The sequence below is a fragment of the Rana temporaria genome, chromosome 1 (genome assembly GCF_905171775.1).
Source record: "Rana temporaria chromosome 1, aRanTem1.1, whole genome shotgun sequence".
Lineage (NCBI taxonomy): Eukaryota > Metazoa > Chordata > Amphibia > Anura > Ranidae > Rana > Rana temporaria.
Genome location: NC_053489.1, coordinates 231223756 through 231711342, shown reverse-complemented (window position 1 = coordinate 231711342; position 487587 = coordinate 231223756). Strand labels below are relative to the sequence as shown.

The window sequence follows — 487587 nt, the reverse complement described above, 5'->3', positions numbered from 1 at the left end:
TGTAGGGGCCCCAGAGCATTACTTTGCCCAGAGGCCCATAATGCTATTAAGACGGCCCTGGCCAGAATAGGTGCGGTATGGAAGTGGTTAATAGACGGGCGCCCATGCCATGTCTGTATCCTTCTTGCACTTTTTTGTGAGCTGTGATTTCATGCTTTTGGGGTTCAGGGGGAGTCATACTTTGTGAAGCCCCCACTGGAAGTAGTTTACACTTCAGGTGGGTAGTAAAACCTGTAAAAGAAGCCTTAGCCATGCATGTATCCAGAAATGCTGGTGCATAGCACAGATACAGCCAGCATTTCCCACACAGCCAGTATTCCCAACTTGTATTCACTTGTTTCAAGCTTCGCTGACTACACAGGAATCCCTTCCCTCACACCTCTGAAGGGGGAGTGTAATACTGCGAGCGGCCAGCCGGTGGCGACAGACACTCGTACCACCTTTAAGTCTTCTCTGCAGCCACAGGTTGCCATGCTAACAAAGCCGCTTCCAAGCCTTAGCCCCGCCCAGACGCCTGACAAACAAGCTAGGTTGCGCGGCCTTTGTCCCAGCAGCCGGGGGTTCCCTGTGGAAGGCACGGCACGGCAGGGCAGGAGGCGTGGCCTGGCTTGCAGCAGGTTGGGTTGGTCGGGTGGGGGCAGCAGGTGGAATATGGAGAAAGAGGAAGGAAGACGTTGAGCTCAGGCACCGGGGACAACGGGGGGAACGGGGCAGCCGGCCAGGTAAGACTGCTTTCTAAACTAGGTCAATGGAAACTTTGTGTACCGGAGAGAGAGAGAGCGGAGTGCCGTGTACAAGTGTCATGGCTGGGGAAAGTTGTGTACCTGGAAGTGGGGCGCCCCCTTCCTCCTCACCTGATATGAGGAGTCACCCCAGGGACAGGACACACACAGTACAGGAGGACTAGGGGCAGTGGGCTGCAGTGCTGTGTCCAGGATCCTGATTTCTTATTGTTATTGGCTGCTAGTAAAGGCTTCACCCAGCTTTATGGATCGCTTCCCTGGGAATGCTGCCTCTTCTTCTCAGGAACAGCCTTCTGATTGGAAGAAGGGGCTCTCTATACAGTCCACACGTCTAATAATCCAGCAGTCTCATCTGCACTTTAATAACTAAATGTGTCCGATACAGTAGAGGAAAACAATCTGCAATACAAGAGGGTCTGTTTGGGGTATTGCAAGTCACTCTCCTGCAGAGCTAGCAATTGATTGCGTTAATTAACCCCCCCCCCCCCCCCCCCCTTACATCCCAGCCCACTCATCTGCCTGCTTGTGTTTATATAGGCTGATGACTTTTGTTCCAGTTGTTGGAGATTTACGACAGCATTGGGTTGTGCTCTGCTAGAAGTCGCTCTCCTTCACTGATTTGGAGCTAAGCTTAGCAACATTGCATAGAAAAGCGCGTTTGCGGTTAGCGATTGTACCGCCGAGCGAAGATGCTGACGAGTCTCAGCCACAAATCGCTTTAAAAATTGCATTGCTAGCGATCCTGTGGAAAATCATTAGGCTTTCCTGACTAATCACTGCAATAAAAAGGGGGAGGGCAAGGTTATCGCTGCAAGAATATAATCGCTGCAAGTGATCCGGTAGGAAAAATCAGTATGATTTTCTTAGTAACTAATCACTGCAACGGGGGGGGGGGGGGAGGGGGTTGGGTAATTACTGCAAGAATATAACCCATGTGTCATCAGATTTACATTGGCTGTACATTATACAATTTTCCTTTAAAGGGGTTGTAAAGGTTTATTTTTATTTAAAAATAAATAAAAAATAAACATGTTATACCTGCCTCCTCTGTGCGAGGGTTTTGCACAAGACCGGCCCGGTCCTCCTCTTTTAAGGTCCCTCAGTAGCGCTCTTGGCTCCTCCTCTGCTCAATTACCCTCACAGAGAGCTGCATTCCAAGGGGGTACTCGTGCGGGCACACTCCCGAGTCCTCCTGCTACGTCCATTGACACAGACATGAGGGCTCAGCCCCGCCGTCACTGTATTTGATTGACTGCAGCGGGAGCCATTGGCTCCCGCTGCTATCAATCTATCCAATGAGTTACCAAGACAGACGCTGGAGCTGCTGTGCTTGTCCCTGTCGCTGGAACTATTGGGTTTAGGTAAGTGAAAAGGGGGGGGGCTCTGGGGGGCTGCTGCACTACATAAGGTTTCTCATCTTAATGCGCTAAAGTGACAAACCTCAAAGGTTTACAACCCCTTTAAGATTTAACAAAACCATCTTATTAAGGTCAGACCTAAACATTTTCAATTTGTATGCCATCAGGCAGGCTCTTGCACTACATATAGCTGAAGGTAAATCTAAGGCTGCTTTCACACCCAACCGTTTTTCTTCCACGTTTGCATTAAAAAACACGAGACTATGTAATCCTGTGGAACTCTTCACACTGATCCTATGCAGATCTGCTCTGTTTAGTAAAACCTTGCTTGCTGCATTTTTGGTGCGACAAAAAAAAAAAAACGCAACCAAAAACGCACCTCCCTCTTGAAATACATAGAAAATACGGCAAAAACACATTAAAAAGCATCAAAAATGCCCTGGTTGCATTTTTCATACAGTTTTTCAGTCAAATGTCTCGTGAAAAGAGCACCACAAACGTGGTAAAACCACAGAAAAAAAACGCATACCATTTTGCTTTTTTTTTCTGCGTTTTTCCTATGGATCAGTGTGATCCTAAAGAAAACTGAATAAGAAAATTGTATAATGTAGGGCCAGCTTAAAACAAAAACCTTTTTTAGAGTCGCTGCAAATTGAGTCGGACCAGTTAGACCAGGGACCATTGAAATACATGGATTTTGACTTGTCATGCGACTTCACACGTGTCAAGTCGCACAACAACTCACAGTAGTGGAAACTGAGCCTTTACAGATTTAAAAGCAGCTCATGTTTACTCACCTGTGTGAATGGCTCTATTGAAAACAATGCAGCTGTGTTCAGATCCATAATAAACATTTTGTATTTGTGTAATTTTACGTCTGTGCGAATGAAGCCTTAACCACTCCTGCCCACGCTATAGCCGAAAGATGGCTACAGCATGGGCTTATTTTGCCAGGAGGGCATACGTAGACGGCCTCCTGTGGCCAGTGCGCTCTGTGATCACTTGGACTCAGCTGATCAGGCTGAAGGGCCAATCACAGTGGCCCTTGACCATGTGATCCTCTATCAGCTGATCACGATGTAAACACAAGCCGGTTGTCAGTTTTCCATTCGTTATGCTGACAGTGTGAAGAGAAGAGAGATGATTACTGGCTAGTGTTAAAGGGACATCTACACTGATAATCGGTGCCCATCAGTCCCTCTCCACCAGTGCAGCTTATAAGTGCTGCCAATCGGTGCCCATCAGTGCCTCTCCACCAGTGCAGCTTATAAGTGCCCACCAGTGCTGCCAATCGCTGCCCAAATTTTCAGTCTTTTCATTTGTTTAGCAAAAAAATAAACCCAGTGGTGATTAAATACCACCAAAAGAAAGCTTTATTTGTGTGAAAAAAAAAAATGATAACTTAATTTGGGTACAGCGTTGCATGACTGCGCAATTGTCATTCAAAATGTGACAGCGCTGAAAATTGGCCTTGGCAGGAAGAGGGTAAAAATGCCCAGTAGGCAAGTGGTTAAACTTCAAACACTGGTAGATTTTAGAAAGAACATTCGTATGAAAAATCCCGTTCCGTCCAATAATGCCATCAGAGACCTGACGGATGTCATTTGAAAGTAGTTGAAAATTTGGTTTACTTTTAGCATTTTGATTTTGTTATGGATAGAATCTCCTGGAAGAAAAGGCACACACACGGGTTAGGAATGAGTTTTCTACGGGGAAAATCTTCCACCCTGCACAGTGAATTTTCCCGTCGCTAGGATAGGAAATGATCGTTGATTTGACCCTCGAAGTTTGAGCAAAAATATTCTGCTATGATTAAGCACTAAAGTTTATCAGCTTGTACCCTGTTTGCTGTGGCATGTATCCTGTCTTTTATTTTACAATAAGGCAACAAATCCAGAAATTATTTTTCTGTTGGATTGTAAGCTCTTGGGAGCAGGGCCCTGTTGTATTGTCAATGTGCTGTCTCCCTGTATTTAGTAAAGAGCTGCACAAACTGTTGTGACTATAGATATTCAGTATAATAATATTATCATTAATAATAATAATGTTTTTCCAAGCAGATGATTCTGCTATCTAATTGAACCCGTTCCTTGCCGGAGCGCAGGGCTGGCTTGGTAGAAGCTTTGAAAATGACATGAAATGAGGGTGGAGGGTGGAGAGCCTTTCCTTATTAGGATATCCCAGGCACCATTTTCCCATGTACAGTAATGTCGGTGGCATCCAAAGGTCAGCGCACTCCTACTGTGCATTTTCTGCACGCAGCAAATCATAGAGGAAAAATAAAAACAAAGGCCGCTCCATCCCACCCTTTAAAACATTTGGGAGAAATTAGCAGAGAAAAGAAACAGATTCCTATCCGCCCCCCTTTCCCTCCTCGCTCTGCGCTCTGGAGCATGGACGACATTGTTTATATGGGACTTGTTTGTTGTTGGAAGTACAGTGATAAGTGGTGAGTGATCAGAATAACAATACATTCTTTAATGAAATTCAGCGGCAGGTTTCCCGGCTGTAGATCAAACCCGACACTTGCAGCGCTGGCGATGTATGTACAGTGCACCCAATAGGACCCCTGACCAGTGCCAGTGTTTGCCAAGGAGGTTTCTATCACAAGTTGATCAGAAAACCTGGCTGATCTCTCCTGGACTGGATTCTGGAAGCAGTTATTCCTAGAAGTTAAAAGCTGCTCGGCCTCATTCAGCATTTGTATTTATCTTCGCTGTTTGCTTTAGAATGTCCTTCCCTTCCACAGCGCCATGTGCTTTGGTTTTTAAAGTGTCGCTGTTGGTTTTGAAGGAGCGTGACTTTGCTAAAATCCACACAACAGACAATTCTGCAATGACTTTGTTTTGATCATAATAGGACAGATTGTCTCTGGCATTACCTTTTATAGAATTCATACAAGAGTTCTATGCACCGTTGTATTTATTGAGCATGGCTTTTGTTCTGCAGGGAAGAATGGGACGTTTCCTCTAATATGTACACATAACGCCTGCTGGGTATGTGGCTAAAAATAAGTTGTCTAAATATTGTCTATCCATTTTTCCATTTTTAGGGGTGTTTGGTATTTGATTGACAATGTATACATTATGTTGGCTGTCTGTGATGGTGACTGAACGGTTTGGATGTGGATACTAATGTTCGTGACTACTGCTGTGTTTGACTGAAGCTAAAACGGAGTCTTGAGAGATAAAGCATATGTGCTTAATGGTTTGTTGTGATCCAACCCGAGGGCAATTATTTCCAAGAGCTGACATTTTCGAAATCGATTTGCAACAGAATAGGGCTCCTTTCTCAGGGGCTGTCCGGTTTTAGGTCTGCCTGTCAGTTTTTCAGGCGGACCTGATCGGACGTTCCATTAACCCCTATGAAGCGGCGGATGTCAGCGGTGACATATCCGTCCGCCATCTGATTTGATCCTGTCCGCAAGATCCAGACAGATGGTGGACCTATTTTCTATCCGTCTGGAGAATCGGATATGATCGGATGAAAACAAACAGGAGGTCCGATCATAAAGGAGAGCGGGACTATGTGTGTCTCCACTCTGCTCAGTAAGCGGAGACATACCTGTGATCTGCCTGCTCAGCGGAGTGATCCCCCATTGAGCAAGCGGAGTCCAGCAAATGGAGTCGCCCGTATTAAAAGGTGCCTAAATGATCGGGTGACCCTCTGCCTCACCCACAAATGCACGCAAGGAAACGCGCCGCAATACTTATGTGAGAAAATAAAACACTACACCTCAATTCGGGCCCTACGATCATCTAATCAGAACCTACTCCACATCCAAAAGTCCCGCTACAAATCTAAAGGAGAATGAAGATTCGCTGTCCAAGGACCACGATTATGGAACGCACTACCTACAGACTTTCGGATGGGAGAAAACCATCGGGCCTTCAGAAAAAAACTTAAAGCTGTCGTAAAGGTTTGTTTTTTATTTTCTAAATAGGTTCCTTTAAGCTAGTGCATTGTTGGTTCACTTACCTTTTCCTTCCATTTCTCTTCTAAATGTTTTTTTTTTCTGTTTTTTTTCTGTCTGAATTTGTCACTTCCTGTTCCTCCTCAGTAAGCTGTTCAGTAAGCCGTTCTAAATGACTTTCCACCGCTCGGATGATGGTGGAAAGCTTACTGAGGAGAAACGGGAAGTGAGAAATTCAGACAAAGAATTTTTTTTTTAGAAGGGAAATGGAAGGAAAAGGTAAGTGAACCAACAATGCACTAGCTTAAAGGAACCTATTTAGAAAATAAAAGACAAACCTTTACGACCCCTTTAAGACCCATCTATTCTGAAAGCGTGGCTGGATGACGACATTGTATACAGCGCCCTGAGGCGATTTTAGTTCGCATTTGTAGCGCTATACAAGTTAAATAGTTTAAAGTGATTGTAAAGCTCTGTTTTTTATGTTCAAATAACAAATATGTTATAGCCCTGGTTCACACGGGTAAGATTTGGCATGCAATTTGACATGTCAAATCGGCGGCATTCACCGGCAATGGCACCATCCTAATCGGTGCGACGCCGCATCTGCACCCCCCCCCCCCATACAAGCCTCTTGCTATGGAGGCACTCGTGTCTGTGTGCTCAATCCTGGGCTTGGCCCCACTCCATTGTCACTGGCTCTGACAGCAGCAGGAGCCAATGGATCCTGCTGCTGTATCTGAGCCATTGAGGAGGGAGAGAGCCTCGGCCCTCTTGCACATCGCTGGATCAATATTGGGCTCAGTGTGTATTTTGGGGGGACTGCAAGGGGAGCTGCACACAGGTGTTTTTATTTTACTGCATAGAAAGCAGTAAGGTAAAAAACCTTCAGCCTTTAAAACCACTTTAACTCCATATGAATTTATTCCTGATAAGCAGTGAGGAAAAAATAAAAACTGTGCTTATAAATAAAAGAAGCCCTTGTGCTTCAAGCAAGTGACTGTACCTAGCCCGGCAGGTGCAGCCTGGGAGGATGATGGGATCAGTCTGTTGCCAATCGGATAAAGCATATATTTATTCCTTTCCCCGGTTATCATATAGACCAGGGGAAGGCAGCCTGGGGCCCTCCAACTGTTGTGGAACTACATTTCCCATGAGGCATTGCAAGGCTGGCAGTTACAATTACTCCCAGAGGCATGATGGGACTTGTAGTTCTGCAGCAGCTGGAGGGCCCCCGGTTGCCTATGCCTGATATAGACAGACCAGGACATGAGGATAATCTCCATAAGATAATGTATACACTGGGGATCAGCAACCACAAGATCTCAATTAATCACACCTATGTGATCAGTTGCTTGCAACCCCACATTGCTGCCAGCTCCTGCCACCTGTCGGGGGTTGGCAATGTGCATGTGGAGCCAAGTGATGCCCTAGGATCCTCCTTGGCGCAGACATGTCAAGTGACACAGGAGGGAGACCTGGGAGGACATCTTCACTCTGCCGGGTGCTGCTGCTTCTGAGGTCTGTTGAGTGAATTTTTACAGAGAGGATACATGTATGTTGTGGTACTGACCCCTGCACTCTTTAACCACTTACCCCCCGGACCATATTGCTGCCCAAAGACCAGAGTACTTTTTGCGATTCGGGACTGCGTCGCTTTAACAGACAATTGCGCGGTCGTGCGACGTGGCTCCCAAACAAAATTGGCGTCCTTTTTTTCCCACAAATAGAGCTTTCTTTTGGTGGTATTTGATCACCTCTGCGTTTTTTATTTTTTGCGCTATAAACAAAAATAGAACGACAATTTTGAAAAAAATGAATATTTTTTACTTTTTGCTGTAATAAATATCCCCCAAAAATATATAAAAAAAACATTTTTTTCCTCCGTTTAGGCCGATACGTATTCTTCTACATATTTTTCGTAAAAAAAAATCGCAATAAGCGTTTATTGATTGGTTTGCGCAAAAGTTATAGCGTTTACAAAATAGGGGGTATTTTTATGGCATTTTTATTAATATTTTTTTTTACTAGTAATGGCGGCGATCAGCGATTTTTTTTTTCCGGTATTGCGACATTATGGCGGACACTTCGGACATTTTTGACACATTTTTGGGACCATTGGCATTTTTATAGCGATCAGTGCTATAAAAATGCATTAGATTACTATAAAAATGCCACTGGCAGTGAAGGGGTTAACACTAGGGGGCGGGGAAGGGGTTAAGTATGCCTGGGTGTGTTCTTACTGTGGGGGGGGGGGGGTGGCCTCACTAGGGGAAACACTGATCTTCTGTTCATACATTGTATGAACAGAAAATCAGCATTTCCCCTGCTGACAGGAACGAGAGCTGTGTGTTTACACACACAGCTCCCGTTCCCCGCTCTGTACCGAGCGATCGCGTGTGCCCGGCGGCGATCGCGCCCGCCGGGCACACGCACGGGAGTCGGGGGCGAGCGGGCGGCGCGTGTGCGCCCCTAGTGGCGGCTTTTAGGCAGGACGTCATATTACGTGCTCTCGCCTAGGAGAGCCACCTTGTGGACGTATTTTGACGGTGCGGCGACGGCAAGTGGTTAAAGGGGTTGTAAAGGTAAAAAAAAAAAATCTCTAAATAGCTTCCTTTACCTTAGTGCAGTCCTCCTTCACTTACCTCATCCTCCCATTTTGCTTTTAAATGTCCTTATTTCTTCTGAGAAATCCTCACTTCCTGTTCTTCTGTCTGTAACTACACACAGTAATGCAAGGCTTTCTCCCTGGTGTGGAAAAGCCTCTTGAGGGGGCGAGCAGGAGTGTCAGTACGCCCACTAACACACAGCTCAATTTTCTATCTGCAAAGTAGAGAGTGTCCTGACACTCCTGCTCGCCCCCTCAAGAGGCTTTCTCCACACCAGGGAGAAAGCCTTGCATTACTGTGTGTAGTTACAGACAGAAGAACAGGAAGTGAGGAGTGAGTGAGGATTTCTCAGAAGAAATAAGGATGTTTAAAAGCAAAATGGAAGGATGAGGTAAGTGAAGGAGAACTGCACTAAGGTAAAGGAAGCTATTTAGGGATTTTTTTTTTTTTTTTTTTTTACCTTTACAACCCCTTTAATTATAACTAACTTCTGAACTCTACATTGCTTATTCCTGACCGCTAAACTCTGACTCTGTAATCTGCATTATTTACTCCTGACCCCCTGCTTTTACATACTACTGACACCTGGACTTTGCAATATTACAACTGACCCCAGTGCTCCTAACACCGCCTTCCAAGGCTATCTAAAAAATAATAAAAGCATGCTGCACCTTGGTGATCTTTGATCTCTTCCATGTTGTTGAGTTTGATTTCCACCTCTCCAGGGTTGCCTACCTCTGGTGCGCACACAGCTCAGAACAGGTAATGGCACAGACACTAAAACACTAAAACCAGTAAATTAATGCTGATTTTTGATGATACCTGAGCAGAGATGGCACTGACCTGGGCAGAAAGAAATATAAGTAAATTGAGAGATCATGAAAACTTGGAAGTGTTATACTTTTGTCATTACTTAGAATGCATTCCCTGAGCAAATATATGTGGCACTAAGTTCCCTTTTAAAGTGAGGTTGTTGGGTTTACATTACAGTTACCTGGACAACAGATAGATTAACCCATTGGTTTGCCAGTGTTGGGTGGTCATTACTCTTGGGGAGCGGAGAAAGCTGTGTGTGTTTTTTGAGGAGGGTTGAAGAGGTAAAGAGTTCACAAGTCTTGAGGCCCGTACACACGATCGGATTATCTGACAGGAATTGTGTGATGACAGGCTGTTGTCGGAAAATCCGACCATTTGTATGCTCAATCGGACAATTGTCTGATTTTTCTCCTGACAAATGTGGGATAGCATGCTTTCAAATTGTCCGCCAACAAATGTGTGGTGTCGGATTATCCGATCGTGTGTACACAAGTCCTTCAAACAAAACTCCAAAGTACAAACACGCATGCTCAGAAGCAATGCTCACCAAACACAACATTAGCAGTTGCCCAAGGGGTGGTGCTAAAGAGCTGAAAAACTGAATAGTTTCATGTTTGTTGGCTGACAATCTTTTGCCGTTTGTATGCAAGACAAGTTCACGGCCAACGCCCTTTGGAGAAAAGTCCTACGCTTTGTCTGATATAAATCCAATCATGTGTAGGAGGCTTTAGGGCATGGGTGCTCAACCTTTGGCCCTCCAGTTGTTGTGAACTACAAGTCCCATCATGCCTCTGCCTTTGGATGTCATGCTTGTAACTGTCAGCCTTGCAATGCCTCATGGGATTTGTAGTTCTGCAATATCTGGAGGGCCACAAGTTGAGCACCCATGCTTTAGGGGGTGGAAAGTAGAGCAGGAGATCTTCAGCTCAGTAGGTGGTTTACGGGTACTCATCAATGGGAATGGTGTCAATAACCTATGTGCCAGTGTTCAAAGGATAGAAAGATTGTTTTGAAGCTTTCTTGCCACATTGAACTTCTGATTTAATGTCAAGAATATGTTGTATTTATAGGATGAATGCAAAATGTATTTAAAAAAAAAAAAGCTACTGCTTTTTTTGTGGGAAACTTTCCTTATAAAGCCCTTTTCATTGTAGCTTGACTTCTGATTAAAGTCTACCCTGGTGACTCTGCTGCCATACCTTCAGGCTTGCCCAGGGAAGCGCTTCTTCTCTATGCTCAGCGATCCCACACATTCTCTGGCTTTGCTTATAAGTCACATGACGGGCAGAGAGAGCCTGACACCAGCAAGAGATGAGAGCAGTTTAAGGATCTCTCAATATAAAGCTGTTTATTAGTTTGCAATAGGGGGCATCAGTCTGGGGACATGGGTTTTTGGCATACAACAGTAAAGGGGAGGGTAAGGCATCAGAGGGCAGTGGAGTTGGTGGCATACTGATGGGCAGCCTTTTTTAGGACCGTCCCTTCTCTCTCCAATCTGTAGGATGTGATGAGCTCATAGAAGCTGATATTTCTTGGTAGAGAAGACTGAATACATTTAGTACTGATTGGATAACCTTCAGTAGGAGGCACTTTGCTAGGGATGGCTTTTCCATTTCGCTGTGACTGAAAAGCTTTTCTGGGATAATGAAATCTTATATCCATCTGCCTGTTTTTTTACTCCTGGACCAAACCTTTCAGATGGGTGGGTCACTCCCATGACTGAGCTTTGACCATCTGCTTCTCATTGACCATTTCATTTCTACAGGGGGCGTTTAATGTTATCTTGGTATTTTGTTTAGCAATGTTCTATTATTTATAATAGAAATATAAGCCTGTTTTGTATCACACTAGGGCTTGCTTCTCACCAGATGCTTTGTCATATACAGTACTTGCATGCATTTTCCAATGCACGTAAAATGCATGAACTTGAAAAAATACATTATCCCATACTGGGCAAATACATTGACAGGTTGCAAAGGTAGAACAGCTGGCATGCTGTTTGTATCATTGATCTGTGATTTTGCATTGATTGAGGTTAATGGGACACCAAATTGACAATGCATATGAAGGTTTTACAGGGGCAGGCCAAATGCATATCTGGTTGAGTAGACTAAATTTTGAAGCGCCCTGTAGTCTTATTGGACCCCTTTGAGGCAGTTTTCAGGCATTTTAGCGCTAGAAATAGCCACCCATTCATTACAATGGGTGTTTTCACACCTGGGTGGTGTGCTTGCAGGGCGTTGTATGCATTAAGATAAAAAGCCTTCTGTGTGCAGCAGCCCTCCTCTGCCCCCTAATACTTACCTGAGCCATCTCTTTCCAGCGATGTCCACGGGTCCCTCGGCCATCCAGGACTCTTCCTCCTGAATGACTTGAGACACAGCAGCGCTGCATTTGGCTCCCGCTACTGTCAATTAAACTCAGCCAATCAGAGAGAGGGGGAGGGGCCAGGCCGCAGCTCCATGTCTGAATGCATACGCAGAGCTGCATCTCGTCTCGGGTGCCCCCATAGCAAGCTGATTTAAACAGGAGGGAGGGGCCAGGAGCTCCAGCCAGGGACCCGAGAAGAGGAGGATCTGGGCTGCTCTATGCACAACCAACCGTACAGAGCAGGTAACTATAAAGCCTCATACACACGGTCGGACTTCAAACAAACTTTTCTGTGGATTTTTGTTTGAAGGGCGTTGGCTGTTAACTTGGTACGCATACACACGGCAGGACTTTTTCAGCAAACTTTCCCGAAATCACGTGTTTTTTCAGCTCTTTTCTGTTCTTTACCGCCACCCTTTGGTCAACTTCTGCTATTGTTGGTTGATTTTAACATTGGTTCTGAGCATACGTGTTTTTACTTTGGACAAAAATCAGATGGACTTCTGTACACACGATAGAACTTTGCACCGCAGGACTTTTGTTGCCGAAAGGTTTGTCTGTTTGTTTGTAGAGCAAACTTTTGTCCGATGAAAACCGAAAAAGTTTGTCCGATTTGAAAATCGAAAGTTTGTCCGATGGAGCGTACACACGGTCAGATTTTTTTTTGAAAACCTGGGAATTTTGAAGTTTGTTGTCAAAAAGTCCGCCCGTGTGTATGGGGCTTTACATGTTTGTTATTTTAATAGAATAAAAAAACTAGACCTTACAATTTAACCTTTACTATCTTTTATAAGGAACATTTTTAGATGTTAATTGTGCCCAAGAGTACCCTGAGTGCCCATAATTCTTCCTGAAAATAGCAGTGAACTTCCTTGTCTGTGACAGTGCCTAGGCACTCCTCTGCATACAGCCTGCAGTGTGATATTGGGTCACTGCTGCCTCTACCTGCTAATCTTATGAGGCAATGTCACATGCATTGCTTTAATTTGCATAGTGCTCGTCTTGGGGCTAAGAAAGCTGTAATTAAAGGGTGTTGTGTATTGGGTGAAACTACCAGAGTGCCTTCATGCTGGGCCCTTTGTATGCATCCCCTGGGAGGTAGATGAAATAAAAGGGACAGTTTCCGTAGTTTACCTTTTAGAAATACTAAGGGATCGTTCTATGTAAATGGGGAATTAAAAAAAAAAACGCAATTTTAGTGGCCAAATACTGTATTTGGCCACTGGATTGAGCTAGGAGTTGTAGAAAATTTCTATAATATTTAACCCAATTTAGCGGCCAAATGCATTCATTTCCATTTTAAATCAGCGCTTTACATTCATTTTTGCCCCATTCATACATAACAAAGATGCATGCATTTTCATCTTGGCTATGCAAATTCTTTAAAAATCCACCCGTATGTCTACATTTCTTGTTAATTTACCGTATATAATGGGTACCTGGATAAAAGTATTCTCCAAAGTTTGGGTTATAGCTTTGCTCCTGTTGGCTGCAATTTGCATCTAAATCTGTTGGCAACTTTCAGCGACCCCCCCCATGCAATCCATGGTGTCGCTCAACTCCTCTTGCAAACAATATCCTTTTACTGGCAGCTTGCCTTTTAATGTAAAAAAATTAAATCCTCCTTTTTTTTTTTTTTTTTTTGTTTTTTTTTTTACTCACTCCTATCTGGCTGTTACTAGGCAGTATTTGTAATCTGCCTAGTTCCTGATCCTAGGTGGTTCAACTTCCTGTCCTAAGACCCATTGCCTCCTGGGAAATGATGACACTCATTTCCCAGGAGCCTCTGGGCATTACTGTGCCTAAAAATCGCCCATTATGCACCTCTCCCTGAAAACCAGGAACTGGGCTTCACATTGCAAGTGTTTTCAATGATTTCTGGAACGATTGGGGAGCTATTAATATGTTTTAGGGACTTTTTAATGTGATTAAATTTAGCTTGCAAAAAAAATCAAAATTATGCCCGGAACCGCGCTTTAAGGGTAGGCAATTAAGTTTTTTTTTTTTTTTTTTTTTTAACATTGCCAGGGCAGACAGAGGCATCTGTAGATAAATCCACAAAATAATATATTGTGTATACTACTGTAATATAATATACACTGTAGTGTGTGTGTGTGTGTATATATGTGTGTGTGTGTGTGTGTGTGTGTGTATGTATGTATGTGTGTATGTATGTGTATATATATATATATGTATGTGTATGTGTATGTGTATATATATATATATATATATATATATATATATATATATATATATTATTTTGTGTGTGTGTGTGTGTGTGTGTGTATATATGTGTGTGTGTGTGTGTGTGTGTGTATATATATATATATATATATATATATATATAATGTGTATATGTACATCCCGTGTTGCCAAGGAGAGCCTGTTTCCCTATGATTTATACTATAATTTCTGTAGTTCCCCTTTCATTATAAATAGGATATTATATTGACCTACTCCGTATAGCACATAAAAAAAACAGCTGCCGTGTCAGCTATAAATCGCCCACTGACACACTCCATATTATTGCCAGCACATTTATATGAAGCAAAGGTCTTCAAGGCCACTGACATTTGTGTAAGAAGCAAGCTTTAGCCTCCATGGTCCATAGACGTTCTTTTCATGGTCGGCATGTATCTGCGCTCCTGCCACAATGGACCCTGCAAGCAGGATGAGACACCCTATTGACAACACAGGAGGGTGTCAAGTGGGTGTTCCAAGTGGTGCATTGGATAAGGATTTGTATATCTGTTCTGCTTTTTGATGCCATACGCCTCATTTTCTAACAAAGTACCTCAGAAGCTGGTGGCTACACAAGGTGCTGGATCCTGGGATGGAGTAGCGGCATCCGGCGTGTGGAGTCCCTCATGAAAAGATCCTAGTGAGAAAGCTGTGGTGATGTTGAATAATGCTAACCATTTACACACAGTGAATCTAGCTTGGCTCGACTATTGATTTAAATGGCTGTGTGCAGTTCTCTCACAGTTGTATGTTACTTTAATTTTTATGGTTTAGTTTAACAGCCTACACAGGGGATAGACTTGACCTCTCTCTGCTCTACTGAAGAAACAGAGCTCGTTATTGTGAAGGGACACACCCAAAAGAATTGTGTTTAAAGCATGCAATATTCTGTTTTATATGTAATTGCTCTGCATTGCTTCATCTTGTGATGCCATTGATGACACTGGTGGTAGTTAAGGACGCAGGAAAACATGTTGTTGCTGTGATTTCTCACTAATCTTGCTATCTGTTACTTTTAAAGAATAGCTCAGGTTGGTCCTTTTGATGGCTTCTTTAACAGCTGGGTGTGCACCATACTTTCTGGTATGTCCTTAGGGCACCTATGTAAAAACGATAGCGCTATAGATTTTATTTAACAATATAGTTTAAAGAACAGCAGTGTACAGTTACCTGTACTAGATTTCAGTGTAGTCGGGTCATGTCATCCAGATTGCTTTGAATTTGTGCATTATTGACGTTGCTATTAACCTTCTTTATTATGAAGGTCATTGAGGGATATTGTGTAAGGTGCTACACAGAAACACAATGGGCCTTATATACTACTGTTTTCTGGTGCATTTACCATGTGTCAAAGAAAAAACAGTGTGCCGGTAATTGAGGCAAAGCCGCGGCCTCAATTACCGGCGGGCGCCAGGTCACAATTTCTTGTCGCAATTGCGCCCGGATATTGTCGACCCCTACTTTAGTAAATAACCCCCATGGTGTTCATCTGTACTGTGCCAGTTGTACATTTTGCTAATGATCTGGTCAGGTGTTCCTTGACAAAAGTGCAAAATTACTTTTTAGTATCTCTGCCTTTCTGTCAATTATTTTGGTAAGATATAGTCACCTTTTTAAAAAAAGTTTATTTTTCGAAAGGATATTTCAACTCCCCATTTAGCCCCCTTTCACACTTGTACGACTTCAAAGTCGCACGATTTTACCGCGATTTTAATGAATGCCTGTGTAAGTGGCATCAAAATCGGACCAAAGTAGTGCAAGGACTACTTTGAAGTAGGCACAACTTAAAGTCATGGGCCCAGATTCAAGAAGCACTTGCGCCCGCGCAACCATAGGTTGCGCGGCGCAAGTGCTTGCTTGCTCCGGTGTAACGAGTGCTCCTGATTCAGGAACCTCGCTACACCGACTGCAGCCTAAGATATGACGGGCATAAGCCTCCTTATGCCTTCATATCTTTGGCTGCATTTTTGCGTTGGCCGCTAGGGGCGCTGCCATTGTGATCTGTGTATAGTATGCAAATTGCATACTAACACCGATTCACAAAAGTTGCGCGGGCCCTGCGCACGCAAGGTACGGAGTTTCCGTACGGCGACTTTAGCATAAGGCTGCTCCTACTCATAGTAGGCGCAGCCAATGCTAAAGTATAGCCACCCTTCCCGCTCGTGAAATTTGAATTTCACGTCGTTTACGTAAGTGATTCGTGAATGGCGCTGGACGCCATTCACGTTCACTTAGAAGCAAATGACGTCCTTGCGACGTCATTTGCCGCAATGCACTTCGGGAAAGTTTCCCGACGGAGCATGCGCTGTTCGCTCGGCGCGGGAGCGCGCCTAATTTAAATGATTCCCGCCCCCGGCGGGATCATTTACATTAGGCGCCCTTACGCAGGGCAAATTAGCATAGCGCCCGCGCAATTTACGGAGCTACTGCTCCGTAAATCGCGGGCAAATCTAAATATTTGCGTGGGCGCAGAGCAAAAATCGTTGCCCTTTGCCCACGCAAATATTGCGCGGCTCTACCTGAATCTGGGCCATTGAAAATAATGGAGAATGACTTGTCATACGATTTTGCAGTCCAAAATCGTGAGACAAGTCGTATAAGTGTGAAAGGGGACTTAAAGGGATTGTAAAGGTTAATTTTTTATTTTCTAAATAGGTTCCTTTTAAAGTACAAGTTAGCCTAGATTACCTGTAGGTGCAAGAAATATCTCCTTAACCTACACGGTTAAGGAGAGATTTTCACAAAAACGGGCACCGATGTGTACGGCGCATGTGCACTGAGCGTGCCGTTTTTGTGAATGGAAAATTCGAGGTTAATGCCGCATTTTCGCGCATGCGTGGGAGTGACGTCATCGCCGCTCCGGCCAATCACAGCGCCGGAGCGGCGATAACAGGAAGAAGATTGTCTGAGACATGGCAGAGGAGGGCAGGGAGGAGAACTTTGGGGGCTTCGATCTCAGGTAAGTCGATCATAATGTGCAAGTATGCTATGCATACTAGCTGATTATGACTTTCTCTTGCAGGGTTTAAAAAAAAACAAAAAACAAAAATAACACTTCCTCTTTAAGCTAGTGCATTTTTCACTTACCTTTTCCTTCGATTTACCTTCTCAATGTTTTCTCTCTTTGTCTGAATTTCTCACTTCCTGTTCCTCCTCAGTAAGCTTGCCCCCATCATCTGAGCCGTTTTGGCTGGGGGTTAGTCAGTGTGCTCGCCCCCTCCCTTGGGACTACAACCACAGCGTCTCCCTGCAGGGATGTAGTCCCATAGGAGGGGGCGAGCACGCTGACTAACCCCCAGCCAAAACGGCTCAGATGATAGGGGCAAGCTTACTGAGGAGGAACAAGAAGTGAGAAATTCGGACAAAGAAAAAAAACATATAGGGCCGGTTTACACCACTGCGACTTTAAAATCGTGCAATTTTACTGTGATTTTGCAGCCGCAATTTCAGGGAATGCCAGTCTATATAGTTGAATTTGCATCGCACACGGATCAAACTCGCACAGGACCCTTTTTTAACGCAGTTTAGATTCGCAACGCATTGATGTGAACGGCACTCATGGGAAAACTATGTTGCGAATTTGAGCAATCGCAACGGATCAATTTTGCAATAGAATTCGCAGTAGTGTGAACCGGCCCTTAGAATGGAAATGGAAGGAAAAGGTAAGGGAACCAACAATGCACTAGCTTAAAGGAACCTATTTAGAAAATTAAAAACAAACCTTTACAACCCCTTTAATTCTACCAACTGTAAATTGCTCCATTGCATGTCTTGTCTAAGGGGCCAGCATGTGAAAAGGATCACCCAACCCCAGACATAGTTTACACTTCATGCTTCCACAGAGTGCCTCTTTAGTATGCAAAGTATCAACGCTCTCCCGAGAGCTGCTCTTGTTATACTAAGTTTATACAGCTTGGAGAATTCACTTCAAGTCTTTCATGCTCTACTGATTCACATGCACAAACCACTGAAGTCATCCTTTCATCTTGGAAGTAGTGTCCAGTCTGTGTCCTAGTTGGTGAAAAGTGTTTTTTTGGGGGCGAAAAAAAAAAACTGCATATCAACAATAAATGACCTCTTTTTAGGAATGTATGATTGTTCAATGTTGCTGGAAGATCAAGTTTATTTCAAGCCAAAATGTATTTACCTGGGACAATGGCAGCAAGAGGTTCAAGAGCATCCTCCAGAAAAGTGAAAGAACAACTTCCCTATGTGCACAGTCGTCTTCTGTCAGTCACGTTGCTAAGTATGCAATTGCATCAGGTTCTGGAGCTTTGGATAATGGTCAGATGTTTGTGTCCAGCCTGAGGGGGACTAGTTCAGTGGCAGTGCCCCTTTAAATCACATTGCTTGGGAAGTCAATGGGAGCCAAATCTGTCAAATCAAAAATGACCCTTGTCAAATAATTCTCAAAAATTGCTGGGGGGGGGGGGATTATATATATATATATATATATATATATATATATATATATATATATATATATATATATATATAATATGCATAAAATGAAACATTAAAAATGGCCAAATACTTTCAATAACATTTCTAGGGGACAGGGGAATGGGTACCCTAACCCTGCTTGTGAGAGGGGCATATCTTTGCAATGTATAGAAAGTGCTGCAGCAAACTGTTTTAAATTACTGGCAAATCACATTAACTTGCTGGCATCTTAAAAAAAGGCACACACTCTCCTCCAGAGACCCCCCCCCCCCCAAATACAGCAACCCCTTAGGCTGCATTCACACCTTGCTGAGCAATGTTCAGATGTTTTTATTTGAACGTTTTTGAGCATTTTAGAAGTGTATAAGAGCCGGTTCACACACAGGCGGCACGACTTTGGGGACGACTCGGCAAGGCAACTTGAGAGGCAACTTTCAAAATTACTTCTGTATTGAAGTCAATGCAAGTCGCCCCGAGTTGCCCCCAAAGTAGTACAAGAACCTTTTTCTAAGTCGGAGCGACTTGCGTCGCTTCTATTAGAACGGCTCCATTGACGACTGCGACTTGTCAGGCGGCTGAGTCGCCTGACAGGTCGCCCCTGTGTGAACCCGGCTTTACAAGTGTTGTTACAGCTACTGGACATCGAAGTGAATGAATGCTCAAGCGCTAAAAGCGCCTAGCGTTGCCACATGTTTTAGACGCGGCTCCAGGATGGCTGTGGGTTCTTTATTTTTTTCTGCTTTAACACTGAAGTGGCGCTAAAACAGCACTAAAGCGCCAACCGTTTTTGCTATGGTTTAGCTGCGCTTTTCGGGCGCAGACGGGGTGGGTTTTTATGGTGACGTGACATGACCTTAAAAATAAAGGAAAAAAGACTCGCTTTGTGGCGCTTTCAAAGCGTTGCCCATTCAGTTTAATGGCCCGGGCATTTTGGCCCAACCCACCCCAAAGATGTTGCTTGCAGGACTTTTTCTAACGTCCCGCAAGCGCAATGCCCCAGTGAGAAACCACCCACTGCCTCAGTGTGAAAGGGGGTCTTAAACTCCTCCAAAAGCCTATGTGTGAATGGACACATAGGCTAACATGCAGGGAGGATTCGAAGAGAACGCCAAATGCCCCTAGGAGCAGCTGAAAAAACATTCAGTGTGCATGAGACCTAAAACAGGAAGTATTGGGCCTCGTACACATGATAGGATAGCCAGAGGACAACGGTCTGAAGGACCGTTTTCATCGGTCAAAACCGATCGTGTGTGGGCCCCATAGGTTATTTAACCTTCGGTTAAAAAAATAGGAACTTGCTTTAAAATTTAACCGATGGATGCCTAACCGATAGGTCAAAACCGATCGTTAGTATGCAAAAGCATCGGTTAAAAACCCGCGCATGCTCAGAATCAAGTCCACGCATGCTTGGAAGCATTGAACTTTGTTTTTTTTCAGCACGTCGCTGTGTTTTACATCGCCGCATTCTGACACCATCGGTTTTTAACCTATGGTGTGTAGGCGTGACGGACCATCAGTCAGCTTCATCGGTTAACCTAAGACAACATTTCTTCAGACCGTTGTCCTCTGGCTATCCTATTGTGTGTACGAGACCTTACTGACCAGCCCACCCAGTACATAAAAAAAGACAAAAAAAAGGAGGTCCGTTGCTACATTTAGGGATTGGTAAAGTTAAAATATATTTAAACCGGTTTAATACCACTTTAACAATGGAGCACTAACCTATGTGACGTTGCGTCAACTTTATTACTATGTTGGTTGGGCTCATGGAAACAAACACTCAGTGCTGCCAGTCGTTCAAAACAGTAAAGATGAAGAATTTGCATTTCTCATGCACAAATAGTTTTGCCATTTGCATGTTGCGGTGTGCTAATTCTTAACTCTATCCTTTGTTTAGGAATGTAACTATGCAGGAGTTTCTTATATTCTTGTCATATGCAGTAAAACCTTGGTTTGAGAGTGTTTTGCAAGACAAGCAAAATGTTTTACAAAAGTTTGCCTTGATATACAAGCGATGTCTTGATATAAGAGTAGTGTCATGTCACAACTGAGTATAAAAGAAGAGAGGAGCCTCCAAGTGTAGCAATGTGGTTCCATTTAATGAAGGTACAACATTTAGCAACTTAATGCTACACTTAGAGGCGCCTCTCTTCTCTTTTATACTCTGTAGCTCCTGCTGGATTTTGCTTCTAATCCCCTTGTGGAGGCTTCCATTTGTGGATGGACATTTTATGGTCACGTTGCTATAATCCTTTTTATATGCGCTATAAACTAAAGGACCTTTGAATAAATGGTTGTGGAACAAATCATTTGAGTTTCCATTATTTCTTATGGGGAAACTCGCTTTGATATACAAGTGCTTTGGATTACAAGCATGTTTCTGAAACAAATTATGCTCGCAATCCAAGGCTTTACTGTACTGTACTATGGGGCGTTTCTAAAAGCTTGAATTTTGCTTCTGACTTGTGTTTGTGAATCAGTTTGTAAGGATCTGGAATGCAGTATTTCAACTTTGATGCAGATTTTCTGGAACATTGTTTTCTTAGGGTTATTGCTGGCTTTGGGTAAAACTGCATATTAAGAGCTTTGCTTCCCTATGCCCACCCCTAGTTGGTAACAAGGCATTTGGAAAGAGAACAGAAGTATCCCAAAAGCAAGCTTATTTTCTTGCTACTTAGCTGGCCAAAGACCTCTTAAATGTGCCTGGTTCCTGAGGAATCGGCCCAATTCCACTGGTCAGTGGCCCTGCAAGCACAACCTGAATTGACAAAAGTACATTTAAAAGTCAGTCAATCAGATGCAGTCACTGTTTGGGTATTCAAGCAGCCCTGGCTGCCTGAATACAATAACCTGCAATGGAAATGTCTCCATCTACATTGCTAGCATAGCTAAATGAGAGTAACTGAGCCAATCCTACTGCTTGTGCACACAAATCCTAAGGGCTCTTTCACACGGAGCGGACCGTTTCTGGGTCCGCTCCGTGTGTCTCCGTCGGCTCAGCGGACGGAAGAAAAATAGGGTTTTCTTCCGTCCGAAAACCGGATCCCGACGGACGCGGACGTTAGCAGATGCTCCATCCGCTAACGGACGTGATCCCATAGGGATGTATTACAAGTCCGTTAACGGACTTGTAATAACGGACAGGTGGAGCGGACGTCTGAAAGGGGCCTAAGGCCCCTTTCACACAGGTCCGCCCATCAGTTTTTCAGGTGGTTTTGATCGGACCCGCCAGTCTCTTCTATGGAGCTGCACATGTCATCAGACACATGTCCGCTGACACCCACCGCCACCAATGAAAGTACATGGGGGGGGGGGGGGGGACACAATCACAAAATGCTAGCTGTTAACCTAGCCTCAGTGTGTCTGCATTCTGGACAGCAGCTTTGTCAGTCTGGGGGGGGGGGGGGGTGTTAGACTAGCAGATTTAGATAAATTTGACTTACAAATTGAAGCTAAACTCCAGCTAATACTTTATAAGTGCTACTCTTTTGGTTTAAGGCCATTTCACACTTGTACGACTTGTCCTACTACTTGGGACTGCAAAGTCGTATAACAAGTCGTTCCCCATGGTTTCCAATGACTGTCGTTCATATTGTTAGGACTTCAAGTCATGCCGACTTCAGAGTAGTCCCTACAGTACTTTGGTGCGACTTTGATCCTACTTCATGCCATTGAATATCGCTGAAGTCGAATCGCTGTCTTAACTGATCCGACTTTGGCATGCGACTTGTGCTCTGATGATCTTGAAGGGGAACTCCATGCAAAATGTAAAAAAAACAAAAAAAAATGGCATGGGTCCCCCCTCAAAGAGAATACCAGGCCCTTTGGTCTGGTGTGGAACCCCACACCGAAAAAAAACTGTGTGGGGGTCCCTCCCAAAATTCATTTCAGACCCTTATCCGAGCACACAGCCCAGCAGGTCAGGAAAGGGGGTGGGGACGAGCGAGCGCATACCAGGCCGCATGCCCTCAACATGGGGGGGTGGGTGCTTTTGCGGCATGGGGGGCCCTTTCTTTTGCTCGAATGCTGGGTGCGCGGTGTGACACTGCTTATATTGGCATGAGGTGGGGTCACCAGGGGCCTGCCCCATATGATGTCACCTCCCATCATGCCCCAGGCAGTGACGTCACAAGGGACGGGCCTCCGGATGATGTCACCCGGCGACCCCACCCAATGCCAATGTAAGTAGTATCACACTGTGCACCCAGCATTAGAATAGGAGAGGGCGTCGTGTCAACATCAGAATAAATACAGATGGAGAAGGCATTAAGAAACTAACTAGTAAGGAAAATTTGGGGTTGGGAAGTCGCTGAATCGCATGGTTTACTACCTTCCATCCGCTATGTCTTTTAGCTGCAGGGGGGGCAACTGGGGGTGTACACATGCTGCCCGCTGTGATGCTTTGCTTGGCATCTGCAAAATATTGATCCGAATGTGGACTGCTCTTCAAAGACCAAAGCTAGTGTGAATGAGCCCTAAAAGTTTCAGCAAACAACACTTTATACAAAACTAACAGAAGGTGTCATTTTGGTATAATAATTGATTTTTCTTACATTGATGGCATAGCAATGAATGTATACAGTGTATTGGATATAGACTTTTACTAGTCCACAATTCTTTTATGAGGTAAAGCCTGAAAACATGACCCGTTTGACATCTGTATAGAAACAGAGTACATTCTCCTAGTGTGAAAGAGTCTAATTATAGATTTGTAGGTATAAGCAAATCACGCCTGCATGAAAGGCTTGCCTCATTTCACTAACGTGTCTTCTTTGCATTGAGTGCATATAATATAACATCCTGTTCTTGTGAAGTACCTACCTGAAATACCATGAATGGGTGCACCTCTGAGCACTACAGGAACATGTTTGTAGACCCACGCCCTGGAACTGACTTTTGCTCCATGAACAACTAACTCACTGCCCATATCAAAAACTAATTAGGAGTAGAATCATTTTTGCTTATGGATTCCTGTCTTTTGAGTCACCTTGGGTTTGTACTGAGAACATACCTAGGTAGACATCGTAGAGCACTGAAAATCCTGGTTACCTGGCTGTTGGGCAATAATGAAGCGCAATAATACTTATTCTGCTCTGCTAACTTCAGGTTTACATAAGTAGTAACATTGTTTTTGAGCTTTTCACACTTTTGCTGCTTAGGTGGCCAGATTAGTTTGGCAATGCTTTTTTTTTTTTTCCCCTCCCTCACAGCTTTAAGAGTTTGTAAAAGATCCACCAAACCATTTTCTGAAAGAACACAAATGATAGGAAATAATGGACACCGCGCCGGTCACAGGGAGCTGCGGGCAGGAGTTTTTAGGCAGCGACAGCCGGCCTTGCGGCCCTTTCCCGGGATCGCGGCTGACTGATTCTCCCCTTCACACCCCTGACAGGCTATCAAGACAGGAGGGACACAGGAAAATATAAGTCGATTTGACTTACCAACTCGATTTTTAAATTGAATCGATTTTTTTTTTCCAGCCCTACATGGCTTACAAAATTCATACTAAATCTAAGGATTCATGCACACTGGACATTTTTAACACTGCTCTTAGGAGTGTCTGGTGTGTTGTGTGTGTGTGTGTGTGTGTGTTTTTTTTTTTTTTTTTTTTTTTTTGGAGTTTAGAGACAGGGGCGTTTTGGAGGCAGGAAACAAACAAACAAACAAAAAAAAAGACTACCAGCGCGTCCAGGAGCAGCAACTTTTTGGCAAAAATGTACGCGTGTAAACTCATCTGAAAGAGTGCGTTTACAAGTGTTCTGCCAAACTGCGGTTGCCAGGAGGAAAGGCATCTAGGAGAGATGGCCAATGTATATAGGGTCTAAAAGATAAAACTGTGAGTTAGTAAATGGCAAATAATTGTAAATATTAGCCACTTCAATACTGGGCACTCTTACCCCCTTCCTTCCCAGGCCAATTTTCAGCTTTTAGCTGCTGCCACAACCGAGATATCCATCTTTTCTTTTAAACGGCCCTGTAAACGATAACGGTGGTCTCCGCGGCGTTATCGGCGGCGGGAGAGGGGCATACTAGGTCATTATGGCTTTTGCTTTACAGGTGTGAAAAAAAAAAAACAGCAGCGGCTTTACTACCGCTTTAAATTCAAATAGTGTGCTGCCTTGCTTTCTACTTGAAGTAAAGTGCCATTCTCTTACTGTTGCATAGATCAACTTTTGCATAAATACATAACCATGTAAAAAAAACAACAACTCCTCAATGTCCACAAAATCAATTAGAATAATTAATTGATGTGAAATCCAAAAAGAAAGATTAACCAATGTAAAATTAGAAAATAAAAAAATATATATGTGCAACTCCTGGTTTAAAAATTAAGCATGTTGCCAGTGAAAAAGGTGCATGAAAGTTCATCAACATAGAGTGCATGTGAAGTTCCTCCTATATTTATACTGTAAAGTGCCTGTGCAAATCACTGCAACACCCAACGTGCAGGCTTCCGCCACCCTTGGGCTTATGCCGAGGTGGGTCAGCAAGGCTTACAAATGGATGTATGTCTACCCGATGGCATTGGGGAGTCCTCTCATACGTTCCAGATCATGGAAAACAATCACAAAGCGGACCTAATATAATTTCATTTATTAAGACCACATAAGAATGTCACTCACTCACTCACATATTGTTGTGCCGTGTCCCTGCACTAGGAATAATCTGCCAGCTGCGTATGTGCAAGCGCCACTGTTCCATAGGTCTTAGAGCCAGCGTGCATTTCAGTCAGCAGAAGTGATGACAAAGACGTGACCAGTGTACCCCATCTATGCGTTTCGTCATCTAGACGTCATTAGGAGCCGTGGTCACATCAGTCATAACTGCCTATATGTACTCCATCCTATTACCATTGGTCCTAATTCTCATGCTAATAGGTCTGAACTGCTGTACTAACTATGCAAAGTTAGTATAGCGATCTCCCCTGCTGAGCTGGTGTGTTCTGACAGGGGGTCAGCCCCCGCCAGAACACTCCAATCGGTGCTCTCCGCTATTGGCTGAGAGCACTGATCGGGAGTCTGTTGGCTGCTGGGTTTCCAGCATGCTTGTTTGACAGAAGCCGGCCCAATGGCCAGGTTCTGTCGGACAGGGTGGCATACACACGGGCCAAACAGCCAGCTTCTGTCGAACAGGGTGGTATACACACGGGCCGAATGTCGGGCAGTGTTTTTTTTATTTTTTCTATTTTTTTAACTGGCCAATGTTTCCAGACAAGGATTGTGTGGATTGTATATAGATAATTCCTCTGCAACTGTTTTTTATTCTTCTGTAGCAGGCACCGCCTACACGAGGGTGGCAACTCTGCTCTGAGTTCAGAAGCAGTGCACCGTTGTTGCCACACCATCACAGAAAAGCTGTATTAGGTGGACTTCACTGGCAGGCATAACATATTTTAGAGACTATGCAGAAGGAATAAGAGAATCTGTAAATGCGAAGCTGCAGCACATATTTATCTTTCTTTTGAGGTTATAGGGTTTTCTTTAAAACGTCTTCCCTTTGGACTGTCTGGTTCTTGAATTCCTCATTGATTTGCCTGCCTCCACCATAAACTATCTTTGTGAGTGTCAGAGCTTGCCTTATGAACCTTCCTGCATCTTCTTTTCTGGCTAAACCTGTTTTCCATGCCCATAGTAACTATCGCCTTTCTGTCTCAGTACTCAGACAGTCTAAACTGCAGTCCTTGTCTCTTTGCAGGTACATTTTACTTCCTAGTGTGGCTGTACATTGTTTTGTAGTGATTATTGAGGAATGGGCGGTGTAAGGTGTCCAGGTAATAAAGGCTTCCAGCTGCGGAAAACCTTTTGTGCACAAAGATTTTGAAAGTTTCTAAAGTATTTTTGCCTCAAGCCTGGGCTGCATTCTGTTCTTTCACAGAGATTACCTACGTCACAATTGACCATACATTGTTCCATTGTCAATAAGATATCTGACTGTAAAGCTAGGTACACACGGGCTAAAAACCAGCAGACTGACGGCCCGTGTGCACAGCTCCGGATCCCGCGGAAGCATCATCCGATCAGCGCTCGCAGCCAATGGCTGATCATTGTGGTCTGGCGTGGGGGCAGTCGGAACACAATAGCTCAGTGTGGAGATTGCTGCACTAATATCACTATAATTTTTTTTTTTTTTTTTTTTTTTTTATATATACTTTTTTTTTTTTTTGTCCTCCCTTCTCCTATGGATCACAGGAGTGCAGTTAGTACTGTACTAGTTTTTTTAGTGCTAAAGCCGACTGTCAGCCGACTTTTTACTCAGCTGGTCCAGACTCTGGAAAGATCCTGACTTTACTTTCATGATCAACCCAGATGCCTGGACTGGTGTTATGTCAGAATCGGTGACCCGTCAGATTAGGTTTCGGGAGTGACGTCCTGTCACAACACAGCGGCGGCCATCTTGGTACACCCAGCACTCGGCCGCAGAAAGCGGACATCTTTCTACACCCACCCAAGTTTTACCAGTAAACTGAGCTTATATAGTGAAATACAGTATTTTGAAATCCATCAAGGATGGTCAGGATGGCTTCAATTCATGACCTAGGTATCATGTAAACTAATAGGTACTATGGGCCAGATTCACAAAAGAGATACGATGGCGTATCTCCTGATACGCCGTCGTATCTCTGAGTTAGGGCTGTCCTAACTATGCGACTGATTCATAGAATCAGTTACGCATAGCTAGCCCTAAGATCCGACAGGTGTAATTGAATTACACTGTCGGATCTTAAAGCGGAGGTTCACCGGTACAATATACCTTTTCCCCTTAGCTTCATGCTCGTTTTGTCTAGGGGAATCGGCTAGTTGTTTTAAAATATGAGCTGTACTTACGGTTTACGAGATGCATCCTCTCCGTCGCTTCCGGGTATGGGCTGCGGGACTGGGCGCTCCTATTTTGATTGACAGTCTTCCGAGAGGCTTCCGACGGTCGCATCCATCACGTCACGATTTTCCGAAAGAAGCCGAACGTCGGTGCGCAGGCGCAGTATAGAGCCGCACCGACGTTCGGCTTCTTTCGGCTACTAGTGACGCGATGGATGCGACCGTCGGAAGCCTCTCGGAAGACTGTCAATCAAGAAGGAACGTCCATTCCCGAAGACCATACCCGGAAGCGGCGGAGAAGATGCATCTCGAAAACGGTAAGTACTGCTCATATTTTAAAACAAATAGCCGATTCCCCTAGACAAAACGAGCATGAAGCTAAGGGGATTGTTTAAAAAAATAGATTAATGGGTGAACTCCCGCTTTAAAAAAAAAAAAAAAAAAAAAAGAAATCCGTCAGACTGTTGTGATGTTGAATTTTAAAAGCAGTGGAGTTCTGTTAGATTAGCAAACCTGTGAGATCAGCAGGCTTGCCGCTGCTTTTAAAATTCAACATCAAAACACTATCACGGATTTCAAAATACTGTATTTCACTATATAAGCTCAGTTTACTGGTAAAAATAAGTGCCGCCTTCTGACTGCGGGCTTACTGCGGACAAGTCGCCACAGTGTTGTGACGGAGTGTCACTTCTGTTACCTATTGTGATGGGTTTCTGATTTTGACAGAACACCGGCAGCTGGCGTAGCCTCTCAGCGAGCCACTCAGAGACTGAGCCAGCCACTTCCACACCCTCCACAACCCGGCTCTTCAGTGAGCACTGGAGGGGCAGAGCAGAGAGCCAGTGACTGACACAACAGCTCTCTGCTCACTAAAGACTAGGAGACTGTGTGTGTGTGTGTGTGTGTGTGTGTGTGTGTATATGTATGTATGTATGTATGTATGTATGTGTAGTGTGTTTGTCAAAAGTATTGTGACCCCTGCATTTACACCCACATGAACATTAATGGCACCCCAGCCTTAGTCCGTAGGGTTTAATATCGAGTTGGCCCACCCTTTGCAGCTATAACCGCTTCAACTCTTCTGGGAAGGCTGTCCACAAGGTTTAGGAGTGTGTCTATGGGAATGTTTAACCATTCTTCCAGAAGCGCATTTGTGAGGTCAGGCACGGATGTTGACCGAGAAGGCGCAATGCTTGTCGCCCAAAAGAAGCTCCTGTTTTGTTGTGCGATTTGTCATTTTAGCATGGCGTTTGTTTCCAAATGTTCAGGTGTGACAGAGCCCGAGGGAGCTTTACAAAGCTTATTAAATGTTTACAGAACTCTTTAGATCAAGCTGAATGAGTCCTAGGGATGTATCGTGCCTTATCAGGCAGCAGAGTCTTGAGGTTTCCTAGCATCTACAGTCACCGGCCACTTTATTAGGTACATCTGTTCAATTACTTGGTAACACAAATTGCTAATCTGCAAATTTACATGGCAGAATCTCAGTGCTTTTAGGCATCTAGATGTGATGAAGACAACTTGCTGAGGTTTAAACTGAGCATTTCAAATGGGGGAATTAAGTGACTTAGAACATGGCATGGTTGTTGGTGCCAGACGGCTGTCTGGGTATTTCAAAAACTGCTGATCTTCTTGGATTTTCACGTACAACCCTCTCTAGGGTTTACAGAGAACGGGCCAAAAAAGAGAAAATAGCCAGTGTGATGTCCTGATGTTGGAGGTCAGAGGAGAATGGGCAGACTGGTTCTAGATGATAGGCAATGGTACCTCCAAATAACCATTACAACCAAGGTATTTAGAATACCATCTCTGAACGCACAACGCATCGAACCTTGAAGCAGATGGGCTACAGTAGCAGAAGACCACATCGGGTGCCAATCCTGTCGGCTAAGAACGGGAAACTGAGGTTGCAATTCGCACAGGCTTTTGTACCAAGTGAGCATTGTTTAAACACCACAGACTACCTATAGTATTATATTATATATATTATAGTATTATTTCTGACCATGTCCATCCCTTTATGACTACAGTGTACCCATCTTCTGATGCTCTTCCAGCAGGATAATGCACCATGTCACAAAGATCTAATCTTCTCACCACTGGTTTCTTCTACATAACAATGAGGTCACTGTACTCCAATGGCCTTCACAGTCACCAGATCTGAATCCAATAGCACCTATGGGATGTGGTGGAACAGGAGATTCACATCATGGATGTGCAGCCGACAAATCGGCAGCCACTGTGTGATGCTATCATGTCAATATGGACCAAAATCTGAGGAATGTTCCCAACACCTTGTTGAATCTATGCCATGAAGAATTAAGGCAGGTCTGAAGGCAAAAGGGGGTCCAACCCGGTACTAGCAAGGTGTACCAAAAAATAAATATATAAAAATGTGCTCTGTGAGTGTATATGCTGATGCCTGTATGAAATTTGACATAATGCAATTGTTTAAATCACTGGTTGAACGGAAAAAATTGAGTCATCTTTGGCCCGCTTAAAGTGTTGCTAAACTGAGGAGCCTGCAGTCACTAGATCTCTCCCACAGAACATGGAAATGCAATTATTTTAGTAAATGAAAACAGCTACCTTTTTCTCATCAGCAGTATATAGCAGTCTTATGTCTTGTATCAGTGTCTGGTTAAAGCTTGTAGGATGAGTTTTCATTCTACTCTACTGACTATGTTGGGAGGCTGCAGGACCCCTGACCCTCTGTCTGGACAGTGCTGATTGGCCCTGTGCTGATCACATGCACCCTCCCAAGATTGGAAAAAAATCTCCCTAGCAATACACACCAAACTCAACATGAGCTGAGTGCCCCCAAGGCTCTGTTATATCAGTAAATGGATTGAGGACGGTAAAAGAAGGGGAGGATCAGAGAAGACGGGATGAAACGGCCTTTTTTACATAATGCAGAGGATTACCCCTTAGGTTCAACAGTGAGTATAACAAGCATGCTTTACAGACTGATTTGATGGTTGGGGGTTTAGTAACACTTTAAGGCCCCCTTCACACTGATTTGGTGCAGTTTTCCCATACTGCATATTCAGCGCAGTGTACCCGCGGGTTACCTGCAGTTTACCAAATGCTTCTATTGCATCAGGTGACTTTAGTGCGTTTTCTGAAAGCCCTGCATGCAGGAAAAATCGCACCACATCAGTGTGAAAGTGCCCTAAGTAGTGCAATGGTCTGTCTGATTTTATGCTAAGTGAAAGGATTGCTTAGGCTTTTTAGATTATATAATCAGATTGAAGAGTGTTCAGTTTAAGAAGGGATTTCCCCTGTCTTTGGGGAGACTTCCTCTCACTTCCTGTGACCTCTTTGATACAGGAGGGTCAATTAAAGTGGATGTAAACCAGATTGATGAAATTTGAGCTGGGCACATAGATCTGCAGTATTTTTTGTTATCTCTCATCAAAGAGCGAAGTCCTGTAGCTCACTCCTGACCCGTTCCTCTGTTATCAGCCTGATAACTTCTGACAAATTCTCAGACACATCAGATAAAAGCAGCCTGACATTTCTGTCTGGGGGGTTTGCTCTAAATAGATTAGCAGGGAGCTGGCCCTGTTACAAAACACCTCTGAGAGTCTCTGCCTGTGATGAGAGGGGGTGTGTGCCTTTCCTCCAATCAGCAATGTTGGCTATCTTGTCTGTATGCTCAAACATCACACTATGCAGGAAGAGAAAATCTCCTAACACGATCTGAACTTTCTAAACAGTATATAAATGTGAAGACAGCAGATATACATGTAAAACTTATGTAGGGAGATTTGGTTCATCTCTGTGTATCATCTGAGGCTGTTCACTTCACTGCGTATATGTGAGGGTTTACAGCCAATTTAAAAATGACCTTTTGGTTTTGACCCTTCCCTACTCTATGTAAAGTTTTAGTTATACATACATATGTGGTTTTCTCGCATGGCACAGATATTTGGGCATCCTTTTGCTCATGATCAGGTTGTACACAATTTAACAACTTTATTTGGCTAGAGTTGGCTACACAAACCTTCTAAAATGAAGGACTTCTAGTAGAAGAATTAACCTCTATGGGTATTATATCATAGGATCAGGACACTACCCTCTCATGTCTAAGGACTTCTTTACAAATGGTACCCATAAGGATTAAAAAGCATCACATACTTGCTCAGCAACAAAGCAAGAACATAGAGGGCTATTTACTAAAACTAAAGAGTTCACAATCTGGTGCAGCTCTGCATAGAAACCAATCAGCTTCCAGGTTTTATTGAACAAGCTGGATTTAGAGACTTATTGGCTACCATGCACAGTAGGGTGACCACAGTCCCGTATTCTGCAGGTCTGTCCCGGGCACCTTCACTCTGGGACAATACAGTGTCCTGGAATGAAACTGACACAGGTCCCAGCATGAACCCCTCAGAGCTGAAGATGTGACCCGTCCCCCAAATGGTAAAGAACTACAGGTCCCAGCATAGATCTGTGAAATCTATGGGATCACACTCTAGATCTCACAGGTTCATGCTGGGAGCTTCAAATTTGGGGGGGGGGGGGGGTTCACACCCTTGGATATCAGGGGTTCATGCTGGGACAGGTAGTCCTTTACTTGTTTACTTTGGGGTGGGGGGGTTTGACCTTACCAAAGTTAAGGACTACAGGTCCCAGCATGACCCTCCCCCAGAGCTGAAGATGTGAGACGCCTCCCCCCCCCCCCAAATGGTGAAGAACTACAGGTCTTGGCATAAACCTGTGAAATCTATGCGATCACACCCTTAGATCTCAGGGGTTCATGCTGGGTATAGTAGTCCTTCAAATTTGTGAAGGACTACAGGTGTGATCCCCCCCGCCCCACAAAAAGTGAAGAACTACAGGTCCCAGCATAGATCTGTGATCTCAAAGCTAAACATGTGTTCCCCCCCCCCCCCCAAACAGTGAAGAACTACAGGTCCCAGGATGAACCGGTGAAATCTATGGAGTCACAAAAAAAGGTATAAAAAATTATCTTTTTATGGGAAGGGGGGGGTGTCCCTGGATGGCAGTTTGGAAATGTGGTCACCCTAATGCACAGATTCTGAGTGCTCCAGGTTTAGTAAATCTCCCCTATAGTGTCTGTTTTTTATTCTTGTGGTAAACCAAGGCTTGGCTTCGCTGACTTATATCGGCATATGACTGGAGACCGAGGCTCATACCATACTCCTTCTGTCCTGGCCCCCTCCCTGGAATGCTGCACCTAGCTTTTGTATTTACATATTCAGGTCTCTGGCCTGTACAAATGTCTGAAACTTGACTCCTCTGCCTCTAAAGTGAATAATGATTTGATGGTCTCTTCACTGCCACAGTTTGCCTTTTTACTTTCACTGTCCACTGTGATCGTCTTTTCAGTTTGTGCCTCACCCCCCCCCCCCCCTTATTTCCTGTGTGATTGTTTTCCAACATTGATCTTCTTTTTGCTAGCTTCCTTGTTGCGGAGGACTTCTGTACTGTAAATGTACAAATTATATACTCAGCTTGTTTACACTTTCCCTTATTATCCTGAGTCTGGGAAAATTTGTCTGTCACCCCAAAAATTCCTCAGTGTACAGCTGACCAAATAGTTTAAATGACATATATGGACACGGCTAGATCCTATCCACATTTTTAAAATAAATTCCCAAGTGGCTCATTCGTGTTTTTTTTTAACGTGTATGTCCCACCAGAGAGATTTCCCTTTTTTAAATTGGATGTAAACCCTCCATACACCCAGTGAAGTGACCAGCCTCAGATGATACACAGGGACGACCCAAATCTCCCTACATATGTTTTACATGTATATCTGCTGTCTTCACATTTTTATATACTGTTTAGAAAGTTCAGATGGTGCTAGGAGATTTTCTCTTCCTGTTTAACACAGAGTGTGATGTCTGGGTATACAGCCAAGATAGCTAAAATTCCTGATTGGAGGAAAGGCACACACCCCTTCTCCTCATAGGCAGAGACTCTCAGAGGTGTTTTGTAACCACACCAGCTCCCTGCTAATCTTATTATAGCAACCTCCCCTGACAGAAATGTCAGGCTGCTTTTATCTGATGTGTCTGAGAATTTGTCAGGAGTTATCTGGCTGATAACAGATGAATGGTTCAGGAGAGAGCTACAGGACATAGCTCTTTGAAAAGAGAGAACAAAATACTGCAGATATGTGCCCAGCTCATATGCCCAGCATTCAGAATGAATTTTTCTTGCAGTGTATCATTTTCACTGCGGGTGTGGGAATGACGGCACACATGCAGCCACCCGCATATATTTGAAACAAGCATTATGCTACCAAGCTTGCCGGCACAGGGCTGGTCCATATATCACCAGGTATTGGCAGTGTTGTGTTGCCTGATAATGATGTAGAAGCTTCATGTTGTAAGGCAGGGGTGCCCAACCTTTTGAAGAGCGAGGGCCACTTAAGCAACTTGGTAACCAGTCGCGGGCCACAATGAGCAGAGCGGATGGATGACAGGTCACGACAACTCTATAGGCCCTCCGATCTGCTCAGATGGAAGGGGATGAATTCCCTTTATGTTTTTTTGATTAGAGGTAGGCGGGCGTAAACGGACACCTGTCGCTCTATAGAAGTGAATTGAGGGTCCCATTTGGTTGGGCTGATCGTGTGAAAAGGGCCTAAGACTGCTTTCACACTGATGTGCTGCGGTTTACCCATACAATGGGTGCAGCGTAGTGCACCTGTGTCTATCCTGCGGGTTAGCTGAACTTTGCCATAGACTCCACCTGTGGCAAAAGCCGGCGCTGTAGAGGAAACATTGGCTTATGGGGCTCTGCTTCGCAGCCACTTTCTTCCTCTACCACCAGCTTCATTCACAACACTGATGCTGTGGTATGGCGGGTTGGGCAACCTGCGATCTGGGCTTGCCAACCCGCCATTCCAGAGCAGGAGGTCGCGGGCCACATCAGAGGGCTCCACGGGCCACAAGTAGGCCCCGGGCCACTGGTTGGCCACCCCTGTTGTAAGGTATCACATACACAGTATTGCAGTGTGGTTCATGGGTTTGTTTGTTTTTTGCCTCTAATACTGCTTGAAATACTCCTTTTATGATTCGATGTAGAAGTAGGAGAATAATGAATCTGCAGGTGTAAAATGTTGTCAACCAGGCTTGTCACTGTCCAAACAGATCTGGTAGCATAGTTGTTTCAGCTGAACTCATGACCTAAGCAGGATAAGCTTCAAAGACCAGAAGGCAGGGTGCACTTTGTGAACACTGGAAGTATTATTTTGCAAATCTCATACTTCATGCAAAGACAGCAAAAATGTGTTTATGTGAAATATTTTAGGTGTTTTATTAAAGTGACACTAAACTCTGGTTTAAAAGAAAAAAAGAAAATCCTATTCAAGTATGTATGTCAAACTCATAGGAGTTCCTTCTGTTGCTTTTAGCCTCCCCCATATCTCTCTAGGTGTGGCTACATTTGTCCGCCATGGTCCCATAATATGTATAGGAATGAATAATAATAAAAAAAAAAAAAAAAAAATATATATATATATATATATATATATATATATATATATATATATATATATATATATATATATATATATATATATATATATATATATATAATTTTTTTTCCACGATGAACTTGTAATGTGCATAGAGCAGTGCACGTGACTGCAACTGACATGCACTGCTCTCTAAGAAAACAATGGACGTATGAGGGGGGGGGGGGGGGATAGAGGTTCAGGGGCACAAGGAAGACTCTACATGAAGGCAGAAAAATACAGTAAGAAACAAATTCATGAAAAATAGGTTACAGGGCCGTTAAGTAGTGCATGTGTATGGTTTATTAGGATATCTCTATAGTCATTTTAACCACTTGCCTACCGCGTATTTACTGTGGCAGGTTGGCTCTATTGCGCAAAATTACATACCTGTACATTTCGTGCAATAGCCACTGAGGCGCGATTGCATGCAGATTGGACACAGGGAATGCCAATCGGTGGGTCCGGCAGACCTGATGTCCGCTGAAAGCCAGGAAGTAACTGAAATACAGAGAAAGTTTAAAACAAGTAAAAAAGAATCAATGTTTGAGAGCGTGAAGTTCCACTTTGATAAGGAAAACATTTCCTCATTAAAGTAGCCATTGGCATTAAAGGCCTCTCATTCAGTAAATGTTCTTTGCCTGTAATCACTAACTCTGTACATTCCGAACAGTAAGGAGCTGGATTTACTGGCTCCTATCTCTGCTCTCCATCCTGACAGATTGAGGGGGTGGAGGAGGAGCACGGAGGGGGACAGCAGCATGGAGGGGAGCCCTGAGGGAGATGGCAGCAGATCGGAGGATACAGGGACAGTCAGCGGTTATTGTGTGTGGGAGAGTTACACGCACCAATCGCTGCTGATTTCACTAAAGCAGATGAAAGCCGCGCGTGGGGAGGAGGGTGGGGAAACGGCTGTCAGACTTTTAACTCTATACAGCGGTGATCGGTGCTTGTAACTCCCCCCACCACACTGATCATTGCTGACTGTACAAGTATCAGGCGAAGCATCGGGAGCATTTGCCCGAGTACAAGTACTCGGGCAAATGCTCGGTATCTGTTCCGATACTAGTATCGGTATCGGGACAACCCTACTGTTTATAGAACAACAATTATTTTTAGAAATGGCTTTAAATAGAAAAAATATTAAAACTTCCTTCCCCCAATGTGAAATTTGGGCTTGCTTTTTTTTTTCTGCACAGTCAATGCTCAGTTATGAGTCAAACTTGAGATAAGCACACATTGATTTCATCTTCAACTGAATAAGACAGGGCTGTCACTGGGGTACCCCCCAAGGGGGTACACCAGGGCATAACACAGGAAATCTGTAGTAGTGTTTTAGTTTCCTCCACATGCAGAGCGGTGCAGGGAAGCTGCTGTCTGTTCTAGCGCTGATCCCTGCCAGCCCGCCTCTTGTCCATCGCAGCTGAAGTCACATACAAGCGCCTGGGATGGACAGAAGAGGAGGGCCTGAGGGGATCAGCACAGTACAATTAAGTATTGTTCCCTGTGCTGCTCTACAGATACATCTCAGTACAGGTTCACCTAAAAAAAATGTGCTCACCTGGCTACAGCATATTCCCCACGTGGCATCACATCAACAGCAATAAATGAGGGGAACAGGATTCTCCCATGCTGCATGCACTCTAATCCTGTGCTGCCCTCTGCAGTGACATCTCAGGAGCCAGGACTATAGGGGGGGGGGGGGGGGGGGTCAGGTTTCAATGTGTCCTGGCAGTACTCGCTGTCGGTGTGTGTTGAAACCACCATTGGGTGGATCTACATCCGCCACTATGGTGAATTGTTGCCTAACCCTTGGTTTAGAAATGGACAGGCTCTCTTTAATCAATTGCATCTATCTGTTGCTGTATTTGAATTTCCTTTAGGACTATATATATATATATAATATACTTCTGGATATTGCTTCTCTGTATTACCCTTATTTGTATAATTTTGTAGAACAGCATAGGAGATGAGGGGTTGCATAATTCAGTGATAATATTAAAAATAGCCATGGTTATGGATGGAGTATGTTTAATTTTAATTATTTTCAGTGTGTGTGTTCTAATATATCTTGCTTTACTCATTTGAAGGTAAACAGTTAGTGAACACATTGAGTGCAACTGACTTCCATTATCATCTAGACTCAAATTTTTATCTTGTTTCCTGGATTTTACTGCATATTGAAGCCCGACAGGCAAAGAATGATCTGACTGAGGTCAGAGTGGTTACTACATTTTTTCCCGGTTCTTGAGAAATTGGGGTATGGATTATTTGAATGAGTTGAAAAATAGTTCTAGATCTAGCCACTTAAGGACCGCTCGCTGTATATATACATCCTGTTTTTAAAGATGGGTATCTCGGTAACGGCGGCAGCAGCTGCTGCCACAACCGAGATATCCATCTTTTCCTTGAGCGGTCCTGTAAACGATAACGGTGGTCTCCGGCTGATTCGCCGCAAGATCACTGTTATCGGTGAAGGGAGAGGGGCCCCCCCTCCCGTCGCTCTCCCGCGCCCTCTGCCGCTTACCGGAGCCGTCGGTAGCGGCGAAGGCGATCGGGTCCTGTCCCCTCCCTGCTCGGCTGGGATACGAGTGAGGGCAAGATGGCCCCCACCCGTCCCCATAGCAGGGCGGAAGTGATGTAAAAACTTCACTTTCGCCCATGCTTCTTAAAGCAATATTCTTGTTGTCATTTTTTCAAATGACAAAATTGTTCTTTATTTTTTTTTTATTTTTTTTTTGCATTTAAATCTAAATATGAGATCTGAGGTCTTTTTGACCCCAGGTCTCATATTTAAGAGGACCTGTCATGCTTTTTTCTATTACAAGGGGTTTACATTCCTTGTAATAGGAATAACAGTGATCCATTTTTTTTTTTCAGTGTAAAAAATAATAAAATTAACTAAAAATAAAAAAGAAAACACTTTTTTTTTTTTTTTTTTAAACGCCCCGTCCCGACGAGCTTGCGCGCAGAAGCGAACGCATACGTGAGTAGCGCCCGTATATGAAAACGGTGTTCAAACCACACAAGTGAGGTATCACTGCGATCGTGAGAGCGAGAGCAATAATTCTAGCCTTAGACCTCCTCTGTAGATCAAAAGATGCAACCTATAGAATTTTTTAAACGTCGCCTATGGAGATTTTTAAGGGTAAAAGTTTGACGCCATTCCACGAGGGGGCACAATTTTGAAACTTGACATGTTGGGTATCCTTTTACTCGGCATACCATTATCTTTCACAATATATGAAAAAATTGGGTTAACTTTACTGTTGTCTTATTTTTTAATTTAAAAAAGTGAATTTTTTCCAAAAAAAGTGTGTTTATAAGACCGCTGCGCAAATACGGTGTGACAAAAAGTATTGCAATGACCGCCATTTTATTCTCTAGGGTGTAGAAAAAAAAAATATAATGTTTGGGGGTTTTAAGTAATTTTCTAGCACAAAAAACTGTTTTAGTCTTGTAAACGCCAAATCTGAAAAACAGCCAAGGTCCTTAAGTGGCTAGACCAGGGTTTGACAAATTTGCTTGGAATCTAGGAGCCAGCTAAAAAAGTTAGGAGCCAGAAAACGTACCCCGTCCCGATAAGCTTGCACGCAGAAGCGAACACATACGTGAGTAGCGCCCGCATATGTAAACGGTATTCAAACCACACATGTGAGGTATCTGCGCGATCGTTGGAGCGAGAGCAATAATTCTAGCTCTAGACCTCCTCTGTAACTCAAAACATGCAACGTGTATAATTTTTTAAACGTCGCCTATGGAGATTTTTAAGGGTGAAACTTTGTCGGCATTCCACGAGCAGACGCAATTTTGAAGCGTGACATGTTGGGTATGAATTTACTCGGCGTAACATTATCTTTCACAATATAAAAAAAAATTGGGATAACTTTACTGTTGTCCTGTTTTTTTATTTAAAAAAGTGTATTTTTTTCCCCAAAAAAGTGCGCTTGTAAGACCGCTGCGCAAATACGGCGTGACAGAAAGTATTGCAACGATCGCCATTTTATTATCTAGGGTGTTAGAATATAAAATATATATAATGTTTGGGAGTTCTAATTAGAGGGAAGGAGATGGGAGTGAAACTAGTGAAAAATTACACATTAGAACTGGTTTTACTTGTAATGCCAACGGTCACCAACCAGATGGCGCCAGGTCACAGAAGGAAGCTTGGGACTTCACAAAGCCGCGGCCTCAATTACTGGCCGTTGCAGGCCCGCCGTTATCGCGCGGCGGGGGAGGTAGGGGCGCACGAAGACACAGGATCCTGTGCCTCCGCGCGCCCCCACCTCCCCCGCAGCGATATCGCGGCGGGCCCGCAACGGCCGGTAATTGAGGCCGCGGCTTTGCGGCCTTATAGATCTGATAAAGACTTTTGCGTCAATCCATAAGTGTTTTTTAGTCTAAAGCTAGTAAGTAAGTAATGGTTTGAAGGACCTATCTGAGGTGCTTGAGTGGAAGAGTGGATGACTTGTGTGACGAGAGTCTTTTTCAGAGAGGCCTACTGTGCTGGAGGTCATCTCTTTGCTTTGTGCCAGTGGTCATAGAGTGCTTCTGATGGAGATCTAGTGCTCCCTGTTCTAATTGGATCCAGCACTTTTCTTATTTAAGACCGCACGATTCTAAGGCCTTATGTACACTGCTGCTAGTAAACGGATGTTTAGGAGCAGTTGGGCATTTTTTTCAACTGCTCCTGAACTCTCTTCTGTTATCTTATCAGTACATTTACACAGGGTCGTTTTTAGGGCCAGTTCACACCAAACGCTGTTCCATACAGTTTTGTGTGCATTTTTTCTGCACTAAAAATGCATGCACAGTGTTTTCCATCTATTCCAATGGCTCTAGTTCACACCATGCAGTCAGTTTCTTGTGCAGAAACTGCCCGGAAACTAAGTGCATGGTATGAACTAGAGCCATTGGAATACATGGAAAACACTGCACTCAGTAGTGCTCTAGGTAGTCGATTTTAGAGGCTTTTTCTGGAACCCAAAAAAATGCGTTCAGAAGCTGAGGCATGTCAAGCACCAAACGCGGCTAAACGCAGTAACTTGCTATTAGCAGCGTTTTGTTTACAGACATTTTTTATTTTAACCCCAAAAAACATATATATTTTTTTCAAACGTGGCTAAACTGAAGTTTTTAGATGACGTTTTTTAGCTGTCAAGTTAAATTGTTCAGGAGAGGTTGAACAACATCCCGTGTACATGAAGCCTTATATTGACACCATGTGAGTCGTTTTATGGTACTGGATAGGGTCTTGAAAACCTATGATCTTCCCTTTTTTGTTTGGGCAGGGGAAGCAAAACCTTGTTTATCCAGTAGGATATATGGGACCAAAAAATACGAGACACTTTACCCATTTCTCTTAGGAAAAGTGTTGAGGATTTTTATTGGGAGAGCCTGGAATAGATCTGCTGGACCTTTTTATAAACTCATGGTAAAGCCTAGTACACATGGGCCGCATGTTGGACAGCCCGTGTGTATGGCAGCTGGTCTGACATTCGGCCGGCTTCTGTTGAAGGGTCATACCTGAAAAAGGTCTGCCGACAGACTCCCGATCAGTGCTCTCCGCTAATGGCTGAAATCGCTGGCCGAAGTGTTCTGGGGGGGGGGGGCATGGGTCAGATCACAATAGCACAGCAGGGGAGATCGCTGTACTAACATTGATATGCTAGTACAGTGGCTCTGATTTGGGCCCTTTTTTTTTTTTTTTTTTTTTTTTCAACCCCGCTAATAGTGTTTACGAGGCTTAAGTTTGTCAGATTCTAAGCTGTTGTGCCTTCACTATGTAAAGTAGCATATGGTATAATTGCTCCCTTTCTTAATTACAATTGTGTTGCAATGGATTGGGCTATAACTTTATTATGCTGGGTTTCGAGGATATGTATTTTCATAAGATTTGCTAGTTTATCCTTTCTAGTTAATTTAATTATTTTTTCTTTTATAGGAAATGATTGTGGCATGTTTTATATTTTTCTTCTTGTTCTTTTGAACCCTCAATCAGATTCACTTGTTTTCTCTAAAAATAAGTAGAAGAGCGCTATGAATGGGAATGTTTGTTTCTTGTTTACTCTACCTGACAGCATGTGCAAGGTGTCTTTGTTGTCAGTCGGTGAGTCACATAGGAGCACTGCATTCTTCACCACACCTTTTGTGTTTCACATCAAACATAGATATGATTTCTGTATTGGCAGTGCTATTGAATTTGTCTATTAGGAAATCCTAAATGTTGAACTGTGATCAAACCGCAGAATGTACAGTTGAAGTACGTCTAGTATTCCAAAACTGTTAAACCTAACAAAGCTTAATAATTGTTTATTCTAAACTATCCAGCTGGAGAACATAGCGTGGTGGTCAGTGACCTCTCTTTTTTTTTTTTTTTTTTTTTTTTTTTTTTTCTTTTTTTCTTTTTTTCTTCTTCTTCTTATGTTGTAGTTAAGAAAACAGCTTGGTCTTCAGCTTACCCTAAAGCTTGCATTTTCAGAGAGGAGAGCTCAGAAATGATGGTCGTTTTTTTTTTTTTTTTCTGACAGATGTGCTTTCAAGAAATTCTGTTTTTTTTTTTTTTTCTGATTTGACCTTGGTAAAACATTGTACACATGGGACAAAGAAATGTCTATCATGAATAAGTAAAAATCATTGCAACTAGATCAATCGCAACCATAAACTGTGAACTCTGACTGCTGTAAGATACTTCACCATGCGTATTCGCATTGACCTTTTTTACACTTTATTGGGGAACCTCTCTATTCCACTGTCAGCAATGCAGGTTCTAATCCTAACCCTCTTCCAGAAGATATTAAACTTTATTAACCATTTGACCTCCAGAAGATTTACCCCCCCCCCCTTTCATGACCAGGATATTTTTTTTGCAATAAGGCACTGCTTTACTTTGACAATTGCGTGGTCGTGTGATGTTGGCTGTACCAAAATAAAATTGATGTCCTTTTCATTCGGGCCAGTTCACTCCAGACACAGTTCAGTGTACATTTTTTTCTGCACTACAAAATGCATGAACAGTGTTTTCCATGTATTCCAATGGCTCTAGTTCACACCATGCAGTCATTTTGCGGTGCAGAAACTGACCGGAACTGACTGTATTGGTGCAGAAAAAACGTAACTGCATGGAACTGCATCTGGTGTGAACTGGCCCTTAATGGTTTTTGATTTATGGCTCTTTCACACGGAGCGGACCGTTTCCGGGTCCGCTCCGTGTGTCTCCATCGGCTCAGCGGGGATCCCCGCTCAGCTGTCGGCGGATAGGGCGGTCCCCGCACACAGTGCAGGGACCGCCCTGTCTCTGCTCCGCTGTCCCCTATGGGGAACCTGATGCAGACGGACCGTCTGTCCGTCTGCATCAGTTCCGCTCCGCCGAACGGAAGAAAAATAGGGTTTCTTCCGTTCGGAAAAGCGGATCCCGACGGACGCGGACGCTAGCGGATGCTCCATCCGCTAACGGACGCGATCCCATAGGGATGTATTACAAGTCCATTAACGGACTTGTAATAACGGATGAGCGGAACGGACATGTGAAAGGGGCCTTATTCTGCTCTATAAGCAAAAAAAAAAACCGACTATTATGGGAAATTTTTTATTATTTATGCCAATATGTTTTCTGATATATATATATTAAAAATAATTCTAGTAATGGCAGCGATCAGCAACTTATAGCGGGACTGCGATATTACGGCTGGCATTCTGCCACTGACACTTTCTGGGAACCAGTGACACTCATCAGTGATCAGTGCTAAAAATTATGCATGGCCACTGTACTAATGACAATGGCTGGGAAGAGGTTAATATCAGAAGCGATCAAATGGTTAACTGTGTGCCTAGCCAGTGTTTTACTAAACTGTGGGAGGTGCTTTTACTAGGGGAAGACATGTATCCTCTATTCCCTGCTTTGCAGAGACACAGAATCCAAGCCTTTCCTCCTCTCAGAACAGCAATCTGCCGTGTTTACATAGGCAGATTGCAGTTCTGCCTCTCTGATGATGATCGTCGGGTGCCGGCAGATATCAGGTCCACGGTACCCGTCGATCGGCTCCAGCTTTTGTGTAATCACAGCTTGAGCGAGCCGCCGGCGGCACACGTTCGCGCCCCCTACCTGGAAGTGCAAGATCATGTATGTGTATATATACGTGATCCTCCGCACAGCTGCCGCCCTGTAGCAGTGAAATTGCTATAGTGCGGTTGCTAAGTGGTTAACCCAAGTACAGAACACCAGAGTAAGGCTCGGTTCACACTGCTGCGCTGTGAATTTGTTCAGTTTTTTTTTTTTTTTCTGTGTGAGATGCGAATTTACGATTGTTATTGTGAATTTCAAGAATTAGACATAGCTGCCATTGATGTTCTAGCCAATGAAATCATAATGTAAAAAAAAAAGGGTGTTGACTTCCTGTGTACTTCCTGTTTTTTGTGGGGAATAGTGTGGTGGAATTTGCACATATGTGAACCGCCAATGCGATTCTTAGAACGATTTACATTGATGTCTGTGGAGACTAAATTGGCAACGCTGTAAACTCGCACAATACCCTTTTTTTTATCGCATTCGTAGAGGAATCACAACGCATGTATGTGAACGACCGTCATTGAAAACAATGACTTTATGGATGGCATGCGAATTTACAATGTTTTTGACGCATCACATTCGTTAAGTGTGAACCGGGCCTAAGGCTGGTTACAAACTATGAGAAAATGGGAAGAAAAAGTCAGTACGAGGCATGAACATTTGATTTTTGTATCGTGTGTACCCAACTTTCGAACTTTCCAAACAAAAATTTCCAAAGGGACAGCCTCCCAAACTTTTTTTTCTCGAACCAAACTAACGATTTTCGTTTCAACGTGTACAGTTTTCAAATCTGATGAGAAAAACTGCGCATGATCAAAAACAATAAACCTTTGTCCGAGTATTTTCATACAATTAGTACCATCCTCAGTTTCTACCTATTGAGAAACTTCAAGGAAAACGGGATGGTCATTCGCCTGATTTTCTTATAGCGTGTACTGGGCCTTAGGTTTAAGCAATCGGAAAATCCACGTGACATTGCGTGCTTGTAATCCTGTGTGTGCATTACATCAGAAAATTAAAAAGCTTTTTTAGCTGGTCATAAATGTTAATTAGGCTAAAACTATCTCAACACCTAATACCTGTATAAGAGATATCAGTTAATCCAAATTATTATACCCTGACATCACTTCCTCTGATCTGTATGGCATGTTTGATCATTCCGTGTTTCCCCGAAAATAAGCCTGGGTCTTATATTAATTTTGGCAACCAAAATCACGGTAGGGCTTATTTTCGGGGTAGGGCTTACTATTGTGCGGTCTTCTCTACCCCTCTCCCTCTCTGCCTGACAGGAATCCCCTGTGTGAAGTAAAGAAAAATGTATTGTGTCAGGTACCTTATTATAGCGCTGCTCCTGGCTTCCATAGCCTTCCTGAGCTCTCTTCCACGAGCCAAGCTTTGCAGAGGGAGGGGGACCGACATCCCCCACTGACAGGAGAAGGAGATCTGAGTGCCACTCCGGGCTTCCATAGCCAGTTTGAGCTCTCTTCGCCGAGCATTGCAGAGGGAGGAGGGCAGACATCCCCCACTGACAGGCAGGAGAAGGAGATCTGAGTGCCGTTCTGGGAGGGGGGTCGAGAACCCCCTCTGGCAAGCAGGAGAAGAGGAGAAGACAACCACTTCAAACTAGGTCTTATTTTCGGGGTAGGGCTTATATTGCAGCCCTCCTGGGAAAACCAAGGTAGGTCTTATTTTCAGGGTAGGTCTTACTTTCGGGGAAACACGGTAGTCAACACTGTTATGTACCACTGCATGGTAGGCAATCCAACAACCATTCATCAGCATAGTGACACTGGAGACCTTGGGTGATCCTAAACCAAGTGATCTGATTATATATGCATTTACTGGAGTGCAGCCTAGTTTATATATACCAGCGATTTATCCATCAAGCATCCTGAACCCTAAACTGCTTGTAGAATAACTGTAGAGGTTGGCTGGAATTGCAGGCATAATCCAACTATCATTTACCAGTACTTCTATGATTTTTCTTCTACATATTGATCACCTGGAATGCTGAATGTCTCTTCTAATAGGCAGGAGGCGATTGTCACACCCCAGTTCCATACGTGTGTATATTGTGCGTTTCAAAAAAAGTAATTCATTGACACGAATGTTCTTTGGGTGTGTATGGTGCACTCTATGCCTCATGAAGAAGAAACATCTTATCTAACCAGTTGAGGCTCATAGCTTGCTTTATATGTAAACTATTCAGCAGGATTGTGCTTCCAGTGAGTAATTAAGCCTCAGCCCCACACACCCACACCTAGTGTTAGAATCTAAAGTTCACCTGCTGTGATCACTTCCACAAATCTTTATAGACACTTAGGTTGATGTTCTCACAGCATACCTTGCTTAAAAAGTTGTAAAGATAGGGCAATGCAGAATGCTAATGTATGATTGACATGAAGTTTTATCTTTTACAGATCTCGCATGTTCTCTTTGTGTTCTTGTTTTAGATCCTTGTATATGTTGTGTTTTTTTTTTTTTTGCAGCACAAAAGCTTTTAGGCAAGTTAAATTGACAACCAAATTGTTTCCAAAAATGTGCTGTGTATTTGTATGACTGAGACCAGCCATACACACTTCGAATCTCGGCTGGTACAGCAGGAACCAGCTGAGATTTGAACCATTAACGGGCCGGCTCGCCAGGCTGAATGTACCAAGTTGGCCGATCGATCAACTTGGGTACAACCAGCCTGCCAAATTCTCTTGCAATTATTGCTAGCGGCTGCTATAGTCACTAGAGATAATCACTGTCCCCCCCCCCCCCCCCCCCCGGCGGAAATGGATTCCCCCGTTTTGCCCCAGCTCCCCAACCGGGAGAAGACAATAACTGATTCCCCTGTCAACACTGCTTGATGGGGGAATTGTGTGAACTCTTTTCCTGCATGTTGTTGCAGGAAAGAAATTTGCACGGGCCCAGATTCAAGAAGCAATTGCGCCCGTGTAACCATAAGTTACACGGCGCAATTGCTTACTTGCTCCGGTCTAACGAGTGCTCCTGATTCAGGAACCTCGTTACACCGACTGCAGCCTAAAATCTGTGCGGCATAAGGCTCTTATGCCTCGCAGATTTTAGGCTGCATTCTTGCGTGTGCCGCTAGGGGGCGCTCCCATTGTGATCAGCGTGTAGTATGCAAATTGCATACTACCACTGGTTCACAAACTTGCGCGGGCCCTACGCAAGCCAGGTATGGAGTTTCCGTACGGCAACTTTAGCGCAAGGCTGCCCCTTCTAATAGTAGGGGCAGCCAATGCTAAAGTATAGCCGCCGCTCCCGCGACGTGAAATTTGAATTTCACGTCGTTTGCGTAAGTGATTCGTGAATGGCGCTGGACGCCATTCACGTTCACTTTGAAGCAAATGACGTCCTTGCGACGTCATTTGCCGCAATGCACGTCGGGAAAGTTTCCAGACGGAGCATGCGCTGTACGCTCGGCGTGGGAGCGCGCCTAATTTACATTGCGCGCGCTTACGCCGGGCAATTTTGCCGGCGCGCCCTCACAATTTACGGAGCTACTGCTCCGTGAATCGAGGGCAGCGCAAAATATTTGCGGGGGCGCAGGGCAAAATCGTTGCCCTGCTCCCCCGCAAATATCGCGCAACTGTACCTGAATCTGGGCCACTGTGTATGGCCTTCCCGAAGGCATTGCTAGTATTGCTTTGTCAGTTCCTTGAGGCAATATCTAAAAGAATTGCTGTATAATACCCTTTTTATTCATTTGTAATGCTGGCCATACACTATACAAAAAATCTGCGAGATTGGCTTATGCGCTTTGAGAAATTTTCATATCCTTCTTGATGAATCCTTTTTTACCATAGGCTTTTAAGAGAATATCCACTTTAATTGATTTTTGACATTGGGGCTATATTACGTATGATTGATTTTCTTCCTTGTTTCAGAGAAAATCAATCACCCTTATGATGGTGTGCATGTGAAATATTCTAGCTTCCTTTTCCTTGTTTGGTCCATGAGATCATGGTTACTAAATGTTGTGTATTGATTGGAGGAAAGCTGGACCTTGGTGACTGGCAATGCGTTATCTTGTAGCAAACACATCTTTTGGTATGTAACAAATAAAATTCTTTCAGGTAGACGAATTGGTGCCCAAAGTGAAAAGCAAAATAAAACCGATTTGCCATGTACAATTTTTCAATATACCACTGTCTTGGGCAGTATATGCTGGTAGTACCTTTTTGCTGATTGTGGAGCTTCTGTCCACATTAATCTTCTACTCGCCATATCTAGTGACCTATTAATGTTAAATGCATTGGTTATGATGTTTTTTTCACCTCAATTTTAACAGATTTTTTTTTATCAAAACATGAAAACGCAATTGAAATCACAGCCTGTTCAGCAGTAACCGCTAGAATTTTGGTGCTCAACCGCACATGCAGTTATGTGCAGTACGATTTCAGCCCATTCATTTTGACTACTTTTGGAAACTGCAACCGGATCACATGATACTTTTGTTCCTTCTGATTCGGTGCAGGCAAACGTGACCTGCATTTGGGATGTTGTCCCGCTGCAGTTTGCAAGACCAGTGTGAGTTGAATGCGGTGCAGGATACTGGCACGAAATGTTGGTTTCCTGTACGGCATTCTAATGTGCATGGGCCTTTAACCACTTGACCAGGCCATTTTTTTCCTTTTTGGCACTGCGTTACTTTGGTTTATTTTGTGTGTGTGTGTGTATATAATATTTTTTTTATCAAATTTCTTTATAAATTTAAGTCAATATGTATTCTGCTACATATTTTTGGTAAAAACAAATCCCAATCTGTGTTTGTTTTTTTTTTTTTTTCTTTTTTTTTTTCATACTACTAATGGCAGCAAATTATTATAGCGGGACTGCGATAGTATGATGGACAATCTGACACTTTTGACACTTTGTGGGAATCGGTGACAATAATACAGTGGTCAGTGCTAAAAATATACACTGTCACTGTACTAATGACAGTGGTTAGGAAAAGGTTAAAGTGGAGGTTCACCCGGAAATGTAAATTTTTAAGATTAGATTGAGGCTCATTTTGTCAAGGGGAATCGGGTAGTTTTTTTAAAAACGAAGCAGTACTTACCGTTTTAGAGAGCGATCTTCTCCGCCGCTTCCGGGTATGGGCTGCGGGACTGGGCGTTCCTATTTGATTGACAGGCTTCCGATGGTCGCATACATCGCGTCACGATTTTCCGAAAGGAGCCGAACGTCGGTGCGCAGGCGCCGTATAGAGCCGCACCGACGTTCGGCTTCTTTAGGCTACTCGTGACGCGATGTATGCGACCGTCGGAAGCCTGTCAATCAAATAGGAACGCCCAGTCCCGAAGACCATACCCAGAAGCGGCGGAGAAGATCGCTCTAAAACGGTAAGTACTGCTTCGTTTTTAAAAAAACTACCCGATTCCCCTAGACAAAATGAGCCTCAATCTAATGTTAAAAATTTTTTTTTCGGGTGAACTCCCTCTTTAACATCTAGTTAACGTCTAAATATGTGCCTAACAGTGCTGGGTACATTCACTGTGTGCTGCTTTTTACTAAGTGTGGGTTTTTATTGCCTGCTTTGCAGGGAAACAAAAACTGACACATTCCCACTGACAGGACAGAACTCTGTATTGATTACATTCACAGATGTCCTGTCATCCTCCTCGCTGATCAACAGGTGTAATCGGTCAATTATTGGCCAGTACCTGCTGATCAGTTTGTGCTGTGACTTATCGCAGCACAGCCGGCGTGCGCTCCCCCCTACCCTGAAGTGCTGGATCATGTACTCCTAAATGAGGCGAGTGGTTAAAGTAGAACTCGTGAATCGGTCCAGTTTAAGTTGTTTAACGGTCATATACAAGCACACGTTTTTCAGAAAAGTGTAATGGCTGAATGCGTTTTTACCCTTTTACTTTAATACTCTTCACAAACCCTTTTGTTAAAATAGGTTTCCTTTTTTATAATAATGGAGGCACCTATTTTCTGCATTTGGGAGCAGACGCCTCAGACGCATCTTATGTGTTGGATGACAGGTTACCTCACCACCTCTCTGTTGTTCTGTCGGGGCAGTGGTGACGTCATCATGACATCAACTGGACCTAGGCTGCGATACCAGTGATTCTATCTGCACCTCCCAACCTAGATTTCACCTTTCCATCTCTGGCCCCTGCTCCACTGTTTGGCATCCTGCTGCGTAACAGGATGCTGACAAGTGTGAGCAAGGCACCAGTGTCAAAGAGACCAGACAGTGCCGACCGCAAACCACTCCCCATCACAGAGGCCACACCTTGATTTTAGTAGCTACCCAGGTTTATTTATTATACTAATAAATTGATGTTATTTCTCGTTGGCCAAGTTATTCCTGCACAAATTGCATGGTATTTATCTTCTATTAAATGGCTTTATAGTTTGGTGTAACATTTACATGGATAACTTGTTAAAATGGCTGCCAAGAAAATATAACCCTTAATAAAAGTAGATATTAAATGCCTGGGGTATTAAAATATTATAAAGTAACTGTGTGTGGTAATCCCAGTTCTCCTTGTTTTTGTGCAGTTGCTCCTATGATGTAAAGCCAAATACAAAGGTTTAAATCTCTCGAATTACATATATTTCTATGAATCTTTAAGGCCTAACTCCGACCACTTTTTGGTATAGAATGCAAAATCATTAACATTTCTGTCAGGTAACCCAATTAGGGAAATGTTGCCTTCAGTTCTTGTCCCTGTGATGCCTGAATAAGAAATGGTGAATATGGTTGTCACCAGGACAAAATGGCATAGACATCAAATGAAACAATTTTCAGACATACTGACCCTTCCTCACTGTACTAAAAATGTGTGTCCTTCCTGTCCTGATGTGAGGGGAGTTCTCTACAACAGGACACAGAAAGTAATGAAAATCGAATAAAGGCTCCAAGCCTTTCCCGCACTTTACAAAATGGAGATTGTGTAAAAATGTGGTTTTACCAGCCGGGAAAATGCAAACTTGCTTTTTAGTATGATGTTTTCCTATACATACAGTACATATATGCAAGGACTTGTCTCAAATCCGTTCTGTTTCTGGATACGAATAACTGTTGCTTGTTATGGACAGGAAGCAAACTACCTATTACCATGTACCTACCTATTTCCAGTTTGGCAATGTGGGGAATTATGTAAAGGCTGGTAAAAATAAGTACTGCCCCTTAAAATAAATTGTGTGCGCATGCGTGCGTGTATACAGTGGAGAAAATAATTAAATTACCTGCAGATTTTGTAAGTTTGCCCACTTACAAAAAAATGAATGGTCTATAATTTTTATCATGGGTATATTTTAAATTATGGAGACAAAATATCAACCAAAAATCTCCAATAAAAACACATGGTACAAATGTTATAAATCAAGTTACAGTTCAGTGAGTAAAATAAGTATTTGATCCCCAAGCAAAACATAGCTTAGTACTTGGTGGATAAACCCTTGCTGCACCTATAACATGGTGCCAATCTCTGACTGAGCAATCACTGGTACTTAACATGCTTAACAAACAGTAATATTCATGGTAATTAAAGAAGGGGAGTCCACCATTGTTAAAATAGTAACATCTGCACGTTCAACAGTCTTGGCATCCCTGTGGGGTAAAGGTGGTATGGACACATATCTGGGTAGGTGTGTATCTCATACACAATGTCATGGTAGCTCGACGCATTTCGCGGCTTTAAACCGCTCATCAGGAGCGTGTATGTGGACTGTCTGCAATAGGAGGATACATGAATAAGATCAATGAACTATATGGGGGGGGGGAAGTAATGCCCCCCCAGAACCAATAAGATAGGCTGACTTACAGCTGTGCAGGTACCAGAGGGCATGGTGTCCAAGACCGTAGGCCACCCAAAGACATAGTGTCGGGAGCTGGCTTCTCTGCTCTTCATTGGATAGATTGATAGCAGCGCAGCCATTGGGTTGCACTGCTGTCAATCCACTACAATGACAAGGGGTACGGGGCTGAGTCCTGTAGTTGGCGGCTATGGACGCCGAATACAGAACTCGGGAGCACGCTCGCAAGGTACCCCCTTGGGAAAGTGCTTCCCAGGGGGGTTAGCTGATGTGGGGAGGAGCCGAGACACCCGCCGTGGGGACCCCAGAAGACAAGTATCGGGGCCACTCTGTGCAAACTGAACTGCACAGTGGAGGTAAGTATGCTATGTATGTTATTTAAAAAATATATATATAAATCTTTACAACCCCTTTAAAGCAGTATTTAAAGTGGTTGTAAACCCTTACAGACCACTTGGACCTACAGGCAAAACCAAACATGTAATATATTACAAATTACCATTCCCCCCCCCCCCCCTCAGTTATAACCTGTGATGTGACCAGTAACTTACCTACTGTATTAGAGTGCCCCCACTCTGCACGAAGGAGCACAGAGGCATTTTCTGAGAGCAGCATTGTCAGTCTGGGGGAGGGGAGTGTTAGTTGTACTCGCAGATTTAGATACACTAACAAATTGAAGCCAAACAGTCCTGTCAGTGGTACATTGTTTGTCTCAACTCACACATTTGCAAGAGAGGATGTTCTTTTGAAAAACAACAGACTTTAATGGCTAGATCACCAGGTGAAAATAAAGGCAAAAAAGAAAACCAATGCTTCCACAACATTTAAGAATTGGTAAGCTGCAATATAATCATTGCATTTGGGTTTAATACTGCTTTAACAGCAGTGGTTGGACAAAATTACAAATCATTTGGCAGGTAAAATGACTGGTTTATGTATTTAATGGTGTATCTAGGTATCTCTCTTTTTAATGTAAATAATCCTATCCATGAGTATAAAAACGATATATACTGTATAAACTATATGGAGTTGCGGCAACAATAAGAAGTGTGCAGCCGGTTAATTTATTTCTGTTTTTTGTTTTTCTTTAGAGCTACGAACTGGGTCACTCCATTGCTTAGAAAACTACAAATGGCATCATAACTAAGGACTAAGGAATGTCATGGTTAGAACTAACAACGAGGAACGCAAGGAGTGATATTGTAAATGAGGGGAAATCTACCAGGTCTTATGTTAGTCCTCTATCCGACGCAAGCAATAAGTCCAGTGAGTCCATTTCTAGTTCTCTTATTTTTGAAGAGACTACAAGAGTTCCCTCCAAATCAGTGAACATGTTCAACGTAGGAATGAAGCCAAGACTTTCACCAAAGCCATTTACAAGGGAAAAACCTCCTGAAACCCGAAGGACCGTGGGACTGTCTGCTCTGTCTGCCGTAATGAATTCAGAAAGTGATGTGCCATTTCCAACTTCTACCAGCATTTCTTTGTCTGATACGAAAACTGAAGACCATGAAAGAGTAGGTCGTAGAATTTTTACCTCCAAATATCAGACAGATACTGAAGAGGACCAATTAAATAAGTCGGATGTTTTTTCTTCTACCGTTTTTAGTAGAAAACAGACAAGCTCTAGCTGGACATCTACAGACATCGGAGAATCTAAATTAACGTCACAGGCTAATGAACCGAAAGTGACATCAAAACCTCCACTGATGTCCAAAAAAACAGATGTTTTACAACAGCAGGAAAAAGTCCATGCTAGCTCCTTCAGAAGACCCTCAGCAGATGCTACAGATGAACAAATGGAGGCTGTGGAAAAAGCAAAAGATAACACATTCCTGTCTGATTCAATGGACAGCTTAACTGTTCGAGCTCAGTTAAGGCCAAAGCGTCGTCCAATATCTATGTTTCTAGACCCTGTAAGTGACCAAACACCTGACAGTAAAATAACAACAGACAACAAGAGACCTTGGAATAGAAGGCCACTATCAGAGGACCTTACCTCATTATTTGAAAGTGGAGTTCTTGGGAACCAAAAAGAGAGTCCCTCTGAAGAAACTAAGGAAAATAGACCTTTAAACAAAAGTTCCTTAAACAGTAGCATCACAGAAGCCCAGCCTGATTTGGCATCCAAAGGGGGAGATTTTAGTAGTGCTAAAAATGGCAGCAATGAAACAAGAACAGGTAGAAATAGGATTTCTTCAAGAAATTTGTTTTCTGAAAGGTGGACAAAAGACGCTATTACAGAAACAAGATCCAGTACGGAGCAGGAAAAAAACACTGCTACTGAGGTTGACTCTATAATGAAGAGGTCGGTAAATAATAATAAGGACCAAGATTCTAAAGCTCTTCCTGATTCCAATAATGACTCAAGCAGTGAGGTAAAGAATGCAGATGGCAGTGGCATTGGCATTGCTGCTGGGATCACAAAAAGACGAATCAGTCTCTATCTTGCCAATACCAGCTCTTCGCTGGATTTACCTGATTCGCCTACAAGTAAAGACAAACTTGCTTTTACAGCTGAGAGAATGACTAGAGCAATCGGTTCTGATAAACGTATTGAATTGGGAAGACCACAGACGGCATCACAATATCAACCTGCAGACGTGACTAAGAAGTATGTATGAGTTAATACACATTTCTAAACATATAGTTGTTAGGTGGGGAGTAAAGTAATGACCTTCATTCAAAAGACAAGGTGTGCCTTACTATTTCTAAAGCTGAAAGACAACTAGATATGCAAGAAAGTGTATTGATGCATGGTGACAGTACTAAGATTTAAATTCTGTTTTTCCTACTCTGCCCACATGCCAATTTTTGTTATGGTTTTTTGAAAGGGAGGTGAGTAAAAGATTGTGTGCTGTTGGATTCTAAAGTGCATTTGTTCATGGCGGCAGCAGGTTGATTAAAAGCAAAACTGTAGGCAGAACTTTTTTGTTTATTTTTTGTCATTTTGCATAGAGTAAGGTTGCGGGTTATAACTCCTGTCAGGTTTTGTTTTGTTGTGTGCCACATTGAGGAGATTTCCCCTAACTTCCCTGTCCCATAGTCGCAATAGGAAGCAGTAAGAAATCCGTCCAAAGTAAGGGAAATCCCAGGTAGTCACCAGGGCCACTACAATTGGATTTAACCTCCCTGCTTTGGCAAGCACTCATAATTTGTGATTTTCTTTAACTTTTGGTGATAACGGTTAATAAGACAAGTGGGTGAATCTCGCTAGCTGGGACTTAGACCACAATAGAAAACTGACAACTGTTTTAATCTCTCCATTCTATCTAAAACAAAATAAATGACTAATTTATACCTTTAAATTCACCTAAACCGCAAAAAAAAAGATATTGCATTTAGCTATTCTGGAGTGTAGGCGTTGCATTTATTTTCTTCTGTCAGAGTAACTGCATTTCTGCATGTACAGAAAAAAACATTTTTAATCCCACCAGAAAGCCATTGCCCTGTGCATTGAATGACAATCTTAAAGTGGTTGTAAACCGTTTTTCTCTTATCGTCCATGGACAGACACAGCTCCTTAAATCTTGACAATTGGGTTATGTTCCCTGTTTACAAGAGAGGACTAGGCAAAAACACGTTCGATAATTAAATTCATATTACGTTAACAGAGTTGAACAGCCCCGCCCAGGGGGCGGTCCCTCCAGACATAACCCTCCTCACTGCAGTATGCAGCCTCAGTTTCGTTCTGCCAATCAAGGAGAAGGACGTATGGCTCCCTTTGGGCCCAGCGCCCTGAGGAGAAATTTTATTTCATTTTACTTTTTCTTGAAGAATCTTCTTTCAAATGTCGGCTGAGAGTTGGACTCAGCTGCCACCCCTCCTTTTTAGGTTTGTACTGCTTGTTACGAACTGAGGCTGCATACTGCAGTGAGGAGGGTTATGTCTGGAGGGACCGCCCCCTGAGCGGGGCTGTTCAACTCAGATAATTAAATACATGTTACATTAACAAACATGTTTCTGCATAGTCCTCTCCTGTAAACAGGGAACATAACACACTTGTCAAGATTTAAGGAGCTGTGTCCGTCCATGGACTCAGAGAAAATGATTTTACGGTGAGTTAAAAAAATCCCGTGCTGAGATGTCAATTCTGGAGGTCACTTCCATCTTCACCCGTCTTCTCTTCGTGCATGCGTGCCGGAGCATGGCAAACAAGGCAAATGATCCAACAACATGTTCTGCACTAATTTTCCCTTTTAACAAGCAGTTTACCATTCATGTTTCAGTGAAGTTGGGTTAATAGATGATAAAGTGGTATTAAAGACTAAGTTCAGTTTTTAAAAATAAATAAATAATGCACATCATTTTGCAAATAAAAAGGTGCTTTCTTTTGTACAGAATAAATGACATGGTTGTTTGGGTCAAACCTAAAATGAGATAACACAATAATGGTCTGAAGCACCTTAAAATCCACAAAGGAGTAGCTCCTAAAGAATAAATATACCGGTAGGGTTATGGACTGCCATAGTCAAAGCTCAACAGGTACCCACTCCCGACTCAGATTGCCGCGGCGTTCGGAAACAGACGTTCAGCTCCCCCTCCTTTCCCTGCAGCCTTCTGGGACACATCACAGATCCCAGAAGATTACGGGATCATTCACATGGCGCTGCGTGGCTTGCGTATGCACAGGTTAGGAAACTGGCTGTGAAGCCATAGAATTGGTTAGGGTGAGGACATCGCTGGATCCCTGGACAGGTAAGTGTCCTTATATTAAGTCAGCAGATAAAGTATTTGACAAGTTTAACAAGTTGAGCACAATAAAACATTTCCCTGTAAACTATTTAAGATTCTTACCCCAGCACTTGCAGTTTGTAACTTTTCAATGCTGCTGCCTGTCATAACGGGAAAGAGTTAATAGTGGACAGTGGTGTCTCCAGCCAGTCTCTTGGCTTTGTGAAGGAAGGGGAAATGAGAAGGAAGGAGCAGGAGTGTGCCTTGCCATCCTAGGCTACTGGGTTGTGTTTCTATTGATACGCTCAGTGTAGGAAGATACAACTCTAGTCACTACATGCAAGGGTGGCTCCATGGGATGCTGCAAGAGAAAGGAGCCAACCTAAAACAGGAAACCTGGACTTGTGGTCACGGCACCAGCTTAACTTGGAACATAGGCAAGGGCTAAAAGATAAAAAAAACTGCACACCCTTTGAGGCCTTGTTTACACTTATGGTTGTGGGGAAGGCAGTAAAAATGCGCATTCGAGTCACATTTTTACTGCACTTCATATGCTGCAAAGCCATAGGAGGGGGCGTACAATTGCCACAATGCTTTGGATCTCGGTGCTGCAAAAATTATTCCTGTTGTCTAGTTCAGCGTACTGCCCACCTTATGTGACATATTCAATGTGCTGGTGCAGAGTTTAGGGGGTTAAAAAAGACAGTGAGGAGGCAATGCAACGCCACCTCCTCACCACCTTTTTAAATGCGCCCTGAAATGCCCCCAAATGCCCTCTTTAAAGTGTGTAAATGAGCCCTAAGTGATTATATCAGCTACTGAAAATGCTGAGGATTTAATATCACTTGAATAAGTTTTGCATGGAGAAGTGTTCAAAGAGTCAGAGATTGGTGGGCAATTTATACAAAATGCCTAAAAATGTATTTCTACCACAGGGGGATATACCAGCTTTTAATGCCATGGGTGTACCTATATATTCCGCAGTACACCATTGTGTGTATTAATATTTTTGTTGAATAAATAATGAAAAGGCATTATTTTCTTGTTCTATTCCGGTATTATCATTAAACGCGGTCTTTATTATGATCTAATGTTTGCATAAAAATACAAACATTTCCTCGATGTAATTACATTTTTCTCATGACTGTACAAAAAGCAACAATGGGTCAGTTTTTGTACTCTTCCTTGTTGGTGTACAGAATATAGTACTGATGATTTGCAGTTCGTAATCCTGGGTTGAGTTCACGGGCCGCCGCCTTATCTACAGTAAATCTAAAAAGTCTACACACCCCTGTTAAAATGTCAGGTTTCTGTGAAGTAAAAAAACGAGACCGATAAATCATTTCAGAACTTTTTCCACCTTTTAATGTGACCTATAAACTGTACAATTCGGTTAAACAACAAACTGAAATCTTTTAGGTGGAGGGGAGTAAAAATAAAATAATATGGTTTCATAAGTGTGCACACCCTTACACTTTGTTGAAGCAACTTTTGGTTTTATTACAGCACTCAGTCTTTTTGGCTATGAGTCTATTAGCATGGCACATCTTGACTTGCCAATATTTGCCCACTTTCTCCTTTACAAAAACACTCCAAATCTGTCAGATTGTGAGCCCATCTCCTGTGCACAGCCCTCTTCAGATCACCCCACAGATTTTTAATCGGATTCAGGTCTGAGCTCTGGCTTTGCCAATCCAAAACTTTAATCTTCTTCTGTTGAAGCCATTCCTTTGTTGATTTGGATGTATGCTTTGGGTCGTTGCCATGCTGACAGATGAATTTCATGTTCAGCTTTCTAGCAGAAGCTTGAAGGTTTTGTGCCAATATTGACTGGTATTTGGAACTGGTCATAATTCCCTCTACCTTGACTAAGGCCCCTGTTCCAGCTGAAGAAAAACAGCCGCAAATCATGATGCTGCCAACACCATGCTTCACAGTGGGTATGGTGTTCTTTTGGTGATGTGCAGTGTTGTTTTTGCGACAAACGTATCTTTTGGAATTATGGCCAAAAAAGTTCAACCTTGGTTTCATCAGACTAGAACACATTTTTCCAAATGCTTTTTGGAGACTTCAGGTGTGTTTTTGCAAAATTTAGCTGGGCTTGGATGTTTTTCTTTATAAGAAAAGGCTTCCGTCTTGCCACTCTACCCCCATAGCCCAGACATATGAAGAATATGGGAGATTGTTGTCACATGTACCACACAGCCAGTACTTGCCAGATATTCCTGCAGCTCCTTTAATGTTGCTGTATGCCTCTTGGCAGCCTCCCTGACCAGTTTTCTTCTCGTCTTTTCATCAATTTTGGAGGGACATCCAGTTCTTGGTAATGTCACTGTTGTGCCAAATTTTCTACACTTGATGAGGGATTGTCTTCACTGTGTTCCATTGTATATTTAATGGCTTGGAAATTCTTTTGTACTCTTCTCCTGACTGATATCATTTGATGCTTTGTAAGCGCTCTACGGACCATGACTTTTGCTGTAGGATGCGACTAAGAAAATGTAAGGAAAGACCTACTAGAACAACTCTGATGGAGAATTGGATGACGGAGAGTTACCTTAAACTCAATGGATCAAAAACAGAACTTCTCCTGTTTCACGCCAACCGAAAAAGACTACGCCACGACAACATGGACACCCCCCTGCCCATTTTGGGACAAACCATCACCCCTAGCACCAAAGCCAAAAGTCTTGGAGTCACTTTTGACTCCGACATGACTATGGATGCACAAATAAGTTCAGTAGTCAGCGGATCCCACCATCTGCTGCGTCTACTACATAGACTCATTCCCTTTATCCCAAAAGAATACATAGCAGTTGTGGTGGGAACCATAATTAACTCCAGACTCGACTATGCAAACGCCCTTTACCTCGGACTCCCAAAATACCAAATCGCTCATCTACAAGTTGTCCAGAACACGGCGGCACGACTTGTAACGGGAAAAAACCATGGGAATCACTCTCTCCATCCCTTAGGTCCCTTCACTGGCTGCCCGTAAAAGATCGAATCATGTTCAAGGCACTCTGCCTGATGTACAAAACAGTGCACCCCAATATCTATGCGAAAAATTTTAATTTCACAACCCCAATCGCGTCCTCCGATCTACCAACCAAAATCTACTCCAAATACCCAATGCCCGATACAAGTCCAAAGGAGAACGAAGATTCGCAGTTCAAGGACCACGACTATGGAACGCTTTACCAACCAGCATCCGATCGGAAGGGAATCATCTGGCCTTCAGAAAAAAACTCAAAACCCATCTATTCTGAAGGCAAAAAATAGTAGGAAATGCATACCAAGCACCTTGAGGCGATTTAGTTCGCATATGTATCGCTTTACAAGTTTCTCACGCAATCACTCACAACAACTGAACTTTATTTGGGGTTAATCAGAGGCACTTTAAATGATGGTAGGGGTTTACTGACTCCTATTTAACATAAGTTTGAATGTGATTGCTTAATTCTGAACACAGCTGCATCCCCAGTTATGAAAGGGTGTGCATACTTGAGCAACCGCATTTTTACTCCCCAGTTTATAGGTCACATTAAAGGTGGAAAAAGTTCTGAAATTATTCTTTCTTCCTTCCTTCCTTTTTTCTTTTTTTCTTCCTTTTTTTTTTTCTTCCTTTTTTTTCTTTCTTTCTTTCTTTTTATATCCATTGTACCTTGTGGCTCTTCATATTTGTGTGTTTTTTTTTATTTTTTTTATTCCCCCCCCCCCCCCCCCCCCTCCCACAACCAAAAAAGAAAAAAAATGATGTCAAGTTAAATGTTTGCACCTAGATTGACCCATAATGGAGGGAGTTGCTCAAAAGTGTCTGAGACAAACTTTGTCCCAACTGGATCACTTTCATTTTCGAAGCTATGTGAAAAAAGAGGTTGAAGCAAATGGGTTTCTGTGAGCAAGAGCACCAGTTGAGGTACAACTTGTCTCAGGCACTTTTATTTATCCTCCCTAGTGACTTCATATACGTATGCTGACAGTGGGGGAAGTTCGTTTAATGCAGAATACTCAGTACTATATAAATAAGTGAAAGAAATAGGGATGGACATTATAACCAATTGTATCTAGTTTGGCATCATACATATGTTTTATTATGCCTTTTTTTTTTTTTTTTTTTTCCTACAGGTTTTCAACACCATCTTCAAATGTGGAGCCAAGATCAGAGAAAACAGATGAAGAGAGGAATGCCCTGACCTCACAAGATGTTGGAGTTCAAAAGGTTAGGTTTCCTTCTGTGACTATGTGTGTTCTGTGTTGGATAACCTCTCAAGCAACTGAAAGAGTGTACATGGTCAAACTAGCGGCCAATGGACAGTTTTGAAAAGAACTTTGTTGAAGGTCAACCGAAGCCTTGACAGTTGCGTGTCAACTGCCTAACTTTATTTACAAAGTAAGCCCTCGTTCACATGTGCAGAGGCCAGCGTTTTTCTATATGCGTTCTGCAAGGGTACAAAGAAAACATTTGTTCTCTGTGTCCTATTCACACCACAGCACTGATATCACATGCAGATTTTTTTTCTGTTCTGGAATCTGCAACCTGTATAAAATTCACTGAAATGTGCATAAAAACTAATGTAAATGGCCTCTAAAGTGGAGCTAAACCCTACTATTCTTTTCAGCCAATCATAGCCTCTTTTTGTTCTGCAACTGCCATGATGCTGCACATGTGATCGGTTATGACACCAGCACTAACACAGCCCCACCACCTCCCACTGTCCTTACCCTAGATGCGGGGCGGTGAGAGCGTGGCGGGATTGGGGAAAGCTGCTCCGGTGTCCTCTCCTGGAGCAAAGCTTCCATGGTGTCTCTTCCACCCGGCCCTAGGCATCCAATAGGATCGCCTGACGTTTTGGCCAATCGGGGAAACAGGTTTCATACCTGCTTCCCGATTGGCCGGAAGGAGGATGAGTGTTGCAACAGCGAATATTCATTCGCTGTTGCAACACACCTGGGTGGGCTCCGGTCGCAATGCGCTGCATCCCGAGTCCACCCTATTTTGAAGCCTATGGCTCTAATCGGGTTCTAAAAAAAAACAAAAAAAAACCTGGCTGCTCTAATTTATATGCCCGGTGACCCGAAAGGGGCCAGACACATGAATAGGGTGTGGCCGTGGATAGATTCGTGCTATGCATGAATCTATCCACTGCATATAGGGGGAGGTGAGGATAGGGGGGCGGCGCCCCTAATGGACGTGCCTCCCCTGGTCTGCAGGCAGATGGCTGGAACATGTCCGCTCCACTTATACAGAGCAGACACAGGCGCAGCCTCCTTTCCTGTTTGGGCAGTTGGATGTAAACCGACCTCCTGTGTGTTTTACACTCGACTGCCATCTAATGTGATCTGCTAGACTGAGGAATGGATCCCCATCTGCCTGTTTTTAGCGGAGCGGATCGGATCAGATTGGGTGACAGTGGGTGTACATTCATTTCATTTACACTCGCTGCTCCATAGAAGACAATGTAGGGTCCAATCGGGTCTGCCTGAAAAACTGACAGGTGGACACAATCGGCCCACTTATGTGAAAGGGGTCTCAAAGGGCCTTTCTTTTCTTCACTTCACTTCAGAATTGCTTCTTGTCCCATACAAGTCTAGGGATTTAAAAGCAGCTGAAGCAGGCCAAATGCAAGTCAACTGCACCTGCAATGAATTCTAAATGATCTCCGAAACATCTGACTGATGGCAAAGGGAAGCAGCATTTGCTCATGGAAGCCCATTGACACAGCCCTTACTTTTTTCAGCCTGACACTTTAACTGTATTAATGGGAAATCTAAGTCACCTGTAAGTCTGCAAGGGTATAATAAAAATAGACCTACTAGCCAGATTCCTGCACAAGCTCAGTAGTGAATTTAAAGTTATTGTAAACCCTTATTTTTTGGGGGGAAATAACAAACTTTTACTTTTCTTCTCTGTGCAATGGGTTTGTACAGAGCAACCCTGATCCCCCCCCCCCCCTTTTCTGATCCCCTGCTGGCACTCCATAGACACACAGAATGTGGCTCGGCCCTGGCTTCTGCTCCCTTCTCACTGGCTGTGATTGACAGCAGCAGGAGCCAATCAGGAGGGAGAGAGCAAAGAGAGCTGCTGCTCTCATGCACAGTGCCTGATCGAAATCGTGCTTGGGTAAATATAATGGTGGGCTGGGTGGGCATTGTGCAGAGAATGCATTACAGTAAAAAGCCTTTAGAACCTCTTTAAGGAGACCGAGAATATGATCAATCTAGAAAGGGCTTTAAAAGTTATACATCAGCTATGGTTTCCTAAATGTATTGCCCGCCTGGCTCCAAGTATGTGTCCAGTCACGTCCTTGGTGATGGAACCATAATTTGCCTATTATGGATTTTATTAAATGGCAACATCAGAATTTCTTGTTCCATATTGTAAGTTGTGCTACATCACTTGAGGTGGTACTAAAGTCTTGTTTTCTTTCATTTAAAAATAAAAAACATGTTATACTTACCTGGTCTGTGCAGTGGTTTTGCACAGAGCAGCCCAAGATCCTCCTCCTCTTCTTGGGTCTGTCGCAGGCACTCCTGGCCCCTCTTTCCTGCCAAGTGCCCCACAGCAAGCATCTTGCTATAGGCGCGCCTGATCTGAGCCGCTGCATTTGTGTGTCCATTCAGACATGGACCTGGGGCCCCTCTCTCTCCTCATTGGTTCTCGCTGCTGTCAAAGTCAGTGAGCCAATGTGCCTTGCTGCTGTCTCGGCCAATGAGGAGGGAGAGTCCCGGACAGCTGAGACTCTCGTGCAACATCGCTGGATCAAGATGGGGCTCAGGAAAGTATGAGGGGGGCTGCTGCACACAGAAGTGTTTTTTTTTTTTTTTTATCTTGCTGCATAAAAGGATAAAAAAAAACTTCTTTGGACCCTCTTTAAGCTGCATCTGTGGTAGAACAGCACCCTCTGAGATGGTATAGTACAGCTCCCAAATTTTCCACTCGCCTATTCGCATTTGGAAAAAATTATTACTGGAGAGCGCAGGATAGTGTGGGCTAGTAGCTCAGGACTTGAAATTTTGAGCCCTGGCTATAGTAGATACCCCCAGGTTGTCTTTCAGAATTCTCTGGGAGCACCGTACCTTTGGGGTGCTCTAATATGAAAATACCAAATTCAGCTGTGTTATTTTGTGGGTGGGGTGGGAGACAAAGTAATGGGTTACGTGCAGCTTTAATACTAAGAGTTCATTTAGTTTAAATGTTTTGCTACACAAATAATGTGTTTTGGTTTGATTACTGCTGCTTGCAGTTACATTTTCATACATAGCACACACCATGGAGGTCACGGGAATGAGAGACTTGTTTGCTGCAGGGCCTGTGGGGTATTTTTGGCTGTAGTTAATAAAATGCTGTCTGAAAAGCTTGGTTTGTTATTTCACGTGGACTAGAGAAAGCATTTCCTGCCTTCTTTCCCAAGATTGTTTTAGGGTTCAGAGTTAGAATGCTGAGGAATGTACACTCTAAGTTAAAGGTTTACTTACAAAAAACAAATTCTTCCCATTTTTCTTTTTTTCATTTGCACACACACTAGCTCTACGCTTGCTTTTGCACTTCTGTGCATTTAATTTTGAAGATGAACTCGGAATAGTTTCTTAATCTTCCCATTACAACTTCTCCTTGCACATTTATTTAAATTTCGTTTTTTTTTTTAAATAAGTACATTTTTTTTTTTGTGCACAAGGTCATCCCTTTACAAGGGAGAAAGCAGTTATGTCCAGGCACCATGAGGGGGGATCGGTTAAGCACTGATGGCCATTCCCATTTTCTGTTTTGCTGCAGATGTATCAAAATATAATTCATGCAGTGGAAATTGGTGCATTTAAAGGGTGTGAGATCAGAGACCATCTCCTGGTCTGCCAGTCAAGGTACAACGTTATGGAGGATGGGGCAGCCCTGGAGTCTAAGATGCCAGGGTCCTCCCAATGCAGCAAGCGGCAATGTAATGACACAGTAACTGTTAGAAATAAACTAGAATGTGGAAGTCACACTGCTGGTGGCTCAGGGAAGAGCGGGTACAGTGGCTACTGGGCTTACTTACATAATATTGGCTACACTGAGCCCCGAAAATGCTGCATTTAATAAAAGATTGGCTAGCTGCTGCTGCTATGATTATCATTATACAGGATTTATATAGCGCCAACAGTTTACGCATCACTTTACAACATGAGGGCAGACAGTACAATTACAATACAATTCAATACAAGAGGAATGAGAGAGCCCTGCTCATTGGAGCTTACAATTTAGGATGATTACAAACCCATCTTTGTTAAAGGTAGGCATGGACTTTAAAAAATGCTGATTCAAAATTTCTACCCGGAGCTTTAATATCTTATGTTTTTACTTTTCAGCACGTAAATGCAGATCATTATTGCTACATAGGGTTTTCCCTACTACAACCCCCCTCCCTTTATTACTGGTCTGGTATAATTGTGTAGTGGGAGTGCATTTCTCAGAATATCATTGCAGAGGGCGAAAATCAGTTCAGGTAAATTTACGGAGCAAAAGGAAAAGAATTTGCAGCAGGCTCAGTGGTTTGATGCAGAGGTAGATAAAGTTGCTCAACAAGCCACTCCAAGCTGTACTAATACAATGGCAAGTCATTGGATGCTTACCAAGTGGGTTCATTTACACTGCTGCATTGACTAGCTAGAAAAGATGAAACAGGGCCAAACATCGCCCAGATTCCTCCCCACAGTAAAATGTATTGCAGTTTACAAAATAAGCTAGGGTTTCTTTAATCTTTTCTTTTCACAGGTTTTATGGTTGATCTTTCATATTCTTGTGGCGGTGTTTTCACCACAATTTTGCTGTATATTTTACCAGTCCCAAAACTGTACTCTTCCTCTCTACAATCGTATCAAAGTTTCTTTTGTTCTCTTGCTTTTACATACTGCAGCTGTATGTTACCACTGCGTTCAGTAGCCTTGGCTTTTACCTTGGAATATAGGCCTGAAATATTACCCCCCCCCTGTACTTTGACTCTGTCACGTGCGTAGAAATGTTTTTTTCTACAGTCATGCTCTTCAAGAAGCAGGTTACTGTCCCTTGGCACCCTGATAAGCTTTTATGGTCTGCACTTTGTGTTGGTCTTGCAGCCATCATTTGAATTATTTACTCAGGTATTTTCTATGTACAGATAGAGATTACCATTACTGCTTCTTTTAGTGGGTAAGTAGTTAAAATTTATAGCTCTTACAAATGGTTTAGTATTGTGCAGTGACCTCCTCTGGTGTCTTATTTTCTGGCTGCAGATATTGGAGGAGATTTACTAAAACTGGGGCACACAGAATCTGGCGCTGCTGTGCATAGTAATCAGCTTCTAGGTTTTATTGGCTAAGCTTAATTGAACAAGCTGAAGTTGGCAGTTGATTTGTTACTATGCACAGCTGCACCAGTTTTAGTAAATCTATGTATTGGTTTGAGGGCCAGTTCACACCAGATGCAGTTCCGTGCGATATTTTTCTGCATTAAAAATGCATGCAGAGTGTTTTCCAAAAGCGCTCGGAACTGCATCCGTTGTGAACAAGCACTTGGTGCAGAAAAAAGCGCACAGGACTGGTTGTGTCTGATGTGAACAAAAGTGACATTCTACGCACATCTCATACACAAACTTGACCATGTTCAGTTATAATTTTATCCCTGCACACATATTGACCTTTTAATGATTGCATACAATTCAAATACTAGAGTGTGTAAGGAGAAACTTCACTCGCTTACTTTTTTTGTCAGGTTAGCCACAAAAACCTACTTGCACGTCCAGCGAATCCAGCAGTGCTCTGTAAGGTCCCATGCCACCATACTTCCCCCTAACTTCATCAGGAGATGCCTGTCACTTCCAGGTCCTTGCAGCCAACCCCCTCATGATGCGCAGCAGCATATGCTCTGTAAAGTACCGGTGGCCCCTTGGGACGCCAGATTTGAGTATCCCTTAGGATCTGCAGGTAGCTGAACATGTAATTCTCACCTTGGAGTGAAGTGATGGAAAGTGGGTGGGGAAGAATGGCGGCCTGTTTTAAAGTGTATATATAAACCATATTGCACCTTACAAGTTTGAAGATGTGGAGACTTCATTATTATTTTTCTTTTTTAAGGTTTAGGTATGACCTGGATAAAGACCAAATTTTCATGCGTGGCCAAAGCTGAGCCTTTCTTCAGGTCGTTACAAAAGGAGCATCAGTGGGGGGTACCAACAACTCCAAATACTTCTTGTAATAGTGGCCCAAAAATCCATCAGGGCCAGGTGCCTTTGAGAGTTGAAGACTCTTGATAGCCGCTTTGATTTCGCCCTCTGTAAAATCTCCCTCCATCAGTTCAATATGATCGTTTGCCACCTTAGGTAAAGGCATGTCCCTAAAATACTTATCAGCTAGAGCTGCGGGGAAAGAGTTTGGTAAAGCGTATAATTTAGAGTAAAAGGTTCAGAATTCCTGTACCACCAGTTGTGGTTTCTTGGTCAATTTGCCATCACGCAAGCGTAGCTTTGGTAAGGCAGGATTGTAAGGGCGAAGTGTGAGTTTCCTAGCTAAGAAGGTGTTCGGCTTGTCTCCTAAGGTGTAGAATCGGTGTCTGGACCAGCGAAGATGCTTCTGCGCTTTGGTAGTGAAAAAAAGTTTTAGTGTCGTACGCGCTGCAGCGATTGTGTCTCAAATCTAGCTGGAGGTTTTTCTTCTTGCATAAGGGCCTGTAGATCAGTCTCTTGTTGTTGTATTGTTTTTGTGTGTATGCGTTTGATCCTAGAGGCTAGAATCAACTGGCCACAAATCAGTCGTTGGTTTTCGGTTTTGTCCCCGGTATGATAAGCAGATTTGCACCGGGGACTGATCAGACCACGACGTGGTCAGTATTTTGGCTGATTTGATTGAAGGGAGCAGGTGTGATAAGTTGAAAACATGATAGATTCGGGAGTAGGTTTTATGTACTGTATGTACTTTAATGTGTGTAATCCCTAGTGGTTCGATGGAGATCTCTTCAGATATCTATTGGATTGTAAGAGTGTAACAGCCTAGCCAGTTTACAGCCCTGTTCCGGAGTATGTTAAAAACTGGTTTATATGGATTAGACCTATCCAGGGCTTGTCCAGGGGTACATTACTGTCCTATTATGATCTGACCCATTGCATGTGGGATTAGTGTTGCTAGCATGGTTTCAAAAAACTTTACCTGTCCCCCGTTGGGGGGCATAATAGGAGACTAATGTAATGACCTGTTCGTTGATTCTCCCAACCACCATGATATACCTCCCCTCTTTTATCTTTTATGACCATGTCAGGGGTAAAGGGAATGAGTTTAGCAATGCATATCGTGACTCCTCCTTTTTTCTCTGGGCCATTGGAAAAGTAACTTTTTACCCTGCGCATTATGGGAAAAAACTGAATTTGGTTGATCGTGTGCTCAACATTATGGCTCGCTAGACTGCACTTGCCCGTTATAGATTTCCATCGGCTCGTCCGAAATCCTGGTGCTCTGAGGGGGGACCTCTGGGTATGGAGCATGGAGTGCACTTAGGTAAAAAGACAGAAAGAAGAAAAGAAAAAGTAGTGAGTTAGAATAATGTACCGACAAACTGATTTTCCGTGTGTAAATTTAAAAAAAAAAACATATAAGTAACGTCACGTAATGTGACGTAGGTCAGTGACCTCTGGGAATTCAATGTTCCCATGAAGTGTTGCGAGGTTGTCACCCTCTGACAAGGTGGGACAAACTCACTAAGAAGTAGCATGCGTTTGCGCCCCGATGTCTTTCCACTCCTATTACTTTGAAGCAAAGAAGTATCCGGGATACAAAACTTCAACATGTGTATAACCAGGCTAGTTTAGTGAATACAGTAGACGGCTGCTATCTGGCCAAAGTGATTGTCTTTTTCAGCTTTTGACCAAGATGGGGGGGAAAAAAATAAACCTATACCGCCCTGTCCAAAAACTGGATTAAGGTGGCCACATCTTAATTTAACAGTGCCAACCATGAACATGTATGTGGGAGAAAAAAAGAAAGAGAGAATCAAAAGGGGGCGGGGGAATGAAATATTTCAGTCAAGGAGGCACGATGTCCCCGTCAACAGGAAGGATTTTCACTAGACTTCCATCAGAACTGAGTTTTGTCATGCAAGACTTCAACTCTGGGTCAGAAGATCGGAATTCAGTTTAGATTCATCCCTATGCTACCATGGCTGGGTTGGACCAATTGGATGAGGAGCGGCCTTGTTGGGACCATATAGGCGAAATCGGTTGATCCCTTGCTTGTCGAGGACAGGGCGAATAATTGGGTGCGTCAATAGTGGCTTCAGTGCACATCTCTTCTGGATGGTTTGTTGAGAGATGTTCGCAAACATGTCCGCAAATATTTGGTCTGAGTGGCCTAATAAAGTTAAATAAATGTCTCCCTTACTCCTGGATTCCGACATCATTTTTTCCTTGATCCTGTAAAAATGTGGCTTTACTAACGCATGTCTGGGAAGGCCATACGTTCTCGGGGCAGTCAAGGCGCATTGCACCCTGTCGAGCTCCAGATGGTGAGGAGAAATTCCTGGAATCAGGTCCTGCATCAGGGTGTGTACTGCATCTTCCAGATCGGTGATCGATTCTGGCAATCTGCGCAGCCTAAAATTGTATCATCTAGATTTATTTTTCAGATCTTCAATTTTTGTATTAGCTTGGTCAAGTTAGTCTTGCAGAGAAGAGATCATCTTAGTATTCTGGTTAACCGTGCCATACACCTTGGTTTTAATCGTGTCTAGCCTCTCCCCAATGCAGTGGAAATCTCCCCTTATGTCAGCTGTTATTGCAGTACAGGCTTTAGATAATTCTTGTTGGAGCAGTGCAGAGAAGCAAGCTAGCAAAGCTACATCACCAGAATAGGGAGTAGGTGGTGGTTGGGACTGATCCTGTATGGAACTGGACTGGCTCAAAGCTGTTTCAGCAAGGTCCGCCATGTGTCTGTCCATAGAGGAGGCTGGGGACCCTGCATATTTCGGGCCCTCTCCCTGAGACCCTGCGGTAGGAGAGAACCATGGAAGTTGCATCGCTGTCAGCTCATCCTATGACTGGGATGAGAATGGATCCTGCATCTGGGTGTCCTGCGGGCTGGCAGATGCATTTGGTGAAGTTGCTGCAGAGTGGGGAGAGGCCGGACTGTGAGATGACTGAGCCGCCTGTCCAGTCTTCTTGTGATCCGGCACCATCTTGGAAGAGGGGGCCTGGTGTGCTGCTGGTGAATGGCGCTCTGAGCAGGTCATGTTATGGTAGCGCTGTGGGTTCTTTTTAGCTGTCCCTGCTGTCCTCCGCTGCATGGTATGGTCCGGTGCCTGGGAAAGTGCTTACTGCACCCGTATCGCTGACTTTTGCTAGGAAAGCCGGCGGCGAGCGGAGCTCAGTCAGAACATGTCCGCACTCTGCGCCGTGCGCATGCGCACTTCCGTTCAATTTTTTTTAAAACAAACAAATTTATATCTGGCTTGCTACACTGGTTGTAGGAATCAGACAGATTGCTACCAATACCTGTTCTGTGTGATTATTACTAGTAACAAGGCTCTTACAAAAATGCATGACTAGGATAAAGATACCAGGGGTGATTTTTATTTTTTGCACATGGACCTTGGGCTGCACGTATCTAGCCAATTTACAGTAAATATGTTGCCATTTCCTGCGTTGCTAGTGAAAGACCAGCTGTGTACAGATGCATCTGCAAGAAGCGCTTATGATGAGGTCAGTTGAAAAGATTTTTACGATATGCAGCACTGAAACCTCAGGAAAAATTATTAGAAAAATGGTCATTAGCAGTTGAACTGTATTGTCATTAGTTAATATTGTAGCATGGCCAATTCTCAGTCATGTAGTAGCTTTATCATTTACTTTTGTTTCCATCATACTGAAATAAACTGCAGCTTAACGTGAACCTATACTTGACTTCCCTTCACTTCCTTGCCCCTCTGTTTGAGCAACGGAAGTAACAAAAGTTGAATACTCCCCTGTATGGCAGTGCCAATATTTGAGAAAGGCAAGAAAAGACTGCCGGTGGAACAACCATTAAAGTGAATCTGTTGCTTTACCATACTGTGGCAAAGCATAGGTTCACTTTGAAGTTGCTGTATAATTTAGTATGATGTAAATACTAGTAACAGCTACTACATGATTAAAGCCTTGTACACACTATACGTTTTTTTTTCTCCATTCAACCCAGCAGGTTAATTGAAAAATAAACTGTCAGCTCCGGTCAGAGCCGCTGTACTAGCGTTTCAATGTTGGTACAGCAATCTCCCCCGCTGAGCTGTTGTGTTCTGACGGGGATGCCCATCCTGCCAGAGCACTCCGATCAGCTGCTGGTTTTCCAGCATGCTCATCTGACAGAAGTCGGCTTCTGTCGAACCAGCTGCCATATACATGGTGGCTTGTCGGACGGGTTGGGCGTTTTTTTATTGAGCCGGCCGATGTCGCCTGGCATTGGGCCGTGTGTACGGGGCTTAAGAATTGGACATGTTTTTCTTGTGAAAAAAATAATTGGCCATGTTACAATAGCAACTAAAGACAATCCAATTCTGTAACCGCTTTTGACCACAACTTTTTTTTTTCTTTTAAAAAGTATAGCTTGCTGTTACTGGGGACCCGGGCGCCTTTATACACATCTTCTGGTCCTGCCCAGTAATTAAACACTACTGGTCACAAGTACTATCTGTGATACAAGAGGTGGTAGGAATAGATGTAGCCCCAACCCTGCAGATATGCCTTTTGGGCTTGGTAGAAGAATTAGCCCCCAGGGTGGCAGAGAGAACTCTGATTGGACTCCTGTTATTCTATGCCAGGAAAATGATCACTCTCTGCTGGAAAAAACGTGCCCCACCGTCCATATTGTTATGGAAATCACATGTCAATAAAGTACTGCCACTCTATAAAGGAACCTCCCAAAATAGAGGATGCCCCAAAAAGTATGATAGAGTGTGGGCCAAATGGCTAGCAGAGGCCTCCACGGCGACCGGAGACTGACTGAGCTTGTGTGTTTTTTTTTTTTTTTGTTCTTCCTCTCTGTATTCGAATCTCTGCTATGGGTTTGCTGGATATAATTTGCTGTCCCTTGGGCCTCGACTGAAGAATTTGATACTTGGACATTTTAATTGAACGGGAGCCACTACTGCACTAGATTGTTTGTTTGTTTGTTTGTTTGTTTGTTTGTCCCTTCTTCTAAACGTGCTGCAGCTGTATGTTACTAATGATGGAAGCAGCCTATGGCCAGCTGGTACTGGCTCCTGCGTGGGTATAGTCCCAATGCTGTGGCAGGTTTACTGATGTGGTTTGTTTGTATGTTTTATACTCAATAAAAAGATTAAAAAAAAAATAGTATAGCTTGCTGTAAAATATAAGATAATATAAGTGATAGTCTAAGACTGTAGACATCCTGCAGAAGTCAGAGACTACAGGCATGACACAAGAGATGTTTAGAGTGCACAGACATGCTACAGAAGATGGTGAGGCACTGCAGACCTACCATAGGGGGTTTTTGGAGACTGGTACATGGTTAAGGAGACATATTACATGAGGCTGCTGGAGATCACTGCTTTAAAAGTACAATGGGTAAACCTAGAATATTGTTTGCAGGGGCTACAGAGGGCTGCATGTGGCCTCTGGGCCCCATGTGGGGTAACAAGGGATGTAGAGTATCACACTTGGCACATAGCGATTACATTATGTACTTTGTTGTTAGTAGGGTTGTCCCGATACTTTTTTAGGACTGAGTACAAGTACCGATACTTTTTTTCATGTACTCGCCGATACCGAATACCGATACTTTTTTTTAAATGTGTCCCCAAATGCAGCCATGTCCCCCCACGTATGCCGCCATGTCCCCCCACAGATGCTGCCATGTCCCCCCATATGCAGCCATGTCCCCCCCATATGCAGCCATGTCCCCCCCATATGCAGCCATGTCCCCCCCATATGCAGCCATGTCCCCCCCATATGCAGCCATGTCCCCCCCCCATATCCAGCCATGTCTCCCCCATATCCAGCCATGTCTCCCCCCATGCAGACAGGTCTCCCCCCATGCAGACAGGTCTCCCCCCATGTAGCCATGTATCCCCCCATGTAGCCATGTCTCCCCCCCATATCCCGCTTACCTGCATCCCCGCTACCGCCTACTGTGTAATACGCGCCGGGAACATTACAGCTTAGAATAGCTGTAATGATTGGCGCCGCGCTGCGTATAGACACTCCCCCTCGCTCGGGATTGGACAGTTCACCCGAGCAAGGGGGAGTGTCTATGCGCAGCGCGAATCATTACAGCTATTCAAAGCTGTAATGTTCCCGGCGTGTATTACACAGTCGGCGGTAGCGGGGATGCGGCGACGACGGCGGGGGCGGGGGGAGGGATGAAGTATTCTATTTGGGTATCAGGGGTATTTGCGGGAGTACGAGTACTCCCGCAAATACTCGGAATCGGTCCCGATACCGATACTAGTATCGGTATCGGGACAACCCTAGTTGTTGGGTTTATTTTCAGTCTAACTTTATTTAAAGATTATTTGTTCGCAATTTACTTTTCATGAAAACAAAACAAACTCAAGCTAAAATTTGTATAGTAGGTTACAAAGTCAATTTTGTGGTGGCAAGAAAGTTCATTGTAACTACATTCTGGATATTGTTTTCATGTGCTTTTTAGCCTTCTATGGCTTAAAGCGGAACTAAACCCTTGTATCATTTTCAGCCAAGGAAGCTGCCTTCTTGGCTTCTGTTTGATCTTCAAATGATTGCTGTACATGGGATTGGTTATGAAGCCAGCTGTTTGATGGCTTGACAGTTTGGTTGAGAGCACAGCCAATGTAACAGTTATATTACCATCACCGGACTGTAATGTAAGTTTTTTTTTTTTTTTTTTTTTTTTTAAACTGTTAAATTTATGCGTTCCGCTTTAAATCTGAAATTTATACATTTTTTTTTTTTTGCACACCTTATTTTAACAGATGTCTGGATTTAGATACAAATATGTTGATGAAATATATATCTGTATAACCTTATCAGATTTACATATTTATGTTTTATCTTTTTTTTCTTTTTTTCCAGGAAAAAAAAGATTGGAGAACCAGTGAATTTTCAGAAGACAAACTACAGAAACCAAGGAGGTCATTTAGAAAAAAAGAAACTTTACCACCACAGCAAAATGAAGATGTTTTTTTTGAGAGAAAAAGCAATCTTTATAAAGATAAGCAGTTTAACAATACAACTGAGGAAGCTGAAGACAAGTACAAACAACCTGTCAGATCAGATGACACATTTAGGACTGTGAAAGCAACAATGTTTGAACATAATGTAGAATGGCATAGCCCCCCTGAACTGCTGAGTGGCAGAAATCCTACATCCAGCCAGATTGCTAAAAGTGATCTTTTGTCTGAAAATACAGAAGGTAAAAAAGATTCAGGAAGCTGGTCAAAGTGGCTGAGTGACGATAGTGTGCATTCAGTCACACAGCTCCACAAAGGAAATGATATCTCGGGCATAAGGTTCAGCAATAGCAGAGCTGGAAAGGCTGAATCACCTGCAGCCCACGACATACTTCAAAACCTCAAAGTTGATGAAAAAACGCGTATAGAGCCAAGGTTCGAAGTCATCCAGGCAGTTGGAGAAAGGGTTTTAAGTGAATCCATTCAAATGGTCCCTGAAGACAAAGCTGTGACTCTTCGATCTCAAAGATCTTTCCACAGGAAAGAAAGGGAATTGACGAATTTGGAACTGGATGAAAGTATCTCACGTCGTCCAGTAAGCAGCCTCCAGAGAAGTAAGAGTGAATACAGGAGGAGAGATACAAGCTCACAAGAAAGCTCAACTAATAAGTATGCGTCTAGAGACCTTGATTTTTCATTTGTTAGAAATAGTTTAAGGGCAGCAAAAATTGACACAGTGAAAGCACCAGAAGATAGGAACTATGAAACTAGTGGGAACAAAAGCACTGTAGACGCAACAGTCTCTGATTTTCAACCAAAGTCCTATAAACTGGACTACAAACCGAAAAAAGAAAATGCTTCTGAACAATGTTCCACTGAACAGTCTCTATTTGGAATTAGTGCAACAGATGGCAAAGACATGAAAAAATCTTTGAATGATTTTAATCGGCCTGCCCATAGACCATCCAGTGACTTGGTAGAGAAAGAGTTTGAAACAGGAATAAGACCCGTTAAAGTAGAGCCAGCGGGATTTAACTTAAATATTAGAGAGGATACGAAAAAATCATCACTCATCGAAGAGGATAAAAAGGAATCCTACCAACGAACTAGGTTTCTTTCTGACAAAGAGTCACCTGTAACCAAAAAAGATAATAAAGACGAATCAAATTATTTGATTAGTGAAATGTTAAGCAATGAGGTTGAACAATTCAAAAATGACTTGACTACGCATATCGCAAAAGATACTAACAGTTTCTTAAGAGGGCAGCAGTTCAAGGAAGAATATGTCGAACAATCTAAATTGGAGAGAAAGCAAGCACCATTTCAAGACAAGACCCCAAGCAGCAGTGGCAAAGGAAACCTGTTGGATCTATACAGTTTTGAGTATGAGGAAACAAAGAGAAAACAGAGTATGTCTACACTATCTCCAACGGAATCAAAAGCAACATATTTTGCAATAACTGCAATAGACAACAAAAAAGAAAAGAATGATAGTAATTTTGAAAGCCAGAACATTACTCCCAGCAGCTGGACAACAGATGAATTTTTTAAGCAAGATTTGAAAATGAGTACCACTATTTCAGGGTCTGTCGCTGACAGCATTTCTTACAGGTCAGAAGCAATAAATACACAAGGAGACTTTGAAACCTCAAGTGCCTTTAAAGAATTAAAAACACACAGAAACCAGAGAGTTCTTGAGGATGATTCTGTTGCTAAGCCAGCGAAAATTTTGGAAAAAAAGAGTGTTATTGATATTGATGCTTTAATCAGGAAGCAAAAGCAAAAAACAAGCCTAGCTGAGAAAGTTTCTTCATCAAGAGATCCTAAACCTGAGCAAAAAAAATCTACACCAGACTTGGACACTACAGAAAGTTCCCCTCTGAATCTTGACAGATCTTATAAATCTAAAGTTGTTGATATTGATTCCCTAATGGCAGAATATAATGCAAATCCTTCAAAAGAAAGCATATCCAGAGATGAAGATCATAACCTACCCAAGTGGGAAAGCTCTAAATCTATCATGGAGAGCACTTCAAAAAGTTCTGGCAGCAAATGGAGGGATCCCTCTGTAAAGCTTGTTAACAACGTTGAAAACTCCCCGTTTGAAACGGTTGCTTCATGGTATTCTTCTCAAACCACTACCTCAACAACAGAAAGCACTAAAGATGCACACACAATTTCCAATACTGCAGATCATGTGAAGTCTCCAAAAGATGCAAAATATGAGCAATATCAAGCAAAAGAGAGAGATCAAGGATTCCAAGCCCGTTCAGAAGGAAGTCAGAATATAGCAAGTTTTGATTTCCCACAAGAGTCATTAACAAGAAATTTAGAGAACTATAAAGCTCAGTCAATACGGGTCTCAGAATCGCCTACTGTAATTGCGGACTGGTCATCTTCACGTACCTTGGCCAAAACAACAGTTCTGGAAATTAGTGTTGATAAAGAAGACTCTGCTGCTGCAAAGCTTCACCATAGGGTTTCTGTGAAAACTGATAGGAAATCCATCTTAACTGAAGAAAGGCAACCACCTTCTGAAGGAAGACGGCCAGCAAAGGCTAGTGATTTAATTTCCCTAATGCTAGAAAATAAAGAAAAACGAAGGGAACAGCATCGCGTGCGGCAGAGCATTCCAGTGGAGCACCAATTTGAGTCAACACACAGATTAAAAAGCCAACACGAATGGCAATATAGTGAGAGCAAGGTATGAATTATTGGTTGGTATTTGTGTGCAATTGCCACAATACTATTAGGGTGAACATGCAGCCAAATGGCTAACAATGCATATACCTACTGTTCACGCTTTTACCTGCCAGATTTTCTTGCCTTTGGTAGCTCCCCTTGTACAGTCTGCTAACAAATGTGCATCAGTGTGCTGTTGAAGCCCTCCATGTACTCAGCCACTGCTGTTTTGATGCTATACACACTGTCCAGTCCCCTGAAATATATTAAGATAGCTGGCAAGACAGTAGATTAATGCTACTTACAGTGAAGGGACTACCACTCTCTGTGATTTATGGTATGCCAAATAGTATAGCAAGTTTATATATGGTAAAGACTTAGGATTTACTGCACCAGACACGTTAAAAATACATGCAAGTATGCTTGTAATTACAAACATTTTAAATAAACCAAAATGGCATAATTGAGTCACTTCTCAAGCACGGTCTTTGAGTTCCTATTTTATCTGTGTTTTAGGACTATTCTGAAAAAGAGAGCTCCAGACAAAATGCAAAACTACACCGGGTACCAGAAAGTGTCATGGACCTGCCACGAAGAAAAAGCTTAAATAGACCTCGAGAGCGGGACTTAAAATCAGATGAGGTAGGTTGTTGATTTCATTATTGCTACAGAAAATATTATTTTAGATTTGTGACTCTAAACCAGTAGTTGTCAACTTATGAGCTAAAGGGGGCCTCAAGTGCAGCAAATGACATCACCAAAGGGCCGCACATAATGTGCAACATATGTAATACTGAGAATTGTCAAACTGCAGACCTAATGGAGGAAATGAGGGTGAGAGATTGTGGACATGCTACATTTTTGGCTGGGAATATGCTGCAGAAGACAATATGAAACGGGAAACAAGTTCCATGAGGCTAGTAGATATGAATTCTATTACCTTTTTTTTACTTCTCAATACATGCAAGTAAACTAGCTCTATGGGAAATCTTGGTCAGCTTGACATGGCACTGCTCCCAACCATAAGTGACAGGGACACCAAACTTGGGGAGCACGTCAAGGGGACCAACGACTACGACATGGTAGATTACCTAGGCAAGCTGGTCGACCCCAAACTCAGATATGTTGTAGTCATTGGTCCCCTCTCGGTGCTCCCCAAGTTTGGTGTCCCTGTCGCTTATGGTTCGGGAGCAGTGCCATATCAAGATGACCAAAATTTAACATGGATGCTAATGGTAAAAACCATTAACAGCGCCATACTAAGCTGACCAAGATTTAACATAGAGGCCAATATGTCCGTACTTGCAAGGGCTTTACGTACACCTGTGGGTATGTCCGTACTCGTGAATGTACGTAAAGCGGGGTATGCCCGTTTAATGACATTTCCTATACAACAAAAGTGTTTTAAACCTACTTTGGGTTTATGTGGTAACGTTTTGACGCATTTTATTTCAGTATGTTGAGTGTCCAAATTTACTGACTCTGTCTTGAGAAAATTATAGAGGCTGCCTCTGAGCTGGGGGCTGTCACTGCCTGCCACCTTTTGAAAATGGTGGCTGCCTGGCTGTGTCAACAAGTATGCTGTAAATAAGCGTCAGAAAACTGCCAGACTGTCCATGCTTTATTAATGTTAGTGACTTGGAAAACACCGACTCCAAAGCAAAAACATGGCAGCCAGGATATTAACATACTCAAAGAAAATTCATCAGTTCATGTGTTTTTCTTTTCAGATTAATACCAGTCTGTCCTGACTAATTTATGAACTGGTACTCGTATCCAAAAATTAACCCCCAGGCATGCTGGTTTGTGCTATACTGATGCAAATTGGGAAACGGAGGCCAAGGAGCACTCATATAGACGCTTACATATCGCTATATACATAATTGAGCTTTGGGGACGTTAAACAGTTTTTTTTTCCATACAATTGGTTCTTTTTGAAGAGTGCATTTTTACTTTCCCGAAGGTCTTAGCCATATGTTGCAATTCTTCCAAAACGGGCAAATCTTCGTAAAAGATTACTGTTGGGCTCATCAAGCTGAGTGGAGCTCTCAGACACATTCCATGGACAAATGGATAAGTGGCCACAGGCCCTAACCCTTTGTTGTGGAGCTGTTCTGCTTGAACGTTTATGTTCTAGTTCCATACTTGCTGCAAGGCACTAGAGCCTGTTCACGTTCGGAGATCATCATTTGAATTACAGTTATAAAACCAGGTCATAAATCAGCAGTCATTAAGTCTCAGGCAGAGTGAACTGCTGATCACATGCATTTTGCCTTCAGGCATTATCTAGCTAAAGATTTTAAAGTCCATGACCAAGCCCATTCGTAGATACTGGAGTTGTGTTTAACTCATTTGCTGCTAGTGAAGATGTATCCTGAAAACATTATTTTGGACACATTGCATTCTGAATGAAGCATATGTATTGGGACAGTGTTGCACTGTTTTATAATTGGGTCTCTTTAAATCGTGGCTGACCTGCAGACCAAATGCAGAGTTATATAACCACTTGGATAACCACGTAGCAGTACATCACTGGACTTTAAGTGGTTATACCAGTGCCTTTTTTAGAGCCAATAGTTGGCTGTCTTCTAAAAGCAATCTTGGCAGCTAACTAGCCCCTGGATTGCTTTAACAAGCAGTGGCATGAGATGTCCCCTGTCTCACTGGGAAACTTGATTGACTAGCCAGTGCTTCTGCCGGCTGATCATAGAGGCGAACAAAGACTGGAACTGATGAGCTTACATCACTTTCGGTTTATCCCGGATGTAAACTGCACAGTGTGATCAAATGAAAAGCATTTGATCACACTGATCTTGGTTTTAAGGGCAAATATGGGATCTGGGGTCTTTTAGACCTCCAGATCTCTCCATAAAGAGTACCTGTCACATGTCTATTGATGTCACAAACCAGACAAACACATTGGGGGTTATTTACTAAAGGCAAATCCACTTTGCATCTCAAGTGCACTTGAAAGTGCACTTGGAAGTGCAGTCGCTGTAGATCCGAGGGGGACATGCAAGGACAATAAAAAACAGCATTTTAGCTTGCACATGATTGGATGATAAAATCAGCATAGCTTCCCCTCATTTCAGATCTACCCCTCAGATTTACAGTGACTGCACTTCCAAGTGCACTTGTAGTGCAAAGTGCATTTGCCTTTCGTAAATAACCCCCATTGTTGGAATGCTTTGCTTCTCCTAGCTCTTCTAATCCGGTGACAGCCAACCCCCCCCCCCCCCCCCCCATATATTGTTCAGGCTTAGTGGTGACAGGAAATTAGAAAATAATGACCCAATAAGGTCAGACAGATATTCTCAGAAATTAGAATTCTTATGCCTCGTACACACAACTGGTTTTCCTGGCAGGAAAACTACCATGAGAGCTTTTTGCCAGGAATCCCGGCAGTGTGTATGCTCTATCGCAGTTTTCCCGACAGGAAAACCGCTGGCAAAATGGAACATGTTCTCTTTTTTTTCCCGCCGGGATTTCCGGCAGTTTTTAAGCCGGCAGTTTCACTATGGGGAAAACCTGCAGTGGAGCATACACGCGGCCGGGTTTTCCGGCGAAAGCTCTCATGGCAGTTTTCCCAGCCTGGTGTAGTGGGGGAAAAAGCTACCGAGCAGGTTCTTGGTTTTCCCGGTGGACTTTTTACCACCGGGAAAACCGATCGTGTATAAAAGGCATAACACATTATGTTAAAAACTAAAGTGAAAGATTATTTTTTGCTTCCATTCTAAAGTATGCAAAACACAAATTTAAACTCTATTACAGTGTGTAAGTGTGTACTTTGTTTATCAAAGTGTGTGAGGGTAGAAAATATTTAGAAACCCTGCTTTGTTGGTCATAGAAACCCATCGAAGCCTTTTTCTGGGGAACTGAACTTGGAACCTTTCTCGCACCAAGGCAGGTTCAGCGCACCATTACATTAGCGCACACAGGCCTAAGCCTACACGTGTATGCATAAAGTGGCCTAAAATCTTTTTTTTTATACCGATTTTTTTTTTTTCCAAAGCAAAGGTGCTTGTTGCTTTGTATCATATTAATACCTACCAGAGGAGGCTCCGTGAGAAATGTCATCATGCAAATATATGGGAGAGCAGAAAAACAATTTAACACACAGTGTGGGAATTTACAAAAATTGCAAAAGAACATGGAGCTGCTGTGCAAAGCAGCCAATCGGCTTCTACCTTTTTGTCTTGTTCACTTAAAGAGTATGTAAACCCAACGTTTCATATTCCTGATATGTGCCCGCAGTCATGTACTTATATGAAATGAGTCCTGTTCTCTTTGTATTGCTTCCTTTGTGTGAAATCCCTGGTGTTCCTGTCAGTCCCTCTGTTTTTCTATTAAAAACTGACGCACTAGGCATGAGAGCACAGCATGGTCAGTTCTTTAGCTCTGCTGGAAACTTGGTGTGCTCTCCTGCAGTGTTTAGACTTGTCCTAATACCCTACCCCTCCTGCGGGACTGGGACAATCTGTGCTGGGAAAATACATGTGCTGCCTTTTCTCCTCCCCTAGCTCCTGCTACAGCTAAGAACAAAGGGTAAGTAATTACTTATAAAAAATAAAAAAAAGGAGGAAACGGGTATTTTATAATTTTTTTTTTTTTTTTTAGATCTATACACAAATGTTTTTCCCTTCATTTCTATTTGTGGGCCGGTTCACATTACTAGGATGCGGGAACCCTGCGAATCCACTGCGGGTTCGTGCATTGCATCTCTCCCTGCGGCAGTTCACACTGCCCTATGCGAACTGCTGGGAGTGTCAAACGGTAATGACACGCCCAAATCAGTTTGCTGCATACTCAGACAGATCCGATTCTGCTGCGGACCAAAAAAAAAAGGGTCCTGTGCGAGTTTGGTCCGAATGTGTTGTGAATTCAGCCATACTATCTGCATGGCTGAATTTGCATTGCACGGACATTGCATGTGATTTGTACTGCAGTGGGGTGCGAATCACATGCAACCTCACACCCTGAATGGGTTGTTTTACAAGGTAATTGTTTACATATACTTTACATTTTGAAACTGTTTGGTTGTCATGTACATCTGCTCCAGATTTTGGCTGCTGCGGTCTTCGTAAATTACCCTCCATGTATGTGGTTTTGTTTGAAAGTCATCACCCACCTGTCTATAGAAATAGAAAGTATAATACAAAGACTGGATGATATTAAAATGAACACTGCTGCATAAAAATATGAATGAATAGGTTAAATGCACAGGCTAAAAAGTGCAACATGAATTCTAGGTCTGTTATGAAATGCGCAGGAACTATGTTGTGCTATCAATCGCTTTTGTAATTGATTCTAATTACAGCGTATAAAATACAGTATATTATCATAAAGATCTAATTATGTTTTCTGATTCGCTAAAGATGGTTTGCAGGTCTTCCTTATGTGATTCAGACTTGTAATAGTCACCAGTGTACCAGACTTCCTCCTTTTCACAGATTTTATTAACCACGTTTAAAAAGCACACTGAGCACACATGCTTTTGTTGCGACTAGGGTTTGGACATCAGCAGGTAGCATCTAACTAAAGAAAAGGTGTAAATGGGAGTCGGTATGCCTGGCACGCATCCCAAGCTGTAACTTGGAGCTACCTTTTACAGTGTACAGTCGCTATATTGTTTAATGTTTTCACAATTCCAAGCTAGGTTTACACATCCTTCCCTTTGGCTTGCTAGATACTCACAATACGATTCTTATATTGTATTCTTCTGATTTAAGGTTTTTAGCGTATCCTTTTTTTTTTTTTTTTTTTTTTTTTAAACACCTTGGGTAGAACTCCATTTTAATAAGAACTTTTTTTTTTACGATAGTTAAATCCAAATTTGATTTAATCAAGTTATCATGGTCATTGGGACTGTAAATGCGGTTAAATCGATTGTCTTATTGCGGTGTAAAAGTAGCAATAACATCATCACTAAGCTGCACTTAGCCTGCTCACAACGTAGAGCTGTGGCTGGGTCCATTCCGTGGCTTTGGTCCTTTCCTAGTGACTTGTGCTTCAGGGAAAGTACCATTTCAAAGATTTCCACCACTGCCTTGATTAGTGTTGTTGGGCAGAGTTTGGGTGGGGTGTGGGTGCATGAGTGCCAGGATCATTTTGACTGATTTGCCAATGCTGCCTATGAGTTTATAGGTCAGGACAGACTAGGGGATCAACATAGAGGGCCGATATGCATCAGACTGCATGCAAAAACTACAAGGGGCAGCTATTGCACCAGAGCATCATTGACCTGTCTTTATTACAGAAGCTCATGTTCTTTCAGGCTGCTTTACTGCAACCATCTACAAGCAATGCCAAAAGGACACCAAGATTTAAAGTAGAACTATAGGCAGAACTTTTTTTTTCATTTTGGATAAGGCAATGGAGGTTTATAACCCTTGCCAATTTTTTTTTTCCAACATCTATGTCCTGTTGCAGAGATTTCCTTTCACTTGCTGTCCCATAGCCAAATAGAAAGTGAGATGAAATCCCTACAAATTGGTGTTCCTAAACGCAGGACCCTGCATTCAATATATCTGGTCTCCCACAGTGCACAGAACATGGAAATACAATTATTTTAGTAAATATAAACTGCTAAATGCTTTTTCGCATCAGCAGTATATAGCAGTCTTGTGACTTCTATCAGTGTCTAGATAAAGCTTGTGTGAGGAGATTCATTCTCCTCTGACTGTCCTTTGAGGCTGCAGGATCCCTGGCCCTCTGCTGATTGGCCCTGTGCTGATCACATGCACCCTCCCAAGAAAAAAAAAAAAAAAAAAAACTCTAGCAATACACACCAAACTGAGCATGCACAGAGTTCCCCCAAGGCTCTGTTCTATCAGGAGGTGGTTTGGGGACAGTAAAAGAAGGGGAGCATCAGAGAAGACCGAATCAAACCACATTTTTACACAATGCAGAGACATTTACTGCTCTATTCAATGATTTGCTTCTTCTTTGGAGTGTACTTTATGAATTCTTGTGCAGTATGAATATAGCAAGAATATACAGATCGTAAGTGGAACCAAGATCTTCAACTCAGAGTAGAACACAAGTTATTAATGAAGAACAGGAGGTAAAGCTTTCTCGGGGTCATATACAGCTTTTATATGAACAGGCTCAGTAACACACTTTTAGCTTGACAGCTCAACCCGCCTTTCCTGAACTTTAAATACACAGACTGACGATGGGTCATTCAGTTAACAAAATAGTACATAGTGGTAGGCAGAGGAGAGGGTGGGGGCGGGGGTATATCAAGCTCTAGTGGGGGATCAGGAATGGGGGAGACACTGTCGGGGGTGAAACCAGGCACAACATTGCCTCTGGTTTACAGAATTTTCAGTGCATGTGATCAGTTTGCACTGGGCACAGATTTAATTTTAATCACACCCACAGCTATGTGAAAAAAAATTGAATTCTGGTTCAGATTCAATATCGGAAGGATGTTTGGTGTTGATCGTTTGTGTACTTTTTTTTTTTTCCCAAAAGAAAAATGTATTGGTGCCCTCTGCTGGTCAATAATGGGAACTACAGTTGACGTTCTCTTTCCAATAAGTAACAAATTAGTTGTTCCTACTACGAGTTTGAGAATATATGTTAAGGTGTCTAATGGAGTAGCTGGTAGTGAGAAATACCTTCAATGACCTTACAAGTACAAGTTTCTATATTAACAATAATAGTACCTGATCTGTAAATGAAGTTCAGTCTTATTTATTTATTTCCTTAGCTCGTTTGTTGTTTTGCCCCTGAAGACGATTTTAATTCTAAGTTTGGCTGCCATAAAACATGTATTTTGTGTACTTTCATAAGTCACTCCTAGTGACTTGGATCAGGTCTATCCACATTCTTGCGTAAATGTTAGAATTTTGTTACGCTTTGTTTCCCTTTTTAAATACAGCCATATAAAAGTTTTTCACAAAGGTAAATCAAGAGTGCAAAAAGTTTTTTCCTTTTTGTCATTTATATTTTGATTGCCACTGTTTTAGAAGGACTTTCAGGTAATGTATATGGGTAGAAAAAGTAGTAATTAGTAATGCTGTTTTAATTCTGTTTAAACTACTTCTGCAAACTATCAGGTGTTAACACATGACTTCTAGTCTGTTTCTTCAGATCATTTCTCCTGTTTATAAACTAGAGCATAGGAAATAAATTAAAACAATGGGACTTGGCCTAATAAATTCTTCCTAGCTGATCACTTTGTCACAAAAAATATATAATATCGTTGTCTAGCTTTACGGTTTAGGAGATATTCCCCTTGCAATGAGCTGCTAACTGCAGCAGCGCATGCGCACAGGGGATTATCGGCTAAAGGCCTGACAGACGCCGGACCTTGCCGAAAAGAAGTCTCCAGCGAGCATGCGCGGGAGTGACGACATTGTGGCTCCAGCCACTCACATCGCTGGAGCCGCGATACCAGGAAGAAACGCCGAGGCAACATGTCATCTCCCTCGGCGTGGACCAGGTAAGTTACCGACGCCTCGTTCTTGGGTAAGTATTTAAAAAATATATATCTATATTTTAACTATACAACCGCTTTAAGAGAATGCCTTCTGACCCTTCCTATCGAGGTTCTTGTTCAAGCACATCTTATTTGGGGTTACATGTTTCTCCCAATTGTGTTCCTGCATTGTCAGGCTACAGGAGGTGTTGATTTACACACATTGAGCAGCCATTGTTCTGTGTTGTGACTTTCAGGAACCTGGCCCTAAACAGTGATGTGCAATTTAGACTGGAGTGATTGCATGTGTACAGGAAGTGGCTCAAAGAGACTGGATGTCCTTCGATAGAAAAAAGGATGAAAAAAAGGAAATGACAGTATTAACTAAAGGCAAAAAAAAAATGTTTTATTTTTTCAGCTTTAGAGTGCACAGGGATTAGAACGCTTGTCTGTTTTTATAGCTGTTCAAACCTCCCATTTAGGAGATTTAATGTCTCTATTTGTAATGTCTACCATTGTCATTGAAAGTAAAAGAAAATCTAAAATTTGAGGTTTTCCCCAGAAATCTAATAAAGGGGAAATCTTCCAATGTGGGCACTAGTTCTGGTGAGCTGGGGGTCTCCAGGGAATTTCCTTTTCAGGGATTTCCTCTCACTTCCTGTTTGGATATGGGACAGGAAGTGAAAGGGAATCTCTGAAATGGGACACAAAACAAATCTGACAGGAGCTATAACCCTTTCCTTACTCTATCTATCCAAAATGAAAAAATAAAAATGTGCCTATAGTTCTATGTTAATTCAAATCATGGCATTGTTTGATACTTTGTGCTTTAGCAAGCTAAAGGGTTTAGATTAACTTTAAAGAGACTCAATCACCTTGCTCATTCAAGGGAAAAGTTAGTCTGCATAAAGCCTACTTACTCTGTTATGCTCAAATTCACAGCATTTTCAGATGCTCCAACCTCTAACACAGACACTGCAAAGTATTGTTAGTGGTGCCTGAGCTTACAGGGAACATTGACATTAAAGCGGAGGTTCACCCTCAAAATGAACTTTCCAGCATCCTTAACCTCCATCCCATTTAAGCATCATAGCGTTGACATTTTTTTTTTCAATGGTCCCTTACCTGTAATCTGCTGTGCTTCCGGGTTTCCATCCCAGCGGGGAGTGGGCGTGTCGCTATTTTCCCTGACGACGCTGTGCATTGTGGGCGCTGTTTGTTTGGTGTTCTTGCAGTGACGTGTGGGCCAATCATAGCACATCAACAGAACTAGCTGCGCGTGTAGTCTCGCGCTAGCTGTGCTGTCACGTGACGCGGGAAGCGGGTCACATGACCCGCAAAGCGCGTTGCGATGAGGGCGGATACATATTCACCATAGTAAACAAACAATCGCCATTACACACCTAGTGTAACATCACAGCGGGGCGTGTCCTTTTCAGGACGCCGCCAGCCGTTGTGATGGCAACTGTGCAGTGTTGACGGCGCGGCTCGCCGCCAACACTGCGCATGCGCGGGATTACGCGGTGAATGCTGGGACATCAGCCGCATCCTGGAAGACATACAGGAGGGCTTCAAGGTGCCCACAATGAAGATGGCAATGTCCATCACAAAGTTTTATAAAATATTCTTTCCTGGCAAAGCACGATTGTGGCGGCTGCAAGATCGGCACTAGTAAGTAAAGCAATGTGTATTTGAACAGCAGCAGAGTAGTCTGAAAAAAAAAAAAACTTTTTCCAGCAGAACCTCCGCTTTAACCTCCTCCATTATGTGATGGTGTACAACTCCTAGCTGTAATGGCGCATACACACGATCATTTTTCCGCATTAAAAAAACTTTGTTTTTAAAAAATCTCATTTAAAATGATCGCGTGTGGGCTTCACATCATTTTTCAGGTTCTGAAAAACGACAACATTTTTTTTTCGAACATGCTGCATTTTTAAACGACGTTTTAAACAATGTCGTTTTTCGGGTTGTAAAAAATGATCGTGTGTGGGCTAAAACGACATTAAAAACCTGCGCATGCTCAGAAGCAAGTTATGAGACGGGAGCGCTCGTTCTGGTAAAACTACCGTTCATAATGGAGTAAGCACATTCATCACGCTGTAACAGACAGAAAAGCGTGAATCGTCTTTTACTAACGCGGAATCAGCTAAAGCAGCCCCAAGGGTGGCGTCATCCGCATGGAACTTCCCCTTTAGAGTGCCGTTGTACGTGTTGTATGTCACCGCGCTTTGCTGGAGCATTTTTTTTAAATGATGGTGTGTGGGCAACGTCGTTTTAATGATGAAGTTGAAAAAAAAAAAAATTCTACATGCCGAAAAACGTCGTTTTTTTCATGCCGAAAAATGATCGTGTGTACGCGACATGAGGCTCAAGCGCTTTATCATAGGAGGATGTTGCATGTTCTCCATTGCCAGGAAGCACCAGGTATTTTGCAACAGCTGAGAAAGGAGCTGACGGGGAGCATAGTGAAGGTGAATATAGCTGGGATGAGGGGTTGGGCTTTGGACCCCTATGGAAGTGCATGTGTTGTACGCCCTATTTTTCTGCTGCTCTATAAGGCCAAACCTACCCCCCCCCCCCCTTTTGCTGTGCGATTACCCATTCATCTGCAGATCAAAGGGATGAGCTTCCATTTGCGTATGCTGTTCGTTGGAGCAACCTGCCAAGTAAAACATAAGTGCCTGAATAATATGCCTATTGCATAATTCTATTTTTAGTGTCATGTTAAATGGTAAAAATTATAAAATGTATACTTATTTATGGAAACACTTGTGTTTTTAACAGTGATAAAACATTATTTATTTTTTGCATCGGCTTTTGTTTTTATGACTTGCACAAAAAGAAACATTTTTTTTTCTTCAAGAACATATCGCCTAAATTAAGTCTTGTTTGTCCTACAAAAAACATACAGTAATATATATATATATATATATATATATATATATATATATATATATATATATATATATATATATATATATATATATATATAATCATTTTACATGGTAGTCTTTCCTCCTCAAAAAGGTTCTTTGCATCCACAGCTAAAAATACTATTCCAGCGCATTAGCCTTTTAAAAAGATCATTTATCTTGTGTTCATTCAATATGGCAGTGCATAGCCTAAAAGCACAGGGGGAGAAAATAAGATTGTTCGAAAATTCAAGATAACTGATCAGGGGAAGCTTTTTTAGGAAGGACAGCTATAACTTTTGTTTCTGCTGATTTGTTACTTTTGGAATGAAAAAGAAGTGTCCACATGGTGGCACTGTCTACAACACAGTGTTGTAACACAAACTGTACTACTTTAGAATAGACGCTCTTTTAGGAACTTAGAATTTGCCAGTCATTCCACAAGCCCATAATAAGCAATGTGCACAACTGCAGAGAAACCTAACACTTGTATTCTGTCCTTCAGCAGCTACACAGAAAAAATAACTAAAATAATTCCCTCTTACTCTGTTTTGGAATATTCTACCAAAACTTGACATTTCAGTTTTAACCCATAAAGATTTAATTTTTTTTTTTAATTTCATCACTCTATTTTAAAGAATTTTTTTATTTTATTCTCTAGGGCAAGGGTTTCAAACTGGCGGCCCTCCAGCTGTTGAACTACAAGTCCCATGAGGCATTGCAAGGTTGGCAGTTACAAACATGACTCCGAAAGGCATGATAGGACTTGTAGTTCCATAACAGCTGGAGGGCCACCAGTTTGACATCCCTGCTCTAGGGTGTCTGCTATAAGAAAATATATAACGTTTGCGGGTTTTAGGTCATCTTCAGGCCTAAAATTATTATGTTTTAAATGTTTAACATGGCTCTGGCTGTGAAAGGGTTAAAGGATAAGTTTACCTTCAGGAACATATTAAATCCATAAGATTTGTTGGTTACAAAAATACTGGCTCCTAACTTTCTTAGCTGGCTCCTAGAGTCAAAGCACATTTGTCAAGCCCTGGAATATACGATTTGAGGGATTTGCAGAGTTCAGTGTGAGATAATATTAAATAGATTTTTGTTTAAAGACGTTGTAAACCTCCGATAAAACTAAAACCTGCAAGACAAAGGCATAATGAGCTAGTAAATGCATTGCATACTCATTATGAAATACTTACCTTTAGAACGATGCCTGGTGTTAGTTCTGGGTTCTTGGGCTCCGCAATGACGTCACTCTCACTCAGTCACGGCACGGGTACTAAAGAAATGGCACAAGTGGGTCGTTTCTTCAGTGCGCATGCGCCAATGACATCGGCAGCAGCGCATGAAGTAAATATCTTCTAAACTGTGCAAGTTTAGGAGATATTTACAGTACCTACAGGTAAGCCTTTTTATAGGCTGGTGTAACAGAGTTTACAACCACTTTAAGGAATAAATATATTCTGTACATATAGGAATTATGAATTATTAATAACAGCAAAGTTGCTACTCCAAACAGTGTCTTGAAATTTTTTCAAACGTCATTGACCTTGAAAAGCAAAGTCAATGAATTCTGAATATTCCCAGAAGCGTCACAAACTGATGTCATTAACACGCTCAATACCTTTCGACACAGGCCCTAAAGAATATTAAAAATCTGTAAAGATTTTTTTTACCACTTGCTTACTGGGCACTTAAACCCCCTCCTGCCCAGACCAATTTTCAGCTTTCAGCACTGATGCACTTTGAATGACAATTGCGCGGTTATGCAACACTGTACACAAATACAATTTTTATCATTTACATTGCATCTACTTAACCACTTCAGCCCCGGACCATTTGGCTGGCCAAAGACCAGAGCACTTTTTGCGATTCGGCACTGCATCACTTTAACTGACAGATGCGTGGTCGTGCGACGTGGCTCCCAAACAAAATCGACGTTCTTTTTTTTTTTTCCCAACAAATAGAGCTTTCTTTTGGTGGTATGTGATCAATTCTGCAGTTTTTATTTGTTGTTAAATTTTTTTTTAAACAACCGAATAATAAAAAAATTATATTATATTTATATATATATTTATATTTATTTATATATATATATATATATATATATATATATATATATATATATATATATATATATATATATATATATATATATATATATATATATATATATAATTTTGTTATAAAAAAATTCAAACAGGTAATTTTTTTCTCCTTCATTGATGTGCACTGGTGGGCACTGATAGGCGACACTGAGAAGTGGCATTGGTGGGCACTGATGGGTGGCAATAATGGGCACTGATCAGCACTGGTAGGTTACACTGATGAGGGATTGATTGGTACCACTGGTGGGCACTGGCAGGGGGTATGGTTTGCACAGATGAGGCAGAATTGCCTCTTCCTCTTCAGGACCGATGTCCTTTTGCACATAAGCCGGTGATTGGTAAAACCGCTTACCGAGCTTTTGTTTACATCATGTGATTAGCTGCCATTGGCTGACAGCTGATCACGTGGTAAGGGGCCGGGATCGTCTATTGATGGCCTCTCTGCAATTGGTGGCCGTTATTCACCTATAGCGCGGACACCTAGTGGTTAAAGGACCTGTTAAGAATTCCTTTCTCCCATTTTAGAAGAAAGAGAATATGGCATATGTTGAAGAGCTGAGCATCAGGTCAGATTTTCTGCTTGCTATGACAGCCTGGCATGAAAGCTTGCCAAACATTTATAGTGATAAGGATTTATGTTTGTGGTGCACAATTGGCATCATCCAGTACTGCAGCTTCAGAGAGCAAAACTGGGAAGTTGTAGTGTTTTCATTGTGGAATACTCATATCAAACTGCTGCCAGTTTGAAAAAAAGAAGCTACAGTGAGGGGAAAAAGTATTTGATCCCCTGCTGATTTTCTATGTTTGCCCACTGACAAAAAAATGATCAGTCTATAGTCTTAATGGTAGGTTTATTTTAACAGTGAGAGACAGAATAACAAAAAAATCCAGAAAAATCCAATTAAAAAAAAAGTTATAAATTGATTTGCGTTTTAATAAGTGAAATAAGTATTTGACCCCTTTGCAAAACATGACTTGGTAGTTGGCGGTGGTAAAACCCTTGTTGGCAATCACAGAGGTCAGACGTTTCTTGTACTTGGCCACCAGGTTTGCACACATCTCAGTAGGGATTTTGTCCCACTCCTCTTTGCAGATCCTCTCCAAGTCATTCGGTTTTAAGGCTGACGTTTGGTAACTCGAACCTTCAGCTCTCTCCACATATTTTCTAGGATTAAGGTCTGGAGACTGGCTAGGCCACTCCAGGACCCTTAATGTGCTTCTTCTTGAGCCACTCCTTTGTTGCCTTGGCTGTGTGTTTTGGGTCTCTGTCATGCTGGAATACCCATTCACGACCCATTTTCAATGCCCTTGCTGATGGAAGGAGGTTCTCGCACAAGATTTGACAGTACATGGACCCCTCCATTGTCACTTTGATGCTGTGAAGTTGTCCTGTCCCCTTGGCAGAAAAACACCCCCAAAGCATTATGTTACCACCTCTGTTTGACAGTGGGGATGGTGTTCTTGGGGTGATGGGCATCAATCTTCCTCCTCCAAACACGGCGAGTTACTGCCAAAGAGCTCGATTTTGTAATCCTCTGCCCACAACACTTTCACCCAGTTCTCCTCTGAATCATTCAGATAATCATTAGCAAACCTCAGATGGGCCTGTACATGTGCTCTCTTGAGCAGGGGGACCTTGCGTGTGCTGCAGAATATCAGTCCTTTATGGCGTAGTGTGTTACCAATTGTTTTCTTTGTGACTATGGTGCCAGCTGCCTTGAGATCATTGACAAGATTCTCCTGTGTAGTTCTGGGCCGATTCCTCACCGTTCTCATGATCATTGAAACTCCACAAGCTGAGATCTTGCATGGAGCCCCAGACCAAGGGAGATTGACAGTTATTTTGTGTTTCTTCCATTTGTGAATAATCGCACCAGCGGTTGTCACCCTCCCACCAAGCTGTTTGGCGATGGTCTTGTAGCCCATTCCAGCCTTGTGTAGGTCTACAATCTTGTCCCTGACATCCTTGGACAGCTCTTTGGTTTTGGCCATGGTGGAGAGATTGGAATGTGATTGCTTCTGTTTACAGGTTTCTTTTATACAGGTAACAAGCTGATATTAGGAGCACTCCCTTTTAAGAGAGTGCTCCTAATCTCAGCTCATTACCTGTATAGAAGACACCTGGGAGCCAGAAATATTGCTGATTGATAGGGGATCCAATACTTATTTCACTTATTAAAAGCAAATCAATTTATAACTTTTTTTTTTTTGCACCATGTCATTTCCAGATGGTTACCACACCTGAAAACGTGCTGCGTTTTTAGATGTGTGGGGGTGCCATTAAGAATACATGGCAGCCCTGCATGGTTTTAAAGAGCAGTGCATTTTGGCAGCCATTGGTTGTAGGAACAGGTGCGATACCCACAACCACCCTCAGTAATGTGTACCCAGTGTTGGAGGTGAATTCATATTATTTTCTAAAGATTTTACCTCACTTTCTGTTGCATTTCAAGGAAAGGAAATAAAAGGAATTCTCCCTAACGGGACATAAACCTCAAAAATAAACTGACAGAAGCACAATGATATGGTTATCACAGCAAATGATGATAAAGTCATACAGTTCACTGTAAGTATACAATAAATATACTGCTACCTTTCAGTGGCAAAACTATGACTTGGCTGCAGGAGAAACTATAGCTCTATGTTACAGTGGTATTACTATGACTTGGATGTGGGACAAAAGAAGAAGTTGAAGGGGGAAGAAATGATTTAATTTACTTGAATATGACTAGTTGCATGTGAATAGGATCCTGACATGATGCATAGGGCAAACGTTATAAAGTATTGGTGCAAGCTCAATGTTGAAATGAGAGAGATTGCAGTCTGCATCCCTTCAGATGAGAATGAGCCTTGGAGAGCACCTCGCCAAAAATGAATGATGGGCTCTTTCATAAGAAAGCCCAACCTAGTTCTGCACTTGATAACGGCTCCTGGATACAGGAAATGTCACCCTCCTGTTAAATTAACCACTTGCTTACTGGGCACATATACACCCCTCCTGCCCAGGTGAAATTTCAGCTTCCGGCACTGTCGCTTTAACTAACAATTGCGCGGTCGTGCGACGTGGCTCCCAAACAAAATTGACGTCCTTTTTCCCCACAAATAGCTTTCTTTTGGTGGTATTTGATCGCCTGTGCGGTTTTTATTTTTTGCGCTATAAACAAAAAAGAGCGACAATTTTGAAAAAAATACAATATTTTTTACTTGTTGCTATAATAAATATCCCAATTTAAAAAAAAAAAAAAAAAAAAACACATTTTTTTTCCTCAGTTTAGGCCGATACGTATTCTTCTACATATTTTTGGTAAAAAAAAAAAAATCGCAGTAAGCGACTGGTTTGCGCAAAAGTTATAGCGCCTACAAAATAGGGGACATTATTATTTTTTATTATTTTTTTTTTACTAGAAATGGCGGCGATCTGCGATTTTTATTGGGACTGCGACGTTATGGCGGACACTTTTGACACATTTTTGGCGCCATTCACATTTATACTGCGATCAGTTCTATATATATGCACTAATTACTGTATAAATGTGACTGGCATTGAAGGGGTTAACACTAGGGGGTGAGGAAGGGGTTAAATGTATTCCCTGCATTGTGTTCTAACTGTAGGTGGAGGGGGGGTGACCGATCTATGTCCCTATGTACAAGAGACACAGATCGGTCTCCTCTCCAGAGACAGCACCGCTGTCTCTGTGTAAAACGGCAATGAGAGATGATCTCATATGTTTACATATGAGATCATCTCTCATTGGCCGCACAGATCGCATCGCAAACGGCCACTCTGATTGGCCGTTCGCGGCGATCTGTAATTGGCTGTGTCCAAGGGACACGGCCAACACAGAGTTTCCCCGCTGCGCGCTCCGGAACGCGCAAAGGGGCGGACGTCAATTGACGTCCACTTGGATTTTGGGATCCGCGCTGTAGCCGTCATTTGACTATAGCGCGGATCCCAAGCGGTTAAAGTGAAACTTTACTCTGTCAGTCAACATTGAATATTTTTACTCCTTTTGCTGCTAGCATTAGAACTGTATATACTCGAGTATAAGTTGACCCGAATATAAGTCGAGGCACCTAATTTTACCACAAAAAACTGGGAAAACTTATTGACTCGAGTATAAGCCTAGGGTGTCCATCTGCATGCCTTACTTTGCCTCACTGTATCCATGCCCATGCCTCACTGTGCCCATGCCTCACTGTGCCCATGCCTCACTGTGCTCATGACTAGATTTACGTTTAACATGGGAGTATATAGAAGGGGTGCCCAGTTTTGCAAAATCAGTGCTCCCCTGCCATAGGTCCCCCAGACAGCAAACTTTGCACACTTGTAGAAGAGAACATGTGTCAAGTTTAGGGTCCAAGGGACTTCTGGCCGGCCAGTACTTGGTCCCCAAAGTTACTGGAGAAATTACTGTTTATGGAAGGGGTGCCCGACTTTGAAAAATCGGTGCTCCCCAGCCGTAGGTTCCCTTGGACAACAAACTTTGCACACTTGTAGAGGAAGAGTGGAGCTATATTTGGGATTCAGGGCAACTACGGCCGGTACCGGGTTCCCAATATCCGGGAGATTAGGCGCAAAAAGGTGACTCGAGTATAAGCCGAGGGGGGCAAAAAAATGTGCTGAAAAACTCGGCTTATACTTCAGTATATACAGTAAATAGAGAGGAAAGTACTGTATATCATGTTTTACTTGATTTTTTTTTTTTTTTTTTTTTTATGTTTCTTTTGTTTTCTGAACTCCACACTCCTCGTTCTGGTTGCAGTTAGTAAATATAATATATATGCATTTACTGGATTAATATTATTAAAATGTTATCATTCCTGAACATATAAAAAAAAATACATGTATGTACAATACACAGTAGAACTGACTGACTTGTTTGCTTTAGCGCCCTTTCACACTGGGGTGCCCTTTTCACAGTGGGATGCTTTTTAAAGGGTGTTAAAAGCGCCCCGTGTATCACCGCTACAAGCGCATCCCATGCATTCCAGTGGGCAGGGGCGGTAGAGGAGCCACTCACAAATCACCCCAAAGATGCTGCTTGCAGGACCCTTTCTAACGTCCTGCAAGCGTACTGTCCCAGTGTGGACTCTCACACTGGGACTGCAGATGAGGCATTTTTCAGGCGCTTTACATGCCCTATTTTTAGCGCTAAAGCTCCTGAAAAACGCCCCTCTGTGAAAGGGATCTTAAACCTGCTACACAACAACTTGGTTCGCACCTTTTGATTTGCAAATGACATGAATAACCCAGTATGATTTCAGCCACTTCCCATTATTTACCTAGTGTATGGAAATCCCTTTACCATAGAATTAGGTCATTTCCTGCATCCTGTGTATGTTTCTTAGCTTTACAGAGCTATGATGTATTGCTGGAAACCTTCATATCAATTTACAGTGATTTAGGATGTGTTGTAAGCCAACACCACACTGTGGAAAAATTGTAGAGCAGAGCGGTAACAATACGTTAGGCTATAACAATGGTGAAAGACGTGCAGAACATATGAAAAATATGTTGATTGGCTAAGGCAATTGAGTTTTATAGGTAGTAACCTAGCAGCAAAAAATATGTTGAGGTCAGGATTGTTGCAGAAAACTTTTAGGAAGCCATTTGGAAAAGTGACAGTTGGTATTGCAATGCCTGCATATATAGAATTATTATTTCTCAGTGCCGGTTCACACTAGCACGATGTGGGAACCAGCGCGATTCCAGTGCGATCCCGCATCACATAGAACTCACAGGCAGTTCACACTGCCCTATGTGAACCGCTGCGGGTGTCAATACAAAGTTAATGACACCCCCAGATCAGTTAGCATATCGCAGTGCAAACTGTTAAATGGTGCAGGAATCGGATCGCATTGGGTGTGAACACCCATGCGATCCAATTCCAGTGCAGACCAAAAAAAAGGGTCCTGCGCCATTTTGGTGCGAATGTGTGGCTGAATTTGCATCGCAAAGAAATTGCATGTGATCTGTACAGCAGTGTGTTGCGAATCACATGCAGTGTCTAACATTGCACCAGTGTGAACCCAGCCTCAGCTTTACCAGTGAAGGGAAATATGCCTGTGTATGGCCATCTTTAGGCTGATAATACATAGCTAGATCCCTCACTCAGAATAACCTTATCCCAACTTTGTGATAAAGTTGTAGTTGTTTATGGCCTAAAAGGAATCGCTTGGCAGCAATTACAATTATTTTCTAGAATTCTGTAAGATCTTCATGGCCATGACAACAACCTTTGATTATATTTAAAGTAAAGGCAAAACCTAACTAAGCCCAACCTATCTAGCCTTGGAAAGAAAAGATCGCTATACTTGCCCATTTTGAAGCCTCTCTGGTCCAGTCTCCAGCGGCGCCCTCTGTGTACAGGAGAAAGCTGAAATCAGCTGGGAAGGTACATCACCTATAGACTTACTATGGGGCTTCCATTGTTGGCTTCCTCTCCTATGAGGTGGTATCAAAAAGTTTTGAGACTAGCTTTATAACACGCCAGCAGATGGCAGCACAAGGCTGGATGCAAAGTAACAAGGAAGATCGACCTTCATAAGTCAGTGTGCCAAAAGACATTGTCCTGTGTACATCGGGAGCTGTGAAACTGGTGCTATTCTGACCATGTCTGCTATTTCATCATGGACAGCAAGTTAGAACAAAGAGAAAACGGGAGTTAAGTTTGAGGTATCCACAGAGGATCATCATACACAAGGTGCCAAATAGTTTCGCTGTTTTCTGGGGTTGAGCTCGTTGACGGTCTTCCTGATCTCTTGTTGTCTTCCAGTGTTCTGCTCTTGAAGCATGCGTGCCATTCAAAACCCCCCCGTAAATTTGCTGAATCGTGTCAAACATGTCTGTGGCTGGTTTGTCCAGTTTCACACAGAATTTTCATGTTTTGCTCCTTTGTTCTACTGTAACTTGCTATCCATGAAATGGCAGACATGGTAATGCACATGGTCAGAATAGCACCAGTTGTACAGCTCCCGATGTATAGATGACTATGTCTTTTGGCACACTGACGTGCGTGCAGCCCTGTACTGCCATCTGTTGGCGTGTTACAAAACTAGTCTCCAAAACTTTTTGATACCACCTCATACACACTGAAGCCACCACTGACCGCTCAGCCTGGAACCAGAGTGGCTGGAATATAGGCAAGTATAGTGATCTTTTCTTTACAGGGCTATTAGATAGGTTAGGCTTAGAATGTGGGTGGGAGTAGGTTTAGAGTTGGTTAGGTTTTTCTTTTGCTTTCACTTTAACCACTTAAGGACCGCCTCATGTACATATACGTCAGCAGAATGGCACAGGCAGGCACATCCACGTATATATACGTCCTCTGCTTGACGTGGGTCGGGGGTCCGATCGGGACCCCCCCCCGGTACATGCGGCGGTCCCCGTGGCTTCAGGAGCGATCCGGGATGACGGCGCGGCTATTCGTTTATAGCCGCTCCGTCACGATCGCTCCCCGGAGCTGAAGAACAGGGAGAGCCGTGTGTAAACACGGCTTCCCCGTGCTTCACTGTGTCGGCGCATCGATCGCGTCATTCCCTTTATAGGGAAGACACGATCGATGACGTCATTCCTACAGCCACACCCCCCTACACTAGTAAACACATACACAGTGATCCCTAAATGTTACAGCGCCCCCTGTGTTTAACTCCCAAACTGCAACTGTCATTTTCACAATAAAGAATGCAATTTAAATGCATTTTTTGCTGTGAAAATGACAATTGTCCCAAAAATGTGTCAAAATTGTCCGAAGTGTCCGCCATAATGTCGCAGTCACGAAAAAAATCGCTGATCGCCGCCATTAGTAGTAAAAAATAAATAAATAAATAAAAATGCAAAAAAACTATCCCCTATTTTGTAAACACTATAAATTTTGCGCAAACCAACCGATAAACGATTATTGCGATTTTTTTTTTACCAAAAATAGGTAGAAGAATACGTATCGGCCTAAACTGAGGAAAAAAAAATGTTATATGTTTTTGGGGGATATTTATTATAGCAAAAAGTAAAAAATATTGCATTTTTTTCAAAATTGTCGCTCTATTTTTGTTTATAGCGCAAAAAATAAAAACCGCAGAGGTGATCAAATACCACCAAAAGAAAGCTCTATTTGTGGGGAAAAAAAGATGCCAACTTTGTTTGGGAGCCACGTCGCACGACCGCGCAATTGTCTGTTAAAGCGACGCAGTCCCGAACTGTAAAAACCCCTTGGGTCTTCAGGCAGCATTTTGGTCCGGGGCTTAAGTGGTTAAGTATAGCTAAAGGCAAATCTATTTGTTTTAGTCTTGGAGAGGGATTAGAACTCCTGTCAGGTTTTTATTGCAGACTGTGCCCTTGTTGGGGAGTTTCACTCCGTCTGTCTGTCCTGTTTACCATTATCACAGAGAGTGAAACAAATGGAGGGGAAATCTTCCAATGGGGACACTAGCTCTGGTGACAACTAGGGATTCTCTCACTTTGGAAGGATTTCCTTGGAATTCCTGTTTTGTCTATGGGGCAGAAAGTGAAGGGCAATTTTCCTAATTGGACACACATGTCAAAAAAAAAAAAAAAAAGCCTGAAATGGGTTGTAAAATGGGGGGAAAAAAATCTTTTGTTTTTCTAGTTCTACTTTAATATAGAACTATAGGAAAAACTTTTTTTTGTCCATTTTTTGGATTGAGCGAGGGAGGGTTATACAACCCCTGTGTTTTATTTTTCCCTTCTTTGTCCCATTGAGGAGATTTTCCTTCACTTCCTGTCCCATAGCCAAACAGGAAGTGAGAGGAAATCCCTGCAAATTAACACTAGTGTCCCCATTGGAAGATTTCCCCTCTGTTACTTCTCAGGCGACGACACAAAATTTGGGATTTTCTTTTACTTTCAGTGATCGTGGTAAACGGGAGAAATAGAGGGTGAAACTTTAGCAGGGGCACAGACTGCAATGAAAACTGACAGTTGTTCTAATCCCTTTCCACTCTATGTTGCACAAACAAAAAAAAGTTGTACCTTTTTAGTTGTACTTTAACTGCTTGCCAACCAGCGCATGACTATATACGTCAACAGCATGGCACGGACAGGCAGAAGGACGTATATATACATCCCCCTTTAACCTGCCTGGCGGTGTTCTCGCTCGATTCACACAGTGCCTCTGTGTGACGCCGATCTCCGTTCCCTGCGACGTTACGACGCACGGGGACGGAAAACGGCGCCAAATTCAAAAAAGTAAACAAACACATTACATACAGTATACTGTAATCTTATAGATTACAGTACTGTATGTAAAAAAAACACACCCCCCCTGTCCCTAGTGGTCTGTCCTGTGTCATGCATGTCATTTTAAATAATAAAAACCTTTTTTTCTCCCTGCAAACTGTAGATTGTCCATAGCAACCAAAAGTGTCCCTTTATGTCAAAAATAGTTTTTAGATCAGCTAAAAAACAGCGATAATAAATTATAATCACTTGCAGAATTGTGCGATGGCAATTTGTGGGGAAATTCGTCATAAAAAAAAAAAATAATGACAGCAACAATTCTGCAACTGAGCAAATTTCAGTGATTTTAATTTGATTACATTATTGAATAATTTTTATTATAATTATATTATTATTTGTTATAATTATTTATAATTATTTATTTATATTATAATTTTGTTTTTAAAAAAATGTCATACCCGGGATGCCTATTAGAATCTTGTTTGGTCAGATTTAAGTGAGTTATTCCTAAGAATTACAGGCCTACAGTATAAAACGCCAAATTTCCTTGCAAATAATGGTACCGCTTTCAGCATGTTTTTTCTGAAAGAATCATACCGCCAGGGAGGTTAAGAAACCGGCATTGTGGGCGTGCGCATGCCCACCGGGAGCTCCGTGACTCCGACCGCGGGTCTCACGGACTCAATGTCCACGGATATACCCGATATCGTGTCACGGTGAGAAAAAAGGGGGAAATGCTTATGTAAACAAGCATTGCCCCAGTCTTCCTAGTGACAGGACAGTGTACACAGCTTCCTATAATCGGAGGCTGTCATCACTGTCATGTCACAGTAAGCACACCCCCCCCCCCTACAGTTAGAACACGCCCCTAGGCACACTTAACCCCTTCAGCGCCACCTAGTGGTTAACCCCTTCACTGCCAGTGTCATTTTCACACTAATCGGTGCATTTTTATAGCACTGATCACTGTAAAAATGACAATGGTCCCAAAAATGTGTCAAAAGTGTCCGATGTGTCCGCCATAATGTTGCAATCACGATAAAAATTGCTGATCGCCGCCATTACTAGTAAAAAATAAATAAAATATTAATAAAAATGCCATAAAACTATCCCCTATTTTGTAGACGCTATAACTTTTGCACAAACCGATCAATAAACGCTTATTGCGTTTTTTTACCAATGTAGAAGAATACATATTGGCCTAAACTGAGGAAAAAAAATGTATTTTATATATTTTTTGGGGATAGATGATATAGCTAAAAATATGAGAAAAAGGATTGAATTTTTTTTTTCAAAATTGTCGCTCTATTTTTGTTTATAGCGCAAAAAATAAAACCGCAGAGGTGATCAAATACCACTAAAAGAAAGCTCTATTTGTGGGGAAAAAAACTTCAATTTTGTTTGGGAGCCACGTCGCATGACCGCGCAATTGTCAGTTAAAGCGACGCAGTGCCGAATCGCAAAAAGTGGCCAGCAAAATGGTCCGGGTCTGAAGTGGTTAAAGGATGCTATTACTACTTCAGTAACCCATACAGTTCAGTTGCAGAATGTGGGTGAGAATCTGGTAGTATATGTCCTTCCTCGTCTAGAGAAAAGTGAGATGGCATCTTGAGCATCATGCAAGAGAATTGGCAACATCCCTTTTACAGGTGGTCCCCTACTTACAAACGACTCCCACTTACAAACAGAGGGAGACCACAGGAAGTGAGAGTAAATCTACCCCGGGGAAGAGAAAGTTTTATGGGAAAAGGTGTCTCCGCTGATGCTTTATCACCAGTCCATGTTTCCCTAGCGACCCAAAATTTTAATTGTCATTGTCAAAGTGAGGTGAAATCTTCTGAACAGGGGCACAGACAGCAAAACAAATGTTACCCTTCTCTAGGATATCCACAAAGCTTAAAGATTTTTTTTTTTTTTTTGGGGCTTGAGCTACACTTAAAAAAATGTACCTGTTCCAACTTCCAAACAGATTCAACCTACAGTCCCTATCTTGTTTGTAACCCGGGAACCGCCTGTATACAAACATTCATAAACATATATTGTAATATTTCCTTTTAGCTCCTAAGATCTTTATACCTTTGGGACTAGAAGAAATATAGCTGATAGAAAAATGTTTTCTTCCTGGAATTAAAATGGTCTAAGACTTGGATGAAAGCCATTATTAAAGCAGGATAGCTTCTTTATTCTGTCTCTGGGGTATCTACTGATCAATCACCGACTAGTGTGGCTAAATACTTTGCTCTTCTCCTCTGCACTTCCTTCCTGGTTCAATAATGTGAAGCTGTAGAAGCTGTGTGTGTTTTCTCACTGTGCCTGCGTTCTACTAAAACGATTAGACAATCGGGGGGGGGGGGGGGGGTGTTTAAAGGGGCTCATGACTTCTCCACAAACAGCCAGCCCCTGTAGTGAATGGCATGTTCTTCTGTAAGTGATACATTGTGTTTGTGTGTACTGTATAATAGAAGCTGCCAGGTCTGTCTGCTTAACTTTAACTGGGCTTTGATTTCTTTCTGTACAGCAAATGATATATTAAATTATTTTATTTTTTTACACTGTCATGCTTTTCCAGTAATTGTAAGAGTTAGGCATGCCAGACATTTGGCAATTTCTGTGAAGGCAGCAGGCTGACTATGCTTTACTCATCCCACATAATGATTTTGCTTCATTTGTAATACATAAAGTGAGCAGCTTCTTATGCACATTACAGATACAATTTCTTAGGTCAGTGGTCTGATAGATAGCGAGGTGTGTGTCACATGACCGGCTTGTCTCCAACACGATGCTGTGCTGCTGAAAGAGGAAGTGTCTGTGCTGTGCTGGAGAATCTCTAAATTATAGATGTTACATCGAGAACTTCTGAAGCTTGTACAACAATGACCTGTCCTGTCTAATGCGTTAAGATCATGGACTATTACTACCTTCCGCAAGTTTTCAAGTGTCTCCAGGCCTCCTGGGTAAGATGGCGTGCAAAGTACTTTGTTTTTTTTATACTTTTGCTACACTAATTGCTCTCATTGGATTATGAATTCATTTGTAATCGACATTAATGTAATTTAATATATGTGACTTTTTCTAGGAACTGCATTGTTAATGTATTGTAGGTTATTGTTATGGCGCTTCTAAATAATTATGATGGTTCTTGTTGAAACAAACTATTTTTCAATGAAGACCTTTTTGCCTAAAGTGAACGTGTTCAATAATAAAAAAATGTTATATATGTATTATAATTTTTTTTTATATGAGAGAGAGAAGGATCCAAAACTATACTTATACTTTTTCTAACTATTCTAATTTTATAATTATACTATTCTAACATTTTCATATTTTTTTTTTTTTTTTTAGCTTTTAATAGATTTAAAGTGGTTCTAAAGGCTCAAGGTTTTTTTTTTTGTTTACCTTCATGGATTCTATCCATGAAGGTAAAAAAACACCTCTTTGCTGCAGCCCCCCTTGAATACTTACCTGTGCCCCACCTCGATCCAACGATGTGCACAAGAGCAAAAAACAGAAGGTGCAATCAGCGCGAAAAAATTCAAATAAACCCTTCATTAATATTCAAGCTGTACACTACAGAATAACACAAAATGTGCACACGAGCCCCAGCTCTCCAGGGGAGTCTCCCGCAACAGGATCACGCTGCTGCCAATAACAGCCAATCAGGAGAGAGAGAAGGCGGGGCAAAGCCATGGTTCGGGAATGAGCCTGCTTGGGTGCTCCCTCCTTGCAAGCTGCTCACTCTGGGGGCACTCGGCAGGGGCAGTGAGGGTCCCGAGAAGAGGAGGGTCGTGGCTGCTCTGTGCAAAACCACTAAATGGCGCTGGAGAGTGACTTGTTTTGTTATTTTAAAAAAATATTTTATTATCACTTGAGGGAAGAATTGGAACCCGCGTCAGGTTTTTAATGCTTTTTGTGTTCCTTTTTTTTTTTAAATATAACAAAACAGGACAATGGAAACATGATGTTAACAAAAGCCAGCCAATGCAAGATACTATAGGTGTCAACCCACTAATACCCCCAGCAAGATCATTTCCCCCAACATATTTTGTTTTCCTTCTGAGAAATTCACCCCCCCTTGATTGTCCTGGTGGCCAATGTCACTGGGACGAAAGATGATGGGAAATTCTAAAATTTGGCAGTTGTCACCATAACAATAGGTGAAGGGGAATCTTTTAATGAGGACACCTGTTCGGGTGAAGGCTGTCTAAGAGGGGAATTCCTCTTGCTATATAGAGATTTGTTCTCATTTTCTATTGTCAGAAAGTTAGGGACTTCACCCTTGTGTGACACGACGAAAAAAAAAATTGTTGTGCATTTTAAAGAATAGGGTTTTTTAATTAAAATAAAAAAGAGGTTATGCTTACCTGAAAGCTGTGTGCTAAGGGTGCACCCGTGCAGGTACACTCCCAAGTCCATAGATACACACAGTGTGATTCGTCCATGCCCCCCTGCTCCCTCCTCCCTAGGATATGACTGACGGGGGCAGCAGCCTATGCCTCCCACTGCTCTCAGTGTCTCCTTTGAGACCAGAAAGAGAGAGCAGTGATACTGCAGCCAGGACATCACTGGAGTGGAGGGGAAGTCAGATAAGTGTTTAGATGGAAAAATCTGTTGCACTTTCCCTTTTACGTTTCCAACCTGTGCTGTCAAAAAAACATCACCGTGAATAATGCAAAGACAATAAAAGAAACATACAATCATGTGAGAAAAGAAGTCCAATAAGCATATGTCAAGTGTTTAAAGATTTTTTTGGGGGGGACACAGCAATTAGTGGGGTGTTTTTTTTACCTTTAAAGCGGTGTTGAACCCAAAGCATAAATATTGCAGCTTGCCAGTCATTAGATGTGGTGGCTACATTTTTTTTATTTTTTAGGCTTTTTTTTTTTTCTCCTATTTTTATCTGGGGATCTGGCCAGTAACGCACCACCTGTATTGCAGTGCCCCCACTCAGTATAGAGGAGCACAGGGGGCACCCTGGACGGCGGCATTATCGATTTGGGGGGTGGGGGAGTGTAAGGCCCCATACACACGATAGAATCCATCCGCTGAAAAATCCCAGCAAATGGGTTTCAGCGGATAGATCCTATGGTGTGTACACGCCAGCGGATCTGTTTACGCGGATATTTCTCCCCTGGGATGGATTCCAGCAGATCGAATATTTGCTGACATGCTAAATCTATCTGCTGGAATCCATCCCAACGGATGGATCCGCTGGTCTGTATAGACTCACCGGATCCATCCGTCCGAAGGGATCCCCCGCATGCGTCGTAATGATTCGACGCATGCGTGGAATTCCTTATATGACAGCGTCGCGCACGACGCTGCGTCATAATCGCGGCGACGGCGCGACACGTCATCGCCAGAGGATTTCGGCGCGGATTTCAATGTGATGGTGAGTACACTCCATCGCATTAAAATCTGCTGAAGTCCTCGAGAGGATTTATCCGCGGAAACGGTCCGCTGGACCGTATTCGCGGATAAATCCACTCGTGTGTATGGGGCCTTAGATATACTAGAAAATGTAGATACGCTAACAAATTAGCCAATTTCTGGCTAATACTTTAAGCAGTTGCAGCAAGCCCCTTTTTCCTTTTAGGATACAGGTTTTACATAAATAAATAAAATCTGATCGTTATAAGCACGCCTGCTGGTGTTAAATGGTTTGTCTCATCTGTGTAACTGATACATTCTGCTAGAGAGCTTGTTCTTTTGAAAAACAGGCTTACTGGCTGGATCACCAGATGAACATAAAATAAAGTAAATGAATGCAGCCATCACATCTAAGAATTGGTAAGCTGCAATACACTAAATGGTTGCTTTTGAGTGCATAACCACTTTAATGCAGGGAATGCATTGGGTAAAAAACAAACAAAAAAAAAAGACTTAGAAGCACTTTAACCCTTTCTTATTCTACCAAAAAAAAGTTGGCTATACATACTTAAACTTTATATTCTAACCTGCAATAGCTTAGTAACACCTCCTATTTGAATGGTGTTCATTGTCTGACGTAGGTGGATACTACCACTCCTGTGCGTTGTGTTTGTACTGGATCAGTTGAAGCTACAATGCTGACAGCTGTCATCTCTGGCATTTCTTACTGTTAACGTAAATTCAGTTTGTCTTCACTAGCTATAATCCTTCAAAATAGGTCTTGCAGTTAAAATGTACTATATCTCCTAAATATCTCCAACTCAAGTAAAGTAAAAGAAATGCGTACGAAGTGACCGGGCTCGTATGCCTCGAAAACAAGAGTGGGCTGAGCGATTAACAGGGTGGTGTTCCCTCTGCTGCTTCTGATAAGGGCCCTCTCACTAGGTCATGTTTGAGCCATCACATTCCTTAGGACATTGAAAAGTGCAAGCATCCTGTTCCCTTCCTACATCTTGATTTGAGTCTAAATATTACGGAACTTGGACTGTCTCCACCCCCTGAAACTATTCTGGAAGTATAATACCATTTGTTTTACATATCCTTTGCTAAGAAACATTCACAAAATACTTCCCAAGAGGTCAGTCTAAAGAGGTCATTTTAAATAAGCACTTGTGTAGTTGCACGGTTTTTCTTCTCCCCATCCTGCAGTTCATTTGGGCAAAAATGTAAACAGAATCATGGATACATTAACTAGGTATTGTTACCTATTCAGAACTTGAACAGCTTGATGACAATGGCAGATTTATATTGAATAAACATTTAGAGCGATTTATAATTTCATTTAAAAAAATTGAATAATACGTATTTGACTGCATTTAAAATGCAGGTCAGGTGATGGTAACCATTGTGGTGATTGGGGGTATTTTAGCTCATTAGTAGCGCCAAACAGTGAGTTTACTCCATGCAAAAGCCTGTTTTTAGGGCTTTTTCTGCCCACTTTAATTGAAAACAAAGTAAAAGTTCACCAATGTGATAACCAAACAGTACTCAGTCTCGTGGCTCTTCTTTGCAGTTTCACTACGTAGGCCTCTTGCCTTGGTGCTCCAGACCGTCAAACACACAGTCCTAGTGCTTGCACACAAAACGCAGAACCTTTCTCAGCTCTGACTGATTATCCTGCAGCTCCTTGCTGCTTACATCCTCACAGGTTCAGCCTTTCACTGCCCCAACGTGGACCGTATGGAGCAATGTGCTCCTCGCATCTCCTTTTCACAGACTAACCCCCTCGGGAGGATGGGGCCACTCACCTCTTATTCTGGCTATAACATATGCCCAGCACACACCTAATTTCTGCAAAACCTGGCCCAAACTGCCAAAATAAAGAGTGGCATGGGCTCCCTTCTCTACACCATATATATCTTGTAAGGTAGGGTGACCAGACATCCCCGGTTTCTGGGGACAGTCCCCAGATTGAGGAGAATGTCCCTGGACCAAGTCTGTCCCCGGTTTTGTCCCCGGATTGGATTTGAACAGGGGCTGGGGCAATTTCAAAGACAGTCAGTGCAGCATTAAAAACACAATTCTGAATTGCACACCCCCGCTCTGCCGCTCCTACTAGCTTAGAGGGGTGTATTTTTTTCCATTATCTGTGCCCCTTTCTGATGATCATGTGCTGGTCAGAGCGGAGGAAATATTTCTTCAGTTTCGGGTGCATGCCCATTCAGCTCCGCTTGCACGTTCTTCTGCCTTGGCTTAAGTCCCGGCCAGCCACCTGCCTGCTTATCTCCTTGCCTTCCCTGGTGGAGGGATCTTCCTCCACTCCCCACCCAGTAGTAGCCGGGGCCCAGAGAGTAATGCCGCGTACACACAACCGTTTTTCATGACGTAAAAAATTAAATTTTTCTCGACGTGAAAAATGGCCATTAAAAATTTAGAACATGATCTATTTTTTCTCGTCCTTTTTCACGTCGTGAAAAACGTTTGTGTGTAGGCTTTGAAGATGGGGGGAAAAAACGCGCATTCTCAGAAGCAAGTTATTGGAAGGGAGATTTGCATAATCAGCCCAAAGGGTGGCGCCAATCGAATGGAACTTCCCTTTTATTGTGCCGTTGTACGTGTTGTACGTCACCGCGCTGTGCTCAAACATTTTTTTTTCACGATTGTGTGTATGCAAGGCAGGCTTGACAAGAATCACGTCGAGAAAAACGTTTTTTTTTTTTTTCATGACATGAAAAATAGTCGTGTGTACGTGGCTTAAGACTTGACAGGCTGTGAGGAGGGCGACAGCGGGCAGAGAGTCGCTGATTGCCATCATTACTAGTAAAAAAAAATATGTCCCTGGATTTCATTTTAAAAATCTCGTCACCTTATTGTAAGGATGAGCTCAGGCATGTTTGCTAACTGCACACGCAGAGCCCTCCAGGAAGTTGGCACTGCAGAGCGCTTATTACAGGCAGTGAGACATTTTCCCGATCCGCTGCTGCAGAGATCGGGAAATGTCTCATTGCCTGTGATTGGCAATGTGCAGTGCCGACTTCCTGGCGGGCTCTGTACGTGTGGTTGCGAACACACCTAAGCTCATCCTTAATAACTTATTTTAACATAATGATGCATGTACACGCGGGCAGGAGATGTTGTAGCCATGCCTCAATAATAATAATAGATCTGCAATGCAAGCAGCCGCCATTTTCCATGTGTTGTTTTTTTTTTAAACACACTTTATTTTCTTCATTATAGATTTTTAGACCGATATGAATAAAAGTGAAGATTTAGATCATACTGGGTTTGGTGCATGGGTATAGCGCACCCCTGCTGCTGATTCTCGCGTAAAGACCAATCTTACAGTATAAGGCTCCATGCACACTGGAAGCTTAAAAAAACTATAAAAAAACGCCAGTAGCTTTGCAGGGAGCCTTTCAACGTTTTTTAGTGTTTTTGCAATATCATTTTTTAGCGTTTTTCAGTGTAGCTAATGTTAATGGGTAAAAAAACGTTTTTCAGTGTTTATTAGCGTTTATCTGCGTTTTTTGTGTTTTTTAGCGTTTTTTCCCGCCGAAAAAACTGCACTTTTAACGCAAATTTCTGGCGTTCAGAAAAAAGCCCATAAACTCCACTGCTCATTAACACTAAAAAACTTCCAGGTGTGCATGGACACATAGGCTAACATAGAGTGCAGTTTATAGGCTTTAAAAAAAAGAAAGCCAAAGCGCCAATAAACTACACTTAATCAGCTTCAGTGTGCATGGAGCCTAAGTATACATAAGGTTGTTTTTTGTTTTTGATTTGAATGGTAACCATATGAAAGACCACTAGGTGGCACAACATTGTTAGGAAACGGTGCTTTATTGAACAGCTTGCAGGACCAATGCTCGACACTTCTGTTTTAAAGCGCTGCAAACATTCATATCTATTTCTACAAAGAGTCTTTTATTACGTTCATGTAACAATTCTACAAAACAAATATTATTAAATATTCATGCTGCAATACATTGAATCAATGAAATAAGATACAAGACGTGCACAATAATAATGGTAGGCAGAAGTTTACACTGAATATGCAAGACAACCACTGGCACTTGGGTTTATGCAGCTGAAGCAAAAGGCAATATGGAGATTCTATGAATTATATATAAGATATCTGCTTGTAGTGCATCCTGGTCTGCTTTCAGTTTTTGGCTTATTGCAGCGCTTACATGAAATGAACATTTAATGAGACTTTTACAGGTCTGCTGTATTTTTTTGTTATTTTAGTACGACAAAGGGGGGGGGGGGGGCTCGGTATGCTACTTTTTGCTGTCTTATTCCTAAATGTTAAGGTTAGTTCTCCATATAGGGATTGCATTGTTTATATAGGGCAGTGGTCATCAACCCTGTCCTCCCAGGTCCCACTAACAGGCCAGGTTTTCAAGATAACTGAAATACATCACAGGTGATATCATTTGCTCCTCAGTGATTGCAGTATTCTAGTCTGCATCTCCCCAAGGTAATACATAAAACCTGGCCTGTTTGTGGGCCCCAAGGACAGGGTTGATGACCACTGATATAGGGTTAGCAGACTGAGAGATGTACATTGTGAGAAGGAGCAGTAGAGTGCAATCATGTATGGTACAGAAAAGCAATGTAGAGCTTTCTCGTGTAATTTTACATGTATTGCTGCCTTTCTGTGCTGTATAATTGGAAAATACATAGAGAAACACACATGTTACTAAAATTATTTACATCAATTGGTTTATTTTGTATGTGTAGTGCCTGGTTACTTTAGGTACTGGTGCTATTTAAATTTAGAGGGAGATCAGAGTGTAGTTAAACTCTGATCCAAATTGTTATGTGCAAAACAGGGTCTCTGTCTCAGCTTGGCTGTGCTGTGGGCTTATTCTATTGTGCTGGGGTGTCTTTCCTACCCCTGTGCAGTAGGTGGCAGCAGTGGAGTCAAGGTTTGGGTGCTCTTCCCCAGCAGCCAATCAGGAGGGTTTAGCCTCGCTGTGCATGCTGGGGGAGGATATTTATGGGGCAGACGCCATTGGTTCTGGGTTCTCCTTCGTCCACTGTGGCACCCACCTTTAGGTTGGCCACATCACTGCACCCTGGCGTTATGGCCTACCGGGGCGTGCGTGCATGCCACGTGGTGTTCCTGGTTCTGGGGCCACATTGGCCTGGAACATTTAAGCAGCGACGGGGACCCAGAGAGCGACTGGGTTCCCACTTTTGAGGATCCGAAGCGGTAGTGCTGTTCGGTGCGGAGTCCGTCTGAGGAGTGCCATTGAGAGGCTGGTGGTCAAAAAGGGCCTCGACAAACCACTGGGGGGAATAAGGTAGCTGGACACTGAAGGATTGATCACCTGTCAGTCGGTACCTGGGCGACAAATTGAAGGAGATCCAGGTGTAATTCACCTAAGGAGGATCTCCTCCGTAACTACAACCAGAGAGGGCCTCCGGCAGAAGTGTCTCCCTGACGTTCACCAAGGAGGGTCTGTGGCAGAGACTTATCCTACAATTGTCCAAATGATACTCCGGCTTCCAGGTCAGTGAGAGAGGCCTGTCCGGGTACACTAAACCCACTCAGGCAGGAATGGCGCAGAGAAGTGTTATGCTTGGGAGCAGGACTGTTTCCTATCATTACGCCTGAATTTGCTATTCTCCTTTCTTTCTTCAACTTTACTTTCCTCACCACAAGTTTTATTGTTTTTACCCAGCTGGGTAATAAAGAGCACCTGTTTTTGGACATTCCTTTACTTCTACTAAATGCATCATGCACCCCTAGAAATTCGGAAGAGCTACGAGGTAAATGTGCCACCCAAAACAAACAGCAGCTACTCCAGGGGGTAGTGCTACATATGTATAGCTAAAAAGAATCCCAAAACATGAAAATTGCTATATAAAACCTTTAGGGCTCATTCACACAAGCCGCTATTACTGGCGCCTCTTTGAAAAGTGATGGGTTTGTGGTTCATCGCCAAGTGATGGGTTTTGTCGCCTTCCTACTGTCTGTTCAAAACCTCAATATTTCAACCCCCCGCCACACACACACACACACACACACACACACACACAAACGCACCCTGCGCTACATCTACTTGCGTTGCATGCAGCTGAATTGGGGTTACGGTTCAGCCACATTCTGTTGAATGGGTTGTGTTCGGCAGTGATATTGCCCACCGAATGTGACACGCGGTTAAATTTTTGCTGCACCCACAGCATGTGTACAGCCCAGAGCAGTTGCATTTGTCTTTAGATGGTTGGTCAGGGTAGCAGTAACTAGGGCTGGGGAAAAAATCGATTTGAATCGAGTTGCGAGGGCAAATCGATTCAGATTTTGACCAAATAGTTTTTTTGTTTTTTTTCCATAGGACCGGCGCTCCTCGGACTAGGCCGAAGCCGCGGCCTTGCCTAAAAATCTTGCTCGCAGCGATCCTGGAAAAAGGCCGCTTTTCCCAGGATCGCGGCGAGCTGCGGGCAGGATTCTTTAGGCGAGTCCGTGGCTTCGGACTAGTCCGCGGCCTATTCCCAGGATTGCGGCGGACTAGGCCGAAGCTGTTTCCTCGCCTAAAAACTTAGGACCGGGACGGTGTCCATCAGTAAAAAAAAAAAAACTATTCGAATCAAATTTTTTTGGGGCCAAATTGACCAGATCTAGCAGTAACAAAGTGGCTCAACCGTCTTCTTTTACAGTCCCTTGTCTGTCCTTGTGAGCGAACCCTTTGAGACTTTGTAATATTGCCTATTTGTGGCAGAGTTCCAACCCTTCGTAAGCCCCATGTCTTATTGTGTTAGACTTTATAAAGGTTCCATGATGTCACCCTCCCTCTCATGTTGCATAATTAGTCTGATTGAAAAAAGGCACAGGTCTATCCAGTTCAACCAATAGAAGGCAATAGAATGTGATGTTGTAATTGGCGGCTTAGGTCCAAGCCGTGCATCATGAGATTGGGTCTTGTGCTGCCTCATGCCTGAAAGCACCAGGGATTTTATGATGACTCTGATGGAGCAACAGACTTATGGAGGAGCCTGGTGAAGGTCAGCATAAGGTTGTCCATGGGTACGGTTTAAAAGCTACCTAAACCACAATAAATCAGTCATACTGTACATTGTTTCCATGAATGTAGTACAATCGGTATTTCAGAACAAGCATACATACATAAAAAATGTGTTAAGCAGAGCATAAATAAAACAGAGCACGCTGCTGACTCATGAGTAAAAAAAATCAAAAATGACCCTCGGAGCTTCAGCCTGGAATCCCTTTCCCAAGGTAGGAACCAGAACAACGGCATACTCTGGTTGTTTAGCAAGATTTACTCTGCTGCTCGCTCTGCAGCTGGAAAGGTATCAAATTTTGCAGCGATTAACTTACAGGAACATGTTGTCTTCTTTCTGTCTCACTTAGTTATATCTCTGCCATCAAGCCAAATTACATTTAACAGTTTGTTGCAGCTTCTGGAGATAGCTGAAGGTCATAAGTGGCTTAAAAGTTTGTAATTGGCTTTCTTGTCTCCGCTTTAGTTGTCACAGCCGTGGATATATGTCATTTCTTTCCCCTTTTGTAGGTAGTTAGGTGACTAGACCTGAAATAATAGACAGTGCACTATTATTATAATAGACGGGTAATTTGGAATATATTGCGCAAGAAACTACATGTGGGTTTGTTTCTAAAGCTTTCAAAGACAGGAGCAGCCATGTTTGTTTTGCAGCACCAATCAGTACAGAAATGTGACCCAAAAGGGATAATATGGGCTTTGGTGAATGTGTGTCTTGGAAGAAACACTAGTTTTAATGGAGTGAGCAAAACTGTTCTTTGGTGAAAATGACTGACTGATTTCATATTTACCAAAATGTTATGAAGATCAGCCCATAGCTTCCCTGAACAGCACTGCAAGGCAAATTTTAATTGACTTTCAAGGCCCAACGTGTTGTGCATTCCTGTGCAATTTATATGCAGTGCTGTTCATTTTGAATGGGCTGATGTTGCACCGCACTAAAAGTACTGCATACACTGCTTCTGGAAACCCACTGCAACCACATCGCATGGTACTTCTGTAATCTGGTGTCGCAAACTCGCTGCGCTTGCAATCTGCGTCTGAGGTGTTATTACCCACTTGACCACTGGGCACTTAAACCCCCTTCCTAACCAGATAAATTTTCAGCTTTCGGTGCTCTCACAATTTGAATAACAATTACTTGGTTATACAACATTGTACCCATATGAAATTATTGTCCTTTTTTTTCACACCAATAGAGCTTTCTTTTGGTGGTATTTGATCACTTCTGGGTTTTTTATTTTTTGCGCTATAAAAGAAAAAAGACTGAAAATTCTGTAAAAATAAATACATTTTTTTTGTTTCTGTCATATTAGCAGGTTATTTCTCACACACAGCATATGCATACCACAAATTACACCCCAAAACACATTCTGCTATTCTTCCGGAGTATGGCGATGCCACATGTGTGAGACTTTTAAGTGGTCACATACAGAGGCCCAACATGCAGGGAGTACCTTCAGGCGGTCTGGAGCACCAGGCCAATTCTGACATTTCTCTCCTACATGTAAAAATCATAATTTATTTGCTAGAAAATTACATAGAACCCCAAAACATTTTATATGCTTTTTTAGAAAAGACCCTAAAGAATACAATGGCGGCCATTATGACTTTTTATCTCGCACGGGATTTTCGCAGAAATTTTTTGAACGTGCGTTTTAAAAAAAAAAAATGTTTTGTGCTTAAAAAAAACAAAATAGTAAAGTTAGCCCAATGTTTTTGCATAATATGAAAGATGAAGTTGCGCAGAGTAAATGGATACCTAACATGTCATTCTTCAAGATTGCACATGCTCGTGGATTTTCGCCAAACTTCGCTACTTTAAAAATCCCCATAGGCGACGCTTTAATTATTTTTATTGGTTACATGTTTTTAGTTATGGAGGAGGTCTAGGGCCAAAATGATTGATCTTGCTCTAACAGTCGCAGCGATACCTCACATGTGTAGCTTGAACACCGTTTTCATATGTCGGGAATTACGTATGCATTTGCTTCTGCATGCGAGCACATGGGGACAGGGGCACTTTAAAAAAAATATATAATAATTTATTGTTCATTTTACTTTATGTTAGTTTGACACTTTTTTCCCCAAAAATACATTTTTTGATCACTTTTATTACTATTATAAGTAATGTAAACATCCCTTGTAATAGGAATATAGCATGACAGGTCCTCTTTACAGTGAGGTGTGGGGTCAATAAGACCCCACATCTCGCCTCTATGCTGGGAAGACTGGAATTTTTTTTTATACTGGCTTCGATCGTAGCAGTGAGTCTGTAAAAGCACCGGAGGGTGGCAGGAGGGGGTGGGGATCAACGTTTTGCAGGGTATTGGAGTATTGCTGCAGGGTATTGCACAAGGATGGGTGGCTAGATCTGTGACTGCTATTGTCACAGATCCAGCCCACAGCACTGCTGCTGCCTCCGCTCTCCCCCCTCTCCTCTCACACTGTACTGATCGGTACAGAGAGGGGAGGGAGGAACCGGCGTCATCACACGACGGCAGTTTGTTTACAAGTGATCGCTCCGTCATTTGACAGAGCAATCACGTGGTAAACGGCCGCTTTCAGCGATCCGTGATGCGCCGGGTCTTCTAGACCCCCCCAGGGAGCGCGCGGGAGCAGGATTCTGGGAGGACGTCCTCCCAGAGTAACTCGAACCGCGCTATAGACGTCTTTTGTCTATAGCGCGGTCGGCAAGAGGTTAATTCATGCTCGGGTCACACTCTAAACCGCCTGTGAATAGCACCGGACCGCACCGCACCACATTCCTGTTAAATTTATACGTGATTCAGTGCTGTGCAATTTGAGCTCATTCATTGTGAATGAGCTCAATTCGCACCACAGCGGGGGATCGCCAGAATGATGTTTACCTGGTACTTCAGCCTCCTGGGATACTTATGCCACGTACACACGGTCGTCTTTTGTGATGGAAAAAAAAAAACGTATTTTTTTAGCATGGGGAAAAAAAACGTTTTTCAAACTTCATTTTAAAAAACGACGTTGCCTACACACCATTGTTTTTTCAAAATGCTCTAGCAAAGAGCGGTTACGTTCAGCACGTACGGCGGCACTCTGTTCCATTCAAGCTCGCATCATAACTTGCTTCTGATCATGCACAGGTTTAAAAACGTTTGTTTGTTTTAGCCCACACACGGTCATTTTTTATGACACAAAAAAACGACGTTTTGAAAAACGACATAAAAAATTGAAGCATGTTCGAAAAAAAAAATGTTGCCGTTTTTCAGAAGACCTAAAACGATGTTTTCCCCACACACGGTCATTTTAAATGATGTTTTTAAAAATGACGTTTTTTTTCATCCCAAAAAACGACCGTGTGTACGCGGCATCAGATCACATCTAAGTGGGGGGGGGGGCATAGGTTGGGGGTAGTTGAGTACCACCTTAAAATGTAAGTTCACCTTTTCAGAAAAATGCATTTTTATATATAAAATACAAACTTTATTAATGCACAATAAAATCTTAAAACAATTTAAAATGAAAGCAAAGTAGCATCCTGCACCCTGTGTCGATTAGGGTGGTAGCCTAGATCTTATATCACAATATGGTTACTAAAGACTGACAATCAAACGCATAAATAATATAAATTATAAAGGGCTCCACCACCCATTCCCATAAAGCGAAGGAGCAGAAGGTTTAAACATAAAAATGCTCACTATAAAAAGAAGGAAAAAACAAGAACAAATAGTGCAAATACAGTATAGGGATAATGTATAAATGATGTACTCCATCAACATTGATGATTACATTCCAGATGAGCCACAGTTAGTGTATTTATGAAAACCATTGAACTAGCCTCCTTTAGAAAGATGTGCCCTTTTATAATTGTTTTCAAATTGAAATGTTTTTGTCAGTTGGTACGTTCTTAGTTCTTAGTCCTAGGTCAGGATATAGTCAACTTATTTTTGTGCAAACGCACATTCTTTATTTAGAGTAAGTAAGATGAAGCCTGTACAGGGCAGTCTCATATAAAATAATGAATGTGAAATATTTGCAGCAAACATGTTTTTTCTTTTAAAAAAAAATCATTCTTATGGATTAATGACGTAGTTTTATTCAGGGACACAGTAGTAAATGGGACTTGAAGCCATGTGGCAATGCAGGGGTTACGTGCGGTTAATACCCTCACGTAAGTGTACCTCTGAGAGATGTAGCTCAGAGGAGAGGAATTTGTCTGTGCTGAGGGAACGCCTTGCCTGTGTGCATGCTTGAATGGAATTTGTAATGTATCAAGTAAAGGACATGTCAAGGCAGGTTCCAATGAAGTAGAGATAGGACCGCTTCATACCAGGGACTCCAATCTTATAAGGATTCATATCAGGGTCACTATATACTGCTGTGTGTGTGTAACAAAAATAAAGCAGCCACAATCCTGTAGATGAGCACCTTTGTGTGCAAGGTCTCCCCATTCAGAACTGTACAGTAACAGAAAATAAATACAGTACTAGACCCCAGTTATATTGTAATAAATACAGGCATCGTCATTATCAAAACAAGGTTTACTGCATCATTAAAGCCAAGCTCCAGGCTCCATTTAAAAAAAAAAAAATACAAATGGGTAGATTCAGTAAGAGTTAGGCCGGCTTATCAGTAGATAAGCCGACCTAACTCGGAATCTACGCCAACTTATTTTTAAGCGTATGCTCAAACAGAGATATGCTTAAACATCCTATTTTGGATGGCCGCTAGGTGGCGCTTCCATTGCGGTCGGCGTAGAATATGTAAATGAGTAGATACGCCGATTCACGAATGTACGCCCGGCCGACACAGTACTTTTACGCCCTTTACGTAAGAGATAGGCCGCGTAAAGTTAGAGCTAGGCCCTATTGGAATAGTAATGTCAAGTATGGCCGCCGTTCCCGCGTCGAAATTCGAATTTTTTACGTCGTTTGCGTAAGTCGTCCGTGAATCTGGATTTACGTCCACGTCAAAATCAATAGGCCCGTGCGGCGTTCTTAGCCGCAATGCACACTGGGAAATGTGGGCGCCCCGCGAATGCGCAGTTCGCAGAAAACGTAAGGTCAAGCTCCATTAGCATACAACACGCCCCCCTCAAACACATTTGAATTAGGCGCCCTTACGCCCGCCGATTTAGGCTACGCCGCCGTAACTTAGCAGGTAAGCACATTGTGAATCATGTACTTGCCTAGCTAACTTACAGTGGCGTAGCTTAATTGCCTTAAGCTACGCCGCCACAAAGTTAGGCATAGGTACCTGAATCTACCGAAAAAACTTTTAATATTGGGACACATTTACCTGTCCACAAATGCAGCGGGGGGTCTTCACCTCCGCCCATTTGTCAATCTGCTCTCGGGTGCTGCCACCTCCACTAAGGGAAACCGGCAGTGAAGCCTTGCTGTTTCACAGATGGTTTCCTGTGAATGCGCCCAGCGGTTGGGGAAGGAGGAGGGAGGCCGAATTTCCTGACTTTACCGTGCTGAGATCAGTACCGCCTCCCCTTGAAAGGTGCCAAATGGGGCACCGAAGCGGAGGGGGAGGCAAATAAGCAGAGTTTCCCTTTTAACGAATTGGGTAAAAATTCGAAGAATATTCGGATTCACATCAGGGTTATATAAGCAAGGCCACTGGCAGAGTGTAGTTATGAACATCACCCAAGGTGAATCCAAATTTCCTTGATTATCACTGGGGGCTATGTTATTCCTTATAAAACAATGACTTTGATGTAAAATATACTTAGGTAATGTTAGTCAATTGGCAGTACCAAGGGCCACACTTATCTTTTTTTAATGCTCTAGTTTTTACCAGGCAGTAAATCTCACACGTGAGTAGTTTTTAATCAAAGCAAGTAATAGTAGGCAAAATAAAATCTGTTTGAACAACTGTAGGTGATGACGGTAGGCAGAGTAGAACTTCGGAAACATCGTTACCTGCTATTTATTTCTATCTTTCTATTATTGTGCTAACTGATGTCAACAGCGCTGATGCCTTGCTGGAATGCATTGATTCATTTAGACATAAATACAACACACTTGAGCTGACAGTACGGAATGATGTCTCCTCAAGCCTGACACAAATGTCACTGGGTTGGTGATGGTGAAAAGTCCCCTATACACAACAGTTCTGTCTGCAAACCTACCAACAAACATTTGTAATATATTTGCACCATTCATTAAATATGTATATCATAGGCTTGCCATACACATATAGATTTCTTTTGTTTAGTCTCATAAATCTGTATTTTATTTACAATAGAAACTAGAAAGCATATTAAATGTTTAAACGAAAAGAAAAAAAATAAGATCATTTTGAAATTGATGAAAGTAACACATTTAAAAAAAAATTGGGACCGGGCCATGTTTACCACGATGTAGCGTCCTCTCTTTTACCAACACTTTGTAGACATCCGGGAACTGAAGAGACCAGTTGCTGGAGTTTTGGGGAGAGGAATATTGTCCCATTCTTGCCTGATCTAGGATTCTAACTGCTCAACAGTCCTGGGTCGTCTTTGTTGTCCTTTTCATTTCAAAATGCGCCAAATATTTTCAATTGATGGAAGGTCTGGACTGTAGTCAGGCCAGTTAAACACCCGGACTCTTCTACTACAAAGCCATGCTGTTGTCATAGGCCTCGTACACACGACCGAACATGTCTGCTGAAACTGGTCCGTCGGACCAGTTTCCGCGGACATGTTCGGTCGTGTGTACGGCCGACCGGACAATTTTCCGGCGGATCGGACAGGTTTCCAGCCGACAAATGTTTCTTAGCATGCTAAGAAACATGTCCGCTGGAAGCCTGTCCGTCGGACATGTTCGGTCGTCTGTACGACTCACCGGACATGTCCGCTCGGCCCGAAAGCCCTCGCATGCGTCGAAGTGATTCGACGCATGCGTGGAAGCATTGACCTTCCAGGGTCACGCATGTCGCCGCGTCATCGTCGCGGCCACGTCACCGTGTTCGCTGTCCGCGGGACATTTGGTCTGATGGTGTGTACAGCCATCAGACCAAAATCCGCCAGCGGACATGTCCGATGAAAACGTTCTGCGGACCGTTTTCATCGGACATGTCCCGTCGTGTGTACGAGGCCATAGATGCAGTTTAGCATTGTCCTGCTGGCCTTCCCTGAAATAGACACCACCGGAATGGGAGCATATGCTTTTAGCATTGATGGTGCCTTCCCAGATGGTGCAAGCTGCTCATTCCATATTCACCAATGCACCCCCATACCATCAGAGATGTAGGATTATGAACTGAGCGCTGATAAGCTGGAAAGTCCCTCTTTTTAGTTACGAGGATGCGGCACCCATGGTTGACAAAAATGTCAAATTTCAATTTGTCTGACCACAGAACAACTTTCCAATTTGTAACATACCATTTTAAATGAGCTTTGGCCCAGAGAAGACAGTGGCATTGGTGCATCATGTCCACATATGGCTTCTATTTACCTTGCATTTTTGGATGGCACAGCGAACTTTGTTCACAGTGATCTTTGGAAGTATTCCTGAGTCCATGCAGTGATGTCCATCACAGAACCATGCCTATTTTTAATACAGTGCCGTCTGTGGTCCTGAAGATCATGGGCATCCAGTATTGCTTTTTGGCCTTGTCCTTTGCGCAAAGACTTTTCTCCAGATTCTCTAAATCTTTTGATCATTTTATGTACTGTAGACATTTATACATTTTATGGTCTTTGCAATTTTATGTTGAGAAACCTTATTCTGAAATTGTTGGACAATTTTTTAGATGCAGCTATTCACAGATTTTTGAACCTCTGTCCGTCTTTGCTTCTGAGAGAGGCTGACTCTCTAAGATGCTCTTTTTATACCCAGTCATGTTGCTAAACTGTGGCCAATCAACCTTTTTATTAGTTGCAGAATGTTCTTGCAGCTCTTCCTTGTTAGGCCCCTTTCACACTTGCGGGCCGTATGTCTGCTTTTTCATCCATCCGTGTGCGGGTGAAAAAGGGACATACATTGGTCCCTATGAGATTGCTGGTGTCAGCGGATGAACATCTCGCTGACACCCGATCTCGCCCGCCTCCGCATTCCTCCGATTCTGCAGACGGAGAAAAATCCTATTTTTCCTTCCGTCATCGGATCGGATGAACACGGACAGAAGGTCCGTGTTCATCCAATCCCCCCCCCCCTATAGGGGAGAGCGGAGAAAAGACAGGGTGGTCCCTGCACAGTGTGCGGGGACTGCCCTGTCATCCGCCGGCTCAGTGGGGATCAACGGAGCAATCCCCGCTGAGCAAGCGGAGGTTCACAGGGCGGATCATTACTGATCCGCCCCGTGTGAAAGGGCCGTTGGTACCGCTTATTTTGCCTGCTTTTTGTTGCCCTGTCGACTTTTTTGACACGTTGCTGCTATCAATTTCAAAATTCAAAATGTATTTTTTCTCTTGTGAATAAAATATGGGTTAATGAGATTTTAAAATCATTACATTCTGTTTTTTTATGTAGACCTTTCAGACGTCCCAACATTTTTTCGAATTGGGATTGTAGAATTTTTTACGAAAAATCTTGATAAAAGTCTTCTAAAAACGTTTCTATGAATTTTCCTAACATTTGAATGTCGTTTGCTTTAAGCTTTCGATTTTGGAATGAATGGATTTGACTGAATGAAAACCACATAGAAATTAATTTGTTAAGGAAAATTTTCCATCCTGCTCCTAAATATTTTCAATCACTGCAGTCAAAAATAAATGTCGATTTGACCCCACTTTATATGAACATTCTTAGAACATTTTTTTTCCAAGAATTTTCATTCGCAATTCTACCCATCTATCTTGAGCTTAACGGATTTCTTTATTCACATTAAGCAGCATGAATGGAGGAATCTCCTGCTGCGGGCTGTTGTATTCTAACAGCTGGTGATGTTAGATGCAGATGATGTTTGGATGAGACTTCCACCTAGCCTATTTTACAGACGCTGATTGAAAAAATCACCGGGGTGTTGCCGAAAGGGACTGCTAATGGACAAATTTAGTTGAAGGAATCAGGAATCGGTCCAAATTCAAAGTGTGTATGGCCAGTCATAGGCTCTGCACTTTGACCCTAATGCAAATATGCCAGTAAAGCCTGTGTGTAACAGTGGATACGGCTAGAATTGGTCACTGTGGAATGTTCAATATTTTTAGCTTCTCAAGTTATTCTCTTTCTCTTTCTCTTTTTCTCTCTCTTTTTCTCTTTCTCTTTCTCTCTCTTTTTCTCTTTCTCTTTCTTTTTCTCTTTCTCTTTCTCTTTTTCTCTTTCTCTTTTTCTCTCTCTTTTTCTCTCTCTTTTTCTTTTTCTCTTTCTCTTTCTCTTTTTCTCTTTCTCTTTTTCTCTTTCTCTTTCTCTCTTTCTCTCTTTCTCTTTCTCTTTTTCTCTTTCTCTTTCTCTCTTTCTCTCTTTCTCTCTTTTTCTCTTTCTCTTTCTCTTTCTCTTTCTCTCTCTCTCTCTCTCTGCCTTATCTAAATATTCCAGCAATGCATGCAAGTGTTCTCTTTTATGCATGATACAGCCAAGCATCGTGTGGGGTATTGACAGCCAGATGCAAATTGCAGCTGGTGACAGTGTTGGCCAGTGGAAGGACTTAAGAGATCAATAGGCACTGGGCAGTTGCACCAGGAGAAGTCATTCACTGTCTTCACTTATGGTGGGTAGGGTGAGATAATGTATTGTAGTATAGGGAGGCTTTGAACAGTGTCTCCTTATGACATGCTGCATTTAGACATACTGTAAAGGATGAACCATAAGTATTTCACACATTTTGTAAATATATTGTTTTCAATTTAAATGACCAGTCTTTAAAGGGGTTGTAAAGGTAAACATTTTTTTCCTAAATAGCTTCCTTTACCTTAGTGCAGTCCTCCTTCACTTACCTCATCCTTCCATTTTGCTTTTAAATGTCCTTATTTCTTCTGAGAAATCCTCACCTCCTGTTTTTCTGTCTGTAACTCCACACAGTAATGCAAGGCTTTCTCCCTGGTGTGGAGAAAACCTCTTGAGGGGGGAGGGGGCGAGCAGGCAAGTCAGGACACTCTCTACTTTGCAGATAGAGCAAGGAGCTGTGTGTTAGTGGGCGTCCTGACCCTCCTGCTCGCCCCCTCAAGAGGCTTTCTCCACACCAGGGAGAAAGCCTTGCATTACTGTGTGGAGTTACAGACAGAAAAACAGGAGGTGAGGATTTCTCAGAAGAAATAAGGACATTTAAAAGCAAAATCGAAGGATGAGGTAAGTGAAGGAGGACTGCACTAAGGTGAAGCGTTTTTACAGCGTTTTAGCGTTAAAAATAGCGCTATTAAAACGCTCTCCATGCATCTCAATTGGCCCTTTCACACCGAGTCCTGCAAGCAGCATCTTTGGGGCAGCTTTTGGGCGCTGAAAAAAAAACGCTCCAAAAACGCCCCTCTCTAGTGAAATGAATTGAAAGCGTTGTAAAAACTCCTTGCCCTTTCACACTGAGGCACTGCAAAAAACGCCCTAAAACGTTAGGGTCTTAGCAGTGCTTTGCCAGCATTTTTCGGGCACTGGCAGTGTGAAAGGGCTCTGAAAGCACTCGGGCTTTCACATTGGGATTGCAGATGAGGCTTCTTTTAGGCGCTTTAGATGCTTTTTTTTAACGCCAAAATGCTTGAATAACGCCCGAAAAATGCCCCAGTGTGAAGGGGGCCTTAGTGACTTCATGCATGTGTTAGATCAAAGAGCGAGGACGCGCTCCATGAAGGTCCCACTGGCAAGTTTATAGGTCACCTCCATGATTAAGCCCTAGAAGGGGGCGAAGCATGTTAGAGGGGCATGGCCTGTGTCAATAGCCAGCTATACACTTACAAGCGAGATACTCTTGGAGTGTAGCCTCATTTTTCAATATGCATTGAGCTAGATGAGTTCTTGTGGCCTCCACCTGGAACAGTAGATTTCCCAAGAGACTGTTTTAAAAGCTTGGAGCGGTGCAGTTTTTTTTTTTTTTTGGGGGGGGGGGGGGGGGGGGCGGTTTCTTGCATGTTGTGTTCTAATATTTTATATAGTTTAATTTGGGCAAATATTTTGTGACAGTGTTTTGAATAACAAAAATAGGAACTAGTATTGGAAATCTAATACGTCTGCTTTCAATCTCTTGTTGATTCTGTTAGTACACGCAGTGCAGTCAGATAATTGATACAGCAGCTGTATACTGACATGTTACCATGAGAAATTGTTGACTACTCAAATTACCGATTTTTAAAGCTAGATTAAAATAAAAATAAAAAAACAACAAGAAAATGTAATGAAATATTGTAAAGGGAAGCACTCACATTGCCACATACTTGTGTTTGTGTGTGTGTGTGTATTTAGGAAAGTCCGACCTTTTTTGGTGTCTCTTGTAGTACCAATTTTTTTTGTTCCCAACAAGAAAATGTAGTTTTGCTTTAAAGTGGACCTTCGATTGTGTTCTCACTAAAAAAGTAATTCTGTAAATAATATTTTGTTCATCTTTATAATGAGATTTACAATAATAAGTGTAGCAGCCGCAGCTGAGTAACCCGTGATGCATAGAAAGTGATGCCTTCGTGATCCCTAATTCACTCGCAGCCTTTGTGTTTTTTGTGTGGCTGATGGGCGCAACTTATTTTTTGCCTAAGAAGTGACAGATTCGAGTATCACTTGTAACTAGGTAGTGAATAGGTTACCAAACAAATAGAAAATACAAAAAAAATGATTGCCTCCTCATTTTGCAGAATGTTCTGTAGTCTGGCTATTTTCAGTTTGGATATTGGGGAACTTTGTATATCTGTAGGCTTCCGCCTAACTCTTGAGTTTAATAGCGGGAAGAATCTGCCGTCTTGGATAGATTTTCTCTGCCCTTTTGCATTGTTTTCCAATATGACAGTCCAGCACCTGCAGGACTGAGTCTTTCCATAGGCACCAGCATGCATGGTCACCTCAATTCAGACACGCATGTTTATACAACAGTCATTTGTAGGAATGATTGTTTGACAGCTCTATCCTACGTGACCAGACAAGTCACGGCCTTTCCTCTGTAGATACCTTTTACATAGAATGGGTAGTTTTTTTTCTTGCAATCTAAATAATGCCTGTTAAATCGGTGGTTTTATTGGTCCAAACTCAATATATTGCAAAAGTGGTTTATCCCTGAAAAATACATGTGTGTAATTTTCAGACGTGTACTCTATGCTCATAAGAAATTATTTTATTGAAGGAAAGAATATCATGTGCAGATATGTTTTTTCCATTATCTGGTAGCTGTACATGTACTGTATACCTGTACTCAAGATTGTGTTTCTTTCAGGATCCTCTGTATGGTCACCACCTGATCAGTACAACAGGTTAATGCTTTGGCTGCATTCCATGTTACCTTGTTGGCAGTAACTAGGTGTGTAACCTCGTAAGTTTTGTTAAACATTAGGAGCTTTGTAGACACTGAAAGCTGTAAATCAAGATGCAATGTCTTTTAGGTCAGCCCTTCTAAGCCATGATTTTCTGATGACATTTTAATAAATGAAACCTTTTTGTAGCAGCCCTGAGTATCTTTTCATCTGGTGAACTGTGGACATATTTCTATTCCAGATATACTAGATAACATGACCTGGGAGGAAGTTTCAACTGCTATTTTTTTTCTTATTACCTGTATTTATCAGCGTATAACACGCACCCTAACTTTAAGAGGGAAGTTTCAGGAAAAAAACTTTCCACAGCCCCCTGCGTATAACACGCAGGCACAGTTTACCCTCTATTTTCAGGGTAAAAAAGTAAGTGTTATACACTAATAAATACAGTATTTAGGTGTTCACACAATCTCTGTTCTGAGCTGCATAAGGATCTTAGAAAGGTGGAGGTAAAGAAACCACAATACACTGATCTTTCTAGCAATTTGCTTTCTAGGGTGGCATGTCGGCACAAGAATGCAGGGGGGCTGGCAGGAACACCAGGTATTTCACACAAAGGAACAAATACAAAGAGAACAAGATACTTTTTAACACAAGTACATGGTACAACAGGCATAAATTAGAAATATGAAATGGGGTGACATCGGAGGTGTAGCTATAGGGGGTGCAAGAGTCGCAATTGCTACCCGGCACCAGGCTGCAGGGGGCCCATGCCGCACCCTGGTCCGGTATGTCTACACTTGTGTGAGCCAGAGGTCAGAGCTGGCGGTCCTAGGTACGAAAGACTGCCTCAGGTGGTACAAAACCCCAGTTGCACTAAAGCAGATATTCCCACGAAATATCAGACAGATGCTGGAGGTGTGGGGAAGAGAGGGGCACAATGTTACATGCTTTCTGGACATGTCCAAAGTTAAAAGATTTTTGGAAAATGGTCATGGATACAATAAAAGAAATATTGGATGTAGAGTTAGGAGAAAACCCGGCCACCTATTTACTACTCGATATACCAATTTCCATGACTAGGTTCAAAAAATCTTTGATAAGACATTTCTTGACAGCTGCAAGGGCATGTATACCAATTTTATGGAAAAGTACAAGTAGCCCTACTAGACAACAATGGCTAGGCAGAATATCAGAAATCCAACAGATGGAAAAGCTAACTGCGGGAATAAGAGAACAAGAGGATAATTATAGATCGACGTGGACCCCCTATATAAGATATAGAGAGGGAGCTCTGTGAGGGGGAGGTAAGAGGGAGACGGAGGCGGAGAGGGGAAGGGGAAGCTTTTTCTGTTGGGGTTTTTTGTTTTTTTTTGGGGGGGGGGAAGGTAGAGGGGGGGGGGTAGGTATGGTATGGGGAAAGGGAAGAAGAGGGACATTTTAGGTCTTGCTCTTGTTTTATTTTTATTTTTTTTTATTTTTTTTTCTCTTTTTCTTAAATAGTTATACAGAGAAGTCATAAGATAGATAGGAGCAATCTGTCAACCTGTGTATGAGCATATCTAAGCCATATGTAATTGTAAAAATGGAAAATAAGTTTGTTTAAAACTGAAAAATGTATAAAATAAAGAACTAAAAAAAAAAGAAAGGTGGAGGTGAAGAAACCACAATACACTGATCTTTCTAGCGATTTGCTTTCTAGGGTGGCGTGTCGGCACAAGAATGCAGGGGGGCTGGCAGGAACACCAGGTATTTCACACAAAGGAACAAATACAAAGAGGACAAGATACTTTTTAACACAAGTACATGGTACAACAGGCATAAATTAGAAATATGAAATGGGGTGACATCAGAGGTGTAGCTATAGGGGGTGCAAGAGTCGCAATTGCTACCCGGCACCAGGCTGCAGGGGGCCCATGCCGCACCCCGGGCCGGTATGTCTACACTTGTGTGAGCCGGAGGTCAGAGCTGGCGGTCCTAGGTACGGAAGACTGCCTCTTGTCGCTACACTTTGGATGCAGCTAATACCAGGCTGGATAGGAGGGCCGGCAGTGCAGCATATAGGAGAACCGATCTCCTCTATTCTACTCTACACAGGTCTTTCAGCGGCTGCAGGAGCAGGATCTGTTCTCCTATATGCCGCCCTTCCATTTCTCTTATCCAGACAAGAGGCAAGCAGTCATCCATACCTAAGACCGCCAGCTCCGCCTCCCCCGACTCTGGCTCCCATTTCCTGCCTCAAGGCTGTTCCTGCCCCCAGAATGGTAGGGAAAATGCTCCCTGCCCCGAGGCTGCTCCTGGTAAGAGAACTCTGTCACAGCAGAGTGTAAAAGCATACACTGTCCAGCAAATATAGCATTCCAGGTGTTCTACTGACTCTGTGCTCCTTCCCATACTGCCCCCCTCTGGTCATGCTGTCCCCCCATACTACCCTCCACTACCCCCCTCCCATCCTGCTGTCCCCCCATACTGCCCTCCACTACCCTCCTCTCATCACACTGTTCCCCCATATTGCCCTCCACTACCCCCTCCCATCATACTGCCCTCCCATCATGCTGTCCCCCCATACTGCCTTCCACTACCCTCCTCCCATCATGCTGTCCCCCCATACTGCCCTCCACTACCCCCCATTTCCCATCATGCTGTCCCCCCATATGCACTCCACTGTCTTCCTCCCTCCCATCAAAAATCCACTGACCACGTCCACTACTCTGACCATGTCCACTGCCCTACTGACTGACACCATTCACAGTCCACGCTGACACCACTGACGGAACTACCAGGGTTGCAAATGTCACACCTGCGACTGGGCCCTGGCCTTCCATTACCATGACGGGGTCCAAGACTGAAGCACTGCAAACATGTAAAAGGGATCCACTGCAGGACCGAAAAGGGTTGTGGGATCAGTGAGAAGGGCTTTGGGCTTGGAGGGAATGGCTCAGGTTGAAAGTCGGTAGGCCCTTCATGGTTTCTTGCACCAGGGCCCCAAAGATGTTCTGGAGGTTATATTGTTGCTGCCTACCGGGGGATTGAAACAAAAAAAATAATTAAAAAATAGGGAGAGAAGGAAGAGAAGCGGGAAATAGGATGAAAAGGATGAGGAGGGGTTGGGGACACTTCCAACTGCCCTCTCCATCCATCATAGCCAAGTGTATGGATATAACATCATAAATGGTGTGCAAGGATGCCTGTCATGAATTAGTCATGTTGGTGTGATCAGATATTAATTGGCAGATTGGTGTTAATGAGGTCTTCTGTTGCTGCGGGGGATCTTTTGTTGAGGGAGGGGTCTATTGATGCAAGCTGCTGGGAGATCTATTGTTGATGGGGAATCTATTGTTGCTGGCTTCAGGGGATCGGGGAGGATGCTCGGAGTTGGGTAGTGGTTGGAGACAAGGGGTGACTTTAATGGGGGGAAAACCCTGCACCTATTCTCTGAGAAAAAAGCCCTGGGGATATGTGATGGAATGAAACATTCTGTTTTAGGAAGGCTTTACGCTGCTACACTGATTGCTTTAGCCCCTTCTCACCATAACCTTGGTTATAATGTCTCATTGACTAAACAGTATATTTGTTTTAACCTATGCTGGAAAGTTATTTTTTTTTTTTTTTTAAACATGAACCAAACCTAACAGATCAGTGGAGTATATGGGTATGTTTTTGTGGCAGTTCATTGGCATGTTTGCTGTGGATACACGGCTGAACAGAGTACTTTAGTTTCTGGGACAAGTGTTATTTTCTGTCCAAATTATACTGCATTGTAATGGATTTAATTTTCACCAGTATTGCCCTGTTGCACAGAAGTGTAAGGACAGTCAGGAGTAGAACGGAGAGAAGTTCTGAAAAAGTTTGGCATTAATTCACTGTCACATTTAAATGCCAGGCCAGCTGTAGCACACTTAGCATCTGTTCAACATGCTCACTGTCACGTCACTTATCAGTAATACCACTCTGACCCCATCCCTGCTGTCTGTGGATTATGACTTCATTGGCAATATATAGCAGGATCTATTCCTGGCCTGCAAACAGGGTGATATGCTCAGGATCACTGTATGTTATCTACCCAGACTTCATTAAAGCTGATCTCTGGAAATGAGCAAAAATGTACCCCCCTTTGCCCCCGCACTGCAAAGTTTAAATGCTCATTTAAAGAGAAGTATAGAAATTGTTTTATTTTTTTGTTTTAATCATACTTGCCTAGGTGGATGCATCGTTCCGTCGCTGCGTCTGTCCCCCCCGCCGACTTTAAGAATGAGAACTGCGCAATCGAACATCGCCGATCGCTCGGTTCTCACAGCTCCCTGAGCAGAGAGCTGGTGACTGAGAGGGCTCTTTCACACGGAGTGGATCCGTATTGATCTGCTCCGTTAGCCCGTTTGGCTCAGCTGGGATTCCTCTGTTAATCCCCGCTGAGCTGTTGGCGGACAGGGCGGTCCCCGCACACAGTGCAGAGACCGCCCTGTCTCTCCTCCGCTCTCCCCTATGGGGAATCGGATGAATACGGACCGTGTGTCCGTATTCATCCGATCCGTTCCGCCGGACGGAAGAAAAATAGGGTTTTCTTCCGTCCGCAAAAGCGGATCTTTGCGGACGCGGATGGTTGCGGACGTTAGCGGATGCATCATCCGCTAGCGTCTGCAATCCCATAGGGATACATTACAAGTCCGTAAACGGACTTGTAATAAACGGACCATTTGTCCGTGTGTGTGAAAGGGCCCTCAGTCATTGGGTCTCTGCTCAGCCCTCCTGCACTCACTGGAGCACTGGACTGTGGAGGGGGCGAAAGGGCCAGCTCAGCCTTTCAGCAAACTCGCCGAGAGGCTGGGCGGGGTGCCGGTCCAGGCATGTGGACGGATCCCGACCGTATGGTCGCAATCTTTCCCGAGCCTGGACCGGCTCTGTGATGTCAGCCAACAAGGGCTATAGCCCACTGTCTGCTTAAAACGCACTTATGTGATCCGCAGGATAAGTACAGCCAAGCAAGCTTTGGCTGTACTTCTCCTTTAAATTTACAGGGATATGCAATTAGCGGACCTCCAGCTGTTGCAAAACTGCAAGTCCCATTATGCCACTGTCATGCTTGTGGCTGTCAGAGTCTTGCTATGCTTCATGGGACTTGTAGTTCTGCAACAGCTGGAAGTCCGCTAATTGCATATCCCTGATATATTACTTACCTTACTTCCGCTTTGGCCAGCTCAGTTCTCCCACAGCTTAGACCTTTTCTTGCATTGTACGTGAAGAAGGCTGGAATGTGAGAGAGGAGGCAGCTAAACTGGTCGCTTGGATCGAGAGAGTAGGTGAAAAGGTAAGTATTATACCTTAATCATGCACCCCTAGACCTAATATGCAGTTAACTTTTGCAGGGGGGGTGGGTTAAGAATCTATTCCTACATGTAAAAGCCCTGTTCAGTTAGGCATATACCTTATTCTGTTGAATCTTTCATAATGTTACAAAAGATGGTGTAGTAAAGGGAATGGATAACAACCCATAGCAAGCATTTAGAAAGTGACATTTACGGACTTGTTAATTTTAAATATCATTCTAGACACAGGAGTAGTGTTTTCACAGTGCATATGTTAAAAAGATGTCGCCTCAGTTAAGAGGAAGAGTTTTTTTTTTTAATTGATTTGAGGCCCTCGGTGAACTGAGGACAGGCAGATGTCATTACAACCTTGATATGTCAGGCTGTGGCCACCATTTTATGGTTTAATACTACTGTAGTACAGTACACTCTGTTGGCATAGTCCATACTGCAATGCCGCATGGGGAATTCATTTTAGAGCATCTGACATGTTTTAGAATTCTGACGTGCTTCCAGACAATTGTAAGTGCGAGCAATAGACAGGTAGATAGGTACATAAATTTGGGGCACACACCGCATGTGGAGGGGGTTCTGAAACGGGAGTGTCCATACAAACACTTTGCCTTCGGTGCATTTCTGCTTCCTCTTGCCGGGGCAGCTATCACACTGGCAGGACAGCAGAGGGGGGAAGCTTTGTATCTGGGATGGGGATTTAGCAGACACTAGTTTCCCATCAGGTCTGCTCCTTTTGTGATCGGCAGGAGTCAGTGGGTGCATTCTTAACCAATAGGCCAGTGGTTCTCAACTCCTGTCCTCAGGACCCACTAACAGACCAAGTTTGCAAGATAACTGAAATAATCACATGTGATATCATTTGCTGCTCAATGATTGCAGTATTCTAGTCTGCATCTCCTCAAGGTAATACTTAAAATCTGGCCTGTTAGAAGGTCCTGAGGACAGGAGTTGAGAACCATTGCAATAGACACACTGCTATTGGTTATAGAATAAGCCCACTGCTTGCTGTTAATTGCAAAGGGGAGCGGGCCTAATGGGGAAATGGTGTCTTAGCTTTTACATCAGACTCCACCCACTTCAACATCAGTGGTTGCTTGGAAGCTGTCGGCCATGAAGCCAACAGAATCCTTAACAGCCAGTGACGTGGAGGGGGACACAGGCAGCAAACACAGCATATATGGCACTCTGCCTGTCTCTTTATGCCAACTGGTCTCAAAGAAGAATTCGATACTTGGAATTCTTCTTTAACTACTTTAATACTGGCCACTTTCACCTGAGAATTGCGTGGTCATGCAACACTGTACCCAAATGACATTTGTACCATTTTGTTCACACAATTAGAGCTTTCTTTTGGTTGTATTTATTCACAAATCGGTTTTGATTTTCTTTTGTGAGTCTAAGCGGAAAAAAAGAGCGGACATTTTGAAGAAAAAATATATTTTCTACTTTCCGTTTTAAAAGAAATCAATAAAATCCAATTTAGTCATGAATTTAAGCCAAAATTTATTCTGCTTATACATGCCTTTTTAGTAAAAAAAATTCAGTTGAGTGTATAATAATTGGTTTGTGTGATCACGGACAGATGTGCGTGGATGATCGCAGACATATGTGCTGATAATCATTGGGACATATGATTTTACGGTTACATATGTGTGGGACAGGTGTTTTTACTGTGTGGGGGATGTGTGTGATGACCGTGTTTTGTGGGGACACTTTTGTGGGGACACTGGGCTGGTGATCAGGCTGCAGCGATCCGCTCTCCTCACTGACAACTTCCGCGTGAGGACATGAGAGCCGATCGCCTAGCAACCAGCGCTCTATTTATGTCACATGATGGCTGTGATTGGACACAGCCATCATGTGGTCAGGATGGCCAATTACAGAGCCCTCCTGCCAATCGGAGCTTTGTCGTGTCCGGGTGACATGTGCGCAATGGGATCGGGCCACTGCGCGGGCGCGTGTGCGATCCCCTTCCTTTTGAAGGACGTTCCTTAACGTCCACTCAGGAGGAAGCACCCACCAGGCCGTATATGTGCAGTGGCCGGGTGGGAGGTGGTTAATTACTTCCAATTTAGGTATATGTGAGCTGGAGGTAGTTTTTTTTTTTTAATTTGATTGATTAGTAGCTAAACTTTGTAAAATAGGTGCTATCAAGAACTACCTAAATCTACACATGTCGGGAAAGTTACCAAAAAGGGCGGCAGGGATTTTTGAATCTGTGCAGGCCATTTTAAAGGACCACACCACCAGAAAAGTGACCGTAGGGATTTGTGGAATGCCCCTGTGTGTTTTCTGTGCCCAGCAGGTGTTGGAAGTTGTATACCGTCCTAGAGGTCTTGCATTACAAAATTTGTACTAAAACAATTACCAGTTTTATGAGATATAATGAACGTCTGTGGATTTAAGGAAGTAAAATTGAGTTGCAATTCCGTGTTTTTAGAAAATGGCTTCCCACTAATAAAAATAGGATGTGATCATACTGGCAGTCACATGGGACATGGTCAATCCAAGTTCTAGTTATTATGTCTTTAATATTGTATAGCTACTTTTATCATTTCTGTTAATTGCTAAGACGAGTTACATTACATACTACTACACTAGGAAATGTGGTTTGTAAAACAATATCTGCCAAAATGCCGATTAGGTACAGTGGAAGTTGCACCTCTGTGGTGCGGTAATATGTGGCGGCCCTAAACCCAATCTTTTTCTGTGTGATGTTAAGGATATTTTGTTTCTGTCATGCCCATACAGATGCAAAATATATGATTATCCAGAAAATGACCCTGACATTCAAATGGTCCAGTGCTTTGAGAGCAATTCCCAGTTGTTTTTTGTAGTTCACACAACTGTACACTCAAAAGTTGAAAATTCTAAAGCCTCGTACACGCAGTATGATTGTTGGCCAACCGAGCGTCTAATTTTTGTCAAAAGGGCATGTGCCAGGATCTTGTCTTGCATACTAACGTTACACAATTGTCGTGCCACAAACACGAACGTAGTGACGTACTACGAGCAATTTCAGCTCTTAAAGCGCCATCCTTCGGGCCCCTTCTGCTAATTGCGTGTTTGAGCATTGATTCCGAGCATGCGTGTTTGTACTTTCGACCTTTGTGTGATGGATTTGTGTACTGACCATACAAAAATCTGACAACAAACCGTTGTTCGCCAAAAATTTACTAGCCTGTCATCCAACATGAAAGTTGGACAACAATTGTCAAAAGGAGCATTCTAACGGTAATGCCCGGTACTCATGATCGGAAATTCCGACAGCAAAAGTCCAATGTGAGCTTTTGAACGGAAATTCCGACCGTGTGTATGCTCCATCTGACTTTTTTTGTCGGAATTTCCACTAACAAAAGATTGAGAGCTGGTACTCAAATTTTTCTATCGGAAAATCCGATCGTCTGTAGCAATTCCAATGCGTAAAATTCTGACGCATGCTCGGAAGCATTGAAATTCATTTTCATTGCTCATCAGAGTGTTGTACGTCACCGTGTTCTTGACGGACTAAAGTTCAGAGAACTTTTGTGTGACTGTGTGTATGCAAGCCGAGCTTGAGCGGAATTCCGTCGGAAAAACCATTCAAGGTTTTTCCAACGGAAAATCTGATCGTGTGTACAGGGGATAAGATTTTAGGACAACAGTCTGTCAAAAGACAATCTCCTGCCAACAATCGTAATGTGTGTACGAGGCTTTAGGCCAGTGATGGCGAACCTTGGCACCCCAGATGTTTTGGAACTACATTTCCCATGCCGCTCCAGTACACTGCAAATTGCATGAGCATCATGGGAAATATAGTTCCAAAACATCTGGGGTGCCAAGGTTCACCATCACTGCTTTAGGCTAATGCTTTACTTTGGTGTTCAGTTACTGTTGTGGTCAACTATGGCTGTGAGATTTTGTCCCTCCTTTTTTTTTCATCTTCTTTAAATTCTATGTAGCTGGAGCAATTGGGTCCCCAGGGAATTTAAACTAACTTGTATAGATGTTTATAGAGAATTTTATGGAATTCCAGTGTTATTCATATGACATTCACAATACTTTAGGATAGCAATATATTCTGTAATTTTCTTGTACAAATTCTTTCGTTTTATTTTTATATACCATATAATATGAGGTCAAAACCTAAACACTTTAAATATGTATGCAATCGGGCAGATCCTTGCACTGCATCTGATGTGGCCCGCGACCTCCTGCTCTGGGATGGAATACAATAGAATACTGTTATTAAAGGTACGTTTATTTCTAAAATCATAGTGTATAAATGGTCATATCTGTTCTGCAGTGGTTACTGGGCTTCTTTTAAACTGATTACCTTCACTGAGCCATAGACTTCTATTACATGTGAGTTTGGTGTGCTCTCTGAAAGTGCACCACACCTACAGGATATAATAGAAGTCTTTGGCAAAGTGCAGCTAACCTGTAGGAATGACGCAGGTGAACTGTGCTGCACTCGTGGTGCGGGTAAACAACCATGCCTCAGTGTGAAAGCAGCCTTAGGCCCCTTTCACACGGTCAGTCTGACCCAATCGGACCCAGCATTCACCTCTAAGGATTGGCAGATGTAAATGGACTTTACAAACACCTACCTCCAATCTGATCCGCTAAAAAAAAAAATAGAGTGGGCTCTATAGAGTCTATAGAGGGCTGCCATCCACCTGCTCTGCGACCTGTTACCAAGTCGCCTAAGTGGCCCTTGCTCTTCAAAAGTTTGGGCACCCCTGCACTACATGGTTGAAGGTAATCTGAAGGAAATTGAAAAAAGGAAATTGTATAATGTATGGCTAGCTAAGTCCAAATTACAGATACAATTGATATGCCCAGACTCTAAGCAGCCTGAATAATAGCTCCCCTCGCCAAATACATTTATAAAAGCTTTACCTAATGTTAATGCAATACTTAAGGGCCGTACGCGTGGGTTGAATATCTGGCGGCAACAGCCAGCTCAATAGAAACCGACTGATATTTGGCCCATGTGTACAGCAGCCAGTCCAACGGTAGAGGGGGTATGACCGAAAAAGGTCTGCCAATGGCGTCCCCTTGTTGGAACACAAAAGCACAGCAAGGGAGATGGCTGTACTAACATTGGATAGTTCCTGCAGCGGCAGCTCCTCCCAAGTTCTTCAGTTATTTTGTTGAATGAGAAAAAAAAAACCTTCTAGTGTGTACCAGGCTTAAGAGATCTGTTTAGCCATCTCTTGCCAAAGCAATCAAATTATTCTGAGAATCCTTATACGGTATGTCCAAGAAATTACCCTACAAAACTAGGCTACTTTGTTTTATTTTTATTAATACGATAAAGGGCCAGATATAGAGATTGGAATCTAAGCGATGAAGTGTGTGGGAGCCTTTTGTGAACATAGCTCGGCTTCCAGGAGCTGAATATAATTGAACAAACACCTTTCCCAGTGAGGAGGCGGATAGGTACAGTACATACTGGTGCGTTGGAAATAGATTTCTGTTGGGGAGCAGTGCATTCTGTAACTCATTCTTTTCCATGCTTTAGATACAAGTACTGATTTATTCTGATACAGATACATATGGAAACAGAACCTGCAGTTCTTATGAATATCTGGCCAAAGATGCTGTTGCATGACTATGTTGTATGTTTTCCCATACATCAATTTGCTGTATTGTTGCAATAGTATGCTTAGAAAAGTGTCCAGTCCTGGATGTCGAGTGTCTTTACAAATTCGACATTGCTGGGCAATCTATTCTAAACCAAGTGAGATTTTTTTTTAAAAACTGTGTTGTCCAGAGCTAGGCATGCCCCCCCCCCCCCCCCGACAATTGCGCGGTCATGCGACGTGGCTCCCAAACAAAATTGGCGTCCTTTTTTCCCACAAATAGAGCTTTCTTTTGGTGGTATTTGATCGCCTCTGCGATTTTTACTTTTTGCTATAATAAATATCCCCAAAGAATACCATTTGTCATTTTCACAGAGAAAAGTGCTATAAAAAATCACTGATTACTGTGAAAATGACAATGGCATTGAGAGGGTTAACCACTAGGGGGTGCTAAGGGGTTAAGTGTGCCCTAAGGGAGTGATTCTTACTGTAGGGGGGGCATGGCTGTAGGCGTGACATTACTGATCGTCGTTCCCTATATCAGGAAACAGACGATCAGTGTCACTGCCACACAGAAGAACGAGGAAGGTGTGTTTACACTCCTCTCCCCGTTCTTCAGCTCCTGTGACTGATCGCGGGACACCGGCGGCGATCGGGTCCCGTGGGCACTGTCACGGAGCTTCAGACCGTTTCGCGCTGGTGGTGCGCGACAACGCGGCTGGGCTCTTAAAGGCAACGTACAGGTACGTGCCTGTGCCCTGCCATGCCCTTCTGCCAACGTATATCGGCGTGAAGGGGTCCTTAAGTGGTTAAAGAAAACCTGTATTGAAAGACATTTTGCTTACTGTCATTGCTATAGCCTCCGTCTAAAGATACTAATTGTGTGGCAGTCTCGGGCTTTGTTTCAAATCTGTGTGTGTGTGTGTGTGTGTATACATACATACATACATACATACATACAGTTGTGCTCATAAGTTTACATACCCTGGCAGAATGATTTCTTGGCCATTTTTCAGAGAATATGAATGATAACCCAAAAACTTTTATTTCACTCATGGTTAGTGTTTGGCTGAAGCCATTTATTATCAATCAACTGTGTTTACTCTGTTTAAATCATAATGACGACAAACTACCCAAATCACTCTGATCAAAAGTTTACATACCCTGGTGATTTTGGCCTGACAACATGCACACAAGTTGACACAAAGGGGTTTGAATGGCTGTTAAAGGTAACCATCCTCACCTGTGATCTCTTTGCTTGTAATGTGTGTGTGTGTGTGTGTGTGTGTATGTGTGTATGTATGTATGTATGTGTGTGTGTATATAAAAGGTCAATGAGTTTCTTGACTCCTAACAGATCCTTACATCTTTCATCCAGTACTGCACTGGCGTTTTTGGATTCTGAGTCATGGGGAAAGCAAAAAAATTGTAAAAGGATCTGTGGGAAAAGGTAGTTGAACTGTAAAAAACAAGAAAGGGATTTAAAAAGATATCCATGGAATTGAGCATGTTAATCAGCAGTGTTCAAACGCTAATCAAGAAGTGGAAAATGAGGGGTTCTGTTGAAACCAAACCACGGTCAGGTAAACCAACTAAAATTTTAGCCACAACTGCCAGGAAAATGGTTCGGAATGCAAGGAAAAACACACAAATAACTTCAGATGAAATACAGGACTCTCTGAAAATATGTGGTGTGGCTGTTTCAAGATGCACAATGCTTTTTCCCTTTTCTGTTATAGCTGACATAAGTAGACGATATGAAATGCGAATTTATAAAAAAAAAGATGCACAATAAGGAGGCACTTGAAGAAACATGGGCTGCGTGGTAAAATCGCCAGAAGAAAGACAATACTACGCAAATGCTACAAAGTATCCCGCTTACAATATGACAAATGGCAAAGAGACAAGCCTCAAACCTTCTGGCACAAAGTCATTTGACCAATATTTAGCTTTTTGGCCACAACAATAAATGCTATGTTTGGAGAGGAGTCAACAAGGCCCATGATGAAATGTACGGAGGTGGATCACTGATGTTTTGGGGATGTGTGAGTTACAAAGGCACAGGACATTTGGTCAAAATTGTTGGCAAGATGAATGTAGTATGTTATCAAAAAATATCAGAGGAACATTTGCATTCATTAACCAGTTAGCTGTGTATGGGATGTACTTGGACATTCCATCATGACAATGATGCAAAACACAAGGCCAAGTCGACGCAGCAGAATAAAGTGAAGGTTCTGGAGTGGCCATCTCGGTCTCCTGACCTTGATATCATTATGCCACTCTGGGGAGATCTCAAACGTGCAATTCATGAAAGACAACCCAAGAATTTACAGGAACTTAAGGCTTTTTGCCAGGACGAATGGGCAGCTTCTGAGAAGATAAAGAGCCTTATCCATAAATACCACAAAAGATTTCAAGTTGTCATTGATATTAAAGGGGGCAATACACGATATTAAGAACTGGGGTATGTAAACTTTTGGTCAGGGTCATTTGGGTAGTTTCTGTTGTGATTTATGATTTAAAAAAAGCAAACACAGTGGATTGATAATAAATGGCACTTGGAGGCAGGAAAGAAAAACCCTTCTCTCTCTGATTGGAGCTCACTGGCAGAAAAAAAAACCCGTAAAACTCTCCTAAACTCGTCTAAACTTTGTACAATAAATGCTCTATATTAGTGTTTTTTACGCCAAAGAGAACAGACTTTTTTTAAGCTCAGTGTGCATGGAGCCCTACAATGATTTTTGTGTTATCATTCATATTCTCTGAAAAATGGCCAAGAAATAATACATTTTGCCAGCGTATGTAAACATATAGGCTCAGATTGACAAAGCACTTATGCCGAGGTATCTCGAGATACGCAGCGTAAGTGTAGCTATGCGCCATCGTATCTATGCGCCGTGCCCACAATCTGAGATACGCCTTAAAATAGGCTTCCTACGACCAACGTAACTTGCCTACGCCGTCGTATCGTAGGCGCATATTTACGCTGGGCGCATTTGCCGCTCCTATTGATTTTTTATGCAAATGAGGGAGATACGCCGATTCACGAACGTACTTGCGCCCGGCGCATAATATACGCGGTTTGCGTAAGTCGTACGTCCGGCGTAAAGTTATTCCCCATATATGAGGCGCAACCCATGCAAAGGTATGGACAAGGGAAATCAAGCCGTCGTATTTTACGTCGTTTACGTTGTACGTGAATATGGCTGGGCGTAGGTTACGTTCACGCCGTAGGCAGTGATCCGTCGTATCTTAGGCATTCGTTCCGATGTGATTCTGAGCATGCGCACTGGGATGCGTCCGCAGGACGGCGCATGTGCCGTTCATTATTCGTATTTGTCTGACGCTCGGTCCATCATTTGCATGGGGTCACGCCTCATTAGCATGGCTCACGCCCACTTCCACCTACGCTGGATTAGGCAGAGGAAACCCAGCGCAGTTTGGGAGGCAAGTGCTTTGTGAATTCTGTGCTTGCCTCTCTGCGCTGCGTCGGCGTAGCGTATATTGGATGCGCTGCGTCGGCGTAGCGTATATTGGATACGCTGCGTCGGCGTAGCGTATATTGGATACGCTACGGCGGCATACATATGCGCCGTTGTATGTGAAACCGGGCCTTACTGTCTATGTAACGTATGTATGTATGTATATAATATACACACACACACTATATGTGTGGAATACTAAGTGTGTGTATATGTATATGTGTGTGTGTGTGTGTGTGTGTGTGTGTGTGTGTGTATGTGTGTATATATATATATATATATATATATATATATATATATATATATATACACACACACATCTTGTTTAGGGAAGCCCATTTATTTCAGTGGGCTGCCCTATGCACAAAAATTGCACAAAAGTGCAAGCTCCTCCTTTTTTTTTTTTTTTTTTTTAACCATGCCACACCAAAATGAAGGGTACTTTTTATTGCCATGTTTTAGCATGATTTTGTTTGCACATTAGCAGGGTGTAAAAATTATACCCATAATTGTTTTAATATATTTTTTAATGGCGTGTTGCTGGTTCTGTGACTATTTTTTCCTTTAAAGCTCTAGCTATGTAGTGGGGGAGTCAAGTATGATGCATATGTTTAAACTGATATTGTGTGTATAAACACACATTGTTTATCATCTACAATTCTCCATCTTACGAAAAGGGTTAAAGTGTCACTGTGTCATGTGACCATAAGCTATGCACAAATCATTCCCATAGATCTCACAACCCCAGCCTTCCTAAGCAGATGATGTCCCCTGGTTGCTATGACAATGGTTGCCTGTAGCGTAAAGAAAAAAAAAAAAAAAAGCCCAGCCCAAATCGTTTTCCTTTGGCAGACCTCTGCGGCTGCCTCACCTAGCCCATTGTTTGATTGCCATGGATTAAAGAGAAAAGGCAATAGCAAAATAAGGCATATGGAAGGCAGCAGTGACACCCTTCCTTCCTGCCTCCTCCAGCATTTGCAAGGAGGCACAGAAAATCCTTCCATACATATAACACAGCAGCTGCAAGGCAACATCTAGGCATTCTTGGAAATGACTGCAGCGAAAAGGAGATCTGGGGGACTTTGAAATAGGCGTGGATGGAGGAAGTGTGTAAGTGGTAGAGGATTTTCTTCTTTTTTTTTTTTTTTTTTCGTTTGGCTCTCAGCCTTTGGGTTTATCTGTCCCAGCTGCATTCCTCAGTTATGCAGCTCCTTTGCAAAGGCTTGATGTCATTCAGAAAAATCTCCTGCCAAATGGAAAGAGTGTGCTTGCAAGCACGGTCTTGAAGAGAGCAGAACCGTTCCTTTCAGGCTGTGTACTGGCTAACCCATCCGTGGATTTACACAGGCACGTCTGTTCCTCAGTTTGCTGAAGAGCCATGGTTTGTGCAAGGAAATCGCAGCTTATTCTTTTTTTTTAAGCCTCCATATAACCACAGTTTACAAAGCTATCTCACTTTATCAACCTAGAGGATTCAGCATAAGAGCTGTATGAATAGATGTTTCCAGCACAATTTGGGGCGAAGGAGCATCATACATAACCAGGAAAATGAACAGCTGCAGCTCTCCGTGTCTGTGTAGGCTGAATGTATGGAAGATGGCAACTTACTCAGGTTAGAAGGAAGTATGTGTGTACCAACAATTGCCAGCAACAATGAGGACACAGGCTTCAATCTGATTCACACCAAAGCATTTAAGGAGAGTGTCTTTCTTTTTTTAAAGCTGTTTAATGATTTTGTACCTCTTTTCACCTGGATGACAAAACGGACACTCCGCATATTTTTCCGCGTCAGTACTTCATTTGCTTTATAGTAGTTTTTACTTTTGCAATACTGGAGAATGGAGTACCTTGGAGATAAGTTGACAGTGGCACATACGCATATGAACCAGTGGATGGGGACGATGAGGAGGTCCTTGCAGGACGCTTTCAGTTTAGTTTCGACTGCTGTGACACACGAGAGAACTAGCATAGAAGCCGGCAGCAGAAACCCCTTTAAACGCACATCATCCTTCCGACACTTTGCTTCCCGGAGCCGAGAGTCCTTCCGCAGGTTTTCAGTCCGAAGCCAGCAGAGGTTTTCTTCATTGAGGAAAAGACACCCCGTTCCAGAACAAACCGACCCTGTAAGCAGATTACTGTTGGTTTTTGTATGTTGAATAATGTTACTTTTTCACAAACACAATTTTTGTTGCATAAATATGATTTTACACAATCCTATCTTATATCGATTTTTTTTTTTCCCTTTTAAGTTCGTGCATCTGGGAGTGGGTTGTAGAGTATTTTCAAAAATATGTTTGTGGCAATTTTGTATTTAAGAAAATTTAGGTTTTATTTTGTTAAGTCTTCATGATAAATTTATGGTGACTTCAAATCGGCTTTGGTTTTATGTTCTGTACACCATAATGCCATGGTGCATTTTGAATTGCTGGCATTGAATAGCAGCATCTGCAGCCAGTTGAGTGACTATAGGGTTTGGAGATCTTAATGAAGAATCAAACTGCCCAGCTATGGAATTTTACTTGCATAATGCCTATACCGGACATATAGGGGTTGATTTACTAAAACGAGCGTGCAAAGGTTCAGCTGTGCATGGAAGCCAATCGGCTTCTAACTTTAGCTTGTTCAATTTGACCAAAAAAATCTGGAAGCTGATTGGTTTCTATGTAGAACTGCACCAGATTTTGCACTTTCCGGGTTTAGTAACTAAACCCCATAGAGCCCATTCATACTTGGTATGCACTTGATGTAAAAAATATTTTTTAATTTTATATGGCTTGTGTACTTTTATGCATTACAGCACAGTATGTCTTTGAAAAACAGAACAGGTAACAATTTTTGTAGATTAGCATACATTGAGTAGGCCTATTGAAATGTATTGTGTTTCTATTCATTTTTATTGCATCTACACCATGGCAAATCTATATTCATATATAGTATTTTATAGCACACCTTCAAGAATTTGAATAAACATGTTAAAAGTGCACATGAACACATAAGCGCACGTGAATATGCCACTACCTGTAAGCGACATATTGCATGGTGACTGTAGCAACCTGCATGCAAGCGAAAGTGCTTTGGTAATACTTTGATCTCTGTTCTGTTTCCAGTTGTAAATGCCTGATTTAAAATCCATGGTAATATATAATGAAGAATATTAGTCATTTTATTGAGGTTATGTGAACTATTGGTTTTATTGAGGTAGTGAAGTTGGGGATCATGTAGTTTGTTACCCATGTAAATAGTCAGTGATACAACAATCACTAGTATGTAGGCTGGGTGGTATACCATGTTTGGCCATCTTTGGAAGTTAGCGCCTACTTCTACAATAGGCCTTGCTTCATGAACATTTCTTGTTCTATCTCTTCTGTTATCTGCTGTGGCTTGTTTTTGTGGGCGATTTCAAACTAGTCAAGGAATTTACTTGTAGATAAACACTTATAAAAAAAACAGACCCCATAATAGCTTCTGCATGCCAACTTGCAAGTAACAAACTGAAGATTCCTGCACAGTGTTTCAAATTTGAAAACAAATTGGTTCTGCAGGGACACATAGAGTTTAATGAACTATTGGGCATCATCTATGTCCATAGGATACATTCTAAGGCTCCATGCACACTGGGATTAAAAAAACGCCTGTCCTCTTGGGTGTAAAAAAATGCTCATATAGAGCATTTTTTGTACAAAGTTTAGGAGAGTTTTACATTTTTTTTTCTGCCTCCAAGCCCCAATCAAAAACGCGAACCAGAATTTTTTTTTTCTGCCTCTAAACATTAAACTTTGAAATAGGCCTCTTAACGTCCTAATGTGTATGGACACATAGGATAACATTGAGCTGCTTCTACAGGCAGAACACAACTCCTGTAGAAGCAACGTTTTTTAAGCCAGTGTGCATGGGGCCTAAAAGCCACTCTTGTGCCACCATAGGAACTACTCAACGGTGCATTCACAACATGATTCCAGGCTTTGTACTCTCCTGGTTATCTTCATTTCAGCCAGCACATCCAGTAATTTTGTCACAAAAGGCACATAGATTGAGGAGTTAGATTGTTTCTTGATTCTGCCCATAGGGAGTTCTAACCAGGCTTCATGCTATGATGGTTCTTAGGAATAAGAGATGGCTCAAAGGAAAGCTTTTATCTGTGTTTGCTAATTGATTGGCTTCTGCATAAAATATGCTGTCGCTTGTTCCCTGGGGGAAGAAATCCTAAATTACTGGCAAGTGTGACCACATTTAATCAATACCCTATATCCATGTAGATTGTATTGTGCACACACACTTGCTTGTGAAATGAGTTTTTTATGTGGACTGCATATCTCTAATAAATGCAATCGAATTGCAAGCCTCCTGTTTATAGCCAATTAAAAAAAAAAAAAAAAAAATATTTCAGGTACACATAAATCAAATTAATTTCATTAGGTAAAACTGCCTATTCACCATAAAATATTGCTTGAAAGATTTGGCCAAGCGTGGACAAATCTAAAAGGTATAGCTGCTTGTAGTCTGCACTAAAATTCTGTATTGTGTAAAGCACAGTAATTGCAGTCACATGATGTCCACATTAATGAAATTAGTAAACGGCATTGTCAATTTGTATACTCATGTCTACTGGGATAGACATTCCGGAAGCTGCTCTCCCCCCAAATATAGTGTGGGATGTTAATGGATTAGGTTTGCTCCACCTATCATGCCTATTCAGAAAATGCATGGACATATTCATAAAACGCATAACATGTTTGTAAAGGATGTTGACTACAAAACTCTTCAAATGCAAACCTGAGATTAGGCCAAAAAAGCTATTCATACAGTTGATAAACTCACATTTGAACTGTACACCTATCAGACCCACTCCAAATTGAGTAGGTCGCCTTTTTGCTGCTAAAACAGCCCTGACACATGAAGGCATTATGTCAATACTAGGCCTCTGAAGGTATGCTGTCAATAACAGATCCTTTAAGTCTTGTAAGTTACAAGATGGAGCCTTCATGGATAGGACTTATCCTATCAGCATATCCTACAGATGCCTAATTGGATTAAGGTCTGGATAATTTGGAGGTCTTGAACTCATTGTTTTATTCCTCAAATATTCTTGAATCATTTTTGCAGTGTTGCAGGGTGCACATTCCTGCTGCAAATGGCTACAGCGATCTGGGGATACTGTTTCCATGTACTTCGTCAGCAGCAATGTTTAAGTAGGTTAGGGTGACCAGACATCCCCAGTTTCAGGGGACAGTCCCCGGATTGAGGATACTGTCCCCGAACCAAGTCTGTCCCTTGTTTTTGTCCCCGGATTGGATTTGAACAGGGACTGGGGCAATTTCAAAGACAGTCAGTGTAGAATTAAAAAAAAAAATAATCTTAATTGCACCCCGCTGCTCTGCCGCTATTTCTAGCTAAGGGGGTGTATTTTTTCCATTATCTGTGCCCCTTTCTGATGATCATGTGCTGATCGGAGCGGAGGGAATATTTCTTCAGTTTCGGGTGCATGTCTATTCAGCTCCACTCGCATATTCTTTTGCCTTGGCTCAAGTCCCGGCCAGCCGCCTGCCTGCTTATTTCCTTGCCTTCCCTGGTGGAGTGATTTTCCTCCACACCCCACCCAGTAGTAGCCGTGGCCCGGAGCATAAGACTTGACAGGCTGTGAGGCGGGATGTAAAAAAAAATATGTCCCCGGATTTAATTAAAAAAATCTGGCCACCTTTTAAAGTAGGTGGTACGTGTCGGTGTAACATCCGCATGAATGGCAAGACCAAGGTTTCCCCGGAGCCCATTGCCCAAAGCATCACACCGCCTTTGCCAGCTTGCCTTTTTTCTATACTTCAGGCACATGCACCCTGCCATTCACATGAAGTAAAAGAAAACATTATTCATTGGAGCCGGCCACCTTCTATTGCTTCGTGGTTCAGTTCTGATGCTCATCCGCCTAATGTAGGCACTTTTGACTGTGAACACGGGTCACCTTGGGCAACCTGACTGGTCTGCAGCCCCATTCATAACAAGCTGTGATGCCCATTTTTTTCTGCTTTCAACACATTAGCTTCATGGATAACCTGTTTGCTTGCTGCCTAATATATCCCACCGACTTTCAGATGCCATGAGATAATCAATTTTATTCACTTAACCTGTCAGTGGTCATAAAGTTATGGTTTGATTGGTGTATATCTGTCTGTTTTTTTGTCTTTCTGTTTATTAACCTTTTGGGATTCATGCAGCTCTGCCATACTGCATAGTCAGGAAGATGACATTCTGTTACTACTATAGTTAAGAAGTGCGGCATTGTTGCCCTTCTTCCTCGGTTTAATGGCTGGGCAGTATTTTCCTTGTTTTAAGACTGGCAGCTCTGTGCAAAAACAAACAAATGCACTTTATTATTCATTTTTTTTTTTAAATGGAATTGGTGCTTTTTTTTAAGTATTTAATTGTGTATTGCATCTTCCTGGAGGTTCCCTTGAAACTGCCAGTCTTTAAATCTTTAAAGGGGTTGTAAAGGTAGGAGTTTTTTTTTTTATCTTAATGCATTCTCTGCATTAAGATAAAAAACCTGTGTGTAGCAGCCCCCCCAGCACCCTTGAATACCTGAGCCCCATCTCTATCCAGCGATGTCCACGAGTCCCTCAGCTGTCTAAATTGGCACAGCAGCGGTGCCATTGGCTCCCACTACTGTCAATGAAAGTCAGTTAGCCAATCAGGAGCGCAGGGATTGGGCCCGAACTGCAGCAGAGTTTGGGCTTGGGTGTCCCCTTGGCAAACTGCTTGCTGTGGGGGCATTTGACAGGCGGGAAGGGCCCGGAGCGTGAAAAGGGACCCAAAAAGAGGAGGATCCAGGCTGCCCTTTGCAAAACCACTGCACAGTGCAGGTAAGTATAAGACCCCTTTTACACGGGGCGGATCCGCTCAGCGGAGTACACCAGCCCAGCGGGAGATCACTCAGTTGATCTCTGCTGAGCCGACAGCCAGGTCCATCTCTGCTCACTGAGCAGGGAAGGACTTGTCGGAGCCCCGCTGATTTCTATGGTGAGAGCAGATAAAAACGCACAGCGTGTCTGTTTTTATCAGATCTAATCTGATCTGCCAGATTGATGGCTGAACGTATCGCCATGGCAGGTGTCGGCAGACACATCTCCGCTGACACCCTCCTTCCGATAGGAGTCAATGAGTGGACCACATGGATCCACCTGAAAAACACACAGGCGGATCCTTGTGGGCTTATCGCCAGGTTTTAGTACAAGTTTAGTACACAATAATAACCTCCACTTTCTTATTCATTGACGCTATATATTTATAAGCCTCAGGCTCTGTAGGCATGTGGTGTGATCTTCTGTAGATTTACTAGTCTGAGGGCAGTGCTTCAGAGTACCCTAGATGAGAATCATGTGCATTTTCAGTAATTGATTCCACTTGACATATACAATTTTTGAAAGCATAACAAACTATTGACATCAGAATTCCCAGCTAATATCTAGATTATTATGAATGGCAGATTAAACCGTTTTCTCATCTTCTTTAGCTGCAAGACCACGTTTTTGTATGACAACTTTACTTTTAAGAAAAATGCTTTATGCTAGTTGGTAAAGCTCTTTGTCAGCTGACATCACAGAGCTGCTCCAGGAGTATATTGTCGGGATCCACTCAGCTGCCTGATTTTACAGCTGGCTCCTGTACCTAGCGCGATGCTCCAGTGAGCAGTGGAGGGGCAGAGCAGATAGCTGGCCGAGAACAGAGTGATAATGTGATCGCTTGGAGCTTGTGGGTGGGGGGGGGGGGGGCAGCTGCAGATTGAGGTGAGTGAGGTGAGTATGTGTGCTTTCTTATTCCCATACTTCTCCATTCTTTTTTTTTCTTCTTATTTTTATTTTTTTAGATATACTTAGAAATTGTGTTGATGTATATAACCTTAGTACTTGAGTTATTTTCTCTCTATACTTTTTTCATTCTATAGGTATTGGGAGCAGCGATATTTATTATGTGCAATGGCTCTGCTTTTTTTTCTTGCAGTGCAATTTTTATGCTATTTGCTCCTTTCTTTACAGTGGAAGTCTATGAGTTGATTGACTTTTGAAATGCATGTTTTCAATATGTGGCTTATATCTCAGCGATTGTTAAAGATGAGCTCCAGGCACTCCTGAATCCGCGGTCACGTGACACACCTGGCCCAAAGTCTTTTATCTTCCTTCCTGCAGAGGAGCAAGGTTCCTTTTCCTGTTCTATTGAATATACATATCAATGTACATGGCCACTTAAAACCTTTTATTGAACCCTGAAAGTTCAGTTTTAAATAGAAGCCTGTATTTTCCAAGCTTATTGTTGAAAGTCTAACGACAACCCCTTTACATCCCAACGACTATATTTAGTTATTTGAGGCAGCTTAGCTAGCTTCAAATAACTATCGACTAACAAGATTTTATCAGTTTTTGATATTGCCAACCTCAGTATGACTTGGAGGAGTCTGCCCTTGTGCCCACAGACATGAGAATCATGGCTAGATCAGATAAAGATTATCTCATGTCCATGACCACCTCTATGGTTCACCCATGGACTAATGGAGGAAATTTAGGTAACCATAAGGGAATTTAACAGCCGCTTTTGTCTTGTACCCCCTTGGACTGTGCAAACCCATTGTGTGGCATGTGCTAGAAAAATTATGATCTGACATGAGCTTTAAAAATAATGAAACGGTTACCTTTCTTTCATGACCCTTACTATTTCACTATAGATATTGCTTCACTATTACCACCATATTTCTCTATCTATCTGTCTATAGATAGCGTGATTGGCTCCCGCTGCTGCCAATCAGTCATATAGCTAATGAGGAGAGAATGGGGGTGGGGCCGGGCCACGGCTCCGTGTCTGAATAGATACAGGGAGCTATGGCCCATCTCAGGTGCCCCTGATGCAAGCTGCTTGCTGTGGGGGCACTCAACAGAAGGGAGGGACCCGAGAAAAGGAGGATCCGCAATGTTCTGTGCAAATCCACTGCACAGAGCAGGTAAGTATAAAATGTTTATCATTTTTAACTGAAAAAAAAAAAAAACGAGACTTTAGTATCACTTTAAGTATTACATTAAACTGAATTGAGAAATTAGGTTAGTATTTAATGGTCACAGAACTACATGTTTTAAATATCCCCCAATACCTCTTATTTGTAATATACCACTGCTGCTTAGAGTTAATTTTTTACAGTTATTTCACCTCTTCTAAGGTCTAACCTTGACCCATGAGATCACATTTCTTTTTAATGTGTCCTGCTTTGATCTCATACGCTGACCTCCCATGGATCAATATTTCAGTTGGCTTTATAAATCGCATTTGTGGCCTGTGTGAAGTTTTGGAATACCATTTTCTAAAAACAATAATGTGAATCTCCTACTCATAACGGTTTCATCAAAGAGTCTCGTTTAAATCTTCTTTTTTTTTTCTGGCACCCCTATAATAATCTGAATGTCATGTTGTTAATATTTCCTCTAGACAAATTATTATATGTTCATTATTTTCTTAGTCTTACAAATTTGTCAGAATTGCACCATCAGCTACTGTATTTTGGCATGTTGCGGTTTCTGTACTTTTTTCCCTCCTTTGGAAGACCTTTGTGACGGTTAATTTTTAGAAATGGCATTAACAATATTATATTACCCTCATCCTTTTCTGTATTGAGTCATTAGTTATATCTACTATCCAGGTAGCTTTGTTTTCTCTTACTTTAGGATTTCAGGTGTTCTTCATAATCTGTTCTCATATAATAAGGTATGGTGGGACTACTGCTAATGATTGTAGCAAGTGTTTTGGCCCAGCGGGGAGACATCAGTCCGTTTTTGTCTATTGTAGAATGTGTCAGGATATGTTGCTAAATATCACCGTCCATCTTATGATTGAAAATTATTAGCCAGGTCACTGTGATCAAGTTGGCAAACAATTTAGAATGTTTTAAGATCCTGAAGATATCTGGGTCAGCATTAAGCATTTGTGGGTCATATATCATATGATTACACTTTCAAGAGTCCACCAAAAACCTGAAGTATTGTCAGTATTGGTGGATGCCAGTCACAACCTACAGTTGTGTCAGTGGAAATATGTTTGGCAAGGTTTAATTGATATGACTACATGTTCAAAACACAGCATGATCAGGAAATGTATGTGTTCTAAAGATCTACATACTTCTACTCTTTCATCACTAACCTGGTGGTATTGATTGTTAAACTAATGCAACTGTTAAAGCCACTTTGAAGGTCATCCATATTGTTTCCAGCATATGGGGAAGTTATTCAGTGATTTACCAGTTAAACACAGATATATATATATATATATATATATATATATATATATATATATATATAATCTCAATTTCTATTTATATGTATGATTCTGCTGTACTAAAAAAAAAGTGTGATTTTGCATAATAGTTTTTTACTATTTACAATTAATATATATTGGTGAAAATAGTGAAAAATATATATACAAACTTAAGATATGATAATGTATTGAATAAGATGAGAAAAGTAATTGCAGCTGCTATACACAAAAGTGATACAATTAGATATACAGCGCTAGCAATTAAATACAAATCGTGTGCATAGAAATATATATTGTTATTAATGTCCCATTAAAAGTGCTGATTAAACTCCAAACTTCAAAATAAGTGGAGGTCCTTTGATGACACCCTGTGGCAGGGCGAAACACATTGACGTAATTTCCGGTCTTGTGTTCCAACGTCGTCACTTCCTGTTGCGGTGGAACACACACTGGTTTAGGCATTCCAGGAAGAGTTTTACATGCTTGACTGGTGGCCCGTTTTTCCTGCTGTCCTGTGTGTACCTGTTTTTTACATGCGCAATAAATCACCAGCGTTGTAGTACTTCATTATCGGCTCCCTTTTCTCGTTCCTGATTTTGGTTTACATCTGTAATCTACTGAGAACCTCGTTGGGGGGGAATCCCCACTGGACCTGTATGATCTACAACTCTCCTCCAGATGCAAAGCTTGATTTACCCCCAGACTGAAGCTGGGAGTCCATTATCTCTAGTAAGAAGAGACGCGGGAGGGGTGTGTGTCGCATCACTGAGGGAAGTTTGAGCACTTTCATGAAGATTGAAGCACTATTGCACTTTCATGAAGATTTGAGCACTATAGCACTTTCATGAAGATTTGAGCATGTAGCACCTTTATGAAGTTTGGAATTGAATCAGCATTTTATTTGGGACATTAATGGCAATATATGTTTCTATGCATGCTGTTTGTACTGTACGTATTTAATTGCTAGCGCTGTATATGTCATTTTTTCATATTGGTGAAAATGTTTATCTTCTAGACACAATTGTGGGTTCCATAACTTTGTTTTGGGTCACTGGATCCTGATAGCTGTGAAATAAATGAGTCTCTATTTGTGAGCATAGCTGTTCAGTTCAGTGGCTCTGTTACGCAGGACCAGGTCAATGCTGGATGAGAATGATTATATTTGTCAGCAATTCTCTAGCCCGTGAAATTTGACATTGGGAACTCAAGTGATACTTCAGAACACCATCGTTTTGCCGCAGAGTAGGGGGGGGGGGGGGGAATATAACTTGTGCTGCAAAGGGCATTTTAAATGTAAAAACTGTGCATTTTTTGGGGGGTATCCAACCATGTCAAGCCATCTGAGTAGAGCTGTTCTTCCTATCAGTTTTACAAAGGAGTTACTTTTGAAAGTACAAATGTACATAACAGTTTCTTGTGTCTAAATAGAATAATATAAAAAATAACTTATGAAGCGCATTGACATGACTGTCTGTCTTTGGATGGATTATGTACCAATCTCATGCTTAGGATAGCAGCAAGACAGCCAATTGGCATCAAAGGGACAGTTTAGTAAACCTAAACTGGGTATGGGGGGCTTTTTAGAGTTTTAGTGCTTTGAGGTATTCATTCAGGGATGGGTCTTTGTACATGAAACAGCCCATTCATTTCTTTCTGTTATTGTTTTTTGCTTGCTCCGAGTAGTTATGTCACATACAAGTTGCCGTGGCCAAACTATCTCTATGGCCCCTGTTGTCCTCTGTTGGTGGACAAAATGTTGCTCTCATTTCTTTTGACAGGTAAAGTGTACAGTACATTGTGCTGGTGACACCTTTTTTATTTTCTTTTATCATTTCACAATGGCATTGGCAATCTTTTGCATCTTACGGTTACACGCTGTGCTTGAATCGATGCCAAACTCTCTGCTTACTCTTTTCTTACCTTAGGAATTAATAATGTTTTGTGCAGCACTGGGAAATACAAGCATAATCCAGCCACACTCAAAAGTCTGTGTCCAGCCTTGGACCATATGTGTTGTGTGAGCTTGCCCAATCTAAGGGAAATTCACACCAACGCTGTGTTACTGTGCAGCGGCTGGTGTGCAGTGCAATTTAGCGGGAGCATTGCTGTGCTAATGTGTCAGTCTTGGTGCATCTCAATGTTTGCTTTTTTTTTTTTTTTAAACAAACTTTGACTGAAATGTCACACATTAATATTTTAATAAAGTTCAATTGGCTGCCGCGAAGTGGGGGATTGCCTCGCACTGCGCTGCACTGAAAAAAAGCAAAGCCTATATTACCTTTTTCCCCCCCACACACCGACCGTACACCATCGCAATGCAGTTGTGTGAACCAGGCACACAGGAGACAAGGCATTTTGCGTTGTCTTGCAGTGGGACTGCGCTGGATGCCACCCAATGCTATCTGGTTTGAATGGACCCTAAGTCATTTATGCTCATTTAGGGTAAAATGATTGTCCTCAAATGCTTAAATTAGAACACCAGTATTTACTGCATTAGCTCCCCTTAGCCCCTTCCCATATAAATAATATGTGGCCAAGCTCTACTTACAATCTCCATGCTCCAGCACTGTTATCAGCTTATTTCTCTATTCAGAATTGCCTATCCTGTTCGGGTTGAATGCCAGTGAGCACCATTTACCCACTTCCTGGTTGCCCTGGCGGTTAATGACACACACCCTGGGGGCCAGGTGGTACTTAGAGCAGTACTCACACCTCTTTACTTGAGCTCAGTTTAGAAGGAAGGGCCTGCAACATTGCTGAACTGGCTAGTAAACTGCAAGGGGAAAAGATTCCCTTTGGAAATCAAACTGCAGTGATGCAGTGACCCTAAAATGGAACTCACGCTGATCGGAACCCGCCCCCCCTCCGGTGTCACATTTGACACCTTTCAGGGGGGAGGGGGGTGCAGATACCTGTCTAAAGACAGGTATTTGCGCCACACGCTCAGGCAAAAGACGGGTTTTTCCTTACTTCCCGTCTGTCCCCCGTTGTGTGCTGGGAACACTCGGCTCCCAGCACACAGCGTGTGAGCCAATCGGCGGGCGCAGCGCGACTCGCGCATGCGCCGTAGGGAACCGGGTAGTGAAGCCGGAGCGCTTCACTTCCTGGTTCCCTCACTGAGGATGGCGGGGGGAGCAGCAGAGAGGCGAGCGATCGCTCATCCTCTGCTGCGGAAGGCGCTGGACTCCAGGACAGGTAAGTGTCCTAATATTAAAAGTCAGCAGCTGCAGTATTTGTAGCTGCTGGCTTTTAATATTTTTTTTTACTGGCACATCCGCTTTAAGCCATGGCAACCAGTGAGGAATGTCAGATATAAATTAAACCTAATATTTTAGGTTGGAATTATTGGAAAGCTTACACCCAAGGTAAACTATGCAATATGCAGATTACATACATATATGCAAGTTGTTTTGCCTGCCAGAAATATTTGTCTGAGATTTGCCCTGAGATTTACTCAGCTCTACCCAACAGCACAGCCTGGTCTAGAAGGGGAGGGGACTTTTAGCTTTCTCTCCTGCAGTTTAACTTTTATTTAGTCCCCTTCCCACCCCTCCCTGTAACTGGACAGTAAAAGGAGAAGCAGCAGACTGAAAAGCTCATGTCTGTCACTCAATTCTCTCCTCCATTCAGTATGCTCTTGCCCATTTAAAGGGTTCTGAAAATGTCATACTTGGGTTGTACGTCTCTTTTGGAGACTTTGTACAGTGCTGCAGGTGAAATCTTAGCAAATAACAAATTGAAATACTTATACCCTAGAATGAGTTCCTCCCGTGCTACTTCACTTGTATTGTTGGTTTACTTGCATTTTCCTGTTACTGGAGTAATATGGAGATTATGTGACTTTACCAACCTTCAAGTGTCACTGAAATTACACACATATTCACACAAGAGACGCGGCAGAAATGGAGTACTAACATAAGTATGCTTTAGTAGATTGGCCAGAAAAAAAAAAGCTCAGAGCTACATAATAGGATAAATAAAATACATGTTTAGATATTAATAAAAAATCAAAGAGAGTAAAATGTCTTCAATGCGCTTTCCAAATAAGCCAGAATACGTAACGGTATTAAAAATCTAATCTCCCTACAACCCGCAGTAAACTTGCGCTATGTAAGAAAGAAGGCATCTCCAGGTGCCTACATACAAACAAAAGAGAATAAAAAGAGCGCAAATCGCTCTTGTGTGAAGGCCTAATATGTTCAGATAACATAAAATAAGTCCAAATTCCATAAGCCCATAGTCCATGGACATCATTAGTACACATCACCCAAAGGACTGACATGCTTTTGCTTTTTTTTTTTTTTTGTTCTGTAATGTGACCCTCCCAAGGACTCTTGTGTCTTACTATTGATCCATCATTTAAATGGACCGTCTCGCCAGCCAACATGAAAAGCAGTTGGCAGGAGGAGGCAGGCCAGAGTAATCACCATGGAAGCTGTTTGTATTACTGAGTGCCCAGGGTACTTTTTCAGTGTTCATGAGTGTCTGATCTTTTTGTTCCTTGGAAGATTTACATTTTTCTGGGACCACAGGCCTAACAGCTATGCTGAAATATACCTGTTCAAGAATAGCCAAAGCTTAAAGTGGTTGTAAAGGCCAGCTTTTTTTTACCTTGATGCATTCTCTACATTAAAGGGGTTGTAAAGGTACAATTTTTTTTTCCTAAATAGCTTCCTTTACCTTAGTGCAGTCCTTCTTCACTTACCTCATCCTTCAATTTAGCTTTGTATTACATTACAAAGGAAGTCGTTACTGCTGGGTTGTCTCTTTACAAAACACAATATGCACTGCAAAACCAGTGCCATAAGTGTTGAACTATTTCTTAAAACAAAATGATACTTCTCCCATACTATGCAAAGTACTACATACACTGCAAAGCAGCGCCATATGGTGGCTGTACCTACGTTGCATATACTACCTGCAAAATGCGCAGTGTTTCTGGGAGTGCTGCAAAGGTTAGTAAAGTCAGGTTATTTTGCCTGTGATCCTGTTTTCTCTAGTATGCAAGAATTGAATGTTTGCTGTTAAAGATTATTTTAAAAAAAAAATGAAGATTTTTATAAATAATAAAAAGTATATAGAATATAAGTTTGAGTTCCGGCTTCCACTTCTGCACTCGGCAAGATCGCATGTGATTTGCACTGCAGTGAAAATCACGTGCGATGTCTGTGCAATGTGAACTCGTACAGGACCCTTTTTTTGGTCCGCACCAGAATCGGCTCACATAGATGTGATCCGATTCCTGTTTGAACTGACAGTTAACACTGCAATACACAAGCTGAAATGGGGGTATCATTAACAACGTATTGACTCCCCCGGCAGTTCGCATAGGGCAGTGTAAACAGCCGTGCGAGTCGGGTGCGATGCGGGAACCCGCAGTGGATTCGTATTGTTCCCGCATCGCACAAGTGTGAACTGAACCTTTAAACCCCAGAGGTTATGGATACCAAACATAAACTAGCGTGTTAGACATTAGTGAGCTATGGCTAGACATTGGGTTGATTTACTAATACTGGATGGTGCAAAATCTGGTGCAGTTCTGCATAGAAACCAATCGGCTTCCAGTTTTTTTTTTCTTTTTGTTAAAGCGTAATTGAACAAGCTGAAGTTAGAAGCTGATTGGCTACCATGCACAGCTGCACCAGATTTTGTACGCTATAGTTTTAGTAAATAAACTCCTTTTTGACTTCACTTTATGTACTAGAACATGTCACCGTTTTTTGTCTATACCCTACAGTACAGTATTACTAAAGCTTTTGATCCTTGAAATCACTGCTAAGAAGTGGATATTGTGATAGCTGTCAGTTAAATATAAAGGCAATCAAAGACAACCCTTTGTTATTGCTCTACATACACATATCAGAAAAAAAACTGGCTTGTGTTGGGTTTATATAGAAATATCTGATCCATTGTTGGAAATAGCATGGTCACTACTGTGCCTGAGTGTTTGGAGATGATTAGATTAGAAAGCTTATTCAATAAGCTGTCCATTGATCTCATGTCTATGGGGGCTGGGAGTTGCCTGGTAGCCAAGTACTTTCAGCAGGAACCCTGAGCAAATAGGTTGGAAAAACTAATGACTATTGTACTCCCTCCCCCTCAAGGTGGGAACTTGTACCTAAACGTCTGTTCAGTACTCCTGCTTCCAAAAACGTATTAACGTATAGCTGAGCTGAGGACGTAAAGCGGCGGCGCCGTGCACTCTTAGGGCCTTAGGGCCTGCACTGATAATGAGCAAAATTCAGTAACCCACAGCAATTACCATATTTATCGGCATATACCGCGCGCCGGCGTATAGCGTGCACCCCAAGCTGAGGTGGGAAGTTTAGGGAAAAACTTACATTTTGGATGTCTTGCCCAGCGTCCATCGGCCGCCTTGTCCGGCGTCCGTCTGCGGCCTTGCGCAGGGTCCAACTGCTGTCTTGTCCGGCGTCCATCAAGCGGCCTTGCGTGGGGTCCATCGAGCCTTGTGGATGTCTGTCTGAGGTGGGGTCCGTCGAGCCTTGTGGGTGTCCGTCTGCGGCGGGGTCCGTGGAGGGGTTGCAGCGTCGTGTGTTCGAATTTGGCGTACTGTGCAGAGCCGGATTTCCTGCGCACTCGGCTTCACTCGGCTTCTCTCGGCTCCTCTCGCGTGGCTGCGGGCGGAGCCAAGCGCGGCCGAGCCTAGCCGAGTGCGCAGTACACTCGGCTCGGACAATGTCGGAGACAGCGGGGATCGGCGGGGTATCGGCGTATATCGTACACCAATGATTTCCCCCTGATTTTAAGGGGAAAAAAAGTGCGCGGTATACGCCGATAAATACGGTCCTTGACGGAGAGATTAACCCTGATAGGATTGTTGTGGGATACTTCTCTTTGTATTACTTACCTGTTTACCTGGCCAGTGAGTTTACAGGAGACATTCTTTCTGTAAAATATCCCTGGTTACAGTATATCATTTTCTTAGCAGCCACTTACTTTATAGCTCTATTATTGTAGTCTGCTGTGTGTTAATAGAATGCAGGCACACACATCTCCGTGACTACAAGATGTTAGAGAATGTGACAACACAACTGTGAAAGAAGTTGTGTTCTTGTCTGTTAGATTTGGTTGCTATTTATAAAGCCTTGAAAAAAAAAAGCAACTTATCTTCTGCTTTTGATTCTACACATTGTTAATGCGTAACAGTAATGAGTGATACCGCATGGCATGAATTTCTACTGTCCTTTAAATTTCATCTTTCTCAAGACCTCTGATGCGCAAATAGTTTTATAGCAGCCACAGGTAGAGTTTTTCAGTATATGTGTATGCTATATGGGCTGTCCTTATTACTATCTGTCCTTTCATTTTTTTTCCTGTTTTCTCTTCGGTGTTTGCTTACAAGGCAGGTCCACATTAGAACTGGCAAATATTTGATATTAGCAGCCTGATAATAGAAGGCAGTACATTTTTAATGTGTCCTGAAATCGTATGTCAGGTAATAATGAGTGTTGAACGTGCAGTATATGTTCATAACACATTATTATTAAGGCTGCCTGTAATCAAGATGGTTTTATGTAGGATTTGATGAAGACTTTATACCTTCCCAGGTTATCAGAATGATCGCAAGTGGACAAACGGTATTAACTTTGCAGATCCTTTTATTTTTTTGTTGTTTGTACACTTCTTGGTCCCGGTTTCTGTTTCTACATTGTTTCTATATCTGTGAAGCAGTAGACAAAATTGTAATTGATCCTTTTCTACAAATATATTTTTTATTATATTATGTGGGTGTATATATGATATTATTTTTTAAAACCTTGTATGGAGAGTTGGAAAATCACTTCAACAAAGCCTTTCTGTTAGCCCTGGTTCACACTGGGCTGCGGGAGTGAAGCTGAACTCGCACGATTTCACTACCGCTGGCAGTCCCGATTTCGGCCGCAATTTCAGAGACATCTGTGCAGGTGTCAATGTAAATCGCGGCCCGAAATCGCAACAAGTAGTACAAGTAGGGTTAAAACCACCCGCAATGCGCCTCCAGCGGTATTACCGCGGTGTCCCATTGCTTTCAATGGGAAGGAGCGGTGAAGGAACGGTAAACACACCGCTCCTCTTACCGCTCCAAAGATGCTGCTTGCAGGAGATTTTTTTTCTCTCCCACCACCGCATCGCCTCAGTGTGAAAGCCCTCGGGCTTTCACATTGAGAATGCAGTGCAGGAGTTTTTTAGGCGATATTTAGGCACTTTTTTTAGCGCTAAACCGCCTGAAAGACTCCTCAGTGTGAAAGGGGCCTAAAACCAATTTCGTTGTGTGTTTTTTTTTTTTTTTTTTTTTTTACCTCTTGTGATGTGTGATGATAATATCAGGAAGAGACTTAGAAAAGAGAAAGGGGAACTTTTATGCTCATAGTTCTAAAACAGTGCAGAGCATTTGCTAAATGCTAAAAGCAATACACAATTCTTCTTTAAGACGTTCATTCACAAGGCTGAGAATGGAGGGCAAATGTAAGCGCAAGAAAAATGATGGGAGTTAAATTTCAGCTTGACATTTTAATAAGGTTGGCTGTACAAACTCAGTTTTATAGAAAGGTGTTTTTTGATATGGTTTATGTTTTATGGTTTTTATTGCATTTTAAAAAGTGATTTACCAGAATATAAGCAGACAATTGGCACAAAAGTATTATGGACATGGGTTAAGAAAAAAAAAAAGATGATCGAAACCTGCTTACAGATTACTTAAGGTGTGTGAACCCTTAAGGGAGTTGTAAAGGCAGAGGTGGCCTGTCCACGGCCACTGCGACCACCCCCTATTCATGCGTCTGGCCCCTTTCAGGCATGTCTCCAGACCTAAACCCTATTGAGCATCTGTGGGGCATCCTTAACCCCCTTAGCGGTATTCCCGAGCGTGACTCGGGGTGGATTTTCTATGCAATTATCGGTAACCCTGAGTCACGCTCGGGGTAGCTGTGCAGAGCCTGCAGCGCGCGCTGGCTTACCTTTTCCAGGCAGATTACTGTACTTACCTTGTCCCTGGATCCAGCGATGCATCCTCGCTGTGTGAGCGAGCGGCGTCCTCCATTCGATTCACACAGTGCAATTTCAAGTGGTTGTTTACATGAAGTAGAACATAATGAAGAAATAAAATCATACTTCCATAAATCCGATTTCCCTAATGGAGGATTTCAGCTGTCTCTTTGCATGAGTTATAGTTACACTTCCCCCTTATCAGCAGTCATGTGATAGCCAGCACCCAAATGCCATTCTGATAAAGTGGATACCGGCATATCGGCTTTTCAGAATGCAATATCAATATTCTTCCGGCATGAACGGCTCCCCACACATCCTCCCCCCGGGAGAACTCAGCAGCTCCACGGGAGGGATTCTCCCATCAACACTAAGGCTGGGTTCACACTACGATTTTCCCGTCCGTCAGCCGCATACGATTTCAGTATTGAAAACGTACGGGCCCGGACGGGAAAACGTATAGATAGACAATGCATTGCAAATCGTATGCACTCAGATGCATCCGGGTGCGTACGATTTGCTGGCAAAACGTTTTTTAAACGTACGCAAAACCATGTTCAACCACGGTTTTGCGGTCGTTTTTAAAACAGTATGGCAAACGCATACGTTTTCCTTTAACATTAATGTCAATGGAAAACGCACATATGTGCGGTTCCATACGTTCCCGTCCGTTTCAGCCGCATACGGTTTTTCATATAAATCGTATGCGGCTGACGGATGGGAAAACCGTAGTGTGAACCCAGCCTGACTTTGGTTGCAGGTCTAAAGTTGTAACCATCAGGAGAAGCTACCCTATGCAATGATCTGTAGCTTCTGCCTAAGCACATAAATAGTACAATGCAAAAGCTTTAGGCCAGGGGTGCCCAACCCTTTTGAAGTGCGAGGGCCACTTAAGCGACTTGGTAACTGGTCGTGGGCCACAATCGACAGAGTGGGCGGACGGTAGGTCCATGTCCGCTCTGCATATGCAAGTCAGTTTACATCTACCACTCCTTAGAGGTGAATGGAGGGTCCAATTGGGTCGGACTGAGCGTGTGAAAGGGGCCCATGGCTGCTTTTACACTGACGCACCTTTTGGCCTTTCTGCAATTTGCAATAGACTTCTATTATATTCTGCAGGTTTGATGCACTTTTAGAAAGCTCCCCAAACCTGCAGGTAATAACAGAAGTCTATAGCTCAGTGCAGGTGCACTGCTCTGCATCTGCGGATTAGTTTAAAAGTAACCACTGCAGAACAGATATGTCCATATATACACTGTGATTTTAGTAATAAACTGACCTTTAATAACTGTATTCTATTCCATCCCAGAGCAGGCGGTCGCGGGCCACATCAGAGCGCTCCGCCGCCAACATGTGGCCCCTGGGCCACTGGTTGGGGAACCCTGCTTTAGGCACTTGTAACAAAAAATGCGTTAAAGTAGGAATGACTTCAAAAACAATAAATCGTTTTTTGTTTATCAGCAACCTGCAAAATGCCCAAACAGAAAACAAATATTAATATTCGTAATATCCCTTTTGCCTTTACAATGGTAAAGGTTTGTTGGGAACTTTGCAGGTAGGCTTTGCCAAACATCTAGGAAAACTGACAGTTCATCTATGGCTTTTAGGTAGTCTCAGTTTGCTTGTGACTCTTCTTTTAATCCCAAACAGACTAAAAATTGTTGGAACCAGGGTTCTGTGTGGGCCATACTATCTCTTCCAAGACTGTTGAATTTTTATATATTTTCAATTTATATATCACCAACAGTTTACACAGAACTTTACAATATAATGTTACAGTACAGTAACCCTACAATTCACTACAAGAGGTTTAGTATAGTATAGAATGATCATCGGCCTGTAATTTTCAGCATTGAGAAGACATCAATTTTGATTAAATCCCCAACTCCAAGTGCAGAATTGCACCATGCTTCACTTTTGCCTGCAGATACTCATCCTTGTGTTACTGTCCAGGTCTTCTGCAAACAAACTGAATTCTATTTCAGCCAGATATTAAAATATTGGACATACCAGTCCAGAGCATCTGCTGTAATTTTTCTGCACACCAGTTCTTGTGTTGTGCATAGATTAGTCACTTGGTCCAATTTCCATGTACAAGCTATTATTTTATTTTTAGTGACAAGCCTTTCATAAAGTCCACTTCTAACCAGACTTCTTTTTTACACAAATGGAGCTTTCCTTTGGTGGTATTTAATCACCACTGAGTTTTTTTTGGGGGGGGGAAACAAAACCTTTTCATAGTTTGTTATAACATTTTGCAAACCAGTATTTTTTCTCCATCACTGATGGGGTGGCACTGATGGGCACAGATTGGTAGCACTGGTGGGCACTGTTGGGACTGCACTGATAATCGGGAAACACTGAAGATGAGTGCCCTGATTATCAGTGTACATGTCCCTTTTAGAGAAGCTGGTTATCGGCTCTCTTCTCTTCCCCTCATGCTCAGGCCCTGATTTACTCCCTTTGCCGCCCCAAAGCCGGGTCCTTCAATGCCGCCCCCGCCTGCGCAGTACAGGGGGGACATTATTCGCCGGGGGACTTTTTCTGAAGGACACTGGGAAGCAGGTGGGGTGCTGCTGCCGAATATGACATTGAGAACCGGGGGGGATGTTGCTGCCAAAAATGACATTGATCATTGTGGGGTGCTGCTGCCGAAAATTACATTGAGATGGCCTGCTCTTCCCTCTGTTTTCTCTCCTCTCACCATCCGTGACATGACGGGGGGGACTCTGGAAATTAAAGTGTCCTCTCCTCTCAGCTGCAGTGCCGCCACTGCCGCCCAGAGGCCTGGCCATGTTGGCCTTGTCTGGAATCCGGCCCTGCTCATGCTGTCAGCATGAGTGCCGATAACCATCTTCTATTTACATCCATGATCAGCTGTGATCGGACACCGCTCATCGCATGGTGAAGAGCTGCTGATTTGGCTCTTTACCTCCAATCTGTGATCAGCAGTGTCGTCATATGATTGCCAAAGCGCTGTCGGCAGGTGGTTTAAAGTGGTATTAAACCCAAAACCAAAAATGTTATATATTGCAGCTAACCAATCTTTAGACGTGGTAGTTGCATTTTAGTTTTTTCTTTTAGGCTTTTTTTCCCTCTGTTTTTACCTGGTGATCTAACCAGTAAAGCACCTACGGTATTTAGGCCCGTACACACGATTGGATTTTCAAATGGTAATTGTGTGATGGCAGGCTTTTGTCAGAAAATTTGGTTGTTTGTACGCTCCATCGGACAATTGTTGTCGGATTTTCTGAAAACAAATGTTGGATAGCATGCTTTAAAATTTTCCGACAACAAATGTGTGCTGTCGGATTACCTGATCGTATGTACAGAAGTCCTTCGGAAAAAAATCCAAAGTACAAACACGCATGCTCAGAAGCAATGCTAACCATAACACTACATTAGCAGAAGTTGCCCAAAGGGGGTGGCGCTAAAGAGCTGGAAAACCACATACTTTTGTGTTTATTGGGCGACAATCCTTTGCCGTTTTGTATGCAACACAAGTTCACGGCCAACGCCCTTCGGACAAAAGTCCTATGCTTTGTCCGTGGAAAATCCGATCGTGTGTACCAGGCTTTAGACTGCCCCACTCTGGATAAAGGAGCACAAGAAAGCCTTTGGACAGCAGCATTACTTATCTGAGAGAATGAGAGTGTTAGATGGACTTGTGCTTTAGCAGAGGAGCAGTGTCTAAAAATGCATGACTTTCTTGAAGTTTCTGCCTATGGGAGATCTTTCATGAAACAAGAAAAGCTGCTCCAGGTGAGTGAGTTTCTGGTTAATCCCCACACACACTAGTCAGGTGCTAGCCCAGCTCGCATGCCGTGTAACTTGAAGAAATAATTCCGGACGGCTGCACTTCCAAAAATCCTTTTATTGAAGCTTCATATGACAAGTGGTTGACAGATGGAGCAGGGCACAAAGAGGTAGGCGCGTTTTGCGCAAATATCAGCACTTAGTTATTACGAAACGCGTCTACCTCTTTGTCCCCTACTCCCATCTGTCAACCACTAGTCATGTGAAGCTTCAATAAAATAATTTTTGGAAGTGCAGCCGTCCAGAATTATTTCTTCACTATAGGAGATCTTGTTACTGCAGTAAGACCACCCTGTGTCTTGTTGCTGTGCCTTTTTGCAGGATTTCAGTGTTCAGTGACCTTAACTTGTTAAGAGCATGGCTTTTTCCTCACCCAGTTTTATTCCCCCTGCACCGTTGATTCTGTTAGATTTTATTATTGTATTTTAACATGCATGTTATTTACCTGGGGAAAAATAATAAAGGCAGGGGGTGAGAACAGCAAATATTGATTTGACTTGTATATTTTTTTTCTGTTTATGCGCTTTGAAAGTTGGTATTGATAAATACAAATGATACATTTTAATTATTACAGCATTGTTTCACAAGTGGCTAAAACTTTTGAAAAATATTGTATATAGACCGGGCGTAGCACCAAAGAGGTTGGGGGAGATGGACCTTAATAGAGCACAATTTCCTTTAAAACTTGAGCTTCCAACAGACATACACTACTGCTGCACATGGAGCTGGAAAAACACAGGTTTAGTTTTCAATAAAGCTTCAGTAAAAGGTCAACGATTATTCTTGATTAATCATAGTAAGTGAACAACCCATAGCAGCTTATAATCTGTAGTTGTCTTATGCAACACATAGGATTTTAGGGCGATTGGTCATTGTTTACAATCTTTGCAGTAGTGTGTGTTTGTATGTGTGTGTGGGGATATATATATATATATATATATATATATATATATATATATATATATATATATATATATGTATGTATATGTATATGTGTGTGTGTGTATGTATGTATTTTTTTTAGCTTGCAATCACCCTATATTATATAAGAATGTTTTATAATGACACAGTATGGCCAAATCTTTTTTTTTGGACATACTTCTACGGATCACTGGAGTGCACTTCGTTCTGCACCCCTGTGACTCGTTTTCAGCCGACAGTCACTCAGGCTGTCCAGGCTGGGGAAGGATCCTGACTGCCTGAACTGGCTACTGGTTCAGCCTCTATACTGATAACCCGAGCCAACCACTTCTGGCCTGTCCACAGCCAATTGCTCCAGTGAGCACTGGAGGGGAGAACAGAGAGCTGTTGACTGACAGTTCTGGCTTTCTGCTAAGAGCGTGGGAGAGAACTGAGCAATCGGAGGTGTTCACTGCAGAGGAGGTGGTGGGGGACAGATGCAGCATTGGATCGACGCTGCATCCAACCAGGCGAGTAGAAGGTTTTAAAAACCCTGTACTTCTCATTTAAACAGTCCTCAACATAACACATTTCAGACACAATCATTTCTATTCATTTCTGTCCACCATCTCTCCTCTACCTACCCTTGATGAAAGACCTTATTGTGTCTGAAACGGGGATGAAGACGACACACAATTGCACCAAATCGGGGTTCATCCACTAAATATTCAGTCGTTGATATCAATTATTTGATGTCATTTTGTTCCTCATTCTAATAAAACGTTGTGATTTTATGAAATCTATTACTAATTAAGTATTAATACTATTAAGTATTTTTGCATTCCTTAAATGTCCCACCATAAGGGGGTAGTCTTTATATTTTGGGGGACTTTTGTACATGGGCGCACAACCCTTTAGCAAAGCAGGAAATAGACTTGCAGGCGGAACATAAGCAGTAGTCGGCTCAGTAACATATATCAGGAGAAAGAACTGAGATTCATCTGACCTTTTATATGGTGCCAGTAAGTGAAGTGGATACTGAGTGATCTGTCAGAAAGATACCAGTCTGGTTTAAGAACAAGGAGTGGTCATACAAAATAAATTCTATAGAGCTTTGTGGTGTAAATTTTCCATTGAACCAGAATTCATTTGTACACGATTAATTTTTGCTTATTTCTTTCTTTTAGTAAAAAAACATTTTACATCCTCCAGGCTTCCATCACAGCATTCACCTTAATAGGCATATTTCTCACTAAACACAGCACAGATAGCGTGCGCTAAAATTAGAGCTGTTATTATGCACGGGAAGAAGAACCGTGGTAATCATTTAAACATTTAGACATCAGGCATTTTCTGCCCCAGAATAAATGACTCCGAGTTTTAATGTGCAATGGGTATGCTGAAGTGCTAGTCAAGTGGCTGTCAATCAGCTGTTCAATTATGTTGTTTGCCCAGAATTGCACCATTCTGTCACTGATAAACCTGTCAATTTGCCAAGTCCTGTGCACACTTAAAGTGCACCTGTGCCCAACTATTGAACAACAAAGTAAGAGTAGCCCTGTAAAGGGAATTAAAGCCCCGTTTTTAGTGTTCCTTAAAAACACAAAAGTGGCTCAGCATTTGTAAAGCATAAGTAAGGTTTTGCTGTAATGCTGATCTTCTCCCGATCAGTGTCCTCCAAGACTCACCACTCTGTGGTCCAGTGCTGGTCCTCTTCAGGTTTGAATGACACCCTAAATGATTTAAGCCACTTCTGTGAGCCTAGAGCAGTAGTGGTGAACCTCGACACCCCAGAGGTTTTGGAACTTAATTTCCCATGATGCTCATGCACTCTGCAGTGTAGATGAGCATCATGGGAAATGTAGTTCCAAAACATCTGGGGTGCCAAGGTTCGCCATTAATGGCCGAGAGTCTTAGACCCACCTTCTTGGGATCTCTTCGTCAAGAGGCCCTGCATTCACAGTACAATGGTTCAGGAAGAAGCACTGATGTCAGCACCACTCTCTGCATCATTAACCACCTCCCTACTGGCCTCTGTATATATACTTCCTGGTAGGGAGGTGGTTATACTGGGATCATGGTTGAGACTACAACCATGATCCTAGTGTAATTTTTTATTTTTAGCCGGCTATTCTGCTTCATGTAAAATTATTGCCGAGTGGCTGGGTAGCCACTGGAATACTTTTACAAGTGGTGAAATGGGGTCCCACCCCCCTCCCGCTGCCATTACCGGGCTCTCCTGAGCGACCGGGATGTCATCTATTTCCGGCCTCACAGTAAGAGGAACTGAAGCTGTTCCTCCCACTGTGTGACGTCAGAACCGGCGAGCGCCGACTATGTCGTCCCTTCCGGTGCCAGCTCTTTGTTTACTGGCCACTTGGGGCCACTGGCCAGTGAAGCAGCCAATCTGTGTCTGATCGCTTCATTGAAGCCCAAGGGAGAGATGAAAAGTCTAATAGACCCCCCGATACTCCATAAAGAGTAATTGCTATTGCCCTCCAAAAGGGGTGTTTACATGGGAATGTAGGCTATACCAACACTTAATCTAAATAAATACTAATAATAATAAATTACTCCAAACCAAGACCATCAAGGATGGTGATAAAATTGGCCGCGGCACCTTTATTGGTGTAAATATTCTACAAACATCAAATATATAAAATTAAAACTTATCTTTATTAACTTCCATCAATAAATAAATAAATAATTAAAACTTAAATTATTTTCAAATATTTCAAATCTCACTCAGTCTTAGGACTCGAGCGAGTACCATAAATAAAGATATTAAACAAAAAGTCCCCACCTAGCCTGTTTTGTTTAACGAACAAAACAAGGCTACCCCAAAACCGCGGCCTTCTCAATCATGGTTTGGATATTTAAATTAAAAATATCCAGGCCTACATCCGACAAGTGGATACCGTCTTGTCTATAAGCCTGGAAAACCGCCTTCCAATTCCGTATGCCTAAAAGAAAAACCTCCCAGCTTCGGCATAAATTTTTCCATGGCGTGATTAATCCTTCTCCTTATTTTCTCCAAATTTCTTTGTTTCCCGGCAGACAACCAAATCAACCTAGGGACTATCTCTGAAAAGATCAATTTCGCCTTGGGAAAATGTTTTTGCAATAAATGGAAATCATTTTTAAACAACAGTAGCAACTCTAACGTGGACTGTTTCCCCACATCATTGCCACCCCCATGTATAATTATTACATCTGGGGAGGGCCAACTTTCCACCAACTTGAAAATTTGTACCAACAAATTTTTCCACTGTAATCCCCGAATACCTTTCCACCAAATCTGACAAACTTCAGGAGGAAAAGATAAATTGGCAGAATAACATCTCAAACATGCCCTTCTATGTGCCCAGTGCACAAACGAATGTCCAAATATCCAGACAATTCTATTGAGACCTAAAAATTAAACAGATAGGTTAGGGCGAACATACAAATTAAACCTATCGGATTCCCACCTTCCCAGACTCTTTATAACACCATTGTCAAGGCCCATTCTGGCTGCCTCAGTAGCGGCGCCAATTCTGAAAGAGTGCGAGGAAAATTTCAAGTGAGAGAGACCGAGGTATGCCAAGCATTTATTAAAAATTGCTGAAAACTGAAATTTTGTTAGCGGTAAGTGATTCTGATGAACCAAGAAACTACCCGCACACTGAGGCCTTGAACTCAAGTATTTTTCAACTATTAATAACGGGCAAATATTAGCATCACCACAGGCATTCAGCGAGAGCCAATGACCTCTTCCCAGCACGTCAGTCTTAGATTTGCAGATAAAGATACGCACTTTATCTCCGTCTATGAAAACCTCCCCTTGCTTAAGGCCTGTTACGCCCTGCTTATTTGCAGGGACTAACTCGGACATTCGCAACGCCGCAAAGAAAATTAAAATAAAAGCTGTCCGGAATAATAACGCCTCATATTCCGAAGAACATATAAAAACCGAGGCAGCGCAAATCTTTTTCAAAATCTCGACGGAGATTGGTCTGCGTGAATCCGGCTTAAAATTCAACCTTCTGTAACCCTTCAAAGCTTGACGTACTGAGAAAAAGCTGTTACACACTGGTAAACCATTCATTTTGAAAAAGAAAGAAATACCCACCATCGTTTTATTGATATGGTTAAAGGAAAAACCTCCCTTCATCAGAGAGCTCAAGAAAGCTAACACTGTGTTCTCCGAGGGCAACAAACCTGAACAGCCCAAACTATCATTAAACAATAGCCATTTCTTCCATGCCATAGAGTACTCCGTCCATGTCCTAGGAAGCACCGACTGTTTAATTGATTCTAAGACTGGCGTTAAATCAATTCCCACAAGTGGCTTGGACAAACGAAACCTACCGCATCCGCTTCTGGAAAAAGCAGTCTGAACCTGGAGATCTGGGAACGAGATAACGCATCGGCCACTAAATTCTCTTTACCCGGCACATGTTTTACCTTCACCCAAATATTATATCTTAAACACAACAGGACAAAATACCGTAAAAGTTTTATTACTTGCTCAGATTTTGATGATAAACAATTTATGGCAAATAGAACTCCTTTATTATCAGAGTGTATTAAAATTCTTTTGTTGGCGAAACTACTTCCCCACAGTTCAAATGCCACAACTATAGGGAAGAGCTCCAACAAAACAATGTTCCTTGTCGCTCTACACTGCACCCAAAAGGGGGGCCAAGACCCATAGCACCAATGCGTTTTCCAGATTGCCGCGAAACCAATTGATCCAGCGGCATCTGTGAACAAATGCATGTCCGCTGCAAAAATGAATTCCTCTTGAAACATTGTACGGCCATTATAATCCTCCACAAATTGGGACCACACTAGTAGGTCATCTTTCAATTCAGTGGTAAGGCGTATGTGGGAGAAAGGTGATTTTAAACCTGCCGACGCCAACGCCAATCTCCTCGAAAAAATTCTGCCCACAGGCATGACCCTAGATGCGAAGGCTAAATGACCGAGAAAAGACTGTAGCTCCTTTAAAATCACCTTTCTCTTACGCAACAGACAACAGATCGTCTGCTGCAAGTGCACTATTTTTTCCAAAGGAAGTTGAAATTGAAATAACTCAGTGTCGATGCTTATACCCAGAAAAACTAACCTTGTTACTGGCAAAACGGTTTTTTCCTTTGCGATCGGAATACCGAAGTATTCCGCAATCACTAAGAAAAGATTTAGTACTAAACCACAGATAGGGGAGTCCGGAGGTCCTATGAACAGGAAATCATCCAGGTAGTGGGTGATTCCTTCACTACCTGATTCACGAATAATTACCCATTGTAAAAAAGATGCAAATAACTCAAAATAATGGCAAGACAGTGAGCAACCCATTGGAAGGCACATATCATAAAAATATTTTCCCTCAAAACAAAAACCAAGGGAGCAAAAAGCTTCAGGCGCGATAGGCAGCAACCTAAATGCTGATTGAATATCGGTTTTTGCTAATAAAGCGCCCAACCCAAATCTCTTTATAATCCTTACCGCGTCGTCAAAGGTTGCGTAAGACACTGAAGCCGAAGACGGGTCGATTTCGTCGTTTAACGACTTTCCTTTAGGGTAGGATAGGTGGTGGATTAATCGAAAGGAGTTAGGTTCCTTCTTAGGAATGAGGCCTAAAGGAGATACCCGAAAATCCTTAAACGGAGGGGAATTAAACGGGCCAGCGATACGCCCGGCCGAAATTTCCTTCCACAATTTTTCCCTCACAACTTGCTCATTTTGCCATACCGATTTTAGATTGCTCACTGCCTTGCAACCTGATCCCCCAAATTTTGGTAAAGTGAAACCCGAGGAGAAGCCTTTAATTAAAACTTCCGCTCTCTCCTTGTCGGGGTAGAGCCGAAGCCATGGAAACATTTTTTCCAGCTTCACTGGGGTTCGCACCTTTGGGACCATCTTTTTGTTGAAAATTTCTTTTAAAACACTTCACGACCGGATGTGGGCCGAAACAAAAAGAACATTCGTGCCTATACCTGCACGATGCCGCCCAGCGGCATTGCGACTCGTTAAAGGCATAGCATATTCCTTTCTTGTACATAGCGGACGAATTCGTCTGGGTAACGTTCGGTTGATTTTTTGTAAAGACTGGTTTTTGTGGCAGTATGAGATTTAGCCACAACCCCACGTCTTTCATACCCCATCGTAGATTCTTATAGACCGCCAGCTTCTGGCGAAACGACTCATCGTAATTATACCAGCCAAATCCGCCGAAATTCCTATACGCTTCTAATATGTGCTCTAAATGCTGGAAGAGACCGCTACATTTTTCGGGAAATTTTTCTCCCAACACCGCCGAAAAAATACAAAAGGCTTGTAACCAGTTGTAAAAAGATCTAGGTGCGACACGCCGTCTCTCATCCTCCTCAAGTTTTTTATCACTTCTTGAAGAAAAATCTTTATTATTAGGGAGCAATGACATCAAATCAATGAAGTCATTGTTCCAAATTTTCTCTTTCACATTTAAGGACAGATGAAATCCTAACGGCGAGATCTCACATGGTAAGACTTCTTTAAAACAGTTATCAGGAATATTACTTTTCAAATTTTCTCTAACTTCGCAAGTGTTTGTGTTCAAATCACTCCAAACACTTGCAGCTGAATTAGCATTCATTGCCCCTGGCTTCAAGGAGTCAGTTAACTTGTCAATCTTTTGCAATAGTTTAGAAATTAAACTGCATTCTGATGACTCACCAGCAGGGGGCGCAGGAGTACTTGCAGTAGCTGCCGTCTGACTAGACCTCCCGTCCTGTCTTTCGTCTGCTCTCGCCGCACCCAGCTGATCCAGCCTGGAGACATGCGAAGCTGCTGGTCCCGCTGTGCTCCTTCCAACCTGTGAAGATAAGGACACATTCTTTCCCCTAGGTGGGGATGTTTGTGGTTTGTTCCTTCCTCCTCTCCCCCGCCCTGGGGACGGAGAAACATTCTTGCGATTCCTCGTTGCTTTCCGTGCAGTTTCGCCGGCTCTGACGTCACTCCCGACCTCCTCCTCCAAGCGGAATCCCGGCGTCACGCTAGCTGCTGCTGAAGTTACCGGACGCTCCGGCGGACGGTTCCGTTGAGACCTGCGGGAAGGAAGAGAGAGCACATCGAGGGGGGGCGGCCCGCGCGGTGATGATACTTCACCTTCTTCCAGGCCGTCAGCATACACCTCCCGGACGTCTTCGCTCTGCTCCACCGCTGCTGGTTCACCTATGCCCGACAGGCATTTTTCCAGCCACTCTTCTCCGCCTTCATTCTCCGCTCTCTCCAGCATCCTCCGCACCAACGACCGCATCGCTTCAGACTCCAACAGGCTCATCTTGGACCGGAGCTCTTCAGTTCTCAGGTAAAGTGCCTGACTGCCTCTGAGGGAGGGGGTTTTTATACCCTCTGGTAAGCTAGGATGAGTCATGCATCCCTCTGATGTTCCCGCCCAAAGACACCTGTGCCCCCAGCTCCAGGAGCATGAACTTCCCGCCCAAATACCTCACATACCACAAATTCCTATTAACCCTATTGTCCTTAACTGTAAACCTGGGATAGCCACAATCCCATGCTGTGGGCACTAAACATGCCCCCTTGCTCATTCCTTTTGACAGCAATAAAAGTGATCAAAAAATATATATATATTTTTTTTAAAAACACTGTAAAAAATAAATTAAAAGCACCACCGTCACCCCATGCTCACATGCAGTGACGAACACACACGTCGGTCCCGCGCGCATATGTAAGCAGTGATCGCACTACACATCTATCACAATGTTCGTCAAAGCGAGGGCAATAATTCTAGCACCCGACCGCCTCTTTAACTCTAAACTGGTAACCTGCAAAGGCTTTTAAAGCATCACTAATTGGTCATTTAATGTACCGTAGTTTGTCGCCATTCCATGAGCACCCGTGCAATTTCAAAAGGTGACATGTTGGGTATCTATTTACTCAACATAACATCATCTTTCACATACAATAATATTGGGCTAACTTTTTTTTATTTTTTATTATTTCATTAAAGTGTATTTTTTTCAAAAATGTGTTTATAAAACAGCTGCGCAAATACCGTGTGACATAAAATATTGCAACAGCCGCCATTTTAATTTCTAGGGTCTTTTCTTAAAAAAGATATAATGTTTGGGGGGTTCAAGTAATTTTCTAGTAAAAACAAAGTAGGTTTTTACATGTATATGAGAAGTGTCATCATTGGCCCGGTATTGTGGTACAAAGACAACCCCACAACAAATTATGTATGCAGAAGTTGTTACATTGGGACCCAATAATGTAAGCACCTTTTGGGTTTTAAGGTTCTGTAAGAGCTGCCTAATAAGTTGGTGTCCTCAATTAGTTACTAAATAACTAGTTCTGGGTCATTTTGCATGTTTTCCCAAAGCCAGGTCATACATGCTTCTTTGGTTGGTGGTGTTTATATGGATAAATGGAGCAGGATATATCTTTACTATGGTGGTGATGAATCTTCTCTTAAAAATCTGTAAAACAGTATGCCCACAAACATGATGGCAATAGAGAAAACGGATACTGAAATACCAGGGTTTTATTAGAAATGCTAACCACTTATAGTTTTCTGCACAGCAGATTTTTCATGGTAGTGGTCCTTTACCTAGCTAAAAGATCTTAATGGATTTAAACATTTTAAGATACTTTTAAATGAGTGAGTACTCATAGATGATTACGCTTCTGGATGGCTACATCGTTTGTTATTTATTTTTTTACAAATAAGTGCATGATTAATAAGTGCACAAAGAAGTGCATGATTTTAAGCAGCTACTCGTAAACACTTTTAACTCGCAAAAAGCGCATCTGGTGATTGAGTTTTTTTAGCACTTTTCCAGTGGTGTGCTAGTAATAAGACTTCTCTGTGTACTGGCTTGAGGAAATCCAAAACCCAGACCACGGCTAAAACACGGGTACACTGAGTATCGTTAGAATATGCATTGTGGGACTTAAGACACTTTCTTATGGGCCGTACACACGACCGAACATGTCTGCTAAAACTGGTCCGCGGACCAGTTTCAGCAGACATGTTCGGTCGTGTGTAGACCCGAGCGGACAGGATTCCAGCATACATTTGCCCGCCGGGCCTTTTTCCATCGGGCAAATATTTCTGGACGTGTTTTAAAACAGCCCGCTGAAATCCTGCCCGCTCGGACATGTTCGGTCGTCTGTACAGACCTACCGTACATGTTCGAGCGCCCGCCATCCCTCGCATGCGTCGAATGACTTCGACACATGCGTGGAAGCATTGAACTGGCAGGGCCGCCCACGTCGCCGCATCATCGTCGCGGCGACGGCGCGGACACGCCCTGCGTATTGTTTACGCGCGGATTTCTGTATGATGGTGAGTACAGCCACCATACAGAAATCCCCGGGCAGACATGTACGGTGAAAACGGTCCGGCGGACCGGTTTTATCGTACATGTATGCTCGTCTGTACGCGGCCTTACAGTGCCTTGAAAAAGTATTCATTCCCCTTGAAATGTTCCACATTTTGTCATGTTAAAACCAAAAACATAAATGTATTTTATTGGGATTTTTTGTGATGGATCAACACAAAGTGGCACATAATTGTGAAGTGAAAGGAAAATTATAAATAGTTTTTTTTTTTTTTTTTTTTACAAATAAATATGTGAAAAGTGTGGCGTGCATTTTGTATTCAGCCCCCTTTTACTCTGATACCCCGAACTAAAATCTAGTGAAACCAATTCCCTTTAGAAGTCACCTATTTAGTAAATAGAGTCCACATGTGTGTAATTTGATCTCAATATAAATACAACTGTTCTGTGAAGCCCTCAGAGGTTTGTTGGAGAACCTTAGTGCACAAATGGCATTATGAAGGCCAAGGATGTGAAAATGTTTGTATTAAGGCATTAACCTTTTGTTATTAATATTTTATACACGTGTTGCATATTTACATTTTCTAATACTATTTAATTGTTTATACAATTTTATTGTGTAAATGAATAAACTTAAATGTTTTATATATCTATACCTGGTCCGCCTTCTAAAATCCTGAGGGGTTACACCGTGCCCTGAGCCCTAGGTTTTCTGTTGCATTGAATTTGACGGATCAGGTTTCAACACGCATACTGCCAACCATTTATTTTATCTATGAAGGCCAAGGAACACACCAGACAGGTCAGGGATAAGGTTGTGGAGAAGTTTAAAGCAGGGTTATAAAAAACATTATATCCAAAGCTTTGAACATCTCACGGAGCACTGTTCAATCCATCATCCGAATATGGAAAGGGTATAGCACAATTGCAAACCTACCAAGATATGGCCATCCACCTAAACTGACAGGCCAGGCAAGGAGAGCATTAATCAGAGAAGCAGCAAAAAGGCCCATGGGGAGGAGCTGCAGAGATCTACAGCTCAGGTGGGAGATTCTCTGTCCACAGGACAACAATTAGTCGTGCACTCCACAAATCTGGCCTTTATGGAAGAGTGGCAAGAAGAAAGCCATAAGAAGTTCCATTGTTGTGAGAAGCCATGTGGGGGACACAGGGAAATGTGGAAGAAGGTGCTCTGGTCAGATGAGACCAAAATGTAACTTTTTGGCCTAAAACCAAAATGCTATGTGTGGCGGAAAACTAACACTGCACATCAAACGAAACACACCACCACCACTTTGAAACATGGTGGTGGCAGCATCATGTTGTGGGGATGCTTTTCTTCAGAAAGGACAGGGAAGCTCATCAGAGTTGATGGGAAGAGGGATGAAGCCAAATACAGGGAAATCCTAGAAAAAAACCTGTTAGTCTGCAAAAGACCTGAGACTAGGGTGGGGGTTCACTTTTCAGCAGGACATCGACCCTAAACATACAGCAAGAGCTACAATGGAATGGTTTAGATCAAAGCATATTCATTTGTTAGAATGGCCCAGTCAAAGTGCAGGCCTAAACCAAATTTAGAATCTGTGGCAAGACTTGAAAATTGCTGTTCACAAACGCTCTCCATCCAATCTGACAGAACTTGAGCTATTTTGCGAAGAAGAATGGGCAAAAAATTCTCTCTAGATGTGCAAAGCTGGTAGAGACATCCCCTAAAATACTTGCAGCTGTAATTGCAGCGAAAGGTGGTTCTACAAAGCATTGACTCAGGGGGGAGAAAAGCACCGCCACACTTTTCACATATTTATTTGTAAAAAAAAAAGAGAGCCATTTATCATTTTCCTTCCACTTCACAATTCTGTGCCACTTTGTGTTGGTCTTTGTGTTGGTCCCAATAAAATACATTTAAGTTTTTGGTTGTAACATGACAAAATGTGGAAAATATTAAGGGGTATAAATACTTTTTCAATTTACTGTAACTCTGTCTCCCTCTGTCCAGCAACACTTCCAGTATGTTCAACGACTGTACAATAGCAAAATAGTCATACTACACACAACCTTAATCTAAAACCCGCAATCCTCTAAAGTCTTGATTTCAAACCTGTGGTCTGATGGCTGCAAGTGGCTTCTTGTCTGATTCACATGGCAAATACGGGCCAAACACCTCCCAGATTAACAGATCTTTGTGGCAGGTATGTCTAGGTGTTTGCAATCATCCATAGCTGTTCAGCTTGTACAAATCAATAACAAGCTGACACTCTCCATGGCTGTTCATGTGTGATAGCACAAGTAAAAATGATATGTGGTTAGAGACTGATAGTTGGCCATGGATGCAAATTGTCTGTGTACAGGGCTGCTCATGCGTCCCTAACCACATGTAATTACTCCGATTACATGTGAAGAGTCGCAGACAGTATGCATCCAGACGGGCTTCCTGTTCTCAGTTGATTGCAAACACCTGACTGTCCCCACTGCTGAAATATGCTGAACTACCATATGAATGAGCTTGTGTGACCTCATTGACCAGTAGGGGGGGTGTTTTTTTAACTGCCTTAGGTAATTGCTTTGAATGGATTGGCCTATGACCTTCAATGATCATCTTATTTTTATGATGGATCTTGCTGTGGGAAATCTGAAAGGTGACAAAAGTAATTTTTAGGGGCATGTAGGTAATGGGGCAAAAATGTGGCACATTCATTTGTTAGAGAGTTGCAATGACAGTGTTCTTTAGCAGTCTCACGTAAGATTTGTCTGGTCTTTAACCATCTCTTTGTACAGTACTTAATACACGTGTCCCTTTGGTGATGTCAGTTTGTTGCTTGTTGTTTTCATACATCCTGGATGACACTCTGAACACTTATTAGCTGTTCACCAAACGCCTAAAAGCTGCAATGGGCCTTCGATAGTTGGTTGGATTCACCATCTGGGCAGATGTTATACATTCAATGAGATTTTTGGTTATGTGTAAGCTTTAACAATCCTTCACAATCTATGCATGCTGCTCTAATCATTCTGTTTATGTTAGATAACAGCAGTTTGTTTTTATGTTTTTTTTTTTGTAAAATCCAAGTTTCTTTGGACACATTACTGATTTGATAATCTTCCATTAAGCTTTTCTGAGCTTGGCAAAATGTCAGGCTTATCAGCAATGGAATAGGGCAGAAATGATGCTTCCTCTGCCTCTTTGTCTAGCATTGATTAGGGAATACATGGATTTTAATGTCCCCTCATCTAATGGCATTTCTGTGAAATCAATAATTAATTTTCCTCTTTTGACATTTTGTGTCATGTAATGTATGTTTATATACAGTGAACTTGTGATTTAGTCATGAAGGGCAAGCCATATGTTCACTTGAATCCCCACCTCTCAGCAGCACACACTCAGCTTACTTTAGCTTCCATACTGCTCCATTCAGCTGCTGGAAACATGGCAATCTGCCCTGTGTGCGCTGAGTTGCTCAGGTTGCAATTTACACAAGGCTATGTAAAATGTCAGAATGTTAGTGACTTGCCCAACTCGGAATGAGTCACAAGCTCCACCGTACCCAAAAGTACAGGGATTTTCAACGCTATTGACCTTTGAACGGGGAGTTTGGGGGTTTAAAGGAAAGGTGGGTATTTGCTGCTGGGAGGAGAGGAATAAAGCAAACCTGACCTGCATAAGTAAAGAACAGGTTTGCATTAAAGAGGAACTTTAGGCAAAAACAGATTGCAATCAGGAAGGTTTTTAACTGCAGAAGAGACCTACAGTACCATGTCTCTTTGCAAAAAATGATTTCCTAACTTCCTTCTCCCAAACTCATTGTTGTGTACACTTGCAGACCCCTATTTGTGGATTCACAACAGTCATTTTTTTAAAAAAAAATTAAAAATTTTTAAAGCGGAGTTCCACCCAAAAATGGAACTTCCGCTTTTCGGAACCCCCCCCCCCCCCCCTCCGGTGTCACATTTAGCACCCTTTAGGGGGAGGGAGGTGCAGAGAGGACCAGTGAGGATAGGCCGCGCCACTCATGCGTGCGTGGTAGGGAATCGGGCAGTGAAGCTACAATGCTTCACTTCCTGATTCCCTCACGAGGATGGCGGCGGGGGCAGCCGAGAGACGAGCGATTGCTCGGCCTCGGCTGCCGACATCGCGGGAGCTCTGGACATGCAAGTGTCCATGTTTTAAAAGTCAGCAGCTGTAGTATTTTTATTTTTTATTTGGGTGGACCTCCACTTTAATGTCTCAAAAATGTCTCATCAGTTTTGGATTATATTTCATTCAAAAGTGAGATTTGATGTGACATACTTTTTATTTATTTATAAACCACATCATATACATTTATTTTATATTTCATGCAAAATGCTGCTCCAAGCAACATCTGTATATTAGGAATTACTTGCTTTACAAGTGTTTGGATAAACTTACTTAGTAATTATATAGAAAGGCTGTTTTCAGTCAGAACACATCTAACCCATAGACTTGCATTGATAGAGAAGAGCATTAGAGTCTACATTTGTATTAAAACGTATGACTGCCCCATGTACATTTCATAAAGTATACTGTATTATAAAGGAACTTGTTTTTCAAAGCTTAACACATATAGTTACATCTAAATACCCAGTTAGTTAAAATGCATGTATGTGTATAAATTATTTTCTCATCCCAGGCCAGAAAGCTAGGCAGATCCCGGTCCTTCCTGATGAGTAAGCTACAGTTAAACTTTCTCTAACCCCAAGAAACAAATACGTAACTCATTACTGTTTACCAGTTCTTAGATGTGGCTCCTGCACATTTTTAGCAAATACAGAAAAAACCCGCTGGTTTTGTCAGAAATGCAGTGTTCTAGACACTTCCTGTGTGCTGAATAAACAGCAGAAACAGTCCCATCAATCCACCATGTAATAGAGATGAACAAAGACAGACATGTTTGAAGTCAAGCATGAGTGACCACCATTTATAGATATGTTTGAGAAGTAATCGTGGACACAAAAGCACAATGAGTGTGTTTTTTTATATGCTGCATTATCAGGTGAAAATAGGAAAAACACCTGAAAAACAAAAACAAACATAGCTAACACATCTAAAGCTGTCCATAGACCGTTCGAATTGTGTCCAGTTCAGCGGGAACTGGCCAAGATCCGAACAATGTATGGGCATGGATTTTATTTTTTCACATGGTGTTTGGAGCAGAATCCTCCAAAAAGATTTCTGGAGCTGTTTTGAACTTTTTATGACATTTTTGTTTTGAGCAATTCTAAAATCTATATACACTGCTCAAAAAATTAAAGGAACACTTTGAAAACATATCAGATCTCAACGGGCAAAAATCTCATGCTGGATATCTATACTGATATGGACTGGGCAATGTGTTAGGAATGAAAGGATTGTACATCATCTGATGGAAATTATCCACCTACAGAGGGCTGAATTCCAAGACACCCTGAAAATCAAAGTGAAAAAAATATGCAGCAAGCTAGTCCATTTTGCTAAACTTTTATTGCAACAACTCAAAATGGTCCTCAGTAGTATGTATGCCCCCCCCCCCCCCCAGTGCTTGTATTCATACCTGACAACATCAGGGCATGTTCCTAATGAGACCTCGGATGGCGTCCTGGGGTATTTCCTCCCAGATCTGGACCAGAGCATCACTGAGCTCCTGAACAGACTGAGGTGCAACCTGGCAGCATCGGATGGACCGAAACATAATGTCCCAGAGGTGTTCTTTTGGATTTCGGTCAGGTTAAGCGTGGGGGCCATTCAATGGTATCAATTTCTTCATCCTCCCGGAACTGGCTGCATGCTCTCGCCACATGAGGCCGGGCATTGTCGTGCACCAAGAGGAACCCGGGACCCTCTGCACCAGCGTAGGGTCCGACAATGGGATCAAGGATTTCATCTCGCTACTTAATGGCAGTCAGGGTGCCATTGTGTAGCCTGTAGAGGTTCTTTGCGTCCCTCCATTGATATGCCTCCCCAGACCATCAATGACCCACCACCAAACCGGTCATGCTGAACGATGTTACAGGCAGCATAAAGTTCTCTGCAGCTTCTCCAGACCCTTTCACGTCTGTCACATATGCTCAGGGTAAACCTGCTCTCATCTGTGAAAAGCATGGGGCACCAGTGGCGGACCTGCCAATTCTGGGGTTCAATGGAAAATGCCAATCGAGTGCCACAGTGTCCGGAAGTGAGCACAGAGCACACTAGAGGACAGCGGGCCCTCAGGCCACCCCCATGAAGTCTGTTTCTGATTGTTTGGTCAGAGACATTCACACCAGTGGCCTGCTTATTTGCATAGATCACTCTCTGCACAGTGATTGTAACATCATCATTCTTCATTCGTTTTTCACAAGTTTCAGGTGCAGTAACCCTTCTCTTTTTAGTTTCACTATTAGCGCCAGTATCCATTTATATATTATTCAATGTATGGGCAGGCTAAATGTACCCTAGTTGATCGATCAACTTGGGTACAATCAGCCTGCCTGATTTTTCATGTGATTATTGCTAGCAGCTGTTTTCAATACCTTGAAAATTGATTGGCGCTCTATTCTTCCAGCATGCTTCCATCCCCAGAATTACAGGAGACTGACAGATTTCAGTTCTGTCTGCTAGTTGTATGTAAAAATCTGTTTTTGTGAAGACTTAAACGGATTACAATTTTCTTTCTCTAGCTGCCTGCAGTTTTAGCTTCAATTGCCCTTTTAACAAATTGGATTATTAGCACCAACAATACAACTTGGAAGCTCAACTGTTTGAAATACGTTGACCAAAAATCCTCTTTAAATCTTTTCCGCCTCTAAATCAGTCCTCCCAAATCCTCCACCCACAAATGAAAGTATTTAAGCATATAAAGTGGTAGAGAGAACACAGTATAAATAGCTCTCCCATGTTTTCTACCATGTAATTTTCCTTACTGTACTCCCACCTTATAGACAAGTCTTCACTTTCATGTCAGTTCACCTTCCTGGCTGTGAGACTGCAGGAGCTCTTATATTGTCCAACCCACGTTTGTCCCCATGAACCATACAAAACCTTTTATTGTCAGCTGTGACTCATGCTTCATAATCTTTTTAATTTTTGTATCCAGGCAGCAAAAAAGTGTCATAATTACTCTCATTAACATTTCTTCTCAAGCTCATTGTGTATATACCTGAGAATGTTGACTAAAAGAGCAACACTGACATAAAAACACAGATAAATGTGAAAATCGTTTTCTGGGAAATGTTTTAATAAACTGTGAATTAAAGGTGCAGTGAGAGCACAGTGAACATCTACCGCTGTGATATGTATATGAAACATACATCTGGCTTCCATTCTATGGCTTTTTTTTTTTCCTGGTCAGGTGTCGGATTGTGACTAAATCTTTATAAAACTGATACTTGGGGCTGTGTGTAGATAAAAAAAAATTGCAGAGCTGCTCGTCTTATAAAACTGCATCCGTTTTTACCAGTGGGGGCAAAATCAAGTGTTATTAGGCTATTCTTATTTACTTTGACCATCAGCTCCATCTAGTTACTATAATGCAGCATTTTCCTAATTCATTCTATTTTGTGTGAAAGAATAACATTCTACCTAGAAGGAAAATGCGTAACAACATTCAATGTTGTCCTCGTTTCCACAGAACGAATGCACATGCAGTGTCACAAGAGCTCTGCATTTTTTTTTTTTTTTTTTCAATATTCTTAAATAAACCAATTCCAGTATGAACAAACACATTAATGGATCAAAGTCAATTTTCAAATTGTCAACATAGCAATACAGAGACACAAAAAGTATGGCCATAATACATATCTGCCATCTATCATCGCATCAGAAAGCAAAATGTATGACTTTTCCAAATACTAATGGGACTGAACAATAATTTCCCATCTATGATCAGCAATACCATCATGTATGGTGAATGATAGAGATTCGGAGTCACAGGGAATCCTGGTAGTGATCCCCGAGATTATTTCAGGGCTCACTACTGTGTGATCATCTGTATTGTACATATAAGTACCAGAAAATGAAGGAAGTACCATATATACTTGAGTATAAGCTGACCCAAATATAAGCCGAGGCACCTAATTTTACCCCAAAAAAAACTGGGAAAACTTATTGACTCAAGTATAATCCTAGGGTGTCCATCTGCATGCCTCACTGTGTCCATGCCTCACTGTGTCCATGCCTCACTGTGTCCATGACTAGACTGACGTTTAACATGGGAGTCTATGGAAGGGGTGCCTGGCTTTGAAAAATTGGTGGTCCCCGGCCGTAGGTCCCCTGGACAACAAACTTTGCACACTTATAATAGAGGAAGAGTGGGGCTACATGTGTGCCACGTTTGGGGTCCAGGGGACGCCCGGCCGGTAACGGGTCCCCAAAGTTTGTGAGATCAGGTGCAAAAAGGTGACTCGAGTATAAGCCGAGGGGGGCATTATCAGCACAAAAAAATGTGCTGAAAAACACAGCTTATACTCGAGTATATACGGTAATAAGGAAAGGGGAAGTGGGGAAAAGAAGGGAAGAAGAAAAAAAAGAGAGAGAAAAGGGAGATGAGGAAGGAGAGGGTCATCCTGGAGTTCCCTATGGAGTTGAGATATAATCGATCCACGGGTCCCACACCTTGTTAAATTTTTTGGTGTTATTATAAAGTATATGGGTGAGTTTGTCGTTAATCATGATCCAATTGAATTTTTTTTAATTAATGCAGTGTATAGCATATTTGTAAAATTAGGTCACAGGGATTGGCGGTCTTCACATACTGCGCTATTTTCCCCTTTAGCCTGCCAGTACTTTTACATTGTTACTCAATGACCAATATGTGCAGTTTATGTTATAGATTCAGGTTTTACCTACTATAATCAGGTAGTTTCCAAATGACAACTTGGCAATATTTGCCTTTTCTCCACTAGGAATGGAATGATCCTTTTATAACTCAAGAGCTATAGTTACAATTTGACTGAGCGAGTATTCCAAGTCTCATTGGGTTCCGTGCTGCTGCCCTTTGTAGACTACTGGCAGCTCTGTGGACTGGAACCGGATAGCTATGTAAACTCTGTAATAGGTCATCATACAGCCACCTTTTATATTTTCTGCAAAAGCCAGACATTTAGCTTGGGTGAGGAGTATCTGGATGTTAAAAATCACTTGTTCAAAATGTGATAGTTCATGTATAACTCTGGCAAAATAAATAGGCACAGCATGTTGAATGGCCAGGTTACGAATGTTCACATGGTTTCATAGGGGAAGTATCACATGACTATATACAATGACTACAAGTCTCTGTGTACTGTATGTTACAAAGGGTCTTTCATTTTTAAGATGGTTTCATAATGGACCACAAAACTATCCAGATACAGCCAGAAAAAAAAACATCATGAGTTTAGCAGGTCAAATCAAGCATGTGATGGGGAAAAAAAGTGAAAATTGCATGAAAAAAAAAAAAAACAATTGCCAGAGCAAGCTAAATCTTATTTTGTCTTTAAAAAGGAAAGTTTTTTTTCCTGCTCATATCTGCATTCCCTGCCTCCCGTCGGTCCACCCAAGCTATGTGCAATCTTACTGACCGTTTAAAGTGGAACTGCACTGCATCTGAGTACCACAAACCAAAAAAGCTATTTAATTTTTATTATCAAAACCAACTCCCCATCCATCCATGTCTCCATGCTTTATTATGCTGAGAAATCACATTGAAAAACACGCCACTAGCATTTCTGGCTGTGATCATCTTGAGTAAGGGCAGATGATTCAGGTAGAATTTTTACTTCCTGGGATCAATCTGCCCTTGGCTCAGGCATTCAGGAGGGTGTGCTTAGCTGAGAATATCCCTCCTCCCCTCCCGAAGACTCCTGGGATGTATGACATCATTTGCCTAGGCATGGAAACCAGGAAGTAAATGAAGAAATGTAAAATGGAGTTTAAAACAAGTAAATATTGATATACTTGGACTATTTTTAATCCTTGTGCTACTAGCATTAGTAAATAGATATGTTGATTGAGAGAGTGGCGTTCCACTTTAGGGCTCTTTCACACGGGCGGACTGTGTGTCCGCTTTTTCATCCATCCGTGTACGGATGAAAAAGGGACATACATTGGTACCTATGAGATTGCGGGTGTCAGCGGATGAAGATCCGCTGACACCCGATCTCACCCGGTTCCGCAATCCTCCGATTCTGAAGACTGAGGAAAACCCTATTTTTCCATTAGTCTGCGGATCGGATGAACACGGACAGACGGTCCGTGTTCATCTGATCCCCCCCATAGGGGAGAGCAGAGATCTGACAGGGCGGTCCCTGCACAGTGTGTGGGGAGCAACGGAGCGATCCCCACTGAGCAAGCGGAGGTTCATGGGGCGGATCATCACGGATTCGTCCTGTGTGAAAGAGGCCTTAAGCTGACCTACACTGGTAAATTTTCTTACAAACATTCTCAGTACATACATACATGCAGACGTAGGTGTGAGCAGCCTATTGCATTAGGGTGTGCACCCCAAAGCTCAAACACATGTATATGTATGTGTGTGCGTGTGTGTATATATGTGTGTGTAATATATATATATTATATAATATTCACACACTCTTATCAATAAATGTAAAAAAGCATTTTAAAATGTGATAAAACATGGATGGTGTCAGTAGCAGGGGGAAGCTATGCCGTATGGGGTGATTAGGGTGTGCCCTGGCACACCAGCACACCCTGTGCGCACACCTATGCATACAGACTTGACAAATGTTCAAAAGTACTTCAAATTTTTTTTCGCTTTTATTGCTTGAATTTGGAACAAATAGACTTTCCTTATAAAAACCACATACACTGTCAGAAAGATGTTTGATCAAAAAAAATCGAATGATTGGCTTCTGTTAAATGGTCCCTGTTGAACTGGTCGAATTTCAATCTTATCTATGACCACCTTTAAAAAAAATGCTTTAAAAATCGTTCTGCTAACAAGAATTCTAAAGGCTGACTGTTTGAAGTCAATGCAGGCAGGCATAGCTGAGATACCTGGGGACAGAACAATGTAGCCTGGGGCTGTTTGTGAAGTATGTTTGTTGCTCAGTAACAGAATGATGTGGAACAAGGGTGTGACTGTCCGTTTTAAAGGTGTACTTCTGCTTTAGTAGAGATATCAGGTTGACACATATATACATTAGTAGCATTTACTGAAATTTTGCATTTGCTTTGTAATTTTGCTATCCTGAATAGACAGGTTTGTGATTCTGAAAGAAAAAAAAAACATAAAGACAACCTGAATCTGGACAGTTGAAATTCATGGCACCTAGCATATGATAAAAAAAAAAAGTGGATTTATTTTGTTATTTTTTTAAGAGGTCTGCTAATAGGTACCGATTACTGAAACTATTGAGTCTAATTTCTTAATCGTAGGAGATGTACATAACAGTACACCTATAGTGGGTCATGTTTACCTGCACGGGGATGCACAGATGTTTCATGCATCCCCATGCAGGCAGTCCCAATGCTGTCAATTGGGATGCAGCAGCTGCATGGACACGGTCACTGCTCCCAATGTGACATCTGTGCGAGGGCACGGCCCAGAACACATGCAGGATTACAGCAATGAGACTGCCCGTTCGGTTAGGTACACCCTGTGTGAATGGGACATTACTCTGAAGAATTTTAGTCTGGCATCATATTTAGATACTGCTGTCATATGAAACTGAACTGAAGAAAATCATAAAGTACTATGGTTTGTAAAATTATAAAAAAAATCCTCTCTAGATGGAAAAAGGATTGCTTAACAAGGTGTCACAGTCCTCTTTGGGGATAGGTCAGAAAGCAAACTACACGTCTTCAATGCCTCTGGTGCAATTAGCTGTTCTATGACCCCAGGGCTACATACTAGTTATGTGGGTGTGGGTTTACTTTCTTTTTTTCACAAAAACTAGAATAGATCTTGAATGGCTCGTTTTTTTTTTTTTAGAAGGCTTTTGAGAAAGGTATTTTATTTTCAATGTGAACACTGCTTTCGTGTGTTTGTGTTAGGACTCTAGCTAAATATAATACTTCCCCCTTTATTCCAGTTATGTATTACCTAAAAATACTTAAACATGTATAAAGATGTGGTTTAGGATACAATTTTAAAACCTTAACTATTATTCTTTTGTAATCACTTTGCATGGCAGAAATAGTGTTGGGGCCTATTCCCAAGCCAGGCATTGTACAGTGCTCTTAGTGTTTGGAACTGGTGGAGAATGAGAGCCTCACCAATGATGTAAAATTAATAGACCTGTGTGTTGTGATTTGAGGTAGACAATAACGGAAAATGCATTAAGAGCTGTATAGAGGAACCATAATAAAACTAGAAGATTACACTAATAAAATGGTAAAACAGAATCACTTAACACATTTTATATATCTTTCAATGAAAAATAATAAAAAAATATATATAATATACATATTCGAAGAATAATATAAATATAGATATATAGATATATAGATATTTTAGAGATTTATCTATCGAGAGAGAGAGAGATCTTTTTATTGAAAGATAATAAATTGATATGTTTAGTAAATAAAATAAACAATATATGTTTTCTAGCTTTGGTATACAAATGAGATTCTGCATAATTCCTGGATGTTGGCAGAGTTCAGGAAATGCTTTGCAGGGGATTTTGCGCAAATAATAGCCTTGGAGAAAATAAAGACTTTGGGATTCTTTAGTGTTTGTTTCTACACCTAACCTTCCCTTCAGTGTTCCATTGATTTCTAAAAATTATAATACTTTACCATATGTCAGTAATTTCCTCTTGGGCCATTACATTTTACCTTTAAATATTTGACAGGATGCAGTAGAGAAAAATGAAACGGTCTTCCCCTTCCTCCAACAATTCCTGCTCAGGCAAAAATAGTACCAGTAATTTAAATGTCATTGGTTCATCCACTAAAACTGTAACGCAAAATAAAAACCACTGTAATTTGTACCTCCAGGCTATTGAAGAACTCCTAATAAAAAGGGTTCTTTATGTGAGAGGGGGTCACCTCTACATCTCCTCTGCACCTGCCGTGATGGGAAGGTGACACTTGAAAACTCATTAGTGAAGTCTGTTGTAACCGCTCAAATATTCATTCTTCTATGTCTGAATGCCGTTCGAGAAAGTTTTTCATGCATGTCCGATAAAATAATATCGGATGAACTGTCGTGAAAGCTCTGTACTAACAATCCGATTATCGTACGATTCTTCCTCGGATGACATTTTTCGTACGATTCTTCCTCGGACGACATTTTTCGTACGATATTCGGATCGTGTGTACGGGGCATTAGAGTATTTAATATGGCTTTCAAAATAAAATACTTGGACATGCTCATAGCCCAGCCTCCAACAACCTTCTTTTTTCCTGTACCAAGCCAGATGATCTCGACCTCTCAAGAGCAAACTGTCAGTGGGTGTTTTGAGTTGTAATTATTGATTTATAGGGTTCCCACTGATCGTTTAATCTCTGCAGGTAGCCATTTAGAATCAAAAGAAGTTGCACTTAACCATAACTTCAGTAGCCTGAATTTTTTTTAGCAAAATAGTTTGCATGCAGGTGGACCCAATCAGGTCATGGTATCCCCACCATGCTTGGCTGCTTTTAGGTCTAGTTCAGAGTGGGAATCAATAATACTGATTTCGTGTCTAGTTTGTATCTCAATTACATGAATGAGCAACAAAGCTAAGACCAATAATCCAGTGTATGCAAGCCTATTTCCAAATGGAATATATTAACATACACTGCTAGAAGTGCTTACTTTAGAATTATATGCCTGAAAACAGAAATCATCGCTTTCTTTTGGATCGCAGCATGTGGGACTGTTAAGATAAGATGAGATTTTTTTTTTTCTTAAATATATGTAATCTGAAAAAAACTGAAGTGTTCTTTTGTTAAAAGTCTGGTGGCATTGCAACACCTACAACATGCAAACCGTTATTTGAAATGTATCATTTTTTTTAGAGGTTTAAATTGCCTTATGACAACTAAGACTGCCGCTAGTGTTTTTTTGTGAATCGGTTAATTTCATAACTTGTATTTAGGAATGGGCCGATCACCCCCATGTTTGGTTCGCAGCAGAACTTCTGAACAGGGGGGATGGTCTAACCCAAACTGCGAAACCCATTGAAGTCTATGGGAGCCGAAAAGGAAAAATCAAAACAGCCCATTTTGAAGGCTTCTATACAAGTAATTGACCATAAAAAGGGTTATCGGGGTCTGGGTACTTCCCTGAGAGACATGAATCAATAAAAATATATATATTTTTTAAAACTATCATTTTTTTCAGAAGCAGCAATTTTAATTATGCTTAAAGTACAAAAATAAATAAATTAAATATAGTAACTGGGGCGGTTCCTTTAATGTGCCTGTAAAGTGGCGCATATGTAGCATGCATAAAACATTCTACAGCAAAAATGGCATTTGTAAAGAAAAACAAAAGAGTAAAATCCCACTTAAAATGACTAGCGGTTACAATTGCCGGCACCCGGCTACTTAAAAAAATAAAGGAAAAACATTGTGCCCCAGACCATACCAGGCCCTTTGGGTCTAGTATGAATTATAAGGAGAACCCCACGCCAAAAAAAACTGTGTGGGGTCACCCCCCCCCCCTCCTAAACCATATAAGGGTGAGTGCTTTGGGGTAGGGGGGAGGACCCCACTCTGGTAAGTGAGCAAATTTACAAAATCTGCAGGGGATCAAATAATTTTCCCCACTATACACCCTAAACCGATATTTCACTTCCTGGCTGATGGACTATATTGTTTAAGTACTTCAGCTATGAGCTGATGAATTTCCATGCCGCTGCAGTTTCTGGTCTTGTGAATAACATCTGACATTAGATTGTATCCTGCAGATATTTTCCCCTGTGGCTGTGATGTCAGGTTTAATTGACCTTTAGAGAAAATTCAACTTAAAGAATAGCTAAGCTCAAGAGCACAACTGTAATGTAATGAAGCTTACGAGTTCTTAGATGTGGTGGCTGCATTAGCTTTCTTTTCCGGGTAAGATCATTTTAAGCAAGTACAGAAAATACCTGTTACTCTTGCAAGTAGTGCATTGTACTTGTCACTTCCTGTGAGCTGAACTAGAAATATTTTCTTAAAACTAATGATCACTCTATCCCCCATGTAATGGAAATAAAGACTGACATGTCCAAAACGAAAGTTAGAAGACCGTTCCCAATCGCTATTATAATCCTACTCTTATAAGTGGTTCTGGCATTGACAGTATATATATATGAGACATTCCTCTTCTCTCACTTTAACAACTTATTTTTATGAAATAATTCTATTGTGGTGGAGTGCTAATAATTTTCCTACTTTCTTTGTGCTTTGCTCTTTCAATGTAAAATATTTTGGATAAAGGATATTTGATGTTTCTTGATCACTTTGTAAGGTGTATATTGTCAAATGTTAGACACTGACACTTTTACAATATAAATACATTTTTGACGAACCTAAAGCATATATACAAGTTGTTCAAGCTGGACCAATGTAACTGTAAAAACATACTATACCTGGAATTGTGTAAATGTATATATTTTTAAGTTATCTTTATTCAATGTATGAGAACAAAACATAAGGCATATCGATCGGAAACCATAAAAAGGCAAGAGATGTATAAATTTGTCAACAGGCCCACCAGGAGCCCAACTTGATACATGTAAAGGGGTCCAATTTGACCATCATAGGGTCAAATAGGGGCATCTGCATGCATAGTATTAATACAGATAAATCCACACACTTTGAATTTCCATATTCCTATCGACTATTCCTGGTATCGATTAACACCCATCCATATATATTCGTAATATCAGGGACAACCAATCCAACAGAGAAGGTCATAAAAGCATGACAAGAGAATGAAGAAAGAATAAAAAAAAAGGGGGGGGGGCAAAGTTAGAAGGTAACAGAGAACAGCACTCTAGTATTAATACTTTTATACAATAGAATACTCCTTGGATCTGTTCTATTGAATCTTAAACTGTCAATCATCAACAAAGTCCATCGTTTAAGAAGTTGGTTGAGAATTTTGTGGGAACGTACTAGTATAGTGGATCCACATAGTCCAAATACTGTAGAACTTGTCATGTCTACCTTTTGCATGTCACCATCCATTCCTCCACGGCCATAATATTGTTTACTAAGCGTATCCAATCCTCCCTACTAGGTTTCTAAGCCGATTTCCAGTGAACTAGCGTCATTCAGAAGATGGGGTAGTACTGATTTACGGTAATGGCTAGGAGGAATGGTGGTATGGGGGGGACATGCAAGAAAAGCTCCAACGGGGAGTGGGGTAGTTCACGATCTAAGATCACTTTGACCTGGGTTCTGATATCTTGCCAATAGGCTATAAGCTTGGGGCATTCCCACCAAACATGCAGGAATGTGCCCTGCTGACCGCAACCCCTTCTGCAAGCATCATTTAGTGTTGGATAAATTCTAGGGGGCACCCTATACCAGCGAGTCAGTAATTTGAATCCACTCTCTTGCATTTTCGTATCTACAGAGCTGGAATGTGTAGGTCAAGTTGTAGCTTGATGAATTTGTGTTGCAGGTCTCTCTCCTACTCTCTTATCTATAAGGGTTTCCCCCTTGGCTCAAGTTACTGCAGCATCCCATATAACAAGTAAATAGAGTGCGGTATCACAGAGGTGGACATACAGAGCTTCTCAAAGGGGGTAGCTGTCTATATCCCCACTCATCCATAGGAAAACAGCCATATTGGTCCCTGAGAGCATCTAGAGTTTAACAACTTCTGGTGTGTAAATGTAATAAGCTTTATATCTGAAATAGAAGTTTGAAGTGTTAGAATTTGCTGACTTTTTTTTTTTTATCTTCAGGACCATGTAAAACAGTGTTTCTCAAGATCCTCTACAAGTAACAAGGACACAGACTCGCTAGTGCAAGATCCTGACCGACAGTATGGAACCTGGAGCCAGGATAAACCGCAGACTGAGGACAGGTGAGTCATTTATTCTATCCATTTGTACTACTCATCCTATTTTTAAAATTAAGCATTGCCTCGTCTGCCACCCATGTCCTTGGGAGTCTAATAGCTTTGATTTTAAAGGAACTTGTTGGTAAAAGAATAGAAATACTGCTGCTGTCTTGTTTTTGACATTGCACGCTCCAGGACTTTGATTATTACCCTTGCTTTACAGTTTAGTACGTCACTGGCTTAGAAAAAGCTTAGATCCAGAAGTGTGGAGGCACCGAATATGGCCAATTTCACAATATGCTGTGAATACAGGATCTGGATGTAAGGCCTAAACATGCACCTTCAAAATAGGTCCGCAGTGACAGCTATGATTAGACTCTTAGCATTTGTTTATATTGTGGAAGTATATTACAGCTCCCAAATGAAGCCCCCAATATTTGATAGTGGACTTATTAAAGCGGAGTTCCACCGAAATAATTCATTTATTTATATTTTTTTCAAAAACCATCTCTTATGATGATCTTCTTCTAATACTGCAATTGTTAGTAATTAATGTTAGTAATAGTAATACCGCCGATATATTTCTTATTTTTTTTCTAAAAGTAACCTTAGTTTTCTTTGTGTTGTGCGGTTCCGTCGTGCTTGTGGGCATGTGACGCCCACTAGGGCTAGCCATACACAGCTAGATTTCTCTTTAGGCTAAATAAGAGAAAATCAATAAAATTCTCTGTCCACACTAAGTAGCATAGATGTAAGATGCTGCACTGATGACTGCATCTGATAGAATAAAGTTACTGTTTGTGTGGTTTTCCACCTGGCTTCTTTGATTTTCTCTCGGGATTGGTCAAGCCAGGTGGTGCTGACAGGGCCACCAGTAAGTCAAATTTCAACTGATTCCTCTGGAATCAGCCAAAATTCTCTCAGGGACAGCCTTTTCTCAGACAGGAAGTAAGGGAATCAAACAGACTCACTGAAAGCCTCAAAACTTGACAGGATCCTGTTCTAATCATTTTATAATCTATGCAAAACGAAAAAGGTTTTGGCTATAGTCAGCTGTAATAAGCTAAAAAAAAAAACAATTCCTATAATAGCTTTTTCAGCCCAAGATAGGAAATGTAATAATTGGCAGGATCACCAGGTAAAAAGCAGACCAATGTAGTCACCACTCTTACCACTAGTGACTGGTAAGCTGCAATATACATTACATTTTTGTTTTTGGGTTTGGATTTGCTTAAAACTAATCTCCAGGGAAAATGCAAAGTTACCCTGGCAGTGGGGTTACCAGTGCAGTCACAGGCATCACATGCACTGTAGGACCAGCAGTCCTGCATTGTTAGTAAGGACACCAAGGGCCTGTCCACAAGTCAGAGAGAAGAGGAGAGCACCGGCTGCCAGGAGAAAGGAATAATAAGGTAAGTAAAACAGTTCTTTTTATTGCTTCCCTATACAAAAACTGGCATTCAGTACATGGGAGCCCCACTGCAAGTTCAGCTCTCTTGAGAGTTTGAGATTGGTAGTGTAACACACAAGTTGCTGTGTGTGTATTGAGAATACCCACCTGGATTGTGAGACACATCGACAAACTATTTAGCACCGTCCAAGCTGGCTACAGAGGCCATTCATTGCATTTGGCTTTCTTTGTGGCTGTGAAATTGGGACTGCAGTAGAGAGTGTTTTAATAAGTTAAAGTGATTATCTTAAACTAGGATCAGTGGTTGCCTCTTTCTGTGGGAAACTACCTTTTCGTTGTTATTTGCACAATTTATTATGTTTTAAAATGGATTAATGCATTTTATATATACAATATGAATACTAGGTACAGTATACAATTAGTAGATGACAAAAATGACTTGGAGCCATGAGTAACATTTTGGATTTGATCTTCAAACATCCACAAATAAATAGGACATTAGTCTGGCACAGCTAAACCCTGAATTCCCCAGGAGGCAGTTTTGTCACTAGATTTTCCAGTGATCTGTAATTAGGAACGCAAGGGCTTTGGTACATGTGCAGTGTTTGATCTAGCCTCCTCATCAATAAAAACCTGCGGGAGATGGGCTAACATTCAACAGTGTCACTCAATGCCTGGCTGTGCAAAAACATCAGTTTATACAAAATGCTTTGCTTTCTCATTCATTGAAGGGCACAGGAAATCTTTAACCTTTTGGGTTATACTGCCACATACAGAAGGATTGGACACTGATGAACAATAAAACCATAGACCAGCCCAGGACACCCCCCCCCCCCCCAACTACCAGCATGCCTCCAATGTTGTCAGTGTCCTAAGAGGATGGATATCTTTTCTCCAGTTCTGCCGTTTTAAAGACTTAACCTTTTTTTTTTCTAGCTTTTTTGCTTTGTACATTTTTGAATAATTTTTTCCTTTTAAGCAGGAGCTGCCTCATTTACATTTAATACCGGGTGCCATTGTTCCTTTGTTCTGCCAATTCTGCGGCAAATCAGGTTAATGATGTGGAACTGAGCGCTGACTTCATCTGTTGGTAAGAGTGTTGTGAGCGTTCTCTCTGTGCTATTTCCTGCCATACAGCGACAAGGAACTAGTTTCCCCCACTGAGGCTCCTAGCTTGAGTCATATGGAACTTTGATCCATTCCTGCTGCCCAGAAGGTGACTTTGGTCACCTATAACTATCTGAACCTCACTTACTTTCTGTTCTCGTAAGTATTGCCTTGAACCTATGTTGCTGTACCTCCATGTTGTTGCAAGACGTCCGATTCTACACACTGGGGGTGGGGGTTTGCAGCCTGGAGTCATGTTGTCCTCTGCTCTTTGCGTCTATCTCATCCTTGCAGTCCTCTTTAGCTCTGTCAGGAGTGGCTGCCACCCCTTACCTTTTTGGCTGAGGTTTTTACTACGTTCATGCAAGACTGATCAGTATCACCCAGTTATTTGCTGTTTTTGATTGCAGCTTCTGAGACATTGACCACCAGGTACTCCAATTATGTGTCCATTCCTTGACTTATAAGCATACCCATGATGAGAAGCAGCCTACAGCTGTTACTCCCAAATTAATGTAGACTGTTTTGGGGCTTATTGAGCAAGTACTTACCACTCTGAAAGTAAATCATTGTGTTGCTTCCACTAATGCTGTTTTCATCATTGGGTCATAAAACTTAAAAAAATCACAAAGACTTTCCCTGTACACTCATATTTCTAGTAATTTTTCTATGGAGATCCAAGGCTTTCCCTAAGGGCTTAGCCTTTTGTTGGTTTGGTGAGAAATTTGTACAGAAGTAGTCTATTGCGACTGTCGGTCTGGCAGTGTTTCTCCTTTACATGGTGCTTTACACAATAAATGTTTGGAAGCACTTTTTAGAGCTCTGTTTTTACTGGTGGCTTTTACTTCTGGCTGTTACTGTACTTTGTCAAACCACAAGGTTCCTGGTGCAGTTGATCAACCATTAAGAGAAGGCATAGAGCAGATGACTAAAATACATTTTAGCTTTGATGCTTTGCTGGAAACCTTCCATCTCATCTCTCGCATTTTTCATGTCGGTACATTTGTGTAAGCCACTTTGGTTAAAGTGCTGGACAGCAGAACCCTTGTGTAAAAAGCATTTTAAACGCATGACCTTTGAGGGACAAGGTTTCATCAGACTAGCTCCTGACAACATCAGGGATGGTACTGGTGGAAAGAGCATCCATATTGCTTATTAGAGGTTGCCTAAGACTGTGGAGTTATGTTCATCTATGAATGTTAAGAAACACTCCCTTGACCTACTCGTCTGAACTTTCCAAGCTTTGCTCCACATCCATCCATAAGGTTCGGCACTCATTGTCTGCCATATCCTCTTTTCAGATGTTTGCTAACCCCTGTGGAAGCTTGGACAGCTTGTGTGCCCAATACTTGGGTGCAGGAGGTGGAATCCCCAGGCTCCTGCACTCAATTTTTCCTGCCCCCTCCTCGAGTTCTCCAACCTTCCTGTGTCACTGCACAAACTAGCAGATTGCAATTGGGTCCTCTCGGGTCTTCCTGATCAATATGTTTTTGCCCCAGTTCCTATGACAAAACATTTCCAGGGGTTTAGTCCAATCTGTTCATTATTCCCAAGCCTAAAAGGGGAATTCTAGCTATTCTGGATCTCAAAGCATTGAATGTCTTCATTGGGTTCTGGAAGTTTCACATGGAAATTACCAAATCTTCCCTCTCCTTCCTTTAGTAAGGAGATCTTCTGGCTTCTGCAGTTCTAGGTTGTGACCCTGCTGTTCAGTCTTTCGTCTGTACCTCTGGTATTCACCAAGCTGCTGGCCCCAATTTTAGCCCTGTGTGCTCTAATGACATCCCCATTATGGGATACTTAGAGACCAACAACATGGCTTTGACTGTCAAGATTATTACAGCAGTTCAGATGGATCCTGAACCTTCAGAAATTGTCACTGGAACTGACTCATGGTTTGGAGTATCTAGGTCTAGTTCTGGACACAGCGGAGATCATAATGTTTCTTCTACAGGAGAAAATGTAGACACTCCAGTCTTGGATTTGAACTATCCAGTCCAGGAGACTAATGACTGCATTTGCATGAGAGTTTTGATGGTCACCTCCTTCTTCAGAGCAATTCAATTTTCCCAGTTTCACGTTAAACCACTACAAAGCAACATTCTGTTATCATGGGGCAAGTCAATCTGGTCTCTGGACAGACTAGTTCATTTGTCATGAGGACTAGATTGTCCCTTGCTTGGTGCCTTAGCAATCCAGTTCTTGAGTCTGGCAAGTCCTTCCTTTCTGTCTTTTGAGGATCCTCACAAAACATGCCAGCCCATCAAACTGAAAAGGCACCCTGTTGGAACAGGGGTGTTAATCAAGCTAGACAAATTAGCTTGGAGTCTTGCCGCAGAAAGAGAGGTAGAGTGCACCCTGCCCTGGGCAGAACTAAAACTCCCAGCCTTTTCAGCTGTGTACATTCCAGATGTAGACAGCAGACAGGCAAATGTCTTCAACTGGCAGCACCTGGACCCAGAGGACTAGTCCCTTTACCTAGAGGTGTTACAGAACCCAGGTGGTTCCTTCATTATAACGCCCCTTTCACACTGAGGCGCTTTTAAACTTCCAGTAAAACACTGAGCGCTTTTGATGAGCTTTCCATCAATTTCAATGGAGAGGGGCGTTATTTCACCACCCTGCCAGCGCATTGCCCCAGTGTGAAAGCATTCATTGATTTGAATCGAAATAGGTTTTTGTGAGCATTTTCAGGCACTTTTTTGGTGGCTCCATGAGATCAGTGTACCCTGATCTATGCATTTCCTTCCTCAAAACTCCTTGCTTTTCTGCTTTGCAGGATGTGGTAAATTGAGGTGCTAAGACTTCTGGCAGGCCATCATCCATGCCTATGCTCCCAAGGATCGGGTTGCACCCTTTCCTGCCGCAGCACACTACTAGATTTGTGATTGCTTTTTGGGCAATGTTCACTTGTTCTCCAAATTCTAACAGTGGATGTTTGGTCTTCCATCTGATGCCATCTTCGGGTGTAAGGTACTTTTCGTGCAGCTCATTGATCAGCACACAGTCCCCAGTTTTCTTTTGCTTTTCTTGGGCCTGTTTTTGTGTGTTTGTTGTTTGACCCTTTCCTCAGTTGGACTGCTTTTGTATGTCTCGAAGTTTGAAACCTTCCTGTGTCTTTTAATGGATGAGAAAGAATATAAGACTTTTGTACTCGCCATAAATTGCTTTCTTGGAGTCTATTAGGGGACACTGGTCCCACTGTGTTTATGATCACGTTTGCGATGATGCTTTGCTACTAAAATGAGACATGCTGGTAGTAGGAAAGTTTATCTTCGGCTGGCCTATAGTGTTTTTGTTTGTCGGTGTCCACTTCTCCTATAGGCAGCAGTGTAACCCGAAGGTATGGAAGACTCCCTGTGTTCTTCAATGGGCTCAATGGTGAGTTATATAAAAAATGTTAACACATCCAATGCATGTTTATTTTGCTCTTCAGCATGCTTTTATGCATTTTTATGCGTATACAGATCTTTTAAAGCTAAACTCTTGGGATGAAAAACATTTTCCCTTAAGTCCCTCTCCCCACTGCAAGGGTTAACTGCTTCTAGTTCCTAGGGGTTGATTAAAAAGGCGATATACTTTAGGATTTGCTTGCGTCTGCAGGCTGTCTCCTCTTCCTGTGACTGGTCCCTTGGAGCTGCCGACCAATGACAGCTCCCTGACATCAATTCCTTACAATACAGGAACAGCTGTCCTGCATTCAGTAGGATGCGGAGGTCCTGCCCACATTCCGGAACAGCGAAGGAGAGCGCCTACTGCTGGGGAGAGAGGAATAAGGTAAGTATATCACCTTTTTCTTATCCCCTACGTAAAACAAGCCGTTAATATTGAAATCCAGGTATGTCTTTTTATTGCATAGTTACATTGGTCCAGCTTGAATTAATGCCATCCCTGTGGGGTCCCCTTGGAAATGGATAGTCACCGGTAGTAGTCACTGCGACTCCAGTGATCGCGGCTCTAATTCAGGTCCCATGCAAAGCAGCTGCCCTTCTGGATAGAGAACTCAAGGGGTCGTTTGCTCAGGATGGGTGTCATTGCTGGGCATGTTGAATTTTTCTTAACAAATGCAAAACATTTATATAGCAGCAAAAATGTACCCAGTGCTTTACATACTGTACATTCATATCAGTCCCAAAGAACTAACATGGCCCTATCGCAAATGCCGACATGCATGCGCTCACATACTAGGGCCAATTTTAAAAGTAACCACCTAACCTACCTGCAAGTTTTTTGGAGTGTGGAAGGAAGCTGGAGTCCTGGAGCACAGGGAGAACATGCAAACTACATACAGATAGCAAACTGGATAAGATCGGAACTAAGGACTTCGGTGCTGCAAAGAAAAAGTGTTAACCGCCAAGCTATTCGTCTCCTTTATTTTAGTCCTTTATATTTCATCCAATAGATTGCTTTTCAAAAATGTCCTTAAATAGACCTTGGTTGGAACAAAATGACATTCCAACAGTATAATATGCATTGCTTCCTTTTCCAAAGTAAAGAAGCTAAAATATAAAAACATTAATTCCGTTAAGCGATGGGACCCTGGCCCCTTCCACTACATACTGCTATTTACAGTTCAGCAAATCTGTATGGCAATGTATTAAGACAGTAAAGACTTCATTGTCTGGTCATATAATACAAGAATATTTGTAATATCCTTCCTAGTTGTTTACTCAAAGGTATTGCCAATCATCTATATCTTTACAGACGTTCAGTTAAAAAAGAAAAAACTCACTCCCGTTTCAAGGCTTCTGATTTGGAAAGTTTTGGAATCCTTTATGCTATTGGTGATGAGTGTATTGTGTACTGAGCAACATTAGGGGGGAAATAATATACCAGCTTTAAAGATTGTGAATAATAAACACAGATTTTCTGCTCTGTTAGCGATGACCAATTTCCAATACCTGCCAATGTATTGATAATAGGAATAGTAATAGTATTTTTAAATTATATTTACAATGTGAGCGTTTTGTGAAAAAATGCCATCCGCTACTGTGACAGATATTATAATGTTAGGGAATTCACACCCACATTTGTAAATGCCTATAATTTTCTGTAGCACACTCTTTTCCTTCCCTACTGTTAAGATGCCCTATATAATTCTGGAGAATGTTTCCAACTGTGTGCTATGCTGCAGATTTCAGGGGTATGCTGCTGATCAACATGTGGAGACCGAAAATACTTAGTGAATATTTTTTGTGCAAAAAGTAAGATGCATTCTGGTAGGTGTCAAAATGTTGCACCTACCTTGTTAGTGCATCCCTGCCCCCCACAATGCACTGCTGCAAACACCCCACGTAAGCAAATACCGACTTTCTGAAACCAAATTTATAACTAGGATATGCATGCCTCCCGCTTCTCACCTGATCTTGTGTGGTCTTGGTGAATCATAATGCATTGATCAAAGTAAGGTAAAGTGTAGACTTTTGCCCTATATTGCAAATGCTGGGTTTTGTTGGGACTGTTTGTCATCCCTTTTATACAGGTAGTTTTTTTTGTTTTGTTTTTTGTTTTTAATTGATTTTTAATGAACGTCTTATGTGAATTTAAAGACTTTCAGGAAAATGGGAGTCTAAAAGTAATCTTAATCTATTTAATCTATGCAGTCTCAAACTTTTTAGAGATAATAGATCCAGAAGACACTCCTACACAGAAAAAGCAAATTGTGTGGAATAGACAGTGGCAGTTAGCCACTTTGATAATCAGGTTATTTACCTTGAATAATGGTCATTCAAACACCAAAGTCATGTGGTGAATCCCATAAGATATCTCTAACAATATTTGATTTTCACGTGTAAAGCTAGTAGAATCAGGGTACTTTTATATGTCTTATACATTCTTAAGCTACATATAGACTTTTAGCCTGGGTTCACACTAATGTGATTTTACAGCGGGTTTCATGCGTTTAGGAATGCACAGATTCGCAGTTTATGTAAAAAGCATAGTATTCCATGGCCTTGGTTCACATGTATGCATTATGAATTTGGTGCGAAGGGGAACAACAGGGTCCTGTGCGTGTTGACTGAAAGTGCAATGCAAATTCCTATGGTGCAGTGCAAATTTTATCTTCATAGGCTTCAGTAAACTCGCCGCACACAGTTCACATCTCTGCAAATTGTTTACTGTCTGTCTGCTGATGTTCATTGTAAAATCGCGATAAATTTGCAGTAAATTTGCACCCGTCTACCTCAAAACGCAAGGCGAATTTGCACCTCACACAGGACAAAAAATGGATCAGATTCACAGTACATCGCAGTAGTGTGAACCTAGGCTTAGTGTATTATATAAGCAGGAATACAACATGAGTGACACATTAACAGCTGGAAACCCATTATAAAAAAAGATTGTGCACCACTGATTTTTAATTGATGATGAATAAAGGAGACATGGTAAATGGAATGGTGTCAGAGCTGATCTTAAAGTCCCATAACCTTACCCAGAAGTATGGATTTAAAGACTTTGTCTCGCTTTAAATATTAATTTAATCTGTACTATTCTGCCACAAAGCAGCCCACCACCTTCTTTATAGCACTCTGTCATCTTCATTACTTATTTCTTACTGCATGATGTTTCCCACCACCCCAGGATGCAGTCACCATAAATAAAGCTAAGCTTCCCAAGACTAATGGCTAAATCATCTCTTCTTCAGTGAAGTGCATTTCACTATTTAGATACATGTTGTAAGACAAAAACCAGCAGAGCCATATCGTGATGTGAGATTTCTCTGTGTACAGATGGCCCTTTTCCTATGAAAGCTTAGTTAACGGGAATTGTTCCTCTTATCACCTCGTCTTGCTTTACAAATTTGCACACACTTTACCCTTTGTTGTTAAAAGCATTAATTTTCGAAACAAGGCACTGATATCATAACCAAGACTTTAAACTAGGGGTGCTCAACCCATGACCTGCGGGCCCTCTGATGTGACTCGAACCAGGAAAGTGCATGCTCATGCTCTGGGACAGCAGGTTGGATTGTGAAGAACAGGTTGTCGACCCACCATCCCACAGCATCAGAGTTCATGGTGCTGGTAAACCCCAGCACAGCAGTGTGAAAGTAGCTCTCTAGGGAGGTCAGGACAGTAAGGCCTCGTACACACGATATGTTAACCAGAGGACAACGGTCTGATGGACCGTTTTCATCGGTCAAAACCGATCGTGTGTGGGCCCCATAGGTTATTTAACCATCGGTTTAAAAAAAGCCAACTTTCTTTAAATTTAACCGATGGATTCCTAACCGATAGGTCAAAACTGACCATCAGTTAAAAATCCAGGCATGCTCAGAATCAAGTCGACGTATGCTTGGAAGCATTGAACTTCATTTTTTTCAGCACGACGTTGTGTTTTACGTCACAGCGTTCTGACACGATCGGTTATTTAACCGATGGTGTGTGGGCACGACGGACCATCAGTCAGGTTCATCGGTTAACCGATGACAACGGACCTTCAGACCGCTCTCATCGGATGGACTGATCGATTGTACGAGGCTTAAGGGTTCATTTAGATTTGTGGTGTGGGGGGCAGTAAAACCCCCATCATTGTGGCCCGCCACAGGTTACCAAATCACTTTGTGGCCCTTGCGCTTCAAAAGGTTACCTTTGCTTTGAACAGTCTCTTATAATTATTATAAGATGAATTATTTTTAGATGAAGGTTTGGTTTCTTCTCTGTTCCTAAGAGGTTATACGTTCTTCTGAACTAGGCCTTATTCAATCTATATTGTGTTGTAGATCCATTGTTATGGTTGCAGTGAATTGTACATATTACATTGTCTGGTATGTGCTGATTTTTTTTGTACAGTACTGTTCAAAATTTACGGCAACTAACTATGGTAACACTGTGCTCATTGTGCAAACTGGTTTAACTAGTTAGGCAAGCGTATTATAAGATTGAAACTTGTTGTATTTTTAGTATATATGGTCTAAAACATTTTAAATTGTGTATAAACCCGAACAATTAACCCTTTGGCCCCTTTTGGTTGGTTAAATTACTGATTAAAATTGCTTTTTTAGTAAGTGCAAAAAAAACTTGTTCATCCTGCAAAAAAAAGGCAGTGAGCTTCTATCTTTTGCTGGTTTCACATGGGGGTTCTCCGTAGTCCGCAGGGGACCTCCCCACTGAGAAGGCAGATGACAGGTCTGTGTCCGCTCCACTATGCAGAGCGGACACGGACACAGCTCCACTGATCTCTATGGGGCTGTCAGATGGAAACGGACCACCTGTCCATGTCCATCCATATGTCATCAGATCTGATCTACTGTTTTTGCCAGATAGGATTGAATTAGATGCCAGCCACTGACATCCGCCACTGCATAAAGAGCTATGGATAGTCCGATCCGGTCCACCTGAAGAACTGAGGGGTGGACCTGATCAGACAGCCTGTGTGAAAGCAGCCTTCCTGGGCAAATCTTGAACTTTCTTATCAGCCTTTCCTCCATAATCTACAGAGCCCTTCTGCCCTGTGTAATGGAGAGTAGAAAATATAATCAGCGCAATAAAAACACATAAAACAACAAGCAGCTGAACACTGGGATTCAATTAATAAAATTCCTGAGCATAAATATAAAGTAGGTAGTGCAGCGCTTAAAGTCCAATAATAGAAAGTCCAGAATAGAATCTTTTCTAAAGTGACTGGTGATGAGTAAAAATCATGCAGGTGCTGTAGCGTGGTAATAAGTAGAAACACCTCCACCAATGGTAGTAATGGCCGCTCACCTCACCAATATGACCCTCTGTTAGATAAGGTCATAAACAGCATTCCCATAAGGGTATCTCCAAAGGGGGTTAATCCAGCAATGATATGAATGGTCTCCAAAGGAAGGTCAGCAATCAAGCATCAGATCCAAATGTAAAAGAAAAGCAGCACATAGTGTTTCTCCGTGGAGGCAATATAATAAATTTTAATGAATTAAAAAACGCACTTACAGAGCAAAGGCACTCAATCCAGTGCCAGGGATAACAGGCATGTGTGTAGCTATGATCGCGGGTGACGTCACGCTCTCCCTACCGAACGTTGCGTCCCTGGGGCGGGACTTCTTCAGCGGATGTAAGAAGTCCCGCCCCAGGGACGCAACGTTCGGTAGGGAAAGCGTGACGTCACCCGCGATCATAGCTACACACATGCCTGTTATCCCTGGCACTGGATTGAGTGCCTTTGCCTTTGCTTTTAAATTCATTAAAATTTTATTATATTGCCTCCACGGAGAAACACTATGTGCTGCTTTTCTTTTACATTTGGATCTGATGCTTGATTGCTGACCTTCCTTTGGAGACCATTCATATCATTGCTGGATTAACCCCCTTTGGAGATACCCTTATGGGAATGCTGTTTATGACCTTATCTAACAGAGGGTCATATTGGTGAGGTGAGCGGCCATTACTACCATTGGTGGAGGTGTTTCTACTTATTACCACGCTACAGCACCTGCATGATTTTTACTCATCACCAGTCACTTTAGAAAAGATTCTATTCTGGACTTTAAGCGCTGCACTACCTACTGTGTAATGGAGAAGATGAAAGACCTGTTTTACTCCAGATCAGGAATGCAACGTGGGGTGACAATAATATAGAGCAGTGGTCATCAACCCTGTCCTGCAGGGCCCACTAACAGGCCAGGTTTGCAAGATAACTGAAATACATCACAGCTGATATCATTTGCTCCTCAGTGATTGCAGTATTCTAGACTGCATCTCCCCAAGGTAATACATAAAACCTGGCCTGTTAGTGGACCCTGCAGGACAGGGTTGATGACCACTGATATAGAGGACTTCTATAGATACAGTACAGTTAGTGAGCTTTGTCACTCTAGGACAGAAGGTGTGGTAATCGCAGTATCGCAAAGGGGGAAAAAACCCTGAAGAAAGGAAACTAATGCAGCCTCCAGTCCTGTGGACTGGTAAGCTGCAATATATACAATTTCTGTTTTTAGGTTTAGATATGCTTTTAGAAATGTTCAGCAGTTTCAGGCACATCCTTTTGAATGTATTGCAACAAGAAAAATGGTAAAAAAAATATAATAATTCTACCACATTTGCATTGAAATAGAAGCAAGAAGCACGTAAGCTAATGAGATGGAAAACTGAACTGCAGCTTAATGTAAAGGTGTTTTTGTAAAATTGTTTCGTTGGAATGACTCTATTTCTGGCTAATTCACCTTAACACAATTGTATCTGCTTGCCAAAGCAATGCAAGGCCTCATTTTAGTTGCTGCCTCAGGCACGTCTCTGCTCATGCACTACCAAAGAGCATTTTGCTTTAGATTCTGGCAGTCCAGTGTCTATCATACATTAGTCTGCATTAATTCAGTAATAAAGTAACATGCAGCTTAGTCAGTAGGTGGAAGTGGTTTGTGTTTCACTTGCTGCACAGCATTGAGGCCTGCTCTCCCTGTCTGCATTGGTTAATGGCACACTGGTATTGTGATGTGACTGCATGCCTATAAATAGACGCATGACACTCGTACAGCAGGGAATCGGCAGTGGCTGACGTGAGCCTCCGTACACGGCTAAATCCAAATATTTACAGATATGGGAGGACAGCCTCTGCTATCTACTTCCCTAGTAGGGCAGTGATAAAGGGGAAGAGCCATTCCTAAAAGAATCCCAGCTTATCTCATTATCCTTGTTTATAGGATAAGTCATGGCAGAATCACAGACACCTTTGCTGGAAAGAACATTTGTGCTTGGAGTCTGCAAATCATGTATTGTGTGGGGAAGCCAGTGACAGGAATAGGAGGCTGGGGTTCATGCCAACAGGGTTTGCATTCTTAGTCATTGCTATAAAGTTTACCTTATTTACATTTTTGGCTTGGCTATTACATTTCTACTCGTTGCATATTTTCATGATTGTACTTCATTGGTTTAGTGGTAATCGGTCTGAAAACCTATTAAATACCTTCTGAGATAAGCGGATATTGACGACCTATGTTGCTTTTAGTCCTTTCTGCACACGCATTAACAAGAAAAGCAATACAGTTACTGTGCTGCACCTAAAAATAGAAAGCACACGCTGCATATGCGTGAAGAAATATGTCCGCCGTCATACATATACAGTATATTTACACAGAATCAAGCTTATTAAGTCAGGTATACACAATGATAAGAGTGTATACTGTGTATTTAACAGATTAGGAATATAGATTTACTTTAAAGCGGAGCTGCACTGCATCTGAGCACCAGAAACCATAAATGCTATTTAATTCATTTTTAATATTCAAAGCCAACATCTCCATCCATCCACGTCCCCATGCTTTAGTTTGCTGAGAAAAACAACCTCTGGCATTTCTGGCCATGGCCATCTTGAGTAAAGTCAAAAGAAGAGGAATCTGCTGCTCCGGGTGTGTGCAATACCTGCAATACCCACCTCCGTAAAAACTTGAGAAAAATGAGAAATGGCTGCACATTCAAAGTTTGCAGAAGTGCCTTTTATTGCAGACAGTCAAAATACACCAAAGACATCAGGTTTTAGTCACATAGACGAGTTTCACACATCTGATCTGTGCTTAATCATACATTGATTAAGCACAGATCAGATGTGTGAAACAAACACCTGGTGTTCCTGGTGTAGTTTGACCGTCTGCAATGAAAGGCACTTTTGGAAACTTTGGATGTGCAGCCATTTCTTCTTTTTCTCATCTTGAGTAATTGAGTATGGCCCCAGCGAACTCAGCTGGAAGTGGGAGTGAGTACCAGGTACCCGCTCCCCCCCCCTCAAAAGGTGTCAAGTGTGGCAGCAGAGGGGGTAGGAGGCAGACAAGTGGAGCTTCCCCTTTTGGGTGGAGCTCCAATTTAACGGCGATGACAAGTATGACATAATTTGCCTAAGCCAGAAAGCAGGAAATAACTGAAGAAATGTAAAAAAAAAGTTGAAAACAAGTAAATATGATATACTTTCCTATCTGTTTACTAATGCTAGCAGCGTAAGGATTAAAATGGTCAATGTTGATTGGAAGGGTTAAGTTCCAGTTTAAATCTTCAGAAAACACCAAATATGTGTGTGCTGTAATGTTTGAAGCATTTTATCGAACACAAAGAACCTGTAAAAGCTGAACTCCAAGCAGATATAAAAGACCCAAAGGAATGCAGCCCTGTAATCATTCATACATAAATGCATGTATTATTAATGCAAGCAGTGCAAGTACCTGAATTTGACTTGGTATCCACCTCCTGCAGTCTACTGTACAGTCTCTACAGCAGGGGTAAGCAACCTGGGGCCCGCCAGCTGTTGCAGAACTACAAGTCCCATCATGTTTCTGGGTGTAAATGTAACTGCCAGCCTTGCAATGCCTCATGGGAAACATAGCTCCACAACAGCCAGAGGCAGCCCAGAGAGCCAGTCAGATGTGCTGCAATACAAGGAGCATTGTGATAGGACAGAACAAAGGGATGAGCTCATCAGTCTGCTGCTTCTCCTTTCACTATCCAGTCACAGGGTTGCGGTATGGTGAGGAGGAGATGATAGATGTATGTGATAGCAGAGAAAAAAACGGGTCCTCTAGCTTGCTATACAGGTCTGTGCTGTTGGGAAAAGCTGTGTAATGAGGACTGATAGGATAATTACAAATCCCTTGGTAAGCAGAACATTTTTGTACCCTGAACAGATTGCAATAAATTCTTCCAATGTGAGCAAAGTCATGTAAATGTTTTTGCTGCTCTTGTAGTTATTGTTTTGGGCAGAGAAGCATGCAGTGAATGTGAAAAAAAATTGCAGGTCTTGTTTTGTCTATACTAGAATCCATGCGATACAGAAACAAATGCAAAAATTCACGTATTCCTGCAACACACACAAAAGTGCATGTCTTCTGCAGATGCGTGGAAGTGTCATTATCTCTTAATGGTACCCCAAAGCACCTTGCTAACGCACGTGCAAAATTGTGAGCCAAAACGCAACGTGCCATGCGTCCTCTCCAAATGGTATTTGGTCCCTGCATGAATTATCCTTCTATATTGTTCACAGGGCTGAGAGTCCATTTGCATGTATTGTGGACATACTCAATAGTAAGTGGATTCTGGTTGGAGATGTTTATCCTTTCCAAGGTGCTAAACGGGACCATCACCCTGGACCCAACAATCGCTCTCCTCTCCCTAAGACCACACTAACACACATTTTAAACTTTTCCTGCAACTCACAACTTCAGCAAAACAAACAGTGGCTAATGCCTGAAGAACATCGATCTTGCCCTCGTTGAAGCCAAGAATCAGATCACCCATGCCTGATTGATGGCAAAATTGAAGCTACTCTACAAGACGGCGTCCTTCAATATACTAAAATATGACAGCCTTGAACGGACGACTTTCTCCCGTTTTATGATTTGCTCTTGCGCTTCTTGAACTCCAAAGTACCATCCATTGTTACTCAGGTCCTGAGACCTATCATCTCATACCCAGAACCCTCGGGAACCCCTTTATCCCCTCCCTAACCTATTTTATCCCATATTTTACCTCCCCCTCCAATGCCTGCAAAATCTGTTGAACTGAATGCAAAGGCATGAAAAAAGTGTCATGTTGATTGTTACTGGTCTAATGTGCGTATACAGTATGTAAAGCATCTTGCTATATGCATCCAACTTGTTCTTGCTAAAGGAATATGCATTATTCTGCCCATTATTGTGCAACCTATGCTGCATTGTGTTCGTATTTATCATGTTTAAATAAAAATCTTGCATATAAAAAAAGGGGGGTGTAGAAGTAGGTTTCCAGTTGCTGACTGCATTGTATGTGTTCTGGAAACATGATCCTCTTAATGATTTTGATATGCAATGCGCTTTAGTACATTAGAACTTACATTAGAGTAATTGCTGGAGTTAAATCATGTTTTTAGGAAGACCTCAATATCCTCTAAAAACCCTACATATAGTACTTAATAGAATGAAGACCACTCATCCACATATAACAGTGCATATGGTCAGTACCTGAATATTTCAGAATTGTCTATGGACTTTTCAACCTTACGTGAAGACGTTTTTAACCTCCCCCGATAACCCCTTTTAGGATTTCAGCAACATTTGCAGTGTATTGGCCAGGTTTCTTCCCAACATTACTTGCAGTAATTGTTATGCTTTTGCCGAGCACTGTTATTGAGCAATGCTGTTAGGCTTGGCTACCTCTTCTTGCCCTGGAGAACTAACAGTGAACAGTTATGGCCCCTCCTTGGTTTCTGTGCTAAACTAATGATCGTACTTTCGCTTAATCCCAAAACAAAGCCCGAGAGCGATGGAGTATATGTGTTCTGTTTGTTTTGTGGGTTTGCTTCCATTCTTGGCGTCCGTCATGTGTTTATTGCGGTGTTCTAAGGCTTTAACCCTATACAAATGCCTGTTCCACATTGTGCAATCGTTTAGTTCTGAGCAAAGCACCAGTTGTTGTAATACAGCAATTGAAATACAAAATGCTGCACAGAATATTAGTAATCGAAAAAGATAATTAAATACATTTATTTTTTAGCGATCATTACCCGGGTAGTATTGCCCTGTCACATGGTAGCATAGTGGTTACACAGTTCTACATCGAAGATGATAGGCTCTTTTTACTGCACAATCACCCTCATCAGCTATATTCACCTTATAAGCCACAAACTCGCCATCATTCAGATCATGAATGGCAGAGCTGTTCCTAGACGCCAGAGCTTTGTCATGTGATCTATTGTCACGTATCCAAATACAGAGTGCACAAGGTTAAGGGTCCTTGCACCCCCAGCTTGTATCATTACTGTGCAACCATTCAGCACATCCATTCACAAAGCTCTGTATTGGGGTAACAATGACAAGGCATTTAGAGTCTTTTTAGAAACTAGCCTAGCTTTACCTGGAACAAACCTGGTACCTACACTTCATTTATTGTGGCTCTATACATGGAATCACATTTCCTAAAATATAATTTTAGCCTGGATTTTATTTAACATTTCACAAAACACAAGGACAGCTAAATAAGAATAACTGTAAGAAATAAATATATTCACGTATAACACTATATTGCATGATTAATAGTAATCTCCAGATAGTTATGGTCAGTCTTTAAAGCCTCATACACACGATCGGACTTCCAACTGACTTTTCCATGGATTTTGCTCCAAAGGGCGTTGTCCGTGAACCTGGTATGCATACACACGGCAGCCAACAAACACGAACGTAATAGACGTACTGCGTGGTTTTTCTGCTCTTTACCGCCACCCTTTGGGCAAAGTTTGGCTATTGTCTGATCTTTAGCCTTGGTTCTGAGCATGCGTGTTTGTACTTTGGATTTTAGTCTGATGGACTTGTGTACACACGATCATATTAGCCGACACAGGACATTTGTTGCAGGAAAGTTTGTCTGTTCTCACCGCGAACATTTGTCCGATGGAAAAGCGAAAGAGTTTGTCCGATGGAGCGCACACACGGTGGGATTGTCCGCTAAAACAGGTCCGTCTGACAATTGTAGAAAAGTCAGATCGTGTGTACAGGCCTTTAGTGTCAAATACCAGAAATGTTCTGGGGAGATGACAATAGACAAACACAAATAAAAAAAGCATTTTATTCTCAATAATCTGTTTTACATATAGTGCTGGTTATAGACATGCTATATGTTGATAACATATGACAGCTATGCATAGGCTGACTGCCAAAAGATCTTGGTGACTTTATAGGTACACCTGAATGCGCTGTCTGTGTCATCTTGGCATACCTATTTCGGGTGACACGTCTGAATTGATTCATCTTTCGTGGCAGCATTACCGGTTGCAAAAATCCAACCTGGCCAATCAGTATAGTAATATTTCATGTCAACATTGTGGAACATGTTACCCATTAGGCTGTAAACCATTGTGTACTCACAATATAATGCATGCGTCATACTGATGTCTGTTAGATGGTGGAAATGATTGCACCCAGTAAATTGTCTCACAGGGTATTTGTATTCATTATAAAACACGCCTTCCTATATTGGGAGAAATATTGAGGCTGCCATGGGTGAACTGAAAATGCTAGTCGCCTGGCTGTCTGATTTTTATTAGATCGAGTCACTAAGCCAAAACACGCATGGGGGAAAAAAAAAGGATAAGCAGAACTCTTGTTGTGCATGTGTATTCCCGTTCAGTGCAACAGTATTGAGGACATTGGATCATCATGACAGCCAGGAACTAGAATTTTCAGAAGAGAAAGGGATATCGCCCTACGTAATTTCTAAGTATGGGTTGAGTCATAAAAAAGACAAGTTGCAAGTCTGATTTGTTTTGCTTATTGGCTGGGTCTGTGCTATTTAACTAGCGCCTTACAAATATAGCTGTGTCCGAAGGACTTGGATGCCCTCTACTGTTCAACTTGTGGTAATTTTTTTTCATACAAATAAATGGTTATTGACAGAACCTCCTTTCTGAGTTGCAAGATGTGACATAACGATGACAAAATGACCTAGACACACATATACTCCTTTTGCCAGCATTTTTTTTATATTGAAGTCTATGCATCTGTATGTAGCAGGTACCATCTATAAAAAGTGGGTACAGCAATCTTTGGAAGTTAGACATTTTCAATGACAGATCATAGACCAGTTATGTATGCCAAACATACCATTGCACTTTAGACTCTGTTAATAGATTTTTTGTATAAAGTATGTTTTTATTGAATTATATTTTCTTTCTTCCAGCTGTGTTACTGACTCGCCATCGTATGATAACAGCAGCCGTAAGCAGCATTCACATAGTCGCCTGTCCTCACTGTCCCATACTGAAACAGACCAGCATGACTCTATCACTGAAGCCCGGGACGGCAGTCTGGACCGTTGTAGCATGGATTTGGATTCCATTGAAGGCACTGAAAGCACACCTTCTGAAGTCAGATCAGCTGACTTCTCATTCATTGATGTAAGCTTTAAACCCCAATCATCTTCAGTATTGTTAACATATAAATAGTAATATCTACATCTAACATTTATATAATGCAAATATAACATCTAAGAGCCCATTCACACAGGGGCAACACGACTTCTAGCACTAATTTGGGAGGCAACTTAACTTCAAGTCGCCTCCAGGACAGGAGGCTTTCCAGTGGCCAATCAAACAACAATCAGCTCTGTGGGAGGGAGGGGTTTGTCTGAGAAATTTATGTTCTCTTCCTGTATTGTTGCTTCAGTTAAGACGGGGGATCCGACTTTGAGGCGACTTCCATTTAAATCAATGGGTACAAGTTGCCTAGAAGTCAGATTGAAGTAGTACAGGAACCTTTTCTGAAGTTGGAGCGACTTCATTAGTGTACATTAAGACCGCTCTCATTCACTTCCATTCATTTTCTCGACCGTGCGACTTGGGGCGACTTGAAGTCGGATCCCAGGTCGCCCCAGTGTGAACCGGCTCTAAAACATTCCATGCTATCTTTAAAAAAAATAATGATAATAAAAAAGGCTTTACATTTCTCCTTAGGTTTTGTGAACACCGGTTCATAATGTGCCTAAGCACAACATTTAGAGTGGGCATGGAATGGAATAAGAAAAGTCATGTTTTATTTCTGGTTTATTTGCTCTTGGGAGAAAGTTCTGTGCAAAATACGTTGAAGAGGTGCACGTCAGAACATTTTATATCTGCAGTGCCAAAGCCATTCCCTAATGGCTATGGCATGTCTTTTAGGATATCTCTTTAGGATTTTAGGATGTCTTTTCATACATAGATGTTCTTCAGTATTTTAAACTTGGGGCTTATGGGCCCTGTGGCCATACTGCGTGAAAGAGCACCTTGTATATGTGGCTGAAACTGCATGCAGGCAGCTCATGTTTCTCTGGGGATGCAGTGGCAGTACGGACACAACCACTCACCCTAATGTGACATGCATGCAGGGGCAGGTGAGTGGCCCCAAACACAGTGTGCGTTTCAGGCCACTCACTCGCCCCTGTGAGCGAGTGACTTTGTCTGTATAGCGGCTGTGTCCATGGAAAAAAATATGGGCTACCTGTAGGCAGCTCCGGCTGCATAAGCTCCTTCATGCTGTATGGACCAAAGCTCCGGTGGTAATAAGACCTTACTCCAGTCAAAAACATTTCTTTTACTTCTGGATAGAGTAGGGAGAAAAGTTAAAATGTCAGGTCTTTATGCCTATTTGTCCATTGACGAGATTTTGTGTCACTTCCTGTCCATATGATTGTCATACAGAAAAGGAGGGGGTGGTTGTCATCAGGGCAGGAAGGCACAGGCTCTTTATCCAACATAGGTCTTCCCTGTGCTACTAAACTGTGTTTTTGTCTGTGTCAGTGTTGGACAGCGTTCTCATCACTGCAGTCTTAACAGAGGGAGTAAGGGGTAATCTTATGTTTAATTCAGTGCAGCTAAACTGAAAAATATTCTCTGTTTTTCCACAGCAAACATCAGTGTTGGACTCAACAGCCCTGAAGAACAGAGTCCAGTTAAGTCGGAAGAGCCAGCGCCGTGCACCGAGCCAATTACAGCGCAGAAGTCGGTTGTTGCAATCAAGTAGCCAGCTAGCTGTGATTGAGGACACAGACAACCTTTGGATGTACAGTGATACTACAGGTATTGAATTTTTTATAAAGTATTATTTAAAAATACGGCTTAGTGCTCTGTAAGCTACCGTAAGTTAAAGGGCAATTGAGAAAATGTATAAACACACACACTCTACTTTCCCACAAAAAAGGTTTCCCCATATAAAGTACAACCTTTTTAACCTTTTTAACATGGAGGAACACTTGCCCCGGAAATGGCTTTCGGGTCTCTAGGAGCCCCTTCCAAGAATTATTATAACTACAGCTCAGACACTGGCAAGCATCAAAAAAAGGAATTTGGCATATTGGACACCCTGGTCTGTTCTTTACAGCTATATTATTTTTAGTAATAATAATAGTAATGACATGAAGCAAAACATAAATAATAAAGCAGTAAATATTGTAGAGCAGTGGTCTCAAAGTACCGGCCCGCGGGCCATTTGCGGCCCGCGGACCAGTTATAAATGGCCCGCAGGCAGGGTGGAAGTGGGGGGAGCAATCTGGCGCCATCTGGTGGTGAGCCGTTGGTATTACAAGTTATTACCACCAGATGTGAGCTGGCGCCATCTGGTGGTGGCCGTTGGTATTACAAGTTAAACAGCAATTCTAATGTCATTTTACACTATTTTCACTGCCATCTTCTTACCTCTAATTAGAACCCCCAAACATTATATATATTTTTTATCCTAACACCCTAGAGAATAAAATGGCGATCGTTGCAATACTTTTTGTTACGCCGTATTTGCGCAGCGGTCTTACAAGCGCACTTTTTTGGGAAAAAATTACACTTTTTTTAATTAAAAAATAAGACAACAGTAAAGTTATCCCCATTTTTTTTAATATTATGAAAGATAATGTTACGCCGAGTAAATTCATACCCAACATGTCACGCTTCAAAATTGCGTCCGCTTGTGGAATGCCGACAAACTTTTTTACCCTTTAAAATCTTCATAGGCGACGATTAAAAAAATCTACAGGTTGCATGTTTTAAGTTACAGAGGAGGTCTAGTGCTAGAATTATTGCTCTCGCTCTACCAATCGCGACGATACCTCACATGTGTGGTTTGAACACCGTTTACATATGCGGGCGCTGCTCGCGTATGTGTTCGCTTCTGCGCGCAAGCTCATCGGGACGGGGTGCGTTTTCTGGCTCCTAACTTTTTTAGCTGGCTCCTAGATTCCAAGCAAATTTGTCAAACCCTGACTTACACCAGTGCTGGTGGTAATAATGCGCTCGCTGACACCAGTGCTGGTGGTAATAATGCGCTCGCTGACACCAGTGCTGGGGGTTAATAATGTGTTCACTGACACCAGTACTGTTGTTTTTGAAGTTTGAAAGTTTGCATGCGGCCCCCCATGGCATATGAAAACTTGTCTTGTGGCCCTCAGGTAATTTGAGTTTGAGACCCCTGTTGTAGAGCTTCCTTACAGTGGTCATCAGTTGGAAGAATACTCTCCTTCGTTGGTGCTCAGTAGAAAGAATGCTTCTTTATACTAGTGGTTAGTGGGAATACTGTCCCCTTACATTGGTGGTCCGTGGAAAGTATGCCCTCTTAAGGCTGGTACGCACTGATCGAATATCAGCCGGGTCAAGAGAAACCGTCCAACATTCGGCCAGTGTGTACAGCAGCCTATCCAACAGAAGCCAGCCTAACACCCGGCTTCTGACAAACGGACATGCTGGAAAACCAGCAGCCAATCGGCATCCAATCAGCGATGGCAGCAAGCGAAGACCGGTCTGGTCTGGGGGGGGCAGTCCCCCTGTCAGAACACAATAGCTGAGAAGGGAGATGCAATGCTAATACAGTGAGCCCCTTAGTTTCTTTTCGTTCAACCTGCTGCGTTGATTGAAAAAAAAAATGCTTGTGTATACCAGGCATTACACTGCTGGTCAGAGGGAAGAATCGCACCCACACAGTTACCTGAAAAGATCATTGGTAGCTTATCCATGAGCAGAAATTTCTCACTGCTCAGTGAACTGCTAGCAGCTTCTGGAGAAACACTGGTTGAGAAAAGCTGCCCTAAAGTGTACTTGTACAAAAGGGTTTCTCAATAACGGTACAACCTTTTCATTACAATTTAGAGTTTGTCACTGAAGAATAGTTCAGAGATTTTGTTGGTAAAAAATATACTTTTGTGGCACTTTAAATTGGTACCAATGCAACATAATGGTGGCTCTACCCTGGTGCACTTTGGCCACAGCGTGTGTGCAGCGAAGTGTACCCACGGTTTTGATGCAGATTAGCTGTACTTTTCCATAGACTTTTATTATGTCCCACGGTTTTGGTTTTCTGAAAGTGCATGAAAAGTCTTGCATGCAGGACTTTTGGTGCAAAAACGCATCAAAACTGGGGGACATAATAAGTCTATAGCAAAGAGCAAATAATCTGCACCAAAACTGTGGCTACACTGCCCTGCAGCTTAGGTACTTAAAGGGGTTGTAAAGGATTTATTTTTTTTCCTAAATGGCTTCCTTTACCTTAGTGCAGCCCTCCTTCACTTACCTCATCCTTCCATTTTGCTTTTAAATGTCCTTTATTTCTTCTGAGAAATCCTCACTTCCTGTTCTTCTGTCTGTAACACCATACAGTAAAGGAAGGCTTTCTCCCTGGTGTGGAGAAAGCCTCTTGAGGGGGGAGGGGGCAAGCAGGCAAGCACTCTCTACTTTGCAGTTGGAGAAAGGAGCTGTGTGTTAGTGGGAGTCCTGACACTCTTGCTCGCCCCCTCCCCCCTCAAGAGGCTTTCTCCACACCATGAAGAAAGCCTCACTATATGGTGTGTAGTTACAGACCGAAGAACAGGAAGTGAGGATTTCTCAGAAGAAATAAGGACATTTAAAAGCAAAATGGAAGGATGAGGTAAGTGGAGGACTGCACTAAGGTAAAGGAAGCTATTTAGGAAAAACATTTTTCTTTATCGTACATCACGGGACACAGAGCAGCATAGCCATTACATATGGGTTATATAGTGTACCTTCAGGTGATGGACACTGGCACTCTCCGACAGGAAGTTCCCTCCCTATATAACCCCCACCCATAGTGGGAGTACCTCAGTTTTTTCGCCAGTGTCTTAGGTGTTGGTGCACATTGAGGCTGTGCCTGGAGTAGTCCTTGGGACCAGGGCCAGCTGACCGGATCCGTCCAAGGTGCTTCATAGCCAAAGTGGACGGTACCCGGGCCCCAATTCGTGGATGGGGTTTTGCCTATAATGCCTCTCCTTGGAGGGCTGGACCCTGGGTTCCAGGTCTGGTTTCTATACCTAGAGAATACCTGTTGCCAGTGGTGCAGTATAGGTCCAGGTGTGTGGTGTTCTTTTAAGACCCCGGTCCCTGAAGGTCTATGACCATACCCACGGTGAAGGGGGAAGATTGGGCCTCTTGCAGAGCAATACCCTGCGGCGTGGAAAGGTAAGCAGGGGGCCTATGGAACTTGGTTTGTCAGTAGGCTTCCTACAGGGGATTCTTGGGCAGCCTATTTATGCCTCTGTGCATGGGCAAAGGAGAACCACAAAGTTTTTAAACGGGATGGCTCAAAGCACCCAGGTATAGTTTCCCCTGGCTGGGCTAGTAGGCTGCTGCGGCTTCTGTCACAAGGAGGGCCTTTTTTTGGGCAGGGTGTTCCACAGAGAGGGAACCATACCATAGGGAGACAGTTGAAAGCTTCCTTTTACCTGTGTCTGCTGCTCCAGCGTTTCAGGAGTCATGGGATTCCATTCCTGGTACTCCTCTCCACATGGCTTCCTGCTTCCCCTGGTGGCGTTTCGCGCGCGCTTTACTTATCTGTGCGCGCGGCGACGCCGCGGGGAGGGGGCGGTTGACGCCGGACGGCTCCTCCTCCCTGCAACAGGGAGGATAAATCCTGGAGGGCTGTTCAGTCTGTGAAGGCTGTGGAGGGACACGGATGCTGGCTACAGCATAGGAAGGTTTGACAGAGCTTTCTGGCACAGTGACACCCGGTGGCAGTTGTTGGAAGTACACCCTACTAAAAGAGCCTCTGGCTTAAAAGTTTGCATTCAAAGCCTGTGTACTAAGCAGCGCCTTTGAACACTTAGGGGTGCTCACCTAGCCCAGCATTAGGGGGTCAATACCAGACTGGTAGTTGAAGCCCTTGGGGCTCAGTATTGATTTTCCTTTTTTATAGGTTATGGGAGGTTTGGAGTCCCTCTAACATTACCCTATCCTATTTTTTCACATTTATTTGATTATATGTGTATTTCCTCCAGCTATTACAGTCAGTTGTATACTAGCGGAGTGCCTCAGAATTTGTATATTATGGCTCCTAAGGTTGCAGGTAGCGCTAAAAACGCTAAGACCGTTAAAAAACCAAAGGGTTCTCCATCAGGCTCTGAGGATATCCAAAATCCAGCGGCCCCTACTGCTCCGGAATGCCTGGAGGTTGTTGTCCTAGGTGAGCCATCAGGGTTGCTAGGTGCTACGGCTGGCCCTACTCAACCAGCTCCTTCCTATGTGACGGAAGAGATGTTAGCCTCCACCTTGGGTGGATTGGAAAGGAGGATGGCCGCTCTAATTACGGCATCCTTGTCAGGGAAGAAGCGGGTTAGATCACCGTCTCCCAGGTCTGAGTCTCTGGAGGAGGATATCCTCTCCGCTGACGAATTGGAAGATCCAGGAGACCAGACTCAGGATCACCTTGTCCATTTAGGTTCTGAGGATTCTACAATAGAGGAACCTTTTTCAGCTTCTCACGCAGAAAGACTGTGGGTTCAGTCCCTAACGGATATGGTGCGGTTGGCTTTTAAGATACCTGTGCCTCAGCCTCTGGCCTCCGCGGTATCCTCATTGGGCTCCCTGAAAGCGCCCCAAGCCAATTTGGTATTCCCGGTACATCCTTTGTTAAAGGACCTGATTTTTCAGGACTGGGCTAAGCCGGACAGGATTTTTCTGCCTCCCAAAAGGTTCGCAGTCATGTACCCCTTAGAGGAAGAGTTTTCGAAGAAATGGGCTGTCCCTACTGTGGACGCAGCCATCTCATCTGTCAATAAGTCTTTAACGTGTCCAGTAGACAATATCCACATGTTTAAAGACCCTGTGGATAAAAGGCTTGAGACCTTATTGAAGGCATCCTTTGCCACAGCGGGGGCAGTGGTCCAGCCGGCTGTAGCCGCCATTGGCGTCTGCCAGGCTTTAAAGGACCAAGCAAAGCAGGCCCTAAAGGACCTCCCAGCCCAACAAGCTCAGGAGCTGGCTGACCTACCTAGGGCCTTATGTTTCGCGGTAGATGCAATCAAGGATTCGATCCAACAAGCTTCTCGCTTATCCCTATTTTTGGTTCATATGAGGAGATTGCTTTGGTTGAAAAACTGGTCTGCAGAAACCCCCTGCAAGAAACTCCTTACTGGATTCTCCTTTCAGGGAGAAAGATTGTTTGGAGAAGATCTTGACAAATATATACAAAAGATCTCTAGTGGTAAGAGCACCCTCTTGCCGGTTAAGAAAAGGATCCGGGGTCCCTCTTTTAAGCGTCCAACCTCGCCAGTCCCAGGGCCCTCTTTCTCTAGGCAGTATCGACGGCCTCCTGGACGCGCAGCTGCAAACAGGCCACAGGGGCAAGCTGCAGGGAACAAGAGACCATGGAACCGTAAGCCGGTTAAGGCTGCCCCTAAGGCAGCCTTGTGAAGGGGCGCCCCCACTCTCTCGGGTGGGGGGAAGACTCCGGTTCTTCTCGGAGTTGTGGGGGGCCAAAGTTACCGACCAATGGGTTCTGTCCTCAGTGACTCAGGGGTACAAGCTGGAGTTTCGGGAGTTCCCCCCCTCCTCACTTTCAAGCGTCAAGACTTCCAGGCGACCCTCAAAAGCTGGCATCACTTCTGTCTGCCCTAGAGCGACTCCTATCTCAAGGAGTGATTATGGAAGTACCAGCGGGGGAGCAAGGACAAGGGTTTTACTCAAACCTCTTCATTGTCCCAAAGCCAAACGGCGACGTCAGGCCTATACTGGACCTAAAGTCATTAAACCGCTTTTTAAAAGTCCGGTCCTTTCGAATGGAGTCCATTCGCTCGGTGGTGGCCGCCCTTCAAGGAAGGGAGTTCTTGGTCTCCATCGATATAAAGGACGCGTACCTGCACGTTCCGATTTTCCCAGGCCATTACAGGTTTCTGCGTTTTGCCCTAAACTATCGGCATTATCAGTTCGTGGCCCTTCCGTTCGGACTAGCCACGGCCCCTCTGGTTTTTACGAAAATCCTGGCCCCTGTGTTAGCCATCCTAAGGGAACAGGGCATTCTGGTCATGGCCTACTTAGACGATCTTCTGGTAGTCGACCACTCAGCGGCCGGCTTAAATCAGGCAGTGTTGCTAGTAGTAAACTGCCTAGAGTCCCTGGGTTGGGTTCTAAACCGGGACAAATCGGCCTTACAGCCCACAAGAAGGTTGGAGTATCTAGGTCTAATTTTAGATACAAGACGACAACGGATCTTCCTGCCCCAGTCCAGAGTAGACTCGATAAGGGAATTAATCCAGATAGTCCTAAGCAGCACAAGGCCATCTATACGCCTCTGCATGCGCCTGTTGGGAAAGCTAGTGGCCACCTTCGAGGCAGTGCCCTATGCCCAGATCCATTCTCGAAGGCTACAGAGGGCAATTCTCACGGCCTGGGACAAAAGACTCCAGGCCTTGGATCTTCCCATTTCTCTTCCCTATGCGGTAAGGCAGAGTCTGTGTTGGTGGCTAGTCACAAAAAATCTTCTGAAAGGAAGATCGTTCAGTCCCCCCTCATGGAGGATAGTAACCACGGATGCCAGCCTATCGGGCTGGGGTGCAGTCCTAGACGATTTAACCCTACAGGGGAAATGGTCAAGGGCAGAATCAGCCCTACCCATAAATGTCTTAGAGATCCGAGCAGCTCGGTTGGCTCTTTTGGGCTGGACGGAGATTCTGCAGGGCTCCCCAGTAAGGGTACAATCCGACAATGCCACTGCCGTGGCTTATATAAACCACCAGGGCGGCACCAGGAGTCAGGCAGCCCAGAGGGAGGTAGATCGGATCTTTGCATGGGCAGAAGCCCATGTCCCCTGCATCTCAGCTATCTTTATCCCCGGGGTGGACAATTGGCAAGCGGACTTCCTCAGCCGCCAACAGATGTCCCCAGGGGAGTGGTCCCTCCACCCCGAAGTGTTCCAGGACATCTGCCGGAAGTGGGGTACTCCGGAGGTGGACGTTATGGCGTCCAGATTCAATGCCAAAGTAGCAAAGTTTGTCTCTCGAACGAGGGATCCATTGGCCTGCGGGACGGATGCCTTGGTGTGCCCTTGGTATCAGTTTGCGCTAATCTATGCCTTCCCTCCAATACGGATGCTACCCCGTCTTCTTCACAGAATTCAAAGGGAACGCAAGCCAGCGATTCTAGTGGCCCCAGCGTGGCCCCGAAGACCTTGGTACTCCTTGATAAAAAGGATGACGGTAGAGGAGCCTTGGGTCCTCCCTCTACGTCCGGACCTCCTCTCACAAGGGCCTTTCTACCATCCTGCCTTACAGGCCCTAAATTTAACGGCCTGGCGGCTGATTCTCAGAAACAGAGGCCTTTCAGGGCAGGTCATTTCCACCCTTATAAGCGCAAGGAAACCAGTTTCCAGGATAATATACTATAGGGTGTGGAAGGCCTATATTACCTGGTGTGAGACCAGGAAATGGGATCCCCGCAAATATACCATTGGGAGAATCCTGGAGTTTTTACAATTGGGAGTGGAAAAAGGTTTGGCGGTCAGCACAATCAAGGGGCAGGTGTCTGCCTTGTCGGTCTTCTTCCAGAGACCTTTGGCTGCCCATTCTTTAATGAAATCCTTTTTACAAGGTGTCATTCGGGTGAATCCCCCGATTAAAGCTCCCTTGTATCCTTGGGATCTAAATTTGGTTCTATCGGCCTTGCAAAGGCAGCCCTTTGAGCCCTTGTCCGCGATCCCTTTGGTCCTTTTGACTAGGAAACTAGTGTTTCTGGTGGCCATGGCATCCGCCAGAAGAGTGTCGGAGTTGGCAGCCTTGTCATGTAAGGCACCTTATTTATTACTGCCTAAGGACAGGGTCGTTTTGCGACCGCTTCCGTCCTTCCTGCCTAAGGTGGTGTCTAATTTTCACCTTAATCAAGATGTGATTCTTCCATCATTTTTTCCAAAGCCTTCTTCTAAGGAAGAGAGATTACTACATTCCTTGGATGTAGTTAGAGCTGTAAAGATTTACTTGGAAGCTACAGCCCAGATTCGTAAGACTGACGTCTTATTCATTCTGCCAGAAGGGCCCAAGAAGGGCCAGGCAGCGTCTAAAGCCACTATTTCTAAGTGGATTAGGCAGACAATTATACAGGCCTATGGCCTGAAGGGGAAGAGTCCACCCTTATCGGTTAAGGCTCATTCCACTAGAGCTGTGAGTGCCTCTTGGGCAGCGTATCACCAGGTGCCTATGGCTCAGGTCTGCAGGGCAGCGACCTGGTCGTCTGTCCACACATTTGCAAAGTTTTATCAAATGGACGTTAGGAGGAACGCTGATTCAGCTTTTGGGCAGGCGGTCCTCCAGGCCGCAATTTAACCTCCTCCTGTCCGGTGGCACCTCCTGTTTGGTTTTTTCTGGTTGTCTCCCTCCCCTCATGGAGCATTGCTTGGGGACATCCCATATGTAATGGCTATGCTGCTCTGTGTCCCGTGATGTACGATAAAGAAAAAGGGATTTTTAATAACAGCTTACCTGAAAAATCCTTTTCTTGTAGTACATCACGGGACACAGAGCTTCCACCCCTCTTATGGGGAATTTTGGGATGCATATTGCTTGCTACAAAACTGAGGTACTCCCACTATGGGTGGGGGTTATATAGGGAGGGAACTTCCTGTCGGAGAGTGCCAGTGTCCATCACCTGAAGGTACACTATATAACCCATATGTAATGGCTATGCTGCTCTGTGTCCCGTGATGTACTACAAGAAAAGGATTTTTCAGGTAAGCTGTTATTAAAAATCACTTTTTTTCCTTTAAAACCCCTTTAAGCGTAAAGCCCTCCTAAACCAATTGAAATTATATAAAAAAAACAGAGTGATACTGTATGTATTTTTCTCTTGTATTTTAGAAGAGAAGCCAGAAAAAAAGGAAGAGGTTGTAGAAGAAGAGGAGGAAAAACCCAAGAGGTCCTCTGTTCATTCACCACGAATGCCAATGTTCCCAGGAATGGACCATTCAACTTTGATGGTAAGCAATGAATTCCTTTGATTTTTGTGCACAGGGTTAAAAATTTAAAGTCCTGAGCCACTAGCCAGACCTTAAGAGTTACTCGCCACCAGTTGCCCCACCCAACCTCTCCCTTGTCCCACCCCATCTCTCCCCTGCCCTGCACCTAAGTAAAACCTTGTAAATTATCGCATGAAATTACACTGTTAAATGTTTTCAGCAGAATTAAGTTCCAAAAATAAATAACAACAACTTTAACAATATTAACATAAAGCATATCAGTACCTATCAAATGCAGCCCCCCTGTGCCCATTAAATGCAGCCGCACTGTGCCCATCAAATGCAGCTTCACGGTGCCCATGAATGCACACTCACTGCACCCATCAATGTAGCCTCACTGTGCCCATCAAATGCAGCTTTATGGTGCCAATGATTGCAGCCTCACTGTGTCCATCAATGCAGCCTCACTGTGTCCATCAATGCAGCCTCACTGTGTCCATCAATGCAGCCTCACTGTGTCCATCAATGCAGCCTCACTGTGTCCATCAATGCAGCCTCACGGTGTCCATCAATGCAGCCTCACGGTGTCCATCAATGCAGCCTCACGGTGTCCATCAATGCAGCCTCACGGTGTCCATCAATGCAGCCTCACGGTGTCCATCAATGCAGCCTCACGGTGTCCATCAATGCAGCCTCACGGTGTCCATCAATGCAGCCTCACGGTGTCCATCAATGCAGCCTCACGGTGTCCATCAATGCAGCCTCACGGTGTCCATCAATGCAGCCTCACGGTGTCCATCAATGCAGCCTCACGGTGTCCATCAATGCAGCCTCACGGTGTCCATCAATGCAGCCTCACGGTGTCCATCAATGCAGCCTCACGGTGTCCATCAATGCAGCCTCACGGTGTCCATCAATGCAGCCTCACGGTGTCCATCAATGCAGCCTCACGGTGTCCATCAATGCAGCCTCATGGTGTCCCCTGAAGCATGGGGCTGGGATGAGTGACAGTGATGGGGGAATGGGATGGAGTAAGCGGTGATGGGTTGAATGGGGAGGGTGGGAGCAGTGGTGGGGGAGATGGGATCAGTGGTGGCTGTGAGGGGGGTTAGATCACTGGCAGTGGTGACAGTGAGGGGTGATTGGATCAGTGGTGGGGGTGGTGGGATCAGTGGTGGTGGTGGGGGGATGGGATCAGTGGTGGCTGTGAAGGAGGAAAGATCACTGGCAGCATGGGGCTGGGATGAGTGACAGTGAGCGGTGGTAGCAGTGATGGGGGAATGGGATCAGTGGTGGTGGGTTGAATGGGGTGAGTGGTGGGGAGGATAGGATCAGTGGTGGCTGTGAGGGGGGTTAGATCTCTGGCAGTGGTGACAGTGATGGGTGATGGGATCAGTGGTGGAATCGGTGGCAGGGGTGGTGGGATCGTGGTGATGGTGGGATCAGTGGCGGGGGTGGTGGGGGGGGGGGATGGGATTAGTGTTGGCTGTGAAGGAGGTAAGATCACTGGCAGTGGTGACGGTGGGGGGTGATGGAATCAGGGGCGGGGGTGGTGAGATCGTGGTGGTGGTGGGATCGGTGGTGGTGGTGGGATCAGTGGCAGGGATGGTGACATCGGTGGTGGGATCGGTGGCAGGGGTGGTGACATTGGTGGTGGGTGGGATCGGTGGTGACATTGGGGGTGGTGGGTGGGATCAGTGGCAGGGGTGGTGACATCGGTGGTGGTGGGTGGGATCGGTGGTGGTGGTATCGGTGACGGGATCGGTGGTGCTGGGGTTGGCACTAAGAGGCAGAGGTGGTGGTGGTGGTCGGGGAGGATGGCACCGGGGATAGGGATAAGATCTGTGGTGGTGAGGGGGGGTCAGTAAAAGGCAGAGGTTGGGATCAGCTGAACTGACTTTTATGTCACTTACTTTGTCAGTAGATTCCTTCCTCTTCATCGTTACTACCATGCCTCCAGGGATGCTCCTGTGTCATGGGATCTCCTGCAGTGGGAAGAGCTCCTCCCCCTTCACTGCATTGGTGTCAGCTGGTCAGCTGACTTTCCCTTCCAGCGTCTTACATTGCTTTCCTTTCCTGAGCAGCCTTTCCTCAGCGAGCAGCGGGGAAACAGCCTCCCCGGCGCACAGTGTAACAAGGTCCCACACCCCTAGATGGCTAGTGTCATAGGCGGAACACTGATACTATCACACACGCCGGTCTAGGGGGGGCGGGACCTTGTTACACAGCGCGCTGAACACGGACACAGCCAGTTCCATGACACACAGCGGGACATCCCCGCTGTGTGTGCGATAAAACAAGACAAGGAAGAGAGAGAGGGAGGGGAGCGCTGCAGCCTCCTCACCTCAGCTCAAAGCCGTGCCAGGGCAGTCCGGTCCTGCCGCTGTGTGTCCTCTGGCTGACAGTTTTCTGGCTGATCGCTTTAGCCAGGAAACGATCAGCCTGGTCCACCCCCCGCTCCTCACTCGCCCTGCATTAAATTCCACTCGCAATTTGCGAGCAGTCGAGTGGAATTTTTGAGGGCTGATTGTGCAGAACCTTGGACATCTCTATTATAAATTAAATAACTAAACAAGTCCTATATAAGAAGTGAGCAAAAGCATATGGCTTGGAACAGGCTTGTAAACAATATATTTTTTTGTAATAATTTTTTATACTTCCCTGCTCTGTGCAAAGATATTGCACAGAGTGACCCCGATCCTCCTCTTTTAGTGTCCCCCTGCCATTACTCTCAGCTCCTCCTCTTTTCTGTGCGTTTCCATAGTAAGTCGCTTCATATGGTGGTGTCCTTGCAGGCTCATTCCCCATCCGGGCTGTGTGCGTCAATAGACACGGCGACGCTCTGCCCCAGTCTCCACTGCCTCCTCACAGGATTTGATTTGACAGCAGCAGGAGCCAATGACTCTAATAGTCATTGGCTCCTGCTCACAATAGTGATGGTGATCTAGCAAGGGACGTGGTGGTGTTTAAATTCTGGAAAAAGTTATTGCTTACATTCTATTTCTATTTATTTCTGGTGTAGTAAATCTGGAATACTAAATGGAGCAATGAGCACACTATGAACTTAAATCTGTTTTCCTTAATGCAAGCATTTTGCCTTTTATAATAATTGCTTTTTTTATCGATAGGCACAACTTCGGAAAAGGCAAGATGCGGAAAGCAGTAGTGAATCTTCACCCCAAGTTACTAAGTCGCCAAAATCACCTCTACCACATGGAACACTGGGCGTCAAACTTCTGCCAACCTCTGCAGACAAGCTAGACAAGTTAGTTTATTGAGAATATTATGCTTTAGTGCAGTCATAGCCTGATTGTTACATTGATTACCTCTAATTGTGCAGTACTGACATTGTTGTATACACATCATATACCATTTACACCTAAAGCACACATTCACTTTTCAAACCTTACCACCCCAGCATTGCTGCTTCTTTAATTAATGAATTATTAATTATACAGTTTCGAAGCATTTTGTAATATTTCTTTGATAAGTGCAAAAAATACCTGCCCCAAATCCAGTGAGCACATATGTTCCCGTGGTCTCTGTCTCTGCTGCACAGAAATCTAAATTGTTACCAACCCTGTGCAGGTCACCTTTGTGAACCACAGTAGCCTGTAATAAATGAAAGTCGACAAAAGGGACCATTGAGAGCCGCAGGTGTCGCAGGAGATACACTTGTGGACGTCACAGATTTTTCAGGGTCAGATTGGTGTTCAGAGGCATGGGCAGCAGGAAAGATGGGAATTTATACTCCCCTTAAACAAGTAACATTTCATTATTGAAATTTAGTATATTGTATTAACAGTGATCCTTATGTAGGCAAATGGCTTTCTGAGTAAGGGCCCTTTCACACGGGGCGGATCAGTAATGATCTGCCTCCGTGTGTCCATCAGCTCAGCGGGGATCCTCCGTAAAATCCCAGCCGAGCCGTCGGCTGACAGGGCGGTCCCCGCACACTGTGCAGGGACCGCCCTGTCTTTTCTCCACTCTCCCCTATGGGAGGATCGGATGAACACGGACCGTGTGTCCGTGTTCATCCGATCCGCAGACGGAAGAAAAAATAGGATTTTCTTCCATCCGCAAAATCGGAGCTTTGCGGAGGCGGGTGATTACGGGTGTCAGCGGATGTTTATCCGCTGACACCCGCAATCACATAGGGACCAATGTATGTCCCGTTTTCATCCGCAAACGGATGGATGAAAAAGCGGACATACGGTCCGCACATGTGAAAGGGGCCCAAGTCTTTCCTTACATGGAGGTCCTGCCAACAAAGAGATGTGAATACTATGTAGCAGAACATTTTATTTCTGTGCACAGCTCCTTAAATGCAGTTCTAGAATACAGTTACACTTGTCTGCACATCTGAAATGGCAAGACCACATTTGATGAATGTGGCTAAGCAAGAACTGTAGGGAAATGAACTGGCCATTTATGTACAGTGGCTGGTTCACAAGAGGTAAATGAAGACTGTTTACTCCCTAGGTTTATCTTTTTCTTTTAACAGTTTTTCTAGAGAGATCTTTAATTTGTTTGTTCTCTGTTTCAGAGCTACAGGAGAATCTCCGCAGTGGTTGAAAGAGTTGAAGTCAAAGAAGAGACAGAGCCAATATGAGAATCACAGTTAACAGGTATATTTCTAATTACTGCAGCTTTTTTTTCTGCACTGAGTGTATATGATAGCTGAGTATCTGTTTTTGCTGCTGCCCTGTTTAAAAGTTGGGTATGGCCAAAGCTTTTTTTTGGCCATGCTTCTTTTGTGGGTCACAGCAAAGCACTTACTTGTGCACTGCTGTGACCCAGAACCGGCTAAAGCTGCTGACAACATTAAGCCGCTGCAGGCTCTGGTGAGATAATGTTGGGATCCACCCAGATGCTTTACAGGCAGCTGGCTCAGCCTCTCAGCACACTGCTGAAAGACTGAGCCAGCTGCTCCTGCCTGGTACTTCAATGAGCGCTGGAAGGGCAGATCACAGATTGGTGACTGACAGAGCAGACCAGACAACTGAGTGATCATGTCATGACTGATCGTAGTGATGCTGCTTCCCTCACTTCTCCTTTAAAGCAATAAATAGTAAACTCCAACTTCTCATTGGCAATAAGTGGATAAGGACTGCATTTAGTTGACTGGCTCCATTAAGACTTGGTGAAGCCATTACTTAGCTTTGTGTCGCCCCCTTAATAAAAATTAATTGAATCCGCAAAATTGAATCGGCAAAAAAAAAAAATGTTAACATGTGATCAGCAGCAAAGGACTAGAAGTTCCTCCCGCTTATGTTTCCCTGCAGACCGACTGGGAGAGAGTTGGGTCATGTGACAGCATTATATTGATTAGAAAAAGGGTACTTAGATTTTATTTTATTTTTTTATTAAAATCATTATAGTGCCATCATCTACATACTGAAATAGAAGGGACAATGAAAAATAAACAGTGTGTGTTTGGTGTCATTTTACCTTAAATAGATTTGTAGAAGTACACTATGAACTGTATTTTCCTCATTTTCTTTTTCTTTACCCTAGATCAACACTCAACAAGAGTGAACACAGCAGTTTAACATAAGCCTTAATCCAGCCAGCCGTACAGATGCACACCCTTCTACTGTCTTGCTTCATCTCAGCTGCGACGTGTTCTGTGCCTTCCCATTTTTGCAGAGGAAAAAAAAAAAGCTGCTTAGTACTTACACAGATACAAAAAAAAAAAATGTATTTTATTGTGGAGGAGAGAAAAGTCACTTTAAAAAAAGAATATCTACTTGAAACAGAGCTGTACAAAAGCCAAAGGTCATGCCTCCTGATGACCTTTTGACACAAAGTGATTCAGGACAGTGGCCACTAATGTCTGTCAGTGGAGCGAATGTGAAGAACCTGATGTTGTGCATGGATAGCCCAGTACAGAACGAGTGTGGGAAATAAAGACTGACTTTTATATTTGTTTATGGAAAAAAAAAAATCAATTTCACGAGAGTTTATCTTTTGTTGCTTAGAATATTGTAATTCACTATCCAGATGATTTATTTGTTCCAGAGTTTAAATATATATATATATATATATAGAGAGAGAGAGAGAGAGAGAGAAAGAGAACAAAATGTTTACTGCCAATAATAACAAAAGCTTGACCACTTTTTGTAAAAATACTTTTTAAAATTCTTGATTAGAGAGAGAATGTCAGAATGAACACATTATATTTTATGTTTCTGCGCTTTTTATTTTGGGTTCTGCACATGACTGTTTTTATTAAGTGAATATTTTTTTTAGTCCTTTTGCTGTTGATCTATGTACACACACACACACTCATTTTTAATTTTATCATTATTCATTGTATGACAATTACTCTCTGACAGTTATCATTGTTCTGGCTAACCTGTTGTAACACACTAAAGTTTCCTAATCCAGTATCGTTTTGTTCCCTGTGTAAAACTCTTGTCTGTCTGTCCCCACATAGCATTATTTTTTTCCATGATATATGTGCATGTTAGAAACGCAGCCTACTTCTCATGGTCTTAGCTTTCCCTCTGTTATGTATATGTCTATGTTTACTGTGCAGCATGAATCAGTACATTGTGGGCAACACAGAAAAGATGCTCCTGAAAATGTGCAACTTAAAGGTCTGAAAAATGTAATCACAAGTTGGCTTAAGGTTCTCCTAGTTAATTGTCTAATTTTTGGTGAAAACCGTCAGATTAGGGAGTGATAGAATGTCAGCAGGCCATCCCCAACCTTTGTATACATAGTGACCTCAGGGGAAGGATTTATTATCCCTGGATGATTTCCAAGGTAACCCAGAGATAAGGCCAGTATCAGAGACGTATGCACCAAGCATAATGTGCACACTCTGCTGTTCTATTTTAAAGTCCCCATGTTTATATGGTAATAGAGCAGGGGTCTCCAAACTTTTTAAACAAAGGGCCAGTTTACTGACTTTCAGGCTTCAGGGAGGCCGTACTGTAGCCAGTGTGAATAGAAAATGACCCAGCATTAGTGGGAGTAAATATTGTCCCGTTATTGGTTTCAACAGGAAGAATAGTTCTCCATCAATGTTGTCAGTGGGAGGAATGATGCCTTATCATTGGTCATAGTAGGAGGAACCGGGCCTCATAGATGGTGCCCCATAGATGGTGATAAATAGTGCTCCATCATTGGTCTTAGCAGGAGGAACAGTGCCCCATAGATGGTGATAAATAGTGCTCCATCATTGGTCTTAGCAGGAGGAACAGTGCCCCATTGATGGTGTCAGTGGGAGGAATAGTGCAACATTGATGGGTATTAGTGGGAGGAATGGTGCCTCATCATTGATGTCAGTTGGAGGAATAGTGTCCCAAGTGTCCCAAGGGCCAGACAGAAGCAAGCAAAGAGCCGCGTCTGGCCCCTGGGCCGCAGTTTGGAGACCACTGGTATAGAGGAATTGTTTTAATAACTAAATAAGGGTAAAATGAGATCTTTAATACATTTGGTATTGCAACACAATTGAATCGGACATTTAGGGAAAGCTGTATGAGGTTTGGTTCTGATCATTTAAAGTGGTTGTAAACCCTTTACAACCACTTTATGCTACAGGTAATGCTATGCTATGGATACTAGCTCATTATGCCTTTGTCTTGCAGGGTTTTTTTTTTATTTGGTTTAAAGGCCATTTTGACAGGGACCTGTTGCTAGAAAGATCCTAACCTATAGATCAGGAATGAGCAATTGGCGGACCTCCAGCTGTTGCAAAACTACAAGTCCCATCATGCCTCTGCCTCTGGGTGTTATGCTTGTGGCTATCAGAGTCTTGCTTTGCCACATGGGACTTGTAGTTCTGCAACAGCTGGAGGTCCGCTAATTTAATATACCTGCTTAATTGGTTTCATAGGTATGTGATCGGGACTTTTCTTAATAGAATTAATTACCAAATAAATAAACACACATTTTTTTGTAGATAAAAGAATATGCATTTTTTTGTTGTTGGGGATCAGCAGATGGTGGGTGTAATAGCAGAGTCCTTCAGACTGTGTATCTGTCTGCCTGTACCTCCTGTATGAACAGGCAGTTACACTGTGAAAGGAAGCTCAATGAAGTACCACAACGCTCAACAGCGCCGTGGTAGTTCAATGAGAACTACAAGCTGACAGCTGCAAAGGCTATCGGACCTTGTTGTTTTCCCTAGAGAAAGTATAGAGCAATTGCTAAGATATTATTGTTTGTTCAATACCACCTACACCCCCTATGTAAGAGAAATACACGTGCGAGACACCCAAACCGGGGGAAGGGCTTGGGGTTTTAAGGGTGGTTATTGAAAAATTGATATTTGACAAAAAACAAATTTTTACGTAAAAAAGTTTATTTTGATACATAAATAACATAATATAATATGATTATTAAAAAAACGGAAGAAAATTTTACAACACATTCAATTCCCGTTGTAGTCCCAAGCTTACAGTCCTATGCAGTTCAATGAGAACTACAAGCTGACAGCTGCAAAGGCCATCGGGCCTTGTTGTTTTCCCATTCACAGACCTCTGTTAAGGGATGACACGGGTGGGCAGAGCCCCGCATGGACAGGTCTTTTTTAGATTGTGACAGCTAGTGAGTGGGGAGAAAATCCCCCCACTAGCTGTCAAAACAGGGGATAGGGGAAGTAGGAACCGGTGCATATGTAACATGTTACGCCCTAAAACTTGTTACACAAGGTGAATTTTATCCTTTAAACCTCATACAGTCTTCACCTGTCCCCTGAGTTATTAAAGGTGAAGATGCTGTGTGCTTAGGATAAGTGAAGTCATTTTACCCATTTTGAAGGGAACCACTTTAAATTTCATGTCAAAAGTGATCTTGGCCTATGCCTACACTGTCCTTGACATTGGTTCACTCCTTGATTAGTGGTAGTCGCACAACTGCTGTGTGAAAAATGGTGATCAAGACTTTGCTTATGACATTTCTATAAAGTAGCAATAAATTGCGTTCTTTCATCTTTGTTTCTTTTGAACCTTTGTCAATAGAGTGTTCACTGATCAGCTAGGTGTGTAGTGTTCTAGGTTCAGCCAGGTCAGGTTTGGGAAAAGCTAATTACAGTGCACTTTGGTGGATCTGTGAACATTTTCTTCTCATCGCTATGATTAGATAATCAATGATATTATATTCTGTTCTTTTTAAAGTTTTTACATTTATTTTCAGAAATGTTTTTTAATTAAGCCAACCTGTGCTTTAGGTTTATTGGCCCTTTAATACTAGTTGGTTCCGGCAAATAAAATGTTATACTATATTAAATATTCTGGCAAATCACATTAGAAGGAAAAATACTGGCAACTACTGGGTCATTTTCTGTGCCATATAGTGAGATGGGGAAACAGCAATAATTGTACATTCTATTTTACATGTATTTAAAATGGAACACCTGCAGTAAACTATAGGATGTTGACATGGTTACAGTTGTGTTGCAGGACATTAATATTTTATAAATGTATTTTTTTTTCTTTTCTTTTTTTTGTTACTCACAAGATAAACTATCTATTTTAGTGATGCCTTGATTTATTGACCAGTTGATCAGACCATTTGTTGCAGAGTTACATTATTCATCACAAAAATGCCTTTGCAAGCCAGTCTTTCTAACTCATAATGGGGTTCCTACATTTAAATATGTTGTACAGAGAGTCTATTTCTTGTGTGGGGATGTGGAAAACATTATGAATTGTATACATCTACAGTGTGTTACAATTTCTGGTAGAGAAATGGTTAATACGCATTACGTTTTAAATGCGTTCCAGCTAAAGTTTGCAGTAAGGATAAATAATTTTTCATTTTCAAATGAGTGTATCAATAATGGCTTTACAGAGAGGAGTTTTCTATTGATTGCATGCAAATCCTGTCTTGCAGTCTGTCTAGATTTGCCGACCCATTCCCCCATGTCCCACAATGCAATATGTAAACCTTTCAGCTTCTTTAAGGGGTGTCATGGGTTTTGCCATGAGTTTCAGATTTACATGCAGCTTGCCTGGGTTCCCAAATGTCCAGGAGCTTCTCATAAGGAAATAAAACTAAGATGTGTAAACACCTCAAGGCCAAACGTTGTAGACACTGCTGTCTAACAATTATATAATTTGCCTAAACCCACTCCTTGGTTCTGCAGTCCTGTGACCCAGATTCAGCTGACAGCAGGCTAAAGTCCGCTGTCAGCTGATGTCGCAGAGCCACCACAGGGATCTTGACAATAATGTTGGGATCCATCAAGGTGCCTGACCAGCAGCTGGCTCGGCGTCCTGCTATGAGCCTGAGCCAGCCGCACCTACCACCTCCACAACCCGGCACTCCAATGAGCGCTGGGGGGGATGCAGTGACTGACAGTCACTGCTGTGTGCTCTGACTGGACCCAAGAACTGAGCGATCAGCGGTCTTTAATCTTGGTGTACAGTCGAAGGGGGACAGCTGTATCGCATTGATGCTGCATCCACCTAAGCGAGTATGTATGTTTTTTTTGTTAAATCCCGCACTTCTCTTTCAAGTAAAGCTGCCTTGACTGCAGTGCATAAGCTGCCATTGCCTAAAGGATAAGTTCACCTTTACAAAAAAATATAAATCCATATTTTTTTACAGGAAGCTCAGTGAACAACCTAGAGCGTTCAACTGCGCCATGATAGTTTATTGAGAACTACAAGCCGCCAGCCGCAAAGGCTGCTGGTACTTTTAGTTCCCCTATTCACAGAACTGGTGCATTTGTAACATGTTACATCCTGAATATGGATACATTTATCCTTTAACTTCTTTGAAGATAATGGTTCCCAAACTCTCATACTGACCCCCTGGTGGTGAATTTTTGTGTCACTGACCCCTAGCAAGTTATACCCCATACAGTTAAAAAAACAGACAAAGGACCTAAAATATAAAAGTTAGAAAGTTTGCATGAGAGCCAGGCAACTAGCTTTTCAGAAGGACAGTTCAAGCAATGGTAGGCTCAATTGTTCCCCAGTGGGTTTCCTGTAAAGCAGTATGAGTCTATTTGCTTGGACTTGCCATCCTGAAGACTTTAAAATGTTGAGCTTTTTTCCCCTCGCAGCATATACTGCCTTGGGTGTCTAAGGCAAGGCCATACATGGTCGAATTGTCGAATTTCGAAATAATTTTCTTTTGAAAATCAGAATATTTGTGCGTTTTGTGATCTGATGATGCCACCATTGATTTTGAAAATTCGACCAACCAAACCTTCAATTTCTCCTCATGTTCCTACAGAAGATAATTTTTGTGTCTGGGAATCTTCTTTTCTTGCACATGTACATTTCTTTTTTGATTTTTGCACGATTCTCCCATCATTGATTAGAAAATTGTTAGTTTTTTCAACATGTCTGATTATTAAAATTCAATGGCTGCACAAAAATCGGCTTTTGCTGCAGCCCACTAATGGTGCGAAATATGAACGAAAATTCTTAGATAAGATTTTCAAAAGAAAATTATTTTGAAATTCTACCCATGTTTCCTAATAAATGTGAAGAGTGAAGCCATAATTCCTCAGAATCTTTAAGGTGGATATTTTCATCTGATTTCCCGCCAACAGCTATAAGTCAATTTGCATTGGAGGACTTCAATCCAATCAGGTTGGTAGCAACAGGTAACATTACTGTGGCATAAAGCCCACTGATGTCCAGGTCTCTTTAAAAGAGGTGCTTCCTTATGTTCTCATTAACATGTACACTTTAAAAAAAAAAAAATCAATAGACTGGACATCGCTTATAGTTCCTTTAATCCTATCTCTGACAGAAAGAAAAAAAACACTGTAGAAAACAAATTCATGGGATAAACATTTATTTTTGACTACAGGATGTCAACCTGAAATAGATTGTATATTAGTGTAAATTTTAGTGTCTTTAAACATTTAATAAACACATTGCTGTAATTACCTTTTATAAAAATTATGAGAAAAGTGTTTGTGAGCCAAAACCAAATTATTGTCGGCCCAGGTGATCACAACCTGGGAGAAGAGAAGATGTATTTCTTCATTACCTACCGAGGGAGCATGCAAAACAATGTGGAGACACGACAGGTAATGAGAAGGGGGCGAAATGCGTTGTGTATATCTGAAATGTCAGTAGCACTCCCACTGTAAACTCTCTTGCACAAAGTGAAACTTGTATATACTTTCAGAATACTTTGCACTTACTGTCGTACTACTGTACCAGCAGGAGATGCTTGCGAAGAGGCCTTTCAATGTTCTTTGCATCTCAATGAACTGCTGCAGATTGTATTGTTGTCGCTCCAATCAGTCACAGAATAAAGTTTTATTCCACTATGTACAAATTATCTGTATACAGTGTGTAATATATGCACATATATGTATACACACAAGCACACATTATACAAATATGGTTGCAATAAAACTGGTTTTGAATACACAGAATATATATTTAAAATATGCCTCTGCTTTGTTGTTTGTTTTTATTAATGTCTTCCAATGAGAGTTTCGGAAACAAAATGCTAAATAATCGAAGTAATTAATGAATGTCTGTCCTGAGAGATGGCCACCTGTACTGGCCTTCTGAAAATGCTTGCTTTTTGGCTGCCTCCAGCCTACACCCTATAAATCATAGTGCTGGAGCCAAACATGGAGCAAGAAAAATATGAACTTTTGATCATCATACTTGCTTGGGGTCACCATGTGACTATGGCTGTATTGTTTGTATCACATGATGAAAAAATTCAGCGGCTTCCATTAATCACTTAATCACCGCTTCATAGCCGAATTACGGCTACAAGGCGGTTCCTTAACTCTGGGAGGACGTCCATGGGACGGGCACACAGGAGTGTCCGTGACCGCCAGGTCCAGAGGACCCGGTGCATCACGGATCGCGGTAAATTGCCGCTGAAAGCGGCTGTTTACCATGTGATCGCTCCGTCTAATGACGGAGCGATCACATGTAAACAAACCGGTGTCATTTGATGACGCCGGTTCCTCCCTCCTCTCTCTGTACTGATCGGTACAGTGTGAGAGGAGAGAGCGGGTGTCAGCAGCGCTGTGGGCTGGATTTGTGACTATTGCAGTCACAGATCCAGCCATCTCTGCAATACCCCCTGCGCAGTACTCTTTTTTTTTTTTTTTTTTTATCTTAATTTCGCTTTATTGTTTTCCACTTTTTTTTTCTTTTAAAAAAAAAAATTGTATATTTACATACAAATAGTATAAATTGTCTTAGTACAGTTATATTAATATATGTAATTAAACATACATTATGTACATACAATAAATTAACATATTCCATCACTGGGGCATTCGTCGCTTTGGTTCCAACCCAATGCAAACATTTTTTTAGGGGTATAATAAACCCGGTGCAGTAGAAATAAGTGGGACAATCTCTGTGCTGGAGCGATTTACACCAATGCCCCTCTGTGTAGAATCTCGTTCCACTGCTCCGAGGTTATCAACCCAATATCTCTTTCCCATCTTTCTCGACACTTAAATACACCAGTTTGACTTATGGCTCTAGCCCCCAATTTATCGTATAGTGAAGAGATTTGATCTTTCGTAATATTAGTTTGAATCATTTTAAGAAGAGCAGGAGTATGAGTCCTAATCTGAAGATACTTAAAAAAAAATGTATTTGGTATGTTAAATTCATCTCTCAATTCCGAAAACGTTTTAATGAGGTTACCCTCGTACATATGTAATAGCCGTGTTGTTCCCTGATTCTCCCAAATTTTAGGTAGTTCTATATCTTTAAGTTCTGTTAAATTCTTATTGTTCCACAGGGGAACAAACTCAATCACCTCAGTATATCCCAACAAAGCTTTTGTGGTCTGCCACACTTTGTTAATTAGCTTTGTAGTCGGGCATTGATGGAAAAATGAGTTTGCCTCCAAGGCTTCTATTAGAATTTTATGTGGGGCCCCTGTTAACATTAATCTAAAGCAATTATTACCCAGGTTTTGAGTACCACAGCCCACTATGTGTTGTAACTGAGACTGCGCAGTACTCTGCAATACCCCCTGCACAGTACTCTGCCATACTCTGAAATACCCCTGCACAATACTCTGCAATACTCCCGCACAATACTCTGCAATACCCCCGCACAATACTCTGCAATACCCCCTGCGCAATACTCTGCAATATTGGCACCATAGCTTGTGGACGCTATAACTTTCACAAAGACCAAATAATATTCACCAATTTGTACTTATTTTTACCAAAGATATGTAGCAGTATAAATTTTGGCCAAAATTTATGAAGAAGAATTACAAATTTGCTACATTTTATAACAGAAACAAAGAAAAATTAATTTGTTTACAGAATTTTCAGGCTTTTTCTTTTATAGCGCAAAAAAACAAAAACCCAACGGTGATTAAATACCACCAAAAGAAAGCTCCATTTGTGGGGAAAAAAAGGACAAACATTTCATTTGGGTACAGTGTTGTATGACTGAGTAATTGTCATTCAAAATGTGAGAGCACCGAAAGCTGAAAATTGGTCTGGTTATTAAGGGGGTTTAAGTGCCCAATGGTCAAGTGGTTAAAGTGTTGCAAAACCTAGGACCCTGCATTCACTATATCTGGTCTCCCACAGAACAAATATATTATAAATGGCTAAATACACTTTCTCATCAGTATATAGCAGTCTTGTGACTTCTATCAGTGTCTCGTTAAAGCATGTAGGACGAGTTTTCGTTCTGCTTTGACTTTCCTATGAGGCTGAAGGACCTTTTCCCAAGAAAAAAAAAACCTCTTGCAATACACACCAAACTGAGCATGTGCAGAGAGCCTTCTTGGGCTCTGTACTATCATCGGCTGGATTGGGGGCAGTGGAAGAAGGGGGGGCGGGGGGAATCAGAAGACCGGATCAAATGGTCTAACGAGCATGTTTTTCCTCATACACTGACTGTTGGGGGTTTAGTAACACTTTAAGAGTTAAATAAGGTAGAGGTTAGACTTTTAAATATATCCATAAATACACATTTTATTTATGCAAGTGTCAATTTCTATAAGAGCACGGTAAATAATTTGAGTTAAACCATTCTCTAGCAGTACAGTTGCTAACTATTAAAACCACTGCATTGGCATGACATCCGGACAACTAGCAATTTCACAAAGACAGAACAATTATGGCAGTCTGCATATTCTCCAAAGTAAAGTTTTCTTTAAATGAAATCTGTGGTCACAGTATACTTTCATTGTGTAACATCAGCATTGCAATACAAATAATAGTTTTTTGACCCAATATAAACTTACTTGAAAAATCTCCTTTCATGTTGTGAGTTTCGCTGTCTACTGGCCATCTTTTCACAACCCCCAGGATTCCCTGAATGCTTTGCAGCTTCTCCTCTGCTGTTTTCTTTCAATTTCTAAGGACTACATGTTCAATGGTACCTTGCTTGCAAGCTGTGATTCCTGTACTGACTCCACCTCCTAAATCTCCTCCTCTCAGCACCTCTTTAGTTCAGAATGCAGGCTCTGTGAAATGTGTGACAGCAATGTTTACTCTCAAGACATTGTCAATGTGTTACATAATTCGAAAAAGTGAATTTGTGGGATTCCCACCAAGTAAATTTACAAACTTAAATATCATTCAGATTAATAGTAGGATAGAAATAATTAAAATACAACGTGGTAATGAATATATGATAACATGCATATGTAACAAGTAAATGTGTCTTTGCGAATGCATTTATACAGTTGCAATAAGGTCTGGGAACCCATTTAATTAAATGTATGACTTAAATTAGGAGCTTTTTATTCAGAAATAAAAATGACATTTTAAGAGTTCATAAACTTTTTCTTGCAACTACAGGCAAATTATTTTTAAAACTTTCATGCTGACTTTATAAACATAAATTCTGGTGTCAATATCGTGAGTATTTATTTCGACCCGAGGATAAACTCCAACAAAAGATACCTTGAGCATGTAAAAACAAAGGACGTATAGGTCGTACGGTAGATTAGAATCATATAGACCTGGAAGGAGAGCAAACTATCTTGCTGAATATTTTGGTTACTAATCTAAAAACCTGTAAAACCTCATACTTGCTTCTCTGGCCTGGGGGGGGGGGGGGGGGGGGGGGGGGGGGTCTGTAGAAAAAGCTATACTCTGCCAGATGTAGTGAGTGATAGAGCAGGTTGTTAGTGAGAGAAGATGTATTATATGTTTTTTTTTTAAATTAGAATGGTGTCTTATGACCATGTATGATGAAGTAAAGGTTAGCAGGTCATCTATCATATTGTCTTTGCCTAAGGGGTATTGGCAGAAGGAAGAGAAAAATGCACAATAGACATACAGTACAGTGACGAGTAATGGAGAGAACATTGAGTTTGTTATATCAGTTAGTCATGCTTGTTATCAATGCAATACAAACAAATGGCGCCTCTTAGGCCTCGTACAGACGAGGGGATCTCCGCTGGAAACGGTCCGCCGGACCGTTTCCAGCGGAGATTCCTCCTCCGGATTTTGATCCGATGGCTTGTACACACCATCGGATCAAAATCCGCGCGGAATACATCCGCGGTGACGTGTTGCGGCCGTCGCCGCAACGATGACGTGCGCGACGCTGGAAGGTAAGTACTTCCATGCATGCGTCGAATCATTACGACGCATGCGAGGGAGGGGAGCGGACGGATTGATCCGGTGAGTCTGTACAGACGACCGGATCTATGCGCTGGACACGATTCAAGCGGATAGATTTCTTAGCATGCTAAGAAATTTCTATCCGCTTGAAATCGATCGGCCGGACGAATCTCCGCGGATAAATATCCGCTAGGCCGTACAGACGACCGGATTTGTCCGCTGGAACTGATCCGCGGATCAATCCCAGCGGATAGATCCGGTCGTGTGTACGAGGCCTTAAAAGTTAGAGTCGAAGACTACAGAAAATTAGGTGCTTTGACGGGGCCTGTAGCTTACGAATGTATTTGCAAATGTGTGCAGACTAAACTCCTGTTTTTAACGCATACTGTTAGACAGGTCAATTCGGTTGGTCGCAGGCTGGTCTGTAAGTTAAGCTTGGAAATGTCTCTGGTTTTGTTTATCAGTGCAGACCCGTGCCTCTGTCACATAGGCGAGGGTCGAAGCTGCCAAATGACTGCAGGTTGTGCAGGGCCTAATTGAAGTTCTGCATGATGTATTTAACACTTAAAGCAACCCTGTCGCAATCTTTGAAACCTGAAACAGCAAGGTTTATATATACCTGTCCTTTTCTCTTCTGAAAGATCTTTAGCATCCAGCTCACTTCGGGATGTCTATCCCCCACTGTGTATCCTGTAATGACATAGGGGTCAGCAGATAAAATCGCAGAATGCAGAGGATGATGCCAGTATCTGACACTCAGAAGTATCAAATGTAGATCTTAAAGAGGAGTTCCTCGCCGCCCCCCAGGGGATAAATTTAGAAGTCACTAGCTAAAAATACTGTAGCTGCTGACATTTAGGGGTGCACCGAATTGAAATTTTGGTGCCGAAACTAAACATGCACTTAGCCGAAAATGACAGTTTTTAAAAAATATTTATATTTTTTATATAAAATTGTATTATACTTCACTTTTTTATTAATATTATCAATTTCAATTAAATTATTTTTTTGTGGCCATTATTTGCACCTTTAGTGCAAGAAAAGCTCATGAAAAATGCAGTCTGCAGTCTCTGACCATCTCTTGTATCATGTCCTCAGTCTCTGACCATCTCCTGTATCATATCTGCAGTCTCTAACCACCTCATGTATCATGTCATTTTTCTCTGACCATCTTTTGTATCATGTCCTCCGTCTCTAACCATCTCTTGTATCATGTCCTTAGTCTCTAACCATCTCTTGTATCATGTCTACAGTCTGTTAATTAAACTTAAACACACTGGTAATAGTATTGGCACAATTTCCAATCAGTGCACCTCTAGCAGACATGATACAAGAGATCAATGTAGCCTCTCCAGTTCCTATCATATGCAGCCTACCTGTGCCCAGCAGCCTCACCAGTGCCCGTCATATGCAGCCTGCATGTGCCCAGCAGCCTCACCAGTGCCCATCATGCAGCCTAACTGTGCCCAGCAGCCTTACCAGTGCCCATCATATGCAGCCTGCCTGTGCTCAGCAGTGCCTGTCATATGTAGCCTACCTGTGCCCAGCAGCCTCACCAGTGCCCATCATATGCAGCTTACCTGTGCCCAGCAGCACCACCAGTCTCCATCATATGCAGCCTGCCTGTGCCCAGCAGCATCAACAATGCCCGTCATATGCAGCCTACCTGTGCTCGGCAGCCTCACCAGTGTCTGTGGATACAGCCTGCCTGTGCCCGGATCAGAGTGGCAATCTCTGTGTGTCACGGAGCGGATTTGAATTGCCCGGGCTGCAGTAACAATGTCCCGCCTCCTGTGATCACGTCACACTGATTCAATGTCCCGCCATTGGATCAGTGTGCCATCTATCACAGGAGGTGGGAAATTATTATTGCAGCCCCTGCAATTCAGCTATGTGACACAGGGATCATGGCGAGGAGTGGAGGACTGGGCGTCAGGGTGACCTTCCCACAATGGGCGGCACCCTGCCCCCTTTCGGTATCTACTTTTTTTTCTTTCTGCCGATACCGAAAACAGTTTTCAGCGGCCAAAATTTCGGTGCACCTCTACTTTTAATATTGGGACACTTACCTGTCCAGGGTTCCCCCGATGTCGGCACCCCAGCTGATTTTTGGATCTGCTCTTGGGTGCTGCCATTGACATTCATGTTAAGGGAAACCAGCAGTGAAGCCTTTCGGCTTCACAGCCCATTCCCTACTGAGCGTGGGCAAAGATCGCTGTGTTTTCTTACTGGCCCGGCGGTGGAGGAAGGAGGAGGGGGCTGAACTTCCGAGGGACAGCGCTGCGGCGCTGTCTCCCGGAAGTGGGGAAGGGTACCCGTCAAAAATAGGTGCCCATTCCCCCCTCCCCCCAAAAGGTCCCAAATGTGGAGGGGGGAGCATATAAACGGAGGTTCTACTTTTGGGTGGAACTCTGTTTTAAGGCAAGCTTATATGCAGCAGAGTTTAGTAATGGAGCTTTATATTTCAGATTCCTTATTTTAAAAGTCGAATTTTGGTGCAATTTTTTCCTGTTGTTGCAAATTTTAAGTCTAAAGCTGAAATTCAGACAAACTGCTAAATACACAGCTGGAATATATATAAGGGAGCAGTTGTGCCCATCCAGTTATGGGATTTACACCATGCAAGAAAGCCAGGCTGATGAACTGACTATTGCTGCTGTTAAACATTATGGTTAGGTCACCTCCCTGCCTCCTGCATTTGATTGGACAGTAAAGAGACAGAAACAGAATGATTAGGTAATCTTTCCTCCTGTCAAAATGTTCTTTGTAAGCACATGCTTATGCAGAACACCAGGCTGGCACAGAGAACTCCAGCTCACTGTCAGGTTTGAGTGTTGCTGTACAGGGATTTCAATGAGGCAGAGGTGGCTATATGCTTTGTAAGGCCTTAGGCAAAACTTAGACATGAGGCACCAATCACACCCGCAATGGGAAAAAATTATTCAAGTGGTAAAAGTTAACTGTATAAATTGCATATATTAAATATATAACTTCAAACAATCTTCTGTGGATTTTTGTTCGAAGGGCGTTGGCCTTCAACTTGGTATGTATACACACGGCAGGACTTTTTCAGCCAACAAACATGAACGTAGTGACGTAATTGATGTACTACGTGTTTTTTCTGCTCCTTAGTGCCACCCTTTGGGTACATTCTGCTATTCCTGGTTGATCTTTTGCATTGGTTCTGAGCATGCATGTTTGTACTTTGGACTTAAGTCCAATGTACACACGATCAGACTTTGCTCCATTGGACTTGTGTTGCCGGAAAGTTTGTCTGTTTGCAGAGTGAACACTTGTCCGATGAAAAGCGGAAAAGTTTGTCCGATGGATCGTACACGGTCGGATTTTCAGAAAAACCTGGTCACTTTGAAGTTTGTTGTCAAAAAGTCCAATCGTGTGTATGGGCCTTAAGTTGCGGAAACCTAAACAGATATGAGTTAGGTAAATCATATTTTTGTTTCAACCCATCAAAAGTCTGGAGCCAACCCTCCCGTGCATATTTGATCTACATATTTAATACCTTTGAGTGCCCAGACATTAGGATCGGGTATTGACATAAACTCTGGCAGTGTCAGGTTAAACCAGAGGGGGTTGTGTGGGGAGATATGCCCAGAGGGAATGAGCGCATGGAAAGAGCCACGGTCCATGCTCTCAGGACAACCTTCATAACCATCTTTAGAGGAAAAGGCAAGCAAAATCCACGGTAAAGTAAGTTCCAACGCGCTTCAAAGGAACCCAGACAAGCTGCTTCCAGAAGCACTGCTACGTTGGACTCGTCCAAAACTTGCCAATTGTGTGTGTGTGTGGGATAACTGGGCAGCCAAGTAATATTTATGCAGGTCAGGGCAGGCTAATCCTCCATCCCCCCAGGGTCTCTGTAACACTGTCAGCTTGAATCTCATGCCCCAGAGAAAGGAAATCAGATTGTATTTATTTGGCGGAACACTTTTTTAGGGTATCCACACAGGGGAATATCTAAGAACATAAAGAAAAGCAGGCAAAAGCTTAATCTTAAATAAATTGGTTTGCCCAATCAGGGAGAGGGAGAGATGAACCCAGGCCCTTAACCACTAATCATAATTTGCACCAACAGAGCTAAATTTAGCATATAATAATCAGAAGGAGATTGTAAAATGTGGATACCCAAATATTTAGGTTTGCTAGTCCATACCAAAGGAATAGTGGGGTCTTGCTGCATTGTCAATTGTCAACATTTGGGACTTGTTCCAATTAACTTTGAGCCCTGAGCAGGCAGTGAAACCGGAGAGAATATCTAGACCAGGGGTAGGCAACCTGGGGCCCTCCGGCTGTTGTGGGACTACAATTCCCATGAGACATTGCAAGGCTGGCAGTTACAATTACTCCCAGAGACATGATGGGACTTGTAGTTCTGCAACAGCTGGAGGGCCTCAGGTTGCCTACCACTGGTCTAGAGTCTCCCGAAGAGAAGGGCCAGCGTCATTTAAGAAAAGAATAAGGTAAACTTTTACAGGTATACCTGTAAAAGTTTAGGTGCGATTAGAGCCGCATACATTTTGTACCATTTTCCAGGGAGGCCTCTATTTCTTCACCAGTAAAGTCCCTCTCTAAAAGCTCCAAATCTGACTGAGAAAGGGTGGGCAAGTTAAGGGATTGCAGATATTCCCCAAGCCGCTCATCCAGCCAACCAGGGACTGCTGTGTAGAGATTCTCATAAAAGGCCCTAAATTCGTTCAAAATTTGCTCAGCGTCAGAGACCACCCGACCATCAGAACAACACATTTCAGATACCACTGTTTGCATCTTGGAATCTGAAACCAGATTTTCCAAGAGTTTGCTATTTGTGTCCCCAGACTCGAAAATCCTTCCAGCCAATGTATTGAGATCTAGGTGCGCTGGCACCGCGAAATGTAGAGACAAGGCTCTTCTCGCATCCGCCAATTGACTGAAATGATCAGGAGTTGGGGAATCAGAAAAAAACATCTGCAGCATTGGATTCATTGCATTCAAGCTGTTGCACATAAGTGGACAGCTCAGAGAAGACCGCTTTCATGGCTCCCCTGGTATTGGCCTTAAAGGCCTCCCAGATCACCTGGTTTGAGGCAGAACCTTTATTTAACTCCGAGTACTGTTTTAATTTGGGGAAAACCTTCTTCTCAACCTTAGGGTCCTGCAGCCACTTAGTTGCCAAACGCCAGCAGTTTCTATTGTTCTCCGACAACACCAGGGTAACCTCCAGAGTGGCATGATCGGAGAGGCCCACAGGTAAGTACTTGACCTCTCGCACAGCCATTGGGGTACAGGTGTTACCAAAGACCAGGTTGATCCTTGAGCATGATCTATGGGTGGCAGAATGAAAGGAGTAGGCCCTTGGCACTTGGGTGTTTCCATCGCCATATTCCAGTGTACTTAAAAGTTTGTAACCAGTGAAGTAAATCAGGCATGTAAACTCTATTAGGATTAGACGAATCTAGACACAGGTCTAGAGTAGAATTAAAATTTGAGATTTTCCTAGCTTGTGACGGAAAATATTGATTATATGAAGACAGGAGGCGAGTATCTTATGCATTAATCTTCCTTTATTAATGCTCACAGCAGAATGAATTTCTAATAACTTCAATGTAAAAAACTTTAAAACAAACTACCACACCCAGCAGTCCATATAGTCTCTAGCCACGCCCCTAACGGAGACCTCTATAAAAGGGGACTGCTTGTGGTGGTTCCTCCTCTTTCTTGATGCGATGACTTCTTGAGGTAGAAACCGTACCAAACGGAGGATTGAAGTGTAACCTCGGAGTCCAGACCGGGCGGGCGAAGTCCGACAGCTTCCTGATGGGAAGCCAACCACTAACCGTGACCCAACAGGGGTTCCAGGAACAACTGATCCCAACAGGGGATCTCAAGATAGCTGCGTTTCGGCATTAAGACAGGATTCAATCATCCTCCAAACTGGAGAATCCGTCTGTAAGATCCAGGTCGGCCTTCAGTAACCTGCGAAGATGAAAAAACAATCGTAATAGGGAGGGTAGGGAGGGAAGATACTCGCCTCCAGTCTTCATATAATCAATATTTTCCATCACAAGCTAGGAAAATCTCAAATTATATATCAGACAGGAGGCTCATATCTTATGCAAGTTCAAAGCTAGTGTAACAAGCATGTAGATATGATTAAACACAGTATACAATAATCCTAAGAGAGGACCGACATGGAGATGTGGTCCTGGGGTCTGAAGTAGAATTGGCGGAATGTGGTCTCCGAAGACCCGGCCGAGGTCAACTGGCTGCCCAGAAGCCGCAGCCTGCTCGGACAGGTTGAGGATTTTAGTCAGTGGGCCCATGAGGTCCAGAACGCGGTCTTGTATTGACCGGAAGGATCGTTCAATGCCTTTCTTTTGAAATTTTCCCGTCTTCAGGAGATATTTCGTTAAGACCGGGTCTACCTCCGGGGTGGCTACCACCTTTTTAGGTATGGAAGGTCTGGGACATTCAGCCCTCAATTTGTTACGGCCAGTTCTATCCAAGGACTTCCTAGCCCACAGTTCTACGTACTGTGAAACGTGTGGCAGGGGTGTCCATTCCCCAGAACGCGGGTGGGTAATTGCGTCCGGGTGGAAAAAGGGTTCTCCAAAGGCGTCCAGGAGGACCTCGTCCTGCGTGGCAGGATTGGCGGCTGTGTCAGGCGCCGTAGCCCCAGCATCTTCAACATATGATCCGGAGTCTGAGACGTCCGACCCCTCAGAGGGGTCGGCCGAATCTTCCTCAGAGGAATCAACGTATGAATCCGGCTTAGCCCTTCTAGTGGCTCTATACCCCTTTTGTTGAGTCTCCCTGGGGTCCAGGGGTCGAGAAGTATCAGATTGATGCTGGGGTTGGTAGACCGTGGTGGGGGCTACCTGTTGCAAATTATTTACTTCCCCTGCCGGGGAGTCATGCACCACCAGGGTGTGCTTCCTCTTGTGCGAGGATTTTCCCTTTTTTGTAGGTGGTTCACCGCTCTGGGGCGGTAGTGGTGGGTTATTTGCGGGCTGTAGAGCCCAGGCGAATGGGGCAGCGGAGGCCAGGGCAGCCTGAATAGACATGTGAATTATGTCCTGCAATTGTGAGGCACTTAGAGTATGGGAGTTGCCTGTGGAAGACATATCCCCATTGGGGGGTTAATAGATTGTTCTCAGACATGTTAGCCCTTTTAAAAGTAAAGGTGGCACAGTATTGAAAGGGCTGCAATTACTGATAAGTAAAAGCTTATTTAATGCAGTGCCGTATGGAACCAATGGTCCGTTTGTGTAGGGATCTTTTACCTCTTGTAAAGAGTTTTTAGCTGTGACTAACAGTGTCTGTCAGCAGGCTCCGTCCTATCCTCCCTTCCGTAGGTGCCGGAATGGTGACGGAGGGGAGGGGAGCCTGAGACCTCCAGCGGCCCGGGAACGAAGTCTCGCGAGACTACGGCCGCTGGGCGCTGATTGGACGAACGGGCGAGCAGCGGAAGCTCCGCCCCCCGTACGCGCGCGTAGCCTGTAAATGAGAGGAGGAAGAAGGGACCTCCCTCAGAATGGCGGCGATCGGGTACAGCGTTAAGCTAGCTATGGGCGAAGCAAAACGGTGGCAAGTAGGGAGGAGGGGGCGGACCCCCGATCAACACGAGTAAGTAGTGTAAAGAATGAGAACGGTATAGAATACTGTCAGTAGGCAGTAGAGAAAGAATTAAGAAAATATATATATAGAATATAAGCAGTGTATATAAATAAATATATACAGAGAAAATAATCAGAAGCAATAGGAAGTAACAGGGACAGAAGAAAATTCCTGTACTCCCTAGCTGTGGGAAAAATGCTTATTAGAGAATCAAAATACTTATCTATCTGGTGCTGCGAGCAGAAAGAAAGAGGAGGAACATCCACAAGCAGTCCCCTTTTATGGAGGTCTCCGTTAGGGGCGTGGCTAGAGACTATATGGACTGCTGGGTGTGGTAGTTTGTTTTAAAGCGGTGGTTCCCCCTTAAAAACAACTTTTTTTTATTCCACTGGCCCCCCACATTACAATCGAATTAAGGCTATTATTTTTTTTTTGCTGCTGTACATACCTTGATACAGCATCTTCACCCGTGCATCCGGGTTGCGAGTCCCGCGGGAGTGGGCGTTCCTCACATGTGTTTGATTGACGTTTTTCCCAAAAACGAGCTCTCCCCCCGTCGCGTAAGCCGCGTCACGATTGGCGAAAGGAGCCGAACGGCGATGCGCATGCGCAGTATAGCGCCGACTCGCCGTTCGGCTCCTTTCGCCAACTGTGACGCGGCTTACGCGACAGGGGGGAGCTCGTTTTTCCGAAAAACGTCAATCAAACACATGTGAGGAACGCCCACTCCCGCGGGACTCGCAACCCGGATGCACGGGTGAAGATGCTGTATCAAGGTATGTACAGCAGCAAAAAAAAAATAATAGCCTTAATTCGATTGTAATGTGGGGGGCCAGTGGAATAAAAAAAAGTTGTTTTTAAGGGGGAACCACCGCTTTAAAGTTTTTTTACATTGAAGTTATTAGAAATTCATTCTGCTGTGAGCATTAATAAAGGAAGATTAATGCATAAGATATGAGCCTCCTGTCTGATATATAATCACCAGCTATATAAAGTCTCGAAAGTGTTCAAGACCTGCTGGTTAATGCTGAAGACCGCTGCCCTCCAGTGGAGGATTGAGGAACCATTCAGAGAGTAGATTTATATGTGCCATGCTGCTTATAACTTGGCAGCTTGAATTGTGGTGAGTGTGCATTCACAATATTCAAGGAAGGCTTTCAGCACTATTTTGGGTGATTTTAATTTGGTCTGTTTGCTGCCTATAATTTGGCAGCTTTAATTTTGGTAATTTATGCAATTTGGCTGATCTGAGAAGAGCACGGCTTATGTTTAACACAAAGTGAGAATACACAAGGTGGAAGTTTGTAGCTGTGCTGTTTTCCTATATTGGTTACTGTTTATGGTTTTGTACTTATACCATTATTGCAAGTGGCTTGGTAGGATTAATGTTGCCACATTATTTTTCATTTTATTTTTACACATTATTATTTTTTTCTGTGCAGGTGTAGACCCACAAACAGCTGCCTTTCCATCTTGGGGGTAGAGGGCTGGAACAGTAAAAACACAACTCAACTGCCTGTTTTTACCACCCCCCAAGCTAAGTCTAAGGGAAAAGAGGACAATGGGACAACATGATTTTTTTTTTAACTGCTTTTGCTAATAAAAAGGGACAGTTCTGAATTTTGCTGAAAGGCATAAATGGGTCATTAAGACCCCTTTCACACTGGGGTATTTTTCAGTTGCTTTTGGGATAAAAATAGCTCCTGTAAAGCGCCTGAAAAAGGCCTCCCCTGCAGCCCCAGTGTGAGAGCCCAAGTGCTTTCACACTGGGGTGGTGCGCTTGCAAGATGTTAGAAAAAGTCTGGCAAGCAGCATTTTTTCGGGAGATGGGGGAGGGGCACCGCTGCTGAAGCGCCTGCAAAGCGTTTCTGCAGCGGTACTTTGTGGCCGCTTTTAACCCTCTATTCAGCTGCTAGCGGGGGTAAAAAGCTCCCCACTAGCGCACAAAAAGCGCCGCTATAACAGCGGTAAAGCGCCGCTGAAATTAGTGCCGCTTTACCGCTAACGCCCCAGTGTGAAAGTAGCCTAAGAGATAAATAACACATGCATTTTAAAGTTAAAAATAACTCATGCAGTATTTATCTCAAAAGCAGTCAATTCACAAAAAAACGTGTTATTTACAAATGTGTTAGGCCCCTTTCACACCTGCGGAACCGTATGTCAGCTTTTTCATCGATCCGTTTGCGGATGAAAAAGGGACATACATTGGTCCCTATGAGATTGCGGGTGTCAGCGGACGAACATCCGCTGACGCCCGATCTCGTCCGCCTCCGCAATGATCCGATTCTGCAGACGGAAGAAAAACCTATTTTTCCTTCCGTCATCAGATCGGATGAACACAGACATGCGGTCCTTGTTCATCCGATCCCCCCATAGGGGAGAGCGGAGAAAATACAGGGCGGTGACCTGCACGGTTAAAAAAACGATCATGTCAGAAGGCGGTGACGTAAAACACAATGACGTGCTGAAAAAAACGAAGTTCAAGGCTTCCAAGCATGCGCCGACTTGATTCTGAGCATGCCTGGATTTTTAAACGATGGTTGTGCCTACTAACGATCGGTTTTGACCTATCGGTTAGGAATCCATCGGTTAAATTTAAAGCAAGTTGTCTTTTTTTTAACCGATGGTTAAATAACCTATGGGGTTTTGACCGATGAAAGCGGTCCATTAGCCCGTTGTCCTCTGTTTAACCTATCGTGTGTACGAGGCCTTAGAGCTGCATTAGATCTCATTTTTATGAGTGAGTGTTCTGATTTAGAGTAAAGCCAATTTCCTGTCTGAGGTTTTGTGATAATATGTCATCTGTTGACTGCAACAACTACAGACACTACAAGAGGTTCAGTGTCTCTTGGCAGCTGCCAGCAACCGACTGATATCAAGATCCACCCATGGTACAGTGACCGAGAACAATACATAAGATTATGGTGCTCATCCTTGTGCATAAACAGATCTTTCCATTGTAGCGCTCCACAGTGTTTTTAAAGGCTGAACATAGAAGATACTGTATATTTGAAAATGATAGAGCTGTGCTGTAATGCTAAATAATATAGTTCTGAATATGGTAGCTGAAATACTTCTAGTGTCAGCCCTGTTTATTCATCACAATACCTGCCATTTGTGTTATATTCTTTGCTTTTTCAATCAAACTAGTTTGTGATGTCCTTGTAGAAGAAAATCATAATTTCATGTCACATGATGGGACCACTCATTGAGCAATGTTGTGTGGTACTAGAAGGAGATTCCCATGAGTTTGTCTTTGACACACACCATGTGCTGTTCTTGTCCAATCTTCCAGGTAGACCAGCCTTTCTCAACCTGTCAACACAGAGGAACCCTTGAAGAAACTTTGCGGTCTCAGGAAACCCCTGTTAAAAATGACTATATCTACAACTCATGAAACAGTAGTACAATGGTCAGTGGGAAGAATGTTTCTTTCACTTGTGGTCATTGGGAAGACTCAGGGGAAGATGTTCCAGAGGAAGACGTTCCAGAAGAGAAAGCTGTTCCAGAGGAAGCTGTTCCAGAGGAAGACGTTCCAGAAGAGGAAGCTGTTCCAGAGGAAGATGCTCCAGAAGAAGAAGAAGTTCCAGAAGAAGAAGCTGAACTCTATGTGCCTGAGCAAGAAGAGAAGGGAAATAGAACCATTCACCCCCCAAAGAAGCTAACATACAGTCAGTTGGGTGAATGCTCTGAAGAGGTAGTTTTCACTTCAAAATGGACAATTGACATGCCTGGTCCCTCTGTTGTACATTTGCAAGATGGCAACCCTAGCTCACTCCCTGGCACATCTGGTAAGGCCATACCAGTTCAGGTGGCCTGTGGACAGAACAACCCCCTATCCTATGACAATTGGTGGGAGGTTCCTCTGTCAGCTTTGTGTTATGATATGAGTTGCTTAAATTTAGGCTCCTCATATAGGAATGTGGATTGCTTATTGTCATGTATGCATTAACCACGTTTCTCCACATGTAATTGAAAAGCATGTACCAGGTTGTAAACTGTTACTATCTTTGGAGGACCAAAGATTCTTTGAGCGGGGGGAGTGTGTAGCAGGGTATCACCCTTTTTGATGTGATATAAAAGACTACCATTGCTGATCGTGAAGGATCTCAGCTCCCTCCTGTGGCCGAGTTGGGTTAGAGCCACCTGTTGTTTACATTTTGTTCTGGTACCGCAGAGAATGTTGGGGGATTGAGTTCAGGAGGAGAAGAGAATCCATTTGCCCTGGCCTGTAATAAACTACATTACCCAGAGAGCAGCTGTACAACCCCAAGATGCTTTGCCTTCTGCGCCGCCTGCTAGGGGAGGTAATTTAAGGGAGAGGACGTGTTTGGCGTGCTCTCTCGGGACCGCCTCTTCAACCCAGGAGGGCACTGACAGGAGTGTCTCCACGGGGAGTAGGCCGCAGCTGATCGGCGAGTTCCCAGTATCCCTGCGACCTGTCTGAGAACCAGAGACTGCTGGCTGACAGGACTGTGACTGTCGATCAGGGACGGAGTGCCATAGAAGGACAAGGCCTGAACCCGTTGGGTGAGACGGGCACTTGCCCAAGAGTACTGATTGTCTTGCGGGAGGGCAGATCGTTGATATCCATCTTTGCGGTTTGACTATTCAGGAAACTTTCAACAGTTTACTATTACCCTTTTGGATTATAAATTGCTCTTTGCGCGCCAACACATGCCAACGCACAAGTGCACGAACTATTAGCATAAAACTGTATTGAAGTTTACCTTTTTGAAGGTAAAAAAACGTCTCTGTGCAGCAGCCCCCCCCCCCCCCCCAACACTTACCTGAGCCCTATTGTGATTTAGCGATGTACACGAGAGCCTCGGCTCTCTGGGAACTCTCCCTCCTCATTGACTGAGACAGCAGTGGGAGCAATTGGTTCTCACTGCTGTCAATCACAGCCAGTGGGCCAATGAGGAGAGATGGAGGGGGCGGAGCAATGGCTTTGTGTGTAAGCAGACACATAGAGCAATGGCTCAAGTGTCAGCCTGCTTGAGTGTCCTCAGAGCTAGATGCTTGACAGGAGGGAGGGGCCAGGAGTACTAGTGGGTGACTCGAGAAGATGATCTGGGCTGCTCTGTGCAAAACCGCTGCACAGAGCAGGTAAGTATACCACGTTTGTTATTTTAAAATAAAGAAAAATCGCCTTTAATATCATTTTAAATAATATGTAAACCCACTTTTTATCTTCTTGATATGTGCCTGCTGTACCATGTACTTTTACCATGTACTTTTATGAGAAAGTATCCTGTTCTCTTTGTATTGTTTCCTTTGTGTGAAATTTGTGGTGATCCTGCCATTTCCTCTGCTTTCCTATCAAAAACTGACCACACTAATCATGAGAGAACAACATGGTCAGTACTTTAGCTTTGCTGGGAATTCAGCCTGCTCTTCAATGATCAGGTTTGTGCTGACATGACCCCCCCCCCCCCCGCATAGCATTTTACTGGGAAAACCAATGTGCTGCTGTCTCTCCTCCCCCAGCTATCTGAGTTCTTTATGCAGCTGAGAACAGAGGGAATGTGATCACTTCTAAAAAAAGGGAGGAAAAAAGGTATTTATAATGTATTTCTATCTATACACCAATGCTTTGCCTTTTATTACTATTTATTTAAATCTGAATGGGTTGTTTTACAGGGTGAGGGTTTACATATAAACCCTATGTAATATAGGCAGGTAAAAATATTTATAATTGTAGTTAGATTCCTTTCATGTTCTGAAAACAGATTTTTTTTTTTTTTGAACATGCTGCATTTTTTAAACGTCGTTTTAAACGATGTCGTTTTTCGGGTTGTAAAAAATCGTGTGTGGGCTAAAACGACGTTAAAAACCAGCGCATGCTCAGAAGCAAGTTATGAGACGGGAGCGCTCGTTCTGGTAAAACTACCGTTCTGAATGGAGTAAGCACATTCATCACGCTGTAACAGACAGAAAAGCGCGAATCGTCTTTTACTAACACAGAATCAGCTAAAGCAGCCCAAAGGCAAATGGAACTTCCCCTTTATAGTGCCGTCGTACGTGTTGTACGTCACCGCGCTTTGCTAGATCATTTTTTTAAAACGATGGTGTGTGGGCAACATCGTTTTTAATGATGAAGTTGGGAAAACGTTGTTTTTTTAGACATGCTGAAAAACAACGTTTTCTTTCATGCTGAATAATGATCGTGTGTACGCGGCATTAGAAATATTGAGACCACCAGATACAAGATCCAGATTTAAGTCAGTGATGAGCTTTTATTGAATCAATCACAAACCGTGCTGCGCTACTAAATAATACTTAATGCATATGTAAATCATGTGCTCTTCAATAAATCAATAATAATATTTATAATATAGCTGAACAAATAAAGTCCATAAATTGGTGATATGTGAAAAATAGGTAAAATGCTCTACCACTCTGTGCAGACAAATCCAAAAGTGCTTGTGCTCTCCTTCACCTGTATCTTAGGCTGCTCACCTCACAATTTGACCCCTGTTTCACCAGCAGGTCAAAGACAGCAATTCCCCTATGGGATATCAAATGAGACTGGTGTGGTGCTGGCACTTGTAGTTCTCTGTCTCTTACACTTCCTCTATCTGGCTCAATGAACCTGATGTCTTTCACAGGTCAACAGATATATGGAAAGAATGGCAGAATCTAGTGCTCTTTGTATAATAAATATTTATTCCCATAAAAAACGAGTAAAATACTCACAAGTGTAGCACTAAAAGCCGTGCTAGCTGTTGGTCACAACGCGGCCATCTGGTTCTTTATGATTATATGCTTGTACAGCTAACATGACATTTAGTGCTACACTTGTGAGTATTTTACTAGTTTTTACATTGTATTCTTAATTTTCCCAAAAATTTGGACAAGAATATTACTACTTGAAAAAACTCGCCATGCCTCTTACTAAGTACCTTGACTGTCTACTTTCCAAAAATGGGTCATCTAGGGAATATTTGTACTGTTCTGGCATTTTCGGGTCTCAAGAAATTAAATAGGCCATCAGTATTGATTAAATACAGTACATGAAAAAATGGAGAATCCCCCAAGGTGGGGCTTTTAAGGCAACAGTAGTTCAAATAGTCACGGTAGATACAAAAATATATAGTAGTTTAATAATGACAAAAAATATGATAAACATATATAACACAGTAGTTTAAAAACAACACATATTGGGGTGTAACTTGAAAAGAATAGAGAGTCCACAGTATAAATACAGGGCCCAACGCGTTTCGGGTTTCCTTCTTCAGGGGCCGAAGTATGTGTGGAGTCAAAAAGTCTAATAAACAACTTTTCTAGAAAAAAACAAACAAATAACAATATGTTGAAAATAATAACATACAATGGAGAAATTAGCAAAATACATATCAAAATAGCACAGATTAGAAAGCATCATACCACCCAAGACGTTTCAACGGCTCAGCACACCCCTAGATGGAACATCGCGATCAGGACGCAAAAAAACTTCAGATGGTGAAGAGAGGAATAAGGACTGGCATCCTATATCGATCACAATGTAGCAAGACCTTTGGCCCGAAGTGTCACAGCGTAAAAGGTTTAGGTTATTTTATTTTTACCTGTCCCAAAAAATAAAAGGACGAGATAATATCAAAGATGCCAAGCAGAAAAGACCGCTAGACAAAGCTGAACCAAAGAACTGTATATAAAAGTAAAAAACATACCTGTAATATCGAGTAGTGGCCAGAGAGGTCAGTAGAGAGCTCAGAAGCTGGAAGTATGAGAATGATAGAAATGGGAATTAGAGATATAAGAAGTATAGGGAATAAACATGTAGAAAGGAATGAAGGGGACTGGGAGTCTAGCTGGGAGACATCCAAGGGAGGGAGTACTCATGGGAAAATTCCCAGTCAATGTGAAGTAGGATGCTGACACTACGGCCGTCCCGCAATGTCTGACATTGTGGGGCGGCTGAGGCTTTAAATAGGAGAAAAGAAGGAAGGGCGAGTGAGGTGGGAGGCGTCAGTCATTGACAAGTGAGGTGGGAGGCGTCAGTCATTGACAGCATGGTTAGCTATGGGTCAGTAAGGGAGAGGGGCGGGGCTGAGACGTGGTGACGTATTGCGCCCTAAGTGAGGAGAGGGAAGAACGGATGTGCCTCGCTGTCCTCACAGAGAAGCCCGCACTGGTGACGCCTCCCACCTCACTCGCCCTTCCTTCTTTTCTCCTATTTAAAGCCTCAGCCGCCCCACAATGTCAGACATTGCGGGACGGCTGTAGTGTCAGCATCCTACTTCACATTGACTGGGAATTTTCCCATGTGAGTACTCCCTCCCTTGGATGTCTCCCAGCTAGACTCCCAGTCCCCTTCATTCCTTTCTACATGTTTATTCCCTATACTTCTTATATCTCTAATTCCCATTTCTATCATTCTCATACTTCCAGCTTCTGAGCTCTCTACTGACCTCTCTGGCCACTACTCGATATTACAGGTATGTTTTTTACTTTTATATACAGTTCTTTGGTTCAGCTTTGTCTAGCGGTCTTTTCTGCTTGGCATCTTTGATATTATCTCGTCCTTTTATTTTTTGGGACAGGTAAAAATAAAATAACCTAAACCTTTTACGCTGTGACACTTCGGGCCAAAGGTCTTGCTACATTGTGATCGATATAGGATGCCAGTCCTTATTCCTCTCTTCACCATCTGAAGTTTTTTTGCGTCCTGATCGCGATGTTCCATCTAGGGGTGTGCTGAGCCGTTGAAACGTCTTGGGTGGTATGATGCTTTCTAATCTGTGCTATTTTGATATGTATTTTGCTAATTTCTCCATTGTATGTTATTATTTTTAACATATTGTTATTTGTTTGTTTTTTTCTAGAAAAGTTGTTTATTAGACTTTTTGACTCCACACATACTTCGGCCCCTGAAGAAGGAAACCCGAAACGCGTTGGGCCCTGTATTTATACTGTGGACTCTCTACTCTTTTCAAGTTACACCCCAATATGTGTTGTTTTTAAACTACTGTGTTATATATGTTTATCATATTTTTTGTCATTATTAAACTACTATATATTTTTGTATCTACCGTGACTATTTGAACTACTGTTGCCTTAAAAGCCCCACCTTGGGGGATTCTCCATTTTTTCCTGTTTACCAGGGGTGTTGGCAACCACTAGAGACCATATTATCAAAGATGTTCCATTTCATACCTAAATACAGTACATATACCATAGTTTGTTGACTCTATAACTTTCCTACAGACAAAATAATGCACACTGATTTAGGTTATTTTTACAATAGATATGTAGCAGTATATATTTTGTCCTAAATTTATGAAGGAAGATCATATATTTGCTAAATATTATAACAGGAACAAAGAAAAAAAATGTTTTCAAATGTTTTGGCCTTTTTTTTTTTCAATATTTTATTGAATTTTCAAAAATTATAACAAGCCATGGTTTGCCCACGCAGGGGCGACATAGAACAAAAAAAAATAAGAACTAGCGCATGAACACATAATAAACACCAAGACAAATTATAACCCAGGCCATGGAGGACCAGGTTGAAAATTAGGCCTGTGTCATAGACACAAATGTCCTTCTGTACCCAGGAGTACAGCAGCTTACATTGTTGGCCTTTATATCGAAAAGCAATGACAGGAAAAGCAAACAGGGAAAAAAGAGAAAGAGTAAGAAAAAGAGTAGAGAAAAAGAGGAGCCCCAGAAGAGGGCAAGTATCACGGACACGGGACCCGCCGAAGCAAGATTTCTTAAAGCTGACCATAACTGGTCGGGGGCAGGGATGGAAAGGAATAACTTATCCATGGTTTCCATACTTTCCAAAATGTTGCATGCGAATCCTTCAATATACTGGACATCTGCTCAGTTTTGGCCTTTTTCAATTTATTCATCCTAGTATAAACCTAGTGGTGATTAAATACCACCAAAAGAAAGCTCTATTTGTGTGAGAAAAAATCATAAAAATTGAATTTGAGTACAGTGTTGAATGGCTGCGCAATTGCCATTCAAAGTGTGACAACACTGAAAGCTGAAATTGGCCTGGGCAGTGGGCAGGAATGAGGTATTGAAGTAGTACACCGGCATGTGCCTTATCCTTCTGCCCTGTAGTCACAACACAACACAATACTTGCCAACAATTTCCAGCTGTAAAATTACTTGCAGAAGCTGTGTAAATACAAGGCCTCTTTCACACAGGCAGAAAGAAATAGAGCTTTTAGCTGCTGATAGATTAAGTTATCTACTGCAGCTCTACTCAGACAATGGCCCTATTCACAAACTGCGTTTAGCAACGGTTTTGTTACATATGATTTTGTGCGGTTAGAGAAAAACGATTTAGTGCAGTCCCAGTTTTTACTTTTGCATCCTAGCGTGCGGACGTGTGCAACTGCAGCTCCTGTCAGCCTGACTCAGGGCTGTATCTCTCTCCCGTTCACCGAGTCGGCTCTCCTTGACCCCCCCGAGACCCTTCCCCCAGTGGCATCCATCCATCCAGAGTCCCTTCTTCGGAGCTACGTGGGATCCAGGACCGGCGGCTCCCCTCCTCAGCACCCGCGTCCCCCTCCAGCGGCACATCCGAGCCCCCCACCCGGATCCGAGGCCGTCACCTGCCGCTGAGCACCCCCCTCCGTGGGACCAGGATCCGCGGCCCCCTTGTTAGCGCCAGGGCCAGCTCACACAGCTCCGCTCTCCGCTCGCCCCCCACGCAGCCGCCGCCTTCCCCTGTGGTCATCCAGGCGTCCACGGGCGCACCCCCCCCCCTAGCGGGGAGAGCCACAGGAAAGACCACGGCTGCGGCCTAGCCCTCGCCAGCCGCATCGTCTCTCTCCTTCTACAGGTTCCCAAGACAGACAGGTGCTCTCCCAGTTCCAGAAACACCCGGAGGCGGGTAATCCACGCCCACAAGCCGCATCTCGGCTACCGGAGCTTAGGAAAGGCCGCGGCTCGGGCCTAGCTCCGGTCCCGCCGGCCATCTTGGTACACCCAGCCTAAGCCAGCCAGCCTAGTAAGGCTCAGCACATACAGGCACTGAAGCAACCTTCACGGGGACCAACTGACAACCCTCTACTGGATGAGTACCCCAGGGACACAGCCCGGTAAGTAAGGGACTATTTGGCACCCCTTTCTTGACCATCCTTCTTTCTCCCCCACCCCCTTTTTCACCTTTCTTCCCTAGCTCACCCATCACATCACAGCCAACACCTGCCAGGTAAGTCTATCTGGGGTACCATTTAGCAGTTGATTCAGGGTTCTCCGATCGCCTCTGGGGTCAGGAAGGAATTTTTTTCCCTTGCTACAGCAATTGGCCAGATTGGCTAGGGTTTTTTGCCTTCTTCTGAATCAACTGAGGGGGGCGGTTTAGGCCGGGCCATCATCCTTGCAGCAACATCACAGATCAACATCATCGTCACTGAGCGAATACCAACAGAACCTCCGGGAACATCTGCTCCCCTGATCACCATCTTCATCATCGCTGGATCTACAGGATCACTGCACCATTACATTACCATCAAACCATCTCCCACCATGCTCATCATCAAGTACGCAGCAGATACCCTCTGCAGCCTAAGGAATTTGGCCTCAACGCTACCAACCTCCACGCAAAGAACACTACGGAAAGAGCAACTACTAAGAATCTACCGTCAACCAAGCCTAAAAAACGAGAAGACACCGCCTCAATTACAACACTTAAACTGCGCCCTGATCAACACAAGATCGGCAGTCAAGCACAGACAGGAAATCCATGACTTTATCGTCCAACACAACACAGATTGCCTCTTCATCACAGAAAGTTGGCTAACACCCGACTGTAATCCCATCTTAGCGGATTTAGTGCCCGAGAACTATCACATCCTAACCGAGCACAGAACAGGACAAAGAGGAGGAAGCAGTGATATACAAATCCCACCTCGCTCTCACCAAACCAACGCTACAGAACTCACTGCCCTTTATGGAAACACTCACCCTGCAACTTCAAACAACACCCGAGGAAACCGTCCACATACTACTATGCTACAGACCACCCGGACCAAAGACACATCTCCTCACACCCTTCACCGAATTCTTCTCGGCGTACACCCTGAAAACCAAAAACCTGCTGTTACTTGGGGATTTCAACCTCTGGGCTAACTCAACCCAGGATCCCATCGCCACCACCTGCATCGACCAACTCGAAGAACTTGGTCTGCAGCAACTGATAAAGACGTCAACACATGCATCAGGTCACATTTTAGACCTCATCTTCAAACAAAACATGAATATTAACACTCTGGACAACAGACCTTTACCTTGGACGGACCACCACGCCATCAAATTTATATTAACCATCGACACCATCCTTCAAAAACCCAGGCGCCCAACAACAATACACTGAACAAGATCGCAGAAGAAACTACACTCTGAGCTCTTCAAAACCACACTAGCGACCAAAATAGAAGTACCAAATCTGAACCACTCAACGGATCAAACACTCAACGCCTTAAACAAAGCATTACTGCAAACAGCCGACACAGTCGCTCCAAAACGCAGAGCTCTCAGCCGGAAAAACAACTCGGGCTGGTTTAACGACACTCTCACTCTACTGAAACAGGATCGCAGAAGAGCTGAAGGAGCCTGGAGGAGGAACCCATCAATAGAAACCCACACAAGGTACAAAACCCTCACCAAGATTTACCACAAAGCGATCTTTAAAGCCAAAAAAGAACACTTCGCAAACACCATCTCAAAAGCCCTAAACCGTCCACGGGAACTTTTTAAACTAGTCGCTAAAACTATGAACCCCTCCTGCTTGGAGCCCCCTGCAAGTGAGACACAAGAATTCTGTAATGAATTATCTGACTTTTTTATCGACAAAATCGAAAAGATTCGGACAACAGTACAACAGAAAAAAAACATCAACCCCACTCAGATACAGCAAGAAGAAGCAATCAACATAAATAGTCCACGATCAACGAATTTCGAGCTGGTCCCAATTACCATCGATACCACAAAAAACATCACCGGAAGCCTTCGAGACAACACATCACCAAACGACATCATCCCTACAAAACTCTTGAAAGAATGCATGGACATCCTGGCACCCATCATAATGCACATCATAAACCAATCGTTCAGGGAAGGGAGTGTTCCGAGCACCCTCAAGCAAGGCATAATAAAACCCCTCCTAAAGAAGCCCAACCTCGATCCCAAAGACCCAAACCATCGCAGACCGGTAACAAGCCTGAACACCATCTCCAAGATCATGGAGAAAGCAGTAGTCAGCGGTTCTCATCATCTGCTCCGCATGCTACGTAGACTCATCCCTTTCATCCCGGAAGAGGACACAGCAGTAGTGGTTGGAACAATCATCAACTCACGACTCGACTACGCAAATTCCCTCTACTTAGGACTACCGAAATACCAGATTACACGTCTACAAGTCGTCCAGAACACAGCAGCCAGACTGGTAACGGGTAAAAAGCCATGGGAACCAATCTCCCCGGCCTTGAGGTCCCTCCACTGGCTGCCTGTACAGGACCGGGTGACATTCAAGACTCTCTGCCTCATCCACAAATGTACACAGGGTAAAGCTCCTCAATATTTAAGTGAGAAAATAAAACCCTACATCACCCAGCGCATGCTCCGATCAACCAACCAAAACCTTCTCCAAATCCCCAAATCTCGATACAAATCTAAGGGAGAACGTAGATTTTCGGTCCAAGGACCACGGCTCTGGAATGCTCTACCCACGACCATCCGCTTGGAAGAAAACCATCGGGTTTTTAGGAAAAAACTGAAGACCCACCTCTTCTGAAAGACCTGTACAACTCTGGAAGCCAGCGCCTTGAGGCGATTAAGTTCGCATTTGTTTGCGCTATATAAGTTTCTCACTCACTCACTCACTCATCTGTACATAATCGCAGGTAATCGCAGTGCACCATTTTACCTGCGGATAGCAGCAGGAAAAAAATAATAAAAACAACAGGAAGTACATCAGCATCACAAGGGATACTTCGGAATGACACATGAAGTTGAAGGGAGGGTATATATAGAGAGAGGAGTTATGGTGGCCCATGACATCTCTCATGAGGCCATACTAGCTTTGGTGCATGACCGACCAGAGATATGGGACCCTGAATGCCCAGGATACTCAGGTAAGAGTCATGAAAAGGTTGAAATGGAAGGAAGTATACCGATTTCTGACTCCAAACTGGGAAAATATGTCTGCAAGTGAACAGGAGAACCGAGGTGAGTGCATCGATTGATATGTGGAGAGCAGGGGTACACATACAAGGGATACGTTTCCCATAGCAACCATACCTGAAAAATAGCAAATGCAGTTTCCTAGAGTACTTGTTTGCTATGGTCAATTAGTGCTCTTTCCATTACATTCGTCATATGTTTAATTTTTCCAATGGAATATATTGCAGGACAGGAGATTTCTACAAAATGGAGGTCCCTACGTGACCACTACAAGAAAGAACTCCATGAAGAGAGGACTGCAGAGAGAAGCGGAGGACCATTAACACATCTTAGGCCTAACCCCCATGCAGAAGCTTTGTCGTTTTTGAGGCGCACCACTGAGATGCGACTGTAAGTTTATTTAGTGTTTTATTGCATCCAAGAAGCTGCAGATATTGTCTAATTTTACCTTATTATTTGCTTTGTCTCTGGATAATATTACTCACTGCTATCATCTGCAACAATCATTACTTTAGCATAGTATTCCTACAATCACTTCTTATCCAGAAGGGAATCTGTCCGCTTCTTTGAACGTTCCCTCAATAGGGCAATCCTATATTGTACACTTGACCGGATTCTAATAACGTAAACACTGAAACAACTATATTTTTGAGACATTATAAATTAATCTTTATCCTCAAAGTTTAATGCTTTTATTTTTACCTACAACTGTTTCAAGTGTTCCTGCAAGAGCAAGGCGTGCAAATATGTCATCAGACAATGGAATCGAAACTGAAGAAAACCAAGAAAGAAATGCAGAGCAAGTTTCTCCTGATGAAAATCAACCACCCACTCAGGCACCTGTGGTATGTGTCTTTGAAAATGTCACAATTGTCATGTCACAGCCTCCATCTACAAACCGCTTATTGCTGACTCCTTCAAATATGGCAGCTGGTGTTGGTGCAGTGACATATTTGTAGAAAAGCATAATCTGTATTTTCATTCCATTTACAGGCAAATTTTGATAGGAGAGTCCAGTCTAGTTCCACCACCCGTCGAACACACCGTACTCAGCAAGAGCCCCCTTTTGAAGAATATTTTGATTGCTTACTTGCCAAAATGAAAAACTATTTTGAAACCTCTGCCTCAAAAGATGATGATGAATTCCTCAATATCTCGGACCCTGTTGTGATGTTTTGCAGAGTGTTATGCCGCATACACACGATCATTTTTCGGGTTGTAAAAAACAATGTTTTCAGGCTCTAGAAAAAACGATGTTTTTTTCAACTTCATCATTAAAACGGCCTTGCCTACACAAGATCGTTAAAAAAAAATGCTCTAGCAATGCACGGTGACATACAACACGTACTACGGCACTATAAAGGGGAAGTTCTATTCGGATGATGCCACCCTTTGGGCTGCTTTAACTGATTTTGTGTTAGTAAAAGACGATTTGCGCTTTTCTGTCTGTTACAGCGTGATGAATGTGCTTACTCCATTACGAACGGTAGTTTTACCAGAACGAGCGCTCCCGTCTCATAACTTGCTTCTGAGCATGCGCAGGTTTTTCACGTCATTAAAGCCCACACACGATCATTTTTTACAACCTGAAAAACGACATAGTTTAAAACATCGTGAAAAAATAGAGAATGTTCGAATTTTTTTTTTACTTTTTTCAGAACCCGAAAAATGCTCTGAAGCCCACACACAATCATTTTGAATGAAATTTTTTAAAAACTTCATTTTTTACAACCCGAAAAATGATCGTGTGTACGCGTCATTACTGTCTGTAATCAGGGAGGTCCCTCTTGTTAAATGTACTTAAGTCAAGGGTTATATATATTTATATACAGTACCTTGAAAAAGAATTCATACCCATTGAAATTATCCACATTTTGTCATGTTACAACCAAAAATGTAAATGTATTTTATTGGGATTTTATGTAATAAACCAACACAAAGTGGCACATAATTGTGAAGTGGAAGGAAAATAATGAACAGTTTTAAGAATTTTTTTATAAATAAATTTGTAAAAGGTGTGGCGTGCATTTGTATTCAGCCCCCTGAGTCAATACTTTGCCCATTCTAGCTCAAGCTCTGTCAGATTGGATAGAGAGTGCCTGTGAACAGCAATTTTCAAGTCTTGGCACAGATTATCAATTGGATTTAGGTCTGGACTTTGACTGGGCCATTCTAACATCTTAATATGCTTTGGTGTAAACCATTCCATTGTAGCTCTGGCTGTATGTTTACGGTTGTTGTCCTGCTGGAAGGTGAACCTCCACTCCAGTCTCAAGTCTTTTGCAGACTCTAAGGCCCCAGACACACGACAGAGGAACTCGACATGCCAAACACATCGAGTTCCTCGTCGAGTTCAGTGTGGAAGCCGCCGAGGAACTCGGCGGGCCGACTTTTGCCATTGAACAACGAGGAAATAGAGAACATGTTCTCTATTTCCTCGCCGAGGTCCTCGTCGGCTTCCTCTGCCGAAAGTGTACACACGGCCGGGTTTCTCGGCAGAATTCAGCTCTGAACCGAGTTTCTGGCTGAATTCTGCCGAGAAACTCGGTCGTGTGTACGGGGCCTTACTCTAATTTGGCTTCATCAATCTTCCTATCAACTCTGACCAGCTTCCATGTCCCTGCTGAAGAAAAACATCCCCCCAACATGATACTGCCACCATTGTGTTTCATGGTGGGGACGGTGTATTCAGGGTGATGAGTAGTATTATTTTTCCGCCACACACAGTGTTTTGCTTTTAAGCCAAAAAGTTAAATTTTGGTCTCATCTGACCAGAGCACCTTCTTCCACATGTTTGTTGTGTCCCCACATGACTTCTTGTAAACTGCAAATGGGACTTATTATGGCTTTCTTTCAACAATGGCTTTCTTCTTGCCACTCTTCCCTAAAGTCCAGATTTGTGGAGTGAACAACTAATATTTGTTCTGTGGACAGATTCTCCCACCTGAGCTGTGGATCTCTTTAGCTCCTCCAGAGTTACCATGGACCTCTTGGCTGCTTCTCTGAATAATGCTCTCCTTGCTCGGCCTGTCAGTTTAGATGGATGGTCATGTCTTGGTAGCTTTGCAATTTTGCCATACTCTTTCCATTTTCGGATGATGGATTGAACAGTGCTCCGTGAGATGTTCAAATCTTGGGATATTTTTTTTATAACCTAATCCTGCTTTAAACTTCTCCACAACTTTATCCCTGACCTGTCTTGTGTGTTCCTTTGCATTGCTGTTTGTTCACTAAGTTCTCTAACAAACCTCTGAGGGCTTCACAGAGATATACTGAGATTAAATTACACACAGGTGGACTCTATTGACTTTTGAAGGCAATTGGTTCCACTAGATTTTAGTAAGGGGTATAAGAGTAAAAGGGGCTGAATACAAATGCACACTTTTCAGATATTTATAAAAAAAAAAAAAAATGAAAGCCATTTATCATTTATCTCCCACTTCACAATTATGTTTTGTGAAGTGGGAGATAGGTGGGAAATAAGACAAGAACATTCTTGCTATAGAAATGGCAAGAATGTTCAACCTCAGCTAAACGCAGCCGCATGTAATCGCTGTTATTCGAAATGTACAACCTCAAGTGTTCACTGTGCTTGGAGTATTGGGGTTTCAAAATACCAAAACATGCTTTTACCAGTAGCAGGACAGCCGCCCTTGTGAAAGAGGACTTATAGCCTATAATTATAGGCCATCTGACGATGTTGTTAGACAGTCCAGGTGCTAAATAGAGAGATACAGAGTAACATTGTCACTTTTGTCTCTACTTTGTTTTAATGATCTGTGGATCAAATGGATGAGTTTTGATCTGCTTATGATGTCAGTTAAAACAACCTGACAAGTAAAAAAATAAAATAAACGTTTTTTAAACCACTTCCTGTTATAGAAATATTTGCATGATTTAATATTTTTTATTCTCATTATAGAGATGTGAGAAAGCAACCTAAAAATATGTATTTTTGAAAATAGCACTACACCATTTAGTTTTACATAAATATTAGAGACACTACCTTAAGAAAAAAAAGTGAGCAGATATACATCAAAGTTGAATCTGTTTGTCTTGTTTATTTGGATGTACGGATTCAAATTGTTACTTTAGAAAATGCTGAGAGCTGCAGTAGGTCTGACATATTTGGCATGAGGTGGCGGAGTGAGGCAATCTGAACATGCTGACCCAAAGTTAATTACTAATCTTCTGAAAATGAGCTGTCGAGCTGTACGGCAGACCAGTGTCTGATGGGCTCAGTGGATGCCCAGCTCACCCTATTCATGTGAACTCTGATGGAGACAATGCGATAGACACACTTGCTGCCTCAGCACCTGTGTACTCTAAAGCTCTATTCATTGCTATCACATATATATAAGGTACACTACTAGAGCAGGACATGGACATTTGGGAAAACAGTCAGCAGAAGAGGTACAGTGTTTTCCCTCCATCTGACGGTGGGGTTGACAAATCTCTGGATTTCTACTTATTTTTGACCCTGGGATGATGATTTTAATCTGTGCTCTCAGTTTTCTCTATGCTTTGGCTGAAGCCTGTTTTATTACCTTCTGCTGTGGCTGTCCTCCATGGTGGATGGAGCTGACGAAGCTCAAGTGGTACTCATTGTAAAGCGACCAGCACAGTTGTTTCATACCAGCCACTATATGATAATTGGGATCCTCAATGTAGAAGCTCCATGTACCACTTTTTAAGGAATCGACACAGGCCACATTTATAATTTTATTATTTAGGGATTGTTTTAGTTAACTTTTTTTTAGGTTCTAAAAATGAAACATAAGAAATGCGTAATAGTGTTTTTTGGAAGTGCTAGAGTGTGAACCAAGGAACCAATGTTAATATGCACGGATTGCATGCATTAGATACTGGTCTTAGTCAATGAAAATGTGTTGTGGGTATTATTGTTATCACAATGAAAGTAATCAGATGGTCTATGTAATATTTAGTATTAGAGCATCCACTGCTGAGACCTTTTTCATGTACAGTACTAGAATAGTCTCTCAGAGTAGCCCTCTAGTTTATTACAACCGATAAATAAGCACTGTGCAAGGTGACAGCTAAGGCAGTGTTACTGTTTGACGTTGGTACAGGCATATTGTCTGCATGCAAAATATTATCTCGAATTATAAGAATAACAACAGGTTTACATAAGATGCACATTCTATAGGTCAAAGAGAGGCAGAGTCACCCAGCATGGAGACATATTTCATTACTGATGAGAAGACCTTTTGGTCTAAAAATCTCATTAACTGAGTTAACTACAAAGCCTGCTGGACTGGACTGTTTAATGTCTAGCAACCCCTCATTTGATGTAAAGGTCATAAGCTTGATAGTCACAGATGGTTCTCATATTTAATCCTACATCCTCTCAGAGTATCTAAAATACACTTTCAATACATTTCTTAAACAGATTTCAATGTTTAGCAATTGCTTTAATAGCCACTATTAATTTACTAAATATTTATGTATTACCATATGACAAGAGAAAAAGCTACAATTTGGTTTAAATATGTTCAAATAATGTTTTCTGCCTGATGTATAATATACTGCACCTGTATTCTCAATACACTTAGTAATATTACATTAAAAGGGGTTAAATACAAAGTTCAGAAGTGTAAGTATTCTAACTATAAACTCTTATTTGCTTCCTTTTAGTGTTTTAAATCTACCATTTTAAGACTTTGTTTTATCTATACAAAATATACCATTTGATGTTGCCAGAAATCATGTTAGCTGACTTTGTGCTCTGATCTCTGCCTATGCTGCACTCTTTTCAGTTACATAGGGCCAGATCCACGTACAGCGGGCGCAACTTAATTTTTGGGATTTAAGTTACACCGCCGCAAAATTTCTACCTAAGTGCCCGATCCACAAAGCACTTACCTAGAAATTTTCAGCGGTGTAACTTAAATCTGTCCGGCGCAAGGCGTGCCCAATCTAATGGGGCGAGTCCCATTTAAATTAGGCGCGCTCCCGCGCCGGACGTACTGCGCATGCTCCCGACGCGATTTTCCCGACGTGTTTTACATGGTGTACTAACTTTACACTTTGTAAAAGCAGCCCTAATTTTGCGTTTGCAAACTAACAACTTACGGATACTTCACGAAGGGAAACCGATTTGTGGATCTCCGTAAGTGCTAATTTGCATACCCGACGCGGAATTTCGACGAGAAATGCGGCGGCCGAGGTACTGCATCATAAGATCCGACAGTGTAAAACTATTACACCTGCCGGATCTTAGGAATATCTATGCGTAGCTGATTCTATGAATCAGTCGCATAGATAGAAACAGAGATACGACGGCGTATCAGTAGATACGCCTGCGTATCCCTTTTGTGGATCTGGCCCATGGTTTCCAACTCTCTCTTTGTGGTCTACAGAACACCTCCACCTATGTTCTTAAGAACAGGAGAGTAGGAGGCGTTTGTAGTTCTAAAACACTTCCTATCTTGAGGTGACAATGCTGCTCCTCCATAGATACAATAGGGTGAGTGAGCGTTGTCACTCTAGAACATGAAGTGTGTTACTGGCAGGTCCACCTGCAGCCACATCTAAAGACTGATGAACTGAAAAATATTAATGCAGCGCTCACTTCAAGGAGCCAGGATAACCATGTGAGGAATCTGAATAGTCGGTGCTCTGGCTCCAAGTGTCCTCCAGACAGGATATAGATAGACTTATATCTTTCATATCTCTCATATTGAAGTCTTTAGCTACAGAATAGTGACCATCAAACAACTTACGAATTTCAGCAAATAGCCTTAATCATAGGCTATGATTAAATCTATTTGCCGAAACGTGTGAGCTGTTTTTACTGTCACTATTCTGCAGCTGCAAAATATTAGACTTTTTTTTTTTTTTTTTTTAGATAGGGTTTTATTTGTGGGGATACATTCGGTATCTTAATGCATAGTGAAGAAGAAGCATAGAGGTGCCTTGGTGGAAACATTTTGAATTATTTTTCTTGATTTTGTATATTACATTAGATTTATTTCCTCACCAAGCTAGCCAAAAACTTAACCTGGCCCTATACATTAGAATCTTTAGATGTACTAACAACTATGTAGTACAAGAACCTACCTGAATTGAAATTGTAGACAGGGCCTCTACTACATGGTTATGGTAAAGTGCATTGATTAGTGATTGCATGATGAGAGTATTACATATTTGTGGCTAGATTTAGAATGACCTTACACCTCATAGCTAGATGACCTTTATCTTGATCATTTATATACAATGCAGTATGTTTAAGTAACTTTCTCGCCCTGGCTTCAGTTTACTAACCAAAGGGGAGTTTGCAGAACATGTGCCTCCCAAAATAAGGAATGGGGAGTCATCTATAGGATTACCAGGCAGACAGGAAATGAGCTTAGCTTTATAAAATATCTAAGCAAAAAGGTATGGACAGCCGCACTCCGATAAATGTAAAAAACAATAAAAGCCTTTAATCCAGTAAAAAAACACTGCACAAACAGAGAAACAGCAAACGGTGGGATAATATAGCTGACACGTTTCACATTGTTATACAATGCTTAGTCATACTGGATTAAAGGCTTTTATTGTTTTTTACATTTATCGGAGTGCGGCTGTCCATACCTTTTTGCTTCCATTTATGCTTTGTGCATTGCCTGCACCCATTGGATCTCTCTGAGTTCAGACTCACCACCGAAGTGCACTCATCTGGAGCGGCGGTTTCTTTCCCCTTATAAAATATCTACCTAGCTTCTCTATCACCTAAATAGCAAATATCGTCTAATAACCTCTTATAACAAGTTTCCATCATTTTTTATGCTATATATTTACATTATATAGAGTATATATTATGTATCTTGCCCAGACTACAGCACAATAAATTGTCAGTTATCTGTTACTTTTTTGTCTTTATGGCATTCATGCCAAACCATGGTGTTTATTTTATTTATGTTCAGGAAAAAAAAAATACTAAAAAAGGTTTAGTTTTTTTATTATTGCTTTTGGGGTCAAATATTGCCTATAAATATTTTATGCTTACTATTTGGCAGCCATCGGGTGGGCAAGTTCAAGTCTGGTACACCAGGGTTTCAGATAACTCATTACTGGTGTGCTGTGAAAGACCACCATAACAGGATTTTAGGATGTACTCACTGTGAACCTAAACCGAGGCGGGGGTTTCTATCACCTATTACATGCTGGGCTTGTAAGGTGTGCTGTGGTTGACATTTTTCTCTACTTGTTCAGAGGATTTTTAGGATAAACATACACAGAGGAGGGTACACTCCCTCCTAAGCCTAGTTGTTTCAGCCATTGGCTGATCGGATGCTAATTGGCCGACCATTTTTGGTCATGCACCTTCGACAGAAGCCGTTCTTCTGATAAGCTGCCATACACACTCTGCCACCCAATTTTTGGCCCATGTGTATGGCCCTTTAGGATCCATTCACACCAGTCACTGCTTTATATTGCAGTTGGTGTGTGGTGCGGTCCATTGGGAATCACCACTCTTTTTTTTATTTTTTAAACAAAACTTTATTGAAATGTCACACAAACATTTTATAAAGTTAAATTGGCCGGTGGGGCGGTGCCTTATGCTGCACTGAGCTGAAAAAAGTAGTGCAGGCACTACTCTTTATCAGTGCACTGTGCTTGCACACCACCACAACACAATAATATGAATCAGGCACACAGGAGACTGCCTTGTCATGCGGTGAGACTGTGCTGGAATAAACACTAAGCGCAGTCCCACCACATCTGGCGTGAATGGGGCCTTTGAGATTGTGCAGTCTGGTTCCTTGGTCTGTAGAAACAGTTAACAATTGCAGAACTAATGCTGAGCTTACTTATATAACAGCCCAGTATGACCTGCACTGCACACACTAAAACATGGAAGCACCCAGTATTAAATGTCCATTTGTGAAAATGGGGATTTTGTAAAGAATGATAGTATGAATGTCAAAATTGACCAAAAACCTCTGTATTTTCCCTGTTAGATAGTTGTCAGCTCATCAACATACCATTCGTTCACTGGAAAAAATAAATAAAATGTTACCTTTGAGCTTGATATACATTGTTACACTCTGCACTATACTATGTCACTTTTATTTTTAAACAATAGATAGTTTGTAAGACTAGACTTTTTTTTTTACTTTACAGGTAAACATGACTGAACCACAGAGTACCCCCGAACAAATGGCAGCTGGCAAGAGCCATGGAGGAATTGGTGGCAGCTACAAGGTAAGACAAGTCAATGTTTCCTCCAATATAGTGAAACATTGTATTCACATGATATATGTCAGGACAGCCTATTAAATTGGAACTCCAGGCAAACAGATAAATTCATGGTTGACATAAATATTTTTCTATGGTTTTACCTGTCAAGAGAGATTTAATTTTTGTCAGCCATACTCCTGATTCACACACCTTGCTGGTTAGTAAGATGCTCTTCCTAGGTCACTTCCCTGCTTATTGGACATAGATGATCATAATGATTCTCTTTTAATGAAGAGACTGCAAAATGAAAAATATATACAATCACAAAATAAATTGACAAAATTACAACTCAACTGTGTTTATTTGTCAGTTTGGAGTTGCTAGATTTTACAACATAATTCAACTCATATGTAGTTTAAAGAAAACACAAGGAGCAATTCAACCATTCCAAAATTCCAGAATTGTCCAGAGTAAGGAAAAAACAATATTCTGAATGACTAATTCCCATCTCCAAGAACAACATAAAGCGGAACGTCACTCTCTTGGTCAACATTGACTATTTTTAATCCTCATGCTGCTAGTATTAGTAAAAAGATAGGAAAGTATATCATATTTACTTGTGTAAAACTTTTTTTTACATTGCTTCAGTTACGTCTGGGTTTCCAGGCCTAGGAAAATTATGTCATACATCCCAGGAGTCTTCAGGAGAAGAGGAGGGGTTTCCTTAGCTAAGCACGCCCTCCTGCATATGTACCTGAGATAAGGGCAGATGGATTCCAGGAAGTAAGCGCTACATGAATCACGTGCCCTTACTCAAATTGGCCATGGCCAGAAATGCTAGGGGGAGTTTTTCAAAGTGATTTCTCAACAAAATGAAGCAGGGAGACATGGATGGGTAGGGGAGTTTGCTTTGAATATTAAAAATTAACTATATAAAGTTTTTGGTTTAGGGTGCTCAGATGAAGTGTAGTTCTGCTTTAAAGTGGTAATAAACACCCCAATGTGTTTTTTTTACTCACCCGCACAGAGAATCCAGAATTGTCCCACTATAATACACTGTTACGGTAATATAGCCTGAGCCCTGCTCTGCCATCTTGATCCTCTTCAGCTGGCTATCTCTTCTAGGTTCCATAAAAAGAGCCCTTGGAGAAAATAAATGTGTTTACAGTAGTTGTGAGCTACCATAGAACCTGTATATTGGCATTCAGGTACAAGTAACATGCCCGTTGATTTAGGCTTGGAGGTTACCAGTAGGGACAATTAGGGGATTGTGGAATGGAGATAGTCAGGGGCAGTACAGTATTGAGATTGGGAAACTGGAGTCCAGATGTAGTCATATGAACTTTGGTGCATTGCTTCCTTCCTGTTCTCTAGACACACTTTTGTTTTTTGTTTTTCTCAAAAAGAATGTTTATTGACACATATGACAACAATCACAGGTACAGGATATTTGTACTAAACTAGGTCAGTCATTCCAGAAATTTTTTGGCATTGCATAGAACAACCCCCCCCCCCCCAAACAAGAAAAGAGAGAATTGGAGAACAGCATTATAAAACAAAACGTTGAGATTCCCTCCGCACTCTATACAATTGGCATTATTACACACGTCACCCACCAGGCCCTAACTGAGCCCCATCCTCCACTCCGGCACCATGCTTCCGCCACCCGCCTCAGCATCTAAACCAATAGTCTCTCCAGGACCAATTCAAGAGGTGCCATCCCAGGGGTATCTAGCCATGGAGGCCACAGGAGATCAAACTTCCCCCGTCGGCCCCTGTGCTGATAAATATACTTTTCCAGGCGTAACGTGACTCCCATCTGTGCTATCCATTCATTAATCTTGGGAGGCTCAATCGCCTTCCAATGATGAAGAATGAGTTTACGGGCCTGGAAAAGGGCCCTACCAATAGCCTGCTTAGGATTGTCCTCCACCGGTATATCGTCCAGGATCCCCAGGACACAGACCTTCGGGTCCCGGGGGACCGTGGCCGAAAACACCGCGGACAGAGTACTAAGAACCCCACTCCAGTATAGGTGTAACTTGGGACACCTCCACATTAAATGAATGAGGTCCCCACAGTCTCGTGCACATCTGGGACAGATATCATCTTCCCCCAGGCCCATTCTAAACAATCTTGCAGGCGTGTAATGTACCCTCATCAAAATATACAATTGTGATAGACGTTGTGCAGCGTTAAGTGAACACCCCTGAACTGCCTGCAATGCTCCCTCCCATTGATCCTCCTCGAAGATACCAACGTCCCTCTCCCAAGAAGACAGCACCTTTGCAGGAAACCCCGGCAGAAACGAGGACAGCAACATGGAGTATGAATCTGAGATAAAACCCCGGAAACATTTCACTCCCGACATGTATTGGAAGATCGGGGCGGAGGAGAGGGTCCAGGGGTTATCTCCCGCTTGGGCCCTAACGGCATGCCTGAGCTGTAAATAATAGAAGTGCATGGACTGAGGGAGTCCAAATCTCTCCTGTAATTCCGCAAAGGAACGTAGCCTACCGCCCGAAAAAATGTGGACCAAATGTGTCACCCCCATCCGTCTCCATCTCTCCTCACAGGTCAGCTGAGCCAATTCCTTATAATACTGGTTCTTCCATATGGGGCTGTGCCTTGTAAAACCCTCAACATCCTGTAGCTGTCGTGCCTTGTTCCAAATTTTTTGGATCAAAGCATATGTGGGAAAGCGTTTATTAGATTTGGCAAATTGTAATGCTTCTAGGCCCATAATTACTGTATCTGCGCCTGTGGTGTGCCTCAACAAATCATTTACAGGATCCCTTCCGCGACCTCCCGACACCCACCGGGCAATGTGCTGTAATTGGGCTGCCAGATAGTAAAGCCAAGAATTAGGAAGGGCGAGCCCTCCCAGCTCCTTGGGCTTCTGTAACTGTTCTAGTTTAATTCTAGGGGACTTGTTAAGCCAGAGAAAGGCCCTGAATAGGGAATTTATTATCCTAAAGTACTTCAGTGGGATTACCATCGGGTATTATGAAGGATATACAGGAGCTGTGGCATAAAAATCATTTTTATAAGATTTACCCTACCTACTAGGGACATTTTCAGTTTTGACCATATTTTCGCCTTGTCTCTAATCCGGTTCAGTAGGGGGGAGAGGTTCAGATTAATATAATCACGCGGTTGCGGTGTGACCCATACGCCCAAGTACTTAAATTTCACTGATACAGGGATATTCTGCAGCTCGGGTCCCTCTGGCGTTGTAGAGTCTAGCCTCATAATTGCTGACTTGGTCCAATTAATTTTCAGTCCAGAATACGACCCGAACCTTTGAATCACTGACATGGCCTCCCCTAGGGAGCCCGTCGTGTCCCCGAGCAGCAGCATAGTGTCATCCGCATAGAGCATAATTTTTTCGTGTATTTGTCCATATTGAAAGCCAGATATTAAGGGGTTGGAGCGCACCATCTCAGCCATAGGTTCTATGGCGATGGCGAACAACAGAGGAGACAGGGGGCACCCCTGTCGGGTTCCTCTGTGTAACGGGAATGGGGAAGACACTCTGCCCGCCTCTCTAATGACCGCCGATGGGGAGTTATACAAAAGTTGAACCCAGGATTGAAATATCGGCCCAAATCCAAATTTTGACAGTGTCGCCCATAGGTACTGCCACTCGATGCTGTCAAATGCTTTGTGCGCATCAAGCGACAGCAGTGCCCTATCCCCAAGATTGTCTGCCGGTGACTGCATGTTGAGGAAAAGCCTCCGGAGATTGATGGCTGTGGACCTTTCCGGTATAAAACCGGATTGATCCGGATGGATAATGGACACTATGACCTTATTAAGTCTTACAGCCAATACCTTAGCTAAAATTTTAATATCGGTCTGGAGGAGCGATATCGGCCTGTAGGAGCCCGGATCTAGTGGGTCCTTTCCTGGTTTAAGTAGTAGGACTATGCTCGCCCGTCTCATAGAGTCAGGGAGTCGCTGCGAAACCCTAGACACACTTTTGTAATGCCTAATTTTCTCTGGAATTGCTAGCTTGACAAAAATCGAATGTCCTTAATTCACATGCATACACGTACTAGGGCCAATTTAGACAGCAGCCAATTAACCTACCAGCATGTCTTTGAAGTGTGGAAGGAAACCGGAGTACCTGGAGGAAACCCACACAAGCACAGGGAGAGCATGACAGCTCCATGCAGGCAGTGCCATAGTTTGGATTCAAACCAATGGCCAAATGCTAAGCATTAAGCCACTTATGCAACGGGAACACCTGTTCCAATGACATCTGTTCTACACTTTGTAGAAACGATAACCTGATAGGAGTTTTAACCCTTACCTACTCTATTCTAAACAAAACAAATATTTAGGTAGACGTTATAAAACAGACTTTTCTTTGGTAACTGGAATGCTGATGACAGCAAACATAATTCCTTTGAATGCTAGCATATGTGCGCAAGCACATGCCCTAGCCGTTGGCATAGGGGACCAGTCTAACCTGTTTCACAACAGAAGTCTTTGCATACATTAAGACATGTCTGTGGAGCATTCATAGCCTTGTCAGGGCACCCTCTATAACTTAGACAGGTTTAATTATTATTGAGAATATCAACATGCAAACATATGCATGTAGGTTTAGGAAATATTTCTTGCACCTACAGGTATGCCTTAATCTAGGCTTACCTGTAGGTATAAGTGGTCTGTAAGGGTTTACAACCACTTTAATATATATATATATATATATATATATATATATATATATATATATATATATATATATATATATATATATATATGCTTTATATTTTCTTAATACTTGTTTTGTTATAATGTGAAGTTTCAATGTGAAGTAAGCATTTTCTGAATTCATGTGAAGTAAGCATTTACCTCTGTATGGACTGGAGGCTGGACGAATAGTCTGCAGGAGCCTGTGCATTGCACCCGTTATCCGCTGATTGCATTTGCAATGCTTTGCAGGCTCCATTGCAAAAAATACTCGATGCACATTTTTCTTTTTCAATATGGGGTGCATTTAATCATTTATAATATTTCTTCTATTTATAAATAATAGCACACAAGATTAAAAACATGTTCACACAAGGTTCACACATATAGTTAATGGGATTCAATTGGGAAAAGTGTGAATTTTGGGTGAAATGTTTATAAATAGACCATATGGGGTTTGATTTACTAAGCTGGAGAGTACAAAATCAGCTGCCGCTCTGCATAGAAACCAAACAACTTTCATCTTTTTTTTTCCAAAGCTTAATTGAGCAAGCTGAAGTTAGGAGCTGATTGGCTACCATACACAACTGCACCCGATTTTGCACTTTCCAGTTTTAGTAAATCAACCCCTATGTGTTACAGTATGTTTCTTTCTGAGATTCTCAGTAATATGTGCAATAAATGGAGGAAGTGGTTAGATAAAATCACAACTTCTACTATTTCTAACTTTCTTTAGAATTGTAACTTCTATTAAAGAGGCCATGGTTGCTAAAAATGTTGTAGTTTAAGAGGACAGTTTTTTTACATTATTTTTGCACCTTTTAATTTTTTTACATTAATCGGTGCTTTTTCTTGGTCTATATTATATTGTTTTAGTATGAGGTGGGTTAAAACCCTGCTAGTTTTTTTGTTGCTGTCTGTATTCCATTAATGATGTTTTTTCTAAATGTTCCTACTCAGGGATAAAGTAGGAAAAAAACTCTTCAAAGGGAGGTCTATTCCCCAATTAAAGAAGTGGCATCAATGGGAGATTTCACCTCTATTCCTGTTTCAGTGGCAACTGTAAAAGTTTGGATTTTCCATGACTCTGTTCAGATGACAATTGTCAACAGGACTTAAAAAAGAGGGACAGAAAAAAAAAGACAGATATTCTAAAGCCCTGTACACACGATCGGTTTGTCTGATGAAAACGGACCGATGGACCGGTTACATCGGACAAACCGATCGTGTGTGGGCCCAATCAGTTTGTTTTCCAGTGGTGAAAAAAAATAGAACATGTTTTAAAATTTTCCTAGGAATAAAAAAACGATAGAAAAAAACGATCGTCTGTGGGGAAATCCATCGATCAAAAGTCCATGCATGCTCAGAATCAAGTCGACGCATGCTCGGAAGCATTGAACTTAGTTTTTTTCAGCACGTCGTAGTGTTTTACGTCACAGCGTTGGACACAATCAAATTTTTAACCGATGCTGTGTAGTCAAGACTGATGAAAGTCAGCTTCATCGGATATCCGATCATGTGTACAGGGCTTAATCCTTGCCTTCTAGTCCTATTTTATTAAAGGTTTGTATATATGTTATAGTCAATGGCAGATAATAATTGATTTGATAGGATATGTGTATCTCTAAAATAAAATTGGCATGTTGCTCCCCTTTATAAAAGGTTAATGTGCTATGCAGACCTTAGCTGCATTTTAATATAGTAGTTTTACTTCCCATGGCCTGCCCGTTACCGTTACTGTTTTTTTTACATCTATGTCCTCTCCAGCCCCAAATGCTTATTAAGAAAACATACATATTCCTTAAATAGCTATTAAAAGCAATGTCAGTTCCAAGAGCTTGCGCAAAGCATGTTTATATTTTTTTACAAGCAGATGGGACTGACTGGAGCACAGATATGAAAAACTGTGATTGGGAGCAGGTAGTTTTGTGTAGTTTATGCTGGGGCTGGGACCAAATGAAAAATGTTGTTACCATTACCCTACAAACCAATAAATATATAATTAGTTTATCAAGACTCAATTTTAAGAAATAGAGATAATGAAGCTATGCTCAGAACGTCAAAACCTGCCACTGGGTCAAGTTTGCACTCTTTCCATTAAGTTGTTCACATATTGTATTGTGAATAAATGCCAGAGGGAACAGAACATATTACTTGGGTATCAGGATCATAAATCCTTTGTATCCATCCATTGTCCAAGAATAAAAGGTGTTTTCACTTTCCAGGAGCAAGCATGCCACTGACATCAATAAGCATGACATGTTGTGAAACTTATATACTTATTACTTTTATTTGAACATATAGAACATGATATGTTATATATATTTGGTGGTTTATATATCCAGTAGTAGGATTTCCCCGTGACAGTATATTTTGACCTCAGTAAAGTCATTATGAAGACAGACAGGATAATATCTTTGCTCCTGCTCTATTTTCTTTTTCCAATGGGTTTTATTGAAATCAAGTCTTGACTACTAACTCTTGGTACTAACTCTGTCCATCCCTGTCCCATAAACAAAGTGATGGGTCATGAGATGCCTAGAACTCACCGATCGATAAAACTGTTCACTGTATACCTAACTATAGTATTATTAACATTTATAACAAGTCAAGGCTATTCTAGTATGATTCCGCAAAGCCTTATAAAAAAAAAGAAGTCAGAACAGTGAAATTCCCAGTAGAGGGACTATCATGTGGTGGAACCAGATTTCCCAACTTAAGGTCATAGAAAATGTAGTTACAAGTATAAACTGGGCTTAATGTACTTTAGAGCCTACTATCAAACATGTGGGAACCCAAAAAAGGGGCAAATTCAAAGTTTGTAGCGATTGATTTCCACGCTCCAGACTACTGACCTCTCCCCCTGCCCCTCACAGTGACTGGAGATATCTAATCCAAAGGTTCCAAACCCTTTCAAACTTACTTTGTTGGTCACAAAGAATACTAGTTACAAAGTTACATAGTGGGTGAGGTTGAAAAAAGACACAAGTCCATCGAGTCCAACCTATGTGTGTGATTATATGTCAGTATTAGGCCCCGTACACACGACCAGTTTCCTCGGCAGAATTCAGCTTCCGACCGAGTTTCTGGCTGAATTCTGCCGAGAAACCCGGCCGTGTGTACACTTTCGGCCGAGGAAGCCGACGAGGACCTCGGCGAGGAAATAGAGAACATGTTCTCTATTTCCTCGTTGTTCTATGGGAGAACTCGTCCCGCCGAGCTCCTCGGCGGCTTCAGGGCTGAACTGGCCGAGGAACTCGATGTGTTTGGCACGTCGAGTTCCTCGGCCGTGTGTACGAGGCCTTACATTGTATATCCCTGTATGTTGTGAGCGTTCAGGTGCTTAGCTAATAGTTTCTTTAAACCATCGATGCCCCGGCTGAGACCACTGCCTGTGGAAGGGAATTCCGTATATCCTCGCCGCTCTTAATTTTTCATTTATCATGATCCAGGAAATGTTATTTTTCAATAATGCTAAATTTATCAGAGGGGTTTTCCATGCTTGCGCTATGGTGAGCTTAGCTGCCAACAGAAAGCCAACAAAACGATAAAAAAAATGAGGGACCTGAGGTGTCTGGGCAGTTCACTCGAAAGATCAGAAAGCTCCTGCTTTATTTTCTAAAGAAAGAGCGATGTATTCTTGTACTGTACAGCTGTTGCAGATACCTCAATACTACACCACCTATTTCACCCAAGCAAAGAAAAACAAAAGTGAGAGAGATGACAAAAACAGCTATTTCTGTTTTATTTTCCTTCAGATCACACTCTTTGAGTTGGAAAATTTCCAGGGTAAGAAGTATGAGCTCACTAGGGAGTGCCAGAACTTATCAGAGAAAGGACTTGAGAAAGTTGGATCCATCCAGGTGGAATCTGGACCGTGAGTAGATTATTATTATTATTATTATTATTATTATTATACATGATTGAACAGTGCTTTACAAAATAAATGGATTCAATACAATTAAAATTCGAATCAATACAAGAGGATTAGGAGGGCTTTGCTCACAAGAGCTTACAATCTAAGGCAGGGATCTTTAAACTACGGCCCTCCAGCTGTTGCGGAACTACACATCCCATGAGGCATTGCAAGACTCTGTCCTTAACTGACATGACTAGGCATGATGGGAATTGTAGTTCCTGAACAACTGGAGGGCCATAGTTTGAGGACCCCTGATCTAAGGGGTCATACTGTGATGGAACTGGACAAAGAAAACTTTAATCAAACATTACACTGTAGCATTGATCGAGTAAATAGAGGATGAAAGAATTTATTTCCTAATGTCACCCCACATCCAATCTGATATATGAGGTGTACTTGTAACAGTGCTACTGACCTTTCAAGTCACCATCTCTGTTTGCCATGAACTCCATACCCTCCTCTCATTACTCATTTATATAAGGTTTTCCGAGGTGCTTTGCTGTGTACAATGACTCATTCACACCATTTCCTTATCTGGATATAATCAACAAGCCACACAAAGACATTGGTGACATTTTATGAAGGGTTCATTGACCCCCACTAGTATATTTTTGGGTGGTGGAATAAAAATGCCAGGAGGCAATCCTTATGGAGAGAAGAAATATATAGAAAACCCTGTGATGATAGTGACTCTTGTAATAGCACTGGACCCCAGCAATTTAATTGCATTGCAAAGCAATTACCCATCCAAGGACCTGTTACAGATTTGTCAGGCTTATGAATTTTATGACCCAAGTGCGTACCATCAGAAGCTACGTGTCTTTGGTTCTTAGGTAGTAATAGATCAGTAGAGAGCTGTATGCGTTACCACGAATCACACTGCATTAAGTCATTGTTTTGACAATTAAATTAGTCATATATTTCTCCCGATGCTGGGTCTTGACTTTTTATAAACTTAGTGTTGCTTTTGGTTGTAAATATCTCTATGTCATCTGTGTTTACTGGAAAAGGGTTTATGGCAGGACATAATTAATAACTAAACCAGTAGAACTAATGGCTGTGTATATTCAAGGCCATTTAAAGTATAAATATTCATACATAAACCAGCCGGGCTCATTGCTAGATCACATTACTGTTGTCAATAAAAAGTACCCCATTTCTGCTGGAATAAAAAACACGGGGCTCCTAAGCTCATATATGTGCCCTAAAGCCATAGTGGGTGTGCACAACAATAGGACTGAAGAGTCTGTTCTTTTTAATTAGACAGTTTGATAAGAACACTGATAAGATCAGGATCATTTACTGGCATCCATAAAACGCACTCTGAATTAAAATTCTCATATTTGCATGTTGCTATAGAGGAGCCTAATATCTACAGTATCTTTTAAATAAATAAAGACCCAGTATAAGTTGATTAAAAGGGGCTCTGGTAAGCAGTGTAAGATAACCATTGTTCCATATGTCATGTTACTCCTAAAATATTGTAATCTTTGTCATTTTGTGATATTGCTAATCACCACAGATAGGAAGGTGATTTTAACCACTTAAGCCCCGGACCAATATGCTGCCTAAAGACCCAAGGGGTTTTTACAGTTCGGGACTGCGTCGCTTTAACAGACAATTGCGCGGTCGTGCGACGTGGCTCCCAAACAAAATTGGCGTCCTTTTTTCCCCACAAATAGAGCTTTCTTTTGGTGGTATTTGATGACCTCTGCGTTTTTTTTTTTTTTTGCGCTATAAACAAAAATAGAGCGACAATTTTGAAAAAAAATCAATATTTTTTACTTTTTGCTGTAATAAATATCCCCCAAAAACATATATAATTTTTTTTCCCTCAGTTTAGGCCGATACGTATTCTTCTACCTATTTTTGTAAAAAAAAATCGCAATAATCGTTTATCGGTTGGTTTGCGCAAAATTTATAGCGTTTACAAAATAGGGGATAGTGTTATTGCATTTTTATTTTTTTTATTTTTTTTACTACTAATGGCGGCGATCAGCGATTTTTTTCGTGACTGCGACATTATGGCGGACACTTCGGACAATTTTGACACATTTTTGGGACGATTGTCATTTTCACAGCAAAAAATGCATTTAAATTGCATTGTTTATTGTGAAAATGACAGTTGCAGTTTGGGAGTTAAACACAGGGGGCGCTGTAACATTTAGTGTTCACTTAGTGTGTGTTTACTACTGTAGGGGGGTGTGGCTGTAGGACTGACATCATCGATCGAGTCTCCCTATAAAAGGGATCACTCGATCGATGCGCCGCCATAGTGAAGCACGGGGAAGCCGTGTTTACACACAGCTCTCCCCGTTCTTCAGCTCCGGGAAGCGATCGCGACGGAGCGGCTATAAACGAATAGCCGCGCCGTCGTCCCGGATCGCTCCCCGAGGCTTACCGACCGCCGCATGTAGCGGGGGGGGGTCCCGATCGGACCCCCCACCCACGTCAAGCAGAGGACGTACAGGTACATTGATGTGCCTGTCCATGCCATTCTGCTGACGTATATGTACATGAGGAGGTCGGCAAGTGGTTAATTGCTATTGACACACCGGTTGTGTTCACAGCATGAACATAAATTATTTTGTGTGGTACATGTTTATAAAGAGTAAGGTAGACAGGACATACTGTACATAAAAGCTAAACTGGTAAAGCTAATGATTTTGGACTTGAAGCGTTTGTTATCCCAACACTTCATATTCCTGATATGTGCCTGCTGTACCATGTACTTGTATGAGAAAGTATCCTGCTGTCTTTGTATTGCTTGATTTATAGGAAACCCCTGGTGTTCCTGATAGTCCCTCTGCTTTCCTAATAAAAACTGACCACACTAAGCAAGAGAACACGGTGTGGTCAGTTCTCTAGCTATGCTGTAAACTCAGTGTACTCTCTTCCAATGATCAGGCTTGTCCTGACACGCCCCTAGCTTCACAGCCATTCACTGGGAAGCTTGGTGTGCTGCTGTTTCTCCTCCCCTCAGCTCTGATGCAGCTGAGAACAGAGGAAATGTGATCACCTTTAACCACTTAAGGACCGGAAAGATTTTACCCCCTTAATGACCAGGCCATTTTTTGTGATAAGGCACTGCGTTACTTTAACCAACAATTGCACGGGCGTGTGCGATGCTGTACCCAAATAAAATGAATGTCCTTTTTTTGCCACAAAAGGAGCTTTCTTTTGGTGCTTTTTTTGTTATTTTTTGCGCTATAAACAAAAAAAGGCAGACAATGTTGAAAAAAACAAAACAATATTTTGTAAGTTTTGCTATAATACATATCCCCCCCCCCCCAAAAATGAAAAAAACAAATGAATTTCTTTATCAATTTAGGCCAATATGGATTCTTCTACATATTTTTGGAAAAATAAAATCCCAATAAGCGTATATTGATTAGTTTGCGCAAAAGTTATAGGGCCAGATTCACAGAAAAAGTACGCCGGAGTATCTGCTGATACTCCGGCGTACTTTCAAATTTGCCGCGTCGTATCTTTATTTTGAATTCACAAACAAAGAAACAACGGCATTTGGCTAAGATCCGACAGGCGTACGGCTTCGTACGCCTTTGGATCTTAGGATGCAATACTTCGGCGTCCGCTGGGTGGAGTTCGCGTCGTTTTCCGCGTCGGGTATGCTAATTAGCCGTTTACGGCGATCCACGAAGGTACGCGCATTCGTCGCATTCTCTTACGTCGTCGCTAGTTGGCTTTTCCCGTCGTAAAGTTGCGATTGCTATTTAGGTGGTTTAAAATTAGACAGCCCATGTTAAAGTATGGCCGTCGTTCCCGCGTCGAATTTCAAATTTTTTTTTTTTGCGTAAGTCTTCCAGGAATTCGAAAGTACGTAACGCACATCTCCGTTCAAAACATTACGTCAGGGCGACGTCATTTTGCGCAAAGCACGGCGGGAAATTTCAAAATGGAGCATGCACAGTACGTTCGGTGCGGGAACACGCCTAATTTAAATGATACACGCCCCATTTGACCTAGGCGGGCTTGCGCCGGATGGCTTTACGCTACGCCGCCGCAAGTTTACAGGCAAGTGCTTTGTGAATAAAGCACTTACGCTGAAAACTTGCGGCGGTGTAACGTAAATGTAATTACGCCGACGCAGATATACCTGAATCTGGCCCATAGTGTCTACAAAATTGGGGATACATTTAGGGACTTTTAATTTTTTTATTGTTTTTACTGGTAATGGCAGTGATCAGCGATTTTTAGTGGGACTGCGAAATTGCGGTGGACAAATCTGACCCCAAGTGACACTTTTTGGGGACCAGTGACACCAATACAGTGATCCGTACTACAAAAGTGCACTATAAATTACACTGGCAGGGAAGGGGGTTAACGCCAGGGGCAATCGAAAGGTTACGTGTTTACTAGGGAGGTGCTTTCTGACTGTGTGGGGGGTGGACTGACTCCATGCCGCGGGTACGTCGTTTTGTGCAATTGAGTCCTTAAGTTTGTTTTATGGTTACTTGTTTGATCGATGCAGTTTCTGCCCTTTTTCTGTTCTGTTTTTATCCCGCCAGCGCATCGAGGCACGTGTGTAAGACTGCGCTGTTTTTCTCCAAGCATTTTAATAAATAAATAAATAAATACAAAAGTGGTTAAAAAAGGTAAAAAGATATTTATAGTGTTTTTTTTTAGATCTATACAAAAATGCTTTGCCTTTGATTTATATTTTAAACTGAATGGATTGTTTTACAAGGTGATCGATTACAATCACTTTAAGGTATTCAAGGTTGTTTTGAAGGGGGCCAGTTTTTTTAAAAATACACACCTCATGAATCAAATGGCACCACCACCCTTGAGAATGACAGGAAGGGATACATCTGCTCATTCTCTGTAGTGCTGGGATTGATGCAGATTCTCATGCAACTCACCTAATGAATTGCAGTGACACATTAATAGCTAGCATGTCACTCCACTTTGGCCAGGTCACATAGAAAATTCCCAGAATCTCTTCTGACACTAAAAGTGCTCATTTCCACCCTAAACAGTTCAATCTTTTGACTTTTGGTCTTATAAATATGCAGTTGTAATCTTTAATTATATCTGTTCAATAAACTGCACTATATTTAATGTGTGTTCTTAGGGTTAGATACCTGTATAGGGCTTTACTTGCACAACACTGCATAGGGTATATGACTTTACCAAGGAGCTATGTGTCACTACTTAAATAAACCTAGAACATATAATAATTGTCTTTCTCCTCTGGTTGTAGATGGCTCAGCTTTGAACGTCAAGCATTTGGTGGGGAACAGTTTGTCCTGGAGAAGGGCGACTATCCACGATGGGACACCTGGTCTAATAGCCACAGAAGTGACTATGTGATGTCTATCCGTCCCTTGAACATTGTGAGTTCGGTAATAAAGTGCTGTTTTCCGGGAACACAGTATTGTAGTTAAAGAAGTGCATAAAAACGTTATACAGTAAATGTTAATTAAAAGGAATAAAGAAAAAAGCATAACAACACTAACTTAAAGGAGTTGTAAAGGAAATTCACATCTGATGATGCCGGCCCCCCCGAGCCCCCATTTTACTTACCTGACCCATCGAAAGTCCCGTGCTCGGTCCCGAGATCCTCTTCGCCGCTCAGCCTGGCCGCTGATTGGCTAGAGCGGATGGATTGAGAGCAGCGCAGCCCTTGGCTGGCGCTGCTGTCAATCACATCCAGTGATGCGGCGTGCAGAGGGGCGCAGCTGAGTGATACAGCGAGCGACTGTGGCCGCTCGCTGTATCACGGGTGCGCGCCCGCAAGGACTCATCACCATGCGAGCTCTCTCGCATGAATGTGGTGAGTTCTTGTTGGGAGGACCAGAGACAGCCGCCGAGGGACCCCAGAAGACGTGGATCGGGGCCACTCTGTGCAAAACGAACTGCACAGTGGAGGTAAGTATAACATGTTTGTTATTTTAAAGATTTTTTTTTTCCTTTAGTAACCCTTTAAGGAAAAACAAATGGTTTTGCCATGACATCAGTTCTTGAATTGGTTGCTGCATTTCACATTTCCTTACTTACTCCACAAACCATAGCTCTCAACTGTCCCTGATTTTGAATGACTGTCCCTCAGTCCCTCTTTCCTCTCCCTTATTTTGGTCTGATCTATATAGTTGTATATAAAATGCATGTTTTATCTTTCAAAAAGTGTTTCACAGTGCTAAACCCTATCATCCAATTTCTAAATTGCTGTATTTGTAAATTTCAAAAGCCAGTACTTTATAAAGGAATAGTAGTGGTAAAAAAAAAAGAACTTGTGGTTTTACCTTATCTTTTTTTTCATATAATTGTCCTTTAAGGGGGCGCGGCAGAAGGTGTGTCCTGTGCCTACATACTTTTGCTAATAAGTGTCCCTCGTTCCCATCTCAGTAAAAGTTGGGAGGTATACACAAACAAACTAATGCCACGTACACACGATCGGCTTTTCCGTCGGAAAAACCTTGGATGGTCACACGCTCACAAAAAACCTTGAATGGACACACGGTCACACAAAAGTTCTCTGAACTTTTGTCCGTCAAGAACGCGTTGACGTACAACACTATGACGAGCCGAGAAAATGAAGTTCAATGCTTCCCAGCATGTATCGCAATGTTTCCGATAATGCGTCAGAATTTTGCGCATCGGAATTTCTACAGACGATTGGATATTCCGATAGGAATTTTTTCTGTCTGAAAATTTGAGAACCAGCTCTCAATCTTTTGTTGGTGGAAATTTCGGCAGCAAAAGTCCTATGGAGCATACACACGGTCGAAATTTACGTTCAAAAGCTCACATCGGACTTTTGCTCTCGGAAAATCCGATCATGTGTACACGGCATTAGACCCCGTTCACACTTAAGCAATTAGGAATCGCTGCAAAACGGGCATTGTGCATTTGGGTACCATTCATTCTGAAGGACACCCCAAACACGTGGCAATTTTGCACATAGGACAGCCCATTCAAGTGAATAAGCTTATGCATGACATGTGGAGTCATGTGAAAATTGCACACACAAATTGCAAACTGGAACTGTGAGTTCCTGCTACGTGCAGTGTAAAACAGGGCCTTCAGAGGCGACTTGCAAAATGACTTCTGTATAGAAGTCAATGCAAGTCGCCCCGAGTCGCCCCCAAATTCGCACAAGAACCTTTTTCTAAGTCGGAGCGACTTGCGTCGCTCCTATTAGAACGGTTCTATTGAATAGAACGGGACGCAACTCGTCAGGCGGCTGAGTCGTCTGACGAGTCGCCCCAGTGTGAATCGGCTCTTAGGCTGCTATTTTTGGTTTTAAGTTATCACATTTATTAATAATGTTACTAATCCAAAATCTTTACTTTTTTTACAGGATAGTGCTGACCACAAAATCCATCTTTTTGAGAATGCAGGCTACAATGGAAGGAAAATGGAGATTGTGGATGATGATGTACCCAGTCTATGGGCTCATGGCTTCCAGGACCGTGTAGCCAGCATTAAAGTTCTCAATGGAACGTAAGAACATTTAATTGACAAATGTAATTCTTGCATTCTGTTACTCCCTAAAAATATGATTCAAATACACATTATACAACCCACTGTGCGCAGCATCCAATTAAAATCAATTTAGACTTGTTTGTGAATAAATGGATAGAAAAAAAGTGTTGCACATGGCACTCAAATGAAATATTTACACCTATTTTTCTGTACTTAGAAACTTAGGGGTAGATTCACATAGACTTACAACGCCGTCGTAAGTCCAAATCCCCGCTCTCGCAATTTTAAGCGTATGCTCAAACTGAGATACGCTTAAATGTTGCTAAGATACGACCGGCGTAAGTCTCCTACGCCGTCGTATCTTAACTGCATATTTACGCTGGCCGCTAGGGGCGTGTACGCTGATTTACGCCTAGAATATGTAAATCAGCTAGATACGCCAATTCACGAATGTACGCCTGGCCGTCGCAGTAAAGATACGCCATTTACATAAGGGGTTTTCAGGCGTAAAGTTATTCCACCAAATACATGGCGCACCCAATGTTAGTATGGCCGTCGTTCACGCGTCGAAATGTAAAAATTTTACGTTGTTTGCGTAACTCGTCCGTGAATGGGGCTGGCCGTAATTTACGTTCACGTTGAAAGCATGACGATTTGCCGATGTCATTTGGAGCATGCGCACTGGGATAGGTCTACGGACGGCGCATGCGCCGTTCATTAAAAACGTGAAATACGTGGGGTCACTAGTATTTTACATAGAACACGCCCCCAACCAGCCTATTTTGAATTAGGCGGGCTTACGCCGGCCCAGTTACACTGCGCCGCCGTAAGTTTCAGCGCAAGTTCTATGTGAATACAGGACTTGCTGCTCAAACTTACGGCGGCGTAGTGTATCTGAGATACGCTACGCCCGCTTAATTCTACCTGAATCTACCCCTTAAAGTTCCCCTGTGCCCAGAGTATGGACATTAAACAATTTTCATATTCTTAACTGACAGTAAAAGGGCTTTAACAGCTTGGTGCCCACCCACAGTACATTTACTGCAAACAGGTGGCAGCTGCAGGCTAGGCAACATAATTGTTCGCTGCCGTTGAACCTCCTGGTTTGTGGTGCGCATATGCATGAACTGTGCTGTGATTGGATACAGCACGAGTTTGTCAGCAGATTACAGCCAATGATTATGTCAGTGTTCTGTGTTTACAAACAGAGCAATCTGGCTGTTTCTTCTCCCTGAAATTATAATTATTATTATACTGTAAATATATAGCGCCAACAGTTTATGCAGCGCTTTACAATAAAAGCGGGACAGTAACATTTACAATACAGTTCAATACAGAAGGAATAGGAGGGCCCTGCTCATGGAGCTTACAATCTAAAGAAATCATCTCTGAGTTCAGGGAGAAATAGTAGCCAGATCTGTGAGTAAGGCAGCACATATTACACATTCTTACTCACACAGTTAACCCCTTTATTGCACCTTGATGATACCCCCTTCCCAGCAGTGTCATTAGTGTAGTGTCAGTGTACAGTATTATCAATGATCATTGTATATTAGTGTCACTAGTGACGTCTGTGTCTGTTAGTGTCTCTCCAAGCCAGTGGTTGTTAGTGCCATATTGTCCGTCACACTATAAGTCCCTGCTCACCACCATTACTAGCATATTAAAATAGAGAAAATGTTGCGCTGTCATCGTTTATCGGTTTCTGGGACTCTTTTATATTATACTTTATTTGTTTTCAGGACTTTTCAGTTTATTGCTTACATGATAGTTTGGATTATTATAAATATCGGCTATATGAATAACATTTGTATAGCAATGTTTTAAAGCACATTTGCACCTTGTTAATTATGATATACATTTAGGACAGCTCAACATTTTCTCTTTTTCATTTGTTGATATTGGTCTATGCAATAATTTGAGTGCAGCTGTCGTCATTTTTCCACTAATCTCTCCACTAAGCACAGTTATTTTCCATTAGATTACTAGTATAGTGTCTGTACAGATCACTATCTCGTTCACAGTCAGAACCATACTAGTGTCCCCAATAGTATAGTGTCCCCAATAGTATAGTATCCCCAAAAATGCAGTTTGGGGACAGACATGTAGCAGGGTACATGATTGGATATGTTTTAAAACAGTGTGTTATCATGGCCACGTGATATTTTAAGTTCTTTTAGGGTTTATTAAAAGGTAATGACAGATATAGATAAAGATAAAGGAAATCACAAGAATATTTAACTAAAGGTGCTTTTTTACGCCATGGAGTCCCATAACATGGCACAGGTGATCAGGACAGACACATGCCTCATAGCCATTCTGGGTGAGACTAATTTATGCCAGTTTGGGCTATGGTATGAGGCCCCGTACACACGACTGAGTTTCTCGGCAGAATTCAGCCAGAAACTTGATCGGAGCTGGATTCTGACGATAAACTTGGTCGTGCGTACACTTTTCACCGAGGAAGCCGACGAGGAACTCGTCGGGCCAAATAGAGAACATGTTCTCTATTTCCTCGTTGTTCAATGAGGAAAGTTGGCCTGCCGAGATCCTCGGCGGCTTCAACACAGAACTCGACGAGGAACTCGATGTGTTTGGCACGTCGAGTTCCTCGGACGTGTGTACGGGGCCTTAGACTTATGCATAAAGTATAAACCACCCACAAGCAAACTCCCTATGCAATATGACCCCTCAAGGACTTGACCAGTTAACAACAACATTCCTTTGGTATACAGTAAAGCTATGCTTATGTCCTTATATGGCTCTTCGACCAGGATGTGGAGGCCTAGAATTCATTAGCGAGCAACAATATGAACCAACAATAATAGGGAAATATGAAATATGCAATTTCCCCAACAAACAGAAAAAAAAAATATATATATATATATATATATATATATATATATATATATACACACCGTATTAATTGGCGTATAACATGCACAGGCGTATAACACGCACCCTAACTTTAAGAGGGATGTTTCAGAAAAAAAAATCCACAGCCCCCTGCGTATAACACGCAGGCACAGTTTACCCTCTATTTTCAGGGTAAAAAAGTGAGTGTTATACGCCAATAAATACAGTATATATGTTTTTTTTTTTTTCGTTCACATACCACCAAAAGAAAGCTCTGTGTGTGAAAAAAAATGATATACTTAATTTGAGTACAGTGTTGCATGACGACGCAATTGTCATTCAAATTTTTATAATGCTGAAAGCTGAAAATTGTCCTGGGCAGGAAGGGGATGAACGTGCCCTGTATTAAAGTAGAAGTACACAGGTTTGTGCCTTATCCTTCTGCCCGTAGTCACAACATCCCTTGTAGACATGTGCGTTTTGTTTCGTTATGAATTGCCACTTAAAGTAGCACAGTGCTGAATAGCAAAAAATGCCCTGGTCATGAAGAAGTTAAAAGCTTCTGTGGGTCAAGTGGTTAAAACAAGACCCCACTCGCGTTTCTAGCTGCTTGTAATGTGAAGTAATTACCTGTCAAATTCTCTAAGCTCACAACAAAGACCTCTTTTCTCCTGCTTCCTGAGAACCTGGATAACTGCAGGGTAGCAGGGGCACATTTTACTGCGGCTGTAATGTGACGGCAGGGGTGAGCATGCTGTCAGACAAAATTATCTATCCAGGCTGGTTTTAAAGTGGAATTCCACCCAAAAATGAAACTTCCACTTTTCGGAACCCCCCACCCCTGGTCTCACATTTGACACCTTTCAGGGGGAGGGGGGAGCAGATACCTGTGTAATACAGGTATTTTGCTCCCACTTCCGGGCATAGATATCCGAGCCACCTGCGGGTATCTATGCCACTTCCCATCCCCCCTGCTGTCTTCTGGGAGACACACATGTCCCAGAAGGCCGCAGGGACCAGTGGCATCGCGCAGCGCGAGTCACACATGCGCAGTAGGGAACCAGGAAGTGAAGCCGCAAGGCTTCACTTCCTGATTCCCTTACCGAAGATGGCGGCGGGAGCATCCGAGACCCGAGGGATCGATTAGCTTCAGGTGCCGACATCGCGGGCGTCCAGGACAGGTAAGTGACCTTATTTTAAAAGTCAGCAGCTGCAGTATTTGTCGGACCTCCGCTTTAAGGCTGCAGATAATAATCAAAGTGGGTCGTACTGTGTAAATCATCTCGTATATTGGTGCACATAACATATGTAAAACTAGGTGGTAATTTGGCCATTTGTGTATTGCATGAAAACAACATGAGCTGACATTTGCCTTTCATCCAGTGTATTCTTTTTTTCAGATGGGTAGGTTATGAATACCCTGGCTACAGAGGTCGTCAGTATGTCTTTGAAAAGAATGAATACAGACACTGGAATGACTGGGAAGCCAACCAGCCTCAGATTCAGTCCGTTCGCCGCATTCGTGATATGCAGTGGCACAAGCGTGGATGCTTTGCTCCTGCCCCTGTGACTCCAGCTGCTGCTGCCCCCGCTCCAGCCCCCGCCAGTAGCTGAAGGAGAACAAAGCAAGCTCACCAGATGTCACCCTCTTCTGCTGACAAGCACGGCAAGAAGAGACGCATAATGTGATTTTAAAACTTGATAACGTCTCTTTAATGTGTCAGTCTGTAATCTTAAATAAAGATTACTGCATCACTAAATCCTGTTGTTGGATGCTATTCTGTTGCCATGTTTTTTTTTCTTATGTTAAACCCAAAAGCAAATATTTATTATATTGCAGCTTAGCAATTCTTAGATGTGATGGCTGCATTGGTTTTCGTTCTTCTATTTTCATTTGGTCATCCAACCAGTAAGTCTGTTGTTTTTCAAAAGAACAAACTCTATTCCAGATGAATCAGTTTACAGGGATGGGACAAACCATTTAACACTGGCAGGGTTTAACAATGATCAACTTGCAGGGCTTACAATGATCAGCATTTATTTATCCATGTAAAACCTTTATCCCAAAAGGAAAAAAAAGTTTGCTAGAACTGATTACAAAATGTCAGCTGGAGTTTGGCTTCAATATGTTAGGGCATTTAAATATGCTAGTAAATCTAACACTAACTTCCCGACTGACAATGCTGCTGTCTGCTGTGTCTCCAGTGCTCATTCCTTCAGAGTTGTGTCTCACTAATACTGGAGGTGTGTTACTGGCCAAATCACCTGGTGAACAAAAGGGGGAATTTTTTTTTAAAGAAAACAACAAATGTAGCCACCACATCCAAGAATAGGTATCTGCAATATATTACATTTTTGGTTTTGGATTTAATACTTCTTTAAATATAGTGGCCCAGATTCACAAAGAGATACGACGGTGTATCTACAGATACACCATCGTATCTCTGACGTAAACTGGTCCTATCTATGCGCCTGATTCATAGAATCAGATACGCATAGATAGGGCTAGATCCGACAGTGTTACACTGTGTTACACTGTCGGATCTTTTTTTAAATTTAAAAATGGCGCCGGGGGCGTTCCCGCTGATTTACGATAAATAATATGTAAATCAGCGAGATACGCAAATTCACGAACGTACGCGGACCCGTCGCATTGTTTTTCCGTCGTTTCCGTAGCGGTTTTCCGTCGTATACTTACCCTTTCTTTTATCAGGCGCAGCCAATGTTAAGTATAGCCGACGTTCCCGCGTCGAATTTGAATTTTCCTACGTCGTTTGCGTACGCCGATTCACGAACACGCGTGTCGCAAGTCCCGCTCACGTCGCAACCACTGACATCCTAGTGACGTCAGTGGGAGCAATGCACGCCGGGAAATTCCCCGGACGACGCATGCGCATTTAAATCGGCGCGGGAACGCGCCTGATTTAAATATGACACTCCCCTAGACGCGGAATTTGAATTCCGCTGGGGGATTTAGGATCCGCCGTCGCAAGTTTGGAGGTAAGTGGTTTGTGAATTAGCCACTTGCCTCCTAAACTTGCGGGAGCGGATCTTAATTCACGTAGAACGAGCGGATCTTTAGATCCGCTGATCTACGTGAATCTGGGCCAGTTAATCTACTCTGTGGTGTAACCTCATAATGTGGTAATAGGACCAAACCTGAAAGGTAAGGTTGACTTTAAGGTTGGACTACAGGCAGATATAGAAGCAATAATTATTGTAATTACACACACATTAAAAATGATTAATAAATCATAACTATTGTGCGTTGATGTGATAGAAGGTAATTTTATCAGTTTGACTTTGCTAGCTAGAGACGTAGTGTTCCTCTAAAAAACAGTAACATTACAATCTGATAAAGAAGATACAATTGAGATTAAAAGCTGACTATATACCAGTAGAATTCAGTTAGAAAATTCTCCTTTTGGAAATGTTCATTTGATTTTCTAATGATTAGTGAGGTCAAATTGATAATCGATTTCAACTATAGTGATGGGAAAATTCAAAGCAGCATCATAAAAAAAATTCTGGAAGGTATACAATTCTATCTGTAAGCCCTGGTTCACATTGGTATGATTTGACATGTCAAATCGCATGTCAAATCGGCAGGAATTGCAGACAATGGCTCCATCCTAATCGGTGCACTGATTTCAAAAAGTTGTTTCTGTACTGCTTTTTGCGATTTCGGGTCACGATTTACATTGACATCTGTGCAGAAATCTGCACAGATGTCTCTGAAATTGCAGCTAAAATCAGGACTGACAAGCTGGAGTAAAATCGTGTGAGTTGAGCTAAACTTGGTTGACTCAATGATGGCTAAATTGAATGATTTTTCTGAATTTTTGTACAAAGGTTTAAATGGAATTGTACTATTTTTGTATTCAGCACAATGGAAATAATAGGATTTTTATATAACAGCTTACCTGTAAAATCCCTTTATTGGAGTACATCACAAGACACAGAGCACCATAGTAATAACTATGTGGGTTATAAGCCACCTATAGGTGCATGGACACTGGCACACCCAAAAAGACAGGAAGTCCCCCTCTATATAATCCCTCCCATACTGGGAGTACCTCAGTTTTTGTAGCAAACCAATATATATATATATATATATCCCAATAAGAGGGGCGGGAGCTCCGTGTCCCGTGATGTACTCCAAGAAATGGATTTTACAGGTAAGCTGTTATAAAAATCCTATTTTCTTTATCGTACATCATGGGACACAGAGCACCATAGCAAGAACTGCAATCTGAGGGGAGGGAGACACAAACCAAAACTGAGGCTGCCAGGCGTGAGGACCTATACCGCTGCCTGCAGCACATTGCGCCAAAGGCGGCATCCTCTGGCCATCTTGCATCCATCTGATAGAATTTTGTGAATGTATGTACTGATGACCAAGTAGTGGCCTTGAAAATCGGAGCCACAGAGGCTTGGTGATGCACTGCCCATGAAGCACTGACTGCCCTGGTAGAGTGCGCTTTAACCTGGAAAGGCGAAACCCTTCTTTTCAGACCATAAGCCTGACTAATCACCTGACGATTCCACTAAGCAATAGTTGATTTTGAAGCTGCCTGGCCCTTTCTGGGGCCTTCTGGCAGTACAAACAAAACATCAGTTTTCCGTATCTGAGCTATCGCATTCAGACAGGTCTTGACTGCTCTCACTACATCGAGAGAATGGAACAATCTTTCTTCTGCAGAACGAGGTTCTGGAAAAAAGGAAGGCAGGGAAACATCCTGGTTCAGATGAAAACCTGACAGTACCTTAGGCAAAAAGGTTGGGTGGGGACGCAACACCACCTTGTCCTTATGAATAATCAAGTATGGCTCTTTATAGGAAAAAGCAGCCAATTCTGACACTCTTCTTGCGGAGGTTACTAAGAACACCAATTTCCTTTTCAATCAGAAGCAAAGGAATATTGCATATCCGCTCAAAGGGTTGCCTCTGCAAAACCAACAAAACTAGATTCAAATCCCATGGGCACAAGGGTGATCTAAATGGTGGAGTTATCCGAGTTATCCCTTGTATAAAGGCCCGGACCAAAGAATGCGAAGCAAGCGGCCTTTGGAAAAATACTGCCAACTGGAACAACTGTTGGCGGCTCAAGAAATCCGCCTGCCAATTCTCCACTCCTGGGATGAAAACTGCAGATAGACAAGGAACATGTTCCTCTGCCCAAGCCAGAATATGGTTCACCTCCCTCTGGGCTGCGTGACTTCTGCTGCCCCCTTGGTGATTGATATAGGCCACTGCTGATTGATTCCGCCATTAGAGCCAGACGTACTGCCCAAATCTCTATGATGTTGATGGGCAAGGTCTTCTCGAACTCTGACCACTTCCCTTAATCAGTGGTCTCTACTAGGACTGCTCCCCAGCCCCATGGGCTGGCATCCATTGTTACATCTTCCAGGTAACCGTAATTAATGATTTCCCTTTCTGTAAATTCCTGGTTATCAACCACCAACTGAGACTCTGGCGCACCTTTGGGGCCAGATTCATTGGATAATCTAAGGCTTGGGTCTTCTTGTTTCAAGCAGACAGAATATTGTATTGCAACAGTCTTGAATGAAACTGGGCATAGGGAACTGCCTTGAATGAAGCCACCATTTTCCATAGCAACCTCATGCAAAGGCGAATGGAAAGATCCTTCCTCGTTCTGACCACCTGGACCAGTTAACTTATAGCGTTGACTTTTTCCTGTGGCAAAAATACTCTTTCTTGGGCTGTATCTATGACTAGGCCTAAATACTCCAGTCTCTTCTGGTCGTAAGGATAATTTCTCTAGGTTGAGAATCAAACCCAGGTGTTCCAGATACCTGACCGTACTGGACACCCCTTGGTCTTACCGTGCCACTGACTGATCTACCAGCATCAGATGAGGTGGTCTAGGTATGCCATTACTGCTATACCCTGCCCCCTTAGTCTTGCTAGTACCAGGGCCAAAACGTTTGAAAATACCTGGGGAGTGGTAGCCAACCCGAAGTGCAAGGCCACAAACTGAAAGTAGTGCTGTTGCACCGCCAAACACAGAAACCTCTGATCAGCAGGGAAAATTGGCACATGTAGATATGCATCTTTGATGTCTATCAATGCTAGAACTTCTCCTCCCTGTATGGGACTCTTGAAACTCTAGCTTGTAGCCTAGGGCTACCACAGAGATGACCCACTTGTCCTGGATCTCCTCTTGCCAAGTTGAGGTCATGGCTGAGGTTTTTGGAAATTGTTGAGGCAAAGAACAGAGGACCCATATAAATACAGAGCTTCATCAATGTGTCTTATACACCAATCAGCCACAATATTTAGACTACACAATTTACAAAGGGAAGTGCCCCAGGGATTAGGAAATAAACCAGATATTCAAAGAGTATTGTAATGTAAAAAAGTACAAAATGTATTTATATGACATAATAGTAGAATTGATGCACAAATGAGAACACCTAAAAACATATGTGACTCTGGCTGCACAGCCAGAGTAACATATGTGGTATCTTTGGAATCCACACAAATGACCAAGATAGATTTGTCTCCCAACTATTTTGGTCGATCCTTGTGAGATTCGGTGTGCTGTATGGCAACGTGATTGCTGCTATTTCCAAACACACAGATATCCTATCTATTTTGCTCCTTTGTGTGGAATTATGTATTACCAAATCCGGTGAGGCGCCTATATATTGCCCCTACAGGTAAATTCCCAGAGCTATTAGAGTGTGCGATCAAGCAAACATTAAGTTGAAAGCCTCACTTTCATATGCATTCTAATGTGTAAGAAGACACAGACTATAAAAAAACAGCATACTACAATTAAACCCTTGAAGAAGGAATTAAACATTTCACCCAATTTCCGAAACATGTCGGGTATATTGTAACCACACTCGTCATTTGATCTCGTTAGTTGAAAGTGCACTTGGAAGTGCAGTCGCTGGACATCTGAGGGGTACATGCAAGGAAAATAAAAAAACATAATTTTAGCTTGCACATGACTGGATGATAAAATCAGCAGAGCTTCCCCTCATTTCAGATCTTCCCCTCAGATCTAAAGCGACTGCACTTCAAAGTGCAAAGTGGATTAGCCTTTCGTAAATAACTCCCACGTGTGTTTCAAAAATGTATTTGCTGATTTTTGATTGCGTCCTAATATACTGTTTTTAGGTGTTCATCAATTTGTGCATCAATTCCACTATTATGTCATATAAATACATTTTGTACTTTTTTACATTACAATACTTTTTGAATATCTGGTTTATTTCCTATGCCTGTACAATCCCTGGGGCACTTCCCTTTGTAAATTATTGGGATGTGGCATAGGCCTCCAGTTTTTATACTCATTAGTGGTTTCTCTTAAAAACAATTTTTTCCTCTAATTGCTGAGGGTGTGTAGAGGCCAGCGGTGCCAGAGTCTCTGGTTCTTGGGGGGACATGGACCTAAATCCAAAGTAACGCCACCTCAGGGGTCCCCAGGCATACAGCTCACAAAGAGCACCATTCCCCCAAATGCCAGGGCCCATGATCGGTAGGCAAGAGGCTAGCATTCAGTCCCCTCCAAAAGCCTCTGTCCCGGCTAGGTCTGTCACAAAAACATTTTAGTCAATTAACTTAATACCACTTTAGTCTACTAAAATACAACTAAAACTAAAACAATTGCGATGACTAAAATACGACTACAACTAAAATGGCATTTTAGTCAAAAGACTAAAATGGGACTAAAACTAAAATGCCATTTTAGTCAAAAGTCTAATGCCGCGTACAGACGGTCATTTTTTGTGATGAAATAAAATGAAATTTTTAAAAATGTCATTTAAAATGATCGTGTGTGGGCAAAATGTAATTTTATGTCTTCTGAAAAATGACAAAAAAAAAATTCGAACATGCTTGAATTTTTTATGTTATTTTTCAAAATGTCATTTTTTGTGTCATAAAAAATGATCGTGTGTGGGCAAAAATGACGTTTTAAACCCGCACATGCCCAGAAGCAAGTTTTGAGACGGGAGGTAAAACTACCATTCATAATGGAGTAAGCACATTCATCACGCTTTAACAGACAAAAAAGCACGAATCATCTTTTACTAACAAGTAACCAGCTAAAAGCAGCCTCAAGGCGAATAGAACTTCCCCTTTAGAGTGCCGTCACTTTGTTCATCATTTTTCAAAACGATGGTGTGTATGCTACATCGTTTTTGAAAATGAAGTTTCAAAAATGTCGTTTTTTTTCATCACTTCAAACGTCATTTTTTTTTCATCACACAAAATGACCGTCTGTACGCGGCATAACGCTAAGACTGTGGTCTGTAGTGCATGTTCATAACTCAATATCATAAATGATAATTTGATTTTTCACTCCAGCAGTATATAATAAATTAGGAAATTGTAGAGAATGGCTTAAATCATCATCATCACAATTTTACTACACCGATTATATTTTAGATGACTAAAATGTGTTTTAGTCGACTAAAATTATTTTAGTCGACTAAAATTATTTTAGTCGACTAAAATGTACTGGAGATTTTAGTCTACTAAAATGTAGGATATTTTAGTCAACTAAAATGTCATGGAGATTTAGTCGACTAAATGCGACTAAAACTAAAACAGTTACAGAAAACAAAAATGTGACTAAAACTAAAATGCCATTTTAGTCCTAAGACTAAAACTGAATCAAAAAGTAACACTGCACCCAATGCGTTAGTATCAGATGTGTAGGTTTGCAGTAAAGCTCTGGCTAAATGGGGGGGGGGGGGGGGTAAACATTAGATTAAACTATGTGTAATGACTAGTTTGTTGTTTAACACATAGGGCTTGATATACTAAAGTCAATAAGGTGGTTCTTTGAAAGGGATTGTTCCAATGGCTTAGGCCTCGTACACACAACCAAGTTTTTCAGGAAAAAACAGCAAGAAACTTGCTGGGAGATATTTTTTTTGCCGAGGAAACCGGTCATGTGTACATTTTCATCGAGGAAACTGTCGAGAAACTCAACGAGCCAAAAAGAAAGCATGTTCTCTATTTCCTTGACGGGAATGGAGAAAATTGGCACGTCGAGTTTCTCGACGGCTTCACAAGGAACTCGACGAGCAAAACGATATGTTTCGCCCGTCGAGTTTCTCGGTCGTTTGTACGAGGCCCAAGTGAATGTTCTGAAAATTCACTTTGAAAAAGAACACCCAATCAAAGGCAAGGAAAGTGTATATTTCTGCTTGCACATGATTGTATGAAGGAAGTCAATAGAGCTTCACCACATTCACTAAGCTAGGGGAAAAGTCCACTGCATAGGGAAAATTCCCTTTCAAAATGAACAGTCTATTAGTAGACTAAAATTGGCCCCTTTTTAGCTAATGAAACCACCAAGCTACTCAGTCATCCCTATGTTATCTCTCACCTTAACTCCCTTCTTTTAGGCCTAATGCCGCATACACACGATCGGAATTTCCAACAAGAAAACTTCGATGTGGGCTTTTGGTCGGAAATTCCGACCATGTGTAGGTCCCATCTGACATAAATAGAGTCCACCCGTGTGCAATAATTTAATCTCAGTATAAATACAGCTGTTCTGTAAAGCCATCAGAGGTTTGTTAGAGAACCTTAGTGAACAAACAACACCACGAAGGCCAAGGAACACACCAGACAGATCAGGGATCAGGGATAAAGTTGTGGAGACCCAGAGCACTATTCAATCCATCATCTGAAAATTGAAAAAGTATGGCGCAACTGCAAACCTACCAAGACATGGCCATCCACCCTGACAGGTTGGGCAAACTGACAGGTTGGGCAAGGAGAGCATTAATCAGAAAAGCAGCCAAGAGGGCCATGGTAACTCTGGAGGAGCTGCAGAGATCCACAGCTCAGGTGGGAGAATCTGTCCACAGGACAACTATTAGTCCTGCACTCCACAAATCTGGCCTTTATGGAAGAGTGGCAAGAAGAAAGCCGTTGTTGAGAGAAAGCCATAAGAAGTCCTGTTTGCAGCTTGTGAGAAGCCATGTGGGGGACACAGCAAATATGTGGAAGAAGGTGCTCTTGTCAGATGAGACATGAATTTAACTTTTTGGCCTAAAAGCAAAATGCTATGTGTGGTAGAAAACTAACACTGCACTTCACCCTGAACACACCATGCCCACTGTGAAACATGGTGGTGGCAGCATCATGTTGTGGGGATACTTTTCTTCAGCGGGGACTGGGAAGCTGATCAAAGTTGATGGGAAGATGGATGGAGCCAAATACAGGGCAATCTTAGAAGAAAACATGTTAGAGTCTGCAAAAGACTTAAGACTGGGGAGGAGGTTAACCTTCCAGCAGGACAACGACCCTAAACATACAGCCAGACCTACAATGGAATGGTTTAGATCAAAGCATATTCATATGTTAGAATGGCCCAGATAAAGTCCAGATCTAAATCCAATTTAGAATCTGTGGCAAGATTTTAAAATTGCGGTTCACAGATGCTCTCCATCCAATCTGACAGAGCTTGAGCTATTTTGCAAAGAACAATGAACAAAAATGTCACTTTCTAGATGTGCAAAGCTGGTAGAGACATACCTAAAAGACTTGGGGCCAGATTCACAGCCGAGATACGATGGAGTATCTCAGATACTCCGTCGTATCTCTCAGAGTATCTATGCGACTGATTCATAGATATCCATAAGATCCGACAGGTGTAATTGTTTTACACTGTCGGATCTTAAGATGCAATACCGCGGCCGCCGCTGGGGGGAGTTCACGTCGTAAACCAGCGTCGGGTATGCAAATTAGGAGTTACGGCGATCCACGACGGTTTTTCGCATTCGCTACGTCGCTGCTAGTCTAGTTTTCCGTCGCAACGTTAGTCGTCGTTTTGGGTGCCTTAACTTCACACAGCACACGTATGTGCTGTATAAAGTATGGCCGTCGTTCCCGCGTCAAAATTAAAAAATTCACGTTGTTTGCGTAAGACGTCCGGGAATACGGAAGTACGCTACGCACGTCGCCATTCGAAAAAATGACGTCACTTCGCGCAAAGCACGGCGGGAATTTCGAAACGGAGCATGCGCAGTAGGTCCGGCGCGGGAGCGCGCCTAATTTAAATGGCACACGCCCATTTAAATTACGCGGGCTTACGCCGGAGGCCGCCAGCGTAGGTTTTCATTGCAAGTGCTTTGTGAATCAGGCACTTGCGATGAAAACTTGCGGCGGTGTAACGTATCTACGATACGTTACGCCGCCGCTAGTCTACGTGAATCTGGCCCTTGAAGCTGTAATTGCAGAGAAAGCTGGTTCTGCGAAAAGTATTTAATAAGGGGGGCTGAATACAAATGCACGCCACACTTTTCACCTATTTATTTGTAAAAAAAAATTGAAACCCATTTATCATTTTCCTTCTACTTTACAATTTTGTGTCACTTTGTGTTGGTCTATCACATAAAATCCCAATAAAATACATTTATGTTTTTGGTTGTAACATGAAAAACTGTGCATACAAGGGGTATGAATACTTTTTCAAGGCACTGTATACAGACACATGAGCATTATTCATAGTGCAGGGGGGAAAAAATCTTACACAGGTGAAGGCCTGGGCACATTTTTTTTTCTTTTTTTACCTCTCATTCTCTGTTAAATAGGAATATACTCCTAACTAAAATATCAACTGCACAAATACATTATGTCCAGCAGATGGAGCCAGTGTCACATAATTAAAAGCACAATTGGAAAAGGGAGTACAGAAAGGGTGTTCCTTGAACCAATGGCTCTCCACATTTATCACATTAAAAATAACTTGACAAGCTCCATGAATAAGTAAGGGCCATCTTCATTTGTTTTTTTCTTAGTTGCCAATGTGCCTTAAACATATTTACAATTTTATCTTGAACTGAAGAAAGGGCTGTAATAAATTCAATTTAAAAAATAAAACAATTCATGTGGACTATAAATAATTTTGGTAGTGCACAGCTGCTAGACTGCGGACCAGAATCAGGCTATGAAGGAGAGATGGACAACCAGACATTTACTACATCTGTGCTTTTCATCCATGTAGATAACAATGATTGAACATTTTATCTTAACAAATAGGATGTCACGAGACACATGAAAATGTCGACTTCGGCAGTAAATTGATATTTTTTAAGAAGACATGGTCACTTTGAGTTAAAGGGTCACTAAAGGAATTTTTTTTTAGCTAAATAGCTTTCTTTACCTTACTGCAGTCCTGGTTTCATGTCCTCATTGTTCGTTTTTGCTCTGATGTTGCTGTAATCCTTCTCTGTTCTGAACAGTCTGTTTCCTGATGAAAAACGTCATGGAAGCTTTCTCTCTGTGGTCACTAATCAAGGAGGTGTGATTACTGTGTGTCTTAAACCCCTCAGAACCAATCACTTTCGTTTTCCAAACCATCACTGCCCTGTATTGGCTCTGTGTCTCTGTACATCACAGAAGCATGAAACAGCATGCAAAAACGAAATAGAAACTGTAGGTACATTATATGATTGATTTTTATCTATTTTTAATCATTTTTAAAAAGAATCAGTTAACTATTATGTCTCTATACCCTGTAAACAGTCATTTCAGCAAAAAAAAATGTTTTCCTTTACAACTCCTTTAAGCTTTCAAAATAATTTAGGGCACTTATACTCATCTTTGCAGTCTTCCTCTGCTGGGTGCTCCTGGGTATTACTGACCACATGACCCGTGCCATGATGCAGGGCCTCGGCCTCAGCAGCCAAATGTTATGCATGTACACTGTACGGGGGGGGGAGGGGCATTATCAACCTTGTGTAAGCTCCACCCAAGATGTGATACCGGTACATTACATACACTGATGAGGCTATATATCTATATGACAGAAAATGTAAAAATTCACCTGGTTTTACTAAATCAGTAGAGCATGTTCACTTTCAAAGTGAATTTGAATTTTCACCTTTCATAGTGAATGGGGTGAAACAAAGTGAAAATCAACTTCATAATATTGTGCGTCCAGTGAGCCACGTCTGCACAGGCACAGTGGCTCATTTATTTGAATGGGCTGCTGTAATTGTGGGAAATGCAGGGAAAGGGTCCCTTACCCTTTTTACAAAACGCACTCGCAAGGCAGCTGCAGGGAACCGCATTTTCAGATACGTGGGGGCAATTATTGGCACCTCTGCACGTCTTTTTTTTTTTCCAAATTCTTTATTTAAGATACAAAGGCAACCAACAACACATCACATCAATATCTGAACAGCGAAAATGCAGTCAAACAGGATAGGTGGCAAAAATAACATAATACCTCAGGTCACAAAAATGAGCAGAGTTAAATAACACTGCTATATTACCTAAGATAAGACCACTGAATAGAAACGTGGTTGAAAATCCATGTTTTTATTATAACAGAGGAAAGAAGAAAAAGGGGGGAGAAGGAAAAAGGATGGATGGGAAGAGAAAAAAAGGGGGGGGGTGTGGGGGAATGGAGGCTAACAGCATGGGTCAATGTGGGATATTTAGGATGGCAGAGAGGGGCCATCTAGTAGGAATCCGAGTATATGAATAAATTCTATTGAAGCCATTTTTCTTCTTATTTTGTGCAGAGAGCACTGGGTCCTACATTTTGTTGATGCCCTCAACCTTTCTGAGCCACATTTGGATAGACGGAGGGCCAGATTTTTTCCAGTTTTTGGCAGTGTTAAGTAAATGGCGCAGGACTGACTTTTTATACCTCCGCACGTCTGTTAAGGAGCAGCACATTTTGAGCATAGGCTCACTAAAGGCATGATTAATGTTTATTTATGGAACACTAGAGTATTTATATATTTTTTATATATGTTTGGAGGTGTATGCTTGGTATGCTTTTGTCTGCTCTTCATCTTATGTTGTTTTTGCATTAGAGAAGTACAGCCAAAGCTTGTCTGGCTGTACTTCTCCTGTGGCTAACAAATGAACTGCACTCCTCTGACCCGTTTGCAGCAGACAGCAGGCCGAAACGTGCTGTCGGCTGACGCCAAGGAGCCAGTCCAGGCTCGGGCAAGATGAGGACCATATGATCGGGATCCGCCCACATACCTGGACTGCCACCCAGCTCAGCCTCTCAGCAAGCCACTGAGAGCCTGAGATGGCTATTTCCGCCCCCTCCACAGCCCATCGCTCTAGTGAGCGCAGGAGGACAAAGCAGAGAGCTGCTGCTCTGCCATGTCAGCTGATAGTGGGCAATGGTCCTCTATAAGCTGACTCTGGGACCCAGTAGAGCAAAAGCAAGTGCACTCTTTGACCCACAACAGATGTATGGCCCAAAATGCTTTGGCATTACTACTTATTTTTGTTGTAAAGCCTTCAGCAAAGACTTATTTTTTTTGAAACCACTGTTCCAGTTTCTTCTTTGTCCTTGCTACCCAGAATCTATATCTCCAAACATCTTGACATGCCTGCAGTGAGGCGCTGCAAACAGAAATTGGTGTAGGTCAGTATAGCTCTGCATGCTGATATCAAATCTTTATACAGTAAGCTAGTTAAAGAAACATTTCTCTCTGCTTACAAATACTGTTTTTCCACTGCTTGTTTGAGTAATGTATATAATAAAGGAGGACTTATGCCCTGTACACACGATAGGTTAGTCTGATGAAAACGGTCTGACGGATTTTTCCATCAGTTATCCGATGAAGCTGACTGATGATCAGTCGTGCCTACACACCATCAGTTAAAAAACCGATTGTGTCAGAACGCGGTGACCTAAAACACAACGACGTGCTGAAAAAAATGAAGTTCAATGCTTCCAAGCATGCGTCGACTTGTTTCTGAGCATGCATGGTTTTTTAACTGATGGACGTACCCACAGACGATCGTTTTTTTCTATAGGTTTTTTATCCATCAGATAATTTTAAAACAAGTTCCTATTTTTTTAACCTATGGATAAATAACCGATGGGGCCCACACACTATCGGTTTGGTCTGATGAAAACGGTCCATCAGACCGTTTTCATCAGATTACCCTATCGTGTGTACGCAGCATGAGGATCCTCAAGAAGTACATCAAAAAGGAGTAATGTGGTTGGTAGGAAAAACATAAATTGCTTTATTGGTAAACATCGATAAAACCATAGAGACCTTCACCATTTCATAATAAACAACAACGTCGTCAAACAAGACAGGTAGCTACCACGATCATACCTCAATCTTCACACATACACACACTCAGACCTAAATCCCCATTGAGGGAATATGCCGGTCTAGGAAAAAAAATTACAAAAGGCCCCCGATCTACAATAGCATTGTAACCGTAATGTCAGTATAGGGGTAATAAACCTGGGGATCCAAAGTCAAAAATAAAGGCAACTAGATGAGGTGTGTAGTGAGGGGATTCCGCTTTGTTCCAAGATAGAAAGATAATACTGGGTTAGATCCTCGGCCAGATGTCGATAAAGTTCCACATTAGAGACAGAGGCTCTGTATGCAGTGAACAAGACCTGAGCTGGTGCTGAACAAAGCCGACAGACAGTGGACTCCCGCATGTACAGATTGTGTGCAACACGAAGGATAATATGGTATCAGGTTAAGGCAGGTACAGGTAAATACAGGATACTACTGATTCGGTTGGATTCACCAGTCCTTGCTACCACCAGAAGATCCACCGGTCAACTCAGGGATCCACCTCCACAGCACAGCAAAACAAATAATCGCGTTCACACTCCTCCTGTCAATCTGGCTAGAGCCCCAGCTGAGTAGCTAAAGTGGCAAGGCAGGTCCGATAGCTCCTGTCTGGGTCAGGACATCACAGATACTGTCGTGATGACGTCACGCTGTCTTGCTTCACTCATCAGGCGAGTTTCTTCAGAGAGAGGTGGGGGGCTGAAAAGAGGTGTAATTTAAAGCGGTGGTTCACCCTATAACAAGTTTCTAACACTACATCCAGCCCAGTTCTGCAAATAAAATTACACTGACCTTTTTTTTTTGTCGCCATAGATAGCGTTTATCGTTAGAATTCACCGCGGCTTCCGGGTAGGGAATCCCGCGGGAGTGGGCGTTCCTATTGACATGCCAATTGATTGACATGCTAAACGACGGCGCATACAGCGCGTCACGACTTCCCGAAAGAAGCTCGGGTCGGCTCGGCTCTATTCGGCGCCTGCGCACCAGACTCTACACACCTGGGAATTTAATTACCTTTCACCACTAACATTCCAGACATCCCAACCTCATCAGACTTTCATTACTGAGTAGACGATAAACATTGAGAGCAGCATAGGAAACGATGTCTTGTTTAATTATTTAAATAGAAGAGAAACGAAAACAGAAAAAAAAACAAGCAAACTAAGAAAACACACAGGGATTAATCAAATAGGGTTCACCCCGCTAAAGCTTGCTAATTATATATATATATATATATATATATATATATATATATATATCACAATCAAGCAAAAGGTTAGTCATTGATACAAAGATTACATCAAACAGTGCTAATCTCATCGGAGTCCTGGGGGATAATTGTTCCAAAAATGTAACTATTAAATCACCTGTAAGGCCTCGTACACACGATAGGTTAACCAGAGGACAACGGTCTGATGGACCACTTTCATCGGTCAAAACCGAACGTGTGTGGGCCCCATAGGTTATTTAACCACCGGTTAAAAAAAAAGCCAACTTGCTTTAAATTTAACCGATGGGTTCCTAACCGATGGGAAAAAAATGATCGTTAGTAGGCACGACCATGGGTTAAAAATCCACGCATGTTCAGAATCAAGTCGACGCATGCTTGGAAGCATTGAACTTCGTTTTTTTCAGCACATCGTTGTGTTTTACGTCACCGCGTTCTGACACGATCGGTTTTTTAACCGATGGTGTGTAGGCGCGACGGACCATCAGTCAGCTTCATCAGTTAACCGATGAAAACGGTCCATCGGTCCGTTCTCATCGGATGGACTGATCGTGTGTACGCGGCATTATCGTTCTAAAAATACAGATAGATTGCACTCTGTGTTTAACTCTTTCAGATATAGGGTATGTAAACAATAAATCCACATTTTTTTCCTTTTGGATTAGAATCCTGTCAAAATCTCCCTGTCTAGTAGGTAAGTTCAGGCTATAAATAACCTTAACTTTCAACCCCTCGGGGTCCCCCATGGTGTTTAATGAAATGCAAAGCAAGAGGGCATTCGTCATCCTTTTACTTGATACTTTGAATATGCTCACTAATCCGGATCTTAAGCTGCCTTCTGGTTTTGCCCACATATGCTTTACCGCATGGACAGGTGAGCATATAAATGACAAGGTTGTTGAGCAGTTGATGAAATGTTGTATCCTAAAGCTCTTACTTCCATCCAAACTCACAAACGAGTCAGTTTTTTACACATGTTTGCAAATCGTGCATCCTCCACATGGATGCATGCCTCGCAAGGGTGGTAAATCCTATCTTGTGTTAATATTGTTTGAGTAAGGCACTGGTAATACAGTATAACCAGGGCCTCTTAGCTGCATCCTGGGAAGGCAAGATCACCCCATCAGATGATGTGCACATGTACATGTTCCATGAGGCAGACCCAGAGTTCCTAGAAGAGTTCCAGTAAGTAATGGGAGAATCATTCATCTGTACTTAGTGAAAATGGCTACCATTAAAAGAAAAATGATGTATGCAAGGAATAAATAGTCTGCAAGCTAAGCTTCAGAAATATATAAACCATTTGAATCCCTACTAGTTTTTTTAAGTGTAAAAAATACAACAATAAAGAGTAGTTATAGTAATTATATATACATAATAATGAAATTAAAAATTATTCAATAAAGCTATATATAAATATAAAAAATAAACTTCTTTCCCCATTATTCTCCAGGCCCCCTCTAAGACATTGCATGCTTTGGATGACATGAGCCAAGTACTCACATAAGCATATGTAACACCATTTAGAGAGACCTCAAACCTGCAAAAATGTTATCATTGTTCCAATCAGAGCTGGTGCAATGATTATCGACACCCTGGGTGAAATCTCATTCATTTTGCCGCCCCCTTGGCCCCACCCTGTCTCTGCCCTTACTCCACCCCCTTGTTTCTGCCCATGTATACGGTGGAGTTGGCAGGTGGAGATTTTTGTAATCCCCCCAAATGTCCCTCAGTGTAATGCCCCCAATGTAACCCCCTGTGTAAAGCCCCCAATCGCCTTGTGAGGAGTTCCTGAGTGATTTGAGGGAGCCGCAGTGCGAACGAGGGGAGAGGGAGGGGGATGCCTCTGACTGAAGGAGGGGGACAGGAAGATGCCAGGGGAGGCAGGACACACCATCGCGATTCAGCTGCTTTGCTGCAGATTATTTAAACAATTAACACCCCTAGCGGCCTGTAGCAGGCGCAGCACTATGAAGTGCCTTTATGCGCTGTGGCATTAGAAGAATTTTGATTTCTCTGATCTTTTAGTCCAAACAAGACCATCTGTTACTCTATAATTCCTCTAGTGCCGTTCTATGGAAGCAGGAGGTTTAAAGAGCACACCAAACTCTGAGATAACTTCTTTATTAACTTCAGCTTTTCTTCATATATAACACTGACTATTTCGCAGCAGACAGTCCATGTACAAACATGTGTTCCTCCTCAGTAAGCTTGCCCCCATCATCCAAGCTGTTCTGGCTGGGGGTTAGTCAGCGTGCTCGCCCCCTCCCTTGGTACTACATCTCTGCGGGGAGACGCTGTGAACGTTCCCAGCATCTCCCCGCAGGGATGTAGTTCCAAGAGAGAGGGCGAGCACGCTGACTAACCCCCAGCCAGAACGGCTCACATGATGGGGGCAAGCTTAATGAGGAGGAGCAGGAAGTGAGAAAATCAGATAAAGAAAAAAAACATTTAGAAAGGAAATCGAAGGAAAAGGTAAGTGAACCAACAATGCACTAGCTTAACCACTTAAGGACCACCTAACAACGATATACAGCGTCACTGCTGGTACGTCCCCCAGCCGTGGGTCGCGCGCCACCAGAAGCGCGCTTGCGACCGGGACGTGAGCTCCGTGACCGCGCCCGTGGGACCCGCGGACCCGATTGCCGCCGGTGTCCCGCGATTGGGTCTCAGAGCTGAAGAATGGGGAGAGGTTTGTGTAAACAAACCTTTCCCCGCTCTTCCTAGTGACAGTGTCACTGATCGTCTGTTCCCTGTCATAGGGAACGACGATCAGTGACTGCACACGCCAAGCCACACCCCCACACAGTAAGAATCACTCCCTTAGGTCACACTTAACCCCTTCAGTGCCCCCCTAAGGTTAACCCCTTCACTCTCCGTGTCATTTTCACAGTAATCAGTGCATTTGTATAGCACTGATCGCTGTAAAAATGACAATGGTCCCAAAATGGTTTCAAAAGTGTCTGATGTGTCCCCCATAATGTCACAGTCACGATTAAAACGATGATCGCCACCATTACTAGTAAAAAAATAATTATTAATAAAAATGCCATAAAACTATCCCCTATGTTGTAGAAGCTGTAACTTTTGCGCAAACCAATCAATAAATGCTTATTGTGATTTTTATTACCAAAAATATGTAGAAGAATACGTATCAACCTAAACTGAGGAAAAAAATGTTTTTTTTTTAATATATTTTTTGGGGATATTTATTGTAGCAAAAAGTAAAAAATATTGATTTTTTTTTCAAAATTGTCGCTCTATTTTTTGTTTTTTAGCGCAAAAAATTAAAAAGCCACGGAGGTGATCAAATACCACCAAAAGAAAACTCTATTTGTGGGGAAAAAAAGGACATCAACTTTGTTTTGGCAGCCACGTCGCACGACCGCGCAATTGTCAGTTAAAGCGACGAAGTGCCGAATCGCAAAAAGGGGCAAGGTCCTTTAGCAACAAAATGGTCTGGGGCTTAAGTGGTTAAAGGAACCTATTTAGAAAATAAAAAACAAACCTTTACAACCCCTTTAAGCAAGCATAGCCACATGGCCATATTGATTCCTGGGTTAGTATCCTCTTTGTTGCAAACACACATTTTGTCACCAAGCTGTACTAAAATGTAAATTCTTATTATTATCTTGTTTTATTGGCCAAATGTTGTGGCCACTCTTATTGTCAATTGCATTCTCATATTAAAAAAAGTAATAAATAAATAAAATCATCCCAAGATATAGCAGAAGTATATTCTTTTTTTCTCATTGTGTATAGTAGGTGCTGTTTTTAATAAAACACATTAGCGAATATGTTGAAAGGTTCACTTTAAGAAACATAAAAGAGTTAACATGATTTTATATAGTGGAATATATGTCACAGTTTTTCAGCCTTCTTGTTCTCATAAAGACCGCATTAACAGGATGTGTGCTAAGGACCATCTCCTCCCTTTGTTAACCACAAAGGTGTTGAAATAACAAACTGAAATGGCTTCAGTGCCGGCTCCTTCCTCACATATTTGCAGTGGGGGAAGGAATAAAGGGCTCAGCTTTCTGCTCATTAACAAGCAATGTTTAGAGGGAATGAACAGCCTTTTCAATGATTTTTTTCTTTGATAGTGTAAAAGCTTAATGCGAATATCAATGCTGCGCGAGAATACTTTTGTTTTTTTTATCTCTTTTTTATGTATGGTTTGTAAGTACATACATACATGAGGCAGCCATATTTGCTCATTACATAAGTGGGCACTTCTTCCTACTTCCTAGTGCTACACAGTCATTGGGCTTACTTCTCCTTCTCACAAGGCAAATCTTTAGTTTAAAGCATATCTAAACTCAAAGGCAAAAATGCAATATATTGAAACATATAAGTCCTTAGATGTGGTTACTGCACTGCAATAATTTCCCTCTTTTCAGCTTCTTTTTTCTCCCCCCTAGGGCCGGTGTTACCACTAGGCAAACTAGGCAGCAGCCTAGGGTGCCCTGCTGCCTAGGGCACCCGGCCACTGGTTTTCCTACTCTCTTCTCTCCGCAGCAAGCAACTAAGCATCAGCATCAGCAGGCAGCCCACCGCTCCGTTCGCACATATTGTCAGAGGTGTGGCGGAGGACTGTGTCTGTGTGTCCTGACTCCCGAATGAATGGAAGCAAGCAAACATTCATTGATAGGCACTGGTAGGCTGCATTGATGGGCGCTGGTAGGCTGCATTTGATGGTCGCTGGTGAGGCTGCATTTGATGGGTGCTAGGGAGGCTGCATTTACTGGGGGCTGGTGAGGCTGCATTGATGGGTGCTGGCAGGCTGCTTTGATGGGTGCTGGCAGGCTCCTTTGATGGACGCTTTATTAAAAATGTGGGGTTTACATGGGCAGGGGAAAGGGGGTGGAGCCAAGGGGGGCGCAAAGTGAGGCTTCGCCTAAGCTATCAAAAATCCTTGCACCAGCCCTGCTCCCCCTTGCTGGCTACTGCAGGGGATGTTTCAGGCTGGAGAGTGAGGGGAGTAGGGGCAGGTGCTAATCAATATGTCATTTACTGGCCCTTTCCTTTTCTAAATGAACACAGTGAACATACTCACTCACTGTGTTCAATCATAACTGAAGCATAATAAACTGTGTGTAAAATATGCTTCAGTTTGTGATGGGGAAGCCACTCAGCACAGAGTGCTTCCCAATTATTCACTGTCCCATGCAGCGAAGGCTGCAGAGAGAGGCATGTGTGTTTGAGCTTTGGGGTGCACACCCTAATGCAATAGGCTATGCAATAGGCTGCACACACCCATGGAGGATTTACATACTTTTAGATTGGCCATACATGGTCCAAAATCCCACTGATTCAGCAGCAATTCAGCAATTTTGATCCATGTATAGGTAGGCTGATTGTACACAAGGTGATCTATCAATCAACTTGTGTACAAGCAGCCTATCAGGTTTTTCATGAATGATCAGTGCCACTGGCTATAGCCAGCAACAGTGATCATTGTATTCTGATAGCAGGGACCGCTTTCCACCATCAGAACACAATAGCACAGCGGGAGTGATTCCCCCATCCACAGGGCCAGATTAAGAACATCATGGGCCTGGTGCTGAGGATTTTGTTTTTTTTTTTAATGAATGAAACAGTTTTTTTCCAAAAAAACATGTTTGAAAAATTGCTGCGGAAATACCGTGCTAGAGCTGCACAATTAATCGTTAAAAAAATTGTGATCTCGATTCAGCCCCCCTGACGATCTCCAATGCAGAGTTTGCTGATTCTTTCATATAACAAGTGGAAAGACTTTCAGCTATCAAAAGAAAATATCTGGGCAGTCTGCCAAGTTTTTAACAGGAAACATTGTAACTAACCTTCCTTCTTAGATCAAAGGGATACACTTCTGTGTGTAAAGAAAAAATCTGGGCAGTCTGCCAAGTTTTTATTAGGAAACATTGGGCCAGATTCACGTAGGTGAGCGGCGGCGTAACGTACGTTAAACCGCCGCAAGTTTTCATCGCAAGTGCCTGATTCACAAAGCACTTGCGATGAAAACTACGCTGGCAGTCTCCGGCGCAAGGCGGGTCAATTCAAATGGGCGTGTGCCATTTAAATTAGGCGTGCTCCCGCGCCGGACCTACTGCGCATGCGGCAATTGCACCGTCCTGATCAGTGCGGATGCACAGATTTCAAAAAGTAGGTTTCTGTACTACTTTTTGCGATTTCAGCCTGCGATTTACATTGACATCTGTGCAGAAACCTGCACAGATGTCTCTGTAATCGCTGCCGAAATCAGGACTGACAAGCGGGAGAAAAAATGTCCCGCAGCCCAATGTGAATCTGGGCTAAGGCCTAGTTTACATTTGTAACAGCCCATGCCCCCCCTCTGCAATGCAATTTTTGGTGGATTGCTTTTCAGAGAGTGGTTGACAGGTGGCTGGGAGGCAATATGTCACTTCCTTAGTGCCTGTTTCAGGTACAAATATTTTATTCAATTTTATAAGAGAATAACAAAGAAGCAACCAATCGGCAAACATAGGGGTTTGGAGTGGCAGCATAACTCAGAGTAAGGCTTCACATACTGTCAACCAAATAAAGAAAACAGTAACATTGGTATACGCAAAGAACCTAGACAACTGTAGCAAGGTCCAGGAAAATCCACAAGGACATCAATGTCAAACTTGGACAAGCTAAATCCCTAAAAGTGATGCAGTATAAATACACACTCATGTAATCACAAAGAAATAGAAGGGGGCGTGAGCCACAGGAGGAAGGGGAAAGGAAGAAGAATAAAAGGGGATGACAAAATGAAAGAGAAATGAAAGCAGGAAAAAAGGAAGGGCAAAGAGGATATAGGAACTCGGGATTGTCAGGTGGGTCCCTCAATGTCTGTTTTAACCTTTAAAAGCCCACACCATGTGCCGCAACCACGTGCATTGCAGTTGCAGGGTGGTTGTGGCAGTGCTCTGTTCACTTGAATGGGTCTCATTCATTGGTGGTACTGCCTGACAAATACAACATGGGGTATAATGTTTGCCATGGCTGTGAACCAAAGCATCGTGGTCACGGCATGTGTACAGCCCTTTCTGACTGCCTTTGCAGCTTAAGGGGGCAGTAAAACTCAACCTCAAGTGTAACCAAGCCCTAAAGCTTCATGTACACATGACCGTCAGTTACTGTGGCCGTGGTAAAACGCAAAAACTTTTGCGTTTTCCCGTTGCCAAAATGATCCTATTCTGAAAGCGATTCTTCCATTCAGGAAAGGGAGGTTGAAGCTCATCAAATCTCAGCTCCTCCTAAACTCCGTGTACATGGACACATAGGCTTTTATAGAGTTGAGTTTAGGAGCTTTGGCAAAAAACAGCAAAAGCTCCTAAACTCAAGTTCAGGAGCTCCTAGTGTACATGAAGCCTTAGGCCGCGTACACACGATCGGTCAAAACCGATGAAAAGGGACTGAAGGACCTTTTCATCGGTCCAAACCGATCGTGTGTGGGCCCCATCGGTTAGTTATCCTTCAGTCAAAAAATGTAGAACTTGCTTTAAAATTGAACCGATGGACGCCTAACCGATGGTTAGTATGCAAAAGCATTGGTTAAAAATCCACGCATGCTCAGAATCAAGTCGACGCATGCTTGGAAGCATTGAACTTTGTTTTTTTTCAGCACGTCGTTGTGTTTTACGTCACCGCGTTCTGACACGATCGGTTTTTAACCTATGGTGTGTAGGCACATCAGACCATAAGTCAGCTTCATCGGTTAACCGATGACAACGGTCCTTCGGACCGTTCTCATCGGATGGACTGATTGTGTGTACGCGGCCTAATAGTTTAGAAGTCACTGACCTAGAAGCGAGAATGAGGATCAGAAAAAAATTTGAAGTAATTTTCTGCATTCTTGTTGTAGATTATTTACTCAAAGCATTGATGCAAAAAGAAAAACATGACAGGTAAGTAGTAATCGCAGAATGAGAAGTCCGCATTGACAGAATCTATGTGTAGCTGTACCCCCGTATGGGCTGCTGGATATTGTGGTCCACCTCACCTGTCACCCTGCCCAGCCCGGCATTCACTTCCCAGACACTCCAAGACAATGAACAGTCCGTTAGCTTTGTTTTGTGTTTTTATTGAGAGATTATAACTTGGATGGGGTTCAGGAATTCATGGGGTGCCCGCAAAGATGTATTTTTGCATAGCTTGGGACAGATCCTCTTCCTCCAGCACAACTCTTGCTGCAAACTATTCCTTTCCCTCCCTCCAGCACAACTCTTCAGGCACAGCTAACACCTGTTTAGGCCTAACATTGGCTTCAGCCAGGCCCTAGCAGCAGTCCTTTGCAGGCAGGGACCGCAGGCCCCTTTGGTGTAGCAAAAATAATGGAAAGTTCTGGTGCTAGCTGTCCTAGGTGGACTACTGATGCCAGTCAGCCCTCTTCAGACCCTGCCAGCCCTCCCGGCTGCAGCTGCCTGTCTCCACTGCCCATGACACCACAGTCCTCACTGGCTCTACATCCATCTCAAAATGCATCCTCCCAATCAGCCTCTGCACGCCTCCCCAGCTTTCCTGGCTGTGTGCCACTCACCGGTACCTGGTGAATCCCTCCTGGAGACTTGCCCGGCAGTTCTCTCAACTATCCTCTCCTGCTCCTGATCAGGACACCCCTGGGGTTTGTATGAGGGTCCCTTCCACTCCTGAGCAGGCCCAAGGTCACCCCCCCCCAGACTGGGGAGCCTTTTTAAAGGCCACAACCGCTAGTACACCATCTCCCAGTTCTTCCACCCAACAACTCCTCCCCAGCTGGGCTGACTCTAGGTATTTAAAGAGGCCTGCCCCCTGCCAATCTAAGTTGGGGATTGGTCAGCGCTCCTTAGAGCACCCCAGGCAGCTCCACTTCTCTTCCCCTCCTCCCTTCTAGAACCCTCTAGAAGCCAGAGGGAGGTAACCGAGAAGTGATGCTGCATGTGAGTCACCTGCTGCTACTCTAGGCCACTCCCAGCCCACACAGATCAAAACAAACAGGCCTAGCTTAAAGCTAGGCCTGATTAAATTTACCTGCACTACAAAAACCCTACTTCTAGCACCTACCTAAAGTAGAGGGTGCTACACTCACCCCCCACCAGAAACCAGCTGGTTCTTCAGCTGGGAGAAATTTGAAAAAAGAATGGCTCCTGGGCCCATGGGATAAATTGGAAGGGGGGAAGGGAAATAACTGGGACAGGGCTAGTGTCCTTACAACAGGATCCATCTCATCAGTTGGGCACTCAGGGTGACAGATCTGTTTCTGCAAAGTCAGGAGGAAAAGAAAATTATGCTACACTACAGCAGTCTATGTGGAACACTCTTGCGCAAGCTGTAATCCTCTAGTCTCTCAGACGTAAAAGTGCGGGTCGGGTAGTCTCCTTCTGCCTCCCCCTCCTCCCAGATAGCAACCGAATGGCTGTTGGTAGGCAGACCCGCCTTCACAATGAGCACCGAGGCTTTGTAGATGCCATGCCCCAGCGGGCCCAGGCATCACTCTCCGGCTGTGAAAACAAAAGGGAATAGGAGCGCACAGGCTCATGGTGCAATAACGTCTTTTATTGGATATAAAATAATAAAATCAATACACTCACAAGTGAAGGTAAATATATAGCGTCAAACAGTTCCTCAAATAGAGAGCCTTAGCGAGGGACACATCCGTGCTTCAGAGTAGATGAGAAGAGCGCTGGATGGATGGGCTGGCTCCACAAACACAGGCTCATCAAGCAGCTGCCTACAGGCCACGAGTGAGCTACTCACTGACGGCTGGTCAGGAGAGGGCTGTCTGTAGTTGTCAGGATAACATGTTTCGGAGGGCGTGGCCTCCTTCCTCAGATCCGCCCCCTGTAATATAGAGAGCCCTTTTGTAGCTGAAATTAATTGGCCTTCGTTTTTTAACCCTATTTAAAACTTCCGTGACCCGCCTGATCGAGGGAGGGGGCCCGAGATCCCCTGCTGACAGCTGGCAAAAGGAGAGCAGCAGGGAATCAGCTGAGCGACGAGGCCCGAAATCCCCTGCTGATAGCTGGCAGAAGGAGAGCAGCGAGGAATCAGCTGAGCGCTGCTCGGCGCTTCCATGACCAGACTGATCAGTCTTTTCCCGCTCAAAGCACTGCAAAGGTAGGGGGGGCCGAGATCCCCTGCTGGCAGCTGGCAGAAGGAGAGCAGCGGGGAATCAGCTGAGCGCAGGGGCCCGAAATCCCCTGCTGATAGCTGGCAGAAGGAGAGCAGCAGGGAATCAGCTGTGCCCTGCTCGGCGCTTCCATGATCCGCCTGATCAGTCTTTTCCCACTCTGAGCACTGCAAAGGGAGGGGGCCCCTAAATCCCCTTCTGACAGCTGGCAGAAGAGGAGGGGAGCAGCGGGGGATCAGCTGAGCAGAGTCGCAAGGAAGATATTGACCACAGAAACATACACAGTCTAGACCACACAACACAATCCTTCCAAACTAGAGCTTATTTTCGGAGTAGGGCTTATATTGCAGCCCTCCCCGAAAATCACAGTAGGACTTATTTTTGGGGTAGGTCTTATTTTCAGGGGAAACACGGTATATGTATACATACATATACACATATATACACACACCTTGATTCTTTTATCAATATCTTGATATATATACTGTATAAATACATATCAAATCGTGTTTTTTAATACATTGGGTATTTGTATCGGATAACTTTTTAGTTTCTTTAATTATGATTTTCTTGCTTTTTGGCTTTTTGACCCCTAGTGTGTCATATAGAGGGTATTGTGTATGTTAGTTTACTGGTTAAAAAGTAATAAAACTTCAAGATGGGTTGTATTGGGATACAATTGATTAAAAATAATTGAAAATAAAAACTGTATCCATTTATCGATTAGGAGGAATCAGAGGGCCCTGCAATATAATAATGCTGAAATCACTTATACACTAATACTTTTTTAGGGGATAAATTAACTCCATACAATTGAACTAGCATTGTTGCATTGCTCCCACTATGCTTACAGCCAAAATGACATTGATTATCAATAATTAAACTGGTTGGTAGGGGATTTTACATTTTTCTCTCATCCTAGTTTCTGAGATCAACATGATTTTAAAAGTAGGCATTTTAACCTCCAAGGGCTCATAAAGGAAACCTGTAATGAAGGGCTGCCATTGCTGATCTCCTTTTGAAAAATGCTGGTTGGCTGATCGTTTTTTTACAAATACAATGGCATCAATACTTACAGTACTACGATACTCAGAGTTACTGACCTAGAACAAGCTAAGGTTCAATCAAGTTCTGAGTTTTTTTTTATCATAGTTTTCCAAAAACATGTTCTGCATTCGGAGAAAAGTCTGATAAGTGAATAATTTTTCACTCTAGCCTCCTGGATCTGAACGAGGCACAGCTTCTGCAAAGGACACAATCACTGGCTCTAAAAGCCCCATAGCACAATTGTCCGGCTGCTCTGATTGTTAAAATGAGATGTTCCAGGTCTTGGCATTCAGAGGGCTGATGCATGCAAAGTTCAAATCTCCTAACCAACAGGCCAAACAATGCCGGGCCAGCCGAATGTGAAAGCTAATGAAATAATTCTTCAACTCAATGCTTCTTAAAACAATGCAGGCTGTGCATCAGCAGAGCCGGGTTTTCATCGGAGCTGTAATCCAGTATTATCGCTTTGCATCACGCTGGAACTATTTTGTAAATAGTCCTGGCACTGTTCGCCTGTCTACGTACAGTATAAATGTGACCCGGAGCAGTAGGCCCCGTTACTGGAACAAGCGGGTACTGGCATACGGGTAAGATCTGTATACTTCTTGGATTTTACTCTTTTGGCTCTGATTTGTCTTACCAAGCAAAGCAATACACAAGTAAATGCTTAAGACCAAAAAGTCACACAAGATTTTAGACCCCTGCACAGATATATTTCCTACAAATCCAATACATCATAAACATTAAAGTCCCCTTGAAGGGTAAAAATGTATTAACTTGCCTAATATTTGATTATAATCTAATCTAGCCTTTTTTTATATAGACAGTATGTCTTAATATGAAGAATTAATATAATAAGTTATTTTTTTATATTCACTGGCTACTCCTGGGCCATCAATGATCTTACCAAGGGTACCTACAGTAATGAGTTATGGTCAGAGTTATCTCATAATTACTGACACTTATGTGGGATGATACCTGTTAAAGTTAAAAAAAGGTACAACAAGCACCCAGCATTTCATGTTTTGTGTATATGTAATGGCAAGTTTTTCTAAATCTAGATAGAATAGGATGGGTCTGGCCTATGTGAAGTTTTTTTATTTTATTGCTGTCTGTGTCCCCATTGAAGAGAGTCACCCTCTTTATTTGTACTGGTGACTGTTATCAAGAGGTGATGATAAATCTTCCAATGGTGACATGGTGTCAATGAGGGGAATTTTCCTTATGTCAGGAGATTTCACGTACCAGTAACTTTGTTTTGAATGGGACAAAAATAAAGTAAATTTCTCATTATTACACAGACAGCAAAAAATAAATTAAAAATGTTAAGTCTTAGTTTTAATCTTCCTGTAATCTAAATTGAAAGAAAGTTTAGACTATACATACAATTTAATGCAATCTTTTGATCTGTACAAAACAACCTGCTAACTTTAAATATTTAAGGCATTTTTTATCATCAAATAATAATAGAGTTTAAAAAAAGTTTTGGTTGTTACATATTGTAATATCAATAGTAATTCAAAAACAATAGGGATTCAGCGCCACACTTGCATACAAGTATACAAATGCATATGTACCGTATGTATGAATTCATATGTCCATTAAGTTTGTAATAAAATCATATAATTCCACCGTTCCGGACAAAAAATACAAGAAATACTACTAAAATAAAATAAACATTAAACTACAAAAATAAAAAATTCAATAAAAAAATAAAGAAAAAAGTCCATGTGAATGTGCGCTACCACCAACTAACTGAAATCCTCTTATGTGTGAATGTATAAGCACGCATAAGAGGATTTCTGTTTGTTATTGGTGCAGCAGATTTTTTTTTTTTTTTTTTAACCTAAAATACCTCTGGGGAAGTCCTGAAGCCAAGCAATGTGATGTATATGGTGATGAGGCATAGTAGCATTCATCTGGGGGATACCACTGTTTGCAGTTTTCTCTGTCATATGTGACATGTTATATGCAGCAAAGGCCACAGCAGGCACTGAGCCATAACATGTAGTATATATGGAATCGTATGAAATTTTAAAACAAATTTTTCCTGAACAATTGAATAAGGTATTCATTATTTTTTAATCAGTGTATTTTGTCTATATATTCGGTTGCCAGTAAAGTCCCACTATTAAGAGGTATTTTAGGTTATGCAATAAAAGGCATGATAACAACCACACCCCCAGTCATATGAATTTTGTTTTTTCTAAAAATGTTTCCTTTTTTTTCTTTTATTTTCGTATATTTGTGGTTCAATTTTTATTTTATTTTAGTAGTACTTTATTTTTTTATTATATGATGATTTTATTGCATACTTGATGGACTTATGAATTCCTACATACATATCCATTTGTATACTGAATCACTATTGTTTTTGAATGGGTGGTACTCTGATGCCTAGTACACACGTCGGGAAAACTGACGTGTTTTCCTTTGGCCGGGAAAACCGGCCGTGTGTATGCTCCTTAGCAGTTTTCCCGACAGGAAAACTGCGGTTTAAAAAATGAGAACATGTTCTCTTTTTTTCTTGCCGCAAATTGCAGCTTTTTTCCCCGCAGTTTTTCATGTGGGAAACACTGCGAGGGAGCATACACATGGCCGGGTTTCCCGACCAAAGCTCTCCTGGCAGTTTTCCTGTCAGGAAAACCGGCCGTGTGTACAGGGGAAAAGGAACCGAGCCGGTTCTTGGTTTTCCCCTCGGTTTTCCCGGCGGTCTTTTCCCGTCGGGAAAACTGATCGTGTGTACTAGGCAAAAGATTTTGCAGCAGCACTATTTGGTTTATTCTATTGTTTTCACATTGGTGTGTGAAGGGGCATTTCCTTGTCTGTTTTCATCAATAGTAATTGTTTTCTCTGTAAAAATGGAGTGACAAGCTTTCAGGTGCAGTTTGCCCTTGTGCTGCGAACCATATTCATTTTTACAAAAAATTGTACCTATTGCACATGGTGTATGACAACTAAGAAATTGTCTTAGTATCGAAAACAGACAACTGAAAGCATCTCAGAAATGAATAAAAACTTTGAAGGGCGATTTATATTTGTACCATATGTCAAGTCATTCACTGACTTAGATGGTCTATGTTTTAAGAAGAACATACATGCAAGACTAATTGAAAGTATTGTGCAGAGAGATTTTTTACCAAGAATAATTTCAGAATGGATCCCAGTGGGGATGAATTACTTATAAATAGAGGAACTCTATAAGCAATAAATGTACATAATGAGAAATAAGGGCCTAATTAAAGAGAAGGATAGGATATTGCTAGTGAGTACATATTAACAGTTATTGTTGCCATGTTTTCCCTAATGTAATTTATGATATTGCTTTCACATGTTTGAATGCTTGCTCTTGTATTTATTTTGTGTTATATGTATATATTCGTAGATAAACAACTAGAAGATACTCTGCCTTTGCCCAGTTCGCTGTGAACTGGGAGCTATTGTGTTCTCCAGGTGGGGGGGGCAGGGAGCCATCTCTGCCGGGAGAACACAGTAATCACTGCTAGCAGCTATAGCCACTGGCAATAATTGCATGCTAAAAATCCGACATGTTGGTTGAACCCACTTTTATTGATGGATGGACTTGGGTACAATCAGCCTGCTTATAGATAGATCGATTTTTGGCTGGTCCCTGCTGAACTGGCCGAGATTTGATCCAGCTATGGCCGGTTTTAAAGAGGTGAACACAGGGGAAAACGTGTGTCTACGGGAACATATTACCATCCTTCTAGAAGCGCATTTGTGAGGTCAGGCGCTGATGTTGGATGAGAAGGCCTGGTTCGCAGTCTCTGTTAAAAGTTATCCAAAAGGTGTTCTATCTGGTTGAAGTCAGGACTCTGTGTAGGCCAGTCAAGTTCCTCCACCCCAAACTCTCTATCTTTATGGACCTTGTTTGTGCGCTGGTGCGCAGTCATGTTGGAACAGGAAAGAGCCATCCCCAAAGTTGGGAACATGAAATTGTCCAAAATCTCTTGTTATACTGATGCCTTAAGAGCTCCCTTCACTGGAACTAAGGGGCCAGGCACAAACCATGAAAAACAACCCCACACCATAATCCCCCCTCCAGATGATTTTGACCAGCGTCTATAAAGACATAGTGGACAGCCTTCCCAGAAGAGTTGAAGCTGTTATAGCTACAAAGGGTGGGCCAAGCAATATTCAACCCTACCGACTAAGACTGGGATGCCATTAAAGTTCATGTGCATGTAAAGGCAAGCGTCCCAATACTTTTGACAATATAGTGTATAAAATTATAAACTACATACTGTATAGAGACAACATTTTTAATTTGACATATTTGCACATTACATATTCAGGCTGCTCTTCCTGTCTTGCAGTGCTATCCAATGGTTTTGCTTCCAGTCCAATTGGGCTCAAGTCTGTGTCAGCTGACTCATTGAAAATAATGCACTCCCTGTATGGTTGATCTCTTACCTCAGTGACTGTATCACTTGGCTTAAGGTAAATACTGGGAAAACGGATAATGGGATAGGTAAACTCACCTATCCCACCATCCGTTTTCCCAGTATTTACCTCTTTAAAGCCGGTGTTCTAACAATATGGGTCCCCTATCACATAGTGCCCATGTCGCTCGCTCTATCAGATGGGGGACCGATCAAGATAGAACAGCGCTGCCCGCGCTCAAATACAACAAATTCTTTACGTTCTTTCCTGAAGAAGCCATCATGGCGAAACATGTAAAAAAAAAATATGAACGTGATGTAAATCTGTATGTGATTACAGTTATTCATTGTCAGTAGTAGGTTGTTTGTGTACACCGGGGATATGCAATTAGCGGACCTCTAGATGTTGCAAAACTACAAGTCCCATCACGCCTCTGCCTCTGGCCGAGTCAGAGTCTTGCTATGCCTCATTGGACTTGTAGTTCTGCAACAGCTGGAGGTCCACTAATTGCATATCCCTGGTGTACACCTATGGCTATGACCATACTGTATCCATCAGTTTTATGATACTGCTTACTTAATAAACATTTTATATATTTTTAATATATAGATTTTGTGTGATTCCTTATATGATAATGCACCTTTAAAGTCCCATATCCCCAAAAATACTTCTTTCTATGTCTAAGGGATGTTGGTGCCATATCTTGTAATTCAATTCTGTGCTGATCTCTTCTCACCTTCTTGACCTAATTGTACTTAAGTCGATCCGTCAATCGAATTGGGCTCAACCAGTTGGATTTTTAGAATGCGATTATTGCTGGTGGCTATAGCTGCTAGTAGTGATCACTGTGTTCTCCCGGCAGGGAAAGCCCCCCACCCGGAGAACACAATAGCTCCCAGTTCAGAGTGAACTGGCCTGACCTCATCCCGATAGAACACCTTTGGGATGAATTCGAGTGGAGACTGTGAGCCAGGCCTTCTTGTCCAACATCAGTGCCTGACCTCACAAATGTGCTTCTGGAAGATTGGTCAAACATTCCCATACACACTCCTAAACCTTGTGGACAGCCTTCCCAGAAGAGTTAAAGCTGTTATAGCTGCAAAGGGTGGGCCAACTCATTATTGAACCCTACGGACTAAGACTGGGATGCCATTAAAGTTCATGTGCGTGTAAAGGCAGGCGTCCCAATACCTTTGACAATATAGGGGTAGATTCAGAGAGCAATTACGCCGGCGTAATAAAATTTGGCCAGGCAAAGCTTACTTCAGTTGAATAATTACATGTTTTCTTTTCCTAGGAACCAAATATCAGCGTAACAATGGCATCTGACCATCAATCTCCTGCCACTAAACAACAGCAAGCTAGCTCAAAGGTGGGTGCAACATACCTGAAATATTGTAACTGGGTCAAATGGAAATGGATCTCTCTGTATTACATTAATATGAAGAATATAATTATTTTGTGTAATATGAGGAAAACCATTTAGCTTGTTTATTTTAGCAAAACAATATTTTGCCCCACAGTTCTAACTAATATTTATATGAACGTGATATTTGTATATTTGACCCCTAAACTACCATGTCATTTGGAGTACCAAGAAAAAGTCTTATTAACTCCCTGGGTAGTATTTTACCACAGCATGTAAAATAGATCTTTATGATGATCTATATATATAAAACTCAACGTGTGTGTGTGTGTGTGTATGTATGTATGTTCCAGCATCACGTCCAAACGGCTAAAGATATTAACATGAAACTTGGCACACATGTTACTTATATGTCAGCAACAAACATAGGATAGGTGGTTACCCTTACCCACCCCCATTTGCCATGGTCAGGGTTTTTCTTTAACCACTTAACGCCCGCCGCACGCCTATATACGTCCGCACAATGGCACGGACAGGCAGATGGGCGTATATATACGCCCTTGCCTTCTAGTGGGTGGGGGGTCCGATCGGGACCCCCTCCGCTGCGTGCGGCGGGCGGGATCCCTTGGGGAGCGATCCGGGACGACGGCGCGGCTATTCGTTTATAGCCGCTCCGTCGCGATCGCTCCCCGGAGCTGAAGAACGGGAAGAGCCGTATGTAAACACGGCTTCCCCGTGCTTCACTGTGGCGGCGTATCGATCGAGTGATCCCTTATATAGGGAGACTCGATCGATGACGTCCATCCTACAGCCACACCCCCCTACAGTTGTAAACACACACACAGTGATCCTTAACTCCTACAGCGCCCCCTGTGTTTAACTCCCAAACTGCAACTGTCATTTTCACAACAAACAATGCAATTTAAATGCATTTTTTGCTGTGAAAATGACAATGGTCCCAAAAATGTGTCAAAATTGTCCGAAGTGTCCGCCATAATGTCGCAGTCACGAAAAAAATCACTGATCGCTGCCAATAGTAGTAAAAAAATAATAATTAATAAAAATGCAATAAAACTATCCCCTATTTTGTAAACACTATAAATCTTGCGCAAACCAATCGATAAACGCTTATTGCGATTTTTTTTAACAAAAATAGGTAGAAGAATACGTATCGGCCTAAACTGAGGAAAAAAAAATTTTTATATATGTTTTTGGGGGATTTTTATTATAGCAAAAAGTAAAAAATATTGAATTTTTTTCAAAATTGTCGCTCTATTTTTGTTTATAGCGCAAAAAATAAAAACCGCAGAGGTGATCAAATACCACCAAAAGAAAGCTCTATTTGTGGGAAAAAAAGGACGCCAATTTTGTTTGGGAGCCACGTCGCACGACCGCGCAATTGTCTGTTAAAGCGACGCAGTCCCGAATCGCAAAACCTGGCCTGGGCATTTAGCTGCAAAATGGTCCGGGGCTTAAGCGGTTAAAGTCCCATTCAACTCTATGGGAAATACATGTTACTTCATAACTTCCAAATGGCTGTAGATATTTCGATAACACTTGGTCACATGTTACTTATATGTCCACTTAAACTATAGGATAGTTAATTTATCCCTTAACTACCCCCATTTGTGAGGGTCAGGGATTTTGTTTAAAGTCCCATGCAAATCAATGGGAAATGTATGTTCCCACATAACTTCTGTACGCCTGGAGATATTTCAATAATACCTGGTACACATATTCCTTATATGCCAAATAAAAATATATGACAGTTAAATTAACCCTTACCTACACCCTTATATAAAAGATGGGTATATGACCGGGCAACGCCGGGTATTCAGCTAGTGTTAATAATAAAAATAATAACAGAAGTAGGAAGTCTCTAAGAATAATAACCAGAATTATGTATTGTAGAAAAGGGTTGAATGTGCTTTGCATAAATTCTCAATTTTTGACCCAAAGCTAAATCTGTAAGGTGTTATGCCCTGTACACACGATCGGTTCGTCTGATGAAAACGGACGAACCGATCGTGTGTGGGCCCCATCAGTTTTTTTTTTCAAATCGGTGAAAAAAAAATAGAACCTGTTTTAAATTTTTCTTATGGTTAAAAAAACGATAGAAAAAAACGATTTTCTGTGGGGAAATCCATCGGTCAAAAATCCACGCATGCTCAGAATCAAGTCGACGCATGCTGGAAGCATTGAACTTCATTTTTCTCAGCACGTCATTTTACGTCACCGCGTTGGACACGATCAGATTTTTAACCGATGGTGTGTAGGCAAGACTGATGTAAGTCAGCTTCATCGGATATCTAATGAAAAAATCCATCAGTCCGTTTTCATCAGACGAACCGATCGTGTGTACAGGGCATTACTTGTCAATTCAGATACGATTTTCATTCTTATCACTGTCTTTTGCATAAGGAGAGATTTGTGCCATGAAATGGTAGCCACCAAATCAGAATGAAAACAAACAAAAGGCGCAACAAAATCAGAATCATATAAAATCTGGATGACTATTTGGTGTTAGAGACGGACGTGCAACTTTTATGGCTAGAGACTCTGTATTTTTAAACCAACAAGACCTTAAGGGATTGTTTTAAATTGGTGCCTTACCACTGAACCTAGATTACATGGATGTACTTCTGTATAAGAAAAAAAACTTGAAAAATTTTTATATCGTGCAAAAGTTCATTTATTTCACTAATGCAACTTAAAAGGTGAAACTAATATATGAGATAGACTCATTACATGCAAAGCAAGATAGTTCAAGCCGTGATTTGTCATAATTGTGATGATTATGGCTTACAGCTCATGAAAACCCCAAATCCACAATCTCAGAAAATTTGAATATTGAGAAAAGGTGCAATATTCTCGGCTCAAAGTGTCCCACTCTAATCAGCTAATTAAGCCATAGCACCTGCAAATGGTTCCTGAGCCTTTAAATGGTCTCTCAGTCTGGTTCAGTAGGAATCACAATCATGGGAAAGATTGCTGACCTGACAGTTATGGAGGGTGTCGATTATTGTTTTCTGCACAAGTTGTTTTTCTTATACAGAAGTACATTCATGTAATCTAGGTTCAGTGGTAAGGTACCAATTTAAAACAATCCCTAAGGCCAGGTTCACACCTATGCGAATTGGTTGCGGATTAAACCGCATCCAATTCGCAGAACATTTCTAAATACATTAATTTCAATGAGGCTGGTTCACAAACATGTTTTACTTACCTCCACTGTGCAGCTCATTTTGCACAGAGTGGCACCGAACCTGGTCTTCTGGGGTCCCTCGGCGGCTGTATCGGCTCCCCCTCGCAAGAACTCATCACCTTCATGTGAGCGAGCGGGCATGGTGATGAGTTCTTGCAGGCGCGATCCTGTGATACAGCCGGCGGCCTTATCCGCTCACTGTATCACTCAGCCCCTGGGGCGCCTCGTCATTGGATGTGATTGACAGCAGCACCAGCCAATGGTTGCGCTGCTTTCAATCAACTAATGAATGAGCCGAGAAGCCTGGCCGAGAAGCAAGAGCATTCACGGCGTGTGACTTTCGAGGGGTCAGGTAAGTAAACAGGGGCTCGGGGGGTCGCTAATCCGCAGATGTTTTTTCACCTTAATGCATAGAATGCATTAAGGTGAAAAAACTTTTACCTTTGCAACCCCTTTAATCTGAGTTTTTGAGTTCTAGATATATTTTATAGCGGTGGTAAACTCTGTTCACTACAAGGGATGAGCTCAATTGTCCTGAGTTCAATTTAAAGCATTGTTTGGCAAGCTTTAAGGCGTTTTTGTTACCAAATCCCATTGAAATTAACAGAAAAAAAGCACCTTGTTCCATGGCAAAGCACCTTGTCACATGTTGATGGGGACAAGGGCCTCTTCCCCACAATGCTGGCTTGTGTTTGGGTCTGCAGGCAGAGGGCTTATAGTAATCTGAAAGCCCTTTTGTTACTAAGAGGGGCCTCAGATACCACCTCCACACATGAATGATTATGAGGTGAAAAGTACCCTTACTCATTCACAGAGAAAATCACCTAGAAGTAAAGACACCCACACCCAAGTCCTTTATTAAAAAATAAAAATTCTCACCATTAAATCATCAATAATAATGGTCGCTGACTTGCTGGAAAAGAGGTCATCATGTATATAAGGGAAAGGGTCAGTGGCTTGGCTCCCACCGAACAAGTGAAAAACTTTGTGGGCCGGATTCAGATAGATTAGCGGATCTTTAGATCCGCGTAATCTATCTGATTTACGATCCGCCGGCACAATTTTGCGAGTCTAGTGCATGATTCATAAAGCACTTACCTCGCAAACTGCACCGTCGGATCCTAACTCCCCCCCGGCGGAATGCAAATTCCGCGGCTAGGGGGAGTGTACAATTTAAATCAGGCGCGTTCCCGCGCCGATTTAACTGCGCATGCGCCGGGGCGAAAAAGCCCAGTGCGCATGCTCCAAATGACGTCGCTACGACGTCATTGTTTGCGGCGGGTACGTCGTTTGCGGCCATCGGTATTCCCGATCGCGGTACGCAAACGACGTAGAAAATTTAAAAATCGGCGCGGGAACGTCGGCCATACTTAACATTAGCTACCCCTAATAGAAGCAGGGGTAGCTATCCGCCGGAAAAACCCGAACGCAAACGACGTAGAAAACGAGCGACGGGCGGGCGTACGGACGTGAATCGGCGGTTTTCCTCATTTGCATATGCGACGGGTAAAAAATCGCGACGACACCTAGTGGCCGGCGGGAGATTACAGCCTAAGATTCGACTGGTGTAAGTCAAATCGGTCGGATCCAAGGGAGATCTATGCGGAACTGATTCTTATGAATCAGTCGCATAGCTCCGATGGTGGGATCTCACAGATCCGACCGTCGGGTCTCACAGATACGATGGCGGATCAGGAGATCCGCCGTCGTATCTATTGATGAATCTGCCCCTGTGTGTTCATCCAAATGCCCGAACAGTCAAAGTTCGGTCTAATCCGAGGTACAGACTGAACCTATTCTCTACAAGTCTGATGTAACATGGTCCTTGGCTATTTGTTTGTAGAATATCTCCAGCCTTTGAAAACTCCTGAAGCATGCCTGCAATCTTTGAGTATCCGTTACAGCATTTTTCTAGTCTCTCACCATTTCATGTAATATACCATGGTCTCTGACAGTCTTTTATAGCATTACAGATTCCAAATATCATGTGCAACCCTTTGGCCCACATTTCTGTAACATTATCATTGCCGAAAGTTGTATGCTGCCCCCTATATCTAATTAGTTGAACACCACTACTGTAAGGTCCAAAGTACTTTTGTTTGTGACTAAATATATATATTTATTGTCTCGAGTACATTATTTTATATACTCCTATATATTTTCATATACTCCTATTCAGAGCTTTTTTTCTCAGAAAATAGGTGCAGGAACTTAATCACGACCCCGTTCAGATTTCACAAACAGTAGAGGGGTATTAAAGGGGCATTAAATACCAGGATTGCATTACATACAGAGTGCAGAGTTCAGGGAGGTTACACACAGAGTGCAGAGCTGTCACTTGTAAAAACAGAAACCAGACTTCTGTGTTTACAAGTGATTGTGGTGAGCGGGCACCAAAGGGTCTGAGCCAAAGGTGGTGGAACTGAGTTCCCCCAAGTTCCCCCTGAAAAAAAGCCCTGCTCCTATTAAATGCAGTTTTTGTATTTAAATGTTCTGTTATTTGAATGCCTAAATATTAAAACAAGATCAATGTAGAATTTTCATGTTTAACAAGATTTGTGCTTTTGTTTCTGTTAACACTCCTAATTATTGCATATAGGAAGTATATGGTTTCTCAACAATGCAATGAGCTTCACATTCATAAATTCACTAAATTTCATGCTGTATGATGATAAAAGACAAGAAAATGATAATTAGAAAAGTGTTGAGTCTTGCAGTTAACACAGGAAATAGGAGAATGGCCATGCAATGAAAATATAGAAGATGACAGTCTATATGACCTTAGAACAATACCGCTGACAGAAAAGTAAGGTGCCAAATCTGCAAACATTTTCACACTGAAGACATTTCAGTAGCAGTGTTACAACAAATAAGAAAGCTCATGACCGTGAGGTCAATTCAGTTAGATAATATAAATGAAGGAATTCACAAGATAACAATAATAAAACCTCCTGGCTTCATGAGGGTTACTAACAACTATTTGAATCCATATGCATACAGTGTGACCTTGTGTGTTCTCCTGGAATAGATTGACAAACACAAAATTTGCCTAGGTGGAAATAATGCACATTAATCCCATTAATGCATTTATATTTATGTTTGAAACAGCAAACCTGGCAACGGTAAAGATTCAATCTGATAACATTAAAGAGCCATGAATGTCTTCTGTCAGTTACCTTGATAGGTTTGCAGGTACCTTTCTTCTAGGAGACATTCATTAATTTTTGTAGATAAATACAAGGCTTGGCGTTATCGCATGTGTTTGTCTGTGGGTTGGTTTTCCAACTTACAGTACTTGTTTAATGAATTACATTCATAACTCTAATTAGTTTAAAAGGACAGAATTATAACCACTGTAGCTCAAGTGACTGCCTTGGGACCCATGAGCACAGCAAACATTCTTTATATGGTTGTGTGATATTAAATAATCGCGAGACCGTAAAATGTTTATGTACTATTGCACCTGTGCCAATGTTATCTACAAAGTACACAGCTCTCAGTGGTGGGGTTATTATAAATTGAGGACTGGGGATCCCATAATATAAAATAAGTGACAAAATGTGTGCTGTGCTTAAACAAGTGTGAGGCAGCTGGCACTTAAAGGGGAGTTCCACCCACAATTTCACTTTTTAAATATAAATACCCCTGTAATACACAAGCTTAATGTATTCTAGTAAAGTTAGTCTGTAAACTAAGGTCCGTTTTGTTAGGTTGTTACAGCATTTAAATAGTTTATAATCTAGAAATAGACCGTGGCCATCTTAAGTGTGGGCATCATGAAGCCAGACTGTATGACTTCCTGGATTTCAGCTTTGCATATCTCGCACATGCTCAGTGCACAAGCAATGGAATAGGTTTCAGTCAGGTTTGCAAGGACTACTGGGAAACATGATGCCTATCCCAGAAACCCTTGCAAATAGCCTAGGCAAATAAGGAGGAGGAAGTAATGAAGGACTACAAAATAAAGGTATTTACAAGCAACAAATTAAATAAAAATTGTCCATTCTGAACACTATGAGATTAGAGCATGCAGCACAGACAAACATAAAAAAATGGGTGGAACTCCACTTTAAGGCAGTATAGCAAACCTTAATCAAACTTGTATATCAAGTGCAGCACCAGCAAATAAATAAGTAATAATTAAATCACAGTAATAGTGTATTTAAACAATAAATACATTCCAAAGTCCGTGTGTGAACATAAAGGATGGAAAAAATTAGGAAAGTCTGGTGTAGTCACTCCAGGGAATGCAGGTCGAGTGTAAAAATGTGTCCAAATAGATATCCACCACCTTCAGATAGAATGCAAACTCACCAGAAATAATGGCTGCTGTGGCAGCCTTATTACTTATATGGAAATCCCCCTGGAAGCATGGCAGCTTTGCATCTCTTCTTATGCCTTGAGGCAGACTCCCACTAAGGATAAATAAAGCTCACCAGGAGCCCAGATGGATGTTCCATAGTGTAGTATGTTTATTTCAAATCTAATCCAGATAAAACAGTAAAAAAATAGTTTAAAAACTCACACGAATAGACGCTGGTGACCTCGAATCGCTCAGCGGTGATACATCGGTATCACCTCGTACAATAGGAGGTTATTAGGGGGTATTTAAACTTGATTTCTATGGTTTTATCTGGATTATATTTGAAATAAACATACTACACTATGGAAAATCCATCTGGGCTCCTAGTGAGCTTTATTTATTCTTATGCCGCGTACACACGATAATTTTTCGGCATAAAAAAAAACGTTGTTTTTAAAAACGTCATTTAAAATGATCGTATGTGGGCTGCACATCGTTTTTCAGTTTCTGAAAAACGACCAAAAAAAAATTCAAACATGCTGCATTTTTTAACGTCGTTTTAAAAAATGTTGTTTTTCGGGTTGTAAAAAATGATCATGTGTGGGCTAAAACGACGTTTTAAACCCGTGCATGCTCAGAAGCAAGTTATGAGATGGGAGGGCTCGTTCTGGTAAAACTACCGTTCATAACTACATTCATCACGTTGTAACAGACAAAAAAGCGCGAATCGTTTTTTACTAACAAGGAATCAGCTAAAGCAGCCCAAAGGCGAATAGAACTTTAGAGTGCCGTTGTACGTGATGTACGTCACCGGGCAACGTAGTTTTTAATGATGAAGTTGGAAAAACGTTGTTTTTTGGACATGCTGAAAAATTAAGTTATCTTTCATGCCGAAAAATTATCGTGTGTACGCGGCATTAGGCCTCATGCACACTGGACATTTTTTTTTACGTTTTTACAGCAGCTGATTTTGACTGTAGACATTTTTTTCTACAGTCATTGAACTCTCCATCATGTTATCCGATGTGTCCATGCACACATAGGCTGTTAACTAGTGGGTTCTGAGAGACGTTTTTCATCTGTAAAAACGCTCTAATGCTGATAAACGTTGATAAATGTGAAAAAATTCAAGAAACCGCTATTGCAAAAACGTTGAAAAAAGTTGAAAAACTCACTGCAAAGCTACTGGCGTTTTTATAATGTTATTTTAACATCCAGTGTGCATGAGGCCTAAATGGGAGTCCGGCTCAAGGCATAAGTGGAGATGCAATGCTGCCACACTTCCAGAGGGATTTCCATATATGTCATAAAGGTGCAAATGCTGCTGTCATGGCAGCCATTATTTCTGGTGAGTTCGCATTCTATCTGAAGGTGGTGGATATTTATTTGGACACATTTTACACTCTACCTGCTTTCACCGGAGAGACTACACCAGACTTTGATAATTTTTTCATTCTTTATGTTCACACATGGCTTTTTCTGGACTTTCTGGAATTTAAATGTTGTTGAAATACACTATTACTGTGAATTAACCACTTTACAACCGCCGAATGTCAAATTACATCCTTGAATTTGTGCGGTGATATCTGAATGATGCCTGCAGCTATAGGCATCATTCAGATATCACTGTCTTCAGCCGGCGATTCTGTGCACAATAAGAATGATCAAAGCGGCAGTTCCACCGCTCGATCATTCTTATAGGCAGCGGGAGGGGACGTCCCGCCGCCATCCGGTGCTTCTCCGGGCTCTCCCGTGCCATCTGGGGCACCGGAGAGCGAATCGGACGGCGCTGGCTGGGGAAACATAGAGATGTCTGGTGACCAGATGGTCACCAGTCATCTCTATGACCGTTGGAGGCCCGGGCACAACGTTATGATCGCGGCTGTCGGTGTGAGATCGGTGAATGTTTTTTCACCGATTTCATGCTTGTAAGCCTGGAGGAGAGGACCTGTCACACTGATTCCTATTACAAGGGATGTTTACATTCCTTGTAATAGGAATACAAGTGATCAAAAAAAATTAAAAATAAAGTGTAAAAATAAAAAAATGAAGTAAAATAAAAATAAAATGAAATTATTTTTTTTTTTTAAACGCCCCTATCCCCGGTAGCTCGCGCGCAGAAGCGAACACACATGCAAGTCCCGCCCACATATGTAAACGCCGTTCAAACCCCACATGTGCGGTATCGTCGCGTGCGTTAGAGCGCGTGCAACAATTCTAGCACTAGAGCTCCTCTGTAACTCAAAAATAGTAACCTGTAAAAAAAATTAAAGCGTTGCCTATTGAGGTTTTTAAGTACCGAAGTTTGTCGCTATTCCATGAGTGTGCGCAATTTTAAAGCTTGACATGTTAGGTATCTATTTACTTGGCGTAACATCATCTTTCACATTATACAAAAAAATTGGGCTAACTTTACTGTTTTGTTATTTTTCAATTCATGAAACCAATTTTTTCTCCCAAAAAAAGGTGTTTAAAAAATTATTGCGCAAATACCATGCGAGAAAAAAAAGTTGCAATGACCGCCATTTTATTACCTAGGGTATCTGCTAAAAAAAATATATAATGTTTGGGGGTTCTGATTCATTTTCTAGCAAATAAATTGTGATTTTTACATGAGAAGTGCCAAAATAGGCCTGGTTGTCAAGTGGTTAATTATTACTTATTTATTTGTTGGCGCTACACTTCATATACAAGAGATCCTATAATAATTAACTGCATTGCAGGGTCCAATTTTCAGCACTGAATCCTATATACATGTAGGGCCAGATTCAGATAGATCAGCAGATCTTTAGATCCGTGTAATCTATCTGATTTAAGATCCGCTGCCGCAAGTTTTAGATACGACCGGCCTAACTCAGAGATACGACGGTGTATCAGGAGATACACCGTCGTATCTCTTTGAGAATCTGGCCCGTAGCATTTATGCTCAAAGGAGCCATTTCATGTGTTGGGTCTGCTGTTCTTGTGCCCATGACTCTGTTAACAGCTCTGTAGTCTCTGACACATCTGTCTGGGCTAAGGATATAATTGTAGATACCTGAACGTTGTGTTTGTGTATATATACATTTAGTTTTTGTCAGGGTGGTAGTCAGCCAAGACTAAACTCAGTGGGCCAGATTCACGTATAAATCGGCGGCGTAACGTATCACATTTATGTTACACCGCCGCAAGTTTTACGGGCAAGTGCTTGATTCACAAAGCACTTGCCTGTAAAGTCGCAGCGGCGTAGCGTAAATCCGCCCGGCGCAAGCCAGCCTAATTCAAATGGGGCGTGGATCATTTAAATTAGGCGCGTTCCTGCGCCGAACGCACTGCGCATGCTCCGTCCCTAAAATTTCCAGACGTGCATTGCGCTAAATGACATCACAAGGACGTCATTGGTTTCGACGTTAACGTAAATGGCGTCCAGCGCCATTCACGGACGACTTACGCAAACGACGTTAAATTTCAATTTTTTACACGGGAACGACGGCCATACTTAACATTGGCTAGACCACCTAGGGGGCAGCTTTATCTTTACGCCGCATATCTCTTACGGAAACGGCGTAAATTTACTGCGACGGGCAAGCGTACGTTTGTGAATCGGCGTAACGACTCATTTGCATATTCTACGCTGACCGCAATGGAATCTCCACCTAGCGGCCGGCCTAGAATTGCAGCCTACGATCCGACGGTGTAAATCACTTACACCTGTCGGATCTTAGGGAGATCTATGCGTAACCTGATTCTATGAATCAGGCGCATAGATACGACTGGCCGGACTCAGAGATACGACGGCGTATCAGGAGATACGCCGTCGTATCTTCTTTATGAATCCGGCCCAGTGTGTTTGTGATTATTCATTGTCACCATTAGGTGTCAATGGTCATAATATGAGATTGTATAAACAAGATTGAATTATGAATATTCATATTTCCTTCAGCACATCAAGCAGGAAGTTTAGGCCACTGGTGCATGTTGGGACAGACCATGTGCTTGCTCTTTTTCCCTGAGTGGAAGTCTGGGGAGATGCTACTGGATGGAGCTATGTTGTTAGGCCCAATAGCCTGTTTGGGGCCTAATATGTGCTAAAGGGCTCCTGAAGCTGTCCTGCCTAGTGTGTGGAGGAAGCTGTGCCAAGAGGGAGCCCCAGGGGAGACCCCTTGTTGGAGAGAACCAAGAAGAGGGCTGGTATCTCAGAATAAACAGTATTGTGCAAAAGTTTTAGGCAGGTATGAAGAAATGCTGTAAAGTAAGAATGCTTCTAAAAATATATATTTTTAAATTGTTTATTTTTTTTATCAATTTTCAAAATGCAAAGTGAGCAAACAGAGCAAAAATCTAAATCAAATCAATATTTGGTGTGACTACCCTTCGGCTTCAAACCAGCATCAATTCTTATAATTGCACAATTTCAAGTCAGGTATATAATTAACAAATTATACCAAGCAGGTTTTAAACTGAGTGAGAAACAGCCAAACTATGCTGCTAAGGTGAGGTGGTGGAAGACAGGTTCATGTCACCATGGCAATTATATGCAGGTCTCTCCTAGACAAAGATTTAAAAGCAAGACTAGGTAGTATTAAGAAGTACTGATAGCATCTGGCTCTTTAACTGCACGGCAGGCTCCCCACAGTCCAGGTTGCACTCCAAGGCTCCAGAATAGTGTCCACCATTCCTATCCGATAGGGGTCACCCATTCATAATCCTCATGGCACTAAGGTGGGTTACAGTCTATCTCAGTTCTGGTCTTCCAGCAGAAAAAGCTAGCCGTCTCTTCCTTTCTTAGCCCAGGAAAATGACTTCAGCTCCTCCCCTTTAATGTCCCATGTCATGGGAATTTGAAAACGTGTTGTTTCTATCAAACCAGTGGTTATAGTTCAGTCTCTTCAGCAAACTATACTTCCCACAATCCTCCACCTTTTTTGTAAAGGAAATCCCTTCTTTTTTCATAGTCCATTTTCTTGTTTACTGGTTCTTTTTTGGTTTGAATATTATGACCTTACACTTTTTTATATTGAGTTTTTCTGCTGCTGATGGGATACAAATACATGGTTAAAGACGTATACATGCAGAAGCCCCACCTCTTTGCCACCCAACCTCTTTTTTAGCTTACAGTGCCTAATGGTAGATGTTGTCCTGTCCTACAGTTAAGACTATGTAATTTGGTTAACCCATGCCTGCTCTGCCTGTAATCAAAATTATGCATTTAAAACCTTTATCGGTTGCAAATACTGTTATATACATTTTAAAAATGCTCTTGCACATTGAGGATTACAAAGAAAATGTATTAATTTTTTACTTTACTTGAGATTGCAGGCCAAATGAAGCTCCAAATTAAGATTAAACATGTAAGGCTGCCCATAGACGGATCATTTTTTTTTTTTATTCACTCAGCGGGTTAAATGAAAAAAAAATGACTGATTCCCTCATCCACATATTTGAGGTGCATCAGGGAATCCTCCCTGGCATGTCATTGTATTCTGACACTAGGGAGACTTTCCCTCTATCAAAATACACTGATCACCTTTGCAGGCTATACAGGGCCGATCCTAGGCAGGGTGCACAGGGTGCATTGCACCCAGGCGCCTGCAGAGGTGGGGGCGCTAAACATCTCTCTAACAGAAGCCCTCTCTGTGTCCATCACAGAGGCCCCCCTCCAGCTCCCAATAAAGTACTCTGCTTCTCTGCCTGTATTTTGTTTATTGTTAAGAGATCATGTAAGGATCCCAGGGTAATGAAGACTTTGTGGGGGAGCATCTCTGTGGTTGAGTCATTGCCATAGAAACATTTGTAAAGGGGAGGAGTTAGTAAAATGACGACGCCCATGTGGGGGCGCCAGAAATATTTCTGCACCCAGGCGCCTGTGACCCTAGGATCGGCCCTGAGGCTATAGCTTGCATCTAATGAGGAAAGTCCGAAAGGGCGGTTTGAACAGAAGTTGATTAGTAGATTGACTTCTGTTTAACAAAAGGGACCATTGATGGATTGACATTTTTGATCCACATATGGCCAGCTTTGGTTTTGTAATGTAATACATGCCCCAGGCCCTCTTTATTGGTGAGAGCTTTAAATATATATACAGTATGTCATGCAGACACAATGCCTGGCCTGCCCAGATATAGACAAACTTCAGCTTTCTGTCCTCATTGAAGGGAAACCTGGACCCAGCTTATAAATACTGATCAGTTCTAGCATTACGGGGCAGTGTATTTAAATTGGATTTAGGATTTTTATTGCAAGCGCAGATGAGGGAGGTATACTGTGTAACTAAGCTTACACTTTAAGTATGAAAACAGTATTAACATTTCTTTTAAATTTGTAAATACTCTAAGAACATTGAAAAACTTTTTCCTTTCAGGTTGTCCTCTTTGAGCAAGAAAACTTCCAAGGCCGCTGCCATGAACTCAGTGGACCCTGTACCAGCCTAAAAGAGGCCGGTATGGAGAAAATTGGTTCTATCCTTGTACACTCTGGACCGTATGTATCAATACATTTTACTGCTTTAAGATCCTATTATATTAACATGAGATTACTGATTGCATTAAGGGTTGTATTTACCATTGAGGCTTATGTAAAACTACGTCTAGCATATGAACCATAATTTGATTTGAAATGATCAAAGTACAATTTTTTAGAAAGAGGTCTCTTGTAATAAGATAAGAGAAGTATGAAAAGTTAAAGAGAAGCTCCAGCCTCCCTCCAACAAATGTTGTAGCTTCTGATTTTTAATATAAGGACCCTTCGTTACATTTACTGGCTCTGGCCTTAACACTGTTGAAGCTCTACTTGTCCCCTAAACTTAAAGTGGACTTTACATTGGAATAGCCATATTGTTTCCCCTTTCCATGTGTATGGTACTAGTGCCTGGTTAAAAGTTCCCTAGTTTGGCTGTTGAGGATATGGTTATTACCCCATTCCACACAAGTTATAAGGACCCTTCGAGCTCTATATTGCTTAAGGCATGAGAAACCGCTGATAGGTGGATGATCCCACCAGGTTTTCCTGCGTATATTGATTCATATACTATGCACCACTGCAAGCTCCTAAAGAAGCGCTTAAGAGCGCATAACATGTAGAGTTTTCTTCACTACGTCTCTACCACCAACCTTATTGATCGATCTGTTCCCTTGTGGTAATAGTTGGTTGTGTTAGGTGTAAGTGTCGTTTAGACCAAACACCATGTTTTGTTTTTAAACATGTCCTGTCAATAATGTGAATTTTAAAGATTAATAAAAGTTCATTTTGTATTTCAATGTTACAGATGTGCTTCTAAAGTCCATGTTTCTTTCTTTTGAAAAAATGTTGCAATATATTTAGGATTTTGTTGGCACACTCCTATACCTATTTGTATCCACAACGCCATCTTGTAGTGATGCATTTAAATTTCGAACCTGATATTAAAGGGGTTGTAAAGGATTTTTTTTCCCCTAAATAGCTTCCTTTACCTTAGTGCAGTCCTCCTTCACTTACCTCATCCTTCGATTTTGCTTTTAAATGTCCTTATTTCTTCTGAGAAATGCTCACTTCCTGTTCTTCTGTCTGTAACTCAACACTGTAATGCAAGGCTTTCTCCCTGGTGTGGAGAAAGCCTATTGAGGGTGGAGGGGGTGAGCAGGCAAGTCAGGACACTCTCTACTTTGCAGATAGAGAAAGGAGCTGTGTGTTAGTGGGGGTCCTGACACTCCTGCTCGCCCCCTCCCCCTGAAGAGGCTTTCTCCACACCAGGGAAAAAGCCTTGCATTACGGTGTTGAGTTACAGACAGAAGGACAGGAAGTGATCATTTCTCAGAAGAAATAAGGACATTTCAAAGCAAAATCGAAGGATGAGGTAAGAGAAGGAAGACTACACTAAGGTAAAGAATCAAGATTTTTCAATGCATTCCTTTTCACTTGTACACCCACTATTGAGACTGTAAGGAAACATCTAAAATGAGAAAAAAATCTTGACAGCCAAACAAAACTCCAGCAAGACCAAGTATGCGCCTTGCTGAATCTTTGTCTCAACACCAGCTATTTTAAGTACAAGGATACCTTCTTTAGATAGGAACTTGGCTGCACAAATATCTTCCATTGTAGATAACTATTGCTGTGAACCTGCAAATCAAGGAGGTGGAAAGAAGAACTTTAAACTCATTGGCCCGGATTCTTAAAGCACTTACGCCTGCGTAAGTGCACGGATGCGCCCTCGTATCTATGTGCCTGATTCTTACTACAAGATATGCCTGAAATTTGGCTTCATCCGACCGACATAAGTTTCCTACGCCGTCGAAGCCTGGGCGCATATTTACGCTAGCCGCAAGGGGCGCTTCCATTGATTTACGCATCGAATATGCAAATGACCGAGATACGCCGATTCACGAACGTACTTGCGCCCGTCGCAGTAGTTTACGCCGTTTACGTAAGGCGTACGTCCAGCGTAAAGTTATTCCACCTATAGGAGGTGCATCCCATGCAAAGGTATGGACGACGGAACAGCCGTCGTATTTTACGTTGTTTACGTAAGTCGTACGTGAATGGGGATGGGCGTAGGTTACGTTCACGTCGTAGGCATTGAGCCGTCGTATCTTAGGGAGTATATTCGATGTGATTCTGAGCATGCGCCGTTAGTTCGGCCCTTCATTTGCATGGGGTCACGATTCATTTAAATGGATCACGCCCACTTCCTTCCTACTTTGAATTAGGCGGGCTTACGCCGACCAATTTACGATACGCCGGCGCAACATAGGGAGCAAGTGCTTTGTGAATACTGTTCTTGCCTCTCTATGTTACATCTGCGTAGCGCATATGAGATGCGCTACGCCCGCACAAATGTACGCCGCTCTACGTGAATCCGGGCCATTCAGTGCATGTGGATATAACGTGGATAATAACATCTGAAGTAAATAGTTTTAGTAAACTCACCAATTCAATTAATAAAAAACATCAAGTTTACACAGGAAGACACAAAGGATAATAAATTACTTTTTTTCTCTGCGTGTATCAAGGATGGAAGTGACTTGCCATTCAATTCTACAGTAAACCTTCCTGAACAGATCAGTATCTGCTTTTTGAAACCTACCACCAACCGTAACACAAACTCTGGATTATTATAACTCTACAACACCCAGCTAAATTGGTAACAACAGACTATAAAGAGAAGGAGCAACGACATTTCAGAAGTGCTTTGAAAGTTTGTGGCTACCCGAGCCAGGCGTTTATCCACAAGGTCAAACAAAACACAAATGGAAATGGAAGTGCCGCACCACTGCCAAGAGGTCCAGAGATACAACTTTATCAACCAATTTTTTTTTTTTAAAGGGGGACAATCCAAAAGTAACCAATGCATTTCGAGGGTCCAAAAACACCCACTTCATCAGGGTTTAATTAGATACAATGTGAATAGACTTGAAGTGAATTGGACCTTTAAAGTGATATTAAAGTCTTGTTTTTTTGTCTAAGCATGTTATACTTACCTGCTCTGTGTAGTGGTTTTGCAATGAGCAGCCCAGATCCTCCTCTTCTCGGGTCCCACACCGGTGCTCCTGGCCCCTCCCTCCTGCCGAGTACCCCCACAGCAAGCAGCTTACTATGGGGGCACCTGAGCCGAGCCACTGCTCTGTGTGTCCATTCAGACATGGAGCCGTGGCTTGGGTCCATTCAGACATGGAGCTGCGGCTTGGGCCTACCCACCCCTCTCTTTCCTCATTGACTTTGACGGCGCCGGCTGCTTTCTCAGTCAATAAGGAGGGAGAGTCTCGGACAGCCGAGGCTCTTGTGCAACATCACTGGATCGAGATGGGACTCAGATGGGACTCAGGTAAGTATTAGGGGGGCTGCTGCACACAGAAGGTTTTTAATCTTAATGCATAGAAGGCATTAAGATAAAAAATCTTCTGCCTTTACAACCACTTTATTGATATTTGTTTCAGTGTAATTACAGTACAGGCTTTTTTAGTTTGGCAAAAACACAGGACTGCCAAATGAGGAGATACTGGTAAGTAGAACACACGTAGTAATATATCATCTTATATGTAGCTGGAGTGTCAGAAAAACTCAGATTCGATTTTAACAAACATTTGCATCTCTGAGAGAGAGCCCAGGAATACGCTTATACAGTAGCTTGTACATCTAAAAGACCCAACACCCAAACACAGATGAAAGAGACAGTCTTTTGAGGTCAGTGAGGTGCGCATTTTGGATGACAAGGACAACTGGTTCACAAGAGGCATGAAAGAGACAATCTATATCAAAATGGAGCAATCATTCCTAAATTGGTATGGGTGGGCTTTCAAAACCATCTATTACCTACATATGATGTTGTGACGGGAGGGCCTGTGGAACCCAGAATCCCTTGGAGAGGTTGAGAAACAATTTTTTCACCTCCCCATGCACCTCCTATGTCTAAGTTACCCTGTGTCCATTAGGGGCACAGGGTGACTGAGAAAATGTGTCTTGGATTACTTAAAATGGGACAGTAATATTTATCCACAATATGTCCCAGAATATGTATAAAGACTATTCTTGGTGTGGTTAATTCTGAACTTGGCATGTTAATTGAAAGAGCTGATCACATTGGCCTCTATACAAAGTAGGAGACGGTCCGACTCCTACTTGAGCTTCTGCTATTGTGAGAAGGTTTGCTGTGTTTATATTTATGATAATGTTGATTGTGTCTTCTGAGCTAAGAGACAGCAAGTCTGTCCTGAAAGGTCATGCCTCTGAGTCACCTAGGCTGTCTAAATGATTAGTTAATTAGCTCATGTTAATTAGGTTTCTGGATACAGTTTGCATTGTCATTCTGGTGTATATATTAGTGTGAGATCTCAAAATAAACAGTCCATGTTCAAGCTGTGTAACTGAGCTAGTCTCGTCTGGATCTTGATTACAATATATCGGCTGTAAAATCTGATATCTGAAGGTCCAGATTGGAGGAAGCAGTGTACTGATGGAAGCACTCAAGCGGAGTGCGACGGGGATCCGTTACATAGGGGCAAGCAGTGGGATACTTACTGCAGTCTGGGACATCCAAACCTCTAACTGGATCCAAGATTGGTATGGCAGACTTCGGTCACCCAAGCAGAGATATGGATCTGGCATCAGAGTTCCCGGGGCTGCTGCGGATCGTCCTTTCAGCATACTCCAGGACTGTGTCTGCGGATGAATACCTGGAGCTCAGGCAGCAGATTTGGGTGGAGCTCTGGATTGGAGCCCTCCAGGTTGCTGGTATGCAACAGGGCAAGTGCTTTCCAACCCCAGAGCAAAGAGCCAGTGACCAAAGGGAGTTACAGATGCTATTCCTGGGAGAGTGGCCCCCAGGAGCAATAGGTGACTGAGTTGGACAGGCTGGTCCAGCAGGAGATAGAGCTGGATAATCTTTATCAGGCTCTGCAATGGTATGCAAAGCAGGGATATTTAGGGGAGACAACAGAATGCTCTCTGGAGGGATATGACTTTGGTGGCCCTGGATTGCTGTGGGAGAGCTTTACAGATCGTTTTGTGTTTGGCAATAAATGAGAACCTACCCTTGAGGACCTGCGAGATTTTTGTTCCATTAGGGTCACAGGATGAATGAGAAAATGTGGCTTGGATTACTTAAAATGGAACAGTAATATTTATCTACAATATCTCCCAGGATATGTATAAAGACTATTCTTGGTTTGGTTGATTTTAGACTGGACGTGTTAATTGAAAGAGCTGATCACATTGGCCTCTGTACAATGTAGGAGATGGTTCGACTCCTAATGGAGCTTCTGCTATTGTGAGAAGGTTTGCTGTGTTTATATTTATGATCATGTTGATTGTGTCTTCTGAGCTAAAAGACAGCAAGTCTGTCCTAAAAGGTCATGCCTCTGAGTCACCTAGGCTGTCTAAATGATTAGTTAATTAGCTCATGTTCATTAGGTTTCTGGATACAGTTTGCATTGTCATTCTGGTGTATATATTAGTGTGAGATCTCAAAATAAACAGTCCATGTTCAAGCTGTGTAACTGAGCTAGTCTCGTCTGGATCTTGATTACAATATATCGGCTGTAAAATCTGATATCTGAAGGTCCAGATTGGAGGAAGCAGTGTACTGATGGAAGCACTCAAGCGGAGTGCGACGGGGATGCATTACAGATGGAATTTTAACACCTCTACTCTGGCATTTTGACAGCCATGCAAATCAAATGTTTAAAATGTTTGTAACCTCAACATTTCAAATTCCTCATGTGTCTGTTGTATCGTGTACTTTTATGAAAAGTTATCCTGTTCTCTTTGTATTGCTTCCTTTGTGTGAAATGCCTGGTGATCCTGGTGATCCTACTTCTGCTTTCCTATTTGAAACTGATCGTGCCAGGCATAAGAGCACATCCATTCTGGCATAGTCAGTTTTCTGGCTGCACTGGGAATACAGCCTGCCTGTCCTTCAATGGCAAAGACTTGTGCTGACACACCCCCTGCACAAGCATTTACTTGGAAGATCAGTGTAATGCTGTTTATTCACCCCCAATTCTCTGAGCTCCTTATGCAGCTGAGAACAGAGATTATGTCATCCTATTATAACGAAATATATATATATATATTTTATAAATGATTTTCTTTTTTATGTCAATTTCCAGCTGAATGGTTTGTTTTAACAGGTAAGGGTTCATATATACTTTAACACCTGTTGCAGACTTTTTGGCACCACAGGATTGATTAGGTAATCAGAATCAGGGTGTTTCCACAAACTTTTCACAGCTCCCATCATATTCTTGGGCAACTAACATCTGTCTTGACACATTCCATGGGGAATGAATTAATGTCACTGAGTTACCTGTGTAGCTATAAATGCTGGAGTATCTTATACTCATTAGAACTGAGCAAGTGGCTTTGATAAGCTGCAAAATGTCTTCAACATTACAGAACAAATCAAATTGAATGTGACGACTACTACTTTCAAGAGCCATCTTGAAACAGGAAACCCAGGGCAGTGGTCATAGCACCAGCATAAATGGGAACATAAGCTAGGTTTAAGAGATTAAAAAGCTGCATATTAGGTAAGTCTTTAAGTCAGCTGCTAAAAGTGCCTAAAAACTGAAGGCTTAATGTCCCTTTAAGGAATGTGTTTGTTATTTTTCTGCCAAACAAGCCCCCCAAAATGTATAATGTAGCATCGTGTTTGCTTGTTAAAGCAGACCTCCGTCCAAAAGGTAAAGTTTCGCTTGTTCGCACCCACCCCCCCCCCCCCCTCCACTGCCTCATTTGGCACTTTTTGGGGGGAGTGGGTACCTGGTTTCCACAGGCACTCACTTCCATTTCTGGGTAAGATCACCACAGAGATTTCCAAGTATGTCGGGCCCCTCCTCTTTCCCCCCACTGAAAGGACTGCGGGACCATTCAGAAAGCACAGTGCGACTTTGTGAAGATGCCGGCACCTGCACCAAACGCTGATTGAAGAATCAGCTTGAGGGGTCCAACATTGTTGGATCCCCGGACAAGTAAGTGTCCTTATATTAAAAGTCAGCAGTATTTGGAGCTCCTCTTTAAAGCAGTAGTAAACCGCTGAAGAAAAAAAAACCTGCAAGACAATAGCATAATATGCTAGTATGTGTCGCATACTAGCACATTATGAAATACTTACCTTAGAACGAGGCCCCCCGCAGCGTGCCCAGTCACTGCTGAGGGGGGATGACATGTTCCCTCTGTTTCTTCTGGGTTCGCTGGCTCCGATGCTGCGAGTTGCCGGAGCTGTGATGACGTCAATCCCTGGCATGTGTGTAGGAGTCCTCCGTTCTAGCAGGGGGCTCTAAATTTCCGGCAGGTATGCCTTATTATAGGCTTACCTGTAGGTAAAAATTACCAAGCGGACGATACAACCGCTTTAAGTTATGAAAGGTGTATGTCGAAAGCAAAGGAGCAGTTTAACAAAAACAAAAAACCTGTACAACACATGGTGTTACATTGATACAAATATGGTAGTATGAGTATGGCTATTTATAATTATAACATACATTTGGAAATAACTGCATATGAAACGCAATCACTTGCTGTGAAAAACTCCTGAACCCTCTGTGATACATTCACTTATTCTAGGAATGCCATTCCAAATGTATGTTATAATTATAAATAGCCATACTGATACCACCATATCTGTACCAATGTAATACCGTGTGTTGTACAGCTTTTTTTTTTTAATTTCTCTTTTGCTTGCGAAATATACGGTAGCTGGTATATGTTCTGATGCTAAACTATGTACTACATTGTGCATCTCCGTAAGCCTTGTGAGTATGTAGTAAACATTTTTTTTTTTTTTAGCTGGATAGTAGGTACATTATTCTGTAAAAGTGCATATTCTTTGGTAAAACAGGCACATAATAAATAAATAAGGTGCATTTTCTGAAGGAGTAGGGAATGTAAAAACTAAAGCAGGCCATCATTAAGCAATTTTCCTTCCTGCAACCACAGGTTGCAAGAAATAAAATTGCTCAATTTCCCTATCAACACATTCAGTATTGATGGGAGAATTCCTCCCACAAAGCTTTTGTTTCCCAACCGCCAGAATACAATGATCACTGTGGGTGGCTATATTCAATGAAAAAAACCCAACAGGTTGGTTGTACTGAAGCTGATTGAGCAATCGACTTCAGTATAACCAGCCTGTCTATACATGGATCGAAATTCGTCCAGTTCCTGTTTAACCAGACCAATTTAGGTTTGCCTATGGCCGGCTTTAGATGATTGAAGTAAACTCAGCATCACCTTATTATTAGTGACTTGTCCAATCACGTACCAACAAAAATTCTGTTTTGTTCACATTTTCCTTTGCATGACTGTATATTTATTAATCTAGGTGAACATTTACTTTCCTAGATGAACATCAACTTTTTTACGTGAACATTCTGTACTCCTTTGGAAAGTCTTTATTTTTTTCAGAACAGGGAAATCTCGTTCCCTTCTCTCCTTGAAAGTGAGGTTTGCAAGGTGGCATCTAATCATGTACCCATGGTCAGCTACAGTTTTGTTTCAATTAGACGAGAAGCAAAGCTTTAAGTCTTAGCTGTGTCTTCAGGGAAGACTAGGAAAAAAACTTTTACTTAGGTCTCTGTAGACATATACAACAAAGTATTTCAGAATGGATATAAAATATTCAGAAGATTTCTTAAATTTCCTGGGCCTGGCTGGCACTACAATCCAGAAAATCTAATGTTGTTTCTATTCCACAGCTGGGTAGGATATGAACAACAAAACTGCAAGGGAGAACAATTTGTCTTTGAGAAGGGGGAATACCCTCGCTGGGACTCCTGGACTAACAGCCGAAAGAGCGACAGCATCTCCTCCTTGAGACCAATCAAAGTGGTAAGAACAAGACTATGCACATTTCTTAATATAATGAATCACATGCCAATAATAATACCGTAATTCTTCTTCTTATTATTATTATAAATAATAATGATTACATAAATAACAATACTTACTCCATCATACCAGAATTATAGTTGGGTTTCAATGTTTAGCACATGAAGAATTAAAATAATTCCTAATCCTTAAATTCAATCGTAAACATTTAGATACCTTTATATATTTAGTTATTCAGGTCAAAAAAGTCCATCTAGTTCAGCCAACAGAAAAATAAAAACATGGAAAAACTTCATATTCAGAACTCTATAACCATAGCTGATCCAGAAGAAGGAAAAAAAAAAACAATATAAGTTTGATCCAATTTGCCCCAACAGTGGAAGAAAATATTTCCTGAATCCCCAGGAGTCAATTGGATATTTCCTGGATCAACTATCCCTGGTGTTATTACCTGTAAATGTTAAAGTGGTTGTAAAAGTGGTTGTGTGTAGCAGCCCCCTCCCGGCCCACTAACACTTACCTGAGCCCCCATCTCGATCCAGTAATGTGCACGAGAGCAGCGGCTCTTCCGGGTCTCTGCCTCCTCATCGAATGTGCCGTTCTTCATATATGAATGGACACAGAGCAGTGGCACAATAGTGAGCAGACTGCCTTCTATGAGGGCACTTGGCAGGAGGGAGGGGCCAGGAGCACTGGGGGGACAGAGAAGAGGAAGGTCAGGGCTGCTTTGTGCAAATCCACTGCACAGAGCAGGTATGTATGACATATTTGTTATTTAAAATAAAGACATCTGCCTTTAATATCATTTTAATATCCAGTGTGTGCATTTGGTAATGTATCCATCAATTGTTTTAAGACAATCTAATGAGCTAGCTGGAACTAGTTCTTGAGGGAGTCTATTTCACATTTTCACAGCTTTTTTTGTGAAGAAACCTTTCAGTGTTTGGGAACCTCCTTTCCTCCAGACATAAAGAGTGGCCCTTAGTCCCTTGTAAAGACCTGAAAGTGAATAACTCTACACCCAGTTCCCTATATGGACCACTTATGTATATTTACATGATGATCACATCCCGCCTTAACCACTTCAGCCCCGGACCATATTGCTGGTCAATGACCAGGCCCCTTTTTGCAATTCGGCACTGCGTTGCTTTAACTGACAATTGCGCGGTTGTGCGATGTGGCTCCCAAACAAAATTGGGGTCCTTTTTTTCCCACAAATAGAGCTTTCTTTTGGTGGTATTTGATCACCTCTGCGGTTTTTATTTGTTGCGCTATAAACAAAAATAGAGCGACAATTTTGAAAAAAAAAGAATATTTTTTACTTTTTGCTGTAATAAATATCCCCAAAAATATATATAAAAAAAATTTCCTCAGTTTAGGCCGATACGTATTCTTCTACATATTTTTCGTAAAAGTTATAGCGTCTACAAAATAGGGGATAGTTTTATGGCATTTTTATTAATATATATTTTTTTACTAGTGCGACCTTATGGCGGACACTTCGGACACTTTTGACACATTTTTGGGACCATTGGCACTTTTATAGCGATCAGTGCTATAAAAATGCATTGATTACCATAAAAATGCCACTGGCAGAGAAGGGGTTAACACTAGGGGGCAAGGAAGGAGTTAATTATGTTCCCTGTGTGTGTTCTAACTGAAGGGGGGTGGGACTGACTAGGGGAAATGACTGATCGCTGTTCATACATTGTATGAACAGACGATCTGTCATTTCTCCCCCTGACAGGACTGGGAGCTGTGTGTTTACACACACAGCTCCCGGTTCTCGCTCTGTAACGAGCGATCGCGGGTGCCCGGCGGTGATCGCGCGCAGCCGAGCCGACCTGCCGCCGTATAACTGCGGCAGCTGGTCGGCTAGTGGTTAATCACCTCCTCTCCAGAGTGAATAAATTCAGGTCCTTTCTTTTTACTTTTAGCCACTTTATTTTTTTGTAGAAATATTAGTTCTTAAGAGGAACTAGAAGCTGCAACTGCGGCTCTCTGTAACAGCTCTGGTGAAAGGAGAGAACCTCAACTGTGGTTAGCAAGGATTTCAATGCACCTCTCTATGTGAGAACTCAGTTTTGGACACCAGGCGTCACTCCACACACATAGGAGTTTGGGGGTTCTCTACATCATCTCTCTCTCATATAAGGAGGGGCGTTGAGCTTCTAAGCTTGGACATATTACAACATGCGACCAAAGCTTAGCATTTAAAATTATAGCATATAGATCAAGATTCCAATGCACTTCTATATGCAAGTGACCATCAGTACGGGATCCCAGGCGTCACTCCACGCAAACAGGAGTTTGGGGGTTCTCTACATCATATCACTTAAACATAAAGAAATGCATTAGGTCACTAAAGGAGTTGGTATGAAATACCTTCAACCCTTAGCATAGAAAAGTTAAAGCGAACATGTTCAGCAACTTAGGGCAAGGGCCCATAAACAAGTAACACTTATGTCAAGCACATAGAAAATATGAATACTGGTAGCAATTAGTAGTTGCATAGGAGAGGCATATATAGCTCAGCTTAATTGAAAGTATATGTTCCTTTAAGATGTTTCTACAGCAAATAGCCAAGACACAACAGTCAGTCCCAAGTAATATGAAGATGGTTAACAAGACTACGTTAAGTACAGTATTTGTTTAGCAGCAATAAGTGTAGCAGATCTTCTTAAGGCACTACAGTATAATAACAGCTACTTATCCATTTGCAGGGCTTGAGGCATGGGATTCCGTAGTGTAGGTTGTCAGCAAGGAATTTCTCCTAAGGTGTCAGCAGTAATAGGAGTCTGGAGGTACATAGCATAGTGGCTATATAGATTTAAGGATTCCTGGTGGCGTAGAAGTGTAGCATGGAGAGCAATGGCACCGGCGTTGTAGCGTGGCCGAGCTACGGCTGACAATAATAGAACGGTGTGCAGTCTGCACACTGCTCTGTTTATAGGATAGAGGCAGGTGCAATGCATAAGCACTGATTCAAGAAACCGCAGTGATTCGCGGCGCACTTCCGCGTTCCACGGTGGAATGCACGCAGCTCCGGGCGATGATGTCATCGCGCGGTCGCCGTATGCGTTTCAGTGTGGAACGCATTACGACGACGCTAGAAGCGCCTGTTACACTCTCTTGGGTTTAGGAGTTGTACCTTCATGGAATCCATTCTTGAACCTGCGGTACACAACCTTCAGATGTCTCATGCGTCCAGTTCCGGTGGTATTGCGTCTCTTGGCCTTGGCACTCCAGTTGTACTTTTTCTTGCGCTTAGCTGGGTATCCACACTTGCCACAGGTGGACTTCTGTAAATGGAAGGCTTTCTGAATGACGATGTTCCCTTCGTCATCTTCCCCGGCGGCTGAGACTATAGAGCCAGGTCCTTTCTTTTTTAATAGCTGAGTTCCTCCATGCTTCTCATCAGTTTGGTTTCCCTTTCTTTTACGGTCTTCCTTCAGTTTCCCAATATCTTTTTTGTGAACTGGTACCCAAAACTGACCAGAATATTCCAAATAAGGTGTTACTAATGATTTTCACAGAGGCAAAATTATGATTGTGATAGGAGGAGGAATGTGGGGGGGGGGGGGGGGTGTCAAGAGGTAAGAATTGTTCTAGGAGGGGAAATTTGGGGAGGTATGCTAGGAGAGGTGATCTAGGGGGAATTTGTGTTGAGATGGGGAGATAGGGGAAGAGGATTTGTGCTAGGATGGGGGATTTTGGGGGCTTTATGCTACAAAATGTAATATGGTCGGGGAAGGAAATTTATACTAGGAGGGGATTTTTTTGGGGGGTGGGGGATTTGTGCTAGTAGGGATGATTGGGGGGCATTTGTGCTAGGAGGGAGGTTTTGGAGTGGGGGAGGGGGTTGTGCTCAGAGGGGAAATTTGAGTGGTAGAATATTTGTGCTAGGAGGGGGAATTTGAGGGGTAGATGATTTGTGCTTGGAAGGGGGGATATAGATTGGGGGGGGGGGTCGTGCTGGGAGCATATGTGGAATAAGAGGATTTGAGCTAAGCATGCAGATTAGCACTTGATGGGAAGGCAAATTGGCCTGGGGGGCTCTAGATTACCTTGTCCCAGGCTCCCAGCACTGTCTCACACATTGTTGCCCAATTATGCAGTGCATTGAGGTCGGCTTGTAAATGGTACTTTTAATCCCAAACGCAGTAACATTTATAAAAAGGTAAAAAGTGAGAGTCCCAAAACTGAACTTTGGGATACACCACTAATAACCATTTAATTCACATTTCATATTCACTTTTGCATTTGGATTACTAACATGTTAAAAAAAAAGTTTCAGACTGTTTATTCATTAAAAATGACAAATTACTGGCTGCTGTTCTCAAGGCCAAGAGCAATGTGCAAACTGCAGTAACTCATAAACAGTCTGTAACCATTTTTCATTATTCCGAAGCTGGATTCTGCTTACAGCACATGGTTGTTCTTTGCCCATTATTTAAACAGTGTATGGGCTCATTCAATGAAAATGCACAGCAAACAATGAGATGTACCCAAAGGGTCAGTTAGCATTTTTTTCTTTTAGTTTTGGATGCTGTCTATGATTCAAGTTGGAGCTTTCACCTCACTTTCTTTCATTCTGAGATCTCTGTGCTCCATATTATAGGACCTAGTTTAGTAGCGGCCCGTGCATTGCGCACCCCCTAATGCCGCGTACAGACGGTCGTTTTCTTCGATGTAAAAAAACTTGTGTGGGAGAAAACGACGTTTTATGTCTTCTGAAAAACGACCAAAAAAATTGAAGCATGCTTCAATTTTATGTGTCGTTTTTCAAAACGTCGTTTTTTACAGAAATTGACCGTGTGTAGCAAAAACGACGTTTTTACACCCGAGCATGCCCAGAAGCTAGTTATGAAGCGAGCTTCAATGGAAAAACGTGGTGAATGCAACCTCGCTTTGCTAGAGCACTGTGAAAAAACGATGGTGTGTAGGCAACATCGTTTTTGAAAATTGAACTTTCAAAAACGTCGTTTTTTACTTCACAGAAAACGTCGTTTTTTTACATTGCAGAAAACGACCGTCTGTACGCGGCATAACACCTTCATGGCCCTCCCTATTCATGAGGGCCCCTTTTAGGATGCCAGACACATGAATTCCTATGGCGGGGATAGATGGGGGGTGTGTATTTTGAAGCACGTGATTAGAGCCTTTGGCTTGTTGTGTGACGATAGCGAATGAATTTTCGCTATTTTCACATTAACGTTCCTGCCCGCCAATGAGGAGGCAGGTCGGGTAGGTGCATTACTGCTGGCTGCTCGATGGGCAGGGGGGGGGGGGGCTTTGTTACCTTATAGGCAGACACAAAAAAAGCACTTACACCCTTCCCCGCAAAGCATACATTAAATCCTGACTTTTTTTTATTGATCACTAACTTGTAAGTCAATAAAAAAAAAAAATATTTGATGGTCACAGTGGCAGTATTTGATGAGCACAGTGGCTGCATTTTATGGGGCACAGTGGCAGCATTTGATGGGCACAGTGGATGCGTTTGATGGGCACAGTGGCTGCAATGTATGGGCACAGTGACTGCGTTTTATGGGCACAGTGGCTGCACTTGATGGGCACAGTGGCTGCATTTGATGGCACAGTGGCTGCATTTGATGGCACAGTGGCTGCATTTGATGTCACAGTGGCTGCGTTTGATGGTCACAGTGGCTGCGTTTGATGGCACAGTGGCTGCTATTGATGGGCACAGTGGCTGGGTTTAACGGGCATAGTGGTTGCATTTGATGGGCACTGTGGCTGTGTTTGATTGCACTGTGCCTGCGTTTGATGGGCACATTGGCTGCGTTTGATGGACACATTGGCTGTGTTTGATGGCACTGTGTCTGCAATTCATGGGCACAATGTCTGCGTTTGATGGGTACAGTGAGGCTGCAATTGATGTCTTTTTTCAGAATTTTTCAGTTTGTTTGCACCCCCCAAAAAATTTTGAACACCAGCCGCCACTGTAGACAGCAATTTCTTTTCTGTATAATGTAACCTTTTTCCCACTCCGCTAAATAATCTTTTAGGCACCATTTACATTTGTGCATTGCATTTAACGCAATCGCAATGACATGTGTTGTATTAGGGCAGCCCATTCATGTGAATATGCTGCCCAATACAGCAACTTAAAAAGGTGCATGCACCATTTTTAGCAGTTCATTTAATTGCATGACAGTGTATTACCACTCAATAGGGTGTGCTATAACTCAGGCACATTGGGAAGGTGCTTTGAGACACCATTCAGAGTGATAGGCCCCACAGCGTACTGACGCAAACAATGTATGTTACTGAAATGCAACAGTATGAAACTAAACGCAGTCTAAGGCAGTTCATTATTTTTTTTTTTCGTTCAATCATCACCTGATGTAGATGGGGGGAATTACAATGAGAACACAATAATCAGTTTTGTTGGCTATAGCTCGCAGGACAATTGCCTGGGAAAAAACAGAAAGAATGGTTGTACAGAAGTCAATCTATCGATCAACTTCTGTACAAATAGTGTGCCCATGCATAGATCAAAATTTGACTGGTTCAGCAGAGATTCAATCCATGTATTGCCTGCTTTATGACTTATTCACATTAGGTTTATTGAACTGTGCTGGGCAGCCTTGCCCAGTGCAGTTTCTATGCGTGGAAAAAGCAAAGGGTCTTATGTTCTATTTGTTCTGCAGTGGTGTGTGCTAATAAATAAGTAGGACACACACTACTTTTTTTTCCATCCAAACCTAAACGGAATGTCATTTTATGACAAAAAGAAAGAAGTAAAAAGTGCAATGTACTGTAATCAGTTCTACACGGCACCTACCAACCAGCCCTTGTAGGGATTTCACTTTGGGTCATAAAGTTGTTGCTGGAACAGGAAGTGAGGTGAAATCACAAGGGTGCAAATAGTAATAAAGACCTGACAGTGATTCCAACTTTTTCCTGTGCAATCCAAAACTAATGCCTAGTACACACTACCATTTTTGGTTCCTTTTAAGCTAGCAGGCAATCACCCCGTTGAGTTATTGTGTTCTGACAGAGGGACTGTGACGCCCCCCCACCAGAACACACCGGTTAGTGCTCTCATGGGTGTAGGAACCCTTACATATCTGGGGGGGACAGCATTTTTACTCGCCAGGTATATTCTTATTCAGTAAACTGGGGGTTGTTTATAACTGGTTAGGCAACACAGTTAAGCCTTTAATTGCCCTAGATCAGGCCAGATGTGGCCCTTTACTTGCTTTTATCTGGCCCTTGGGGCAATAATTCATCTTCTGACATAAAAAATGGGGCACAATTCCTCCTAATGACACCAACAATGGGGCACAATTCCTCCCAATGACACCAACAGTGTGGCAAAATTCCTCCCAATGACACCAACAATGAGGCACAATTCCTCCCAATGACACCAACAATGAGGAACAACTTCCTTCTAATAACACCAACAAAGGGGCACAATTCCTCCCAATGACACCAACAATGAGGAACAAATTCCTTCTAATAACACTAACAAAGGGGCACAATTCCTCCTAATGACACCAACAAAGGGACACAATTCCTCCTAATGACACCAACAAAGGGGCACAATTCCTCCTAATGACACCAACAAAGGGGCACAATTCCTCCCAATGACACCAACAATGAGGAACAAATTCCTTCTAATAACACCAACAAAGGGGCACAATTCCTCCCAATGACACCAACAATGAGGAACAAATTCCTTCTAATAACACCAACAAAGGGGCACAATTCCTCCCAATTACACCAACAATAGGCACAATTCCTCCCAATGACACCAACAATGAGGAACAAATTCCTTCTAATAACACCAACAAAGGGGCACAATTTCTCCCAATGACACCAACAAAGGGGCACAATTCCTCCCAATGACACCAACAAAGGGGCACAATTCCTCCCAATCACACCAACAAAGGGGCACAATTTCTCCCAATGACACCAACAAAGGGGCACAATTTCTCCCAATGACACCAACAAAGGGGCACAATTCCTCCCAATGACACCAACAAAGGGGCACAATTTCTCCCAATGACACCAACAAAGGGGCACAATTTATCCCAATTACACCAACAAAGGGGCACAATTCCTCCCAATGACACCAACAAAGGGGCACAATTTATCCCAATGACACCAACAAAGGGGCACAATTCCTCCCAATGACACCAACAAAGGGGCACAATTTCTCCTAATGACACCAACAAAGGGGCACAATTCCTCCCAATGACACCAACAAAGGGGCACAATTTCTCCCAATGACACCAACAAAGGGGCACAATTTATCCCAATTACACCAACAAAGGGGCACAATTCCTCCCAATGACACCAACAAAGGGGCACAATTTATCCCAATGACACCAACAAAGGGGCACAATTCCTCCCAATGACACCAACAAAGAGGCACAATTCCTCCCAACTACACCAATGATGGGTCATTACTCCTCTCACTGACACCAAAAAATGGGGCATTGTTTACTTCTGCTGATACCGGAACATTTTTCTATTTCCAGTGGCCACACAGTCCGGCCCCCCTAAAGTCTGAAGGACAGTAAACTGGCCCTTCGTTTAGAAAGTTTGGAGACCCCTGCCCTAGATGATTAACCCCTTGCCAGCCAGTGTCATTAGTACAGTGACAGTGCATATTTTTAGCACTGATCACTGTATTAGAGTCACTGGTTCCCACAATGACGCAATATCGCAGCCCCGCTATAAGTCGCTGATCTCCACCATTACTAGAAAAAAATTCCATAAATATATCCCATAGTTTGTAGATGCTTATTGGGATATTTTGTACCAAAAACATTGGCTTAAATTTATGAAAAAACGTAAAAAAAAAAAAAAGAAAGAAAGAAATTGGATATGTTATATAGCAGAAAGTAAAATGTTTTATTTATTTTTTTTCAAATTTGGTCTTTAAAAAAAAAAAAGAATAAAATAACGCAGAGGTGATCAAATACCACGAGAAAAAAAATACAAATTTTATTTGTGTACAGTGTTGCATGACCGCGCAGTTGTCAGCTTAACTTACGGGAGTGCACATCGCAAAAAAATGGCCTGTCATTAAGGGGGGGGGTAAATCTAAATTACCCCCCCCCCCTTCATGACAGGCCATTTTGTGCACTGCGTAACTTAAGCTGACAACTGCACGGTGGTATTTGATCACCTCTGCGTTTTATTATTTTTTTTGTTTTATTTTTTTCTAACAAAAGACCAATTTAAAAAAAAATAATAATTGTACGTTCTGCTATATAACATATCTAATTTTTTTATTTTTTTCGTTTTTCACAGTGCCAGGCTCACATCTGTTATGGTTCCCCCCTCCTCAGTGGAGTACAGGCCAGGGGGGAGGAGGGAATTACAGGTGTGAAGACCCTAAGAGGTGTGAAAACTGACAGCCTGCTAGATAAGGGGGAGGAGACAGGCGACCTTACCTTAACTTTTCTTCAGTACGGCAGTGTGTCAGTCCCATCCTGGCTTCTGTGCTGTGCGACATCAGCTTAACACGGTCAGTCATTCCCCTCTGCTCCTGGCGGCTGGCGCGGTTAGAGTTTGAAGCTGCATGCATTACGCACGCACGCTTTACGCAACGGCGCCGCGATACCAGTACCACCTGAGACAACAAGGGGTGTAGGTACTAGGAGGAGGGAGGGGACCAGTGCGAGTGTCTGATATTTCGGCGCAACGGCACCCACCCGCTGTGCTGCTGAGCAGTGACCCGTCCCTGGCTCCAAGTCCTCCTAACCTGGGGCGGATTTTATCATACCTGTCCCCCCCCGCATTATTTCCTGGGGGGGATTCGTCCCCCCCGTCCCCCCCGGTTCCTACGCCCATGAGTGCTCTCCACCATTGAAGAGCGCTGAGTGGATGCTGATTGGCAGGTCTTTTTGTCAGACAGGCTGCCATACACAAAAACCCAATGTTGGGCGGTGCTGGCCGGTTTCTATTCGGTTCATGTGTACATGGCTTTAAATAAAGCATTGTGTGGAGTTCCACTGCTACTAGCTAATTGGTGTGTACAAAAATCTGCACAGTTGCTCTGAGTCATTGCACTGTGCACATCCTTATTTGCAACCTCTAAAGCCCTGTACACACGATCGGTTTGTCTGATCAAAACAGACTGATGAACTATTTTCATCAGTCAAAACGATCGTGTGTGGACCCCATCGGTTTGTTTTCCATTGGTTGAAAAAAAATAGAACATGAAAAAAAACTATCGTCTGTGTGGAAGTCCATCAGTCAAAAATCCACACATGCTCAGAATCAAGTCGACGCGTGCTCAGAAGCATTGAACTTCATTTTTCTAAGCACGTCGTAGTGTTTTACGTCACCGCGTTTGGACACGGACAGATTTTTGACCGATGGTGTGTAGGCAAGACTGATGAAAGTCAGCTTCATCGGATATACGACTAAACAATCCGTCGGATTAGATGCCATCAGATATCCGATCGTGTGTACAGGGCTTTACTGCATAAACTTGTTTGTCTTTTTATTGGTTTGCCATACTTAAGACCTTCATAGTTGAATATTGTTCTTCAAAAAGGGGACTAAATGCGGCACTCTTTTATTACCATCTGCTAAAGTGCAAAGCCAATATTAGAACAACAGTACATTCATCAAGACCATTGACTCTTGTTTGTAGTGCACTACACAGAAACTATTGTTTAAGTCTGGATGTAATGTGTTGTTGTCACAGGATGCACACTTTCCTATTGTCCAGATGAGTTTATTGTACAGAGCTTTTACAACCGGTGGAATATTATGTTCACAGTGTTTGTCTGGTATTTTCCAGCAGTGCTGTCTGCATCCAACTATGTTTTTGAAAGTCTCTCTATAAATGGATAGACACAACGAATAAAAAATCTGTGCTCATATCACACATATATATATATATATATATATATATATATATATATATATATATATATATATATATATATATTGCTTAAAAAGTTAAAGGAACACTTTGAAAACATATCAGATCTCAACGGGGAAAAATATCATGCTGGATATCTATACTGTGATGGACTGGGTAATGTGTTAGGAACAAAAAGATGCTACATCGTTTGATGGAAATTAAAATTATTACTCTACAGAGGGCTGCATTCAAAGACACCTTGAAAATCAAAATGAAAAAATTATGCAGCAGGCTAGTCCATTTTGCTAAACTTTCATTGCAGCAACTCAAAATGGTACTAAGTAGTCTGTATGGCCCCCACATGCTTGTATGCATGCCTGACAACGTCAGGTCATGCTCCTAATGAGACGACGGATGGTGTGCTTGGGTATTTCCTCCCAGATCTGGACCAGGACATCACTGAGCTCCTGAACAGAGGTGCAACCTGGCGGCACCGGATGGACCGAAACATAATATCCCAGAGGTGTTCTATTGGATTTAGGTCAGGCGAGTGTGGGGGCATTCAATAGGATCAATTATTTTATCCTCCAAGAACTGGCTGCATACTCTCATCACATGAAGCCAGGCATTATCGTGCACTAGGAGGAACCCTGGACCCACTGCACCAGCGTAAGGTCTGACAATGGGTCCAAGGATTTCATCCCGATACCTAATGGCAGTCAGGGTGCCATTGTCTAGCCTGTAGAGGTCTTCCTCCATGGATATACTTCCCCAGACCATCACTGACTCACCACCAAACCAGTCATGCTGAACAATGTTACAGACAGCATAATGTTCTCCATGGCTTCTCCAGACCCTTTTACGTCTGTCACATATGCTCAGGGTGAATCTGCTCTAATCTGTGAAAATCACAGGGTACCAGTGACGGACCTGCCATTTCTGGTGTTGGTTGGCAAATGCCAATCGAGCTTCACAGGGCATGTTGGGCCCCCACCCCCATGAAGTCTGTTTCTGATTGTTTGGTCAGAGACATTCACACCAGTGGCCTGCTGCTGGAGGTCATTTTGTAGGGCTCTGGCAGTGCTCATCCTGTTCCTCCTTGCACAAAGGAGCAGATACCGGTCCTGCTGATGGGTTAAGGACCTTCTACGGCTCTGTCCAGCTCTTCTAGAGTAACTTCCTGTCTCCTGGAATCTCCTCCATGCTCCTGAGACTGAGCTGGGAGACATAATAAACCATCTGGCAATGGCACATATTGCTGTGCCATCCTGGAGGAGTTGGACTGCCTGGGCAATCTCTATAGGGTCCAGGTATCGCCTCAAGCTACCAGTAGTGACACCGACCCTAGCAAAATGCAAAACTAGTGAAAAACTGTCAGAAAAGAGGAGTAGGAAAACAAAAATTTAGTGGCCTCCACCTGTAAAACCATTCCTGTTTTGGGTGTTATCTCAGTGTTGCCCCAGTGGACCTGTTGTTAATTTCATTAACATCCAAGTAGCTGAAACTGATAAAAAAATCTTTGCTACTTACCTGACCAGAATAATAATCTGAGGTAATTAATTGACTTGATGCTATTATGCTGATGCTGTTATTAAAAATTACCTTTTTTTTTCAATCTGCAGGCTTCTGTAATTTTCTGTAGAGTTCAATGCAATATGGCAACTTGGAGGCATTTTGGACACTGTTGCCATACTGAAAGCCCTGAGAAATGTCATTTTCTGCTTGAGCAATTGGCTCACTGATTTTCCTAGACGTCTGCTTTAAAGTGATTGTAAAGTATTGTTTTAACAAAAAAAAAAATATGTTATACTTACCTCCTCTATGCAGTTGGTTTTGCATAGAGAAGCCTAGATCCTCCTCTTCTCGGGTCCCTCTTTTCTGCTTCTGGCCCTCCCTCCTGTTGAGTTCCCCCTTAGCCAGCAGCTTTCTATGGGGCACCTAAGCCAAGGTGGGGGGGGTAGGGATGAGATCAGTGGTGGTGGCAAGGGGAATAGGGCTGAGATCAGTGGCAGTGGCAGTGGGGGATAGGAATGAGATCAGTGGCAGTGGGGGGGGGGGGGGTAAGAATGAGATCAATGGCAGTGGTGGTGGTGGGGTGAATATGGATACAATCAGATCAGTGGCAGAGGTGATGGGGGAGTAGGGATGAGATCAGTGGTAGAGGAGGGATAGGGATGAGATCAGTGGCAGTGGTGGGGGGTAGGGACGAGATACAAGTTTCAGTGACAGCGGTGGTGGGAGGATAGGAATGAGATCAGTGGCAGTGGTGTTGGGGGGGGCGGACACCCCCCACAGTGGCAGATTTCCAGGGCACAGTTGCAAGTGCGACCTTTGCGACCATGGTAGTCCCGCCACTGGGTTTTTACTAAATTTGACTATGAAAATGCAAATACACTTTGAAAGGTTACACAACCAAACATGTAGATTAGGCTGGTCATACATGGTTTGAATCTCAACCAGCTGAGATTAGAACCATTAATGGGCAGGCTGAATGTACCAAGTTGATAGATCGATCAACTTGGGTACAGCCAGCCTGCTGGATTATCGCTAGTGACTGCTATAGCTGTCCCCGTCGGGAGAAGACAATTGCTGATTCCCCTGTCAGCACTCTCTGTGTTGATGGGAGAATTGTGCTAATTTCTTTCTTACAACCAATGGTTGCAGGAAAGAAATTTGCACCATGTATGGCCGGCCTAACTAAACATTCTTAGAAATAAAAGTAAAATATATGGCATATCTTATCACATTGTAAAAAGTATTGCCACAAAGGTTAGTGTACTGCATTGCCATTTAAAAGCAAAAAGGCGAAGCAGACACTTATAGAATTTTTCCAACATGAGACCAATTTTTCCAACATGAGACCAATGTGACAAAATTGTCACAAGAACATAGTGAAAGCTATATTGATCAGAAAATGAAAAGTGTGATGCCTCAGTACACATGCATGAAGGTTCTTTTTGTCAAAAAATGTTATGTGATTAATATTAAAGTAGTTGTAAATCCTTATGGAATGACATTTAGTAGCTTAAAGTAGAAAAATCCAACAGGGTGGTTGTACAGAAGTCAATTGGTAGATCAACGTCTGTACAACTACATCAACTGTACAACTACAGTGCCCATACATAGATCAAAACTCAGTCCCTGCTAAACCGATGCCTAGAGTAGAACTAAAGGCAAAACTTTTTGTTTTCAATTTTAGAGTAAGGTAGGCTTATAATCCCTGTAAGGTTTATTTTTGCCATCTTTGTCCCATTGGGGAGATTTTCTTTCACTTCCTACCCCATAGCCAAATAGGAGGTCATAGGAAATCCCTGCAAATTAAGGGAGTCTCTTGAGGAGCCCCAGGTCACCAGAACTAGTGTCCCCTTTGGAAGATTCCACCTCTATTACTTTTCTGGGGTCAAACCCAAATTTTTGAATTTCTTTTACCTCCACTTTCAATTAAAATGGTAAACAGGACAAATGGAGAGGGTGAAACTCCATAGCGACAGCAATAAAATCAGACAGGTTTTCTAATCCATCCCCCCTCTATCCAAAACAAAAAAGGTTTTGCCTTTAGTAAAACATTAAGTACTGTGAATCAATTGCCATTTATTTAAAATATTTATTTAAAATAAAATACATTTCAAAATTTAAATCAGAAGGGTTGAACTTACTTTTCATGGAGAACAAGTTGCTTCAAGCTCTTTTCCGTGCTGGTCACCGCATGCATCTAGTCATGAAGGAAGATCAGAGATCATAATAGCTTATCCTCCCTTTCAGCAGATATCACTGTATGACCAAATGGCTAGGTTTGTGTCTATTCGAGCAGTACCAGAGCAGTACCAGAGCAAACGTCAGTCAAATTAAACAAGCAAAATCTGTGTGCATGTAAAGATAACATAGATCCAGTACTGTATTATGAAGGGTTGGAGAAGTTGCAGTTAATTCTGACCCTTATCCTCTGTGATGTCTCCGGTCAAGAGGAGTTGATGTTAGATGCACAGGAGGAGTCTCCAGGGTTGTTACTAGTTAAAGCTCTCTCATTTTCTCTGTGCAATAAGCAGTATTTGGTTAGCTAATTTAGGGTTCTTTCACACAGGTGGACCGATCGGGCCTGACTGTCAGTTTTTCAAGCAGTCCCGATTGGATCCTCCAGTTTGCTCTAAGGAGCTGCGGGTGTCAATGGGCATGTGTCTGTGGACACCCACCAACATCCGATCCTGTCCGCTAAAAACAGACAGATAAGGATCCATTCCCCATCCGTCTGGCGATTTGGATATGATGGCAGTTGGGTGTAAATGGACAAGCAGTCCGTTTACATTCGACTGCCCGTAGGGGAGAGCGGGCTGTGTCTTCTCAGCTAAAACAGACAATACAGCTGATGTAGTTTAACCACAAACTTGTCTACCAAGGTAATGTTTATAGGTGTCTTGGTAGTCAGGTGATTAAAACAAGCTCATGGCTGCAACACACCTCATAGTTACTTCACTTCAAGACACTTCATACAGTATTGTTCAGCTCTGTCGAACATACAGGTTATTCTAACTGAAGTTGGGGAATGGGGGAACCCCACAGGATACTCCAGATGTTGCTTCGTTAGGGGAAGCAATGCAGCAATAGCCATTGGAAAATGTTTTATAACCTGTCTGTTTTGCTAATCTAGCCTGTGAAGTAATAGCGGGCAGAATTGTGAGTTCTGTCACCTAGGATTCTCAGCTACACGTGGGCCCTCACCAGGGTTGATTACTGATGTGGTAAAATAAACTATGGGCTAGATTCAGCAAAGAATTAAGCCGGCGTATCCATAGATACGCCGCGTAAATTCAAAGCTGCGCCGGCGTATCTACTTTCTGTATTCAGAAAGCTAGATACGCCGACATTAGCCTAAGATACGACTGGCATAAGTCTCTTATGCCGTCCTTTCTTAGGGTGCATTCTCACGCTGGCCGCTAGGTGGCGCTCCCGTCGTTTTCGACGGAGAGTATGCAAATCACCTAGATACGCCGATTCACAAACGTACGTGTGCCCGGCGTTCGTTTTTTACGTCGTTTGCGTAAGGCTTTTTCGGCGTAACGTTGTGCCTGCTTCTATGAGGCGCACTCAATGTTAAGTATGGACATCGTACCCGCTTCGATTTTTTAATTTTTTACGTTGTTTGCGTAAGTCGTTCTCGAATAGGGCTGGACGTAATTTACATTCAAGTCGAAACCAACGACGTCCTTGCGACGTCATTTGGAGCAATGCACACTGGGATATGTACACGGACGGCGCATGCGCCGTTCGTACAAAATGTCAATCACGTCAGGTCAACACACATTAACATAAAACATGCCCCCTCCTTACACATTTGAATTACGCGCGCTTACGCCGGCCCCATTTACGTTTCCGCAACTTACGGAGCAAGTGCTTTGTGAATACTGCACTTGCTCCTGTAAGTTGCGGCGGCGTAGCGTAAATACGATACGCTGCGCCGCCGTTAGATTGCGCGCCCCTACCTGAATTTAGCCCTATGTGTTTTCTCAGGATCCTAATAAATTCTGTTCTTGGTCCTGGAGCCCTAGGACCTACGCCTTACCTGGTAGCCAGACCTCGTTTTTAGTCTCAGGTGCACAGACCTTTATATTTATGCGTTGAATGAAACGTAGGGCTCTCTTTCTGGAGGCTGCTAGTAGGTGAAAAGGCTGACTGCTGACTGAACACTAAAAAGGTACAAGTGCTGCCTGTTTGTTTTGGGAAACCCATTAGAAGACACCCGATGTTAGTTAGTAGCACAGACAAGCAAATGTTTAGTTTGTTTTTAGCTGTGGACTTGTACATTGAAGACTATTTGTTTTGCTGCCTTGCTGAAAAAAGTGAAGGACGAACTGGCTCAGACTGGTCCTGAGTATCCCTGCCTGGGGCATGATTTACCCCTGCCACTACCATTTGAGCCTGTTCCTCCTTAAAATGTGAGATTATCCATAATGATTAAATCAAGATCATCACTGTTTTATTAACTCTTGATTCCCTGGAATATTTCCATGTAAATCTGTCTGTCAAATGATTTGGAAATCCAGATCACAATATTATATGATTCTCTGCAGACTAGATACACTGTATATAAAAAATACAAATATTTTCTAACAATTTATAATTCCATTAACCAGCAATGGCCACATGAGATGACTACCAACTCACATCTATGGGTACCCAAAGCCTGATGCTGTGCACATAGTTTGTTATTTGACGTTATTCTGTTAATGTTTCTAGGAAATAATGCCAATTTCTTAGATTTCCTTCTACACTCCTCAATTTGTCACCTCAGTATAGCTTCCTTTAACAGCAATACCAGTGAATCTTCCTTGTGACCGAACATAATACATTGTTCCAAGGAAGATTGGAAGACAAACTGAAAGGCACAGATTGTACCTAATCACTAAATAAGTGATACAAAGAATTATTTTTAGCAAAAGTGGAGTTTAGCTTTGAAGCAGTATTAAACTCAAAAGCAAACATCTTTTATATCGCTGCTTACCAATTCTTAGATGTGATGGCTGAATTTGTTTTATTTTTTAGGTTTTTAGGTTTCCTTTCTTCTATTTTCTGGTGATCTGGCCAGTAAGTCTGTTGTTTTTTCAACAGAATAAGCTCTCCTGTAAAAGCATCAGCTAGGAGTGTTGGGACAAACCATTTATCACTGACAGTGGTGCTTACAATGATTAGCTTTCATTTATTTATGGAACAAAAATATGTTTGCTGTAACTGTTTATACAGGATTAGCTGGATTTTGGCTTTAAGTTGTTAGTGTATCTAAATTATCTAAATCTGCTAGTGCACCCCCCTTCCAGACTGACAATGGGAAAACAGAGGGGGGAAAAGCCTAAAATAATAAAAGGAATGCAGCCACCACATCTAAGGATTGTTAAGCTGCAATATATTAAATTTTTGGATTTAGGTTTACTACCACTTTAACCATATATATCTAGAGTTAAATAGGTATAGTGAAAGCAAAACCTGTACTAGATGAATGGCAGATATCTTAAAGCTGAAAACAATTTTGGGGAAAAAAGAACCAGGGATATAACTTACCTGTAATGAAGTGTATTCCATGTCCTGCAGGCTGATGGTTCTTGTAAAAATCCTCCCTTCACTGATGCCGGTGTAGTGTCAAAATAGCCAACCCGGACTTTGCCGAACCAAGGCATAAAGTAGAATTACTTTAAAGTGGAGTTCCACACAAAAATTGAAAATTCTCCCTCCCTCCCTCTGGTATCACATTTGGCACCTTTCAGGGGGGGAGGAGGGAGCAGATACCTGTGTAATACAGATATTTGCTCCCACTTCCGGGCATAGATCACCTCGGTGATTGAGGTGACCTATGCCACTTCCGGTGCCTACTCTTTCCTCCCCCGCGGTCTTCTGGGAGACACACAGGTCACAGATGACAGCAGGGACCAGTGAGGACGCACAGCGTTACTCGCACATGTGCAGTAGGGAACCAGGAAGTGATGCCGCAAGGCTTCACTTCCTGATTCCCTTACCGAGGATGGCGGCAGCAGCAGCCGAAAGCCGAGCGAAAGATCGGCTTTGACTGCAGACATCCCGGGCGCCCTGGACACGTAAGTGTCCATATATTAAAAGTCAGCAGCTGCCGTATTTGTAGCTGCTGGCTTTTTAATTTTTTTTTTTTTAGGCGGACCTCCGATTTAAGCCTTGGTGGCTCCGGTGTCTGCCTGCTGCACCCGATGAGAGGGGAAAAGGAGACTACAGACCAAGCCCCAGTTTGGGGCTTGGGTAAATGATTGGTCTATGTCTGTGACCTTGAGCAATCGATCATCCTTGGCGTTTGCTGTGGTTTTCCTCAACTATCCTATACTCTGAGGTGCTGCTGCTGAACTTCCTGGATAAAAGCTCTGGCTGGGTTATAGCCGCAAGCTTATATAGCTTGCTTTCCGGTAAGCTTGCACTTTATGTGGTGGAGGTGCATAAGTCTGCTCTGGTGTTGCGAAGTACCACTCAGATTCTGGTGGTTTATGGACTAGCTTAGAATATATGCACCTATTCTTCATTTATGGACTTGGTTTCTTTTTTTCATGTAGTCACCTTTATATGATTCTCACTCATTTGCTTTTAGCGCAGCTTTATTACCCTTTATTTTTCATATGTGTGAGACCCACTTTCTAGTTGCTGCTTATTAATTAATGTCCTTTGTTTGTATTTTTATGTTAGCGTGGTATTTTTTACACTAAGGCTAGGTTCACATCACGATTTTTCCATCCGACAAACGGACCGTTAAATCGGATGGAATCGTATCTGTCAAAATCGTATGCAATCGTGTGTCAAAAAAAATCGGATCCTGATTTTAAATAATGTAGGTTTTTTTTTTTTTTTTTTAGAACAAGGTTTCCCTTTCTGTAGCATAAATACAATAAACTGGTTCCCAACAAATCCGTTCCTAGTAATTTGTGTTGTCTCCCATTAGTAACATTATATCAAACAACAGTCATTGATTAGTGACAGCAAAGGGGAGAGAATTGGGATTTTCTCTGCACCACGTCTCACACCTTAAAATCTCTATAAAAAAAAGAATCTCGAATAGCTATCAGTAGGCAAAATAGGGGGTTCATTTTCTCCTAATGCAGCACTTCAAAGGCTCGGAGGTCACCATTTTTTACATCAAAGAGGGGAAAAATCAAGGCAAATTGAAATCTTAACAAAGGGGCGGTGTGTACATTTGTAGTGTGAGGAGGGAGACTCCGGGAGGCACTGGGATTAAACCCATTAACACCTTTTTGTCTCAGTGTTAAACTGTAATTAGAACATTTATGATCACTTTTCTTCTTCTCAAACATTATCTTGAAACTAAGATGCAGTGAAGGTCGAGAATTATCTCCTGAGCCAGTTTGATTTCGTTCTGAAAGATCTGTAGAAAAAAAGGGGGAATAACCTGAGCTCTCTTATTGCAATACAAGATCACAATTTGAAATAATAATAATAATAAAAAAGAAGTATGGCTTGCTGCAAAGTCAAGTCATGGTGTAATTAGCGGCGATTTTACTTAAGAAGGATACCTGCTCCTAGAAGAGGGACCTGTGCAATCAGCCCCATCACAGAGGAAAATCGCCGCTAATTACACCATGACTTGACTTTGCAGCAAGCCATACTTCTTTTTTATTATTATTATTATTTCAAATTGTGATCTTGTATTGCAATAAGAGAGCTCAGGTTATTCCCCCTTTTTTTCTTCAGATCTTTCAGAACGAAATCAAACTGGCTCAGGAGATAATTCTCGACCTTCACTGCAGCTTTAGTTTCAAGATAATGTTTCATCTTGTAAAAGAATCGATACAGATTATTATATAAGTTTCAGAATTAAAATTCCCTGAATCAATATGTGCAAATCTGAAAGAGACAAAGGCTATCCTACTATTAAACCCCTATATACTAATCTATCTCATAATAACGGTGGCTGTGCCAGGGATTTATAGGCTGCCTAATACAATATTCCAGCGCTGGGTGATATATGGGGAGGGAGATGAATTGCACAAAATTAATTGCATAATGTAATCAGTCTGCAAAGAAGATCCTCAGCTCTGGGTACTTCTATGATCTCTCCAAATATCTAGATTGTCATCCCCACATCTGGAACATCCTGGATAATCAAAGTCTTTGAATCTCATGCATATGATCTATTCATTCTCATTTACCGCACACTCCTCCCTATTTACTTCCAGTAGTCCAACGCCAGCCAAGATTTTCATTCATAAACCTTTTGTTCTGACAGTCCCGTTGTAGCATATGATGACACGTACTGACGTTACTTGTTCTCACGATTGTAGGTTTGAAATCGTATGGCAAACGTATCCATTCACTTCCATTCATTTAATTTAGGTCCCCAAGTGCATCCGATTTGATCCGCATCCGATTGTAATACGATTTCAAATCAGGACCAAAAATCGTGGGCAAACACGTTTTTTGATACGATTTTAAATCGTATCAAATCGTATGCGGATCAAAACGGATGCATTTGGGGACCTTAAATAATGAATGGCAGTGAATGGATACGTTTTGCCATACAGATTTGGACGATTTAAAAGCTAAAATCGTGAGTAAAAAAAGGATGACAAAATCGTGGTGTGAATGCACCCTAAGCATTCAATGCGGTGATAACTTACGGATTGATTCTACCTTGGCGGTTACATTCTCTCTATCATTTACAGGCATACCCCACTTTTAAGTACACAATGGGGATTATTTACTAAAGCTGCAAAGCACAAAATCAGGCTCACTTCTGTATAGAAACCAATGAGCTTCCAGGTTTTATTACCAAAGCTTAACCACTTAACCCCCAGACCATATTGCTGCCCAAAGACCAGATCACTTTTTGCGATTCGGGACTGCGTCGCTTTAACTGACAATTATAAACAAAAATTTTCCTCAGTTTAGGACGATACGTATTCTTCTACATATTTTTCGTAAAAAAAAAATCGCAATAAGCGTTTATTGATTGGTTTGCGCAAAAGTTATAGCGTTTACAAAATAGGGGGTATTTTTATGGCATTTTTATTAATATATTTTTTTTACTAGTAATGGCGGCGATCAGCCATTTTTTTTTCGGTACTGCGACATTATGGCGGACACTTCGTACACATTTTTGGGACCATTGGCATTTTTATAGCGATCAGTGTTATAAAAATGCATTGGATTACTATAAAAATGCCACTGGCAGTGAAGGGGTTAACACTAGGGGGCGGGGAAGGGGTTAAGTATGTCCCTGGGTGTGTTCTTACTGTGGGGGGGGTGGCCTCACTAGGGGAAACACTGATCTTCTGTTCATACATTGTATGAACAGAGGATCAGCATTTCCCCCCCTGACAGGACCGGTAGCTGTGTGTTTACACACACAGCTCCCGGTCCCCGCTCTGTAACGAGCAATCGCGGCCCGCCGGGCACCCGCACGGGAGTCACAAACGAGCAGGGGGCGTGCGCGCGCGCCTCCGGCGGCGCGCATGCACCCCTAGTGGCCGCAAAGAGAGCCGACGTGATATGACGGGCTCTCACCCAGGAGAGCCGACCTGCCGCCGTACAATGTACAATGCAAGTAGTTAATTGAACAAGCTAGGGTTAGAAGCTCATTGGTTTCTATGCAGAAGTGAGCCTGATTTCGTGCTTTGCAGCTTTAGTAAATAAACCCCATTGTGTACTTAAAAGTGGGGTATGCCTGTACTTTCTTCATGTGTATTGGCTGTGCCTTGAAGGCAGACATAGCAGTCAGGTTCTGCTATATATTTTATTCCTGGTAATGGTAATGGGTATAAATCTGGAATTTCAGCTAATAGATCTCAGCCTGGATACACATATTTCAAGCATTCTAATCAAATTTTTCCATACCGTCCACACATACATAATCACATTTTTTCACACATGTAGAGGTTCATCTTTTAATAATTAAAAAAATTTTTTTTTTTGGAAGACTGAAATATATTCCAACACATACTATAAGTTTAATGAATTTTGGTGAATTTGTGTTATAATGGCATTGATTTCTCTGTGTTTTGCAGGATAGTCAGGAACATAAGATTGTCCTTTATGAAAACCCAAACTTTACCGGGAAGAAGATAGAAATAATTGATGATGATGTACCAAGTTTCCATGCTCACGGCTATCAGGAAAAAGTATCTTCAGTGAAAGTACAAAGTGGAACGTGAGTACTTATCTGATCGTATGTACTGAACCACTGGCAGCATTTCTTGATGTGTTCAGTTGGAATGGATGCATTGCTGATACCGACCTGTGCAGATTGCTCTTCCTTAACACACAAAGATAAATGAGGCCACTTGCAATCATTTGATGAACTCATACAGAAATTCAGATTGAAGTTTTTTTTTTTTTTTTTCAATGAAAGCAGTTCAGAACAGAAGGAAAATGTCTGATCCTCACAGATGTTTAAATGCTACAGTCAACATATGTCACACATTAGGCCTTGGGGAACATCTGAATATTACAGATAAGTCTTTAGCTCTTGGTGGCTGGAAGGAGGGCTGGAGAGAGAATAAAGCAGAACAAATCGTGTTCTCTGTACCCATTTAAAATAATTGGTGAAACTGAATAATGGCAAGGGAAAGAATTTGTTTTAAGATATTATATAATAAATATTTGTGTCATTGTCAAAGATTGTGAGACATTACACTTACTGCTAAGACTTTTAACATATTTACCCTCAGCTGCCAAGGCAGAAAAAGAGCTTTCACCTATGGCCTGTAAGTACTTTACTCGCATCATGATATCATCCATGCAGCCAATTCCTATCATCACATCTCTATCCTCAGTAATAAATCGTTTATCTTCCTGTGGTCAAGCTTTCCTTCACACAGTGAGGACGCGAGACTAAAGCCTAGTACACATGATCAGAAAATTGTACAAAAAATACCGCTTTCAAGGCGATCATACACTAATTTGAACGTTGGTACACAGCTTTCGAGAGTCGATCACAGTCGAACAGTTCATCCAAAATTATCCAAAGGGACAAACACAAAAAGTTTTCTTGTACAATACCAGATTGTACGATTTTCATTTAATCTGTACTTTTTGTTTTCTGAAATTACCATACATAAATACAATACATTCCAAAGTTGTATTCTGTCCTATGAGAATTTTAGTAAATTGAGTAGTCTTCATTTTCGATATGGAGACTTGTGTAGCACATCCCCCGTAAGAGCCGCTGGTAAATAGTTAAACCCACTCTGCGCAGCCAGGCACACCGAATTTCCACAGGCTCACTTGAGACAGAAAACAGTCCAGCAACTGGTACAAAAGTCTTCAGGGACACTTCAACTATATACACTATCTGTATATACTCCTCTTCCTCCGGCACATCACTTGCTTGCAGAAAACCACACAGACCTAGCTGGAACACTGTTTAATGAATCTGGCAAGGCACTCAACCAGAAGAAGCAAAAGCTCTTTACAGGCAGGGACTGTGGGTCCCCTTGGTGTGTAGAGAAAAAGTCCAGTGTCCAGCTACATTCTTGTGGCTACTGATCCCAGCACCATATCTTCAGGCACTGCCAGTCCTCCTGGATGCAGATGCCCCTTTCTCTAGCCCTTCTGGATACTTCCCACAGTCCTCATAGACTGTCACATTCACCAGCCACCCAGATAACTTCTAGCTCAAAATATGCTGGATGTGCTAGCTGGCTCCTGCTGTCCACACTTTTGCGCCCGTGCCTCTGGACAGGACACCTCCCTGTGTCTTGAGAGGATCCCTTCAGCTTCCGCCCCCCCCCCCCCAGACTGGGGGGCTACCCTCAAGAACCACGACAGCCTTCTTAGCACTTCATTTCCAGCTTCCATCCTAACTCCACACTGTCCCTGCTGGCCTGACTCTGAGTATTTTTAATGTATTTTCATGTTATTTAACTGTAAACATCCCCCTATGGATATATAAATTGCAGAGACTCCTGCTGGGCACCGTCATCTTTGATTTGATGTCAGCAGCCCTAGCAGATTCAGAGCTGTTACTGAAGTGACACTCTATATTATTCCCCTTCGCTACCCAGCATCCACATAAAAAAATATTTAAAGAAATAGCACAGGCAGTCATTTTACACTTCCAGATAAGGAGAGGGCTATGATGTGCAAGGAGGAGTAGACTATGCTAAGAAAATGACAAGTACATTTTTTCTAGTGTACCGCCCTGCTCCCATTGAGTGGGCGCTATGTATTAAATTATAGTTGCCTGAGCAGTAGTTTTGGCTCAGAACCTGCAAATGTTCCCATGTGCATTTTGACAGCTGAGGACCTGGTCTGTGTTCAAGAGCTGCTTACAGTGGCTACTCCTTTAATGATCGCTGTTTGCAACAGCGGTATTTCATAGACATGTAACTTTTTTAAGATATTGTAAATAGTTGTTGTTGTTACATGCAGATAACAGGCTTTCTTGCTTTATATATTTACTGTATTTGCCAGCGTATAAGACAACCCCCTAATTTTCTTGCTAAAATTTTGGTTTTGGGAAATACTCACCGTATAAGACGACCCTTCACTGTGCCATTATACATGCCTCACTGTGCCATTATACATGCCTCACTGTGCCATTATTACATTCCTCACTGTGCCATTATTACATGCCTCACTGTGCAATTATTACATGCCTCACTGTGCCATTATTACATTCCTCACTGTGCCATTATTACATGCCTCACTGTGCAATTATTACATGCCTCACTGTGCCATTATTACATTCCTCACTGTGCCATTATTACATGCCTCACTGTGCAATTATTACATGCCTCGCTGTGCCATTATTACATGCCTCACTGTACCATTCCATTCCCTGCCTCGACGATCTCCCTACATTCTCCTGTTTACAGAGTACAGACGGCGGCCATCCATTATTCAAAAGCCGCGCCTCCTCCTCAGACTGTTCCGTGATCGCCTCGGCCTCGGACGAGAGGACATCTGTGATAGGCGGAACACTGAACAGAGGCTCTGCTGGGAAATTAGTGTTCTGCCTATCACAGAACAATCTGAGGAGGAGGCGTGGCTTTTGAATAATGGATGGCCACCGTCTGACACACAGGTACCCGGCGTATAAGACGACCCCGACTTTTGGGGCATTATTTTAGATGCAAAGGTCGTCTTATACGCCGGGAAAATATGGTAACTGTAGAACGCTCTGTTGTTTTTTTTTTTATAAAAATTAAAGTTGAATTGAGCCATTTTTTCTACTAGTTAACAATAATAAGCCTTGATTACCTTCTTTCTGCTAGTTTCTCAATTGAACATTTTTAACCACATGTATTTTCATTTTTTGTCTATGGCGTCATCATAAAAAAAATGTTCTTTCTTTATTTCTTAGAAAGGTCAATTAATATTTGACAATGCCACTAAAAGGAAGCCTTGCTAGCTCAAAAGGCAATATGCATTTTTCTTTTCCCCTGTTTTTTTTTCTCTTTCCTCCTGCTTGCCTCATCCCCCATTTTTCCATTTTTTTTCTTCAGTGTAGTTCCCCCTTGGACTACTTCAGATAAAGGAAACTAAATTATTAAGCTACACATTTGCATCTAAGTAATTGGCTACAACCAGTTGGAGTCCATATTGGTTTATATCCTTAACAACCAGGCACATATTGTCACATTTCCGTGTGTTCACTTGTGTGTACAGTAAAACCTTGATTTCAGAGTAACTTGGTTTGAGAACGTTTTGCAAGACAAGCAACATTTTTTAAATACATTTTTACTTGATATACAAGCGATGTCTTTTTTTTCACAATCAAAGGTTTTATTAGTAAATACATACAATTGACAACATGAAACATAAACTGAGAAACAATGTCTGTTGACAAAATAATAAAATATAATTGTAAATTCGTAAGGACAGCGATGTCTTGATATACAAGTAGCATCATGTCACAACTGGGTAAAAAAGAGAAGAAAGGTGACCCTTAGGCCCCGTACACACGACCGAACATGTCTGCTGAAACTGGTCCGCGGACCAGTTTCAGCAGACATGTTCGGTCGTGTGTACGGCCAAGCGGACAGGTTTCCAGCGTACATTTGTCCGCCAGACCGTTTTCGAGCGGACAAATGTGTCTAAACATGTTTAGAAACATGCCCGCTGAAATCCTGTCCGTCGGACATGTTCGGTCGTCTGTACAGACTTACCGTACATGTCCGAGCGGCCGACATCCCTCGCATGCGTCGAATGACTTTGACGCATGCGTGGAAGCATTGAACTTCCAGGGCCGCACACGTATCGTGTACGCGCGGATTTCTGTATGATGGTGTGTACAGCCATCATACAGAAATCTCCGGGCGGGCATGTCCACTGAAAACGGTCCGGCAGACCGGTTTCATCGGACATGTTTGCCCGTGTGTACAAGGCCTTAGTGTAGCAATATGGTTACATTCAATGAGTGTGAGCAATGAAACTCACACGGTTGATGAATAAAACAGGCACATTCAAGTATGCAGGCATCCGGGGTAAAGCTGTCCACATAGACCGTCCTCCGCACTGCCAATGACATCATCCCTTCTACGCTGTGCTCCACGAGTGGTTCAAGCCTTACTTTCAAATCGCTGTACTGCAGGGTAGTCTTCCCAGTCACAATTGCAGACTGACAGTGGTAAGACCCGGCGGTGCGGAGGATGAACTATGTGGACAGCTTTACCCCAGATGCCTGCATATTTAGATGTGCCTCTTTTAATCATCAACCATGTGAGTTGCTAAATGTTGTACCTTCATTAAATGTAATCACATTTCTACACTTAGAGGCTCCTCTCTTCTCTTTTGTACTCCATAGCTCCTGCTGGATTTGTCCCCTTGTGGAGGCTTCCATTTGTGGATGGACATTTTATGGTTACACAACCCATCACATTGCTATAATCTGTTTATATCCACTATAAACTGAAAGACTTATGAATAAATGGTTGTGGAACAAATAATTTGAGTTTCCATTAGTTCTTATGGGGAAATTCGTTTTGTATATAGTGCTTTGGATTACAAGCATGGTTCCGGAATGAATTATGCTTGCAATCCATGGTTTTACTGTATTGTACAGCTGTTACAAATGTATCTTGCCACTGTACGCTGTGGTCATAAATAAAGAATAAAAAAAAAAAAAAAACAAGCTGCAAAACCAAGTCCTGTCTTAAACTGTGTTTTTGTGTAGATTTACACTTTATTAATATGGTACTGTTTGCTTGCAGGTGGGTTGGCTATCAATACCCAGGTTACAGAGGATACCAGTACCTGTTTGAGAAGGGGGATTATAAGGACAGCTCAGATTTTGGCGCCCAGCACCCCCAGATCCAGTCTGTGAGGCGCATTCGTGATATGCAGTGGCACCAGAGGGGAACCTTCCACCCTACCAACTAAAAGAAACACTTCCTCTTTCTCTTGTGCCACTGCAGAGAAAGATACCGAAAGGCTTATACCTGATCTGCTGCTGTTTTTCCTGCGGCATGGTTATCCCGCATGCCACTGTGTGACTAAACTTGCTGAAGCAACTTAATAAAAGCTTTGAGTTTAAAACTCCTGGTGACTCCCTGCACTTTCTGTTTAAAAAAATTCTGGCCTTATAAAAATATCACATCTAATAGATACAACAGTACTGACCTGCATATATATATATTGTTTTGTGGGATTGTGTTTTAGGGTCCATTAATATCCATGCTTATATGTTTGATTTGCTAAAGTGCCCATTCATTTCCTAGACGTTCTCCACAAGTGCACCAAAAGCCAAACCTTAGCTCCCCCCCCCCCCCCCAAAACAACACACATGCAGCATAAAGCAGGTCAAAGGCAGCCTTTGTGAAATATGTACTCCTCATAGAAAGTCAATGGATTTTTGCTGTCCTTCATTCCAAACACATACCAAATACAGAACCCAAAGCCTGTCAACGTGAGCCCCTTGCAGTGGCCGTATGAGCAATGGGTCAAGGAGGTATATAGTCAACTGTTTGGGGATTCACTTGTATGGGCAATAAAGACTTTATTGATCCAGTATGCAGGAATATATATCTTTAAAATACTATAATAATAAAATCCTATCAAACTCCCTACCCCAATGTGTCCGACTATCTCCTACTTTGTTTGCTTTTAGATGATCCCTGAAAACCCTCCTCTTCAGAGAAGCCTATTCTGCCCCCACCTAACAGCTGTACTTTTATTTTCTCCATCAGCTCATCCCACTCATCACCCACAGAAATTAGCTTTTGTATAACTTGACCCTCCCTCCTAGATTGTAAGCTCTAATGAGTATGGGTCCTCTGATTCCTCCTGTATTGAATTGTATTGTAACTGTACTGTCTGCCCTCATGTTGTAAAGTGCTGCGCAAACTGTTGGCGCTATGTAAATCCTGTTTAATAATAATAATAATAATAATAATACTAGAGTACTAAAACAGGAGTAATGCCTACCTTCCCCACAAATTTCTTTATAGCATATGATTTTCCCAGTATGAAACAAAGGAGACATAGGCTCTGAAAGAAACATAGACTGCTGACTCTGAATGGTAGCAATTGCTTGATGCATCAGCTCCTAATGGAGTTCTGACAGACTTACGCTATATGCCAACTTGTGTTTTAAGGCTTCCCACCCACCTTTATTCACAGCAAAGCTGCTTAAAAATAGGTAATGCACTCACAGGGGTATTTTCAGCATTACGCAGATAAAAAGAAAATATTCAGCCTCCTATTCAGAAGGTTATAAATCCTCTCTGGGAATTTTGTGCTGGGGTGGGGTAATTTTGTGCTAGAGCCAAGGAGCAGCATAGGCATTTTCTCTGCCCTGTGGTTCCTGCACTGTATCTGAGGTCTAACTGGGCACAGGGGAATTTAATGCTATGTGGAGTCCATGTAGAGTTACAGGGGACATGACCTGTGCCCATGCAGAGAGCCCCGCACAGCAGTAAAGTGCAATGAGGAGACCTGAAAGTACATTGAAGCATTTCATTATTAAGGATGAGGTTGGGTTTGGTCAAAGCCCATGTTCAGTCGAGCCTCGAAAGAAACTGTCCATGCCAGCCCAATCAGCCATTACTGGTTAATGGGCAATCCCCACCCCACAGCAGAAAGTACACAAAGGGGCAAAAATGGATATTGATCTAAAATAACCATGTTATGTGGCCACATTACGTCTATGATGTCATGAGCATTCTGAGCCCTTTGTGTGTATGTGCAGTTATGGGGTGATGACTGCTACAGCTGATTTGACAGGCAGTGATAGCTTCCCTCCAGGTTTCGCCAAACATAGTTTTAGACCAAATCCAAGCTCATCTTTACTCATTAAATGGTGAAATTATGCAAAATGGTAGCATTTTAAGGGTCTTATAAACAGTGAATCTTCACATTTTTGAGTATAAGTCAGCTTTAAAAGTTTTTTTATTGGGAGGATCTTGTTAGCCCACTTGTAAGAAAAATTGTTTTTTGTTCTCACTGTAAAATTATTTTCTCTGAGAGACACAGCTGTGATTTAAGATCAATCTGTACCAGTGGTTATGCTGCCCATTTCCAAGAGTAATGCACTAGGTGCAAATAACTGAACAGGCAGCTAGGAAGTAAGGTGCAGTTGGTGGGTTAACCCATCAATTTTCAAAGGACATCAGTTAGTAGTAACCGAGAATACGTGAGCCAAAAGTAGGCCAAAATGACAAAACTAGGCAACCGACCCAAACAACCCAAAAGAAGGGTAGAATCTGCATCCCTCAACGAAAAATTTATTTTTCCTTATGTTCATTGAGAGCTTTGATTGAAGATCAGTCTGTACCAGTGGAATACTGTGAACCCTTACCCACAAAAAAGTTACACTGTAACTTTTACAGTCTGTAAACCTGCTAGTATCAATTGATGCAACCACACCTCTACTTTATAAAAACTTAGTGAAGGTATGAACAGAGGACCAGGTTGTACGTTTATAGACTTCCAAAACAAAGACCTGATGATAGACGGCCCAAGAAGTGCTGACTTACTAGGTACAATGAGCAGTAAGTGGAAAAGGTGGTTAAAAGGTCTAATTGCATAAACCTGAGATAATGGAGAAATGGCAATCATCAGCACAATGGGCCTGATCCACAAAAGGGATACGCCGTCGTATCCCTGTTTCTATCTATGGAACTGATCCACAGAATCAGTTTCTCATAGATAGGCAGAAGATCCGACATGTGTAAGGGACTTACACTGTCGGATCTTAGGATGCAGTACCGCGGCCGCCGCTGGGGGCATTTCTCGCCGAAATCCAGCGCCGGGTATGCAAATTAGCACTTACGGAGATCCACAAAGCTTTTTCGCTTCGTTTTTTCTCCGTAAGTATTAGTTTGCCGTCGCAAAATTAGGGCTGCTTTTACAAAGTGTAAACTGTTTACACCTTGTAAAAGTATACCCTTCTATCCCGCGTCGCTGTCATTTTTTATTTTATTTTATTTTTTTCCCGCCGCAACTCTTTTTTTTTTTTTTTACGCCCGTCGCGATTCTCAAAACCCGGCGCAACGTAAATCCGCGCAAAGCACGTCGGGAAAATAACATTGGGAGCATGCGCAGTACGTCCGGCGCGGAAGCGCGCCTAATTTAAATGGGACTCGCCCCATTAGATTAGGCACGCCTTGCGCCGGACGGATTTAAGTTACACCGCTGAAAATTTCTAGGTAAGTGCTTTGTGGATCAGGCACTTAGGTAGAGATTTTGCGGCGGTGTAACTTAAATGGCAAAAGTTAAGTTACGGCCGTTTTTTGTGGATCAGGCCCAATATCTTCAATAAGGTGAAAATTAAAAACTACCTTAGGCAGAAAAGAAAGGGGTGAGGTATCAAAACCACCTTGTCCTTGTGGCATAAGGCAGTATAATTCACAAGTACAAGGCCACCAAAACAATTTATGTAAGGGAATCCCCTGAATTTTATCAAAAGGAGATCTTTGTAATGCCTGGTACACATGGTAAGTTTTTTTTGTTCAATCTAGGAAGCTGAACAAAGGAGCTTGCTGTACTAACTATGTGATGTTAGCATAGCAATCCCTCAGGTATTGTGTTCTGACAGGAGGACTGCACCCCTGCCAGAACACATCAGTCAGCGCTCGCAGTCATTGGCTGCAATCACTGATCGGATGCTGATTGGCTGTTTTTTTCCAGCTTGCCTGTTTGACAGAAGCCAAACAGGCTTCTGTACACATGGGCCAAATGTTGTCCGGTTTCACTTGAACCAGTCTATACCGGCCAATATTCGGCCTTAGGGCCAAGAGAACCAACTTAGGGTTCTATGAAGGAAGCAGCAGTCTAACAGGAGGGGCAACATAAGAAACTCCCTAAATAAAACTATGAATTAAAGAATGATAAGCCAAAGGACATTGAAGCAATGTCAAAACCTGGCCTTTAATAGTACTGAGAGCTAAACGTTGATCCACACCCTGTTGCTAAAATAAAAGGATCCTACTCACTGAAAAAGACAGACAAGCAAAAAAATCACACCATCAGAGGTACGATTTCCAAGTGTGATGATAGGTTTTACACACAGTAGAATTACAAGCCTGCAACATGGTAGGAATAAACTCAGACAGGCCCTATACCTTAACATAGCCATGCTATTAAAGCCTGTGACCAAGAAAGAAGATCTGGACAACTTAGAAGGATCATCTGGTAGCAATCAAATGAGCTGTAGCCATGAGAATTATAGAAATTCATTCAAACTCAATATTGCAAAGAATTTAAGTGGAGTTTCACCCATTTTTTTTAAGTTTGGCTGTACTGCATGCCCTTAATGCATAGTTTTTACAATGGGCAATATTTAAAAAAAATTTGGATGGTAAATACCTTTTTTCCCCTTTTTTATGCACAGCTTCCGGTCCTAATAGCCTAGGCGATCAAGTCACAAGGCAATTCGCAATGTTTCCTGGGATGAATCGCCTTTTACCGAAATCTCGCGTTTTTTCCAATTCTTATAAACTAACTGTGTGCAGGGAGAGAGAGAAAGAGAGAGGAGCTTTCTGACATCATCGGTGAAGTCGGGTGGGTGGGACAGAGCAGCTATCGATCGCCAGCCAATTATTTGGCTTCTTAAGAAAGGGGGCGGAGCCGCATACACGCTCGCGATCTATAGTTGCTCTGTGCCGCCCACCCCGCCATCGCCAATTAATATTCTGAAAGCTCCTCTCTCTCTCTCCCTAGATTACAAGACAGTGTCACACACCGTCACTGGGGAGAGCAATGTTGAGCCGTGCTGGAGGGGGAGAGAGAGAGAGGAGCTTTTAGAATATTCATCAGCGATGTCGGGGTGGGCGGGACAGAGAAATGCCAGCCAATAGGATGGGGTCAGGGCGGAGCCGCATACATAAATAATTGGCTTGTGTTAAATAGCTGCTTTGTCCCGCCCACCCCGACATCGCAAATTAATATTCTGAATACTTCTCTCTCTCCCTAGATTACAAGACAGTGTCACACACCATCACTGTGTAGAGCAACATTGAGCCGTGCTGGAGGGGGAAAGAGAGGAGCTTTTAGAATATTCATTGGCGATGTCGGGGTGGGCGGGACACAGAGGAATAATACATAAATAATTGGCTTGTGTTAAATAGACGCTTTGTCCCGCCCACCCCGACATCGCAAATTAATATTCTGAAAGCTCCTCTCTCTCCCTAGATTAAAACCAATATAAGGATGGTATCACCCTGTTTCGGTCCACAACCACTATTAATGCCAGTGCATTTCCTGCCTAATGTGACTTCTCTTTCCTTTCCTCCCTGTGTTGTGATTGACAGGTTGCTATAGCATGGGGGCGGGAACTTCCGCAGACTCGAGATTGCCATAGCAACCTGTCAGAAAGAAGGACAGCCTCCCTGAGGCATTACTGAGGCATTACTGAGCATGTGCGAGATTTGCTGGTGCATGATGGGTAGATAGCTGAAAAGAAATCCAGGAAATTAACACGAGAGGGCTTCAGATGCCCACAACTAGAATGGAAACTGCCTGCTTCCGAGATCAGTAAGTAAATAACTATTTTTAAAGAAAGTAAAAATGCTAAAAGTATGACATGTTAGAAATATACATTTTCAGGTTTTGACAGTTACAGAGCAGTGTTTAAAAAAAAAATGTTTGGGGGACTGGAACTCCCCTTTAAGTAAAAAACTTATTGGAGGATATATGTAGACCAGATTGAATCCACCTCACAGTGACACTAAGGCACTTTATGCAGCAGCCTGGGGGGGGGGGGTGGTCCCTCAACCTTGAGACAAACTTTTCCAGTTAGACCCCACCTGGCCCATATCTGTCTGAACACCTGTAGATGAAGGGACTATTCCACAGGATCCAGACTCTGACACCAGAGATATTCTGCTTGCCAATTGTCTACACACAGAATGCAGACAGCATATAGTACAGGGACACACCTCTCTGCCAAAAAGAGAATGTGATTAGCCTCCTGTGCTCCTGATGAGCTCTTCATGACTGGTGATTTTCTGCCACTGTGTAGCATTGTCTGAATGTATTCTCATGGGATGACTCTGTAGTAGATCTGGCAAGTGAAAAAGATTTAACCTTACGGTTAGTTCCAGAAAACTGATGAGAATGTGAGTTTCTTCTTTAGACCATCAACCCTAAACAGAATTCCAGAAACTTGCTCCTCCCCCCAGTTGAAAGGGCATGCAATGATAAGCCAACAAATGAATGAAGAGAAAGAAAGGACTTGCTAGCACAAAGGGACAGAGACATCAGCCACCACAAAAGGGACACTCTGGAGCTGGAGACAAAACTCCTTGTCCAAGGACAGAGAAGATCTGTTCCAGTTGCCCAAGAGGGTAAACGTTTGGAACTGAGTGGGTCACATGTGGCCCTTCTTTGCTTAGTGTGCATGTGCTGTCCTGCAGATCTCAATTCAGGTCTGTAGCACAATGGGCCACATACACAGTCCCAGTGATGCAGGAGGGTTTCAGAGGCTGTTGTTTATTGCCATGGTCCATCAATTAACTCAGAAACTCTTGGTGATGCTACAGAACCCACAAAAAGATTCTCCATTACAGCACAGTGCTGTAGCATGGTGCCTAAAGGGGACGTACTGTGAGGCCCCGTACACATGTTCGGTTTGGTTCGATGAGAATGAACCGAAGTTAATTTTCATTGGACCAAACCGACCGTGTGTACAGGCTATCGGTCTGGTTTCCTTCGGGCCAAAATTAATCTGGAGATCCTACAGACTGAGAAAATCTGCTTTGATGAGATTGCAGCAAGTGAAGACCCAGCAATACATGTACACATATTCGCCAACACACCAAGGATCATTTAAAAAACGTCCAAAAATTTAATGCATAATAGCGATCCAAAAAGCAACGTTTCGAGGTCACGCAGGACCTCTTCGTCAGGCAAAAGAAGACCCAGCAATAAGCGCCAAAAAGCCAACTTCTATATGGCCAGGCACTTGTAATAAGTGCAGACAGCGTCTGAGTGCCTGATGGTCAAGAGCTACCTCTAAAAAAACAAGAAGTGAAATGTGTCTAATAAGAGAGACTGCCTGTGTAATTTTGTGTTTAACTCTCCTGCCTTAATGCATAATCTACTAATTGTTCTGTAGAGTCTTATTAAAGGCTGTAGAATAATCATTCAGGAGCACATTTACAACCCAAGGAATACTACATGGTTTCCATGGACCTCATGAATCAAACTGCAATTATTTCCTATTAAGCACAAAGCAGATTCAAACTTAGACTTAAAAAACATATTTCCTAGAAAGTGTGTAAATGAAAAGCAAGTTACATTTACTTTGCTTATTGTTTCAAGTGTAGTATCAACAGCATACAACACGTATCCAAAATGTGTAAAAAGCTTCTCTAAAAGAAGTAGAAAGGTAAGGCAATTTCCTGATTAAACATCTTCCTGAGTTGCTTCATGACTTTCAGCCTGTCCTAATCTTACTGGAGTTTTGCCCTAAGGAGTCTCTCATCAGTATATTTCAATAAAAATGATATCACGCTGTTCACTCTCAAAGTTGATAATCTACAGTGAACAAGAGAAAAGTGGTTTTACAGGGCAAGAAGAAAACATCCATTACATGTGATGGGTGTTGTGGCAAGTATCCCAGAATCCTGTGCCAGAATCCTGCACTACAGAACTATTCTCTAAGCTGTTGTTATTCACATTATCAGAAAGAGCGAGCAAGATTGGCACTAACAATCTTGTGCTGAATAAAAAAAGAACAAGGCGGTATAATAATAAATGCTACAGTTATGCGTGCAATACATAAATGCAATTGGTTTTATGTATATGGCAAGGCCAAAATATTATTAAATAGTATATGTCTCTCTTTTGTTTAAAGTGTTTTTAGAAATTATTAATTATCTATAAGCATTTAATTGTACTTTTTTAATCTTCTTTTCGAGTCCACAGAAATTGTTGCAATTTTTATTTGGTTAACAATTTGGTTTGAATGAAAATGAATAAAATAGGATTTAGTTAATTTCCATTATTGTCATTTACATTTTAAGAGTAAAAAGAACAAATGTACAATAATGCACATTAATCAGTAAAAAAATTACTTTTATTTAGTAACTTTAAAATATCCTAGGGAAATGAGGACCAGCAAAACATGGGTGCTGAATATTGGGCATGGCTTATTAGAGTCAGACTTTAATTAGAGAAGACCAATATTCTTAAAACCTCACAACACTTTATCACAAGAGCAGGCAGCAACACAAGGATCTCAGGGGTCTGCTGATTTCCCTAAAATATGTAATCAAAGCTAGAAAATCAGTCTTACCCATACCCAATGCCAAAATCCAGGGCCTAGCCCCAGTTTTTTTAAATGTGCGCCAACTGCAGAAATTGCTACAAGGTCTACTGCCCCCAAAGCAGTTTTGAAACATGGACCAGTACTTCTAAATTAAAGTAAAGCCAACCTAAGAATGCAAATAAAAAAAAAGCCTCACAGAGGACCCAAACCAGAGGTACAGAAGCTGAACTGTCAACAGTATATTCTGCGTCAGCATGAACCAGAGATGGGGCCCATGTGCCCCAGTACTAAATGTAAATCCTTGACCTTGAGAGATTTGAAAATGCACAGGAGTTTAGATAGCACCCTTTTTGTAATATATATTTTACATGCTAATTTAATTTCCTTCAATAATTGTGGGGAGTGGGGTATCTTGCAGGAATTGCTACTGCTGTTCATCCAAAAAATATTTTAAGCAACAGACAGCATGGATTCATGAAGGACAGATGTTGTCAAACAAACCTGATTTCTTTTTATAAGGAGGTAAGTAAAACCCTGGACAGAGGGGTGGCTGTGGACGTGGTATATCTGGACTCACAGTTCCCCACAGACGGCTTATGTGTAAGGTAAAGTCTACAGGCTTGGAAAGATCAATTTTGTAAATGGATAGAAAACTGGCTAAAAGACAGAATTCAGAGAGTAGTGGTTAATGACTCGCACTCTGAATGGTCTAAGGTTATCAGCGGTGTACCCCAAGTTCAGTGTTGGGACTCTTTCGTTTTAATATCTTTATAAATGATTTTGGGTCTGGGATTAAAAGTACAATTTCTGTCTTTGCAGATGACACTAAGCTATGCAGTGGAATAACGTCCTTACAGGATGTCTCCAATTTACAAGCCAACCTCAATGCTCTGTCTAATTGGGCAACTAAGTGGCAAATGAGGTTTAATGTTGATAAATGTAAAGTTATGCACTTGGGGGCTAAGAATATGCATGCGTCATACATGCTAGGGGGAGTACAACTGGAGGGAATCCATAGTGGAGAAGGATCTGGGGGATTTGGTAGATCGTAAGCGCAATAATAGCATGCAATGCCAAGCTGCAGTTTCCAAAGTGAGCAAAGTCCTTTCTTGTATTAAGAGAGGTATGGACTCCAGAGACAGATATATAATTTTGCCCCTGTACAAATCATTAGTAAGACCTCATCTGGAATGTGAAGTTCAGTTTTGGGCACCAGTTCTCTAAAAGGATATCAGGGAACTGTAGAAAGTGTAGAGAAGGGCAACCAAACCAATAAGAGGCATGGAGGAGCTCAGCTATGAGGAAAGATTAGAGGAACTGAATATATTCAGATTAAGGGGGGATATGATCAACATGTACAAATACATAAGTGGTCCATATAGTGAACTTGATGTTGAGTTATTCACTTTAATGTCATCACAGAGGACAAGGGGCACTCTTTATGTCTAGAGGAAAAGAGATTTAATCTCCAAATACGGAAAGGTTTCTTCAAAGTAAGAGCTGTGAAAATGTGGGATGTATATATTAATTGCCATAATGTGATAATAATGATATGTTTTCAATTCGGTGATAATTAGATATACTATGAAATTCCCTGAAGAAGCAGCGAAATTTATTCGAGAAACGCGTTGGATGATGCTACTTATATGAACTGGACGATTCCATCTACATAAATTGTTGTCAATCATGTGATATAAGTATCTTTACATTATGTTATGCTACTGTTTACATTTGAGATATGTCTACTGTATATCTCTGTATGTGATTTTAACTATTTGTATCAAATAAACTATTTTTACTTTACACTGTGCTCACCTCAATGTCAGCTATACATCCTTTAACGGCTTGCCGACCACTGCACACCTATTATACGTTGACAGAAAGGCACGGGCAGGCAGATTGGCGTACAGGTAAGTCCCTTTAAATCTGCCACCCAGCAGGCGTGCGCGCCTTGCGAGTGCGGCCGCGGGTCCCGAGAACTCGATGTTCCCGGGAGTCCCGCGATTGTGGTCGGCAAGGGCAGAACAGGGGAATGCCTTTGTAAACAAGGCATTCCCCTATTCTGCCTAGTGACACTGTCACTGATGACCGTTCCCTGTGATCGGGAACGGTCTTCAGTGACATGTCACGTGTAGTCACGCCCCCTAACAGTAAGAATCACTTCCCAGGGAACACTTAACCCCTGCAGCGCCACCTAGTGGTTAAACCCTTCACTGCCAGTGTAATTTTTACAGTAATCATTGCATTTTTATAGCACTGATCGCTGTAAAAATGACAATGGTCCCAAAATGGTGTCAATAGTGTCCGATGTGTCTGCCATAATCTCGCTCATAAGTAGTAAAAAAAAAATTATTAATAAAAATGCCATAAAACAGTCCCCTATTTTGTAGACGCTATAACTTGTGCGTAAAGCAATCAATAAACGCTTATTGCTAAAAAAATTTACCACAAATATGTAGAAGAATACGTATCGGCTGAAATTGTGGAAAACAAATGTTTTTTTTATATATTTTTGGGGGATATTTATTACAGCAAAAAGTAAAAAATATTGCATTTTTTCAGAATACGTATCGGCCGAAATTGTGGAAAAAGAAAAGTTTTTTTATATATTTTTGGGGGATATTTATTATAGCAAAAAGTAAAAAATATTGCATTTTTTCAAAATTAACGCTCTTTTTTTGTTTATAGCCCAAAAAATAAAAACCGCAGAGGTGATCAAATACCACCAAAAGACAGCTCTATTTGTGGGGAAAAAAGGACGTCAATTTTGAGCAGCTTGTTATTTTGTCAGTTAAAGCAACGCAGTGCCGAATCTCAAAAACTGGCCTGGTCTTTGACCACCAAAATGGCCCAGGGCTGAAGCGGTTAAAGTCCTATTTTTATGGGATTTTCCCAATATGCACACAATTTCCAATTTCAGGATTTCTACAGACAGACAGTAATAGCTGGCTGTAGAAATTGCAACCTCATTCCTACTTGTTAATCATGCCACCCCAGATCCCATATGGTGCACACCAATTCTTGTATGGCACATGCACAGTACATGATCTGAAGCAGCTTGTTATTGTTCCAGGCAATGATAAAAAATAAGCATTTTGGAGAAGCTTGTTATTGGCCCTATTTTGCTCCATAGTAATAGGCACTTCCATTGTACTCATGTTATAAAATTATTATACTGCTGTAAAAAAAAAAAAAAAAAAAGTTTCCAAGCTCAACTTACCGACCAGCCTGAGACCAACTGAACTGACCCGTCTAACAGTATGCGTTAAAAACAGGGGTTTAGTTTTAGCACACATGTCCAAATACATGTGTAAGTCACAGAGACCTGGCAAGGCACCCCATTTTCTGTGGACCTAAACTATAATTTCTGTGAGTCTCCAACAATGGAAGCACATGCATTTAGATTGACAGATGTAGGGCAGATAAACCTGAAAGGAGCCCACCCCTACTTAAAGGCACAGGGGCACACTGAACATCCAGCCCATAGCAATATGGCAGCAAAGGTGTCAGTGCATTGCCTGGCCAAAATAATTGCTATCTGTCTAAGTCATTTTTTTAAATTATTATACAGATGGTGACAATGTGACCTTAACCACTTAAGACCCGGAACATTATGCAGGTTAAGGACCTTGCCCCTTTTTGCGATTCGGCACTGCGTCACTTTAACTGACAATTGCGCGGTCCAGCGACGTGACTCCCAAACAAAATTGGCGTCCTTTTTTTCCCACAAATAGAGCTTTCTTTTGGTGGTATTTGATCACCTCTGTGGTTTATATTTTTTGCGCTATAAACCAAAATATATTGACTATTGAATTTGGAAAAAAATGCAATATTTTTTACTTTTTGCTATAATAAATATCCCCAAAAAGGATATAAAAACTATTTTTTTCCTCAGTTTAGGCCGATACGTATTATTCTACCTAATTTTGGTAAAAAAAATCGCAATAAGCGTGTATCGATTGGTTTGCGCAAAATGTATAGCATTTACAAAATAGGGGATCGTTTTATGGCATTTTTATTAATAATTTTTTTTTTTACTACTAATGGCGGCGATCAGCGATTTTTTTCGTGACTGCGACATTATGGCGGACACATCTGACAAATTTGACACATTTTTGAGACCATTGTCATTTTCACAGCGAAAAGTGCTATAAAAATGCAACAGTTTTCTATTTTTAGCGTAAATGCCTCTGAAAAGTGTGAAAGGGGTCTTAAGGTGGTTGTAAACCCTTAGGCCGCGTACACACGGTCGGTCCAAACTGATGAAAACGGCCTGAAGTCCAGTTTCATCGGTCCAAACCGACCGTGTGTACGGCCCATCGGTCCGTTGTCCTTCGGTCAAAAATTTTAGAACTTGCTTTAAAATTGAACCGAGGGACTGCTGCCCGATAGGTCCAAACCGATGGTTAGTACACAAAAGCATCGGTACAAAACCCGCACATGCTCAGAATCAAGTTGACGCATGCTTGGAAGCATTGAACTTCGTTTTTTTCAGCACGTCGTGTGTTTTACATCACCGCGTTCTGACCTGATCAGTTTTTGAACTGATGGTGTGTACGCACATCAGACCATCAGGCCACTTCAGCGGTGAACCAATGAAAACGGTCCGTCGGACCATTCTCATCGGTTTGGATCGACCGTGTGTACGCGGCATAACACACCACTTTTACCTACAGGCAAGCCTATAATAAGGCTTGCCTGTAGGTACCATGAATATCTCCTAAACTTACATCGTTTAGGTGATATTCAATGTATCAGCACGTGTCGATGTCATCAGCACATGTGTACTGAAGAAACAACTCGCTTGTGTTGTTTCAACCTATGCCATGTCTTCTGGGAGACACACAGGTCACAGAAGACAGCAGGGACCAATGGGACTCGTGCATGCGCAGTAGGGAACCACAAAGATGGCGGCAGCAGCACCCGAGAGCTGAGAAACAGATCGGCTTTGGGTGCCGACATCGTGGGCACCCAGGACAGTTAAAAAAATAATTTAATTTTTTTGGCAGAACTCCGCTTTAAGTTGCACTAGAACCAAATGAAACTTGACCCTGACCACTTCCTATTTTTTTTTTTCTGTTTAGTAAAAATCGGTGTCATCTTTGGTAATAAATCTGCAAATCTGTTAAAAGGGTTGTAAAGGTTTGTTTTTTATTTCCTAAATAGGTTTCTTTAAGCTAGTGCATTGTTGTTTCTTTTACCTTTTCTTTCGATTTCCCTTCTAAAAATTTTTTTTCTTTGTCTGATTTTCTCACTTCCTGTTTCTCCTCAGTAAGCTTGTCCCCATCATCCGAGCCATTCTGGCTGGGGGTAGTCAGCCAGAACAGCTTACTGAGGAGGAACAGGAAGTGAGAAATTCAAACAAAGAAAACACAGAAAAAAAACACTTAGAAGGAAAATCGAAGAAAAAGATTAGTGACTGAACAATGCACTAGCTTAAAGGAACCTATTTAGAAAATAAAAAAATAACCTTTACCAGCCCTTTAAGGTTGGCTGCCTAGGCATTCATTTGCAATTAAGTTGCAAAAAAACTGTAAACTTGTCTCAGAAATGTTGCTGACTGAAAAGCAGCTTTGTTTGCCCCTGTACCACTGAACTGCATTGTCCCCCCAACGTCTTTATTTATTGATTCCCAGACTTATACTAATGGTTTTGCCTTCAGTAAGAGACTTTTTTTTTAAATGTATTGCTTGATTCTTCAGCAGTGACAATGCCAACTATATACTGTAGAGTAAAAAATGATTGGTTAATAAGCACTAATATACATATCTAAAAATTTTTAAAGCATGACATACTTTTAACTTCTTTTTATCCATTGCTGAAAATATTGTTGGTGCCAACAAAATTACAGATCAGTCATAACTAGCAACAGTAATTAGCTTTCACAAACATTTCATGACTGTATTGTGTGTAAAGCTGAGAGACATTTTGCAACATAAGAGATGACAGAAGGGCAATTAAGGAAGATTTGGAGGAAGAAAAATGTAGTAGTGTGAAAGAACAAACATTGGGACAGATGGTATCAGAAGTAGATAGTGAATTTTGCAAGCTTGGCGAGGAGAACCAGGGTTTTGCAAGGCATGAAGTCAGAGCTGAGAGAAAAACACGTTTTGTGTTTACAATAAGACTTATGGGAATAAAAGGTCACAATTGAATGTTTAACTATTAAAAAATATATATTTAAAAATGGTGAACCTAAAGTGGTTGTAAACCCACATAGAAAAAAAAAGACCTGCAAGAAAAAGGCATAATGAGCTAGTATGCATAGCACAGTAGCTCATTATGTAATAGTCATCTGAGTTCGAAGCCCTCGCTGCGGTGCCCGTTAACAGCACCGGCCGGCGACATCACTCCCATAGTTACTTCCGGGTATTGTAGGCATGCGCGCGGGAGCCGCTGGTAATGGCACACTCACTGAAGCAACGGCACGTAGGTGCCGTTGCCTCAGTGCACATGTGCCGATGACATTGGCACATGCAGATACAGGGGATATCTCCTAAACTTTGCAGGTTTGAGAGATATCCAGGATAGCTACAGGTAAGCCTTATTATAGGCTTACCTGTAGTAAAAAAGTGGATTGTAAAGCCCTGTACACACAATCGGTTTGTCTGATGAAAACGGACCGATGGACTGTTTTCATCGGACAAACCGATCGTGTATGGGCCCCATCGGTTTGTTTTCCATCCGTGAAAAAAAATAGAACATGTTTTAAAATTTTCCTATGCATAAAAAAATGATAGAAAAAAATTATCGTCTGTGTGGAAGTCCATCGGTCAAAAATCCACGCATGCTCAGAATCAAGTCGACACATGCTCAGAAGCATTGAACTTTATTTTTCTCAGCACATCGTAGTGTTTTACGTCACCGCTTTTGGACACGGTCGGTTTTTTGACCGATAGTGTGTAGGCAAGACTGATAAAAGTCAGCTTCATCGGATATCCAACGAAAAAATCCATCGGATTAAATTTCATTAGATATGCGATCCTGTGTACAGGGCTTAAGGGTTTACAACCAATTTAATGTCTTTACAAATACTTAACAAACTGTTAATACACAAATAAAGACATTTGAGAGTAAGAGCCGGTTCACACAGGGGCGACCTGACAAGTCGCAGTCCGCTCTATTCAATGGAACCATTCTAATAGGAGCGACGCAAGTCGCTAAGACTTAGAAAAAGGTTCCTGTACGACTTTGGGGGGCGACTCGGGGCGACTTGCATTGACTTCAATACAGAAGTAATTTTGCAAGTTGCCTCTCAAGTCGTCTTGAGATCGCCTTGCCGAGTCGCCCCCAAAGTCGTGCCGCCCGTGTGTGAACTGGCTCTTAAACTATAATTCTTTGAATTAAAAAAAAAAATAAGTTTCTCATTATAGTTTTAAAGGACCAACTAGGGACATAGCACCCAGAAGGGAACCATAATTGGGGGACACAGACAGACCTGGACGTGTTGGATTCCGAAAATTCTATGCCAGAGAGCAAACTTTAGATTCAACAGAAGCAATAACGATGAGTATTTAAAATGTATTTATTTTAAAAATTATATTTAAATAAAGTTTTTAATGGTAATAACAGTGTACACTTTACCACTTCAGCCCCGGAATGATTTACCCCCTTAATGTCCAGGCCATTTGTTACGATACGGCACTGTGTCACTTTAACTGACAATTGCGATGTCGTGCGATGTTGTACCCAAACAGAATTGATGCCATTTTTTTCCCACAAATAGAACTTTCTTTTGGTGGCATTTTATCACCTCTGCGGTTTTTATATTTTGCACTATAAACAAAAAAAGTGACGATTTTGAAAAATAAAAACAATATTTTTTACTTGGGTGGAGCCAGGGCTGGAGCTGTCATTTCACATATCCACAGGGTCTTGCAATGATGTGTGGTGCATAGGCCTTTTTTTGGTCTGTAGTAATGTTTATAATATCATGGTATTTTGATGTGCAATATTCCAATAGCCACCCCAGCACCAGCAGGTCCTTTGTTTTTTTTTTATTTTTTTAGCTGTATGGCCCAGATATTGTTATTCTAAACTCACAAAAGTTAATTGCCATAATTTGTCCTCATAATTCATATAGATCAAGTACATATTTAGCAGTCAAATAATTTTTCTTCATTAATTGTCATCCACTTGGAAAGATCTGTAGGAGGAGCATCTGTTCCTCTGCACACATATATTCAAAAGTCAGCAGAGGACCCCTGCAGTATGGTTCCTTGTCTGCGCAACACTGATTGGCCCTGTGCCAGTCATATGACCTATAAAAAAAAATCAGAATAGAGATTAAAACAAATAGCAATACACAGTTTTAAACCTTTATCTAAATCTTTGTTAGAAAATAAAAATGTTTATTTCTTTGGTGCACTACCATGGTGTAGGTGGAGGGAGGGTCATGTCAAGCTCTACTGTGTATAAGCCCACTTTGGTCACATGGGCTGCCCAGATGATTAACATGTAGGTGGGTGCAGCGTGGTGTGGTGGTAATAAGACACACAGTCATGTGCAATATAACACTTGTATTGCAGAAATGCAGCAACAGTTCACAGACAACCCAACCAGGTGCACTCATGGTTTCCAACAACGTGACCACAGTAGATTTCGACTGAACTGACCGCATCTGCTGAAAGAGGCAGAATGCGGCCTGGTTGTCTCGTGTCCAATGGGAAAGTTATCCAGAAAAGTTGTGACCCAATGCTTTCCCTCCTCGCCAGGAGCCTGTCACAAGTGCTGTTCCTAGCAAGCAGGGTACCATTACCAATTCTTCCCACTCACATAAAACAAGCCAAGTCCAGGAACCAGGGCCTTTAAAAGCCTCTGCCTCACCCAAGATGGCTGCCAGAGTCACATGGGGTGACAGTATCCAACTGGATTACTTCTCCAGTGACCCAGGAACGACGTTCCTCATGACTTTCTCTCACTCTGCACCTGCCTACAAACAGTAGGAAATGAACGGCTTGTTCGGTAAAAAAAAAAAAAGAAAAAAAAAATGGAGCATTTGCATTAACTGTGGGAACAAGTCAGCCAGATGTTCTCAAGCGGCAGCGGGAACACAGTAAAGGAGGGCACGGAATCAAAAGGCAAGCAAGGTTTTTGCTTACTTCACATATAACATTTACTCTAATTCCTATGTTACAATGCACACAATTCCATACACTATGCAAAGACAAATTTTAACCGCTTACTCACCGCCCTATAGACGATATACGTCTACAAGGCGGTTCCTTAACTCTGGGAGGACGTCCATGGACGTCCTCCCAGAATCACGCTCCCGCGCCCCCTGGGGCGCGCACACGGGAATGTCCGTGACCGGATCACGGTAAATCGCCGCTGATAGTGGCGGTTTACCACGTGATCGCTCCGTCCAATGACGGAGCGATCACTTGTAAACAAACCGGCGTCATGTGATGACGCCGGTTCCTCCCTCCCCTCTCTGTACCGAATGGTACAGTGTGAGAGGAGAGGGGAGAGAGCGGATGCAGCACGAGTGCTGTGGGCTGGATCTGTGACAAATGCAGTCACAGATCCAGCCATCCATCCCTGCTCAGCCATTCCTGCCCCATACTAAAAATACTCTACTGTGCAATACTCTGCAATACCCCACAATACTCTGCAATACCCCACAATACCCTGCAACGTCGCCTATGGGGATTTTTAAGTAGCGAAGTTTGGTGCCATTCCACGAGTGTGTGCAATTTTGAAGGGTGACATGTTGGGTATCTATTTACTCGGCGTAACTTCATCTTTCACATTCTGCAAAAGAATGAAGAAAAAATACTAAATTTGCTAAATTTTATAACAGAAACAAAGAAAAAATCATTTTTTTTACAGAATTTTCAGTCTTTTTTCTCTTATAGAGCAAAAAATAAAAAACCCAACAGTGATTAAATACCCAAGTGGGTGACTAAAGCGCTAGCCAACAGTGAAAATTAAAAGTGACCAGTGAAAAACAAAAGTGATTAAATACCACCAAAAGAAAGCTCTATATGTGAAAAAAGGACGAAAATTTCAGATGGGCACAATGTTGTATGACTGAGTAATTGTCATTCAAATTGTGAGAGCACCGAAAGCTGAAAATTGGTCTGGTTATTGAGTGGGTGGTCAAGTGGTTAATAACTTGGGTTCAATGAAACCTTAACTGTCACTGTAGAACAGTTCTTTAGGTTACAAAAAGCCACTAATAACGTCCCTTCTGATAATGTGATCAGTATTTCATTCACATTATGGAGGTATAACTTCCTTGTGATCATCAGTATTGTATTCACAAAACTCTGGTTTAATTGGAAGCCACACCATTAAAACAAGCCAGTTAAATAGACACTATCATGCAAGCTACATTGCTAAACTTGACATAATTGTACAGTATTCTCAATGAAGTTCTTCCAGAGCACGTTGAATACAGAGCACAGGTTCCTAAATTCCCAAGGGAAAGGAATATCCCCTGTATTTTTCAGCCTCAGCCCACATAGACAACACTCTGCTGCACTTATCTATGACTCAAAGCCATCAGCAAAGTAACTCTGTAGGAAGATGTGCATTTGTTCCATTGTGTGCAATTATATTGCTAAGATGGATGTCAGATATTAAGTGACAGGGAACTGTCAAATAAGACCTGCAGACAAATTATTATACATTTGTTTAAATTGTACTGTGTTTTCAGAGAGTTTGATTGGGCTGGTTTCTCAAGGAATTTTACTTTATATGTTACCTGCACTGCAAATATAGCACGAAGAAAGGAAATGTCACTGAATTTAACCAGCCAAGCAAAAGTCACCTGTTATTATCAAGAGGGCTAATGTAAGGAAGTTAAGGGAATTGCTCTTGCTCATCTGTAAAGGTACATAAAGTCATGTGATGAATCTGATACTTTGATGTCTATGGAAATCACACATGACAACAAGGCTTTGGATGAACATTTCACCAAAAGAGTTGCAAATACTGCCAAATAGTCTATTTGGCACAAATAGCATCTTCACTTGCTTCTTGCCTTCTGCCCCCACCCATCTCTATTTGAAACACACGTGAAGCTGAGTTATCATGTGTGCATAGGTGTGCGCACAGGGTGTGCCAGGAGTGCCTGGGCACACCCTAATCACCCCATGTGGTGCATATTTCCCCTGTTTAGACCCCCGATATTTCACCAAATAAAATAATTTTCTTATTTTTTCTCCTTGTAAGAAATAATAAAAAATAAAATAATAAAAATAAAAACTGACACTGTCCACTGCCCTACTGACAACAATCTCTCCCCTTATGACACCATCCGCTGCTCTACTGACACCGTCCACTGCTCTACTGACACGGTCAGTATATATACACGTGCACACACATGCTTATGTGTTTGAGCTTTGGGGTGCACACCCTCATTTAATAGGCTGTGCACACCTATGCATGTGTGTGTGGGCTGTGTCTACGAACAGTTAGGTTAGGGTACCGTAAGTGCAAGGAATCCCTATACCTTGAACTTACAGTAGGTTGCCCTAGCTTGAGTGATCACAAGAAATTAAAAGTTATTTTGGCTGATACCAACTAACCTGTTGCTACTCATCTTATCTTTAATGCAGGTTACATAATGAAACAACAGTCTAATGGCATCTATAAGGCCCCGTACACACGTCCGAGAAACTCGACGGGCAAAACACATCGTTTTGCTCGTCGAGTTCCTTGTGAAGCCGCCGAGGATCTCGGCGAGCCAAATTTTCCCATTGCCCAACGAGGAAATAGAGAACATGCTCTCTATTTGGCTCGACGAGTTCCTCGGCGGGTTTCTCGCCGAAAAGTGTACACACGACCGGTTTTCTCGGCAGAATACGTCTCCCATCGAGTTTCTTGCTGAATTCTGCCGAGAAACCCGGTCGTGTGTACGGGGCCTTAGCTATTCTGTGGTTTCCTGCAATGATAATATTGTAGCGAAGACTCCCTAGGGAGCTACTGGTAATAACTGAATTTTACTACCTGACCATGGCTACCTGCCCTCTATCTAGATCCAACAGCTTACTGTCATACCTCTGACAATAATGAGGATCTAGTCTCTGGAGCATTTATTGCAGTTCTCAAATTGGAGATATGGATAAAGAATAAGTTCACCTATAAAAAAAAAAAAAAAAAAAGTTAAAAAATTTGCATTTAACTTTTTTTTTTTTTTTAGGAGCCTGGAAAGCATTGCCTGAGTGATCAGCTGTTTGCTAATATCATGCATGTCTCCTGCAGACTGCCTTGTAACTTGTCTGACCATACCGCAGAGGAATTAAAAAACAAAAGTACTGTATTTGCTAGCGTATAAGACTACCTTTTACACGTAGAAAAAAAAATGTCCAAAAAGCAGGGGTCGTCTTATACTCCGGGTCAGCTGCTCGGATGCCTGCTGGATGTGCGGTAATACTGTATGTAGCTTCGGCTACATACAGTATATACCGCTTAGCCAATCCCGGTGAGGGATGTATTCAAATAAATACAGAGCCTGCTCGGATTGGAGTAACAACCTCTGCCAATTCGAGCAGGCTACATACAGTAGCCTGCTCGGATTGGCTTTGAGAGTCAGAGAGGCTTGGGCTGATAATGTTACAGCCTCTGCCAATCCAAGCAGGCTTTGTATTCATTAATAGAATACATCGCTCGCCGTGATTGGCTACAGCAAAAAGGAAAAAGAATATGGCTCCAGAAGGAAGAAATATGAAGCGTCGGAAGCCTCGGAAGGGGGGCCGTCTTATACAGTGAGTACAGGCAAAAAATTACTGCAGTGTCTGGCAGTAGTTCTTCTCGCTATGCCACCTGAGATGCTAGACAGCTCCCTGTTTTGAGTCCTTGGATCGATCTTGCCTTGTATCTTGTTTCTGAACCTTGAACTTTTGCTTCTCTCATGAATTTCCTGATTTAAGCCATTTCTCTGCACATCCTGTTTGCCAGTTTGTGCTCTTCTCCAATTAATATCTTGCTCCTTTTACTCCTGCATTTTGTATCTCTGCTACTGCTCGTTACCAATCTTTGGCTTGTTCCTCGACTAATGCTTCTGCTTGATCCCAACCTGTAACCATTTGTTATTGATCTTTGACTTGTTCCTTGACTATGCTTCCACTTGATCTCAAGCTGCTACCAAACCCGTCTCATCTCCTGGTGGGGCAATCTTGAGAACTGTGATCTGACACTAGCATGCAGCAAAACCCTTCTCCACCATTAGAAGTGCTGGTGAACATGGGTTAGTGCTTTGACCCCACACCTCGTGTGAGCCCACACCATTTGACAGTATGACCTGTTTGTATACTTATCCTGCTGGTTAGTGGGAGTCTCTCTACTGCTATAGCTATTGGTCTCTGAGCCTGCCCCCTGACTGTGACACTGGGTTATGAATTATTATATCCTGCTGGACAATCACTAGAAGGTTTATTGGCAGTGGTGCATGCTGGAGGGAGATATGAATGTTTTGGGAGTGACCTGGTGAATGCACTTTCTCTCCGGACTGTGGTCTGGAGAGGAAGGTGGGATGCAGTAGAATTTGTGCTGACTAAGTCAGAAGCCTGTTTTGGGCCTAGTACGATTCCACAAGCTTCCCTGCCTGGTTAACGAGGGTACAGCACCCAAGGTAGCAAGCCAGGGTAGAGGGTCCTACTGATGGGGGATGGAGTCTGCTTTCAGAGGAAAGCACACCAATATCAAAACCTCATCCCAACTGTGAAGAATGGTGGTGGGGGCATCATGGTTTGGGGCTGCTTTGCTCTGTCAGGGCCTGAACGGATTGCTATCATCAAAAGAAAAATTAATTCCCAAGTTTATCAAGACATTTTACAGGAGAACTTAAGGCCACCTGTCCACCAGCTGAAGCTCAACAGAAGATGGGTGTTGCAACAGGACAATGACCCAAAGCATAGAAGTAAATCAACAGAATGGCTTAAACAAAAGAAAATACGCCTTCTGGAGTGGCCCAGTCAGAGTCCTGACCTTAACCCGATTGAGATGCTGTGGCATGACCTCAAGAAAGCGATTCACACCAGACATCCCAAGAATATTGCTGAACTGAAACAGTTCTGTAAAGAGGAATGGTCCTGACCGTTGTGCACGTCTGATCTGCAACTACAGGAATCATTTGGTTGAAGTTATTGCTGCCAAAGGAGGTTCAACCAGTTATTAAATCCAAGTGTTCACATAATTCTTACACTGCACTGTGAATGTTAACATGGCGTGTTCAATAAAAACACGGTAACATTACATTTTTTGTGTTATTAGTTTAAGCATTCTGTGATTGTCTATTGTTGTGACTTAGATGAAGATCAGATCACATTTTATGACCAATTTGTGCAGAAATCCATATCATTCCAAAAGGGTTCACATACTTTTTCTTGCAACTGTAAATATCTGTATAAACCTTTATCTCATGTTCTCTGAATATTTAACAACTTGCCGCCCACCAATGACATATTGACGTCGGCAAAGTGGTTGTAGAATCCTGACTGGACGTCATATGACGTCCTCAGGATTCTGAGCCGCTGGGGGCGCGCATCGCGGCGATCGTTGTTGCAGGGTGTCAGTCTGACACCCCGCAACACCGATCAAGGTAAAGAGTCTCTCACGGAGGCTCTTTACCACGTGATCAGCCGTGTCCAACCACGGCTGATCACGATGTAAGCAGGAAGAGCCGTTGATGGCTCTTCCTCACTCGCGTCTGACAGACGCGAGTAGAGGAGAGCCGATCGGCGGCTCTCCTGACAGGGGGGTTCGCGCTGATTGTTTATCAGCGCAGCCCCCCCTCGGATCGCCACACTGGACCACCAGGGAAGCCCACCCTGGACCACCAGGGAAGGGCAAACAAAAAAAGAAGGGGGCAAAAAAAAAAGTCTGAAAAAAAAAGCATTAAAAAATAAAAAAGATGCCAATCAGTGCCCACAAATGGGCACTGACTGGCAACATGGGTAAATCAGTGCCGCCCCACAGTGTCCATCAGTGCCACCCCACAGTGTCCATCAGTGCCACCCCACAGTGTCCATCAGTGCCACCCCACAGTGCCCATCCATGCCCAGTGCCCACCTATCAGTGCCCATCTGTGCCACCCATAAGTATCCATCAGTGCCACCCATAAGTGCCACCCATGAGTGCCCATCTCTGCCGCCTATGAGTGCCCAGTGCCGCCCATGAGTGCCCATCAGTGCCGCCTAAATTTACAGAAAAAAATAAAAACGTATTTTTTTTTCTAAATTTTCAATCTTTTTTTAGTTGTTGCGCAAAAAAAAAAATCGCAGAGGTGATCAAATACCACCAAAAGAAAGCTCTATTTGTGGGGAAAAAAGGACGCCAATTTTGTTTTGGTACAGTGTAGCATGACCGCGCAATTGCCATTCAAAGTGCGACAGTGCTGAAAGCTGAAAATTGGCTTGGGCGGGAAGGTGCGTAAGTGCCTGCTATGGAAGTGGTTAAAGTGAACGGACCCCCTATCATTGTCCTTTTTTGTCTGCTAAATATACTGTACATTAAAAGTGTTGTGTTTTAATTGTTCAATAAGTGAAAAATATACCTTTGGGTTATGCCAAATCTTGTGAGTTGTGCTCTCTGCCTTTGCACAAGGAGGGGTTTTGGAGATGAGGAGAGGTTTGTGTTCTTTGTAATCCATCATAAACTGGCATTGCTAACACCACATTTGTAAAGGGGGTTGTAACAAAATGTCTCACACTCCGCCCTCCAGTCTGAACAGATAACAGATATCAGATATTACAGCCACAAATTGTAACTAAAAACCAGGTGAGACTAGCTCAGTTACACAGCTTGAACATGGAATTATTTATTGGACAAACTCACAAAAATATATACACCAAAGGGACATTTCCCCACCCCCCTTCTGATCATATTACCCTAGCAAACTGTAACCAGAAACAGAATTAACATAGTTCATTAACTAATCATTTTAACAGCCTAAAGCCCCATACACACTATCAGTTTTCCTGCAGGTTTTTCTCTTCAGGTTTACCAAAACCATGTAGTGCAAGGGCCTGCCTGATTGCATACAAATTGAAACTCTTAGGCCTTGTACACACGATCAGTCTAAACCGATGAAAACGGACTGAAGTTCAGTTTCATCGGTCCAAACCGACCGTGTGTGCGCCCCATCGGTCCGTTATCCTTCGGTTGAAAAATGTAGAACTTGCTTTAAAATTGAACCGATGGACGCCTAACCGATCGGTCAAAACCGACGGTTAGTACACAAAAGCATCAGTTCAAAACCCGCGCATGCTCAGAATCAAGTCGACGCATGCTTGGAGGCATTGAACTTCATTTTTCTCCGCACGTCGTTGTGTTTTATGTCACCACGTTGGACTTGATCGGTTTTTTAACTGATGGTGTGTAGGCAAATCAGACCATCAGTCAGCTTCATCGGTTAACGGATGAAACTGAACTTCAGTCCGTTTTCATCAGTTTAGACTGATCGTGTGTACAAGGCCTTAAGGTTTGACCTCATATTAGATGGTTTTGGTAAACCTGAAGAGAACAACCTGCAGGAAAACTGATAGTGTGTATGGGGCTTAAGTGACTCATAGGTATGATCTTTAAGGGCAGACTTGCCATCTTTTATCTCAGAAGACACAACACACATATAAACCTAAACACAGGACACCTTCACATAATAGCAGACGCCCCTAATAGCAGATGGACCGTCTCCTACATTGTACAGAGGACTCTTTCAATTAACATGTACAGCTCTTTCAATTAACTTGTATAGTTCAGAATCAAATAAATCAGAAAAAATGGTCTTTGCATATTTCCTGGGAGATATGGTGGATAAATATTACTGTTTAATTTTAAGTAATCCAAGCCACATTTTTTTGGTCACTCTGTGCCAGGGTGACTTAGACATGAGAGGTGCATGTGGAGCTGAAGCAAGGGTTTCCCAACCTCTCCAAGGGATTCTGGGTTCCACCAGCCCCCCGCCCAAAGTGACTCCTGTCACAGGGGTTACGTTTTCTTGCTAGTCTCCTGTTTATAAGCCCCCTGCGATTTGGCACTGCGTCGCTTTAACTGACAATTGCGCGGTCGTGCGACGTGGCTCCCAAACAAAATTGGTGTCCTTTTGGTGGTATTTGATCACCTCTGCGGTTTTTATTTTTTGCGCTATAAACAAAAATAGAGCGACAATTTTGAAAAATATTCTATATTTTTAACTTTTTGCTGTATTAAATATCCCCCAAAAAGATTAAAAAAAAAAAAAAATCCTCAGTTTCGGCCGATACGCATTCTTCTGCCTATTTTTGGTAAAAAAAATCACAATAAGCGTTTATCGATTGGTTTGCGCAAAATGTATAGCGTTTAAAAAATAGGGGATCGTTTTATGGCATTTTTATTAATATTTTTTTTTACTACTAATGGCGGCGAATAGCGATTTTTTTCGTGACTGCGACATTATGGCGGACACATCGGACACTTTTGACACATTTTTGGGACCATTGTCATTTTCACAGCGAAAAGTGCTATAAAAGTGTACTGATTACTGTGAAAATGACAATGGCAGTAAAGGGGTTAACCACTAGGTGGCGCTAAGGGGTTAAGTGTGCCCTAAGGGAGTGATTCTTACTGTAGGGGGGCGTGGCTGTAGGCGTGATGTCACTGATCGTCATTCCCTATATCAGGGAACAGACGATCAGTGTCACTGCCACACAGAAGAACGGGGGAAGGTGTGTTTTCACACACCTCTCCCCGTTCTTTAGCTCCTGTGACCGATCGCGGGACACGGAGCTTCGGACCAGGTCGCGCACGCGCCACCAGCGGTGGCGCTCGCGACCCGTGGTTGGGCTCTTAAAGGGGACGTATATATACGTCCCTGTGCCCAGCCGTGCCATTCTGCCAACGTATATCGTCGTGTGGCGGTCCTTAAGTGGTTAAAGAGGCAGAGAAAGCCCATTGGGAATGTTATAGCAGCTGGCTTAGGTCAGGAGTGGGTCACAAGTGCACCCACTAGGATGTCAGGGCTACTGCAATGCAGTCCTCAGACATGACACAGGGCTCACCTATTAACAAGGAGTGGAATACCTGGAAAGTGAGGCCTTACAAAGTGTAAAGCAAAGCATACTCCTGATAATGTCTACTGCTAGAGCCTGTTCTTGGGTTAGAGCTAGTGGGTGCCACATCGCTTAATCCCTGCTAAGCTCTGCTTTTTGGCACCTAGGCCATGAACTGGCTAAACAACCTGGCTCCTGGGTGGACTATCCTTCATGTGCTTAGGAACAAAGAGCTGATTTATCATGCTATGTCAACAAAAGTATGAACACACTACGCCACCGTAGCGAGTACTGTATTCAGAAAGAACTTGCGCCCGAAGTTACGGCGGCGTAGCGTATATGGGCCGGCGTAAGCTCGCGTAATTCAAAGTAGGCTGGTAGGGGGCGTGTTGTATGGAAATTAATCGTGACCCCACGTAAATGACGCGCCTAACGAACGGCGCATGCGCGCGCATGCTCAGTATCACGTAGAATTTTCTCCCAAAGTTACGCCGGCTCAATGTTTAGTCGACGTGGAGGTAACCTACGCCAATACCCATTCACGGATGACTTACGCAAACGACGTAAAATATGACGCTGTTCCGGCGTTTCCGACGTCCATACCTAACATGACTTACCCCTGCTTTATGAGGGGTAAAGTTACGCCGGACCGACGCCTTACGTAAACGGCGTAGCTAAATCCGACAGGCGCAAGTACGTTTCTGAATTGGCGTATCTAGCTCATTTGCATATTCAACGCGGAAATATACGGAAGCGGCTGTAAGGGGTAAAGGTTCTGAAGCTAGGGTGCTTCCTTAACTGTTGCATATACTATAAGGGTTAATAAGTTTTAGAGTGAATATTATTTTACATGTTAGAAGAATCCTAGAATGTCCTTGTACAGACATTCTTCCTATAAGGTTTCATCTTTGAGAAAAGATAACAAATACTGTATTCCTTCTTATTATTTAGGAAATGTCATTACTTCTTCCTTTGAAGAAGTTTTAAAGTAACCTTGCACATATGTAATTGCTTGTTAATTCTTATCTATGAATTGAACATCACACACATAACATTCCTTAATAATTGAAACACTTGTTATTTTTGGTAATTGTTAGAAATAATTGATCTTATACACTCTTGTTTATGATTCTAGCTAAGTCATATATCACTCCTTTGTCAGCCATTATTTTTCACAGGTGCCCTACACCTAATTAGTAGAAAGACTTTTTGGTAACCAATCACGCTTTGTTTTGTATTTATGCTAACCAATCAAATATTGTTTGGAATATGTGATCCTTCCCCTTTTTGTAATGTATATATCCTCATGATATGACGAGTAAAGACAGAGAAAGATTTCAGCACATACTGCATGCGTGTCTTTTATTCCGTGAGCTGATATCCTCTCTCCTGGGTACCCAAACTAAACACACTGAGATTGCCAACGCACCACCAGCGCCAGTCTGCCACCTCCACAATTTGGAGGTCCCACCGAGATCGGAAAAGATCATCTCCGGAGTTCCCGGTAAGATATACACATTCTTTTGCTGTTTGTCTGCCGGGTCATCCGGAGCTCTGATCAGACTTCCGATCTAGAACTAAAACAAATTAACACACATGGGGGTCCACCCAGGAGTGGATAGTGTGTGTTGATTTTGGGGGAGAGGGCGCAAAGACTTAGCCGGCTAGTATTTGTGTTTCGGCGAAAACACTATAGATTTCAGGGCAAATCTATTTTCTTGCAAAATGTAATTCCGGGAATTACGCTTAAGGCTCAGGGAGACTTAAATTTTGCAACCGTGTCTCTAGGAGGCACCTTCATAGCCGGCTAACGTTTGTGTTTCGGCGAAAACACAATAGATTTCTGGGTAAATCTATTTTCTTGCAAATTGTAATTCAGGGAATTACGTTTTAGGGCTCAGGGAGACCTTAAATCTTTTGCAACCGTGTCTCTAGGAGGCACCTTTCAAGTTTCGGTGGTAAACTTGACCTCTTTCAGGGAAAGAGATAACGGGCAGTCTCATTGTGTTTAAAAAACCTGTGCTTTCTTTTCTATCGCATAGAGTTTAAGATGATTTGTTTTCCATCACATAGAGTTTAAGATAATTTGTTTGTGTGATACAAATGTCTGGTTGGTAAGTGTACAGACAAGGATCACTGAATTGTTGTTCCGGAATTGTTGTTGTTTTATTGTGGAATTGTTGTTGTTTTGTTGTTGTTGTTGTTTTGTTGTTGTTCTCCTGCTATCCCTTTGTTGAGAGTGAAAAGATTGTCACATTTCACTCGACCCGCCCCGTCAGCCTACCTAAAAATCTGTGACTGCTCACGTTTTGGGAAGACGCATTATTTGGGGTAAAACCTGAATTTTGGCAGTCGAGCACTGTGAGCGTTCCTTCTATCCCTTTGTTGAGAGTGAAAAGATTGTCACATTTCACTCGACCCGCTCCGTCAGCCTACCTAAAAATCGGTGACTGCTCACGTTTTGGGAAGACGCATTATTTAGGGTAAAACCTGAATTTTGGCAGTCGAGCACTGTGAGCGTTCCTTCTATCCCTTTGTTGAGAGTGAAAACGTTGTCACATGGAATTGTTGTTCTGAAGTTGTTATTGTTGTTTTGTTGTGGTTCTTTTGTTGTTCGGTTTTGTGAATACTGTTTTGTGGAATATTGTGTTTGTGAAATTGTAACTTAAGCGTACTGAATCTGACAGTAACTTACACATTGTTAGACATATTAGTGAAAGACCCTATAACTTACACCATGTTTTTGCTGCAGTAGGCCGCCCAAGGCGCTGTTGCAGAGACCAAGTATTATATAAACTTAATTGTTATTTTTCTGTACCAATTAAAGATTATATTGGGCAGACTGTGGGTCGCTTACAACTGTTCATTATAAAGAAGGGCGAGTGTAGCCTCATTTAAAATACAATAATGAAATTAAAAGTGTACCCACAACTGTTCATTGATTGTTTCAGCGGTTTTGTGTCCCAATAATGGACAGTTGTAACCCGTTCCCTAGAGAGGAGACAGGAGAGTTGATTGTTGAGTCCTCTGTGTTACCCATTGACGCTGTCGCTGAATCATACATTGTGACCATGTACAACATGCAGGCATATCCGGGTTCTCCGGACTTGCCTGAGGGTGTTTTGGCAACAGGGGAATATGACACTGGTCTAATCTCCTGTTCCCCTTACAGGGTCACTCTGAAACCTGACCTCCATGCCTTGCTTGCCGACATACCGCATGATGCCACACATTTTACTGTTATAGATTCAAAGAATGTTTTCTTTAGTGTCCCTGTTGACAGGGAGACCAGACCTTTTGTTTTCTTTTTTTTCTTTTCCCCTTGATGGCGAATGCCAGTTAAACTGGATGGAAGTGCCTCAAGGATCTGTGGACTCCCCCGTGGTAAACAGTACTACTTTTCAGTCCACAATCAGGCCATGGCACTCCCCCCAAGGTTCGGTAGTACTACAGTATGTCAATGATCTGATAGTCTGTAGTAAGTCAAGGGAGGCCTGTCAGCAAGATAGTGAATCACTGATGTTATGGTTATGCAAATGTGGTCATAAAGTGTCTAAGTAAAAATTGCAATGGTGCAGTGAAAAGGTTAAATACTTGGGCTTTGTCTTCTCAAAGGGTCAAAAGAGCCTCAGTCCCTCTCGAATCCTTGCCATAGTGAGCCTGGTCACCCCACACACCAAGAGAGAAATGCTGTCTTTTCTTGGTATGATACATTTTTGTAGGCAATGGATTCCTGATTGCTCTTTTTATGATAATATTCTGAGACAAGCCACTCTGAAAAATGCTCCCATAAATGTTGAATGGTCTATTGTAATGTTGTATGCCTTTGAGGCATTAAAAAATGCTCTGCTAAAAAAGTTCTGGACTGAGCCTCCCTGACTTCAATTTGATGTTTCATTTGTATGTTAGAGACAATTGTACAACCATGGCGGGTGTGCTGGTCCAAGAACACGGGGGCAAGCTACAACCTGTAGCTTATTTTTCAAAGGTCTTGCCTCCACAAGTCCAGGTTTTATCGTCCTGTTTTAGGGCTCTGGCAACATGTGCTATGGTGGTAGAAATGGCATCTGTGTTCACATTAGGACACCCTACAACCTTATATACCTCACATAATGTAGTAACCCTACTTAAAGGCACACACACCCAACACATGTCAGCTGAGAGATTAAGTGAGTATGAGGTTATTCTCCTCGGTAATCCACAGCTGTACATTGAGTATAGTGCCAGTAAATCGGGCACCGCCATGATCCTAGATGCAGTTCTAGGTATGAAGTCATCTGAGGATGAAGGACCCGATTGTCATGACTGTCTGGAGGAGATTGAAATGGTTGTCTCCCCCAGACTGAACATGATGAACATACCCATCCCGGGTGCGGATGTTGTCTCAGTGCATGGTTTATGTGCCGAGCCCGGTGACAGCACCTGCCTGGCAGGGTATGCAATAGTTAAATTCCCTGATGTAGTTTTAGAAGCCAAGTCTATCCCTTACCAGTCAGCTCAAGCAGCTGAACTCATTGCTCTCATTAGAGCATGTGAAATTTACACAGACCAACCAGTGACTATTCACACCTTTGGTCATGGGGGACGTTTGTCCCTAGAAGTATATGTAAGAACTGATGGGGAAGAAATTTCCCACTCACGGTTCATTAATGAACTTATCAAAGCCGTCAACCTTCCCAGTGAACTTACCATTATACACTGCAGAGCACACACTAAGGGTACTGACGAGATCAGCAAAGGCAATGCCTTGGCTGACCAAGAGGCGAAGCGAGCGGTCCAAAGAGGGGAGACCTTGTTGCAAATGCCCGTCCTGGTCCCTTTTCTCCCAGAAGAAGCCCAACTGGTCGCTGATCTCGAGCGCTCAGCGTCCCTTGCAGAACTAAAGGACTGGTGTTATCCTGTTTTGCAGAAAAATCCTAAAACTGGATTGATCTGCAAAGAGGGGAGACCATGCATCCCAAAGTGTAGTGCCCCAATATACATCGCACACTATCATGGGATAGGACACATAAGTTGGAAACGTACTTTAAAACAACTACTGAAAGATTTTTATGTTACTAATGCCAGGCAATTGGTAGAAAGTTATGTCAAAAGGTGCATTACATGCATCAGGAGTGATCCCAATAACCCACATCGGATTGCTCTACCCCACAACCCCGTTCACACACCTTCAAATTGATTTCACCCACATTTCACAGCGAAAAGGAGGACAACAACCAGTCTGTATGATTGCAGACATGTTCTCCCGCTGGCTTGAAATGTTTTTCCACTAAGAGAGAAGATGCTAGAACGGTAGTGGGAATCTTCACAAGGGGGAAATCACCCCCAGGTGGGGAATACCACTACAAATAAATTCATTCCAAGGCCCAACATTTACTTCCCAAATCAAAGACAAGCTGAGGAAAGCTACAGGAGGTACGTTTGAAAAGATACCTCCCAGCTGTCCTTGCTGAAATAAGAATGACACCAAATGCAACCCTAGGATATTCTCTTGTGAAATCCTGATGGGTAGGCTTTTCCCAACACCTTGGGCTAGACACACATTCATGACACAGGACAATCTTGACAATATTAGGGATGAATATATGAGAAAGTTGATTGAAATTTTAATAGACGTCAAAGACAAAGTTACTCGCAAGTTTCCGTTTCTTCCACAGGGCAACACCCACCCATTCAAGGAAGGAGATGTAGTGGTGATAAAACCGCTGAAGAAGGGAAAGAAACAACAGGATTTCGCTGCAGACCTAACCGAACACAGTCCTACCTGGATCCATGCTGCTGGTACGCAGGGACCTTGAATTGGAGGAACCAGAGTCAAGAAAGGAGGTGCTAAACGGGGGCAGAACGCCCTGACCTCGAACAGGACAGTCAAGAAAAGGGGGTTTTAAAACGGGGGCAGAAAGCCCTGACCCTGAATAAAAAGGACAATCCTGTTATTACCAGATTCTGGCAAACTGTGGCTACTGATGGGACTGATTTAATTTCCAGCGTTTTCACTGGTCTGGATTACAGCTAACTACATATATCACCCAGAAGAGTTGGGGGTGATACATCGAACTTGTGGGAAGCAACATAATAAGTCTAACTGCTATGTGTGTGGTAGGGCCAAGCCTCACCTGGGAACTGTGCCCATACACATACCAGTATACCAGGAAAATGTTTTTTGAACCTGTACACACACACACAGAGTACCCCATCATGTCAAGGAATTCCAATCCAGATGATGGAATCACCATATGTCCAGGGAATTACACCTGCTACGTGAGTAACACAACGAGGGGCAGAGACCTTAAGTCTTTTCCTCCAGGGTTCTGCTTTGAATATAGAAAAACAATCATAGCCAATCAGACCCGATCACTGGGAGACATTTACTGGATATGTGGTGATATGAAAATTTGAACTAAGCTAGATACTCCTTGGAAGAGAGAGTGTACATTGGTTGGGGTTATTATGCCCCTACACATCCTTTCTGAGGGGCAGGCTGAGTCTCACCCAGACTCCCCTTCAAGAAGTTAAAGAGGAGTCCCTATAGGTAGCTTTCACCCACATTTATACATAGATGCAATAGGGGTGCCAAGAGGGGTCCCAGATGAGTTCAAAGCCAGAAACCAAGTTGCGGCAGGCTTTGAATCCCTGTTTCCCCTGGTAACTAGCCATAAAGAAACTAGAAGATCTGTCAGTAGAGTTAAAAAAGAACTCTGGTATAGAAAACCCCTGGGATCAATACTTTGGATGGTTCACCAGCTGGAAACAAGCTCTCATCCAGCTGGGGATCATTGTAGTAATCACTCTTACAGTTATAGGTATCGTAGTGTGCTGTATTTTCCCTTGTCTAAGGAAGATGCTCAGTAAAGGAATTGATAATCTTTCTATGTACCCCTCCTTACTCCCTGATCAAACATCCCTTTTTAATCCCACTCCATCAAGCTATGCTGAATATCTTAAGAGATACAGGCAACTAAGGGAGAAGAACCCCATTATTTAAGGTGGGTGGGAAAGGCCCTCAGTACCCTAGACCCCATTTTTTTAGGAGAAAATCAAATTTTGGATTTTAAGAGGGGAACTATAAGGGGTAAAGGTTCTGAAGCTAGGGTGCTTCCTTAACTGTTGCATATACTATAAGGGTTAATAAATTTTAGAGTGAATATTATTTTACATCTTAGAAGAATCCTAGAATGTCCTTGTACAGACATTCTTCCTATAAGGTTTCATCTTTGAGAAAAGATAACAAATACTGTATTCCTTCTTATTATTTAAGAAATGTCATTACTTCTTCCTTTGAAGAAGTTTTAAAGTAACCTTGCACATATGTAATTGCTTGTTAATTCTTATCTATGAATTGAACATCACACACATAACATTCCTTAATAATTGAAACACTTGTTATTTTTGGTAATTGTTAGAAATAATTGATCTTATACACTCTTGTTTATGATTCTAGTTAAGTCATATATCACTCCTTTGTCAGCCATTATTTTTCACAGGTGCCTTACACCTAATTAGTAGAAAGACTTTTTGGTAACCAATCACGCTTTGTTTTGTATTTATCCTAACCAATCTAATATTGTTTGGAATATGTGATCCTTCCCCTTTTTGTAATGTATATATCCTCACGATATGACGAGTAAAGACAGAGAAAGATTTCAGCACATACTGCATGCGTGTCTTTTATTCCGTGAGCTGATATCCTCTCTCCTGGGTACCCGAACTAAACACACTGAGATTGCCAACGCACCACCAGCGCCAGTCTGCCACCCCCACAGCGGCCAGCGTAAATATGCACCTAAAATACGACGGCGTAAGAGACTTACGTCAGTCGTATCTTAGACAAATTCTGACGTATCTGGAGATACGCCAACGTAAGTCCTTTGTGAATCTGGGCCTATATTTCTGGCACATCAGCTCTTATTTTTCTGTACTTGCAGCATGTTTGAAGGAATAAACATGGAGACATCTATATGTTCTCCAGACATGTACTAAACATACATAAATATATATTTTGTATTTTGCATTGACATATGCTTTAACATGGGAGCAGCCTTTACAGAGCATAACACATCTCAGTAATTGTAAAGCAGAGGAAGGCACTTTGATTCTATAATTTGTCCTTAGGAAGATACATTTTCTACGGCTGAGAGATCAGATGTGGCCTAGTAAGCAACTCAAAAGGAACAATAGAATACAGGAAAATCAAGTCAGCAAGGGCAATTAGAAGGCTCTGGACTATTTTGTTTCAGCTTGAACTCCTGCTGTTGTGTTACCGAGTTTTATCACTCATGTCCAGCAATATGTTTGTGGCAGTGAACCAAGCTAGGATTAACACAAGGGAGGATGGGATCTACACAAAATTATATTAATCTGTAGAGGTGCTTTTGCTGGCATAAAGAAGCTAAGTCACCTGCTGTGATCACCAGCCACTTATGGGTACATTTGGCACTGACAGCAAAACAGCCTGCAGCTAATTAGCTCTGCAGTAACATTCACTGCAGTCAATTAAATAATTCAGAAGAATCTTAAAGACAAAAACAAAATCTATGCAAAAACTGAACCCCCTTACATACAGTAACAGGACACACTGAGTGACTGATCCATATCTAGCTGTAAAATCTGCAGGCAACTTTGGGTCCGGTTGGGATCGTACCAGCATTTCCCTGTGTGGTCATACCTTTTTACATTGAAATTTTCCCATATAAGAATTCATCTTCTCGTTTTAAAAAAAGCTTACCGGTGACATAACTCCCAACTTTCTGAGATGAGGGACACCTGCCCTTTGTCTGCACATGTGTGTAGGCAAAGAACACACACTAGGCATGCCCTCTTTTACATGGCTTTTGAAGATTCAATAATTGACTAAGTATGCAAGTGCTTTTCTACTGCTATTTTCTATCATTCTGGCATTTTAAAATAACACATGCAATAATTTACATGTTGGATGAATGGATCAGTGCAATAAGAATTTTTTTTACTGGTTAAATAGTACATTTTTATAATAGAGGTCTATTCATTCTTCCGAAAAGAGGGAAAACTGAGGTGGTAAGAGGGACAGAAAGCATTGGTTCCAATGAGAGACGAATGGGAGCTATGAACAGTTAAAAAATCACTGATCAACTGAAAACTGATTTTTGTGTATACTGTAGTTAAACATACAGATGCATGTGGTAAGTTTGATAATCATGTTTGCCATGCAGTCACACAAGCGACTGCACCTGATTAACTCTTTAAATGTGTACTTCTCCAACATGTACATTGAAACATAAATTGTTACTAAAGAAATTTACTGGTATATTGAGGAATGTCAAACAGTTCCATTGGCTTAGGGTCTTATCTTGGCAGTGATGGAATGAGGACAAGGGGCCAAATCCTCAAAAGGGATACGCAGGCGGAACTGCTGTTCAGCTTGCGTATCCCTGTGCCTATCTTTGGAACTGATCCTCAGAAGCAGTTTTCCAAAGATAGGCAGAAGATCTGACATCTGTAAGACACTTACACTGTCAGATCTTAAGATGCAGTACCGCATCCGCCGCTGGGGGCATTTCTCATTGAAATGCCGCTTTGCGTATGCAAATGAGGACTTACGGAGATCCACAAAGCTTTTCAGCTTTGTGTTTTCTGCGTAAGTTTACGTTTGCATACGTAAAATTAGTTCTGCTTTTACAAAGTGTAAACTAGTAACACCTTGTAAAAACAGATCTTTTTTTCGATCGCCGCGTTTTTTTTTAAATTTTGATTTTTTTTCCCGTCGCGTAACTTTTTTTTTACCCGACGCAACTTTATTGTCCCGTCGCAATCCACAAAGCCCGACGTAACGTAATTTCGCGCGCTGCCTGTCGGGAAAATGACGTCACAAGCATGCGCAGTACGGCCGGCGCGGGAGCGCGCCTCATTTAAATTGTCATCGCCCCCTGCAGAAGAGGACCGCCTTGCGCCGGAGACATTTAAGTTACACGGCCTGAAATTTCTAGGTAAGTGCTTTGTGGATCGGGCACTTAGGTAGAAATTTTAAGTCAGTGTAACTTAAATGGGAAAAGATAAGTTAGGCAGGATTTTTGAGGATTTGGCCCAATGTTTCTTTATGCCAAACCTAGGTTATTAGGGTGATTTGCTGGAGGTGGAACCAAAGCACAGGCGCTTGTGAGAATGCATAAGCAAGTAAGCAACATTGCCTAAGTTTATACAGAGGTGTAAGGATGGGGACCTCTTGCATCATGATGAGTGCAGAGACTTTTAAAAAAGAATCATCGCTGAGCTGAGTGACTTCGAAGATCTAAAACATAATGCCAGTGTGTTTTCTTAGGAAGAGTAGTACCCTGTGAGAAAAGAGAAAGAATGATGTGGAAGGCTTCATATACTTCATGGAAGATAATTTGCTGCTAGCCAAGTTCATTCAACAGAAACCCTGCAAGCATTGAATCTCATTTGTTTGTGTGACTGCTCTTTGCTTTCAGCCCATACACAATCTATGCCAAAATGTGCAATAAACAAGATGGACCTTTAGGGTGTCAACACAGACTCGCAGATAAAATTCACATATTTTATGATGTATATATTATCATACACTATGAACTGCTATGTTTACCTTCTGTATCTCCTCACCTCCTTAAGAAGCAGGGTACTCTCATGAAACATATAGATAGAGCTTGAGCAAGACTGCCTACCCATTGAAGACACCATTTGTATTATACTATATTTGGTTGTGAGGTGTCTGTTATTCTGTGGGAGGTCCATTTTATTGGCCTTGCTTTTTATATGTACTAACGTTTTTACCTATTTTGTTACAATAAAATATGTGAATTTTATCTGCGAGTCTGTGTTGGCACTCTAAAAGTCCACCTTGTTTCTTGCCATGGTATAATAGGATGTAGGTGCCCTAGGCGATCCCCTATTTTCTCACACTCACTACACCAATTGTTAGGACCTGGGCTTGAACCAGGGACCTCTGGTGTGTCTGGTGGTGACTCTGCTTGCTGAGCCACTTGGAATGCTGGACAGCTCCTTGGACAGTTCCTTGGATAGTTCCTTGAATGATCTTGTCTTGAATCTTTTTTGCCTTGAACCTTGAACCCTTTGCTCCTCCCATGAATTTCCTGATTTAAGCTATGTCCCTGCACTTCCTGGTTGCCAGAATATTGTGCCTTTACCAGCCAATATCTTGCTCCTGTCTCTCTTGCTGCCGACCGTATCTTTGCTACCAATCGCTACCGACATTTGGCTCGTCCCCCGACTACGCTTCTGCTGAATCCCAACCTGCAACTATTTGTTACCGACTTTTGGCTCGTTCCCCGACTACGCTTCTGCTTGATCCCTACCTGTTATACCTGCTTCCGGACCCTGGCTTGCTCACCTCTTGGTGGGGCTATCCTGAGGACCGTGATCTGGCACTAACACGCAGCAAAGCCCATCTCCACCATCAGAAGCTGTGGTGAATACCAGTTGGTGCTTAGACCCCGCACCTCAGGGGAACCCGTGTCATCAGCCAGGGTGACCTGTGTGAATATCTGTAGCAGCTGATATAGCTACTGGCCTCTGAGCCTGACTCTAGACCGTGACACCAATCTAAAAAAAATTATCTGGCTGGAGAGTTTTCATGTGATTCAAGTAAATTTACACAAATAAAGTTGAATAAAATAGGCTCAGTTGTTTGGGTTTTTGAGTGGTAAGGGTTCTGCACATTGATTCCCCAAAACACTGACCTGGTGATCCTCTATGCCTTATATACTGCCTGTAACATGCACCTATACTGTGTATATATACAGTTGGGAAATGTATACTAATGATACAACCTAAAATACTTTGATGTTTTGTGCATTGCTAACCACAAACATGCAGCATGCTGTCACCATAGAGATTGAAGCGGTAATAAATCTAAAAACCAAAAATGCATTTTTACTGCAGTGATCAAGTCAATAAGCATGTTATTTTTCAACTTTCTTTTTAACAGAAGCAGCTGTCCAGAAAAACATGTCAGCGGGTTGAGACAAACCATTTAACACTGACAGAGGTATTTATAATAGTCAGATTGTATTATTTCATATAAAACTTTACCCCAAAAGAAAAAAGTGTTGCTGTGACTGCTTAAAAAATGTTAGACCCCATACACACTATTAGATTTTCTGCTGATCTTTGTCATCAGAGTTACCAAAACCATATTATACGAGGTTAAACCTTAAGAGTTTAAATTTGTATGCAATCAGGCAGGCCCTTGCACTACATGGTTTTGGTAAATCTGAAGACAAAAATCTGCAGAAAATCTAATAGTGTGTATGGGGCCTTAGGTGGAGTTCAGTTTTAATTTGTTAGTCAAGTCCATCTAAGTCTGCCAGTGCATCTAATGCCTTGTACACACGATCGTAATTTCCATCGGGATAAACTCTGATGGATTTTTCTGACGGAATTCCGTTCAAGCTGTCTTGCATACACACTGTCACACCAATTTCCGACCGCCAAGAACGCGGTGACGTACAACACTACAACGAGCTGAGAAATTTTACTTGTTATTGCATTGGACCTACATTGGACCTACATTGAGCAATACAGCCCAACACACATGGCATGAACGTGCCCTAGGTGCCAGATTATGTTGTCCCATCTTAGTCTGGAGTTGTAATTTGTTATAGCTTCAATCTACAGACATTACAGTTGAATGATCTTTTAATTGCCTCAGTTTACTTACAATTTATGTTTCATTTCTGGCAACATCCCAGTGTCATGCCATATCATGTGTTAATCCCATCATCGATGTACTTCTTAGAAGGGATGCTTGATATACTAGCATGTTAGTCATGGGACTGAGAATTAACAGTTGAGGGATTCATTTTCTACATGAAATATTAAGCTCTGAACTTTATGGGTCACTGCAGAAACTTGGTACTTTATTAAATTGTGCTTTTAACCCAAGGCTTAGCAGATGTCCAAGATATCACACAGGTTTTTAGTAAGAAGATAGCTATTAATCCTATTTTATTTAATTAACCTGATGTTTGAAATATGTCTGGCTAACTTTGTAATTACACAGGCATTACGATACATGTCTTTATTTCTACCATTACTATACAAAACACTTTTTTTACATTTAATTTACATCACTAGTCCTATGCTTCAGCAGCTGCTGCAGTGACATCTGTTGGTTAAACTAGTACACAGCACTCAAAAAAATAATTACAGATGAATGGCACTAATTGCAACTATAGTATGTTCAAAGCATTTAAAATATTCTATAGTCTATCATAAGGGAGTACTAAAGTGCTAGTCTAGTCAACAAGTTAGACAAACAAAATCAGTGGCCTGCAAATATTGTCCAGTATACACTGCAAAGATGTTAAATTCACCTAAATTAGCTTTAGCTATAATTCACTGCAACTACAATGCAGAGCACAGCACACAGTAATACAGTGCGGTTGACTGGAGAGAGCAGCATATGGTGTATGGTAGCCAATCAGCTTCTAACTTCAGCTTGTTCAATTAAGCTTTAAGGGCTCATTTACACTTGCTTTGGCTTCAACACACATTAACGGCTAGTTTACACTTGCTTCAAAACAAGGCTTCTGACAGGCTTTGTTAAAGCTCTCTGAACGCCAGTCAAAGCTCCTGTCAAAATATAAAATGGTTAGCTTAAACTTGTCCTGTTTACACCTTGCTTTTGCTTTGCTTTGCTTTGCTTTAGCTTCGCTTCAAAAATGATACCCCGTGTAGCTTTAGTGGTGCTTCAAAGCATCTTCAAAGCTGTAGACTTGCAAAGCTCTTGCTGTAGACTCACCACTGCAACTTTGTTCTTGCTAGAGATTTGCCATGCAAATTTGCTACAAATTGGAAAAGTGTCAACTAGAACTTGTGCTTTAAGTGCTCTGCAAGTGTACAACTTGCCAGTGAAAATGGGCAGCAAGTTATCAGACTTACAATTCAACACTGCCACAAATTTGTGGCAAGTTATCCTTGCTATCTGGGTTACTTGACCTTAAGCTCACATTCACACTAAGGGCCAGTTTGAAATTGTACAAGTTCAGCTGAACTATCACGATTTCAAACTGGCATTTCAGTCCGACTTCGGGGGGCATTTGGACAGACAACTGTGCGGGTTCATGCGCAGATGTCTATTCAAATCGCCCCCAAAGCTGCCAAAAGTAGTGCAGGAACTACTTTTGGGAATTGGTGCGACACTGCAAAGTCGGCTTTTGCACCAATTTGGACAATGCCATTGACATCAATATTCGGTGATATAACATGTGATTTGACATGTCAAATTGCATGTTAAAACGGCCCGATGTGATAAAAGCTATACCATGGGCTAAAAGCTATACCAGTGAATTAATGGAAATATGGCAACCAACCTGTAATTGGAAGCCTATGTGCTTGTTCTTTTAAACTTTTGTTGGATGGATGTAAAAAATGAAAATAAAGATTTTGCAAAAAATTAACTTTTGTTAGTTTACAGTTGGGGATATACATGTGTCACTCATCTGAACTATTGAAGTGGAACCAGTTGAGTCTCTCTTCTCATGTCTCCAATATGTAACTACTGATATTTTTAGCTATCTGTAATGGGGGCATTTTCATATTTGATCATTAAGTAATGGGCATTAATCCCACCGTCCCACAGCATTGTTCTTCCCTCTAACCAACACTAAGGATTTTATCTACAGGGTGGGCCATTTATATGGATACACCTTAATAAAATGGGAATGGTTGGTGATATTAACTTCCTGTTTGTGGCACATTAGTATATGTGAGGGGGGAAACTTTTCAAGATAGGTGGTGACCATGGCGGCCATTTTGAAGTCGGACATTTTGAATCCAACTTTTGTTTTTTCAATAGGAAGAGGGTCAAGTGACAAATCAAACTTATTAGGAATTTCACAAGAAAAACAATGGTGTGCTTGGTTTTAACGTAACTTTATTCTTTCATGAGTTATTTACAAGTTTCTCTTTGTTTACAGCCATTGACATGTCGCCGAGGTTAACACGTGCGGAGCGCATAGAAATAGTTTTGATGTCTGGTGAACGCAGTAACTGGGTCATTGCAGCAGTTTTCAATGCAAGACAGCCTACGAGACCACCCATCTCCCATGCTACAGTTAGCAAACTGCTTGCTAAGTTTCGTCAAACTGGTTTAGTGTTGGATTTGCCAAAATGTGGACGCATGAAATCTGTCACTAATGAAGAAACATCAGTGGCTGTCCTAGCTTCATTCAGCAAGAGCCCACAGCGTAGCACTCGCCGCATGTCACTGGAGAGCACATTGAACACATTTTATAAGTGGTCAGAAACTTGTAAATAATTCATGAAAGAATAACGTTACATTAAAACCAAGCACACCATTGTTTTTCTTGTGAAATTCCGAATAAGTTTGATGTGTCACATGACCCTCTTCCTATTAAAAAAACAAAAGTTGGATTCAAAATGGCTGCCTTCAAAATGGCCGCCATGGTCACCACCCATCTTGAAAAGTTTCCCCCCTTACATATACTAATGTGCCACAAACAGGAAGTTAATATCACCAACCATTCCCATTTTTTTAAGGTGTATCTATATAAATGGCCCACCCTGTAGATAAATCACATTATACAAGATTCTGCAGCTAGGAGCATGTTGTAACATAAGCATTGCAAACACTGCTCCACCTCTCAGAATTGTTTAATATTTTTTGAGGACACCTTTCCTACAAAATGAATGTTGATAATGCATCAAATGCAATTACATGGCCTATTTTCATGAAGTTTGGTGTTTTCATTCATGTGTTTATAAAAAGCCCCATTAGGTGTGATGTTTCTTCTTGTAAAAAAATACAATTACTGTATAATGCTTTAGTTATTTGCAACAGTATGCTGCTTTAGAGCTTAGATCAAGATATCTGCCTAGGTGATAGGCAGATTTTCTGTAGGTTTCTAAAGGGTCCTATATATTATTATTATTAAATTAAAAGCATAGCAAGGTTTCTGCTCTCACCTCACTTACATCTGCAGAACCAACTACTCCAGAGCATCATTTTTTTGGTAAAAAATTTCCTCTGCCCTAGCAGTTTCCCAAAAAGATCTGCTCTTGGTAACAATAGCTATTTCTCAGCTTATATACCGGGAGAAAGCGATGCATGTCCTGTGGGATAACAGAGCTTAATGAGCTCAGTCAACGCCCAATCACCCAGACCCAAAGCCACATGTATATCAGTCAGTACTTCCTTCTAGGGGGTAAGATACACGAGAAAATATATAAACAGATATTGAGGCAGATTCTGTTTTAAGAAATAATAATACATACTTACACTAAATTACCAAAAGTATTGGGACGCCTGCCTTTACATGCACATAAACTTTAGTGGCATCCCAGTCTTAGGGCTAGATTCACATAGCCCGTCCTAACTTTGCGGCGGCGTAGTGTATCGTCTTTACACTACGCCGCCGTACGTTAGCGAGGCAAGTACATGATTCACATAGTACTTGCCTGCTAAGTTATGGCGGCGTAGCCTAAACTTAGCAGGCGTAAGGGCGCCTAATTCAAAATAGGCTGAGGGGCCGTGTTTAATGTTAATTTTGTTTGACCTGACGTGATTGACGTTTTTTTGGAACGGCGCATGCGCCGTCCGCCTACATATCCCAGTGTGCATTGCGGCAATGTACGCCGCACGGGCCTATTGGTTTCGACGTGGACGTAAATGACGTAAATCCCTATTCACGAATTTCGACGCGGGAACGGTGGCCATACTTTAACATTACTATTCCAACTATTTGATGGAATATCTTTAGGCTGGCTAATGCGTTACGTAAACGGTGTATCTGTACTGCGTCGGCCGGGCGTACGTTCGTGAATAGGCGTATCTAGTGATTTACATATTCTACGCCGACCGCAATGGAAGCGCCACCTAGCGGCCGGCCTAAATATTGCACCCTAAGATAGGACGGCGCAAGCCGTTGTATCTTAGATAGGTTTAAGTGTATCTCTGTTTGAGAATACACTTAAACTTAGGTCGGCGCAGATTCCGAGTTAGGTCGGCGTATCTACTGATACGCCGACCTAACTCTATGTGAATCTAGCTATTAGTCTGTAGGGTTCAGAATTGAGTTGGCCCAACCTTTGCAGCTATAACAGCTTCAACTCTTCTGGGAAGGCTGCCCACAAGGTTTAGGAGTGTGTCTATGGGAATGTTTAACCATTCTTCCAGAAGCGCATTTGTGAGGTCAGGCACGGATGTTGGTTGCTTTGTGCACTGGTGCGCAGTCATGTTGGAACATCTAAACCAGGGGTCTCAAACTGGTGGCCCTCCATCTGTTGCAGAACTACAAGTCCCATGAGGCATTGCAAGGCTGACAGTTACAAGCATTACTCCCACAGGCAGAGGCATGATGGGACTTGTAGTTTTGTAACAGCTGGAGGGCCGCCAGTTTGAGACCCCTGATCTAAACTAATTGATATGCTCACAAGATGAAACATGTTTTAGTAGGTAAAGAGTTATCTTGTTTTACAAAGGGCCCAGTTGAAGAACCTGATGCCAGTCCAACACTATATAAAAGTAAGAAATAATTCAATTTTTCAATATCTAGGAAAGCACACATGTCTTGCACAGATGGAAAATATCTATTTGTCAGCAATTGACAGACACTTGAGTCCCTCCAGTAATAACATACTGCTGTTTCACACTGTGCCAAAAAGCAGTAATAAGACCATTTGCAGAGGTTGTGGTGTTATAGTAACCTAAGAAACATCAATTCTCACTTTCTTTTCCCTCTGGGATCTCATTTCAAACTTTTGTAATTAAAAGAGGACTCTGGGATTACTTTCTTTAAGAAATGTGAAGCAGTGAAATGAAACAGTATTGCATACTTCAGTAGAGCTGGTATACGGTTTAGTAACAGATGAAAGAATCAGGTGAAAAATGAAAACCCCCTTAAGGCCCCTTTTTACACATGCGGAACGTATGTCCGCTTTTTCATCCATCCGTTTACGGATGAAAAAGGGACATACATTAATCCATAGGCCCCGTACACACGAGAGGATTTATCCGCAGATACGGTCCAGCGGACCGTTTCCACGGATAAATCCTCTCAAAGATTTCCGCTGATTTCGATGGGATGGAGTGTACACACCATCGCATTGAAATCCGCGCGGAAATCCTCTGCCGATGACGTGTCGCGCCGTCGCCGCGATTATGACGCGGCGACGGGCGCGACGCTGTCATATAAGGAATTCCACGCATGCGTCAATTCATTACGACGCGTGCGGGGAATCCCTTTGGACGAATGGATCCGGTAAGTCTGTACAGACGAGCGGATCCATCCGTTGGAATGGATTACAGCAGATGGATTTGTTGTGCAGCACAGCAAATATCCGATCTGCTGGAATCCATCCCAGAGGAGATTTCTCCGCGGAAACAGATCCGCTGGCGTGTACACACCATAGGATCTATCTGCAGAAACCCATTTGCTGGGATTTATCTGCGGATGGATTCTATCGTGTGTACGGGGCCCTATGGGATTGCGGGTGTCAGATCTCATCCGGGTCCGCAATCCTCCGATTCTGCAGACAGAGGAAAACCCTATTTTTCCATCCGTCTGCAGATCGGATTGGGTGAACACGGACAGCCAATCCGTGTTCATTCGATCCCCCCATAGGGGAGAGCGGAGATCTGACAGGGCGGTCCCTGCACAGTGTGCGGGGATCGCCCTGTCATCCGCCGACTCAGCAGGGATTAATGGAGCGATCCTCGCTGAGCAAGCTGAGGTTCACAGGATGGATCATCACGCATCCGTCCCATGTGAAAGGGCCCTAATACCATGAACCTTGAGAATCTCAGAATTAGGCATATGTATGACTCTTTTCTTTATAGCAGTTATAGAACATATTGTTAGTATTAATATATACAGTATCTCACAAAAGTGAGTACATCCCTCACATTTTTGTAAATATTTTATTATATTTTCATGTGACAATACTGAAGAAATCACACTTTGCTACAATGTAATGTAGTGAGTGTACAGCTTGTATAACAGTGTCAATTTGCTGTCCACTCAAAATAACTCAACACACAGCCATTAATGTCTACAGTGCCTTGCAAAAGTATTCACCCCCCTTGGCTTTTTAACTATTTTGTTACATTACAGCCTTTAGTTCAATGTTTTTTGTATCTGAATTATACTGTATGTGATGGATCAGAACACAATAGTCAAGTTGGTGAAGTAAAATTAGAAAAATATATACATAAAACTATTTTTCAGAAATAAAAAAAATGATAATTGGCATGTGCATGTATTTGCCCCCTAGTTATAAAGCCCATAAAAAGCTCTGGTGCAACCAATTACCTTCAGAAGTCACATAATTAGTGAGATGGTGTGCAATCTAAGTGTCACATGATCTGTCATTACATATACACACCTTTTTGAAAGGCCCCAGAGGCTGCAACACCTAAGCAAGAGGCACTAGTAACCAAACACTGCCATGTAGACCAAGGAACTCTCCAAACAAGTAAGAGACAATGTTGTTGAAAAGTACAAGTCAGGGTTAGGTTATAAAAAAATATCAAAATCTTTGATGATCCCTAGGAGCACCATCAAATCTATCATACCCAAATGGAAAGAACATGGCACAACAGCAAACCTACCAAGAGACGGGTGTACACCAAAACTCACGGACCGAGCAAGGGCATTAATCAGAGAGGCAGCACAGAGACCTAAGGTAACCCTGGAGGAGCTGCAGAGTTCCACAGCAGAGAATGGAGTATCTGTACATAGGACGACAATAAGTTGGGCTTTATGGCAGAGTGGTCAGAAGAAAGCCATTATGTAACGGTCACCACCGTTTAGACCTTCCATCCCAGTCACGACAGCTTATCGACACGCCAACCAACAGGACCCGATCCATAAGAATTCCCCCCAGACACGAGACACACAGCTCTGTGCTTCTGGTTTCAAATGTAATGATACTTTAATGGTTTCTTCTCAGCTTTTTATACAGTACAAGGCATTAAAGCAACAATGAGATCTCCACCCCCCTAATCACACACTAAGGCTAATTACTAAACATTCCTTAATTAATAACAACACCTTCACCCACTGAGTTCCATAGGCAGACGTTTCGTCTCCGCATACAGCTTGACACCTATTCACACCTCTGAGCATCAACAGGCTGTAGACAGTGTTACCACACATAAACAGTATTTAGCATGCATAATTAGAGCTCTGGGAGCAGACCTGGGTTAACACCTTTACACAAGGACAATGGAATGTCTTCCAGGAGCCCTGACTCAATTAGCATGTCAATAGTCAGGGCTAAGCATAGAAATGAGTCATAGAATATTCTTTGCAGGCATTAAGGTATATACTGTAAATCACTGTCCACGCCAAAACAATCCACCATGTGTACCCCATCTCCTGGCTCAATCTGTGCCCAAAAGTGACTCCTGTTACATGGCTCCCCCCTTGTGGAACACTCCGGCAGACCCGGCTTGATCCTTTTTGGGTCAACTTGGGGATGTCCGGAACTAGGAGGCCGGGATGACGTCTGTTTGCCGGGATAAACCATCAGCATTGCCATTTGGCTTACCAGGTTGGTAGCTGATGGTGAAGGTGAATAATGGAATTCAGTTCTGGAACAGTCACTTGCTTTGCTCTCTCAATGGCTCCCAAAACCTGTTGCTGATGCTCTTGGGACAGATAAGGCACCACCTGGATGCAAATCCCATTTAATCTTTTGACAATTTCGTCCTGTTTGTGCATTTCAATGTTCAAGCCACGGGACATCTCATAATACATGACATAGTGTCGTTGCATCTCTGATTTCTCACTGGCCAACTTGTCACATTCCCATTTTAGACTGTGATATTGTGCCAGATCTACAGTACATGTCGGGGAAGGTAGTCTTACCCGGGTCTCAGCAGCAAGCGAGTTGGTTCCAGCAACGCAGGTTGGGGCACAGGTAGTCACTGTGTGGGCTTCAGCGGGACACATCGGGGCGTACGCAGAAACAAGGGGGGCCAAATCATTCCCCAGTAGTACATCTGCTGGCAAATCCTTCATCACCCCCACATTCACATGTCCCGAACCAACCCCCCAATCCAGGTGAACCCGGGCAACGGGTAGCCGGAAGACGGTGCCCCCCGCTACTCTTACGGCTACGGTGTCTCCGGTGTGCTGGCTCTCTGGGATGAGTTTCTTCTGTAGCAGGGTCATCGTGGCCCCAGAATCGCGTAGTCCATTGGCTACCTTTCCATTGACCCAGACAGTCTGCCTGTTTTGCTGCCTGTTGTCCTGGTTAGCTGCTTGTATCGGATCTGCCTCGTGCAGAACGCCCCAATGTTCTTCCTCCTCAACGCAGTGGGCCGCAGGCATGGATGTGCGGGGGTTTCCCCTTTCTGGCTGTCTCCATGACTGTGACTGCCTGGGTGGATTCAATGGACAGTCTAGCTTTCTGTGTCCTAGCTGTTTACACCCAAAACACCTGATGGACTGTGAGTAGTCCTAGGAGTTGAACCTAGGCTTCTGAGGATAAGTGGCCGCTGGAGGTGGTGTTGTAGGACGGTACGACTGGGGTTTGTAGGCAATAGCCGGTGGGGGTGCCGCTGATCGATAATACACCCGAGCTGTGGTCTTGACCACAGAGTTGTCCAGTTTGCGGGCGTCTGTGTATTCGTCTACCAGGCAAGCTGCTTCAGACAAGGAGAAAGGGTTTCTGTCCCGGACCCACTCTCTGACTTCCCGGGACAGTTTGTCAAAGAAGTGCTCCAGCAGGAACACCTGCAGCACCTCTTCCCCGGATTCTGCTTGGCATCCATCGACCCAGTGGGATGCTGTGTGGTGTAGGCGGCATGCCCACTCGGTATATGAGTCTCCAGTCTGCTTGCTCGTCTCTCGGAACCGCCTCCGGTATGCCTCCGGTGTGACGGCATACCTGGCCAAAAGTGCTTCTTTTACCAGTCCATAGTTCATAATATCCTTGTCTGGGATGGCCCTGAACGCTTCACTGGCCCGGCCGGACAATTTCCCAGACAAAATGGTAACCCATTCCTCTGTGGGCACCCGGTGTAGGGCACATTGCCGTTCAAAATCATCAATCTCCCCTTTAGTTTCAATTAAGTTCTTAAAAGCAGCAAAATGTATCTTTCTCCTTTCAGTTGGTGCTGCTGTGACTTCTGCAGAACGTCTTTGCCGTAGCCAATTTGCATCCACAGCAGCTATAACTCGGTCTATGATCTCCGGTGGAGGGTTAGGACCATAGTGTGCCAGTCTTAGTTTGACAGCCCGATCAAAGCTTGCCTCCTCCGGGGTCCTGTCTGTTATGCTGGGCCTTTCCGTTAAGTTGGGTCTTTCCGCTCCATCCATTTGGACAAGTTCTGTGATCACGTCCATCTTCTTATGGTTGCTGGCCGGTCTGCCCTGGTTCTCCAGTAGTCCTTGTAGCTGTCCTTTAAGCGATGGAATTATCCCGCTGCTAGCCACCACTGTAACGGTCACCACCGTTTACGACTTTCCATCCCAGTCACGACAGCTTATCGACACTCCAACCAACAGGACCCGATCCATAAGAATTCCCCCCAGACACGAGACACACAGCTCTGTGCTTCTGGTTTCAAATGTAATGATACTTTAATGGTTTCTTCTCAGCTTTTTATACAGTACAAGGCATTAAAGCAACAATGAGATCTCCACCCCCCTAATCACACACTAAGGCTAATTACTAAACATTCCTTAATTAATAACAACAAAACACCTTCACCCACTGAGTTCCCTAGGCAGACGTTTCATCTCCGCATACAGCTTGACACCTATTCACACCTCTGAGCATCAACAGGCTGTAGACAGTGTTACCACACATAAACAGTATTTAGCATGCATAATTAGAGTTCTGGGAGCAGACCTGGGTTAACACCTTTACACAAGGACAATGGAATGTCTTCCAGGAGCCCTGACTCAATTAGCATGTCAATAGTCAGGGCTAAGCATAGAAATGAGTCAAAGAATATTCTTTGCAGGCATTAAGGTATATACTGTAAATCACTGTCCACGCCAAAACAATCCACCATGTGTACACCATCTCCTGGCTCAACCTGTGCCCAAAAGTGACTCCTGTTACACATTACTTTCAGCAAAAAACAAAATGGCACGTTTTGAGTTTTTTCAAAAAGGCATGTGAGAGACTCCCAAAATGTATGGAGGAAGGTGCTCTGGTCTGATGAAATTAAAATTGAACTTTTTGGCCATCAAAGAAAACGCTATGTCTGGCGCAAACCCAACATATAACATCACCCAGAGAACACCTTCAGCAGTCGGGACTGGGAAACTGGTCAGAGAAAGATGGATGGTGCTAAATACAGGGATAATCTTGAGCAAAACCTGTACCACTCTGTGTGTGATTTGAGGCTCGGAGATTCACATTCCAGCAGGACAATGACCCCAAACACACTGCTAAAGCAACACTTGAGTGATTTAAGGGGAAACATGTAAATGTTTTGGAATGTCCTAGTCAAAGCCCAGACCTCAATCCAATAAAAAATCTGAAGTCAGACTTAAAGATTGCTGTTCACAAGTGACCATCCAACTTGAAGGAGTTGGAGCAGTTTTGCAAGGAGCAAAAATCCCAGTGGTAAGATGTGACAAGCTCATAGAGACTTATCTATCTCTAGAGGCACTGAAATTTAAGCTGAATGTGCTAAACCACTTACTGTGCACTTAAGCCCCTCCTGCCCAGACCAATTTTCAGCTATCAGTGCTGACGCACTTTGAATGACAATTGTGCGGTCATACAACACTGTACCCAATTTTTTTTCCACAAATAGAGCGTTCTTTTGGTGGTATTTGATCACCTTTGCGGTTTTTAATTTTTGTTAAAAAAAAATAAAAAATACAGGGCCAGATCCACAAAAGAGATACGACGGAGTAACTGCTGTTACTCCATCGTATCCCTTGTCCTAACTTTGGAACTGATCCACAGAAGCAGTTTTCCAAAGTTAGGACGAAGATCCGGCATGTGTAATTGAATTACACTGCCGGATCTTAGGATGCAGTACCGCATCCGCCGCTGGGGGCATTTCGCGTCGAAATGCCGCTTCGGGTATGCAAATTAGGACTTACGGCGATCCACAAAGCTATTATGCTTCGTTTTGTCGCCGTAAGTTTTATTTTGCAAGTGCAAAATTAGGGCTGCTTTTACAAAGTGTAAACTGTTTACACCATGTAAAAGCAGACCCTTCTTCCTCGCGCCGCGCTTTTTTTTCGATTTTGATTTTTTTTTTTGCCGCCGTATCTTTTTTTTTTTCACGACGCAACTTTATTGACCCGTCGCGATCCACAAAGCCCGACGTAACGTAATTTCGCGCTATGCCGTCGGGAAAATGACGTCACGAGCATGCGCAGTACGGCCGGCGCGGGAGCGCGCCTCATTTAAATGGGATTCGCCCCCTGATGATGAGGAACGCCTTGCGCCGGCCCGATTTAAGTTACTCCACTCAAAATTTCTAGGTAAGTGCTTTGTGGATCGGGCACTTAGGTAGAAATTTTGCGGCGGTGTAACTTAAATCGGCATATTTAAGTTAAGCCCGTTTTTTGAGGATCTGGCCCATAGAATTTAAAAAAAAAAAGTTTTTTTTATATTTTGTTATAAAATTTTTCAAATGGGTAATTTTTCTCCTTCATTAATGTACGCTGATGAGGCTGCACTGATGGGCAGCACTGATGGGCATTGATGGGCTGCACTGTTAGGCACCGATGGGCTGCACTCATGGGCACCAATAAGGCGGCACTGGTGGGCACTGATAGGCGTCACTGGTGGGCACTGATAGGCGTCACTGGTGGGCACTGATAGGCGGCACTGATATGCGGCACTGAGAGGTGGCACCGATGGATAGCACTGATGGGTGGCATGGAAGAGCATTGTTAGGTGGCAATGGTGGGCACTGAGAAGTGGCACTAAAAGGTGGCATTGATAGGTGGCACTGATAGCTGGCAGTGATGGGCACTGATGGGTGGCAGTGATGGGCACTGATGGGTGGCAGTGATTGGCACTGATGGGTGGCACTGCTAGGTGGCACTGATGAGGCATTGATAGGTGGCACTGGTGGGCATTGATAGGTGGCACTCGTGGGCATTGATAGGTGGCACTGGTGGGCACTTGCAGGTGGCACTAGCAGGGGAACTGGCAGGTGGTAATTGTGGGCACAGAGGAGGCTGATGTACCTCCTTCCTCTTCCGGACCGATGTCCCTTTCACATATACCGTCTTTTGTTTACATCACGTGATCAGCTGTCATTGGCTGACAGCTGATCACGTGGTAAGAGGCCAGGACCAGCCCCTTACTCGGATCCGTGATCACCCAAGTGACCTGCAGGGGTGCGCAGGGAGCGCGTGAAGGGGAGGACGTCTATTGACGTCCTCCCGGCATTTGGGGTCCGCGCTAAAGCCGTCATTCGGCTAAAGCGCGGGCGCCAAGTGGTTAAGCTCCCATGTTCAAGAGCCCTGAAGTGCCTGATCGCTACCAAGAAGATCTAGATCCAGTAAGTACTGTTTTTTTTATCTTTGTATGTTATTGGGTATCATTTCTAAAGGTGGATTTTACTAAAAGTTTTTACAAAATTCAGCAAAATCCAAAATGTAGGACACCCAACGTTAGAGGTGATTTATTCTTCCAAAGCCAACTCACAAAAGCTTTGCACATTGGTACTGACTAGTGCATGGGTGCTCAACCTGTGGCTCTCCAGCTGTTGCGGAACTACAATTCCCATGAGGCATTGCAAGCCGCTGACAGGTACAAGCATGTCTCCCAAAGGCTGAGGCATTATGGGAATTGTAGTTTTGCAACAGCTGGAGAGCCACAGGTTGAGCACCCATGGACTAGTGTTTCAAAGTTTCTCTTTTCCCTCAGTTTCTTTCCCTCACTCAGCTAATGTAAGCCCAGTGCTGACAGAGAGGGGCGGGGAAGGCGCAAGTAAGGATGCTGTGTAGGCACCCGACATCCTTCTTATTAACTGATGACATCATTGGTTGTTAGGACATCGATGGCTAGAGGTCGTAATGTTGCACAATGTCAACCCGTGGCTTTGTGTAACTAAAAGGCAGACCCGCTGGCTTTTATACAATTTCTGGACAAGATTTAGGCATTTTGCCAAGGCAACCCTGAAGAAACCTGAAGTTATATTAACAGATCAGGGGAAGAGACCCAAAGAGAAAGAGGTTTGACCCTCCCGTGTGGCTTAACATCAGCTAAAATAAAGCAATCAATCAATCAGGCAATATATGAATAATAGATATACTTTATTACAAAAATCTTAAATACAACTACAAATACTGACTCCTCGAGAAGTCGTTATTTGTAGTTGTATTTAAGATTTTTGTAAAAAAGTATATCTATTATGTATATTCCCTAAGAGATTAATTGCTGTATTTGCTGTTGTTCAGCCACACTGGGAGGGTTAAACTTTTTCTCTCTGGATCTCTTTCCAGGGTCTGTTAATGTTGGGCCAGATTCAGATACAATGGCGTATCTTTAGTTGGGCGTAGCGTATCCGATTTACGCAATGCCGCCGCAACTTAGACAGGCAAGTGCAGTATTCACAAAGCACTTGCTCCGTAAGTTGCGGCGATGTAGCAAAAATGGGCCGGCGTAAGCCCGCGTAATTCAAAGTAGGCTGGTAGGGGGCGTGTTGTATGGAAATGAATCGTGACCCCACGTAAATGATGCGCCTATTGAACGGCGCATGCACACGCATGCTCAGTATCACGTCAAATTTTCTCCCTAAGTTATGCCGGTTCAATGCTTAGTCGACGTGAACGTAACCTACTCCCATCCCCATTCACGTACTTACGCAAACGACGTAAAATACGACGCTGTTCCGACGTTTCGGACGTCCATACCTTAACGTGACTTACCCCTGCTTTATGAGGGGTAAAGTTACGCTGGTCGTACGCCTTACGGAAACAGCGTATATTAATACGCTCAGCGCAAGTGCGTTCGTGAATCGGCGTATCTAGCTCATTTGCATATTCAACGCGGAAATATACGGAAGCGCCCCTAGCGGCCAGCGTAAATATGCACCCCAAAATACGACGGTGTAGGAGACTTACGCCGCTCGTATCTTGGCAACAGTGAGGCGTATCTGATTCTTTGAATCAGACTCAGAGATACAACGCCTCCATTCGGAGATACGCCGTCGTAAATCCTTTGTGAATCCGGGCCATAGTGGGTGAGTTAGCAGCCGGCTAAAAACAATTTAGCCCCCAAAAACTGAATTTTTATTATTTTTGTTTCTGGAAACCTGAAGATGCCCTGGTTGAAAAGGCTGCACTTAGCTATGCTAAGGGAAAAAATTACCTTCAAAGCAAAAATTCTATTGCAAAGCCTATATGCAACTCCAATGAATGTAGCTTAGACAATAGGTTGTAATTCTTACCTTCCATTCAGGAAGGGAATAATACAAATGATTATATGTACTTTGATCACATGTACTCATAATTTATGGCACAAAGTAAATATGGGTAGAATATAAAAAAAAAAAAAATTGGGGTTTTATATCCTCAGGCCAAGCTGATGTAACCACCCTGCACCCCAGATGACGATCTAGAGATCGAAACGCGTCGGGACCCGCTGACCTTACTGCTTACGTTGTTACATTTTTTTTTCTCTTTTTATCTCTCCTATACATGCTGAGTTATTGTAATGCTAATATTGGCTCAAGCTTATATCATTACTGGCTGATACTGGGATGATCCTTCCCTCTGGTATATCACTTATCCCATTGTACTGGTATCATCTTCCGGCCTCTTATTCAAGATATATCTGGAATCAGGACACCATTATATCTAGCCTGCATGACCCATTAAGTATACGCTTATTTGGGTCCACGCAATCCGGTAAGCCTCAAAATTACCTCGGTGGTGGATTGTTTTGGCACATCGTCACTTTATATTTTCAACTCTATATCACAAATTGTTGGACTTTTTTCTGAATCTTCTATGGGACTTAATTATTCCAGTGAATTTTGATTCATATTTATGGACATTTGAGCACTTATGGTGTTATTTATCTACGTTTCTGAGATTAATTTCTTGGTCATTTCACATATAATTAGCCCTACACTTTTTTGTTTTACATGTTTTTGCCTGCAGAATCGATCTCATTCTGTGGTGTTGGCTGCCATTTATATGTTATTTAAGGTAGCGTGGTGATTTATATACATCTTGTATATTGTTCGTATTCTCAAGCTGATGTAACCAGCCAAGCTTACCTTCATAATTTTGATGATAAATTTCAGGAAATGTCCTTAGGAGGGGGATGGAACAGTCAGTAAACAGGAGTCAACTGCTGTTTACTCACCTGGGTTTAGGTATGGCCTACCTTAAGCATAGGGTGACACACTGGAAAGGCTACAACCTGTTGATGAAGTAAGAACATATTTTTTGTGGATTTAGGAGCCTTCACTTGAGGGTGGAACTACATTTTGTGTAATAGCTGGTACATACCCACAGCATAAAAAAAGTAGGGCATTGTCATGAACACATTTTAGTTCTAGACCTAAAAACGTATAATAATAATATTTCTAACAAAAGACGAACCAACAAAACAAAAAAAAGTAACTTTGAGTCAAGCATGCACCAAGAGAAGTAAGAGATAATTCAGGGCACCTGATGTGTATACTTGCCAGGTCAGCGACTCATAGTATTGTGGCTTTCAGATCATATTGAAAGACAGGCAAGGTCAACAATGGCAGCAACATATTTCTCTCACTACATGTTTTCCTTGAACCCCAGAAATCCCATATTGCAAAATAACCTTTCTCTATCTACTTCCTGAGAAATGTCTAAATATTTGGGACTGATATTAACAAGCTGTTTGATATACACTAACTAGAAGTTGTACTGTGGTTGGAAATAAAAACCAACATAGTTAAATGTAAAAAGCAAATGACATAAACTAGCTTAATTTTAAATCCAGACCTGTAAATGAATGCGTTGCTTCTCGGGAACCATGCACGCTGTTTATCTCATTTTCATCACACTCTTTTAAACACTGCACTGGAAGCCATATGATGCATTGCCTGATTTGTATACTGACGAAATAAGATGCATTGCTGGACTTCTGTAAAGGGGAACGTTAAATAATGTAAGTACTTTTAACTTCATTACCTCGACTTTTTACATTTGTCTTGTGATGTACAGAGGTATGGTATTTATTTTACGACATGAGGATTACATACTTGGGAATTTTTATACTGAAACTTCCATAGTACAAATTCCTTATTGAGCTGTTAATCTCTGCATGGTCACAGTTTGGAAATTAATGGGAATCACTCTGGTCTTATTAGACAGGTCACCAATTCTTGTCTAAAGAATAATTTGAATTCTGGTGTTTTCTTTAGGAACATGGCATACTCTCTAATACAAGGCAATCTCTTTGGTAACATAGAAGCTCTATCTGGTGTCATAGTAGCAGTTTGTGGTTATTAAAATGCAGCACTCTTTTGTAACATAGCAGTATTCTCTAGCAGCAAAGTTGCCTATCCATCCTTTACAGTTTCTGGCATGATTTTTATAATTCAAAGACCAACTCTGGGAAATGTACTGCTCATTTAGTCTATGGGAGAGTAAAAGCAATTTTACGTACCTGATCCTCTGCTTCTCCTGCAGAAAGCACTCCCAGCAGTGTCGGCCCGTGCATTAAGGGCGCACGGGTGCCACCACCTCTCGCCAACCACTCCCTCTGCGCACTATATATAGATTCATGCATTGCATGAATCTATCAATGGCCGCTGCTGCCACCCCCCATTCAGACGTCCGGACCCTTTTCGGGCACCAGGCACCTGAATTAGAGCGGTGGGGGTGTTTTTGAACCACCTGATCAGAGTCATGGGCTCTGGGCAGGGGCGGACTGACCATTGAGTCACTCGGGCACTGCCCGAGGGCCCCATGCCACTAGGGGGCCCCATCCGGGTTGCCAGGCTCAGTAAAACCAGGGACAGTATGTAAAAATCTGTGTTTTTTTTAGATCTGTCCCTGATATGTCCGAAAATGACATGCTTTTAATGTGAATATCCCAAGATTTTAGCTGCCCGCCTCTGCACTACCTCCTGGCGTGGTGGCCATCTGTAAGCCAGAGGGGCCCCATACTCTTCTATTGCCCGGGGGCCCCATGAGTTGTCAGTCCGCCCCTGGCTCTGGGGACATATTTTTTTTTACTAGTAATGGCGACAGTCAGCGGCTCTCTGGCCGTCGTCGCCACTGCCCACCTCACAGCCTCTTAAGTGTTTCTCTCCGAGGGCCCCAGTTACAACTGGGTGGGGAGTGGAGGAAGATCACTCCGACTGGGAAGGCAAGGAGATAGGCAGGCAGGCGGCTGGTCGGGACTTGAGCCAAGGTAGAAGAACATGCGAGCGGAGCTGAATGGACATGCACCCGAAACTGAAGAAATATTCACTCCGCTCTGACTAGCATATCATCTTCAGAAAAGAGCACAGATAATGGAAAAAAATACACCCCTAAGCTAGTAAGAGCGGCAGAGTGGAGGTGTGTAATTCAGATTTTTTTTTTTTTATTCTGCACTGAAAATCTTTGAAATTGCCACAGCCCCTGTTCAAATCCAATCCAGGGACAAATCCAGGGACAGACTTGGTCCAGGGACAGTGTACTCAATCCGTGGACTGTCCCTGAAAACCAGGGATGTCTGGTCACCCTATCTGATAGGTAGAGATGAGCCGAACACCCCTCCGTTCGGTTCGCACCAGAACCTTCGAACGGACCGAACGTTCGCACGAACAGTTAGAACCCCATTGACGTCTATGGGACTCGAACGTTCGAATTCAAAAGTGCTCATTTTAAAGCCTAATATGCAAGTTATTATCGTAAAACGTCTTTGAGAACCCGGGTCTTGCCCCAGGGAACATGTATCAATGGAAAAAAGGTTTTAAAAACAATCGTTTTTTCAGGAGCAGTGATTTTAATGATGCTTAAATTAAAAAAAAAAAATATGAAAAATTCCTTTAAATATTGTACCTGCTGGGTGTCTATAGTATGCCTGTGAAAACGTCTTTGAGAACCCGGGTCTTGCCCGAGGGAACATGTATCAATGGAAAAAAAGTTTTAAAAACTTTTTTTCCATTGATACATGTTCCCTCAGGCAAGACCGGGGTTCTTAAAGATGTTTTTACAGGCATACTATAAACACCCAGCAGGTACAATATTTAAAGACATTTTTTTATTTTATTTAAGCATCATTAAAATCACTGCTCCTGAATCTTTAGGTGAAAACTACAGAGCACACCACGGCCAGTACACACCAAGTAGCTTTAGGTGCAAACTACAGAGCACACGGCCAGTACACACCAAGTAGCTTTAGGTGCAAACTACAGAGGACACAGGCAATAAACCCTGTAAGAATACTGCAGCTAGCACAATCACCTGCCTGCCAGTAAATTAGGAAGAACTGATCTAGCTAAACTATACAGTGTATAAATATATGTACAACACCTGGGATGTATATATATGCTCTACACACTGTAACATTAACTGACTAGCCTGTCTGCCTGCCTTCCTGCTCTATCTACCTGCAAAAAATGACACTCTCTCTGTCCTCTCTTTACCACCGCAACACACTACACAGGGCCGACCTGCAGGCGGCCTTTTATAGTGTGGGGCGTGTACTAAACCCCCTGAGCCATAATTGGCAAAAGCCACCCTGGCTTTGGCCAATTATGGCTCTCCGTTTTTTGCAAGCTGTGATTGAATTATGGTCTGTGAAACGTAACTCGAATTTGGCGCGAACGACCCGTTTTGTTCGTATAACGACGAACGATCGAACATACGATGTTCGAGTCGAACATGAGTTCGACTCGAATACGAAGCTCATCCCTACTGATAGGCATCAAAAAGGTGACTTGCTTGGTGCTCGCAGTTCACTCAGCTGTGTTATAAAAACGAATGAATATTCGCTTTCCTAACACTGAACTGCCTCTCCGTCAATGGCACAGTGACAGCATTTGATGGGCACACTGGCAGCATTTAATGGGCACACTGGCAGCATTTGATGGGCACAGTGGCTACAATTGTCCGGCACAGTGTCTGCAATTGATGGCACAGTGGCTGCGTTTGATGGCACAGTGGCTGCAATTGATGGCACAGTGGCTGTAATTGATGGGACAGTGGCTGTAATTGATAGCACAGTGGCTGCGTTTGATGGCACAGTGGCTACAATTGATGGCACAGTGGCTGCAATTGATGTTTTTTTTCCAGAATTTTTCAGTTTGTTTTTGCCCCCTCAAAAAATTTTAAGCACCAGCTGCTACTGACTTCCAGTTCTCTAGTAGTGGACCATCTCTCTTCATCATCACATGCAATGCAGGGCTATGGATTCTGCATTGATCTTGGTGACATTAGAACCTTAGACGGCTAGGGCAATGGGGATAAGAGAATGTGCTATCGGCATGGAGAAGCAGAGTAGCAGGTAAGAAGATCCTCTTTTCCATGTCCCAAAGACATAAGCAAGCAAGTAACCCTAGCAATGCTGACGCAGACCCACTTCAAGTGATAATTTTTACTGTTCGGGGATTTAAAGCTGTATTAAACCCCAAATCAGACATTATATCATAGCTTAGCATTTCTTAGATATGATAGCTGCTTTAGTTTTTTTTTTTTGTCTTTCTTTTTTTATTTTCATTTGGTGATCTTGCCAGTAAGTCTGTTTTTCAAAAGAACAAGCTCCCCTGCAGTGATCAGCTTTTTTATTTATTTATGTAAAACTTTATCCCAAAAAGGAACAAAACTGTCAATAACAAAACTGACAATCCTGCTGTCCAAAGGTGCCCCTGTGCTCCTTCATTGGGTGGAGGGACTCTAATACAGGAGATGTGTTATGCCTTGTACACATGACTGGAAAAAAATCCTATCGGAAATTCAGTTTCTTTCGTCTGTGTGGAACTCCAACAGAGAAAATAGCACGCATGCTCAGAATCAAGTCGATGCATGCTCAGAAGCATAGAACTTCATTTTTCTCGGCTTGTCATAGTGTTTTACATCACTTCATTTTTGATGGTCGGAATTTGGTCTGACAGTGTGTATGCAAGACAGCTTGAATGGAAAATTCCATCGAATTTTGACCCATCGGAAGTTCCGATCGTGTGTACAGGGCATTAGTGCCCTGATCACCAGGTGAAAACAGAGGGAAAAAAAACTAAAAAATTTAAATGAATGCTTATAATTGACAAGTTGCAGTATATTATGTTTTTGTTTTTGGGTTTAATATAGCTTCATTTGGGTACAGTGTTGTATAACTGAGTAATTGTCATTCAAATTGTGAGAGCACCAAAAGCTGAAAATTGGTCTGGTTATTAAGGGGGTTTACGTGCCCAGTGATCAAGTGGTTAAGCCGCAACCAATTCGCATAGGTGTGAGCCCGGCCTGACAAATTACGCATTACTTTAATACTGTCTAGTCACATCATTCTACCTCAGATGTGCACACACTCACATTAAGGCCAATTAACCTTCTTAATTAACCTACCAGCATGTGTTTGGAGCTTGGGAAGAAACTGAAGTACCTGAACCAAGTTCCGACCACTAAGTCACTGTGCTGCCCATTTTTTTTTTATTAACTCTTTCATCTTCTTGCTAGTTAAGTCTTTTGATAGCAGCGAGTGTCTACTGTATGCAAGGGCATATATGCAAGTGTTTTCAAGCTTGTGCTCTGTAGTTAAGCCTTTTATATAGGTGAAAGCTCAATCAGGATTAGGAGGTTCCTCAAGTAATAGATTGGTAACAAATGGCACTGCATCTGGAGCATGTAATAGAAAAAAATATTCTGAGGTCAAAGAAAATAATAGTTAACCAGTTGCCAATCAGCCGCCGCAGTTATACCGTAGGTGTACGTCGCCTGCACCTGCGGGTAGGGGCCTCAGCAATCAGATTTGCTACAGAACCGATTGAGCTACAGGCCCAGGTTCTGGCGAATGAAATGCCTTCTTTGCCTGTGTAATGCAAACAAAGGCAGAAGAAGCAATGTCATCTCCTCTCATGGAGCCCCTTCCGGTTCCAGCTAGGAGAAGACATCCATAATGAGTACACCAAGCATTACACTAACACCAGGACACATAGGCACACTTTTAACCCCCAGATCGCCCCCCCAAGTTAACCTTTTCACTCCCTGTCACAGTGTCACCAAGTGCAGTTTTCAGGTTTTTCACTGATCACTGTACTGGTGTCACTTGTGTTAGGACAATTAGTGGTAGGCCCAGTGTCCTTAAAGCAGAACTCTGCATTTGTGAAATTTCTTATCGTTTAAGAGAGGTGTCTGAATTTTCAGAAAGTCAGGTCTGTAATTCAAAAATGCAGCCTGTATTCTGGCAGGGAGGATGTCTTAGACCAGTGATTACATCACATCCTCTTCTCTCTCTAAACTGTAATCAGACTACATTTCCCACAAATCCTTGGGATGGGAGTGAATGTGGAGGTACACTAGGCTTATACATGTAAATGTGAACTCGCCCACTTCAACATAAATCAAACCCCTCATTCTGCAGCCAGCAAGCCATGGGTCAGGCATACCCAACCCCATTCTTCTGTTACTGAGGTGCAACAATTGCAGGGCTCTCGTATGGAGTAGAGAGCCAGTACTAGTGCCGCCCACCCTCCTGGTGAACTGGCAAGTACCAGCGGCCTAGTACATCCTGGTCATAGACAAACCAGCACTGCAGTATCACATAAGTGTAGTTCAAGCTGTTGTGGTGGCTAGCAATAGTAGTACCCCGCAGCCACCAAGAATTCAAAGACAGGCCGTAGAACCCATAGTGATCTTCCTGATGCATTTGCAAATCCTGATTGGTAGTCCACCACTTCTGCAGCGCCTGCACTTCCTCCATTCACTGGCCAACGCGAAATTCAGGTGGAAAAAGCTGATTTTAGTACCCTTTAGGAGCTGTTTTTCACAGAAGATCTGTACAGATCTATTGTGGACCAAAGCAATTTATACGCTGGTCAATTTATCGCCGCAAATTCAAATTTAACCCTTGTCAGAGAATTTGGTTGGAAACCTATAATGGTTCCTTAATTTAAAACCTTTCTGGGCCTATGCCTCCTCATGGGCATTACTAAAAAGGTTGAGTTGCGGTCATATTGGTTCACTGACCTAATTCACCATATGCTGTGTTCTCTGCTTCCATGACCAGGACCAGATATGAGCAAATATTGCGGTTCAAAGCCAGACAATGAACTCTGTTGTCCTTGGGGTGACCCTGAATATGATCAGCTCCACAAAATTTGGCCCTTCATAAACCACTTCAACCAACAGTTTGCAGCCTTGTTTATTCCAGATCAAGTTGTCTGCATTGATGAGTCCCTGACATTTTCTGGCTGCCTTGTTTTTAAACAGTTTCTCCCCAGCAAGCATGCCAGACATGGGGTCAAGATGTATAAGCTCTGTGACAGGGCCACAGGCTGGTTTACAAGGGAACAGATAGCAGTGTGGAGCCCCCTGACTGCCCAGACTACATAGGGAGCCGCGGTAAGATTGTTTGGGACTTGGTGTCACCCTTATTCGAAAAGGGTTACCACTTGTACGTGGACAATTATTACACAAGTGTGCCACTTTTTAGTCACCTTTTTAATTTTGAAATTGGCGCATGTGTGCGATCTAATCACCGGGGCTTCCCCCAATGGCTTGTAGATTCCTGACTTAGATGGGGAGAGAGCCAGCTTGAAGTGTAATAAATTGCTTGCAGTGAAGTGGAGTGACACACTTAATGTTTTTGTTCTGTCCTCCATTCACACAGATATACGACAGTCCAAATTACAACAGCGACTGGTGTTATTGAGAAGCCTCTCTGTGTCCACGAATACAACCTTAACATGTGAGGGGTGGACTTCAACGACCAGATGATGGTGCCGTATTTAATTGCACATAAGGCCAGACGCTGGTATAAAAAAGTGTCTGTATACCTATTCCAATTGTCTCTGCTGAACGCTTATGTGCTAGAAAAAGCATCAAGAAGAACTGGATCCTTCTTAAAATACCAGGAAGAGATCATCACAGCCTATCTGTTTCCAGACAGTGCTGTGGTCAAACTTCCCAATCCAAATGCAGTAAGGCAGCTGCATGAGAGGCATTTTCCAGATGTCCTCCGTGGTACCTCTACCCAAAGGACACCCCAAAGAAGATGTTGTGTCTGTAGAAAACACGGAGACATACGCTTTTGTTGTCCCTCCTGTCCTGATCAACCTGGTCTCTGCATCGGTGACTGTTTCCATTGCTACCACACACTAGTGGAGTATTAGAACACTTTCACACAGAGTCTCGAAAGATGTTAGATGGCCATCGCATTTTGAGAGACCCAAAGCTAGAACGTTTATATCTACAAAAAAAGTGTAAAAAAAAAAAAAATCATAAAAAAATAATAAATAAAAAAAAAAGTCAAACATTTTTGTTTTATTGCTCTTCTCTCTCTATTGTTCTGCTCTGTTTTACTGTATTGTATACTTAACTATAATGTTTTATTGTTACTGTGTTATAATGTGTTTGCTTTGTAGGTTTGTCCTACAGTTATACTGTAATGTTACTGTGTTTTATTGTTAACCATTATTTGTTTTACCAGTACGCCATTCAGCTGCAGCATGGGTTTATTTATTATAACAGCAACAGGGTTTGCTCTCACGATACATAAATCCATGACTCCAGTGCTGTAAGAGGTGATTTTACCACCACAGGTAAATGAAAGAGCATATATGCCGAAGCATGGGGGTCAGGGGTGGACATTAGGGGCGGATTGCCCCTATGCGTCGTCACATATTTTTTACTCTTTTCTTGGCACAGATTGCAATAAAAAAGTTGTTTTATTGAGTTAATATTTTATTGATACTGTGATTTATTGTTACCATTGTTCCATTGTTTTCTTTGCAGGTATGACATTCAGCTGTAATGCTGATTTATTTATTTTGACAGCAACAGGGTTTAATCTCACGAGACGTAAATAAGTGACTCCAGCACTGTAGAAGGTGATTTCACCCCCACAGTTAAAAAAAGAGCATATATGCTGAAAAATAGGGGCAGGGGTGGTCATTGGGGTGGATTGCTCCTATGCTTCGGCATATATATTTTTTTATTTACTTTTCTTGGCAGCGATTTCTTCATCCACATCGATCGATGTGAATGGAGGAATCTGTTAGGTTCTTTTTTTCGTTCAGCCCATGGGCTGAACGAAAAAAAAAAAGAGGGGTGAATATATGCCCATCATTAGAAGTAGGTGGATGCAAGGCGGTATTCTAATGGTGGGCATATCACCGATCGATCAATGTGAATGAAGGAATTGGTTAGGTTCTCCTTTTTCATTTAACCTACAGGCTTCATGAAAAAAAAATAACTTTACAATATATGCCCAACAAGGACCAGCGATGTACTGCTGGACTGAGTGGTTAAAACAGAATGATGCCTGACGGTTTAGGTATCATCTTGGTATCGTTCTTTTCAGCCGGAGGTCGGCTTTCATGTAAAAGCAATCCTAGCAGCGAACTTAGCCGCTAGACTGCTTTTACAAGCAGTGGGGTGGAACTTCTCTCCCCCCCCGCCGTCTTTTATGGTTTTCTCTGGCTTTCCTGTCCCACGGGGAACCTAAGAATGCAGCCAGTGGTTCTGCCAGCTGACCATAGAGACTAGAATGGCTCCAATCACCTCTATGACCTCAGAAACCCGGAAGCTACGAACAATTCATGACTTTATGACTTTGGTTTTGACGGATATAAACAGCACCATTGGGAAATTGGGAAAGCATCTTATCAGACCGAACTTTGTGTGGCCAGATGCTTTTAAGGCCTGAGGAGAGACCTAGAGTCTAATAGACTCTAAAATAATAAAAAAAAAAGAATTATATAAAAAAAATGAAAGCAACCATGTCTCCCCCGTGCACGCAAATGTTAACATAAGCATCGGTCTTGGCAATTGCACCATGCATGTGAGGTAGCACCTCGAACGTCAGATCAAGGGCAGTAATTCTAGTAGTAGACCTCCTCTGTAAATGCAAAGTGGTAACCTGTAAAGGTTATTAAAAGCTTTTAAAAATGTATATAGTACATCGCCGCTGCACGGGTGTGCGTAATTTTAAAGCATGTCAGGTTTGGTATCTATGTACTCAGCATAAGATTATATTTTATATTTCATCAAACATTTGGGCAATATATTGTGTCTTTGTGCATTAAAATTTAAAAAAAAAATTTCTTTCCCCAAAAAATTGCGTTTGAAAAATCACTGCGCAAATAGTTACTAAAAAAAATTTGCAACACCCACCATTTTAATCTGTAGGGCCTTTGCTTTAAAATAATATATAATGTTTGGGTAAGAATAATATACCGCTACAGATGGTAATCTCAACACTGACCTCCCTTGGATGAAGAAAGGGTGCTGGCTCCACATGCAATGGTCATGTAGTGAAGAAAATCCAGATAGCCGCACTCCAATGCAATCACCTTTATTGGTATAAAAGACAGTCCATACAGTACAAAAAGTGCAAAAACAGCTGTGGCTAAGGCCCCATACACACCATAGAATCCATCCGCAGATAAATCCCAGCAAATGGGTTTCAGCGGATAGATCCTATGGTGTGTACACGCCAGCGGATCTGTTTCCGCAGATATATCTCCCCTGGGATGGATTCCAGCAGATCGAATATTTGCTGACATGCAGAACATATCCATCTGCTGGAGTCCATCCCAACGGATGGATCCGCTGGTCTGTACAGACTCACCGGATCCATCCGTCCGAAGGGATCCCCCGCATGCGTCGTAATGATTCGACGCATGCGTGGAATTCCTTATATGACAGCGTCGCGCACGTCGCCGCGTCATAATCGCGGCGACGGCGCGACACGTCATCGCCAGAGGATTTCGGCGCGGATTTCAATGCGATGGTGTGTACACTCCATCGCATGAAAATCCGCCGAAATCCTCGAGAGGATTTATCCGCGGAAACGGTCCGCTGGACCGTATTCGCGGATAAATTCTATCGTGTGTGTATGGGGCCTAACACATTTTACACCTTCACTGGTGCTTAGTCATAGCTGATATATATAGGTTTAGGGGTTCAAAGTAATTTTCTAGCAAAAAAAATAACGTTTTCATGGAAACAAAAAGTGTTAGAAAGGACTTGGTGGTTCAAGTGGTTAGAAGAGTGGGTGATGTGTGGCATAAGCGTCTAATGTTGGCCATAAAATCCCAGGACAGTTCAAAACCCCCCAAATGACCCATTTTTGGAAAGTAGACACCCAAGCTATTTGCTGAGAGGCATGTCGAGTCCATGGAATATTTTTTTATTTTGCCACAAGTTTCGGGAAAATGTATTTTTTTTTTATTTTTTTACACAAAGTTATCAATAAATGATATATTGCTCACACATGGCATGAGTATATGTGAAAGGCCCCCCAAAATACATTCTGCTGCTTTTCCTGAGTATGGGGATACCACATGTGTGAGACTTTTTGGGAGCCTAGCCACTTACAGGACCCCGGAAACCAATCACCGCATTCAGGCTTTCTAATGGCGCGTCCACACAATCGGAAATTTCCACAAGAAAAGTCTGATGTGAGCTTTTGGTCAGAAATTCCGACCGTGTGTAGGCTCCAACTGAATCAGCTCCCGTGACTGATGATTACTCCGGCTGGCCTTCAGTCCTCAACGCTTCACATCTAGACTCCTACTTGATCCCTAGCCAGGTTGGGTTCTTTTACACTACCCTCTTTTTGTATACCCCTCTCCCATGCAGAGACATAGAGCCAGATTCAGAAAACACTTACGCTGGCGTATCTACAGATACGCAGCGTAAGTGAACAGATGCGCCGTCGTATCAATGCGCCTTATTCTCAAGACTAGATACGCCTGAATTCTGGCCTCATCCGACCGACGTAAGTCTCCTACGCCGTCGGATCTTGGGCGCATATTTACGCTGGCTGCTAGGGGCGCTTCCATAGATTTATGTGTCTAATATGTAAATGAGCTACATACGCCGATTCACGAACGTACTTGCACCCGTCGCAGTAAGCTACGCCGTTTACGTAAGTCGTACATCCGGCGTACAGTTATCCCTCATAAAGCAGGGGTAAGTCATGTTAGGGTATGGACGTCGGAACAGCCGTCGGATTTTACATCATTTACGTAAGTCGTACGTGAATGGGGCTGGGCGTAGGTTACGTTCACGTCGTTCGCATTGAGCCGCCGTATCTTAGGGAGTATATGCAACGTGATTCTGAGCATGCGTTCGATCGGCCCTTCATTTACATGGGGTCACGGTTAATTTAAATGTAGCACGCCCACTACCTGCCTACTTTGAATTAGGCGGGCTTACGTCCAACCAAATTACGCTACACCGACGCAACGTACGGGGCGAGTGCTTTGTGAATACTGCTCTTGCCTCTCAGAGTTACGTCGGCGTAGCGCATATGAGATGCGCTACGCCGGAACAAAGATGCGCCGATCTACCTGAATCTAGCTCATAGTGTTTATCTACAATTTACACTATATATTTACATCTTTAGATACCCACATTGCATCTGCTCCTGATGAGTGGAGATATTCCACGAAACACACCAAGCAATTTGATCCTACTCCTGTTGCTACCATCTAGGAATAATTTGCAATCTTACTGTACTATGCGGACGTTATGTATATGTTTTACATTCTTGTTATTCATATGGAACAAAAGAGTCTGGCAACACTATGCACTACTATTTTTTTTATGCGATTATATAAATTGGATGTATTACTGTATGGAATAAATATTTTATCTTTATATAAAATTATTCCTTGTTTACAATTTACTATTATATAGCAGTTTGCATATTACCGTTACTAGCCAGACATATTTGTACCCATTTACCTCGTATGCTTTATTAAACAAGTCCCACTGTTCTACCCCCTATTTAGTCTTGCAAATTAGGGATGGAGGCTATGATTTGTTATATTTGTTATAATTTGTTATAGCCTCATATAAAGTCCTACGTGTTTTTATCCTCTACCAAGTTCCCTACAAGGGCCACTTATGTTTCTATACATGGTTAATCTTCTTAAGAGAGAAAAAATTCAGTTCCTCTAATCTTTCCTCATAGCCGAGCTCCTCCATGCCTCTTATCAGTTTGGTTGCCCTTCTCTACACTTTCTCCAGTTCTCCGATATATTTTTGTGAACTTGTGACCAAAACTGAACTGCATATTCCAGATGAGGTCTTACAAATGATTTTTATTATTATTATTATTATTATTATTATTATTATTATAGCTTCTAATCCTTATAACACTGCAAAGGTATAAGTGTTATTTTTGTGTGTGTGTGTGGGGGGCTTGAATTTAAGATTTTAATAATATGCTAAATTAGTTTGCAAAGTGGATGGAACAATGAATTTGCAAATATGTCAAGTGAATATAAGGGAATATGACATCCAGTATATGAAAGCCCAACAATGTGAAGTCAAATATAATCATTTGATGGCGTGCTTATGAGGTTCTTTTACCTGATATTTGCATTGCCAACACAGTGTATTACACTTTCTTTCTTTGATGTAGTAATCCGGCTTTAGAAAACGTATTCCTTTATGGTCCCCTGTGTCAAATTCATAACTGTACTTTGTATGTATGTCAACATGACAATCAGCAGGTAACATTTTTCTAATTTTCAGAGTGATTCATGAATAAAAGGCACATTAAGCTGTTATATAGTACACAAACCCTATTACATTAATGTCCTTCACTGTGCTTTGTGAACAAGTTTTCTTTAAATAAATAATCACCATCCACCTGAAAAAATCTGTCAATAAAATGTTTACTTTTTTATTGTTCCTACTGCTAAACCTGTACAATTAAAAATGTATTGCAGCCATTTTTTTCCTCATCAGTGATCAAACTTTTTGGCAGCAAAATTGTTAATTAAACAACATCTGCTCTTCACAAGGCCCGCTTAAAATAGCCACATGGAAAATGTAATGGGATTAAAATGTATCAGAGGATTATAGGAACACTGTAGAGATTTGGGCACTCATTCCTCTCATCTAGGAGAGCTGCAGTCTTCAGAGCACAGAGACACGGGACAATGTCTCCAAAGAAAAGAGTCTGTATTATGAGACATAGCAATTATTTAACTCTTATCTAAATGGTATTTACATGTTTGGTTAATGAAAGTGTCTAATAAGGTTTACAGGTGTCTCAAAATGTAACCCAGCTGCGGTAAGGTGTAGTTCAGGCATCCGTGCCCGCTTGAATGATATGATTATTCACAGTGTATGGTAATATTATTGTTAGTACGCAGGGCACTGTATTCCGCTTTGTTCTTTTACCATCATTACTTACAGTCACTGGTAGTTTACTGTGTCCCATCTGTCACTATTAGATCTAACATCCCTTATTTCATTACCTTTAAATAAGTTTAGCAAGTATCTCATGCAAATAGGCATATAACCGGGACAAAAAACAAATATCTAGGCTAATTTACTGCATTTGCATGCAATAGGGACACATGGAATGATTTCAGCAAAATTATTTATTTTCCCAATATAGGAAATTTCAGAAAAGCAGAAATCTATCTATCTATCTATATTTATCTATCTATATCTATCTATCTATCTATAGATAGATAGATAGATACACATACTCACATGCCACTTTATCTGGAACACCTTGCTAGTACAGGGTTTTACCACCTTTTGCCTTCAAAATGGCCTTAAAGCCTAAGCTGTCATTACTGTGTGTCTAAAACTCCTCAGAACCAATCAGATTCATTTTAAAAACAAAACACTGCCCTGGATTTGTTTGTTTTTGTTCTGTGAGTCTTCCCGACTCACCTCTCACCCGGAACTTCATGTATGTACCTTTAAAACCGAAAGTGAAACTAGAGGCACATTATATGATAGATTAAATTCAATTTTTAATCATTTTTAAAAGGAATCAGTTAACTTGTATGTCTCTATACCCAATAAACAGTCATTTCAGCAAAAAAAATGTTTTCCTTTAGTGACCCTTTAATGTAGTCTAGTAAAGTTAGTCTGTAAACTAAGGTCTGTTTTGTTAGGTTGTTACAGCATTTAGTTAGTTTATAATCTAGAAATAGACCGTGGTCATCTTAAGTGTGGGCATCATGAAGCCAGACTGTATGACTTCCAGGATTTCAGCCTTGCATATCTCGCACATGCTCAGTGCTGCACAAGCGATGTAATAGGTTTCAGTCAGGTTTCCATAGCAACGGGAGTTTCAGAGGAAGTTGCCGCCCCTTCTCTATGCAAATAGGCTATTTGCAAGGACTACTGGGATACATGATGACTATGCCAGAAACCCTTGCGAATAGCCTTGTGACTTAATAGCCTAGGCTAATAAGGAGGAGGAAGTAATGAAGGACTACAAAATAAAGGTATTTACAAGCAACAAAATAAATAAAAATTGTCCATTTTGAACACTATGAGATTAGGGCATGCAGCACAGACAAACATAAAAAAATGGGTGGAACTCCACTTTAATTCTTTGTAGCATAGACTTAACAAGGTGTTGGAAACATTCCTATTGACATGATAGCATCATGATAGCATCATGCAGTTGTCAGCGTCACATCAATGATGCAAATCTCCCATTTCACCATATCCCAAAGGTGCTTTTTTGGATTATGACTGTGGAGGCCATTGGAGTACAGTGAACTCATTGTTGTGTTCAAGAATCCAGTGGTGAAATGATTTTAGTATTGTGACATGGTGCATTATCCTGCTGGAAGTAGCCAGTGATGGGTACACTGTAGTCATAAAGGGATAGACAAGGTCAGCAACAATACTCAGGTAGGCCGTGGCTTTTAAATGATGCTCAATTGGTACTAAGGGGTCCAAAGTGTGCCAAGAAAATACCCCCCACAACATTTCACCACTATCACCCACCTGAACCATTGATACAAGGCAGGATGGATCCATGCTTTCATGTTGTTTACACCAAATTTTGACCCTATCATCTGAATGTCGCAGCTGAAATCAAGACCAGGCAATGTTTTTCCAAACGTCTATTGTCCAATTTTGGTGACTTGTGGAAATTGTAGTCTGAGGCCGCATACACACGGTCGGTCCATCCGATGAGAACAGTCGGATGAAGCTGACTGATGGTCTGATGTGCCTACACACCATAGGTTAAATAACCGATCGGGTCAAAGGGGCCCACACACGATTGGTTTGGACCGACGAAAAGGTCCTTCAGTCCGTTTTCATCGGTTTGGACCGACCGTGTGTACGCGGCCTAAGGCCGCGTACACACACACGGTCGGTCCATCTGACCGTCGGTCCATCTGATGAAGCGGACTGATGGTCTGATGTGCCTACACACCATTAGTTAAAAAAACGATCGAGTCCAACACGGTGACGTAAAACACAAAAACGTGCTGAGAAAAATGAAGTTCAATGCTTCCAAGCATGCGTCGACTTGATTCTGAGCATGCGCAGGTTTTTAACCGATGCTTTTGCATACTAACCGTCGATTTTGACCTATCGGTTAGGCGTCCTTCGGTTCAATTTTAAAGCAAGTTCTAAAATTTTGGACCAAAGGATAACTGACCGATGGGGCCCACACACCATCGGTTTGGACCGATGAAACGGTCCTTCAGTCCGTTTCCATCGGTTTTGACCGACCGTGTGTATGCGGCCTTAGTTTCCCATTCTTAGCTGACAGGAGTGGCACCCGGTGTGGTCATCTGCTTCTGTAGCCCATCTGCTTCAAGATTCAATGTGTTGCGCATTCAGAGATGGTATTCTGCATACCTTGGTTATAAAGAGTGGTTGTTTGAGTTACTTTTGCCTTTCTATCATCTCGAACCAGTCTTCCCATTCTCCTCTGACTTCTGATATCAACAAGGCATTTTCGTCCACACAACTGCCGCTCACTGGATAGACAATAGACTGGAGAAATGCAACAAACAAAAAAATGATTATTGCTTGTACATCTGCCTATGAAATCAATATGCAAGTAGTCAAAGCTATGAGATAGAAAGGATTATAGGATACGTGTCTGGGGCATGAAGGTTTCTGTAGTATTCTAGAATGTCCAGCTTTCCAAGTATGAGATTTTTGAAGCATATACAGGTCATTCTCAAAAAATTAGCATATTGTGATAAAGTTCATTATTTTTTGTAATGTACTGATAAACATTAGACTTTCATATATTTTAGATTCATTACACACAACTGAAGTAGTTCAAGCCTTTTATTGTTTTAATATTGATGATTTTGGCATACAGCTCATGAAAACCCAAAATTCCTATCTCAAAAAATTAGCATAACATGAAAAGGTTCTCTAAACGAGCTCTTAACCTAATCATCTGAATCAACTAATTAACTCTAAACACCTTCAAAAGATTCCTGAGGCTTTTAAAAACTCCCAGCCTGGTTCATTACTCCAAACCGCAATCATGGGTAAGACTGCCGACCTGACTGCTGTCCAGAAGGCCATCATTGACACCCTCAAGCAAGAGGGTAAGACACAGAAAGAAATTTCTGAACGAATAGGCTGTTCCCAGAGTGCTGTATCAAGGCACCTCAGTGGGAAGTCTGTGGGAAGGAAAAAGTGTGGCAGAAAACGCTGCACAACGAGAAGAGGTTACCGGACCTTGAGGAAGATTGTGGAGAAGGACCGATTCCAGACCTTGGGGGACCTGCGGAAGCAGTGGACTGAGTCTGGAGTAGAAACATCCAGAGCCACCGTGTACAGGCGTGTGCAGGAAATGGGCTACAGGTGCCGCATTCCCCAGGTCAAGCCACTTTTGAACCAGAAACAGCGGCAGAAGCGCCTAACCTGGGCTACAGAGAAGCAACACTGGACTGTTGCTCAGTGGTCCAAAGTACTTTTTTCGGATGAAAGCAAATTTTGCAAGTCATTCGGTAATCAAGGTGCCAGAGTCTGGAGGAAGACTGGGGAGAGGGAAATGCCAAAATGCCTGAAGTCCAGTGTCAAGTACCCACAGTCAGTGATGGTCTGGGGTGCCATGTCAGCTGCTGGTGTTGGTCCACTGTGTTTTATCAAGGGCAGGGTGAATGCAGCTAGCTATCAGGAGTAAGGATGAGCTCCGGCGTGTTCGCATAGAACACGTGCAGAGCCCGCCAGGAAGTGATTACGGCGCTGCGCTAATCACAGCCAGGGAGACATTTCACGATCCCTGCAGCCGAGCATCGGGACAATGTCTCCCTGGCTGTGATTAGCGCAGCGCCGTGCTCACTTCCTGGTGGACTCTGCACGTGTTCTATGCGAACACGCCGGAGCTCATCCTTAATCAGGAGATTTTGGAGCACTTCATGCTTCCATCTGCTGAAAAACTTTATGGAGATGAAGATTTCATTTTTTAGCACGACCTGGCACCTGCTCACAGTGCCAAAACCACTGGTAAATGGTTTACTGACCATGGTATTACTGTGCTCAATTGGCCTGCCAACTCTCCTGACCTGAACCCCATAGAGAATCTGTGGGATATTGGGAAGAGAAAGTTGAGAGACGCAAGACCCAACACTCTGGATGAGCTTAAGGCCGCTACCGAAGCATCATTGCCTCCATAACACCTCAGCAGTGCCACAGGCTGATTGCCTCCATGCCACGCCGCATTGAAGCAGTCATTTCTGAAAAAGGATTCCCGACCAAGTATTGAGTGCATAACTGAACATAATTATTTGAAGGTTGACTTTTTTTTTATTAAAAACACTTTTCTTTTATTGGTCGGATGAAATATGCTAATTTTTTGAGATAGGAATTTTGGGTTTTCATGAGCTGTATGCCAAAATCATCAATATTAAAACAATAAAAATGCTTGAACTACTTCAGTTGTGTGTAATGAATCTAAAATATATGAAAGTTTAATGTGTATCAGTACATTACAGAAAATAATGAACTTTATCACAATATGCTAATTTTTTGAGAATGACCTGTATTTCTTAGCAGTTCTACTGCATTCTTTTCATCCATACAATTCTGCCACTTAGCTAGCATATATGCAGAAGTGTTTTAGTCATAGCAAAGAGCACTTCTTTATAAATTCACCATATGTATGCTGGAAACTGTGTGCATGTTTGTATTCATCACACTTGTATAATAAATAGCGTGAGTTTTTCTTTCCCCTACAACATCATAAGAAATCAGGAGATTTCAACAAAATGTCAAAAATGTTTGGCAAAATACAATATAATCTATTGGGAAGGTGAAATTTAGGTGGATGTTGGTGTTTTTAAAGTGGTTGTAAACCCTTTACAACCACTTTAGCCTACAGGTAAGCCTAGATTCAGGCTTACCTGTAGGTGCTTGAAATATCTCCCAAACCTACACAGTCTAGGTCGATATTTGCAAATCGCTGTAGGGCGATTTCTCCTGCGCAAGCGCCGGAGTTAGAAAGGGCATGCTGTGCCGTTTCTATCTCGGGTCATGCCATTAAGGGCAGCTCCCGCACATGCACGGGAGTGACGTCACACGTCGTCAAGCGACTGTGGCCATTCACAGTGCCGGAGTTCGCGGCCCCGGAAGGAAGAGGGGTGAAGAATGGCCTACTAGCGAGGAAGACGGGGACATCGCGGGCTTCTCCTGCAGGTAAGTGTCACATAATGGGCTACTATGCGATGCATAGTGGCCCATTATGCTTTACCTTTACAGGGAAACAAAAAGGAAGTAACACCCATCAGGGTTTACTTCCTCCTTAAGGGTAAGTAAGGGTAATCAACCTACTCTCCAACAGATTAAAATGCTGTCTCTAGGTCCCACAATAATGCCGCATACACACGACCGTTATTCATGTCATGGAAAAAAAAACAAAGTTTTTCTCAACGTGATTCCTCTCAAGCCTGCCTTGCATACACCCGATAAAAAATGCTTGAGCAAAATGCGGTGACATACAACAAGTACGACGGCACTATAAAGGGGAAGTTCCAATCGAATGGCGCCACCCTTTGGACTAATTATGCAAATTTCCCTTCTTATGACTTGCTCCTGAGCATGCACGTTTTTTCCCCATCGTTAAAGCCTACAAACAATCGTTTTTCACAACGATAAAAACGAGGACGTGAAAAACGACGCAAAAAAATAGAGCAGGTTCTAAATTTTTAATGCCCATTTTTCTCATTGCGAAAAATGCTCTGGAGCCTACAAACAACCGTTTTTCACAACCAATTACTGTAAATAAATGTAATTTTTCTCGTCATGAAAAACGGTCGTGTGTACGCGGCATAAGACTATGCGTGTGTGGAGCCCCCACTACAAACATCCAATTAGAACAGATTATGAGCTCAGCAAACCACCTAGATACTGAAAACAATAAATACAACAAAATCATAATAAAGAAAGAGACAAAGTGACACTGCCTCATCCAAAGACATACAAAAGTTTTTCTTGTCCATAAAACATCTAAAAGACCATGATACACAACATATTTACAATTCCCTGACCCGCTCTTAAATTCAATCATTTTGGAGCTCAGCATACTAAAATATAGCACACTGTGTAGCATAATGAATATTCTACAGAAGTATATTTATGGACTCACTCCAAACCACTCAAACCTGGTAGACAATGGCTTTTTCTCACTTAAAGCGGGGGTTCACCCAAAAAAAAAAAAAAATTATTTTACACACATTAGATCCAGCATAGTAAGGGCATTTACATTCGGCGTATTTTTTTTTATTTTTTTGGTCTGTACATACCTTTATATTCTGTTTTTCTCCAGGGCTTTCGGGTTCCGATGACTGCAGGCCTGGGCGTTCCTATCCTTTCGTTGGATGATTGACGGCTTGTGAAACAGGTGACCTGTTGCACAACGTGCGTCACCAGATATCGGGAAATAACCGAGCTGCAAGTCGGGACTATATGTCGCCTGCGCAGTCAGCTCTACACAGCGGGCGCAGGCGCCGTATAGTGCCGACTCTTAGCTCGGGTATTTAGGGAAATCTGGTGACGCGCGTTGTGCGACAGGTCACCTGTTCCACAAGCCGTCAATCATCCAACGAAAGGATAGGAACACCCAGTCCCGCAAGCATTGGAAGCCTGAGCCAGGGATAGGAACGCCCAGTCCCGGAGTCATCAGAACGCGGAAGCCCTGGACAACATCAGGATATAAAGGTAAGTACGGAGAAAAAAAAAAAAAAAACTTGCCAAAAGTATATGCCCTTGCTATGCTGCCTCTAATTTAAAAAAGATCGGGCCAGATTCAGGTACCTGCGCTGCGGCGTAACATATCTTGTTTACGTTACACCACCGCAAGTTTTCAGCGCAAGTGCTTGATTTACAAAGCACTTGCCTGTAAACTTGCGGCGGTGTAACGTAAATGCGTCCGGCGCAAGCCTGCCTAATTCAAATGGGGCGTGTACCATTTAAATTAGGCGCGTTCCCGCGCCGAACGTTCTGCGCATGCTCCGTTTGGAAATTTCCCGCCGTGCTTTGCACGAAATTACGGCGCCCCGACGTGTTTTTTGAACGGCGACGTGCTTAAAGTACTTTCGTATTCCCAGACGTCTTACGCAAAAAAAATAATAATTTAAAATTTGACGCGGGAACGACGGCCATACTTTAACATGGATAGTGTAATTTTACACCATCTAAATAGCACTCTTAACTTATGCCAAAAGCCGTCGTATCTTGGTTTGAGGATTCCAAATCAAGATACGACGCGGCAAATTTGAAAATACGCCGGCGTATTTCTGCTGTGAATCTGGCCCATCGTTTTTAGGGTGAACCTCCACTTTAAGTATATGAGAATGAGCCTCACATGATATGCCTGGCCTGTGAAATGTGTCTCTAATTTTCCATCCATGACGGACTCCAGAAATTTGAAGATCAAGGGGTTTTGCTCCCTCTTTATCAACCACATCAGACTTTGTATTATATATGTGCTGTTTTGGGAGTGCAATGACCTACAGTTGGATTGGCATTATCTGGTAATAATCATGTCATATAAATCTGTATATACATTGCTATGGAATTATCAGGCAACCCACTTTAATTGTTATGGTTTTGTTGTATTTATAATTTTCAGTATTGAGGTGGTTTAAGCCTATAATCTGGGTGTTTTGTTGTTCTAAGGGTTTTTGATGATGCAATGGGTTTCAAATTGTTCTAGGCCAGGAATCTCCAAACTATGCCCCTCTAGTTGTTGCGGAACTACATGTCCCATGAGGCATTGTAAAACTTTGACGTTCACAGACTTAACTAGGCATGATGGGAATTGTAGTTCCTGAACAACTGGAGGGCCATTGTTTGGAGGCCCCTGCTCTAGGCAGTTATGTAAGCTCATCCTAGTTAGTTATGGAAAGTTTCTTAGATCTGTTCTTTTGAAAAAAGGGGCTTCCATTAGCTTTATAATTTAACATTTATTTTTATAGAGAAAAACTGTGAAAAAGTCAAATAAAAATGAAAGCAACAACACATAAATTACAATAAAATACACAAAAAAAATAAAAGAGAAGCAAAGAACACAAAATAAAATAAGATATAACTACCTAAATACACAAAAGGCCCACTAAACAAAGAACAAAGTTCGATTTTTTTCCCCTCAAACAATAGATTCCCACTACTCCTCTATAAATCCAGAATGAAATGAAGTACAATGGTTGTGCCAGCTGAGAAACACATTTGGATAAACTGTTGCCATCAATATGCTTATATTGTCCACATTTATAAATCACCCAATACCATTTTCTAACAGCTGAAATCCTCAGTCATGCTTATTTGTCCTGTGCTTTGTAACTCATATTGACCAGGATTGCTAACATTGTTTAATACCTGAACTTATAACCAGGTAACAGAAATGATCCATAATTCCAAGAATAAACATGAGTCACTATATAATAGTATTTATATTGACTTGTCCACATTAAAACTGTAAATATTTGTGGAAGGCAAGGTCGGCACATGAATATTGATACATGGCAACATTCAGACTTTGCCTATGACTTAGAAATAGATGTCTAGATAAATAGTGCTGTGAACTATAGCTCTCATTTCTACACAACACGCCTACCATAATACAATAAAACAACAGTCATTGTTTATGCCTTATTATAAAAAGAAAGAAAAGAAAACGTTTAAACAATACATATAAGCAATATTAACAAAATAGCAAACGTTTCGAAAAAAACAACAACGAAACAAATATACATACATAAGAATGAATGAATCACAAAGTACCCTTACCTTATTTTCTGGTGCAGTACAAGTGGCACATTTGCTTTGGGTGAAAGTGCTTCAACCTATTAAACATCCAAAAAACAAACTAATCACACCTGAATAACAACAAAGCCTGATACAAAAAGACCCCTAACCCCAACCATAGCCCTAAACCTGAGATCTACCCAAAGACAATGGACAGCATACTAGTAAAAGTGTTTTGCTCTATCCCCACCTACAGGACCAGTTCAAATCTAAAAAGTAAGTGAAAGATTTTGAATCATTCTCTTTTTTTGTCCTCAAAACCTTTCACCTGCAGACCAATGTTTATGTCTCTTACCTACCGACTAACTTAGCAACTTGGTTTGGTCAAAAACTGGAAATGGCCATTTCAAACATTATTTGCAGCAAATTGGACCTGCTTTTGCAGGACAGAAGTTTGAGGTGTCAACAGGTTCAATTATCTAGATAGTCTAGATTCAGAAACACAAGGTCCTTCCACCAGGGAAAAGAGTTTAAACAGAATGACAAAGTACTCAGGCAACCTTTTTGACAGCTCATAAGTTGAAGGTCATCACAGGACCCTCAGATTTCCAAAACTCCTTTTGACTGGCATACCACCCAGACATGGCTAGGTTGGCCAGATTTTCTCTTATCTGGGTGACATGCCAGAAATCTTGGGTGGTTCCCACCATTAGGCATGGCCACTTCTGGACTTTCAGCCAGCCTTCTCCTTCATACTCTTTCACACCCTTCTGAAGACCTATTAGTGATAGCGATGCTTCCTTATGGCCATGGTTTCCCCTGACCATAGGCCATAGAGCTAACTGCAGGAAACAATAGGGGATTGGCTAACCATTGAGAATGGCAAAGACAGTAGAGATTGGTATATAACAGGTCCCCAGGTTTATAGGATCCAAGGAACCTCATAAAAGAGTGGAAGGCATGTGCAGGCACTTGAGACTCTGGATCAGGGGTCTTCAAACTTTCTAAACAAAGGGCCAGTTTACTGTCCTTCAGACTTTAGGGGGGACGGACTGGGGCCAGCCTGAATTAAAAATGAACCAGATATCATTGGGATTAAACAGCGCCCCATCTTTGATACTAGGGGGAGGAATAGTGCCCGATTGTTGGTGCCAGTGGCATTAATTATGCTCCTGGTAAAACTGTTCTGCTCGAGATGAGTTACATTATAGAACAGAATGTATGAAACCCAAGGTATTTCACAGCTGTTTGAATAATGATAACAATCAGTTGCAATACTACCATATTTCAGCTTTAAAAATCTATATAAACCAATAATAAACTATATAAATAAACAGTGTAAACCAGTGACTCGTGCATCCCCTCTGCAATGCCATATATATTAATATTATTGTATAATAATATATTAAAGCGGTTGTAAACCCTCTGATACTATCAGAACAATTAACATATTCATAAAGACCATATATTTCTCAATCGATTGATCACTATATGTTTATCCACATTGTTTGTCTTACTGTATGTAATGTTCTTGTACAGTGAAATTCCTCTAATAAGCCTGCGCCATCTCCATTGTGGTCTTCCATATGTTATTCTATTAGTATTTCCGCCCACAGTTCCTTCTTTTCGCTGAAATCCCACGCGTGCGCATTACGGTAATAATATTCCAAGCGTCTTCACGTGTCACATGCTAACCGTCATGCTCTTTGTGATGAGCATCGTGGGATGTCGGGGCTGACGTCTACATGAGGAAATGACGCAGCCCCGACATAAACAAATAATTTTCCCGGCCGAGGCTCTGCTTGCCGGAATGAACGGGGATCCGGCGCATGCGCGGTGAACGTCTCCACTCAATAATGCAGCTGTAACTTTACAACTAAAGAGGTAAGAAAAAAAAGGCTACTAGCAATCGATTGAAAATAATGACCTGCACAAATAAATGGAAAATGAAAATTTTGACTATACAACCGCTTTAAGATATATATAAATATATGTGAAACCACTTGATATTTAGTGTTAAATAGTTCAGTCAATGTGTATTATTATATAATATAAAGATCCCGCACCCAAATTGAGGTACACAAACTATATATGTGCATAAAATTTAAATTCATTCATATCATAATGATAATCCAAATTCTGTGTTCTCCTTCTACCATCAATTAAACCCTTTGAGATAAATATGACCCCTTATTAATAAGCAGGTCATAAATAGCAAGGTACAATATCTCCAATGGCTACCAGGCACTTGTAGAGAGGACGTACGTGTTACTGGTTTACAGTGTTTATATAGTTTAGCACTGATTTATATAGATATTCATTTTTTCTTATCCAGGGGGATAAGATTTGTTCCAGTTGCTTAGGGCTTAAACATATTATTACAGGTGCTGGTTTCACATCACAACATTTTTCAGCTTTCTCTGTTATGACAGTCTGGCCTTGGAATCTAATCCACCTACCAGCAATTTCAACGGGAGAGGGTTAGGGAAGGGATATGAACAACTCTTGGTTTTACACTTTCTATATCAAAAGGTGAAAATCTCTTTAAACTCTGGCAAATGGATAGTGATTTGTTTCTATGTCATTTTTTGATCAAAATAAACCTTGATGATGGTAAGCATCAAGATTTGCAAAAGCCAGCTTGGGCTTGGGAGCTGGAGGCTTTGGGCCAGATTCTCAAAAGAATTACGCCGGTGTATCTACAGATACACCGGCGTAATTCGAAAATCCCTCCGGCGTATCATTGTTTTGTATTCTCAAAACAAGATACGCCAGAATTAGGCTAGGATCCGACTGGTGTAAGTCACTTACACCGTCGGATCCTAAATGCAATACTACGCTGGCCGATAGGTGGCTTTTACGTCGATTTCAGCGTCGCATATGCAAATGAGCCGAATACGCCGATTCCCAAACGTTTTTGCGCCACTTCGCCGTAGTTTACGTTGTTTCCGTAAGCGTAAGGTTACCCCTGCTATATGAGGGGTAACCTTACGTCGGACCTCCGTATGCCATGTTAAGTATGGCCGTCAGGACAGCGTCTGGTTTTTCCGTTGTTTACGTCGTTTACGTAACTCGTCGCGAATAGGGCTGTGCGTTAATTATGTTCACGTCGCAACCAATGTATTTGCGGCGTACTACGGAGCATGCGCAGTGGCCTACGTTTAAGGCCGGCACATGCGCAGTTCATTCGGCACGGGGGCGCGCTTAATTTAAATACAAGCCGCCCCCTTTGATTTACGCGGGGATACACCGGGCCATTTAGACTACGCCACCGCAAATTACGGAGCAAGTGCTTGGAGAATACGGCACTTGCTCCAGTAAGTTGCGGCGGCGTAGTGTTAATGGCATACGCTACGCCCCGCTCGTAGATACGCTGATCTACGAAAATCTGGCCCTATGTGTTCAAAACAATTGACCATATGCAGGCAAAGATCAATCTGACTGGCACAACAGAAGTGATTGTACAATGGCTGCATCTAACACAGTGGCTACTCAGTATGCAAGTGGATACTGCATTTGATAATATCTGTATCTTAAACATAGCTTGGTCACAGATTAGGGCTCCTGACTTGCTGAATTATGAGCAGCACAATCTTAAGTATATACAGAGAGGAGAGGATTACAACATAATATAGTCTAAAACTAAAAATTATTCCATCTTAGAGATAGTGATAAAGCAAAGAAAACAACAACAAAGAAACAAATGACTTTGTGTAGTGCAAACCACAAATGTATTCTATTCTGTGCAATCACCCCTATATATATATATATATATATATATATATACATGTGTATCGCTACCCCCAGAGGAGCCACTGGTTGTTTTGGGATCGGCGTATTAAGTTACCTTTTAATCGTTGTCTAGGGGTGATGGTAGTGAGTAGAGCAGTAAACAAATGTCCAATCAGCGAATAAGGTTTTCTGAATGCTTTATTTCTCGGCCCAACATGACCAACATCAACATGAGGTAGGACAGGAAAGGTTGATGAAGTAAGAGAACCTTGCAGTATCAGGCCTGGATAAGAGGAAAGCAATCCTGCCCTCAGTAGTAGTAGTTACAGTTCGTCGCCACTCCAGCCAGAGTAGGTGAAGTGCCTCCGGACAGACCCCTGCCTGGCAGCCGAAGTGAAACTTTAAGGTTGCTGGGAAGGAACAAGTCCCTGCCACGGACTTGGCTCTGATTATATAAAATTTGAGATGCCAGATGAGGCCTCTGCCACAGGCTCAACGCTAACAATGTGAACATCAGAGCGAATCCTCCCAATGAGTTGTGCTAAGGTCACCGGTTGACAGTAGAAGTGTACCTGTCAGTGTCCCGGTCACCAGATCCCCGATGGTTCGTTCAAGTCTCTCAGACAACCTGCCTCCGGGTTCTCCTTGAGCCGATCCCCACCGCACAGCACATAGCTTAGGACCTCTTCAAAAGAGCTGGGGACCCAGTAAGTCACTGGGGCCCCTGGTAGCATCAGTTGCTCCAGGCCATGAGACCCCAGAGTCAGGAACTCCACGTTGCACGCGACCCCAGACCAGGTAGGCCATAATGGTGGGGCCCGCGATGTGCGCACACCCTAAAGGTGGGTGCCGCACCCAGAACCAGGAACCCGCGAAGAACCAAGAACAACGGCTTCTGCCACAGAAATACTCTTCCCCAGCATGCCCCGCGAGGGAAAGCTCCTCTAATTGGCTGCTAGGAAAAAGCGGCTCCGCCTGGACCTCTCAGGTGCCACCTGCCGCCCAGGGATGGTACCACATCCCTAGAACGCAGTCTGACCCACAGAACAATCCAGATTTGGCGACAGCCAAATTTAACATAATTCGGAATGAGAGCAAATGATCTCTCTCATTCCCCACTAACTTTAGCGTAGTGCCTTTACTGAAAGTAAGGGGGCGCTACATATGTGTATATATATATATATATATATATATATATATATATATGAATACACATTTTTCTATTATGAGCCAAGCTCTGGAAACCAAGCCGAATACTATACATGAATAAACTAAATATAAAATCAGCTTTATCAAAGAATTCCTGGTGTCAACAGCAGTATACAGGCATTTTCATCTCATGCATCTGCAAAACAAAAGGCATCTCAGTAGCTGTGCACATTACTGAGCAGAACTATGTTGACTTCTCTTGTGCGGAGATGTTATGGCTCCTCTGGATCCCAAGCTATTCATTTTTTATGAGTTTTACATTAAAACCATTATGAAGTATTCCCACATTAACACAATCACATTGGTAATATGGAGCAATTATGTGAAGGTTTAGAATTATAAGAAAATTTTTCTCTTTAAAGTCGAAGGGGCTGCTTTATGAAAACTAGAGAGAATGCGTATCCGCTGTTTGTAACAACCAGTCAGATAAGAAATGTGTTGTTTTTTTTGTCAAAAAAAAAACTATTTTTTTGTTGCAGTTGTTGTAAAGAGAATCTTTACCATGTAAATACAATCTTATAGTTTGTCTTGGACCAATGGTAGATTTTTCTGTGCTGACCAATGTTGGATTCATACTTTTCTAATTTTACAGTATTTTGGAATAATTTAGTAGCATCCAATAGCAGTAAATCATATGTAAGTAGAAGCAGATATCACATCATGATTGGAATTTGCTTATTAGCTAATAAATACCTACCTTACCTTGCTGAAACTAGTTTCACGTTAGGGCCCATGCAGTGGTGTATTTAGGTTTTGTGCTGCCCTAGGCCTGACTAAACTTGTGCACCCCCTAATTTAAATATGATCCACCCCTTACTGTCAAGGTCACACCCCTTCCCGTTTAAAACCTGCCCTGAAATTTTCCAGTGGGGACAATAGTTCTGAGGGCCTTGGGGTGGGGGGGGGGGGGTTCCCTTACTCTGTAGAGATTTCCACTCATTTCCTGTTTGGCTATGGGGCAAGAAATTAACAGAAATGAATGGATGGGAAAGAAGATGAACAGGGGCTATAACCATCCCTTACTCAATCCAAAATAGAAAAAAATAAGTGTTGCCTATAGTTCTATTTTAAGCACAAATTTCTGCTAAATGTATGGAGGACTAAGAGGATATAACCATATCAGTTGTGCAGCAGAAAACATATAGCACAGTGATAAAGGTATGTGGACCAGGCAATGAGCAAAAGAAGGATTGGGGGCAGGAATAAATAAATCCATCTGTTTATTTTTCTCATCAGCAATCAACAGAAATAAAATTAAGATTCCTTAATATGTACAACTGATACAAGCAAAAGAGTCCTACTACCTACCTGCCCGGTATAGGTGACCATGTCAGTGTCACTTTTGTCTGCACCATCCATATCATACCGGCACCAGTGCGGCCGCTTTATGGGGGCGCCAGACCGATTTATCTTGCGGCCCATTCCACCCCATAAGACTGGTGCTACACTAAAAGTGTAGCGCAAGGGACAGGGACTCTTTTCATGCTGCCCCCCTGCAAAGTGCTGCCCTAGGCCTTGGCCTTGTTGGCCTAGGCCAAGATACAGCGTTGGGCCCATGCACACGGAATATAAAAACCCCTGCTTATTGAGGCATTCAGCTTTTTTTTTCATGCTATGAGGACAAACCTGCAGGCTTGCACCCAAGCCAGGCACTGTGCATTTATAGACACACACAACATGGCTCAGCCTTGCCCCCCTGCTCTCTGCTCACAGCATTTTATTGACAGCAGCCCAAGGGCTCCCGCTGTTGTCTCTCTGTGTTGTGAATGCCGGAAAAGAGGAGAGAGCTTCGACAGACAGGCACAGCGCTGGATCGAATGAGTACTCAGGTAATTGTAGCTTTAACGGTGTATTGCTACCCCAACAGGAGCTGCTTAGTAAATTGGATTTTCTGTTCTTTTACCTCAACTCTGTGAACAACCTCTGTGCCTCTGACATACTAAGTTAGTCAAATAGATATGGCAAAACTATTGTGAGCATAAATATTAAATAATATATAATGCACACAACTATAATTCAGTATCAGAAAGCAAACACTAAATTGGTTAGTGGTAAGAAACCCCAATATATTGTCATGGGTTGAAGTAAATGGTAGTATGTAGATAAATGAGCCAGTAAAGGTCAATCATAGTTCACTAGACAATATGATCTCTAGGTTATAGCCACTTAGAATGGAGTTCTACGTGGCTAAATTAGAGTAAACATGGTAATCCACAAAATCAGCAATAAGCAATGATATAGGTAACACTTATGCCCTGTACACACGATCGGTTCATCCGATGAAAACGGTCTGATGGATTTTTTCATCAGATATCCGATGAAGCTGACTTTCATCAGTCTTGCCTACAAACCATCAGTTAAAAAAAACGATTGTGTCAGAATGCAGTGACGTAAAACACGACATACTGAGAAAAATGAAGTTCAATGCTTCCAAGCATGCGTCGACTTGATTCTGAGCATGCGTGGATTTTTAACCGATGGACGTTCCCACAGACGATTATTTTTTTCTATAGTTTTTTTTGAACATCAGATAATTTTAAAACAAGTTCCTAGTTTTTTCACCGATGGATAAAAAACAGATGGGGCCCACACACGATCGGTTCGTCTGATGAAAACTGTTTTTAACATACAGTTAGACAGTTGAAGGTGGCTTTCTGTTTGGGTGGTAATTTTGAGCTTGGTTATTACGCATTTATTACTTTACTACTGTTTGCATCAAATCGCATCTCATTCAAAGTCCCAAACTTCTTTTCTTGTTCCAATTTCGGGGATGGAGGCATGTGCTGGTGCGGCAGTCTACATGCCTCATTCAAAGTCCCCAACCATTTCTATGTCATATTACAGGGATGGAGATGCGATTTTGATATTTTTTTATATATTTACCCTAATGCGTCTTTTCCAATGCCTCTCACTACCATACCATTCTTAGGTGGAGGCGGGGACACATACTCCCAGTCACCTGTCCTCCATCTACTCATCAGTATTTGTATGCCTCCTATTGAGGAAACTATATCAGTTTAGTTAGGACTACAGAAACGCAGAGATCCGTGGAGTGGCCTGTAGCTTATCCATGCATTTGCAAATGTGTGCAACCAATCCTCTGTTTTTAACATACAGTTAGACAGTTGAAGGTGGCTTGCTGTTTGGGTGGTAAGTTTGAGCTTGGTTATTACGCATTTATTACTTTACTACTGTTTGCATCAAATCGCATCTCATTCGAAGTCCCAAACTTCTTTTCTTGTTCCAATTTCGGGGATGGAGGCATGTGCTGGTGCGGCAGTCTACATGCCTCATTCAAAGTCCCCAACCATTTCTATGTCGTCTGATGAAAACGGTCCATCAGATCGTTTTAATCAGACGAACCGATCGTGTGTACACGGCATAACATCAATGATAGCAAATATTGCAATAAAGTCCCCTGTGAACAAGGCTATATCCACTTTAGCGTGTACTCTATTTGAATGGCAGCAATGAAATTTAAAACTTCCTAAAGAAGTACCTCTTACTATGGACAACAGGCAAAGTTCTTGTGAAGCAGCAGAGTGAGCACTTTTTAGTCCTTGTTCTTCAGCCAGCTAGTGTTGGGGCCTGGGCTTTATGGTGGTGCACGTGAGTACAGTCCCAGTAAAGTCTACATGCAGTAGATTAAACTGCTAGTTAGATGGCCAGTCCCTATGGGCTCAATCTCTGCTAGCAGCAACAGGTTAATAAAAGGAGTGTCTTTTCACCAGTCCCAGCAATACAGTAGCTTCGGTCCACTGTTTAAATGTCAGCTCACTTCTGGCTCTGCCTGGAGCAGTGGATGATTCACAAAAATACCTGAACAAAATGTATTTATTTATTGCTAGCAATTCGATTAATTTTTATGCATTTACCCTTGTTTAGGTATAGCTCAGCTATAATAAGGCTGAGAGCAGTCGGGAAAGCACAGTCATCCATAGCAATCAAACAGTATTCCTTATTGACTGGTTTGATTGGTTGTTGTGGCTTACTATATTTGTACAGGACCACTGAAGTCTCTGTTAACTGTATTTAATATTGGTTTAATTATGTGCTGCATGTATTCACGTGTAGGCTTACTAGTCTGCTTTGTGTGGGTAATCTCTTTAACATATAGATATCAAACAGATGGAGTAAAGGTAAATCTGTAAGCAACGTGAATTACCTCATTCTCCAGCTTTCTTTTAAAACAGGCACTGTAATTAGATTACAGTAGCCTACATAAAACATAAAGTGTACAATTGCAAATCTGTGACTCATGAACTGCTGCTTCTCAGGATATGTTTATTACATGTATGATTCACATCATTTAGATCTCAAATCTCTTATAAAGATGAACGCATTGCAAAAGAAATGGGAAGCAACATTTTGGTTTACAAAGTACTTGTCATTTAAAACATCTATTATTGAATGGTACGATTAATCAAATATAAAATGTCTGACATTTGACATTTCTCCTATAAATGACATTGAATGTGTCCCACTCCCCAGACGTGTTCATTAGTTATACCTTATACCATTAAGCAACTAGCATCATTTTTTACCAAGTTACCAGCTTCATTTTATTAAATCGTATTATGAAATATTAATCTTTGTCATCTTAGCTTTCACCAATCTGTGACATGTCATCTTAGCTTTCACTGACCTGTGACAAGGTGACATAATTTATTGTGAATAGGTCTTGCCTATCACTGTAACTCATAAGGCATGTAATGCAGGATGTTGTACATCCTATTGCACAGCATCCTTTGAGGATCATAAGGTTAAAGTGTAATCATGTCTTTATGCTACTCCAGGATGACTTAATTTGCCAAGACCTGTTGGATTACCTGTACACGCCTATTGCCTTTCTTGTTCTGTTATGCCTCTAAAGACATTAAACATTATGCCTCTAAGACTATTTTAGTCCAAGACAAAATATACAGACAGTACATTCTGCTCTAATACAGCACATGTCACAGAAAACTGGCTTAGAGAACCTATAGGATCTTCTCAATACTCACCGATAATTGGTCTTTTAAGCCCACCATACATGGATCAAAATTTGACTGGTTCAGCAGGAACAGGTCGAATTTTAATCCATGTATGGGCACCCTGGTTGCACACAAGTTGATCTATCGATCGACTTGTGTACAACCAGCCTGTCAGGTTTTTCCCTAATAATTAGTGGCACCAGCTATAGCCAGCAACACTAATCATTGTGTTACGTACCTGGGTGTGAGCCTGACGCGTGGAGGGAGACCTCCCGTACAACCCCGGCTCGGAGACCACTGGAATGGGGACAGTGGTGGTAGGAGCGCGGTGGGGTACAGGTGCCTGTTCTGGTTGTTGCTGCTGGTGAGATGGGAACCGAGAGACAGGAAGCAGATGATGCAGGTTTGCAGACTTAGTAGATGCAGGTCAGCAGAGCGTGGATGCAGGTCAGCAGAGCCGAGGATGCAGGTTAGCAGAGGCGTGGATGCAGGTTAGCAGAGGCGTGGATGCAGGTTAGCAGCGCAGCAGGTGCAGGTGAGCGGAGTCAGGCAGGCCGGGTCATACACTTAGAGTCATAGCAGAAGCAATAGGCAGAAGAGTAGTCAGTCCAGGCCGGGTCTTGGCAACGGGTATTCAAGCAGGGAACAGAGCAAGGTCAACAAGCCGGAGTCAGGATTGGAGCAGGAAGCAGAGTCAGGAAGCCGGGTCATACACTTGGAACAGAATGCTTTCAAACAGCAACAGGAGCTCAGGGAACAAATGCAGATCAAGCCGCGAGGTGCAGCATCACCACAGTGTCATTAGACGCCAAAAGATGCGTCTAATGCGTGCGCATGCGCGCACGCACGAGCGACGGCTGGCTAGGTACGTTTTGGCGCGTGCGCGAAGGAGCGCGCAACGGCTGCATAGCTGTGTGCAAGGTCCGTGGTTGGCGCATGCGCGTAGGCGCATGCCGAGGGGAGCGAACAGTACGTCCCTGACACATTGTGTTCTGTGGTCAGAGAAGTCTGCCTGGGCTTCCCGCCAACAAAACACAATAGCACTACGGGAGGGATTCCCTCCTCAAAACTGACTGTGTTGATGGGGGAATCAAGCAATTTTCTTTCCTTCCACCCATGGTGGAGGGAAATAAAATGGTATAATCTATGGCCTGCTTTAGGTGCGTTGTAGCTTCAGGCAACAAACAATTAAATTACAAGGTGTAGCTTAGAATATATACATTCATGTATTCATCCTGTAAAATAAAAATATAAAAAAATTATTTAAAACAGCCTTAGGATGTTAGCCTTAGAACATCCTTGTAAGATGCTACATGAATGTGAAACTTGCCACGGGGGACATGAACTAAAAAAACAAGAATTATTCCACAGTTGCTGCACAGTACATAAGCAGCTTGAATAGGCCACAATGTAAGAGGGAGAGATGAGGCAGGTTTTTTCATGTAATGAAAATTAGAGTGTATAAATTAGAGACAGTAGTCAGAAGTATAGTACAGTCACTGCAGTGAATGTAAGAAGCTTGATTAGCTTGTAATTGAAGGTGGGGGGGGGGGCGAGAAATATTTATCATAAAGTAAAAATGAGACTGTGTTATTTCAAAGACAATAGCAGGAAATAGTATACAGTCATTGCACAGTAAGTAAACAACTTGATTAGGACAAGATAAGAAAAAAAATATTGTGTAGTGGGCCCCCCACGCTGCAAGGGTTAATGCTTGTTAAGTCTAGAGTAAGAGGAATACTTCTTACCTTATTCCATGCTTCAGCATGCTTCCTTTGTCTTTGTGACCCGTCAACACAGCTGCTTCTGAAAGGACATTCTGGCTGCCGTCACATGATTACTCCTCAAATACAATGTAGGCCCAATATTTCTGAATTGTACATGATGATGCAGAGGGGTCACCCAAAGCCCAGCATGCCAGTGAGAAGAGGCTAGAGTGCTGGAGCCTGCGGAAGTCTAGGATAGGGTAAGTAATACAGCCTTTTCCTTTACACTAGAGTTAATGAACATGTAACCCATGCAGTGCAGGGGTCCCCATTGCAAGGATATTTTTTTGTCATGCCTAACCCTAACACAGGTGGTCAGACATTATAACTAGCTTCTGTGTTCTTCACCTTTAGCATCTCTGTTTCCCATAAGGCAAGCAGGCCTACTGGTACTCGGTTTTCCCCAGGAGGTCCCTCTTCTTCATCACTTAAATCCTATGGTCCTTGTACAGGCATTTCAGCCTGAGTGTTTGGGTAAGGTTCAGGGTGGTCTGCCCTCAGTGGAGAACACACACACACACAGAGGCTGAGGTGAATGAGTATAGTATATTAAGAAAGTCCCAGCAATGTACAATCAGACCCAGAGGGCAGGCACAGCTGACCAGAGCCACTTACAAACAGTAGAGGAAGATTGTTTTCTTGAAACAGCTTCTGCAGCGAGGGAACAGGAATGCAACCTGGCCAGTCAACACCCAAATGGGAGACTTCCTTAGAGGAGATAGCGTAGTTCCTGCAATTTCCCCTAAATTTTTGGAACCTATCCTTTCCGCAAAACACTTTTCCTGACAGACAGAGAACCTGTCCCTACACTAGCCACTTGCATAATGCGTGCCAACCCAGGGAGTCAGTGTCTTAAATAATCACTGCCCTCACTAAAGATGACCACGCAGGTCAACCAGGGAAGCAGCATCCAATCGGGCAACCTACAGATGGGAGGATAGACTGTGCCTGCCTACAAGTGAGCTCATTCATTACCATTTGCTTGCACACAAGTCTGACCCAATCCACATACAACCCCTGGAGTTTGGGAGGTGTGAAACATCCCCCTGGAAGCCTTCTCAATTTCCTACTTACTGCCAGCACCCCAACCTTCCTCGTTGCCTCATTCTCACAGTGGTGGAGTAAATAGTTAAAGGATCCTTCTGGCACTGTAGACAGTATGAAGTCCTGCTCTTCCTCGTGGTACAGTGCTCTCAGTGTCTAGTTTATTGCTTATGCAGTGTGTGCTTCAGAAGGAACACCAGAGGGATCATGTCACTCATCACGTTTCACCATCCTTGTGTAGCCAGGTGCTTGGCGAAAGACAGATAGTTATTTAGGACACTGTGCTGCAGTGTACTCTGTGCTTCCAATGCACTTCAGCTGAATGGGTTAACACTACCTTGCCTCTATCCACCAGGGGGAACAGACTAGTAGGAAGTGCTTGAGAGACTTGATGGTTGGCAGCAATGAATCATGGGGGATGAAGTTTAGGAAAGAGGCTTTACTATGGCAGTTAATGGACTATTGTACAACAATTCCCAATGCAAACCGGGTATAAAGAGAGGGAACTGTATTTTTAGAGGCTGAATACTGAGGGATTTCCTCTTTGCTGCAAAGAGACTGCGCTGTGCACATTACTGCCTCTGTGTGCACATCAATATGCTACAAGATTTGGAGGAATAATATCTGGATTTCCACTTAAAGACCCTAGCTGGGGGATTTCAGCTGCAAGCCCTGTTTGCTTGCCCTTCCGGTAAGCGCATAGATATCTATTCAATTACTGCACCGGTGGAGGATTTCTATATTTTTTTAGTCACGGGCACAATTTCATCCAACAATTTTTTCACTGGAAATTGAACTTTTCACTATATTAATACTATGTATGATGTTTTGTATACCCATGGACAATATTTTTTTCAATCATATTGATTTTTTACACTCACTGTTAGCGCAACTAATTCGTTTTGTTTTTCAATATGCTACAAGCCTGCGGCCAAGACAAAGAGCATAGTGCTGTTAAACTGGGAACTGAAAACTGGAGTTGGTCCCGGCAGAGCCAGACGTGAGCTAACATTTGGTTAGTGGGGCCCTTGTTGCTGTATTGCTGGGACTGGTGGGTAGACACGGCTGCCATTAACCTGTTGCTGCTTGTAGAGACTGAGCACATAGGGACTGGCAATCCAATTAGCACCATTTTTTACTGCATGCAGACTTTACTGGGATTGTACTTATGTGCACCACCTTAAAGATTGGGCCCCAAACACTAGCCAGGTAAAGAACCAAAATACATCCCTGGGAATTACAGACCAGTTAGCCTAACATCAATAGTATGTAAGCTCTTGGAGGAGATGTAAAGGGACTATATACAAGATTTTAGTAATGAACTAGATGGAGCAATTAGCAGTAATCAGCATGAATTCATGAAAAATCGTTCTTGCTAGGGTTGTCCCGATACCGATACTAGTATCGGTATCAATACCGATACCAAGCATACCGTGTGCTCAGTGTGCCCCTCCATGCTGATCCGTGTCCACCTCCATCCTGCTCCACGTCCCCCTCCATGCTGCTCCGTGTCCCCTCTGTGCTGCTGTCCCCCTCTCTTCTCCTCCGTGTCCCCCTCTGTGCTGCTGTCTCCCTCTCTTCTCCTCCGTGTCTCCCTCTGTGCTGCTCCATGTCCCCCTCTCTTCTTCTCCGTGTCCCCCTCCGTGCTGCTGTCCCCCTCTCTTTATCCGTGTCCCCCTCTGTGCTGCTCCGTGTCCCCCTCTCTTCTCCTCCGCGTCCCCCTCCGTGCTGCTGTCCCCCTCTCTTCTTCCCCTCCGTGCTGCTGTCCCCCTCCGTGCTGCTGTCCCCCTCGATCTGTCAGGATGGAGAGCGGAGGTAGGAGCTGGTAAATCCTTAGTTTTCCGAATGTACAGGGTCAGTGATCAGTGTCCATTCACATAACTGAAACATTGTAAACTGAATGGAGAGGAGCCACTGTCTTCTCTCCATTCATTTTCAGCACAGCTAAGGCTGCTGAGAAGGGACTGGGGAATCTGTGTAAAAAAAATAAATACTGATTCATGTGCCACTGTCACATGAGATTAAAAGTATTGGTACTTGTAGTCGGTCTTAAAAAAGTGGTATCGGGATAACCCTAATTCTTGCCAAACCAATCTATTAACCTTCTATAAGGAGGTGATTTGCCATCTAGATAAAGGAAGGCCCATAGACGTGGTGTATTAATTTTGGGGGGGGGGGGGGGGTGCAAGCAAACTGAAAAATTCTTAAAAAAAAACAATTGTAGTCTCACTGTGCCCATCAAAAGCAGCCACTTTGCCCATTAAACGGAGCCACTTTGCCCATTAAACGCAGCCACTTTGCCCATTAAACGCAGCCACTTTGCCTATCAAATGCAGCCACTGGGCCCTATCAACCCGCAGCCACTGGGCCCTCAAACGTAGCCACTGTGCCCTCAAACGTAGCCAGTGTGCCCATCAAATGCAGCCACTATGCTCTCAAACGTAGCCACTGTGCCATCAAACGCAGCCACTGTGCCCATCAAACGCAGCCAGGGCGGTGCCCGTGCGTCCTTATGGACGCACAACCACTGATGTAAACACATACATGCACACACAGATGCATACATATTCACAGGCACACTCACATGCATACATATTCACATGCACACTCACATGTGAAAAATGGCAGTCTTTTACCTTAGCAGCTCTTCCTGCCGGGTACTGCACTGTAGGGGGAGACAAAGAGCACAGCACACACTGTGCTGTGCTTTCACTTTGTAATCAATGGCCCGGATTCAGCTAGATTTGCGCATGTATTACGGAGGCGCAGGGCAACGATTTTGCCCTGCGCCCCCGCAATTTTTTTGCGCTGCCCTCGATTCACGGAGCAGAAGCTCCGTAAATTGCGTGGGCGCGCCGGCAAAATGCCCGGCGCAAGCGCGCGCAATTTAAATGATCCCGTAGGGGGCGGGAATCATTTAAATTAGGCGCGTTCCCGCGCCGATCGTAGAATGCATCCTCCGTCGTGAAACTTTCCCGACGTGCATTGCGGCAAATTACGTCGCAAGGACATCATTTGCTTCAAAGTGAACGTGAATGGCGTCCAGCGCCATTCACGAATCACTTACGCAAAGTACGTAAAATTCAAATTTCGCGACGCGGGAACGACGGGTATACGTAACATTGGCTGCCCCTGCTAATAGCAGGGGCAGCCTTACGCAAAAAACGCCGTACGGAAACAACGTAAATTGCGTACGCAGGGCTCGCGCAACGTTGTGAATCGGTGTTAGTATGCAATTTGCATACTATAAGCTGAGCACAACGGGAACGCCACCTAGCGGCCATCGCAAGAATGCAGCCTAAGATATGCGGGCATAAGAGCCTTATGCCGCGCAGATCTTAGGCTGCAGTCGGCGTAACGAGGTTTCTGAATCAGGAGCACTTGTTACGCCGGGGCAAGTAAGCAATTGCGCTGTGTAACCTATGGTTACACAGGCGCAATTGCTTCTTGAATCCACCCCAATGTGATGAGCTCCCCGCACAGTGCCGATTACAGTTCGGCTTGGGATCAGGGAGCTCGTCTGTGCTCCTCCTATCAAAGTATTGTATACAGGAGGCCCTTCGAGGGCCCCCTGCAGCAAGGGGTCCGGTCGCCATGGTGACCTCAGCGACCCCTATAATATAAGAATGGCACAGCTGGGCACAGGCGTGTGGAATATCCTAGTGTGCATTGCTCCAAAGTACGCCGCAAGGACTTATTGGTTTCGACATGAACGTAAATGACGTCCAGACCCATTCACGGACGACTTACGCAAACAACGTAAAATATTCAAAATTCGACGCAGGAACGACGTCAATACTTAACATTGGTACGCCGCATGTACGCCTCATATAGCAGGGGTAACTACGCCGGGAAAAGCCTAACGTAAACGGCGTATCTGTACTGCGTCGGCCGGGCGTACGTTCGTGAATTTGCGTATCTAGCTGATTTACATATTTCTAGGCGTAAATCAGCGTACACGCCCCTAGCGGCCAGCATAAATATGCAGTTAAGATCCGACGGCGTAAGAGACTTACGCTGGTCGGATCTAATAGAAATCTATGCGTAACTGATTCTAAGAATCAGGCGCATAGATACGACCGCTCAGTTTCAGAGATACAACGGCGTATCTGGAGATACGCCGTCGTATCTCCTTTGAGAATCTGGGCCTAAGTGTCCAGCCGTGGGTCACGTGCGCGCCACCGGTGGAGCGCTCGTGACCCGGTCCAAAGCTTCGTGACCAGGCCCGTGGGACCCTCGGACCCGTTCGCCGCCGGTGTCCCGTGATCGGTCACAGGAGCTGAAGAACGGGGAGAGGTGAGTGTTAACACACCTTCCCCGTTCTTCTCTGTGGCAGTGTCACTGATCGTCTGTTTCCTGTTATAGGGAACGACGATCAGTGACATCACAAGTCCAGCCATGCTCCCCTACAGTAAGAATCACTCCCTTAGGGCACACTTAACCCCTTAGCGCCCCCTAGTTGTTAACCTCTTCACTGCCATTGTAATTTTCACAGTAATCAGTGCATTTTTATAGCACTTTTCGCTGTGAAAATGACAATAGTCCCAAAAATGTGTCAAAAGTGTCCGATGTGTCCGCCATAATGTCGCAGTCACGAAAAAAATCGCTGATTGCCGCCATTACTAGTAAAAAATAATATTAATAAAAATGCCATAAAACTATCCCCTATTTTGTAAACGCTATAACTTTTGCGCAAACCAATCAATAAACACTTATTGCGATTTTTTTTTACCAAAAATAAGTAGAAGAATGCTTATCGGCTTAAACTAAGGAAAAATATGTTTCAAATACCATCAAAAGAAAAGCACTATTTGTGGGGAAAAAAGGACGCCAATTTTGTTTCGGAGCCACGTTGCATGACCGCGCAATTGTCAGTTAAAGCGACGCAGTGCCGAGACGCAAAAACTGGCCAGGTCCTTTACCTGCATAATGGTCCGGGTCTTAAGTGGTTAATTACCAGGTTTACTCTCATTTATCAGCACTGAGCTCCATAATATGCATCTATAGCCTAGCAAATATAGAGATTGATTTACTAAAACTGGAGGGTGCAAAATCTGGTGCAGCTCTGCATAGAAACAAAGCAGCATTCAGTTGTTTTTTTTTTTTGCCAAAGCTTAAGGCCGGGTACTCACGACCAAACATGTTCGCTGGAAATGTCCGACGGGCTGTTTCCGGCGTACAAGGCTGTTTTTTCATTTGGCCCGCTGGCTTGTACACACCAGCGGACCATATTTCCCGGCGGACCTGAACGCGTGCACGTAATCCACGTTTGACGTCACTATAAAGGGAAAGGCCAAAGTCAATGGCGACGCCCTCTGTTCCGCTTTTGCTAGTTACGGCTTTGCTCGTGTTAGTGAAGGTTTGGTTAGAGCTGATTCGCGCTTCTCGGTCTCCAGGCTTTAGCAGGTAGTATTTTCTCGTTCAGTGCGTGTGCTTGTGGGTACGTAGTTGGCATTCGGGTACAGGCGTGCAGTTCGTTCTGCTTTGCAGTTTCGTACTGTGCGTTCGTATCTGTGTGTCGTGCGTTCTTTGCAGGTACCGCTGGATTTGATTGTGCTTTCTGTTGGAGTGTGTTCTTGACTGACCAGCCGGCCGGTTTGAAGCCATGATGGAGCAGCAGCGTCAATTTTCGCGAGTTGGTGCTGTTTATGGGATGGCTGCTGGATATGTTCATTATTCCAGTACTTTGGCCAGAAACAGGGGGCGGAGGCGTTTCTGGACCAAGAATTGGTTGCGCCAGCGTGACCAGTTCTCACATATGCCTCTGCTTAGGGAAATCCAGGAGAATAATCCTAATGACTATAGGAATTTTCTCCGCATGACGGACCCCGTATTCAACAGTCTGCTGGAACTTCTGTCCCCCTATATCACGAGGCAGGACACTGTGATGCGCCAAGCCATCACGGCCGAGCAGAGGCTTATTGCCACGTTGCGGTACCTGGCGACTGGGAGGAGCCTGCAGGACCTCAAGTTCTCGACAGGCATCTCTCCGCAGGCGCTTGGGGTCATCATACCGGACACGTGTGCTGCCATCATCAAAGTTATGCACGAGGAGTATATTAAGGTAAGTTCCCTCATTTTAACCTCACAATGTGTCTTTAATAATGTTGGCAACTAACATTTTTTTTAAGTTCCCAGATATGCTGTGTGTTTAACTTTTACGTTCCCTTTTCTCACTATGCATGTTGATATCAGCTTTTACATGTTCTTGTTATTTTGGCCTACCTGCATATTTGGATCTTACCCAATATTAACCTGTCCAGCATGCTATCTTCGGGCCAACCCCCACCTTGCCACTTTATATTTTTTTTTGTTTTGTTTTCTTAAAACAGTTTAAACACCCCCCACCCCCCCTTCAAAGTGTTTTTGTCCCCATCAGAGGGCTGTGGAGTCTCTTATTAATTAAGTGGGCCTATATATTTGTGCCCCGAAATTCTCCCTTCATAATTTGAAAATGCTATTTTAAAAATGTAAAGTTGCACAAGGATGCTTGTAGGATTATGTTTGCAATGTTTATGTGCCAAAGTACTAAATCTCTTTTTTTGTTTGTCCCCACAGCTACCCTCCACACCACAGGAATGGCAGTCTGTGGCTTCCCAATTTGCCGAGCGGTGGGATTTTCCTAACTGCGGTGGAGCAATAGATGGGAAACACGTCCACATTGTGCCCCCACCCCACTCGGGGTCCTACTATTATAATTACAAGGGTTATCATAGTATCGTGTTGATGGCGGTGGTGTCGGCACAGTATGAGTTTCTATATGTGGACGTGGGGAAGAACGGCCGGATGTCAGATGGGGGAGTGTTCTCACGGACTGATTTCTATGCAGAGGCGTAACTAGAACCTTCAGGGCCCCGGTGCAAGAAACCATGAAGGGCCCCCCCTGGTCTCTGGGGCAGCAGGACCTGGATAGGAGGGACAGTGGGGGCAGCATATGGAGGAACAAATCCCCTCCATTTTCCTCCTGCAGCCACTGAATGCCTGTGGGAGGGGTAGGAGGAAAAGCAAGCTTTTAGCGTTTGCAGGAGCAAAATAGACGGGATTTGTTCCTCTATATGCCCCCCCCCCCATCCAGGTGTACAGGGGCAACATTGTGCGCCATTGCAGTTGTGACCCCTGTATTTATGCCCCTGGGGTGAGTGGCAAGGGTGGTGGTTGGGGTGCATTGGATGAAATGAGTGACAGCGGTGGTGGGAGAATGGGATCAGTGGTGAGGGTGGTGGTTGGGGAAGATGGGATGGGATGAGTGGTAGTGGAAGGGGGGATTGGATGGAATGAGTGGCAGTGGTGGGGGGGGTGGGATCAGTGGCAGGGATGGTGGTTTCTGGATGGGATCAGTGACAGCAGTGGTCATAGTGGTGTGGTGTGGAGGGGGTGGTTTAGTGGCAGCAGCAGTGGTGGTGGTGTGGATCAGTGGCAGCAGTGGTGGTGGTGTGGATCAGTGGCAGCAGTGGTGGTGGTGTGGATCAGTGGCAGCAGTGGTGGTGGTGTGGATCAGTGGCAGCAGTGGTGGTGGTGTGGATCAGTGGCAGCAGTGGTGGTGGTGTGGATCAGTGGCAGCAGTGGTGGTGGTGGTGTGGGGGGTATCGGTGGTGGGGTTGTGTGGGGGGTGTTATCAGTGGCACTAGTGGTGGTGTGGGGGGTGTTATCAGTGGCACTAGTGGTGGTGTGGGGGGTGTATCAGTCACACTAGTGGTGGTGTGGTGGGGTATAAGCGGCAGTGGAGGGGTATCAGTAGTGGTGGTGGGGGGTATCGGTGGTGGGGGGTATCAGTGTTGGTAGTGGTGGTGGGGGGGTATCAGTGGCGATAGTGGTGGTGGGGGCTATCAGTGTTGGTAGTGGTGGTGGGGGGGGTATCAGTGTTGATGGTGGTGGTGGGGGCTATCAGTGTTGGTAGTGGTGGTGGGGGGGGTATCAGTGGCGATAGTGGTGGTGGGGGCTATCTGTGTTGGTAGTGGTGGTGGGGGGGTATCAGTGGCGATAGTGGTGGTGGGGGCTATCAGTGGCGATAGTGGTGGTGGGGGCTATCAGTGTTGGTAGTGGTGGTGGGGGGGGGGGTATCAGTGGCGATAGTGGTGGTGGGGGCTATCAGTGTTGGTAGTGGTGGTGGGGGGGTATCAGTGGCGATAGTGGTGGTGGGGGCTATCAGTGTTGGTAGTGGTGGTGGGGGGGTATCAGTGGCGATAGTGGTGGTGGGGGGGGCGGCGTATCAGTGACGATAGTGGTGGTGGGGGCTATCAGTGGCAGTAATGTTGGTGGGGGGCAGCAGTGGCAGCAGTGATAGTGTTGGTGAAATAGTAGCAATGTTGATATCGGTGCCACTTACTTGCAGATCGCTCACAGATCACTTGGTTCCCCCTCCATGCTATAATTTGCTTGGCCGGGCAGAGAGGATGGGCGGGGCCTGTGAGTACCCACGAGTGCAGACGGAGAGGATTGGCAGAGCGGGCGGGTACTTGCAGTGTGCCCGTGAGTGAGGACGGGAGGATGGGCGGAGACTTGACAGTATGGCCATGAGTGAGGGCGGGGAAGATGAGCAGAGCGGGCGGGAACTTGCAGTGTGCCCGTGAGTGAGTGCGGGGAGAATGGGCGGAGATTTGACAGTATGGCCACGAGTTAGGGCGGGGAAGATGAGCGGAGCGGGCTGAAACATTGCAGTGTGCCCGTGAGTGCGGGTGGGGAGGATGATCCGAGCGGGCGGAGAGCATAGGCGGAGTGGGGATTGTGCAAGTGTCAGTGCGGCGGGGAGGATGGGCGGAGTGCGATGGGGACTGTGCCCGTGACTGAGGGCGGTGAGAATGGGCGGAGCCTTGCAGTATGCCCGCGGAGACTGTGCCCCATTGATCAGTGTGCTATCTCCCGGTAGCAGTAGCGGGCCCCCCCTACAGTAGCGGGCCCCCCCTACAGTAGCGGAAATCAAGGGCCCAGTCGCGAGTGCGACTGCTGCGACCATGATAATTCCGCCACTGTTTCTATGATCGTCTCCAAGCTGGTGGTCTGGCACTGCCACCAGATGAAGATAATGTGGAAGGACTTCCGTTTGTGTTCCTAGCGGACGAGGCTTTCGGGCTTGGACCTAACCTAATGCGGCCTTTTCCCCAGAGGACCCTCACCTTAGAGAGGAAGGTGTTCAATTTTTGGTTGTCCAGGGCTCGGAGGGTAGTCGAGAATGCCTTTGGGATCCTCTCCAACCGGTTCCGCCTGTTCCTGACATCGATACATTTGGCGGAATATAAATTGAACACCATTATATTTGCCTGCTGCATTTTGCACAATTTTCTACGCAGGCACTCCCAGACGTACCTAGCCCCCATGGGCTCTGAGGCAGGACTACCCTCAGAGAACATTCCTGGCCTGGACACTGGTCGCGCTGGCTTGGCCCCCCAATCTGCTCGTGAGGTACGCGACAAATATGTTGAGTACTTCATGGGTCGGGGGGCCATTGCTATGCCAGATCATATTTCTTTCTAATTCGGCCCCCAAAAGAAAGGAATATTCTCAGAACTAATAAATAATTAGACCATTGGACTTTATACAGTTGTTTGTCATTACTGCTTTTTCTCTATTTTTCTGTCTTCCAGGTTCTCTCCAAAAATAGTGCACTTCTAGTGCCAAATTTACTTACTCAGATGTATTAACTAACCACATTTGCACATTATTCACTCATCTACAAACTGTGTATTCAGTCTAGAAATAAGAAGCCACTCATTTTTCAGCTTTTGATGTCACAACTATATTTTTTTATTTTAGTAATTTTTCCCCAAAAAATGTGTCTTTTTTGGATGAATACATTTTTTTTGAATTTTGTGTTGTAAATATTTGCTTTTAATTCTTTATTTTTTTGTCTTTATTGACAGTGATTATCAAGAATACTGATCAAAACACAATGTAATAATAATTTCACTGAAAATATATGCCAGAATTTTTTGGCTTGTCTCCTATATATCTATCTCTATATCTATCTCTATATATATATATATATATATATATATATATATATATATATACATATATATATATATATATATATATATATATATATATATATATATATATATATATATACACACTTCAAAACATATATTTTTACTACTTTTGATCAAACTTAAATGTATTATTTAGTTTGGTTTTCAGTAACCCAGAATAATTTATATGTTTCTATTTTTTTGGGGTGTTTTTTAAAATATTTTTTACCTTTTTTTTAAAAAAAAAATTTTTTTTTATAAGACATTTATTTACATTTAAAAATGTTTGGGTATTGTTTTTCTACCAAACATTTTTGTGCTTTGTATTTTTTTGTGTATATTTTTTTTTGGTAAATTTTAACACAACCAAAAAGTTTTGTATTTTTTTAAGATAATTAGTGAACTTATTTCTTTCGGTGATATTTCTTTTTCGTTTTGTGATCTGAAACTGTAAACATTTACAACCAAAAAAAGATCAACACCAAACCAAAATATAAAAAAAGAACAGCAGTCAGTCATGGATGGTGTGCTTTCACACTGGAACACGCCAAAATTTCAAAATGCACACATTCAGTGAAAAATCGCCAAATGTCATTGGTTAAACAGACAAATGGCCACATGTGCTATCTGACATCATGGGTGATCAATGTCTGTGTTTTGTGGGAGCAAACCCTTCTTCCTCTCAACTACTTGAGGATCGAGGAGGGGTTTGTACCCACAAAGCACAGACAATAGATAGTCTGTGATGGCAGATAGCACATATTGGCACACTGTGTGTGCATTTAGAAATTTTGGCGTATTATAAAGTACAAAATTTAAAAATGGTTTTGTGGGCGGGGGATGGGCGGGGGATGGGCTTTTGTGTTTCAGTCTTTGACACGGCCCATCATGTCAATGATATTTTTGAAATTCTGTTCGATGACTAGCATCCTTTGGCGCATGTTGTCCATTTCCGTGCTGCACTCTGAAATGACATTTCGAACATTCTGCTCCATGACGACCATCCTTTCCCGCATATTGTCCATTTCCGTGCTGCACTCCATTACTTGCTGTACAATTATTGAAGCACTTGCACGTGAAAAATGTGCTACACCATCTTCATCCCCTAAAAACAAACAAATTGGCATTCAAAATATGTAAAGAGTTTCCGGCCTATCTGCATATGTTTGGCCCTATTAATGTTGGGGTGACACTGACCTGATGGCCTGATAATTTCAACATCCACAATTTCACAATCTTCTATGACTCCTCCTTCTTCCACCACCTCAGCCTCATCCTCCACGACTCCTCCTTCTTCCACCACCTCCCCCTCATCATCCACGACTCCTCCATCTTCTTCCAGAACTCCTTCTTTATCCATCACTACCCCTTCAAAATCACGCAATTCTGCTTCGTCCAGTTCCGCCTCATCTTCACCGAATTCTAAATCCAGAGTTAAGTCTTCCTCCTCTCTTCCTTCCACATCCTCCTCTCTTCCTTCCACAGCCTCCTCTCTTCCTTCCACAGCCTCCTCTCTTCCTTCCACAGCCTCCTCTCTTCCTTCCACATCCTCCTCTCTTCCTTCCACAGCCTCCTCCTCCTCCACATGTGGAGTTGTTAGATTTTGTGGGTGTCTGGCCCTCTCTGCCTCCTCCAATTGCTGGCGTCTTCTTTCCCCTATAAGAAATACGAAAAAACAAAAGGTATACTCATCAGCACACAGATATTGTATATCATAAATCGCACACATTGCATAGACGATACATTTATGATGATTTTTGTTTGTTTATTCTTTCAGCAATCCTCCATTTTTGGCGTAGTTCTAGGCCAAGCTCTGATCCTGCCCCTTTTTTTGCAAAGAAGTGACACACATGCATGTCCCCCCAAAACATTAATTCTCGTCGACCCTCCAAATAAATATCCTTTGATTGTTGAGACACAGGTGCTTTGCATTTCCAGATGTTAAAACATCAGCTTTATTTGCATTTTGGAGAATGAATCTTGTTTGCCTGTCACATGCACTCAAGTAAATTTCTGTGATTTTGCTATTCAAAAATGTTTGCAAACAAAGTTTGTGGCCAGTCAGCCATGTCCAGGTGTGTTGTTCCTGGACTAACCTCGCATTTTTGCAAAAGAATGTCATATTACGCGTGTTTACTATTTCACGAAATTTGGTAAAGGTTGTTATTTTACATAAACACAATACAGTATCTACACGTGTTCAAAAGTACAAGCAGGCCAAGGAGGCAGATGTCAAAAACTACATGTCAACGCATTCTTGCAGACATTCCCCCCCCCTTAAATAATATGGACTTACTTTTACGCAGAATTTTGAGGATCTTCTTCATGTGATGTGGCTCCCTCAATTTTAAATCGGACCAACGCTTCCGGAGTTGCTCCTTGGACCTGGTGACACCAAACATTCTCCTCATTCTCCTTGCCACCTTGTCCATTATGTGTGACTTTCTACGGTTCGGTGTTTTGTAGGGCCCACATTCACCATCATAATCCTTCCTCCTCATGATGTAAACCAACTCCACCATTTCTTCAAACGCCATATTAGTGGCTTTATATCTTTTAGGCCTGGATCGGGACGGTCCTGCCTCTGTCCCTTCACTTGCGCCATGAGAGCTCCGTGCCCGCTCGTGTGACATCGCCATCTTTCCTTCCCACAGAGATTAGGGGCGTGGAAACGAGGAAATGTCCCGTCAGGGGCGGAGATGAGGGCGGGGATTCTTGCATATGCGGAGTGTCGCGAATGCCAACAACGTATTGACGTAGGTTACGCGGAGAATATTCGCGCGATTCCAGAACCTACACAGTTAACGCCATATTTACATTTTCAATTGATTAGGGGCATGGCAAAGGTGACGAGGGCGGCGTTTCATACATACGCGGAGTGGATAAAAGGCGCATGACGTGATTACGTTGGTTACGTGTTAATTCATCGAGCGTAACAAACGAGGATTTTGAGAGAGGCAGGTAAGAAATTTAAACATGGGATCAGCAGCGGGCTATAAAATGTAGAGCCATGGGATGGGGGTTTGGTCTGTTGGTTGCACAGTTTTATTAAGCTATTATGTCTCTTGGATACCAGAATGTGATTTTCGTACCCAAATGCTTTTGTAGACATCACAAAATATAGATGTCAAAAATGCTGTAACTCATTACCAATTATGTAGGGTGTATTCAGATCAGGCCAAGTATTGTTCTGTGTTGGTTGGACAGAGGTCATTAGGAAGTGTCTTTCATGTAATCAATGCTGAGGGGCAGGATATCTACACATGCAATAGTGCCTTGATGAATGCTGTCATTTGTAATAATTGGGTATGGTTGTATATTTCTATTATTTCCTGCAATGGAACCAAAGGGGCGGCATGTATTTAAAAAATGTTAGCTACAACCAACCAATGGGGCAGAGCTGGCCAGCATTTTGTAAACAAGAGACACTGTGTTTGTATTTCTATATAGGTCCTACTTTTTTAACAACAGATTCTATCAATGTAAATGCTGAGCCTTTTTTAAATCGAGTTTTTGGTTTCTTTTTCTTTTTGTAATCTAGACTAAAATTACAACAATAACATTTGGAAATGGATCTAATGCAGACCCAAGACATAATCCAGCACTTGCTGGATAAATTTAGGGAAATGCCCATCCTGTGGGATTCAAAGCAGCCCACCTACCACAACAAGGACGTACGAGCGGCAGCACTTGAACAGCTAGCAGCATACATGAGGACATGGGTGCCAGAATGCAGTGCCAACATGGTGAAGGATAAACTTGCCAACCTCAGGGGCACATATAGGAGAGCATACAAAGCTCACCAAAAGCAGCTAAGATCTGGAGCAGCAGCAAGACCACCAAAGGAACCCAAGCTGTGGTATTACAACCAGATGTCATTTTTGCGGGATCAACTGGAAGGCAGGCCATCTATGTCAAGTCTGAATCCCAACCTTCCCTCCATGCTACCTTCCAGCGGGACTTCCCCAGATCACCACAGCCCTGCAGAGTCGGATGAAGAGGGCCTGGCTGACAGAGAGGCAGATCTGCGCCTCTACGATGATGAGGTATAGTAGTTTCATAACTATTTATGGAATAATATTAATTATTGTTTGATTCTTGACTTGATATTGGTTAATAAAATACAAGCTGGGAAGCAAAAATCAAAAGTCGTGGGCAAACAAATAGGTGTCAGGGATGACAACTGCAGGGGTCAGAGGGTGAGTCTGTTTTCAAGTTTAAATTAGCGGCAAAAAAGAAAATTCAAGCATGAAAATGTGAGTGATTATATTTATAAATATATTACAACATGTCCCTTTTTTTTACACAGGAAGAAGAGACCAGCCAGGAGGTGGCAGATCCTCTCCTCACTGACAGCCAGGCCGAAGGGGTCAGTGGCAGCCAGGAGGAGGCCGGGCCCAGTGGCGTTCAGCAGCTCCCCAGGACAACCACCACCAGCCAGGCTCCTCCCCTCCATATTAGGCCACCAGGCCGAAAGAAGAAATTGGGGGCAGTGGAGGAAGCCAGCCTCCAAATGATTAAGGAGGCGAGTGCCATCATGAGGGCCCCCCTCAACCCCACTGAGGCCTACAGTGCCTCCCTGGCACACGATCTAAATCAAGGCACGGAGGAGCAGAGGCTACTGGCAAAGGGTGTGATCAACCAGGCCCTTTGGTGGATGCAGAGGGAGCTGCTGACCCCAGACACTGGGCTATGTGACCCGGCCCGGCTTGCTCAACACCATACTCCTGCTGCCACATCATCCCCACCTGCAAGGGCCCAGGGAAGACCCGCTGTAAGGCAGCCTGGAAGGAAGGTTGCAAGAAAGAGGAGACGTTGATTCCCTGCCTTCCATTTGATCCCCCACAAATGGCATCTTGTTTGGACTACCACAGCTTGGGTTCCTTTGGTGTTATGTGCTGCTGCTTCAGATTTTAGTTTGTGTGCCTCCTGAGGTTGGCTAGTTTAGCCTTCACCATGTTTGACAATGCAAGTTTGCATGTATTTTGCTAGCTGTTCAAGTGCTGCCATTCTGTTTTTGTTCCTTTTTATCATTTGCTAAAATAAAAGCCTTTTTGTTGAATTTAAAAACGTGCCTATTGTTTGGAATACTGTGGGGATTATTTTAGGCATCAAACATTACAAACAAATAAAATGTTTCATCTAAAATATTCACTAACTCATGTGGGGGGGGGGGGGGGCATTTGGTGTGCCAACATGGTAGACAATTTAAACAACCTTCAAAATAATCCAGTTAAATATACAAACAAAAGCAAAATCCTAACAATTTGCTATTAAAAAATTCTAAATGGTGACATAACTATAAACACATAAATAAAGTGGGAAAGATAAACATTAAACATTAAAATCAAAAAATTATACATGTGGAGGACCACTAAAAATATGATACGTCGGGCCAATAAAAGATTGCTAAAATCTTACTACATCACAGCTAACAAATGTCACTTTTCAGTATGGAACAACTCAGTTGAAATAACATGAGCTAAATAACTGATTATTTATAGCAAGAGAAGAATGAATAAAACGACGGCATCAAGTGTTGTTTATTGTGTGGTTTGCTTCAGTGTTCTATTGCTAGAATTAATCTTTCTATTGACGAATGTGCCATATCCCAAACAAACGTGAGTTTTACCTGAACGAGCGCTCCCGTGGCCTCATTTAGTCTGAGCATGCGCGGGGTTTTTGTACATTGGTTTTGTGTACTCACCACCAAACATGTCCGTTCGGACAGGATTTGAGCGGACGGTTTTAAAACAAGTTTGCAAATAAATGTCTGCTGAAAAACGGCCCGGCGGGCAAATGTACGGTGAAATTCTGTACGCTCGTAACTACACACGACCAAACATGTCTGCTGAAACTGGTCCGCGGGCCAGTTTCAGCAGACATGTTTGGTCGTGTGTACGGGGCCTAACTGTACAAGCTAAAGTTAGTAGCTGGTTGGCTACTCTGCACAGCTGCACCAGATTTTGCACTCTTTCATTTTAGTAAATCAACCCCACATTGTCCAGTGAACTGTGATTGAGCTAATCCTTTACTTACGCATTTATGTGCATACTACTATTTACTGCAACCTCTCACAATATATTGAGTTCATTTACCACTAACCAGTCTGCCATTTGCTTTTTGATACTGAACCTTAGTTGTGTGCAGGGTATCTATATTGGTGCTTCCAGTAGCAGTGCAGTATCCATTTATTTAATCAAGTGTGACAGTGGGACTGAGATTGTTCTCAGAGTTGAGGAAGAAAAACAGAAAACGCAATCAACCAAGCGGCTCCTGCAGGGGTGGAGGCTTGTCCTTGATATCTCTGTTCTGAATGTAGACAACCAAGACAGTGAGCCAGAGACAGTCAACATGGATTCTACTATGACTACCAAGTGGTGCCACAAACAAAATGGTCAACTGGAGTTAAGCATTTTGATCGACATGCCTGGCGACAACTGGACTGAATAGCAGATTCAACAAGCAGTGACAGCATTATTTGTGACCAACGAGTGTTTATGTTGGACATGAAAATGGATCAAGTCGCTTCTCATGCCTATGTACTTCTAGAGTGGAGAAAGGAATCCCTGCCTGCTTCCATGGGTGTAGTCTGCAGCTGACTAATGATGTTGAAGCCCACCTGGTTGAGATGAGAGTGACAGATGCCAACCCAGAGAGTTCAAGTGAGGTGACTGCGACAAAACTAACCGCTCTGCCAGTGCCTGTGGCTATTATAGGGGCTGAATTAATTTCCACTCTTTGAGACTTTTTGGCAAAGTGCCAGAAGATAAAGTCTACGTACCCTGGGACCAGGTACCAAAAACTGAGGGCCTTTTCAAGGAAACAGACAGGCTGCCAGTGAAAAGAGTGTCAAGGAGCGGATAGAAAAAGCCATGGAAGTCTTGGATGAGCGGGACATCCCTGTTGCCCAGAAAAAATGAGAATCACTGACAGTTTAAAAGGGCATGCCTCAGAGGCCTTTCGCAACCTGAAACTCAGCCAACAAGACTGTGCCATAATGCATCAGCTGATGCTGAGTAAAGGTATAGACCCCAGATCAGTATCGTACGGCAATGGAAAGATACAAGCCCTCCCACAACTCTTACATGGGTCACACTAATTGAAGAGGTTAATAGGATGGAGAATTTGTTATTATCGTCTCAAAATCAAAACTTGGGGTGCCCTCACTCCACTGGATGATGGTATAGTAAACACACCTTTACCTCGGTGCATTCCCCCTCCAACCCCGACTCCCCCTCCCCTATCAGTGTCTTTTTTTTTTCTTCTTCTCTCCTTCTATCTCTTTTTTTAGGAATTCTTTCCCTCATGGGGCTTCTTACTTTCTCCTTTTGCCTTCAGATATGTAGAGGTTTTTCTTCTCAGTAAAGTATGTTGTCAGGGCATACAAGACAAGCAGGTCTAACGGAAGATAGAATGGGGACTATCCCAAATAACTAGGTATTGTTTCTTCTGTGGATGTACTTAATATAGGAGTAATGTTGTTAATTGGATTTTGAATGGATTTGTTTGAGCTCATATGATTGATGGATTAATGAAATTGTTTATTTCTCTGTATGTATGACAATTAAAAGAAATAAAAAAAAAGACCCCAGATCAGTAGCTGAAGTTCAGACACAGCAGGTTTCAGCCCTAGATCCTATCATGATTCAGCTGAAAACACGAGGATATGGTATCTTGAAGTACCACAAATTAATCAGGACTGTGCAAGAAGAGGAAGCCATTCTGTAGACCTAATGGAAGAGCATGGGATCAGAACCTGTTGGTTAAAGCAGCCAGTAGAAACCATTCTGAAAATCCAGATGACCCAGCGGATGGAGATGATGGCCAAAATTGCCACCTTACCTGGCAAGAATGTCCCAGGGCCCAATCCGTTTTTTGAACTCTACAATTTTTTCATTTTGAGAAACCAGTCAATCAAGGGGTTTGCTCCTGCTGTAGAGTTGTGCTTGTTTAGGTCTGCCAAAGTTATAAAGCCAGTGCCAGAAACCATCTCTGGTGGTGAAGGAGCCAACCGAGTGTCCACCTAGCTCCAAACTAAGAGACACGAGGAAGCAACTGTTGAGGTCCAAAGCCTTACAGAGGGCCCCCTTGCTGTTTCTGAGTGACTGTTCAACTTGCCCTCCTTGACCTCTGGTATACAGCTTCAGAAAGTTGGTGTACACCAAATTCCTGGAACTCAGTCTAAACACCAGTGAGAACGATAGCCAACACAGTCCACAAGACCTGCTACCCCTGCTGCTCCAAGCAAAATTCCTGACAATAGTAAGACCTTCTTACATTGTGCCAGTCCAAGGACAAGGCATCTACACAAAAGCCCTTCTGGATACAGGGGCACAGGTCTTCTACAGACATCTAAAGCACCTGCCTATACTGAAGTTGGAAGAGCTGGAAATTTGGGGTCTTGGAACTCAGAATTTCCCCTACGATGGGCACCTGCAGATTAAGCTGATCTTTGATCCCTCCATGGCTGGGCAATCAGAGACCTTCAATATATTAGCCATTGTGTGCCTTCCTTCACCTGGAGCTAACAAGAGTTACCTGATAGTAGGAACAAACACTGACCTTGTCAGGAGACTACTCACTTCCCTTGTCTCCAAGCATGACACAGACCAAGAGAGTACAACCCATGCTACTACAAGTATATCAGCCCATGGTACAAGTAGACCAGACTTCTGTGACATCCCACAGAGATATGTAGAGCACCTGGGGAAGAATCTAAAGACCGCATATGAGAAGGCTTAGGCAGCTTCAGACAACAAAGGTCAGCCAAACAAAAGAAACTCTGATATGAGAGTGAGGGTGCAGGACCTGCAACTGGGTGATTATTATTATTATTATACAGGATTTATATAGCGTCAACAGTTTGCGCATCGCTTTACATCAGGGAAGACAGTACAGTTACAATACAATTCAATACAGGAGGGATCGTTAGCGCTTACAATCTAGAAGGGTGATCAAGTGTTGCTGAGGAATCTGGGTGTCACCAAGAAGCATAAGCTATCTAATTGGTGTAAATCCCAGCCCTATGTTGTCTGTAAGCAGTTGCCCAGATTGCCACTATACAATATCAGCCCAGAAGAAAGAATCGGCCCATTAAAGACCTGACACCGTAACCACTTCTTATCATTCGCAGAAGCAGCTTGTGTGCCTCAGCAACCAGATTCACAGCCCACTCAAAGGCTACATCTAGTGACTAGAGCTCAGTAGTTGACACCAGACACAGCCTAAGTAAATAGCAGTGAAGAGGAGAGCAGTGAAAAGTCACGTGAGCGCTGGAAATACTAAATAAGGTAGAAATCTGAATATTTTTTATAAAACATGTACAGTGGGGCACATAACGTTATTTAACAGAGGGGATTTTGTGAGCATGATGAATTGACTTTACAACCACTTTAATTTTCTTTTTGTTGTTCATCCAGGTTAATCTAAGTTATGGACATATGTTGTTGGACTTTGCCTATTCTTTGGGGATTAAAGATTTCTGGAGGGGAGCGTGTAGTCAGGTGTTTGGCAAAAGACAGAGAGTGACTTAGAACACTGTGCTGCAGTAGTCTGTATGCTCCCAACGGACTTCAGCTAGAAAAGTACATCACCTCCATCCAACAGGGGGAGCTGACGAGAGAGAGAGAGAGAGAGAGAGAGAGAGAGAGAGAGATTTCCTCGTTGCTGCTAGGAGATCAGGGTCTGCACATTGCTGTTCCTGTGTGCACATCAACCTGCTACAAGCCTGCGGCCGAGACAGAAACCAAGACTGCTTAGGACTGGAGGTTGACCCTAAAATAAAAAAGACCCAGGCAAAACTATACGTTGTATTAAAAAAAAATATATCTCCCCCCAAAAAAAACTAAAACACAACCCCAACCCCAAATCACTAAACCTTGCCCCCATCCCTTATTTTTTTGCATGAAATTAAAACCTGGCTGAACTTGAAAAGCAAATATAAAATGTGAAATAAAATCTAAAATCCCCATAAAACAAACAAACAAAAAAAAATGAAGTAAATAACTGCAGGGGGCACAGCATCTAAGCAGAAACGTTAAAGCAGTATAGTTGACACACACAAAAAGGTAATTTTAAAAACAACCAGAATCTGAATCCTGAATCCTCTATTAACAAGGCTGCACCTATTCATCAACAATTTACATACAATAAACATGTACCGTATATGTTATCATATTCTGTCTAATCCAATTATGTGTTATTATCTGTTATTTGCTGTTTTATTTGAAAAGAATCATGTCTGCAAGAATTTCATTTGCAATAGGAAGGAATGACAGATGTGGTTCACATGTTGCTATTGCCAAGAAGAGTTTGGCTGCAAAAACTGATATGATGTATCATTATATATAAATCATGCTGCTGAGATGAGCTGCAAAGTGGCAAAGATGTCCTGTACTCAGTGTAATCAGACAAAACAGGCAGCTGAGTAGAGTTTATGAAAAGATTAACCCCCAGCATTTAATGTGCTAATTAATAACTGCGCTCTTTTTATGATCATTAGTATATCTTGTTCAAGATAAAAAATATACCAGTAACTTTTGATTATGTAAATACATTTGCAGAAATAGCATGCAGGACTACAGATTTTCCTCATCCTGCAATTATCCACTTCAGGTTGGAAGATTTTCTGACCAGGCCATTTTTTGCGATACATCACTGTGTTACTTTAACTGACAATTGCGTGGTCATGTGATGCTGTACACAAATACAATATATGTCGTCATCCCCCCCCCCCCACAGATAGGGCTTTATTTTGGCGGTATTTAATCACCTCTGCGTTTTTTTATTTTTTTTGTGCTATAAACGAAAAACAACTGACAATTTTGAAAACAAAAACAATATTTTTTTACTTTCTGCTCTAAAACACATCCAATAAAAAATGGAAAAAAAGATTTTCTTCATAAATTTAAGCCAATATGTATTCTGCTAGATATTTTTGGTAAATATCAATAAGCTTATATTGATTGGTGTGCGCAAAAGTTATAGCATCTACAAACTATGGGATATATTTAGGGAATTTTTATTTATTTACTTTTAATAGTAATGGCAGCGATCAGCAACTTATAGCGGGACTGCAAAATTGTGGAGGACAAATCGGACACCTAACTGACACTTTTTAGGGAACCATATATATAATACAATGATCAGTGCTAAAAATATGCACTGTCACCAGTGGCGACTGCTCCATTAGGAGCGTAGGGGCACCGCCCCCCTAATCCATGCGCCCGGCCCCTAATCTACATTCAGGGTTCCGGGCGCATTGATTTAAATTTGTTAGTACTTTTTTTCTTTTTAAGACGTGATTCCAAAAAGGAACAAACAGGGGTGGGAAGGTCTGTTTGCTGCCCCCCCAAAATCGAGCACCAGCCGTCACTGTATTAATAACACTGGCAGGGAAGGGGTTAACATCAGCGGTGATCAAAGGGCAACTGTGTGTTTAACATGTTATTCAGTGTAGTGGGGGAGGTACTTTTACTAGTGGAAGGCATGGATCGCAACACCGATCCATGCCTTCTGTATTGACAGAATGGCAGTCTGCCTTGTTTACAAAGACAGACAGACAGTCATTCTGCCTGTATACAGAATGATCAGCGGGTGCCGGTGGACATCGGGTCCATGGGACCCACTGATCAGCTTCCACTGTGTGAAATCACAGCGGAAACGAGCCCCCGAAACCCAGAAGTCCAAAGTTATGTATATCTACGTGATTCTGCGCAGCGGGGCCACCCTGTCGCAGTAAATGTGCTATGGGGTGGTCGATAAGTGGTTACGAAACAAAACAGATTAAAAATATTAAAACAAAAGGTGTTGCAGTATTGTTGCACTGTATTGAAATTTTGGCTTCAAAACCCTACTGAACTTTCATTTTTTTTAATCTAAATACATTCTGGGTGCATCAAAACTAGTGCAAGTTCTTGTGGTTTTTTTTTAAGCCTTGTAACCATGGGCAGCTGGGGGGGGGGGGGGCTTATGATCACCCACCTAAATTGTGCAAAGCTGGCTAGAGGTACATGATTTGTGGAACAGCAAAAATTATACAGCATGTCATGTTTGACAGGCAGTACCGCCATTTAATGCGACCCATTCAAGTGAAAGGGTTGGCGCAGCAATCACTGTTAAAATGTTTGGCTCTTGGTTGCAGTAAGGTTTTGCATTAGAAAATTGCAATTCTGCTGATATAAAAAAAAAGCATTCAGTATGGGGCAGCATCAACTGGCGGCGACGGCATCGAATGTGACGAGCGCATGCTCGTCGTAGTCGGTGACGTCACCGCGTTCGTGCCATTCAAAAGAAAGGCGGTTCTTTTGAATCGTACGGTTGGCAAGAAAATTTTGCCAGGAATCTCGTCAGGAAAAACAACGTTTTTTTTCCTGATGAGAATCCTGGCCGTGTGTACAGGGCTTAATAATTTTTGGGAATATGACTTCTAAATGTTAAGAAGATAAGATAGAGAAAAAACTTTTCAATGCATATTTTGTATTTTATTCTTATGAAGGAAGCCCAGAGGTGCGCTATGTACAGAGTGCAGAGTTCAGAGGTGCGCTATGTGCAGAATTCAGGGGTGCACCCATAGATGGTTCGAATCTTAGCTGGTCCCTGCTAAACCAGCCAACATTCTAATCATCAATGGCTTGCTTAACTTACTAATCGACACTGACATCAACAGTGACACTAATAAAATGATCAGCTAAGAGAGAGGAGTGCAGCGTATATGGCAGTGGGTAGTATGTGACGGAGAAGAGTATGGAGTATATGGTGGTGGGTACTATGTGCAGGATGATGCCAGCAAAGCAGTGGACAGTGTCAGTAGTTATTTATTTATACGTTTTTTACAAATATATATATTTACAATTTAATTTCTTCTTCTTTTTTTTTACATATTTCTTCACAATTCTTTTTTGGGGGGAGGAGGTTGGCAGTGGATCGTATCAGTAAGGCAGTGGATGGTGTCAGTAGAGAAGTGGACGTGTCAGTAGTTACTAGTTATTCTTTTAAAAAAAATTACAATTACATTTTTAAAAAAAAAATGTAATTATCATTTTTACAATTTATATTTACTTATTTATTTTTATTTTTTACAATGCTTTATTTTTTGGGGTGTGGGTGAGTGGATGTGTCAGTGTTTTTTTTTTATTTAAAATTGTATTATTTTCACAATTTCATTTCTAAATATTTATTTATTACAATTCTTTTATTTATTACAAAACAGACCCCTGACATTTCTCTTTTGAGCCTCCAGTCCCTTTCTCTGCACCCTCAGCTGCACTTAAGATGAATAGACAGGAGACAGAAGCTCCTGTTAATTCATAAACTGAAGCAACGTAAACACAATTTACGATGCTCAGTTATAAATGGACAGTCAGTGATAACCGACTCTGTTCATTCAAAAAAGGAAGGAGCCAGTAAACTGCATATTTATCAGCTCCTTTCTCTGCTCTCCATCCTGACAGATCAAGGACTGGGGGGACTTTTCTCTCTTGAAGTTAAGTGTTTTTATCTTTCCCGTATGTATTTCTTGCTTACAGCTAACATCAAATGAAATCATGTTATGATCACTTCTACCCAGGTGTCCCTTTATCTGAACAGTAGTAATAAGCTCTGCATGGTTTGAGATTACCAGGTCCAACAGAGAATCATTCCTAGTTGATGCCTCAATAAACTGGACCATAAAACTGTCCTGTAAGAAGATTCAGGCAGACTGCATGAGCTGGATGTTTCAAGAACCTTAATGAAATACCTGCCGGCCTCTGCTCCCTTTAGATGCTCGTATAAGCTCTTCATAATCCCAGTGGGAAAACACAAAGGAAAGGAAGCTACCTCAAGAACCTTGGCGAGCTGGATCGTCAAGCTTATTCACAGAGCATACAGGGAAAGAGGGTGTGAACTGCACACTCTACCAGGGCGGTAGCAGCCTCATGGGTGGCCCTTTCAAATGTGCCGATGGAGACCATCTGCAGATCAGTTTCATGGTCTTCTCAAAATACCTTCCTAAGGCATTATAGGATAGATCCAGGTGCCTTATCATCTGTAGACTTCTGGAGAAGAACAATCCAATCTTATCTTACATTGTAAATAAAACTAAAATTTTTAAGCAGTACCCACCCTGTCAGATAGTTATTTATCACTAGTATGCTAACATGTTGGTGTCAGGAAAATTGTATCAAATACTTACCGTAATTTTTCTTTCCTGACGCCAAACCATGGCAGTATACGGACCCACCCTGGTACAGTACGTTTCGGTGTGCGGGCTGTTACAAATAATGGGGCGGCGGCTAACTATGCCTTTATTTATGCTATTCACTGGTCCTGAGGAAGTGGTCAAGAGGCGGAGCTCTATCACTAGTGTAGCACTGACATTCTTGTATATTGATGTGTGTTTGCATACTTTAATACAATGTCTATGGACATTGCTATGTTTAGGTATTTGGAGCCATCTAGTGACCAAATACTGGTAATGCAGAGAGATGTTTTGTTGAGGATTTTGGTTGCCTTGGAGACGAGGAGAGACAGGGGAAAACAATCCTGGTGGTTGGGGCAAGTGATCTGAGGGTGCCGGAGGGACAGTGGCCGGATTGCAGAGACCGAGAGACACTCATCCGAGCATCGGAGAACCGGATCGATCCAGCGGAGCTGAACTGAGCTGACAGAGAAACAAGTTGCAGTCATAGGACCCTGAACAAAAGTTACTACCCGGAGGTCCGATCCAGTGGGTGAGCGGGTCACGACCCACAGTTTGCTAAGTTTACATGCAGTTAGACTCATATACAGGCCTCACTGGGATTTATAGTTCCACAGAGGAGCAGAGAAACTAACACTGAGAAGGCTTGAGGCCTATCTAATTTGACGTTTCAAGCGATTTTAAAATAGTTGTTGCAGTTACACCAGGAGCATTTTCACTTCAATTTGACTCATCAAAACTGTGGATTACAAATCATTTTAGCTAGCGAAGAAAAGAAGATCCAAGACCAAGTACTTTAAGTGAGATCTCACGCATAGCTAATAAAGTAGGGGGAGCTCCCAGGTATAAAATGTTTATGTATACTGTTTTCAAATAGCTTATGTTTAAATCAATTGTGCTGTCGTCTTACGTTGGGATGACAGCACAATTACTGTAATCAACTATTTGCATATTTCACAGTAAAATATATCTCTGGTTAAGTATCCAGTTGTTGTGGCGTACTGTTTTTTTCACTCCAAGTGCAGTCAGTGGATCCTGAGGTTATAAAATCGATGTAGCTACTGTGACAGGAAGTCAGGTAAATCTGTAGGTGTTGTCACAGACGGGTGATACATTTCTGCCTTGTTTAGACAATACACCAATTATTATCAGGTGTCGGCTGCAGAAGAAGCCAGAAAGGTTTAAGGGCGTTGGAAAACTTCAGCTGTTCAGAATGAGGCAATTAAGGCCTCTATAAGTAATCCAGAGGATTACTACTGATTGCTGCATCCTGAGGCTTTTTGAGTGAAGGAGAGCAGTGAACAGAAATACTTCTGAAGAGGTGAGGTGCTGTTGATTTTTCTGTGTGATAAAAATCAAAAAGACTATTTGTTTTTCTGCTGTATGACCAGCAGTGTCTGCTCAGCTACATAAACTGTAAAAATGGTGCGAGTAATACCAAACGGTACCAAAAGCAGTCATAAAAACATGTAGCTAAGTATGATACTGGTATAAAAATGTGTACAACGATACCACTGCTGAATCCAGATGAGGAGAGGTTAACATCAGTCCGTCGGCATGTACATGTCCCATGAAGGGAACTATCACACCTCCCAGTGAATGGTTGTAAAATGCCAGGTTGATAGAGGGAAGTGTAACAGCCCTTGAGTGTGGCAGATAGTAAGGTCCCGCCGGCATGCAGATATGAAGGCCCAGCAAAGGAGCCCTTCAGATGGACACGGCAAGCCCCGCCGGTGTCCATGACGTTACTGGATCTCCAACGGAACTCCCTGAAGGCCCAGAAGCCGGCGGGGAGGTGAGTACCAATCAAAAGTAATTAAAAGTTAATTTGCACAGCCCTAAAAAAAATCTATATATACTTAGCCGGATTCAGTAAGACTTATGACGGTGTATCAGTAGATACGCCGTCGTAAGTCTGAATCAGCGCCGTCGTATCTTTAAGCATATTCTCAAACTGAGATACTGTTGCTAAGATACGACCGGCGTAAGTCTCCTACGCCGTCGTATCTTAGCTGCATATTTACGCTGGGTGCTAGGGGCGTGTACGTGGATTTACGCCTAGAATATGTAAATGAGCAAGATACGCCTATTCATGAACGTACATACGCCCGTCGTAGTAAGCTACGCCGTTTACGTAAGGTGTTTTTCAGGCGTAAAGATAAACCACCAAAAAGATGGCGCAGCCCATGCAAGGTATGGACGTCGGAAGTGCCGTCGAATTTTACGTCGTTTGCGTAAGCCGTACGTGAATGGGGCTGGGCGTAGGTGACTTTCACGTCAAAAGCATTGAGTATTTCCGACGTGATTCTGAGCATGCGCGCGCATGCGCCGTACAAACGGCCCTCATTTGAATGGGGTCACGGCTGCTTTACATCTAGCACGCCCACTACCTGCCTAATTTGAATTAGGCGGGGTTACGCCGGGCCATTTGTGCTACGCCGACGTAACTTAGGAGGCAAGTGCTTTGTGAATACAGTACTTGCCTCACTATGTTACGTCGGCGTAGTGCAAATGGGATGCGCTACGTTGGCATAAAGTTACGCCGCCGTACGTGAATCTGGCTAACTGTATATATATCTATATATTGTATATCTACAGTATATAGCTATGAGTCGGTAGGCATAGGATTGCCTGTGCATTCTCAAATATTAGGAGAGAAAGTGCACTGCTATTTTCCAGGAAGAATTACCAAACAAAAAGGTAAATATTATGGGGTATTACTTAGACACAATTATAATTTCTAAATGTTCTCTCTATAACATCTACGAATTCAGTTCCTCATTAAAAGCTGACAGTAGAAGACAGAAGAACAAATAGGTTCCTACACATACTTTTATCTCCCAAAGTTCTCAATGACTGTTTTCTTGTTTAAAGTTAGCATTCTATCATGCCCCCTAGCATTTCTCAGATCAGTGCACTGAGTTTCCCTAAACAATAGAGAGTCTTTCATTGTAGAATTCAGTATTTCCACAATGAGCTTCTTGAACTCTTGGGAAGCTCAATAAAGTTGATAATAGTATGTGCACTCAGGTATCTTCTGAAACCCGCTATTAGGTTCCTTTCTCAGATGTTATTGTTTGGTTGAACCCTAACAAGGAATATTTGCACTCTGCCTATGTTGACTGTTATCAATTAGCATTCTTTTCCAGCTATCTCTGTGGATTATGTCTGTCTGTCCATGTTATAGATAAGATGGAAAGGGTAAGTGTTCTGTAGTGTTGTTTTAGGATGACAGTACCTCCCTTTTATAGACTCTATAGACTCAGTATAGAGAGTATGGGGTAGATCCACAAAGAAATTACGCCGGCGTATCTATTCGGCGGCCGCTAGGTGGCGTTTCCTTTTAAATCTGCGTCGAGTATGCAAATGATCTATTTCCGACGATCCACGAACGTACGACCGGCCGTCGCATTTTTTTACGTTGTTTCCGTTCGGCTTTTTCCGGCGTATAGTTAAATCTGCTATATGGTGGCGTACTCAATGTTAAGTATGGCCGTCGTTCCCGCCTCGCATTTTGAATTTTTTACGTTGTTTGCGTAAGTCGTCCGTGAATGGGGCTGGACGCCATTTATGTTCACGTCGAAAACAATGACGTCCTTGCGACGTCATTTGGAGCAATGCACCCTGGGATATTTTAGGGACGGCGCATGCGCAGTTTGTTCGGCACGGGGACGCGCTTCATTTAAATGAAACACGCCCCCTACCCGTCAAATTTGAATTCCGCGCCCTTACGCCGCGAGAGATACATTACGCCGCCGTAACTTACGGCGCAAATTCTTTCAGGATTCAAACCAACAAAAAGTAAGTTACAGCGGCGTAGCGTATCTTTAGATACGCTGCGCCCCGGCGCAGATGTATGTGGATCTGACCCTAAGTGTTTGCATCCCAGGACAGAAAGGGTGCCACTGACAAGATCACCGGGTCAAAATAAAGGACTGGTAAGCTGTAATATGTTAAATGTTTGCCGTTGGGTTTGGATGTGCTTTAAAGAGGAACTTAGCCCTGGCAGATATGCCCAAAAAGTGGCAGGCAGGGGCATATGATTAGTCACCAGTTTTGTCACTACATTACTGACTTACCCTGCCTTTTTCTGCACTGTGTTTCTGTGGGGTTTGATCCCTCGTGTCAGGACCTCTCGCAAAGAGAACAGTGAATTCTATTCTCACTCATTCAGAAGCAGCAGTACCATAGTTGCCAACATTTCAAAATAATCCAGGGACACCTTTAATTGTTGTGCATCCAGCAAGCCATTTTAGGAAGAGGATGTACTTTAATTTGGCATGGGAAATTCATTTAAAATTTCCATGGTTCTACAACAGGCATAACATCGACCTTTTGTGCAATTTAATTATATTCTAATGTACCAAACTAGGGTTAGAAACACAGCCAAAAATGTATTATTCATTTGTAAAATACTTTATGTACTTGATTAGCAAGGTCCCCAATGGAAGTTATCATCTCTTGCTGTCATGGCAACAGTAACATTTTGGATTTTTATTTTACTTTCTTATAAATTTCCCATTTACAGTATTACAAATCCAGGACAGTCAGTAAGTATGCTTTTGTAGTGTTGTAGTATGGCCCATTTCAAATATATAAGCATCCACATTACAGGTATGGCTAGCACAAAGAAGTTTGTTGGGCCACTGGGCTCCATTCGCTAAGGCTCCATTCACACCTAGGCGTATTGTCGCCTGTAGTGCGACGCTATTGCAGCCTGCAATACGCTGGAGGGGTGATTTAACATTGTCGGCTATGGAGATGGTTCACATCTCCACGCTGAACGCCGAAACGCCGTACGCCTGAAGCTCAAAACAAGTCCCGGACCTTTTTTTCAGGCGGCTTTCGGCATAGCCGACAATGTTGATCACCCCTCCGGCATATGTTATGCTTAAAAAACGCCGCGTTTTGTCATGGCAAATCGCGGGACAAAACGCCGCAATTTGTCGCGGCAAATCACGGTAACATACGCCGCGTTCAGGTGTGAGCAGCTCGCATGAAGTATTTAGTTGTCTAGATACATCTTCCCTAAATATCGCATGCGATCCTGAAACTGTCATTTCACTATGCTGTTTTACGGCATTAAACTCAGTTCACAGAAGGAAATAAATAATTAAATACATGCAGTAATTAAGTAATGGTTTAGCCAAGCGATATTAAAGGACTATAAAAATATAATGTCAAATTTTGAGTTTTGGATCAGTTCTGTCAACAGTAATGCATAGAAACCTAAATATGGAAATAGTGGAAATCATTGGGGTTGATTTGCTTGAAGTAAAACTAAAGGAAAACTTTTTTTTGTTTTGGAGTGGGGGTGGATTGGAGGTGAACACCTGTCAGGTTTTTATTGTTGTTTGTGCCTCCATTAGATTCACCCTCTCAGTTTGTCCTGTTTACCATCATCATTAAAAGTGAAAGTAAAAGAAAATCACAAATTGTGGGTTGCCTCCAGAAAAGTGATGTCACCAGCGCATGCACACTGCACTCTCCATTTATGCATGTGGCCGGCACGAAGGTCAAAAACCTTCTGTGAGCTGATCCCCCCCACAGCCCCTCTCTTATACTCACCTGAGCCCTTCTCGACCCAGTGATGTGCATGGGAGCCTTGGCTGTCCTGAGCCTCTCTTTCCTCATTGGCTGAGACACTGGCTCCCACTGCTTTCAATCACAGCCGGTAAGCCAACGAGGAGGGTGGGGGAGTGGCGAGCCACAGCTTTATGTGTTTTGTGGACGCATAGAGAGGGGTATGGGGTCGAGCACACACTGGTGCCATCATACAAGCTAATATTCCTTATATGCAAAATGTTTTAAAGTACATGACTTTTTCTGACATTCCTGAACACCACAACGCACAAGTTGTATATTGCGTAGCTCTGTTGTCAAGACATGTTGCCTGCTACTATTCAGAGTTACAATCTGTAGAATTTTTTTGCAGCCTACCCTGAATCAAAGTTTGATTGAATAATGACACCGTTAAAAGGTGCCGTTGGTTTATCACTATTTGTTATGATTGCTTAACATGGCCCCCTGTGAATATAACCTGTTAACGTCCTGTAGTTGGCGGTTAGTGAAATGTTAAAAATGGGAAATGGTGA

General features: G+C 42.6%; 3 protein-coding genes across 7 annotated transcripts; all 3 read left to right on the top strand.

Moving 5' to 3' along the window:
* The first annotated feature begins 620 nt into the window (after nt 1-620).
* On the top strand, nt 621-223586 carry KIAA1671 (KIAA1671 ortholog). Of its 5 annotated transcripts, XM_040351398.1 has the most exons (13): nt 621-722; nt 51749-53271; nt 59460-59553; nt 72374-75175; nt 75670-75795; nt 186960-187081; nt 192900-192956; nt 206189-206405; nt 207890-208061; nt 217097-217215; nt 220323-220459; nt 221741-221822; nt 222712-223586. In XM_040351398.1, exons 2-12 carry the CDS (start codon nt 51815-51817, stop codon nt 221817-221819), a joined length of 5382 nt encoding a protein of 1793 aa, XP_040207332.1. In that variant the 5' UTR covers nt 621-722; nt 51749-51814; the 3' UTR covers nt 221820-221822; nt 222712-223586. The 5 variants fall into 5 exon arrangements, with proteins under 5 accessions (XP_040207332.1, XP_040207340.1, XP_040207365.1 ...); XM_040351406.1 differs by lacking the exon at nt 192900-192956; XM_040351431.1 differs by lacking the exons at nt 621-722; nt 51749-53271; nt 59460-59553; nt 72374-75175; nt 75670-75795 and adding an exon at nt 100585-100751.
* Nucleotides 223587-259771: 36185 nt separating this feature from the next.
* CRYBB3 (crystallin beta B3) lies at nt 259772-285331 on the top strand. Its single transcript, XM_040351374.1, has 6 exons — nt 259772-259873; nt 264590-264670; nt 273106-273224; nt 278491-278623; nt 280591-280733; nt 284972-285331. Exons 2-6 carry the CDS (start codon nt 264596-264598, stop codon nt 285183-285185), a joined length of 684 nt encoding a protein of 227 aa, XP_040207308.1. The 5' UTR covers nt 259772-259873; nt 264590-264595; the 3' UTR covers nt 285186-285331.
* Nucleotides 285332-311562: 26231 nt separating this feature from the next.
* On the top strand, nt 311563-367429 carry CRYBB2 (crystallin beta B2). The gene is made up of 6 exons (XM_040351386.1): nt 311563-311606; nt 316721-316795; nt 330638-330756; nt 339444-339576; nt 361954-362096; nt 367102-367429. Exons 2-6 carry the CDS (start codon nt 316742-316744, stop codon nt 367268-367270), a joined length of 618 nt encoding a protein of 205 aa, XP_040207320.1. The 5' UTR covers nt 311563-311606; nt 316721-316741; the 3' UTR covers nt 367271-367429.
* Nucleotides 367430-487587: the final 120158 nt, after the last annotated feature.

Bases quoted from the DNA above. Each gene is read 5' to 3' on its own strand.
- KIAA1671 (XM_040351398.1), top strand. From the start codon at position 51,815: ATGTCATGGTTAGAACTAACAACGAGGAACGCAAGGAGTGATATTGTA. The intron at 192,957-206,188 runs GTGAGTTATATA...TCTTTCTTCCAG, and splicing joins GTTCTTCAATGGGCTCAATG to CTGTGTTACTGACTCGCCAT. The intron at 206,406-207,889 runs GTAAGCTTTAAA...GTTTTTCCACAG, and splicing joins CTGACTTCTCATTCATTGAT to CAAACATCAGTGTTGGACTC.
- CRYBB3 (XM_040351374.1), top strand. From the start codon at position 264,596: ATGACTGAACCACAGAGTACCCCCGAACAAATGGCAGCTGGCAAGAGC. The intron at 273,225-278,490 runs GTGAGTAGATTA...CTCTGGTTGTAG, and splicing joins ATCCAGGTGGAATCTGGACC to ATGGCTCAGCTTTGAACGTC. The intron at 280,734-284,971 runs GTAAGAACATTT...TCTTTTTTTCAG, and splicing joins ATTAAAGTTCTCAATGGAAC to ATGGGTAGGTTATGAATACC.
- CRYBB2 (XM_040351386.1), top strand. From the start codon at position 316,742: ATGGCATCTGACCATCAATCTCCTGCCACTAAACAACAGCAAGCTAGC. The intron at 316,796-330,637 runs GTGGGTGCAACA...TTTTCCTTTCAG, and splicing joins AACAGCAAGCTAGCTCAAAG to GTTGTCCTCTTTGAGCAAGA. The intron at 330,757-339,443 runs GTATGTATCAAT...TCTATTCCACAG, and splicing joins ATCCTTGTACACTCTGGACC to CTGGGTAGGATATGAACAAC.